At 36.6% G+C, this 529,425-nt stretch overlaps 4 protein-coding genes across 4 annotated transcripts; 2 read left to right on the top strand and 2 right to left on the bottom strand.

Annotated features, from left to right (window-relative positions):
* Positions 1–7,366: 7,366 nt before the first annotated feature.
* Positions 7,367–23,815, bottom strand: OTUD6B (OTU deubiquitinase 6B). The gene is made up of 7 exons (XM_060115783.1): positions 23,649–23,815; positions 22,822–22,973; positions 20,465–20,545; positions 15,071–15,383; positions 13,390–13,451; positions 10,454–10,560; positions 7,367–9,670 (listed from the first exon to the last, which is right to left on the bottom strand). Exons 1-7 carry the CDS (start codon positions 23,728–23,730, stop codon positions 9,586–9,588), a joined length of 882 nt encoding a protein of 293 aa, XP_059971766.1. The 5' UTR covers positions 23,731–23,815; the 3' UTR covers positions 7,367–9,585.
* Positions 23,816–87,892: 64,077 nt separating this feature from the next.
* PIP4P2 (phosphatidylinositol-4,5-bisphosphate 4-phosphatase 2) lies at positions 87,893–169,337 on the top strand. Its single transcript, XM_060116150.1, has 7 exons — positions 87,893–88,158; positions 110,509–110,657; positions 122,403–122,509; positions 131,198–131,321; positions 146,624–146,676; positions 168,232–168,322; positions 168,981–169,337. Exons 1-7 carry the CDS (start codon positions 88,053–88,055, stop codon positions 169,122–169,124), a joined length of 774 nt encoding a protein of 257 aa, XP_059972133.1. The 5' UTR covers positions 87,893–88,052; the 3' UTR covers positions 169,125–169,337.
* A 12,495-nt stretch (positions 169,338–181,832) lies between these two features.
* C13H8orf88 (chromosome 13 C8orf88 homolog) lies at positions 181,833–237,449 on the top strand. Its single transcript, XM_060116437.1, has 6 exons — positions 181,833–181,952; positions 188,559–188,657; positions 191,383–191,456; positions 198,332–198,404; positions 234,954–235,060; positions 237,267–237,449. The coding sequence occupies exons 2-6, from the start codon at positions 188,585–188,587 to the stop codon at positions 237,288–237,290; spliced, it is 351 nt and encodes a 116-aa protein (XP_059972420.1). The 5' UTR covers positions 181,833–181,952; positions 188,559–188,584; the 3' UTR covers positions 237,291–237,449.
* Positions 237,450–240,523: 3,074 nt separating this feature from the next.
* NECAB1 (N-terminal EF-hand calcium binding protein 1) lies at positions 240,524–472,878 on the bottom strand. The gene is made up of 13 exons (XM_060116144.1): positions 472,637–472,878; positions 461,722–461,746; positions 427,514–427,622; positions 381,214–381,239; positions 355,183–355,280; positions 317,474–317,610; positions 304,331–304,452; positions 293,381–293,457; positions 274,881–274,931; positions 252,090–252,202; positions 245,868–245,945; positions 244,478–244,569; positions 240,524–240,683 (listed from the first exon to the last, which is right to left on the bottom strand). Exons 1-13 carry the CDS (start codon positions 472,733–472,735, stop codon positions 240,658–240,660), a joined length of 1,053 nt encoding a protein of 350 aa, XP_059972127.1. The 5' UTR covers positions 472,736–472,878; the 3' UTR covers positions 240,524–240,657.
* Between the last annotated feature and the right edge of the window lie 56,547 nt (positions 472,879–529,425).

Below are 529,425 nucleotides of genomic sequence, written 5' to 3'. Positions count from 1 at the left end.
TTTGTATAATATTTGAAAATTTCCAAGTGAAAGATTCGGACAAAGACAAAAGAGTAAGGGAGAGGAGATGAAGCCAATGATATTTGACTAGAACCCCATTTGGGCCAGTTATGAGGCTTGGAGGCATTTGGGCTACATATATATATCACATTTAGACTGCTGATTTTCAAAAACATGAATACTGTAAAATGTATTTCCACATTGAAAGTAGTCAGAACACAATTCCATCTTCCTTTGTAATTCACAAATCCCTTCATTCATTCAACAAACATTTAGGAGTAGCTACTATGTGTGACACTGTTCCAGGCACTGGAGATAGAGGAGTGAATTAAAATGACAAAAACCCCTCTCTCAATGAAATTACATTCTAGAAAGGGGAGAAAAGCAAGCAAGATAAACAAGTAAACTTAGTACATTAGATGGCGTTGGGTGCTTAGGAAAAAATAATAAAAACAGGTAAAAAAAAAACTAGGAAGTGTGGGAGTGAGGAGTTTGCAATTTTAGGATGACCTGAGAAGGCTTTACTGCGAGAGTACTATCAGAGACAGGAGCTTTTCCAATAAGAGGGCAAAGCAAGTGCCAAAGTCCTAAAGAAGAATCATTAAATTTATAACAGGCCATTATAATGAACATCAATATCATAACAGTAAAAAAAGAGGTTCTGATTAATAGATTTCCAATTGCTAAAATGATAAAATCATTTTTCAGATACTTAATCACTGCTCTATTTATCTCTTCCAAACCTATCTTCCAATGTCTTTATTTTGATATTCTTTTAGTTTCCTAAGAACAATCATGCTGTTACTATCTAAACAAAGTGATCATAAAGCTTTGGTTCTTTTTTTTTTAAAAAAGTCTCATGGACACTCATTTCCTCTAAAGTAACATGGTATGGCCTGTACCCCAGCTGACACTATCTAAACACTGGTGATTTCTTCCTGCTTTAAATGGGTAAAGAGGCCACCACCATCGAATACTGCTTTTCTATTAATTTGTTTAACATAGAAAATCTGGTAAACATTCTTAATTCCTCCTCCTGTCTTACTTCTAATATGCAATCAATCCTATTAATACTGCCTGTTCCAGTTATTGCTGAATAACAAACTACTGTGAAACTTAATGGCTTAAAACATTTATTTTATTCACAAATTACAATTTAGGCAGGGCTCAACGGGGACAGCTTGTCAATGTTCCTCTTGGTGACAGCTGGGGTCTGGGGCAGAAATTAAAGGCTCATTCACCCATATCTGGTGGTAGGTGCTGGTTGTTGGTTGGAACTTTAGGGCAGTTAGCCAGAACACCTACCTGTAGCCTCTCCTATGTGGCCTGAGCTTCCTCCCAACACAGTGGCTTGGTTCTAATGGAGAGCATCCCAAGAGCAAGTGGAGCAGAAGTGATATTACCCTAGCTTCAGAAGTCATGTGGCATCACTTCTGCCACATTCTATTCATTAGAAACAAGTCACTGAGGCCAGCCCATATTCAAAGGAAGAAGAATTAGACCCAGCCTCTTGATGGTAAGTAGACATGTCTTAAAACCCCAAAGTCTAACCCCTGGCCATGAGTTACATACATTCTTCCAACACACAAAATAGAGTTGCTTTCTACCAAGAGCCCACCTCCCCAAAAGTTTCAGTTATTTAGAGCATCAAATCCCAAAATCTTGTCATCTAAATCAGGTACAAAGTGAATGTGGCTTCTCAGGGGGCAGTTCCTTAAGTCCAGCTCAAGTACAGTTCATCTTGATCTGGAGACCTATGAGCTAAAGAGACAAGATATCTGTCCCCACATAACCAGAATTTAACAACTGGTGAAACATGGAACAGGCAATAGACAGTTCCACTCAAAAAAGGAGAAAATTAGAGGCACAAAGCAGCCACTGGATCATAGCAATTCTGGAACCCAGCTAGATATATGCTGTCAGTTCCTTGATCAGCGTTCAGTCCTACTGCTTGGGACTAGCTCTTGGTTCCCCTTTCTGGGCTCTTGAATTGTCTCTTTCCATAAAACACAGCCCATGTTTGCTGAATTTCCTCAGACTGCTTCCTGTCCATAGAAGAATCCAAAGGCTTCTCTTCATTTTTTTCTTTTTTGGTAACAACTTTGAATTATAATTCACATATCATACAATTCAGCCATTTAAATGTATAATTCACTGGTTTAAGTATATTCACCAAGTTGTTCAACCATCACCACAATCAGTTTTAGAATATTCTTATTACTCCAAAAAGAAACCCTGGATCCTTTAGCAATCACTTCCCCATTCTTCCCGTCCACCCAGCCCTAGTAACCACTACTCTCCTTTCTGTCTCTATAGATTTGCCTATTCTGGGCATTTTATATAGATGAATCATATAATATGTCTTTTATTCAACATAACATTGTCAAGGTTCATCCATGTTATAGCATGTACCAGTACTTCAGTCCTTTTTATTGACTAAAAATATTCAATCATATGACTATACTATATTTATCCACTTATCAGTTGACTTACATTTAGATTGTTTATACTTTTTGGCTATTACAAATAATGCTATGAATATTTGTGTACAATTCTCTTGGGCATATATATAGGAGAGGTCATATGGTACCCTTTGAGGAACGGCCAGACTGTTTCCCAAAGTGGCTGCATCAGTTTATATTGCTACCAGCAATATATGAGGGTTCATCTTTTCACTTTATACTGTCACTTTTGACCCAAACCGATACAATCCCTTTAAAAACTTTGTATGTTTGCCTTGAAACAGTTCATAATTCACTCCACCAGACAAAACAACACCCAAAAATCTCTTTGCAATAGCCTTTCTCTATTCTGGGTTCCCATGTGAAACTACTGTGGGACAATAGCCTTAAGAATTTTAGAAACTCTTTCATCTGTTGTTTAGAAAATGTCTTTAATCTTCCTGAGGTCTTAACAAAGCGTTTTACAGTCATGCCTTTGCCTTAATATTTGGAGGTCATTTTCGTGACAGTTCCCTATCTGGAATTCATTCCTTAATTTTAGCATCATTTACTGTCTGGAGAGGCTAGGAATGAGAAAGTTTTGTTTTGTTTTTCAAACCCCAAAATTTGTGGCTCATTTATATTTAATAATTTGTCCTCTTGCTTGCCTTTCCCGTCATTTACTATAGGCAGCTAGAAGAATCCAGATAGTTACTTAGGTAGATCATCCAGTTGATGAGATATACTTCTTATTTTCCATGTTAATGCTGCTGGCATCACTGCTAAACTTTCTTCTACTATGTAAGAGTAGTCACCTTTCTTCCAGGTTCCAATAACATTTTCCTCATATCCTTTTAAACCCTCACCAACAGCCTCCTGAACTGACAACAGGCCCCTGCTAACAATCTCTTCAAGGCCTTTCTTACTTACACCTGAGGCCCAGTCCCAAAGCCCATTACGTGGTTTAGATAATCTGTTATAGCAGCAAATTCTGTATCAGGGTTCAATCAGAGAAAAAGACCAACTAGGAATCATATAGACTTTGACCTTAGGTAATTATAGAAGCTGGTTAAACCATCTGTGTAGGTCTGTTGCTTTTGTGTCTGGTGCTATGCCTGCCCCAGAATTGAGATGCTTAAGGAAAAAAATCCAACAGAAGTGGGAGAAGCTACAGGCTCAACTGTTAATTCACACTAGTGAAGTGAGCCAGTAGACTAGCAACAGGATGAGTGATATTAACACTAGAAGCCTCCAGTTTTTCTAGTTAACATTGTATTAGTTTAAGGTGTACAACATAATGCTTTGGTATATGTATATGTTGCAAATATTACAATAATCACATATTTATCAAGTGCCCATTACATGCCTAGGCAGCATTATAGCACTGCAGCATGGGGGACATAGTAAGGAACAAGATAGGTCATTTCTTTCATGAAGCCAACATTTCAATATAATAAATGCTAATTTAAATAAATACACAAAGTGGCAAAGAACCTGATTTGTTGGTTCAAGGAAGATTTCCTGCTGTTGACTGCTGAGTCCACTCATAATGTGTTTAAAAGGACTAACTAGTTGATGAAGTAAATGTGAAAGAATTTAAATAAAAGGAGCATGGAAAAATGTTCATGGCATGAAATACACAGGGCCATGGGGAATATAATAATTCTAGTGCATAAGTCTAAAGAAAGGAGTGATGGAAGTTGATGCTGGAGAGGTATGAGGACCAGTCGTGAAGGACCTCTTTTAAATTCCACAATAAGGAATGTGGACTTCATCCCATAGGAATGGGGAGCCACTGGAAAGTTTAGGTAGGGAAAACAGTAGCCAGATTTGCATTTCTGGCAGTTCACAACAGCATGAAGGGAGAGTTTATGAGAGTTAAGACTGGAGGAGGGACAGCAATTATGAGGCTTCTGTACTCTTCTAGGTGAAAGAGAAAAAGGGATAGAGAGGAAATGATAAAGCATAATGTGGGTGAGATTGTGACTAGAACCTGATCTCATAGGTACATTAGATGGGATGAACCATAATTTAGGATGTGAGCGGGGAAATGAGAGTTGGGCACGGTCAGGCTGTGGCACAGGTCCAGCTTTATGAAGACATAGGAAAAGTGAAAAAGGAGATGGGGTTTACCATTTCAACGTTTTGAGTTTTGACCTGCATCTTAAATGCATTCCCTACGGAAGCCCAGCTGAAAGGGTCACTAATCTCTTTGCTGTATGTGTTAGCTTTGTGGAATGTCAGCATCCAGAGCTTTCCTAGCAACCAGAAATCAATCTATTTGGCAGGATAATCTGATGAAAAATTACCAGGTTTTGAGACAGCATCATCCTGTGAATTCAGCACAGGACAGGAACCTTAAATTGAATGTTAATCCAAACAGAGCAACTGACTTATTATGGAAACTTAAATAAGTCAGTCAAACTAAGCTATATCTGTCTTGTCATCAGTAAAACAACAAGAAAGAATACCAAACTATTCCACTGAGATGTGTGAGAAATATCTAACTAATGACTGTAAACTACTGTGGAAATATAAAGTGCTATAAGAATGCTAAACCATATAGCATTCTAGAATCTCAAGGACCTTAAAGTAAAAAAAAATTCACTAATTTTATTAACACAGCGAGGGCTTGTTCCATTTATTAATACTCTATAATACGGAGAACCTGGGTAATTCCTACTCTTATAGGGGTCCCTATGACAAATTAAAAAGGCTTTGAATGCTACAAAAAAGCATGGAAAACTGGAGTTCATAAATACAGTTTATGGCAGAAACCAATACTTATTTGATTTGTTTTGGCAAGCTTATTTTGTGATTAAAATGTGGTCTGAGACTTGGGGCACAGATAGTCCCAAGGTAGAAGTTTCCAAACATAAGCAGATGCTTCATGTGTTAGAAATCTACTGTAATTCTCTCTTCTGTAATAAACAAGGGTATTGGATTTCTCTTGGTATTCTGTTTAAATATGGAAATGGAAGTTTTGATTTAAAGGGTTTTGGATTCTCAAAGGCCTGCCTTCTATGGTCAGCCTTGCCGTTTACTAGCCGTATGGTTTAGCAAGTTATTCATTCTTAACCCCTTCAAGTCTCATCCCCATTATCTATGAAAACAGGGTACTGGGCATACCAACCCCTGCTGGACCTTAGCTCCACTATCCTCTTCCTTATCCACCACTACTTCAACCTAACACACAGCAGGGAGACAAGCCCTTGGTGCAAGAGGCATATGTTAGCACCTTCTATCAGCCCCAAGAGTAGTCCTTGCACACTTTACATTTAACAAAAGGTGAAGATCTTGATTTAAATGTCTATGTGAAGCTGTACAAAAGAAAGCATAACTACCTTTACTGAGAATTTACTGTGTCAGGCAGTGTACTAAATTCTTTATATAAGTGTACTTATTTAGTCCTTACAGAAGGCAGGGGTTGGTATTTTAAGCAAAATCAGGAGAAAGATTATAAGTCATTCCTGTTCAGAAAAATAATAAATTCAGCAGGCTTGTACAAAGGCAGTAATTTGTTTCAGTAAGGTATACTAGTCATCCTGATTACACTGAAATAAGATAACTGTAATCTTCTTCCTGGTCAGTATATTAACCAAGGTTTTCTTTTCCTTTTGTTTGGTCCATATACTTATTTTAGAGGACCATTATATTTTTTAGATTCGTTAAAATCAAATTGTCCTCATTGACACATGAAGGTAAATTAACTGTAACACACTATCAGAAGTTAAGAAAAAAGAAAGCTCACACTATCAGGAGTTAAGAAAAAAGAAAGCTCTCTTGGGTTCCATTCTTCCTTTCAACTAACCAGAAGACTCAAGAATTCATCCAAGGGTAATATAAATTAGAAAGCAGCCCTTCTGTGAGCAAGCAGAATTCTAAGTCACTGTCTTGTTCTATTCTTAATGGCCCATTAGCCTAATGAAACTCCTCAGAGTCATATCCTATCCTCTCAGCTGATCTTACAACTATCAACAAACATTAAGCACTTAATATATAGGCCAAGCAATGTGCTAGATATTTTAATAGTAATCAGCAAATCCTTGTTTCTAAGCACTTAAAGACTAAGGGGAAATAATAACAACAATAATAATAAACAACTAAATGTAAATAACTAATTATAAGTGTATAGTTACTAGAAAGCAACATGCATCAAGTGGGGTACCTAACCCAGCCCAGGTAGGAGAACTCTGGGGAGCTTACCTAGGTCGGTGCTATTCAAGCTGAGACCAGGACAGTAAGCTAGGTGAAGCATGTTGCACCCAACTCCGAATGTCAGTTCAAAGGCCTTACGGGAGGGAAGAAGGGGTAAAGAACAAGAACTGATGTTTCTAAAACTTACTTTAAAAAATGAATTAGAAACCCTGTGAGTTCCACTTTTTCCATAAGATAGAGAAAGCTATATTTCAAACAAGACTTAGAAGAATCAATGTATGTAAAAACACACGGACATGAAGAAACCTCTCTCTCTCATTTGTTCAGTAAAAGTAAAAACAGTATGAAATTACAAACTAAATTTTCAGAAAAAAAACTGTCCTTCAGCTAGTTCATGACAACCTATACCAAGACAATGTATTAACAAATATGTGGCAGAACTAATTTGCACAGATTTCCTTCTTACTGCTTCATATTCTTACACACAAATGTTTATTCATTTTTCTTTTCTTCTTTAACACCCAAGAGTTTTAGATATTTTTCTAATTAATTTGCCTTTCATTATTTTAAAATAATATAAATGTTATAAATATTAGAATCTGTGACTATTATTTTCAATTATATATGAGGACAAAATAAAGGCTGAATAAAATTCTAAAACAAAAGTTTTCTCTACTTCTAAATTCTAAAATTATTAAAGAATAACAATTTGAACAAATGTTGATTTAATTCATTCATCTTTTATTTTTCTTTTAGCAAACATCAGATAATATGAACAAAATTTTATTGCTCACTATAGTTACACACATTCTTTTTTGCTTTATATAAGTTAAAAAACATATTTAAGTGGATAAAATTCTTGGCTAAAGACATATTCCAGAACTCTAACACATACTTTTCTGAGTTAGGACAAAAGAAAGCTTATCAAACTTCCCTAAGAGACCAGCATCATACAGCAAATTAAATTAGTATATGCTGCTATTAAGTTAACATCTGCCATTTTTTAAAGACTTTAATTTTAGTATTTAGGTTACAGCTAAAATAATTTTTATCTCAAGTTTTAAGAAAGAAGAGAAGCTGACCATACAAACCCTGTTCATTACCATATTGGCCATTTAAAAAATAAAAAATATTAAAAATTAAAAAATATATCTACAATCAAGAAAATTCTACTCATCCTGCTAGAAAAAAAAATAGCTACCAATAAGTTATTTTAGAATACTTTAAATATAGATGGAATTTATAATAACTAGATTTCTTTGTATCTTGTTTTATTACTTCTTAATGCTTCTCTTTTAAAGTAACAGATTACTTCAAAATAAAGCCAAGCTGCTTAGTATTTTACAATTTCATTCTTTTATAAATTTCAGACCCCCCAAAAAATTCAGATCAAGGATTTCAAAGCAAGCAGCCTTCAGAATATATTTTGTTTGGCAAGCAGAATGGTTTTAATCTTTGGCAGTTGAATACCTTCAGGTAGTACTTATTTGCTCTAGATGACCACAACAGCTCCTGCCAGGTTCCCACACAGTCACCTGCTGGGCATGTGATACTGATACCCTGTTTTTAATATTATAAAACCCAATATTTACTTATAAAAATTAGTTGCATTCATGGAGAAAAAATTCAAATTTTATAAACAATGCAAAATCTTACTAGTTATTTTCTTATTTGAGAAAAACAGATCAAACCAGAAAGGTCTCATTTTTATAATACCCCCTTACATAACAAATTATCAGACACATTTGTACATATGGGTACTATCTTCTTAGAATATTGTTACAAGTAACCTAAAATCTGAGCTAGACAAATCATACAACTGAAAAGTATTGTACTGATTTTATTAGACAGTCTTGGCTCAACAGTGGCTTTCAGCCACATAAAAAATGCCCAAATACTTGAGACAAATATTCTCAAATATTCGAGGAAAGGTGACATTAATAAGGCTAACAAAATAAGTTAACAAAGGCATTCTCTAATCCTAGAGAATGAAGCAAAGGGAGAGATCTTGTAAGACAAATTGTAAAAGAGGAAGAATTTGAAGTAAATTTGGCCTTGGACCCTTTCATATTGCTACTCCTTCAATTTTCACAAGCTAAAGAATAAGAGAAACTAAAAACTATTTCTTAGTGGAAAAGACTGTAAGGAAAGCAAAGTAGCTGAGTAGTGATGGAGAAAATACAACAAAGATATAAAAATTTATAGTTAAGATAATCAAGAGATGATGGTGCAACCATTCTGAAGTTAAGAAACAGAAAAAAATAAGAAATGAATTAGAAAGGCAATAATCTGCTGAGTCTTTTTAAGTTATATACAAATAAAAGACATCTGTACTTCTTCAGAGGTTTAAATCTGATTGGAAACATATTTACCTATGAATTTGTCTCATTTCTTAAAACATAACAACTGATTCCCATCTGGATAAATATTTTTAAATTCTTTATTAAAGCAAGCTTCTTAGCTGCACTTTGATGGGGTTATATAAAAAGCGTCAGAGCATTAATCCCATCAACACCAAAGTTACTGAAATCACGTTCAGTTATAAGCATTCATTAAATTTGCTATCACCATCACCACAGTATTGCAACGTCAAAGAGACTGAGTCATTTCACTTCTTCAAGAAAAATTACACTGACACGGTTACTGAAAGCTTTCAGTAATAGGGAGAAAAATTTTTTTAACTATTTCAACGCAGAACAGAATGTTCAGGATCCTATATTTAATAAAAATATCAGCAAACAGGGTACCATCTTGGTCTATAAATGATGTTCTCCACAAGGGACTTACAAGTGTTTTTAAAACACCACTAAGGGGACACAGGTGAAAGTTTATCTTTGACACATTTTTTAAAAACCTGTTAGTAGCTTTGCCATAAAACTGATTTAAGGTAGTTATTTTTTTCAGAAACATTTAGAACAATCCAACACTTGGTATTAATACTCAGATCAGCACGCTGTACTAAAACATAACAGCAACATTTTATAGACTAGCTGCAATTTTCACTAGCTGTGTTCACCAACCGTTTAACAGAATTGTAGTGTTCTCCTAAGCCATATGCATGTCTCATATAACTGAAATAAAAAAAGGAGAAATAAGTAATTTAGATAAAAGTAATTCAATTCATTGTATATAAATGTTTATTATGTATATAAAACCAAGTATTTTGAATTAATCACTTCACAGGGTATCATTCAATAGACTTCATTACTTAAAAGTTCAACACCATTTGAAAAGCATCAGCAGTCAGTAAGATCTGGTTCAATAACTCTGTCTGCTGAGTTTGTCAGGTAAAACACAATCATTGGAGTGAAAAAGGAAAAACTGAGGTGCTGAGTGCTCAACAAGCTTAAATTATTACCTAAACCCAAGCCATTAATAACTACCTTAGTAGGCTTAGCTAATGAACACTAAAGCCAATGGTAAACTCTCCAAGCTGTTTCAGAGAACTCTCAATTATGTAACATGTTTTTACAATATGAAAAAAAAATCTCTAAGGAATAAACAATCAGGCAACATGAATGTATTTCAGCTTTTATACCTGTTGAAACTTTTAGCATTACTGTCAAACCAGAACAACATGAGAACTAATCCTAAAATTTTGTAACCTTTAGAGATGACTTTATTCTTAACTCATATACAAGATTAAATCACTAGAGGTTTAAACAATTATCTAAATCACATATTTTGTCAATGCCTTCTAATTCTGTAATTGCCTTTTACATAAAATAAGCATAATTAATGCTGCTGAAGATGACTTGTTTTGATTAATCAACATTTATAACCTAAATTTTTTTCGTAATTCTTTTTGTCTTAATCATGAAAAATACTAACAGTAGGAATTTCTAGGTACTTACACAAGTATTAATGGTTTTTTTGGATATTCTTCACCAACTACAAGAGGAGGAGAATCTGCCTGTATTATCTCTATGGGTGTTCGTAAAATGTGAGACAGGGCTCTTAGCTATAAAAGAGAAAATGTAAAACCAAAAAACAAACAAACAAACAAATATATATATATATATATTAGTAAGGGAAATAAAGAGGTAAATCTTATTCAAATCATAAACTACTGAATTTATGCATGAATAACTGTTCCCAGTCAGAGCAGGGATCTACTCTTGCTCCTTAATGTACACCAAGAGCCCGGCACATAGTGGGCACTTAATACATATTTATTAAAAATCAAATAAATATAATGTTTACTAAACCAAATGCATAAGTTTCAAGCCCTGGATGTACAACAGCTTTTTGGAAATATCTATGCCATAGTTAATGAAGCAAGGGGATGAGTAAATTGAGTTCATTTTACTAGTCTCTCTACTTTTGAATATGCCTTGAAAATTTCCATAATAAAGGATTTTTAAAAATACTGTTACTCAGGCACCAGATCAAATCAATTACAATTGAGAGGGGCTGGGGGAAGGACAGAGGAAGCAGGAAAGAATAGGAGGTTTATTTTTTTTAAAAGCTTTTCAGATGACTCTACTGTACTAATGTTGAGAACAACTGCTCTATAGTTTTCAAGGCATGAGTAGAATGAGTTAGGTTATGAACTGTACTATCCTTTCATGAATTTCCAACTGATTAACATACAATTTTAAGTTCATGCCACATGATATAAAATTAGAGCTTAAAGTTGGATGAATAATAGTTAATAATGAATATTGGTAGTAACATTTTTTTAGACTTACTTTGACCAAGCACTCTAAGTGCTTTATGTGTATTAATGCATTCAATCCTCACAATAACCTTACGGAACAGGTACTACTGTTATACGTTTTAAAGACTATAATTACAGGTAGAGAAAGGTTAAGAGAAGTCAAGCACAAGGAAACAAAATGACTTGCAACTGAACTGAGAAGTCTTGACTCTAGAGCTCAAGTTCATACATAAATTAATCATTTAACAGTTTTCAGTCATAATGCCCTGATCTGTTTATTTGCCCCACTATAACAGAACATGGACCTTTTAGGAAATTTTAAACGAAGGTAAGAAATTAATTCAAGAATATGGAAAAGGTTCTGTGCTACACAGTAGCAAATTTAATCCTATGTTCCATCTCGTAAAATATTCCTTTGAGGCACCTTTTTCTTATACCTAAAATAACATTTTTTAAAAGCTAGCATGGAATGGAGGGTGTAAAACAAGCTCTGGAAATCTTAATATCCCATCTAAGTCTGCAGAAATCATACAAAGAATTTCTCTTTAATAATTTAAATTTACCCCATTGTGAAAACAGCAACTCTTATTTCAAATGAATTCACAAACAATTTATGAGAAAATATCCTTCAAAAGATGTTTTAAAAGGTTTTTCTCAATTTAAAAAGAGTCACTTAGGTCTCTAGAACTCAAATTAATTTGAGATTCTTATTAAAAAGTTCAAGCATCTTTAATTACTCCTAATGTAGTCACAAAGCTAACCTTCCCCAGTTTCAGAGACCCAGGAGAGGCATACAAAACAAGTGGACACAGTTCCCTCTGGTGGCTCAGAAGAGGTACAAATATAGTACTGCTAAGAAAAAGACTTCGAAGAAGCAATTATGTCATATCTCCAAACAACATAGTTCTTGAAGTGAAAGTCAGAGCCACAAACTATTTAAGATGACTAATCATAATTACACAATATTAATTATACTGCTAGATTCATCTATCTGGCACTTTTGCTTACAAACTTCTATGCATATACTCTTTGCCTTATTTCATATCCACAAATGGCCTACCATATACACATAGGGGTTTTATTATCCCCATTCAGTAAGGAAAATGGAGCTCAGGAGGTTGGCTGACTCCCCCAAAGTCACAAAACTGAGAAGTACAAGGAAAAACCACAACCTAGGGCTTCCCTGGTGGCGCAGTTGAGAGTCTGCCTGCCGATGCAGGGGACACGGGTTCATGCCCCGGTCCAGGAAGATCCCACATGCCGGGGAGCGGATAGGCCTGGGAGCCATGGCCGCTGAGCCTGCGTATCCAGAGCCTGTGCTCCGCAACGGGAGAGGCCGCAACAGTGAGAGGCCCGCGTACCGCAAAAATAAAAACAAAAAACAAACCACGACCTAGCGCCAAGTCTTTCCCTCTTACTCCCTGATTTCTAATACCCCAGGCTATCTTATCACCACTTGGACCACTTAGGTGTTTTATTTTGCTTTAATGAGACAAAGTTAACAGTAAGATAAATAATTAGAGCTTAAAAAAAATCGTGATTAACTCCCTACAAGTGACTAAATATATTGTTTTCTTACAAGTGAATTTTAATGCATCAAATACTGCTTTCAAGTCAGTAAGTATCAACTAGGAACTCAAGACACAATTGTAATTGATGTATTGTGGGAGGATTTGATGTGTATTCTCACATTAAAATATTGTTTTCTATTTCTGATGTAAGAGATGTTACTTTTCCAATAGTGATTTTCATCAGTTGAGCCACTTGGGTAAATTTTACTGTACTTGAGTAAAATCTTCACTTTCATATGTCCATAAATTCAAATACACGGCCAGTAGCAATATCACAAATGGAAATAGGCAGATGCAACACTACCCTCACCAACACAATGATCAAACACTGGGCTATTTAAAATGAAATAGTGCTTCAGTTCCCAAAGGTACATACTTAAATTAAAGGCCTAAGAATATTAACTCCCTTTTTCAATGCTTCATCAGTAGAGAAACAGCAAATATATAAAGAAAAGGAATCTTGAAAGGGAAATTTGGATCATCTGAAAAATATGTCTGAAAACTACAGAAGGGATTTTTAAAAATAATTTAACAATGCCACTATGAATAACAAACTTACCTCAAGCTGACCTCCCCATGCAGCGGTGTTTATGATATCATCACAGTACTTTCCAAACTCTTCTGCAGAAAATAGATCAGAATATAGTACTTAATAATTTTTAGAACTCATGTTAGATCCCTTTTATACCTCCCACAATTTCTGATGAAACTGCCCAAGTTATGAACTTCCTCCTTCACTACCTATATTCTTTAGAATTTAATCCATTTCCCAATCCAAACTTAATTCACTCAAACTTTCCATCGAAGAGCAAAGCAATAAATCTCTGCTTCTCTCCCTCAGCCTAAGGCCCAGCGACCTCAACTACATTACAATCCTACCTCTCTCTTGACCCAAGCAATGACCCCAAAATTGCCACCATATTCACATTTTAAAGTCCAAATCTGCATCTGAAAGAATATGCTGAAAGACTAAAAATGCATCCTTTATAATATCAGGTTCACTATAAGACACTGTAAGAAATGTGAGAAGAGAATCAGAGTAAAAGTAAAATGAGTTGAAACTCCTTTCCCAGTGATAGCATCAAATAGTGCCTTCAGATGTTTTGGAAACGTTTACTTTATTTGTTATCAGGATCAGTTCTAGCCAAAGAAAGGTCTTCCTACATCAGTCCTGAGAGGACATAAAAGACCTAATTGCAGAGTTTAATGGCATATTTTGAGCATACACACTTTTATACAGAAAGTTAACATGGGAAACTAACACCTCTAACTTCCTGTTTAGAGGAAGGGGAAAGAATTATGGGCATCTAGGAGAAAATATGTCCTGTGTATCTGTCTCAGTCACTGTCTCAGATCCAGTACTCAGAATAGTGCCTAGAGTAGTTCTTGCCACACTGTGGCCTTCAATAAATATTGTCGAAAGGAATGAAGGTAATTAAGTCTTTTGACTTTTTCTCTGATTCACCATGCTGAGTTGCCACCTCCTCTCTACTGCCCTACAACTAGCAGTTGGGGACTCCATTAAACAAGTCAACCTTAACCATCCCCTCCCTCTTCAATACAACCTGGCCATATGACTTGCTCCCAGTAGATACTGACACACCTGCTGACTTATCTCAAGGACTAATTTTCTCCCTTACTCCCCTTTCTCTTTAAGAAACTTTTTCAGATTTTCACTTGCTCTCTCCTTTATTTGCTAGTTGTACATTTTTTTTACCTTCCCAACTATCAAAGGTATTATAGAGAATAATAAGGCAGGTTATTAACTCATCTGTTTTTGGTTTTGCAAAGTCAAATTTTGCCTGAATATTATAGCTTATTGAGAATAAAATTAAATCTCCCAAACTACAGGATAAAAGGAGGAATTAGTTTTCCTAATCATTCTATACTGGTGGTCTTCAGGCCCTATACTTCCAGAGACTAGTCAAAGCTTAACTTTGTGAAATAGAACTTATTAACACACTTTTTAAAATATTAATAATGAATCCTATTCCTATCTTATATAAACGATTAATATATAAAAGATTAATTAACTACAAAATAGTTAAGTACTTAAAAGATCTTAATAAACCAAAATGTGCTAGTATCTATTAAAGTTATAGAAAATAATTTTGCCCAGATGTTGAGATTCTTTTCCCCCATAAGGACCATTCAGGTTATTTTTATTATCAGTTCCAGGAGGCACTTTATTTAACAACCACCACAACCACAACAAGACATAGTAAAGAAAAATAAATTACCTGAAGTATACATATCTCCTGTATTAGGATTTGTTAAAAATGGCAGAAAGTCTTCCACATGGCTTTGCATATAGTCAGCAGTCTGACTTCTTAAGGCAGCCACAGTCAGACTGCAGTCCTGTTCTTTCAGTTGATCTTCAATGGCTCTATACATACAGTGGCCATCAGATGGAATCTGTTTAATTTCCAACTGTCTAGCTGCCAATATTTGAGCAAGTTTTTCACTTTCTACATGTCTAGCTCCAGTTAAGTTTTCAATTTCAGCTTCAGCTATCCTTTCTTCCCGCTCCTTTTCCAGTGCAGCTTTTTTGTCCTATGAAGAGGACAGTGTAGGAAAGTTAATTCCTAATAATTAGGACTAATTTACATTTATTATGGGGATGAAATATAAGATTCTCAAAAACATTTTTCTCCCTTCTCCCACAAGCATTATCATATTGATGATCTCATCACTTGTAGAATTTTCTATATTGTGAACTCCTTTAAAGGCAAATATTATTTCTCATGTGTGTGTACAGCACCTAGCTCTGTACTAGGACAAAAGAAAGCCCCCAAATTTTTATTTGAAGTCCATTTAAAAACTACATGCCGGGCTTCCCTGGTGGCGCAGTGGTTGAGAATCTGCCTGCTAATGCAGGGGACACGGGTTCGAGCCCTGGTCTGGGAGGATCCCACATGCCGTGGAGCAACTAGGCCCGTGAGCCACAACTACTGAGCCTGCGCATCTGGAGCCTGTGCTCCACAACAAGAGAGGCCGCGATAGTGAGAGGCCCGAGCACCGCGATGAAGAGTGGCCCCTGCTTGCCACAACTAGAGATAGCCCTCGCACAGAAATGAAGACCCAACACAGCATAAATAAATAAATAAATAAATAAATAAATAAATAAATAAATAAATAAACTCCTACCCCCAACATCTTCTTTAAAAAACAAACAAACAAACAAAAAAAACTATATGCCAAGTGTCTAAAAACTTTACTTACCGATTTCAAAGTACTATCTTAGGACTGAGTTGTCCTAGGCCTTAAAGCAACATCATTGTCATACTTAAGTCCAAGCTAATCCAAACTTTTTAACTTATCACTCCACCAGTGAGGTCTTAATGTGCTAAATCACCAGCTCACCAGCGAGGCATTAAATGGCTAAGGTCTTTAGAAGGGTATAGGAGCTCTATATATCCAGCTTTAAAAAAAAAAAAAAAAATGTGTACATACACACACATTTAACTAAAGTAACAGATAAAAATATTCTTCTCTATAAAAAGTTAAAATATTACAGATAATCTAAAGTTCCCCTGCCAATCCCAGTGCCTGCTCTAGAGGTCTGATGTGTATCCTTCTAGATTTTTTTCTATGTATTTTAATAAATACAGATGTACTCATAGAAAATGTACAGAATACAGTATTTTAACAAAAGTCCTATTATACATTACACTCTGCAGCTTGCTTTCCTTATTCAAATGTTATAATGTGATGGGGAGAGGGTAATGAGAGATTTGTGACATGAAGGGTGGATAAGAAGTAGAGTCGGAAGGTTGGGAAAAAAGAGAAAAAACACCTGACACTTGGAATAGCAAGGAAAAAGACAGAAAGCACTATATGTTTCACAGCTGAACACGGTTCATATAGCTAGAGTACCAGAGAAAAGTGTCAAGAGATGAGGTTGGGGGGCAAAAAAGATGGTATACAGTTAATATATATTAAGTCTATGCCTACATAGTTTAAAAAACAACAACACTAGAAGGAGATACACAAAATATTTACAGTGCTTTTCTCTGGATGGTAGGATTACAAAATAAGTTTTATTTTGCTTTGTGTGTGTGCCTGCATGTGTGTGTGTGAACATCTTTCTAACTCTCTATGGTATGTTTTACTTGTATACTGGGAGCAAGTGCTTTTCAATTTAAGAGAATAAAAATAGTTAAACTACATTCTATCAATATAAATCTTGATACTGGTAGCAAACTACAGTGAAGGATTTAGATAAACCAAGAAAAAGAAGGAAAAGGTAAAGATTTTTATTTCCCCAGCTCCAACCTTTCCTTAGGACAGAAGATGTGAATGGAAAGGCAAATTTCAATTTCACTTAATGCCACCTGCTTCTACTACATGCCTGTTATGTGCCGTGCCAGATAAACCTAAAGTGATTTCTCAGTTACCTGAATCAAAAGCAGTATTATCTTCTTAATAAAACATAAACCTATTTGCTTTTTCTTCCCAACTCCAACCATGCCAGAAATACCATGAAACAATTTATTTCACTGCATACCTACAACTGTGGATCACAGTGGCATAAAATCTTAAAACACAAGATGGCACTGCTACTTTTTTAAAGACTATAAAAAACATTTTCAGAGGGGAGAGGAAGGATAAGCACCTTGAATATCATCTAATCCAAAACCCCTCATTTTCCTCTTCTGAGGAAACGGCACGCAGAAAGATTTCCAAAGGCCATACAGCTGGTTAGAAGCAGAGCAGGGACCAAGGACAACACAGAGAGCTCCTTCTATCCAGGCACCTGAATCAGAATAAAAGTTGGAGTAGATGGGAGCTGGAGTTAATGACGTCAGGTACTAGTTACTGGAAGAGTGGAACTTTATACTATCTGTAAAACCTTTATTTAAACCTCTTAAATACTAATCCAGTCATTTCATTTTTCCCCTCATGCTCTGCTTCAATATTACAAAGCAATTGTATTTCCTTTTCAGGGCACTAGGTGAGAAACACATTGGATTGTTTTCCCAACCATGCAGAGTTTTCCAGTGGCATGAGGCACTTTCCTTTCTACAACCCTAGTCCTGGAGGTAGAATGACACCAATAAATTCTAATGAAAATATATGTATGATGAAAATAGCACATAAATCATAAATACATTGTCAGTAAAACTAGAGTCATGTAGTAATAGTATAGTAATACAGCAAAAACAACTCTGAAGAGAAATCTTAAGAGCTGGGTACTAGTGCAGGGGTTGTATTAAACTTTCAGCATGCCACTGAGACAACCTGGGCCTCAGCTTTCTCATTTATAAAATAAAGAAATTGAACTAGATCTCATTCCAGCTCTCAAATTTCATATTTTTGGAACCCAGTTCTTCTAAGTTCTACTTGGGGCTCTTTCCACCATACCAATAAGTTTTCACTGAACTTCTTTGAAGTAAATAAAATACTCCACATGCTTTTCTAGATTGAAAATACGGGATTTGCTCTACAATATTCCAATAATAAATCTTCATGAAGTTTTGTCATGTTTTTCTACCAGAGAGTTGTATCTCTCCCAAAGATGACATCATTAGTTAACTGACTTTTTATTCCTTGGTGCCTCTGGGGGAAAAAAAAAAGTGGTTCGGCATAAGTCTAATACCCAATTATCTACCCTGTCTTCAGGTTCCATTTTCTTAAATACTATAAACTTTCAGTGTTTTCTGACCCAAAATCCTATTAATATAACAAAGCAATAAGAAACTTTGGGGATTACTTATAGGGTGTTTTCTCTGCCAAGTGTTGACTCAGCAGAGAAGTGTTGCCAAGCAGCTGACTATAAAAGATACTACATTTTTTGAGAGTATAGCTGGAAAAGGTATGCATTTCAGCTATGCAATATTTTAGGAGAAAAGTAACAAAATGTTTGAGAACGGTAAGGGAATTAGTTTGTTCTGTTGCCTAAGGGACCAGCTAGGGGGAACAAGTGTTGATAAGGACAGGAAAGAGTTGTGTCATGTTTGCCAGAATTAAATAGTTGCTACCCTAAGATATAGCAACTACTAGGTAGAGGCAACTGCAACAAATATTTTGTTATGTTTCTGCCAAGCAAAACTTCTGCCCTTCACTTTTGATCTATAGAAAATAGATGACAATAATAAGGCTATAATAGAATACATATCATAAGTATAGAGTTAGTGAACTAAATAACCTCCAAAATACCATGAAACCTAAATTTCATCAGTCTATGAAATTCACAATTATAATAATTACTCAAGAACAAAATTTTACAATAGTATGAGAAATGTTTGACAATTTGCAACTTAAGCAACTTTCAAGTAAACAAACAAAAAAACTTGTCTTAGGTTGAATTCCTTAAGAGGTGTACTATGCAGTATTTAACACAGTGAACAATACTATCATTTGTTGACCCAAATGATAGTAAAAATGTTGTTTTAGGGTTTTGGAAACAGTAAATTATTTAATATTCACAATAACTCTATGAAGTAGGTATTATTTTCCCCCATTCTATACATGTGAAACCGAGGCTTAAAAAGGTTAAGAATCTTACCCAAAGCCACAGACAATGGGATTAAAGCCTCCCTCTGACTGACACCAAATTCCATGCTCTATTAAATTATGTACTACTAAATTATAAGATGCAAAGCTACTTTAAACATTTAAACCCTAGAAAACATCAAGTGTTAATAAAACAATATTTGGGAAAGAAAGGTTGGATTTAAACCCCTTGTTCTTTTTCAAAGTAAAAGCCCTTACCGTAATATCTAATCTCACGCCCATAATTTTGATACCATAAACTTATTACGTCCAATAAATCAGTTTCCTTACAGCTCTTTGATCATGCAAAATTTCACTCCCATATTTGTTTTTGTGCATGCTGTTTCACTGACTTTAAATATCCTAACTAAATAACTATATTTCCTTAAATACCAACTATGTAACACAGCACTATGAGTTTTTCCTTCTCTGAATTTTCATCACAACTAACCAACACATATATAACTACATAATTCTGATATTTTTATATCTTGCTTAACTTCTAGATTCAAATTCTTATTTTACCACTTAATACCATAGTTCTTAACCAAAGCTATATATCAGTATCACCTGGGCTTACACTCTTCAAATTCTGAATTATTAAGTCTGGAATAATATGTTTGTAAAAAATATCCTTTGCGGGCTTCCCAGGTGGCGCAGTGGTTGAGAGTCTGCCTGCCGATGCAGGGGACACGGGTTTGTGCCCCGGTCTGGGAAGATCCCACATGCCGCGGAGCGGATAGGCCCGTGAGCCATGGCCGCTGAGCCTGCGCGTCCAGAGCCTGTGCTCTGCAACGGGAGAGGCCCCAACAGTGAGAGGCCCGTGTACCGCAAAAAAAAAAAAAAAAATCCTTTGCACACCCCCTTTCCTAGCCCCACCTTCCTATGAGAACTGCAAATTGGACATGTTATTTTATACTGCTTCAGGGCTATTTTCTTCTCTATAAAGTGGGGATAAGAAATCCTACTTCACAGGATTACTGTCGGGACTAAATGAGATTTCATATAATCTAAAGCCTAATAAATGTTACTTCAGGTCCTCTGGCAAGGAACTCCATATTTTTTCTATTCACTTCCAATAAAGCACCTAAGATAGTATTACACACACAGCACTAACAAATACTAGGTGACTTTCATACCCGTCTCTTTTGTGCTTTTGATATCCGAAATGGCTGATTCTCAAGAACCAAGTTTGAAATATTGACAGCAACAGAATCTATCTGAGGGAAACAAAAAACATTAACAAGTTAATGACCTTTAAGTTATTATTCAAAGTATTAGATTATTAAATTATTATCAAAAGTCACAAATATGTGTCATCCCACAATTCAAATTTGAATAACAGCAATAGATGAAGCACAATACTAAATGAGACATGGTTCTGTCTACTTTCTCTGTATTTAAGGGAGAACTGTCAGATTCCCAAGAACTTTCCTTATAGCTCTTCAAAGACAAAGCTCATTCCTGCATGGTTTCCTTCCTTCTTAGAATGCCTACTCCATTCATCTAAATACTTCCTATAAGGGCCACAACTCATTCAGCATTCCACCCTTCCCTTCTCTAAATGTTATACTTATAGTATATGTAAGGTTCTGTCATTACTACTTTCATAACCTCAAATGTGGTGGCAAAGGCCTTGCTCTATCTTAATTAGCCAGAACCTGATGAGCACTGCTTCTTGACCCTGGTAGGAAGTTGAGATTTTTCTATCCCTTCCCATCTACAAACTGAAAAACGTTTAGGTAGAAAATTTAATTTATAATTATTGTTAAGATATTACAACTAATCTTAATCACCAAATGGCTGTTATGTGTTTGCTAAAGAATAAAATGCTAGACTTACAACTATCAGGATTAGTAGCTAATATTTTATTACCACAAGTATAAGTTAAGCTAGTTTTTAGTATGACAAATACATGAAACATATCAAGGCCTCTAATACCAGAGTCAGCAGTCCCTAAGGCTATGGACCAAGTGATCAAAATATCAAAATCAGATTAAGACTTCAAAGAGCAGTTATCAACTTTAGTGAAATTAGGATTCTTATATTTTTCACAGGAATGTGCTAATTTTACAAACTGCCATACTGACAATAGGCAAGATACAAAAAAGCATCTGGAAAAAAAAGAAGAAAGCAGTGACAAAAGAATTCAGGTGACATTCAGAAAGAAAACAGGCTTCAGTTTAAGAAAAAAAAGATAAAGTAAAATGAGAGTTTGTATTTTAACAGTTGGACAATATGTAGCTTAACAATTAAACATTTTTGTCCTTGGAAACCTAGGAAAGAAATCTCAAAATTGAAAGGCCTGAGAGAGCAAACAAAACTATCTCACTAATAGAAAAGATAGGGAGACAATTAGGAATACCATGACTGTAACAACACAAACACCTAGAGCATCATGCCTTGTTACTTGGAAATAAAAGGCATGGAAAGCCAGGCTCTTGAAAAAAAAGTTAAAGAAAATAAAACTATGTTTAATACAATAACTGTAAATCAGTACAGACAAGCTGTTTTGCCTGTCAACAGCAGACCAAAAATGAACCAAATAAAATAAAATTTATTTATGGTAGACAAAATTTTTCATAGACATAAGAACTTTCTAACTATCAATAATGAGAATGAGGTTATGGAGTCTATGATCTTTGGTATCTAAAACCCATGTAATAAGCTACCACTCTAGATAAAATTATAACAGAATTCAGTATTCACATTCTGGAGTAAGACAGCTGTCATTTTGAATTCAGGCTGTGGTACTCAATGGCTGTTATAAGTTTAGAACAAAGTTTTAAATCTCTCTGAGTCTGTTTCCCATTTGAAAGATGGGATTATCTACACTTACTTCAGAGGTAATACTTCATAGTGTGTTATTATGAGAATTATGAGAAAATTAATATATTAAACAAAGTGTGTGGCATACAACACATTGTGTATGGCTACAATGATGAAATAAATATTAGCTAAAATGATGACAGTTAACATGCTACAATTTACCCAAGAAACATCAGTAAATTTCCATTTATTACAACTTGTTCATAAAGCACTTTTAACTTAGAAAATGATTTCACATTTGTTATCCCATTTCTTTAAAAAAATCTTGTGCTTAAACAGCAGTAGTATTTGTATCATATGATATGTGAAGAACTTATGCTCAAGAAGATTAAGTAAATTTGCCCAGGTTACAATCCTATTTAATGGCAATTCTGAGACTAGGAGACTGGTCTTCCAACTTTCATTTGGTAAAGCTTCCTTTAGTCCATTTTATCAATCTGTTCATCTTTGGGGCAACAGTTAAGAGAGTGGACTTTTCTTTGCTGGTCTTCCTTAAAAACCACACTACCATGTAAACCTGGTTGGAAAAATATCAATGAAAAGTGATGGCATGAGCGTGACTAAGTGACTTCTTTCCCTCCGATTTTATGATTTTATATAATAAACAGTGTAGTAGAAGTGGCAGTTGCTTTCAAAGGTAGACAAAAAGAAACATTACTTCACCTACTTTACTCTCCTTAGAAGTCAGCTTCAATTGTTCCAGCTCCTCTTTATGTTTCTGTTCCATTTCTGCTTCTAACTTAGCTACATCTTCAATAAGTTGCTTCCTCCTCTTTTTGTCATTCTTGGGTACAGCATTCTTCATACCCTGAATTTTGGCTGAAAAGCCACCAAAACCATTAAGTCATAAACCCAGGGATTAAGTAAAACTATGAAATAGTAACAATAAGGGGATGGTAAACGGAGAAGAGTATAGAAAAAGTAATTATGAAAGCAAGAGTAATTACACAACAGATAGTTACAGAGAAGGGTCCAGATGAAGCTAAGACACCCCCTCAAAAAAAAAAAAAAGAAAAGAAAAAATTTATTAACATAACCGTGAGTTTGTTTGGTGTGGGAGGAGGAAAAACTTAAAAAAAAAAAAAAGTAAAATTTTAAATCTTTCAAGTACCCCTTCCGAGTCCTCAAAATTTAGGTGAGATATTTCAAAACGCACCGAGTAGGGCAAGTGTCGGCAAGTAGGGTAGGAACAGGAAGGGGAGACAGGAAAGGGGGTCTGGGTCCAAGACGGTGGCTTCCCGGTGTTTTCAGAAACCCACCCACACCCGGGCGGCGGCGCGGGGTAGGGGGAACGCGGCGGACCGGAGAAGAGGAAGCTTCTGAAGGTCTGGGGGATTAAGGGACCTTGGAAAGGAGGGAGGGAAGAGACAACTGGCTACTTTGGAGAAGCTTAGGAGGATCCAGATCAGATACCCCTCAAGATTTCCCAGAAGCGACCCGCCACGCACCCTTCCCTGGGTCCTGGCGACTTCTAGGTTCCCATTCCCCCGTCACCTTGCAACTCCTTCTTCTCTTTGCGATGCCTTCTCACCAGCTGCTCCTCCTCATCAAGCTCCTCAGTCAAGACTGCCTCCATGACAACCAGGTAACCCAGCACAGCTGCTGAAAGGAACCAGTACAACCGGCTAGGAGCACCTTCCACCCTTCAACCCTCACCCCGTGCGCCATTGGCCGCAGCTAGGATCCAGCCCCGCCTTCAAGGCGGTACCGGATCTAAGCTGAGTCATCGGAGAGAGGAGGAAGAAGAACCGGATGCTGCGCGTGCGCACTCCCGTGACCCGCCCTGATGCGGCGCGGTGGGGCGGGGCGGGGCGGGGCGGGGCGGGGCGGGGCGGGGCGGGGGTGGAGCGCGATGGCGTGCTGGGGTTTGGCTTAGCAGGCTGAAGTTTGCAGCATTGCAATTGATCCGCGCTACAGCCCCTTCAGCAATAAAGCTACACCAGTCTATTGGCCCTGACGTGAGGCGGGCAGAGATGACGTAGGGGAACTGTTTTGGACGTTTGTTTTGTTTTGTTCGGTACTTCGGAGCATCTACTTTAACGGGACCACTTTTGGTCTCATTGCTAAGTACTATTCAAAAGTAAGAAGGAAAAATTTAAAAAATTTCAATAAAACCGTGAATAATTATCAGTGAGAATATTTGTCCTGATTCAATCAAACATTAGGGAATTAAGTTCTGTTTATTATTTTCAAGGTCGTAATACCGCAGTTCGGAAGAAAGACAACTAAGTAATTGAGAAAATGCCGCCTCTTGAATATAGCGGTGGAAATAGATGAGGTAGTAAGGATTGATTATCTTATCACACAGGAGCCTAAAGACCTATGCTCAATGATAAAGAAGCTATTGCCAGAGAGGTTGAAAAGTATCAGGAAGCTGACAGAGATAACAGAAATGTGCAAGCCTCATAGGGCACAAAATGGAATTACTGAAGTGAACGCAAAACAAGAGAAATTTTCATGCAGAAAAAAAGGGAAAAGAAATCAAGTAAAGAGAAGAGAGACCTAGAGCACCTGCCCAGGAGATAAAATCTACGGTAGAATAGGAATACCTGAAACAGAGGACAAAGCAAATGAAGCTGAAACTATAAGGAGCTAACTTCAGAAAAATGTCCAGAATTGAAGAAGGAGCTAGATCTGCAAATTGAAAAAGTTCACAGGGTACCATTAAAATTTAATGAAAAGAAAGCAACACCCAGACATATCCTGGTAATATTTTTTAATTGGAAGGATAAATAAAAAATTCTACAAGTATCCCAGACAGAGAAGGCAAGTTACTTATAAAGGCGCAAAGTTAGGCTGACCTCAGATTTTTCTCTTGCAACTGTAAATGCCAGAAAATAGTAGAACAATATCTACAGTTTTAAGGGAAAATAATTTTAAACCAATTATATACCCTGCCAAATTATTTCTGTACCAAGGCAACTGGAAGTCATTCACAGATACACAGGGGTTGAGAAAGTATATCTTTCAAGTACCATCCTTGAAAAATTTGCTGAATAATGTACTGCAGCCAACAAAGAACATGAATTAAAATAACTTAAAAGGAGGCAATTGTATGAAAAAATTAGTGGTAAGCATTAGTTAAACAGCATTAAGGTTACATTGTTAGGTAGAGTTATAAAACTAAATGCTAAAATTTTTAATTTGGGTCTAAAATTTCAGTTTATAAACTGTAAAAAGGCATGCTAAGCGTTCAATATATAGAGCAAATAAATACTGTTTTATTTTTAGCATGCAATGTAGATAAAGATATTCATGTTCTTAAGCTAAACATAAGTAAAATAAAAGGACTTTGTCACTGTGCACAGAAACTGTAGAATAAAGGCATACCAAATGTTAATCTGGCAAAATGGGAAAACTAGTCAGTACAGTTTTCTTTTCCCTAGTTTTAATTATAGAAGGGGGAAAAGTAGCAAATTTGTCTGTAATGCTAATACTGGTAGTGTAAAAAGAAAATTTTTTAATTACTCATTGGAGAGATCATGAATTAAAACCTTGTTTTATGTGCATCTTGCCTACAGAAAATCAATACCTACTGCTTCATGTAGTAGTAGATCATTGTAAGTAAATTTGACAATGAGATGTGTTACAAATAAAAATAGAGCACATATTCCAATTGTTTGGATTGTAGAGGAAGTGGTGAAAAACAACAAGGAAGCATTAAAATTGGCATAAGATAGATTGACACAGGTACTGATGAGTCATCACACTCGTAAACAGGTTAAATAGTCCTATTTAAAGAGATTAAAATTGCGTCAAAAATCAATCTATAACCCTGGATACTCACATTTGCATAAAGCAAAGGATAAAAGAGTTTAAAGATAATGGAAACAATAAGTCATAGAAATGGAAGTAGGGAGCAATATTTTTATTAGAACTCAAGCTATAACATATTTATAAAACATACAGTACAGGTGGTAATATTTAAGAGGCTTTATGTGGCAAATAACATGGCATTCATATGTAAAATAAATGTTCAATACCTTCATGTGAGTGATAGTTTTACTGATGTATATATGTTTTAAAAATTGTACATTTAAAATTAGTACATTTTATGTACTTAAAATTAATAAAGTAATCCTTTAATTAAAGAAAATACACATGGCAAAAATTGTTGGACCATGACTTCAGTACTTACAATCTTTAATAAGTCAAGTAAATGAGAAGATGAGATAGTTAAGGAGTAGTTAAGTAATTCAGAGGTGTGTGTGTATTTGCGTTCTTTTCAGATTTTCCTGAAACATATCTAAGTGACTACACTAAGGTGCAGGGAAAACTTTAATATATCTCTAGAAAGCACAAATGATCACATTGCAAAAAAGCCTAGGAACTAAGTTCAAATGCTGAAAAATCGCATATTTGGAATTTTTTTTTTTCTTTTTTTTTGCGGTATGTGGGCCTCTCACTGTTGTGGCCTCTCCCGTTGCGGAGCACAGGCTCCGGATGCGCAGGCCCAGCGGCCATGGCTCACAGGCCCAGCCGCTCCGCGGCATATGGGATCCTCCCAGACCGGGGCACGAACCTGTATCCCCTGCATCGGCAGGCGGACTCTTAACCACTGCGCCACCAGGGAGGCCCTGGAATTTTTTAATGTTATGAATTACCTTTGGGTCAAAGAGGAGATTATAATAAATGTGATAATTTAGGATCTGCAACAATAAGGACATTATGAGTTTTATGTTATGGGATGGATGTACAAAAGTCAAGGAACTAGGAATAAAAACACTAGATGAAGAATGGAATATGCACCTAGGAAAGACATAGTTACTGGACTTTCTAAATTTTGCTACCTTCCAATTCTAAGTAGTGGATTTACTTCAATATAAGCTATTCTAAGTGCCATGGTTAACTTCTTAGTGACAGATTTTTCCCAACTGAATTTTACCATAATGGATTCTAAGGAGCTAACAGTTGACTCTCAAAGATTGAGAAGCCAAATTCTCTTCTCTCACCACCACCTACTGCCCTCCTCCCCATCACTGTTTTTGTTCTTCCTTTCTCAGACTTCCATGTAATACTTCTTGCTCCACAATCTTTTTATTGAAAAGTATCATCCTCAGAAAAGCAGCATAAGCATTGCCTGGGAGTTTGTTAGAAATGTGGTATGTCAGGGTAATAGAAACACAAGATTAGATTATAAAATGTATTATTAAGCATCTATAAACCTTCTCAGTTCACACAGTGCATTGTATATTATGAATGTTTAATAAATGTTAAGTAGTATTAGAATCTAGAAACAGTTTTGCTTAAGCAGTGTTATTGTATGAGAGATTTTGTGCTTGAATTGTAAGCTATTGAAGCATCCCTATTTGAATCAAAGATTTGGTTGCATTTTCCAAATATTTCAGGTGAGGACTGGTACTTCTATTTTTCCTTGTAAGGATGGGACACAAAGAAAACTTCATTGAACAATCCAAATTTTAAAATGTTGAGGGAGTACAATTTAAAATGGTAAAGGAAGAATGAACCTTTCTCTAGTGAATAAAATAAACATGGAGTAGATTTAAATTAGATATTTCAAGGTTTCTGGATAAAATGAAAGATCCATTTACAGCAGCTATATATAGTTGATAATGGGTGGATAAACAGGAGCATTGGCAATACTTGGAACAGTAGCTCTAGTAAGTTATAGACAGGACTTTTTCTATTCTTGAATGATCTACTCCCCTGAAGGTGATGACACCCTTGTATTAGCAAGGGTGGGCAAGACCATCGATGCTCAAATTTAAATATGCAAACCATTTGCCTGGGGAGATCATATTAAGTCGCAGGTATTGATTCACCAAGTTTAGGGTAAAGTTGATATTCTGTATTTTTTGCAAGTCCCTGTGGGTTGTTGATGCTGCCACTTTGGGTACCTACCACACTTTCAAGTAGAACAATAATAAAACCTATATTGTATCTACTGTCCATGAAAGTGAGGCTCAAAAAAAAAAAGTAATTGGCTTAAGACCACACAGTAAGTATCAGAACCAAATATAATTTCAAGACTAATTCATGTCATCTGTACAATCCTGCCCTCATCCATACTACAACACCTACTTAGAAGATTGTTGTGAGGATAAACTTTATATAATAAGGAAGAAAGCTCATTACTTCAGGTTAAGTTACATATTGCAGAAAAAAATGGCTCATGCAGGGTAAAATGAGTTTTGTTTGTAACATGTTGAGCATGATTTGTGACAGGGACATTTGTGGGTAAGTCAGACAGGTATTTAGAGATTCAGGTCCAGAGCCAGAAGAGATGTCATGATAGGAAATTTCAGTTTTAGTTTTCTGACTTGAAGGTGGTATTTGAGGCCATGAGAAATCACCCTGGAAAGAATGATAGGAAATAGAAGAAAAAAGGAAAGGAGGTTAAACCTTAAGGGCCACACCTATATTTGATGGGTAGGTGTTACAGAGGAATGGAATATTTAGATTTATAGTTCCAACTGAATTAAACATCAAAAATAAGGCACTTCCGAGAAGAAGTGTCTGGAAAGAGAGAGAAATCTAATGAAACATGAATGGTTGAAGAAAGTGTGTGCATCTCATCTGCCCAAGGATTGGAATGTGTGGGACTCACCCACCATATGACTTGGGGACAGATAATCAAGCCCCTCTGAACCTCAGCTCCTTCACAAAGTGGGATGGGCAAGTGGCCTCCCACCCAGGAGTTTGTGAGAATCCCTTTTCTTTGTGTTTCTCTGTTTCTCTAACCCTCTCTCTCCCCCTTTCTTCCATCTGTTGAGTATCTATTACATGCCAGATACCTGGAAGAGCCCTGGGAATGCAGCTTAAATGGGGCTGGGTAAAGATGGGCCCCAGTGTTGGGGCCCAGGTGACTCAGCCTTGGCTGGCCAGTCAGAGAGCACTTAGTTCCAGGTGTGAATGGGCCAGTGGTCCTCCAGGGAGCCCGGGGCACTGCAGGATGTTGACAGCAGGCATCCCTGGGTCAGAGGGATGCCTCTCCTTCTGTATTTCTCTTTGACTCTCTCTCTACCTCTCTGTATCTCTTTTTTTTTTTTTTTTTTTTTAGTTTTTGCGGTACGCGGGCCTCTCACTGTTGTGGCCTCTCCCGTTGCGGAGCACAGGCTCTGGACGCGCAGGCTCAGCAGCCATGGCTCACGGGCCCAGCTGCTCTGCGGCATGTGGGATCTTCCCGGACCGGGGCACGAACCCGTGTCCCCTGCATCGGCAGGCGGACTCTCAACCACTGTGCCACCAGGGAAGCCCCCTCTCTGTACCTCTTGATCTGTCTTGCCATCTCCCTGTTCTCTTGGTTTTTATTTCTTTCTGTGTCCTTACCTGTCATCTTCTCTCCTGGATTAACTCTCTCTCCTTTTAAATATAAGTCTGGCTTCCTCATTCTTTCTCTGTCTCTCTCTGTTGACTCTATCTTCTTCTGTATGTTCTCTCTTCCTGCTTGATATCTTCCTGTCTGTATTTCTGCTTCTTTGACTCTATTTAGGCCTTAGCTTCTCAGTTTATTTCTCTCTCTCTCTCTCCCCTTCTCCCTCTCTCTCTATGTCAGTTTCTGTCACTGTCTCTCTCTCTGGCTCCCTCTACTTTCCAATCTCCTGTCCAGACACCCAGAAACAGGACTTGTCCAAGGGATGGGAACCAGCCAGAGACCCAGCTGCATTCTCCCCTGTGACTGGACCTACCAGTAACCAGTTGCAGGAGCTTTACAGCAGGGCTCACTCACCCTTCAATGAGGTCATTGTTGTGAACCTGAGTTGTATGCCTGTCTTCTGGAGTATTTCTCTAAGTAGCCCTGTCTAATCAGGTTTGGGTGTTAATTAAATAACTGATATTTACATGTTTGGTGGCAACTTGGTGTCATATTAAATTTTAATTTGGTCTTAAAAAAAAGCACTACAGTCAACCCTATACTTTGAGTTGAATAATGAGCAGGAGGGTCTTTTATCTTTGTACTAATTTTTTTTTAACTTATAATTTGCAAACTATAAAAAAGTCTGTAATAGCACACATTATTCCATTATAGATTCTAATTTTTTAGTTCACTGCTACATGTCTACATCTAGTTGATTTTTGTTACTGGTGGTAGTTATGTTCTTTAAAGTTTCTCAAATACTGAATTAGTGAATACTATATCATTGTCCCTAGGAGAAATACAGAATTAGGTTTCTGCAAACCTCTGGTCACATTATTGTCACCAACTGATGAATACATAACCTTAGGGTGTCACCTTATTTTAAGATACCTTATTTAATATCTGTCATTCATTTACTAACATTGAACTCATGGCCAACAGAACTATAACTCATAGCCTGAATGAATCTTATCTAACACATATTTTCTCTGTCAGGTACTTAGGAACAATACACAGCACTATACTTACAGACCATTTTAAAGAGCAAAATCACCCAAAAATAGCACAAAATTGCAAAAACCACACTAAATATATCCTGAAAAGGACACTAGTTTACAGTATGAGAACTGAGGCAAGATAGGGTGTCACCTTGTTCCACTTCATCAGGGATTATACATGTCAGATGACAAATTTTTTTTGCTGCTCTGCACATGCACATACCCATGAACAGGCCATTAGTTTTGATTTGGGGGTTACTAATCTTAGTAAGTGAATTCACAAATACAGAAACTGTGAAAAATAAGTATGGACTAATTCATTCAATATGTTTTGTTCAGAATTTTTCCAACTTGAGTTTGGGAAGCCATGTTTCCACTAATGACGCCTAAGAATTCTGGCTTTTTTTTTTTGAGAGTGTACAACACTGATGACTCCCATAGAATTAAGGATTGTTACAAAGGTTCTGAAGGACTTATACATGGTTACCATGAACTGCTCAGAAGACTCTGCTGTGTTCCTTTCTGTTGGCACTGAGCCAGAAAGTCTAGATTGCCAGTAACCATTATTTTGTTGTCCTCTCTGGGACAGAAGGAGAATATTCCCAACGCAAAACAGGACAAATTGAAATCTAGAATACCTGTCCCAAATGTTAATTTCAAAGAACTCTCAACAAGACTAAAGGATGGTACGAATCTATATGCCAAAACAGATACAGGAAAATTGAGGATTTCCATTTTCTGTTTGTTTGACAAGACTGCATATTTGAGAAATATCATGCAACCATTTATGAAACAAGATTGATATTCAACAGTGACAAGTTACCTCAGCAGGGTTACACACACAGCAGAAGGAAATCGGGCCTCAATTTTGATTAACTGTCAATTTTGAGCCTCTCATCCTAAAGGCTATCATAATGATAAAAAAAGAAATATGTTTCTTAGTCTATGTGGGCTGCCATAACAAAATACCATGGATTGGGTAGCTTAAACAACATACATTTATTTCTCAGTGTTCTGGAGGCTGAGAAGTCCAAGGTCAAGATGCCAACAGATTCTGTTTCCGATGAGGACTCTCTCCCTCGTTTGTAGACAACTGCCTTCTCATTGTTTCCTCATATGTTTGGGGGTGGGGGGGCAGGGAGGGCAAGGTGTGGGAATGGGAGAGAGAGTGCTCTCTGGCATCTGCTTAGGAGGATACTAATTCTATTGAATTAGGGTTACACCCTTATGACCTCATTTAACCTTAATTACATCCTTATGCAGCCATACTGATGTTAGAGCTTCAGTATATGAATTTTGGGGGAGATATAATTCAACCTACAGCAATATGGGAAGGCAATAATACATTTTGAGACATGAAGCCTAAAACAACTGCTAGTTTACCAACACTGAGCTCTTAGGCAGCACCTTTTTACTCAGTTATTATATGCTAAATATTTTAAAATAATAAAATGTTGAATGAAAATCAACTTGGAAGTGTAAGTTTAAGAGCTTCTTGGCTACTGAAAAAAGAAATTATTTTAACTGGACTTCTACATTGTTTTTTTTTAAAGAAGAGCTGAAATATTCAATTTATTTCCATAATATACCTTCTACGATTGCAAAAATGGACACTGCTTTATGATTTAAAAATCCTTATATATTATTACTATTTTAAAACCTCAACTCATTAAGATAAGAAAAAACTACTACCTTCATCAACCCTATGTTAGAGATAAAGAAAATAAGGTCCAAGAGGTTCAAAATGGAGCAAATAATATAACAGTGATGAAATGATCAATAAATTCATTCAATGTGATTAACTGTTTACATTTTTTGAAGGCAGCTTAATAATTCATACCAAAACCAACAATTTACTTTCTAGAAATTTATCCTGGAAAACAATAAAAGAACATACAAAATTTGGAAAAATTGGAAACAATGTTTATGTCCAGTTATAAGGACTTAGTTAAATACATTAATTTATAACCATGAAAAAGAGTAAGATCTATACTGGTTGATAATGTAAAGGGCCTCATGACATGTAGGAAGGAAAAAAGCCAGTCAACAGCAAATATAATAATGCTATTTTTACATGTTTTTTTGTGCTCATATATCTTTATCTCTCCATCTATCTAGAAAATGTAGAAAAATATTTGGATATTACAATGTTAACAGTACTTACATCTGAGTGGTAGCTTTTTGGATAATTATTTTCTTCTTTATCTTTCATTAGCATGTTCTTGTTAACAGAAAAATAAAGCTATTTTACTCTTTTTAATTAAAACATTTCTGCAGAAATTTTGAACAAAGTATAGATGATGATAAGTGTTATCCATTATACCACCATGCAGAGATGTCCTGAGAACAGGATATTTCTTTCTGGAAATGAAGTTACTTTTCATATTTAGAGTAATACTATATATAAATTTCTGCTTTTTGTTCACTTTCAATTATAGTAATTTCTCTAAGTCATTTACTCTTCAAAAGCATTTTTAACTGCTGCATATTTTCCTATCACATAAAACAGCTGTCAAAATCACCACTTTTCAACCCATAACTTGCTTAATTTCTCAGTAATATTGGACACTATTGACTATCGCTTCTGTCCACATTTCTACTCAAATGTGAGTGAAGCCTGCTTTATCCCTGCATATAAAAAAAAAAAAAAAACAATGTGCTCTCCCCACCCAGCTTTCCTATTTCCCTCTTTAACCTGCTTAATGTCTCTCCATAACAGTTATCACCATCTGATATATATATTCTTCTTAAGCTGAGTGTTGTCTCTCTCCTCCCTTAGCTTCCATGACACACCCTCTCCTTTTTCTCCTTTGATTTGGGCTGTTCCTCTATCACTCACTGAAATTTGCTGGATCCCTCAGGGCTCTGTCCCAGGAATATTTGTCAATCTCTACACTTTCTGCCAATTTCAATTCCCATGGTTTAATTACTACATCTATGCACCAATTGGACCCTTCTTCCAAGTGCCAGGGTCATACATACATATACAGCCCCCTGGGTGACTTCACTTGGATTGCCCCTCAGTTACTTCGGACTTAACATGATTAAACTCATCTAAATTTGTTCTCCAGATTTTTTGTTTGTTTTGGGTTTTGTTCTTTTCTTGAAAAAATTTACATATTTACAGATTTTTTTTTTAAATCTCAGTAAACGGCATCACTCCACATCCTAGAAGACCCCACCTGTTTTTGTTCCTACATTTATGTCTGATCTCATCTACTCCCAACCCCAGACTTCAGCAATTTTGGTCTTTATTTCTGTTTCTTCTTGCCACAGTTTTTCCCTAGGTGTTATTTCAACTTGGGAAAAATATTCACCAAATTTTGTAAAACTGGCCTTTTATCATCATTCAGGTAAAAATTCATATGTTTCACTTTATCAAAGTTGCCTCAACTACTCAACAGCCTACATGGCACCCCTGCCATCAAGTATATAACACCTCTCTCAAGGCACTGCCAATCACTTTACCTGCTATATCACTGTCATAGCCCTAATTACTCTCTAATAGCATCTTCTTTTAACCTTTTATCTTTTTAAAGTTTTATCTATTGAGGTATAATTGACATACAATAAATTACAACCAATCAACCAATAAATGGCACCACGGTTGAGAGGACAGTTGCTTACATCAAAAACCTGGGTATCATTCTCGACTACATTTTTTCCCTTACCCTTTACTTGTAACAAATCATTAAGTCCTACCTTTTAAATATATCTTATATCAATCCACTTACCTCCAGTTCCACTGGCACCACTCTAGGTCCAAGCCTGAATCATTCACCTGTATTACAAAAACATGCCTCTCTCAAGTTTATTCTTTATAACACAATAAGAGTTATCTTTAAAAATTCAAGCCAAAGTACTAACTAGATCTGTCTTCTTCACATTTGTGTCCTCAATACCTAATATGGTGCTTAACATATAGAATTCCTTCAGTAAACATTTAAATAAATCAAGCATGGACAGGATACACATTTAGAAATAGTAAAGGCAGATAAAAGAGCATTTAAGGTTCATTTCATCTTTGAACTATACAGTTATGGAAATATTGTCTTACATTTTATCTTCAATATTTCTCAGTGGTAATTATAAGATGAAAGATCAGATCTTGTCCCTGGGATGAGGTTTTACCCAATGGCAAATAACAGAATACGAGTAAATGAAAATAAACACCTTACAGAACTTTCTATTTTGCCCTTTTAACTTTCTAGTATGTCTCTTAATTTATATTCTGTTTCACTTTCTTCAAATTTTTTCAGTTGCAATGTTTTAAAATCTCTCATTTTTGTTTTCTCACCCATTTCCAAATCATTTTTGCTAAGTTATTTTTCTTCTTTTTTCTTGAATCTTTTTTTGCCTGTTATAAAAAATTATGTGACATTGAGCAAGAATCGTAACATGGTGGAAGCTGGTGTGGTGGATATGGCAAACTTGTACTTAGCATCCATTCCATCTTCTCCCTAGATGTGAAAGAAGTTTTCAAAGACTTGAAAGTTAAATACTGTACTTCTTCTCATATAGGCTTCTGGATGCAAATTTCCATCTATTAGAGACACTTGTCCAAGACTAAATGAGGTGTGCTCTTTCTTCTGTTATTTCAGCTGTCATTACTAATTAGGACATGTATGGAAATCTTGGGTGGAACTGCAACAGTGTTGCAGTGTCCAGTGCTTTATCCTCATCTCTAGGTATCTTTAGGATCTCTGATCAAAGCCACAGCTATGTGTTCTTAAATTGAACATATCTTGTGGCAGCCTCTGTATTAGCCTCTTTATACCTGTTTCCTATTTTAAACTGAGGGGGTAAAAAGATGAAAAGCCATCTGTTTTGAAGTATTTTTAACTGTAAAACTATTTTTTGAATGAAATCTTATACAGGGGTCCAATATATAAAACTGATTAAAATGGAGACAACGAAACTAAAAAGAATGGATAGTGTGGACTCCTACCTATGCTTCAATAAACTTCAGGCACCTTGTGGAACCTATAGAAGTTTAGTTTGAATATCACTGGGTAAATCTAAGGCAGAAGTTTTTAATCAGCTGTACTTTGGAATTAAATGAAGTGCTTTGTTTTGATTAGTTTTATTTCTAATACTGATGTCCTGGTCTCTCTCCCAAAAAGTCAGCTATGAGAACAGGCAGGTATATTCTTTTAAGAAACTCTCCAGTGACTAATAGGATTGGAAATAATGTCTCTGGATAGAGTGTTCCTGTTTCTGAGTGCTTGTCTTTTCACTGATTTTCATTAAGGCAAGTCTCTCATCTCAATCTGGGTCCTTATTTTGCTTCCTCCACCTACAACTTCTCCAAAAGCCCTTGGATTTCCCCAAATTCTTATATTCCATTATACCTCTATTCTTTGTTACCTAACTTATCCCAAACCAGCATCATATGCCAAAACAAAACACTGTTTCTTAGGCTTTATTATGATCTTGTTGTTCTTCATACAAATACATAGAATAATTATTTAATTATTAGAAGATGAGCCTTCAAGTTAGGGTTGAGTTATTTTATATCTCTTCCTCATATTAACTCTAAGGCTTACAACTCTTTGGACAAGTTAGGGAAAAGTGATAGTAGTACTACATAGAATTATCATAAGAATTTGATAGGGTGAGGCCTACAAATTGTTTGCATGGTGACTAGCACATGGAAAGTGCTCAGATTGTTAACAGTGGTTCCCATACTAAATGCTCCAATCAAAAGAAAAAGGGTGAGACAAAAGGTGTCTGATTGGAATAAAAAAAAACAAGACCCGGGCTTCCCTGGTGGCACAGTGGTTGAGAGTCCACCTGCTGATGTAGGGGACACGGGTTGATGACCTGGTCCAGGAAGATCCCACATGCCGCGGAGCAGCTGGGCCCGTGAGCCATGGCCACTGAGCCTGCGCATCCGGAGCATGTGCTCTGCAACGGGAGAGGCTATAACAATGAGAGGCCTGCATACCACAAAAAACAAACAAACAAACAAAAAACACACAAAAACAAGACCCTTCTCTATGCTGCATAAAAGAGACTCACTTCAGAGCTAAAGACACACACACACTGAAAGTGTGGAGATAGAAAAAATATTTTATCCAAACAGAAATAACAAGAAACAGGGGTAGCAATACTGATATCAGACAAAATAGACTTTAAAACAAAGGCTGTAACAAAAGACAAAGAAGGGTATTATATAACTATAAAGGAATAAATACCAGAAGAGGATATTACACTCATTAACATGTATGTACCCAATACAGGAGCACCTAAATATATAAAGCAAATACTAATAGACATAAAGGGAAAAACTGAAAATAATACAAAAATAAAAGGGGACCTTAACACCCCATTTACATTAATAGACAGATCATCCAGACAGGAAATCAATAAGGCACAAGTGGCCTTAAATAACACAAGAGAACAGATGGACTTAAAAGATAGCTACAGAACATTCAATCCAAAAACAGCAGAATACATTCTTTTCAAGGGAACATGGAACACTCTTGAGGATAGATCACATCATGGGTCACAAAACATGTCTCAGCATTTTTAAGAGGATTAAAATTATACCAAGCATTTTTCCAACCAGAACTGTATGAAACTAGAAATGAATTACAGAATGAAAAATGGCAAAAGAATAAACATGGAAACTAAACAGCATGCTATCAAAAAGACAATGGATCAATGAAGAAATAAAAGACAAAATCAGAAAATATGTCAAAACTAAGTCCAAAATCTATGACATTCACAAAAAACAGTTCTAAGAGGAAAGTTTATAGCAATACAGGCCTTCATCAAGAAATAAGGAAATCTAAAAAAGAAAAAAAGAAAGAAAGAAATAAGAAATCTCAAACAAGCTAACCTACCACCTAAAGAAATTAGAAAAATAACAAACAAGCTCAAAGTAAGAAGAAGAAAGGAAATAATGAAGACCAGAGAGTAAATAAATGAACTAGAGACCAAAAAGGCAATAGAATAGATCAAAGAAAACAAGAAGTGGTTTTTTGAAAGGATAAAAAAAACTTAATAAATCTTTAGCCAGGCTCATTAAGAAGAAAACAGAGGACACAAATAAACAAAATAAAAAATGAAAGAGGAGAAATAACAACCAATACCACAGAGATACAAAAAAAAAACATGAGAATAATATGAACAGTTATATACCAACAAATTAGGCAACCTGGAAGAAATGAGCAAATTTCTAGAAACATACAACCTACTAAGACTGAATTAAGAAGCAACAGATAATCTTAAGAGACCAATTACTAGAACTGAAACTGAATTTTTAATAAAAAAATTCCCACCAGACGCTCTTCCACTATTGGTGGGAATGTAAATTGATACATCCACTATGGAGAACAGTATGGATGTTTCTTAAAAAGCTAAAAATAGGACTATGACCCAGCAACCCCACTACTGGGCATATACCCTGAGAAAACCATAATTCAAAAAGAGTCATGTACCACAATGTTCATTGCAGCACCATTTACAATAGCCAGGACATGGAAGCAACCTAAGTGTCCATCAACAGATGAATGGATAAAGAAGATGTGGCATATATATACAATGGAATATTACTCAGCCATAAAATGAAACAAAATTGAGTTATCTGTAGTGAGGTGGATGGACATAGAGTCTGTCATACAAAGTGAAGTAAGCCAGAAAGAGAAAAACAAATACCATATGCTAACATATATATATGGAATCTAAAAAAAAAATAGTTCTGATGAACCTAGGGGCAGGACAGGAATAAAGATGCAGACATAGAGAATGGACTTAAAGACATGGGGATGGGGAAGGGTAAGCTGGGATGAAGTGAGAGAGTAACATTGACATATATACACATATATACCAAATGTAAAATAGATAGCTAGTGGGAAGCAGCCACATAGCACAGGGAGATCTGCTCAGTGCTTTATGACCACCTAGAGGGGTGGGATAGGGAGAGTGGGAGGGAAATGCAAGAGGGAGGGGATATGGATATATGTATACATATAGCTGATTCACTTTGTTATACAGCAGAAAGTAACACAACATTTTAAAGCAATTATACTCCAATAAAGATGTAAAAAAAAATTCCACCAAAAAAAGGTCCAGGACTGGATGACTTCACAGGGAAATTCTACCAAACATATAAAGAAGAGCAAATACATATCCTTCTCAAACTATTCAAAAAATTGAAGAGGACAGAACACTCCTAAATTCATTCTATCATGCCCCATTACTCTAATACTGAAACAAAGACACTTAAAGAAAAAATTACACATCAATATCTTTTACTGAAACATCTTCAACACAATGTTAGCAAACCAAATTCAACAATATATAAAACATACACCATGATCAAGTTGGACTTATTCCAGGGATGCAACAATGTTTTAATATTCACAAATCAATCAATGTGATACACCACATTAACAAAAGGAAGGATAAAAATCACATGCTTATTTCAATAGATGCAGAAAAAGCATTTGAAAAAATTCCACATCAATTCATGATAAAAACTCTCATTGAAGTGGGTATAGAGGGAACATATCTCAACATAATAAAGGCCATTAATGACAAACACACAGCTAACATCATACTCAGCAGTGAAAAGCTGAAAGCCTTTCCACTAAATTCAGGAAGAAGAAAAGAATGCCCACTTTTGCCACTTCTATTCAATATAGTATTGAAAGTCATAACCGTAGCAATCACACAAGAAAAAGAAATAAAAGGCATTCAGATTGGAAGGGAAGAAGTAAAACTGTCTCTACTTGCAGATGACATGATACTCCTAAAGTATCCACCACAAAAACTATTAGAACTAGTAAATGAATTCAGCAGTATTGCAGGATATAAGATTAATATACAGAAATCTTTGCTTTTCTATACACTAATAATGAACTAACAGAAAGAGAAAGTAAAAAAGAAATCCTGTTTAAAACCACATCAGAGAATAAAATGTCTATGAATAAACTTAACTAAGGAAGTGAAAGACCTATACTTTGAAAACTATAAAACATTGATGAAAGAAATTGAAGATAATACAAAGAAATAGAAAGCTAACCTATGCTCTTGAATTGAAAGAATTAATATTGTTAAAATTGCCATACTACTCAAAAAATGTTACACATTTAGTGCAATTCCTATAAAAATACCCATAACATTTTTCACAAACTTGAACAAATAATCCTAAAATTCATATGGAACCACAAAGACCTCAAATTTTCAAAGAAATCTTGAAAAAAAAAAAAAGAACAAAGCTGGAGGTATCACCCTCCTAGAATTCAGACTACACTACAAAGCTACAGTTCTCAAAACATCATGGTACTGGTAAACACAGCTCAATGGAAGACAATATAGAATGAGAAATAAACCCTCACACCCACAATCAATTAATCTACAATAGAGGAGGCAACAATATACAATGGAGTAAAGATAGTCACTTCAATAAGTGGTGCTAGGAAAATAGGACAGCTACTTGTAAAAGAATGAGATTAGAATATTCTTCACACTGTATACAAAAATAAAGTGGATTAAAGACATATGTGTGAGACCTTAAACCATAAATCTCCTAGAATAGGACACAGGCAGAACATTCTTTGACATACACTGTAACAATACCTTTTTGATCTGTCTCCTAAGGCAAAAGAAATAAAAGCAAAAATGAATAAATGGGACCTAATTAAACTCAAAAGTTTTTGCACAGCAACAAAAACCATCAACAAAATGAAAAGACAACCTATGGAATGGGAGAAAATGTTCACAAATGATATAACCAACAAGGTCATATAAAGATAAATATATAAACAGCTCATATAACTCAATATCAAAAAAACAAACAACCCCAATCAAAAAAAAGGGCAGAAGATCTAAAGAGATACTTTAAAAAAAAAAAACCCATAGATGGCTATCAGACACATGAAAAGATGCTCAACATTGCTAATTATATAAAGAAAAGTGAATCAAAATGACAATGAGATACCACCTCACATCTATCAGAATGGCTATCATCAAAAAGTCTAAAAATAACAAATGTTGGCGAGGATATGGAGAGAAGGGAATCCTTGTACACCACTGGAGGAAATGTAAATTGGTGAAGCTACTGTGGAAAACAATACAGAGATTCCTCAAAATACTAAAAATTGAAATACCATATGATCCAGCAATTCCAATCCTAGGTATATATCCAGAAAAAATGAAACCACTACTTCAAAAAGACACGTACACCCTAAAGCTCATAGCACTATTTACAATAATCAAGATATGGAAGCAAGCCAAATATCCATTAAGAGGCAAATAAATAAGATGTGGTATGGAATATTACTCAGCCATAAAATAGAATGAAATATGCCATTTGCAGCAGCATGGATAGACCTAGAAAATATTGTGCTAAGTGAAAAAGAGTCAGACAGAGAATAAAAAATACCATATGATTTCACTTGTATGTGGAATCTAAAAAATAAAACAAACATACATAATAAAACAGAAAGATATATAAAACAAACTTGTGGTTACCACTGGGATTAGGAAAGGGGAGAAAGATAGGGGTATGGGATTGAGATACAAACTACTATATATAAAATAAATAAGCAACAAAGATATATAAGACAGTACAGGGAATTATAGCCATTATCTTGTAATAACTTTTAATAGATTATAATCTGTAAAAATAATGAATCACTATGATGTACAACTGAAACTAATATTATAAATCAACTATAAATCAATTAAAAAAACTATTACGGTTACCAAATATAGCAGTAAACGTATTCAGTTTTCTCTCTTCATATAATTTAATAACAGAATTTTTTAAATTTTATTTATTTATTTTTATACAGCAGGTTCTTATTAGTTATCTATTTTATACATATAAAGGATATATGTCAATCCCAATCTCCCAATTCATCCCACCACAATAACTCTGAATTTTGAACCATATAACAAAGTGTGGATGAGTTCTTCATTTAGCCTAGTCAACAAAATTTATTAAGTACCTGGTATGTAATGTGAAAGGAACTCAATAGTCATTCTCTCCTTAAATATCCCAAGTATATGTGATCAAAGGTTCTATCAGCTGAAACTGAGAAATATCCATTAAGATGGAGGAAACAGATATTTTGAGGGATGCATCTATTGTAACAGAATATGTGTTTGACCTACACAGTATTTCCACATATTTATTTTTTAGGCAACCAATAAGAATGTTTTTATTATTTTTAGGTTTTATTTTTTTGAAATATAGTTGACAGCCACATGTTTTTAATTAAAGTATAATTGACTTACAATATTATATTAGTTTCAGGTGTACAACATAGGGAATTGGTAGTTTCATATGACAAGGGCAATAAGAACATATGTATCAATAATTACCTTAAATGTAAATGCATTAAATGCTCTGACCAAAAGACACAGAGTGGTTGAATGGATACAAAAACAAGACGCATAAATATGCTATCTACAAGAGACCCACTTCAGACCTAGGGACACATACAGTCTGAAAGTGAGGGGATGGAAAAAGATATTCCATGCAAATGGAAATCAAAAGAAAGCTAGAGTAGTAATATTCATATCAGCCAAAACAGGCTTTAAAATAAAGACAGTTACGAGAGACAATGAAGGACACTACATAATGATCAAGGGATCAATCCAAGAAGAAGACATAGCAATTGTAATATATATGGGTGTATATATGCACCCAACATAGGAGCACCTCATGATACGAGGCAACTGCTGATGACCATAAAAGGGGAAATTGATGGTAACACAATAGTGGGGGACTTTAACACCTCACTTACATCAATGGACAGATCATTAGGACAGAAAATTAATAAGGAAACACAAGCCTTAAATGACACTTTAGACCAAATAGACTTAATTTATATTTATAGGTCATTACATCTGAAAGCAGTAGAACACACTTTCTTCTCAAGTGCACACAGATCATTCTCCATGGTAGATCATATCATGTATCACAAATCAAGCCTCAGTAAATTTAAGAAAATTGAAATTATACCAAGCATTTTTTCCAACCACAGTGCTATGAGATTACAAATCAATTACAGGGAAAAAAAAGATGTAAAAGACACAAACACATGGAGGCTAAACAATATGTTATCAAATAACAAATAGATAACTGAATAAATCAAAGAGCAAATAAAAAAATGCCTAGAGACAAATGACAATGAAAACACAGAGATACAGAACCTATGGAATGCAGCAAAAGAAGTTCTAAGAGGGAAGTTTATAACAATACAATCTCACCTCAAGAAACAAGAAAAATCACAAAAAAACAAGCTGACCTTACACGTAAAGCAACTAGAGAAAGAAAAAAAAATCTTTGTAGAAGGAAAGAAATCATAAAAATCAGAGCAGAAATAAGTGAAATAAAGATGAAGAAAACAATAGCAAAGTTCAATGAAACTAAAAGCTGGCTCTTTGAGAAGATTACCAAAATTGTTGAAACTTTAGCCAGACTCATCAAGAAGAAAAGGAAAAGGTCCAAATCAATAAAATTAGAAATGAAAAAGAAGTTGCAACAGGCACCACAGAAATACAAAGTATCATAAGAGACTAGTACAAGCAACTATATATGAATAAAATTGATAACCTGGAAGAAATGGACAAATTCTTAGAAATGTACAACATTCCAAGATTGAAGCAGGCAGAAATAGAAAATATGAACAAACTAATCACAAGTACTGAAATTGAAACTGTGATTAAAAATCTTCCAGCAAACAAAAGTCCAGGAGCAGATGGCTTCACAGGCGAATTCTATCAAACATTTAGAGAAGAGTTAATCCTTATCCTTCTGAAACTCTTCCAAAACATTGCAGAGGAAGAAACACACCCAAGCTTATTCTACGAGGCCACCATCACCCTGATACCAAAACCAGACAAAGATATCACAAAAACAGAAAACTACAGCCCAATATCACTGATGAACATAGATGCAAAAATCGTAAACAAAATACTAGGAAACCGAGTACAACAACACATTAAAAGGATCAAACATCATGATCAAGTTGGATTTATCCCAGGCATGCAAGGATGTTTCAATATCCGCAAATCAATCACTGTGATACACCACATCAAGCAATTGAAGAATAAAAACTATATAATCATTGCAATAGATGCAGAAAAAGTTTTTGACAAAATTCAACACTCAGTTATGATTAAAAACTCTCCAGAAACTGGGTATAGAGGGAACTTTCCTCAAACATAATAAAGGCCATATACGACAAACCCACAGCAAACATCATTCTCAGTGGTGAAAAACAGAAAGCATTTTCTCTAAGATCAGGAAGAAGACAAGGATGTCCACTCTTGCCACTCTTATTCAAAATATTTTAGGAAGTCCTAGCAAGGGCAATCAGAAAAGAAAAAGAAATAAAAGGAATCCAAACTGGTAAAGAAGAAGTAAAACTGTCACTGTTTGCAGATGATATGATACTATACATAGAAAAACCTGAAGATGCTACCAGAAAACTACTAGAGCTCATGAATGAATTTGGTAAAGCTGCAGGATACAATATTAATACACATCTCTCACATTCCTATACACTAACAAAGAAGGATCAGAAAGAGAAATCAAGGAAACAATCCCATTTAAAATCACATCTAAAAGAATAAAATACCTAGGAATACCTTCCTAAGGAGGCAAAAGACCTACACTCAAATAACTATAAGGTACTGATTAAAGAAATAAAAGATGACACAAACATATGGAGAGATATACCATGTTTCTGGATTGGAAGAATCAATATTGTGAAAATGACTCTACCACGCAAAGCAATATACAGATTCAATGCAATCCCTATCAAATCAACAACAGCATTTTTCACAGAATTAGAACAAAATATTTTACAATTTGTATGAAGACACTAAAGACCATGAATAGCCAAAGCATCTTGAGAAAGAAAAATGGAGCTGGAGGAATCAGGGTCCCTGACTTCAGACTATTCTACAAATGTACAGTCATGGTACTGGCACAAAAACACAAATATTCATCAATGGAACAGGATAGAAAGGCCAGAGATAACACATGCACTCACCTAATCTATGTCAAAAGAGGCAAAAATATACAATGGAGAAAAGAAGCTCTCTTCAATAAATGGTGCTTGGAAAACTGGAGAGCTATATGTAAAAGAAAGAAATCAGAACACTCCCTAAAACCATACATAAAAATAAACTCAAAAAGGAATAAAGGCCTCAATTTAAGACCAGACACTAAAACTCTAAGAGGAAAACATAGGTAGAACACTCTGGCATAAATCTCAGCAAGAACTTTTTCAATCAACCTCCTTGAGTAATGAAAATAAAAATAAACAAATGAGGCCTAATTAAACTTAAAAGCTTTTGCACAGCAAAGGAAACTATAAACAAAATCAAAAGACAACCCTCAAAATGACAGAAAATATTTGCAAATGAAACAACCAACAAGGGATTAATCTCCAAACTATACAAACAGCTCATGAAGCTCAATATCTACAAAACAATGAACCCAATCAAAAAATGGGCAAAAATATAAATAGACATTTCTCCATAGAAGACATACAGTTGGCTGAAAAGCACATGAAAAGGTGCTCAACATCGCTAGTTATAAGAGAAATGCAAATCAAAACTGCAAAGAGGTATCATCTCACACAAGCCAGAATGCTTATCATCAAAAAACCTACAAACAGTAAATGCGTGAGAGGGTGTGGAGAAAAGGCAACCCTCCTACACTGTTGGTGGAAATGTAAACTGGTACAAATGCTCTGGAGAAGAGTATGGAGGTTTCCTTTAAAACTAAAAGTAGAGCTAACATATGATCCTGCAATCCCACTCCTGAGAATATATCCAGAGGAAACTATTATTCAAAAAGATACATGGAGGAGACCTTCAAGATGGCAGAGAAGTAAGATGTGGAGATCACCTTGCTCCCCATGAATACATCAGAAATACATCTACATGTGGAACAACTCCTACAGAACACCTATTGAATGCTGGCAGAAGACCTCAGACTTCCCAAAAGATATATATATATATTTTTTTTTTTCCTTTTTCCCTTTTTGTGAGTGTGTATATGTATGCTTCTCTGGGTGAATTTGTCAGTATAGTTTTGCATTTACCATTGGTCTTAGGGTTCTATCTGTCCTTTTTGTTTGTTTTGGTTTTTTCATATAGTTTTTATCACTTGTTATCAGTGGTGGATGTGTTTTTTGGTTTGGATGTTACCGTATTTCTTTCTTTTTTTATTACTTTTTAATTTTTTTATTTATAATAATATTTTTATTTTAATAACTTTTCTTTCTCTTTCTTTCTTTCCTTCTTCCTTTTCTTTTCCCTTTTCTGCTGAGCCGTGTGGCTGACAGTGTCTTCATGCTCTTGCCAGGTGTCAGGCCCATGGCTCTGAGGTGAGACAGCCAAGTTCAGGACATTGGTCCACCAGATACCTCCCGGCTGCATATAATATCAAACAACAAATGCTCTTCCAGAGATCTCCACCTCAATGCTAAGAGTCTGCTCGACTCAAGAACCAGCAAGTTACTGTGATGGAACCCCTATGCCAAACAACTAGCAAGACAGGAACACGACCTCACCCATTAGCAGAGAGGCTGCCTAGAATCATAATAAGCTAACAGACACCCCAAAACACATCTCTGGATGCAATCCTGCACACCTGAAAGACAAGATCCAGCGTCATCCACAAGAACACAGACACCAGTCCCTTCGACCAGGAAGCCTACACAACCCACTGAACCAACCCTACCCACTGTGGGCAGACATCAAAATCAACGGGAACTACGAACCTGCAGCCTGCAAAAAGGAGACCCCAAACACAGCAATTTAAGCAAAATGAGAAGACAGAGAAACATACAGCAGATGAAGGAGCCAGGTAAAAACACACCAGACCAGACAAATGAAGATGAAATAGGCAATCTCCTTGAAAAAGAATTCAGAGTAAAGATACTAAAGATGATCAAAAGTCTTGGAAATAGAATGGAGAAAATACAAGAAACATTTATCAAGAACTAAAGAGCAAACAAACAGTGATGAACAACACAATAAATGAAACTAAAAATTCTCTAGAAAGAATCAATAGCAGAATAACTGAGGCATAAGAAAGGATTAGTGACCTGGAAGATAAAATAGTTGAAATAACTACCACAGAGCAGAATAAGGTAAAAAGAATGAAAATAATTGAGGACAGTCTCAGAGACCACTGTGGCAAAATTAAATGCACCAACATTTGAATTATAGGGGTCCGGGAAGAAGAAGTAAAAAAGAAAGGGACTGAGAAAATATTTAAAGATATTAGAGTTGAAAACTTCCCTAATATGGGAAAGGAAATAGTCAATCAAGAACAAGAAGGACAGAGAGTCCCATACAGGATAAATCCAAGGAGAAACACACCAAGACACATATTAATGAAACTATCAAAAATTAAATACAAAGAAAAAATATTAAAAGCAACAAGGGAAAAACAACAAATAACATACAAGGGAATCCCCATAAGGTTAACAGCTGATCTTTCAGCAGAAACTCTGCAAGCCAGAAGGGAGTGGCAGGACATATTTAAAATGATGAAAGGGAAAAACCTACAACCAGGATTACTCTACACAACAAGGGTCTCATTCATATTCGACAGAGAAATTAAAACCTTTACAGAAAAGCAAAACATAAGAGAACTCAGAACCAGCAAACCAGCTTTACAACAAATGATAAAGGAACTTCTCTAGGCAGGAAACAGAAAAGAAGGAAAAGACCTACAATAACAAACCCAGAACAATTAAGAAAATGGTAATAGGAACATACATATTGATAATTACCTTTAATGTAAATAGATTAAATGCTCCAACCAAAAGACATTGACTGGACAAATGGATACAAACACAAGACCTTTAGATATGCTGTCTACAACATACCCACTTCAGAAGTAGAGACACATATGACTGTAAGTGAGGGGATGGAAAAAGATATTCCATGCAGATGGAAATCAAAAGAAAGCTGGAGCAGCAATTCTCATATCAGACAAAATAGATGTTAAAATAAAGACTGTTACAAGAGACAAAGAAGGACACTACATAATGATCAAGGGATCAATCAAAGAAGAAGATATAACAATTGTAAATATTTATGCACCCAATAAAGGAGCACCTCAATACATAAAGCAAATGCTAAGAGCCATAAAACAGGAAATTGACAGTATCACAATCATAGAAGGGGACTTTAACACCCCAATTTCACCATTGGATGGATGATCAAAAATGAAAATAAATAAGAAACACAAGCTTTAAATGATACATTAAACAAGATAGAATTAATTGATATTTATAGGACATTCCAACCAAAAACAACAGAATACACTTTCTTCTCAAGTGCTTATGGAACATTCTCCAGGATAGATCATCTCTTGGGTCACAAATCAAGCCTTCATAAATTTAAGAAAATTGAAATCGTATCAAGTATCTTCTCTGACCACAATGCTATGAGACTAGATATCAATTACAGGGAAAAAAATCTGTAAAAGATACAAACACATGGAGGTTAAACAGTACACTACTAAATAATCAAGAGATCACTGAAGAAATCAAAGAGGAAATCAAAAAATACCTAGAAAAAAATGACAATGAAAACACAATGACCCAAAACCTATGGGATGCAGCAAAAACAGTTCTAAGAGGGAAGTTTTTAGCAACACATTCATACCTCAAGAAATAAGAAACATCTCAACTAAACAAGCTAACCCTAAACCTAAAGCAGTTAGAGAAAGAACAACAACAAAACAACAACAACAACAAAAAAACAATTAGCAGAAGGGAAGAAATCAAAAAGATTAGATCCAAAATAAATGAAAAAGAAATGAAGGAAGTGATAGCAAAGATCAATAACATTAAAAGCTGGTTCTTTGAAAAGATAAACAAAATTGATAAACCATTGGCCAGACTCATCAAGAAAAAAAGGGAGAAGACTCAAATCAATAGAATTAGAAATGAAAAAGGAGAAATAACAGCTGACATAGCAGAAATACAACACAAAATATCACTGATGAACATAGATGCAAAATCCTCAGCAAAATACTAGCAAACAGAATCCAACATCACATTAAAGGGGTCATCCACCATGATCCAGTGGGGTTTATCACACGAATACAAGGATTCTTCAACATATGCAAATCAATCAGTGTGATAAACCATATTAACCAATTGAAGGATAAAAACTATATGATCATTGCAGTAGATGCAGAAAAAGCTTTTGACAAAATTCAATGCCCATTTTTGATAAAAACGCTCCAGAATGTATGCACTGGGGGAACCTACCTCAACATAATAAAGGCCACATACAACAAACCCACAGCCAACATTGTTCTCAATGGTGAAAAAATGAAACTATTTCCCCTAAGATCAGGAACAAGACAAGGTTTGCTCACTCTCACCACTATTATTCAACATAGTTTTAGAAGTTGTAGCTATGGCAATCAGAGAAAAAGAAATAAAGTAATGCAAATTGGCAGAGAAGAAGTAAAACTGTCACTTTTTGCAGATGACATGATACTATTCATAGAGAATCCTAAAGATGCTACCAGAAAACTACTAGGACTAATTAAGGAATTTGGTAAAGTAGCAGGATACAAAATTAATGCACAGAAATCTCTTGGATTCCTATACACTAAAAACAAAAAAAAAAAATCAGAAAAGGAATAATGAAACACTGCCCTTTACCATTGTGATATAAAGAATAAAATATCTAGGAATAAACCTAGCTAAGTAGACAAAAGACCTGTATGCAGAAAATTATAAAACATGAAGAAAGAAATTAAAGATGATACAAACAGTTGGAGAGATATACCATGTTTTTGGATTGGAGGAATCAACATTGTGAAACTGACTATAATATCAAAAGCAATCTACAGATTCAATGCAATCCTTATCAAACTACCAATGGCATTTTTCACAGAACTGGAATAAAAAATTTCACAATTTGTATGGAAACAGAAAAGACCCCAAATAGCCAAAGCAGTCTTGAGAAAGAAAACTGAGCTGGAAGAGTCAAGCTCTGTGTCTTCAGAATATACTACAAAGCTACAGTAATCAAGACAGTATGGTACTGGCACAAAAACAGAAATATAGATTAATGGAACAGGATAGATAGCCCAGAGATAAACACACGCACATATGGTCACCGTATTTTTGATAAAAGAGGCAAGAATATACAATGGAGAAAAGACATCCTCTTCAACAAGTGGTGCTGGGAAAACTGGACAGCTACATGTAACAGAATGAAATTAAAACACTTCCTAACACCATACCCCAAAAATAAACTAAAAATGGATTGAAGACTTCAGTGTAAGGCCAGACACTATAACACTCTTATAGGAAAACAGAGGCAGAACACTCTATGACGTAAATCACAGCAGGATACTTTATGACCCACCTCCTAGAGAAATGGAAATAAAAACAAAAATAAACAAATGGGACCTAATGAAACTTAAAATCTTGTACAGCAAAGAAAACCATAAATTAGATGAAAAGACAGCCCACAGAATGGGAGAAAATATTTGCAAATGAAGCAACTGACAAAGGTTTAATCTCCAAAATATACAAGCAGCTCATGCAGCTCAATATTAAAAGAACAACAACAACCAAAAAAACCCAAAAAACCCAATCCTAAATGGGCAGAAGACCTAAATAGACGTTTCTCCAAAGAAGACATACAGATTGCTAACAAACACATAAAGGATGCTCAACATCACTAATCATTCGAGAAATGCAAATCAAAACTACAATGAGGTATCACCTCACACTGGTCAGAATGGCCATCATCAAAATATCTACAAACAATAAATGCTGGCGAGGGTGTGGAGAAAAGGGAACCCTCTTGCATTGTTGGTGGGAATGTAACTTGATACAGCCACTATGGAGAACAGTATGGAGGTTTATTAAAAACTAAAAATAGAACTACCATATGACCCAGCAATCCCACTACTGGGCATATACTCAGAAAACCATAATTCAAAAAGTGACATGTACCACAGTGCTCATTGCAGCACTATTTATGATAGCCAGGACATGGAAGCAACCTAAGTGTCCATTGGCAGACACTATGGGTAAAGAATCTAAAAAAGAGTGGATATATGTAAATGTATAATCAATTCACTTTGCTGTATGTCTGAAACCAACACAACATTGTAAATCAATGATACTCCAATAAAAAATTTAAAAGAAAATTATAGTATTATTTTTTAGCTGTATCAAAATGTTTGCTATAACAATTTGTCCAGTTAATTCTAGTCTATTTACATATTTCCTCAGACAATTCCACTCTGTTATCATTGTATAATAGTTTAATTTTTCAATATTGAAATCATCTTTAAAACATTATATGAAACTGTTTTACCATATAGTATTTATTTTTAATAACATTCATGATTTTTATCAGCTTTATTGAGGTATAACTGACAAAATTGTATATATTTAAAGTACAAAACATGAGGAATGGATATATATATATATATATATATATATATATATATATATATATATATATATATATATATATACATTGTTAAATGATTGCCACAATCATGGTAATTAACACATCTGTCACCTCACATACTTATGTGTATGTGTGTTGAAAACTTTTGAGATCCACTCTTAGCCAATTTCAAGCATACAATACAGTATTACTAACTATGGTCACCATGCTGTGTATTTGATCCCCACAACTTATTCATCTTATAATTGAAGGCTTGTACCCACCATTCTACTCTATATTTCTAAGAGTTATTTTTATATATTCTATATTTCACATGTAAATACAATCATTCAGTAATTGTTTTTGTGTCTGGCTTATTTCCTTAGTATAACGTCCTCCATGGTCATTTTGTCACAAATGGCAGGATGTCCTTCTTTCTCATGGCTGAATAATATTCCATTTGTGTGTGTGTGTGTGTGTGTGTGTGTGTGTGTGTGTGTATGTTATCTTCTTTTTCTGGACAGTTAGGTTGTTTCCATATCTTGGCTTTTGTGAACAATGCTGCAGTGGACTTGGGAGTGCAGATATCTCTTTGAAACACTGATTGTTTTCCTACAGATATATATTCAGAAGTGGGATTGCAGGATCATCTGGTAGTTCTATTTTTAATTTTTGGGGGAACCTCCATCATGTTTTCCATAGTGGCACTACCAACTAACTTCCAAATAATGAACAAGGGTTTCCTTTTCTCTACATCATTAAGAACATTTGTTATTCTTTGTCTTTTTTTTTTTTTAATAAAATCCATCCTAACAGTGTGAGATGATATATCTCATTGTTGTTTTGACTTGCATTTCCTTGATAATTAGTGATATTGAGCATCTTTTTGTGTACCTGTTGGCCATTGTATGTCTTCTATTGAGACATACCAAAAAGTGTATTAAAAATTTTAATATTAATTAAACATTTAAAAATATATTTATAAATTAAAATGTGTATGAGACAGGCTGGGATCTGGGACCTGGGACCATTTGCTGCAATGCTTGCAACTGGACAAATGTCTCCTCAAGCAACAAAATACCAAGAAAGTATATGGGACTGAAAATAGCTGTGGGCATGTGCAGTTGGGGTGAATTATGGACAGTAATATACAAAAAGACCAGAAATCCAACTGCTACTTCTGAAGAGACAGGAGCAAAATCAGGGTGTTGGGAGCAAAAGCAGGGTACTGTGCATGAACCCTGCACACAGCACCATCAAGGGGATGGCAAACCAGCTAAGACCCCTCTGGTCTGACCCCTGGACCCGCCCCTACCCTCTCCCCGTATAAGGAACCAGCTCCCCACACACACCTTGGGGAGTGAGCAAGGGAATATGTTACTTGTTTTTGTCCCCTCCTGCTGCAGCAGGAACCCCAGTAAATCTTTGCCTGAATTTCTTGTCTGGCCTCTTATTAATTTCTGTTGATTAAGGAAGGCCAAGAACCCTGGTCAATAACAGACTTTGTGGCACCCAACATGGGACATTTGTCTCCATCCTTGGAGAGGATCTGGGTACCTCTGGGACAACTGAATGAGGTTTCCCTGTGGGTGACAAGCGGCCACCTGAACCTCTTGTTTCAGCATCACCACGTTTGGTAAGTCTGCCTTCCTGGTGCCTGAGGGCCTCGGTATCCTTGCTCAAGCAAAGATTCCCCCCTCCCATTTGTCCCTTTCCCTCTCCTACTATCTGTTTTCTTCTCCTTTCTCTGTCCTCTCCTACTTCCCTGTCCTATCCTTCTGAGAGAGTGGATGTCAGGCAGCTACACCATCTCTCCTCTCAGCTTGTGAGAACTGCTCCCTCTGGCTGGCAATGGCTCACCTTGATGAGTGACAAGCAGAGGTGGGAAAGGCTTGCCTCACACCATGCAGATCTTGGTCCAGTGGGCTGTCCCTGATGGGAGATTTATGAGAGTGATACATGTTTATCCTCATATTGTGTAGTGGCTGGAAGTCTGATAGTCCCAGTATTCTCACCTTTATTTTTCTCCTGTCTCTTTCTTTTTTTCAGTCTTTTTTGTCCCTCCTCCCTTTACCTCTCCCTTGATCTTTATGCTTGAACTCCTATCCATCCCCTTTATCCTGAAAACTTCTTGTTTGTGTCTTTAAGTTTCTGTCATTGGTACATGTTGAGTAAAATGATCTTTGTCTTATGTAGTTTTGTCTGTCCAACTGCTCCTGCAAGTCTCTGCCAAAATTGTGGGCATGGTGGAACACTTAAGCATTAAGTGTTAAAATAAAAACACAGTCCACATCGCCTGAGACTCCAGCCTTGAGCTACTTAGTGGAATTTTAAAGAGAAAAAAATAAAGAGAGAGAGAGGGAGGAGCTTGCATTTCTCTCCACCGCCTTTGCAATGTAACTATCCTGCCTGGGCTCTCAGGAAATATTTGATCCATCTGTAGTCCCCCAGACAAAGGGGGGAAGAAAGAGGCCTTATTAAACTCAGGCAGGAAAACTATGAGATCTTTAGTTCTGTCTGTCTTTATGCAAAAATTAGCTTGAAAATGAGCTGCATTTAACTGGCTTAAAGGAAATTGGTCACTTATATACATTCTCAGAAATATAAAAGAAACTCACCAGAATACATTTCAGTTTCATGTGATCTGGGAAATACTCAATATTGAATTTATATCTGGTATTAAATCTAGCTTAAACTTGTAGTTTAATTAATACAGACCTGTCTTTAGAGTCATCAACATCAGGTATAATACTTTTATTGTACCAAGGGTTACTGAAAGTCAATAAGTGCACATTGTTTCTGTTATGAAGTTTGTCAACAAGGAAAATAACCAGATATGATTAAACTTTTAAGTAAATGTAACTGAGATAAGAGCTTTTTGGTAAACTCTAGAGGAATAATGCTGTTTTGGAAATGTCCATCTAAAATAGCTCCTTCAGATTTTGGTAACTTGAAGCTGTATTAAGTTAAATGATACAAGTTTGTTGAATAGTTAGGTCATTCCCAAATAAGATACTGAGATATCAATTACTAACCAGAAAAACTAAAGAGATATAGAACAATTAATGTATATGTTTGGTGACACCCTGAGATGTTTCCTACCAATGGTTGCTTAAGGAAATTAGGATGTGTGTTTTCAGTAAAGAAGGCATAAGAAATGGAATTGAATATATTAAGGGAAAAGAAAGTAGGTTTCTCACAGAGCTGATTGTTTCTGGATGGAAAAAAGAAGGGACAAACTTATATGGATACAGAAAGTGATGGAAGTTTTGTGCATGGTTGGGATTGGTTAGGTTTAGATTGAGTTTAATTCAGTAAAATTAATTCTGTTGTTAAAAGTAAGCAGGTGCAAGACTAAATTTGGCTCTCTCTTTTAAGAGAACAAAGTTTTCTTGAAATGCTGCTTTTGATAGCAGATTGTGTGAATTTCCTTCCTTTAAAGGATCTATTTTGGCAGTCCTGCCTCTAGGGCAAGTCTGAGGCATTTCAGGCTGTACTGAGGCTTTGGTTTTGCTAAGACTGGTATTATACAGGTGACCCATTCGACCTGCCTTCCCTACTTGAATTCTCGATAACTTTAAAGAGCCAGGTGAGAAGAGGGTGGTGCTATAGGAGGAGAGACCACTGGAGATATACCAACTAGGAAAAAAAAGAATTTAAAAAGATCTTTTAAAAAGATCAATCAGGCCTAAGGATTTAATCAAACATGCCTGTGTAGTGAAGTCACCATTACAATCCAAAAGGAGGGGTTTCAGAGAGCTCCCAGGTTGGTGAAGCAGAATGCCTCCATGTGCCACTGTGCTGGACTCAAAACTCCAAGAGGACAGAAGTTTCTTTGTTCTCGACCTCACCCTATGAATCTCTTCATCTGGCTCTTGGTTCCAGTGGTATAATACCCTTGGTAATAAACCACTCATCTGCCATGTGGCTGAAAGGGTCTTGGTGATCTGGCCTGCTGTCAGGCCAGGGCCAGAGCCTCTGAGGTGGGAGAGCCGGGGTCAGGACATTGGACCATCAGAGACCTCCCAGGCCCATGCAATATAAATCAGCGAGAGCCTTCCCAGATATTTGCGTCTCAATGCTAAGACCCGCTCCACCAAACGGCCAGCAAATTCTAGGGCTCGACAGCCAATGCCAAACAAGTAGAAAGTCAGGCACACAATCCCACACTTTAGAAGACAGGCTGGGGGCAAGTAGGGGCAGACACTCTGTCATACTTAGAAGACAGGCTGCCTAAAATAATACTAAGTTCACAGACACCCCAAAACACACCACCAGATGCAGCCCTGCCAACCATAAGGACAAGATCCAGCCCCAACACAAAGAACACAGGCACCAGTCCCCTCAATCAGAAAGCCTACAGAAGCAAGTGAAACAACCTTACCCACTGGGGGCAGACACCAAAAACAATAGGAACTGCGAACCTGCAGCCTGTGAAAAGGAGACCCCAAACACAGTAAGTTAAGCAAAATGGGAAGAAAGAGAAATATGCAGCAGATGAAGGAGCAACGTAAAAACACACCAGATCAAACAAATGAAGAGGAAATAGGCAGTCTACCTGAAAAAGATTTCAGACTAATGATGGTAAAGATGATATAAAATCTTGGAAGCAGAATGGAGAAAATACAAGAAACGTTTAAAAATGACTTAGAAGAAATAAACAGCAAGCAAACTATGGTGAACAACACAATAAATTAAATTAAAAATTGCCTAGAAGGAATCAATAGAAGAATAACTGAGGCAGAAGAACAGATAAGTGACCAGGAAGATAAAACATTGGAAATAACTACCACAGAGAGGAATAAAGAAAAAAAAAAGAAAGAAAAGCATTGAGGACAGTCTCAGAGAGATCTGGGGCAACATTAAATACCCCAACATTTAAATTATAGGGGCCCCAGAAGAAGAAAAGAAAAAGAAAGGGACTGAGAAAATATTTGAAGAGATTATAGTTGAAAGCTTCCCAAATATGGGAAAGGATATAGTCAATCAAGTCCAGGAAGCACAGAGAGATGCATAAAGGATAAATCCAAGGAGAAACACAACAAAACACATATTAATCAAACTATCAAAAATTAAATACAGGGCTTCCCTGGTGGCGCAGTGGTTGAGAGTCCGCCTGCCGATGCAGGGGAAGCGGGTTCGTGCCCCGGTCCGGGAGGATCCCACATGCCGCGGAGTGGCTGGGCCCGTGAGCCATGGCTGCTGAGCTTGCGTGTCCAGAGCCTGTGCTCTGCAATGGGAGAGGCCCCAAGAGTGAGAGGCCCGCGTACCACACACACACACACAAAATTAAATACAAAGAAAAGTATTAATGCAGCAAGGGAAAAAAAAAACAAATAACATACAAGGGAATCCCCATAAGGTTAACAGCTGATCTTTCAGCAGAAACTCTGCAAGCCAGAATGGAGTGGCAGGACATATTTAAAATGATGAAAGGGAAAAACCTACAACCAGGATTACTCTACCCAGCAAGGATCTCATTCAGATTCTACAGAGAAATTAAAACCTTTACAGACAAGCAAAAGCTAAGAGAATTCAGCACCAGCACACCAGCTTTACAACAAACGCTAAAGGAACTTGTCTAGGCAGGAAACACAAGACAAGGAAAAGGCCTACAATAAAAAACCCAGAACAATTAAGAAAATGGTAATAGGAACATACATATCAATAATTACCTCAGGGCTTCCCTGGTGGCGCAGTGGTTGAGAGCCCGCCTGCCGATGCAGGGGACACGGGTTCGTGCCCCAGTCCGGGAAGATCCCACATGCCGCGGAGTGGCTAGGCCCGTGTGCCAGGGCCGCTGAGCCTGCACGTCCAGAGCCTGTGCTCCACAACGGGAGAGGCCACATCAGTGAGAGGCCCGCATACCGAAAAAATAATAATAATAATAATTACCTCAAATGTAAATGGTTAAATCCTCCTGCCCAAAGACATAGACTGGATGAATGGATACAAAAACAAGACCCATATATATGTTGTCTACAAGAGACCCAATTCAGACTTAAGGACACATACACCTGAAAGTGAGGGGATGGAAAAAGATATTCCATGCAAATGGAAATGAAAAGAAAGCTGGAGTAGCAATTCTCATATCAGACAAATTAGACTTTAAAATGAAGACTATCACAAGAGACAAAGGACACTACATAATGATCAAGGGATCAATCCAAGAAGAAGATATAACAATTGTAAATATTTATGCACCCAATATAGGAGCACCTCAATATATAAGGCAAATGTTAACAGCCATTAAAGGGGAAATCAATGGTAACACAATATAGCAGGGAACTTTAATATCTTACTTTCACCATTGGACAGATCATCCAAAATCAAAATAAATAAGAAAACACAAGTTTTAAATGACACATTAAACAAGATGGACTTAATTGATACTTTTAGGACATTCCATCTAAAAACAACAAAATACAGTTTCTTCTCAAGTGCTCATGGAACATTCTCGAGGACAGATAATATCTTGGGTCACAAATCAAGCCTTGGTAAAATTAAGAAAATTGACATCATATCAAGTATCTTTTCTGACCGCAACACTATAAGACTAGATATCAATTACAGGGAAAAAACTGTAAAACATACAAACACATGGAGGTGAAATGATATCCTACTGACTAACCTAGTGAACACTGAAGAAATCAAACAGGAAATAAAAAAATACCTAGAAACAAATGACAATGGAAATACGATGACCCAAAACCTATGAGATGCAGCAAAAGCAGTTGTAAGAGGGAAGTTTATAGCAATGCAATCATACCTCAAGAAACAAGAGACATCTGAAATGAACAACTTAACCTCACACATATAGCAATTAGAGTAAGAAGAACAAAAAAAAAAAAAAACCCCAAAGTTAGCAGAAGGAAAGAAATAATTATGATCAGATCAGAAATAAATGAAAAAGCAATGAAAGAAGTGATAGCAAAGATCAATAAAACTAAAAGCTGGTTCTTTGAGAACACAAACAAAATTGATAAACCATTAACCAGACTCATCAAGAAAAAAAGGGAGAAGATTCAAATCAATAGAATTAGAAACGAAAAAGGAGAAGTAACAACTGACATGGCAGAAATACAAAGGATCATGAGAGATTACTACAAGGCAACTATATGCCAATAAAATGGACAACCTGGAACAAATGGACAAATTCTTAGAAAAGTACCACCTTCCGAGACTGAACCAGGAAGAAATAGAAAATATAAACAGACCAATCACAAGCACTGGAATTGAGATTGTGATTAAAAATCTTCCGGGCTTCCCTGGTGGCGCAGTGGTTGGGAGTCCGCCTGCCGATGCAGGGGACGCGGGTTCGTGCCCCGGTCCGGGAAGATCCCACATGCCGTGGAGCAGTTGGGCCTGTGAGCCATGGCTGCTGAGCCCGTGTGTCCGGAGCCTGTGCTCCGCAACGGGAGACGCCACAACAGTGAGAGGTCCGTGTACTGGAAAAAAAAAAAAAATCTTCCAACAAACAAAAGCCCAGGACCAGATGGCTTCACAGGCGAAATCTATCAAACATTTAGAGAAGAGCTAACACCTATCCTTCTCAAACTCTTCCGAAATATAGCAGAGGGAGGAACACTCCCAAACTCTTTCTATGAGGCCATAATCACCCTGATATCAAGACCAGAAAAAGATTTCACTAAAAAAGAAAACTATAGACCAATATCACTGATAAACATAGATGCAATGATCCTCAACAAAATACTAGCAAACAGAATTCAGCAGCCTGTTAAAAGGATCATACACCTTGATCAAGTGGGGTTTATCTCAGGAATGTAAGGATTCTTCAATATATGCAAATAAATCAATGTGATACACCATATTAACAAACTGAAGGATAAAAACTATACGATCATCTCAATAGATGCAGAAAGTGCTTTCAACAAAATTCAATGCCATTTTATGATTAAAACTCTCCAGAAAGTATGCATAGAAGAAACTTACCTCAACATGATAAAGGCTATATATGACAAACCCACAGCCAACATCATTCTCAATGGTGAAAAACTGAAACCATTTACTCTAAAATCAAGAACCAGACAAGAATGCCCATTCTCACCACTATTATTCAACATAGTTTTGGAAGTTTTAGCCACAGCATTCAGAGAAGAAAAAGTAATAGAAGGAATCCAAATGGGAAGAGAAGAAGTAAAGTTGTTTGTAGATGACATGATACTATACATAGAGAATCCTAAAGATGCTACCAGAAAGCTACTAGAGCTAATCAATGAATTTGGTAAAGTAGCAAGATACAAAATTAATGCACAGAAATCTCTTGCATTTCCATAAACTAATGATGAAAAATCTGAAAGGGAAATTAAGGAAACACTCCCATTTACCACTGCAACAAAAAGAATAATATTCCTAGGAATAAACTTACCTAAGGAGACAAAAGACCTGTATGCAGAAAACTATAAGACACTGATGAAAGAAATTAAAGATGATACAAACAGATAGAGAGATATACCATGTTTTTGGATTGGAACAATCAACATTGTGAAAATGACTATACTACCCACGGCAATCTACAGATTCAATGCAATTCCTATCAAACTAACAATGGCATTTTTCAAAGAACTAGAACAAAAAGTTTCACCATTTGTATGGAAAAACAAAAGACCCCAAATAGCCAAAGCAATATTGAGAAAGAAAAACAGAACTGGAAGAATAAGGCTCCCTGACTTCAGACTATACTACAAAGCTACAGTAATCAAGAGAGTATGGTATTGGCACAAAGACAGAAATATAGATCAATGGAACAGGACAGAAAGCCCAGAGATAAACCCTCGGTCATATGGTCACCTTATCTTTGATAAAGGAGACAAGAATATACAGTGGAGAAAAGATAGCTTCTTCAATAAGTGGTGCTGGGAGAACTGAACAGCTACATGTAAAAGAGTGAAATTAGAACACTTCCTAACATGATACACAAAAATAAACTCAAAATGGTTTAAAGACCTAAATGTAAAGCCAGACCCTATAAATCTCTTAGAGGAAAACTTAGGAAGAGCACTCAATATAAACCACAGCAAAATCCTTTTTGACTTACCCCCTATAGAAATGGAAATAACAACAAAAAGAAAAAATGGGTCCTAATGAAACTTAAAAGATTTGCACAGCAAAGGAAACCATAAACAAGATAAAAAGACCACCCTCAGAATGGGAGAAAATATTTGCAAAGGAAGAAACTGACAGAGGATTAATCTCCAAAATAAACAAGCAGCTTATGCAGCTCAATATCCAAAAAACAAACAACTCAATCCAAAATGGGCAAAAGGCCTAAATAGACATTTCTCCAAAGAAGATATACAGATTGTCATTAAACACATGAAAGGATGCTCAACATCACTAATCGTTAGAGAAATACAAATCAAAACTACAGTGAGGTATCACCTCAAACTGCTCAGAATGTCCATCATCAAAAACCTACAAACAGTAAATGCTGGAGCAGGTGTGGAGAAAACGGAACCCTCTTGCACTGTTGGTGGGAATGTAAATTGATACAGTCACCATGGAGAACAGTTTGGAGGTTCCTTCAAAAACTAAAAATAGAACTACCATACAGCCCAGCAATCCCATTACTGGGCATATACTCTGAGAAAACCATAATTCAAAAAGAATCATGTACCACAATGTTCATTGCAGCTCTATTTATAATAGTCAGGACATGGAAGCAGGCTAAGTGGCCATCGACAGATGAATGGGCAAAGGAGATGTGGCACATATATATGATGGAATATTACTCAGCCATATAAAGAAATGAAATTGAGTTATTTGTAGTGAGGTGGATGGACTTAGAGTCTGTCATACAGAATGAAGTAAGTCAGAAAGAGAAAAACAAATACCATATGCTAACAAATATATATGGAATCTTGGGCTTCCCTGGTGGTACAGTGGTTGAGAATCTTCCTGCCAATTCATGGGACCTGGGTTCGAGCCCTGGTCTTGGAAGATCCCACATGCCGCAGGGCAACTAGGCCCGTGAGCCATAACTACTGAGCCTGCGCGTCTGGAGTCTGTGCTCCGCATCAAGAGAGGCCGTGATAGTGAGAGGCCCGTGCACCACGATGAATGTGGCCCCCGCTTGCTGCAAGTAGAGAAAGCCCTCGCACAGAAACAAAGACCCAGCACAGCCCAAAATAAATAAATAAATAAATAAATAAATATTTTAAAAAAGTAAATAGCTCATTAAATATATATATATGTATATGTGTGTATATATATATATATATATATATATATATATATATGGAATCTTAAAAAAATGGTTCTGATGAACCTAGTTGCAGGACAGGATTAAAGACACAGGTGTAGAGAATGGACTTGAGGATGTGGGGACAGGGAAGTGTAAACTGGGATGAAGAGAGAGTAGCATTGACATATATACATTACCAAATATAAAATAGATAGCTAGTGGGAAGCACTAGCTTCATCACACAGTGATATCAGCTTGGTGCTTTGTGACCACCTAGAGGGGTGGGATAGGGAGGGTGGAAGGGAGACGCAAGAAGGAGGGGATATGGGGATATATGTATACATATAGCTGATTCACTTTGTTAAACAGCAGAAACTAACACAACATTTTAAAGCAATTATACTCCAAGAAGGTGTTAAAAAGAATGATCTATTTCCTATTTGCCCTTTGAAATCTTTTTTATTTATTTATTTATTTATTTATTTATTTATTTTTTGGTGTACATGGGCCTCTCACTGTTGTGGCCTCTCCCATTGCGGAGCACAGGATCCGGACGCGCAGGCTCAGCGGCCATGGCTCACGGGCCCAGCTGCTCTGTGGCATGTGGGATCTTCCTAGACCAGGGCACGAACCCGTGTTCCCTGCATTGGCAGGCAGACTCTCAACCACTGCGCCACCAGGAAAGCCCCTAAAAAATTGTAATAAGATAGTTTTACCTGGAAACTAAATCAGAAAATTTATAATTATTAGAGCAGAGACTCTAATAATTAAAGACATATATGAAGCATCATTAACACTACCAGCTTAAAATGCTGTTGTTAGGCAGTAGTAGCTGAAATTTTAAAGTTTACTATAGAAACTATTATAGTAGTCCATGAAATTCTTAGAACAGAATGATTATCTTCCAATTTTAAACTTAAAATTCAGAGGTGAAATTCTGTATTGCTTAAAAAATAAAATTGTAATGCACACTTCTAAAATATAAAAAATCTGTAGTTAACTCAGGGGGTGGAAACATTTATTTTATTAGATATAATCAATTTAATTAGAAGAGCTCTTTTCAAAAGTTATGTTTTTAGTGAAGATAAGAATCCTTATTATGTTAATCCTCCATATGGAGAGACTGAAATAAATGATTCAGATAACAGGTAAAAAAAAAAAAAAACTTTGGGAGAAGACAACAAAGAAAAGAAATGCAGCTAAGAGAAATGATCAGATGCAAATAACCTTGGGGTTGGAGGTGAGAGAGGAGTGGTAGTGTAAAATTGAGGTAGATGGTCAAAGTGAATAGCCTAGTTTTCAGATTCAGAAGCAGATCATATTAATAGGATTGAAAAAGATAAACTTTGGCAGACTGTGGCTAAAAATAGATTAAAGGTTTGTAGTAGCTACTTACATCTGTATACGGCTTAATATGTCTCAACATATGCAACCTCTGTATAAAGGAGTCAGTTACGTTTAAAAACAAAGGATTTAGAATCAGATTACTTAGGTAGAGATTCCAGTTCTAACATTTAAGGCTAGTAATATCATGAGTGAGCAATCCAATCTCTTAAGAGTTTCAGTGTCTACCTCTGTAAAACGTGTATAATAGTAGTACCTGCTTCAAGGGTTGTTTTGAGGATAAATTGCTATAATTCAACAAAAAGAAATAGCCCTCATTTAAGAATGCTAACTACTGTCATTATCAAATATATCCCACTTTCATGTTAGAAACTTTTCCACTTGCGGTAGAAATAAATTATTCCTGACTTTCCCAATTGGCTTATTTTTGTATCTCTGCCATTCCTGACCAGGGCAAGAAATAGATTAAAAAACCCACATCAACCAGGGCTGTGGTTAGATTACCATCTGGCATCTGCTTATGAACTCTGAGCTTATAAAACTGTGTCCTCCAAGCTGCAGGCTTCCCCTATATTTGCCAGTATATTATATTTGTCAGTATGACAGAGTGTCTGCCCCTACTTGCCCCCAGCTCTTGATTAGCCTTCTGATTTCTGATGCTGATACAGTAGCCCTTCCTTGAATTTAAGCCTGCTTTACTAGTACTCAACAACCTACAGAGCTGATGCCAACCCTTTCTCCGTAGGAACTGAACATGTGCCTCTGATTAGTTTCTAACCCTTCCTCAGCTAGATCACTGCTCTCCTAATATAGAATTTCAGTTCTTCCTAGATTCTCTTGCTGCTATACCTTAACAGACAGGTCAGAAGCCCCTTGGTACTGATTTGATTTGGAACAAGCTTCAGTTTTCCCTGACCATTTGGACAGTGTTAACCTATATTGCAGGAGTCTACCCTATGCTCATATCAATTCGCCTATTTATTCTTACTTCTGATACCCCGCCTTTACCTTTCAAAATAATTAGTATTTCCCAGGATGCATCAATGCCAAGCTAGTCTGAATTGTGGTATAGAAAACATGGAGATGTTTCATAAAGTAAGAAATTGGGATTTGGATGTCACATGGCTCAATGATATTAACTGTCCTACTTATTTATTTCACAGGTTTACTGTAAAATGAAAGTCTATGCACAAAGCATATTTTAAAATCTAAATTATAACACTATAATGATAATGGACAGAAGTTCCTTTTTTGTTTCCAGCTCTCCCTTCCTCTGCCTTTCTTGTCATGTCTTTGTTTCCCTGATATGGCTACCTCATTTCATTTCTTCTCCCTTTTTTCTCTTTCTTTCTTACATTCCACTTCCTTCATCCCTCATGTCCTTTATACTTTTTTATTTTCATCCAGTAGGCTCCTATTTCTTTCGGGGAGCGGGGAGATGTTACTGCCTCTCTCAGATGGGCTTTTACACTATCTCCTATTGTACCTGATGATGAATTTCTGTGCCATTCCAGAACTTGCACATGATGGGATGGGACAAGTCAAGGCTTGGGACATAGTGGGTGTATTCATACAATGGAAATAAATGTAAATCGAAAAAGAGTGACACTTATTTTTATATGTTGATATAGAAAAATCTCCAAAGTAGATTATCAAGGTAAAAACAAAATACAGAAAAATGTATGTAGAATTATTCAATTTATGTTTTAAAAAAAGGGATATACATGCCTCATGCATTACCTTTGTTGTAGGGAAGGCTAAACAAATTGACACCATTTATAGTCTTTTAAAAGAGTCAAGGTTATTTGACTCAGCAATTCCACTTTTATTACTAAAAATTTTATACTGAAGAAATAAATTTCATATAACTATTACAATATACTTGTTATAATATTTAAAAAGCAAAAAATGGAAATAATTCCAACATTAAGAAATTAGCTAAATAAATCAAGGAATATCCACAATCAGACATAAAGTACAGATACTAAAGTTAAATTTTTGAACTCTATTTAATGACATGGGAAATATAATAACAAATGTTTAAACAAAAAATCAAGTTACAATACACATTTTACAGAAGGATCTTAATTTTGCTCATGTGTAAGACACATGTGCATAGACAAATAATGAAGGAAATACATGAAAGTGTTTGGAGTGGATATCACTGAGTAATGAGATTAAGGTGGTTTATGCTGTCTTCTCTGTCCTTTCTCCATTATCTAAATGTTAAAATATGAGAAAACATTCTTCTATAATAATAAATTAGAAAACGTTATTAAAATAAAAAAAACATTTTTCCAAAAATTCAGGAGTTCAGTTGAGCTTAGTTCCTTAGAAGTTTCACTTTTCTTTTTTTTTTTTTTGCTGTACGCGGGCCTCTCACTGCTGTGGCCTCTCCCGTTGCGGAGCACAGGCTCCGGACACACAGGCTCCGCGGCCATGGCTCGCGGGCCCAGCCGCTCCGCGGCATGTGGGATCCTCCGGGATCGGGGCACGAACCCGTGTCCCCTGCATCGGCAGGCGGACTCTCAACCACTGCGCCACCAGGGAGGCCCCACTTTTCTTATTTTTTAACACATGGCTGGTCTCCATATCTTAAAGTAAATATATCTTCTCTTTTTAAAATTTTTATTTTATATTGGAGCAATAGTTGATTAACAATGTTATGTTAGTTTCAGGTGTACAGCAAAGTGATTCAGTTATACATATACATGCACCTATTCTTTTTCAAATTCTTTTCCCATTTAGGTTATGACAGAATACTGAGTAGAGTTTCCTTCTGCTATACAGTAGGTCCTTGTTATTTATCTATTTTAAATATAGCAGTGTGTGCATGTCAATCCCAAACTCTCAATCTATCCCTCCCCCAATCTGCTCCTCCCCTCTGGTAACCATAAGTTTGCTCTCTGTTAGTCTTTTTTTTGTTTGTTTTATAAATAAGTTCATTTGTATCATTTTTTAGATTGCACATATAAGTGATATCATATGATATTTGTCTTTGTCTCTTTGACTTACTTCACTTAGTATGATAATCTCCAGGTCCATCCATGTTGTTGCAGATGGCATTATTTCATTCTTTTTAATGGCTGAGTAATAGTCCACTGTGTAGATATATATACTACATCTTTATCCATTCCTCTGTTGATGGACAATTAGGTTGCCTCCATGTATTGGCTATTTTAAATAGTACTGAAATGAACATTGGGGTGCATGTGGATTTTTGAATAAATATTTCCTCTGTATATATGCTCAGGAGTGGGATTGCAGGATCATATGTTAGCTCTACTTTTAGTTTTAAAGGAAACTCCATATTGTTCTCCAGAGTGTTTATACCAGTTTACATTCCCACCAACAGTGTAGGAGGGTTGCCTTTTCTCCACACCCTCTCACGTATTTATTGTTTGTAGATTTTTTGTTGATGGCCATTCTGACCAGTGTGAGGTGGTACCTCATTGTAGTTTTGATTTGCATTTCTCTAATAACTAGTGATGTCGAGCATCGTTTCATGTGCTTTTTAGCCATCTGTATGCCTTCTTTGGAGAAATGTCAATTCATATCTTTTGCTCATTTCTTGATTGGGTTGGTTGTTTTTAGACATTGAGCTGCATGAGCTATTTGTATATTTTGGAGATTAATCCCTTGTCGGTTGTTTCATTTACAAATATTTTCTCTCATTCTGAGAGTTGTCTTTTCATTTTGTTTATGGTTTCCTTTGCTGTGCCAAAGTTTCCTCTATGCCCACTTCTGGAGAGTTTTTTTTTAATCATAAACGGGTGTTGAATTTTAGTAAAATTTTTTTTTGCATCTATCAAGATGATCATATGGTTTCAATTCTTCAATTTCTCGATGTGGTGTATCACAGTGATTGATTTGTGGATATTGAAACATCCTTGAAACACTGGGATACATCCCACTTGATCTTAGGTTATGATCCTTTTAATATATTGTTGGATTTTGATTGCTAGTATTTTGCTGAGGATTTTTGTGTCTTTGTTCATCAGTGATATTGGCAGGTAATTTTCTTTTTTTGTGGTATCTTTTTCTGGTTTTGGTATCAGGGAGATAATGGCATCATAGAATGAGTTTAGGAGTATTCCTTCCTCTGCAATTTTTTGGAAGAATTTCAGAAAGTTAGGTGTTAACTCTTCTCTAAATGTTTGATAGAATTCACCTGTGAAGCCATCTGGACCTGAACTTTTGTTTGTTGGGGGTTTTTAAATCACAGTTTCAATTTCAGTACTTGTGATTGGTCTGTTCATATTTTCTATTTCTTCTTGTTTCAGTCTTGGGAGATTGTACCTTTCTAAGAATTTGTCCATTTCTTCCAGTTTGTCCACTTTATTGGTATATAGTTGTTTGTAGTAGTTTCTAATGATCCTTTGTATTTCTGTGGTGGCTGTTGTACCTTCTTTTTCATTTCCAATTCTATTGATCTGTTCTCTCTCCCTTTTTTTCTTGATAAGTCTGGTTAAAGGTTTATCAATTTTGTTTATCTTTTCAAAGAACCAGCTTTTAGTTTCATTGATCTTTGCTACTGTTATTTTTGTCTCTGTTTCCTTTATTTCTGCTGTGACCTTTATGATTTCTTTCCTTCTACTAACTTTAGGTTTGTTTGTTCTTCTTTCTCTAGTTGATTTAGGTGTAAGTTTAGGTTGTTTATATGAGATTTTTCTTGTTTCCTGAGGTAAGATTGTATTGCTATAAACTACCCTCTTAGAACTGTTTTTGCCATGTCGCATAGGTTTTGGATCATCCAGCTTTCATTTTCATGTGTCTCTAGATATTTTTTTATTTCCTCCTTGATTTCTTCAGTTATCCATTCATTGTTTACTAGCATATTGTTTAGCCTCCACGTATTTGTGTTTTTTATAGTTTTTTTCTTGTAGTTGATTTTTAATCGCATAGCATTGTTGTTGGAAATCATGCTTGATATGATGTCAATTTTTTAAAAATTTACCAAGGCTCATTTTGTGGCCCATCATGTGATCAATCCTGGAGAATGTTCCATGTGCACTTGAGAAGAATGTGTATTCTGCTGCTCTTGGATGGAATGCTCAATAAATATTAAGTCCATCTGGTCTAATGTGTCATTTAAGGCCCGTGTTTCTTTATTGATCATCTGTCTGGATGATCTGTCCATTGATGAAAGTGGGGTGTTAAAGTCCCACACTATTACTGTGTAACTGTCAATTTCTCCTTTTATGGCTGTTAGTATTTGCCTTATATATTGGGGTGCTCCTATGCTGGGTGCATACATATTTATAATTGTTATATCTTCTTCTTGAATTGATCCCTTGATCATTATGTAGCATCTTTCTCTGTCTCTTGTAATAGTCTTTATTTTTAAATCTATTTGTCTGATATGAGTATTGCTATCCATCTTTCTTTTGACTTCCATTTGCATGAAGTATCTTTTTCCATCCCCTCACTTTCAGTCTGTATGTGTACCTAGATCTTAAGTGGGTCTCTTATAGTCTATGGCTTTGGTTGGAGCATTTAATTCATTTACATTTAAGGTAATTATTAATATGTATGTTCATAATGCCATGTTGTTAATTATTTTAGATTTGTTTTTGTAGGTCTTTATTCTTCTATTTCTCTTTTGTTCTCTTCTCTTGTGATTTGATGACTAACTTTTGTGTTGTGTTTGGATTCCTTTTTCTTTTTTGTGTGTGTAGCTACTGTAGATTTTTGGGTTGCAGTTACCATGAGGTTTTGATATAGCAGTGTATATATAAAGAAGATTGTTTTAGGTTGCAGGTCTTCTAATTTCAAATGCACTTCCAATATCCTGCTTTGGTGCTCTCCTCTTCTCACAATTGCTTGTATTGATATACCATTTGTGTTCAGTTGATTTTCTACATTTACTTTATTTTCTTTTATTATTTATTTATTTTTTAATATTTTTTATAGAACATTCTTTTTATTTTTTTTAAAAAAAAATTAACATCTTTATTGGAGTATAATTGCTTTACTACATTTACTTTATATTTGCCTTTACTGGTGAGCTTTTCCATTCATAATTTTCTTGTTTCTAGTAGCAGCCTTTTCTTTTCCACTTAGAGAAGTCCCTTTAGCATTTGTTGTAGGGCTGGTTGGGTGGTGCTGAATTCTCTTAGCTTTTTCTGTCTGTAAAGCTTTTGACTTCTCTGTTGAATCTGAATGAGAGACTTGCTGGGTTGGTTGCAGGTTCTTCCCTTTCATCGCTTTATGTCATGCCACTCCCTTCTGGCCTGCAGAGTTTCTGCTGAGAAATTGGCTGATAACCTTATGGGAGTTCCCTTGTATGTTATTTGTTGTTTTTCCCTTGTTGCTTTTAATATTTTTTCTTTGTCTTTAATTTTTGTTAATTTGATTACTATGTGTCTCAGCATGTTCCTCCTTGGGTTTATTCTGTCTGGGACTCTTTGTACCTCCTGGACTTGGGTGACTGTTTCCTTTCCCATATTAGGGAATTTTTCAGCTATTATATTTTCCAGTGTTTTCTCAGGTCCTTCTTTCTTCTCTTTCTGGGACCCTTATGTGAATGTTGGTGTATTTAATGTTGTACCAGAGGTCTCTTAGACTGCCTTAATTTCTTTTCATTCTTTTTTCGTTATTCTGTTCCATGGCAATTATTTCCACCATTCTGTCTTCCAGCTCACTTATCTGTTCTTCTACCTCAGATCTGTTTTTGTTCTGCAGACTGCTGGATTGTAGTTCTCCTTGCTTCTGCTCTCTGCCCTTTGGTGGATGAGGCTGAGGCTTGTTCAGGCTTCCTGGTGGGAGTGTCTGGTTCCTGCTCACTGGTGTGTGGAGTAGGGTCTTTTCCCTCTGGTGGGCAGGGCTGTGCTCATGAAGACTTTAAGCAGCCTGTATGCTGATAGGTGAGGCAGTGTTCCTGCCCTGTTGGTGGTTTGGCCTGAGGCATCCCAGCACTGGAGCCTACAGGCTGTTGGGTGGCACTAAGTCTTGGGAAGGAAATGGCTGCCTCCAGTAGGGCTGATGTCAATGAATACTCACCAGAGCTGCTGCTGCCAGTGTGTTTGTCCCCACAGTGAGCCACAGCCACTCCGAGCCTCTGCAGGAGGCCCTCCAATACTAGCAAGTAGGTCTGGCCCAGTCTCTTATGAAGTCATTGCTTTACCCCCTGGGTCCTTGTACACATAGGACTTTGTGAGGGCCCTCCAAGAATAAAGTTTCTGTTTCCCTCAGTCCTATGGTATTCCTGTGATCAAACCCCACTGGCCTTCAAAGCCAGATTCTCTGGGGGCTCCAACTCCCATGGCCAGACCCCCAGGCTGGGAAGCCTGACATGGGGCTCAGGATTTGCACTCCTGTGGGATAACTTCTGTGCTATAATTATTTTCCAGATTTTGGGCTGCCCACCTGGCAGGAATGGGATTTTATTTTATCATGATTGCATCCCTCCTACTATCTCACTGTGGCTTCTTTTTTGTATTTGAGTGTTAGGGTATCTGTTTTGGAAGGTCCCAGCATTTTTTTTTTCTGTAATTCTTTTTTTTTTGGCTGTGTTGGGTCTTCGTTGCTGCATGCGGGCTTTCTTTAGTTTCAGCAAGCAGGGACTACTCTTCATTTCGGTGTGCGGGCTTAATGTGGTGGCTTCTCTTGTTTCAGAGCATGGGCTCTAGGTGCACAGGCTTCAGTAGTTGTAGCACGCAGGCTCAGTAGTTGCGGCATTCAGGTACTAGAGTGTAGGCTCAGTAATTGTGATGCATGGGTTTAGTTGCTCCGCGGCATGTGGGATCTTCCTGGAACAGGGATGGAAATCGTGTGCCCTGCATTGGCAGGCAGATTCTTAACCACTGTGCCAGCTGAGAAGTCCCAGCAGTTAGTTTTGATTTTAGTATTTTTGTAAGAAGGGGTGAACCCGTTTCTGTCTAGTCCACCATCTTGCCAGCCAGTATATATTTTCTTAAATTAACTCTATCTAGCTATTTCACTATCTATCATCTATCTGACCACTTATCTGTCTCTCTATCTTCCATTTATATATGTCTGCCTATCTGTCCTTCTGTCATCTGTCTTTACTCTCCTCAGCTGAGTTTTCTAAAGAACTTTGTTGTATGTCTTCTCTTACTTAGTTAGTAACTCTTGTGGTAATAAATGGCTGCTGCTAGGCTTGTTGAGTAGACTTGGTATGTTCTTCATAGAGATATAACTTTTCCAATTACAAGAGTATCATTACACTAATTCCTTACCTCTCCAAGTATAAACATGTTTTAAGCATGTTTTGTTTAAAAGTAGACCCATTCTTAAATGTTTTTGAGTAATGATGCATTAAAAGTCACATTTAGCTTAGAAATTACACAGCAAATTTGCAAAAGACAAGCATGCAACTACCTGCTCTAAGAAGTTCTTTTCCATATATGTAGTTCGTATTTGTTCAAATTAAACATGGAAGTTAAATTCAGTCAAATAAATCCTTCTAGTCATCCAGATTGGTGTAAGTAAAAACCTTTTGGATAAGAAGATACCTGTCAATGGAGCAATCATATCTTTTTGAAAGAGATAAGGTTAGTAATCAAATTATTGGTATCAACAACAATAATTTTACTGCAGTCTGTGCTTACAATTCATTTTTCTTCCCTAAATATTCCTTCATTCCACTACTGGCTATATAATACATATAGATCCATTCTCTTCATTGTTCTTTTCCGTATTAGTAATAGGAATTTTAGCTGAGACTGAGTACATTATTTTCTAAGGTATGATTGCTTAAGAATTAGATGTTCCCTTAACTGTGTTTCCATGGTGTTTTTTTTCATGTATCCATCAATGCAGAAATATTTAATTTTTAAAATATATGTCACACTAGACTGTAAATTTCTCATAATTAGAACTCATGCTCTATCCCTTTTCATGTACCCACAATAATGATAGTGCTTGGTACTAAGTAAGCAATCAATAAATGATTTTTATAAATGTAGAAAAGCATAGATGATAACAATAGCTTCTAGGAGAAAACAAAAAAAAGTACATGGTTGAATTTGAAACTCTCTTTAATATTATTTTTAATGAAATAATTTCTAATATTTATAATATTTTAAAATTTTATATTGTTGTACTGATCCTGCAAATATAATATTGATTTATGTTTCTGATCCTCTGGTTCATTTGAAATAGGAGAAAATAAAATGGAGGAAATATTATTTAGGGTTTATATATTTTCTTTTAATCAATGTTTCCTAAATGGAAATTTATACTATTATCTTCAAGAGAGACTTTAAAACTTTAAGAAACCAAAAGTAAATCATATGTAAGTACAGATATTTCTTGTATCAGCCCAACCAAAAGTTACCTATTTATCTCTAATTATAACTCTGAATTGAAGTTAATGTTTTTTCTTTCAAGGGGTTATTTCTTGTGCAATATTCTGACTTTTGTTTTTATATATTTTAGGTTCTGCTAGATTTTTTTTTAACTCATGATAACAAACTCATAGTAATTAGGGGAAAAAATGAAGAAGTAAAGAAGAGATATTTGTCTGAAAAAATTTCTACACCGAGTGGTCCATGACTAGACACCATTTCAGAGTCAGGAAGAGATCATGGAGAAGGCTTTGCATTGTGGTGTGTTGAAATTCTCCTGTGAGATGTAGAATAATGGCCCACCAAAGATGTCCACCATAATCTTGAGAACGAAAAATGGAGCTGGAGGAATCAGGCTCCCTGACTTCAGACTATACTACAAAGCTACAGTAATCAAGATAGTATGGTACTGGCACAAAAACAGAAAGATAGATCAATGGAACAGGATAGAAAGCCCAGAGATAAACCCACGGACATATGGTCACCTTATCTTTGATAAAGGAGGCAGGAATGTACAGTGGAGAAAGGACAGTCTCTTCAATAAGTGGTGCTGGGAAAACTGGACAGGGACATGTAAAAGTATGAGATTAGATCACTCCCTAACACCATACACAAAAATTAGCTCAAAATGGATTCAAGACCTAAATGTAAGGCCAGACACTATCAAACTCCTAGAGGAAAACATAGGCAGAACACTCTATGACATAAATTACAGCAAGATCCTTTTGGACCCACCTCCTAGAGAAATGGAAATAAAGACAAAAATAAACACATGGGACCTAATGAAACTTCAAAGCTTTTGCACAGCAAAGGAAACCATAAACAAGACCAAAAGACAACCCTCAGAATGGGAGAAAATATTTGCAAATGAAGCAACTGACAAAGGATTAATCTCCAAAATTTACAAGCAGCTCATGCAGCTCAATAACAAAAAAACAAACAACCCAATCCAAAAATGGGCAGAAGACCTAAATAGACATTTCTCCACAGAAGATATACAGACTGCCAACAAACACATGAAAGGATGCTCAACATCTTTACTCATTAGAGAAATGCAAATCAAAACTACAATGAGATATCATCTCACACCAGTCAGAATGGCCATCATCAAAAAATCTAGAAACAATAAATGCTGTAGAGGGTGTGGAGAAAAGGGAACACTCTTGCACTGCTGGTGGGAATGTGAATTGGTACAGCCACTATGGAGAACGGTATGGAGGTTCCTTAAAAAACTACAAATAGAACTACCATATGACCCAGCAATCCCACTACTGGGCATATACCCTGAGAAAACCATAATTCAAAAAGAGACATGTACCAAAATGTTCATAGCAGCCCTATTTACAATAGCCCGGAGATGGAAACAACCTAAGTGTCTATCATCGGATGAATGGGTAAAGAAGATGTGGCACATATATACAATGGAATATTACTCAGCCATAAAAAGAAATGAAATTGAGCTATTTGTAATGAGGTGGATGGACCTAGAGTCTGTCATACAGAGTGAAGTAAGTCAGAAAGAGAAAGACAAATACTGTATGCTGACACATATATATGGAATTTAAGAAAAAAAATGTCATGAAGAACATAGGGGTAAGACAGGAATAAAGACACAGACCTACTAGAGAATGGACTTGAGGATATGGGGAGGGGGAAGGGTAAGCTGTGACAAAGTGAAAGAGCAGCATGGACATATATACACTCCCAAACGTAAGGTAGATAGCTAGTGGGAAGCAGCCGCATAGCACAGGGAGATCAGCTCGGTGCTTTGTGACCGCCTGGAGGGGTGGGATAGGGAGGGTGCGAGGGAGACGCAAAAGGGAGGGGATATGGGAACATATGTATATGTATAACTGATTAAATTTGTTATAAAGCAAAAAATTTAAAAAAATTAAAAAAAAAAAGATGTCCGCCATATAATAAATCCCGGAACCTATGACTATGTTACCTTACATGACAATTGGGACTTTACAGATATGATCAAATTAAGGATACTGGGATGGAAAGGTTATCCTTTATTAGCCATGTGAATAATCACAAAGGTCCTTGTAAGTGAAAGAATGCAGGAGAGTCAGGGACACATTTGAAGGTGATGGCTTTGAAGATGGAAGAAAGGAACACAAGTGAGGAATACTGGTGGTCTCTTAAAGCTGGAAAAGGTAAGAAACTGGGTTTTCCACTGGAGCCTTCACAAAGAAATGCAGTATTGCTGATAGCTTTATTTTAGCCTAGTGAAAGCCATTTTATACTTCATGCAGCTTTTGTGATGAGTTTAGCTAGCTTGACCTGTTAGTGTTGACTAGAGTGGACAGGGTGATCAGTGAGAATATGTGACAAGTGAGGTCAATGACAAACTGACCAGCCAGACGAGGCAGGATCCCTCTGAAAGACTGAGTGACCTGAAGCATAACTTTAAGAGTTAAATAACCAAAAGGGAGAGTAGTCTTGAGAGTGAATGAGGCATGAGAGGGAGAAAGCAATAAATGGCACATTGCTCTCTCATGCATCCTATATTCTCGGTGTAACCAAACTGAGAAAGAATGAGGATAGGAGTTCTACCAGCAAAAGAAGACAGTTTGATATTTCATGGGCTCTAAATTACAGAGAATATAAAGAAAGATCATATATAGAGACAGCTTATAGTGGAAAATTAGACAACCATTAAACATATTTTCAACACAGACAAAATCAAAAGACAAACAATAAGCTAGGAAAAATATATACTGTATTTACTATGTGTCTAACTTTTAAAAGTTGTCCAGGACTCAAGGATGGGTATGTTATTCAGGCTGTTGCAATAGAAATAATAACCAAAGGGAGTGTTTCCTGGAAAATGGGAAACAAGAGGGGTTTTATATGGCAAAGAAACAAAAGTAACAGAGCTCCAGTTGCAATTCTGGTGACCAATCAGGCAAGTGTGATAGTCTTTCAGAAAATGTGTGTGTGTGTGTGCATGCGCACACGTGTGTGCATGTGTGTGCATGCATGAGAGTATTTGGCCACTTTCAGTCCATTGTGTACTGTTCTTGGAATTGTCAACTCAAAGAAAGAATTTAGAGGAATGGATTAGTCTCTCAGTATGAGGGAGCATGGATGTCAGTATACATTCAGAGAAGAAAATTTTACATTTCTTCACACAGAGAAAAGATAAATATATTTACTATATGAAGATAAATTCTTTATAACTCTTTAATATATATGTTTTTATTAATTAGGAAAAACACCTCCTGCTGTAATAAATAAACTCTGAAATTTCAGTTGCTTGACACAATGAAGTATAGTTCTTGCTCATAAAACACTGCAAAACTGGTGTTCTTTGTGGGCAATTCTCCTATAGGCAGTGATGTAATATCTCAAGATCCTTCCTTCCTTGTGCCATTTTCAACATGTAACTCCCCCAGTCTCCTTGGGAGTCATCTCCTACATTCTATCTTAGAGGGGAAAAGAGCATGGAGGATGATGTAAGGGAAGTTTTTATGGCCTGGTCTAAAAGTGGTCTATAACACTTCTACCAACCTTCCATTGGCCAAAATTTGGACATATGAAGACCACTAAATGCAAAGATGGCTGGGAAATATAATTTAGCTGGATTCCCAGGAGGAAAAGGGAATAGGTTTTATCAATCAATCAATAAAATGTTTATTAAATTTATAAATAAAACTATAAATGATAACAAAAAGATGAACTCCCCAGTGGAAAAACGTCCAATACCAACGATCAAAAATAATATTCAGAATCATCAAGAATAAAGTAAACTACAAAATAATATATTTTCTATTAAACTATCCACAGTAAAAATAATGTTATTTTCCTTGGCTACTGAAAAATGTACAGTGTGAGACACCACAAGTGAGGGTAAAAAATTGTTCTCAGGTTCTAAAGAGCGACTGACAATATATATCCAAAGATTTTAAAGTGTGCATAGTCTTTGAGGACTTCCCTGGTGGTCCAGTGGCTAAGACTCCGTGTTTCCAATGCAGGGGGCCCAGGTTCAATCTCTGGTCAGGGAACTAGATCCCACATGCTGCAATTAAGAGTTTGCGTGCCACAACTAAAGATCCCACATGCTGCAATGAAGATCTTGCATGTGGCGATGAAGATCCCGTGTGCCACAATGAAGACCTGGCACAGCCAAATAAATAAATAAATAAATATTTAAAAAATAAGATAAAATGTGCATACCCTTTGATCCAGCCTACCACTTCAAAACCTTTATCAGGAATAAATAATCAGAAAAGTGTTCTAAGATAGATTGATGTCATCCTTAACTTCTGTTTTTCATAAACTATGTGAAATCCATAAGGAAATCATGTTAGATTTGCTTTCATAAGATATCCAGAATCTGATCCTTTTTTTTCCACCTCCACTGCTTCTGTCTTTCTTACCTATAGTCCAATTTTAACATAATAGCCCTTGTGATCCTTTTAAAGTCTATGTTGGGACTTCCCTGGTGGTGCAGTGGTTAAAAATCTGTGATCCCAATACAGAAGACCTGGGTTCGATCCCTAGTTGGGGAACTAAATCTCACATGCATGCCGCAACTAAGAGTTCGCATACCACAACTGAGGAGCCCACGTGCCACAACTAAGGAGATGGCAAGCCGCAACTAAGAGCCATTGAGCCACAACTAAGGAGCCTGCCTACCGCAACTAAGACCTGGCACAATCAAATCAAAATAAATAAATAAATAAATAAATATTTAAAAAAATAAGGTCTATGTCATATTGTTAGCACAAGTTCGTGTGCCCAATGCACAGTGAGGCTAAACAAACCAAAATGTTGGAGTTTGGAGCAGAGAAAGGTTTATTGCAGGGCCCTGTAAGGAGACAGGTGGCTCCTGCCTTGAAAAAGCCCTGAGCTCCCCCCAAAATTTTGGAAAAGCATTTTTCAAAGCCAGGTGAGGGAGGTGGTTGCAGGGTATGTGATCAGCTTGTGCACAAGTCTCTGACTGGCTGATGGTGAGGGAACAGGGTGGTGTCACAGGGGTTAACATTATCAATCTTTTGGCTCCAAGAGGCCTGGAGCTATGTGCTCATGGTCATCAAGTAGTTAATGTCTTCCATTTGGTAGGGGGTTTTCACATCTGTAAAACAACTCAGGAAATGAGCATCAAATACTGTTATCTAGGTACTTCAGAGAGGAGCTAAAGCAGAGGATATGGGGGAAGGTCTGTCTTGGGAAGGCCTTATAGGGTCCTGCTCCTTTACAATATCATTACTCCTCTGCTCAAAAGGCAACAAGAGTTCCAAAGTTTTCTCAACTCAGAAGATATACCAAACTGGCCTCATACGATCTGCCCCATCAGATTCTCTGATCTCATCTTTTACTCCCCCCACCCCAACCCCCCAGCTCAGTTTGCTCAGGCTTCCTTGCTGTTCCTGCATATACCAAGCATGCTCCCTTCTCAGGGCCTTGCTGTTCACTGTCCACATACCTGTTTAAATGTCATTGAAGCCTATCCTAACTCCTCCATGTAAAAAAGCAATGTGCTTCCTCCACCCATCTTTGCCATTTTCCCTTACCCTTCTTTATTTCTTTTATAACATTTATCACCATCTGATATATTATATATCCTTGTTAAACTGTTACCTATATTTTTCGTTATAATGAGGTCAGGGATATTGTAACTCCTTAAAGAGTATCCGGCACATAGAAGGTACCTAATAAACATTTGCTGAATGAATGAATAGAAAAATACTACAACAATTCTGAAAAATTAAAAAATAGAGGACTGGTTAAATAAACTGGGATGTTTCACTTAAGTATCAGGAGGATAGGCCCTTTAAATCCTAGAAGTAGAAATGAAAAAAAGCCTAGAAGTGTGGAAATGAAAACTAGAATGTGGTTCTGTATCTCACAGGAGGAAATGCTGGGAATACCAACTTCTAAAGAGGTAATAGGTATTTTTCTTACCCAACTGTATTTTTCTTACCCAACTGGGCCCCCTGTACTGGGTATGCAGTCTTAGCCACTGGACTAACAGAGAAGTCCTAACCTCAATTACCTCTTAAATGCCCTGTCATCTTTGTAGCCCCAGCATTTAGTACCAAATTCTTATATTTTTAATCAAAAATATTTGAATCAAAGAAAAGCTTGAATTTGAGGCAACAGTCATATATATTTCTACATTTATCCATATCTATCTATCGATCTAATCATCTATCTCTACAAGTTATTAAACAAACAGTACTTAGCAAGGTACAGATAAGAAACAATTATAGTTTCCTACAAATACTGCCCCTAATAGGGCCATTTTAAATTCTCACTTGCCTCCTGTAACAGATATCTTATCACATCATCACATCTTGGGTAGATTCTATAACTTCCTTGTCAATTTCAGTGATTAAAAATCCATCCAGTCTAAAACTCCAATTTCATATCCAAATCAAAGATTTCCTCTTTTCTGTCATCTGTTAATATTGTGGCTTGAAGGACCTGAAATGGGGAGGGGGTATGGTCTTCCTTTTGCCTCTTTCCCATTTTCCACCTTGGGAGAAAGAATGTAGTTTACCTCTGGGCTTCAGGTCCTTCCTCCCTTTTCTAGTTTCTACCTCCTCCAAGAAGTGGACACAGGGAGGAGTTGGAGGGAGTGAATGGGCTGTCATAGTCTTCCTTGTGTTCTTTGATACTAACTCTTGGGCCAACACTGACTGGCCATTGGCAATACTCTCTCCACAGCAGGCACTCAAATACTGGATTTCTAGAGGAGGCACAAATGTGAGTTTTTTAGGGCCTTCCCAATCTATGGTGTCCTGCTTAACTTCTTCCAGTCCTCCTCAGCTCTTGTACTCAGTGGAATACCTCATGGGCTCTGGTTGTTGGAGTTTTTTCACCCAGCAGTTAGATTCTTCTGTTCCTGCCATCATGATGGCACAAACCCAGCTAATTTTTGTGGTGCTACTTTGGCCTACAAGAAACTCACATTCTCATCAAAGCAGAAGTGATAGCTGAGCTACACCACAGGCCTTTCTGTTTGCCCTGCCATAATTCACCAATTCTTTTTTTCCTGTTCACACAGACTTTGGGAAGAGCAGGTAGTCTGTGTCTTAATTTGAAAATGAGGTGTTAGTTTTCCTTTTATGCAGGTACATCCAAACTTTGCAAATTATTCTTAGAGCACTTCTCACTTGACTTTTCAGAAAAGGGCAGGGAGAAGCCACAGAAGAACTCCCTAAGCCAACAATTCATGACTTCAATAATTTCCATTTTCTTCCTTCTCATTCTTCTGTTTATATGGATTGGGGTAATTGTGGTTATTGAGGGGCCAGTTCTGCTGATTTAGTATGTGGAGATACTTACTGCTTTTTTTTGGCCTCAGTTTTGGTCCCTAACTATCAGTTTTGGATCAACAAGAAAAGTTCCACACAACTTCAAGTCAAATTTTGTCTATGGAACTTTGCATTTTGCTCTGTTCTGTTGGGGTGTGCTTATAGAGTTTGGACCTTATTTTACTCTTATTAGCATCCTGTGAGATGTAGGATAGCTATCTCCCATTTTGCTGATGAAACTGAGACAATAAGAGACAATCTAGGACTAATTAATTGAAAAAAACAACTCTTCTATGACTATAGTCAAGACTTCAACACTCCTCTATTGTTTTTGCAAAACGTTGCACTTTTTCAACTTCAGAACATGGCCTTATTTTCTCAGAGTTATAATTCTGTTTGCTGGAGAAGTAAACAAAATCCCTCAGAGCTGAAGGTAAACCTATTTATCCTAGTCTTAGCAGAGTGTGTACCCATCCTTCAAGTTTTCTTCACTTAAGAACCAGTTTCCTGCTTTTTCAGGGTATGCATATAACAAAGGGGAATTCATATTTCATCCTTCATGTGAAATCTAAATCCCTATTTCCTCAAAGTCCTTTTTACTGGGCATTTCCAAAAGCCTTAGGAACATTCATGCATATATTTTTATTCTTTTGGCCATGGCACATGGCATGTGGGATATTAGTTCCCCGACCAGGGATTGAACCTGTGTCCCCTGCATTGGCAGTGCTGAGTCTTAATCACTGGACTGCCAGGGAAGTCCCCATTCATGCATAAATACAACTCCCTCAGGCCTGCTGTGATACCCTAGAGTTCTTGCATTAAGCATACAGACTACACACCTGAGATGTACTATATAATAACTGTAAGGTGAATGTAGATCAATTAATAAGTTAAAAATACAAACATGTTCTGGCCCATTGTGCTTCTAGCTTAGTTCAGTGATGCCTGTCCCCTGGTTTTCCTTCCAATAGAGCTAAAAGAGGAGAGTGATAAAAAAGCTTATGTTTATGACAAGTCTATATGCCAGTCACTGATAGTTACATTCCATATATTTTCTCATTAAATTATAATAGATACTCCATAAGGTAGGTATGATTACTCTGTTTTACAGACTAATTAGACAACTGAGGTTTTGAGTGGTTAAACTAACTTAAATAAGATCATTACTCAGAGGTAGTGAATTCAAGTATAATTTTATCTGATTTCCAAGCCTGGGATTTCCTGGCACAGAGTAGAGAAACAGAGGTCAGGGTGAGAGAGTAGAGATGGTACCCTGGTATGTGCTAAGGAAAGCACATCTATCTATCTTGCATAGATATTCATAAAATACCCTTCTCAAATGAACTTTAGAATTTCAAATTAAACTTCCCCAAAGCATCATGTCCCTTGAAGAACCTTCCTTTGTCTTTATGCCTTTTTTACACAAAATATTGTTTGTGGTTGTGATAGATCATTATAAAATGACCTCTAATGAATCACATCTCCCTGCATCCATGTTCCTCTGCATGTGAAACTGCCACATCTTCCATCAAGAGACTGAACTTATCCCTCTGCCTGTTTGAATGTGACCTGGCCTTGTGATTTGCTCTGACAAATAGAATGTGGTAGAAGTAAACTTTTACACGTTCCAAAACTTTGGGCTTATTGTTACTGAGTCCAAGCTCATTCTGCTCACTGCATGACAGGCCAATAAATCAGGAGATGAGGTGCTGAGGCAAGGAATAATGACTTTATTCAGAAAGCCAGCATACCGAGAAGATGGCAGACTAGTGTCTCAAAAGACCAGCTTATTGGAGTCTGGATGCCATTTTCTTTTATAGAACAGAGAGGGGGAGGAGGTGAGGGAATAAAGTAAAAAGGCCATAAGTCTTACAAATATCTCCTGGAATGGCCAGTCTCAGGGAAGGGATGTGTTAATTTCTTCTTTCTCCTAGCCATCCACAGGTGGACAGGGTCAGGATGTTTCCCTGAACAAAGGCACTTTGGCTTAACATTCAGGCAGAGGGACAGGGTTCCCGGAGGTAGGCCATTATGTATAGACAGTATCCTCTTAGTGAACAAAAGCAACGGGAAGAAAAGGTTAAGGTAAAAGAAACAGATCCAACATGTAGTCAGATTTTGTTCTTCCCTGTAACATTATAAGGCCTTGGAAGCATCTGCCTTTGCCCTCTAAGTGTACTATTCTGAGACTGACATGCAAAGAGGAAGCCCAGGGTAAAAGTACATTTGGAGACAGTGTTTCAGCCAATGCAGCTTTCTCAGCTGAGCTCAGTACCCAGCTGATCCACCAGCTGAACACATCTTTCTGAAAAATAATACATTGTTGTTTTAATCCACTAAATTGTAAGATGATGGATTCTTAAAAAGCAGTAAAAAAGCAGAAAGTGGTACTGGAAGTACAAACCAATAGGTAAATCCAACAGAACTTGGTACTGAAAGTACAAAGCAATAGATAAATATAATAGAAATTAGTATTGCTCTAAAAAAACCCAAGTATATGGCACTGTCTTCAGGACTAGACAGCCTGAGAATGCTGAAAGGAGTAGAGGGGAAACTGTTAGTAGAAGCTAAAAAGCAGAGAGGAAATTGCTACAGGAGACGAGAGAACAGAAGTCTACCAATTAACTATTGCTTATGGTAACTTGGAAGGTAGAAAATGCACCTAATGAACTTATTGATCTCACTAATTTCCATGTAGGGTATAGAAAATAACAGTTAGCTACTTTTAGCTTTGTCTGATGAGAGGTGGTATTTTATATTGCTGCCATAAAAAATTATCACAAACTTAGCAGTTTAAACAACATAAGTTTATTATTTTATAGTTCTGTCAAAATTTAGAGGTAGTAAAAATTAAAACTAGGTCAATAAAATAGTATTAAGTAAGAGTTTATAGTGTACGAAAGGATAGTTTGCAAACTGGGTGTCTTCAAATCCAACACTGAGATGAAACTCAGAGGCATGATATTACAGGATGGCTTTGTAAAGTAGAAGTAATAAAGGTGTTTAACCTTTACAGTGATCGGGTATTACAATGGTGGTTTCCAGATGGTAGGGGATTCGTTAAAAGTGATTAACTTATACCATTTTAGGAAGATGATTATCAGAGACACTTAGAAGAAAAAAAACCTATGTTGATTTTTACTTATGTTCATGAAATAAGCTAGATTTATTTTCTTTATGTAACTTAAATGATTTTGTCTGCTTGTAGGATTTTCAACCCTGGTCTCTATTTTATTTTATTTTAACATTTCCATAGGTCAGAAGTCCAATAATTCTCACTGGACCAGAATCAAGAGATCAGCAAGGCTTTGTTCTGCCTATAGGCTCTAGGGGAAGATCTATTTGTTGACGAAAATAAAACACACAACATAAAATGTTGTGAGTTTAAGTTTTATTCAGGGTCTTACTGAGGAGTATAGCGTGGGAGACAGCTCTGAGGAAGTGCTCCAAAGAGATAGGGGAGGAGCCAGAATATATGACTTTTTTGGCCAGAAAATACATGTAGTCACACATATATCTTGGTAAAAGATGGCTGCTAATCACAAAGAACAGACATCTTGAGTAAATGATTTTAGTGCTTTTCTAGGTATGGAAGATGCAAGAATCTGGGGTCATTGAAATTCTTCCTGAGACATGAATCTATCTAGAGGCCTGTTTTTTGAAAGCACAGAGTGCCTCATCCTGTTTTTCATCTTGAATTCCTCTCAGGGGAGACTGCAGTGGGTTTCAACTTAACCCTTGTATAGCTGGGTGATAAGCGATGCTCTATGTTCTTCTTTGCTCACAATTTCTTTGCTCATTAAAATTGTTTATAGAATCCAGTTCTTTGTGTTTGTGGGGCTGAAATCCTCATTTCCTTGCTGCTGTCAGGTGAGAGTCACCCCTAGCTCTAAAGGCCACCCACACTCTTTGGTTCCCTTCCTCCACCTTCAAAGTCAACAATGGTAGGTTGTGTCCTCCTCACACTTCTAATATCTCCTCCTTCTTCACTAACTATAGCCAGGAAGGTTCTCAGCTTTTAAAGACTCATTGGCCCACCTGGATTACCCAGGATAACCTCCCCATCATAACATCTGCAACCCTTAATCACATCTGCTAAATCCCTTTTGCTATGTAAGTTTTCCTAGGTTCTAGGGATTAGGTGTAGACATCTTTTGGGGGTCATTATTTTCCCTACCACAGAGATGAACTAAAAAAGAACTTTCAGTTTACAACAGAATTTAGAGGAAATACAGAGGACTCAGAACAGTTCAGTAAAAGATTTTTTAACATAAGAAGTGGCCTCAGGATAAAATTTTAATCCAAGGGGATGGCTATAAAACTCCTTGTTAAGACCTCTGAAAGATTCAAGCAGTGATTTGAAGACTTCCTTAGGTAAGACAAAGGGGCTTCTACAAATCTGAAGGGTCTCAAATGTGGCCCAATGTAGAGAGATGCCTATCTCAAAAAGAATTATGTCTGTGGCTTTGGGGGCAGGAAGTAAACCCCAATCAGATTTATAAGAAGCCTGCAAAGTTTTAAAGGGAATTGTATTAACTTGGATTAAAAGGGACAGAGACAGTTCAAAATTTTAAAAAGGCCTCTGGGCCTCCAACTTTGTTTGGGCAGGAGGCAGACTGGGAAAGCTACTCAGCTACAAACAGGAGTCATACGTTATGGAAAAGAAAGGACTCAGTGGCACGGCAGAGAGCCAAGGACAGCAATAGATGAGGAAATCCAGTAACACTAAAAGCAGAACTATGCCCTAATAAAGGAGTGTTCCCTGGCTCTAGTGTCAAGGGAGCTAGTGACATATGCTCAACTGGATTTCAGAATTCTGTGGTTCAGTGTACACTATGTTACGCTATGTTCTTTCCATTCTAAATGCACATCAGCTCCCTCCCCTCACTTTATGAAATTGGAGTGTTTATTGCTGTTATGCTGCTCGTGTTTCACTGTTAAATGTTGGAGGCTGGGGCAGGGGGAGATGAGGAAGGCACATAATTTATCTTTTTAATTCACAGCTCTCTGAATCAACAGGTGCTGTACCCAAGGAGCTGAACCTGTGGAATCATTCCCAAGGAACTTTGTCTGCACCTGGACTTGATTTAGGTGACAAGATATACAAACATGACTTTGGTGATTAAATGAGACCTTGGGGTCTTAGGAATGGGCAAATGTAGTTTGCCTGTGAGAGGGACATGAACCATTGTGGTCAGAGGATAGACTATGGTAGCTTGCTATATAATGGCCTACAATGAATCATGCCTTCCTCTGTTCCACAGCCCTTTGCATTGTGACATTGTCACTCCATCCATGAAGATATGGAATCTATTCCTCCACTGGCATTGTGACTACCTTTGACCATGAAAAGAGGTCTCTGGGCCTCCAGCTTTCTTTGGGTGTGAGGCAGGCTGAAGGAGGTGGAAGAATGTGGTGAAAGTAACATTATTTGAGGTCCAGAGCCTAGATCTTAAGAGGCACCATAGCTTCCACAATCACCCCCTTAGAACACTGCTCTGAGACTACCAAACATGTGAAGAAGCCTTGTTTGAATGACTATATGGTGAGAGACTCGTGGCCATCCCAGCTGTCTCATCAGCTGAGCCCAGCCCCCAGCCAACCTGCTAGCTGAATGCAGCTGCCTAAGTAAGGCTAGGTAAGACCAACAGAATGTCTACTCAGTCAACCAATAGAATCATGAAAAATAACAAATCACATTATTTTAAGCCACTGGGTTTTGGTATAATTTGTTACTTAGTAGTAGATAACTGGAACTGTAGCTTAAGCAGCTTAAGTAAGTAGTAAGATATATCTCTTACTAGCTCATACATTATCGGTTTAACCATACAATTATTCCAAAAGTGAAAATGAATTGTGATGGCAAAGTATCATAATCATAAAATGCCTTAGATTGATCAGTATTATTTAACATTTACTGAGTAACTATAAACTATAGAATTATCTTTAAACTAGAATGAAGTGATACTCATCTAATAAGTTTTTTACTTTTTGTGAAATTTGGCATTGTTGCAAATACAATCTCGATATACCCATTAACTGTATCACCCTCAATTGAATTCTGAAATTAATAGAGAAGTCATATAAAGAAGTAAAGAATGAAAAAAAACTTTATACTGATCATTATTACCTGGGCAATAAAGAAAATCTAGCTGTAAAGATAAAATGGAACAATAAAATAGTCAGGTGGCAAAACTCTCATCTTCATCAAAAAGTCAAGAAATGCTCTTAACTTTTTTCCCATTAACAATTTGTTTTAGTAAGATTCTGGGACTGTGTAGAATTTGTTCATATACTCATTTGTTATTTATTTGGCAAACACTTATCAAGTGCTTATTAATGTGCCATGCATTGTGTTAGATACTGGAGATATAATAGTGAATGATATAGATTTGGTTTCTGACCTCACAAAGTCAGTTGAGGATAAAAGGTGGGTGGGTAATGGAAATGTAAATACACTGCTACAATAAAGTGTGATAGCTGACAGGATAGGACACTAAAATTGCCCCTTGTCCTTCTGTATCCCTGCGGGATTGGTTCCAGACCACCATCTCCCCGCCACCCCCAACGGATACCAAAATCTTTGGATGCCCTTCCATAAAATAGCGTAGTATTACACAGTATTGCATATGACCTATGCATATCTTCCTGTATACTTTATAGTGTTTATTTTTACTTGTTGACAGTTTTGCTTTATTTATTTATTTATTTTTGGCTGTGTTGGGTCTTCGTTTCTGTGCGAGGGCTTTCTCTAGTTGTGGCGAGTGGGGGCCACTCTTCATCGCGGTGTGCGGGCCTCTCACTATCGCGGCCTCTCTTGTTGCAGAGCACAGGCTCCAGACGCGCAGGCTCAGTAATTTTGGCTCACGGGCCAGTTGCTCCGCGGCATGTGGGATCTTCCCAGACCGGGGCACGCACCCCTGTCCCCTGCATCGGCAGGCAGACTCTCAACCACTGCGCCACCAGGGAAGCCCCCTCTTCCTGTATACTTTAAATCAGCTCTAGATTACTTATAATACTTAATAAAGTTAAGTATTATAGTTAAAAGTTGTTTTTTGCAACTTTCTGAAATTGTTTTTTGCAAAAAGTTTTCACCTGTGGTGAAAACTGTGGATGCGGAAACCCACGTATACGGAGGGCTAACTGTATAGAAATAGGACTTTGTTGATTCTGTTTAAGAGTTTATCTCAATAGCTTCTAGGCTGCAACTGTAAAAACACTGTTGTTTCTTTTGTAAATTGTTCACTTTTGCAGGGAGTGCTACATCTTTACCCCTCACATTCCAAGTTCCTAGAGACCTATAAATGCCCTTGGATTATATCCTATGGGAATCCTATTTATTTATTTATTTATTTTTGTCTGCACTGGGTCTTTGTTGCGGGGCGAGAGCTCTTTGTTGCTGTGTGCCGGCTTCTCTAGTTGCGGAGTGCGGGGGTCTAGAATGCCCGCATGCTCAGTAGTTGCAGAGCATGGTCTTAGTTGCCAAATGTGAGGTGTTAGTTCCCTGACCAGGGATCAAACCTGGGCCCCCTGCATGGGAGTGCGGAGTCTTAACCACTGGACCACCAGGGTAGTCCCTGGGAATCCTTATATTGTGTTGTCTCCTGATACTACTGATCCACAAAGGATGCTGCATAATAGAAAACATTATTCTTTGATTTTCCGTTAGGATTTCCAGCTGGTGCCTAAATGGAATTTTCAGAATAAAGAGTATCTTCAGAGGGCATGTAATATAAGAGGTAGTTTCAAATGTCTACAGTTTGTTTTTACTCATGCCCCTTTAAATCTCCAGCCCCTTTAAAGCCTACCAGCCTCATTTTTGGTTTGTTTTTGACTGTGCTATCTCACAGACATCTTAAAGACCAAGACCATCCCCTATTCATATGTGTAGACCAGTAATCACATGATAATATGTGATGAATGACTCAAAGAACTGTTGCAGAAAAATGATCGGTTTGAGACCATGACTATTTTCCCATTGCATTTTTTGATCTGGGCATGTTCAAAACTTTGATTTTTAAAACCACTCTAGCCAGCCACCAAAAAAGAAAAGAAAAAAATAAACACAAAAAACAAGATGAGAACTGTGCTTAGCTTGTTTTTAATACTGTTTTACATGAGAATGATTATTTTAAGACATTACTAATGAAAATAGTTATTTGTCTTACATTATTCATAAACTTTATTATCATATATGTGTCAGGGACAATACAGTACAAAAACAAAACTAAAATGACAACCTATCTTGTTAAACTAAACTTGTAAAAACCAACACACTATGCATAGTTTCAATAAGATACAGTTACTAGAGTGCCAAACAGATATTTAAAAATTAACAAGGAAAAGCAGGAAATGGCACTGCTCATACAAACATCTACTTCCTCTTAGACAACAGATGTTGAAAAATGATTTCCTAACAAAAGCAGCAGCCCTGGAGAAGGAATTGATAACCCTAGGAATAAGTTTTCTTTATATAATTGCTGCAAAGTTTGACAGCAAAGAACTCCTCTTCCTCCCTTGAGGAGCTAAACTTGGGTTTGTGATTGCTGTAGTTTTCCTGTAATCAAGCCACAGGCCTTTTGCCCCGTCTCAGGCTGCTCGTCACTCTTCTTTTTCCTTAGTTAAGGAAACGTGAAGTACAAAGAAGAAAGAGTTGTATCCCTTCCCGCCCACTTACCTCCTCTCTGCTTTCGGTTACTTGGCACCTTCCCTTCCCAGCGTTTCCCAGTCAGCCCTACTAAGTTCCCAGGGCTCCTGCTCCTCCCATTCTCCCCTCCCCCAGCTCTCCCGGGCCCTTTCTTTTTTTTTTTTTTCCTTCATCCGCTCCCCTCCCCTAGGCGTGCTTCCCAGCGCGCTTCCCTTCCCCGCCTCTCGATCCCGCATCCCCGCTCCCTGCCCGCCTCCTACCTTGTGACACATCCCGGGTCCTCCCGGAGGCGGCTGCAGCGGCAGTAGCGCTAACAGCGCCTCCAACCGGAGCCGCAACCCCAGACTCAGCCTCCACCCCGGCCCCGGCGCCACTGCTGCAGTCATGGCTGCTGATGGGGTGGACGAACGCTCGCCTCTGCTCTCCGCATCCCATTCTGGAAATGTCACTCCCACGGCCCCACCATACTTACAAGAAAGCAGCCCCAGAGGTAAGGCAAGCATAGATCTTTCTACTTTGTAAGAAAAAGCCTAGGATGTAAAGACCAGGGAGCTCTGAGGCGGAGGCCAGCCTCTCACTTGGGCTGGGAGAGAGGGATGCTGACTGTGCCTTCTGAAGCAGAGCCTGCCTGCCTGAGAGCTTCACCGCAGGGCTTTCTCGTGGTGTAGTGTGGCGTGTGTGAGTGTGTGCGTGTGTGTGTATTTCGCCCCTTCTTACCCACGGGTATGGGATGTGTGTGTGTGTGTGTGTGTGTGCACCCTGTCTTATCCACTGCTGTTGGTGTGTGTGTGTGTGTGTGTGTGTGTGTGTATTTCACCACTTCTGACCTAGGGGTACAGGATGTGACATGAATTTCCCAGGTTGGGCTTTGCTGTTTTAGAGCAGCTCCTAAGTGCAGCTGCATGGTTGTGCAAATCTTTCACAGTCATTCACAAATTCACGTTGCTGAGAAACCAGGAGTACTGCTCACCTTGGCATCTGTCCTTGAAAGGGCTTAGCTTGAAAAATATGCATTTCCTACCATTCATCCACCAGTGGTCTGTTCAATCAGGGAATTGCCTTAGCAAAAGGAGAAGAGTTAATCAATATTCCTAACATGTCTGAAATCTCTGCCCTTCCTTATTCCTTCTACTTGTAAGGAGTATGTGTTAGTTTTAGTGGTAAATGAGGAATAGAAGAGAAGATGGAATATTTTTAATGCGTATCTGAGTGAGATTGAAATTGACTTTTAAAAGTAACCCAAGTTAATAAAATAAATATTTCTATTTATTTCTCTTCATAAGATGGAATCAAGAAAGATTTGATGGCAATGGGGTCTGAAGAAAGAAGGGGGAAATCTATTTACCAAACTATTCAATTTATTCCAAGATCTATTCTTGTTCTAAGCCTTTTAGTTGATTCCTATAGTAGAAATAAGGCGGAGTCAGTAGTTATAGAAAATGGAAGGCAAGACTTTAAAAAACCACTTAGAGTAGTGAAAAGATTGGTCAATTATGGCACTTGCAAATGTAGGTTAAGTGCATCTCTCCTTTTTGGCTGAATGTGAGACATTTAAAAACCTAAGGAGGCAAACATTAATGCCTTTGAAAATGTGGGTGGATCCTGTTTCCTGTAACACAACTTTTTCTACGTTCAAGTCTGGAATTGGAGCAGCTGTAGAGCAAGTCGAACTTGTCAAGTATTTAAAATTTCCATTTAATACTTCATAACTTGAAAAGTAATGATCTAGATCTTATTCCACACTTAACAAGAAGCAGGACAAAGGAAAAGGATGTTTAGCTGTGAATAATTTAGTGTGATTAATGAGTTGAGAAATAAGGTGCAAAATGGTACAAAAGGTGCAAAATACTCACCCATAGAAAACCCAAAAGTCATGTTTGTTGGTCAGCATTAAACACGTGTCAGAGGACACCTCTTGGGGGGAATTTCCTTAAAAGGCAAATTTGATGTTAATGTGTTTACTGTTATCTAAACTGTACGGTCTACAGCAGGTTTAAACACTTATTAATGACTGTTTCAATTTCATCAATTCACCCTTTTAAGACAAAATATTTGATGATTTATTGAGAGACAGAATTTAGATTTAAGAAACTGTCCCATAACAGATTTTCATGCCTCTATCTTGCATCTATATTTTTTTGTTTTTAGTCAGAGAGTGGCTAAATTATCCCACAGAAATGGTCATACTCACGGACCTGCTTGTAGACTTCTTTATCATTTGCCAAATAGTTGTTATTCTGATAAGACTTCTCAAAGCACAAAATACGGTACAAGTTTCAGCTCAGCCACTAAGAAAATGAAGTTTCATTCCAGAAAACTTTTACCAAAGAAATTCAATGTGTTATAAAACAAAATTCAACTGAGTACATTTTAAAGATCTTATTGGCTTTATTTAGTGATTCATGAATCAGGCAGAATCCCGCCTAGCAGATAAAAAGGACCTCTAAGGAACTGTACAAAATTAAAGACTCATATAGGCAGAAGGGAGTGGGACAGGGAAGTTATACTAGCAAAATGTGGATTGGTTGTGGCAAGGTCACTTTTCTTTAGGGGATGGCAGGGGCCTATCAGGCAGATGACCTCACTAGTGCTGATCAGGAGATTTCTGATTGATTGGGTTAAGAGTCCATTTCTGAGAGAGGCATAAGTAACTCCATTTGGGGCCTGTTGTCTTGTTTGTAACAAATTTTTATCAAAAAGCTCTTTCTGCCTATTGTAGAACAATTTTTTTTTCTTAACTCGTGAATGAGACAGATTAGATAATTAGAAACACTAATTTCATATGGCATAATACCTAGGAAGCAAGAAGCATAAATGAGAAGTAAAAGGCTTTTTTTTCCTGCATTTTTGGCAAAATATCTTTTCTTAATAAATAACAAATAAGAATCTTGATAAATATTTTGAGTAAATACACAATATTGGATTCTAGAAGAACAGTGCTAATTAGTCATTCAGTAATTCATCAGGTGGGACAACGTGCCAGAGACTGCTCTAGGTAAACAAGAATAACCAAATCCATGCCCTCATGGAACATGAGGAAAAAGAATAAGTAAAGACATGGTTGAATCATTTCAGATTGTAAGAAACAGTCTGTCACTAGACCAAATATTTTCAGTAGTTGACAACAGTAGAGTTGAAGCTTGGGATTCAAAAGACCAGAAATAGAATGTACTTTTTGGGAAAGAACTTTGGTTTATGATAATTACCATCTATAATTACCCGGACATTAAAAATTTTTCATAGAAGTGGTTAATAGCCATAACTAGTGACTATTTTCTCCAATTCAAATCTTCGCTATTTGTGTAACCTTCTAAGAACAGGAATGTGAGATCCCACCCCAAGATGAAATATTCCATTTCAAATTGAAAGTTGATGGAGTGCTTATTTATAGACAAGTTATCAATAATGTAGTGGGGGAGCAGTTAGTATTTTGCATCTGGTTTCATTTGTGTAACAAATCCTCCTGGGTTTCTAAGTGGAATGCTTCTAGTGGTCTTTGCTGTCAGTACTGGATTCCTGCATAGAGTAGGAGGACATCACCTCTCCTGTGATTACAGTGCCCCATTTGGTATATTTGTCAGCTTTTGTTAAATCATAGAAATTAAAATCAAAGAGAGTTTTAGGCTCATTTGAAAGGAGGTTGGAAAAAATACCACAAAACATACAATTTGGCTATATTTGTTTGCTTTCTTTATACATCTGCTAATTTTATAGGTAGGATGTGGCAAATGAATATGACCTCTAAATTTATGAGACGTCATCTGTGAAAAATGATTTATATTTGGGTTGTCTAATTATGTATTGAATACGGGAATGTGATTATCTACTTCACTATAATTCTATAGGGAAAAGAGTACTTTGTTATACAGAGATAGTTTCATTTGCTTAGTTTGTTTCTGTTATTCATTCAGCAAATAAATATTGGAGTACTAGCCAAGCTCTGTGGTAAGAAGGGAAAGACAGACATGGCTCCTCTTCCAGTCTAGTGGGGGATATTGAGACATAAATTACATAATCATTCAAACAAATGCAAAAGTGCAGTGGGGATGAGGACGGTGCTAAAAATATATCCAGTGCCGTGAGAGTATATAATGAAAAGATTTAACCTGGTCAGGAAAGGCTTTCCTGAGACTTGATTTAGCTCTGAAAGCTGAGCAGTAGTTAACTTGGCAAGGAGGGGATTAGAACACTCTAAGCAAAAGAAAAAAAAAAAAAGTATGTGCAAAAGCCTCTAGCAAGATAGAGTATGGTAAGTACTAGGAACTGAAAGAAAGCTGGTGTGGTGAAAGTAGAAACAGCAATAGGGAATGTGCTGCAAAATGGGAGTGGAGAGGTTGGTGTGGTTCATATTCTCCAGAGACTCTCCTTAGAACTATGCTTTTTGATATTCAAGTCTTTAGATAGTCCTTCTCTTGAATCTGGGCTGACATTGTGATTGATTTTGGCCTACAGAATAAGGTAATAGAGAGCTGAATGACTTCAGAGACTAGGTCACAAGAGGTCTTGCAGCTTTTGCCTTGGTCTCTTATAAAGTACACTCTGAGGAAAGTAACTTATATAAGAATTTGAACATCCTGAGGCTGCCATGCTTTGAGGAACCCTTAGCTAGCCACCTGCAGAGGCTATATGGAGAGAGGGATGCCTGACCAGCCCTCAAACATGTGAGTGAAGAAGCCATCTTGGATGCCCATTTGAGCCTTCAGATGACTCCAAGCCAAGCCAAAATCTTACTGCACCTGCATGGCAGATTCTAGGTGATTAACATTCCAACTGAGTCTGAACAATCTACAGAATCATGAAAGCTAATAGTAAATTGTTGTTTTAAGCTCTAAGTCTTTGGGTGATTTGTTCTGCAGCAACAGATGACCAGAACAATAAGTATTAATCAGTGTATGCAGAGATACACTCATGTTGAAGAATTGTGCCTTAAACAAAGGGATGATCTGGTTAGATCTTTTATTATTTTTTAATTACTCTATCTATGGATTAGAGAATGAATTAGAGAAGGGCCAGAGTAGATGAAGATAGATGACTTTGAGTGGCTACTATAATGATTTGGACAAATCTGATAAACTGTGATGATAACTTGGACTCAGGTGGTGGTAGAAGTGGAGAGATAAATAGATGTTAGGAATTACTGAAGAGGGTTTGATGATAGATTGAAGGTAGGAATGAGAGGGAGGTGGAAAGGATATTTCCTAGAATTCTGGCTTCTACAACTTGGTGTGATTGCCTACACTGAGGCAAAACACCAGAAGAAGACTAGGTTTTGAAGAATACAGATCATGAGCTTAGTTTTAGACATGATACATTTAAGGTGCTTTCAAATATCCAAGAAGCGATGTCAGATAGGCTATTGGATTTACAGGTATAGGGCTAAGAAATGAGATCTGGGCTGAAAATATAAAACTATGTTATTTACATATTGGTGATAGCCAAATACATGGATCTTGATTTAGAGTTTCCCAAAGCCCCATCAGTGTGCCACAGAATGTAACGAGATAGAACATACATGTGTTAAGATATGGATCATCCTCAGTCTTTGGAGTAGCAGAAACGTTTAGTCCAGTGGCCTCCAGCTCTGAGTAGCTATACAAATATTGTTGTTTTCTCTGTGTACCAAAATGTGGAAAAGTTTGGGAAGCTTTATATGAGACCACTCAGGGAGAAAGCATAACAGAAAAGAAGAGAGAGCCTAGGACAAAGCTTTGAGAAACTCCCAAATTTAATGAGCAGTCAGATTAAGAAGAGCCTGCAAAAAGGCTGATAAGTGTATTCCAGTGAGGTAGGATGAAAGCCAGGGCACTGTAAGATCACTGAATCAAGGGGAAGAAAACACTTCAAGAAAGGGGTGGTCAAACATGTCAAAAGCTACAAGATAAAGCAAATAGATAAGGTCTAAAAAAATGTCATTTGAACTTAGTGCCATGGAAGTTATTAGTGACCTTAGTGAGAGTTTGTTTAGAAGCAGCAGGGGGGGTGGGGGTGGGGGTTTTGGTGTGATGAATTGGGAGAGTGGGATTGACATATATACACTAATATGTATAAAGTGGATAACTAATAAGAACCTGCTGTATAAAAAAAATAAAGTAAAATAAAAAAAATGTTTATATTCAAATCCTTTTTAAAGAATTGAAGAACTGTTCATTTCCATCTAATGTAATACTTTAATGTGCATTTATTTTAATTGTAAAATTACCTCAAAGCAACTTAACTTCAACGAAGAGGTTAATATTCCTTTATTCTGAAACACACTTAGATTTCCTATGAAACATAATTGCATTTTAGAAGGCATTGTCATTTCCTTTTCACCTTGTTTCACTTTAAAAAGTGTGTAAATTCGAAGTTGCTTGAGGAAATGTTTTCAGTGATTAAAAAATAAATTGGCTCCTGGTTTGAGAGATAAGTTATTTAATATGAACTTTTGGACTTCTTACTTAGAAATTGTACAATAAATAAAGTATATTTTTACTGATCCTCTACCTGAAGAAATCTAAAGTTAAAAATGGTGCCTTACTTTAAAGAGAGGCAAAGATTTATTTCACTTGGAACTATGTTCTACACTAGACTAGAGTTTTACTAGGCACTAGAGTGTCTTGGTTCAGGCTGTTATAACAGAATACCATGGACTGGGTGGCTTAAACAGCAAACGTTTATTTCTCACAGTTCTGGAGTCTGGGACATCCAGGATGGAGGTGCCAGCAGATTTGGTGTCTAGTGAGAACTCGTGGGTTGCAGACCCCCAACCTCTCCTTGTATCCTAATGTGGCAGAAGGAGGGCAAGAGAGCTCTTTTGGGTTCTTTCCATAAGAGCACTAGTGTCATTCATGAGGTCTCCACTCTCATGACCTAATCACCTCCCAAAGATCCCACCTCCTAATACCATCACATTGGGGTGTTAGGATTCAACATATGAATTTTGAGGAGACACAGCATTCAGTCCATTACACTGAGTTAGAGTCCTTGAATCTATTTGGGCAGTCTTTTAAATTTCGGAACCTCCTTACATCCTTGCAGAGTTTAAGGTTGGCTGTGGACCGGCAAGGAGAAATGATGTAGACCCAGGGACCCACACTATAAGCACAACCAACTATAAGATTAAATTAAATTCTCATTTTATCAATATTTGCCAAGGTTTCTGAAACCCACTAGAAACCAGTTTGTCACAATGAATGGAAATAGATGCAGCATTTTTTTTTTTTTTTTTCGCGGTACATGGGCCTCTCACTGTTGTGGCCTCTCCCATTTTGGAGCATAGGCTCCGGACACGCAGGCTCAGTGGCCATGGCTCACAGGCCCAGCCACTCCGTGGCATGTGGGACCTTCCCGGACCGGGGCACGAACCCGTGTCACCTGCATCGGCAGGCAGACTCTCAACCACTGCGTCACCAGGGAAGCCCCCGATGCAGCATATTTGGGAGCAGCTGCCGGAAGCTCCGTGAAGGTCCCAATATGGGTGTGGACCTGCTGTGATACTGAGAAAGTAGGGAAGCTTGATATTGTGCTGTGTGCTAAAGCTGATGCTCCATTTAAGGGAGTTTTTTTTCAAAATGTTTGTTTGTTTGTTTGTTTTTTACTGAAGTACAAATGATTTACAATGTTGTTTCAGGTGTACAGCCAAGTGATTCAGTTATACTATATATATATAGTCTTTTTAAGATTCTTCTCCATTATAGTTTATTACAAGGTATTGAATATAGTTCCCTGTGCTGTACAGTAGATCCTTGTACAAAATTGTTCTTGAATCAAAATCTCCTTCAGTGAGACCACATCCTTATGAAGGGAAAATAGACCCCAAACGTTGCTGAAGTATATCTGCTTCCAGTTTTCCAATATTATGTCAAACCCATTTCTTATTATAATCCTTTTCTGTTATTCAGCAGGCATCAAGCTCTATGATTCTTTTATTCTATTTTATAATGCCCACATTTCCTCCTGGCTCTACCAAACATCTTTAAAACATTAATCAAGAAATGTTTCATTCAGTCAGTTATCATTTCAAATATTTGAGCACCTCTTATACTGTTCCAGATGCTAGGGAGCTTACATTTCAGTGAGAGATACATTTGGTAAGGATTATAACTCCAGAGAGTGAAGAGAACAAAGCAGGGCATGAGGACAGAGTAAATGGTGGTGCGGGGAGTATTTCAGGTAGTGTGTTCAGGAAAGATATCTCAAAGATGACAATTACTCAGAGACGCAAAAAATGAGTTGGAATCAGCTGTTGGAAGATTTAGGAGAGGAGTGTGTCAGGTAGCTGGAACAACAGGCACAAAACATGCTGTTATAAAACAAGGAGGACAGTTGTTTAGAGTGTAGTGACTTAGGGGAGTGTGGTAGAAGAAGTTAGAGGACTAGACTAGGAAGTCCAGGAGAGCTTTGTCAACTGAAAAAATGCACAATGTGAGAGTTATGAGTTAAGTTTTATTTGGGGCAAAATGAGAAATATAGGCTGGGAGACAGCCCCTCAGATACCTGTGAGGAACTGTTCCAAAGAGGTAAGTTGGGAAGTCAGTATATATGTGATTTTAGTGAAAGGGGTATACATGCAATTAAGCACACATTTTGGCAGAAGGTTGCTGCTAGTCATGAGAAGCAGATGTCTCCTTTAATGATTTTAGTGCTTTTCTAGATGTGAGAAGATGCAAGAAATTGGGCTCATTATATCTTCCCCTGAAAGATACCTAACTCTCTGAAGGCCTGTTCTGCCAGTTTTTCCTGGGGAACATAGTGCCTCCTTCCTGATCTCTGCCGTGAACTCCTTTCAGGGTGTGTTGAAGGTCAGCAACTGCAGTGGCTAGTACTTCATCCTTGTAGAGGCAGATGGCGGGTGACAAGTTTTATGGCAGCTTTGTAGGCCACCCTCAGAAATGGGATTGTGTGCGGAGGATAATGGGAGGCCATGAAGGGCTTGGAGCAGACGAGAGACATGAGATATTAAATGTTTTACATTTAAGTAGATCATCCTGGTTGGTGTTTGGAGAATGAATTATTGGGTGAAAAATGATAAGAGGCTCATAAGACATGAAACTAATCAGGAGGCTGTTACAGTGGAATAGGCAAGAGGTAATGCTGTTCTGAACCAGGGTAGAGGTGATGGAAGCAGTGAAATATGGTTAGATTCAGGACATATTTTATGCATAGAGCAGAAGGACTTGCTGATGGATTGAATCAGTGGAAAGAAAGGAATCACAAATCTCAAAAATGACCTAAACAACTAGGTAAAAAATTGCACTTTTTTCTAAAATGGGCAAACGGAAGGAGTTGGCTGTGTGTTGCGGGTGGTGGTGAGGAGAAGGACAGTGGAAATAAATATTTTGTTTTGAGAAGTGGAGTTTGAAATACCTCTAGTCATCATTCAATTGGAAATGTCCAGTATGCAATTGGATGTACAAGTCTGGAGTCTGGGGAGAGATCAGGCCTGAAGAGTACATTTCATTCAACAATTATTTATTATATGTATGGTAATACTTCACTGTAGTGGGAGATGATGCTTTCGGCTTCTCACTTACTTCCAAGGATTCTTCAAACTCTTTTCAGGAATGTCAGACTTCTAGGACAGAGCATTCTGTAAACATCTTGCAAGATTTGCCAGATGCATACAGATGTGAGCTAGATAGCTCAGATGTTAGAGAGGAAAGTTGAAGGCAGTAAGCTACTATCTGCAAAGTGATCAATGGAAATGCTAATCCTTCCACTTTGAGGAAAAGCAGACAACCCTGAGTACAGCTTTACACTCAGCTGTTATGAGTTCCATTTTTATAAGGATGAAGAGATATTGCATAACCTGAGAATGACAACCCTTTAATAGTTCTTAAAAGGGAACACATTCTGCCTACTATTCTTCTTTCAAGAGAACTTCCATACTTTTTTTTGGTGGATTGAGTAGGGAGTGCATCAGAGTTTGTGTTGCTTTGGCACTTTTCTAGATTTTTTTTCCTTTTCCTGGTTGCTGTTATAAAGTGAACTTCTTTTTCTTTGTAAGAATAAAAATAAATATGTGAAAAAGAAATGGAAAGTGTATCTCCTCTTCCTGGTCTTCAGGTAAGTTTCTCAAGCATTATATAACTAAATCCCTGTATAGTCTCAGAAATGATCTGCCACCAGGTGTAGTTTGGCCTGGGGGACCTGACACTTGAATTCTTTCTGCCAGTTACTAGCTGTTGACCTTAGAGTAGTTACTTTACATCTCTGGGCCTCAGTTTTCCACCTGAGAAGGAGTGGGGTAGTATGTTCCCTTTTGCTTTTATATTCCATAACACAGTTGTTCTTGGTAAGGAATCTGGATGCATCTAAGAGAATATATCTGTGACTTTAAAATATAGATGATGATTATCTTTTTTTACCTCATTCTTTTACTTCCACTGTCCCTTTTTTACTTAAGTTTCTATTTCTTCCAGTACCCTTTTGAAAATTGCAAAGACAGTATTATTGAACATTAAGGAGTGTTACATGGCTCTTTTAAGCATCAGAAGACCAACTAGCGTGCAATATTTTTTTCTTCCATAGGAAGTATTTGTATGTGCCACATGACCAGTCAGGGCATTCTATTCAAAGCATGTATTTCTAAAGGCAAAGGCAAAATATTTTTTCCTCCTATGCTTTGTCAAGTTGAGATAGTTAAGCTTCGCAGCTCCATAATATGGATTTAAAACCAGTATACAAGAAAGCCTCTAATAGTTCATCATTTGAACATGTGAAGTTTTAAAGTTTCAGAGATTAAAGTGCTAAGATTCACCATCCAGAGGAACAGCAATACATAGAAGGGATAGTGAGAAGATTTAAAGTAGAAGACTTTCACAGACGCCTGAGTTGTTATTAATCTTAGACCATAGGAATTTCCCAAATAAACATTGATTTCTACTGAGCTGTATGGATTCTGCCAATTAATACAAAGTTATTTATAAGAAAACCATTTTCCAAGTTTACAGAATTCAGGGATCCTGTTCTGGTTCTCTATATAGAATGCTTTGCCTTGCTCAACAAAAGTATTTATATTTACTGCCAGTCCCTAATGAAGACATAGGTTATTATTAAAACTATCAGACATGCCTGAACACAAGATGACCTAAGTGAAAGCCATATGGTCTTTTATGACCTAGTCTCAGAAGTCAAATATGGTGTCACTTCTGCCATGCTCTATTGGTCAAAGCAGTTATAAACCACCTGCACGTAAGGTGAAGGAATATAGACTTCAATTCTAATGGGATGAGTATCAAAGAATTTGCATTTTAAAATTTAATATTTTAAAACCACCACAATAAGCTGTGATATACCCACAAACTGGAACACTGTGCAGCTGGAAAAGAAATGAGGAAACTCTACGTACCATTGTGGGAAGGTTGCCAAGATATAAAATAAAGTGAAAAAAGCAAGATGAAGAATGAGGAAGGCATATTCCCTTTTTTGGTACGAAAGATGGAGAAAAGAGAATATGTGTATTACATATTACAGGTATATATTACCTGTACTAGGCTAAAGAAACACTGAAAGGATTAAAAAATAGTAATTTAAGTGGAAATCTCTGAAGTGGGACAAGGTAGATTGGCACAGAAATTGGAGTAACAATTCTAAGCATATTTTTTACATTAATATTGATTTTTGAACCATGGAAATATATTACTAATAAAAATTTAATGTATCAGAAAGCACTTTGGCCACATTATATTATTGATCCTTGTAGAGTTTATCCTTGACTAGGACCCTGAACAATGTAACAAATGCTATTTTTTATACTATGTCCCCACATCTCTATACAGGTCTTTGCAGTGGAACCTTATATTTCATTGTGTTTGTTTGATTTGGTCCATTACTCCCACTTGTCAAGATCTTAATAGGAAGAATCCTGTTTTGATATGGGAAATGTATCACTATGTGTATCTGCTTTTTCCTAAGACCATGCTCATTGCCTCATACCGGTATCATTTATTAGGCACTTCTGGTCTTCTCTAGATGAGTATTTACTTTGTGCTTCCTATGGGTAGATAAGTAGGAAAGGGATTTTGGAAACTGAAACATTCAAATTCTATCCATTCATCAAAGTCCTTTCTTTCCATGTAATCCTTTCTAATCTCTGTTACTGGACGATATATGTTCCCAAAGCAATATCTATCAACATTTCTACTATATATTTTAATACTTATTTGTGTACATGACCTTATCAAGGAAGACAAGGAGGGAGACAGGATTCTTGTATCTTTTATCTGTGAGTCCTACATAGTCTCTTGCACTTGATCTTATATTTCTAGGTACTCAAAAAAGATCAGTCATATGAATGAATGAGTGAGAAAACAAAGAAGGATGCCATCATGGTGATTTTGAAGTCACTTAGAGAGTGAAGGTTTTACAGGTTTACAGAAGAACATGAGAACAAAAGGTGGAAGTGATCCAGCAGAGCATATAGCTGAATCCATTTGTTTCATTAGAAATGTCCACATAGCAAAGGAAGGATCTCCATCACTATACTTCATGCTGGCTACAATGAGGAATTCTCCTCTTAATGGATTAACTTCTGGATTTTTTTTATTAATCGCTATATTTTAAAATAAAATTTAATTGACCCATGTGGTAGAAATATCTAAGCACTAGAATTTAAGGGATTTATTCACTAAATATGCTTAAAAAATAAATATTGTTTCTAAGAGGTTCAGTTCATTCCATATATTGTATCTGATTTTGCTTAGATTTATGGTGAATATGTCCCAAATTCTAAAATTACTAAACTAGTGACTTTTATCTATAATCTATTAATCCCTAGGTCATTTTTTTAAAAAAATGAGTGAAATATTTCAAGATAGAAAAATACTGAGTATAATATAATCATTCATATATCATCACCTAATTCTATCGGACCTTAACATTATGCCACACTGTTTCATATATTGAGGCAAATAAAACACTGCAAATCCAGTTGAACTTTTTCCCTTCCCCATATACTGAGGTAATTTCCCCCCTCATATTTTCTCATCTAAAATGTCTTAAAACAAATTTTGGGTTCAGTTATATTTAAGTATATTTTATAACTGTGATTCATGAATACTTGTATCCTGCAAGTTATCATTTAGTGTGTATACCTAGGTATATGCAAAGGAGTGTCTTGCCTTCTCTTAGAAAAAGAAAGTCTGTAAGAGTGAAAATGAGCTGTCTAGGAAGAGTGACAGGGTAGGAATCTGTTACCTCCTCTGGCTATGGGAGGAGTTTCTAAATTTCTAGGCAGGTACATTTTTTGCCTTGAAAACAATTTGCTTTTCTGTACTAAAAATTAGTATCTCTATATTTTTCTTGAAACACATGCTTTCTTGAAAGCAATATTGTAAATAAAAAATTAAGAATGGAGCCATGCATATACAAACAATATGATTTCACATAAATCGTGTCAGAAAAAATTGTATTTTTTTCAATAAAAATAAACACAGTAGTTGATAAAATGAGAGAATATGTAACTTATTAACTGCCAATACTGGAAGGAAGTACTATTACCACAAATGAAATGCACTAGAATGAGGTAAAAATATTGCCTAATGAGAAATAGAAAAGACAGAGCAGAAGTTTTTGTCATCTGGGAATTTGTCACTGGCAGATCACTGGGCATTTCTTGCCAGTATCTCCAGTTATATGGCAGCATTTTGATACAACCCAAATGCCCAAGACCACTAAGGGAGGGAAAAATAGCAGATAAACTACCCATAGTGAAATTCAGTACTCATCATCACCAGCTGTATAAGAATACCCAGTTTGTTGTTGCCTTGGGGCCTACCATGGACCCACATAAACTCCTACAAGCAATACTAGAGGCACTAGGATGTAGATTGGTATTCGTGCCAAGCTGATTTCATGACCAAACTTAATAAGGTATAGCTGTTTTTCTAGAGCTGCAGTTTGGAGAAAGGAGTTAATGGTTAAAATATATAGAGAGATTGCAGTACTTGAATGCTAAATTGTGCTAGAGTGACTCTTCTCTTCCTTCCCCTACTCCTCGCTCCTGACACACTGCACCTTAGTCAGGTTTACATGCCCCTCTTTTATACTCCCAAAGTCCCGTGCGTGCATATCCTTGTTAGAGCACTTACCACACCAAGTTGTACTTGTAGTTTTACTGTCTTTCTACATGTTAAGAATGTGAGCTCTTTGAGCCCTGGGGTATGCCTCCTTCTCCATAGTATCCCTGACATACATCCAGTACAGCACCTGGTACAGAACAGATGCTAAGTACTTGTGACTGAGTGCTAACTAACTCTTGGAAATCCACCATAGAGGGCCTTGGCGGGCTGCTGCTTTTTGCCTGACTATAGCTGAAGGCCTCTTGACTTCCTTTAGCATCAGAGCTCATAGAGGGTGTTATATCACATCTCCTCAGTTACAAAACTAGAATTGCCCTGGAGCAGCAGTCAAACTTAGAAAATGAGTGAGTTATTACCACCCCTATGTCTTTCATAGTAGCACTGCCTCTGTAGTCCTTCCAGGGAATGTGGAGCTGCTCTTGGTAGAAGATCCAGGTACCCTCTGTGTGACCCTTCCTACCTTAATCTGTGGGCCAGGGAACCAATTTAGGTATTTGTTGGTTGACAAGAATGTCTGTTCCAATAATATATTCAGAAACTGGGAAAATAACTTCAGCATGGGTACCCAGATTTACTGGGACCACTATGGGTGGATCTGGGGCAAGACTCCATCTGTAACCTGATGGCCATCTATAACCTCTCTGACAGGTCGCCCACATTGGAGTTTTGAGTCTTGAGGAATTAGCACCATTTATGAGCCAGTTTCTAGCAATACCTGAAATATCTGGATATTTTCATTTTCCCCAGTGAATAGTCACTCTAGTAAATGATCTCAGGTCTTTGGGAAAAACTTGGAGATTTATAATATATACTTATAGTAGTGTTGCTGAATCATTTGTCAGAGGCATCAACAAACCCTCAATAAAGATGCTCTGGGTCTGTGAATTGGCTTTGTTGGAAACTGGTTGAAAAACTAGGACTCATCACTGTGGCTACTCAAGTCAGGTCGCTGGTTTTAAGACCTAGATTTTTCTATTATATATAACCAAGTAACATTTGTGTAGGTTACCCATCCATTTCATTCTTAGGCTTATTTCAATGAGCCACTGCCAAAGGTCCTTATGGATCAACATTTTCTAATATCCACTATTTCCCATTACATTAAGTGTACCCACTTTGTCTTTGACTTTTAAGTGCTTCCATTTGGCCTCTGTTACTCTGGGATTCCATGATCTCAACTGGAGTCATCCTGCACTGTAATGCCTGGCCTATGTAGGAGAGTCACCACAGCAGAATGCTTGTGTTCCCCTAAATAATATATAAATCAATGCCTTAGTTAAAGGCATATCCTCTGGGTCCTCTCAGGGGATGTAGTGGGGTGTGGGATGCAGATTTCATATGATAAACTCACTCTAACATTCCTGACTCCTTAAACCTTTGATTGCTTCTTCTACATCATGCTAGGCCAAGTCTCATCAAACCAACAAGTAAACTGACAGAGCCACTTCCAGATTTAAAACAAACATTGAAACCAGAACATTTGTCAAGTATACCTGGATTATTAAATTTGGCTCAACTCAGTGTTATATTCCATCCTCTTTGCTTTAACCCCCATAGGATTCACTCCCACACATATTCTCCAGGTTTCTGACAATATATATTATCAAAACATTGCAATTCTCTTGAGGTGTTAGTTGCTTCTTTCTGAGTCACATTTTGTACTTGTCCTCCTAAAGCTTGTTGAGATCTGATCCTAGTTTATGGGTCTTGAGGCAACAAGGGGTTTGATGATGGGTCTTAAGGAAAATGGTCATTTCCTTGTAAGACAACTACTTCAGGTGAGGTTATTACAGTTTTCCATTAAAAGGAGGCTCATATTCTCAGACATAAGAAGAAATGTTGTGTTCCACTCACAGGGGAGGCTCAGAGTGACTCAGGAGTGTAAGATTCTCAGCTCTGTTTGGGTACAACTAGATGGCCCCATTCCAAGTTTCAGAGTTCCACTTCTTTGCAATCAGTGTCCTAAGTTTCACATGGCAGACCTGGTAAGGCTGTGGGTTTCCCTGACCTTATAATTTAGCTATCTATACAATTAAATTTTGTGTTTGATTTTCAGCAATATAAGCCCTGTGACAATTAGAAATAAGCAATATTTTTAGGGCTGCAATAGAAGTTCTCTGACCATGACTTGTGCTGAGAGTTTAAAGACCTGAGCTTCTCATTTTACCCCATATCACAATCCACACAGTAATTATTACTGCCATAATGGTCAAGTAAAGGAGCCTCAAATATCACAATAATCTATAGGGGATAATCTGATTCACCAGGATGCCACTGCATGCCATCAATCACTACCATACCATGTCTCACTGGTAAAGAAGCTCAGCACTGCATTCAAGCCCAAGGCATGACCAACCCATTTCTCCAATCCCATTTTTGAGAGTTTGTTTCCTGAGATTACAACTGGTATGAGTTTTATAACAGTTGGGACCTGAAGATAGAAACCAAACAATATAATATAACAGAAAGAATTAATTTGGTATAAAGTTGTTAAGTAGGTAACTAAAAGGTAAAAATATTACTCTAACTTATCAAATAGGTATTAAATGCAGGAAGCAGGGCTGTGAGAACAAAGGGAAGAGATTGGAATTATTAAAATTTAGTAATTTAGAGGAACATAACTGAAACATGACTTCTCAGAGGCACCAGCCCACTGGTGGTGATGTCTCTGAGCCCTGGAGAAAGATTTTGTACACCTGGAGAAAGGCCTACAAGTCCCTTCTTCCTCCTTCAACCTTGCAGGTTCTGTTTATCACCTCCTATTAACAAAACATAACCTGCAGCCAGCTGGCAAAGAAAAAATGTGGTTTGGAGAGTTTTAGCACCAGCATGACAAAGCATAGAGGGTGGATTTGGAGCTGAAAGTCAGTAGCCTAATAGCTGGCACATTTACCTTCCAAACTGACTTTAGCCAGATGGATCCTTATGAGGGTATAATGGTTCTAGAAGAATCCAAGAGTCTCCTGGAATAGTTTTATTTCTTTGGTTTCAGAGAGGGGAGGAACAGAAGGTGGTCTTCCCTTTCTCTGTGTTGAACTGGACTGGAGAGGTTTTACACAGGAAGTAGATATCCCATAGCGGCCAAGGGCAACCTGTCCCTAACCATACTCTCCACAAAAATCCTGTGGAGGAGAAAAAGCCAGAGCTTTCCTCACAGGCTTGTCCTTTATACTTTTCTTGCTCATCCTATAATCATAGTGTTCTAAATTATCTCTCATTTTAATCTGATGTCATTTTTCAACCTTGGTACATCTTTGTCAAGGGCCAGAATGACTGCATATAAGACTGTATTAGTGAAGTAAACGAATTAAACTGGAAAATATTGTCACTGCAGAGATTTATAAAGGAATAACTGAGATAATAAAGATCAGAGCTATCCAGCAAAACATTTGCAACCTTTAAAATGCTATATCTGGGTATATCTGGTAAAACCTGAAGTATGGATTATTACACCAGGATGAATTAGCAGGAAAGAGGAGCTTTTGGGCATAAAATAGATAAATTAGGTTGATGTTTATGATGGGAACGTGTAATTTGATCACTTGTGGGTTTATAGAATAACAGTGGTTCCTTTTGAGTGTTTTAAGGAAGACCATTATGTATGCCTTGTGATCTATGTTATTTTGTCTTGTCTCTTTTATGAGTCTCAGTTTTTCTGTGAATTTTTTATCATGAACTAATTCTTTCTTCATGTTATGTTCTAATTTTCATTTTCCCTGACTCTTCTTTCTCCTCCTCCTAATCCCCTTTAACTCAGATCTGATTCTTGTCTAAGTATTTGTGCAGAATCCCCATTAGTCCTTACATCTTTTCCCTATATTAAATCATTATTCATTAAGAGAGGCAGCTGTCATTATGGTGTGACCTCTGGGAGTAGAGTCAGCTCTTGGCTTTGCTGAAGTGCTGTATAAAAGTCTACTAAGAAGTCAGAATCTCTGGTCTTCAGTTTTCTCTTCCATAAAATGAAGAAATTAGACTAAATACTAGACTAAGATTGCTTGAATTTCTTTTTTTTTTTTTTTTTTTTTTTCTTTTTGCGGTATGCGGGCCTCTCACTGTTGTGGCCTCTCCCGTTGCGGAGCACAGGCTCCGGATGCGCAGGCCCAGCGGCCATGGCTCACGGGCCCAGCCGCTCCGCGGCATATGGGATCCTCCCAGATCGGGGCACGAACCCGTATCCCCTGCATCGGCAGGCGGACTCTCAACCACTGCGCCACCAGGGAGGCCCTTGAATTTCTAACACTGTATAATTCTGGAACTTTGAGGGGGTTTTTCAGGTTTGAGAACTACTGGTCTAACAAATACTGCTCACTTGGAGAAAAAAGGTTTTTCACTTAGGCAAAGCCCATAGAGAAAATGATCATTGTTTAAATAACAAATAAGACTCTTCCAAAATGAAGAACTTTTGTGACTCTTAATATCCAATGATCCCAAGTTCTGAGATTACAGTGGACTTTTATCCAGGGCAGAAATTTAAAATAGGTATAATAGTGGTGATCTGTTGACTGTTTTAAAGTGAAAAGAGACAAAATGAACAATCTAAGTTGCTAATTATTGCAGGTTTACTGACAGTGAAATAAATTTCTGTAATTACAAGTCGTTTACAAGAGAAGATGGAGTTGTAGGTCAAGGTTTCCTTGGGATAAAAGTACAAGAAATATCTCTAAATCAGTTTAGTGCTAAAGTAATTAATGGACAGAAAGTTGAAATTATAGGCCTGAAAGCACTGTTTAATGGAGCAGTTAGGCTGCAACATCTGTCATTCTATTGATCTCTTGGATTGCTTGTACTTATCTGGTGGGTCAGGCCAGTGTCCCCTGTCTACTTCCCTCTCTCAGTGCATGATTTGGGGAGGGTATTCTGTATATAGAAGAGAGCCTGTTTTTCAGTCATGCTGTACTCCCCTGCTAGGACCCCAGCTCCTCTTCAAGGAGAGTAGTGGTAATATACTTAGTATCATTTTCCCAGGAGAAATAGATGAGCCTGATAAATTTCAGTGATTCAGTTATTCATTCATTTATTCATCCATCATCCATTCAATAAATATTTAGTGAGCACCTGTCATAGAACAAGCACTATAACAAGTGCTGTATCAGTCCTGAACAAGCCAAACATGACCTTGGCCTCATGGAGCTTATAGTCTCTCCCATTTTAGACTTCTAATCCTCACTCATTCTTTCCCCCTCCTTCCACTTCCCAAGGCTCCAGAAGATTCTAGCATATTTCTGTCATTGAAAGCTTTTCTTTTTGTACAGGTTAAAAATTATATAGTACAAGTCTTAGAGGAAAAGTTCACAGGGTTTTGTTGGCTTTGATACACTTCAAATGTCTCAGAACCAAATAAGATCAACCATTAAAATCTTTAGGAGATTCCACTGAGCAAAACTTTTGCCAGTTGGAGTGAATGGGTTTTATCATCCTTATATGTAGCTGCAATGTGTGGCCTCTTCCCCTCACCCTCAATGCCCTTGTTTTCTTTGTGAAATTATCTTGTCTTTACATTTCTTTTCTATCACACTATGTAAGGTGGAAACATGGAATTAATAGGAGACCTACTTTATGTTACTTTATAACTGAAGGTAAAGGTAAAAGAAGAAACTTTTATTAATAATGCTATTGCTAATAATTATTTTTTAAAAAGATTTATTATTACACACCAGGCAGTGTGTCTTGAATTTCTAGTGAGGTGTGTATGCTTCTTCCCAGAACAATACCTTCTTTACCGAGATCTGATAAAGTAATCTGCAAATTGCACAGGCTCAAATGTATTTTGACACATTGATCCTTTAACCTGTTTTTTCTTCTTGATTAATACATTACAGGTCATTCTGCATCAACCTTAAATTCTTTCAAGGATTTAAAACTATTTTTGTTTGTTTTTTGAATTTTATTTATTATTTTTTATACACCACGTTCTTATTACTTATCTGTTTTATACATATTAGTGTATATATGTGAATCCCAGTCTCCCAATTCATCCCACCCCCACCACCCTTGGTGTCCATACATTTGTTCTCTACATCTGTGTCTCTATTTCTGCCTTGCAAACCGGTTCACCTGTACCACTTTTCTAGATTCCACATGTATGCGTTAATATACGGTATTTGTTTTTCTCTTTCTGACTTACTTCACTCTGTATGACAGTCTCTATGGCCGTCCCATGCCTCTACAAATGACCCAATTTCATTCCTTTTGATGGCTGAGTAATATTCCATTGTATATATGTATCACATCTTTATCCATTCGTCTGTCAGGCATTTAGGTTGCTTCCATGACCTGGCTATTGTAAATAATGCTACAACTGAACATTGGTGTGCATGTGTCTTTTTGAATTATGGTTTTCTCTAGGTATATGTCCAGTAGTGGGATTGCTGGGTTATATGGTAATTCTATTTTTAGATTTTTAAGGAACCTCCATACTGTTCTCCATAGTGGCTGTATCAATTTACAATCCCACCAACAGTGCAAGAGGGTTCCCTTTTCTCCACACCCTCTCCAGCATTTGTTGTTTGTAGATTTTCTGATGATGCCCATTCTAACTGGTGTGAGGTGATACCTCATTGTAGTTTTGATTTGCATTTCTCAATAATTAGTGATGTTGAGCAGCTTTTCATGTACCTAATTTATAGTTTTATAAATTATAAAACTATTTTTATAATTTAGACATCTATAGCTTCTTTTCACTTTTTTTTTTTTTTTTTTTTTTTTTTTTTTTTTTTTTGCGGTACGCGAGCCTCTCACTGTTGTGGCCTCTCCCGTTGTGGAGCACAGGCTCTGGACGCGCAGACTCAGCGGCCATGGCTCATGGGCCCAGCCACTCTGCGGCATGTGGGATCTTCCCACACCGGGGCACGAACCCGTGTCTCCTGCATTGGCAGGCGGACTCTCAACCACTGAACCACCAGGGAAGCCGTATAGCTTCTTTTTAAATTCAGTGTTTGGCAGTGTTCTGGTATAAGACGTCCAGGGATGTGTGCATATTGTCATTTCAATGTGGCCTCTTTCAGAGCCTTGGCTGCTGCAGAAATTTGGTTTATTATGAATATTTGAATGGATAACACTTGTTGCTAATTCTTTGCAAGTCTAAAAAATCTACATGATATACCCCAAGGATGCCAGGTGGTAATATGTGGATTTTAAACATACCATAATGTGCTATGCTCTAACTCATTTCAGCCTATCATAGAGTTCAGAATCTAATCCAGTGGATAGAAAAGTCTCTATTTCAAAAATAGCTCTTTTCATGATTAGGTATTGTTATTGTATTTTATAGTGTCACAGTAGCCCGTTGAACTATCAGTTCTCTTTAGTGGGGATTCAATCATGTGTTGAGGTGTAGCCTTTTCTAGATGGCCTATGACAAAATCTTACCTTGAAAGGGGTTCCTATTCCTGTAATTAAGATAGCTACAAAATGAGGCTAGGCAGTCCCCTTTAGAAATCCCATTCTGGAATAGTATATCTAGATTCTTTTTCTCTAACTTTTGTAACAAATATATACTTCTGGTAGATGAACACAATTCTGAAATTGGGCTTCTACCCTCTGCCCAATCACCCAATCAGTCGACTTAAGGACTCTCAAAAAGCAGTGTGTGTGTGTGTGTGTGTGTGTGCATCTTTGTATTCTCAGAATTTTCAAACATACACAAAAGTAGTAAGAGCAAAATGACCTTCTGTGTCTTTATATTCATAAATACAGACATTTTGCTACTCTTGTTGCATCTATTAACCCATTTTTTTCTTGGAGTATTTAAATTAAATCCCAGACTATATATATATATATATATATATATATATATATATAGAGAGAGAGAGAGAGAGAGAGAGAGAGAGAGAGAGAGAGAGAGAGAGAGAGAGAGTGTGTGTGTGTGTGTGTGTGTGTGTGTGTGTGTTATGCAGGCCTCTCACTGTTGTGGTCTCTCCCGTTGCGGAGCACAGGCTCCGGACCCACAGGCTCAGCGGCCATGGCTCACAGGCCCAACCACTCCGCGGCATGTGGGATCTTCCCAGCCTGGGGCACGAACCCATGTCCCCTGCATCGGCAGGCGGACTCTCAAACCACTGCGCCATCAGGAAAGCCCCCAGACAATATATTTTTTACCCATAAATACTTTGATACATTTCCTAGATTTTTAATGTTAGGTGAAAGTTTGAGACAAAAATTGTTAAATTTACTTCATTCTTGTTTTTTGTCTGAAATTAGAATAATTCCATTCTAATTAGAACATGTTCCATGTTGATATGTTTAGTTTTCCTGAGTTCATTTTGGTCTCTCCTTGACTGCCACCAAAACCCTATTTTGTTCTTGTCATACTCAGCAGTTATTATACTGGTTCTAGTATAAACAGAGCACGACAACTACACAATTTATGTATATGTATATATGTAAGTCATTTTAAAGCTTTGTCCTCATTGACTGTTTCTATTTTTTGGGAGTCAGATCATTAGTGTATGATTTTTACTTTAGGCATAAATTATCACCTTCCTATTACAAACTATATGAATTTGCACATAGAAATGGAGTGAATATTTGAGTATAGGTTAATAAAATGTGTAAAACTAGGCAGGTGTGATTTGGATTTGAGGAGATAAGAATTATTCTACTTCACAATATAGTTCTATATGTGTTTCTGCTCTGAAACTATATTATGTTGGCCAGCTTTAAAAACATAAAGAACAGGAGAAATTTTGATAGTTTTCCTTCTTTACTTCTATTGCTTATTTGCTCAAACCAGCCGTAATATCTCTGAGACTCTGATTCAGTGGCTAATATCTTTTTAGCGGAACTCCCACCTCCGTACACAGCCATTGTCAGTCCAGATGCCAGTGGTATTCCAGTAATAAACTGCCGCGTGTGCCAATCTCTCATCAATTTGGATGGCAAGCTTCACCAGCATGTGGTTAAGTGCACGGTTTGCAACGAAGCTACGGTAAGTGGAGATTTTCATTAATAAAAGCAGAAATTATTATCTGACATCTTCTTCCTAAAAAATACTCCAATAATGTTACTTACAAGTAGATGTGGGCTGGATACCGAAATGGCCATTTTTTTATCCTTTCTTTCTTCCCTCTGGCTATTTCTCTTTTATCATACAAGGATGCCTCCAGGTGTTTAAAGTTAACTCCATTATGAAAATTTCATGATGAATTTAAATGTGATGCCTCCAGGTGTTTAAAGTTAACTCCATTATGAAAATTTCATGATGAATTTAAATGTAATGCCATTTGGCTCTTTACTTTCTAAAATGAGACTGACCATGGACAGTTATTTACAATTATCTTCAGTGTCTATCCACATCTCAACGAAATCCATTCTGATTTTCACTAAAATGAAATATACTGAAGTTCACTACAAATGTGGACTTTGTACTTATTATGTGGAAAATTATTTAAACTTGTTTTACATCTGTACGATATTGATATAGTTTTTCTGGGCTTTCGTGATTGTGCATTTATTATTGACATTTGTGTCGAAGTGTTTATTAACAGCTTGGTATATTATTCCATTTATTTGATATTAATTCAGTGAAATATTCAAAAAAAACCTTGAAAGGCATATTTTTTTACTGGACTTTGGGAAGAGCAACTAAATTTTAAGTAAGATTTTTACAGTTTTAAGTAATAAACTGGTAAAGAGTATACTGGTTAAATTAAATATATTTCTACTTTCATGGTCAGGCTTTATTTTTAAAATTTCAATCTGTCTCAAAATTTGAAATTAAATATTAATTTAATTTTTGGTATTTGTAGTTTTTCCTCGTTAGAAAAAGCCTAAAAAATAGTCAGCCAATGATTATTGTATCTCTAAGAACCCTGAAAGATGAATACTGGGGGCTTTATAATATGTTTTATGGAAAAGTCATAAGCTAAAACCTTAAGTCATGAAGCAATATATTTCATTGTAAATACTTTTTCTATAAGGGACATCTTTTAGAGAACTTTATTGTGTAAATAGGTGATACCTACAAAACTAGTTATTTTCTTTTTCAGTTGAACATTTAAATAGTAAATTTAATTAATATCAACTTCCTTAGTGCTCCTTTTAGAGTTGGCAAGCAAATAAGAATTGTTAGACACAAATAGCAATTTAAAAAAAATACAAGTGTCTTAAAGGCTTCCTTGGATTTGGCATTAGTGTTGAATTTTTTCACCTCTTTCTTCACCCATACAAACTTTGTTCTTTAATGAGAAGAAAGAAAGGAGATTTAAAGCTTTATATTTACATGTGGAAGTAAACAGAACAGAGTAGGTCAATTATGCAGGAATCTCAAAGACACTATGGATTTAGCCAGCAGCCTCAAGCTGGTTATTTGGAGTGATGAGTTCATATAGGGTCAATAAAATCTGGCTTCAAATAAGCTAGCTACTTTTGGACATAAAGAAAATTGTGCTGAAAATTTTATATCATTACTACCCCTGTTAAGTAAAGAAATGTAAATAATTGTGAATATTCTAGAGAATATGAATAGTATTTAATCAGATTGCCTTGTATGGAATTAGTAACATTACAAGGGAAGAAAAAATTGGAAAAAAAAAGCCTTTGAGGAATGCTGTAACATATGACCTGCTAATGTTTACAGTGTAATGTGATCTTAAATTTATGAATGAAGAGGTAGGTGTTAGGCAACTGGCAGCTTCTCTGGAGAAATTCTACGTTGAAAATAACAGGTATAATAGACAGATATAGTGGACCAGGGCCCAAGAGAACAGTTCTCTTATGTTCACTAGCACTGTATCCTACTCAATTTAACTGTTATTCATTCTCCTCATGTCACCTAAAACAGGATGTCAGTGTATCTATTCTCTTGGGTAGCCACCTTTAACAGGAACTAGACTTTCCTGTGGAGACTGAAAGAAATAAAACATAACAAAACAAAAAAAATCAAGGTTAATAAAAGTCCTTTTTACTTCAGTAGATAGAATTAGGAAGGGAAGTAAGGTGTGTGTTGTGTGTGTGTGTGTGTGTGTCTCTGTGTGTGTCTGTATATGAGAGAGAGAGAGAGAAAGAATATGGACAAATTTTAGCAACACTTGGAGGACACAGAATTTAAGGTTAAAAGGAGAAGCAATATCTATGACTAGTTAATGGAAATTTGAGAAGTCCTGGAGAAAGAGTGGACCTAGTTGGCTGCATACTTGATTGAGTCTGAGATTTGGAGACTAATAGACTGGGTTTGAATCTGCCACTTAGTAGCTATATATACTTGGGGACTTCTCTAAACTGTGGTTCTTCATGTAAAGAGGTATAATAGTAATAATACCTACCTCTTAGGGTTGCTGTTGGGATTACAGAGGTAAAGTACCCAGCACAGTTCCTGGAACATGTAAGCTTATTTTGCCAAGTAAGACTATTAAAACTTATGCATATGAACAATGTCATCTCCCCTGCTGCCCACCTCTGCCCCATCATTTTACTGTAGACCAGACGTGACATGGTGTGGGCTGGCACTGAGGACCAGTGCTTGAAATCTTCCAGTGCAATCATCTTGTTTTACAAATGAGAGATTTGAGGTCTAGAAGTATGGTGGGAATAAAATACAGGCTACTTCAGAGACATTACAGGTTCAGTTCCAGAATACTGCAATAAAGCAAATATTGCAATAAAACAAGTCACACACATTTTTTGGTTTCCAGTGCAAATAAAAGTTATGTTTATACTATTCTGTAAGTGTGCAATAGCATTATTGGATTGTCTTTTAATTTTGTCTATGATTTCCTTTGCTGTGCAAAAGCTTTTAAGTTTAATTAGGTCCCATCTGTTTATTTTTGTTTTTATTTCCATTACTCTAAGAGTCGGCTCAGAAAAGATATTGCTGCAATTTATGTCAGAGTGTTCTGCCTATGTTTTCCTCTAAGAGTTTTATAGTATCTGTTGTTACATTGAGGTCTTTAATCCATTTTGAGTTTATTTTTCTGTATGGAGTTAAAGAATATCCTAATTTCATTTTTTTTTTACATGTAGCTGTCCAGTTTTCCAAGCACCATTTATTGAAGAGACAGTCTTTCCTCTGTTGTATAGTCTTGCTTTGTTTGTCATAGATTAATTGACCATAGGTGCACGGGTTTATTTCTGGGCTTTCTATCCTGTTCCATTGATCTAAATTTCTGTTTCTATGCCAGTACCATACTGTCTTGATTACCATAGCTTTGTAGTATACTCTGAATTCAGGAAGCCTGATTTCCCCAGCTCTATTTTTCTTTCTCAAGATTTGTTTGACTATTTGGGGTCTTTTATGTTTCCATACAAATTAAAAAAAAATTTTTGTTCTAGTTTTGTGAAAAATGCCATTGGTAATTTGATGGGGATTGCATTGAATCTGTAGATTGCCTTGGGTAGTACAGTCATTTTGAAAATATAAATTCTTCTAATACAAGAACATGGTATATATTTCCATCTGTTTGTGTCATCTTTGATTTCTTTCTTTAGTATCTTAGAGTTTTCAGAGTACAGGTCCTTTGCCTCCTTAGATAGCTTTATGCCTAGGTATTTTATTCCTTTTGATGCAATGGTAAATGAGATTGTTTCCTTAATTTCTCTTTCTGATTTTTCATTGTTAGTGTATAAAAATTCAACAGATTTCTGTGTTTTAATTCTGTATCCTGCAACTTCACCGAATTCATTAACGAGCTCTCATAGGTTTCTGATAGCATATCTAGTATTTTCTTTGTATAATATCATGTCATCTGCAGTAACTGTTTTACTTCTTCCTTTCCAATTTGGATTCCTTTTCTTTCTTTTTCTTCTCTGATTGCCATGGCTAGGACTTCCAAAACTATATTGAAAAAAAAAAAACTGATGAGAGTGGACATCCTTGTCTTGTTCCTGATCTTAGAGGAAATGCTTTCAGCTTTCACCATTGAGTATGATGTTAGCTGTAGGTTTGTCATATATGGCCTTTATTATGTTGAGGTATGTTTCCTCTATGCCCACTTTCTGGAGAGTTTTTATCATAATTGGGTGTTGAATTTTGTCTAAAGCTTTTCTGCATCTATTGAGATGATCATATGGTTTTTATTCTTCAATTTGTTCATGTGGTGTATCACAGTGATTGATTTGCAGGTATTCAAAATCCCTGCATCCCTGGGATAAATCCCATTTGATCATGGGTTATGATCCTTTTAATGTATTGTTGGATTCAGTTTACTAATATTTTGTTAAGAATTTTTGTGTCTAAGTTCATCAGTGATATTGGCAGGTAATTTTCTTTTTTATTGGTATCTTTGTCTGGTTTTGGTATCAGGGTGATGGTGGCCTCATAGAATGTTTGGAAGTGTTCTTTCCTCTGCAGTCTTTTGGAACAGTTTCAGAAGGATAGTGTTAACTTTTCTATAAATGTTTTATATAATTTGCCTGTGAAACCATCTGGTCCTGGACTTTTGTCTGTTAGGAGTTTTTAAATCACAGATTCAATTTCAGTAGTTGTAATTGGTCTGTTTATATTTTCTATTTCTTCTGGGTTCAGTCTTGGAAGATTGCACCTTTCTAAGAATGTGTCTATTTCTTATAAGTTTCCATTTTCTTGGCATATAATTACTTGTACTAGTCTCTTACGGTCCTTTGTATTTCTGCAGTGTCCATTGTAACTTCTGTTTTTCATTTCTAATTTTATTGATTTGGCCTCTCTCCCTTCTTTTCTTGATGAGTCTGGCTAAAGGTTTATCAATTTTATTTATCTTTTCAAAGAATCACATTTTAGTTTCATTGATCTTTTCTATTGTTTTCTTCATCTCTATTTCATTTATTCCTGCTTTTATCTCTTTGATTTCTTTCCTCTACTAACTATGGGGTTTTTTGTTGTTGTTGTTTTTTCTCTAGTTGCTTTAAATGTAAGGTTTGGTTGTTTGAGATTTCTCCTGAGATAAGCTTGTATCTCTATAAACTTCCCTCTTAGAACTGCTTTTGCTGCATCCAATATATTTTAGATCATTGCATCTTCGTTTTCACTTATCTCTAGGTATTTTTTGATTTCTTCTTTTTTTCTTCAGTAATCCATGGTTGTTTAGTAGCCTATTGTTTAGCCTCCATGTATTTGTGGTTTCTGCAGTATTTTTCTTGTAGTTTATTTCTAATCTCATAGTGTTGTGGTTGGAAAAGAGGCTTGACATGATTTCAATTTTCTTAACTTTACCAAGTCTTGCTTTGTGGCCCAGTATTTGATCTATCCTGGAGAATATTCCATGTGCACTTGAAAAGAATGTATTCTGCTGTTTTTGTATGGAATGCTCTATAGATATCAATTAAGTGCATCTGGTTTAATGTGTCATTTAAGGCCTGTGTTTCCTTATTGATTTTCTTTCTGGATGATCTGTCCATTGAGGAAACTGGGGTGTTAAAGTCTCCCACTATTATTGTGTTACTGTCAATTTCTCATTTTATGGCTGTTAGCATATGCCTTATGTATTGAGGTGCTCCTGTGTTAGGTGAATATATATTTAAAATTGTTATATCTTCTTCTTACAATGATCCCTTGATCATTATGTAGTGTCCTTCTTTGTCTCTTGTAGCAGTGTTTATTTTAAAGTCTAACTTTGTCTGATGTGAGTATTGCTACTCCATCTTTCTTTTGATTTCCATTTGCATGGAACACCTTTTGCCATCCCCTCACTTTCAGTCTGTATTTGTCCCTAGATCTGAAGTGGGCCTCTGTTGTAGACAACATATATATGGGTCTTGTTATTTATCCATTCAGGCAGTGTATGTCTTTTGGTTGGAGCATTTAATCTGTTTACATTTGAGGTAATTATCAATACATATGTTCTTATTGCCATTTTGTTCATTGTTTTTGATTTGTTTTTGTTGTCTTTTTTCTTCCTTTCCTTTTTTGTTCTCTTCTCTTGTGATTTGATGACTAACTTTAGTGTTTGTTGGATTTCTTTTTCTTTTTGGTGTGTATATCTATTATAGAAGTTTGATTTGTTGTTACTATGAGGTTTTGATATAGCAGTCTCTCTATATATACATGATTGTTTTAAGTTGCTTGTCTCTTAATTTTAAGTGCATTACAAATATCCTGCATTTGTAATCTCCTCTTATGATTACTTGTCTTCATATCATATTTGTGTGTGGATAATTTTCTACCTTTACTTTATGTTTGCCTTCACCAGTGAGCTTTCCCAGTGGGCTTTTCTTTTCTGCCTAGGGAAGTTCCTGTAGCTTTTGTTGTAAAATTGGTTTTGGTGGTGCTGAATTCTTTTAACTTTGCTTGTCTGTAGAGCTTTTGATTTCTCTGTCAAATCTGAATGAGACCCTTGCTGGGTAGAGTGTTCTTGGTTGTAGGTTTTTCCACTTTCATCACTTTAAATATATCATGCCACTCCCTTCTGGCCTGTAGTGTTTTCACTGAAAAATCAGCTGATAGTCTTTTGGGGATTCCCTTGTATGTTATTTATTGCTTTTCCCTTGTTGCTTTTAATATTTTCTCTTTATCTATAACTTTTATCAGTTCAGTTATTATGTGTCTTGGTGTGTTCCTCCTTGGGTTAATCCTGTATGGGACTCTCTGTGGTTTTATGGACTTGGGTTCCTGTTTCCTTTCCAATGTTAGGGAAGTTTTCAGCTATTAACTTGTCAAATATTTTCTCAGGACCATTGTCTCTGTCTTCTCCTCTGGGACCTCAATATTGCAACTGTTGGTACATTTGATGTTGTCCCAGAGATCTCTTAAACTGTCTTTACTTCTTTTCATTCTATTTTCTTTATTCTGTCCCACAGCAGTGATTTCCACCATTCTGTCTTCCAGCTCACTTGTCTGTTCTTCTGCCTCATTTATTCTGCTATTTATTCCTTCTAGTGTGTTTTTCATTTTTGTTTTCTTCAACTCTGGTTGTTCTTTATATTTTCTAACTCTTTGTTAAAAAGTTCTTGTAAGTTCTTGCTTGAGCATCCATTCTTTTCCTGAGTTCTTGGATCATCTTTACTGTCATTACTCTGAACTCTTTCTTGGGTAGTTTGCCTATCTCTACTTCACTTAGTTGTTCTTCTGGGGTTTTATCTTGTTCCTTTGTCTGGAACATATTCCTCTGTCTTCTCATCTTGTCTAAAATTCTATTTGTATTTTTATGTATATAGAAGGTTAGTTATGTTTCTCAGCCTTGGATAAGTGGGGATTTCCTGTGTGTCCCAGTAATACAGTCCCCTCTCATCACTAAGGGCCAGGAACCAGCTGATCCCAGGGTAGATTCTGACCTGTGTTTGTAGACTCAGTTCCACTGGCTGCTGGACTGTGGTTTCTTGCTTCTGGTGTCTGCCTCCTTGTGGGTGAGGCAGGTCTAGAGGCTTATGTAGGCTTCCTGGTGGGTGGAGCCAGTGCCTGCCCACTGGTGGGTGGAGCTGGGTCTTGGCTTTCTGATGGGCAGGGCCGTATCAAGGGGTGTGTCTAGAGGCAGCTGTGTGCTCAGGAACACTTTAGGCAGCCTGTCTGCTGATGGGTGAAGCTGTGTTCTCACCCTGTTGGTTGTTTGGCCTGAGACGTCCCAACACTGGAACCTACAGGCTATTGGGTGGGACCAGGACTTGATGCCAAAATGTTGGCCTCTAGGAGAGCTCACGTCAATGAATGTCCCCTGGTAACACTGTCACCAGTGTTGTTGTCCCCAGAGTAAGCCACAGCCACCCTCCCGCCTCCCCAGAATACCCTTCAAGACCAGCAGGTGAGTCTGTCCCAGGCTCCTATGAAGTCATTGCTTTTACCCTGTCTACCAGTGCACACAAGACCTTGTGTGCACCCTCTAAGAGTGGAGTCTCTGTTTCTGAGTCTCCAAAGTCTCTGCAGGAGTCCTATGGAGCTCCTGCAATCAAGTTCTTCTGGCCTTCAAAGCCAAATTGTCTGAGGGCTCCTCCTCCAATGCCAGACCCCCAAGCTGCAGAGCCTGATGTGGGGCTCAGAACTCTCACTCCTATGGGAGAACTTCTGAGATATAATTGTTCTCCAGTTTGTGGGCCACTCACCTGGGGGGGGGGTATGGAATTTGATTATATCAGGAGTGCACCCCTTCTACTGTCTTATTGTGGTTCTTCTTATGTCTTTGGATGTAAAATATCTTTTTTAGTAGGTTCCACTCTTCTTAATCGATGGTTGTTCCATAGTTAGTTGTGATTTTGGTTTGCTCATGAGAAGAAGTAAGCTGAAGGCCCTTCTACTCTGCCATCTTGGACAGGAATTGAAAAATTCTGCAGTTTTGCATGACACATACTGTTGGTTATGCAGTTAAGCACACAAGCCCTGGAGTCAGACTGCTAGGGTTCAGATTCAGCTTCTTTCCTTTAACCTCTATGTGATTGATGGCTAATGTCTCTATCTTCATGGAATTTATACCTTTTCTTTCACCCTTAGTCAAGCTTCAGGGACCTTGTGCAGAGGACTTGCACCTAATGAGTTGGATTAGTTTGGGTTAGAGTTCCCAGGTCAGAGCTGCTCCTGATATCTGGAATTTGTGAGCTGGGCCATTGGCAGTTCACCTTGCAATTTTATTTTATGGAGTTGGCTCCTTTCTTTAAACTTCATAAACTAACTTTTGCTAGCTTCGAACTTTTCTTCTACAGTTTTGTCACCTCTTAGCCTTCATAGGATTGAATAGAGTTAGGGTCTTGCTCTGGATTAGGCTTTGGCTTAAGGGAATGTTGTATCTGGTTTGATCATCTATCCAGACTATTAAAACTTTCTCCATATCTGCAATAAGACCGTTTTGCTTTCGTATCATTTGTATGTTCACTGGAGTAGCACTTATAGATTCCTTTGAGAACTTTTCTTTTGCATTTACAACTTGACTCTTTTGTGCAAGAGGCTTAGCTTTTGGCCTGTCTCAGCTTTGGACATGCCTTGCTCACTAAGTTTAATCATTTCTAGCTTTTGATTTAAAGTGAGAGATGTGTGAATCTTCCTTTCACTTCAATGCTTAGAGGCCATTGTAGGGTTATTAACTGGCCTAATTTCAATATTGTTGTGTCTCGGGGAATAGGGAGGCCCAAGAAGAGGGAGAGAGAAGGGGTCACTAGGTGGAGCAGTCGGAACAGATACAACATTCTTCGATTAAGTTTGCTGTCTTATGTGGGCAAAATTTGTGGCACTCCAAAACAATCACAGTACTAACATCAAAGATCACTGATCACAGATCAACATAACAAATATTATAATAATGAAAAACATTCCAAAATTGTGAGAATTACCAAAATTGTGACACAGAGACACAAGGTGAGCAAACGCTATTTGAAAAATGATGCTGATAGACTTGCTTGATACAAGATTGCCACAAACCTTCAATTTGTAAAATAGCACAGTATCTGCAAAGCACAGTAAAGCACACCACAGTAAAATGAGGTATGTCTGTATAAAAATAAATCTTGTCATTTTCCAAACACACATTTACTTAATGGTAACATATGTATACAGAGAAATTAAGACAAATTCTGCTTCTTGATACTTTAGATTATATTGGAACACATTCTGGATGTTTGTGAATTTTAGATAGTCAGATTCTATCTATAGTATAATTTAATAAATTGCAGATGGCTTATTGCTAACATATATATTTCTACCAAGGTTATTTACTTAAAATTCTTAAATCCTAAAAAAATATATGTTGCAGACTTACAGAAAGCTAGAAAAATAGTAGTACATAGTATAGAGAATTCCCATGTGGGCCCCTCACCCACATTCCACAAACATTGACACTTTGCCAAAGTAGCTTTCTGTCTCTAAATAAATAAATAGTTTTTTCAAAACCTTTTAAGGTAATTGTGGACATGGTGCTCTTCTACCCCTAGACATTTTAGTGTAAATTTACTAAAATTTAGTGTAAACTTTCCTAAAAAAATAAGGGCATTCACTTATACAATCACAGTACAGTTATCAAATTCAGGAAATTAACATTGATACAATACTGTTATTTAACCTTTTGACTTAATTCATGTTTGCCCAATTGTTCCATTAAAAAAAAAATCTGGTCCAGGAGTCAATTTAGAATTACATGTTGCATTTGATTATCATGTTCCTTTAATCTCCCTTAATCTGAAATTTAGTCTTTGTCTTCTATTGCCTTGACAGTTTTGAAGAGTACAGGTAAGATATTTTGTAGAATGTTCCTCATTTGGGTTTGTCTGATTAAATTCAGGTTATACATTTTGGCAAGCATGCCACAGGAGTGGTGCTCTATGCCTCTCAGTGCTTCAGAGTTTATTTGCTTTAACAAGCTTAAGTCCTAGTAATGAGAGGAGTGTTTTCTTTGGTGTTATTTATTCTAACTTTTAAATTTACTGTAAAGTTAAAGAAAAAAGGAAATGCTAGCATTAGGAGCTATAATAAGTTTTTTTTTAAGCTAAAAGATGCCATAAAATTAATCAATTGTATTCTAGTGAGTAAAGTTTAAGAAAATTTCAAATTTGTGATATACTCCTCTTTCCCTACTATTCTTTTTGAGCTTGCTTTTCTCAAACATATGCAAGAACCCTCAGTGAATGTTTGCCCCTGGTGAGGCAGATAAATGACCTTGTCTTGTGAACTTTAAATGGAAAACAACTCCAGGCTAATACAAACTAATTTTGAAATATTCCTTTCATAATTAAATCTCTACAGTTCCCCAAATTTTATAGAGTGTTTACCAACATTTGAGCTATTTAAAATCACCTATGATTCATCATTAATTATTAGAGAAATGCAAATCTAAACTTCAATGAGGTACCACCTCACACCAGTCAGGATGGCCATCATTAAAAAGTCTAAAAATAACAAATGCTAGAGAGAGTGTGGAGGAAAAGGAACCCTCCTATGCTGTTAGTGGGAATGTTAATTGGTGCAGCCACCATGGAAAACAGTAAGGAGGTTCCCCAAAAAACTAAAAACAGAGTTGCCATATGATCCAGCAATCCTACTCTTGGGCTTATACCCAGACAAGACTTTAGTTCAAAAAGGTACATGCACCTCTATGTTCATAGCAGCACTATTTACAATAGCCAAGACATGGAAGCAACCTAAGTGTCCACTGACAGATGAATGGATAAAGAAGATGTGGTATATATATATATATATATATATATATATATATATATATACACACACACACACAATGGAATATTACTCAGCCATTGAAAAGAATGAAATAATGCCATTTGTAGCAATATGGATGCAACTAGAGATTATTATACTAAGTGAAGTAAGTCAGAAAGAGAAAGACAAATACCATATGGTATCACTTATATGTGGAATCTAAAATATGATACTATCTATGAAACAGAAAGAGACTCACAAACATAGAGAACAGACTTGTGGCTGCCAAGGGGCAGACGGATTGAGGAGGGAAGGATTGGGAGGTTGGGGCTAGCAGATGCAAACTATTATATATAGGATGGATAAACAACAAGGTTCTATTTTATAGCACAGGGAACTATATTCAATATCCTGTGTTAAACCATAATGGAAAATAATATGAAAAAGAATATATATATGTATAACCGAGTCATTTTGCTGTACAGCAGAAATTAACACGGCATTGTAAATCAACTATACTTCAATAAAATTAAAAAAAAATCACTTAACGATGCACTTTTCCTTAATGTGTACTTTGGTAGCACTATGGGGAGCCTTAGATTTTAAGAATCATTTCCATTTTATATACAAACAAGTTTTGGCAATCTGTACTTGGGTTAATTTGCTGTGTTTATATTTTCTTCTCTTATATAGCCAATCAAAAACCCCCCAACAGGGAAGAAGTATGTTAGATGCCCTTGTAATTGTCTTCTCATTTGTAAGGACACATCACGGCGAATAGGATGTCCAAGACCCAACTGGTAAGACATAAAGATTCATTCATTCATTCATTTGTTCATTCAACAAGTACTTATTAAAGATTCATTATGTGGCAGGTTTAGTTCTAAACAGTCTTTCTCCTCAAAGTAATTATATGACCTACAGCATTTTTTTCTTTGTTAAAGGAATAATACTACTTAGTTTGAAATTAATGGTTAGAGTTATTATTTTTTTTTATTTGCTGTTATTTTTATTTCCAGCTTATAGATGACAAATCAGAAGCTCTGAGAGATAAAATAAATAGTTCAAATCAGTGCTTTTTAAACTTTTGGCTGTGATGCCAAGTGTAAAATACATTTTATTTTACATCCCAAAATTCATATGCGTTCATCTACATACATACATACACACACTCATATATTTGAAACAAAAGTTTCACAAAGAAAACTTACTTTTGCTATATGCAATGCACTCAGATTTTTTCGTATTTTACTTACTCTGTTTCTGCCCATTTATCAATTTTTTTCTTTCTTTTTTTTTAAAACATCTTTATTGGAGTATAATTGCTTTACAATGGTGTGTTAGTTTCTGCTTTATAACAAAGTAAATCAGCTATACATATACATATATCCCCATATCTCTTTCCTCTTGCATCTGCCTCCATCCCACCCTCCCTATTCCACCCCTCTAGGTGGTCACAAAGCACCGAGCTGATCTCCCTGTGCTACACAGCTGCTTCCCACTAGCTATGTATTTTACATTTGGTAGTGTATATATGTCCATGCCACTATCTCACTTTGTCCCAGCTTACCCTTCCCCCTCCCCGTGTCCTCAAGTCCATTCTCTAGTAGGTCTGCGTCTATTCCCATCTTGCCCCTAGGTTCTTCATAACTTTTTTTTTTTTTAGATTCCATATATATGTGTTAGCATACAGTATTTGTTTTTCCCTTTCTGACTTACTTCACTCTGTATGACAGACTCTAGGTCCATCCACCTCACTACAAATAACTCAACTTTGTTTCTTTTTATGGCTGAGTAATTTTCCATTGTATATATGTGCCACATCTTCTTTACCCATTCATCTGTTGATGGACACTTAGGTTGCTTCCATGTCCTGGCTATTGTAAATACAGCTGCAATGTACATTGTGGCACATGTCTCTTTTTGAATTATGATTTTCTCAGGTATATGTCCAGTGGGGGGATTCCTGGGTCGTATGGAAGTTCTACTTTTAGTTTTTTAAGGAACCTGCATACTGTCCACCAGGTGGCTGTATCAATTTACATTCCCACCAAGTGCAAGAGGGTTCCCTTTTCTCCACATCCTCTCCGGCATTTATTGTTTGTAGATTTTTTGATGATGGCCATTCTGACTGGTGTGAGATGATATCTGATTGCAGTTTTGATTTGTATTTCTCTAATGATTAATGATGCTGAGCATTCTTTCATGTGTTTGTTGGCAATCTGTATGTCTTCTTTGGAGAAATGTCTACTCAGGTCTTCTGCCCATTTTTGGATTGGGTTGTTTGTTTTTTTGATATTGAGCTGCATGAACTGCTCTTAAATTTTGGAGATTAATCCTTTGTCAGTTGCTTCATTTACAAATATTTTCTCCCATTCTGAGGGCTGTCTTTTGGTCTTGTTTCCTTTGCTGTGCAAAAGCTTTTAAGTTTCATTAGGTCCCACTTGTTTATTTTATTTAATTTTTATTTCCATTTCTCTAGGAGGTGGGTCAAAAAGGATCTTGCTGTGATTTATGTCACAGAGTGTTCTACCTGTATTTTCCTCTAAGAGTTTGATAGGGTCTGGCCTTACATTTAGGTCTTTAATCCATTTTGAGTTTAGTCTTTCGTATGGTGTTAGGGAGTGTTCTAATTTCATTCTTTTACATGTAGCAGTCCAGTGTTCCCAGCACCAATTATTGAAGACGCTGTCTTTTCTCCATTGTATATTCTCGCCTCCTTTATCAAACATAAGGTGACCATATGTGTGTGGGTTTATCTCTGGGCTTTTGATTCTGTTCCATTGATCTATATTTCTGTTTTTGTGCCAGTACCATACCATCTTGATTACTGTGGCTTTGTAGTATAGTCTGAAGTCAGGGAGTCTGATTCTTCCAGCTCCATTTTTTTTTTCTCAAGATTGCTTTGGCTATTCGGGGTCTTTTATGTTTCCATACAAATTGTGAAATTTTGTCTTCCAGTTCTGTGAAAAATGCCAGTGGTAGTTTGATAGGGATTGCATTGAATCTGTAGATTGTTTTGGGTAGTAGAGTCATTTTCACAATGTTGATTATTCCAGTCCAAGAACATGGTATATCTCTCAATCTATTTGTATCATCTTTAATTTCTTTCATCAGTGTCTTTAATTTTCTGCATACAGGTCTTTTGTCTCCTTAGGTAGGTTTATTCCTAGGTATTTTATTCTTTTTGTTTCAGTGGTAAATGGGAGTGTTTTCTTCATTTCACTTTCAGATTTTTCATCATTAGTGTATAGGAATGCAAGAGATTTCTGTGCATTAATTTTGTATCCTGCTACTTTACCAAATTCATTGATTAGCTCTAGTAGTTTTCTGGTAGCATCTTTAGGATTCTCTATGTATAGTATCATGTCATCTGCAAACAGTGACAGCTTTACTTCTTCTTTTCTGCCTTTGATTCCTTTTATTTCTTTTCCTTCTCTGATTGCATTGGCTAAAACTTCCAAAACTATGTTGAAAAATAGAGGTGAGAGTGGGCAACCTTGTCTTCTTCCTGATCTTATGGAAATGGTTTCAGTTTTTCACCATTGAGGATGATGTTGGCTGTGGGTTTGTCACATATGGCCTTTATTATGTTGAGGTAAGTTCCCTCTATGCCTACTTTCTGGAGGGTTTTTTATCATAACTGGGTGTTGAATTTTTTTGAATGCTTTCTCTGCATCTATTGAATTGATCATATGGTTTTTCTCCTTCAATTTGTTAATATGGTGTATCACATTGATTGATTTGCATTTATTGAAGAATCCTTGAATTCCTGGCATAAACCCTACTTGATCATGGTGTATGATCCTCTTAATGTGCTGCTGGATTCTGTTTGCTAGTATTTTGTTGAGGATTTTTGCATCTATGTTCATCAGTGATATTGGCCTGTAGTTTCCTTTCTTTGTGACATCTTTGTCTGGTTTTGGTATCAGGGTGATGGTGGCCTCATAGAATGAGTTTGGGAGTGTTCCTCCCTCTGCTATATTTTGGAAAATTTTGAGAAAGATAGGTGTTAACTGTTCTCTAAATATTTTATAGAATTAACCTGTGAAGTCATCTTGTCCTGGGCTTTTGTTTATTGGAAGATTTTTAATCACAGTTTTAGTTCAGTGCTTGTGATTGGTCTGTTCATATTTTCTATTTCTTCCTGATTCAGTCTTGGCAGGTTGTGCATTTCTAAGAATTTGTCCATTTCTTCCAGGTTGTCCATTTTATTGGCATACAGTTGCTTATAGTAATCTCTCATGATCCTTTGTACTTCTACTGTCAGTTGTTAATTCTCCTTTTTGATTTCTAGTTCTATTGATTTGAGTCTTCTCCCTTTTTTTCTTGATGAGTCTGGCTAATGTTTTATCAATTTTGTTTATCTTCTCAAAGAACCATCTTTTAGTTTTAATGATCTTTGCCACCATTTCCTTCATTTCTTTTTCATTTATTTCTGATCTGATCTTTATGATTTCTTTTCTTCTGCTAAGTTTTGGGTGTTTTTGTTCTTCTTTCTCTAATTGTTCTACGTGTAAGGTTAGGTTGTTTATTTGAGATGTTTCTTGTTTCTTAGGGTAGGATTGTCTTGCTATAAACTTCCCTCTTAGAACTGCTTTTGCTCCATCCCATAGGCTTTGGCTTGTCGTGTTTTCATTGTCATTTGTTTCTAGGTGTTTTTGATTTCCTCTTTGATTTCTTCAGTGATCTCTTGGTTATGAAGTAGTGTATTGTTTATCCTCCATGTGTTTGTATTTTTTACAGATTTTTACCTAATCTCATAGCATTGTGGTCAGAAAAGAAACTTGATACGATTTCAATTTTCTTAAATTTACCAAGGCTTGATTTGTGAACCAACATATGATTTATCCTGGAGAATATTCCACGAGCACTTGAGAAGAAAGTGTATTCTGTTGTTTTTGGAGGGAATGTCCTAAAAGTATCATTTAAGTCCATCTTGTTTAATGTGTCATTTAAAGCTTGTGTTTCCTTATTCATTTTGATTTTGGATGATCTGTCCATTGGTGAAATTGGGTGTTAAAGTCCCCTACTATATTGTGTTACTGTCGCTTTCCCCTTTTATGGCTGTTAGCCTTTGCCTTATGTATTGAGGTGCTCCTATGCTGGGTGCATAAATATTTTCAATTGTTATATCTTCTTCTTGGTTTGCTCCATTCATCATTATGTAATGTTCTTCTTTGTCTCTTGTAGTAGTCTTTATTTTAAAGTCTACTTTGTCTGATATGAGAATTGCTACTCCAGCTTTGTTTTGATTTCCGATTGCATGGAATATCTTTTGCCATCCCCTCACTTTCAGTCTGTATGTGTCCTTAAGTCTGAATTGGGTCTCTTGTAGACAGCATATATATGGGTCTGGTTGTTTATCGATTCATCTAGTCTATGTCTCTTGGTGGGAGCATTTAATACAATTACATTTAAGGTAATTATTGATATGTATGTTCCTATTACCATTTTCTTAATTGTTTTGGGTTTGTTACTGTAGATCTTTTCCTTCTCTTGTGTTTCCTGCCTAGAGAAGTTCCTTTAGCATTTATTGTAAAGCTGGTTTGGTGGTGCTGAATTCTCTTAGCTTTTGCTTGTTTGTAAAGGTTTTAATTTCTCCATCAAATCTGAATGAGATCCCTGCTGTGTAGAGTAATCTTAGTTGTACATTTTTCCCTTTCATCACTTTAAATATGTCCTGACACTCCCTTCTGGCTTGCAGAGTTTCTGTTGAAAGATCAGCTATTAACCTTATGGGGATTCCCTTGTATGTTGTTTTTCCCTTGCTGCTTTTAATCTTTTTTTCTTTTTATTTAATTTTTGATTGTTTGACTAATATGTGTCTTGGCGTCTTTCTCCTTGGACTTATCTTGTATGGGACTCTCTGTGCTTCCTGGACTTGAGTAACTATTTCCTTTCCCATATTAGGGAAGTTTTCAACAATAATCTCTTCCAATATTTTCTCAGTCCCTTTCTTTTTCCTTCTTCTTCTGGGACCCCTATTATTTCAAAAGTTGGTGCATTTAATGTTGTGCCAGAGGTCCCTGAAACTGTCCTCAATTCTTTTCCTTGGTTTTTCTTTATTCTGCTCTGCATTAGTTATTTCCACTATTTTATCTTCCAGGTCACTTATCCTTTCTTCTGCCTCAGTTATTCTGCTATTGAGCCCTTCTAGAAAATTTTTAATTTCATTTATTGTGTTGTTCATCATTGTTTGGTTTGGTGTTTACTTCTTCTAAGTCCTTTGTAAACGTTTATTTTATTTTCTCCATTCTATTTCCAGGATTTTGTATCATCTTTACTTTCATTATTCTGAATTCTTTTTCAGGTAGACTTCCTATTTCCTCCTCATTTGTTAGGTGTGCTTGGTTTGCACCTTGCTCCTTCATCTGCTGTGTTTCTCTGTCTTCTCATTTTGCTTCAGTTCCTGTGTTTGGGGTCTCCTTTTCGCAGACTGCAAGTTCATAGTTCCCGTTGTTTTTGCTGTCTGCCCCAAGTGGCTAAGGTTGGTTCAGTTGGTTGTGTAGGCTTCCTGGTGGAGGGGACTAGTGCCTGTGTTCTGGTGGATGATGCTGGATCCTGTCTTTCTAGTGGGCAGGTCCAAATCTGGTGGTGTGTTTTGGGGTGTCTGACCTTCTTATGGTTTTAGCCAGCCTCTCTGCTAATGGATGGCATTGTGTTCCTGTCTTGCTAGTTGTTTGGCATAGTGTGTCCAGCACTGTAGCTTGCTGGTTGTTGAGTGGAGCTGGGTCTTGGTGTTGAGATGGAGATCTCTGGGAGATTTTCCCCGTTTAATATTACTTGGAGCTGTGTGGTCTCTGATGGACCAATGTCCTGAACTTGGCTCTCCCACCTCAGAGGCACAGCCCTGATGCCTGGCTGGAGCACCAAGAGCCTATTATTCATACAGCTGAGAATAAAAGACAGAAAAAATGAAAGAAAGAAAGAAAGAAAGAAAGAAAGAAGAAAGAAAGAAAGAAAGAAGGAAGGAAGAAGGAAGGAAGGAAAGAAAGAGAGAGAGGAAGGAAGGAAGTACTGAAGGAAGGAAGGAAGGAGAAAGATAGAAAGGTCAAATAAAATGAAATAAAAGAAAATAAAACGAAATAAAATAAAATAAAGTTATTAAAATAAAAAAATAAAAAATTTAAAAAGTAAGGAAAAATAAAGAAAGAAGGAAGAGAGCAAACAAACCCAAAAACAAATCCACCATTTGATAACATGCACTAAAATCTATACTAAGAAAAGAAAAGAAAAAAAAAGAAAAATGGGCAGACAGAATCCTAGGACTCATGGTAAAAGCAGAGCAATACAGACAAAATCACACACAGAAGCATACACATACACACTCACAAGAAGTGAAAAATGGAAATATATATATATATATATATATATATATATATATATATATATATATATCCTTTCTCCCAATGTCCACCTCCTCAGTTTGGTGTGATTAATTGTCTGTTCAGGTATTCCACAGACGCAGGGTACATCAAGTTGACTGTTGAGGTTTAATCCACTGCTCCTGAGACTGCTGGGAGAAATTTCCCTTTCTCTTCTTTTTTCACACTGCTCCTCATGTTTAGCTTTGGATCTGGCCCCACTTCTGAGTGTAGGTCACCTGAGGGCGTCTATTCTTTGCTCAGACAGGACGGGGTTAAAGGAGCAGTTGATTCGGGGGCTCTGGCTCACTCAGGCCGAGGGAGGGAGGGGTACGGAATGTGGGGTGAGCCTGTGGCAGCAGAGGCCGACATGACGTTGCAATAGCCTGAGGCATGCCGTGTGTTCTCCCGGGGAAGTTGTCCCTGAATCACAGGACCCTGGCAGTGGCGGGCTGCACAGGCTCATGGAAGGGGAGGTGTGGAGAGTGACCTGTGCTTGCACACAGGTTTCTTGGTGGCAGCAGCAGCAGCCTTAGCCTCTCTTGCCCGTCTCTGGGGTCTGTGCTGATAGCCGTGGCTCGTGCCTATCTCTGGAGCTCCTTTAAGCGTTGCTCTTTATCCCCTCTCCTCGTGCACCACCAAACAAAGAGGCAAGAAAAAGTCTCTTGCCTCTTCGGTAGCTCCAGACCTTTTCCCAGACTCCCTCCTGGCTAGCTGTGGCTCACTAGCCCCCTTCAGGCTGTGTTTATGCAGCCAACCCCTGTCATCTCCCTGGGATCTGACTGAAGCTGGAGCCTCAGCTCCCAGCCCCCACCTGCCCCGGCGGGTGAGCAGACAAGCGTCTCAGTCTGGTGAGTGCTGGTCAGCACTGGTCCTCTGTGTGGGAATCTCTCCGCTTTGCCCTCTACACCCCTGTTGCTGCGCTCTCCTTCATTGCTCTGAAGCTTACCCCCTTGGCCACCCTCAGTCTCCGCCCATGAAGGGGCTTCCTATTGTGTAGGAACCTTTCCTCCTTCACAGCTCCCTCCCACTGGTGCAGGTCCTGTCCCTATTCTTTTTGTCTCTGTTTTTTCTTTTTTCTTTTGCCCTACCCAGGTACGTGGGGAGTTTCTTGTGTTTTGGGAGGTCTGAGGTCGTCTGCCAGTGTTCAGTAGGTGTTCTGTAGGGGTTGTTCCACATGTAGATGTATTTCTGATGTATTTGTGGGGAGGAAGGTGATCTCTACATCTTACTCTTCCACCATCTTGAATCCCTTCTGGTTACAGTTATTTGTAAACTAATGTTCTTGAATAAGCAATGAAAGTTTTCTTGATGTTACATAACTACTTAATAGATCGTAATAAATCAGTGACTCATGTTTTATTAAAAATAAACAATTGGTTTATCTTTGACATATTTCATCTTACGTTGGAAGTGTTTTAGTAATCATTGTATACTTTAAATTGTGTTATTGCACTAGTCTTTGCTGAATATAAGCTATGCAATAAATTCTGTAGTCATGTGCCTCTGCCAAATGGCATATGGAAGTGCACAGATAGCAGTATATCAAAACCTTAACTGTGTTTTGTTTCTGTGTTTTCTGTCTTTTTGACCATTATGTGAATCATTTGCAAACCCATCTGATGGTATCCTGGGAAACAGAAAGGAAAGGAGCCTACCATGGTCCTTTCTGTCCAACTCAAATTAAACAGACATTAAGGAGTACCAGCCTACCCAGAGAAATTTGGTTGTGACTCAGCACTTTGGTACATTAATGGCACACATATATCTGTTAATGTACACTATTTTAACTTATTTAGTCTTTTACTCAAGTTGTCTTCCTAGATAGGGTAAGATAAGGAATGATAGATTTGAATTTACAAGAACTTGGAAACAGTAGTTAAATGGTTCCTAAGATGATTTGATTTGGTCCAATTCCAACTAATTTTTTTGCTTTTGAAATATTGACTGTTGCTGTTTTCTGTGATTTTGGCTCTAAAGGCTGACATTTAATTCACTTAATTTATAAAACAAGTATAACCTATTTTCAATGGTATATTCCATGTTTTTGGCCCCATAGTGTAGGTTTTGCTCTCAGTCCATTTGTGGTATAATGAAGTTGTTTCCTTTCTGTTTCCACAGTAGACGCATAATTATCCTTGGCCCAGTAATGCTTATTTCTGAAGAACAGCCAGCTCAACCTGCATTGCCAGTCCAACCAGAAGGTACAAGAGTGGTGTGTGGGCACTGTGGAAACACGTTCTTGGTACGTAACAAGACATTTGTGACAGGGACATCAATCTGTAAATGTAGGTCTTGATCACACAGATTTGACCACTGCTCATAGTCTTATAGTTTTGTCTAAGTGCAAATTGATCAAAAGATTAAAATAGAGCCTTTTTTAGAAAGACAGTTAATCAGAGCCACAACTAGGATGCACTACATTGCTTGTGAATTACATATAAGGTGCATCCCCTGACTGATTCATTTGCAAAAAGGGCCTCTCTGGGTAGGCTAATAACAAACAAGAATGCTGTGCTCCAGGCAGAGCAACATGGGTATCCTGGCTTAGTGAGCAACTGAATCTACCTCCTACCCCCATCTCCTCAGCAGAGTGCAAAATGCACACTCTCATGCAGTGGCCTTGTTTCATGGTTCTGGATTCAAGATATATTCTCATTATAATGTATCAAATTTTTTTCTGATTTTTATATATGAAACTTGGAATAACAGGAATTAACTGTGGTATCCGTAATTAGATAAATTATTGGATAAAAAATAAAGTATAAGTAGTTTGACATGAACAATTAGATAAATTATTGAATAAAAATAAAGTATAAGTAGTTTGACATGAACAAAAGTTATAGGAGTTCTTGTTTTACTACTTTTAACTTTAACCCTAAGCTTGATTTTAAAATGTTAATTTCGTAATGACTTACCTCATCAGGAAGAATAAAAACAGGTTTTCTTTTGTTATTTAGCCTCCAAAGGAGACAAAAGATTTTCCTTAGAACCTAACTACTAAAGGAACCTTCCAGAGTATAGGCATGGGGAGAGCTGAGGTTGCAGTGGTTTATAAACAAGACCTGCTGTCACTAAGGGATGAATAAGCTTAAGAAAGGGTAGACTGTTTGCTCTTTTTCCCTTCTAATTTTTATTTTTGATAAGGTAATTCATGTATAATAATTTCACATGTCAAATAGGACTGTAAAGCTTAAAGGGAAAATGGTTGTCATCTCTTTACCTAACACAACCCCAATTTTCATCCCCCAAATACTTTTGACTCTTTCAGCTGCTCTTCTGGTATGTTCTCCCATGTGTTTAAATTGTTTGCTTATTTTATTTCTTTTTGATTAAGCAGTTTTAGATATTACCTATTACTTTGTAAAACGCACGTTGAAGATTTAGCACTCTTACCACCCTGCCTGCTCTCATAATCCTTTCTCCACTTCCATACTCCCAGTAGAGTTATAATATTTTATATGATTAATAATTAGTCTTTACATTTTTTATGATTAGGTAAATTGTGTTCACAGCTGAGCCAAGTAATATATTACATTTCTCTCCTGTATGGCTCTTAAATATTTCTTGGATTTGTTAATAATTGTCCCTCCCTCTTTTAGATTTGTTTTAAATTTTTATGTACAAATCACTAGTTCTTCTCATGTTCTTTCATAGAACTACAAAATTCCTGTCAATATAGTCAAATGGGTCAAGGAATCTATTATTTAGACTTCCTCCTACACAGCTGTCATCCTGTGACTTCCCTTCACCTTATCTTAGGACTTCCTATTACCTCTTTCCTGTATTGGATCCTCTGCCATCCTTACAGTTCTTGGCTTATTACTTTATTTTGTTGGAGCACATCCTCTCTTAGCTTCTGAGAAAAGATGCAGAGAAATAAATTTGAACCCTTTTACTTCTTAAACAGGTTTTAATCTAACCCTACTTTCATGTTATAATTTGTCCAGATGTAGAATTATAGGTTGCCAATTCTTTCCTCAGAAATTTGAGGGCTTTGTTCCACTGTTGATGGGAAGATCAACTGCTGTTGTGGCTCCTAACACTTTCCATGTGACCTATTTTTCTCTCTTTATTTTCTCTTATTTTCCTCTTTCATTTCTCCAAGGTTCTGAAATAGTATTAGAATGTGCCTTAGGGAGGATCTTTTTGACCTCATTGTCTGGCTACTCAGGATCTTTTTGACCTCATTGTCTGGCTACTTTTATGATCCACTCCATTTTCTTTCTTCCATCTTTCTACAACCCCTGAGATTAGATCACCTGAATTGACATACACACACTCTCTCTTTCTCTCTCATTTTTTTTAACATATTTTTCAGTTTTGGCTTTTTCTTTTACTTACAGGGAAATTTCCTCAACTATATCTTCTAAGCTTAATTAAAATTTTAAATTTCAGATGATCTAAATTAATTTTTAATTTCTAAGAGTTCTCCTGTGTTCTCTGATTAATTTTTCTTTTTTCTAAATCACATTATCTTCTTTATGGCATCTTTCTGAAGCTATTAATTATGTTTTCTGAGGTATTATTCTTATTTATGCCTTGTCTCTATTTTCTCTCCATTGTTTCTATTTGTTTTTCTTTTCTGATAGAGGTTTTAATGAGAAGCTCATTTATATATGAGAGCAAGTTACTGATTGGAATCTCTAAGTATGCAGCAGGGGCTAAACTGTTACCCCTTCCTTCCTTCCCTCCCTCCCTCTTCCTTTTTCTTCTCTCTCCTCCTCCTCCTCCTCATCTTTCTTCTTCCTCTTCTCCTTTTTCTCTTTTCTTGAAGAACTGCCAACTATTAGTATCAATAAGTCTTTTTTTTTTTTTTTTTTTTTTTAGGGCAGGTTTCTCTGGGGAGTAATCCTCTGACCTCTTGTAAGAGGTATATCTGAGAGACAGCATTCTAGGAGCTAAGAAAGGATAACAGGGATGAAGATCTCATCTACTGTTCAGACTGTAGACTTATTTAACTCCTTTGTTTTTAGAATGGTGTTTTATTCTTGCCTTCTGCTGTGCCTGGTGTTCTTAAGTTCACAGTCCTTCTAGCTCAATTTCTCTGAGAGAATAAATCACTCTTCTCTTTCATGTGTTGGGGAGGGAGGGATTTTTTGTTTTGTGATATGGAGGGAAGAGTCTAGAACTGATACTCCTGTTTTTATCACTACCCTTAACTCCCATTTTTGAAAGCACCTTGGAGTCCCAAGGTCTGAACTATTTTGTAGTTCTTCAGTTGAATCAGCCTGCTTTTCATTGGATATCTCTCTTTAGGCAATCAAGTTTCAGCATCCCTTTCAGTTTGTTACCAAGTCTCCATCAGCTTTCCATTGTCCGAACATTCAAGGTCATTTCTTTTTGGATTCTATTTGTCCTTATGGTATTACACATTTGTAAATACAATTTACTGTCATTTTAGTCAGGTTTTGGAAAGGAAATAGAAATGCATGCATTTGTCCAATTTATTACATTTAACCAGAATTTCTATGATTTTTCTGATCTACTAGGATAAGATAAATCTTCCTTGCATTTATATTTTATTGATTAAGTCAGTGACCAAGTACATCAATTAGGGGATATATTAGGTGGGGATAGTGAAAATATTTCTTTTTTAAAAATTTCTTTTAAAAAATCACTATTGAGAATTAGGTTTGGATTTGGCTCCTGGCCGTACTAAAGCCTGACTATGTGATGCTGGGCAAGTTATGTAACTTTGCCAAATTCTGGTTTCCTCATCTGAAAATGGGGAGAATAATTGCATCTTCACAAGATTGCTGAGAGCAGTAGTAAAGACATTTGTCCAAAGTTTGTGACAGTGGAAGCTGGCCTTGTGGCTGACAGGGTCTTGGTGCACCGGCTGGGTGTCAGGACTGTGTCTCTGAGGTGGGAGAGCCAAGTTGAGGACATTGGTCCACCAGAGGCCTTCTGGTTCCATGTAATATCAAATGGCGAGAGCTCTCCCAGAGATCTCCATCTCAATGCTAAGACCCAGCTGCACTCAACAACCAGCAAGCTACAGTGCTGGACGTCCTATGCCAAACAACTAGCAAGACAGGAACAAAACCCCACCCATTAGCAGAGAGCCTGCCTAAAATCATAATAAGGTCACAGACACCCCAAAACACACCACTGGATGCGGTCCTGCCACCAGAAAGGCAAGATCCAGCCTCATCCACCAGAACACAGGCACCAGTCCCCTCCACCAGGAAGCCTACACAACCCACTGAACCAACCTTAGCCACTGGAGGCTGACACCAAAAGCAATGGGAACTACGAAACTGCAGCCTGCAAAAAGGAGACCCCAAACACAGTAAGTTAAGCAAAATGAGAAGACAGAGAAACACAGAGCAGATAAAGGGGCAAGGTAAAAACCCACCAGACCAAACAAATGAAGATGAAATAGGTAGTCTACCTGAAAAAGGATTCAGAGTAAAGATAGTAAAGATGATCCAAAATCTTCGAAATAGAATGGAGAAAATACAAGAAACTGAGGCAGAAGAACGGATAAGTGACCTGGAAGATAAAATAGTGGAAATAACTACTGCAGAGCAGAATAAAGAAAAAAATAATGAAAATAATTGAGGACAGTCTCAGAGACCTCTGGGACAACATTAAATGCACCAACATTTGAATTATAGGGGTCCCAGAAAAAGAAGAGAAAAAGAAACGGACTGAGAAAATATTTGAAGAGATTATAGTTGAAAACTTCCCTAATATGGGAAATGAAGTAGTCAATCAAGTTTAGGAAGTGCAGAGAGTGCCATACAGGATAAATCTAAGGAGAAACATGCCAAGACAAATATTAATCAAGCTATCAAAAATTAAATACAAACAAAAAATATTAAAAGCAGCAGAGGAAAAACAACAAATGACATGCAAGGGAATCCCATAAGGTTAACAGCTGATCTCTCAGCAGAAACTCTGCAAGCCACAAGTTTCTGGCAGGACGTATTTAAAGTGATGAAAGAAGAATAAAATACCTAGGAATAAACTTACCTAAGGAGACAAAAGACCTATATGCATTTTTCACAGAACTAGAATAAAAACTTTCACAATTTGTATGGAAACACAAAAGACCCTGAACTTGGGCTTACCTGGTGGCACAGTGGTTGAGAATCCACCTGCCAATGCAGGGGACACGGATTCATGCCCTGGTCTGGGAAGATCCCACGTGCCACGGAGTGGCTAGGCCCGTGAGCCATGGCCACTGAGCCTGCGCATCCAGAGCCTGTGCTCCACGATGGGAGAGGCCACAATAGTGAAAGGCCTGCATACCACAAAAAAAAAAAAAAAAAAAAAAAAAAATAGACCCCGAACAGCCAAAGCAAACTTGAGAAAAAAAAATGGAGCTGGAGGAATCAGGCTCCTGGACTTCAGACTATACTGAAGCTACAGTAATCAAGACAGTATGGTACTGGCACAAAATGGAACAGGATAGAAAGCCCAGAGAGAAACCCACGCACATATGGTCATCTTATCTTTGATAAGGAGACAAGAATATACGATGGAGAAAAGATAGCGTCTTCAGTATGTGGTGCTGGGAAAACTGGACAGGTACATGTAAGAGAATGAAATTAGAACACTCCTTAACAACATTCACAAAAATAAACTCATAATGGATTAAAGACCTAAATGTAAGGCCAGACACTATAAAACTCTTACAGGAAAACACAGGCAGAACACTCTATGACATAAATCACAGCAAGGTCCTTTTTGACCTACCTCTTAGAGAAATTGAAATAAAAACAAAAATAAACAAATGGGACCTAATGAAACTTAAATTCTTTTGCACAGCAAAGGAAAACATAAACAAAATGAAAAGACAACCCTCAGAATGGGAAAAATATTTACAAATGGAGCAACTGAAAAAGGATTAATCCCCCAAATTTACAAGCAGCTCATGCAGCTCAATATCAAAAAAACAAACAACCCAGTCCAAAAATGGGCAGAAGACCTAAACAGACATTTCTCCAAAGAAGACATACAGATGGCCAACAAACACATGATAGGATGCTCAATGTCAGTAATCATTAGAGAAATGCAAATCAAACTACAGTGAGGTATCACCTCACACCAGTCACAATGGCCATCATCAAAAAACCTACAAACAGGGGCTTCCTCTGTGGCGCAGTGGTTGAGAGTCCACCTGCTGGTGCAGGGGACACGGGTTCGTGCCCAGTCTGGGAAGATCCCACATGCCACTGAGTGGCTAGGCCCGTGAGCCATGGCCACTGGGCCTGTGCATCTGGAGCATGTGCTCTGCAATGGGAGAGGCCACAACAGTGACAGGCATGCATACTGCAAAAAAAACCCCAAAAACAATAAAAAAAACCCTACAAACAATAAATGCTGGAGAGGGTGTTGCACTGTTGGTGAGAATGTAAATTGATACAGCCACTATGGAGAACAGTATAGAGGTTCCTTAAAAAACTGAAAATAGAACTACCATATGACCCAGCAATTCCACTACTGGGCATATACCCTGAGAAAAGTAGAATTCAAAAAGAGTTATGTACCACAGTGTTCATTGCAGCACTATTTACAATAGCCAGGACATGGAAGCAACCTAAATGTCCAGATGAATGGATAAAGAAGATGTGGCACATATATACAGTGGAATATTACTCAGCCATAAAAAGAAACGAAATTGAGTTATTTGTAGTGAGGTAGATGGACCTAGAGTCTGTCATACAGAGTGAAGTAAGTCAGAAAGATAGGAACAAATACCGTATGCTAACACATATATATAGACTCTAAAAAAAAAAATTGATTTTGAAGAACCTAGGGCCAGGACAGGAAGAAAGACACAGATGTAGAGAGTGGACTTGAGGACACAGGGAGTGGGAAGGGTAAGCTGGGGCAAAGAGAGTGGCATGGACATACATACACTACCAAATGTAAAATAGATAGCTAATGGGAAGCAGCCACATAGGATGGGGAGATTAGCTCAGTGCTTTGTGACCACCTAGAGGGGTCGGATAGGGAGGGTGGGAGGGAGACACAAGATGGGGGAGGTATGGGGATATATGTATATGTATAGCTAATTCACTTTGTTATAAGGCAGAAGCTAACACACCATTGTAAAGCAATTATACTTGAATAAAGATGTTTAAAAATAAATAAATAAATAAAAGGAAAATATTTAGATGTTAAAAAAAGAAAAAGAAATCACTATTGATTTACTATAGGATTACTCCCTCTGTAAGTATTGATATATATGAATTAATTGACTAATTTAAATATAAATAAAATATATCTACTCTCCTTTTCTCTCTTATATGCAAGCATATTTAGTTTGAAATACCATTTAAAACTCTTCAAAATAGATTTTTTCAGCTTACTTCAGTGAGTTCTCTTCCACAATTACCTTGCATTTGCATTTTTGCCCAGTTTGTTTTATATTCCAAATCCTTGGCATGGATAGTCCTTATAAGACACATTATAAGTGAGCCGATTTCACTTTTTCAAAAATATATATTGAGTGTGTACCAGACACTGGGCTACATGCTGGGGAAACAGGAAGTCCCTGCCCTTGTGGGATTTTTCCAGTCTAATAGGAGAAAGACAATTAAAACAAGAATTATATGAAATCTAGTTAAGCTAAAGCAGAGAAATACAGAGTGTTCTTAGTGTACATATGGAAGCATCTAGCCTAGAGGAAGTGACATTATCCTAAGAGTAATGCAAAGCTAAAGCAGAGCTTTATAATTAATTTTGTGTGTATAGATGCTATGTCTATAATAGACTGCATATGGGCAAGCCTGAAGAAACACAAGACCAGATATTTAGGTTTTATTATTCAGAAAAGTGATCATGATGGTCATGAGTAGCATAAAGAATTTGAGAAAGAGTTGGCTATACTGATATTAGTGTAGATAAGGGAATGAGGAAGAAAGTAAAATTAAAGACAACTGTTACAAAGGTTTATATTTAATTTTTTGAAATCATCTGGAAGTGAATTCTAGAGAATGATCCAAGTTGAGAGGTTAGATAGATGTGTGTGACATGGCTTTTATTAAAATTTATGCATTTAGATATTTTCTCCACAGAAGAAAATTACTAAAGTAATTTGCAAGTCAGAAATGAACTTCTAAAAGTAAGCTCCTTCTTACTTAATATTCAGTGCAGGCACCTGAATCATATTAACATAGTAATTATGATTTTAAAACTTTAAGTCTTTGACAGGAAAGGGTGTTTTGGATTAACATATGGTATTTAAAGATTATTTCAAAATTCCCAGAAAACAAAGTTTTTGGTGACTAGAACAGAGTACATACCTTTAGGTTGGCTATTACCTTGGAGAATTTCAGACTAATGAGAGATACTGAGTGTTACAAAAAATAAACAGACCTGGAAACTCTTAATTTTGACTTGAGAACTTCACCTTATATTGTTATTATGCAGATCCAAGTAATCTTATATCCTTTCTAGTATTCTTTGCCCTTCAAGTTTTTAACTAATAGGATAATTCATCTATTTATTCCATACTTTGTTTCAGCCTTGGCTTACAAGGCCCAAAAGCAATTGAGAAAAGTTACAAAGTCCAATAGCATTGACAAATAAAATATGAAATTGTCAGGGAGAATGAAAAATAGGACAGAAATACGATGAAGTCATGCATAAGTGTATAAGTATGCATAATATTTATTCCTGAGCCGTTGTTAAAATTTTACTGAATGTTAGCTATGAGCCTTCTATGGTTAATGAAAAGAGGAAAACATAATCTATTACAACAGGGGTCCCCAACTCCTGGGTCACAGACTGATAGTCGTCTGTGGCCTGTTAGAAACTGGGCCTTACCGCAGGAGGTGAGCAGCAGGCGAGCGAGAAAAGCTTCATCTGTATTTACAGCTGCTCCCCATTGCTTGCATTACTGCCTGAGCTCTGCATCCTGTCAGATCAGCAGCAGCATTAGATTCTCATAGGAGTGCAAACCCTACTATGAAATGCACACACGAGGGATCTGGGTTGCACGTTCCTTATGAGAATCTAATGCCTGATGATCTGAGGTGGAGCTAAGGCAGCGATGCTAGCGCTGGAGAGTGGCTGCAAATACAGGTTATCATTAGCAGAGAAGATTGACTGCACAGAGACCATAATAAATCAATTGCTTGCAGACTCATATCAAAACCCTATCCGTGAGTGGCAAGTGACAATTAAGCTGCATCTGCTGGCAGGCATTATAGTGGCAAGCAAGTTGATGTACTTCAGTTGTACAGCTGCATCTAATGGCAGGCTTTAAGTCAGAATCTGACACTTATTTTAGTCCGTTCATGGCCATCCCATTATTTTGTCTACCACTTCCATCTGCGCCTCTTTCCCACACTGTGCACTTGTCTCAGTCACAGTTATGGTAAACCCACAAGCTAACCCTAGCCAAAATGAGTAAAAAACAAACGTTGCTGGAGAGCTTCTTTGAAAAGGGGGAGAGACCCAATGATTAGACAGCAAAGACTCTAAGACTGCCAACAAAAAGAAAGCTGCATTTAAAAGAAAATACCAAGAGTCCTACTTAAATTATAGGTTCATTGCCACAGGTGATTCACATTCTGCAAGTCTGCTTTGTATAATATGTGGCGACCGGCTAGCCATTGAAGCCATGAAACCTTCAAAACTGCTTCGCCACATGGAGACCAAGCACCCTGCATTAAAAGACAAGTCTTTGGAGTTTTTCAAAAGAAAAAAAATGTGAACATGAAGAACAGAAGCAATTATTGAAGGCCACCACTTCATCAAATGTGTCTGCATAGAGAACATCATTTAGTGGCTACCTGCATTGATAAAGCTAAGAAGCCCTTTCCTATTGGGGAAGAATTGATCCTGCCTGCTGATAAGGACGTTTGTCGTGAACTTTTAGGAGAGGCTGCAATTCAGAAGGTGATACGTGTTCCTCTTTCTGCTAATACCATAACTAGATGAATTAGCAGAGGATATTGAGGCACAATTGTCAGAGAGAATTAATGAGTCACCGTGGTACGCAATCCAGGTTGATGAGTCTACCGATGTTGACAGCAAGGCAACAATGCTCACTTTTGTGTGATATATTTTTCAGGAGGATGTGCATGAGTATATGTTATGTGCAATTTTGTTGCCAATCAACACCACAGCCGTAGAACTATTCAAGTCTTTGGATGATTACATATCAGGAAAACTGAATTGGTCATTTTGTGTCGGGATATGCAGACAGAGCAGCTGCCGTGACTGGACGGCTTTCTGGTTTCACTACTCTGGTCAAGGAGGTCGCTTCTGAATGTGAGTCTACACACTGTGTCATCCATAGAGAAATGCTGGCTAGCTGAAAAATGTCACCTGAATTTAACAACGTTTTGCAGGATGTGATTAAAATTATCAACCACATTAAAGTACATGCTCTTAACTCACATCTGTTTGTGTGTCTCTGTGAGGAGATGGACACAGAGCACACACATCTTTTGTTATACACAGAAGTGAGATGGCTTTCTAAAGGTAGATCACTGACCAGAGTTTCTGAGTTACGAGAGCCACTCCAGAGATTTCTTTTAGAAAAAGTCACCACTGGCCGCACATTTCAGTGACACAGAATGGGTTGCAAAACTTGCTTACTTGTGTGACATATTCAACCTGCTCAACGAACTCGATCTGTCACTTCAGGGGAGAACGACAACTGTGTTCAAGTCGGCAGACAAAGTGGCTGCATTCATACCTCTACTAAAGCCAAACTGGAATTATGGGGACAACGAGTGAACATTGGGGTTTTTGTCATGTTTCAAACATTAGCAGAAATTTTGAAAAAGATTGAGCCAGGGCCTTTTTTTTCCCAGCTGGTTCATGATCACCTATCTCAAAATGATCAAAAGAGTTTGAGTATTAGTTCCCAACCAGAAAAGAACCCTGAATTGGGAAGGAATGGATCTGCGACCCATTTGTGAATAAACCAGGTGAATCAATTTTGTCCGTGCTACAAGAGGATCAACTGCTTGAGGATGAAGATGATGGTGGCCTTAAAAGTATGTTTGAGACAACTTCAAATCTCCATATGTTCTGGATTAAAGACAAGGTGGAATATCCTGAGATTGCCACAAAAGCACTGAAAAGCCTGCTTCTATTTCCAACATCCTGTCTTTGTGAAGCAGGGTTTTCTGCAGTGACAGCAACCAAAACGAGATTACAGAGTAGACTAGACAGAAGCAACACACTTCCGGTGTCACTGTCTCCCATCACCCCCCGATGGGACCATCTATTTGCAGGAAAACAAGCTCAAGGCTTCCACTGATTCTGCATTATGGTGAGTTGTATAATTATTCCATTATATATTACAATGTAATGATAATAGAAACAAAATGCACAATAAATATAATGTGCTTGAATCATACCGAAACCATCCCTTTCCCCCCTCCCCCCGGTCCATGGAAAAATTGTCTTCCACGAAACCAGTGCCAGAAAGGTTGGGGACTGCTGTATTATAAGATATTTGTGAAGTTTTCGTAAAAGTTCACATAGGAGCTTTTACTGGAATACTGAGACCTAAGAGAGAATTTTTCCCATGGATTAAGATAAAACAACACTATAATGGACTGTGTCCTCAACAATATTCTTCATTTATAATAACATAATACAATGTAATATAATATCACTGTTCTAATGCTAAAATTAAATTTACTAGGAATTCACTTCACAGTATTCATTTAACAGCCTGGCTGGAACCATGGATAATGTTGAGAAAAGCTAGATTTGTGTTTTCCAAAGTGTATTCATTAGAACACTCATTTTATAGGATAATAATAAGTGTTATGTCAGTAAAGAGTTCCAGGATCATTGGGAATTGCTAGGATAAAAAAATCAAGCAGAGGGCTTCCCTGGTGGTGCAGTGTTTGAGAGTCCGCCTGCTGATGCAGGGGACACGGGTTCGTGCCCCGGTCAGGGAAGATCCCACATGCCGTGGAGCAGCTGGGCCTGTGAGCCATGGCCGCTGAGCCTGTGCGTCTGGAGCCTGTGCTCCACAACGGGAGAGGCCACAACAGTGAGAGGCCTGCATATCGCAAAAAAATAAAAAAAATAAAAATAAGCAGAATTTTTATAGTTATATTCTTTAGCACTTTTATTATGTAATATGTTAAAATAATAATAATTAAATGTTGTTAAATGATTAAATAATAATTAACTTAATTATTATAATTAAATTAATTAAACTTAATTTCTTATGATAAATAAATAATGTTAAAGTCCAAGAGGAAGTTTTATGTAGTATGTGGAAACAATTTTGAGGGGATTGTCTAGCCAGACCAATGTTTTAGGAGATATTGTTTAGAAAATAATTTTCCAGAGGCTTCCCTGGTAGCGCAGTTGTTGAGAGTCTGCCTGCCGATGCAGGGGACACGGGTTCATGCCCCGGTCTGAGAAGATCCCGCATGTCACGGAGCGGCTAGGCCCGTGAGCCATGGCCGCTGAGCCAGCACGTCCGGAGCCTGTGCTCCGCAACGGGAGAGGCCACAACAGTGAGAGTCCTGTGTACCTCAATAAATAAATAAATAAATAAAAATAAAAATAAAATAATTTTCCAGAAGAATAAAGGTAATACAAGCTCGTCCTCCATGAATGTAAAGAAGTTTCTTAAAACAACTGAACAGCAGAGAGTTTAATATTGCATCTATGTGGGACATGTATTCACTGTTGCTGTTGAAAGGCAGGTCCACATTCTGTGTAGGGTTGACATTTTCCAATAAAATCTACAATATGTGCCTGAATCATAGATGATGGCCCAAACTTTGCCCTGAAGTGGGCCAGTGTAGTACCTTCAGACAGGTTAAGATTTTCTTCACTAGTTCATAGGGTTCTATGGTTTGGCGGCTTAGCAGAGAGTGGCAGCAGACTAGTCTTAGCAGTATACCTTTTTTACATGCCTTCTAAAATCAATTTAAAAATATACCTCGGGGAAACTAAGTTTATCTGTTATACAGAATGGTTAGAAATTAGCCAAATATTGGAAGACCTCTACTAAAAATAATTGGGTTTTAGAGAAGTTGCTTTTAATCGTTCTGATAGAAAATATCTATCTATTTTTCACAATAACCAAAATATGGAAACAGTGCAAATGTCCACAATGGATAAATGGATAAAAAAGATGTGGTACATATATACACAATGGAATATTATTCAGCCGTGGGAAAGGAGAATATTCTGCCATTTGTGACAACATAGAGGGACCTTGAGCACATTTACTAAGCGAGATGACTCAGTCAGAGAAAGACGAGTACTGTATGATACCCCTTATATCTAGAATAGAAAAAAATCAAGCCTGTGAAAAACAGAAAAATGGTGGCTACCAGAGAATGGGAGGTGGAGGATAAGATTGATAGTACAAACTTGTAACAATAAATAAGTCACAGAGATCTAATGCACAGAATAATGAATAGAGACAATAATATTGTACTATAATTATGTAATTGATAAATATCACTACAGTGGCATCCATGTTACAAGATATATATATATATATTTATATATATATATCTCAAAGAATAGACTATATACATTAGATTTGTACAGTGTTACATATCAAATTTATCCAATTAAAAAACAGGAAAAATTAGATTTTTTTCTATTGACACTTCAAGGTTTGGCAGTAAATTTTTAAGAGTGAAGAGGCTGCATTTTAGATAAGAGAATAGTAGTAAATCCTTTCAAAAGCACAGGTATTTGCATTCATTCAAATAGATTATGACAAACATTTCTAATAATAAATATTTTTCTATTCTTAGTTGCTGCATTTAAATGAGTACTTATAGATAACAACAAAACCAGATGTGTTAGGTTGCTGGCTGTATAACTTACTAATCATACAATAGAGTCTTAGTTGTTTATTAGTAATAATTGAATTTATCATATATAATCTGTGCTAAAATGATAAAATTGGACTAAATAATCTCCCATAGGTTGGTCATCTAAAATTCTAGATTTTCTGTGCCAGTGTGTTAGCCTTCAAGCTTGGATTTTGAGTTACTCTTCTCTTAAGTGTTTCATAATTGCTTCCTCAGCCACTTTGCTTCTCTTAACAATGAAAAACTTGTTTGTTATTTATAAATAAAATTTGAAATGATATTACAAGTTCAACAACTATCCTAAAACTAATTTCAAAAACATGAAAAAGTACTTAGTAAGATTTCTGTATTCTTCACTTCTTAATGTTCTATGCCAATTTCTGTAGAAATCTATGTAAATCTGTTTAGCACATTAAGCATTTTTACTATTAAGAATAAATTAACTTGTTATAAAATAAATAATAAAAGAAAGAGTTAAGGCTGCTTGAAAAAAAATGTAGCCTTTGTTTGGCATTCTCAGATATTGAAAAATAATCATTGTCAAAAGAGTGAACATTCATGTAAAGTTTCATTTCTAGTTTATTTACCTTGGGACTCTATATTCCTACTGTGACTGAGAGAGATTATTTCAAGGTTAAGTAACGTTCAGGAGGTTTGAAATAAAAATGAAGAAAAAGTAGTCCAAACAAACTCAGATTTATTTGTTCTTTTGTAAAAGCTAGTCATTAAAAAATTAAAAAGAAAAAATAGTCAAGTATCAGATACTTTCTGAAAGTTTTCCTCTATTATGTTGAAAACATTTGAATATGCATAACTTATTGAAGCCCTACTACACCTAGAACTTGAGAGTTATGAAGAAAACTGAGTGACCTGGAATCCTAAGCAAAAATTAATTTTAGTGAAAGAAAAGTTATTTTGATGATAAAACTGCTAATGTACTTAACGGAATTATACAAAAGAAATATACACTTTACAAGAAGATATATAGAAAAGCAAATGATGGAAGGTGAGGAAAGTATTTTGAAATATTTTTTTTTGTGGTAAATAGTTACTTTATTTTTTTTTAATTTTTAAGTTTTACTTTAAATGTATATTGTACCTCCTTTCAAAGACTTTACTACCAGTAAGCTGTTTCAAGCATCTGAATAACAATACTGTGAGGAAGGTAACCCATTTTATTACCTACATTACAGTGAAGAAAATTGAAAGAAAGTTGTCTGTAGAAGGACTGTATTTTGTTACATAGAATAAGCAACTATAGAACAGAAAACAGCTTCCTGACATTAATTCTACCTGTATCTAATTTGTTTAGTTTATTTACTTCGTGCATTTTCTACATAAATAGAATAGTTGCATTTTTAGTAATGAGTCTAAATACTCATTATTTAAAAAGCTAATCATCAATATTTAGAGGAAAAACTACATTGAAGGTACATGAAATATGTTTTTATTTTCTGGCAGTGGACTGAAACATAAAGGTGAATGAAATGACCTGAACTTCAACATTACATCCAGTTTTCATTGTAAAGCAAACATAGATTGCATCAGAACCTTGAAAAAATCATGGGAACTGTTTCAGAGGGGAATCCCAACCTTTATTTTAAGGGAGGGGGAGATGTGTTGGAGGGAAAAAGCTCATATAACTATGAAAATGTTGATGTCTTCTGCTGTGATCCCTGAGGACATTTGAACTAAAAGAAACATCTTATCAGATTGGATAGTTTTCAGTTTTTGTTTTCAACCTCTCTTCTTATTTGTTTTACAGTGGATGGAACTGAGGTTCAACACTCTGGCAAAATGCCCACACTGCAAAAAAATGTAAGTTCTGTACCACTAGAAATAATGTTGGGAAATATTTGAGAACAATTTAAAGAGTTCAGAATTCTCACTTAAGTAAATTTTGATTTTAAGACATACTATGGGATGAATGCATGTTTAACATGTTTATGCTTTTCAAGACTAAAAAAAAGATGTCTTTGGACTGATTAATATATTCCATTTTGAAACTGAAATGATTGGGATTACCTATTCTCTAAAGGTAAGTCAATTTACCTTTAGAGAAAGTGAAAATTACTAAAATTATCAGTAACCTGGTAATGATTTTCAAATGTTCTAAGTGGTTATAATCTACTGCAAATAATCTAAAATTTATATTTTTAAAATGGACTGTATAAAAAAAATGGACTGTAATCTTGGAGAAAACCAAATTTTGGGGGGTTTATAATTAGGAAGTTGGATGGCAAAGTTTTTATAATTATTTATCTCTCTTCAGTCAATTTCTCTGTATTCCTAAATGGTGTACCTAAGGAAAATAACAAAAGGCAATATAAAAATGGGAGAAACTAGAAGACATTTTGATTAAAGACATTTTATGCCATCTATGTTGGGAGACCCCAAGTCACCCTAAGATTTTTTGACTTTCTAGGAGAACTAATAGGACTTAGTATACAGTTGTACTCACAGCTTTATGGTGAAAGTATGCAAAACAAAATCAGCAAAAGAAAAAGGCATGTGGGGCAAAATCTGGAGGAAACCAGGAGCAAGTTTCTAAGAGTCCTCTCCCAGTGGAGTCATAATAGAACTTCATTCCTCCAGCAATGAATTGTTACAACATATGTGAAATGTTTTTGACCAGAGAACCTTATTAGGTCTAATTGGAGCTGGTCACATAGGCACCTGCTGCATAGCGCATGCCACAATTCCATATTCCCAGAAGGAAAGCAGGTATTTGGCATAAGCCATATTGGTTGTACAAGTAATTTAGGCATAGCAACCCACTCTTATCAGTAAGGGAATAGTTAGAACTTTTTTGAAATCTAAGTTCCCAGGTGTCAGCCAGGGGCTTACCTTACAAGCCAACTTGTCTAAGGATAGCAGTGTTAGGCCTGCTATACTCTTTTCTGCACAGTATCTTTTTTTTTTTTTTTTTCTTGTGGTACGCGGGCCTCTCACTGTTGTGGCCTCTCCCGTTGGGGAGCACAGGCTCTGGACATGCAGGCTCAGCAGCCATGGCTCACGGACCCAGCCGCTCCACAGCATGTGGGATCTTCCCAGACCAGGGCACGAACCTGTGTCCCCTGCATCGGCAGGCGGACTCTCAACCTCTGCACCACCAGGGAAGCCCCCACAGCATCTATTTTGATAATAAAATTTTAATTCAAAAATTACTGTTTTCCACTTACATGTGGAAAGTAAGCAAAGGAAATTATACTGGAATGTTTTGATAATTAATATTTAAAATAAAAAATATCAGCTCATAGTTACATTTTTGTGATCCTTAGAATAAAATAAATATTATATCTATTTTGAGAGTAAAATAATCCTGAGTGGTTTATAGGAGGAATGAATTAAAAACTGTCTGAGAAGTAGAATATATGTAACAAAATATCGCCATTTATTTGTGCTAGATCTGATTCCAACTAAATATAATCCTGTGAGAATAACTTCTTTACAGCACATTTCTAGCTTCAAAGGAACAGATATTTCCTTTTTTATTCATTTGTGAAATTAATCATATGAATGCTTAACTTAGCTGAATCCGGGACAAGTCTGTACATGGAGGAGCAAAGTGGATGACCCAAAATAAGTGCACAGAAAAATATATACTTCAGGAACATACCAAATGCATGTGTGTGTGAATATGTCTATGAATAATCCATATTTCTGTATGTCATCTGTATTTTCAGAAAAATGAAGACAATTGCATATATCTTTATGAGGAACATTAAATTAGATTTTAAAAATCTTTTAGAAAATAAAAAAACTTCTAATGATTAGCAGATTGTGTGCTAAGCACAGTGATTATTGCTTTGTGTACACATATATATTAGCTGTAATCTTTATGACAATCCTGGATAGCAAGAATTATTATCCTCATTTTATAGATGAGGAACTGTTAGAAAGGATAAGGATTTTGCTCAAGTGATTTGCTTGGTTGGTTAATTATTTTAGAACAATGGCAATATTTTGCTAATAATAAAGAAGTATTGAATGTCTAGATATTCTACCATTGGTTAAGGTATCACAAGACTGTATTAATGTGGAGAAGAATTTATTAATTACTTAAGGAACAACTTGTTTTGAAATTCACATGACATAAATCAGCTTAAATATCATTCTTAGAGGAATGTGTATAGAATTGGAATCACATGCCGAGCTTGGGAGGACTTAGGGCATGCATTACTTATTTGAGCAAAGATGGTGTTATTACATGAACACTCATGGGTCATATCTAGATTTCTTTTCTTTTTGAATGTTTTTCTTAACAAACTGATGAGTCATCTGTTGAAGTAAGATTCTGAGATGTTTATTTCTTTAAACTCAAATAGCAAATGTCCTAAAATTATTTTCGTTATAGAAGTTACTAAATCATTGCTATGAAACCAGCGTGTTATTTTTATATCTCACAAGACAAGTGGGGAATACCTTCCCCCAGGGCTCCAGAGACCAAGAAGCATTTTTTTATCTCACTGTTTTTTTTTTAACTCATGCAATCACTGAGGCTATTGTAGCTGAAGGTGAGGTTTCTCTTTCAATTGGGCAGCTTGTAGCTACTGCTGGGCAGGAGATGTAGTTCTAGCATTCTGAAATGACAACTTGGATGATATTTCCATGAAGATGTTTTAATAGACTTAAGATTAGTAGACATGATGATTTAATCCATGATAATTATCAATGAATATCATTTCTCCTACATCACTGAGATACTTTGGGGATCTCTTCCTGTCATTTTAATCAATAGCAGACTCATTCTCAGAAGTTATCCTTTTATTTTTCTGTTTAGTGCTTTCTTTTATAATTATTCATTAATTCACCATCCTGTGCTAGGTATTAGGTGCTCAAAATAAAGATATAACCTTGCCTTCAAGGGACTTAGTCTTGTGGATATACGGAAGAGAATAGACCATTACAATAAAGTTTTAAGTGCTTTGGAAGGGTATACCTAGCATGCTTTGCTCTGAAGGGCCCCTAATCCAGACTGGAGGGAAAGGGAATGTGAATGAAGGCCTCCAGGAAGGAGGGATGTTAAAGATGACTGGGAATGATATGAAAAAAAGGTCCAATTGTTCCTTGTAGAAGGAGCAACCTGTGCAAAGGTATAGAGGTACAGAGGAGTCAAAGTATAGGTGTGCTATGAAGGAAATGGAATAGATAGGGTTTAATGTGAAGGGACAAGAGAGAGATTGGGTCAAGAATGACCTTGTATCGGAGAGGCTGTAGAACCATTCACTAAGACAGGGAATGAAAGATCTAGAAGAACTGTGTCCAGCAGAGAGATGATAAGCTCATTTTGAATGTAGGTATAGAAAGACTCTTAGGTTTTCTAGATTGGCTAGATCATCATCCCTTGAAATTCAGATCCATCTACCTGCTTTTCAAGCCACCAGTCTTGCATCAATATGGCCATGGCTTCTTCCTTCGTTTACCGAGACAACTGAGAGCTGAAAAAATTCTATGTTGATTAGCTCTTTACAAATGTAGAGCTTTACATTTCAGCTAAACCCTTGCTTGATATTCCCTATTTAAGTGTCCTTGATTAACTCTCTCCCCCATTCCTCAAAGTGGTTATCTCCAGATATTTTATGTTCCCCTTACACCCCCATCCCTCATACCCTCTTCTCTATCTCAGCAAATGAGTTGCCTTCTTCCTGTCTCTCTCAGATGTTTGAGGCTATCTGTGAACTCCCTCATCTTCACACTTCCTACCTCTAAACATTTTTTATATCTATGCTCACTTTATTTCTTCTTCTCAGAGGGATGCATGTCTCTCCCTTTCAAAGCATATCTCTTTAGTTCATCATGGCGCCACATTCCTCCAGGAGTAAAGTGGAATTAGCATCAGTCCCCACTAGGCCACTGAAACTTGCTCCGACAAAATTCATGTCCCAATTGCAAATTTTATTTTTTAAATTTATTTTTAATTGAAGTTTAGTCGAATTACAATGCTGTGTTATTACTGCTGTACAGCAAAGTGATTCAGTTATACATATATATATATATATATATATATCTTTTTCATATTCTTTTTCATTATGGTTTATCCCAAGATATTGAATATAGTTCTCTGTGCTATACAGTAGGACCTTGTTGTTTATCCATTCTATATATATCAGTTTGCATCTGCTAATCCAAACTCCCAATCCAACCCTCTCCCCACTTGGCAACCACCAGTCAATTCTCTATGTCCCTGATTCTGTTTCTGTTTCATAGATAGGTTCATTTATGTCATATTTTAGATTCCACATATAAGTGATATCATATGGTATTTGTCTTTCTCTTTCTTATATACTTCACTTAGTATGATAATCCCTAGTTGCATCCATGTTGCTGCAAATGGCATTATTTCATTCTTTTCTATGGCTGAGCAGTATTCCATTGTATATATGTACCACATCTTTTTTTTTTAATATTTATTTATTAGGCTGCGTCGGGTCTTAGTTGTGGTGTGCAGGCTCTAGAGTGCTTTGCAGCATGTGGGATCTTAGTTCCCCGACCAGGGATTGAACCTGTGTCCCCTTCATTGGAAGGTGGATTCTTAACCACTGGACCACCAGGGAAGTCCCTGTACCACATCTTCTTTATCCATTCATCTGTCAATGACATTTAGGTTGTTTCCATGTCTTGGCTATTGTGAATAGTGCTGCTATGAACATAGACTTGCATATATCTTTTTGACCTAGAGTTTTGTCAGAATATATGCCAGGAGTGGGATTGCTGGATCATATGGTAGTTCTATTTTTAGTTTTCTGAGGAGCCTCCATAATGTTTTTCAAAGGGGCTGCACCAAATTACATTCTCACCAACAGTGTAGGAGGCTTCCCTTTTCTCCACACCCTCTCCAGCATTTGTTACTTGTAGATTTTTTAATGATGAGCATTCTGACTGATGTGAGGTGGTACCTCATTGTAGTTTTGATTTGCATTTCTCTAATATTTAGTGATGTTGAGCATCTTTTCATGTGCCTATTGGCCATCTGTATATCTTCTGTGGAGAAAGGTCTCTTTAGGTCTTCTCCCCATTTTTCAATTGGGTTTGCCTTTTTGTTGTTGAGTTGTATGGGCTGTTTGTATATTTTGGAAATTAAGCCCATGTCAGTCGCATCATTTGCAAATATTTTCTCCCATTCTGTAAGTTGTCTCTTTGTTTTGTTTATGGCTTACTTTGTTGTGCAAAAGCTTGTTAGTTTGATTACATCTCATTTGTTTATTTTTGTTTTTATTTCTATTGCCTTGGGAGATTGACCTAAGAAAACATTTGTACCATTTACATCAGAGAATGTTTGCCTATGCTTTCTTCTAAGAGTTTTATGGTGTCATGTCTTAAGTTTAAGAATTTAAGCCATTTTGTGTATGGTGTAAGGGCATGTTCTAACTTCATTGTTTACATTCAGCCATCCAACTTTCCCAACACCCCTTGCTGAAGAGACTTTTTCCTATTGTATATTCTTGACTCCTTGGTTGAAGATTAATTGCCTGTAGGTGTGTGGGTTTATTTCTGGGCTGTCTATTCTGTTCCATTGTTCCATATGTCTGTTTTTGTGCCAATATCATACTGTTTTGATTACCGTGGCTTTGTAGTATTGCCTGAGGTCTAGGATGGTTGTGCTTCGAGCTTTGTTCATTTTTTTCAGTATTGCTTTGGCAATTCTGGGTCTTTTATGGTTTCATATGAATCTTAGGATTATTTGTTCTAGTTCTGTGAAAAAGGTCATGGGTAATTTGATAGGGATCACATTAAATCTGTTGATTGCTTTCCATTTCTTTGAATCACCTTCAGTTTCCTTTATTAATGTTTTATACTTCTCAGAATATAAGTCCTTCACATCCTTGGTGAGGTTTATTCTTAAGTATTTATTTTTTGGGTTGTGATTTTAAAAGGTATTGTTTTGTTACATTCCCTTTCTGATATTTCATTGTTGGCATAAAGAAATGCAACTGATTTCTGTATGTTAATCTTATATTCTGATATCTCTCTGAATTCGTTTATCAGTTCTAGTAGTTTTTGTGTGGGGTCTTTAGCGTTTTCTATATATAGAATCATATCTGCATATGATGACAATTTTACCTCTTCTCTTCCAATTTGGATACCTTTTATTTCTTTTTCTTGTCTGATTGCTATTGCTAGGACTTCTAATACTATGTTGAAGAGAAGTGGTGAGAGTGGCATCCTTGTCTTGTTCCAGATTTTAACAAGAAGTCTTTTAACTTTTCACCATTTCATTTTATATTGGCTGTGGGTTTGTCATGAATAGCTTTTACTATTTTGAGATATGTTACCTGTATACCCACTTTGGTAAGAATGTTTATCATGAATGGATGTTGAATTTTGTCAAATGCTTTTTCTGTATCTATTGATGCGATCCTGTGGTTTTTGTCCTTTCTTTTGTTTATGTGGTATATTACATTGATTTGCGTATGTTGAACCGTCCTTGTGAACTTGGGATGAATCCCACTTGGTCGTGGTTTATGATCTTTTTTATGTGTGGTTGGATTTGATTTGCTAATATTTTGTTGAGAATTTTTGCATCTATATTCATCAAGATATTGGCCTATAATTTTCTTTTTTCATGGTGTTGTTGTCTTGTTTTGGTATCAGGGTGATGGTGGCTTCATAGAATGTCCTTCAGAGTGTTCCTTCCTCTTTAGCTTTTTGGAAGAGTTTGAGAAGGATCGGTATAAGTTCTTCTTTGTATGTTTGGTAGAATTCACCTGTGAAGCCATCTGGTTCTGGACTTTTGTTTATAGGGAGTTTTTAAATTCCAGATTCTATTTCAGTTCTAGTGAATGGTCTGTTCAAATCATCTATTTCTTCTTTCAGTCTTAGTGAGCTGTATGTTTCTAGAAGAATGTTCATTTCTTCTAGGTCTTCGAATTTGTTGGCATATAATTGTTCATAGTATTCCCTTATGGTTTTTTGTATTTCTGTGGTATCAGTTTTTATGTCTCCTTTTTCATTTCTTATTTTGTTTATTTGTATTCTCTCTCTTTTCTTCTTGGTGAGCCTGGCCAGAGGTTTGTCAGTCTTGTTTATCCTTTCAAAGAATCAGCTCCTGGTTTTATTAATTTTTCTATTTTTTTAAATCTCTGTTTTGTTTATTTCCTCTCTGATCTTTATTATTTCCTTTCTTCTGCTGACTCTAGATTTTGTTTGTTCTAATTCTTTTAAGTGGTATGTTAGGTTGTTTATTTGAGATTTTTCTTGTTTTCTGAGGAAGGCCTGTATCTCTATGAACTTCCCTCTGATAACTGCTTTTGCTGTATCTGGTTGTGTTTTCATCATCATCTGTCTCAAGGTATTTTTTTAATGTTTTATTTATTTTTAAATTAATTTTTATTGGAGTGTAGTTGCTTTAAAATGTTGTATTAGTTTCTACTATATAACAAAGTGAATCAGCTATACATATATCCCCTCTTTTTTGGATTTCCTTCCCCTTTAGGTCACCACAGAGCATTGAGTAGAGTTCCCTGAGCTATACAGTAGGTTCTCATTTGTTATCTATTTTATACATTGTATCAATAGTGTATATATGTCAATCCCAATCTCCCAATTCCCCCCAACCCCCTCTTTCCCCCTTGGTATCCATACATTTGTTCTCTATGTCCGTGTCTCTATTTCTGCTTTGCAAATAAGATCATCTATACCATTTTTCTAGATTCCACATATGTGTGTTAATATACAATATTTGTTTTTCTCCTTCTGACTTACTCTACTCTAGGTCCATCCACATGTCTACAAATTATCCAGTTTCGTTCCTTTTCATGGTTGAGTAATAGTCCATTGTATATATGTACCACATCTTCTTTATCCATTCCTCTGTTGATGGTCATTTAGGTTGCTTCCATGTCCTGGCTATTGTAAATAGTGTTGCAGTGATCATTGGGGTGCATGTGTCTGTTTGAATTATGGTTTTCTTTGGGAATATGTCCAGTAGTGAGATTGCTGGGTCATATGGTAGTACTATATAAGTATTTTGTTTAAATTTCATCTTTGATGTCATCATTGACCCATTGGTTTTTTAGTAGCATGTTGTTTAGTCTCTATGTAATCATTTTGTTCTCATTTCTTTTTCTGTGGTTAATTTCTAGTTTCATGCCATTGTAGTCAGAAAAGATGCTTGAGATAATTTCTATACTCTTAAATTTGTTGAGGCTTGTTTTGGCCCTAATATGTGATCAATCCTTGAGAATGTTACATGTGCACTTGTTTTTTTTGGACGTCATGTCCTGAAAATATCAATTAAGTCTAACTGTTCTATTGTATCATCTATTATCTCTGTTGCCTTATTGTTCCTCTGTCTGGAAGATCTGTCCATTGATGTGACTGGGGTGTTAAAGTCTCCTGCTATTATTGTATTCCTGTCAATTTCCCCCTTTATGTCTGTTAGTATTTGTTTTATGTATTTGGGTGATCCTGTATTAGGTACATATATGTTGATGAGTGTAAAATCCTCTCCTTGTAGTGGTCCTTTTATCATTATATATGTCCTTCTTTATGTTTCTTTATGGCTTTTACATTCTATTTAGTGTAAGTATTGTGACTCCCACTTTCTTGTCATTTTGGTTTGCATGAAATATCTTTTTCTACCCCCTCACTTTCAACCTATTGTGTCCTTTGCCCTAAAGTGAGTCTCTTGTAGGCAGCATATCATTGGCTCTTGTTTTTTTTTATCCAATCTGCCACTCTGTGTCTTTTGATTGCAGCATTGAGTACATTGAGTTTTAAGGTACTTCTTGATAGATATGTATTTATTGCTATTTTAAACCTTGTTTTCCCATTGATTTCATATTTCTTCTTTATCTCTTTCTTTTTCTTTTTGTTTTTACTTTTGTAGCTTGATGATTTTCTTTGTATTATGCTTATGTTCTCTTCTTTTTGGTTTTTGTAAATCTGTGGTATGTTTTTGATTTGTTGTTACCCTGTTTATCAACTATGTTAACCCCTTCCTATATCTACTTGCCTTAGACTGGTAGTCATATTGGCTCAAACACATTCTAGGGGGAAAAAATCTACATTTTCTTACTATCCTCCCCCATATTTTATGATTTTGATGTCCTCTTTTACATCTTCATGTTCATCCTTTTGCTGTTGATTGTGGTTATCATAACTTTCACATAAATTTTTTTTGATTTTTTTTTAATCTGTGTACTGGCTTATTTAAGTGATTTAATTTCCAATTGTGATTTTCTCTTTTCTATAGATTCTTTTCTATTTAGAGAAGACCTTTCAATATTTCCTTTAGGATAGGTTTAGTATTGCTGTATTCTTTTAGTTTTTGCTTGCCCAAGAAACTCTTTGTCTCATCTTCTATTCTAAATGATAATCTCTCTGGGTAGAGTATACTAGTTTGCAGATTTTTCCCTTTCAGGATTTTGAGTATATCTTGACACTTGCTTTTGGCCTGCAAAACTTCTGTAGAGAAATCAGCCTTTTGGGGGTTCCCTTGTAATTAACTCTTTGCTTTTCTCTTGCTGCCTTTAGAATCCTCTCTTTATCTTTAACTTTTGTCATTTTTGTTATGTCTTGGTGTAGGTCTGTTTGGGTTTATCTTGTTTGGGACCCTCTCTGCTTCCTGTACCTGGATATCTGTTTCCTTCTTTAAGTTTGGGAAGTTTTCAGCCATAATTTCTTCAAATGCATTTTTGACCCCCTTTTCTCTTTCTTCCCCTTCTGGAATCCTTATTATGCATAGGTTGGCATGCTTTATATTATCCCATAGTTCTCTTACATTGCTTTCTTTTTTTTTAAATTTAGCTTTCTGTCTTCTGTCCTGATTGCATGATTTCCATTATTCTATCTTCTGGGTCACTTATTTGTTCTGCATTATTGTGTTATGTATTGCCTTTAGCTCAGCTTTCATCTCTGCAAATGAGTTTTCTAATTTTTCTTGGTCCCTCTTTATAGTTTCTAGTTCCTTTTTACAATACTCTGCATTTCTGTCAATAGCCTTTCTTAATTCCTTCAGTATTTTCATTATCTCCTCTTTGAAATTTGTATCTATTAGACTGAAGAGGTCTGCTTCATTGTTTGTTCTTTCAGGGGAATACTCTTGGTCTTTTAACTGTGAGTGGTTCCTCTGCTTTTTCATTTTACTTATATTTCTCTTACTCTGTGAATTTAGGAGAAACAATTATCTACTGTGGTCTTTGAGGGCTATTTATATGTAGGGTTGTCCCTGTGTAGCTTGTGTGGGTTTAGTATGTTTGGTGCAAGGGCTATTTTTAATATGGATGCCTGTTACCTCTTTCTTCAGTGTGTGCTGGTTGTTATTTCCTTGATAGGGGGTGCTGGTTGAGGTTGCTGGTTTCTGGTCTTGGGGTTTTTGACAGCAGCAGGTGGCTCAAGCACACCCCCTGGGGCATGCAATGGGAATGGAGACAGCTTACAACCACTCCTGGAGTTCTGATGGGTGGTAGTGGGAACCCGCAACTACTCTTGGGGTCTGGGAGGGAGTCAGTAGGGGGGCCATGACCACTCCTGGAGTCCGGGGGGTGATCAGCAGGGGCCCATGACCATTCCTGCAGTCCAGAAGGGAGTCAGCAGGGGGTGGCAACCACTCCTAGGGTCCAGGAGAGTGTCCACAGGGGCCCAGCGACCACACCTGGTGTCTGGGTGGGCTGCAGTGGAGGCTCGGGACCGCCCCTGGAGCCTGTGCAGGCGGTATCCTGTTTCTGCAAGCACGTGCACAGGGAAAAAAGCTACAATCCAAGTCCCGCCCCTCCCTAGTGCAGTCCCCAATCAATGGCGACTGGCCTCTAAGGTGGCCCAGGCTTCCTTGGCGTACCCCCCCCAGCAGTGGTCACTCTGGATTCCAGCCCCCCCCAGTCTGTTTCTACACAGCCAACCCCAGTCTTCTCCCTGCTTCTGAGCTCCAAAGTCCGAGTTCCAGCACACAGTCCCTGCCAGAACCAAAGATGGGCGTGTCAGGTTGGGCTGCTGCAAACCAGCTACTAGTGTTCTCCTCAGAGGCTCTGAAGCTCCCCTTACCTCCATCTGGGGAGCTGCTGAAAGGGCTTCCCAGGGTGCAGGAATCTTTCCTCTTTCACAGCTCCCTCCCAGGGGCACAGGTCTGGTCCTGATTCCTTTTTCATTTTCATTTTAATTTTTCTTTTTTTTTTTCTGTTTTCTTTTTTCCCACCTGGTTACATGGAGATTTTCTTTGCCCTTTCAGCAGGTTGAGGTTTTCTGCCAGCATTCAGTAGATATTCTGCGAGAATCATTCCATGTATAGATATACTTTTGTTGTATTTGTGAGAGAGGGTGAGCTTCACGTCTGAGTACTTTGCCATCTTGATTGCTCTCCCCACTTGCAAATTTTAATAGATCTGTTTAATCTTCATTTCCTTGTTTTCTCTTTAGTATTTGGTTCTGTTGATTACCCTGCTTTTTTTCCTTAAAATTTGTTCTTCTTTTGGTTTCAGACATCACTTTCTCCTGATTTTCTCCCACTTCTCAGAACATTCATTTGCTATCTCCTTTCTTGTCTCCACTTCCTCTTCCAAGTCATTAAATATTGCTATTCTCCAGGATTGGAACCTAATCACAATATATCTGTGCTTTCTCATATGTTTTTATTTCATTTATATGCCACTAAATCACAACCAATATACCATTAAATCACCCCAGATCTCTCTTCAGACCTTCAGATGTAAATATACAATCTGTATTCACCATTTGCCTGTAGTTATTTCAACCTGATGTCCCATAGGCATCTCAAACAGAATATATCCAACTTGCCCACCCCACTCTGCAAACTAATCGTCCTTGAATATTGATGAATAACTTACATTAATGAATGTTTTGCTATCTGCTCAGCTGACCAAGCCAGAAATCTGAGTGTATCTTTATTCACAATATCCAAATGGAAACAGGTCCTGTCAATTCTGTCTCTTGACATTTCAATTCTGTTATCTTATTCTTACTATTTCTATTATATATAGTTCAAGCATTCAGGATCTCTCACCAGGACTACTGCAATAGCTTTCTAATTTATCTCTTGGTCTTCAGCCTTATAGTTCTCTTGCAGTTTATTAGAGTAAAGGTCTCCAAGTGAAAATATGATTTCAAACTCTCTGGCTTCAAACCTTTTAGTAGCTCCCAAATTCATGTCCATAGCATACATCTCTGCAGGTTGTATATTGCACAACCCAAGGAGGTGCCATTGCAATTGTTATTTTAGGTTTTTCTATTAGTGCCATATGAAGTATGCTAAGGAAAGATATTTTATACTTATTGACATAAATGCACCATATAGATTATTACAGGCCCATTGCCTAAAATCAAAAATCAAACTCTAAACTTCTTATCAAGATTTATACAACCCTCCAAGTTTAGATATTTGCCTAACTTCTCTAGTAGTATCTTTATTATGTTTTCTTCTACCTCTACACACACCACCAGCCTCAACAAATTCTTCTACTTCCATAAATATACAATAGAGTTTATTGCTTTGGTCCCTTAATTTCCTGCTAGGCCTGGAGTGACCTGGCTCATCCCTTTCTCATTCCTATTTACTTGGAAAATAACTACTTACCCTCACAAATTAGCTGAAAATCCCTTTAATTTTACTCACTTACAGAAACCTTCTCCGGAAGAAAGTTTATTTTGCTGCTTGTTTCTTGAACAAAAGTTTTTTTCTTTTTTTTTTCCTGGCTGAACAATGCTACTGTTAGCAGCTAAGATGACTTACTCTCCCACCTATTCACATCTTACCCTGCCCTTAAGTTTCACCTAATAAAGCCTTCCCTGGCTACCTCATCTGAAAATTGTGCTTAAATAACACTGCTTGGCACCATCTTTATTTTCCAGGTGTCCTTCACAATGCTAGTGTTTCACAGGGGAGTGTTATGAAGGGGAAGGTAAATAACTTGAAGGGTGAATAATCAGATGTTTGAGAAACCTTGCATGATCTTTTCCTCTTGGATATTCAGTGTCCACAGTTTTGTATATTAGAGGCTCTTGACTTTCACATCCAGTAATATGAAAGACTAGTTAACCATTACAAATATCATTTCAAATGCATTGTTCAGCTCATATGAAAGTTAAGAAAATCCCCAGGGAACAAAACTGGAGAGCAAATGACCACCAGGGCTGTCTTAAGGGTATTTACCAATACTAGGGACCCAGATACTTGGGTTTCAGTGTTCAAATGAAGAATGAGAGAGAAGGCCTTGGTCTTGAAGAAGGTGGAGAGTTGGAACACCATCCCTCTCCACCCCCAATAAAGGACTATTCTTCATGAATAGAGTAGGTCAAGGAAAATGCCCACCAGAAAAGGAAGAATACAAATGGAAATTTTTATAAGAACAGTGAATTTCAGATTTATATTTTACCTGGTTTATATGGTCTAAGAAAACCCAGTCTCAGAAATCATTTTAAAGTAGTTTAAGATTGGTATCATTCTAGGGAGCCTGGGAAAGGCAAATGAAAATTCTCTGTGGATGAAGACATTCCTAAACCATACCTGCTAGGATTTCTTATATTAAGGTTTGTCAAAATAAGTTCTCAACAAAAATACCAACATGAGGAAACAAGATACAATAAGCAGAATTGGCATTGATAACAAACAGCATAATTAGACTTCTAGGAACTTCAGATATTATAATGTTAGATATAGGATATGTTACAACCATGTCTAAAAAATTTTTTTTTAAATAGAAATAAGAGAAGACAGATAAGAGTCTATAAGAAACGACCTGGGCACATACAAAAATCTGTACATGAATGTTCATAGCAACTTTATTCTTAATAGCTTGAAACTGGAAACAACCTATATGTTCTTCTGTGGCTGAATTGTTAAACAAACTGATTTATCTAGACCTTGACATACTATTCAACAGTCAAAGGAATGAACAATAGTTCATCCATGCAACCGTTTGGGTGAATCTTTGGGAATTTATGCTGAGTGAAAACCAGTCACACAAGGTGGCCTACAGCATGATTCCTTTTATATTACAGTTTTGAAATGACAAAATTTTAGGAATGGAGAACAGGTGCATGATGGTGTGGTGAGTACAGGGGGTGGGTAGGCAAGAGGGAGGTGAGTGTGGTTATAAAAGGATCCTTGCAATGATGGAACTCTTCTGTATCTTAACTGTGGTGTTGGGTACATTAACCTCCACATGGGATAAATTGTACAGAATTAAATATACACATGCACACAAATGAATATAAGTAAAACAGGAAATATGAATATCATTGAATTGTATTAATGTCAATACGCTGGTTATAATACTGTACTGTAGTTTGGAAGATGTTATCACTGGGGGAAATTGGGTAAAGGATGAATGAGAGTGCTCTGTATTATTTCTTATAACTGCTTTTGAGTCTACAATTGTTTAAAAATAAAAAATGAATTAACCCAAGCAATAAGCAGGCAGGTTTTGAAATTAAAAATTACAGAAATGAAAATACAGTGGAACAAGCTAAACAGCAGATCAGATTAAGTTGACAACTAAAGTTGTGGGTTGGAAGATAGAGTAAAGTAAATTACCTAGAATCTGTCAGAGAGACAAAGATGAAAATAATATTAAAATAAATATATATAAGAGCATCTGATATATTTCTGATCTAGAAGGAAAAACTAGAGAATGGGATAGAGGCATTTTGAAGAGATAATCCCTAAGGATTTTCAGATCTATGAAAGATATGAACCTGTAGATTCAAAAGGAACAGTGAAATCCAAGCAGAATAAACAAATATGTTATAGTGAGATTGCAGACAACCTAAAATAAATAGAACATATTAAAAGCAGAGACAGAAACGTCATATTTTTAGTATGAAAAGGATAGCAGCAAACGTCTCAACTGCAACAATGGAAGCCAAAAAGTTTAAAAATACTTCAAAGTTCTAAGAGAAATTAACTGTCAAAGTGTCTAAACCATCACAGACTAATGAACGTAAAATAAAGATATGTGCAGATGCAGAGCCAACTAACCAGCAGTAACAACCAAAACAGAGTGGTTACCATTCTGATACCCTCACTAAAAAATTGATAAAAGATGAATTTAGGGAAAATATCCTTGAAGAAATTTCCGCTCTGCAAGAATAAAGAAAGTATAAACCAAGAAATTCTAAACATTCATCAGGAACACTAACTATATAAAATACCAAAAACATAACAGTAATAGTATTAATGCTAACAAATTTGGAGAAACAAAAATAGAATTGAATTGAAATATTGGGACTTCCCTAGTGGCGCAGTGGTTAAGAATCCACCTGCCAATGCAGGGGACACAAGTTCAAGCCCTGGTCCAGGAAGATCCCACATGCAGAGCAACTAAACCCGTGAGCCACAACTGCTGAGCTCACGTGCCACAACTGTTGAAGCCCGCATGTGCCCCCTAGAGCCTATGCTCCACAACAAGAGAAGCCACTGCAATGAGAAGTCCATGCACTGTAACAAAGAGTAACCCCTGCTTGCCTCAACTAGAGAAAGCCTGCATTGCAGCAACAAAGACCCAATACAGCCATAAATAAATAAATAAATAAATAAACAGATAGATAGATAAAAGAATTGAACTGAAATATTGAAGAGCAAGAACATGTAAGATGGGAGTGGAATGTTTAGAGTTAAAGTTTCTAAGATCTTTGCATTTATTGGGAAGATAGATTTACCAAATGGTTTTAGTTTTTAAAATGTATGCATATTAAAAATTTAAGTGCAACTGCTAAATGAATAAAAATAAATTGTAAAACTTTCTAAATAGTAGGTAGAAAATTAAATAAAAGAATCATAGTCAATACAAAAGAAGTCCAGAAAAGGGAGTAGAAAAGCAGATAGAGAAACAATAGAAAGCCAAAATACGGTAGAAGGGATAATCAAAATATATTAGTTGTCAGAATATATATAATTAGACAAAACTTGTCAATAAAACTTGTGAGAAATTATCAGACTAGATTTAAGTACACCTGTATGCAATTTGAAGAAGAAACACATGAAATATGAGAACATAGAATGAAAGTAAAAGGTGAAACCATGAAACACTAACCAAAATGAAAGATTTACCAGGCAAACACTAACCAACAATAAAATAGCAATAGTAATATTAGTTAAAATAGCAAAGACTGCTGTTCTCTTTTTCCTTGCAGTAGAACTGTCAGTCTTAATGGCTACCCAGCTGGAGACTGCATTTCCTAACCTCTCTTGCAGATAGCTGTGACCATGTGTTTATGTTAGGGCCAATGGAATATGAACAAATTGATGAATACATCTTCCTGATACTATCCTTAAAGACAAAAACTGCTTGGCCTCCTTTTCTCTCCCTTCCTCCAATTGCTTGGAAAAGGCAACTGTAGCAGAAGACTTGTTACCATATTGAGTCAATGGCAATCATAGAACAGATGTAAAAAGAATTATTATCATTATGGTCACTTCATCAGAAATATTAATTTTGAACTTGAGTGCAACAGATAATCTAACTTTGAAATATGTAAAATAAAAATAGATAATTATAAGGAATCTGCTCTTGTAGATCGACATAAATACTACTGACTGAAAAAAAAATGCACAATGTGAGAGTTGTGAGGTTTTATTGGGGGCATAATGAGGACTATAGCCCGGGAGACTGCATTTCCGATAGCCCTGAGAAACTGCTCCAAAGAGGGAGGGGGGAAGGTCAGTATAATGCAATTTTGGCAAAGGGTGAGTACATGCAGGCAAGCACATATTTTTTGCAGGAGGTTGCTGCTAGTCTCATGAAGATTACCACTAGTCACAAGGAGCAGACATCACCATGAAGGATTTTAGTGCTTTTCTAGATACAAGGAGATACAAGAATTGGGCTCATAAAATCTCCTGAAAATATCTAAATATCTGAAGACCTGTTCTGCAAGTTTTTCCCAGAGCACAAAGTGCCTCATTCCTGAACTCCACCCTGAACTCCTTTCAGGGGATGTTGAAGGTCAGCAGCTGCAGTGGCTCATGATTTAATCCTTGTAGAGGTAGATGTCAAGTGCCAATTTGTAGTTGGCAATACAAAAAGCAAAATTGTAATACTTTTAGAAGAAAAGATAGAAAAGTATTTTTATGACAGAAGTAGGAAAGAATTTCCTAGACAAGGCATAAAAAAGTATGAACCTTAAAGGAAAAGATTGATAGCTTTGACTATATTAGAAGTACTTTGTGTTACATTGGTATCATTAGTAAATACTCATGATCAAAATATGTTATTAAAGTTGAATTTATAAAAACAGACTATAAGAAGATATGTTCAGTATATATAGCTGCATGGAATAGTATGCAGATTATATAAATGTCATCTATGAATCAGTAAGTTAAAGACAGCCCAAGACAGAGACAATAGGTATGAACAAGCAATTAATAGAAAAAGAAAAACAGTAGTCAACCTGCATTTGAAAAGATGTCCAACCTCCTGCAGATTATGGATATACATAATAAAATCACAATGAAATACCATTCACACTCGTGAAATTGTTAAACATGAGAACAATACTAAGTGTTGAAGGGTCAATGAGGATGTAGGTGGAGCAGTGGAAGCTCTCAAATAGTGTTGGTGGGGATATAAATTTAGCATTTGTTAAAATTAAAAACATGTCTACAGTACTACCCAGCAATTCTATTCCTAGGTATATGTTTGAGAAATTCCTGCATATATACATAAGGAAACATGTAAAAGCGAATTCAAAGTAGCCATGTTATAATAGCAAAAACATTTAAAACAAAACAAAAGAAAACCCTGACTGTCCATCAACAGGGAGAATGAGTAAGCTGTATTATTCCATATAATGGAAAATAATTGTGCAAATGAATGAAGTAAGTTTCCACATATGACTATGGAAGAGTCTCATGTAGAGTATTGAGGAAAAAAAAGCAAGTCACAGAAGCATACAGTTTAACACATGCATGTGTAAAGTTTTAACACTTGCAAAACAATACTATATATTGCATACAGATACCATATTTGTATTAAATGTATAAGATTTTATTATGCATGTGATAGGTGCTTTTGTCATTGCCTTCTCCCTATGATAAGATGGCACTTTGGTTGTAGAGTAACAGTACGTTATTTCTTTCCTGGGAAGATTTTCCAGAGGTAGTGACTATTTAAGTTGAGTGATGAAAAATGAGTATGGGTTTTCAAAATAGAATTCATGCACTGAAATTAATATCCTAAAGTGTGTTCCTTTGGCTCACAGAAAACCTGCTCTGGTATTCACTTAGAACCTTTTGACTTATTGAGTATATTCTAGCAAATTTAGTTGCCTTCTAATCCATGGTAGATTAGACTGCCAGAGGCAGATACATAGGTAAATGAGAAATGGTGGCCAGCTGTGAGATATAAGGCAGGAAAAATCACCAAATGCAGACATAGTTATTAAAACTAAAAGCAGTCTAAGGTTAAATGTAACATAAAGGCAATGAATCACAGGTACCCTAATAACTCCAGATAGCAGGTTGTACACTACTGCAATTAACGATGACCCCCTAGGTCATCCACATGTTTCTGTTTTTGTTCAAGTATTCAGGAATTTTTATGATACATATTTGCAATAATATTCATCAATTTTAAAAAATATTTGGGACTTGAAGCTATTTTCTGTTATGCAAAATTAACCTTTTGGAATAGCACACTTCTAAATTATGCCTAGGAAGTGATGCATTTCTGTGTTTCATTTATTCAATAGACATTCCATGAGTAATTTACCATGTGGTAGGCATAATGTGGACACTGGCCATACACAAACAAATCAGTGATTATATCATCCACTAACACAATGTGTGATATATGATATGTGTTACTATATGTTTATTTAGGAAGAGAAGAAAGTGCCAATTGGCTTTTTTATCTTTGCTATACTTTTATCATTTTGAGAATTTAAAAAATTAGAGGTAGAGAGAACTGAAAACTATTGGATTTGGAATTTCAATTGAGAAATATATGTTATGAGTTTCCCATAGGCTTCTTGCAGTATGTATTAAAAGATTTTTAAAAGTTTAATCTCTTTCTTTAATTTTGTAATTCCGATTCTAAAAATTTATCATAAGAAAACAATGAAAAATAAGCACAATGGGAAGAATTAATACTGTTAAAATGGCCATACTACCCAAAGCAATCTACAGATTTAATGTGATCCCTATCAAATTACCCATGACCTTCTTCACAGAGCTAGAACAAATAATCCTAAAATTCATATGGAACCATAAAAGACCCAGAATTGCCAAAGCAATCCTGAAGAAAAAGAACAAAGCTGGAGGCATAACCATCTCAGACTTCAGGCAATACTACAAAGCTACAGTAATCAAAACAGCATGACACTGGCACAAAAACAGACATATGGATCAATGGAACAGAATAGAGAGCCCAGAAATAAACCCACACACCTATGGTCAATTAATCTTTGACAAAGGAGGCAAGAATATATAATAGGTAAAAAGTCTCTTTAGCAAGGGGTGTTGGGAAATTTGGACAGCTGCCTGTAAATCAGTGAAGTTAGAACACACTCTCACACCATACACAAACATAAGCTCAAAATGGTTTAAAGACTTAAACATAAGATATGACACTGTAAAACTCCTAGAATATTACAGGGACAAAGCATTCTCTAACATAAATTGTACCAATATTTTCTTAGGTCAGTCTGCCAAGGCAATAGAAGTAAAAGCAAAAATAAACAAATTGGACTAACCAAACCTACAAGCTTTTGTACAGCAAAGGAAACCATAAAGGAATATTTTTTCCCACAGACTGGGAGAAAATATTTGCAAATGATGTGACTGATAAGGGCTTAATTTCCAAAATATACAAACAGCTCATACAACTCAACAACAAAAACACAAAAAACTCAAATTGAAAAATGAGCAGAAGAGCTAAATAGACATTTTTCCAAAGAAGACATACAGATAGCCAACAGGCACGTGAAAAGATGCTCAATGTCACTAATTATTAGAGAAATGCAAATCAAAACTACAATAAGGTACCACCTCATGCCTGTCAGAATGGCCATCATTAAAAAGTCTACAAATAAATGCTGGAGAGGGTGTGGAGAAAAGGGAAGCCTCCTACACTGTTGGTGGGAATGTAAGTTGGTGCAGCCATTGTGGAAAACAGTATGGAGGTTCTCAAAAAACTAAAAATAGAGTTGCCATATGATCCAGCAATCCCACTCCTGGGCATATGTACAGACAAAACTATAATTCAAAAAGATACATGCACTCCTATATTCATTGTACTATTCACAATAACCAAGACATGGAAACAACCTAAATGTCTATCGACAGATGAATGGATAAAGAAGATGTGGTACATATGTACAATGGAATACTACTCAGCCATAAAAAAGAATGAAATAATGCCATTTGCAGCAACATGGATGCAACCATTGATTATCATACTAAGTGAAGTAAGTCAGAAAGAGAAAGACAAATACCATATGATATTACTTATGTGTGGAATCTAAAATATGACACAAATGAACCTATCTATGAAACAGAAACACACTTGTGATTGCCAAGGTAGTTGGTGGGGGGGAAGGATAGATTGGGAGTTTGGGGTTAGCAGAAGCAAACTGTTACATATAGAATGCATAAACAACAAGGTCCTGCTGTGTAGCACAGGGAACTATATTCAATATCCTGTGTTAAACTATAATGGAAAAGAATATAAAAAAGAATATATATATATATATATGTATAACTGAATCACTTTGCTGTACAGCAGAAATTAACACAACATTGTAAATCAACTATATTTTCATTAAAAAAAATAAGCACAATGCTTTTAGATGTCACTTAGCTGGCATTATTTCCAAGAAGAAAAAAGTGTCCAATACTAGGGAATTGGTTAAATTATGTTATATTCATCTATCAGAATTCCAGTTTGAGAATACTTAATGATGTAAGAAAATGTTTATGCTAAATTGGTAAGTTGTAAAAAAATGACTGGAGAAAAATAGCAGTATTTATGGTAGTGGAATTACAGGTAATTTTCCTTTTCCTTTCTATTCTTTATTCTTATTTTCCAAATTTTCTACACTAAACATATAGCAATGGTTATAAATGTAAAAATAATATCAATTTCTATTTGTAAGACAGCACTGATTTTCCATTCTGGAATAGATTGTTTTGGAAATAAATTTTTATCTTGGCTGATTATTATTGACCATAGTGGGTTTTTGTGGACTTTGTCAATGACCAACACTTGAATTTTGTTTAAAGCCACAATAATTCACACACAAATTCACCAGGTATGATTTAAATCACTCATTAAAAATATTATGTATGTTCTTGTCTCTCAAGTTGAATAAATAAATAGAAGTATATGTATTACTAAAGCCATAGATAAGTATTTACAAAGATGAAATGGAGAATCTTCATGTAAATATTTAATATTCTTTTTTGTTCTCATGAATTTGCAGTTCCTCTGTGGGTAGTGCACTTCCTCGAAGACGCTGCTGTGCATATATTACTATTGGAATGATATGTATTTTCATTGGAGTTGGATTAACTGTGAGTATTACTCTACTCACTGTTAGAATTCTTTCCTCTTAACTTTATTAGTAGTAAATGGTGAGGTCTGGAACAGCCTTCATTGATCGCTGAAGAACCTGCCTCCCTCACATACCAGGCCCAGAAGCTTCTGAAAAACTATGAGCAATCTGAAGCCAATACATGGGCCTGGAGCTTGCCCATCCAGGTGAAATCATGTCTTGGGATCCCTCTGAAGTCCTTGACATTGGTAATTTTACCCTCCATTTAACAAAAGCCCATTTGTTTTTATTTAGTGCCAGAACCAATTTTGTTATGGCCAAAGCTGAAGCAATACTCATTCAGCTACGAAGGTCTGAAAAACCATTCTTCTTTTTATTCAAGTGAAACAGAGATTTATTATCAACATGGGGATGGCATTGGGGTTATGTAGATTAAATTCCCTTTATAAATAAGATATTATAATGGAATTTTTGTTTACTTCATAAAGTTTATAATTAATGTAACTAGCAATTTCATTTTATTAAATTTTACTCTGTTAGTGGTAGCCAACAAATGCAGCAACTCATATTTTGTCGGGGTTTTGTCATCTTAGGAATATATTTCATAAAAATTGCACATAAGCCAACACAAGTTCTCAGTTTCTAACCTTTTATTTTTGTATTGCTTTTTATTTTAGGTTGGCACCCAAGGTTTTGCAAGACGATTTCATGCAACCTATGTTTCTTGGGCAGTTGCTTATCTCTTAGGTTTGATCTGCCTTATCCGAGCTTGTTATTGGGGAGCTATAAGAGTGAGTTATCCAGAACACAGTTTTGCATAAGCTTGTTTATGATTTGGTAATGCAGGTGAGAGTATCTAGCAGTTCTGGATAAACTACTCTGGCATCTTTAAATCATTTATGTAATGGATTTCATTCTGGTTTATGTATGAAGTTTTAAGACTTTAGGAGTCTTTTATGAACAAATGCTCATTGTACTACATTATATGCAGATAGGTTGTTTTGCTGCTAAGTTTTCAAACTCTAAATAATAAAACTTGGTCTTCATGTTATTTTACATCTCTTAAATATATTTTTGATTTGTCCCCAAATTTTACATATAACATCAACCTTTCATTATTTTTAAATCAGTTATTCCATTACTTGCTGATCTGTATTTCCAAGAAGTGTTTATAAATGTTGGTATAATAGCTTCACATTTATACTTCTATTTTAATTAAACAGTAACACAATTGCTTGCTTTAAAATCTAAGCAATACACATTTTGCTTGAACTGCTTACTGTAACTTTAACTAAGATCATAGTGACCTTATTCAGGAAAAAACAAATTTAGTGTACCTTCAAAGACTTGACATTCTTGTCAGATAAATACCATTTCTAGATACTGTATGCTTGTTTTATGTTGTTTGTAGAAAGATATAATATTTTGCTAGTAATTTAAAATACAAGAATAAAAATATTTATTTGTCCACAGCTGGAGATATGTTGGGTAAATGTTTTTTTCTCAAAGATCACAGGATCTTTGTCTTTGTCTTTTCACAGGATCTTTTTGTGTTTTATTTTTGTCATTTTTTATTTACTAATTATAAAATTTCTGGCCTAGATTTTTGAAATTTAATGTTAATCATCTCTATGTATTCCTTTATGGAGCCTGAAGGAAGTACTTCACATAACATATTTCATAATATTTAACCATTTACAAAGATGTATCGATATTAGGTTGTCCTTTTCATTAGATCATGGTAAATTTTTCTTATTGGGATAATTATGGAATACTTATATGTGAAGGGAGCCTGTAACATTTTACACTGGCTAAAATATTGAGATGGGATGCAGTTACTTTTACCATTCTTCTCAAATATAGCTGGTGAAATAATTACCAAATTTATTCAAAATACAGGTCAAAGACAAAAAGCAACATAGTTTTCTAAGAATTCACTAGGATTTAAGGAATCAGCTCTTGCACTGCCCATCTTTGCAGTTTTGAAAAAGAAATTGTTTAACTGAGAGGTAATATTCTAAAGCTTCTGAGGTAGTAGAATTAGATAATGAGATGCTCTGAGTAAATTAATTGGCTATTCCATGGGTAAGAATAATATTTTAAATTATTTATGTTCCTAATTAGTATAAAAATGTACTCATCAGAGAGTTTGGAAAAAATTACACGTAAATTTCAAAGAGTAAATGATAAATGTGTAAATGCAGTTGCTCAGGATTATATGTACCTTTAAAAATATACTAATAAAGATTATTGTTCAAAAATTACCTTGTTCTATTCCATTTTTTTAAAAATAAGAGGTTTTTCTAAAATTGCCTTGAGATCTTACTCTAAAGTTTTCATGTTCAAGAATGCATATAATGTTCCTTTATATAATATTCACTTATGTTTTTTCCAGTATTTTCATGCTTTTATTTTAAAAATAAAGATTTTTAATCCATTTGTAATACACTTGATTTATTAAATGAGAATCTAATTTATTTATTTTCTTAATAGTTGATCAGTTGTAGCAGCAGTGTATATTGAGTAATACATTCTTTCCCCATTAACTTGAAATCCCACATTAAATTATATGCTACATGATTATATTCCTTTTGGAATGTAACTCCATAATAGCAGGAACCTTGGTCTTATTTGCTGCTTTATTTCCAGCATTTAGAAGAATGCCTAGTGCATACGTGTTCAATAGATACTTGTTGCATGAATGAATAAATGATTGAATGAATTGGTATGTTAAATTCTTAAATGTGCTTGGGTCTGGATTTTACATTTGTTCCAGAATGTATAGGTAAATGTTTATATAATCTAATGCTAATGAAAAACTTTCCAAGTAGAACCCCAAAGCAGATATTAATAAGAAAGAAATTCAATATCCGTTTATGATAAAAACTCTCAACAAAGTGGGGATAGAGGGAACATACCTCAACATAATAAAAGCCATATATGACAAACCTACAGCAACACCATACACAACAGCAAAAAGCTGAAAGCATTTCCTCAAAGATCAGGAAAAGGACAAGGATGTCCACTCTCACACTTCTTTTCAACATAGTATTGGAAGTCCTAGCTACAGCAATCAATCAGACAAGAAAAAGAAATAAAATGAATCCAAATTGGAGAGGAAGAAGTAAAACTGTCACTTTGCCAGTGACATGATACTATATATATAGAAAATTTTAAAGACACCACCAATAAACTACTAGAATAAATGAATTCAGTAAATTGCAGGATACAAAATTAATATAAAGAAATCTGTTGAATTTTATACACTAACAACAAAGTATCAGAAAGAAAACAGTCAATTTACAATTGCATCATAAAGAATTAAATACCTAGGACTAAATCTAACCAATCTTACAGAAGGTAAAAGACCTATACTCATTAAACTGACATTAATGAAAGAAATTGAAGACAACACAACAAATGAAAAGATATACCATGCTCATGTATTGGAAGAATTAATACTATTAAAATGACCACAAATTCATTGTAATCCCTATCACAATACCAATGGCATTTTTCACAGAACTAGAACAAATTATTCTAAAATTTGTATGGAAACACAAAAGACCCCAAATAGCCAAAAGAAATTTGCAGAAGAAGAACAAAACTGGAGATATCATGCTCCCTGACTTCAAACTATACTACAAACCTGCAGTAATCAAAACAGTATGGTGCTGGCACAAAAACAGACACACATTATCAATGGAATCAAAAATCAAGAGCCAAAAAAAAAAAAAAAAAAGAACCAAGAGCCAGAAATAAACCCACATGTATGGTCAATTAATCTACAACAAGGAAGGCAAGAATGTACAATCGGGAAAGACAGCCTCTTCAATAAATAGTGAACAGCTAGATGCAAAAGAATCAAACTGGACTACTTTCTCACACCACATACAAAAATAAACTCAAAATCGATTAAAGACTTAAATGTAAGACCCCAAACCATAAAACTCCTGGAAGAAAACATAGGCAGTATGCTCTTTGACATCAGTCTTAGCAATGTTTTTATGGATATTTCCCCTCAGGCAAGGGAAACAAAATAAAAAATGAACAAATGGGACTACATCAAACTAAACAGCTTTTTCATGGCAAAGGAAACTAACAACAGAACAAAAGGCAACCTACTGAATGGGAGAAGATATTTACAAACAGTATGTCTGATAATAGGCTAATATCCAAAATATACAAAAAACCTCATACTACTCAACACCAAAAAAAAAAAAAAATTTAAATTGGGTGGAGGACCTGAATAGACATTTTTCCAAAGAAGACATGTGGATGGTCAACAGACATGTGAAGAGATGCTCAACATCACTAATATCAGGGAAAATTACAGGACATCACCTCACATCTGTCAGAATGTTTATTATAAAAAAGACAACAAATAGCAAGTGTTGGTGAGCATGTGGAGCAAAGAGAACTCTTGAGCACTATTGATATGAATGCAAATTGGTACAGATACCATAGTATGTCAAACACAGTTTCTCAAAAAAACTAAAAATAGAACTACCATAGGTTGCTGCAATTTCACTTCTGGGTATTTTTGTGGAGGAAACAAAAATATTAATTCAAAAGGTATAGGCAACAGTATTTTCAGTCCAGCATTATTTATGATAGCCAGGACAGGGATGCAAACTAAGTGTCTATCAACAAATGAATGGATAAGGAAGATGTGGCATATATATTCAATGGAATATTACTTAGCCATAAAAAGAATGAAATCTTGCCATTTGTGACAACATGGATAGATCTAGAGAGTATTATGCTAAGTGAAATAAGTCAGACAGAGAAAGACGAATTCCATGTCATTTCACTTATATGTGAAATCTAAAAAACAAAACAAATATAACAAAGCAGAAACAGATGCACAGATACAGAGAACAAAAATGTAGGTTTGTGGGGGGATGGGTGAAATAGATGAGGGAGTTTAAGAGGTACAAACTTCCCATTAGAAAATTAATAAGTCACAGGGATGTAATGTATAACAGGGAATATAGTAAATAATGTTTAATAACTTAATATAGTGATAGGTGGTAACTAGATTTATCATGGTGATCATTTTGTGATGTATTAAAATATCGAATCATGTTGTATGCCTGAAATATTGTAAGTCAGTTATACTTCAATTAAAAAAACATTAATAGGAAAGGATTAATAGATTGTATGATTAAAGGAAAAAAAAATCATAAGTAAAGCCAAAAGACAAACTGGTGAAGATCTTTTCAAGATAGTATAAAGAATTACTTTTTTTTTAATATGGGAAGAGACTAAAGGCATGAAAAAGCAATTGACAAAAGAAGAAATGCAATAATTAATAAACATCTTTTTAAAAAATTTGCTAATAATGAAAGACTATACGTTAAAAACTATGAAAAAAGAATTTCACCTACCATATTAACAAAAGTTAAAAAACAGTAATATTCCTGCAATTTTGAAGATATGGGAAAGTACACACACACACACACACATACACACACACATTCTTTGACCTAGTTATTCTGTCTCTAAGAATTTATCCTAAAGGTGTTATGGATAAGATAATAAATATATATGTACAACAATGTTTATCACATTTTTATTTATAATGTGTGTTAAAAAGAAAAAAAGTCAAAAACTGCAATAATGTGGACTAGGTGAAATAAATTATGGTACACCTATACTGTAAAACAACAGGCAGTCATTAAAAATATGATGAAATATTTCATCTGTTCAGTTGGAATGTTTTACAAAATATTGTGGGACAAAATCAGATCACAAATCAATATGTAGAGTATAATTCACTTTAAAAAAATGATTTTACATGTTATGTGTTGAAAAAACTAAGGAAAATTAAGCACTAAACATTAAGAATAGTTATCTATGAGTGATAGAAGATAAATGATTTTTAGTTTATTTCTGTGCTAGATTAACTCATAGTTAGGAAGTGTTAAGTTTCCTTTTGATAAACAGATAAGAATGCTAAGTGATGATCACATCAGTATTTGTTACATTGTCATTTGATTCTTGAGGAGTTTTAAAATAAATTTATTAAAACCCAAACCAATGAGTTTCATCCATAAAACCTTAAGTTTTAAAGTTAACATATTATATATTTAAGCTTAGTCTTATATGAATTACCATAAATTTTTAATTAACTACATCCAAACTTACGACAGTTTATACTTAGCCTTCCAGTGCCTAGTACAGAAGTAGAACACAGAAAGTTCTGGGAAGACATTATTGGAAAGAATATAACATAGCCACTCATCAGAAAAGGAAGGATTTATTTGTCCCCTGTGGTCCAAGGTAGGAAAGAAAGAAAAAAAAAAAAGGCTTAGTTCTTAGAAAGAAAAAAATAGAACCATGATCAGGTATTCTTGAGCAAGTCATTTGTGAGTATACATATGTCATTTTTGCAGAAAAGAAAGAATCCTAATAATGATAGGTGGCAAGTATGGTGCTAGTCTTACAACATGTGCTATTTAATATTCACAGAAATCCTAAGAAGCTAGGATTCTTGTTTCTGCTTTGCCAGAGGAAATTGAGGTGCCACTCCCATAGACCTGAAAAAGATTTTGCGTAGAACAGGCATCTGCATTCAAAACAAGCACTAATGATTCTGATGTTGGTTTTTCCTGAGTCATACTCTGAGAAACACTGTACTAAACCATGCTGAAATTATATACAACACATGTTCACATGCACTTTCTCTGGCATTCACATTTTCTAATATAGAAAAAGCTTTGATTGTATTTGAGTAATAACACCATTTCTTTTGTTTAGATTTTGTTTATTTTTGATCTAGCTATACTTGTGCTTCTATGCAATCATGAAAGTCTACAGCCACTACCATGTTCATGGTCTGCAAAAATTACTATAAAATCTAAATTTGCATTTATTCAGTGTGGTTTTGGTACACATGTACATATTTATGTAGTAAGCACTGAAGAAAAAAACCTTAGTGTTAGTAAAGGTCACTCAGCTTATATGTGATGGAGCCAGTTGGAATCAGTCTGTCTGCCTCCAAAATTTATCTGCTTTCCACTACAACCTGAGATTTTATTGTGCTTTGCATTGTAGAGAATAACTTCTGAATTTTTGTGCCCCTTGCTCTTCATTGTGTGTAACTCATCTCTGGGAAGAAAATAAAATATTGTCCTAAGTATTCATTTCACAAAGAATAGAATACTCTAGTTTAAAAAACATTTTTTATTTTATTATATCAGACTTTATTAATTTTATAGCATTTTATCTTAAATATTATTACATGTATTTATTTTCTTTTTTATAATTAACAAAATCATAGGAAATAAGTAGGAATATTACATATTAAATATAAGGAAATTGACATACAATGAATTTTAATTAATATAACATCTTTCTTGTAATAGCAATATTTATTAAAATGATTGTTAAATAGCACAAAATGCTAAAAAAATGTTTGTAAAGGCTTTTAATTTTTTTTTTTTTTTTTTTTTTTTTTGCGGTACACGGGCCTCTCACTGTTGTGGCCTCTCCCGTTGTGGAGCACAGGCTCCAGATGCGCAGGCTCAGCGGCCATGGCTCACGGGCCCAGCTGCTCCGCGGCATATGGGATCTTCCCGGACCGGGGCACGAACCCGCATCCCCTGCATCAGCAGGCGGACTTTCAACCACTGCGCCACCAGAGAAGCCTTAGGCTTTTAATTTTTAAAATTTTACATGTTCAGTTACAAATTTAAATAAATACTAAGGTTCTTTATGTTTGATAAATGCGCATGTGTTTGACCTTAGGTGGAATACCATGTGAAAAACAAAAATGAGAAGCCTATATTCTTTTGGGACTGCCTCCCAAATAAGTTTTTCGGTAAGGCTAAATATCTGAGTACAGTTTGCAATTTAACAGGTGAGAGTCTTTGATCCTCCACAGAGAGAGTTTTCAGTTTTGTAAATGTAACTGAAACTCATTTAAGTTAACTTGCTAAAAAGGAAGTGATCACACACATTGCTCTGAAGTTTTTAAGTGTCTTATGTGTATGTGTAATGTTTGGATATAGAACTACTGTAAGTTCCCAGTGTTTAAATAAAATTTTCTGAAAAGCCTTGCCACAGTGTCTGATACTCTATGCCAAATACACCATTGGCTTAAGATATTTGATATTTAAATAATCTTGGAGAAAATGTATTACATTTTCATTAGTCATTAAGCATTTAGCAAGAATAAGCTTAGGAGATTTGTAGATAATTCCTTAGGTTATGTAATGCCTTATTTTTTCCTGGTCTCTTCCTACACACCTGCTGTATGACTCCTTCCTTTAAAAGTTCCTCTCTGCCTACCATCTGCCATCCACAGGTCTTCTTTTACTCCCCCGTAATTAATGCAGACTTCAGTATCTGGTTTTCATTCTTATCACATGCCATTGATTTAAATGTCAATGTGAATGGCCTTTCTAATACTCTGGTCTGGACTCATTTCTTTGATTCCCTCAAGTCCAGTGACCTTCATCTCCATTACACACCTGCTATTCACCACTGTAGCTGCACTCTGGGCGCCCATAGTTAGAACCGCTCCATCTCCAAACTCATACTCAGATATCCACTCTCTGAACATATGCTTCCTCTATCCAAAATTCTGACTCTTTTTGTACTGCCATTCCTGAATATCACCTTCAACACTTCTAATTTCTTGATTATTCCAATCTGTCATCTTCTATATTTACCAATGAACCCCATAACCACAAAGATTAATGCCACTACATATTTTTGATCTTTACCTTCAATTGCACCTCAGCGTTGTTTACCTGTCTTCGGCTCTCTCTGCAAATTTCCCACAGATACCATATGAAAACTTTAGTCCTAAAGCCCCTTACCACACTTTTCACAGAGACCCCCTTCCTCTTACAGCGGTTGTTTTCTTATTTCACCTATTCTTACCTTTGTTCCATTCCTCCACCTACACTCTAGATTCATTCCATTCCCTCATTCCTCCTCAGGGAACTCACAATATCTTTTCATTGTTTCTGAGATCCATCTGGCTGCCTAAATCGATAACTGGCATCACCATTTTAATTTCTCATCTCACACCCTCTACAATCCATCAGTTTTCCCTATTCTCTGAAGTATGTACATGTCTCTTCATGGTTCCTCCCTATCTTAATTGTGGCTCTCATCAACATTTCCTGTAAAAGGCTATGAACAGGTCCCTCTGCTTCTATTTTTGCCTTGCCTGCTGCCTGTACCTCTCCTCAATCCATTTTCCTCATTAGTCACCTAAGTGATTATTTTTTAGATGCACATAAGATCTTATCATACCCTACCTAAAGTCCTTCAGCATCTCTCTTCATCCTTATAAGGGAGATAAAAGGCTCTTCCTTCTTCTTTAGCCTAATATTGAACCACTACCCAAGCAGTGTCTCGTATTTTGTGTTTCTGCAGTATTGAATTACTGATATTTTTTGGTATTGACTTCTGTTTTATTTCTATATGCCTTTGGACATGTCCTTCTGCCTGCAAGGAATATCCCTGTCTAACTTGGTAAACTCCTTTCTATCCTTGAAAATCCTGCTTAGGCATTACCTCCCCTGTAAACTCTTCCATGATCCTTCCTCTCCTCCTTTCCACCCACAGACAAAATTATTTCCTTGTACTACTTCTATTCCATGTAAATACTTCTGTCATATATACTACCCTCTGTTTTACTTACAGGTTTATAGGTACTCTTAGACTATTGTTCTCTTCTTACTAGTTGTGCCTCAGTCATGCTAGTCGTATTTCAGTCTGTTTTTTATATCCTCAGTGCCTGGCACATAATAGGCATAGACTTTCAAAACTGTTTTTTTTTTTTTTTTTTTTTTTTTTCCTGAACTAAGCTGAGTGGAGCCAAATCTCTATTATAGCTTTTCATGCATTGTTTCAATGATTATCTGTATGTGGGGGGGTGTGTATGTGTATCTTCCATAAAATGCTTTGTAGATGTTTGTGGAATAATAAGAGGAAGAATACTGACAGGAGGTTGGTAAGGAGATCATTTGGTAAACACTAGGTAATGCTACCTCTTCAGCTTTTCCCAACTCCCAGGCTTTCAGTAGAACCACACAGGCACACTTTGAGTGCCTTTATCTTAACAATTAGCTATTGAATTGGAATTGTCTCTGTGTAACTGCACCCTAACTTGACAGTACCTACCATGAGAACAAGAAACCAGTTTGTGTATGTGTTACTTGTGCTCATACAAGGTTACTTGTGCTCATACAAGGTTTTATTAACTAAATGTAAGGTATTGTGAAGGTGAAGTTAAATAAGCTAAGAAAATACAATTGTAAATAAAACCTCTACTTACAAGTAGTAAGACACATTTAACTCTTAATTATTATCCTTCTAATTGGGAACTGGGATTCCTATTTCCACTTTTGTATTTTCCTTGACACAGTCTCCAAACCTCCTTTTTTTGAACCAAAGTATATATTTATTTAGAATGAGAAAAACAATGCAATGACAACAAATTAAAAAGTTTTAAAAGCTGACAAATACCACAAACATGAAAAAATCCATTAAAATATTTTAAATTAACTGCCTGTATTTTTAGTTTTTAGTTTTTTGATTGCCTCTTCATTTGAAAACAATTTTATAGTGCATTTTCTTTGTGAGAATAAATAATTTGGTATTTTCTCCAGGATAGGCAATCAAAATTTACTTTTATTATTGAAAGTTTAGAAAAGTTAATTTCAGTAACAACTTGTAGTGTCAATTTTTAGTGTTGTTAAATTTGGGGAAACTTGTCATGAGTTTCTTATGTGAGCTCAATGATTTCAGGGCATTTCAATTTTCTTGGGCAGTGTAATTAGTATTTAACTTGTTCACTAACCTGTTGTTAAGCTCTTTTTGTAGATGTATATTATGAGTTCTGGATTATCCTTGTAGATGCCAATATTTCTTACCAAATCAACAAGAGATTTTTTAAAATTTCAATGTGTTTATATAATTTATTCTTCTTCATCAATTATCCAAAAAATTAGGAGTCTGCTTATTAACTATATTTAAAATGTATTTATACCTTGAAATAGATTACTGATTTTGGTTTTATTTGAAAAATTTTTTTTCTTCCAACTCACTTTTTGATCATAATTTCTATTGATTTCATTTAGTAATATGTAAAAAAAATAATTTTATTGTATGTTATATATATATATATATATATATATATATATATATATAATTGTATATGTTACATTGTTAAACATATTCCTCAAGAAGAAAACTTCTATTTTGACTAGATTAATGAGAACTGAATCCTACACCTACAATTTTTCACATCTGGGGGTTGAAAGGATTTACTGACTTCATTATCCACAGACTTCTGGTGCTTCATGCCACAGGACATGTTCTTATCATGACACCTCCTCTGACCTGCACTTCAGTGTCTGAAGCCAGATGAGCTGTCTCAGTGGAAGGTAAAAATGTTGCCGGAAGGCTTTTCTACACCTAAATAGCTAGCAATAACTTGACTATGCAAGGAAGTGATTGTGAAACTCCACACCTTTTAAAATGGTAAATCCTACCATATTACTGTCCCACTTAAACCCTTCAATGCTTTCCATTGCTCTTAAAATAAAATTCAGTCTCCTTACTGGAGCCTACAAAACACTGTAGGATTTCAGCTTTTCCTGTCTCTCCAAACTCATCTTCAGCATTCTCTTCTTGCTTTCTATTTAACCATACTGGTCTTAATCAGTTTCTGAAATATGCTAAACTTTGTTTTTTCTCACCCCAGGACATTAATACCTACAGTTCCCTTTCCCTAAATACCTTTTTCCTATTCTACATCAGCATTCAGGCCTAGCTTAGATGATCCCTATTCAAAGAGGCATTCCATCTTCAGTTATCCCATTCCAGTCAAGCTTTCTTTGCCTTTACACAGCCTCCTTTGCAGGTGACTTGCCTTTTGAGTCCTCTTTCTAAATACTTCTTTCTGGAATGGGTAAGTTTTCTTAATCAACATCCCTTTCCTAATGTTCCAATTTATCTATAACGTGTATGTATATGTTATATACGTATGGGTACATATTTTTTGTGTGTGTACATAAAAAAGCTGTTTGAAAACCTCAACTTAAATATTCTTTTATAATCTCATATTTACAAGTCCCAATTTGAACTCATCATTTCCCTCCTCAAACCTGTTCTGCCTCTTGTGTTCCCTATCTTATGTCATCACCACTTATTCACTTGTTCACCCAATTCAGAAACCCCGAGTCACCCTAGATTCTCTTCTTATTCACTCCTTCCTCCCAGTCTGTCACAAAACTATTGATTTCACTTCAGCAGCATCTCTCAGATCTATCCCTTCTTCTTCAGTACTTATCTCAGACATCATTATTTTTTATTGGAGTTATTGCAGACACCCCCAAGGAAGCCTTCTGTGGTCTGTTTAATATTGCTATATCTTACACCCCCCCACACACACACACAATCTGCCCTCCATAGTGCTGTGAGAATGAACCTTCCAATATTCAAAAAGATAAGTTATGAAAGATTCAAACTTTTGATTCATGTCCACTTCTCCTGTTTCCTTTCCACACTGCTGTTTCCCCTACTCCAACTACTGTACGCCAGACAAGTTTTCTTTTCCCTTTGCACCGTCTCTTCTTCCTTGCGTTCTTCCTCCAGCCAGCTGGAAGAAACCAAGCATAAGCTGTTCCGAAAACGGCTCTAACATTCCAAGCCTAAGGGTCAGTTTAGGCATTCCTTACACTATGCTCCCAACTTAAATCTATTCCCCTATCGCAATACTTAGCACAGCCCACAGAATTTGTTCACCAGCCCAGGGGCCCACCAGATTGTGAGCCCTGTAATTACACCCGTGTTCCGCCTCCACGTCCCCTAGTATAGTGGTAGTACCAAGTGGGGACCCTCAAAATAACAGTGAAAAATTGAGTAAAGTAATAAAAGTGAAAATTAAAAATAAAGGATTTGGATTCAGATGGAGTCGCTTCAACCAATTTTGTTCCTTTCAGGACGGCAGTCTGTGTGAGATATGTATTCCGGTCTGAAGTTAACCATTTCCCTTATTCCATGACAGCCCGAATCCTAGCACCACTTAGACTCAGGCCAGGGACAGCGGCCAGCGCCTGCGGGATCCGCCGGCAGCTCTGACGCGGGAGGGGCTCAGTCGTCAGCTCACGGGAGGCCTCGCTCACAGAGGCGGCCTAGCTCACAGACGCTGTCTGGAGTCCGCCGCCAGGCAACGCGCAGACGTCTCGTCTCGCGCCTCCCCGTGTCGGGCAAGCAGGACCGCCGGCTGGGGTCCCAAAGGCTGTTCATGCGGGCGCGCCCCGTCCAGGGCGAGCCTGTCAGCACCTCGGCGAAGCCTCCGCACCACGCGCGGCTCCCGAGACGCTGCGCCCGCCCCTCGCGCCCTGCACATCCCGGCAAACGCACGCCGCGGGTTTAACAGTACTGCTCCCGCCGGGCTACGCCGCGCTCTGGGCCCCAGGCGCTCGAGGCCCCGCCCTGCGCCCGCCCAACGGCCCTGGGAGCCGCCGTCTGCCCCGCCCCCTTCGCCGCCACCCAGAGCCTGGAGCGGACTCGCGGCTGCAGTCGTTCCCGGACGGGCAGCCGGGCGCTCGGCCGCGGCGTCTAGGGCTGAGCGCCGCGAAGCGGCTGCTTGCCCCGTAATCCTCCCGGATCTTAAGGCGGTAGGTGGCTGGGGATGACGAGCCATACGGGGACAGAAGTCAGGCCCCGGGGTGTGAGGAGGCCGGTGGACGCCGTCTACGAGGGCGGACACGGGGGAAGTTGAGGTGAGGGAGAGAATCTCTGGGGTCAGTCGGCGCAAATCAGGCAGAGCCTCCACAGGGTCCCCAAGGTGGTTCTTAGGGTGCGAAGGGAGCGAGCAGGTCGGAAGGAAAGAGGTGGGGACCGGTGTGGAAAACCGGGCGAGGGGCAAGTGGCCAAGGGAATTACACTGCTGAAGGGATATTGATAAAATAAAACGAACACATAAAAAGCCCCCAAAAGGAAGTGCACATCGCCCGCTGTCCCAGGACCTGGTCCTAGGTAGTGGGATGGTTTGAAGACTGTTTCCCATGCCCTAGAATCATCCTTACTAATTTTGGGCAGCAGTTTGTTTTTGTTTTTGAGATTACTGTAGTTGTTTTTATTAATAATAAATTAAATTCAATAAGAAAAGAAAACCCAGTAAGAATAAAGAATCAAAAGACATGTGGTCACTTCACAGAAGGAAATCAAATGGTTAATGAATGTATTTGAAGATGTTCTATGCAACTTGTATGTAAGGGTATACTGTTTTACAAAAGTTGACATATAACATTATAATAGTTTCAGGTGTACAACATATTTGTATCAAAAGTTTATAATTGCTGATATTTTATCAAAACTAAAAAAAAAAAAAAAAAACCCTGAAAAAGGACAGTTACATCAGTTATGACAACCACCAACACCCATTACCTGGACAGTTTTATCCCACCTCAATGTTAAATTATGCTTGTATTGAAAGATGCTTCACAGAGAAAAAACTTTTTTTTTGGTCAGAAAGCATGAAATGGAAAATATAAGGGGACACTCTGGGCTCATAAATTTTTGATATTTTAGTTTTAATTTTTCCTGCGTATGGCAACACGATTTGTGGAGTATAAAGTGTCTTTTGTCATGTAAGTCGTAATTAGTTTATCCTGTACTCCTCTATATTTCCTTTATGTTATTTTTCATCTATCAGGTTATCAGTTTGTGCTGTTTACTACAAGCAGCATTTGGCTTTAAGGAATCCTAACTGCAAAAGAGATATTTTGAAGTTGAAAATTAAGATTAAATCCTATCTGGTATAATTCTATATGGGAAATATACATGAGGTAAATGAAAACATGGTCTTTTCACTTCTTCTCTCAGCTTATTTCTTTAATTTTATATGCTCTTATTTCTTAATTGCAGCAGAACCATCAGCAGTTTCTAAAGAAATCTAGAATTTAAGTTGTAAATTTTAAGGATAATATTCAGCTTCTAAGTATATTACATATTATGTTTCATATCTAATCCATTCTGTGGATTAGAATGGCAGTGTACCATGTCTACAGAGTGAGGAAAGCATAGTAATCCCACATTTTATTTAGTAGTTGAAGAAAAATTGAAAATTGAGCAAATGAAAATTATTAGCACACACCAATTTATTCAGCAAGGTTTTATACATAAATGTTCCTTCTCATAATTAATTTTTTTTTCCATACAAGCAGTGTGCACATGGAATAGTGGAGAGTCAGGTGTCTTCTACTTACCAAACACACAAGTTTAGAGACAAGGGTGTGAACTTTATAGTCGGAACCTCATTTCTACCAATTACTAACTGTGTGAACTTGAGCACATCTCTTATTTTTCTTAGACTCAGGTTTCTCATCTGTAAAGTAGCTATGATTTTCTACAACAGTTAATTTATGGCTCAAAATTAAATGAGATAGTATATGTAAAGCATTTAACATGTAGTAGGATCTCAAAAAATGGAGTTTTAATTGAAAAAGAATAGGATATGTTGGGTAATGAAAATTTGCCCCAATTGATCAGTATATATACTTATCTCATGGTACTATATTTTAGAAAATTTTAGGTTAATTTGTAATTTCAGAATTGGTGGGCCCTTATATTTAGTTTGATATATTTTTTTAAACAAACAAATAACCTAAGATATAGTTAGTATTCTAGATGAAGAATAGCACCTACACAGGTTTCCTGACTTGCAAACCAGTGTTCTGTTCATACCACTTGGCATTTTAAGATGATTTGTGTAAACTTGAAAAAAAAGCTTTAGTTAGTAACCATTTCTCAGCATGTGTTAATATAATGAATTTTTGAGACATTGGATCAAAATGTCCTTTAAAAAATATTTATACCACAAAACTATATATTTACATTTCAAAGACAACTTTATGACAGGCCCACTACTTGCTACCCAATGTTGTAGGTAGGGTTATGTTTTTTTTGCAACTGTTCTTTGTAACACGTGATATCATAAATGCCTAACCTAGGTAGCTTCAAAGGAAAGGAGTTCTACATTCAATGAGTGAGCAGACATTAGAGTTTAAGACTGAAGTTATTTTATATGCTGACTGTGTAGTTCAGCTGTCTTTATTTGTAACCCAAACTGAGAATTAGGCTTTGGTTTGTGGATCCCTGTCCTTCATAGATTATGATCCTAGATCAGTTTTACAATAATAATTGCTTATTATTGTATAAGGTAAATACTTTTCCATTAGTAACACTGTTTAAGACATGATGCTATTATGTAGTATGCATCCCAAACTTATTCCCTATAATGTCACTGTCTCTATGCAGACATAGTTTACTTTAAAAAAAAAAACATATTGAATAGAGTATTGTATGGCATCATCTTTTCTAATTTCCTTAACTGATGTGGATTTATGTATCTGGGGACTTTGCTGTAGTTTTCATACTACAAATTGAAAGGGTAGGTGGTACTGAAAAATCTTTTTGTTTGTTTGCTTGTTTATTTACATGTGTTGTAAAATCATATGAGTTCTGTAACTCCCCAACTCTTGAAAACTGTGGATTTGCATTGAATACTGGGGATTTGCATTACTCAGCAACTGGAAAGACTTTACAACCTACCAATTCGATTTCAGCTGAGCAATGAAAAATAAAAGTGTGTGCCAAAGTACTCTATTGTATTCTATTCATATGGGAAACAGGATGGAAAATTACTACTACTAGTATTAGGGTCCTAATTAAAATGGCTAGGATAAACATTAAATAATGCAATATTAGACTGTTCTTTGGTCCATATTAAAATATTCCCTTCCACATAGAAAATATTCAATAAATATTTGAAGTGGGATTTTTTGCTATATATGCTTATAACATTTTTTGTTTCCTATTATGTATTAGTTTTGTTTAGAAGGTTGTTAATCACTATGCTGAAATACCAGTTAACATACACATTACAAATCTAGATGGGTGTTAACTTAGAGTACTGGCTTGCGTATCTCCGAATTTCAAGAAAAAGTAACTATTTTGTGCTTAGTTACCATTGCTAACTTTGAGAGATTGTTTATAAATTTATGATTTTAACACTTGAATTATGTCCAAAGGCATTTTTTTAAGATGAAAGCATTTCTTTGGAGCGTAAAGCATTTCTTTGGAGTGTTTCCCTATTTTATACTTAGGGAAACAGTCACTTAGACCAACCTCTGCTTAAAATCATGGGTTACAATCAGTTTCTGGATGAGCAGGTGCAAAATCAGGTGGAGTTTTACTTTTGACTTTGTCTTGATAGGTATCAAAATTTGGAAAGCTTTTGGTCCATTCAGGCATCAGAAGATTTTCATTAAATAGGAGGTATTTAAATTTATAGATTTATTTAGTAAAACTAATTATGTTGCAGCTACTAAGATACAAAGATAAATAAACTCTAGTTTTTTTTACTTCAACTAACTCACAGTCTAACCAATTAGGCATGTAATAGATTTTTTGTATGATACATTTTAGAAAAATTAATAGGCAAAATATTGGGTTGGTCAAAAATTTGTTCAGCTTTTTCATAAGAAGTCATGAAAAAACCCGAATGAACTTTTTGGCCAACCCAATACAATATGGACCTCTGGAGGAAGAAAGAAAAATCATTATTGTTGCTACCTTTATTGTTATTTTACTATCAACTATTTGTTAGGAACTAGAGAACTTCATGTGAACTATTTTATTCAATGTTAGCATTGAGACATGAGGATACTTTCCAAGGAAGTAGAGAGAACTTGACCTTCGTTTTGAAGGATGAATAGCAATTTGGGAGAAGAGCAGCAGGGAGAGTGAGGGAACTCCAAACAGAGCACCTGAATATATATGATGAAACAAAATAACATTTATGAGTTCAACAACTTATTGAACATGTACTGTGTATTAGACACTGTGCTAGCCATTAGAGATATACCTGAGTGATACAGCTATAATTTTATAGTCAGATAATAGGTAATTGAAACTAATGCAATAAATACCACACTGGAAGAGGATACAGGGGTGATTTATGAGCACATAAGAAGGGTACTTAATGAAACTTGGACAGTTCTGCCTGTGTGGAGGTGGAAAGAGAGTATGGGGCTAGCTTGATCATAGCATGTTGGCCAAAAGCATGGGGATGAGCATACCCATCACTTTTTAGACTCATGACCTTGGGCAAGTTACCGATTTCTCTAAGCCTTCTCTGTAAAATGAGGATAAAAAATGATAAAATTAACATTTATTTAACTTTTACTATGTACCAGGCATTGTGCTAATGCTTTATACAGATTTTCTTTTTTAGTCTTCACATCAAACTTAGGAGATAGGGGTTATTGTTTTCCATAATTACATAACTAAGTGGTGGAGCTATGATATGAACCTAGGTAGGCTGACCCAAGACCTGAGCTCTAACTGTTAATAGTGCCTAATTTATAAAGTTGTACTGAATATTAAATAATGTGACATAGGTAAGTGGTTTACTCTGCATGACACATGGATGTTGGGTCCTGTTTCTGTTAACAATTCAGGAGGTGATGGGGTACTGAAGTTTTTTAAGCAGGTATGTGTGTAAGGAGATCATAGTTTGGAGACTGTATTTACCTATTTGTTCAGCAGATGCTTGTTTTACACCTACTTTGGATCCAGTCCAAGTATTGAGTTAGTTGTAGGGGGCACGGGAGGAATGAAAATATTGTTCCTCACTTTAAGAAGGCTCTGTTCCTCACTTTTACCTAGTATGGCAGACAAATCAGCCATTATAGTGTGGTATATAGTATAGTATAGTACAGTGTTCTCTAAGTGCCATGATATGGGCGTATTCACTGTGTCCCAGGTACATAGGTACATAGGGAGAGAGAGTATTTAAATCAGTCTAGGTGTTCAGGGAGATGAATTAAGAACTACTGTGGGACTAAATGAGTAGTGGTGGGAGTAAAGAAAATATATTTGAGAGATATTTTGGGAGTAGAATGGATAGGAATTAGAGACTGATTATGGTGTGGGGGCTCTAACATAGACAAATTTAAGGTGTCTTTAACTGAGGGTGATATGAGGGAGTTGGTGATGACTTTAAGGAATACAGGAGGAGGGACATCTTTGGAGTCAAAGTAATGAATTTGATTTTTTAAAATAATAATAGCATTTATTTAGCACTTGCCTTGTGCCAAGTAGTCTTTTTTTTTTAAACATCTTTATTGGAGTATAATTGTTTTACATTGTTGTGTTAATTTCTGCTGTATAACAAAGTGAATCATCTATACGTATACATATATCCCCGTATCCCCTCCCTCTTGCATCTCCCACCCCCCCTCCCTATCCCACCCCTCTAAGGGGACACAAAACACTGAACTGATCTCCCTGTGCTATGCGGCTGCTTCCCACTAGCTATCTATTTTACATTTGGTAGTGTATGTATGTCAATGCCACTCTCTCACTTCATCCCAGCTTACCCTTCCTCCTCCCCATGTCTTCAAGTCCATTCTCTACGTCTGCATCTTTATTCCTGTCATGCCCCTAGGTTCTTCAGAACCTTTTTTTTAGATTCCATATATATGTATTAGCATATGGTATTTTTCTCTTTCTGACTTACTTCACTCTGTATGACAGACTCTAGGTCTGCCCACCTCACCACAAATAACTCAATTTCATTTCTTTTTATGGCTGAGTAATATTCCATTGTATATATGTACCACATCTTCTTTATCTATTCATCTGTCGATGGATGCTCAGGTTGCTTCCACGTCCTGGCTATTGTAAATAGTACTGCAATTTTGGATATGTTGAATATGAGGTACCTATAGTAAGATATAAATGGAAATATCTTTTGGAAATTAGATAAAACTGGAATTTAAAAGAGAGGTAGATGCTGGATGTGTAAATTAGGGCATATTTATCATGCAGATAGGTAGTTGCAATCATAAGAATAGATGAGAGTAGCTAAGAGGACCAAAGCCAAATTTGGACGAATCCCTAAATTTAATTGGAGAAAAGTAGGAATCAGCTAAGGAAGTTAGAAGAGGCAATCAAAGAAATAGGAAACAAAACTTAAATAAAAGAGTCAGTGGAGTTAAGGGAGGAAAATGTCTTAAAGAGGGAATATTCAGTTGTGACAGATGCTGTAAAGGGGTCTATGGTTGTTGCATGTTATTTTAAATGCTTTGTTTTGTGTGTTCCACCTTAACTTATAAAATAGTTATCTTCAAATGAATGTCGTGGTTATTTGTATATATGTTAAAGCAAATTGATTATCTTGTCTAGAAGATAAAATGTATTTTTCCCACCTAAAGTATGGAACCTCAAGGTCTTTGAGATAATGGAAACCAAAAAATTGATTGGTAAACCACTTCAACCAGCAAGACCTGTTCGTCATCTGACTTCTCCCCCTGGTGAGTAATCTAGGGTACACATTTAAAAAAATTAATTGGTTAATGGCTAATTAATATTTGAAAGGCCAAATAATATATAAATAATATATGTATAAGATACATAAGTAAATAAATATATAAATTATGGATATTTAAAAAATAATGAAAACCAATGATCTCCACTGTTTGAAGAATTTAGAAGTATTACCAAAGAGAAGGATTCTTTTTTTTTATTGAAATATAGTTGATTTACAATATTGTGTTAGTTTCAGGTATACAGTAATGATTCAGTTATATACATACATATATATATATATATATCTTCAGATTATTTCCATTATAGGTTATTATAAGATTAAATATAGTTAATTGTGCTATACAGCAAATCTTTGTTGCTTATCTATTTTGTGTATAGTAGTTTGTATCTGTTAATCCCATACTCCTAATTTATCCCTCTGCTCCTCCCTTTCCCATTTGGTAATCATAAGTTTATTTTCTATGTCTGTGTGTCTGTTTTATAATAGATTCATTTGTATTATTTTTTAGATTCCACATGTAAATGGTATCATATAATACTTGTCTCTGTCTGATTTACTTCACTAAGTATAATATTCTCTAGGTCCATTCATGTTGCTGCAGATGGCACTATTTCATGCTTTTTTATGGCTAATATTCCATTGTGTATACGTCACATCTTCTGTTGATGGGAACTTGGGTTGTTTCCATATCTTGGCTATTGTAAATAGTGCTGCTATGAACATTGGGATGCATGTATCTTTTTGAATTAGAAATTTTGTCTTTTCTGGATATATATCCGGGAGTGGGATTGCTAGATCATATGTTAACTCTATTTTTAGTTTTTTTGTTTTTTTTTTTTTGGTGGTACGCGGGCCTCTCACTGCTGTGGCCTCTCCCGTTGCGGAACACAGGCTCCGGACGCGCAGGCTCAGCGGCCATGGCTCACGGGCCCAGCCGCTCCGTGGCATGTGGGATCCTCCCAGACCGGGGCACGAACCCGTGTCCCCTGCATCGGCAGGCGGACTCTCAACCACTGCGCCACCAGGGAAGCCCTATTTTTAGTTTTTTAAGGAACCTCCATACTGTTTTCCATAGTGGCTGCACCCATTTACATTCCCACCAACAGTGTAGGAGGGTTCCCTTTTCTCCACACCCTCTCCAGCAATTATTATTTGTAGACTTTTTGATGATGGCCATTCTAACCTGTGTGAGGTGATACCTCATTGTGGTTTTGACTTACATTAAGAAAATTCTTAATGGTCTACCAGACCAACAAAGGTGGGAAGAACTCGTGTATATTTTTGCCTGAGAGCAACTTGTGTATCTTTTTTTTTTTTTTATGTCTCATTTTCATGGTTAGCAACTGGCTTCTGCTCAGAATGATACTCTCAATACAAATTGTGTCCTGTGATTATGATCACTGCAGGGCAGTCATGTGGAGAGAGCATTAGCCTTTAAAACGTATACCTAATTGAAAAAAATTAGTACCAAGCAACACTTACAGATTAAGGCTGTGCTTGAGCTGGAACATAAAATCTAATTTTTCAGGAAATCTAAATTTTCTAAAATATTTTCTTTTGCCCATAAAACTAAACTTTTGGACAAATTCTTGAAATACTTGGTATTTAATTTCTAAATTGGAATAGTGACCTTTTTATTATTTTTATTGCTAGTATATATATTTATATTTTAAGTATATTTGTCTATACATATATATAAAATATAAAAGTTATTTAAATTCTGTTTAGTCCATGTGTTCAACTGAATAACTGGCTACTTAGAAAAGGGAAAATATAGCCCTTTTACTGGGTACAAAGATGAATCAGAAAAGATAGAAATGACACAGCTCCTCAGTCCTCCATTTGTTCTCCTATCTTTGGTTCCTACAAAGATTGTCTCTACTTTGATAATGTTTCCTTTGAAGATGGCTGTGACTTAGGACAGACAAAATGAAATTAAGGGATCTTCTGGACCATAGTTTAGCAATGCTGAAGCTGTATCCTTCTGGTGCACTGAAGAAGCAGTTGTGTAGGGCGAAGTCTCAGATTTTTTCCTAAAGCAAAGGAAATAAAACCATTGGCAGCTGCTTCTTTCTGTGACTAGCCTTTTTACAGTACTCGTCCCTCCCTCATTTGTACAGGTTCAGTTTTCCACTGATCCTTTCCCTTGAAGGCTATTTCAGGGGTAGGTAGGAGTGGGCTGGTAGTCCTGATCTCTCATTTAATTATATCCTAAGATCTGGACAGGAGTAGGGGTTTATTAAGCAGAAAAGTTAAGTAAATCAGAAATTAATTTTAGCCTTTCTCAGCATACCTCTATACTCTCTGGACAACTCACATCCTCAAAGAAATCTACTTTTTCTTCAAGACCCAGATTGAGTTATTTCTTTTCGTGAAGCCTTAGTTGATACCCCCAAAGCCCACTCTACTCTCCCCTGGTATCTTCTCTGTACCTGTCACATAACTTTTTTTTATTATAGTCATTATTTATGAGCTTGTTTTTTTTAAAAATAAGCTATGAACTCTTTTAGCTCTGAGCTTTTTTCATGCTTATAAACCCATCACCTAACATGGTTGCTGACATTTCATTGTGTTGAGTAAATGAACTATCAGAAAACATTTCAAAACAGTGCCTAGAATATCCTAGGTACTTAAGGTTTTTAGGTGGTGGTATACCAGTTATTGAAGTAATAGATATTTAAAACAGTTTTTTTTTTCTCTCCTAACAGGAACAGTATTCCCTTTCAACTTCCAAAACGAATATCCATGCAACACACAGTACTTACAAAGTGGAGTTAGCAGAGTAAGTCTTAGAAGTTATAATAAAATAAAACATTACGACTGGAGAGTAACATTTGTTAGATGGCTGTTGTGTGCCAGGTACTATACTAAGTGCTTTATATACTTTTTAAAAGTTATGATCTATTTCAAGCATATATTAAAGAGAATAAACACTTATTAATACCCGTTGCTCACCGTTTTCAAATCTAAATATTTTATTTTATTTGTTTTAGAAAATGTTAAAGAAAAAAACCTTACAGGTAAAATTTTAAAAACCTATATATCCCTGAACCATCCCATTTCCTTCCTATACTTCCCCAAGAGAACTAGCCTCAATTTATTATTGTTTTCGTGAATGTATTAGTACTTTTGCTATAACAAATAGAATTGTTTTAACTGTTCTACAATTTTATATAAATAATATTTTACCTACACATATTTTGCTATATTTTTTCACATTTAGGTTTATATTTAAGGTTTTCTAATTTAATGTTTTGACTAAATAAAATAGTCACAAATTTAAAAATTCAAAATATACAAAATGACATTTAGTGAAGTTTCCCTCCAATCTGTATCCCCCAGTCACCTATTTCCTCTGATCAGAAGTAACCATTGTACACCTTTCTTATCTAGAAACTTCCAGAAATACACTATGCATAGACAAGCATAAATATATTTATAAATGGAATACTAGGCAACTGTTAAAATGAGTAAAGTAGTCCAATATGTGCTGATACAGAATAATCTCTTTATATATATATTAAGCTACCACATTTCTTGTTCCATTTTTTGTCACGGGCATGACACTTGTTTCTGTTTTATAATAGAAATAGAAATATTTTAAAATAAATGCTACAATAAACACCCATCTGTATGTTATGTTTTATACATGTTTGAGAGGTTCTCAGTAGTATAAACCTGGAGTAGAATTGCTATATACTATAAAATTTCTCTCCAAAGTGATTTGTACAAGCAATGCATGAAGTACTCTGATTTTTCTACATCCTTACCTTGTTATTGTCAGACTTTCACTCTTTTTTTCATGTTTAATGGGTGAGAAATGTATCTCATCAGTTTTAATTTTTAATTCTTTATTACTTTGAATGCAGCATCTTTTCTTATATTTAATTTGGCTATTTGGTTTTTCTCTTTTGTGAATTATGAGTTCATATCATTTGCCCATTTCTCTTGGTCTGTGAGAGAATTGTTTATTTTTTGTGTGTGTGTTTTTTTCAAACTTTAAAATTTTAATGTTGTCATATTTTAAATTTTTTTATGATTTCACTCTTTGTGTCATTGTTTATGAAGTTTTCTCATCCCTAAGGTCAAAGGATATTTTTCCTACATATTCTTCCAAAAGGTTTAAAGTTTTGCTTTAATATTTAAGTGTATAGTCTACCTGAAATTAATTTTTGTATGTTATAGATAGAAATCTATTTTTTTCATATAGAAGACCAGTTGTAAATCACAATTCATTGAATGATCTATTATTTCCATACAGATTTATGCCATCTTTATTGTATAAGTTTTCAGATAAATAGAACCTGTTTCTGGACTCTTAATTCTTTTCCATTGATCTATTTGTGTATCTCTGTGTCAGTACCATGATGTCTTAATTACACTTGCTTTATATTAATTTTTTAAGCCATTGTAATGTTTTGTTTTATCTGTTTCAGTAGTTAGCATTTCCCTAATTAATACAATAATAATATTCATACCTCTCTTTGGAACCCTTGACCTTCTTTTAGAAACTTTATAAATAAAAAGGAGTATATTAATATTGTAAATTTTATAGAGAAAAATCAATTAATTAGATATACTTCTAAGTTTAAAATTTTGTCTGCTGCTTCAATTATAATGCAAAAGCGACCAGAATCTATGTCAGAGATATATCACATAATTTATAAAGAAGGACACTTTTTACTAACTCTCTGTATTTTTTTAAACCAACTTTGTTAAGATATAATTTACATACAGAAAAATGAACCCATTTGTTCAAAGAGTTTTGATAAATATATACCTCACATAACTAACCCCACAATGAAGCTATAGAGCTGTAGTTTCATCTTCCCCAAAAGTACTCTTTTATTCCTTTACAGTCATTCACCGTCCCCACTTCCACTAATCCTAGTGCTCCCTCCTCCAGGCATCTGCTGATCTGCTTTCTTTAACTATAAATTAGTTTTGGCTGCTCTAAAATTTCATATAAATGAAATCACACAGTCTATATTCTTTGGTGTTAGTTTTTTTTTTTTTTTTTTTAGTACGAGGGCCTCTCACTGTTGTGGTCTCTCCCGTTGTGGAGCACAGGCTCCGGACGTGCAGGCTTAGCGGCCATGGCTCATGGGCCCAGCCACTCCGCAGCATGTGGGATCTTCCCAGACTGGGGCATGAACCCGTGTCCCCTGCATTGGCAGGCAGACTCTCAACCACTGTGCCACTAGGGAAGCCCCGGTGTTAGATATTTTTTGCTCAGCATAATGTTTTTGAGATTCTTCCATGTCCTTGTACATAGGAGTAGTTGGTTTGTTTTTAATTTGGAATAGTATTCTGCTGTGTGAATATAGGACAATTTATTTATATCTCAGTTGATGGACATTGGATTGTATCTAGTTTTGGGATATTATGAATAATGCTGCTGTGGATAATTGTGTCCATGTCTTTGTGTGGGCATACACACAATAACCAGGAGTGGAATCGATGAATTGTATGTTAAGTTGGTTTAGAAACTGCCAATATGTTTTCCAAAGTGGTTGTACCATCTTACATTCCCACTAGTAGTGTGTGAGGTACCAGTTGCTTCACATCCTTGTCAACACTTGGTATAGTCAGTCTTCATTTTTAGCCATTTTAGTGTGTGAGTAGTTGTATCTCATTGTATTTTATATTTGTATTTTCTGAATAATTAATGAGATTGAACATTTTATCATGAGTTTATTTACCATCTGTATTTTTCTTTTTTCTTTTTGGTAAGTGTCTGTTCAAATCTTTTGCCTGTTTCTAATATTTGAGTTGTTTGTCTTTTTATCACTGAATCATATGAGTTTGTTGAAATCACTATATCATATGTGTGTGAATTTATTTCTAAACTCTATTATGTTCTACTGATTTATGTCTGTTTTTTTCCAGCTTTATTGAGATATAATTGACATATAATGTGTAAGTTTAAGATATAGAATGTGATGATTTGATACATGTGTATGTTGTAAAATGTTTACCACAATGAGTTCAGTTAACATATCCTTCATTTCACATAATCACTATTTTGTTGTTGTTGTTTTGTTATAGTGAGAACATTAAGATATACCCTCTTAGCAGCTTTCAATATACAATATAGTATTGTCAACTATAGTCATCATGCTATATACTAGATTCCCTATATGTCTATCTCTTGGTCATCATCACACTTTACAGACTGCTGTAGCTTTCTGATAAGTCTTGAAATCTAGTAATGAAAGTTCATTAACTTTATTCTTTTTCAAATTTGTTATTCTGGGTCCTCTGCATTTCCATATAAGTTTTAAATGAGGCTGTCAATTTCTACAAAAAAGCCTATTGGAATTTTGATTGAGTTTAAAAATTAATTTGAAAAGAATTAACATCTTAATTTTGAGTCTTTGATCCATAAACATGACATTTCTCTCTGTGCTTTGTTTTTTTCAGCATAGGGGTCTTGAGCATCTTTTGTCAAATTTATAAGCATTTTGTATTTTTTGATACTATTGTTAAGTGGTATTTTTTGTAAATTTCAAATTCCACATCTTGGATACTAGGATATAGAAATACTATTGATTTTTGTGTATTGACCTTGCTAAACTCACTTCTTAGATCTCATAGCCTTTTTGTAGCGTATTCCCTCCCATTCTTGCTCTATTGTCATAATTTTACTTTAGCTTGTGCTATAAGTACACAGCACATTGCTACTATTTTTGCTTTTGTATATTATCTTTTAAAATAATTTTTAAAAATAAAAGAATGAATTTTATTTTACCTTCATTTATTCCATTTCCAGCACTCTTAATTTCTTTGTGTAAATCCATGTTTATTACTACTGGTATTATCTTTCTTCTGCCTGAACAACTTCTTTTAATCTGTTTTTTTTTAAATTATTACCTCATAAAAAAGCACTTGAAAACTTTGGCTTAACAACAACTTATTATCTTTCATGGGTCTGTGGGCTGACTGGTCTTAGGTGGCCATTTCTCAAAGATGTGGTTGCAATCAGATAACATCTAGGTCTGGAGTGCTTTAAAGTCTTGACTGGACTGGATGGCCAGATGGCTTACTCACATGGCAGGTAGTTAATGCTGTCTGTTGGTTTAGAGTTTAGCTGCCCCTGTAGACTGGAAGGGGCACCTACAAATGACCTCACCAAATGGCTTGGGCTCTTTACAGCACCATGTCTGGGTTTCAAGACTAAGGCCTGGAAACCAGCAGGGGCCTGTCATATTAGATTGGTCAGAGCAGTCACAGAGCTTGCTCAGATTCAAGGGGAGGAGGTAAGAGAATGTCAAGAATGGCCATCTTTGATCTGTTTAAGAATAATATGAATTTCCCTTCATCTGTATTACCAATTCATGGCCTTCACCCATTATTTTTATTTATTTATTTATTTATTATTTATTTATTATTTATTTATTTATTTATATTTTTTAATTAAAAAAAATTATTGGGATATAGTTGTTTTACAATGTTGTGTTAGTTTCTGCTTTATAGTGAGCGAAGTGGAGTTCCCTGTGCTATACATTAGGTTCTCATTAGTTATCTATTTTATATGCATTAGTATATATATAAATATATATATATATATGTCAATCGCAATCTCCCAGTTCATCCCACTTCCTCCTTCCCCCCTTGGTGTCCATACATTTGTTCTCTACGACTGTGTCTCTGTTTCTGCCTTAGACACAGCTTCATCTGTACCATTTTTCTAGATTTCCTCTTTCTGACTTACTTCACTCCGTATGGCAGTCTCTAGGTCTGTCCACGTCTCTACAAATGACCTAATTTTGTTCCTTTTTATGGCTGAATAATATTCCATTGCATATATGTGCCAGTCTCAGAGACCTCTGGGACAATACGAAATGCACCATTCTTTTTTATAGGCTTTTTTTCCCCATTGTTTCCTAGGAGCTCCTTTATACTACAGAAATTAGTTCTTTATGAGTTACAGTATTTTTCCTGTTTACATTTTGTCTTTTGAGAGTGTTTATAAATCTTTCTCTTTAAATTTTCATCCTAGGAATGGATGTTGATATGAATTTGTCTCTTCCTGTTCTCCTTCCTCATCTCAGTGGTGTACATTTGTTTAAGATAAGTGACAGGGTCTGGGAACATTTTTGCTATAAAAATGAAAAGGCTAAATAGAATATCTGGGTGTGCAGATTGGGTATTTCACCACAAATTGCAAAGAAACTTGACTTGAAACAAAAACAAAACTGGTGTTTATTTTGCTTTACTCAAGCCCAGTCAACATTTTTCATTTCCTAAACTAGCCATATTATCCCATGTTTTGCAGCTCAAGGCTGCTTTTCTTCCATAAACATTCATTTCTCACCGGTCAGCCAGCCTAACTCCTATTAATCCTGTAAGTGTTGTTTAAGCATCACTTCCTATGTAAAGTGTTTCCTCAAATTTCTAAGTCAAATTTTATACCCCTTCCTTCCATTGCACCTTCTGCATATCTTTATTATAGAACTTCTCAAGTTTTATTGTCATTTAGTGTTTTATTTTTCTGTCTACCTTTTAGTTTGTGATCCCTCCAGAAACATATACTGGAATGTCATGTTCATCTTTGTATTCCCAATACAAAGCACAGTGCCAATCATGTAGTAGGCACTCTGTGTTTGTTAAATGAGTGGGTTTAATAGGGCCACTGCTATCCATTTGGTGCCTTTACAAGAATTAGAAGAAGAACAAAAAATTATATAAAAATACAGATTTTGTTAGAATAAGATACTTTGCTGCCACCTGCTAGGGTATCTGCCACATCTGTGCTGTGAATGGTACCCCTTTAGATCCACATTCTTCATAACTATATGCAGTAGCCCTGAGTTTCAAAAGCTAGCTCGACTACCTCTTATCTATGTACTTTTGCATTTGTTACTAAACACTTTTTGTCTTGGTTTCCCTTGTCTGTAATATGGTGATCATAACACTTGCCTTATTTCCTTGTAAGATTATGACAGTGAAATGAGATAAGACATAGATAATCACCTTATAAAATTTTAGTAGGTGTACTTTCTTACATGCTATGAAAGATTTGAAATCTACATTTTCGGTTGTTAATATGTGCAGGCATGACAAAGTAAATTTACTTTTTTTCAGCTTTATTGAGATATGATTGACAAATACAAATTGAATATATTTAAGTTAAACAACATGATTTTTTTAAAAAGTTATGCAACCTGATGATGTAATATACATACACATTGTGATATGATTACCACAATCAAATTAATTAACACACACAATTTATATGGAAACACAAAAGACCCCGAATAGCCAAAGCAATCTTGAGAAAGAAAAATGGAGGTAGAGGAATCAGGCGCCCTGACTTCAGACTATACTACAAAGCTACAGGAATCAAAACAGTATGCTACTGGCACAAAAACAGAAATATAGATCAATGGAACAGGATAGAAAGTCCAGAGATAAATCCATGCACCTATGGTCACCTAGTCTATGACAAAGGAGGCAAGACTATACAATGGAGAAAAGACAGTCTGTTCAATAAGTGATGCTGGGAAAACTGGACAGCAACATGTAAAAGAGTGAAATTGGAACACTCCCTAACATGATACACACAAAAAAAAACCCTCAAAATGGATTAAAAAACAAAGTGTTAGATAAAATTTTAAAACCTTAGATAACAAGTGTATTTTCTTCTTTCAATAGTGTAAGACGAATGGAATGCAAGCCTTTTCTCAAGGTCTTAATGAACAACAACATCAGTCTCCAGTTAAAAAAGGTAAATTTTTACCATAATTCCCAACTTTCATAAGAGAGTCTTAGCATTCATGTAAAGTTAATATTTGCTTAGCTGCAAACCTTAGGTACATAAGAAATTTTATTATATTCTTTTGGTTGATTTCTGTCTATATTTGGTTATAGGTTTGACTGCTCTAAAGGGGAGACCACAATAACAGTGACTGAAACAAGATAGAAGTTTATTTCTGTATCTTCTGTATCATGTAAAATTTTGAGCTGGTGTACTCATTCTGGTCTGTGAAGTTGCTACCAGCCCCTGTATTATACTGTCCTATGGCTTTACCATCCTCAATACATGGCTTCTATCTTATTGCACAAGATGAATACCTCTGCTCCAGCCATCATGTTCCCTCTCTAGCCATCAAGAAGGAAGTAAGGAGGAAGAAAGTTCTAAAAAGTATGACCCAGAAGTTGTATATATAACTTCTATTTAATTTCTCATTGCCCAGAACTTAGTCATGCTGTACAAAGCAGACTGGAAAATATAATCTTTAGCTTTCCAGCCAGCTAATTCTATTGCTGAAGCAGAAAGGAAGAATTGCTCTTGGGAAGAATAGTCTTTCCCACACCAACTGTTTTTCTAATAAAGTAAAGATTATTTATTAAGTTAGTTTCCAAATTTTTGTCAACCAATCTATGTATGTAATTTAAAAGTTACAAGTTATAAAAATACTCTATTAGCATTTTCTTCTAGTATTTAACTCCATATTCTGAAGAAAATATTTAAATTGTTTCCATATTTCTCATTTTTTATATTATATTTTGAAAGCCTCTTTTGGAAAATGAGAACTTATGTCTTCCACATCAGTCCCCTCATTTCTTCAACCCTTCTGTCTACCCCCTCCCCATCACATAGTTACTTAAATTTCATTTAGAGCATCATCACTCAGTTGCTTGGCTGAGAGGTTCATATATGAGAGGTGCATATCTCTGTTTCATACAATCCATCTTTTTTCCTAGAGTTAACATTTGCCTTGTTTTTCTATGCAACTGTTGTTAACTTTGCACATCAGTTGCTCCAACAACTCTGCCACACTTATATATATTTTCCTTATGGTCATATGTATCAGTTGGCATTTTTTCCCCTGAAGGAGACTTTCCTTTTAGAATCCTCCATTATCCTGTTCCAGTATGGATTAATTACAGTTCAGTGCTACTGTGAAGCTGTTTTCCTAGAATGGACTTTTACTGTTATCTGGGGATATTCCCCTTGCAATTCTCAGGTTTCTTTTTTCTTCTTTTTGATTGAAGTAAAACTCATCATTTAAACCATTATAAATGTACAATATCATGCAACCATCACCACTGTCTAATTCCAGAACATTTTTATTACCCCCAAAGAAACCTCATACCCATTAAGCAGTACTCCCTCATTCAGTCCTCTCCCCAGCCACCAGCAAACACTAATCTGCTTTTTGTCTTTATGGATTTACTTATTCTGGACATCTCACTTAATAGAATTATAAAATATATGACGTTTTGTTTGTGGCTTCTTTTATTTACCATAAGTTATTCAAAGTTCATCCATGTGTAGCATGTATCAGTACTTCATTCCTTTTTATGGATGAATAGTATTTTATTGTATGGATAAGCCACATTTTGTTTATTTATTTCTCAGTTAATGGACATTCAGTTGTTTTTACTTTTTGGCTATTGTGAATAATGTTGCTATGAATATTTGTGTACAGATTTCTGTTTGAACACCTGTTTTCATTTCTCTTGGATATATGCCTATGAGTAGATTTGACAGGTCATATGGTAGTTCTGTGTTTAGCATTTTGAGGAACTGCCACACTTGTTTTCCACAGTGGCTATACCCCTTTACATTCCCAATAGCAATGTGTGAGGGTTCCAATTCCTTGACATCCTTGTTAGGGTCTTTTTTTTCTCTCATAACCAATCTAGTGGGTGTGAAGTGGTATCTCATTGTGATTTTGATATTTATTTCTCTAATGACTAATGATTTTGAGTGTCTTTTCATGTGTTGTTGGCCATTTGTATTTCTCCTTGGAGAAAGGTCTATTCATGTCCTTTGACCATATTTTAGTTAGGTTGTTTTCTTTTTGTTATTGAGTTTTAAGAGTTCTAGATAGTAGACCCTCACCTGTTCTCTCCCTCTCTCTCCCATTTCCCTTCTGCCTTCCTCCCCTTCTCTCTCTCCCTATGTATGTGTGTGTGTGTGTGTCTGTGTGTGTGTAATAAATATATACATATATTTATTAGGTATTAGATATGTGTATATAAGACCCTTATCAGATATGTAATAATAGACACTAGACTCTTATCAGATATATAATTGTCAAGGACTTTTTCCTTTGTCTTTTCATTCTTTTGATAGTATACTTATATGTACACATTTTTTTAAGTTTGTTGAAGTCCAATTTATCATTTTTTCTTCTGTTGCCCATGCCTTTGATGTCATTTCTGAGAAATTGCCAAATCTCAGGTCATAAAGATTTATCCCTATGAGTTTCACAGTTTTAACTCTTACATTTAGCTCTTACATTTAGGTCCATTTTGAATTAATTTTTGTATATGGTGTGAGTTATAAGCCAACATTCACTTTTTAAAATTGAGGTATAGTTGACATACAATATTATATAAGTTTCAGGAGTGCAGAATACTGAATCAATTTTAAAGATTATATTTCATTTATAGTTATTATAAAATGTTGGCTATGTTCCCTGTGTTATGCTATATATCCTTGTAACTTATTTATTTTATACATGGTAGTTTGTACCTCTTAATTCCCTGCCCCCGTATTTCCCCTCCCCCTTCCCTCTCCCTACTGGTAACCACTGGTTTGTTCTCTACATCTGTGAGTCTATTTCTTTATGTTATATTTAATAGTTACTTTTATTTTTTAGATTCCACATATAAGTGATATCATACAGTATTTGTCTTTCTCTGACTTATTTCACTTAGCATAATACCCTTCAAGTCCTTCCATGTTGTTACAAATGGCAAACTTCCATTCTTTTTTGTGGCTGAGTGATATTCCATAGTATATGTATACCACATTTTCTAATTCCATTCCTTTGTTGATGGACACTTGGGTTGCTTCCATATCTTGGCAATTGTAAGTAATGCTGCTGTGAACATTGGATGCATGTATGTTTTCATTTTTTTTTCCAGAAAAATACCCAGGAATAGAATTGCTGAGTCATATGGTAGTTCTATTTTTAGTTTTTTGAAAAATCTCCATTCTGTTTTCCACAGTGGCTGCACTAATTTATATTCCCAACAAAAGTGAACCAGGGTTCCCTTTTCTTCTCATCCTCACCAACATTTGTTATTTGTGTTCTTTTTCATGATAGCCATTCTGACAAGTGTGAGGTGCTATCTTGCTATGATTTTAATTTGCATTTCTCTGATGATTAACGATGTTGAACATCTTTTCATGTGCCAGTTGGCCATCTGTATGTCTTCTTTGGATAAATGTCTATTCAGGTGTTCTTCCCATTTTTTAATTGGGTTGTTTGTATTTTGATGTTGAGTTGTATGAGCTGTTTCTGTATTTTAGATATTAACCCCTTATTGGTCATATTATTTGCAAATATTTTCTCCCATCAGTAGGTTATCATTTAGTTTTGTCAGTGGTTTCCTTTGCTGTGCAGAAGCTTTTAAGTTTAATAGGGCCCATTTGTTTATTTTTGCTTTTATTTCCTTTGCTTTAGGAGACAGATTCAAAAAAATATTGCTACAATTTATGTCAAAGAGTGTTTCACCCATGTTTTCTTCTAGGAATCTTATGGTTTCCAGTGTTACATTTAGGTCTTTAAACCATCTTGAGTTAATTTTTGTATATGGTGTTAGAGAATGTTCTAGTTTCATTCTTTTACATGTAGCTATCCAGTTTTCCCAGCACCGCTTATTGAAGATACTTTCTTTTCTCCATTGTATATTGTTGCCTACTTTGTGGTAGATTAAATGACCATAAATTCATGGGTTCATTTCTTGAGCCCTCTGTTCTATTTCATTGATCTATGTGTATGTTTTGTATCCTACTGTTATTTTTTTTAATTGAAGTTCAGTTGATTTACCATGTTGTGTTAGTTTCTGATGTACAGCAAAGTGATTCAGTTATACATACACACACTCATATATATATTCTTTTTCATATTCTTTCCATTATGGTTTATTACAGGATATTGAATATAGTTCCCTGTACTATACAGTAAGACCTTTTTGTTTATCCATACTGTTTTGATTACTGTAGCTTTGTATATAGTCTGAAGTCAGGGAGCATGATACCTCCAGTTCTGTTCCTCTTTCTCAAGATTGTTTTGGCTATTTGGGGTCTTTTGTGTTTCCATACAAATCTTAAAATTATTTGTTCTAGTTCTATGAAAAATGCCATTGATATTTTCATAGGGATTGCATTGAATCTGTAGATTGTCTTGGGCAGAATGGTCATTTGAATAATATTAATTTTTCCAGTCCATGAACAAAGTATATCTTTCCATCTATTAGTGTCGTCTTCAGTTTCTTTCATCAAAATATTAGCAAATTGAATCCAACAATACATCAAAAGAATCATACACCATGATCAAGTGGGATTTATTCCAGGATGCAAGGATTTTTCAATATCTGCAAATCAATCACTGTGACACACCATATTAACAAACTGCAGAATAAAAATTATATGATCATCTCATTAGACACAGAAAAAGCTTCTGACAAAATTCAACATCCATTTATCATAAAAACTCTGTAGAAAGTGGGCATAGAGGGATCATACCTCAACATAATAAAGGCTGTATATGACAAGCCCACAGCTAACATCATACTCAATGGTGAAAAGCTGAAAGCATTTCCTTTAAGATCAGGAAAAAGACAAGGATGCCTACTCTCACCAGTTTTATTCAACATAGTATTGGAAGTCATAGCCACAGCAGTCAGACAAGAAAAAGAAATAGAAGGAATCCAAATTGGAAAAGAAGAAGTAAAACTGTCACTGTTGGAAGATGACCTGATACTATTCATAGAAAACCCTAAAGCTGCCACCAAAAAACTTATAGAGCTCATCAATGAATTTGATAAAGTTGCAGGATACAAAATTAATATAAAGAAGTCTGTTGCATTTCTATACACTAACAACAAATGCTCAGAAAGAGAAACTGAGGAAACAGTCCCATTTACAATTGCATCAACAAGAATAAATACCTAGGAATAAACCTACCTAAGGAGATAAAAGACCTGCACTTGGGGGCTTCCCTGGTGGCAAAGTGGTTGAGAGTCCGCTTGCCAATGCAGGGGACACGGGTTCGTACCCCGGTCTGGGAAGATCCCACATGCTGTGGAGCGGCTAGGCCCATGAGCCATTGCCACTGAGCCTACGTGTCCAGAGCCTATGCTCCACAATGGGAGAGGCCACAACAGTGAGAGACCCGTGTACCGCAAAAAAAAAAAAAAAAAAAAAAGTACTTGGAAAACTGTAAGACACCAACTTTATTTTTTTGCATTAGGTATGCAGTTGTCTCATCACCATTTCTTAAAAAGACAGTTTTTTTCTCCATTGAATAATCGTGGCACCTTTGTAGAAAACCTTTGACCATAGGTTTATGTGTTTATTTCTGGACTCTCAGTTTTGTTCCCTTGATCTGTAAGTCTACCCTTATTTCAGTACCACACTGTTTTATTTACTATAGCTTTATATTAAGTTTTGAAATTGGGAAGTATGAGTCTTCCAACTTTGTTCTTTTTCCAGGTTGTTTGGTTATTTGTGATCCCTTGCAATTCCATGTGAGTTTTAGAATCTGTGCTTCCATTTCTGCAAAAAAAAAAAAAAAAAAAAAAAAAGAAAGAAAGAAAAAGACAAGACTGTTGGAATTTTGATATGGATGGCATTGCATTTGTAGGTCACTTTGGGGGATTATTGCCTTCTTAACAATATTGAATCTTCCAATCTGTGAACATGGGATATATTTCCATTTATTTAGGTATTCTTTAATTTCTTCCAGCAGTTTCTTACAGTTTCAGTGTACAAGCTTTATACCTTTTTGGTTAAATGTATTCCTACATATTATTTTTCATACTAATAAACTGGTTTTCTTAATTTCCTTTTTGTGTTATTCATTAATTGTGTATAAAATACCACTGATTTTGTGTGGGGACATTTCTATGAGCTTAAAGAAATAAAGGATCATAAGAGAAAATTATGAATAATTAATTGTATGCCTATTAGGTAATTTAGATGCAATAGAAAAATTACTAGAAACACAGAAATTACCAAAACTTACTCAAGAAGAAATAGAATATCTGAGTAAACCTATAAAACATCAGGAGATTGAATTTGTAATACAAAATCTCCCAACAGAGAAAAGTCTAAGATTTGTTGGCCTTACTGGTGAATTCTACCAAACATTTAAAGAAGAATTAATACTAGTCCTTCCCAAGTTCTTCCAAAAAATTGAAGAGGAAGGGACACTTCCCAACTCTTCTATGAGGCCAATATTACTCTGATATAAAAGCCAGACAAAGATATCACTCGAAAAGAAAACTACAGACCGATATCTCTTAAAATATGGGTGCAAAAATTCTCAGTAAAATACATTAAAACCATATTTAGCAGCACAATAAAAGGTTATGCACTATGGCTAAGTGGGTTAATCCCAAGAATACAAAGGTGGTTCAACATTTGACAATTAATCAGTATAATACACCACATTAACAGAAGGCAGGGGCAAAGAAGATACATCACTATCTCATTTGATGCAGAAAAAGCATTTGGCAAAACCCAATACCCTTTCTTGGTAAAATTTCAGAAGCAAGGAATAGAAGGGAACTTCCTCAACATGATAAAAGGTATATATGGAAAACCCACAGCTAACATTGTACTCACTGGTGAAAGACTGAAAGCTTTCCCCTCTAAGATAAAGAACAAGTCAAGGATGCCCACTCTCACCACTTTTACTTAACATTATGGAAGCTCTCACTTGAGCAATTGGTCAAGAAAAATAAATAAAAGACATTCAAGTAGGAAAGGACAAAGTATTCTCCAGTCACACATGACATGGTCTTATGTGTAGAAATCCTAAAAAATCCACATAAAAAATTTAGACCTAATGAATTTAGCAAAGTTACAGGATACAAAATCATTGTCACTCATGATTTTAGTAATTTGAGTCTATTTTTTCTTAGTCTTCATCAATTTTAAACTTTTCAAATAACCAACTTTTTGTTTTGTTGGTTTTCTCTTTTGTTATTTTATCTCTATTTCATTTATCTCCACTCTAATCTTTATTTCCTTCATCCTGGTAGCTTTTGATTTAGTTTGCTCTTATTTTTACTAGTTCTTTAATGTTTAAGGTTAGATATTTATTTGAGTCATTTTTTTAGTATAGGTATTTATAGCTGTATGTTTTGCTCTGAGTGCTGCTTTTGCTGCATCCCATAAGTTTTGGTATGTTGTCTCCTTATTTTCACATCTCAAAGTGTTTTCTCAGTCCTCTGTTATTTTTCTCTTTGACCCATTGGTTGTTCAAGAATATGGTTTGTTTTTTGTTTGTTTTGTTTTGGGTTTTTTTTTGCAGTACACGGGCCTCACTGCTATGGCCTCTCCTGCGGTGGAGCACAGGCTCCGGGTGCACAGGCCCAGCGGCCATGGCCCACAGGCCCAGCGGCCATGGCTCATGGGCCCAGCCTCTCCACGGCATGTGGGATCCTCCCAGACCGGGGCATGAACCCGCGTCCCCTGCATCAGCAGGCGGACTCCCAACCACTGCGCCACCAGGAAAGCCCAAGAATATGTTTTTAATTTACACATATTTGTAAATTTTCCAGTTTTACTTCTGTTATTGATTTGTAGTTTCATTCCATTGTGGTCAGAGAGGATACTTTGCATATCAGTGTTTTAAAACTTTTCGAGACTTCTGTGGTCTAACATATAGTTTGTCCTGGATGTTTTATGTGTACTTCAGAAGAGTGTATATTCTGCTGTTGTTGACTGAAGTGTTCTCTATAGTCTGTTAGGTCTATTTGGCTTACAGTGTTGTTCATGTCCTCTCTTTCCTTTTTGATCTTCTGTCTAGTTTTTCATTCATTATTGAAAGTGGGGTTTTGAAGGCTCCAATTGTTGTTGTTAAACTGTGTGCTTCTTCTTTCAATTCTGTCAGTTTTCCCTTCTGTTGTTAGGTACATATATGTTTATAATTGTTATCTTTTTAATGAATTCATCCCCTTTATAGTTATATAATATCCTTTTTTTTTCCTTTTAACAATTTTTGTCTTAAAGTTTGTTTTCATCTAATGCTAGTATACCCTCTCCAGCTTTCTTCTGGTTTTTGTCTGCATCAAATACCTTTTTCATTCTTTTACTTTCAGCTTATTTTGTGATTGAATCTAAAGTGAATATCTTTAGACAACATATAATTGGATCATATTTTTAATCCATTCTGCCAATCTTTGCTTTTTGTTTGTGACATTTAATGTAATAACTAATAAGGAAGAACAGCTCTACCCATTTTGCTATTTGTCTTCTATAACTCTTTTATCTTTTTTTATTCTTCAATTCCTCCATTAATGCCTTCTTTTGTGTTTAATAGATTCTTCCTAGTTTATCATTTTTATTCCCTTTTTATTTCCCTTGTCATTTATATTTTAGTTATTCTCCTAGTGGTTGCACTGGGGAATAACTGAATTTACAACAATCTAGTTGGAATTAATATCAATTTAGTTTCAAAATTATATAAAACTTTACTCTTATATAGCTACTTCCCACCTTTATGTTGTTATTGTCTTTATACATATTTCTACATATTTTGTCTTTATACATTGTATAATCTACCAACCTATATTTATAATTATGCATTTTTATGTATTTGTTTTTTAAATCATACAGGACAAGAGAGGACTCACATCCAAAAATTCATTGATACTGACATATTTACCTATGTAGTTATGTTTAGTGGTGTTCTTTATTTCTTTGTTTGAATTGTAATTACTGTGTACTGTTCTTTTATTTCAGCCTGAGGATGTCCTTTAGCATTTCTTGTAAGGCAGGTTTACAAGCAATGAACTCTCTCAGTTTTTGTTTATCTAGAAATGTCTCAATTTCTTTTTCATTTGAAGATAGTATTGCCAGACATAGATTTCTTGGTTGACGTGTTTTTTGCTTTTAGTAACTTTGTCATCCCACTGCTTTCTGGCTTCCATGATTTCTGATGAGAAATCAGCCTTTTCTCCAATTGAGAATCCCTTTTAAGTGATAAATTGCTGCTTTTCTTCAAGATTTTTTCTTAGTCTTTTAACAGTTTGCTTATAATGCATCTGAGTGTGAATCTCTTTGAGTGTATTTTGCTTGTAATTTGTTGAGCTTCTTGGATGTGTCAATGTATATATTTTGTCAAATTTAGGAAATTTTCTGCTATTATTTCTTCAAATATTCTTTCTGCCCTTTCTCTCTCCTCTATCCTTCTGTGTCTTCCATTATGCATTTGTTGGTATTCTTGTGTAGTCCCACAGGTACCTTAGGCACTGTTCATTTTTCTTCATTCTTTTTTCTTTCCAGTCATCAGATTGGATAATGTCATTGACTTATCTTTAAATTTGCTGATTCTTTCTTCTGCCTGGTCAAGTCTACTCTTGAACTTTTCTAGTGAATTCTTCACTTTGGTTATTGTAATTTTCTTCTCCAGAATTTCTATTTGATTCCTTTTTATAATTTCCATTTCTGTATTGATATTTTAATGATATTGATATTTTGGCAAGACACTTTTCTCATGGTTTCCTTTAGCACTTTGGGCATATTTAAATTAGTTTATTTGAAGTCTTTCTCTAGTAAGTCCAATATCTCTGTTTCCTCAGGAAGGTTTCTATTAATTTCTTTTTTCCTGTGTGTAGGCCATACTTTATTATTTCCATGCCCTGTATTTTTTGTTGTTGTTGAAACTGGATATTTTGAGTATTATAATGTGCTAACTGTGGAAATCAGATTTTACCCCCTTCCCAGGGTCTGTTGTTCTTGCTTGTTGTAAATGTTGTTTCTTTTTGTTTAATGACTTTTCTGAACTAATAGTATAAACCTTTATTTGTCATGTGTGGCCATTCAAGTGTCTTTTTGATATCTTCATGGTCAGCTAATGATTTGACACAGATTTCCTTTAATACCTAGAACCAAAAAGAGAAAAAAAAAGCCCTTTCCCAGGCTTCGCATATGACCTCAGTGTGTGTGTTGGGGTGTGCCTTCAGTACTCAGTCTGGCAGTTTACAGCTCTGCCTTTGCCTTCTTGCTTGTGAGGAACCTGAAGGACAGCCAGGGGTGAGAGCTTGGGAACTCCTCAAGCCTTTCTGTGAGCATGAGCCTAGCCTTTAGCATGCATGTAGGCTTCTAAATTCCTTGGAACATCTGAGAGTCTTTCAGTGCCTTTATTCCCCAACACATCTCTTTCCCTAGCCTTTCCTCCCAAGCTTTTTGTTTTGCCCATTGTTTGCTCCAGTTGTTATCCCTTGTCCTAGGTGGAAGTGGCTAATGCATTTCCATATAAATGTTTTGACAAATAGATTCAGATAGTAGCCTCAGACCTGGGAGAGTTCTTAGGTGAAATATAAGCAAGTCCTTTGAGATGATTCTTCAGGGAGCCACCAGAGAGGTCAAAAAAATGCCACCACTATTCTTTCAGACTGTATTGCTCTCTCCAGTAGTGGGAACCTAAATCAGGAATGAGGCCTGTTATTTTCAAGGCCACAGCCAAGCTGGGTTGGCGGAGATGTTCCCAGGCAAGTTAAAATGCCACAAAACTCTTTACCAAATTTAGCTGATTTTTTCTTCACTAAGCATTCCCCTGTTTTATGCAAGCTTTTGATTAAATTCCAGAATTTAGGAAAAAGTTCATTCTGGAAGTTTTTGACACTTTATTTGTTGCTTTTGTGGAGAGAAGGACTTTTAGAGTTCCCTACTTGGCAATTTTCACTGACATCACTCTCTTCTTAATTCCTTTGCTTTCTTCTTTCTTCACTTTGCTCAAGTGCATTCTCCAGGAGCTTCATTGTAAAGGGCATTGGGTTGGTGAATTCTTTTAATCTGTGTATTTACTTACACACTTGATTGGTAGTTTGGTTGGATAGAAAATGCTGAGTTGAGGATGAACCTTAAAAACATTATGCTAAGTGAAGAAGCCAGACACAAAAGATCTGATATCGTATGATTCCACTGATATAAAATGTGTAGAAAAGGCAAATCTGTAGAAACAAAGTAATGATTGCTTAGACTGGATTGGGAATGGAGAGTGACAACAAATGAGAGTGAGGTATCTGATGATAGTTGATGTAAAAGTTCTATATTTCTCATTTGTGGCCACTCAGGTCTCTTTTGTGATATCTTCATGGTCAGCTAATGATTTGGCAGAGATTTCCTTCACTGCCTAGAACCAAAAAACAAAAATATATTGTGGCAGTGGTTGTGCAACTCTGTAAATATACTAAAAATCATTGAATTGTACACTCAAAATGAGTGAATATTATACTATGTAAATTATACCTCAATAAAGCTATGGAGGAGGAGGAAGAGGAGGAAAATGAGAATTAGTAGAACTCTACTTGGTAGTGCTGTCAAAACCTGCTGAGTGAAGCACAGTGAGTGAATCTTCAACCTCAGGAGCCTGTGCTTTGGGAACTCACAAGAAAAATCTGGGCTTCTCTTGTGTTGATTAAATATAGAATTTGATTTTTAAAACTTCCATGTTGAAAATTATTTTCATTCTAAAATTTTAAGGCATTTTGCTTTATTTTCTAGCAGTCTATATTAATTGGCTCTTAATTCTATGAAGTCCAGTGCAATTTTGATCCCCAGTTCACCAAGGCCCTTAGTAAATGGCTTTGTCTTTTATTTCTGTTTTTTGTTTTGTTTTGTTTTGCCATTGTTGCTCTGGAAGTATTTTGGATTGTGTGTTTACCTTAGGTTTTCTGAAATTTCCTTTTTTTTTTTTTTTTTTGCCTTATAACAAATTTAATCAGTTATACATATAAATATGTTTCCATATCCCCTCCCTTTTGCGTCTCCCTCCCACCCTCCCTATCCCACCCCTCCAGGCGGTCACAAAGCACCGAGCTGATCTCCCTGTGCTATGCGACTGTTTCCTACTAGGATGTACCTTACGTTTGGTAATGTATATATGTCCATGCCTCTCTCTCGCTTTGTCACAGCTTACCCTTCCCCCTCCCCATATCCTCAAGTCCATTCTCAAGTAGATCTGTGTCTTTATCCCTGTTTTACACCTAGGTTCTTCATGACATTTTTTTTTTAATTCCATATATATGTGTTAGCATATGGTATTTGTCTTTCTCTTTCCGACGTACTTCACTCTGTATGACAGACTCTAGGTCTATTCACCTCATTACAAATAGCTCAATTTCGTTTCTTTTTATGGCTGAGTAATATTCCATTGTATATATGTGCCACATCTTCTTTATCCATTCATCAGATGATGGACACTTAGGTTGTTTCCATCTCCGGACTATTGTAAATAGAGCTGCAATGAACATTTTGGTACATGTCTCTTTTTGAATTATGGTTTTCTCAGGGTATATGCCCAGTAGTGGGATTGCTGGGTCATATGATAGTTCTATTTGTAGTTTTTTAAGGAACCTCCATACTGTTCTCCATAGTGGCTGTACCAATTCACATTCACACCAGCAGTGCAAGAGTGTTCCCTTTTCTCCACACCCTCTCCAGCATTTATTGTTTCTAGATTTTTTGATGATGGCCATTCTGACTGGTGTGAGATGATATCTCATTGTAGTTTTGATTTGAATTTCTCAATGATTAATGATGTTGAGCATTCTTTCATGTGTTTGTTGGCAGTCTGTATATTTTCTTTGGAGAAATGTCTAGTTAGGTCTTCTGCCCATGTTTGGATTGGATTGTTTGTTTTTTTGCTATTGAGCTGCATGAGCTGCTTATAAATTTTGGAGATTAATCCTTTGTCAGTTGCATCAATTGCAAATATTTTCTCCCATTCTGAGGGTTGTCTTTTGGTCTTGTTTATGGTTTCCTTTGCTGTGCAAAAGCTTTGAAGTTTCATTAGGTCCCATTTGTTTATTTTTGTTTTTATTTTCATTTCTCTAGGAGGTGGGTCCAAAAGGATCTTGCTGTGATTTATGTCATAGAGTGTTCTGCCTATGTTTTCCTCTAAGAGTTTGATAGTTTCTGGCCTTACATTTAGGTCTTTAATCCATTTTGAGCTTATTTTTGTGTATGGTGTTAGGGAGTGATCTAATCTCATACTTTTACATGAACCTGTCCAGTTTTCCCAGCACCACTTATTGAAGAGGCTGTCCTTTCTCCACTGTACATTCCTGCCTCCTTTATCAAAGATAATTTGACCATAAGTGAATGGGTTTATCTCTGGGCTTTCTATCCTGTTCCATTGATCTATCTTTCTGTTTTTGTGCCAGTACCATACTGCCTTGATTACTGTAGCTTTGTAGTATAGTCTGAAGTCAGGGAGCCTAGCAAACAGAATCCAACAGCACATTAAAAGGATCATACAACATGATCGGGCTTCGCTGGTGGTTCAGTGGTTGAGAGTCCACCTGCCGATGCAGGGGACATGGGTTTGTGGCCCAGTCTGGGAAGATCCCACATGCCGTTGAGTGGCTGGGCCCGTGACCCATGGCCACTGAGCCTGCACGTCCAGAGCCTGTGTTCCACAACGGGAAAGGCCACATTAGTGAGAGGCCCGCCTACCAGAAAAAAAAAAAAAAAAGGATCATACACCATGATCAAGTGGGGTTTATTCCAGGAATGCAAGGATTCTTCAATATAAGCAAATCAATCAATGTGATATACCATATTAACAAATTGAAGGAGAAAAACCATATGATCATCTCAATAGATGCAGAGAAAGCTTTCAACAAAATTCAACACCCATTTATGATAAAAACCCTGCCGAAAGTAGGCATAGAGGGAACTTTCCTCAACATAATAAAGGCCATATATGACAAACCCACAGCCAACATCGTCCTCAATGGTGAAAAACTGAAACCATTTCCACTAAGATCAGGAACAAGACAAGGCTGCCCACTCTCACCACTCTTATTCAACATAGTTTTGGAAGTTTTAGCCACAGCAATCAGAGAAGAAAAGGAAATAAAAGGAATCCAAATTGGAAAAGAAGAAGTAAATCTGTCACTGTTTGCAGATGACATGATACTATAGAGGATCCTAAAGATGCTACGAGAAAACTACTAGAGCTAATCAAGGAATTTGATAAAGTAGCAGGATACAAAATTAATGCACAGAAATCTCTGTCATTCCTGTACACTAATGATGAAAAATCTGAAAATGAAATCAAGAAAACACTCCCATTTACCATTGCAACAAAAAGAATAAAATATCTAGGAATAAACCTACCTGAGGAGACAAAAAACCTCTATGCAGAAAATTATAAGATACTGATGAAAGAAATTAAAGATGATGTAAATAGATGGAGAGATATACCATGTTCCTGGATTGGAAGAATCAATATTGTGAAAATGACTCTACTACCCAAAGCAATCTACAGATTCAATGCAATCCCTATCAAACTACCAGTGGCATTTTTCACAGAACTAGAACAAAAAAAATCACAATTTGTATGGAAACACGAAAGACCCCAAATAGCCAAAGCAATCTTGAGAATGAAAAACGGAGCTGGAGTAATCATAGCAGTATTTTCTTAGATCAGTCTCCCAAGGCAAAAGAAGTAAAAACAAAATTAAACAAATGGAACCTAGTTAACCTTAAAAGCTTTTCACAGCAAAGAAAACCATAACCAAAGCAAAAAGCCAGCCTACGGACTTGGAGAAGTTATTTGCAAATGATGCTACAGACAAGGGCTTAATTTCCAAAGTGTACAAACAGCTCATACAACTCAGTATCAAACAATCAAAACACCCAATCAAATAATGGGCAGAAGACCTAGACAGACATTTCTCCAAAGAAGACATAACAGATGGCCAACAGGCACATGAAAAGATGCTCAACATCACTAATTATTAGAGAAGTGCAAATCAAAACCACAATGAGATATCACATCACACCGGTCAGAATGGCCATCATCAAAATGTCTACAAATAATAAACACTGGAGAGGGTGTGGAGAAAAGGGAACTCTCTTACACTGTTGGTGGGAATATACATTGGTGCAGGCACTGTGGAAAATTGTATTGAGGTTCCTTAAAAAACTAAAAATAAAGTTACCATATGACCCAGCAGTCCCACTCCTAGGTAGGTATCTGGAAAAGCTGAAAACTAATTCAAAAAGATAAATGTGCACCCTAATGCTCATAACACTATTTACAATAGCCAAGACATGCAAATAACCCAAGTGCCCATCAACAGTCAGTTGCCTTAAGAAGATATAGTATATATACACAATGTAATATTAGCCGTAAAAAAGCATGAAATATTTCCATTTGCACCAACATAAATGGCCCTAGATAATATCATACTAAGTGAAGTAAGTCAGAGAAAGACAAATATTATATGTATCACTTATATGTGTAGTCTAAAAAATAATACAAATGAATCTATGTACAAAACATAAACAGACTCACAGACATGGAAAACAAACTTGTGATTACAAAAGGGGAAAGGGAGGGGAGGAGGGATAAATTAGTATTATTGGATTAACAGATACAAAGTACTATACATAAAATTGATGAGCAACAAAAATTTATTCTGCAGCACAGGGAACTATATTAAGTATCTTATAATAACCTATAATGAAAAATAATCTGTGAAAAAAATATATTTTGTATATTTATATACTTATATTTTTATATTATACACAATATTATATATATATATATAATCACCTGAAAGTAACACAATACTGTAAATCAACTATACTTCAATTAAAATAAAGAATTTATGTTTTCCTTGTAGCACTACTTTAGTTGCACTGCACCAATTTTTACATTACATTTTAATTGTCATTAAGTTTAAAATATTTTAACTTCCTTATTATCTTTGACTTGTGAATTATTATAAAGTATGTTATTTAACTTCCAAGATATTTGAGATTTTTCTGGATATCTTATTAATAGGTTTCTTAACTTACTTTGTTGTCAGAGAATATAGTCTATATGATTTCAAGCTTCTTAAATTTATTTTTATTTTTAGCATTTTTTTAAAGTTGACATATACATTATATTAGTTTCAGGTGTACAACATAATAATTTGATATTTGTATACATTGGGAAATGTTCACTTCAGTAAGTCTAGTTAACATCTGTCACCATACATATTTACAAAATTTTCTTTTTCTTATGATGAGAACTTTTAAGATTTACTCTCTTAGTGACTTTCAAATATGCAATACAGTAATATTAACTATAGTCACCATGTGTATACATTACATCCCTGGGACTTATTTTATAACTGGAAATGTGTACCTTTTCACCCCCTTCACCCACTTCACCTACCCCTTAGCCCCACCTGTGGCAACCACCAATCTGTTTTGTGCATCTGTAAGTTTGTGTGGTGTTTTGTTTTGTTTTTAAGGTTCCACATATAAGTGAAGTCATATAGTATTTGTCTTTCTCTGTCTGATTTAGTGTAATGCCCTCAAGGTCCATCCATGTGTTGCAAGTGGCAAGATTTCCTTTTTTTATGGCTGAATAATATTCCATTGTGTGTGTGTGTATATATATACACACACACACCACATTTGCTTTATCCCTTCATCCATCAGTGGACACTTAGATTGTTTTCATGTCTTGGCTATTGTAGATGTCTTGCAATCAACATGGGGGTACATATATGTTTTTGAATTAGTATTTTTGTTTTCTTTAGAAATACCCAGAAGTGAAATTGTTGGATCATGTGGTAGTTCTATTTTTGATTTTGAGGAACCTTCATAATGTTTTCCATAATGGTTGCACACATTTACATTTCCACCAACAGTGCACATGTTCCCTTTACTCCACATCCTCGTCAACACTTGTTATTTCTTGCCTTTTTGATGACAGCCTTCCTAACGTGATAGCTCATTGCGGTTTTGATTTGCATTTCCCTGATGATTAGTGATACTGAGCATCCTTTCTTGTATATGTTGGCCATCTGTATGTCTTCTTTGGAAAAATGTCTATGCTAATCCTCTGCCCGTTTTTTAATCAGATTGTTTGGGGTTTTGTGCTATTGAATTTTATGAGTTCTTTATATATTTTGGATATTAGCCCCTTATCAGATATATGATTTGCAAATATTTTCTCCTATTCAGTAAGCTACCTTTTCATTTTGTAGATGTTTTCCTTTACTATACAGAAGATTTTTAGTTTGATGTAGTCCCACTGATTTACTTTTACTTTTTGTTGCTTTTGCTTTTGGTGTCAAATCCAAAAAATCATTGCCAAGACCAGTGTCATTGAGCTTACTGCCTATATTTTCTTCCAGGAGTTTTATGGTTTCAGGTCGTACATTCAGGCATTTAATCCATTTTGACTTAATTTTTGTGTATAGTGTAAAGGGTCCAGTTTTGTTCTTTTGCATGTGGCTATTTAGTTTTCCCAATATCATTTATTGAAAAGACTGTCCATTTCCCATTGTATAATTTTGGTTCCTTTGTTGTATATTAATTGACCATATATTAGTGGGTTTATTTCTGGGTTCACTATTCTGTTCTGTTTATCTATACATCTGTTTTTAGGCCAATACCATACTGTTTTTTTTTAAATAGGATGAATTTTATTTAACTTTCTACTTAGTAAACTTAGTTTTAGAAATATTTCTACTCTAGTAGAATTCTATACAATCAAGTTCTTGGTATTACAGAAATATCTACATGATGCTTGTAATTCATAAGGTCCTGCAAGATATGGAGAAAAGCCTGACCAGAAAATAAAATTTACCCATCTACCAAAATTTGCCAATTCTACCATGAACTAAATGACAACATATACAACAACCTCACTCTCTCTCTATCTCAGCATCTAGAAATGTTATCTCAAAAAAAAAAAAGAATTACAGAGTGCCACTATAGTCCGTTATAATTTGACATACAAATTTTATGTTCTCATTCATTCTGTACCAAGTTTCAATGTAACTGTTAGCAAGAGTCCATAAACCCATGTCTGTCTGCATGAAAAACTGGCCATGTGTCCTTTATAATGCATTCCAGACCTCCCCCATCTATGCGTTATTTCTTTATTATTAATTCTGAGTCTCCAGTTGCTGGTGAGGCAGTGAGAATGGGAGATAATAAGCCAGTGTGTCCTCTTGCCCCGAATGTCTTCTTACATGTGTCACTCTTCTTGCACTCTTCTCCATCACATCCCATTCTGGAGGATGCCACGTCGGAATAGAAAATATGTATTGCTTGTATTACACCTCCTCTAGTTTCCAGGCACCTCTCCTAAGCTCCCAAAAGTTTTTGAGGCAGCTCAGAAACCATGAAAAGCAGTGAGAGTAAAAGATACACTATGACCCAGGTCCTATCATAATGCAGGTGCTAAGCATGTTTACTTTTGCTCATACTCTCTAATATTAAGAGGATTATTATTTTATTGCAATTTTATAGATGACTCGATTGTGACTCCGAATTTAAATAATTTCTGCAGTTCACGGAGCTAGCAAATGGCAAAGTCAGGATTCACAACCCAGACCACTGGCCCCCAAGTGTTAGCGTTGCCAAGCTGCCCAGGTGCGTCTCATTCTCCACTCTGTCTCTTCCTTGCTGTCCCCCAGTTAAATCAGTTAAGGGCTCCACTGCCCTTGTACAGTTTGCCATTTACAATTACTGTTACTGAAGATGAACTTTAGTCCATTTGACGCAGCGGCTTTTTTTTTTTTTTTTTACATCTTTATTGGAGTATAATTGCTTAACAATGGTGTGTTAGTTTCTGCTTTATAACAAAATTAATCAATTATACATATGTTCCCATATCCCCTCCCCACCCTCCCTATCCCACCCCTCCAGGCAGTCACAAAGCACCGAGCTGATCTCCCTGTGCTATGCGGCTGCTTCCCACTAGCTATCTACCTTACGTTTCATAGTGTATATATGTCCATGCCGTTCTTCTGCTTTGTCACAGCTTACCCTTCCCCCTCCCCATATCCTCAAGTCCATTCTCTAGTAGGTCTGTGTCTTTATTCCTGTCTTACCCCTATGTTCTTCATGACATTTTTTTCTTAAATTCCATATATATGTGTCAGCATACAGTATTTGTCTTTCTCTTTCTGACTTACTTCACTCTGTATGACAGACTCTAGGTCCATCCACCTCATTACAAATAGCTCAATTTCATTTCTTTTTATGGCTGAGTAATATTCCATTGTATATATGTGCCACATCGTCTTTATCCATTCATCCAATGATAGACACTTAGGTTGTTTCCATCTCCGGGCTATTGTAAATAGGGCTGCTATGAACATTTTGGTACCTGACTCTTTTTTTTTTTTTTTTTTTTTTTGTGTGGTACGCGGGCCTCTCACTGTTGTGGCCTCTCCCATTGCGGAGCACAGGCTCTGGACACGCAGGCTCAGCGGCCATGGTTCACGGGCCCAGCCGCTCTGCAGCATGTGGGATCCTCCCGGACCGGGGCACGAACCCGTTTCCCCTGCATCAGCAGGCGGACTCCCAACCACTGCGCCACCAGGGAAGCCCATGACTCTTTTTGAATTATGGTTTTCTCAGGGTATATGCCGAGTAGTGGGATTGCTGGGTCATATAGTAGTTCCATTTGTAGTTTTTAAAAGGAACCTCCATATGTTCTCCATAGTGGCTGTACCAATTCACATTCACACCAGCAGTGCAAGAGTATTCCCTTTTTTCCACACCCTCTCCAGCATTTATTGTTTCTAGATTTTTTGATGATGGCCATTCTGATTGGTGTGAGATGATATCTCAATGTAGTTTTGATTTGCATTTCTCTAATGATTAAAGATGTTGAGCATCCTTTCATGTGTTTGTTGGTAGTCTGTATACCTTCTGTGGAGAAATGTCTATTTAGGTCTTCTGCCCATTTTTGGATTGGGTTGTTTGTTTTTTTGCTATTGAGCTGCATGAGCTGCTTATAAATTTTGGAGATTAATCCTTTGTCAGTTGCGTCAATTGCAAATATTTTCTCCCATTCTAAGGGTTGTCTTTTGGTCTTGTTTATGGTTTCCTTTGCTATGCAAAAGCTTTTAAGTTTCATTAGGTCCCATGTGTTTATTTTTGTCTTTATTTCCATTTCTCTAGGAGGTGGGTCAAAAAGGATCTTGCTGTGATTTATGTCCTAGAGTGTTCTGCCTATGTTTTCCTCTAAGAGTTTGATAGTGTCTGGCCTTACATTTAGGTCTTTAATCCATTTTGAGCTTATTTTTGTGTATGGTGTTAGGGAGTGATCTAATCTCATACTTTTACATGTCCCTGTCCAGTTTTCCCAGCACCACTTATTGAAGAGACTGTCCTTTCTCCACTGTACATTCCTGCCTCCTTTATCAAAGATAAGGTGACCATATGTCTGTGGGTTTATCTCTGGGCTTTCTATCCTGTTCCATTGATCTATCTTTCTGTTTTTGTGCCAGTACCACACTGTCTTGATTACTGTAGCTTTGTAGTATAGTCTGAAGTCAGGGAGCCTGATTCCTCCATCTGCATTTTTCATTCTCAAGATTGCTTTGGCTACTCGGGGTCTTTTGTGTTTCCATACAAATTGTGAAATTTTTTGTTCTAGTTCTGTGAAAAATGCCAGTGGTAGTTTTAGGGATTACATTGAATCTGTAGATTGCTTAGGGTAGTAGAGTCATTTTCACAATGTTGATTCTTCCAATCCAAGAACATGGTATATCTCTCCATCTATTTGTATCATCTTTAATTTCTTTCATCAGTGTCTTATAATTTTCTGCATACTGGTCTTTTGTCTCTTTAGGTAGGTTTATTCCTAGATATTTTATTCTTTTTGTTGCAATGGTAAATGGGAGTGTTTTCTTGATTTCACTTTCAGATTTTCATCATTAGTGTATAGGAATGCCAGACATTTCTGTGCATTAATTTTGTATCCGGAAACTTTACCAAATTCATTGATTAGCTCCAGTAGTTTTCTGGTAGCATCTTTAGGATTCTCTATATATAGTATCATGTCATCTGCAAACAGTGACAGATTTACTTCTTCTTTTCCAATTTGGATTCCTTTTATTTCCTTTTCTTCTCTGATTGCTGGCTAAAACTTCCAAACCTCGGTTGAATAAGAGTGGTGAGAGTGGGCAACCTTATCTTGTTCCTGATCTTAGTGGAAATGGTTTCAGTTTTATACCATTGAGCATGATGCTGGCTGTGGGTTTGTCATATATGGCCTTTATTACGTTGAGGAAAGTTCCCTCTATGCCTACTTCCGGCAGGGTTTTTATCATAAATGGGTGTTGAATTTTGTTGAAAGCTTTCTCTGCATCTATTGAGATGATCATATGGTTTTTCTCCTTCAATTTGATAATACGGTGTATCACGTTGATTGATTTGCATATATTGAAGAATCCTTGCATACCTGGAATAAACCCCACTTGATCATGGTGTATGATCCTTTTAATGTGTTGTTGGATTCTGTTTGCTAGTATTTTGTTGAGGATTTTTGCATCTATGTTCATCAGTGATATTGGCCTGTAGTTTTCTTTCTTTGTGACATCCTTGACTGGTTTTGGTATCAAGGTGATGGTGGCCTCGTAGAATGAGTTTGGGAGTATTCCTCCCTCTGCTATATTTTGGAAGAGTTTGAGAAGGATAGGTGTTAGCTCTTCTCTAAATGTTTGATAGAATTCACCTGTGAAGCCAACTGGTCCTGGGATTTTGTTTGTTGCAAGATCTTTTATCACAGTTTCAATTTCAGTGCTTGTGATTGCTCTGTTCATATTTTCTATTTCTTCCTGATTCAGAATTGGCAGATTGTGCATTTCTAAGTATTTCTCCATTTTTTCCATGTTGTCCATTTTATTGGCATAGAGTTGCTTATAGTAATCTCTCATGATCTTTTGTATTTCTGCAGTGTCAGTTGTAACTTCTCCTTTTTCATTTCTAATTCTAATGATTTGAGTCTTATCCCTTTTTTTCTTGATGAGTGTGGCTAATGGTTTATCAATTTTGTTTATCTTGTCAAAGGACCAGCTTTTAGTTTTATTGATCTTTGCTATTGTTTCCTTCATTTCTTTTTCATTTATTTCTGATCTGATCTTTATGACTTCTTTCCTTCTGCTAACTTTGTGGTGTTTTTGTTCTTCTTTCTCTAATTGCTTTACGTGCAAGGTTAGGTTGTTTATTCGAGATGTTTCCTGTTTCTTAAGGTGGGATTGTATTACTATAAACTTCCCTCTTAGAACTGCTTTTGCTGCATCCCATAGGTTTTGGTTCATCGTGTCTCCATTGTCATTTGTTTCTAGGTAATTTTTAATTTCCTCTTTGATTTCTTCAGTGATCACTTCGTTATTAAGTAGTGTATTGTTTATCCTCCATGTGTTTGTATTTTTTACTGATCTTTTCCTGTAATTGATATCTAGTCTCATAGCATTGTGGTCGGAAAAGATACTTGATACAATTTCAATTTTCTTAAATTTACCAAGGCTTAATTTGTGACCCAAGATATGACCTATCCTAGAGAACGTTCCATGAGCACTTGAGAAAAATGTGTATTCTGTTGTTTTTGGATAGAATGTCCTATAAATATCGATTAACTCCATCTTGTTTAATGTATCATTTAAAGCTTGTGTTTCCTTATTTATTTTCATTTTGGATGATCTGTCCATTGGTGAAAGTGGGGTGTTAAAGTCCCCTACTATGACTGTGTTACTATCGATTTCCCCTTTTATGGCTGTTAGTATTTGCCTTATGTATTGAGGTGCTCCTATGTTGGGTGCATAAATATTTACAATTGTTATATCTTCTTCTTGGATTGATCCCTTGATCATTATGTTAGTGTCCTTCTTTGTCTCTTCTAGTAGTCTTTATTTTAAAGTCTATTTTGTCTGATATGAGAATTGCTACTCCAGCTTTCTTTTGATTTCCATTTGCATAGAATATCTTTTTCTATCCTCTTACTTTCAGTCTGTATGTGTCTCTAAGTCTGAAGTGGGTCTCTTGTAGATAGCATATATATGGGTCTTCTTTTTGTATCTATTCAGCTAATCTGTATCTTTTGGTGGGAGCATTTAGTCCATTTACATTTAAGGTAATTATCGATATGTATGTTCCTATTCCCATTTCCTTAATTGTTTTGGGTTCATTGTTGTAGGTCTTTTCCTTCTGTTGTGTTTCTTGCCTAGAGAAGTTCCTTTAGCATTTGTTGTAAAGCTGGTTTGGTGGTGCTGAACTCTCTCAGCTTTTGCTTCCCTGTAAAGTTTTTAATTTCTCCATCAAATCTGAATGAGATCCTTGCTGGGTAGAGTAATCTTGGTTGCAGGTTTTTCTCCTTCATCACTTTAAATATGTCCTGCCACTCCCTTCTGGCTTGCAGAGTTTCTGCTGAAAGTTCAGCTGTTAACCTTATGGGGATTCCCTTGTGTGTTATTTGTTGTTTTTCCCTTGCTGCTTTTAATATGTTTTCTTTGTATTTAATTTTTAACAGTTTGATTAATATGTGTCTTGGCATATTTCTCCTTGGATTTATCCTGTATGGGACTCTCTGTGCCTCCTGGACTTGACTGACTATTTCCTTTCCCATATTAGGGAAGTTTTCAACTATAATCTCTTCAAATATTTTCTCAGTCCCTTTCTTTTTCTCTTCTTCTTCTGGAGCCCCTATAATTCGAATGTTGGTGTGTTTAATGTTGTCCCAGTCGTCTCTGAGACTGTCCTCAGTTCTTTTCATTCTTTTTTCTTTCTTCTTCTCTGCAGTAGTTATTTCCACTATTTTATGTTCCAGGTCACTTATCCGTTCTTCTGCCTCAGTTATTCGGCTATTGATCCCATCTACAGTATTTTTCATTTCATTTATTGTGTTTTTAATTGTTGCTTGATTCATCTTTAGTTCTTCTAGGTCCTTGTTAACTGTTTCTTGCATTTTGTCTATTCTATTTCCAAAATTTTTGATCATCTTTACTGTCATTATTCTGAATTCTTTTTCAAGTGGACTGCCTATTACTTCTTCATTTGTTAGGTCTGGTGGGTTTTTATGTTGCTCCTTCTCCTGCTGTGTGTTTTTCTGCCTTCTCATTTTGCTTATCTTACTGTGTTTGGGCTCTCCTTTTTGCAGGCTTCAGGTTCATAGTTCCCGTTGTTTTTGGTGTCTGTCCCCATTGGCTACAGTTGGTTCAATGGGTTGTGTAGGCTTCCTCATGGAGGGGAGTAGTGCCTGTGTTCTGGTGGATGAGGCTGGATCTTGTCTTTCTGGTGGGCAATTCCGCGTCTGCTGGTGTGTTTTGGGGTGTCTGTGGACATTTTATGATTTTAGGCAGCCTCTCTGCTAATGGGTGGCATTGTGTTCCTGTCTTGCTAGTTGTTTGGCATAGGGTGTCCAGCACTGTAGCTTCTGGTCGTTGCATGAAGCTGGGTGCTGGTGTTGAGATGGAGATCTCTGGAAGATTTTCGCCATTTGATATTTTGTGGAGCTGGGAGGTCTCTTGTGGACCAGTGTCCTGAAGTTGGCTCTCCCACCTCAGAGGCACAGCACTGACTCCTGGCTCCTCAATTTGGGATGATTTGTTGTCTATTCATGTATTCCACAGATGCAGGGTACATCAAGTTGATTGTGGAGCTTTAATCCACTGCTTCTGAGGCTGCTGGGAAAGATTTCCCTTTCTCTTCTTTGTTCTCACAGCTCCCGGGTCTCAGCTTTGGATTTGGCCCCGCCTCTCCGTGTAGGTCGCCAGAGGGAGTCTGTTCTTCGCTGAGACAGGACAGGGTTAAAGGAGCAGCTGCTTCAGGGACTCTGGCTCACTCAGGCCTTGGGGGAGGGAGGGGCATGCTGTGCGGGGCAAGCCTGCAGTGCCTGCAATGTCCGGCGTGACATTGCTCTAGCCCGAGGCGCACCATGCATTCTCCCAGGGAAGAAGCCATCCCTGGATCCCGGGACCCCGGCAGTGACAGGCTGCACAGGCTCCCTGGAAGGGGGGCATGGACAGTGTCCTGCGCTCGCACACAGGCCTCGTGGCAGCGGCAGCAACCCCAGCATCCCACGCCTGTCTCTGGGGTGCGTGCTTTCAGCCGCGGCTCGTGCCCGTCTCTGGAGCTCCTTTAAGCAGCACTCTAAACCCCTCTCCTCGCACACCATGAAACAAAGAGGGAAGAAAAAGTCTCTTGCCTCTTCGGCAGGTCCAGACTTTTTCCCAGACTCCCTCCCGGCTAGCTGTGGTGCATTAGCCCCTTTAGGCTATGTTCACGCCGCCAGCCCCAGTCCTCTCCCTGCCCTCCGACTGAAGGCCGAGCCTCAGCTCCAAGTGCCACCCGCCCTGGCAGGCGAGCAGACAAGCCTCTCGGTCTGGTGAGTGCTGGTTGGCACCGATCCTCTGTGCGGGAATCTCTCCGCTTTGCCCTACCCAGGTATGGGAGGGAGTTTCTTGCCTTTGGGAGGTCTGAGGTCTTCTGCCAGCGTTCAGTAGGTGTTCTGTAGGAGTTGTTCCACGTGTAGCTGTATTTCTGGTGTAGCTGTGGGGAGGAAGGTGATCTCCGCATCTTACTCTTCCGCCATCTTCCCCGGAAGTCCCATACTGTTTTGATTACTATAGCTTTGTAATATAGTTTGAAATCAGGGGGTGTGCTACCTCCATCTTTGTTGTCCTTTCTCAAGATTGCTTTGGCTATTTGGGGTCTTTTGTGATTCCATACAATCTTTAGGAATTTTAGGAATTTTTTGTTCAATTTCTGTGAAAAATGCCATTGGAATTTTGATAGGGATTGCATTGAATCTGTAGATTGCTTTGGGTAATATGGATATTTTCATGACATTAATTCTTGTGATCCATGAGCACAGAATATCTTTCCATTTATTTGTGTCATCTTCATTTTCTTTAATTAATGTCTTAATGCATACAGGTCTTTCCCTCCTTGATTAAATTTATTCCTAGGTTTTTTTATCTTTGTTGCAATTGAAATTGGGATTGTTTTCTTAGTTTCTCTTTGTGACAGTTTATTTTTGTATAGAAAAACAACAAATTTTTGTATATTGATTTTGTGTCCTGCAACTTTACTCAATTCACTTACTAGTTCTAACAGTTTTTGGTAGAGACTTCAGCGTTTTCTTTATGTCACCTGCAGATAGTGACAGTTTTACTTCTTCCTTTCCAATTTGAATACCTTTTTCTTTTTTTTGCTAAATTGCTCTGGCTAGGAGTTCTAATACTATATTGAATAAAAGAGGTAAGAGTGGCCATCCTTGTCTTGTTCCTACTGTTAGAAGTAAAGCTTTCAGCTTTTCACCACTGAGTATGATGTTAGCTGTGGGCTTGTCATATATGACATTTATTAGGTTGAGGTATATTCCCTATATATCTACTTTGTTGAGAGTATTAAGCATAAACTAATGTTGAATTTTGTCCAATGCTTTTTCTGAATTTATTGAGATATCATATGATTTTTGTCCTTCATTTTGTGATGTGGTATATCACATTGATTGATTTGTGGATATTGAATCATCCTTACATCCCTGGAATAAATCCCACTTGATCATGCTGTATGATCCTTTTAATGTATTGTTGAATTTGGTTTGCTAATATTTTGTTGAGGATTTTTGTATCTATGTTCATCAGGGATATTGGCCTGTAATTTTCTTTTTTCATGACATCTTTTTCTGGTTTTTGCATCAGGGTGATGCTGGCCTCATAAATTGAATTTGGGAGTGTCCCTGCTCTTCTATTTCTTGCAATAGTTTGAGGATTGGTATTGATTTTTTTTTTTTTTTTTTTTTTTTTATTTTACAAATTTAATCAGTTATACATATACATATGTTCCCATATCCCCTCCCTTTTGCGTCTCCCTCCCACCCTCCCTATCCCACCCCTCCAGGCGGTCACAAAGAACCGAGCTGATCTCCCTGTGCTATGCGGCTGCTTCCCACTAGCTCTCTACCTTACATCTGGTAGTGTATATATGTCCATGCCGCTCTTTCACTTTGTCACAGCTTACCCTTCCCCCTCCCCCTATCCTCAAGTCCATGCTCTAGTAGGTCTGTGTCTTTATTCCTGTCTTACCCCTATGTTCTTGATGACATTTTTTTCTTAAATTCCATATATATGTGTCAGCATACAGTATTTGTCTTTCTCTTTCTGACTTACTTCACTCTGTATGACAGACTCTAGGTCCATCCACCTCATTACAAATAGCTCAATTTCATTTCTTTTTATGGCTGAGTAATATTCCATTGTATATATGTGCCACATCTTCTTTATCCATTCATCCAATGATGGACACTTAGGTTGTTTCCATCTCCGGGCTATTGTAAATAGGGCTGCTATGAACATTTTGGTACATCTCTCTTTTTGAATTATGGTTTTCTCAGGGTATATGCCCAGTAGTGGGATTGCTGGGTCATATGGTAGTTCTATTTGTAGTTTTTTAAGGAACCTCCATACTGTTCTCCATAGTGGCTGTACCAATTCACATTCCCACCAGCAGTGCAAGAGTGTTCCCTTTTTTCCACACCCTCTCCAGCATTTATTGTTTCTAGATTTTTTGATGATGGCCATTCTGACTGGTGTGAGATGATATCTCATTGTAGTTTTGATTTGCATTTCTCTAATGAGTAAAGATGTTGAGCATCCTTTCATGTGTTTGTTGGCTGTCTGTATATCTTCTGTGGAGAAATGTCTATTTAGGTCTTCTGCCCATTTTTGGATTGGGTTGTTTGTTTTTTTGCTATTGAGCTGCATGAGCTGCTTATAAATTTTGGAGATTAATCCTTTGTCAGTTGCTTCATTTGCAAATATTTTCTCCCATTCTGAGGGTTGTCTTTTGGTCTTGTTTATGGTTTCCTTTGCTGTGCAAAAGCTTTGAAGTTTCATTAGGTCCCATGTGTTTATTTTTGTCTTTATTTCCATTTCTCTAGGAGATGGGTCAAAAAGGATCTTGCTGTGATTTATGTCATAGAGTGTTCTGCCTATGTTTTCCTCTAGGAGTTTGATAGTGTCTGGCCTTACATTTAGGTCTTTAATCCATTTTGAGCTAATTTTTGTGTATGGTGTTAGGGAGTGATCTAATCTCATACTTTTACATGTCCCTGTCCAGTTTTCCCAGCACCACTTATTGAAGAGACTGTCCTTTCTCCACTGTACATTCCTGCCTCCTTTATCAAAGATAAGGTGACCATATGTCCGTGGGTTTATCTCTGGGCTTTCTATCCTGTTCCATTGATCTATCTTTCTGTTTTTGTGCCAGTACCATACTGTCTTGATTACTGTAGCTTTGTAGTATAGTCTGAAGTCAGGGAGCCTGATTCCTCCAGCTCCATTTTTCGTTCTCAAGATTGCTTTGGCTATTCGGGGTCTTTTGTGTTTCCATACAAATTGTGAAATTTTTTGTTCTAGTTCTGTGAAAAATGCCATTGGTAGTTTGATAGGTATTGCATTGAATCTGTAGATTGCTTTGGGTAGTAGAGTCATTTTCACAATGTTGATTCTTCCAATCCAAGAACATGGTACATCTCTCCATCTGTTTGTATCATCTTTAATTTCTTTCATCAGTGTCTTATAATTTTCTGCATACAGGTCTTTTGTCTCCTTAGGTAGGTTTATTCCTAGATATTTTATTCTTTTTGTTGCAATGGTAAATGGGAGTGTTTCCTTGATTTCACTTTCAGATTTTTCATCATTAGTATATAGGAATGCCAGAGATTTCTGTGCATTAATTTTGTATCCTGCAACTTTACCAAATTCATTGATTAGCTCTAGTAGTTTTCTGGTAGCATCTTTAGGATTCTCTATGTATAGTATCATGTCATCTGCAAACAGTGACAGCTTTACTTCTTCTTTTCCCATTTGGATTCCTTTTATTTCCTTTTCTTCTCTGATTGCTGTGGCTAAAACTTCCAAAACTAGGTTGAATAAGAGTGGTGAGAGTGGGCAACCTTGTCTTGTTCCTGATCTTAGTGGAAATGGTTTCAGTTTTTCACCATTGAGGACGATGCTGGCTGTGGGTTTGTCATATATGGCCTTTATTATGTTGAGGAAAGTTCCCTCTATGCCTACTTTCTGCAGGGTTTTTATCATAAATGGGTGTTGAATTTTGTCAAAAGCTTTCTCTGCATCTATTGAGATGATCATATGGTTTTTCTCCTTCAACTTGTTAATATGGTGTATCACATTGATTGATTTGCGTATATTGAAGAATCCTTGCATTCCTGGAATAAACCCCACTTGATCATGGTGTATGATCCTTTTAATGTGCTGTTGGATTCTGTTTGCTAGTATTTTGTTGAGGATTTTTGCATCTATGTTCATCAGTGATATTGGCCTGTAGTTTTCTTTCTTTGTGACATCCTTGTCTGGTTTTGGTATCAAGGTGATGGTGGCCTCGTAGAATGAGTTTGGGAGTGTTCCTCCCTCTGCTATATTTTGGAAGAGTTTGAGAAGGATAGGTGTTAGCTCTTCTCTAAATGCTTGATAGAATTCGCCTGTGAAGCCATCTGGTCCTGGGCTTTTGTTTGATGGAAGATTTTTAATCACAGTTTCAATTTCAGTGCTTGTGATTGGTCTATTCATATTTTCTATTTCTTCCTGAGTCAGTCTTGGCAGGTTGTGCATTTCTAAGAATTTGTCCATTTCTTCCAGGTTGTCCATTTTATTGGCATAGAGTTGCTTATAGTAATCTCTCATGATCTTTTGTATTTCTGCAGTGTCAGTTGTTACTTCTCCTTTTTCATTTCTAATTCTATTGATTTGAGTCTTCTCCCTTCTTTTCTTGATGAGTCTGGCTAATGGTTTGTCAATTTTGTTTATCTTCTCAAAGAACCAGCTTTTAGTTTGGTTGATCTTTGCTATCGTTTCCTTCATTTCTTTTTCATTTATTTCTGATCTGATTTTTATGATTTCTTTCCTTCTGCTAACTTTGGGATGTTTTTGTTCTTCTTTCTCTAATTGCTTTAGGTGCAAGGTTAGGTTGTTTATTCGAGATATTTCCTGTTTCTTAAGGTGGGATTGTATTGCCATAAACTTCCCTCTTAGAACTGCTTTTGCTGCGTCCCATAGGTTTTGGGTCGTCGTGTCTCCATTGTCATTTGTTTCTAGGTATTTTTTAATTTCCTCTTTGATTTCTTCAGTGATCACTTCGTTATTAAGTAGTGTATTGTTTAGCCTCCATGTGTTTGTATGTTTTACAGCTCTTTTCCTGTAATTGATATCTAGTCTCATAGCATTGTGGTCGGAAAAGATACTTGATACAATTTCAATTTTCTTAAATTTACCAAGGCTTGATTTGTGACCCAAGATATGATCTATCCTGGAGAATGTTCCATGAGCACTTGAGAAAAATGTGTATTCTGTTGTTTTTGGATGGAATGTCCTATAAATATCAATTAAGTCCATCTTGTTTAATGTATCATTTAAAGCTTGTGTTTCCTTGTTTATTTTCATTTTGGATGACCTGTCCATTGGTGAAAGTGGGGTGTTAAAGTCCCCTACTATGATTGTGTTACTGTCGATTTCTCCTTTTATGGCTGTTAATATTTCCCTTATGTATTGAGGTGCTCCTATGTTTGGTGCATAAATATTTACAATTGTTATATCTTCTTCTTGGATTGATCCCTTGATCATTATGTAGTGTCCTTCTTTGTCTCTTCTAGTAGTCTTTATTTTAAAGTCTATTTTGTCTGATATGAGAATTGCTACTCCAGCTTTCTTTTGGTTTCCATTTGCATGGAATATCTTTTTCCATCCCCTTACTTTCAGTCTGTATGTATCTCTAGGTCTGAAGTGGGTCTCTTGTAGACAGCATATATATGGGTCTTGTTTTTGTATCCATTCAGCCAGTCTGTGTCTTTTGGTGGGAGCATTTAGTCCATTTACATTTAAGGTAATTATTGATATGTATGTTCCTATTCCCATTTTCTTAATTGTTTTGGGTTCGTTATTGTAGTTCTTTTCCTTCTGTTGTGTTTCTTGCCTAGAGAAGTTCCTTTAGCATTTGTTGTAAAGCTGGTTTGGTGGTGCTGAACTCTCTCAGCTTTTGCTTGTCTGTAAAGGTTTTAATTTCTCCATCAAATCTGAATGAGATCCTTGCTGGGTAGAGTAATCTTGGTTGCAGGTTTTTCTCCTTCATCACTTTAAGTATGTCCTGCCACTCCCTTCTGGCTTGTAGAGTTTCTGCTGAGAGATCAGCTGTTATCCTGATGGGGATTCCCTTGTGTGTTATTTGTTGTTTTTGCCTTGCTGCTTTTAATATGATTTCTTTGTGTTTAATTTTTGACAGTTTGATTAATATGTGTCTTGGTGTATTTCTCCTTGGATTTATTCTGTATGGGACTCTCTGTGCCTCCTGGACTTGATTAACTATTTCCTTTCCCATATTAGGGAAGTTTTCAACTATAATCTCTTCAAATATTTTCTCAGTCCCTTTCTTTTTCTCTTCTTCTTCTGGAACCCCTATAATTCGAATGTTGGTGCGTTTAATGTTGTCCCAGAGGTCTCTGAGACTGTCCTCTGTTCTTTTCATTCTTTTTTCTTTATTTTGCTGTGCAGCAGTTATTTCCACTATTTTATCTTCCACCTCACTTATCCGTTCTTCTGCCTCAGTTATTCTGCTATTGATCCCATCTAGAGTATTTTTTATTTCATTTATTGTGTTTTTAATCGATGCTTGATTCGTCTTTAGTTCTTCTAGGTCCTTGTTAACTGTTTCTTGCATTTTGTCTATTCTATTTCCAAGATTTTGGATCATCTTTACCATCATTATTCTGAATTCTTTTTCAGATAGACTGCCTATTACCTCTTCATTTGTTAGGTCTGGTGGGTTTTTATCTTGCTCCTTCTCCTGCTGTGTGTTTTTCTGTCTTCTCATTTTGCTTATGTTACTATGTTTGGGGTCTCCTCTTTGCAGGCTGCAGGTTCGTAGTTCCCGTTGTTTTTGGTGTCTGTCCCCAGTGGCTAAGGTTGGTTTAGTGGGTTGTGTAGGCTTCTTGGTGGAGGGGACTACTGCCTGTGTTCTGGTGGATGAGGCTGGATCTTGTCTTTCTGGTGGGCAGGTCCACGTCTGGTGGTGTGTTTTGGGGTGTTTGCGGACTTTTTATGATTTGAGGCAGCCTCTCTGCTAATGGGTGGTGTTGTGTTCCTGTCTTGCCAGTTGTTTGGCATAGGGTGTCCAGCACTGTAGCTTGCTGGTCGTTGAGTGAAGCTGGGTGCTGGTGTTGAGATGGAGATCTCTGGAAGATTTTCGCCGTTTGATATTATGTGGAGCTGGGAGGTCTCTTGTGGACCAGTGTCCTGAAGTTGGCTCTCCCACCTCAGAGGCACAGCACTGACTCCTGGCTCCTCAATTTGGGATGATTTGTTGTCTATTCATGTATTCCACAGATGCAGGGTACATGAAGTTGATTGTGGAGCTTTAATCCGCTGCTTCTGAGGCTGCTGGGAGAGGTTTCCCTTTCTCTTCTTTGTTCTCACAGCTCCTGGGTCTCAGCTTTGGATTTGGCCCCGCCTCTGCGTGTAGGTCGCCGGAGGGCGTCTGTTCTTCTCTCAGACAGGACAGGGTTAAAGGAGCAGCCTCCCTGGGGACTCTGGCTCACTCAGGCCGGGCGGGAGGGAGGGGCACGGAGTGCGGGGCGTGCCTGCAGCGGCAGAGGTCGGCGTGACGTTGCACCAGCCCGGGGCGGGCCGTGCGTTCTCCCAGGGAAGCCGCCCCTGGATCCCGGGACCCCGGCAGTGGCAGGCTGCACAGGCTCCCGGAAGGGGGGTGCGGACAGTGTCCTGCGCTCGCACACAGGCTTCTTGGCGGCGGCAGCAGCAGCCCCAGCGTCCCACGCCCGTCTCTGGGCTCCGCGCTTTCAGCCGCGACTCGCGCCCGTCTCTGGAGCTCCTTCACGCGGCGCTCCCAACCCCCTCTCCTCGCGCACCAGGAAACCAAGAGGGAAGAAAAAGTCTCCTGCCTCTTCGGCAGCTCCAGAGTTTTCCCGGACTCCCTCCCGGTTAGCTGTGGCACATTAGCCCCCTTCAGGCTGAGTTCTCGCCGCCAGTCCCAGTCCTCTCCCTGCGCTCTGACCGAAGCCCGAGCCTCAGCTCCAGCGCCGCCCGCCCCGGCGGGGGAGCAGACAAGCCTCTCGGGCTGGTGAGTGCCGCTCGGCACCGCTCCTCTCTGCGGGAATCTCTCTGCTTTGCCCTACCCAGGTATGTGGGGAGTTTCTTGCCTTTTGGGAGGTCTGGGGTCTTCTGCCAGCGTTCAGTAGTTGTTCTGTAGGAGTTGTTGCACGTGTAGCTGTATTTCTGGTGTATCTGTGGGGAGGAAGGTGATCTCCGCGTCTTACTCTTCCGCCATCTTACCCGGAAGTCCTCCTGATTTTCCTTTGAATCGTTGGTAGAATTCACCAGTGAAGCCATATGGTCCTGGACTTCTGTTTGTTGGGAGGTTTTTGATTACTGATTCAATTTCATATTTTCTGTTTTTTCATGATTCAGTCTTGGTAGGTTGTATGTTTCTAGGAATTTATCAGTTTCTTAGAGGTTGTGAAATTTGTTGCATATAATTGTTCATAATATAATCTTATCCTTTGTATCTCTGTGGTATCAATTGTAATGTCTCCCCTTTCATTTCTGATTTTATTTATTTGAGTCCTCTTTTTTCCAAGCCTCTTAAATTTATTGCAACTTGTTTTATAGCCAACATATAGTGTGCCTTGGTTACTGTACCATATCCCTGTGAATATAATTTGTATTTTGCAGTTGTTGATGTAACTTTTATAATTGTCAGTTAAATCAAGGTGGTCCATAGTATTGTTAAGATCTGTGTCTTTTCTGATTTTTTTTTCCTCTAGTTATATCAGTTGCTGAGGGAAGGGTTTTTACATTACCTAATATTTTTGTGGAATTGTGTGTTGCCACCTTTATTTCTGTCAATTTTTCCTTCATGCATTTTGAATCTCTGTCCTTAGGCACAACACATTGATAATTGTTATCTCTTTATCTAATGTTAAGAGCCACTCTAGCCTTCTTGTTCTTAGTCTTCGTGTGGTATATCTTTTTATATCCATTTACTTTCAACCTATCTGTGTCTTTATGTTTAATGTGTATCTCTTGCAGGCAGCATGTAACAGTGTCTTTTTTTATTTGTTGTGTCAATTTATGGCCTTTAATTGCAGTGTTTATCTTAGGAGTGAGTATACTATGGCCCACAGGCCAAATGCCCAATTTGGAAATTAAATTTTATTGGAATACAGCCACATGCTTTATTTAGTTATTATCTGTTTGCTTTTCTGCTACAAGACAGAGTTGAGTAGTTGTGACAGAGATTATATGTCCCAAACTCTTCAAGTATTTACTTTCTGGTCATTTACAGAAAAAGTTTGCTGACCCTGTTTTAGACCATTGAGATTTAATGTGATATGGTTGAATTTAGGCATATCATTTTATTATTTGTTTTCTGTTTGTCCTCATTTTTGTTTGTTTTTGTTTTCCCCTGTTCTTTCTTTTGGATTTTGTTAAGTTTCATTTTTGGCATTTAATTATATCTATTGTATTTTTAGCTGTATTTCTTTGTATTTTTAAGTGGTTGATCTAGGTATTATAATATGTAACTTTCTTAGTGTACTTGTTAATATTGTACTTCATGCAAAACAGTGATGGCAAAACTTTGCAACCATATGTAGTTTCCTTTCCTTTATCCCCCTGCATTGATCTTTTTGCTATAGCTATATGCATTATATCTCCATACCTTGGAAATCTCACCAAACAGTGTCAGAAGTTTTGCTTTTCAACAATCATACATATTTTCATAAAACTTAGATAAGCGGGGAAAAAAGAAGTCTGTTATATTTATTCGGCTATTTGCCATTTCTCATTTGTTCTCCTTTAAATCTTAAGATGAAAGACTCTGTCTGGTATCATTTCCCTTCAACCTGGAGGACTTTCTTTAGTGTTTCTTATAGATCAGGTCAGCTGGTGACAAATTCTTTTAGTTTTCTTTCATCTGAAAATGTTTTTTACTTCATATGCATTCCTGAAAGATTTTTTTCACTGGCTATGTATAAGGGAAAAACTACACTCCTCCTGTGTTTTTCCTCTACTCTCAATACTCTACTATACTCACAACACTTGTGGCACTAGATGTGAGGTTTTTCCGTATATCAAGCAATTCATTGTGAAACCAGCTTGGTGTCCTGTAATTCAAGTTAATTCTGATATTAACTGGAATTAATGTAGCTGCCACAGGGTAATCACCTGGTCACATAAGACTACCCTCCACTTCCGATGACAGTTACAAGTAAAGGTTCCCAAGACCCCCTTCTTGGATTCTGTCATTTTCTAGGACAGCTTACAGAACTTAGGAAAACCACTTTCTTACATTTGCCAGCTTATTACATAATTAAGGGTATGATAAAGAATATAGATGAATAGCCAAATGAAGATATACATAGGGCAGGGTTTTGTAGGGTCCCAAGTGCAGGAGCTTCTGTGGAGTTGAGTTACACCACTCTCTGTTACATGGATGTATTCACCCACCCAGAATCTCTCCAAACACTTTACATTTTTTATTTTTATGGAGGCTTCATCACGTAGGCACCATCGATCCTTAACTCAATTTCCAGTCCCTCTCCCCTTCTCAGAGGATGTATGGGTGGGGCTGAAAGTTCCAAGCTTGGTCTTTCTGGTTATCAGCCCCCATCCAGGAGCCCACCAAGAGTCACCTCATTAGAACAGAAGACCAAATCACCCAGAAAATTTTCAGAGATTTAGCAGCTCTGTGTCAGGAACTAGTGTCAAGGAACAAATATTAGAACAAAAGATGCTCTTAGTGCTCTTATCACTTAGGAAAATATAAGGGAAAGGAGTTCTGTGCCAGGAACAGGGACAGAAACCCATATATATATATTCTATTATTTCACAATATCAAAATCTAGGTTGTCAGTCCTTTTCTGTTAGAAATTTAAAGATTATAGCTCCAGTATTTCTGGCCCAGCAAATGGTCTAATATAGGCTAAGATGGTGACAGTCTCTGATGAGAAATCTGCAGATATTTGAATCATTGTTCCCCTTGAAGATAGGGACCCTATTTTGGACCTTTTTCACCATTACCTACAATAAATGTTTCTTGAATTTATTGAATTGTATTAAATTTTTAGTAAGTTAATATAAGGACTAGACAGGCTTATTAGGGTTCCATTTCCATAGGCTTATCGGGATCTGAATTGCCCAATAGGTGTTATACCTGTTATATTTTATAATAGAAGATTTCTTTACTAGATATGAATAACCAGATAAAAGAAACAATGCATTACCAAGTTTCTGAAATGTTTCCTTGGTTAATTGGCTTTGTTTCTATCTAAAAGGACAATTGGAGGCAGTAGATGTTTGTCAGAGCTTTTTCCCCACTTCTCTTTTACGTAAAAACTCCTTACCATTTTATAAAATAATGGACAGTTAAGGGACATCCAGAAAGAAATGAGCCAAAAAGTGTTCTGGGAGAGTTCTGTGCTTTATAACATTACATTTGGTGTTTTGATATCTACAGAGAGAATCAAATACAGCAGAGATTTCCTGTTGAAGCTCTCAAGTGTTTCCATCTGCAGAAAAAAACCAGACTTTCTGCCTGATCATCCCATTGTACTTCAAAAACCAGTAAGTAGTTTTCTAATTTTGTATTGTTTTAATTCTAAATATTTATCTTTTAAAGATTTTTGTATTGTTTTAATTCTAAAATATGTGTCTTTTAAACCTTTTTAATCTTTCTCATTGTGAAATATAATTCAGAAAAGTACATAAATCTAAATGTATAATATAACCAATTACTGTAAGTAATTACCACTCTGGTCAAAAATGGAATGGAATTGTCATATTTTAGGAAATATTTTTCTATTTTGTTTTTCAGTTAAGTTTTATAATTCACCTGAAATTGATTTTACTATATGGTGTGAGGTAGGGGTGAAGTTTTATTTTTTTCTGCATGGATATCCAGTCATCCTAGCAATATTTAGCGAAAGGATAGTCCTCTGCCACCTTTGCAGCAATATATTTACACGTGGTCTGTTTCTGTTCTGTTCAGTTACTCCTTTTAAACAGTAAAACAACACAACTATTCTTCAACACGTCTTTGCTTTTTCTTAGCTCTTTATATTTCTGTGTCACCTCATCAAATTCTATCAGAGTAAATACACACAGTAAATACATACATGTATCTTTCAGGATATTGATTGGAAAGGACATGAGTTTCATGTCAGGCTTGGGTTCAAGTTGTAGCTCCACCTGTACTGGTATATTGTTCAAACTTACGCAAGTCACTTAACGTTCTTGAGCTTCAGTTTTGCAATTGTGATAAGGGGATGATTTCTAATTGTTAGGATTAAATGAAATGTATGAAATTGCTTTTAGTATGGTACTTATCTCATTATATACTCAGTAGGTGTTGATTTTCATCTTTTATTGTCTTCCGTTTTGACTGTAATTTGAATTTCTTTTATTTATAGTTTTCATAAACACCATTTTATACAGGTAAAGGCATATAAAAGGTATACAGGCGTACCTCGGAGATATTGCGAGTTTGGTTCCAAACAAATATCGCAATAAAGGGAGTCACACAAATGTTTTGGTTTCCCAGTGCATATAAAAGTTATGTTTATACTATACTGCTCTTAGTTGTGCAATAGCATTATGTCTGAAAAAAAACTATTTACATATCTTAATTAAAAAACACCTTATTTATTTATTGCTAATAAATGCTAACCAACATCTGAGCCTTCAGCAAGTTGTAATCTTTTCGCTATGTAACATTGAAGATAACTGTTCACAGATCACTATAACAAACATAATGATAATAATGAAAATGTTTGAAATATTGGGAGAATTACCAAAATATAACACAGAGACTCAAAGTGAGCAGATGGTGTTGGAAAAATGGTACCCACAGGCTTGTTTGATGCAAGGTTGCCACAACCCTTCAATTTGTAAAAAACACAGTATCTACAAAGAGCAGTAAAGTGAGGAATGCCTGTAGTATTCTACTGAGATGAGTTCATAATATAGGTATGCTAAGAATGGGTCAAATGTGAGATATAAAATACCTCCTGTGTCCTCCATTTGGGGGATTTCTTACCCTTTGGAATCCATAGCTTTTTTTCATAATTACAAATTTTTGTATTTTAGTTTATCCATAGTGTATCAATGGCTCTTAATTTAAATTTACTACCTTGAAGACATCCAGCCAATTCTTTTTAAAATTAAAGCATAAATTTAAAAGTTTTTTTCATAATACCTTGCTCACTATTTAATGAGATAAAGGACTATTTAATGAGGTAAAGGACTCACTATTTAATGAGGTAAAGGACTATTTAATGAAGTAAAGCATCCTTGATGATATTTGAATTTTTCTACTTGTTCAGAGATCTTAGGGGCATATAATCCTTGGTCTATAAGAATAAATCTAAACTTCAGTGCTATATAAAATATAGTCACTTTATCATTTGAAGGCTTTCCACTTCTAACAACATTTTATTTTGTCAATAAAAGTTTGACATACGCATTATTTTGAGTTTACTTTTGTTTTATGCATTAATAACATTTTCTAAAAATTAGGTACCACAAAAACAGAACAATGGTTTGGAATACAATCTAATATATTTAAATATAATATATGTATTATATAAGTTTTATTAAACACAGAAGAACTGCTTTATTTGACAAATTCCAGTTACTTAATAGTTTCTATAGTAACATGCATTTAGATCTGAAAACACTTAATAGGTCACAATATTTGGTTTGATAAACTAATTAGTAAAAGCTACATTCATTCAATCTAATTGATAAGTTAACTTTTTCTTCTTTATTACAGGAAAACAACCAAAGCTTTAAGTAGCATTTTAAGAATGTATGTATTTGAAGATAAAGAATTATTAATTTTATATTTTGGACACGTGCAAATGAAGTGGATCTAGTAACAATAACTGTAATGGACTGTAACAATTCAATTTATTTTTAATTTTGGTGGCTGGGTATTTGGTTTGTCCTAAAATGAGAAAGAGATATTTTAAACTATAAAGAATTTTCTAATCAGTTTCAGCTTTGCAGGCAGTTTTCTGCATAAATTGGGAAGTAACACTGGAAAGTAGGAATTTGGTTAGTGAAATGGGAAGACTGTACTTATAATTTGAATGCTACTTGCAATTTTTGTTTTTCATCACTTGTAATAATGGAATGGAAATGTAAGCTGTAAGGATTCTCAAATATAAAGTATATGCTACAATGTATATATGCTACATAATTTCTTGTTGCTTTTAAAGTTGCTTTTGTTCTGTTTCCCACTGATTTCATACCAGCACTTGAAAGGGTCATTACAATCTCTCTAGAGGTTTAGATTGATTCAGGATGCTCAATGAATAGTTCTCAGTGATAGGAGGGAGAATATTTTAAGAAGTATTTCTTTTCAAATATATGATTGTTCTCTAGGTTTGTGATAATAACAACATTGTCTAAGATTCTTTTATTTCCAAAAGAGGAATAATTGAGGCATTTACAAATAATTGAGGTGCATTAAGTTTCAGTGCTATAATTTCTATAACAAGTGTATGGATGAAGAATTTGGAGGTTTAAACTTTTAGTTCCTATAAGTTCTATACAATAAATCTCCTACAATTTTTCACTCTTGTTAAAAAGAAAAGTTTGTTCCAGCACAGTGTCACAAAGAATTGCTCATATAAAGGTAAGTGTAAACTCTCCCTAGTTCTATCCTCAGAATCTCTCAGATCCCTGGGTCTATTGGCAAGGCATTCAAGGACATCATTTGGCAGAAAGTTTATCTTAAACTGAATTCTGAACTCCTAAAACCAGTACCTTTTTCTTCACTGGTCTTTAGACTTGCTACCCAGATTCAAACTTTAGTCCATGGCAGGTTTCCCAACTTGGTCTTTAGTATACTACTTTTCATTGCTTTGTTCCTCAGAAAAAGATTGCTTTTCAAATAGGAAAGAAAAAAGAACCTTCACCAGCCATAAAATTATTGGTTACTTAAAAATGAGTTTATACCTACGGCCCCGTTTTTTACACTCATTTTTGCCCTACTATTTCCCTTTATATTATAGATTCTAGTATTTATATGTGTATGAATACACACACATACACAAAAATACATGTAATTTATATAAGAGCTGGGGTCATCTCAATAAAAATAATTTAAAAAGAGCTGGGGTCAGAATTACCATATAATTAAATTGGTTTGCTTTATTATTTGCCTATTATCTAAGTCTGTTGACTTTAGTTAAAAAAAATATGATCGAACCTATTCCAATTTAGAATCCAAAGAGCCCTTCCATTTAGCACTGTTACTGAGAGCAGACCCCTTTTAAAGTCATACTACCATTCTACCTTTGGAAAGTGCCTAGTATCCAAAAGACTTGATGTACTTTCTGAATCTGATACAGAAATGGACTGGCCAGAACAATATATTGATTAGCTATAATTTCTATTTTTGAAATCATTTATAACCAGCGTTTTCAAGAAGAGTTTGTATATTAGAAGTCCCCGAGGTTTCAAAGTCTTTTGATCCTTTCTTACCGTATATAATCAGAGTGAGGCTGCAAAGACTGTTTTATTATCTATTTGCCTTTTTACATATGTATAGCTTATTTGAATAATCATTCTACATCTCCATTCATGTTGTTCTTTGCTTTATATATAAATTAAAAGAGTTGAGCCAGGTGTTTCATAGTGTTTGTCATCTTTAGAAATGACCACACACACACACACACACACACACACACACACAAACATATACACACACATGTGTGCATGTCAATATTTACTACCTATTTCTAGTAGAAGCTATTAAAAATTCTTTAATTTTATTTAGACTGAATGAGGACTAAGAGTACACAAAGGTATTGGTAAAAGTTAGTTTGAGAAAATATGTTAGGTTAACTTTTATATTTAAAAAATAAAATTTTAGTTCAACCTTCTTTTTTGTCTGAGTTTAAAAAAAAAAAAAGGAAAAATTCACCTTATGTTTGTTTCCTGGAAGACCTGTGGTTTCAGAGGAAATTGGACTAGAGAATAAACAAATTTCTATATGCATTGCATTTTCATTAGTGGCATTTATCAGAATAAAAGAGATTTTATTAAAAATATTTGATTTATGAGCTTGTACAGCAGAATATATAAGGTATATAGTTTTAGTTGTTCTGGTGAAACTGGGGTTGTAGTCATTCTAGTGTTGAAACTGAAAAATAGATGTTTTTTGTCCAGTACATATTTTATTATTTCCCTAAAGTTTATACTTGTTTTATAATTCTTTGTTCACTTAGGTTAAAATTTTGGTTTTAAAATATTTTGAAATCATTATTTAAATGCAAATGTCTATTTTTCATAAGTAAAGTTAGACCTCTGGATCATGTGCCAAAAATTTTGAACCAAATTTTCTTAAAGTAAAACTCTTTTCTTGATTTGTTTAACTTACATACATGGAATTATGATGCTAACAAATTATATAATGGTGTTACATTACTAAATGGTACCCTGTCACAGAATTGCTCACTTATGAAAAACCAGTTTATAACTTGACAGATGGATAGAGATTCTATTGGTTATAGTGAAGATTGGTTTATGCTCATGTATTAATGTTTTTTTAAGCTTAAACAACAGGGATGCACATGCATCCCTGCTCTCTCTCTCTGCATATAAGGATACCAGTCATATTGGATCATGTATTAGCTTTTTAAGTAACATAAAGTGAATAGTTATAGGATCCTGAGTTGGGAATGGAGTAGGTATTACTGAAGAATACATTTCACTCATGGAAAATCAGATACTTAAAAATCACAAAACACTGATTTAACCTTTTTAGTTTATGACAGATCTACAAAATCTGTCCTATGAAGTAATAGTCTAAAAGCTCTCACTTTAAATATTTTTTTCTCTATAATAACAATTTTGTTTCTTTATGTGTATACTTTTCATATATTATGATTTTGAGACTAAAGGGTTTTAGGTTTATTGTATGTAGCAATACAGCAGCAAATATTGAGGATAATAGTGAACATTGAAAGTTGAACTAAAATTTACATGAAAGATAAGATGATAGAAGACATTTAAGAAGAGTGCACATCTTAGGGTAAATATATTTAAACAAAAGTAGAGAGTAGATTAATAAGTACAGAGAATTTTCTAATTCACATTTTAGATAAGAACAGTTGTTTTTTTCTTGGAACCATAAAGAAAATGTTAAGGAACAGCTAGTTGTTCAGGATCCACCATGAAGCTGAAAAGAGAAAAAGAGTTTTTTTAAATAATGAAAATACCTGCTAGGGCTAAGTTAGTTCAAGGTGCAAGTCATTCTTAAAGAGACTATTTTCCCTCATCTTTAGTCTGTATAATTATCTTTCAAGTTACTATTTCCTGACTTGATTGAACTTTTCTGTGCACTTGTTAGTTGTACCATATCTTTTGGCACTTGGTTGCAGTCTAACTAAAAAGTTTTTGTTATATATGAATAGAGCTTGTCTTGGCAATGAGATTATAAACGCCCTGAAGATAAAATCATGTTGTTGTTGTTTTAACCTACCCAGTTCAGAAAGTTTGGGTATAAGCAAGTGGATGTGTTTTAAATAATATTTTTTTAGTATATCTGTATTGTAAAATTAGAAATATTTTCCCCAGTAAATGTAAGTATCCCAAAGACAAACCTATGTCAAAGAAGTAAGATTGGTGGAATGAGGTGAGAAACAGACAAATGTAAAGGTTTAAAATTTGTTTTCAAAGCTGTTTAAATAATACACTGACTGGCAATAGGATCTTACTTTCTTATGTATCCTTTTTTCCCATAACCATAAGGCTTTCTCCTTTGCCAAGGGAGATTCTGCTCCACAGACCAATTCTCATGCTCTTTTTGTCTGGGTGTTTTATGATGGCTTATCAGCATAGGCTCCATATTCCAGTATGCCTCATTTAAGTGATTTTTATATTTGAGAGTTCATAGGAATATATTTTGGTTTATATTTTTGTGTCTGGTGCAGACTGGTTTAGTTGCTTTATTATTTATTTATTTAAATAAATTTGTTTTATTTAGTTTTATTTTTGGCTGCGTTGGGTCTTTGTTGCTGCTCGCGGGCTTTCTCTAGTTGCGGCGAGCGGGGTCTACTCTTCGTTGCGGTGCTCGGGCTTCCCACTGAGGTGGCTTCTCTTATTGCGGATGGAACACGGGCACTAGGTGCATGGGCTTCTGTAGGTGTGGCACGCGGCTCAGTAGTTGTGGCTCACAGGCTCTAGAGCACAGACTCAGTAGTTGTGGCACACGGGCTTAGCTGCTCTGCAGCATGTGGGCTCTTTCCGGACCAAGGCTTGAACCCATGTCCCCTGCATTGGTAGGCAGATTCTTAACCACTGCACTACCAGGGAAGTCCCTGCTTTATTTCTTAAGATGTATCTTAAGTAAACCACTTAGAAATCTTAATTAAAAAGCAGTCTTATTAGAAATTTTTATTTGTGAATTAGTAATGCAAACCCACTCATTCTGTGTTTCTAACTGTAATAACTTTCAGATTTTTATTTTAGGTCAAAATGTATGCAGCATTTCAAAACTACATAAACAAAATGCACAAAACTAGTTATTATAAATATGTCATATTGACATTAAAATCATAAATAATATTTATAAGCTAATTTCAGCTTTTTGTCCAGGGAGATATATCTGCTGTTTGTCCCCAAGGGAAGTCAGCTGTTAAGAGTGATAGAACTTTCAGTTTAAAATAGAGTAGGATGACCCAATAGATGTTAAAAATCTTGTTTGAAGTAGGTTTTTAAAATTGTGTTAGAATCAAACCTAACTTTTTTTTCTATCAAATTCCAGTGGTCGTAGAAATTAGATGTGATGTGAAAATCAATGAAAAATAGGGTAGCTATTAAAAGGCATTAAATTATATTCACTCTGAATTCTGAGAACAGGAATTGATCCAGTGTTATCTGTACTCAGTTTTTCTCTCTAAATTAGGAAATGCTCTGAGAAAGAGTAATAGAATGCATGTACCAATGACACTAATAGTGCATAAACCTGCCCTTAAGATCTAGAGTAAATACATATTAAAAATCAGGCTGAGGGCTTCCCTGGTGGCGGAGTGGTTGAGAGTCTGCCTGCCGACGCAGGGGACACGGGTTCGTGCCCCGGTCTGGGAGGATCCCACATGCTGCGGAGTGGCTAGGCCCATGAGCCATGGCCGCTGAGCCTGCACGTCCGGAGCCTGTGCTCCGCAACAGGAGAGGCCACAACAGTGAGAGGCCCGCATACCGCAAAAAAAAAAAAAAAAAAAAAAAAAAAAAAATCAGGCTGAGACTGTCAGAGTCAGCCAACTTGAAAGCATTCACACCTGATCTCCCCATCTCCTCACCTAGCTTCAATTCCAGAATTGACTTTTTCATTTTCTATTTATTACCAATCCATCAAAATCTACCCTAATTTTAAAATTCCTACCATTTTATTAAAACTTCTCTTGTCAAATCCAATTTTCAGTCCCATTCTCTTCAGCCATGCTCTACTACATAGGCCCCCTGAGGAGCACTGTACCTTGCATGTTACTCCTCTTTTGGTTTCCTTGATACTCTGCAACTGTGACTCTCCTATCTCTGGTTCCCCTCAGTCTCCTTAATGAAAGGAAGCTTTTCTCTCCCAACCTTTTAAATACAGACAGTTCCTCAGGCTTCTGTTAGATATTTTCTTCTTACCTACACACTTTCTCACCAATCCCCGGCTTCAACCATCATCTTGCTATGGTTAACTCCTGAAAATGTTATCTGCAAGGGAACTCTATGGGTATCTTCTTGGTTCAGATGCTTTTTTTTCCTGGCCTAGATTATTGCCCAGCCTGACCAATTTCTCTCCTCTCATGACATTCACCTTTCTCCCTCCTGCCACAGTTACTACTGATTAGAGCATTCACTAGCCCTCTCAAAAACCTTTAATGACTCTGTAATACTGTAAGAAGAAAGTTAAAATTCCTTATTATATTTTCAACTCCCATTTCCTACTCTCTCCTCTCTTTGCACATGTACCATATACAAGCCTTATGCTTTAATCATATCTTTGCACCAATTAACACAGCACATTTAACATTTCTTACATTTGTTCATGTCTACAATTTACCTCTATCTAAGTACCCTTCTTCTCCATCTTTATTTGTCCAAATCTCATTTTTTAAAGTCCAGCTCAAGGATCATCTCCTCATTAAAAACTGTTAAAGAGACAATCCACTCCTCTAAATTCACATAGCACATTACTCTAATGGGTAACTACTATGTATGTCCTGAGCTTGTTATTTTTCTGCAAACATTTGTCTTTCCTACTGGACAGAAAGCATTTTATGGGTAGTGACTGTATTTTTACTTTGTACCCTCTGTAGCTCCCAACACAATGCTTGTTCATAATTGGAGCTCAATCAGTGCTAGTAAACAGGCTAGGAACCCCAGTATCCCCAGTGCCTAGCACTTATTAACATTCAGTAAAAGTAGTTTAATTGGTAATTGAATGGATGGGTAGATGAACAAATAATTTTTGTACAAATAATTTTTTCAACTATCTTAAATAAGCTTTGGCTAGGCCAGACTTCTCAGACAAGTTCATTTCAAATTTCTCTTTCCCTTCTCCTTTTTTTCCAATTACAAAAAAAATATTTTAACAATTATTATAATAAAGATATTTCTAACATTCTAATCTCCAATCTATGTTCACCTATTTCAAATTTATTCAATACATTATAATATAGTAAAGCATTTGAATAATTTTTTGAAATGTCATGATTTATACCTCAAATTGTTAGAAGGTGACCAGCAAATGACTAATATTAGGTTTAATACAGCCAGGAATACAAATAGGGTCAACTAAGGACTAAAGGCAATAGAAAAAATATATAGATCTCTTACTTCCTACCCCCACTCTCCAATTTTAAGATAGATAAAAAAATAGAGTACAGTTGATGAAGGGGAAGGAGCTAGAACATACTGTCTTTTAAACAGAGAAAGGCAATACAAAAGCACATAGAAGAATTGTGAACCCAGGATAATTACCAGGAACTAGCATAGTAGATGTGAGTTCTGGAGTTTCCAAGAAATCCACATTACTTCTTTGGAAGGTCTTGCTATAATTCATCTGACGGTGGCTGTATAAATAATTACAGGTTACGGCTGTGCAATTTATTACAATCTTCCTGAGTAGAATGTAGCACAGTTCAAATTCACTCAAGGTGGCAAGGTTTCGGATGATTTAGATTAAGTGCCTGAATACGGACTTCTTTTCTTGGTTATTTACCCTTAAAAAAAGGACTAAGGAGTAATTTAACAAGTATCACTAGAATTTTATTTTTTTAAACAGGAGAGCACTAATTCTCTAGAGAAGATAAAACAAAAGGAGATAACTGTAATTGCAGCAAGAAGTTTAAACAGAAGGAAGACTATCTTGGGCATCAGGATGTTTAAAAAATAGGATAGCTAAGAAGAAGGACTATAGATTTTCCATCTCTAGAGGATAAAAAGAAAGAAAAATCATCTAAAAGTATAGGCCTGGAACTACAGAGTTGAATAAGTTGCCTTTAAAGCTCCCTTTTGTGCCTGAAATTCTATTGATGTCATTATGCATTATAGCACAGTGTTTAAAATAGCCACAAAAATAAAGTTTTTAGGTGAAATATGTATCAACTAAATTTACAGGTATTTGTATCATTACCATAATTTAACACCCCAAAATATGGACTTATTGGAGAGCTATATTCTCCGTGCCATTTAAAGCCAACTAGAACTATTTATATAATCTCAGAATAGCAAAATGTCCTTCATCTCATTTTTCTAATTATATATTTGTTACTTATTAATAATAATTTTAATTTCAAAGAACTTGATTTATTTTTTAACTTTATCGAGGAATAGTTAACAAATATAATTATATACAAAACTGAATGATTACAAGAGAAGTTGACTTGCTTTTAATCTTTTCCAAACAATGTCTTGAATTTCCCTTTTATTTGCAGTAAGTAAAGACATTTCAAAAAGCTGTTAAGCTATGATGATCTTAACCATTATATATAGCTATATTGCAAAATAAAAATCACAGAGCTTAAGAAAAATTAGGAAGTAAAATTTTTTTCATCTTTTTCTGCATCCTTTGTCTCCCACCCCTGCACACCTTAGACACCCATGACCCACATCTAAATCTATTTACCTGAAAGCATCAGTAAAATGGTAATTCTTAAAGTGTGATCATAACCAAAAGTTTTTGTGCTTCAAAAGGAAAGGGATTTCAAATCCATAAAAAGAGTGAGATTTAGGAAATGAGCAAATGAGACAGGTTTTAAGGTGAGGTAAAGGGAATGGAGTTTTTTCTACAGGTTCTAAAATTATATCATGTATATTGCCACCTCCCTGGCAAAAAAATAAAAAAAAATAAGGCCTGCTCATAACTTACCTATTCCACACACTACTATTCTCCCAGAACTCGTAAATTGTGTAGTGAGATTCATTTGAAAGCTTCTGTATAGAAATACTGAAATGGAAAAGGAAAGGTGTAATTAGCCACAAGAAATTAAATACAAGAAATAAACTAATATTTCTAATCATCTCTAATCTTATCCATTTGTATAGGAAACACCTATGGTTCCTGCATGAAAATTGAAGTTTTGTCAATAATTGATTAACATGTCTGTTTGTTTAATATACTTTTTTAGTTTTCTGGTTTGGCATCATGAATACTGTCTCAGTATATTTTCGAAAACACAAATATAACTTTGTAAAATTTCATTCATATATCCATTCAAAAATATTCTTTGAGTTCTGTTTTGCCAGGGTTCCGAAAAATGTGAGTGTATGCCACTTTCCTTGCCCTCAGGTGTAGCTCTTTGGAGCAGTCCAACCTCCAAAGCTCTTGCCCTTACCTCTGTCTCTGGATTGATAGCTTTTGTTTGGGGTCCTGCTTTAAGCTAAGTCACCTGGACCACACTGCTATACAACTAACTCCAACTTTGCCAGTGTCCAGTGTTTGTCCTCCTTTCTCTTTTACACATTCACACCTCTCAATTTTCTCGCTGTCCAGATCAAGTTTGAGTCCATATTCTGGCCATAATTGTAGGTTTTTTTGTAATTGCTTTTCCAATTTAGGGAAGACAAATTTGTTCCTTCCAGCCCTCTGGAGTAGCCTGAGAGTGGCTAATAGCCTACATAATATGTTTTGGAGTAGTGAAGAGAGAGGAGGTGGGTGAAAAGACAAGTTGAGGTGAAGACTGGATTTAATCCGGTAGCAATGAGGAGACACAAAAGGGTTTAAATCAGGGAGAGTCTCATGGTTGAAGCTGGGTTTTAAAAGATCCTTCTGATGGCCGTGTGAGGTAGCCTATGGAGAACAGTTCAAAGCAGGAAGAAAAGCTAGAGAGGTAGTGAAATTAGTTTAGGTGAGAGATGATGAAGATCCAAATTAAGGTAGAAAGAAAGGAAGAGGGGACAGATTCATAAATTTAAGGGAGAGTAGGACACAAATATAAAGATTCCTTTAAAAAATTAATTCCACAAGTCCAGCTTGTTCAGCCTAACGTTTCACAGTATATTCAGATTATAAATCAAAATCAGAGGTTAGAAAAACAATAAGGATTTTTTAAAAAAAATCAGATGTGGTGCTCTTTTAAATGGAAGTATAGTTGATTTACATTATATTTCAGGTATACAGCATAGTGATTCAGTAGTTTTGCAGATTATACTCCATTAAATATTATTACAAGTTAATGGTTATAATTCCCTGTGCTATACAATACATCCTTGTTGCTTATCTATTTTATACATAGTAGTTTGTATAAACTACTCTTTCTTAAATTTTTTAAAATAATTTTTATTGGAGTATAGTTGATTTACAATGTTGTGTTAGTTTCGGGTTTACAGCAAAGTGAATCAGTTATACATAGACATATATCCACTCTTATGATTCTTTTCCCATATAGGTCATTTCAGAGTATTGAGTAGACTTCCCTGTGCTACACAGTAGGTCCTTATTATCTATTATATATAGTAGTGTGTATATCTCAATCCCAATAAATTGAGAGATTGGGAGAAATTGGGAGAATAGGATATTGATTTAATAGAGAACATAGAACATACCAGTAAAATAGCCAAGCTCAATGTAAATTTAGGATTTACCTAAGTGTGGCCAGCAGATGGTGGTAACTACACAGAAATTGTAATACTTATTTGGCTTGTAGTTTGGTGTTTTTCACAGAGCTATTGATCTAGCTTGCTTCAGTTAAGATATGATGTAGCAAGTATTGTTATTAGTTCAATTTCAGATTTTCTCGGGGAAAGGTTTATAACATAATCAAAGGAATTGAACAGAAAATGAAACTGGAGATTTTCTAACCCCAGGAGTTTATAGATAGATGATGGGCTTTTGGTGGAGGGGGGTTCCTTGAAATCCCAGAAATGAGCTGCAAATTACTGTGCATATCTACTTTTTCCTGAGAAGAGAATCCATAGTTCTCATCATAATCAAAAAGGATCTGTAATCCCCAAATGTAATCTGACAATGTAATGGTCAAATTTCAATCCATGACTATGAACTGCCTCCTACAAACTAATTCATTTGTATTACTTATTACATATAAAAATCACTTATCCTGCTATCTGAACCTGCCATTTTCCAGACTAGCCACAAGAAATTCACAAAATTTTAGCCTGATGCTCAAGTTTTGAAGGACTGAAGAAGATAACACAGTGTGATAATGTAGTGGTTTGAAGTATAGCCATACAGGCTTACCTTCATCCACCATGTATTAGAGCTTTGTCACCTTGGCCCCATTACTTAACCTGTTTCCTCACCTGTTAAATGGTGGTAATAATAGTACTGTGAGTACTAAATAAGGCATTACATGTGGAATGTTTTGCCCAGTAATTGGTATATTGTATGTGTGTATATGCGTGTGTGTGTTAGCTGTTAGCTCAATAGCAAAAAACAAAGTAGCACTTTCCTTAGGTGAGTGAAAGCTAAGCCTTAATGGTATCAAAGTTGAGAAACATGACAGAATTAAAAGGAATAGAAAAGAAACTGAGGGAAAAAGACAAATCTTTGAAAACAATGAGGAGCAGCAAGCCAATAATAATGATGATAACAATTAATACATTATTATACATACTAATAACAATGGTGATGGTTGCTAATATGTATTGCTCTGTTCCAGGCTCTGGTCTAAGCATTTCCCATGGATTAAGTCATTTTACCTTCACAGTCACTCTGGGAATCATATGGTAGATACTGTCTGTTGCCTCCCCAACTGTTATTCCCCTCTGTCTAACTGAACCCTGCCATTATTCATTTTGCAATATATCCAATGTGCCAATCAGTGCTGGGCTGAGACAGTCATCACAATCTCCTTTCTGCTAAATATTTGTTTTCTAACCTCCCATGTAGCCAGGAATAGCCATGTGACTTGAGTTGGGCCAATGAGATGCCAAGGGAAGTATGCTGAGAAGCAAGGACTTCTGGGAAACTTTGTCCTTAGGTTCAGACATGAGAGGATGGCTTGTTTGTGTTGTTCCTTCCTCCTTCTTCATGACTGTAGGCCATCTGGTCAAGAGCCAGATGGAAGAGTTGAAAGACCAGTTAGATTGTGTCTTAAAGGACTATGGGTGAAAATGCTAATCAAAATTGTTCTACAGACTGGGTGCTTTCAATTAAGGGCAAAACTGACCAATACACAGCAATGACATTTAAGGACATTGATATTTGAGACTGTACAATACATGTAATAATACATATGCAGTGATGACACTGAGACAGCAAGAAAAGGTTAATGATAAAATTTTTAGAAACTTCAGTCAGCAATATTTCTGTTAAAAGGGCTTAGGGGGCCTCCCTGGTGGCGCAAGTGGTTGAGAGTCCGCCTGCCGATGCAGGGGATACGGGTTCGTGCCCCGGTCTGGGAGGATCCCATATGCCGCGGAGCGGCTGGGCCCGTGAGCCATGGCCGCTGAGCCTGCGCGTCCGGAGCCTGCGCGTCTGGAGCCTGTGCTCCGCAACGGGGGAGGCCACAACAGTGAGAGGCCCGCATACCGCAAAAAAAAAAAAAAAAAAAAAAAAAGGGCTTAGGGCTTGAATGATTAGCTTTCAATTTGCAAATGTAAAATTACATGATGTAACTCTGAGCTTTTGCTTTGTGACTGTAACTTAAACACCCTCAGTCTTCCTCCTCAATGTATTCATACTTCCTGTGACACTTGAAAACTCACTGGCTAAAGCAAGAGTTCTTTGGCCAAGCTGTCTCTGGATAAGGTCACTTAGAACTTCAGCCCTGAGCCCCAGGAGACCTTGAACATTCCAGGAGCTGGAAAATGTCAGTGAAATGGGGAAAAATGATGTAGCTCAGGAACAGTTGGGGTTAAACATCTTACCTAAGGTAGCTTGTCTCATCAGGAACAGGACACACTTCGTCTTGGCTTCCTCTGTTCCCCAGGTGGCCTACCTTAACTCACAGAGCCTATTCACTGGAGTAAAAGGCACACAGGAGGGATAGTTCCCACAATTCTCCACCACACTACGGCCACCCATTTATTTTGTCTATATAAAAATGCTGATAAATTAATGGTTCAATGTGCCACAAGGTACCATGAATTCTTAAATATGTTTCTTTGGCCATAGTACAACTCCCAGGGTTGATTCTTACAATGCAGTTCCACATTCATATTCTCTATATCCTTGACATGGAGTTTAGAATACATACAAATTCTAGAATTTGGTAACTGAGAGTGACTTCAGAAATCATTTTATTCTACTTAACAGCTGTGAAATTAAGGGCAAGAACATGGTTTTAATTGTTCATGAATGAGTATCCTATTTTCCCAACTGGTTTCCTAGATCCTTGGAAGCAGAAACTATTCTCAACTTTCCGAAGTCAAGCATGGTTCTGAGAATACACTCTGTACATCACATATATTCAGTTGGTACCTACCCGTGCCAAACACAGGGATTAAATAAGCCTTCATGATTACAAAATATGCGAAAAGAGTAATAAAAAATGTGTGTGTGTGTGTGTGTGTGTGTGTGTGTGTGTTATACATGGGTCACACAATTGCTCTGCTTGGGTTTTTCAGTAACTTTTTTTTTTTTAACATCTTCATTGGAGTAAAATTGCTTTACAATGTTGTGTTAGTTGCTGCTGTATAACAAAGTGAATAAGGTATATGTATACATATATCCCCATTTCCCCTCCCTCTTGCATCTCCCTCCCACCCTCCCTATCCCATCCCTCTGGTGGTCACAAAGCACCGAGCTGATCTCCCTGTGCTCTGATGCTGCTTCCCACTAGCTATCTATTTTACATTTGGTAGTGTATATATGTCAATGCTACTCTCCCACTTCATCCCAACTTCCCCTTCCCTTTCCCTGTGTCATCAAGTCTATTCTCTATGTCTGCGTCTTTATTCCTGTCCTGCCCCTACGTTCTTCAGAACCTTTTTTTTTTTTTTAGGTTCCATATATATGTGTTAGCATACGGTATTTGTTTTTCTCTTTCCCAAACCCACAAAGTTAACACAACCCACATTTAATTCCAGAGCCAGACTTCTTAGCTGCAGAAGTATTCTGCCAGAGTGTGAATAAAATATAACTAGTAATTACTGGGAGGAACACCAAAGAGACATAAAGTATGTGTTTCTATGTGCACATACATGCATGCACACATGTGCTAAAAAGCTTTCCCAATGTTCTAAGAGTATTGTGAAATACAATTTAAACAAGCTTCTAAGGTATGGGTGGATTTGGTTGTGGCAGTTTTCCAGGAGCAGGTGAGTTTAATCTTTGGAATTAAGGTAGAGCATGGTCTGGCAGAGACCTGAAGCTGGGTACACACTTCTGGGAAGGAGAGTGGCCAGATCGAAGGCACAGTGGTAAGACAATAGATTATGCTGGAAAGGCAATATGCAGCTGGGCACTGTTGAGGCATAGTGTTCAGGTGAGGGAGAACAAATGGTAGCAGTGCTATGGATTTCTGGGGTCTGTTGGTAGTATAATTGTAGGGTCAGAATAAACCGGCATTTGATAGTTAGTTAGATATCATTAGATAGTTATTGCAGGTTTCTGAGTAAGAGAATTCTAAGATAATTGTTTCCGGGAAATTATAATTGTAGTATTTGTTTATTGGACTACTTGGAGTAGAGAAACTGAAGATGAGGTATAGTTGGTATATTTTAGTAGCCTGAAATAACAGAAGCCTGAGCTGGAGTGGCCATGGAAATAACTTTTTTTTTTTTTTTTTTTTTTTAATGACAAAGTCCTGCCATCAAGACTTCAGAGATGGTGCAATTTCACAATGAATGGCTGAAATGGTGGTTATTAGGCCATAGGGCACACTCTCAAGGTAGCAATCAGAGCTAGATGCACTAGAGTTGAGGCCTTATATACCAGAGATGATTTAAATCAGAGTGTGAGTCTGCCTGGATGCAAAAGGAGGAATTTTAGTCTATTTGACTTCCCTTGGTGCTCCTAATGCTCAAATCCACACAGAATCCAAGGATAAAAGAGAAAACAGCCTGCTTAACTCTGCAAAATGCATCACCCCGAGGGCTAGAATGACCAGCATAACTTTAGATGAAGATTCTCAAATACCAGTCTTCCAGACCCCACCCTCATCTAAGACACATGCGCAGGAGCACTTACCGCAAGCAACCACTTTGGGAGGAAGCGCTCTCCACATAGTGTTTCAGAGCGAGTTGGAATTCTTCCAAGTCCTCTTCTATCACAGACATCTGACGCTGCACAAGCACGATGTGCTGCAGAGGAAGGGGCAAGTGTTACTGTATTGACTAATTATGGAGCCTCCCTAAGCCAACCCCCTACTGCTCATCCCATCCCTCCTCACAAAACAAACAATTTTTCATCTAAAAATGACTAAAAAGGCCATGACTAGTCCAAGTAATAACACTGTATAAAAGCTGTAGTATAGGCAGGATATTTTCTTGCCTCTAGTAACAGGCACTAAAAAAGGTGTCCTTCGTGCTGACATATTTCCCTTTTAAAAGCAGTGGTTCTCCATCAAAATCACTGGGGAGGTTTTAAAACTGCATTTATATCAGAATCTCTGGAGTGGGGTCCAGGCACTGGTATTTATAAAAACCTCTCCAAATGACTTTAATGTGCAGCCAGGGTTGGGATCACTGATCTAAAATCACTTACCAAATTTTAAAGAGAAGTTTTATTGTACACAGTGCACAGCTCCAGCTTCTTGGCTATTTTGTGATATTAGACATATTATGAATTTCATTAAAAACAGCCAAATTTCAAAAAAATAAGTGTTCACTGAAGCATTTCCAAAGCTACATAAACCATCACAGGGTTCTCAAACAATTAACCACATATATAGGCCCCACTCAAATCTCATGGCATTAGATGAAGCCTGTGTTTATTGGATCATGCTGGGTTGGATGACAACTGATTCTTGTTACAAATACTATTACCATTATAACACCTGTAGTTTGAATACTTTCCTAAAGATCTGCCTATGGGCTTCTCATGGTATTTTGATCTTAAGATTAGTCCTTTCCTCATCAATTGTTGGTAGTGAATCATAAAAGTGCAAAAAAAAAAAAAAAAAAAGGATTGGAGGTGAATTATAAAAATGCAAAGCAACAACAATAATATGAGAAAGATTTAGAATATGAGGAAACTAACTTGCATGATCTTACCCAGCTATGTAGCAGTAGAGCTAGAATTAAGCCCCTGGTTTGCTGTCTCCTATTCCAATGAGCTTCTCTCTTAATGTTAACAGCTACCATTGGATGAACACTAATTATATGGTAGGTATTATGTTAGGCACTTTTTATATTGAACAAATGTTCCTACTTTGTGTTCCTACAGGGAATTAGTAAATGTTGGATTCTAATATACAGTGATGGATTAAGATAGAATTCTTGTCTTCATAGGTTTTAGCAAAGAAATAAACAAGTCTTGAACATTGTGTCTAAGAAGTAATTTTAGGTATGGCCCATGAGACTTATTGTATGTAAATTGATCAGAATTCTACTAAAATTTTGACCAACTGTATTGCTAAATACACTTTGATCCTTGTGTTAAAATCCTTTGACTATTTAAGGCTTAAAATAATATTTGGGCCCCCAAACTCATATGAGCAGGAAGCAGACTGTGAATACTGCATAACCCCCAAGAAAGGTAATGTTCCACAATGGGCTGACTCAGATGTGGTCATGGATGGTAATGGACCAAGAAGAAACTCTTAAAGAAGAACAGAAAACAGAGTTCCTCTTAGAATGGAGATCTGGTGTCTAATAGTGGAACTTCCTTCATTAACGAGATCTCAGAATGGAGATCTTGTGTCTAATAGTGGAACTTCCTTCATTAACCAGATCTCAGAATGGAGATCTTGTGTCTAATAGTGGAACTTCCTTCATTAACCAGATCTCAGAATGGAGATCTGGTGTGTAATAGTGGAACTTCCTTCATTAAAATACCTTCCCAGCATGAATTCATTGTTGCAACTAACCCGTGAATGTTGTGTATTTCCTCTTCATCTGTTTTCTGAGTGGCAGTTTTATGGCATTTATCCTGGCCTAGTTTTGTCATTGTATATTTTATCTGTGTGTGTGCAGGGGTTGGGGGTTTCAGACCTTAAAGGACTACATCCTGACCTTACAGAGAAGACTAAACATCATCCAGGGATCCTGGATTTTGAGCTAGAAGCAGTAACTGGAGGAGACTTTGGGTGGTCTCCCTTGTGAAGGTAATGTGTTCTATAAATGTGAAAAGAAAGATGCAATGAACATCTGATGACCAGAAGGTAGACTATGGCACACACTCCAAACTGTTCATCAAAATCCATTTCTTTCTTTTTTCTAGGTATAGAGTTAGACTTACAAATTCCATTATCCCTTGCAGTTAGGTGTAGCCAACTGACGAGTTCTCACCAACAGAATATGAGCAGAAGTGCTGTGTACTACTTTTGAGCCAAGACTTTCAGGAAGGATGTGAGCCTCCTCCACCTTCTCTTTTTCTTTTCTGCTGGTAAGATGAAGACCTGCCTTAGGACTGGCAGGCCCACAGGTGAGAGAAGTCTGTGTCCCTGAATCATTGTGTGGACTATTTACTAGGAAAACTTTTATTGCATTGGAATCATCCTACATCTTGGGTCTATTTGCTTCCATAACCTAGTCACCTAAATGAGTTCAGTAATTTTAATTGAGCTTTATCTTATTTCCCTTCAGGATCAGGAATCAAAGTCAATAACTATCTCCTAAGGTTGTATAATGAACAATCAGCCTCCTATCTGACTCTCCCAGGACGTAGTATTTTTTTTTTTTTGGAACATCTTTATTGGAGTATAATTGCTTTACAATAGTGCGTTAGTTTCTGCTTTATAACAAAGTGAATCAGTTATAGATATACATATGTTCCCATATCTCTTCCCTCTTGTGTCTCCCTCCCTCCCACCCTCCCTATCCTACCCGTCTAGGTGGTCACAAAACATCGAGCTGATCTCCCTGTGCTATGCGGCTGCTTCCCACTAGCTATCTATTTTACGTTTGGTAGTGTATATATGTCCATGCCACTCTCTCACTTTGTGTTAAAGATAATCTCTACCAAAATAATTATGGATACATCCTTTTGACAAAAATCTACAGGTCACGTATTTGACAAACTGTGACTCACATGATTCTTATGGGCTTTCCTAATGAAATATTATAAATATATCCACCTATTCCATCATAATTCTTTTAGTCTGAAGGCAATTGTTATGTGATCTAGTGAGGCAAGTTGTAAATATGACCAGAGTCCTTCACTACTCCCTGAACCCATGCCCTTTGAAATGTGACTTTTTACTTCTCCATCTAGACATGGATTCTATTTCCCCTTTTCTTGGATCTGGGCTGGACTTCTAACTTGCTTTGGCCAACAGAACATGGCAGAAGTGACGCTGTGGTGGTTTCAAATTTAGGCCCCAAGAGACCTTGTGAGTTTCCACTCTTTTGCTTGGATCCCTGACATTGTCATGTAAATGAGCCCTGCTAGAGCAGGGGTCAGCAAACTTTTTATGTAAAGGGCCAGATAGTAAAGGTTTTAGGCTTTGAAGGCCATATGGTTCCTGTCACAGCTACTCAACTCCCCTGTTTTATTGTGAAAGCAAACATAAGCAATAAATAAACAAATGGGTATGGCTCTATTCCAGTAAAACCTTATACATAAAGACAAGCAGTGAGCTGTAATTTTGCCAACCCCTATGCTGGAGGATTAAAATCACATAGAACAAAGCTGAGTCAGTGGATTCATTCTAGCTGAGGTCCTAGACATATGAGAAAGCCCAGCTAAGATCAGTAAAGCTGGCATGCAGCTGATTACAGATGCCAAAAGGGAGCCAGCTGAGACCACCAAGATGATCTCTCCCTAAATTGCCTACATGCAGAATTGTGGTTTAAGCCATTCAGTTTTGGGTGGTTTGCTATATAGCAATAGCTAAATGGTTCATTTACTTATATACATGGATGTGAATATGATTTGGAAAAATTAAATTTACCTTGCAATCCAAACAAGGCACTTCTTTCCCATCTTTTCCTCAGATATTTACACAAAGAAATCGTTTATAAAGAGCCCCAGATAATCTGCCTGCATTTTATGACTACTGTGACAAGTGGAGCTTTTTGAATCTTGAGTAATTTAAGGTAGACTTTCTGAGGTCCAAAGAAAATCCTTAAATTTTTCTATGCTGGCCAGGTTAAGATGTGGTATATGGAGTACGGGAGAAGTAGGGAAGGGATCCTAATATCTTCATGATATTTCTATATGTCTCTTGTTTAAAATATACAGCCTTTAATCCTTACTGAAATCTGAGATCCTATAATGTAAATGGGCAGCCCAGAACTTTCTTTCATGGTAGAAAATAATGCTACATTTTTGTTTCTCTTCTTTGGAAGGGGTTAGTGTTGCTTTTATGACTTACCTTATAGGGATTTTGTTACAATGGAATTAGGGTGGAATATTAGGGATTTTTTGGGCTGAGAAGTGCTAATTATGAAAGGTTAATCCAGGTTTACTGAATAGTATTTGCCAGTGACATTACGTTACAGTTGCATGTACCTCTGATTTCTTGTATCTTTTTATTTCAAGAAATATCAGCTTTTTAAATAACTGGAGATAAAGAAATGTTTTAAACACAACCAATTTGTTTTATGTTATTCTCTCTCTATTTACTACATTTACAATTGTGTTCCAAGCATTCTTCAGAAACATCAGAACCTTCCTTGTGTGCTCTTGTTGGAGTCTCTTAACAGCTACTGCAAAGCAAGACTATGTTTTGAAAGTCTCAGACATATTAGTTGGCATTAGCCCACAAAACACATTAAAGTGCATGGCAGAATTAATTTACTCACAAAATATTATTCATAGGTTTAATGAGGATACAGAAGCAAAAAAAAAGATATTAGATTTGTAAACTCCTATTGTATGAAAAGTGATTCTAGTGTATATATACAAAAATAATGTGCTCAAGAAAAGTTAATAGTTTTTGAAAAGCACCAGAATGTGATAAAACTTTGTTTAAAATTATATTGACTTTTTTTGTTAACATCTTTACTGGAGTATAATTGCTTTACAATGTTGTGTTAGTTTCTGCTGTATAACAGAGTGAATCAGTCATATGTACCCTTATATCCCCATAACCCTTCCCTCTTGCGTCTCCCTCCCACCATCACTATACCACCCCTCTAGGTGGTCACAAAGCAATGTTCTCATCTCCCTGTGCAATGCAGCTGCTTCCCACTAGCTATCTATTTTATATTTGATAGTGTATATATGTCAATGCTACTCTCTCACTTCGGTCCAGCTTCCCCTTCCCCTTCACCATGTCCTCAGGTCCACCCTCTATGTCTACATCTTTATTCAGGTCCTGCCCCTGGGTGCATCAGAACCTTTTCTTTTTTCTTTTTTCTTTTTTTTTCAGATTCCATATATATGTGTTAGCATATGGTATTTTTTTTTTCTCTTTCTGGCTTACTTCACTCTGTATGACAGACTCTAGGTCCGTCCACCTCAGTTCAAATAATTCAATTTCATTTCTTTTTATGGCTGAGTAATATTCCATTGTATATATGTGCCACATCTGTCAATGAACACTTAGGTTGCTTCCATGTCCTGGTTATTGCAAATAGTCCTGCAGTGAACAATCTGATACATGACTCTCTTTGAATTATGGTTCTCTCAGGGTATATGCCCAGTAGTGGAATTGCTGGGTCATATGGTACTTCTATTTTTAGTTTTTGAAGGAACCTCCATACTGTACTCCATAGTGGCTGTATCAATTTACATTACCACCAACAGTGAGAGAGGGTTCCCTTTTCTCCACACCCTCTCCAGAATTTATTGTTTGTAGATTTTGATGATGGCCATTCTGACCAGTGTTGGGTGATACCTCACTGTAGTTTTCTTCTTTTTCTTTCTTTCTCTTTTTTTTTTTTTTTTTTTTTTTTGCGGTACGTGGGCCTCTCACTGTTGTGGCCTCTCCTGTTGTGGAGCACAGGCTCCAGACGCACAGGCTCAGCGGCCATGGCTCACGGGCCTAGCCGCTCCATGGCATGTGGGATCTTCCCAGACCGGGGCTCGAACCCATGTCCCCTGCATCGGCAGGCGGACTCAACCACTGCACCACCAGGGAAGTCCCTTCACTGTAGTTTTGATTTAGATTCCCAAATGATTAGTGATGTTGAGCATCCTTTCATTTGTTTCTTGGCAATCTGTATGTCTTCTTTGGGAAAATGTCTATTTAGGTCTTCTGCCCATCTTTGAATTGAGTTATTTGTTTTTTGATACTGAGCTGCAGAAGCTGATTGTATATTTGGAGATCAATCCTTTGTCAGTCTTTTCATTTGCAAATATCTTCTCCCATTCCGAGGGTTTTCTTTTCATCTTGTTTATGGTTTCCTTTGCTGGGCTTTTAAGTTTCATTAGGTACCATTTGTTTATTTTTGTTTTTATTTCCATTCCTCTAGGAGGTGGGTCAAAAAGGATGTTGCTGTGATTTATGTCACAGAGTGTTCTGCTGATGTTTCCTCTATGAGTTTTATAGTGTCTGGCCTTACATTTAGGTTTTTAATCCATTTTGAGTTTTCTTTTTTTTTTTTTTGCGGTATGCGGGCCTCTCACTGTTGTGGCCTCCCCCGTTGCGGAGCACAGGCTCCGGACGCGCAGGCTCCGGACGCGCAGGCTCAGCGGCCATGGCTCACGGGCCCAGCCGCTCCGCGGCATATGGGATCCTCCCAGACCGGGGCACGAACCCGTATCCCCTGCATCGGCAGGCGGACTCTCAACCACTTGCGCCACCAGGGAGGCCCGAGTTTTCTTTTTTTGTGTATGGTGTTAGGAAGTGTTCTAATTGCATTCTTTAACATATAGCTGTCCAGTTTTCCCAGCACCACTTATTGAAGATGCTATCTTTTTCCATTGTATATTCTTGCATCATTTATCAAAGATAAGGTGACCATATGTGCATGGGTTTATCTCTGGGCTTTCTATCATGTTCCATTGATCTATATTTCTGTTTTTGTGCCACTACCATACTGTCTGATTACTGTAGCTTTGTAGTATAGTCTGAAGTCAGGGAACCTGATTCCTCCAGCTCCGTTTCTTTTTCTCAAGATTGCTTTGGGTACTTGGAGTCTTTTGTGTTTCCATACAAATTGTGAAATATTTTCTTCTAGTTCTTTGAAAAATGCCATTGGTAGTTTGATAGGGATTGCACTGAATCTGTAGACTGCTTTGGGTAGTATAGTCACTTTCACAATGTGGATTCCTCCAACCCAAGAACATGGTATATCTCTCCATCTGTTTGTATCATGTTTAATTTCTTTCATCAGTGTCTATAAACTATAAGTTTTCTGCATACAGGTCTTCTGTCTCCTTAGGTAGGTTTATTCCTAGGTATTTTATTATTTTTGTTGCAATAGTAAATGGGTGTCTTTCCTTAATTTCTCTTTCAGATTTTTCATCATTAGTGTATAGGAATGCAAGAGATTTCGGTGCATTAATTTTGTATCCTGCTACTTTACCAAATTCATTGTTTAGCTCTAGTAGCTTTCTGCTAGCATCATTAGTATTCTCTATGTATAGTATCATGTCATCTGCAGTGACAGTTTTACTTCTTCTTTTCCAATTTGGATTCCTTTTATTTCTTTTCATCTCTGATTGCTGAGACTAAAACTTCCAAAACTATGTTGAATAATAGCTATGAGAGTGGGCTGCCTTGTCTTGTTCCTGATCTTAGTGGAAATGGTTTCAGTTTTTCACCATTGAGAATGATGTTGGCTGTGGGTTTGTCATATATGGCCTTCATTATGTTGAGGTAAGTTCTCTCTATGCCCACTTTCTGTAGGGTTTTTATCATAAATCGGTGTTGAATTTTGTTGATAGTTTTTCTGCATTTATTGAGATTATCATATTGTTTTTATTCTTTAATTTGTTAATATGGGGTATCACATTGATAGATTTGTGTATATTGAAGAACTTCTGTGTTCCTGGGATAAACGCCACTTGATCAGGGTGTATGATCCTTAGTGCGCTGTTGGATTCTGTTTACTAGTATTCTGTTGAGGATTTTTGCATCTATGTTTGTCAGTGTTATTGACCTGTAGTTTGTTTTGTATGACATCTTTGTCGGGTTTTGGTATCAGGGTGATGGTGGCCTCGTAGAATGAGTTTGGGAGTGTTCCACCCTTTGCTATATTTTGGAAGAGTTTGAGAAGGATAGGTGTTACCTTTTCTGTAAATGTTTGATAGAATTCGCCTGTAAAGCCATCTGGTCCTGGGATTTTGTTTCTTGGAAGATTTTTAAATCACAGTTTCAATTTCAGTGCTTGTGATTGGTCTGTTTATATTTTCTAATTCTTCCTGGTTCAGTCTCGGAAGGTTGTGCTTTTCTAAGAATTTGTCTATTTCCTCCAGGTTGTCCATTTTATTTCCATATAGTTGCTTGTAGTAATCTCTCATGATCCTTTGTATTTCTGCAGTGTCAGTTGTTACTTCTCCTTTTTCATTTCTAATTTTGTTAATTTTATTCTTCTCCCTTTTTTTCTTAATGAGTCTAGCTAATGGTTTATCAATTTAGTTTTTCTTCTCAAAGAACCAGTTTTTAGTTTTATTGATCTTTGCTATTGTTTTCTTCATTTCTTTTTCATTTATTTCTGATCTGATTTTATGATTACTTCTGATAACTTCAGGGTTTTTTGTTGTTGTTGTTGTTCTTTGTCTAATTGCTTTAGGTGTAAGGTTAGTTTTTTTATTTGAGATTTTTCTTATTTCTTGAGGTAGGATTGTATTGCTATAAACTTTCCTCTAGTTGCATCCGATAGGTTTTGGGTCATTGTGTTTCCATTGTGATTTGTTTCTAGATGTTTTTTGATTTCCTTTTTGACTTCTACAGGGATCTCTTGGTTATTTAGTAGCATATTGTTTAACCTCCATGTTTTCGTACTTTTTACAGTTTTTTTTCCCCCGTATAATTGATATCTAGTCTCATAACGTTGTGGTCCGAAAAGGTACTTGATACGATTTCAGTTTTCTTAAATTTACCAAGGCTTGATTTGTGACCCAAGATATGATCTATCCTGAAGAATGTTCCATGAGCTCCTGAGAAAAAAGTGTATCCTGTTGTTTTTGGATGGAATGTCCTATAAATATCAATTAACTCCATCTTTTTTAATGTTTCATTTAAAGCTTGTGTTTCCTTATTTATTTTCATTTTGGATGGTCTCTGCATTGGTGAACGTGGGGTGTTAAATTATCCTACTATGATGGTGTTACTGTCGATTTCCCCTTTTATAGCTGTTAGCATTTGCTTATGTATTGAGGCGCTCCTATTTTGGGTGCATAAATATTTACAATTATCTTATCTTCTGCTTGCAGTGATCCCTTGATCATTGTGTAGTGTCCTTCTTTGTCTCCTGTAATAGTCTTGATTTTAAAGTCTATTTTGTCTGATATGAGAATTGTTACTCCAGATTTCTTTTGATTTCCATTGCATGGAATACCTTTTTCCATCCCCTCACTTTCACTTTGTATGAACCCCTAGGTTTGAAGTGGGTCTCTTGTAGACAGCATATATATATTATATATATATATATATATATAATATATATATATATATATCTTGTTTTTGTATCCATTCAGCCAGTCTATGTCTTTCAGTTGGAGCATTTAACCCATTTACATTTAAGGTAATTATCTATATGTATGTTCCTATTAACAAATTCTTAATTGTTTTGAGTTTGTTTCTCTAGGTCTTTTCCTTCTCTTGTGTTTCTTGTCTAGAGAAGTTCCTTTAGCATTTGTTGAAAGGATGGTTTGGTGGTGCTGAATTCTTTTAACATTTGCTTGTCTGTAAAGGTTTTAATTTCTCTGTCAAATATGAATGACATCCTTGCTGGTAGAGTAATATTGGTTGTAGGTTTTTCCCTTTCATCACTTTAAATATGTCTTGCCACCCTCTTCTGGCTCACAGAGCTTTTGCTGAAAGATCAGCTGTTAACCTTATGGGGATTCCCTTGTATGTTATTTGTTGCTTTTCCCTTGCTGGTTTTATATTTTTCCTTTGAATTTAATTTTTTATAGTTTGATTAAGATGTGTCTTGGTGTGTTTCTCCTTGAATTTATCCTGTAGGGGACTCTCTGCATTTCCAGGACTTGATTGACTATTTCGTTTCCCTTGTTATGGAAGTTGTCAACTATAATCTATTCAAATATTTTCTCAGTCCCTTTCTTTTTCTCTTCTTCTGGGAACCCTATAATTTGAATATTGGTGCATTTAATGTTGTCCCAGAAGTCTCTGAGACTGTCCTCAATACTTTTCATTCTTTTTTCTATATTTTTCTCTGCAGTATTTATTTCCACCATTTTATCCTCCAGGTCATTTATCTGTTCTCCTGCCTATTTATTGTGCTATTGATTCCTTCTAGAGAATTTTTAATTTATTTACTTTGTTGTTCATCATTGTTTATTTGCTCTTTGGTTATTCTGGGCCTTGTTAAATGTTTTCTGTATTTTCTCCATTCTATTTCCAAGATTTTGGATCTTCTTCTCTATACTTACTCTGAATTCTTTTTCAGGTAGACTGACTATTTCCCCCTCATTTATTTGGTCTGGTGGGTTTTTACCTTGCTTCTTCATCTGATGCATATTTCTCTTTCTTCCCATTTTGTTTAACTTACTGTGTTTGTGGTCTCCTTTTCAAAGCCAGCAGGTTCGTAGTTCCAGCTGTTTTTGGTGTCTGCCCCCAGTGGGTAAGGTTGATTCAGTGGTTTGTGTAGAGTTCCTGGTGGAGGGATCTAGTGCCTGTGTTCTGGTGGGTGGGGCTGCATCTTGTATTTCTGGTGACAGGACCATGTCTGGTGTTGTGTTTTGGGTGTCTGTGAACTTAGTATGATTTTAGGCTACCTCTCTGCTAATGGGTGGGGTTGTTTTCCTATCTTGCTAGTTGTTTGGCATTAGGAGTCCAACAATGGAGCTTGTTGGTGGTTGGGTGGAGTTGGGGCTTAGCATTGAGATGGAGATCTCTGGGAGAGCTCTCACTGAGTGATATCACATGGGGCCAGGAGGTCTCTGGTGATCCAATGTCCTGAACTCAGCTCTCCCCCCTCAGAAACTCAGGCCTGACATCAGTCCAGAGCATCAATACACTGTCAGCCACACAGCTCAGAAGAAAATGCAAGAAAAATAGAAAAAAAATTAAGATAACAAAATAATGTTATTAAAATAACAAAATTTAAAAGTAGTAATAATAGAGAGAGCTGCAAGATGGCAGAAGAGTAAGACACAGAGATCACCTTCCTCCCCATAAATACATCAGAAATACATCTACATATGGAACAACTCCTACAGAACACCTACTGAACACTGGCAGAAAACCTCGTACCTCCCAAAAGGCAAAAAACTCCCCATGTACCTGGGTAGGGCAAAAGAAAAAAGAAAAAAAAAAGACGAAAGAATAGGGAGGGGACCTGCACCAGTTTGAGGGAGCTGTGAAAGAGGAAAGTTTTTCACACACTAGGAAGCCCCTTCATGGGTGGAGACTGTGGGTGGAGGAGCGGGGAAGCTTCAGAGCCATGGAGGAAAGCACAACAACAGGGGTGTGGAGGGCAAACTGGAGAGATTCCCGCACAGAGGGCCAGTGCAGAACTGCACTCACCAGCCTGAGAGGCTTGTCTGCTCACCCGCCGGGACAGTTGGGGTCTGGGAGCTGAGGCTTGGGATTCAGTCAGATCCCAGGGAGAGGCCTGGGGTTGGCTGCATGAACAGAGCCTGAAGGGGGCTAGTGCACCACAGCTAGCTGGGAGGGAGTCTGGGGAAAAGTCTAGAGGTACCGAAGAGGCAACAGACAATTTCTCACCTCTTTATTTCCTGGTGCACGAGGAAAGGGGATTAAGAGCGATGCTTAAAGGAGCTCCAGGGACAGGTGCAAGCCATGGCTATCAGCGTGGACACCAGAGACGGGCATGAGATGCTAAGCCTGCTGCTGCAGCCACCAAGTAGCCTGTGTGGAAGCACAGGTCACTATCCACACCTCCCCTCCTGGGAGCCTGTGCAGCCTGCCACTGCCAGGGTCTCACGATCCAGGGACAACTTCCCCAGTAGTATGCATGTCATGCCTCAGGCTTGTGCAATGTCACGCTGGTCTCTGCCGCTGCAGGCTTTCCCCGCATCCATACCTCTCCCTCCCCATGGCCTGAGCAGACCAGAGGCCCTGAATCAGCTGCTACTTTAACGCTGTCCTCTCTGAGCAAAGTACAGATGCCCTCAGGTGACCTACATGCAGAGGCGGGTCCAAATCCAAAGCTGAACCCCGGGAGCTGTGTGAACACAGAAAAGAAAGGGAAATCTCTCCCAGCAGCCTCAGGAGCAGTGGATTAAATCTCCACAAGAAACTGGATGTACCCTGCATCTGTGGAATACCTGAATAGACAAGGAATCATCCCAAATTGAGGAGGTGGACCTTGGGAGCAACCATATATATTTTTTCCCCTTTTTCTCTTTTTGTGAGTGTGTATGTGTATGCTTCTGTGTGTGATTTTGTCTGTATAGCTTTTCTTTTAGCATTTGTCCTAGGGTTCTGTCTGTCCTTTTTTTTTTAATTAAAATTTTTTATCTTAATAATTATTTTTTATTTTAATAATTTTTTATTATTTTATTTTACTTAATTTTATTTTATTTTTTATCTTGTTCTTTCTTTCTTTCCTTCTTTCTTTCTTCTTTCTTTCTTTCTTTTTTCCTCCCATTTATTCTGAGCCATGTGGAGGACAGGCTTTTGTTGCTCCAGCCAGGCATCAGGGCTGTGCCACTGAGGTGGGAGAGCCAAGTTCAGGAAACTGCTCCACAAGAGACCTCCCAGCTCCACATAATATCAAACAGTGAAAATCTCCCAGAGATCTCCATCTCAACGTCAAGACCCAGCTCCACTCAAGGATGAGCAAGCTAGAGTGCTGGATATCATAGACCAAACAACTAGCAAGACAGGAAAAAAAAAGCCCATTCATTAGCACAGAGGCTGCTTAAAATCATAATAAGGCCACAGACACCCCAAAACACACCACCAGGCGTGGACCTGCCCACCAGAAAGAAAAGATCCAGCCTCATCCAGCAGAACACAGGCACTAGTCCCCTCCATGAGGAAGCCTACACAACCCACTGAAGCAACCTTAGCCACTGGGGACAGACAACAAAAACAATGGGAAATATGAACCTGCAGCCTGTGAAAAGGAGACCCCAAACTCAGTAAGTTAAGCAAAATTAGAAGACAGAGAAACAGACAGCAAATGAGGGAGTAAGGCAAAAACCCATCAGACCTAACAAATGAAGAGGAACTAGGCAGTGTACCTGAAACAGAATTCAGAATAATGATAGTAAATATGATCCAAAATCTTGGAAATAGAATGGAGAAAAATACAAGAAACCTTTAACAAGGACCTAGAAGAACTAAAGAGCAAAGAAACAGTGATGAACAACAGAATAAATGAAATTAAAAATACTCTAGAAGGGATCAATAGCAGAATAACTGAGGCTGAAGAACGGATAAGTGACATGGAAGAAAAAATAGTGGAAATAACTACTGCAAAGCAGAATAAAGAAAAAACAAGGAAAAGAATTGAGGACAGTCTTGGAGACCTCTGGGACAATATTAAATGCCCCAACATTCAAATTATAGGGGTCCCAGAAGAAGAAGAGAAAAAGAAAGGGACTGAGAAAATATTTGAAGAGATTATAGTTGAAAACTACCCTAATATGGGAAAAGAAATAGTTAACCAAGTCCAGGAAGTGCAGAGAGTCCCCAACAGGATAAGTCCAAGGAGAAACATGCCAAGACACATATTAATCAAATTATCAAAAGTTAAATACAAAGAAAAAATATTAAAAGCAGCAAGGGAATAAACAACAAATAACACATAAGGGAATCCCCATAAGGTTAACAGCTGATCTTTCAGCAGAAACTCTGCACCCAGAAGGGAGTAGCAGGATATATTTAAAGTGGAAAGAGAAAAATCTACAACCAAGATTACTCTACCAGCAAGGATCTCATTCAAATTTGATGGAGGACATAAAACCTTTACAGACGGGCTTTGCTGGTGGCGCAGTGGTTCAGAGTCTGCCTGCTGATGCGGGGGACACAGGTTCATGCCCTGGTCTGAGAGGGTCCCAAGTGCCGTGGAACAGCTGGGCCTGTGGGCCATGGCTGCTGGGCCTGCATGTCTGGAGACATGCTAATAAAGCCTGAGCTCCACAGCAGGAGAGGCCACAGCAGTGAGAGGGCCGCGTACCACAAAAAAAGAAAAAAACAATCTTCCGAGACAAGCAAAATCTAAGAGAATTCAGCACCACCAAATCAGCTTTAGAACAAATGCTAAAGGAAATTCTCTAGGCAGGAAACACAAGAGTAGGAAAAGACCTACAACAATAAACCCAAAACAATTAAGAAAATGGTAATAGAGACATACATATTGATAATTACCTTAAATGGATTAAATGCTCCAACCAAAAGACATAGACTGGCTGAATGGACACAAAAACAAGACCCATATAAATGTTGTCAAGAGGAGACCCACTTCAGACCTAGGGACACATACAGACTGAAAGTGAGGGCATGGAAAATGATATTCCATGCAAACGGAAATCAAAAGAAAGCTGGAGTAGCAATTCTCATATCAGACAAAGTAGACTTTAAAACAAAGACTATTACAAGAGACAAAGAAGGACACTGCATAATGATCAAGGGAACAATCCAAGAAGAAGATATAACAATTGGAACTAGTTATGCAGCCAACATAGGAGCACCTCAATACATAAGGCAAATAATAGCAGCCATAAAAGGGGAAATTGACAGCAACACAATCATAGTAGGGGACTTTAACACCCCACTTTCACCAATGGGCATATCCAAAATGAAAATAAATAAGGAAACACAAGCTTTAAATGATACATTAAACAAGATGGGCCTAATTGATATTTATAGGACATTCCATCCAAAAACAACAGAATACACATTCTTCTCAAGTGTGCACAGAACATTCTCCAGGATAGATCATATCTTGGGTCACAAAATAAGCATTGGTAAATTTAAGAAAATTGAAATCGTATCAAGTATCTTTTCTGACCACAATGCTATGAGACTAGATATCAATTACAGGAAAAAATCTGTAAGAAATACAAACATATGTAGGCTGAATAACACACTACTTAATAACCAAGACATCACTGAAGAAATCAAAGAGGAAATCACAAAGTACCTAGAAACAAATGACAATGAAAACATGATGACCCAAAACCTATGGGATGCAGCAAAAGCAGTTCAAAGAGGAAAATTTATAGCAATACAATCTTACCTTAAGAAACAAGAAACATCTCAAATAAACAACCTAACCTTACATCTAAAGCAATTAGAGAAAGAAGAACCAAAAAAAACCCCAAAGTTAGGAGAAGGAAAAAAATCATAAAAATCAGATCAGAAATAAATGAAAAAGAAATGAATAAAATGATAGCAAAGATCAATAAAACTAAAAGCTGGTTCTTTGAGAAGATAAACAAAATTGATAAACCATTAGCCAGACTCATCAAGAAAAAAAGGGAGAAGACTCAAATCAATAGAATTAGAAATGAAAAAGGAGAAGTAACAAGTGACACTGCAGAAATACAAAAGATCATGAGAGATTACTACAAGAAACTCTATGCCAATAAAATGGACAACCTGGAAGAAATGGACAAATTCTTAGAAATGCACAACCTGCCAAGACTGAATCAGGAAGAAATAGAAAATATGAATAGACCAAACACAAGCACTGAAATTGAAACTGTGATTAAAAATCTTCCAACAAACAAAAGCCCAGGACCAGATGGCTTCACAGGCGGATTCTATCAAACATTTACAGAAAAGCTAACACCTATCCTTCTCAAACTCTTCCAAAATATAGCAGAGGGAGGAACACTCCCAAACTCATTCTAGGAGGCCACCATCACCTTGATACCAAAACTAGACAAAGATGTCACAAAGAAAGAAAACTACAGGCCAATAACACTGATGAAGCTGGATGCAAAAATCCTTAACCAAATACTAGCAAACAGAATCCAACAACACATTAAAAGGAACATACACTATGATCAACTGGGGTGTATCCCAGGGATCAAAGAATTATTAAATATATGCAAATCAATCAATGTGATACACCATATTAACAAATTGAAGTGGAAAAACTGTAGGATCATTTCAATACATGCAGATAAAGGATTTGACACAATTCAACACCCATTTATGATAAAAACCCTGCAGAAAGTAGGCATAGAGGGAGATTTCCTCAACATAACAAAGGCCATGTATGACAAACCCACAGCCAACATTGTCCTCAATGGTGAAAAATTGAAACCATTTCCACTAAGATCAGGGACAAGACAAGGTTGCCCACTCTTACCACTATTATTCAACATAGTTTTGGAAGTTTTAGCCACAGCAATTAGAGAAGAAAAAGAAGTAAAAGAATCCAAACTGGAAAAGTAGAAGTAAAGCTGTAACTGTTTGTAAATGACATGATACTATATAGAGAGAATCGTAAAAATGATGCCAGAAAACTACTAGAGCTAATCAATGAATTTGTAAAGTAGTAGAATATAAAATTAATGCACAGAAATCTCTTGCATTCCTATACACTAATGATGAAAAATCTGAAAGTGAAATTAAGAAAACACTCCCATTTACCATTGCAACAAAAAGAATAAAATATCTAGGAATATACCTACCTTAGGAGACAAAAGACCTTTATACAGAAAATTATAAGACACTGATGAAAGAAATTAAAGATGATACAAATATATGGTGAGATAGACCATGTTCTTGGATTGGAAGTATGAACACTGAAAATGACTCTACTACCCAAAGCAATCTACAGTTTCATTGCAATCCCTATTAACATAACACTGGCATTTTTCACAGAAGTAGAAAATAAATTTCACAATTTGTATGGAAACACAAAAGATCCCAAATAGCCAAAGCAATCTTGAGAAAGAAAAACGGAGCTGGAGGAATCACGCTCTCTGACTTCAGACTATACTACAAAGCTACAGTAATCAAGACAGTATGGTACTGGCACAAAAACAGAAAAATAGATCTATGGAACAGGATGGATAGCCCAGAGATAAACCCATGCACAAAATTCACCTTATCTTTGATACGGGAGGCAAGAGTATACAATGGAGAAAAGACAGCCTCTTCAATAAGTGGTGCTGGGAAAACTGGACAGGTACATGTAAAAGAATGAACTTAGAACACTCCCTAATACCATACACAAAAATAAACTCAAAATGGATTAAAGACCTAAATGTAAGGCAAGATACCATCAAACTCCTAGAGGAAAACACAGGCAGAACACTCTATGACATAAATCACAGCAAGATCCCTTTTGACCCACCTCCTAGAGAAATGGAAATTAAAACAAAAATAAACAAATGGGACCCAATGAACTTAAAAGCTTTTCCACAGCAAAGGAAACCATAAACAAGACAAAAAGAGCACTCAGAATGGGAGAAAATATTTGCAAGACATGGAAGCAACCAAAGTGTCCATCAAGAGATGAATGGATAAAGAAGATGTGGCACATATATACAGTGGAATATTACTCAGCCATAAAAAGGAACAAAACTGAGTCATTTGTAGTGAGGTGGATGGACCTTGAGACTGTCATACAGAGTGGAGTAATTCAGAAAGAGAAAAACAAATGCCATATGCTAACACATATATATGGAATTTTTTTTAAAAAAAGGTCATGAAGAACCTAGTGGCAAGATGGGAATAAAGATGCAGACCTACTAGAGAATGGACTTGAGGATATGGTGAGGGGGAAGGGTAAGCTGGGACAAAGTGGGAGAGTGGCATGGACATATATACAGTACCAAACGTCAAATAGATATCTAGAGGGAAGCAGCCACATAGCACATGGAGATCAGCTCAGTGCTTTGTGACCACCTAGAGGGGTGGGATAGGGAGGGTTGGAGGGAGGGAGATGCAAGAGGGAAGAGATATGGGGACATATGTATATGTATAACTGATTCACTTTGTTATAAAGCAGAAACTAACACACCATTGTAAAGCAATTCTACTCCAGTAAAGATGTTAAAAAAAGTAATGATAATTTAAAAAAGAGGACAATCAAACAAATAAAGAAATCCACCAAATGATAACAAGTGCTAAAAACTATGCTAAGATAAACATAAAAATCAGAAACAAATCATTCACAGACAACAAACCCCAAGTCCACAGTTGTTCCGAAAGTCCACCGCCTCAGTTTTGGGATGAGTTATTGTCTATTCATGTATTCCACAGATGCAGGGTACATCAAGTTGTTTGTGTGGATTTAATCTGTGACTCCTGAGGCTTCATGGAGAGATTTCCTTTTCTCTTCTTTGTTCGCACAGCTCCTGGGGTTCAGCTTTGGTTTTGGCCCCACCTTTGCATGTAGGTTGCCCTCAGGCATCTCTTCCCACCCAGACAGGATGGGGTTAAAGCAGCAGCTGATTAGGGGGCTCTGGCTCACTCTGGCCGGCTGGGGAGGGAGTGGTACTATAGTTATAATTGGAATGTTAAGTGAGCCTGTGGTGGCAGAGGCCAGTGTGACGTTGCAACAACTTGAGGCATGCTGTGTGTTCTCCTGGGGATGTTGTCCCTGGATCATGGGACACTGGCAGTGGTGGGCTGCACAGGCTCTGGGGGGGGTGGGGCGGATATGGATAGTGACCTGTGCTTGCATACAGGATTCTTGGTGGCTGCAGCCGCAGCCTTAGTGTTTCAGGCTCATCTCTGGTGTCCAAGCTGATAGCTGCGGCTCATGCTCGTCTCTGAATCTCGTTTAGGCGGTGCTCTGCCTTCTGTAGGCAGACAGGGAAGGAATACCCTCTCCTTGCACACCCAGAAACAATGGTCTTTTTCACCTTAGGTAGATCCAGACTTTTTCCAGACTCCCTCCCGGCTCGCTGTGGCTCACTAGCTCCCTTCAGGCTGTGTTCATGCAGCCAACCCCTGTCCTCTCCCTGGGATCTGACCTCCGAAGACTGAGCCTCAGCTTCCAGCCCCCACCTGCTCTATAGGTGAGCAGACAAGTGTCTCAGGTTGGTGAGTGCTTGTCGTCACCGATCTTCTGTGAGGGAATCTCTCTACTTCACCCTCTGCACCCCTGTTGCTGCACTTTCCCCTGTGGCTCTGAAGTTTACCTCCTGCCCACCCCGTCCCCACCAGTGAAGGGGTTTCCTAGTGTGTGGAAATTTTTCCTCCTTTACACCACCCTCCCAGAGGTGCAGGTCCCATCCCTATTCTTTTGTCTCTGTTTTTTCTTTTCTCTTTTGCCCTACCCAGGTATGTGGGGATATTCTTGCCCTTTTGGAAGTCTGAGGTCTTCTTACTCCTCCGCCATCTTGAAGGTCTCCCCCATATTGACTATTTAAAAACCCCTTTTGAAAGTAGAAAATATCTAAAAATGATAATTTTTCCCCAATAGTTATTTGAGAAGAAATACCACACAAAGCACACAATTGCACCAGGCAGAAATGATTCAGGTGGATCAATACACCTGGCCAGATCCAGGATGTATGGTCTGGTTGAAGCAATTCTCTTCAAAAATCATATTAACCTTTCAGTGATTCATACTCACTTCTTAGTACTTGAGAGCTAGAAGACAATAAATTATCCCTAAATTTTCAATGAGTCATAAAACCAAGGTCTTGGACTTCATATCTGCATTTATCCCTGATGTGCATTTATTTCCTATTTTATTAAGGAAGAATAAAATAGTGAATTCCTAAGGTTGCTGTCTTTATGACATGCTTGATATAAATCATCTGGAATATTTTAATATTCCCATGTAGCACCTATTGTTCTTTTAGTGCAAGGTTAGAATAATTCAATGTTGTAAGAGATATAAGAATATCATTTTTAGAAACTCCTACTTATCCTTTTTGATTTCATCTTAAATGTTATGTCATTCTGGAAGCATTTCCTCGCCCCTAAATTAGGTCATGTTCCCTAGCTATGAAAACCTATACCTTCCTATAATAATCCTCATCACATTCTATTGTAGATCCTAGTTATATTTGCCTATATTTCCTTCTAGTCTGTCTTCTAGTCTGTAATATTCACCACTTTATCTACAGACACTCTCTCAGGGCCCAGCACATAGTTAGTGACCAAGTTAAAAATAAAAGGTGCTTTTGCTTTTAACTATTGACTATTCTTAGAATTCCTTTAGTAAATTTTATTTATATACTGTCCATTCCAGAAAAGGGTTTGAGGTGGTCCTGAGCACTGTTAGGTGCTCTTTTATCTACCTCCATCATCTTGCCCTCTTTCCTTTTTTCTTTCTCCTTTTAGAGCAGGAGGTGTAAATTGGCTTCAATTTTACTAGCTCTGTGGCCTTGAACAAGTTACTTAATCTTTCTCAAGTCTTCTGATATGCAAAATTGGAATAAATGTACTTATATCACAGAGTTTTGAGGAAGGTTAAATGGAATGAAATAGTGTATGTAAAGATATTACCCATGATAGATATTCAATAAATGTTACTTCTCTTACTCCAGGCTGAGAAAAAAAAGGACTTAAAAAGAGATTATATGCTACACTCATCATTATGTAATGGCTCAGGTACCAGAAAACTAGTATGGCAGATACTAGGGTTCAGGACTTTTGCTGTGTGATTAAATAAGCCTACCAGATAATCTGCTCTGCTCTAGTGGTAGGAAATCTCATGAAAAAAAGTCATCCATTAGCTCACAACCTCACTAGCAAAAGCAACTCTACTTCCCAAAGTGCACCAAACACTAGAGTTGGAGTATTACAGTGTGGTGAGTACTGTAGGTCTGGAATAGAACTTCTGGAGTTCAGCTGTGGTATTTAAACCTTTTTACAACTTAATTTCTTCATCTGTAAAATGGAGCTAATAACAGCACCACCTCATATGGCTATTGTGAAGACTGAGTTACATATGTGTGGGTTTAAAACAACACTTGCACATAACAAAGGCTCAATAAAGATTAACTTTTAAAAATAAAGTATATAATAAAAATTTATTTTTTGCATTCTGATGTAGGCTTTATTTTTCAAAGTTTTCATGAATTCACTAATGGAAAAGGAAAAATACCTCTTCATTCAATGAACTCTAAAATTGGTTTTGGTCACCAGGAAAAATCACTGATCAAAAAGTAACATACAATTATGTGTGCTAGCTGTGAAATAACAGTGGAAAATAGTTTTTGTCATTTTGAATATAGAGGTTTTATAGGAATTGATAGTGATACATATACTACCACTAGTAAAAAATACAACTTTTGATGACAAATATGAAAAAACAAACCAGCTCCCAAAGAGCATAATTCTTTTACTTTTACATATGGTTAAAATTAGTTAAAGAATATTCTTTCCTGCTTTTAAATAATATTGACTATCAAACTACCTTGCCCAGTTCTTTTTCTCTAAAGTACTTCCATGCACTATTGAATTGGCAATGCTGCATGGGTTGATATATCTCTTAAAATGGATGTCTTTTTTCTGTCAGGGACAGAGAATGGAAGAGTCTGTCACTTTTCATAAACAATACTTTGAAACTTTTCTCCTTCACAGCTGGTGAGAGAGAATACTTACATTAAGACATTATTTAAGAATAGACAATAATCTCTCCTAACATTAGAAAAATTATGTTCATTTTTCTTGACTGGAGTGTAGTTTCCTCTACATGCAAACCTAAGAGACGACACAGATGCAAGACCTCAGTGTCATAATCCTGTGCTTATGGGACTGCACAGACCTGCATAATTTCTGTGCTCAACAGCCCTCTCCCCTCACCTTCGTGTCAAAACTTATCACTTTAAAATTCTGGGTGCCTGATAAATTAACACAGACCACATCCCTGTCTTTGGAGTAATAAAAACACTGAACATGTAGTATAGCTAGGGAATGTGTCTACGTCTATAGGATCCTGATCACAACAGCCATTATTAAACTTTTCTGAGAAAAAGCTCCCTCTATGAAAATTTCCTTTGTGCTGTGAGTTTGGACAGATGAACAGGAGCTGACATGCAGGTGAGTCTCACCTTCTATCACACAGGCAGTGCCTATAGAATAAGTACATGATACAGAGATGGAAGGTATTTCATATCCTTGTTTCATGTAAATATGACTGATCCTACAAGACCTGTACAATATATAATATATTTAAGGTATTAAGAAAAAAGTGATTTTCTGTAGATACCCAAGATTTTAAAATCCAAATTTCCGCTAAATGTAAATGCAAACATCCAATTTCCCAAAGCAGTATGTGCTATAAATATTTGCCTCAAAATACAATAAAATAATAAAGCATAGTATGTGCTGCTTTTCAGTTAGTTAATTTATATATTAATTTCTGTTGCATATAATGAACCTATTAGGATCACTTTGTCCATTTTCTTTCAGTCTCCATCAATTGCCACACTTCTGGATGGGCATCTTTTCCCCACGAGCATAAATGTTCACTTTTCTCTAAACATCAATTTTTTTCTTTGGAAAATGATTTCTGAGCATCTTGTCCCTGGGCTATGTGCTGAAAATACAATAATTAATAAGACCAAGTTTCAGCTCAGGTGTATCCTTCAGCCTAGTTTATGATACAATTTGAATGTTGCTCTTCTCTGCCAGTCATATTCATTCAATTATTCAATAACGTTGATTTATACATGCATAAAAATTTCACTTTTCACATATTACATAACAGAAAACGCCTGTGAAATGGGTATTAGTTTTCCACAAATCACAATTTAGAAAATCCTACTTAGCCACACATAATGCAATATGCCCAGGTATTATTTTTTTTTAATTTTCACTGAGATAGTAACTAATTTTAAAGAAATTAACTTATGTTTTCAAAGTACATATTTCTAAAATTTTGACATAGGGAAAGTACTTACAGGTTTAGTATTCTCTTCAATAACTTCTTCTAGAGGTTCAAGTTTAAGATCCTTTGGTTAGAGTAAGAAATGGGTAGAAAACAAGAAATTAGTTAATTAAACAAAACATCATATATTTGAATGGTAGCACTTTTTGGCTAATATTAAACCGAAGGAACTTCATGATCTGAAATAATTCTGATTTTTTAAAGTGGGCTGTTCCAATAAAGATTCTTTTACCCATTATATCAATTGTAAGGAGCCATTTCAGATGTGTTCAATTTATTATTACTTTGAGTATACATCACTGATGCCATTAAAAGAGAACAAAGTGGAGAGAAGATTCATTAAAGCAGAGAGGGAAAGGATAGAAACAGTAAAGAGGAAAAGTTAGGATGACTAGGCTGATTTCTTTTCCTGTGGTTATATGGAAATATACTTGAGATATCATGATAGACATTTACACTTTAGTGCTAATTTTGCTTTGCTAAGAGGTGAAATAAAAAGCAAATGAAACCACTATCGATATTTGTTAAAAATGTAGGGTTACCAAAAAGACCTTAGGGTTTTCTGCAGTGATCAATGTATAATGCTAATGGCTCCACTGAAACCAAGAATGTAATATCTGAGGACTTCATTCTAAGAATATATATCCTAGAGAGTGACATCACCAAAATGGTGACATAGGTTGTTCCTGGCTTTGCTCCCCCTCACAAGAACAACAACTAGCAACTATTGAGAATAAGACACCTCTGGGGGAATCCTAGAACAAGGCTGAAGCAACCTCCTGTACCACAGAGACCAAGACAGACCTCATTAGAAGGTAAAAGAGGTGGCTATACATTGACAGCATTGTCCCATCACCAGGCTAGCACAGCACACCTGGACAGATCTTCCCTGAGCCTCTGGTTCCCTCAGTGGGAAAAGAGATCTCAGGAGAGACAACTAGGCCCACCCAGCATTGTGGGTCATTTTGTGAAAGCCCCTACTCTGATCTTGTACCACAAAGATGAGAAATCTGTGGGGCTCAACCACAGGGAATCTGACTGTGACAGAGAAGAGGGAAGGGGCTTGCAACAACCAGCACACAGATCTTGGCAGACCAAGCTCATACTGCAGTGCCCAAGTAGTAATCCCAACCAGCAGCTTTGCTCATCTGCAGAACCAAGCTGGGAACTTGGAGGAGAGCAGATCTGCCTGATTCAGATCTTCAAAGGAGATTTGTTGACCCTAGAGCCCAGTTCGCCCACGCCCAAGCAATGAGCTGAATCATATTCCCACCCACTATAGTGAGTGTCTTCCAGGCTGATCTTACCAGAGGAGCTGGCAATAACTTCTGGAAGCAGTGTCACCCAGTGGTGCTCAAGCCAAGAGGTGGGTGAACAAAGCTGATTACCCATGAAGCAAAACCAGCAGCAGGTGTGGAATGTTCCCATGCTATGCACAAGCAGATGGATTAATTCATAGCCAAAACTGAGGGTAAGTCCTGGCATCTCCCTATCTGAGACCTTATTTGGGACTCTGAGAATACCCTGGAGCTAAACCTCCCCCTCTTGCCTAGGCAGGGTAGGTGAGACACAGCCCCACCTACTTTGGAGAGTGTCTTCTGACCCCATCTCACCAGAAGGGCTGGTGACAACTCCTGGAAATTGTGCATCCCAGTGGCACTTGAACTGAGAAGCAGGCAGAGCCAATAGTTTGCAGAACAAAGCCAGCAGCCATGTTCAGTCAGGGAACTTGGGGTGTGGGTTGGCTTGAGTTAAAACAACAAAGAACTTCACCAGCTTTAGAGCTGCTTGTCCTGCTACATGCAGGCAAGTATTCTAATTCATAGCCCTGTTCATTGACAGTCTCTAATGTGTCCAAGCAGGGAACCTAACTAGAGCACTCAGGAAGCTACACAGCTCATTCAACACACCTACATGCAGTGGCACTTGAACAGAGAGCACAGTCCATGGCTTCCCCCATCTGCAGAGCAAAACCAGTGGCCTCACCTGACCAGGGAAGTCCGTGCACACTATGGACTGGCTTGGGTCCCCAAACAATGAGCTGTATAGGCCCTGGGTCCTGTACTGCTGCCATGCCAGGACACAGAAGTCCCATTTACTACTAGATATAGTAACTAGTCCCAACCATGTAGTAAGTCTGACCAGAGAATCCAGGCAACCATGGAGCCCATCCTACAACCTCACTTGTGTAGGGAACCAAGCCAGTAGTCCTATCCAACATTTCTCAGCCAGTGGCACAACCCCTATCCCTATCCTCAAAGCTGAAACAATTGCCCTGCCTCCAATAAGGCATAATAGCAGACCCCACCTGCCCCAAAACATTATCAGCAGACATATCCCAAAACCCAAACTGAGCTCACTACTGAAGAACTGTCTCTGCCAAAGCCAAACTGTAGAGTCTGGAAGGGGAGCCCAATTACTTAAATTCACAAATATCAATGTAAGGGATCAAAGATTATGAAAAATCAGGTAAATATGACATCACCAAAGGAAACTAATAAAACTTCAATAACTGGCCCTAAAAATGAACACCTATGAAATGCCAGAGAAAGAATTCAATAAAATCCTCTTAAGGAAATTCCTCTTAAGGAACTACAAGAAAAAACAGACTGCTACACAAAATTAGAAAAACAAAGCACGAATATAATGAGAAGTTTGACAAGGAAATAACAACCATCAAAAAACAAACCAAAATAAACAAAACTCCTAGAGATGAAAAATGCAATAACTGAACTGAAAAATTCAATAGAGAATTTCAAAAGTAGACTCAACCATGCAGAAGAATCAGTGACCTGGAGGATACAACACTGGAAGTTACCCAGGAAGAGGAGCAAAAATAAAAAAGAATGAATAAGAGTGAAGGAAACCTATGGGAATTTGGGAGACACTGAAAAGGAAAAAGTATTCACATAATGGGAATTCCAGAAGAAGAGAAAGAAAAAGAGACAGAATGCCTATTTAAAGGAATAATGTCTGAAAACTTTCTCAATTTTGGGAGAGATATGAACATCCAGATCCGTGAGGCCCAAAGGACCTCAAATAGATTGAATCTAAATAGGGCTAGTCTGAGACACGTCAATTAAATTGTCAAAAGTCAAAGACAAAAGAACTGTAAAGGCAGCAAGAGAAAAGACAGAAGTCACATACAAGGGAACCCCCATAAGATTATCAGCAGAACTTTTCTGACCAGGAGAGAATGGGATGACATATTAGAAATATTGAAAAAAAAAATAACCGTCAACTAAGAATTCTATACTTGGTGAAGTTTTCTTTCAGAAACAATGGAAGGATAAAGACTTCACTGAACAAACAAAAGCTGAGGGAGTTTACCACCAGACCTGCCTTATAAGAAATGCTAAAGGCAGTTCTTTGAGTGAAAGTGAAAGAATGTTAATAACATCAAAAAAAGGTAGGGTAAATCTCACTGGTAATAAGTATATAGTCATTATTTCTGCAGTATTGTAATAATGATGCATAATTCACTTAACTTTTGTTTAAAACATAAAATAAAAGAGCATAGCAAAAATAACCATAACTGTAATAATCTGTTGTCAGTTACATAATATAGAAACATATACATTATAACAGCAATTACCTAAAAAGTGAGGTGGAGGTGAAAGTGTAAAGTTTACAAATTCTATTGAAGTTAAGTTGTTATCAGTTTAAAATAGGGTGTTCTATTTTATGTAAACCTCATGGTAACCACAAGTGAAAATCTTGTAGAAATTACACAAAAGAACATGACAAAGAAGTCAAAGCATACTGATACCAAAAAACATCAAACACACACACACAAAGACAACAGCATGAGAAACAAGGCACAGTAATCTACAAAACAACCAGAAAACAATAAATAAAATGACAAGAGTAAGTCCTTACCTATCAATAACTACTTTAAAAGTAAGTGAATTAAATTCTCCAATGAAAAGAGATAGGATGGACCACGCTGAGCCTAAACCCTGCCCCCCAAAACCCTAAGGCATTTTCGGCTGTGTGGATACTGAGACTAGCCTCCACTCCCACCTAAACCCCACCCTGCCTAAGCCACATGCTTGCCTAAGCCCCACCCACCTTGGTGTTGTTATTTCATTTATATTTTAATTTTTCTAATATATTTTTCTATTTTTATTTTATTTTTATTCTTTGTATTGTTCTGCTCCATTTTATTTTTTTTTCTTTTTTTGTTGCACTGCTTGTCTTGCAGGATCTTGGTCCACAGGCCAGGGGTCAGGCCTGAGCTCCTGTGGTAGGACAACCAAGTCCAAACTGCTAAACTGAAAGAGAACCTCAGACCCCAGGGAATATTAATCTGAATGAAGTCTCTCAGAGATTCTCTTCTTGGCATCAAGATCTGGCTCTACGTAACTGCCTGCAAACTCCAGTGTGGAAACCCTCAGGGAAAGCAACATGTACAACAGGAACATAGCCCCACCCATCAAAAAAATGAGATGACAAAAGCTATGTTACAGATGAAGGAGCAAGGGAAAAACCTAGAAGATCAATGAAGAGGAAATAGAAAACCTACCTGAAAAAGAATTCACAGTAATGACAGTAAAGATGATCTAAAATCTCAGAAATATAATGGAGGCACAGATCGAGAAAATACAAGAAATGTTGAACAAAGACATAGAAGAACTAAAAAACAAGCAAACAGTGATGAACAACACAATAACTAAAATGAAAAATACACTAGAAGGAATCAATAGCAGAATAATTGAGGGAAAAGAATGAATAAGTGGGCTTCCCTGGTGGCACAGTGGTTGAGAGTCCACCTGCTGATGCAGGGGATGTGGGTTCATGCCCCGGTCCGGGAGGATCACACATGCCACGGAGCAGCTGGGCCTGTGAGCCATGTCCACTGAGCCTGCATGTCTGGAGCCTGTGCTCTGCAACAGGAGAGGCCACAACAGTGAGAGGCCCACATACCAAAAAAGAAAAAAAAAAGAATGAATAAGTGAGCTGGAAGACAGAATGGTGGAAATAACTGCTGAGAAGCAGAATAAAGAAAAAAGAATGAAGAGAATTGAGGACAGTCTCAGAGACTTCTGGGACAACATTAAATGCATCAATGTTCGAATTATAAGAATCCTTAAAGAAGAAGAGAAAATATTTGAAGAGATTATAATAAAAAAACTTGCCTAACATGGAAAGGAAATAGACACCCAAGTGCAGGAAGTGCAGAGAGTCCCAAACAGTATAAACCTTAAGAGAAACATACCAAGACACATATTAATTAAACTAACAAAAATTAAATGCAAAGAAAAAATATTGAAAGCAGCAAGGGAAATGCAACAAATAACATACAAGGGAATTTGCAGATTTTTCAGGAGAAATGCTGCAGGCCAGAAGGGAGTGGCAGGATATATTTAAAGTTATGAAAGGGAAAAACGTACAACAAAGATTACTCTACCCAGTAAGGATTTATTCAGATTCGAAGGAGAAATCAAAAGTTTTACAAACAAGCAAAAGCTAAGAGAATTTAGCACCACAAAACCAGCTTTACAACAAATGCTAAAGGAACTTCTCCAGGCAGGAAAAACAAGAGAAGGAAAAGATATACAAAAACAAATCCAAAACAATTAAGAAATTGGTAATAGGAGCATACATATTGATAATTACCTTAAATGTAAATGGATAAAATGCTCCAACCAAAAGACACAGACTAGCTGAATGGATATAAAAACAAAACCTGTGCTGTCTACAAGAGACCCACTTTAGACCTAGGGACACATACACACTGAAAGTGAGGGGATGGAAAAAGATATTCCATGCAAATGGAAATCAAAAGAAGGCTGGAGTAGCAATACTCATGTCAGATAAAATAGATTTTAAAATAAAGACTGTTACAAGAGATAAGAAAGGACACTAGATAACGATCAAGGGATCAATCCAAGAAGAAGATATAAAAATTATAAACATTTATGAACCTAACACAGGAGTACCTCAATATATAAGGCAAAGGCTAATAGCCATAAAAGGGGAAATCAACAGTAACACAATAATAGTGGGGGATTTTAACACCCCACTTACACCAATGGACAGATCTTCCAGACAGAAAATAAGTAAGGAAACACAAAGCTTAAATGACACAATAGACCAGATAGATTTAATTGGTATTTATAGGACATTTCACCTGAAAGCGGCAGAATACACTTTCTTCTCAAGTGCACACTATTCTCCAGGATATATCACATATCAAGCCTTGGAAATTTTAAGGCAATTGAAATCATATCAAGCATCTTTTTCGACCACAATGCTATGAGATTAGAAATCAATTACAGGAAAAATAAACAACTACTAAAAAACACAAACACACAGAGGCTAAAGAGTGTGCTGCTAAATAACCAAGAGATCACTGAAGAAATAAAAGGGGAAATTAAAATATAAACAGAAACAAATGACAATGAAAACACAATGACCCCAAAACTATGGAATTCAGCAAAAGCAGTCCTAAGAGGGAAGTTTATAGCAATACAGTCCTACCTCAAGAAACAAGAAAAATCTCAAATAAACAATCTAACCTTACACCTAAAGGCACTAGAGAAAGAAGAGGAAACAAAACTCAATGTTAGTAGACAGAAAGAAATCATAAAGATCAGAGCAGGAATAAATGAAATAAAAATGAAGAAAACAATAGCAAAGATAAATAAAACTAAAAGTTACTTCTTTGAGAAAGCAAAATTGATAAACCTATAGCCAGACTCAATAAGACAAAAAGGGAGAGGACTCAAATCAATAAAATTAGAAATGAAAAAGGAGAAATTATAACAGACACTGCAGAAATACAAAGAATCATAAGAGATTACTACAAGCAACTCTATGCCAATAAAATGGACAACCTGGAAGAAATGGACAAATTCTTGGAAATGTACAACTTCCCAGCCTGAACAAGGAAGAATTAGAAAATATAAACAAACCAGTCACAAGTAATGAAGCTGAAACTGTAATTAAAAACTTTTCAACAAACATAAGTCCAGGACCAGATGGCTACATAGGCAAATTCTATCAAACATTGAAAGAAGAGTGATCAACTATCATTCTTAAAATCTTCCAAAATAATTGTAGAGGGAGGAGCATGCCCAAACTTGTTCTACAAGGCCACCATCACCCTGATACCAAAACCAGACAAAGAGATCACACACACAAAAAAAAATTACAGACCAATATCACTGATGAACATAAACACAAAAATCCTGAACAAAATACTAGCAAACAGAATCCAACAACATATTAAAAGGATCATACACCATGATCAAGTGGGATTTATCACAGGAATGCAAGGATTCTTCAATGTATGCAAATCAGTGTGATACACCATATTAACAAATTAAAGAATGAAAACCATATGATCATCTCAATAGATGTAGAAAAAGCTTTTGAAAAAATTCAATACTCATTTATGAAAAAAACTCCCCAGAAAGTGGGCATAGAGGGAACCTACCTCAACATAATAAAGGCCATATATGACAAACCAACAGCCAACATTGTTCTCAATGGTGAAAAACTGAAATCATTTCCTCTAAGATCAGGAGTAAGACAAGGATGTCCACTCTCACCACTCTTACTCAACATAATTTTGGAAGTCCTAACATGGCAATCAGAGAAGAAAAAGAAATAAGAGTAATATGAATTGGAAAAGAAGAAGTAAAACCATCACTGTTTGCAGATAACATGATACTCTACATAGAAAATCTTAAAGATGCCACGAGAAAACTACTAGAGCTAATCAATGAATTTGATAAAGTGCAGGATACAAAATTGATGCACAGAAATCTCTTGCATTACCATACACTAACAATGAAAAATCAGAAACAGAAATTAAGGAAACACTCCCACTTACCATCACAAGAAAAAGGATAAAATACTTAGGCATAAACGTACCTGAGGAGGCAAAAGACCTGTTGTCAGAAAACTACGAAACACTGTTGCAAGAAATCAAAAAGGACACAAACAGATGGAGAAATATATCATGTTCTTGGATTGGAAGGGTCAATATTGTGAAAGTAACTGTACTACACAAAGTAATGTACAGATTCAATGCAATCCCTTTCAAATTGCCGATGGCATTCTTCACAGAATAGAACATAAAATTTTACAACCTATATGGAAACACAAAAGACCCTGAATAACCAAACCAATCTTGAGAACAAAAAACGGAGCTAGAGGAATCAGCTCCCTGACTTCATACTATACTACAAAGCTACAGTAATCAAGACAGTATGGTGCTGGAACAAACATTCAAATATACATGAATTCAAATATAGATGAATTTCTACAGGATAGAAAGCCCAGAGATAAACCAACGCACCTATGGTCACCTAATCTGTGACAAAGGAGGCAAGAATATACAATGGAGAAAAGAAAGTCTCTTCAATAAGTGGGGGTGGGAAAACTGGACAGCTACATGTAAAAGAATGAAGTTAGACCACTCCCTTACACCATACACAAAAATAAACTCAAAATGGATTAAAGAACTAAATATAAGACCAGACACTATAAAACTCTTAGAGGAAAACATAGGTAAACACTCTCTGACATAAACCACAGCAAGATCTTTTTGACCCACCTCCTAGGGTAATGAAAATTAAAAAAATAAATAAATAAACAAATGGGACCTAACTGAACTTAAAAACGTTTGCACAGCAAAGACAATAAACAAGACAAAAAGACAACCCTCAGAATGGGAGAAAATATTTGTAAATGAAACAACAGACAAAGGATTAATCTCCAAAATATACAAACAGCTCAAGGAGCTCAATATAAAAAAAAAACCCAATCAAAAAATGGGCAGAAGACCTAAATAGACATTTAGCCAAAGAAGACATACAGATGGCCAAGAGGCATGTGAAAAGATGCTCAACCTCACTAATTATTAGAGAACTGTCAATCAGTATTACAGTGAGGTATCACCTCTCACTGGTTAGAATGGCCATCATCAGTAAATCTACAAACAATAAATGTTGGAGCTGGTGTGGAGAAAAGGGAACCCTCTTGCACTGTTGGTGGGAATGTAAATGGATACAGCCACTTTGGAGAACAGATGAATTGATAAAGAAGATGTGGTACATATATACAATGGCATATTACTCAGCCATAAAAAGGAATGAAATTGGGTCATTTGTAGAGATGTGAATGGACCTAGAGTCTGTCATAAAGTATGTAAGAAGTAAGTCAGAAAGGGAAAAACAAATATTGTATATTAATGCATATATGTGGAATCTAGAAAAATGGTACAGATGAACTGGTTCGCAAGGCAGAAATAGAGACACAGATGTAGAGAACAAATGTATGGACACCAAGGGGGGAAAGGGGAGGGTGGGATGAATTAGAAGATTAAGATTGACAAATATATTCTACCATGTGTAAAACAGATAGCTAGTGGGACCCTGCTTTATAGCACAGGGAGCTCAGCTCTTTGCTCTATGATGACCTAGATGGGTGGGATGGGGTGGTGAGAGGCAGGTCCATGGGGGAGGGGATATGTGTATACATATAGCTGATTCACTTCATTGTACAGCAGAAACTAACACAATATTTTAAAGTGATTATAATCTGATAAAAAGAAAAGACATCGAATGGCTGAATGGATTTTAAAAAAAGATCTAATAATATGCTGCCTACAGGAGTCTTATTTTAGTCTTAAAAACACATATAGACTGAGAGTTAAGGGATGGAAAGAGACATTTCAAGCAAATAATAACAACAACAAAAAGCAGATGTAGCTATACTTAGACAAAATTGACTTTAAATGAAAAATGGTGAATAAAGACAACGGATGTCATTATATAATGATAAAAAGATCAATATATCAAGAAGATATAACAACTGTAAATATGTATGCACCCAACATTGGAGTACCTAAATATATAAAGGCAACTGACAGTGCTAAAAGGATAAATAGACAGTAATACAATTCTAGTTGGGGGCTTTATTACCCTACTTTTATTTTAATTATTTATTTTATTTTATTGGGGTATAATTGCATTATAATGTTGTGTTAGTTTCTGCTGTACAATGAGGTGAATCAACTATATGTATACATACATGCCTTCCCTCTTGGACCTCCCTCCCACTCCCAGTCCCACCCCTCTAGGTTACCACAGAGCAAAGAGCTGAGCTCCCTGTGCTATAGAGCTGGTTCCCACTAGCTATCTATTTTACAAATGGTAGTGTATATATGTCAATCCAAATCTCCCAATTCATCCCACCCTCCCCTTCCCCCACACCATGCCCACACAGCCATTCTCTATGTCTGTGTCTCTATTTCTGCCCTGCAAATAGGTTCAACTGTATCATTTTTTCTAGATTCCACATATATGCGTTTATATACAGTGTTTGTCTTTCTCTTTCTGACCTACTTCACCCTTTATGACAGACTCTAGGTCCATTCACATCTCTACAAATGACCCAATTTCATTCCTTTTTATGGCTGAGTAATATGCCATTGTATATATGTACCACATCTTCTTTATCCATTCATCTGTCAATAGACATTTCATGCAGACAAAGAATCAGTAAGAAAACGACAGATTCGAACAACATTAAAGACTAAATGATCTTAATATTCATATATAGTACATTCTATCTCTCATAGCAGAATATATATTCTTATCAGGTGTACAACAAAATTCTAGAACAGACCATATGTTAGGCCACGCACCAAGTCTTAGCAATTAAAGAAGATTAAAATCATACCAAGTATCTTCTGTGACCAAAATGGCATGAAAGTAGGAATCAATAAGAAGAAAACTGAAAAATTCATGAAAACAAGGAAATTAAACAACACTGTCTTAAACAACCAATGGATCAAAGAAGAAGTTAAAGAGGAAATAAAATTTTTGAGACAAACAAAAGTGAAAATGCAACACACCAGAACTTGTGGGATGCAGCAAAAGTAGTTCTAAGAGGGAGGTTCATAGCAATAAACACCTACTTAAGAAGTAAGAAAGATCCCAAATAAACAACCTAACTCTACAGCTTTAAAAACAAGAAAAAGAAGATCAGAGCACAAAGTTAACAGAAGAAAGAAAATAATAAAGATTAGAATAGAAATAAATGAAATAGAGAACAGAAAAACAATTGGAAAATTATCCAAACTAAGAGTTGGTTCTTTGAAAAGATAAGAAAAATTGACAAACCCTTAGCTAGACTAACCAAGGAAAAAAGAGAAAGGACACAAATGAACAAAATTATAATTGAAAAAGCAGACTTTATAACTGATACCACAGAATTCAAAGGATCATAACAGACAACTATATGCTAACAAACTGGGCAACCTAGAATAAATGGAAAAATTCTTAGAAACATATCATTTACCAAGACTGAATTAGGAAGAAATATAAAATCTGAATAGACTATTTACTAGCAAAGGGATTGAATCAGTAATCAAAAACCTCCCAAAAGGGGTTCCCTGGTGGCGCAGTGGTTTAGAGTCCACCTGCTGATGCAGGGGACGTGGGTTTGTGCCCCGGTCCGGGAGGATCCCACATGCCACAGAGCAGCTGGGCCCGTGAGCCATGGACACTCAGCCTGCGCATCCGGAGCCTGCATGTCCAGAGCCTGTGCTCCACAATGGGAGAGGCCACAGCAGTGAGAGGCCCTCATACCGCAAAAAAAAAAAAAAAAAAAAAAAAAAAAAAAAAAAAAAAATCCCAACAAACAAAAGTTCAAGACCAGATGGCTTCACTCGTGAATTTTACCAAACATTTAAAGAAGAATTAACACCAATGCTTCTCAAATTTTTCCAGAAATAGAAGAGGAGTGAGTACTCCCAATTCGTTTTATGAGGCCAGCATTATCGTGAAACTAAAACCAGAAAAGGACACTAGTAGAAATGAGAGCTACAGGTCAATACCCCTGATAATTATAGATGTAAAAATTTCAATAAAATACTAGCAAACCAAATTCATCAGCACATTAAAAGGATCATGATCAAGTGGGATTTATCCCTGGGATGCAAGGATGGTTCAACATATGCAAATAAATCAGTGTGATACAGCACCTTAACAGAAAGAAAAAAATCATATAATCATCTCAATAAATACAGAAAAACCATTTGATAAAATTTAACATAAATTCATAATAAAAGCTCTTAACAAAAAGTCATAAAAGGGACATATCTCAACATAATAAAAGTCATATATGACAAGCCCACAGCTTCCTCAACATCATACTAATGGTGAAAAGGTGAAACCTTTTCCTCTAAGGATCAGGAATAAGACAAGGGTGTCTATTCTCACCACTCCTGTTCGAAATAGTACTAGAAATCCTACCTAGAGAAATCAGGCAAGAAAGATAAGTAAAAGTAAATGAAGAAGTAAAACCATCTCTATTTGCAGATAGCTTGGTTTTATATACAAAAATCTTAACGATGCAACAAAAAATCCTGTAAGATCTAATCAAGGAATTCAGTAAAGTTTCAAGATATGAAATTAACATACAAAAATCAGTAGCATTTCTATATGCTAATAGTGAATTTTCTGAAAAATAATAAAGGAATCAATCCTATTTACAATAGCATAAAAAATAAAATACTTAAGAATAAATTTAACTAAGCAAGTAAAATTTCTCTACTCTGAAGACTGAAAGACATTGATGAAAGAAATCAAAGAAAATAAAAAAATACAAATAAGTAGAAGGGTATTCTGTATTCATGAATTAGAAGAATTAATATTGTTAAAACGTCAATACTACCAAAAGCCATCTATAGATTGAATAAAATCCCTATCCAGATTCCACTGGCATATTTTACAGAAGTAGAAAAAACACTCCTAAAAGTTATATGAACCACAAAAAACCCTGAATAGCCAAAGAAATGCTGAAAAAGAAGAAAAGAGCAGGCGGGATCACACTTCCTGATTTCAAGTTATACTATAAAGCTAAAGCCATCAAACAGTATGCTACTAGCATAATAACATACAAAAGACTGATGGAATAGAATTGAGAGCCCAGAAATAAGACCAAGCATATACAATCCACTAATATTTAATAGGGAAGAATACTCAGTGGAGAAAAGAAAGAATTTTTAATAAATGATTCTGGGATAATTGGATGTTCACATGTAAAAGAATGAAATTGGACCCATATCTTACACCACTCACAAAATTAACTCAAAATGGACTAAGGTCTTAAATGGAAGACCTGAAACCATGAAACTCCTAGAAGAAAACATAATAATAAAGCTCCCTGACATGATTCTTGGTAATGATTTTTGGATATGTCACCTAAAGCACAAACAAATAAATAAAAAGTAAACAAGTGGGATTACATCAAACTAAGAAGCTTCTGCACAGTAAACAACAACAACAACAAGGAAAAAATACAGTGAAAAGGCAAATTTTGGAATGGGAACAAAATATTTGAAAACCATATATCTGATAGGGGTTAACATTCAAAATACATAAAGAACTCATATAACTTAATAGCAAAAAAAAAAAAAAATGGGCAAAGGACCTGAATAGACATTTCTCCAAAGAAGATATATGAAAGGTCAACATTTACATGAAAAGATGATCAACATCACTACTCATTAAGGAAAGCAAATTAAAACCACACTGAGATATCACTCATGTCTATTAGAATGACCATCATAAAAAAGACAAGAGATAACATGATGGCAAGAATGTGGAAAAAGGGAATGCTTGTGCATTGTTGGTAGATTGTAAATTGGTGTATCCACTATAGAAAACAGTATGGATTTCTCAGGTTCCTCAAAAAATTAAATACTGAACTACCATATGATCTAGCAATTCCATTTCTGGAAGTATATTCAAAGGTAATGAAAACACTACATTGAAAAAATATCTGCACCCCTATGTTCATACCAGCATTATTTATAGAGGCCAAGACATGGAAACAACCTAAGTGTCCATCGATGGGTGAATGGATAAAGAACTTGTGATATATATATACATATATAATGGAAAATTATTCAGCCACAAAAAAACAAGGAAATCCTACCATATGTGACCACAAGGATGAGCCTTGAAGATATTATGCTAAGAGAAATAAGACAGAGAAAGACAAATACTGTACTGTATGATTTAATTTATATGTGGAATCTAAAAAAATAAAAACAAAAATGCCAAACTCATAGAAAAAGAGATCAGATTTTTGGTTACCAGAGGTAGAGAGTGGGAGGAGGGGAATAGGATGAAGATGGTCAAAAGGTACAAACTTCTTCCAGTTATAAGATAAATAAGTATTAATGATGTAATGTTACAACTTGATGACTATAGTTAACACTGCTATATGGCATGTAGGAAAGTTAAGAGAGTAAATCTTAAGAAGATAAACATTTTTCCCTTGTTTTTTTCGTCCTTTCCTTTTTATTGTATCTGTATGAGAAGATGGATGTTAACAAACGTATTGTGGTAATTATTTCACCTTATATGTAAATAAAGCCACCATGCTGTATGCTTTAAACTTAAATAGTGATGTATGTCAATTATTTCTCAAAACTGGAAAACAAGTGAGGATTATGCAAAATAATTCCTTCAAATAGATAAGAAATAAATAGAAAGTTATAGAAATCCAGACTGCCTGAAATAGTATAAGCTTGTTAATAACAGAGCTACATAGCTCTAGCTATGCTGTTCTCTTGTGGGTGGACTTTATGCAAGTTATTTAACTTCTCTGAAATTCACGTTTACTATTTCCACTGCCTTAAATTCTCTATCCCTAGGTTATCCTCTAGTTGGCTCTTTCTTATTTTTCTAACTTCAACTCAAATATCACATCCTTAAAGTGACCTTCTCAGATTACTCACTTTAAGTATCCAACCCTCCATCTTCATCACATTGTCCTACATTTTCTTCACAGTACCTTACACTATCTGAAATTACTTCATTTCATGAATTTGTTTACTTGGGGTTTGTCTGTCTCTCCAGAGACCAGGGACCTTACCTGTTTTTATCACTGCTATATTCTCACTGTCAGAATAATACCTTGCATAAAGTGGGTATTCAATAAATGTTAGTTGAATAAACAAGTGGCTGAATGAATGCCCATTTAAATCCTAGCTCTTCTGTGAAGACAAACGTATGTAACGCATATAGATGTGAATTGAATCTTTAAAAGTACTCTGCATATAGAAACTCTAACAATAGTGATCTCTTTGCTGTTTCCCTAATAACAAATCAGGCACACTTTTCAGTTCTACTTTCTTTAATCTAAGGCAAAAAACTTAAAACAAGTTGTATGAGTGTGACATCCTTAATTATATCCTTTTAAATATGGATATCCTGTGATCTGATGGTATACTTAAGACTTCATGAATATTAAAGGAACTGTTGTTGTTTTGTTTAAGCATTGAACACTGGTTTCTGCAGAGTTCAAGCAAAACATGAGATATAATCTCAATATATCCCATAAATACTCAGAGAGGCTGAAGTGGAAAAAAGGAATGTCTGAAGAAACTTGTAGAAATTTCGAAGGTTAATTTTCCCCACATAAATGGTATTGGGCTTGGTTTACAGTGCAGGAAAGATTTATCATAGATACGTAGTGGTGAGAAAAGACAGTATAGCTTCCACTGTAAGTACATTCCCTTTTAATGTGGAGATCAAACCTAGTGCTAACAACTGAGGAGACAAGCCAGCCATCAGTAAAATATAATATGCACTTAGCTTCTGTTTGGCAATTGGATAGTTTTTCCTCTAAAAATCTAATTCAGCACAGTACAGAACAAGTTGTAGAAAAAAACTCAACTTGCACTGCTTCTCCTTTCATTAAGACAGATCGTGCTGAGCCCCACACAGCTGGAGCCCCATGTTGAAGACCATCACATTGTACTTTCAGCAAACCTCTCAGCCACTGTTCTCAAAATGAAACGCTTTCATAGGAATTAAGGGAGAAAAAAGTCTAGGAAAGAAGGAGACATGACAATACTTTGATTTTAAGTTGGACAAAAAGCCATGACCTGAGTTTGAGCTACCCATTTAAAAAGAATGACATACATTTATGACACCAGAAGAAAGACAGCTTTGCCAAGGACTTCCAAACCATTTTAAAAAGAGGTATTTGTATTCTTTAAATGAATCCAAACTTATTTAACAACTGAATCCTTATGTTTGAACAAGTTTTGGTTTTTAAATAGGGTCCTGAATTTCCAAGACTTCCACCATTGGAAAACTAATTTGTATGGCCACTATTTTTATTATCAAGCATTTTAATCTCAATTCACACATCAATTAATGAAATTAGAAAGGAGGAAAGTTGACTTGCATCAAACTCTTAGTTTATGTTATTTGTCCCCATAAGTGGTCAATTTAAATTTAGTGAAAATTGATGTGGTGGCAGAGGGACTGGACCTCTCCAAAGTTGTTTCCTCTAGACATGGTTCTTCTTTGTACAGAATCTCCTTTTCAGAGACCTTACCCATCCTTAGGACTTGAGGTTTCACCTCTGGGAGATGACTCTCAAGATCTCACTCTGTTGTCCTGGCTTCTTAAATACTAATCTAACTGGGTATTTCTACTTAGATGTCCTATTATAGCTTGAAATTTAATAAACCAGTTCACCTCCTCACCTCACCAATTATCTCTCACTGTCTCTCCCTTGTCTGTTAGTGGTATAATTGTCTCAGACACTTGGGCTCAAATCCTCAGACTCCTATTTGAAATGACCCTGTCTTTTACCCATCATACCCATTCAACGGTCCTGTTAATTTCACCTCAAGTCTTTCAAATCTACCATTTTCTTTTTAGTCACTTAGTCCAGGCCCATCTTTTACTATACTTGATCCCAGTGGGCTCAGGTATACAGCCTGCACTTTAAGGTCACTGTTATAGCTGGCTTTGGTGGCTCTGACTTTGAATCTTCTTGTTTGAATCCATTTCATATTCTTGTTGTCCAATTTTCTATCTAAAGGATCTTTTTTATTATGTTACTTATCTGTTGAAAATAATAAATGCCCCCTGTTGTCTCCAAGATCAAGTCCAAATTCCTTAGTCTGTTATTTAAGGCCATCCATAATTCAGCCCCATCCTTTCATATAATCTTATTTGTCACTATGTCCCTAAATGGAAGACTCTAACCAGGTTGGTCTACTTAACCTTTGCTCATGCCATCACCTTACCTGAATGTCCTCTCCAACTGCTCTTTGTTTACTAAAAATTTATTTTCCCATAGCAAATACTTATTAGTTTGTTAGCTGACTAACATGTTTTTCTGATTTTAATGACAATACAATTTCCTTCAGTGAATGATCTCATCTCATTTTAATACTTGACTGTTAACCAAGGTTTTCTCTTCTTCCTTATCTAAGAGACCAGCATGCAACCATAACAAGACAAACCAGACTCTCCCTCCTGAAAAGTGGAATCTTGAGCAGAATGTCCATAGACTGGAAATTGTTGAAACTCATTTATTCTAGTGGAGACAACCTGAGAGACTGGTGAGTATTTCTTGCTTACCTTCATCTCTAGACTTATCTTGTCTACTGACTTCCTAAGTCTGGATCTCTAGACTGTCTGTTGATTCTGTGAACAATCCCATTTCCTTCTAGAGATTTCTTTTTTATTAAAGAGGTAATTTCTGTTACTTGCACTCAAAATTCCTAATTGTCATCATTTTTAAAGGCCCCTTAAGCCCTTCCTGACACAAGAGGTCCTTCCCAGCTTGCAGTGATCATTCCTTCAGGTTAGCAACTGTAGATTTTAGTATATGCTCTATTCCTTTGGCATGTCTCAGTCAGTCACTAAGTATTTACTGAGCATTAACAACGAGCTTGGTTTTGTGCAACTGCATACTTTTAAAAATCTGTTAACTCATTTTTTGAAGATAGAATATTTTTACAGGTAGACTCTGGTTTCTTCAAAGTCAGAAACTCTCTCTCAAGCATAAAGATTCCTTCCTTCGTGCTTGGCATGCACAGAAAACACATATTCTTACTCAGTAACAAAAGCAGTCTCTTCCATTAAAGCTGCTTAAGAGGAATATAACTATAATATCAGGACTACTCGGTACTAATTGAATTAGTCAATACAAATACAATAACTGGAAACATAAAATATAGTTCTGAAGAACTCTTCATCATATCTTAACTTGCTTGCTAACTTGGTAGTTTTCATGCTAAAAATCATCAGTTAAGATGCTAATTTCTAGAAGTTGAGTTTACAATATCATCTTTTAGTGTACCACACAGCCATTTCCCTGAATCACTTTGAAACATTCCCAAGACATCAACCAGGTCATTCCCAAGAGCTGCCATTTGCATCATTCAAGCACACTGCTACCTTACATGATTGATAACCTAAAAGTCAGACAATGCAGTAGATTTATTTAACTTTAAACCCTATATACTATTTTAACTATAATTAGGGTTTGGCATGGGGGGAATGAGAATTAACATTATATTTGCTTTAACAAAAATCCCGAATAACTATCAAGCAGTATAATGGAGATCCTGGTTGCTATTGTATCCAGGCAGACATGAATATTGGGACAATAAGGAATAATGAGTCATAATCTACTGAAAACTAAGAGGGAGAAGAAAGAAAAGGAAGCACTCACCTTCTTTTCCAGTCTATCAATTAATTTCTGGAGTCTGTTTATCTGGGTCATCCACTGGTTATCTTCTTCTAATAAGCCTTGAGGGGAAAACCATGAGGGCAATATATTAAACTCTAGACAGAGAAGGAATGCTTTGGTGTCTCAGAGCTTTTCTTTTACGCTGAAGGAAGAATACAATGTCACTGGCTAATCACCACATTTAAACAAATATATATATATATATATATATATATATATATATATATATATATATATATATATATATATATATTCACATGAGTTCTTTCTAAGTTATTGATTTCCATAGATCCATGTATCCCAGTGGGTTCATTTTTACATCTATTTTTTTATTGTTGTTGCCTATACTGGCCTTTGATATTCAAATGAACAGGTCCTGCTGAGCCATTTTTACCACCACATAATGTAGCTGATTTTTCTTTTAGAAAAAGGAAAGCACCAAGAAACAATTCTAAACTTACTTCTGGGGCAGTGGCAGGAGCCAGGGAAATCATAGCCATGAACACAGCAAGGGATAAATTATTAATCAAAAAGAAGTATAAGAGCAAGGTAGCTGGTATCTCCTTCCTTAGGAACTAACCTGAGTGGACACTATGGTCATGGCATAGCAGTTAAGAGTACAAACTCTGGAGACTGCTGATTTTGGTCAAATTACTTAACATCTCTGGTCTCACTTTTCTTATTTTTTTTTTTTTTTTTTTTTTTTTGCGGTACGCGGGCCTCTCACTGCTGTGGCCTCTCCCCGTTGCGGAGCACAGGCTCCGGACGCGCAGGCTCAGCGGCCATGGCTCACGGGCCCAGCCGCTCCGCGGCATGTGGGATCTTCCCGGACCGGGGCACGAACCCATGTCCCCTGCATCGGCAGGCGGACTCTCAACCACTGCGCCACCAGGGAAGCCCTCACTTTTCTTATTTTTAAATGGGCATAATAATATCACAAGCTTCACTGTGAGGACTGTGTATATATACACATATGCATACATACATATGTATGTAGTATTTTTAATATGTGTATGTATACATACACATCTCTATCTAACAGCAGGTTAAACATTATGTAAGTTCTGCTGCTATTATTGTTGCTGTTATATATGTTATTATGCAAAGGCAAGAAGGAGTAAGTTGTGGTGTGAGCCCCTGCACAAACATCCTGGGATCCTTGTGTATCCTTATGGCAGCTTGCTCAAAATATTTTCACAGACATTTGCTGAAGTAATACTTTTTAATATTTCCTGATAGGAGAATGTGATTGAATTTAAGACTATAAAGCCTTGTTTTAGCTTTGGATATTAGGAAGATAAGATCTAAATTTTAAGGGGGTAGTACTTTACATTAGAATTCACTTCTCCACCTGCCGTCTTCAGTGAAGCTCCTCTCAAACCCCACCAAATAAATTATGATGCAAAAAGAAACAGTAGCATTGCCACAAAGAAGTGGCTGCTAAAAATGAGTGCTTTTAAAATAAAATATTATAAATAGGTAAACAAAGTTTATGTTTATATTTTAATTTGCAAAGTAGTTAACATCTTTCCATTCTAGGTTGCTCCTAAAATAATTTAAGGCAGCTATCACAACAAAGTCCCATAGAAGGATATTTTGGGCTTAATACTGTTTTCTAAATGACTAAAATGGAAAGAACAATCTATGGTTTAATTTTTTACATTATCTTTATTGGATTATAATTGCTTTTAAATGGTGTGTTAGTCTCTGCTGTATAACAGAGTGAATCAGCTATACATAAACATATATCTCTTGTTTAATTTTTTATATTCCACATACAAATGATAATATTCAGTATCTGTCTTTCTCTTTCTGACTTATTTCACTCCAGGTCCATCCATGTTGTTGCAAATGGCAATATTTCATTCTTTTTTATGGTTGAGTCATATTCCATTGTATACATACATATGTGCGTGTGTATGGATATATATATATATATATATATATGTATCACATTTTCTTTATCCATTCATCTGTTGATGGACACTTAGTTTGCTTCCATATCTTGGCTATTGTAAATAATGCTTCTATGAATATTGAATGTACCTTTTTGAAGTAGTGTTTTCATTTTCTTCAGACATAATCCCAGAAGTGAAATTGTTGGATCATTTGGTAGTTTTATTTTTAGTTTTTTGAAGAAACTCCATACTGTTTTCCCTAGTGGCTGCACCAATTTACATTTCCACTAACGGTGCACTAGAGTTCCCTCTTCTCCACATCCTTGCCAACATTTGTTATTTGTAGTTTTTTTTGACAATAGCCATTCTGAAATGTGTGAGGTGATATCTCATTACAGTTTTGATTTACATTTCCCTGATGATTAGTGATGTTTAACATCTTTTTACATGTATGCCGTCTTTGGAAAAATGTCTATTCAGGGCTTTTGCCTATTTTTCAATCTGGTTATTTGGTTTTTTTCTTTGTTTTGTTTTGTTTTTTTTGTGGTTTTTTTGATGTTGAGTTTTATGAGTTCTTTGTATATTTTGCACACTTAACCTGTTATCAGATACATCATTTGCAAATATTTTCTCCCAGTCAGTAGATGGACTTTTGATTTTGTTGATAACTTTCATCACAGTGCAAAAGATTTTTAGTTTGATGTAGTCCCATTTGTTTATATTTGCTTTTGTTTCCCTTACCTGAGGAGAGATAATTATTAAGACTAATGTCAAAGAGTACACAGCCGGTGTTTTCCTCCAGAAGTCTCATGGTTTCAGGTCTTCCATTTAAGTTTTTAATCCACTTTAAATTTATTTTTGTGCACGGTGTGAGAGAATAGTCCAGTTTAATACTTTTGCATGTAACTGTTCAGTTTTCCCAGCACCATTTATTGAAGAAGCTGTATTTTCCCCATTGTATACTCTTGCATATTTTGTCGTAGGCAATATTATTTGCCCATAAAAGTGTGGGTTCATTTCTGGGCTCTCTATTCTGTTCCATTAATCTATGTGTGTGGGTTTGTGCCAGTACCATATTGTTTTGATTACTGTAGATTTGTAGCATACTTTGAAATCAGGGAGTGTGATACCTCTGGCTTTGTTCTTCTTTCTCAAGATGGTTTGGCTATTTGGGGTCTTTTGTGTTTCCTTGCCCTTTTAGAATTATTTGCTCTAGCTCTGTGAAAAATGTCACTGATATTTTGATAGGGGTTTCACTGAGTCTGTAGATTACCTTGGGTAATATGGTCATCTTAACAATATTAATTCTTCTAATCCACAAACATTCTATATCTTTCATTTTTTAACTTCTTTATAGGAGTATAATTTCTTTACAATGATGTGTTAGTTTCTGCTTTATAACAAAGTGAATCAGCTATACATATTCTATATCCCCATATCTCCTCCTTCTCCTCCCTCTTGTGTCTCCCTCCCACCCTCCCTATCCCACCCCTCTAGGTGGTCACAAAGCACCGAGCTGATCTCCCTGTGCTATGTGGCTACTTCCCACTAGCTATCTATTTTACATTTGGTAGTGTATGTATGTTCATGCCACTCTCTCACTTCATCCCAGCTTATACTTCCCCCTCCCCGTGTCCTCAAGTCCATTCTCTATGTCTGTGTCTTTATTCCTGTCCTGCACTTAGGTTCTTCAGAACCAATTTTTTCTTTAGATTCCATATATATGTGTTATCATATGTTTTTTTTTCTCTTTCTGACATACTTCACTCTGTATGACAGACTTTAGGTCCATCCACCTCACTACAAATCACTCAATTTCGCTTCTTTTTATGGCTGAGTAATATTCCATTGTATATATGTGCCACATCTTCTTTATCCATTCATCTGTCAGTGGACACTTAGGTTGCTTCCATGTCCTGGTTATTGTAAAGAGTCCTGCAGTGAACATTGTGATACATGACTCTTTTTGAATTATGGTTTTCTCAGGGTATATACACAGTAGTGGGATTGCAGGGTCGTATGGTAGTTCTATTTTTAGTTTGTTAAGGAACCTCCATACGGTTCTCCATAGTGACTTTATCAATTTACATTCCCACCAACAGTGCAAGAGGGTTCCCTCTTCTCCACACCCTCTCCAGCATTGATTGTTTGTAGATTTTTGATGATGGACATTCTGACTGGTGTGAGGTGATACCTCACTGTGGTTTTGAGTTGCATTTATCCAATGATTAGTGATGTTGAGCATCCTATCATGTGTTTGTTGGCAATCTGTATATCTCTTTTGGAAAAATGTCTATCCATCTGTTTGTCTCATCTTCAATTATTTTCATCAGTTTTCAAAGTACAGGTCTTGTACCTCCTTAGTTAGATTTATTCCTAGGTATTTTACACTTTTTGATGGAACCATAAAGGGAATTGTTTTCATAATTTCTATTCTGATACTATGTTTTTAGTGTATAGAAATGCAACAGATTTCTGTATATTGGTTTTGTAACCTGAAATCTTACCAAATTCATTGTTGAGTTCCGGTAGGTTTTTGGTGGTGTCTTTATGATTTCCTATGTATAGTGTCATATCATCTTCAAATATTGACAGTTGTACTTCTTCCTATTCAATATGCATTCCTTTTATTTCTTTTTTTCGTTTGATTTCTATGACTAGGACTTCCAATACTATGTTAAATAGAAGTCGTGAGAGTGGACATCCTTGTCTTGTTCCTGATATTAGAAGAAATGCTTTCAGCTTCTCCCCATTGAGTATGATGTGGGTTGTCATATATGGCTTTTGTTTTGAGTATGATGTGGGTTGTCATATATGGCCTTTGTTTGGTTGATAAATGTTCCTTCTATACACACTTTCTGGAGAGTTTTTATCATAAATGGATCTTGAATTTTGTCAAAAAATTTTCTGCAGTTATTGAGATGATTATATGAATTTTACTCTTCAGTTTCTTAATATAATGTATGACATAGATTGTTTTGCAGATATTGAAGAATCCTTGCATCTCTGGGGTAAATATTACCTGATCATGGCTCGTGATTCCTTTCATGTATTGCTCAATTTGTTTGCTAACATTTTATTGAGGATTTTTACATTTATATTCATATTGGCCTGAAATTTTCTTTTTGTGTGTGATATCTTTTCAGATTTTGGTATCAGGGTGATGCTGGCCTCATAGAATGAATTTGGAAGTGTCCTTTCCTCTGCAATTTTTTGGAATATCTTGAGAAGGATAGGTAGTAACTTTTCTAAATATGTGGTAGAATTCATCTGTGAGGATAACTGGTCCTGGACTTTTGTTTGTTTGGGGTTGTTTTATTACTGTCTCAATTTCATTACTGGTATTTGGTCTGTTCATATTTTCTGTTTCTTCTGAATATGTTCATTTCTTCTACATCATCCATTTTATTGACATATAACTGTTCATGGTAACCTCTTATGATCCTTTGTATTTCTCTGGTGTTGGTTATAACTTCTGCTTTATTTCTGATTTGAATGATTTGGGCCCTCTCTTTTTTCCTTGATGAGTCTGGCTAAAGGTTTATCAATTTTGTTTATCTTTTCAAAGAACCAGCTCTTGCTTTCATTTTTTTTTTTTACTGTTTTTAAGTCTCAGTTTTGTTTATTTCCTCTCTGATCTTTATGATTTCTTTCCTTCTACTAAATTCAGGTTTTGTCTTTTCTTCCTTTCCTAGTTCCTTTAGGTGTAAGGTAAGGTTATTTATGTGAGATTTTTCTTGTTCCCTCTGGTAAGCTTGTATTGCTATAAACTTCCTCTTAGAACTGCTGCTGCTGCATCCCATAGATTTTTGATCATTGTGTTTCCATTTTAATTTGTCTCCATTTATTTTTTGATTTCTTCTTTGATTTTTCCAGCAACCCATTGGTTTTTTATAGGCATATTCTTTAGCCTCCATGTGTTTGTGTTTATTTGCACTTTTTTTTCTTGATTTCTAGTCTCATAACATTGTGTTTGAAAAGTTGCTTAATATTATTTCAGTCTTCCTAAATTTACTGAGACTTATGTTGTGGCGTAACATGTGATGTATCCTGGAGAATGTTCCATGTGCCCTTGAAAAGAATGTAATCTGCTGCTTTTGGGTGGAATGTCCCATATATACATCTGTTAAATCTGTCTTGTCTAAGGTGTTGTTTAAGGTCAGTGTTTCCTTATTGATTTTCTGTTTGGATAATCTGTCCATTGATGTAAATAGGGTGTTTAAATCATCCCCTAGTATTATTGTGTTATCATAAATTTCACCCTTTATGTCTGTTAGTATTTGCTTTACATATTTAGGTGTCCTCCATTGGGTTTATATATATTTACTTTTGTTATATCTTCTTCTGGGATTGATCCCTTGATCATTATGTAATGTCCTTTTTCTCTTTTTACAGTCTTGTTTTGAAGCATACTTTGTCTAATATAAGTATTGCTACCCTAGGTTTTTTGCATTTTCTTTTGCATCGAATATCTTTTTTCCATCCCCTCATTTTCAGTCTGTCTGTGTCTTTAGATCTGAAGTGAGTCTCTTATAGTCAGCATACATATGGATCTTGTTTTGGTTTCCAAGAAGCCATTCTATGTCTTTTGACTGGAGCACTTAGTTATTGATATTTAAAGAGATTATCAATCGGTGTGTACTTATTGCCATTTTGTCAATTGTTTTGGGATTTTTAAAGTTCTTTTTTTTTCCTTACTTCTTTTTTATTTTGCTCCCTTCCCTTATGATTTGATTACTTCCCTTGTGATTTGATCTTTAATGTTATGGTTGTATTCCTTTCTCTTTTTTTGTGTGTGCATCTATTATAGATTTTTGGTTTGTGGTTACCATGAGTTTTATATATATACATATATATATATGTATATATATATATATATGTATATATACACTGGTATATTGATATATACATATCGGTGACTTTAAATAGTCATGGATATATATAATATATCCACGACTATTAAAAGTTGTTAATCTTTTAAGTTCAAACCCATTTTAACAACTCTGCATTTTTACTCCCACACTTGCATTTAATGTTTTTGACATCATATTTCACATTTTTGTTTTTTATATCCCCTAACTATTGTGGATATAGATGATTTTACTACTTTTATCCATTAACCTTCCTACTAGCTTTATATGTGGTTGATTTATTATCTTACTATATATTTCCCTTTACTACTGAGATTTTTCCTTTCATAATTTTCATATTTCTAGTTGTGGCTTTTTCTTTTCTGCTTAGAAAATTCCCTTTAACATTTCTTGTGAAGCTGGCTTGGTGATGATGCTGTCTTTTAGCTTTTTCTTGTCTGTAAAACTTTTTATCTCTTCTTCAAATCTGAATGAAAGCTTTGCTGTATAGAGTATTCTTGTTTACAGGTTTTCCCCTTTCATCACTTTAAATATATCATGCCACTCTTCCTGGCCTGCAGAGTTTCTGCTGATAAGTAAGCTGATAGCCTATGGGAGTTTCCTTTTATGTAATTTGTTGCTTTTCCCTTGCTGCTTTTAATATTGTCTGTTCATCTTTAATTTTTGCCATTTTATAATAATGCTTCTCAGTGTGTCACTTTGGATTGAACCTGTTTGGAACTTTCTGTCATTCCTGGACCTGAATTACTGTTTCCTTTCCCAAATTAGGGAAGGCTTCACTACTGTCTTCAATTATGTTCTCTGCCTCATTCTCTCTCTCTATTCTCTTCTGGGACCCCTATAATGCAAATGTTAGTACACTTGATGTAGTCCCAGTGGTCTCATAAAGAGTTTTATTTCTTTTTTTCCCTTTCTTCCATTCAGCTTGAGTGATTTCACTACTCTGTCTTCCAGCTTGCTGATTTGTTCTTCTGTAGTATCCAATTTATTGTTGATTCCTTCTAGTGCATTTTTTATTTCAGTTTTGTATACTTCATCTCTGTTTGGTTCTTTATATTTTCTATCTCTTTGTTAAAAACTTCTGACATTTCCCTCTGTTTATCTAAACTCTTCTCTCAGGTTCTTTGAACATCTTTATGATAATTAACTTGAACTCTTTATCAGATACATCACTAACCTCCACTTCACTTAGTTCTTCTTCTGGAGTTTTATCTTGTTCCTTCATTTGGGACTAATTCCTCTATCACCTCATTTTGCCCAATTTGCTCTTTTTATTTCTAAGTATTTGGTAGGTTTGTTATATTTCCTGACTTTGGATAGGTGTCCTTTTGTAAGATATGTCCTATGTGTACCTGTGGTGAACTCCTCTATGGTCACCAGAGCTACATGCTTTAGGGGTGCCCCCTATTTATGTTGTACGGGTCCTTCCATTTTGGCTGACTGACTACTGTGGCTGGTCTGGTAGGTGTGGCTAGCCCCTGTATGGTTGATTGCCAGGTCTTGCCTTGGGCAGAGGATGCCAACTACTTGTGGGCGAGGGCTGGTCATGACATGGCTGACCGCAGTGTCCTGGGATTCTTGAGGCTAGTGCTGGACGAGTGGCAGGTGGATCTTGGTGCTGGGTTGGGTGGCTGTAGGGCCACAGGTGCCAGATCTAGTCTTGCCTTACTCGTGTATGAGGCAAGTTCCAGACATGGCTTGCTGCAAGGTCCAGGATGTCCCAAAGCTGGTGTCAGCCTGCTCGTGAGTGAGGTTGGATCTCAGGGCAGCTGGCTGAGGGGTTCAAGCTGGTCTCAGAGCTGAGGCCTAAAGGGTTGGAGTCAGCTTACTAGTGGGCTGCACTGAGGCCTTGAGCATACCAATCCTAATGCCTACTCACTGGTGGGTAGACTCGGGTTCCAGGGTCTCTGAATGCTGGGTCCTGAGGGTACTAGGCCTGTTGATGTGTAGGCCTGTTGGTGGGTGGGTCTAAGTCCCAGGGGATCCTGGGACTGGTGCCTGCTCAATGGTGGGTGAGGCTAGTCCTAAGGCTAGTGCCAGCCCATTGGTCAGTAGAACTGTGTCTCAGGGTCTCTGGCTGCAGACCCCTGGTGGGGGGTGGTTCCCAGATTTGGTGTCAACCCACTGTGGATGAGGTTGGGTCCTGATGGCAGACTGTGGGGCCCTGTGGTTTCTTGGGGCTAGTGCCAGTGCTTTGGTGGGTGTGGCCAGGTCCTGAGCCCTCTGGTGGGTAGGGTTGTGTCCTGGAGTTACTGTGGACTCAGGGATTCTTAAGTCAGCCAGCTTGCTGGTGGGTGAGCCTGTGTCCCCACCTGACTAGCTGCTTGTCTTGAAGCATCTTAGTACTAGTGCTCATAAGCTGGTGGGCAAGGACAGGTCTCAGCACTAATTAGCTAGAAGGATTCCAAAATGATGCCTTCCAGCATCAGTGTCCTTGTGGTAGAATGAGCTCCCCAAAATAGCTGCCACCAGTGTTTATGTCCCCAGGATGAGTTACAGTTGCTTCCTGCCTCTCCAGGAAGCTCTCCAAGATCAGCAAGTAGGTCTGACCCATTCTCTTTTCAAGTCACTACTTCTTACTTGTATCCCAGAGCATGTGAGAATTCTTGCGCACATTTTAAGAGTGGAGTCTTTATATCCCACAGCCTTCTGGCTCTCCCCAAGGTGAATCCTCCTGGCCTTCAAAGTCAAATATCTGGGGGTTTGATTTCCTGGTGCAGAACCCCAAGCTGTAGACCCTGATGTGGGGCTTGAACCCCTTGCTCACTTGTGGAGAGTGAGCTCTGTGATTGTAATTATCCTTTCATTTGTGGGTCACCCTCTTAGGTATATGGATCTTGACCATACCACTTCTCTGCCCCTCCTACCCATCTTGTTGTGATTCCTTTTCAATGTATCTAGTTGCAGAATATCTTTTCTGCTAGTCTTCTTGTGTTTCTCATCAATAGTTGCTCTGTAAATAATTGTAATTCTGATGTGACCATGGGAGAAGGTGAGCTCAGGGTCTTCCTATTCCACCATCGTGACCACTCCTACAGTGGTTCTAAATGAGCTTCATGATTTTTCCTGTACTTTTGATACTGACCAGGAGAAGATATTGCCCCCAAGTAGTCCCTGATCCTAAGAAGCTACACGAGGAGTAGAGCTGAATCCAACCTACAGGCTGGAGCCACATCTAGCTGAGATCACTCAAATCACAGTCAAGCATAGACCCATGAGAGAAAAGAACCAAATATTTCCAGTTGTAATCATTGAGATTTTGAGGTTGTTTCACTGTAAAAAAAATGACTAATAATCTATTACCCCTAGACAAATAGCTTTACTTTCTGGGGAGATGGAGATACTAACATCTATCTTATAAGGTGTTAGGATAAAATAAGACAGTGTTCAAGAAAGCACTTTGAAATCTTTCAAGTACAATCTGTGTAAATACAGGTTATATATATACATTGATTTTCTGAAATGGTAGATATTTACATATTCATTTATGTTAAAATGACATGTTCAAGTGATATGTGCAGGTACATACAGATACATATATACATACATATGCATATATATTCATACTTTATAAAATTACTCTACTTAACAACATAAGTTTTCATATTTCAAACTGATTTTAAAGTAATTAATATAAATTACATAGTTAAAATATGATGACCTAATGAATATTATTCAGGTCACAGTCTCATAAATCATATACTACATTATGCACTTCAAAAGCCGCTATAACTTTAGTCCTGTTATGAAAGGAAACAATAACCTTTTCCTAAAATGAATTTAGAGTATGTTTAACCAGGCTTGGGGATCTGGGATTAGGGTGCAGACTAAAGGGCACCTCCTTTGCTTGGAGATGATGATGATTTCTATAGGTCTTAAGTCCTTCACATATTAGGTAATTGAGTCACTTTCTTCCCTACCCAACATGTCTCTGTGTACTGCCGAAGCACAACTGCTAAGATTCCGATAGAACTGATGATTAGGATCACCACCTTAGTTCTTAGTATCTTAGACTCTTTACCACTTTGGTTTCAGACACACTTGTTTGGTGTAAGAAAAACATTCCATTATTATTATTTTAGCTGCCTTTTTGTGCTTTTTAAATAAGTCAATATGAAGATACAATTGATTCAACTTCAAGAAAAATGACAAAGCTTCATTACCTGTGCCATAGACATTAAACTGAGGGCTGTTGGGGGAGAAGCTGTTGTGTCTCTGGACTCGACGGCTTGATCGTTTTCCAGGCCATTGAATCGACAGGACTTCTGGTTTGATTGGCCCTTGTCTTGAACAACAAAGACGATATTTAACCTCAGTGTCAGGGCTTCAGTCTTTTACCTCAAGGAACAGATCTTCAAAGATCCGTCACAAAGATTTTCTAGCATAGTGAAATGAAAATTTATGAGAACTGGCTTGGCGACATCATCTAGAGATACCTGGTAATGTGGCATTATAAGTGAAATTAAGGAAAAGAGAGGGGAACATGGCAGAGTAGAAGGACCTTGAGCTCACCTCCTCTCACTAAACTCAATCTTTTGTAATAACCTATAAAGGAAAAGAATCTGAGAAAGAAAGAAAGAAATATATATATATATATATATATATATATATATATATATATATATATATATATATATAAAACCGAATCACTTTGCTGTACACCTGAAACCAACACAACATTGTAAATCAACTATACTTCAATAAATTATTTTTAACGTTATTAAGCAGAAAAAAAAGAAAAGACATTGGGCTTTTTTAATTCTTGTAATTTAAAAGTTTGAGTAAAAAAACACATACCTTGATTTGTAATTTAAGAAAAACTACTTTCCTTTATTGCCTAAATTATCAATGGAACGAATGTTTATTTGTATGCTTCCATGGTATTTTGTTTAGGTTGAGAACACCTATGGAGGTTTTTTTTCCCCTTTTATTCAGTTTTTAACTTACCTGTTTAAATCAAAGCTAAATATCCATATAGTTAAAAAGTCAAATAATTCTATAAACTTATTTCTACAAACAGGTTCTCCCCTTCACCATATTGTGCCCTCATTCTCCTTACACAAAGACAACACTTTTCAACAAGTGTTTATTTGCGTTTATCTATATATAACAATACTGTCTCTTGGGGAGGTGTGACCAAGATGATAAAATAGGGAGATATTGAGCTCCCCTCCTCCCATGGGCACAACAAACTTACAACAATTTACAGAACCACTATTGACAGCAACAATCTGAAGACTACAAGAAAAGATTTTCCACCACTAAAGGAACCACAATGAGATGGGTAGGACAAATGGAGATGCAGTATAGTCAAGATCCACACCCCTGGGTAGGCAACCCACAAAGAGAAAGAAAACCACAATTGCAGAGGTTCTTCTCAAGAAACGAGGGGTCCAACTACCACATTGAGCTCCCAAGCCTGGAGTTCTTTACTGGAAAGATGAGCCCCCAGAACATCTGGCTTTGAAGACCAGTGGGGCTTGCATACAGGAGAGCTGGAGGGCTGTAGACAACAGAGACTCCAGTCTTAAAGGGCACAAACAAAATCTCACACAATCTGAGATCCACAGTGAAAGAGTAATTTAAAAGAATCCTGGGTCAGACCCAAGCTCTCCAGCTGATCTTGGAGAGCTTCCCAGAGAGGCAGGAGGTAACTGCAACTCTCCCTGAGAGCACAGAGAGTGGTAGCAACCTTTTATAAGAACTTGCTCTACCACAAGGACACTGGTGATGGCAAGCACTATTTTGGAGTCCTCCCTCTCTCATATTAGCTGGGGGTTTACCTGTACTTTAGCAAATTGGCATCCATCTTGGGAGCCACAAACCTAGCAGCCAGCCACCAGAGACCCATCTCTGCCCACCATCTGCCCCAGGACCTGGCCTGTCCCAGTCCCAGGTACCTTGGACCCCACAGCTATCTGTCCTGAAATACAATGCTGCCCCACAGTGGACTGGCACCAGCCCTGGGACTCCCCAGACCATGCAGCTAGCCACACTGGGACTACCCATCAGCTACTACGAAGCTGGACCTAGTAGCCAACTGGGACAGAGAAAAGCCCCACCTGCCAGTACACCCATAGTAATTGGTCCCACCATAACAGAAGGGCTCATGCAGCCCACATAGTGGGTATACCTAGAGTATATATCTCTGGTGAACAGAGGGAAGTGTTTTGCCAGGCCCAATATGATGTCTCCTATAGAAGTCCACTTCCTCAAGATCAGGAAACATAACTGACCTACCTAATACATAGAAATAAAACAAAGAATTTGGCAAAATGAGGTGACAGAGGAATATATTCCAAATGAAAGAACAAGATAAGACCCCAGAAGAAGAACTAAGCAAAGTGGAGATAAGCAAACTACCCAATAAAGAGTTCAAGCTAATAATCATAAAGAGGCTCAAGAAACTCAGGAGAAGAATGGATGAACATGGTGAGAAATTTCAGTTAGATAAAAAAACTAAACACAGCTGAAGAATACAATAACTGAAATAGAAATACACAGAAGGAATCAAGAGTAGAGTGGATGATACAGGAGGAATGGATCAGTGCCTGGAAGACAGAGTAGTGGAAATCACCCAGACTGAACAGAAAAAAGGAAAAATAATTTTAGAAAATGAAAATAAGAGACTTCTGGGACAACATCAAGCTGACTAACATTACCATTACAGAGGGCCCAGAAGGAAAAGAGAAACAGAGGAAGAAAACTTACTTGAATAAATAAAGGCTAAAAACTTCCATAATCTGTGAAAAACAACAGACATCCAGGTCTAGTAAGAATAGAGGATCCCAAACAAAATGAGCTCAAAGAGATCCACACCAAGACAAACTGTAATTTAAATGGCAAAAGGTTATAGATAAAAAGAGAATTTTAAAAGCAGCCAGAGAAAAGCAACTAGTTATGCACAAGGGAACTCCCATAAGACTATCAGCTGACTTTTCAGCAGAAAATTTTCAGGCCACAAGCAAGTGGTAAGATACATTTAAAGTGATGAAAGAAAAAACTTACAATCAAGAAGTCTCTATCCGGCAATGCTATTAGTCATATTTGAAGGAGAGATAAAGAGTTTTACAGACAAACAAAACCTAAGAGTTCAGCATCACTAATCTAGCTTTACAATAAATGTTAAAGGGATTTTTCTAAGGGAAAAAGAAAAGACCACAACTAGAAATATGAAAATTATGAAAAGAAAATCTCATTGGTAAAGGAAAATATGCAGTAAAGGTGGTAGATCAACCACTTATAAAGCTAGTAAGAAGGTTAAAAGACAAAAGTAGTAAAATCATTTATAACCACAATAAGTAGTTAAGAGATTTACAAAAGAAAAGGATATAAAATATGAAGTCAAAAACATTAAATGTGTCAGGGGGAGTAAAACTGCATTGTTGTTAGAATGTGTTCAACTTAAGAGATCAGCACATTTAAATAATCATGGATATATATAGGTTGTTATATATAAATGCCATGGGAACTACAAACCAAAAATCTATAGTAGAGATACACACACAAAAAGAAAGGAATCCAAACATAACATTAAAATAGTCATCAAATCAAAAGGGAAAATAGCGAAAGAGCTAAGTTACTAAAAAAAACTGTACAAAACCCCCAAACAATTGACAAAATGGCAATAAATACATATCTATCAATAATTACTTTAAATGTAAATGAACTAAATCCCCTAATGAAAACACAGAGAGTAGCTTAATGGATTAAAACAAAAACAAGACCTGTATATGAGTCTACAAGAGACTCACTTCATATCTAAAGATACAGATGCTGAAAGTGAAGGGATGGCAAAAGTATTCCATGCAAATGGAAATGAAAAGATAGTTGGGTTAGCAGTACTTACATCAGACAAAATAGACTTTAAAAAAATTGTAAAAAAGAGACAAAGAAGGACATTACATAAGGATAAAAGAATCAATTAAATAAAAAGATATAGCAAATGTAAATGTATATACACCCAACATAGGAGCAATTAAATACATACAGCAAATATTAACAAACATAAAGGGAGAAATTGACAGTAATACAATAATACTAGGGAACTTGTAAGAGCTGGTTCTTTGAAAAGATAAACAAAATTGATAAACCTTAATTCAGACTCATCAAGAAAAAAAGGGAAGGCCCAAATCAATAAAACCAATAAAATCAGAAGAAAAAAAAAGGGGGGAAGCTACAACTGACATCTGAAATACAAAGGACCATTAAGAGATTACTAGAACAAATACTTGCCAACAAATTGGGAAACCTAAAAGAAATGGACAAATTCCTAGAAACATACAATCTCCCAAGGAAAAAATAGAAAATATAAACAGACCAATTACCAGTAATAAAGTTAAATCAGCAATCAAAAAAAAAAACCCTGGGCTTCCCTCGTGGTGCAGTGGTTGAGAGTCCACCTGCCGATGCAGGGAACACGGGTTCATGCCCCGGTCCGGGAAGATCCCACATGCCGTGGAGCGGCTGGGCCCGTGAGCCATGGCCGCTGAGCCTGCGCATCCGGAACCTGTGCTCCACAACGGGAGAGGCCACAACAGTGAGAAGCCCGCGTATCGCAAAAAAAAAAAAAAAAAAAACCCTCCCAAATAACAAAAGTCTAGGACCACATGGCTTCACAGGTGAATTCTAGCAAACACTTAAAGAAGAACCAACACCAATCCTTCTCAAACTATTCTAAAGATTTGCAGAGGAAGTTAAGTTTCTGAACTCATTCTATGAAGCCAGCATCACCATGATACCAAAACCAGCCAAAGACACCTTGAAATAAGAAAATTACAGGCTAATATCACTGATGAACATAGATGCAAAAATCCTTCAAAATGTATTAGCAAACTAAATTCAACAAAAGACTTATACACCATGATCAAGTGGTATTTATCCCAGGTATGCAAGGATAATTCAATATCAAAGCAATCTATGTGATACACTACATTAAGAAATTGAAGAATAAAATTCATATAATCATCTCATTGATGCAGAAAAGTCTTTTAACAAAATTCAACATCCATTTATGATAAAAACTCTCCAGAAAGTTGATATAAAGAGAATATTCCTCAACAAAGTAAGGCCATATATGACAACCCACAGTTAACATCATACTTAATGGTGAGAAGCTGAGAGTATTTCCTCTAAGATCAAGACAAGGATGCCCACTCTCACGACTTCTATTCAATATAGTATTGGAAAACCTAGCCAAAGCAATCAGACAAAAAAAAAAAAAAAAAAAAAAAGAAAGAAAGAAAGAAAGAAAGAAAGAAAGGGAATCCAAATTGTAAAGGAAAAAGGAAAACTTTCACTGCAGATGACATGACACTATATATAGAAAATCCTAAAGATGCCACCAGAAAACCTACTAGAACTAATAAATGAACTTAGTAAATTTGCAGGATAAAAAATAATATATAGAAATCTATACACTAATAATGTTTCTATATACTAACAACAAGCTATCAGAAAGTGAAATTTAGAAAACAAGCCCATTTATTACAATTGTATCAAAAAGATTAAAATTTCTAGGAATAAATCTAACCAAAGAGGTAAAAGTACTACAGTCAGAAAACTGTAAGATATTGATGAACTGAAGATAACACAAATGAAAAGACATACTGTGCTCAATGATTGGAAGAATTAATATTGTTACAATGATCATACTACCCAAGGAAATATAAAAACTCAGTGCAATCTCTATCAAAATAAAAATGGTATTTTTCTCAGAGCTAGAATAAGTAATTCTAAAATTTGTATTTAAACACAAAAGACCCCAAGTAACCTAAACGATCTTGAGAAAGAACAAAGTTGGAGGTGTCATGCTCTCTGAATTCAAAATGTACTACAAAGCTATGGTAATCAAAACAATATTGTACTGGCACAAAAACAGACAGTTAGATCAATGGAGCAGAATAGAGAGGTAGAAATAAACTCACCCTTACATGATTAATTAACCTAGGACAAAGGAGGCAAGAATATACAATGGGGGAAAAGACAGCTTCTTCAATAAATGTTGGGAAAACAGCTACATGCAAAAGAATCAAACTGGACTACTTTATAACACCATATACCAAAAATCAAAATCAAAATCGTTTAAAGACTTAAATGCAAGACCCAAAACTATAAAACTCCTAGAAGAAAACATAGGCAGTAAGTTCTTTCACATCAGTCTTAGCAATATTTTTCATACCTGTATCCTCAGCAAGGGAAACAAAACCAAAAATAAACAAATGGGATTGCATCAAACTAAATAACTTTTGCAGTGAAGGAAACTATCAACAAAATGAAAATGCAGCCTAGTGAATGGGAGAAGATATTTGAAAATGATATAACTAATAAGGGGTTAATATCCAACATACACAAAGAACTCGTACAACTCCTCAACATCAGAAAAACAAACAAGTCAATAAAAATGCGTGGAGGACCTGAACAGACATTTTTTTAAAGAAGACATAGCAATGGCCAGCAGACATATGAAAAGATGCTCAACATCACTAATCATCAGGGGAATGAAAATCAAAATCACAATGAGATATCACCTCCCACCCTTCAGAATGACTGTTATCAAAAGGGCAACAGAAACAATTGTTAGTAATGTTGTGGAGAAAAGGGGGTCCTCGTGCAGTACTGGTGGGAATGCAAATTGGTACAGACACTATGGAACACATTATAGATGCTCCTCAAAAAATTAAAAATAGAACTACATATGATCTATCAATTCCACATCTGAATATTTTTCCAAAGGAAAAAAACCCCTATAATTTGAAAAGTTGAAAAAAGGGACTTCCCTGGTGGCACAATGGTTAAGGATCTGCCTGCCAATGCAGGGGACGTGGGTTCAAGCCCTGGTCCGGGAAGATCCCACAAGCCATGGAGCAACTAAGCCCATGCACCACAACTACTGAACCTGCTCTCCAGAGCCTGTGAGCCACAACTACTGAGCCCGTGAGCCACAGCTACTGAAGCCTGCATACCTGGATCCCATGCTCCACAACAAGAGAAGCCACTACAATGAGAAGCTCGTGCACCACAATAAAGAGTAGCCCCTGCTCACCTCAACGAAGACGCGACACAGCCAAAAATAAAATATAAATAAATTAATTAATTTTTAAAAAATGTTGACAAGATATACGCACCCCTGTGTCCACTGCAATATTTTTTTTACAATAGCCATGATATGGAAGCAACCCAAGTGTCCACCAGTAGATGAATGGATATGTGTGTGTATGTGTGTGTCTGTGTCTGTGTGTGTTTATTTACATATATGATATACGTGTATATATATACATACATATGTATATATATTTGTGTGTTTATATATATATATTCACGCACACACACACAATGGACTATTCCTCAGTCATCAAAAAATAATTATGCTAAGTGAAGTATGTCAGAGAAAGATAGACCATATGATTTCACTTATATATGCAATCTCAAAAACAAAATGAACAATCATAACAAAAACAGAATCAGAGTCGTAGTTACTGAGAACAAACTGGTGATTGATTGCCAGAGGGGAGGGGAGATGGGAAGAGTGAAATAGGTGAGGGAGATTAAGAATTACTAATTTCCAGTTACAAAATAAATGAGTCACAGGGATGAAATGAACAGCATGGGGAATATAGTCAATAATATTGTAATAACTTAATATGGTGACAAATGGTAACTAGACTTATTGTGGTGATATTTTTGCTATGTCTTTCTTTTTCAGTTCTAGGCTTTAGCTATCGAATTCCCTATATGAAAAGCTCAGGCCAAAGATATATACATGGAAATGTAAGGAACTTCCAGGAAGGCTGTTTAAAAGGAAGAATTGAGCTGAGAGGCTGCCTATTCTTTCCTTATACTTCTTTCCTGGTTGGAATGTGAACATGGTATCTGGAATTCCAACAACCAGCTTTGGCATGAGGCAAACTTGCAAATGAAAGTCATGTATGAAGATGTGAAAAAGACAGGAAATCTATGATAAATCTGTAGAGCTGCCATACTTGCCTTAGACTGCCCACCACCAGGCTCTTTAGCAGGAAATAATAATCTCTTATGTGATTAAGCAACTTTTCCCCCTCTGTTATATGCAATCCCCCCACCCAAAATTTAATGCTAATTTATAATCAGCTGCGGAAGACTCCTTTAGCCTCTCTCCTATTTTGGATTCTCCCTCCCCACCCCACCTCTGACCTTTATCTTTCTTTTTTTTTTTTTAAACTGGGTTTCATTTTTCTCTTAGTTTATTCCTTTGTTTTTGAGAGAAAATGCCTCTAATTGCTTCATAAGAAATGGAATACCATGAGAGGCAAAATTCTTGAGACACTGCATGTATAAAAATACTTTAATTTTTCCTCCAGCATTATTAGTGGTTTTATGGAATAAAGAATTTTAGGTTGCAAATCTTTTCCGTTCAAATTTTGAAGAAGTTGCTTGATTGAAATTTAGCTTCTAGTCTCATTATTGAAAAATACAGTGTTTTCTTTATCATTTGGGTTTTTCTCTCTGGGAGTTTTTAGACACTTCTCTTCATCTCCAGTATTCTGAAATTTCATAATGGCATGCCTTGGCGTGTGACTTTTATTATTCATTATAATGGCTCTTAGTCTGTTCTATCAACCTGGAAACTCATGTCCTTGTTCTGAAAATTATTTCTTTGATAATGTCTCTCCTGTGTTCTATTTCTAGAAAATGTCATCACACTTTTATCTCCAAACCTTCCTCATAGGTTTTCATTTCTACAATCAGAATTTCCAAGAAATGTTTTCTGTACTTTCAATATTCTTTTCATAAATGCAATATCTTCTCTTAGATTTTTGAGGGTATTGATGATTTACTTTTTGAAGTTTTCTGCTCCCTGGATATTTCTGTTTCAAGTTTTGTTTCTTGTGTTTGACTTGTTCTCCTGGTTATCCCTGCCTATCTAAGAGGAAGGAACCACAGGAATGATTGGAATCTGTATGTGTATGTCAGGGACTGCCAACTTGCAGCCTCCATTGTAGGGTAGCCTGGCTTGGCCTGTTCTTTGGAGGACACTGACTCTCAGTACTTTTAAGTCTTTTCTCTAAGACTGGTGAGATCGCTAAAAGAAGGAGGTCCCAACTGGAGGGAGTAAGCCCAACTGGCAGTCCTCTGGGAACATAGGATTCTGAGGGGCTTTCAAATCTCATTGTTCAGTATGGAGACTTTTGCTTAATGCCTCATTTTTTAGTATTGTGCTCTGACACCCAGTTGTGCCAGTGTAAATCTGTTCACCTACTCCAGAGAGTATACCTCTAGGCTTCCTCAAGGGTTGGGGAGAGGCAGTCAATATAAAGCATTGGGTGGAGCTTTCAACAATATGTCAACCTCTCTTTCATCCCCACTATCAGTTGAACATGGTGGAGCTAATTCTTGAGGCTTTCTGAGGTTTTGTGATACCAGTTGGATTGCATCTTGGCTTTTTACACTACCTGCTTATGTTTCAGCTTTCTCAGATCTTCTAAGTCAGTTACCGCTAGACTCACCTTCTTTTCATGTTCCAAGCTTTTATATCATTTTTCTTCTATCCTTCTTATCTTTGTGTGTTTATGACTCCTTTTTATTCAAACTCTCTTAATGCCATTTTTGAAGGGTTTAGATAGGGAGCAAAACTAATATTCTATGTTTACTCTCCAATCTAACTGTACTTCCCTCTAGATTTTCCTATGGTATATTAAAAAAAAATCGACTTTCTAGTAACTTCTCCTCTCTCCCAAATCTTTACTACATAGGAGGAAGTGATTTAGAGAATTCCTTCTTTATGTTCAAGCTAAGGGAATTTAAGTTATCTGAACTTTATAATCACCTATATGTGAAATTAAATCCTTCCCTTACTTCTGTTATAAACAGCCATGAAAAGGAGAAAAATAACTTCCAAGCCAGAAGGAATTAGTTGTCTTTCTGAATAAAGAAGAACTTTGGAAAATAGAACAAACTTGCAGATTTCATTATAAAAAAGAAATTCACATATAATTAAACTGTGTTCCTAGAAACCTAGTTTGTTTGAGGAAGAAAGGTTTATATAAGAAGACAAGTCTCCTCTAGAGGAAAACTTTAGTATAAAGTAATGATAATTCTTGTCATCTATTAGGTACTTTCAAAAGACATGGGATTAAAGTGGCTTCCATTTAGCCAGCTTGCCAGGGCAGATATAAAGAGTGTTGTAGAACGCCATCTGAAAAATCTCGCCTCTGTGACATTCCAGCTGTATGCATCTCTTCTTTCTGAATTGCCATTTTCACATGAATACACACAGACATTTTGCTCAACACACCATGTCTAACTCATTACTGCAGTTTGAATGATGCTGTGTGATTCCTCCTTGGGGTTGATAGCTAAAGTAGATGATTTCTCAATTTTTTCTATATTTCAGCAAGTCATAGTATCCTTAGGTTTCACAAATATTAAGCCCCAAAGTAATATTGATGCTGAGAGGAAGCAAATTATTACAAAAGTGGAATTTTTAAAGATATCTGTGGGTTGCAACTTTTGACTGCACAGAGCATCATGGAATCTTCCTTTATGGTATAAAAAACTAACGAATTTTTGGATATACTTATTTGACCTCTCCTCTCTGAGTTTCTTCTCCTCTCCCCCAAATCTTTACTACATACTACTGTAAGACTATTTCCCTTAAACTTCATTTTTTATTATATTTCTCCTTTATTTACAACCACCAGTGATAATCTCTGATCACATGAAGTCTAAGTGCATCTGTCTAGCTTTGAAGACCTATCCTGACCCTAGATCCTGGGTAAGTTGGTCTTTCCACTGTCCCAGGTCCATATCCACTTCTCTTCTATATGGATCCCTTTACCTGGAATCCCCTTTGATGTATTCAGTTTTATATATTTAACATGTAGCTGTGCCAGGTATAGGGAAACAAGGAAAAGCCCCTACCATCTAGAAACTCAAAGTCTAATGGGGGAGATAGTAAGAAACTGAGATTGTAAGTAGATATAAGTAGAGGGTACTAAAGGGAGTAGTAGAGTGGGAGGTAGGTATAAAATTCTGTTTTGAGAGCAGTGAAAGCTTCCTAGAGAAAGTTCTGTCCAAACAGAGACCAAACAAACTAGGAGGATGAGTTAGCCAGATGAAAGAAGATGGGTAATATAGGGTAGATGAGGACTCCCTTCCCTTCAGGGAGATATCATTCTGCCATTAAATCTACCCAAAAGATCCAATTCAAGTCTTATCTCCCTATGAGGCTTCTTCACTGGTTTCTTATTTGATGTCATAAGAAAAAGGACAGCCATCTTTCTTCTCTCTGTCTTTTTTCCAATAATGAGACCCCTGGGGCTCTCTTCACTTTGGTTTCTGGTGGCTAGCTGATAGGAAGATGGAGCCTTGGGAACAGAGATGTAGTCCCTGTATGCTTGGGCCTAATTCGCATGTTTCAGTCAGAGTAATCAGAGACTTCACATTGGATATTATGGACACAAACCCATAGTGGAACTTTGTTTTCTATTTGCTTGTTTGTGTATTTTTTTCTGGAAACCTCCCTGGGAAGAGTATCGTGGATTTGTGGTGAGATTTGGGCATCTCTGGGTGCCTTAGCCAAATTCTATTCAATAGCATTCTCCCAAACTGATATTAGACCTGTATTATTTCCCATTCTTCTAAGCTGTTTTTGAGATAGAAACCTAGAAATAAAAATTCTCTAGTGTCTTCTAATTTCCTTAAAATCTTATGTTCCTTCTCATTAAACACAGCTGCAGTGCAGCTGTTGGCAGCAGTCGCAGGTATTCAAGGCTAGCCTGTGACCTAACACAAGGAATAGTTTTTCATTATTCATTCACTCTATCGTGGTGAATGTAGAATGCAAGTTTGTACAAGGTGACTATAGAAAATAAAAACCAAAGTGCAGGTGAAGAAAGAGAACAGAATCCTTTTTCAAGCCTCTTCTCAGGTGGCAAATGATTGAGTCTAAAAATGGACAATCCATTTTATGTCAAGAAAACCTGAACAAAAGACAACAAATCAGGCCTCATTTTCTCAGCAGGAACATGAAATCAATTTCACTGTGCTTCAAGATATTCAATTATCCTCTGTTCAAACCTGAGGAGATGGGTTGTTGCTTCTCTAAAGCTAATCGTTACACTTTGCCATTTGATATGGAATCACCCAATACAGTGAAGAAAACACTAAGTTTTATAAACTTAGTGAAATGCCACGCAGATCCATTGGAGAGTGCATATCAATGTTCATCAGCTGCACAAGCTCATTAGATCTGAGATTACAGGCTTTTTTGTTAGAATTTGGTGGTGCTCACTCATTTTGACATTATAAACATAAAATTAAAAATTCCACTGTTTTTATGAGATGTCCTAATAATTATGTACCCATTAATTTGTCTTAAAAAATTGGCCTACTGAGCAGTCCCTTATCAGCCTGTTCAAAAAAACTTACTGTGTGGTTCTCCATAACTTAAAATGCAGAAGTTAGATAAGCCAGTGCACATGCAAAAATTTGTTGCATAAGCAAGAGTTTTGCCAAGCTCTTCTCTGGCTTGCAAGGTAAAAATTATAACTCAAGAAATTACCAACTGTTGGTTGGAATTATTCTGATGTCTGCTTTACACATTTCTAATTCAAATTTATATTTAGCTTTAGTGCCATTATTTATATAACTACTATATTACCACTACTTATCTTCTCAATTGGTGGCATTGAATTTTGAAAGTTTTTCCCATCATTCACTTCTCTCTATTTCCTTAAATAATTAGGCTTATTGAATTCTCAAGTCTCCTGCTATATCTAGATTCACTGAGCCTGTAAGATTTTCCCCCATCATTTCCGTATTTTCAAGTATACTCATTAAGAAGATTAGCTCAAATGTCATCAGGAAATTCCATGAAACTGTTTTTCATGTCTATCTATATTAAATCTTTTACTCTTCTGAAATCTCTTAGCAATATATTTCCCCTTCTCTGTGGTATTTATCACTTGTACCTTGCATTATAGTTTTAGTGTTCATATTTTATTTATGTAATAGACTTTAGCCTCCTTAAGAATTGAGACTTTGTAAAATGTATCTTTACATTATCACAGTGGATTGTAAAGTCTTCTCCATCTATTAAATTCTCAATTAAAGTTTGTTGAATAAATGATGGATAGTAAAAGAAAAAGGAGAATGGTCTTTTCTAGAAGCAAATATAAGGCTAGTATCCATTGGAGGTCCCTGCCATTCCATTTAAATCTATTCATTCTCATTTTTAGTTTTTACTAGTTTAAGTATGATGCCCTTCAACTGGTCTTTCATAAACATGGAGTCACTAAAGAGACATCATATGAAAGCATTTAACTTGCCTTTCTTGACGAGTTTGCTCCTCAGTAATTTCCATGGCACATTCCAGAGAGTTCTGGAGAGACTGCAGTTGATTCAAGGTCTCTTTCAATAAAAATCGAGTTACAAATTGTTCCAAATTGGAGGCCTCTTGGTAGTCCTAAGGATGACAAAACAAATGCCATAAGAAATATGGTAGGAAAAAATAACCAGGAGTGTTTTTTTCCCCATGTACCCATCAATCTCAGATTAATCCTTGAGAAAAATAGACAAAGAGGAGAAAAAACATGTTGGGTCCTGGAGGTTGGGGCAGAATTCTATCTACCCGCCAGAAGTTGAATAAAAGAGCTGCAGAAATGACTTGAATATGTCATCTCCCATTGCACCTGCTTCAAGATTATAAAAAAGGACAAAACCCAGTCAAATTGTGGAATAGACATCTGTAGAAAAGGAAGAAAATTACCTGGAGACAAGTTTGGATCGTGACTAATTCTGGGTGTTTTTTTTTTTTTTTTCTTTTACCAGCTAACTGTACTCACATGTTGACAATTGGCTTAATTCCCTCTTGATGTATTTATTATGCTTGATCTGTATTACACTGAAGCCAAAGGAACTTATGTGTTGTTATTTCAAAATTCAGAAAATGTTAGGCTTGGAATATTTAAACACTTTACTGAATCTGCTTACATCCCTCCATCAGGAAACTTACCCGAAGCTCAGCTGCATCTAACTTCTAGTACAACACCTCAGCCACAAAATTACCTTCACTCAAACAACCCCAAGTCTACACAGAGATCATCAGAAACATAATCACTATACCTGCCAAACTTAGTCTAGGTATACAGGTGGATTGTGGATGGTGCTACTTGTTGCTATTGTCTTCTTCTTTTTTATTTTATAAATTTATTTATTTTATTTATTTATTTTTGGCCGCGTTGGGTCTTTTTTGCTGCACACGGGCCTTCTCTAGTTGTAGCGAGTGAGGGTTACTCTTCGTTGTGGTGCATGGACTTCTCATTGCAGTGGCTTCTCTTGTTGTGGAGCATGGGTTCTAGGCACGTGGGCTTCAGTAGTTGTGGTACATGGGCTCATTAGTTGTGGCTTGCAGGCTCTAGAGCACAGGATCAGTAGTTGTGGTGCATGGGCTTAATTGCTCCGTGGCATGTGGGATCTTCCCAGACTAGGGCTCAAACCCATGTCCCCTGCATTGGCAGGTGGATTCTTAACCACTGAGCCACCAGGGAAGCCCACTCTTGTCTTCTAAAGTCTCAGAGAGAACGAAGGCAGAAAATAAAATCAGGTTGTCATGGAATGAAACGGTGACAGAACCACTTTTTCAGGTCATGGGACCAGCCAGCTAAACCTGATTTCCTAGAGTCTCAGGTGGGAACAATAGACAAAAGTTCAGCCAAGGAAAGGATTTATTTGGCTCCATTCCTAAACAAAATGATTATTTCATGATTGAACATACAAAACTGAAAGGAATGATGGTGACAAGATAATGCTAGGAAATACAGCCTGCTGGGGAATCTTGGGGCATATTTGCAAACCTAAGCAAACAAGATTTAATTAATCTCTCTGGGTCTCAGCTTTCTCACTCACAAATCAGACTAAACACTCTGGCATACATTCCAACTCAAAAATATTCGGTACTTCTATCAATTCTAAATTAGGAAATATTGAGCTTCTGGACTCCTGATACAAGTTAATTTGTTATTTCTCTTCTGTTAACGGAACAACCTAATGTTGTAGAAAACTTCATTTCTTTCCTAATTTGAAATCATAAAAGGTTTTGATCATCAGTCTCTTTTCTAAGTTCATTTTTTTTTTTTTTTTTTTTTGCAGCTGAACAGCACAGGAGATTTTCTTATCACCATATCTTATTTAAAAATTAAAACTTTAATGTCTTTAAACTCCACCTAACAAACTAACCATAAAATGAAACATTACATGCTATAATAGCCATTAGGATTTTTGGTGAGTTAATTCAAGATGAAAAATATACCAAATATTTAATTTGATCAAATAGCTTGCCACTCAGCAGCAATAAAAGTTTCAAAAATTATTTATCAATGTGTTTTTTAAAATTGAATAAAGCTTTCCTTTGAGATGAAAAGGAAACATGATGACAGAAAAAAAATTGTGTTTGATCCATTCCCCACAGTAATTCCATTTTGCTAAAGCATATTTTTAAAATAAAATGTATTAAGACGATGAGAAGATGTAATTGTGTAGTCAGAGATCATGCCAATTGTATTTGCACCTCAGTATACACTGCACTAATCTAAAGCAAATGATATTGTACTTATTTGAGGACAGCAGGTAAAAGTGAAGGAATTATGCATTTATTGAGCTATGCAGCACTACATTGGCCTTATTCTTTTCTCATTTAAATGTTAAATATTTGTCAGGTCAGAACTATCTATAGAAAAGAGATTTTGTTTCTTGGGTTATCCAATTTAAACACTCTGGTCACTGAGATTAGATTTTAGCTTTGGAGACACAAAGGTCTACACTTCTGTATGCGCCACGATGCCCAGAGCAAATACTCATCCAACACTTGAATGTTTGAAGATAAGTTAACTGAGAATTGATTGTGTTTGCTATTTTGGTCTTACATATAAAGACTGTGGTGATGTCAGAGTTTTGAGGACAGTTAAAATCACTCAACTGGCTACTCTGTCATTTTCTATCATAGCAAATTAAGAAATTGTTATGCTGAGACTTGCATCTTACCTTGAGAATTTGTTATCCTTATTAGTAACTCTCCAGATAACATTAAGAGCTGGCACAACCCAAACTGTACATTTGACAGAAATGTTGATGCCTCGACATTGAGAGGAGTGGTGGGTGGCTTTAAGGCTTTGGGGGATTAGGTTTTTGAGTCAATTATGAAGATTTGCTGTTATATGCTGCCCTTGATGATAAGGAGAAAAAAGAGCTTGTTTGTTAATATTTATCATTCCAAACTCAGCTGATGGTATCATCTGTGTATTGCCTTTCATCCCCTTGAACGACTATTTCTTTTCACAGGATTAGGCACACATCCTTTCACTCTGTGTGCTCTTCTAACAACGTTTCCTTACCTAGGGTATAATTTTATCATTTTATATTGTAATATGTTATTTACTAACATGTCTTGATCATCTCTGTCTCCAGAATACCCAGAACAAAGCCTGGCTCACAGCAGCTGATCCTTAAATGCTTAAAGACTACGTGAGGTACAGGGAATCACATGGAGATTCAGGCACCAGAGGGAGTGTCTGGACTCTGGAAACTCCTCTTGCCTCTCCCCAATTACCAGATGCCTTCTCCTGTATCTAGCCCTTGCTGGTGGTAGATCTGCTGTTCAGCTTGTCCAGTCATGTGGGCTCTAGAATAAAGAGAAATACAGCTTTATTTTTAACAGATTGTCCTCATTTCATTTTCTAGACCATTTGTTCATCTTCTTCCCTTCCCTTAATCTGAATTCCAAGGTTTAGGACTGTAGACCCAGGTGGCTTAGATCCAATCTTCCTTTCCTTCCCTCAGATATGCATCAGATGTTCCTTTGGAAGGCAGTGGCAAAAGAAGCAGATGGAAAATTAAATAGATAACAAGCTGGAAAATGTCAAAGCTTTGCCCTTTTTATTCTCAACAAATGTGTTGGCTGAGAAGGTACAGAAAGGGATCTTTGCATACTGAACTCCCAGAAGACTGATATATTGGCTTAAGGCACATATTCCTTTGGGCAAAACCTGGAATCTGAGAGATTGGTAGAAAGAACTAATAAAGCAGCAAAAAAAAAATATACAGATGGTACCTGATATCCAAATTCTGCCTCTTTTTCCAAACACAGGTTATTCTTTCATGTCTATTAAAAAGGATATGGGCAAATGAAGGTTTAGAGTATGTTTCTTAGATTCCAATAATGTTCATTGAATTCACTGGTAATTGTTCAAGTGATAATCAAGTGGAAATTGTTAAAAAAAAGTAGCATTAATATTTCCATTTGTGCCTTTGGAAAGTCAGAATGTAAATATTTCAATCCACATATTTACTTTGTGTGGAGCTGGAACAAAGCTAGGGGGCATTCATGTAAAATCCTTAGCATTAGAAACATGATACTTTGAAAATCAGGCTTCTTAGAGAACTGCCTGTGCATTTTTACTGTCAGGTCATCATCAGAAAGCAAGCTCTTTCCCATCTGCGTGGTGGAAGAGTGGAAATCTTAGCTATTAACCCAGTATGAATCATCTCAGTTAATTATGAAAATGAGAGCATAGTCTTCCCTGTTTGTATTTGCCCTACTTGAAAAAGAATCAAGTCAATGACAACCTGTCTCAGTGTCTTCTTGTTTATGAAATCAGACACAATCACACTTAGCAGGGGGTACTGCTTCTGACTGCCTTTTAATCTAAGCTCCTGTTGCTCTACCTGTTGTGTGAGACATCTGTGCCAGCTTCTATAACAGGAAAAATTTTACTTTTACAAAAATAATATTTTTTTTTCTCTTTTCCTACTTTTCCCCAAACTGTTACTTTTAAAATACTAACTGGCTTACATTATTATCTATGTCCTATTTCTTTAAATATTCTTAGGCTTTCATTTTATTATTTTTATTAAAAAATTTTATTGGGGTATAGTTGATTTAAAATGTATTAGTTTCAGGTGTGCAGCAAAGTGAATCAGTTATACACACACATATATATATATATATATATATATATATATAATCTCCCCTTTCTTTTAGATTCTTTTCCCATATAAGCCATTACAGAGTACTGAGTAGAGTTCCCTGTGCTATATTTGTTATCTATTTTATAGTAGTGTGTATATGTCATCTCCCATCTTCCAATTTATCCCTCCCTGCCTTGCCCCCTTGTAACCATAAGTTTGTTTTCTACATATGTAACTCTATTTCTGTTTTGTAGTTAAGTTCATTTGTACCTTTTTTTTTAGATCCCACATATAAGTGATATTATATGATATTTATCTTTCTCTGTCTGACTTACTTCACTCAGTATGACAATGTCTAGGTCCATCCATGTTGCTGCAAATGGCATTATTTCCTCCTTCTTTCTGGCTGAATAATATTCCATTGTATATATGTACCACATCTTCTTTATCCATTCCTCTGTTAATGGACATTTAGGTTGCTTCCATGTCCTAGTTATTGTCAATAACTGCAATGAACATAGGGGTTCATGTATCTTTTTGAATTACGGTTTTCTCTGGGTATACACCCAGGAGTGGGATTGCTGGATCACATGGTAGTTTTATGTTTAGTTGTTTAATGAACTTCCATACTATTTTCCATAGTGGTTTTATCAATTTACATTCCCACCAACAGCACAAGAAGGTTCCCCTTTCTCCACACCCTCTCCAGCATTTATTGTATGTAGATCTTTTGATGATGGCCATTGACTGGCGGGAGGTGATACCTCATTGTAGTTTTGATTTGCATTTCTCTAATAATTAGTGTGTTGACAATTTTTCATGTGCTTTTAAGCCATCTGTATGTCTTCTTTGGAGAAATATCTGTTTAGATCTTCCACCCATTTTTTGATTGGGTTATTTGTTTTTTTGATGTTGAGCTGCATGAGCTGTTTGTATATTTTGCAGATTAATCACTTGTTGGTTGCTTCACTTGCAAATATTTTCTCCCATTCTGAGAGTTGTCTTTTTGTTTTGTTTATGGTATCCTTTACTGTGCAAATCTTTTAAGTTTAATTAGGTCCCATTTGTTTATTTTTGTTTTTATATTCATTACTCTAGGAGGTAGGACCTACCTCAACATAATAAAAGTCATATCTGACAAATCCACAGCAAACATCATTCTCAATGTTGAAAAACTGAAAGCATTTCCTCTAAGATCAGGAACAAGACAAGTATATCCACTCTCACCACTATTATTCAACATAGTTTTGTAAGTCTTAGCCACGGCAGTCAGAGAAGAAAAAGAAATAGAAGGAATCCAAATTGAAAAAGAAGTAAAACTGTCACTGTTTGCAATAACATGATACTATACATAGAAAATCTTAAAGATATTATCAGAAAACTACTAGAGCTCATAAATGAATTCAGTAAAGTTGCAGGATACAAAATTAATAGACAGAAATCTCTTGCATTCCTATACATTAACAACAAAAGATCAGGAGGAGTAATCCCATTTAACATCCCATCAAAAAGAATAAAATACCTAGGAATAAGCCTACCTAAGGAGGCAAAAGACCGGTACTCAGAAAACTATAAAACACTGATGAAAGATATCAAAGATGACACAAACAGATGGAGAGATATACCATGTTCTTGGATTAGAAGAATCAATATTGTGAAAATGACTATACTACCCAAAGCAATCTACAGATTCAATGCAATCCCTATCAAATTACCAATGGCATTTTTCTCAGAATTAGAATAAAACATTTTACAATTTGTATGGAAGCACAAAAGACGATGAATAGTCAAAGCAATCTTGAGAAAGAAAAATGGAGCTGGAGGAATCAGGCTCCCTGATTTCATACTGTTCTACAAACCTACAGTCATCAAAACATTATGGTACTGACACACAAAAAAAGAAATATAGATCAATGGAACAGGATAGAAAGTCCAGAAATAAACCCACACACCTATGGTCACCTAATCTGTGACAAAATAGGCAAGACTCTACAATGGAGAAAAGATAGCCTCTTCAAGAAATGGTGCTGGGAAAACTGGACAGCTACATGTAAAAGAATGAAATTAGAACATTCCCTAACTCCATAAACAAAAATAAACTCGAAATGGATTAAAGACCTAAATGTAAGATTGGACACTATAAAACTCTTAGAGGAAAATATGGGCAGAACACCCTTAGACATAAATCGCAGTAGTCTTTCATTTTAAATGATACACTTTTTAAACTAGGAGAACACCATATCAAGTTTAATCCTTATAAAATTAAGGAAAAAAAAAACTGGTCCTTAATTAAGTGTCTTAAAAATGAACTGAGGTTAATTCCAGATAGGTCTTTGGAAAGCTTAGAAGACAGAGCAAGATATTAAAATATTTTCAAACTGCAGATCCCCATGTATTAAGAGAATTATAGTTTTGCAGTTTAGTGAAAGATGAAACAAGGCTCTAATTTTGTAATAAAATGTTATTAAATAACCAAGAAATTTTTTAAAAAACTAAATCCTATCATAACTAGATATTTTCTAGTTTGAAATCAGAAAATACTGTAGAGATGTTATATTATTTAAGACTTTTAAATTGACAAACTCCATTATAAAGAGCTCATTCTGGAGTTGTCAAGGATTTTTTTCATGTAGGTTTCTTTCCTCTGGCTCCTTCTATTGCTCTGTCTCACACCAGCAGCCCCTAACAAGAACATATGGCCCTTTGAATGTCTTTGCTCAGAGAAAAATGCCAAAGTAACCTCAAAGTAACCCTCTTCAAACAAGTAGAATTTCAGGAAAATATGCATGGATATGAAGATGGGAACATATATAGAGTTAACCTAAACTTGGAGATTAATAACAGATGAAGACACAGATCACATTCATGTGCATCTAACAACATAGTGTGGTAGTTAAGAAACTGGGTCTGGGGACTTCCCTGGTGGCCCAGTGGTAAAGAATCCACCTTACAATGCAGGGGATGCAGGTTCAATCCCTGGTTGGGGAACTCAACACCCACATGCCGCGGGGCAACTAAGCTCGCATGCCACAACTACTGAGCTTGTGCACCTCAACTAGTGAGGTTGCATGCTGCAAACTACAGAACGCATGCATCCTGGAGCCTGTGTGACACAACTAAAGAAGAGAAAATCCTCACAGTGTAACTAGAAAGAAACCCATGAGCCACAATGAAGAGCCCATGTGTCACAACTAAGACCTGATGCAGCCAAAAATAAATTAATTAAATAAATAATAATAAAAAGAAACTGGGTCTGAAGGTATTTACACTGAAGTTCTAATATGTACTTGTACCACTTAATAGCACTGTGAATTTGGGAAAAATTAAAATTAAAAAAATTAAAATTATAAACTTCTAAGTTCCTATTTTCCTAAGTGTAAGATAAGAACAGTATCAATCTCATAGCTTGTTGTGAGGAGTAAATGAAAAATACATGGCATGTAAAGTGCACTGTATGATGTCTAGCTTGTAGTTTTTGATAAATGAATGTTCACTATTGTTATAAATCCATTGGTGGAAGGATATTACAAAGTGTAATGAACAGATCATTGGCCTAAAATTCACAAGACCTGGGTTTAAGTGGTGAGATAATAGTTCAGTTCACAATTATTGCTAGGATAAATATATGGTTCATTTGGTATGTAACAGGCTTTCTACAAATATTAATTTTTCTGAGTTTTTTCTACATATAGTTAGTACTGCACATCTGTCACCTTGATTGTTCAGAAATGTATAATTTTTACATGCATATTTGTTACCACATTGAAGCTGTGGCCCATGAAATGTGGTCTTTGAGGAGTTACAATGTAGAGTTACAAATGTATAGTTCAACTGCAAAATTAATTTAAAAGTGTTTTTGTCCTTGACTTGTTTCTCATCAAGGATAGTATATGAGATCCAATTTATAAATCTAAACAACACTTCTTGCATTATCTCTTTTATCTACTCTGAATTCTGTCAACCATATCCTCTTCCAGACCATTTCATTTCCCAGAATCTGTTCAAAAGTCTTTCTCAGTCTCTAATGTGATTTTACTCCCTCTTTTTCTTTTCTCTCCCAGATCTTTTTGTTTTGTTTTGTTTTTGTGGTACGTGGGCCTTTCACTGTTGTGGCCTCTCCCATTGCAGAGCACAGGCTCCGGACGCACAGGCTCAGCGACCATGGCTCATGGGCCTAGCCGCTCCATGGCATGTGGGATCTTCCCAGACCGGGGCGTGAACCTGTGTCCCCTGCATCGGCAAGCAGACTCTCAACCACTGAGCCACGAGGGAAGCCCTCTCCCAGATCTTTTTATGTATATTGGCTAAGATTTCTTCACTTCTCCTCAAGTCATTATGAGTGTGGTTCTATTCATCTGGTCCCATTTCTTTATTCTGCTTCATAGGAACATAGAAACCAGAAAACTAATAGAAGGAGGATTTGAGGAAGATGTCCATGTTGGTGGCATTGTTTTATAAACTCCAGGAATTCTCACATGAAAACCAATACTGCAAATAGATAACAACAACAACAAAACTCCATAGGCAACAAATAACAACAAAACTAGAGTTTAAGGTATCATCATGAACCACAAGTTACAAGTGGTTAAGGACAAAATCGCTGATAGCCAGAAGGTTTGCATTGCATGGTATCACTGGCTGGATGTATAGGAAGAAACAAAGGGAAGCAATGGGATATGTGACAGACATGAAGACAAGAGAACTCCAAAATAGCCAACAAATATTCACAAGAAAGCATAATTGGCTAGCTTGAGAACAGCTAAACCTGGGAGGACTTTTATCCCAAAGTAGGTGAGCATAAAAATCTTAGTAAAGTCTAAAGAGTTTGGAACCATAAGCCCCTGTGAACTCTTGAAACTAATTAGCTAAGATGGTATGCTAGGAGGGTCCCACACTGAAATAAACCGCAGGGAGTCAAATCAAAACTGAGCAGGACAGGTTCACAGAGATCAAGAAGAGAAGATTCAAATAAAAGTCAGGAAGAGGTACAGAGCCAGAAATCTCAGAAGGAAAGACACTATAGTTTTCAATACTACAAGATAACCAAGAGGGAGTTCTGTGAATTCAGAAAAAACTATTCTGAATACAACCTTCTTTGAAAAATCCAGGAAAATTAGTATTTTTTTAAAGTAGGCAATAGAAAATTATTAAGGTCAAATTCTATATAATTTTATTATAAAAAGGGGATATAAGCAAAATAACATTCCTGAAGAGTGAGTGCACACCAGAAAGACAAGCCCACCAAACAGATCAAAAGTATAACCGAGTATTTTAAAATGAGACAAAAGACATTAATGAAAAATTGAAGAAAAAAGAAAATAAGGAAAAGAAACAAAAAGAATTTGAGATGAAGTAACAAATATTGTAGATATGCAAAGAAGATCCAAAATACTTAGAGTTCCTAAAGAATAAGTGTAGGAATCAACAAAGAAACAGAACAAATACTAGAATCTAACATTCAAGAATGTTTTTCTGAAATAAAAAGATTTGAAATTAGGTATAAAGCCATACTACATGTGTAAGAATATCAACTCAGAACAAACACTTCAAGACATATTTTAGTAAAATTACTGGACTTTAAAGGCAAAGCAAAAAGTCTTTGTGCATTTACACATAAAGAGCAAATGAGTCCCAGAGTAAAAAAAAAAAAAAAAAAAACTAGATTATGTTGAGACTTTACAAAAGCAATGCTTTTTTTACCAGAAGAAAGTACAGAAACATATTTCAGGTATACAAAATAAGAAAATGAAGCCAAGGATTTTACATCAGGAAAAATTGACTTCTAAGTGTAAGGGGCACAGAAAAATTGTCAATATGTAAAAACTTAGATTAAATTGTTCCCATGAGCTCTTCCTGAGGAATCAACTAGAGAATGAGCTTCATACAGCCAAAATTGCTAGAGTGTTCAACATAGAGACCAACGATGTAGGCCAGGTACTGGCAAACTATTTTGGAGAGAGCTACACAGTAAATATTTTAGACTTTATGAACCAAGAGGCCACAAATCCTGCCAATATAGCATGAAACCAGCCATAGATAATTATTAAATGAATGAGTCTGGCTGTGTTTGTAGACCATATTAAACATGTGCTTGGCAGATTTTGGCAGATGGCTGAAGTTTTCTGACCCCTAATTTGGGCACTGAACATCAAAAGCTGCCAACAGGGGCTTCCCTGGTGGCGCAGTGGTTGAGAATCTGCCTGCCAATGGAGGGGACATGGGTTCGTGCCCTGGTCTGGGAGGATCCCACATGCTGCGGAGCAACTAGGCCCATGAGCCACAACTACTGAGCCTGCATGTCTGGAGCTTGTGCTCCACAACAAGAGAGGCCGCGACAGTGAGAGGCCCACGCACCGTGATGAAGAGTGACCCCCACTTGCCACAACTAGAGATAGCACTCACACAGAAACGAAGACCCAACACAGCAAAAATAAATAAATTAATTAATTAAAAAAAGAAAGCTGTTGTATGTAGAAAACTTTAAAAAAAAAAAGCTGCCAACATCAAAAGAGACAATCAGATAGTATGTGCTTCCTGATGAGATAACACAGTATCAGGTATAGTCTTGTCAAATGAGACTTTGGATTCAGCTGACAATTTGAAGTAAAAACAGAGTTCAGAAGAACATGATGAATTGTACCAGGAGAAGGAAATAGCAGTCTAGATGGTGAGCATCTTTCTAAAGGATTTCAAGGTAACCTGCAAATTAAAAGAGATGTAACAGACATAAAAATGGGCACAAATAAACTATAGCTTTTAGGGATGAACATTTGTATGATGAAACCATAATAAAATGCAAGGAAATGATTACTAGAGATCAGTTTGGTCATTACTTACAGGGGAGGGAGGAGATTATAATTGGGACAAGGCACATGGAAGGTCTAGGGTGGTTGGTAAGTTGGTATTTTTGATCTGAGTGGTAGTTAAGAGTGTTTGGGTATAATTATTAAGTTCCACATTTGATTTCTGTGGCTTTTCTCTTTCTCATTTTATTTTACAACAAAAGTGTTAAGATATGTGTACGAACCAGCCTGGTTGAGGTACACTATTCTCATGTTTGAGAGGTTGTGGGAATAGACAGATAAGGGCTGTAAAATACAGGACTGTTTGGCAAGCAGTAGAAATACATACAAATTAGTAATTTTTATCACTTCTCATATACTGTCTTCTTAACTGCTGGTCTGCATTTTTCTGGAGTGTAACACAGAAACAAATGTCAATTTTTTTTCAGTATAAAGAGCCCAGAGCTATATTTCTGCATAAATTCAGCTTAATATGTTTGTTGATATTGATAATAAAATATAACCAAAATTTCTTCTCCCAAAATAGGGTGCTTACCACATTACTGCTCACACACTTTCCTTTGAATGTCATTTTTAAGCACATGAAATACCTCAAGGGTAACACTCACTTGTAATTTTTCTCTTCCTAAACACCATGTGTATGAGGTATCTAAAATATGCAAATTAAAATAACGAAAGAGTGGAATGGTGGTGGTCAGGAGCTGGAGGGGGGTAGATGAAAATGGGGAGTTACTAGTCAACAGGCCTAAGTTTCAGTTAAGCAAGATGATTAAATTCTAGAGATCTGCTGTACAACATTGTACCTATAGTCAATGGTAATGTACTGTACACTTAAACATTTAAGAAGATAGATCCCATGTTACTAACATAATAAAATAAATAAATAGATAAATAAGTGGGTACATTTTTTTAAAAGTCTGAGAAACACTAAAAAGAAGAAACATTTCCAAACCTCTATTTTCAAATTGATTTTTATCACACACAGAACATCTTTTTTTTAAAAAAAGTAAAGCTTTACTTTCAAGCTCCTTGATTAATCTTTACTTTGGGAGAAAAATAATAAAATTTGTAGATTAGTAACTCTATTATTTACTGAATATCCCTTTGTAAATACAACTGTGTAAGGTGCATTTAAAAAGGAAATAAAACAAAACAGCCTGATTTTGCAGTTGTTATAGATTAAAATGCTTTCATTTCATGATCACTTATCTTACATTAACACACAGAAAACACGGATAAAGTACAAATAAGGTTTTAGCCAAACACTAAATATGCATAGGGTTTACTAATTAGGACACATTTCCATTCACCTACAAAATGAATATAACTACTAAAAGTCTCACTTGGCATGAGAGAGAGATACTTAATTATTAACAAGAACATGGTATCTATAGTCTGTTGATCTGAGAAACAAACTTCAGTATCAGAAAGTCACTGAATTTCATAGGCAAGCAGCTAATCAAAGACAACATATTATAGAGCTAGAAGGGAGCACTGAATACAAATTCCTCACTTCCAAAATGAGGTATAAATTAAGGATACTTGTTCAAGCTCACACAGCCCTCCTAGAGTAGACTAGAATACAGTTGTCTTTTTCCTGCTGCTTCACATCAAAAAGTGTTTAAAACACAAAAATCCTCTTGATCTTTTCTGGGTCTGTGGAGAGAAACAGCAATTTCCAGCCTCTTGAGGCTGTGAAGGGCAGAGCCTCTTGACTCTAAAACTGCCCTTAAGGGCACTTCTGGGAGGAAAGCTTTTCAGAGTGAAGAATGAGCAATTAAAATGGAGGGGAAATGTCATCTAAATTGCAGCTGAACTTCTATTTAAGCTGATAGTAGCAAAAAGGCAGCATAAATTTCTGAAAATCAGTTTTTCTTGATCACAGACACAAATCATGTCATCTTCAGAAGGTTTTTCTCAGAAATATTTAAGGCCTTCATGTAAAAATTCATTAAAGTCCATTCTGAACTGAGTATCTCCAGGCTGCCAGTTATTTCAATTATAATTTTATTTTCTTCTTTCATATTTGAGATAGATTTTCTGTGTTCTGTATTGAATCAAACACCCAAAAACCTTAATATTAGAAGGTAAAATTTAGATTTTAGAAGAAATGAAAAAGTTATAACCTTACTATCCATCAATCTATTTTTCATCACTGAAATCAAAACATTTACATACTTAGAATGATTAAAGTATGTTTATGTTGCTGAAAAAAACCAAGAAACTGATAGAGCAAAATTAATTTATTTTTTATGTAAACAACAAAAAGCAGATTTCGATTAGGCATTTTGAACTCCAGACTTGGGGTACTATGGAAAATGAAAAGACTATAAGACAGAGATGAAACTCATAAGAATCTTGATGGTTTCCTACAAAAAGATACATTTTAAATGGAAGCTTAGAGTTTGCTCCTTTGCCATGACAATCAATGTAGAGTCCTGTAGTTGGAAGGTTAATAATCTTCATTATGCTCAGAAGTGGTCCCATGTTAACAGTTTAGTGATTGGACTGCAAGGAACTGATTTGAGTATTTCTACCCAATTCTGAATAATATTTTTTGATCCTCATGGAGGATGTGATTTCATGTTGACAGGCTTGGCCATGAACTTAGTGTGACTTTGGGTAAGTCCATTAACTCTCATGTGTTTAGTTCCTCAAATCTATGAAATGGGAGCACTGGGCTCAGCTTCCACCCCAGAACAGGCTAAGTCTGTGTTCACTGGTTCGTCAAATGCTGGTTGGAAAGAAAAGAACCTATTTTTCCTCTTTTTTGCATAGCTGAAGCAATTATCTTGTACCCACTCTACCCTTCTCTTCTTGCTCTATGGTCTCAAAAAAGGTCAATGCAGGGAGATACAGAGCTTACAGAATTATAATCATTCTGCTGTGTGCATCTTGATATTTCACATGATCCTTGAATCTTACTACTTCAGTAAATAAGAACTAAAGTCAGCTGCTTTCCTGATGAACAACTTTTTATTTTCTTAATGAAATGAAGAAAATAATTCTAATAATGAAAATGTGGAAACAGTAGAATCACAGAGAAATGCACAGGGAATGTTTTATTCCTTTTAATTAGAGAGGATACCTTTACAGTACCCAGTTAAATACTAATGTGGTCTTTAAAGCTTCACATCAGGTAGTCAGTGTTTGTGTAGCAACACTGATTATTCTTACTAGTGTATCTGACTCTAGGGAGGAATGTTAGGTTTCCTTCTCCCATACTGTCAACCCTGGGTCTCAGAATATTTCCAGAACATTCTACGAATTATAATGTTCATCCTCATTATAAAACTGTATCGAAAATAAAGACCTACCTGAGTTACATATTTCCTATGGCAAAGAAAAAAAGCATTGTAAACCTTTCTGGATCAAACCAGGGTATAATAAATATACACAAAACTCAAATGTACTATTTAGTATTATATACACCAAGGATGATATATGAGCATCAGTATATATAGACCTAGGCATTTTGTTTTTGATGCAGTCACTATCTCTTCCTGCACATCTCTCTCTGTCTCAGAGTTTCTCACCTTTCTCCAGCTCAGAAGCTTTGGATCCCATTCTTTCACTCTTAGCAAGCTTCCCACTATCCTTTGCTAAGTTATTAGATAACAAAGACATTAGGTCTTTCCCTTCCCATGGACATTTGCTTTTGAGACTTAAGAGAAATGGATGGTTAAAGGTGAATTTTAAAGGATTTGTGAATTTTTGCCCATGATCCTGAAATCATATTCTGGTATATAGTAGGTACTATGGCAGCCATGGAGGTGCTACCAGAGAAAACCTGTCAAAAGAACATACTTATTTGACAGCCTCCAGCTACTATACCTTAGGGATCCTCTGAAATGTTAATGCTGAAGCCACATTCTCTCCAGGCTATTCCTAACTAATGATTGAACATAGTGAAGGTTCAAGAGCTGGGCCATTTCTGCCTGATGTGAAACTCCTTTTTGGGCAGGCTTTGCTCTGAGGCTCCCCACTGGCCTTAGTCCAGTCCTCCCCACTAGACTTAGAGGCATTTCATGCTCAACTTTCATGTCTTTCTCCAGATGTCAGATAAGCATCACAGTGCAAAGGTTCTTCCCACTATTCCTGCTTCCTCTCCCCTTTACCCCTCAGAGACATTTATCCCAACAAATTTCTTGCACTCCTAGATCCATCTTGGCATCTGCTTGCCAGAGGATTTGAGCAGACACAGAACTCCATAAATATTGGTTGGGTCAGATAAAGGAATCTCAGGATGAAATACATGAAATATTAGAAGAGGTGAAGAGAGCGGTGAGGAAACAAGATTGAGTACCTACCATTTGCCAGGTGCTTAGCTGTAAGAGAATCTCATGCAGTTGAACTAAAAGATTAGTTGAAATAATGTGTGCTCAGTAGCTGATATGTATTAAATGCTCAATAAATAGCAGATATCCTTATTATAAAGAATTGCATTAGATTCTGTATGAAAAGGTCAAGTGGGTATGAGATATCAAGAGTCATGAAAGAGCGGCATGGACATATATACACTACCAAACGTAAGGTAGATAGCTAGTGGGAAGCAGCCGCATAGCACAGGGAGATCAGCTCGGTTCTTTGTGACCGCCTGGAGGGGTGGGATAGGGAGGGTGGGAGGGAGACGCAAAAGGGAGGGGATATGGGAACATATGTATATGTATAACTGATTAAATTTGTAAAAAAAAAAAAAAAAAAAAAAGAATGCCAGACACAGAACACGAATCAGCTATGTGTGAAATGTTTTAAATAAAGGATAAAATCTCAAAGATAAAAAAAAAAAAAAAAGAGTCATGAAAGAGGCAAAGAATCAGGCAAGAAAAGAAGTCAGGGATCTGAAGGGAGCACAGTCCAAGCAGTAATCTGGGTTCAGTCATCTTGGCATGGCTGAGAAGAACTCCTTAGGAGCTGCAGTTACTAATGACGTTTTAGGCCTTCTGGGGATATTCACCCTTGGTGGACCCAAATATTTTTTTTTTCATTTTTCAGGATTCTGTGGTTTTGCAGGTCCCTAATGGTTAATATAGTGTCTGATTTCAGTGAATGAGGAACTATTGGTATCAATTTATAAGTGGTGCTACAAGGCTATATTTTTAATTACGGATTTGGGGCCCTGAGTGGTGGTGGGTGGAAGAGGGGAAGAGAGAGCATACAGGGCCTTGGTGTGAGACCTTGACTTCCTTTCTATCTGAAATTATTCTCATTGAGAACTCCAAGGCTTAGCAGTTAGCTTTTTCATCTGCTTAAAATGCAACTCCATAGTTAGGTGTGTGATTATGGGCTTTTCTTAATTGTAGTTTGATTAAAGAGACTTTCCAGATGTAAGACACAATTTTGAGGTCACATTTTTTACCTCCTAAGAAGATACAGGTTATAAGTAGAAAAGTTCCTCCAGAATACTACAGAGGATAAAAAGCTTGTAAAGAAGCAATAATTAATCTCATCTTGCAGCAATATAAAAGGAATTATTCTTTAGACCAATTGGTTATGCTCAAAGCCATCTAAGTGATCTGTCATCAGTGACTTTCAGAAGGTAGCTCCTGATTCCTTTTAGTAAATTAAGCCTACAAGTGAAAGCATTCTTAATTCATTACATGCCAGTACACCTGCCACAAACATAATTGGTCCAGTCTCATAAGGGTGTCATTTTTGAAAGGTTAATAAATCCATCCATACTTACCCCATCACCCCAGGGGTCAGTTTTCAATTTGCCTATTCATGATGTGTTCTGCTGCTCTTGAAATGCAATGAATTTCTCAAAGAATTGGTAGTTTGTTTTTAATGTAAGATAGTATTGCATTTCAGCATTGCTGAAATATACTATCTGGTGGTCTGAAAGACTAATTAGGTCATCTATTACCATACCATATACAATGATATAGCCATCTCAACTCGATCTTTTATTGAAACTATCAGGGCCAAATGTGTTTCAAAATTTGGAAATTTTCAGAATCTAGAAAGGTAATAGTATATACCATGTATCATATGGTATCAGGGTCTGAGGCAGCACCCAGCACCCAATGACTATATTGATATTTTATTGATATTTTTGCAGCACAATACTGAATATTAAATTAGGCTTTGCTACCAAGTGAATTTAGGTGCTAAGCTTATCAAACAACATCAACAACAAACAACAATAAAAAGAAAGCCAAAGCATTCAATTTTCAGAACTTTATGGATTTTGGAATGCAAATAGGAGTGGTAGTGAATTTGCATCCTAACTCCTCCTCAAATAATCTCCATGAAGATAGTGGGAACAGAAGAGAAAGAGTTGCTAAGAATTTAGCTTGAAATTGAAGTAGGGGACATTTATTGCTGCTTTCTACCTGTTAATTCTATAAGACTCATTTTCAAAATTTATCTTAGGCTACATAAAATCTGGACTCTCTACATAATGCTTTGTCTAAAATGAGTAACTTGGATGAATTATTATTTTACCAATAATCAGCTCATTGAGCTTTACTTGTGCCTCTGATATGCATGAGAAAATATAAAAGGGAGTGAGAGTAAGAATTAAAGGAAGAAAACAGCTCCTTCCAGTTACTGCCCTTTTCCTATGGCCACAGGTCCATCCTCACAGTAGTCTCATCTTTGCAAAGAGGCTTAAGAGTTGACTATTTTGCATTAATACTTTGTGGTGCAGGAAAGGGGGATTAAAACATTTCCTACTGTTTCTCTTTATTAGATCAACAATCACTTTTTCTAGCAGCCGAAAAAATCTGGTAACACAATGATCAAGATAGTAGAATAGTTATTAATGAAAGTATTCTTGTTACCATCACTCTTGGGTAACTTTTGTTTCCTATTACAATCTTCTTGGTGCTTAAGACCTGGTAACACCTTGAATGTAGTAGGTGCTCCTAGTGTGCTTATTAAATTGGATTGAGAAAGCATCATTTTGTCCCTCACACCACACCCTTTTTGTTTGTTTGTTTGTTTGCTTATTGCTTTTCAAAAGAAGTCTGTGTTTCCTATTGTTGAAGCTACTTTTCCTGTTTTCTCTCTAGGATTCAGAGGCATTGGATTCTGCTCCTGAAGCTATTTATATCATTTGTACTTCCAAGGGGGTTGTAGGAGTATATAATCTATCACTGCAGATGATCTGTTTTGATCACATAAATGAAGAGATGGCTGACTAAGAGTTGTGCTTCCTTTTCAGTTATTCTCCTATATTGTTATGAATTAATTTCTGTTGGATTTTGATAATTCTGTTATTGACAGATATTTGTACCTGCACATACTCATGTGTGTCTCTACCCATAAGTAGCAGTTTGGCCTGTCACTCAGGGATATACATGCACTTCTAGGCATTCACCAGACTGAAGTTCTCCAGAAACAAGCTCATTTTGCTTCATCATTATTAAAAATATTTATGTGGGAAAAAAGTGTTTAGAACTGTTAAGAAACATATAACTAAATATGTTATCAATGTATGCTGTATGTCTCTTTTTCCTCCTTGCTCTTTATCAGCATGAAAATGGGCTTCTGTTTCTAAGAAACTCTAAAAATATTACTCACCTGCACCTACCCTGTTCTGCCATATTATAACCTTGGTTATAGCTCTCAACTGTCAAAACAGAAGATCATGAACTGGAGATGTGTCACAGGCAAAACTGTTTTAAAGGCAAGTTCAGTATAATGGACTAAGGAAAAAAATCCAACCATGAGAAAACTTGATGTTGAATTAATTTTAAAAAAAGGCATCCTTTATAAAATACAAACTGTATGAGCACTAAAATTAAAAGTGCTAATCCTTTTCTTTTTTCAGTCCTCTCCAGCTGGCTACAAAATGCCTCTGGCCCCTTGCCAGGGAACCCTGAATGTCTCTGGCACCAATGGAACCCAGGCAGCCTAGAGATATGCAGTTCTCACTTCACATTTTGGTAAATTCAGAAACAGTATGTTGCTGCCCTGGGCAGCTAAACACTCCAAATTTTAGAAACAGTTTTTGGTGGAAATTTTGTGAATCTGCTCCCTCCTCACGTTTTCCCTAGTTCCTTGGAATGAACAGTCACTTTGCCTCTACAGCTTGACAAGAACTGTATTGCAGTCACTGATCCCCTCTTCCCTTCCACCTGATACAAGATCAGCAGTGACCTGCAGCACAGCCTTTCCTGTGATATAATATATTTCAAAAAATGTTACTGAATGGCTCAACTAGCCCTAACACTATAGGATACTTCAAGATAGTAAATGGCTGAGTATGGTTGGGACAGAAATCACATAGGACTGGCTAAAGGTGGGACTGGAAAGATGACCAGCATTGCCAGATGGACAAGAGGGCCAAGTCTTGTGTGCCCTGGGCAAAGAGTCTGGACTTTTTCCTGAGAGCAGTGGAGATCCATTGCAAGGTTTTAGGCAGATGAGGAAAGTCTTATTATTTAGAGAGATTTCTCATCCTGCAGGATGGATCATGACCTAAAGACAACATTGGGAGCAGAATAATGAATTTGGTGTCTGTGGCAAATAATTCCAGTTAGAATCATTGCAACTCTGCCGACCATGGTCCAGACAGTGGGTTGAAAGAGGAGGATGTGAACAATATTAAGAAGATTAAATCATTGGGACTAGGTGATTGATTCTACCACAGGGGATAAAAGAAAGAGTAGAAGGTGACAAAGAACTGAAGGGGATACAAATTTGAAATTAACCCTTTTATTTGAGTGTTAGTCATATGGGTGATTTTTTTTCATTTAAAAATATTTTTATTGTTATAATGTCATTTTAAATATTGTATATATTACAAAGAAAATTTGATAGGTGTGATATTTAGTGATATAATGTTTTTCTTAAGATAGAAGTCATGATGCTAACACATGTTTACTACAATAAGATTGTTATTATTACCCATATTTGACTGAATCTTAAGGCAAATCAGAATGCACTTCTCTGCTTTAATAGAGATAATACCTGTGAGTTACTCCCTCACCTACCCACATTTCATGTAATTGAGATACTGATTTTCAGAGTAATATAGAAAAATAATATGACCATGTGAGGAAGAAAGAATGATCACTTACATATTTTGATATTCCTGAGAAAAGAAAGAAAAATCCTCACATAAATATTTTCTGAACACTTTGCATAACTGTTTGCTGTTATAAGCCAAAAATTCTTGGTCTTTATCCACTACTTTTGGAGTACACAAAAATATATCCAAATAGGAAAACAGTGCTGGCAACCTTGTCTTAATTCATTTTACTGTTAACAACCAAAAAAAAAAAAATCAGATCAAGAATAACACTTTTTGGGCTTCCCTGGTGGAGCAGTGGTTGAGAGTCCACCTGCCGATGCAGGGGACACGGGTTCGTGCCCCGGTCTGGGAAGATCCCACATGCCGTGCAGCGGCTGGGCCCGTGAGCCATGGCCGCTGAGCCTGCGTGTCCAGAGCCTGTTCTCCGCGACGGGAGAGGCCACAACAGTGAGAGGACCACGTACCGCAAAAAAAAAAAAAAAAAAAAAAAAACCACTTTTTAAAAAGTTATTTTTTTAAATAGTTGCATTATATTTTTTTCTGTGTGGATATGTAATTCTTGTTGAAAAAGCTGTAGAATTCATAAAAATCACCTAAATTCACATACACAAAAATATGCACAAAATGGCAGAATGGACACAGTAACTTTTCTTTAAAAGAATAAAAATCAATACTATGACTGGAGTAAATATTATCCTGAATTTAGAGGTTACAGCTGGGAAACCAAATAAATATATATGAGAGAAGTAAGAGCTCTCTTAATTGACCTCCACTGTACTGAATATTCCCTCTGTTAAATTTTCAATGTCCCTCCTCTGCTTAACAATTAAACTAAATTTTCAACCAGTTTGGCTTTCAGCCTGAAAACCCACTAACAACCAAAATAGCCTTATGCTTCAAACATGCATGATTCCCTGTATTTCCATGAAAATACACTGTTTCTCACACATTTGCTTATGTTATTTGTTTTCCTGAAAGTGAATTCCATTCCCACTATTACTCCAGCAATCTCTACCCATAGACAGAGATTTCTGTTCTTTGAAGTTCAGCTGAAATGCCATTCACTCCTTGGTAACTTTCCAGATTAGCTGGACAAAGAGATGCATTCCAATTTTCTATTCTTACCACGTGGTTTGAACCATTCTTATCAAATCTGTCAAAGTTTTGCATTACAGACAGTCCTGCATTACCCATTCTACTCTATGGTAAGCCTCTTGAGGACATTGTGTGGTAAAACTTAAATTCCTTTCAACTTCCTAGTACAGCATTTCTGCTGAATGAGTGACTGAATGGAGTCATTCCTAAAAGTCATGGATTTTCAGTTATTAAAAGAAAAACTGAAACACTCTTTGAAAGCTGGTACTTATGAAGTAGTTCCTTAAAAGTTTATTTTAGACTAGTCATCTTTAATATTAATTCAAACACATAAACATGTATTTCCTCTCTTCTTATGCATGTTTTGGCTCTTTTGATACCTATTTCATCATACATACATTTGTATATGTGGCTTGAGGCACAGTTCTAAAAACATATTTGATTCTCACTATCTTTCAGCATTATTAATACTCAACTAAGATGAGGAATGGACATGTATGTCGGTTTTAAAAAATCAATTTGGTTTCTTTTAATGGAGGCAAATATTAACAGAGGAAAAAAACAGGTAAAGATTCCCTTTCACCACTCCATCTCAACACACACACACATACAAACACAGTTAAAAGTTAACTATTACAGTGGTTTTAACGATATGTACACATACTCTATGATATCTTTCCTTTGAATAAGTGGAGTTTAATTCTCCTCCCCTTGAGGAGGGCTAGATTTAATGACTTGCTCCTAATGAACAGAATGTGGTAAAAGTGATAGGATGTTACTGCCAAGGTTATATTATAATCATAGTCTCTCTCTCATCTTAATCTCTCTCTGTATGTCTGTTTGCCTGACTGTCTTTGTCTTTTCCTCTTTTTGGGTCTTGCTCTGGAGAAAGCCAGCTGCCATGTCATATGAGCTGCATTAAGGAGAGGCTCACATGATGAGGAGCTAAAGCTACATGACTGACTCTCTATTCCCTCTGAATATTCCAACAGATGTTCAGAAGCAGTTCTTCAAGCTCCTGAAGATGACTGCAGTCTCTACTCAAATCTTGACTATAAGCTCTGAGTCAGAATCACCCAGTTAAGCAACTCCTGAATTCCTGACCCTCAAAAACTGCATGAAATAACTGGTAATTTAGGGAAAATTTTTGTTACACAGCAGTAGATAATTGTTATAACTAACAAGTCTTAAAATATTTTTTCTTTTCTCTCTAACCAATCATGTTTTTTGGCATCTTTTCAAGAAATTGACTAGAAACCATGGTAGATCCAAGCCAAGAAAGCTATGAAGAAATTCATAAGGCATCAGTTTTGCGATTATTGTCTACATCTTAGCTGTATGACCTAAAAGTTTTTTCCTCAGTTTCATTATTCACTACACGAACAAAGCAGAACCTACCTAATAAAATATTAGAATTAAATAAGATATTAAACTAAAAGTGTTGGCATAGTCTTTGATAAGTTGTAATTGCTCAATAAATGTTAGCTTTATTATTATTATTCTGGTTTAAAAAGAAAAGCTAAAAGGTTGCCTGAATAGACATTCAATCTCACAGAGTAAAAACACACAGCTAGTATTCAGACACATATGTGTAAAGTTACTGAAAACAAACTCCTTCCCATACTGTCAGAAGTCACACCATTTACAGGGCTAGTGAATGTCTTGAAAAGTAAATATGATCTATAACAGAAATTCAAACTGAATACTGTTCAAGTTCAAAGAAACTCTAAGAGTGTGTCACTTTTGAACCACACCAGAGACCTCAGACCATGCTACAGCACTATAGGGCCATTAGAGCTACAGGGAATATGCTAGTACACAACTGTCAGATCACTAAATAAATCATTCCAAAGGGGACATCATACAACACTATGTGGCCATGAGCTTTATTACCTTGTAGCCACACAGGAAGCACAGGTATAATGTACCACATATTTATTTTGTTTTTGAATATACTATTCAAATAAGGACTTTGGAAAAAGTAAATATTCTTCAAATAATATTTAACATTTTTTGTATGCAATAGCAAACAGGAAAGGGAAAGAACAACTTCAACATGATAATAACTGATGCCTGTTGGATCTGAGAAATACAACACAGACCAAGTTTTAATCTCTCCCTCTGCACTTTTACACTTTAGGCAAAAGAAATGAGTCATATCAAATTTTACTCTCATGACAGAAGGAATCACATGCTGAGCTGTGTATCCCCTAAAAATGTTTGTATTAATTTCTCTTTACCTTATCTATCTTGGAACATTTCAAAGATCAGTTCCTCAGAAATAAGGCTATTACTTCATGAATGCAACTGTAGTTCAGAGATATATCCTTAAGCAAACCTCCTTTTCTGTTTAAATAAAGTAGTATACTTTGTACTCATTACGTCGTTAGGCAGAAAATTAACTCCCAACTTCTATTAAGAACATAAGTGTTCCAGTCAGCAATTTAATAAAGATAAACTTAAAAGATTCCCATGAAGGAAATAAACAACTCCAAAACTATAAGAAGTACATGACAGAAAATACAATAATTTCTCACCATATCTTTTTTCTGGTTTGGTGAAAGAAAGGGAGTAGAGTTGAAAGGATTGGTAGGATTGTCTAAAAATAAAAAACGATCATGAAAAAAAGGGATTATTTATAAAGATCCCTATGGCATTGGGTTACACCAGAGATTTACCTGGAGCCTCTAACTGTCACAGTTCTAGGAATTTGTTGAGTTGTTTTTTTCAAGTCCTCTCAACTCAAGATTATATGCAAGATCACTGCTTGCTGTTTACATACTCATTCAGGAAACAGTAAATAAGGTAAAAGGTAACAAATTGCAGTCAACATAACTAGACCCTATCCACTGATAAACCATAGCCTCTTGTGGACATGAATGAAGGCCTTTGGCAAAACCAGGCTCCCAAACTGCCTACTTAAAAGGTCAAAGATGTGCAGGCTCTTCTAGATTCTTTCTCTATTAAAGTCCTGCCCATTCTCACTTTCTTGCTTAAGTCTCACCTCCACCCACTGAAGTTTTATTTGACTATTGTTCTTGAACATCAAGTTTATTCATAGCCTATATTAATGCATTAGCAGTTTATTAAATATGTTATTTGTTCACTGTTTTATTATTTGTTTTTCCTCTTCCAATAAAAATATAAAGAATCTATTTATGTCTTCTACAAGTTTGTATTTGTAGTATTTTGTGAAACCATTTTAAAGCTTTATTTGATAATCTGGGAAATTAACCTGTTCCACTAAGATATAAGATTTTAAATGTAGAGTCACACTTATTATGGCCTTGTGACACTGAAGAAGATTTTGAAACTTTACATGATAAAAATAGGCATAAAGTGAAGCTTTAAATTTCAGATTAGAAAAATGGTATACAGTGAGCCAGAAAGCTCAAGACAATGTAGCGACTGGTTAGATTTCTCTGGAAGACAGATGAGATAGGTTAGTCCTTTCACTAAGTGACAATGGATCTCAGTGTTCAAGCCTGTAATATCAGTTAATGAAGATAAATAGACTGTCACAGATGGAGCAGCTACTCAAGATAGTAGCTAACCTAGTTACCAAACTTATATACAAAAAATCAATCATTTTGCAATATACCACCAATATAAAGGTAGGAATATGGAGAGGCAGACCATTTATAGAAGCGACAAAAATATAGAATATCTATAAGTTGATTGAACAAGACATGTTTTGAAACTATATGAAGTATCAAAACATTTAATGAGACCTAAAAGGAAGCTTGGATAAATGAAGAAATATGTATGTACCTGCGCAGGAAGGCATAAGATGACAATCTCTCAAAATCACTTTACAAAAGGAATGCAAATCCAATAAAAATTCCCATGGAATTTTTCTTTAGAATTGGAAAAAAACAATATAAAACTTATATAATGACAAAACAAACCAAAAAAAAGACAATTGTTTGGTAAAGAAGAGCAACCAGGGTAGACTTGCACTTTCACATTTTCAAATATCCCCAAGTATTCAAGCAAGAATTCAATGTGTTAATAAAACTAGAATATACAGTTTTATCAGTGGAACAGGACATTTAGCTTGGACACAGACTCAAGTATAAATATGTATATAGCAAATGGTAAATGTGGTATTTTAAGTGAGTAGATAAAGAATGAAAAGCGTTGAAATAGTTAGGTGGTTATTTGGGAAAAAATCAGTTGGACTTCTACTTGGATGCTATTGGGTCCTTTATAAATCTACCCAGAGCTCAGAGGGCCACCAATATTTTTGCTTATTGGTCTCGGGTATATTAGCTTTTCTTTTGGGTATATTTATTCTCCAAGTAAAAAGCTAAATATGGCATGTAACTTCCCTTGTTTTCCAATTAAAGCTCCATCTATTTCTCTGATGACATTAGACTATGTATTTTAAAATGTATGAACTTCCTTGTCTAGAATGTTGCATATGTACCATTCATCTTTTGATTTTAGCATTTAATTATTTTAGCATTTAATTATCATCTACTTCTGACTATAATTTCTTACATACTTTCTTCTTATATTACCCTAGGCTCTGGGCACCTATTCGTTCACTTTCAAAATTGAAAGTAACTTTATCAGAGAAGCTGGAAGTCTCCAGCCTTTGCTCATCCACAGCCAAATTCTGAAGAGTTTAATTGTTTCAAAGAGCAAATTTATCTAACAACAGAAATTTTTTGTGCCATGATACAGCTTAGAATTACATGTTTGTAATACGTTCAATATGAAGCCACATAAACCTCAAAAAATTTCAAACAAAAATCACTTGGCTTAAGTCTCACTAAATTTATGATATTAATAAAGCAACTAAGCACTTTGTGACTCAGTTTCTACTTTTTTGAAATAAGTATATTTTCATTTGCCTAACGTTTCTCACTAGGATGTTACAAAAAAATAAATGAAATAATGTGTATTAAAGGATGTTGAAAACTCTAAGGCACTATATAAATGTTAGCTGGCACTTATTGTTAATTCTCATTCCCTTTTTGGTCAAAGCTACTCTAGCCTTAAACTAACAGGAAAGAAGACACATTGGACTTTGGTAACTTGGCTCAGGGAAGTAAGTCAGTGGTCAGGTAGTTTGACAGGGCTGTGGGCAATAGAAAAAACTAATGATACGGTTGCCAAGTGGGTGCCAATCCAAGTTCTGAGCCTGCTTTGACTTCACTGTGAGCTTCTGTCCCTTACCTTCTTAACTACCACCTTGTTGATGTTCTTTGCCTGAACTAATACCCACCCCATGGTCTGTACCCTACCCATAATCTCACCTTTAAATTAACCCCAAAGTCATACTCACATGAACTGGGTCAGGTGATCTCAGTTCTGCCCCCTCCTTCCCCAGACAGAGATGGCAAGTTCCTCTGCCCAGGATTCTCACTCTATAAGTCAGCAAATACTTCAGAATCCTTCAGGAGACCTGGGTCTCCTAGCGGACGCTGTCCTCCATGACTTAATGAAGCAGACTTTCCAAGGACCTGGAATTCCCCTTTGCCAGGCTGGGCAAAAGTCTGGCCAAGTTTGAAAGAAATTCTAAGGCTTAGGCCTGACAGAGGGTTTCTCTGCTATAGAGCCAAATTTACAACCTCAAGATATTTCTCTCCTATTTTCCATGCCCTGAATCTCTGTCTCCCATTCCCTAAACACATTACACTAAAGATCATCTTAAAGAGCAAATGGGATGTCAAATAAGCTTTTTGGAAAATGTTTTCCTATGCTTGCTCTGAAGTCTAAGAATATATTTTTCATTTTATTTTTCATGAATACTTGAAAGGATTGTAATGAAACTATAGTGAAGAATGAAAGTGCCTGACTTCTATAAGCCTAAGAGGGTGTTTCTTCCATGAGCTTAAGAGGGTTTCACTATTCCATACACGGTAGTATTTCAGCACCTATACTCTGCCTGGAATAAGGGAAATTTATAATGATAAATCCAATATAAAAATAGTAATTAATGATGCTTTCCCCAGATAGGAATTCTGAGACCTATTGCTATTTCTTCTTTATAATAAGACTTCTCATAAATGAAATGATTATAATTTTTAACTAGTGAAAGAATTATGGAGCCCTGGGAGGCCCAGATGCTAAATGTAAGGAAATAAGGATAGAGGAGAGATAGAAAGTTTGAAATGAAAACATCTACAGATGTCAGGGAGACAAACAACTTGGATCCCAAAGGCAGATGCAAGAAGCAAGGGAGAGACAGATGCTCAGCAATGCTAGGACTCAAGTCTATTTTTTCTTAAAATCATTGACGATGTATTGGAGGATGTGCTTATTTGAAAAATAACTTTTAGGAGAAAACTAAATAGTATAAATATGCACTTTATATATAGATGTAGCTTCACTCAGCAATGTGACCATCACACCCTAAATAATTATTTTAAGAACACCATTCTTCATTTTAGATTATTATAATCTCCTTTTAAGCCTTACTAATAAGCCTTAAGGATATCCCATTTAAATTTTAGCTTAAGCAGCAGAATTCTACATGTGCTTTGAGATTACAAGCACATCACATACTGATGGTATAAGTTACTTATCACCCCACTATAGAAAGAAGAAAAACAAATTGACAAATCCAATTTGCGTGCGTGTGTGTGTGTGTGTGTGTGTGTGTGTGTGTGTGTGTGTAATTCAAATTCAGGAAGTTCTGGTTTTAGCTACATTCAAGGCTTTCAAGACCATTTGAAACTTGACCTGTGGTGCTTGTTCTAAAAAAATAAGCAAAGTAAAATAATCCAGGTAACTCTTTAAGGATGTATTGAAGGGCTGGGGTTAAAGGAGGAGGAGGAAGAAGGGAAAATAATGTTAACAGATTATATAGGTCCTGAGTTACCTCCTGGAATTTAAGTTAAGCAGATGGAACCCATTTTGTCCATTCTCTCACGCAGCAGGCAAATGTATTGCCAGTGAAGATAGACCACAAATGGCTTGCATTTTATTTTTCTTAAAAACTTAGAACAGTCAGCCCTTCCTACTGAGACAGGACTTTTCATCTGGGTAAAAATATATAAGGACTCTCAAAAGAGAGTCTCAGTCAGAAGGGTTCTTTGTGCTAGACAGTATGGAGAAAATGTCAGTTTAACAGTGGCTTGAAAAATGTCAAAACTCCTGTGTTTCACTCATTTTGAGATATCATGCAAGTAACCTTTTTAATTTTATTTTTGACTATTTCTGATTTTCTTTCTTTTTTTTTAAATCAAGGAGCTTATCCTTGATTAAGTAGAAATTTGAAAGCTTCCTAAATGAACTTAGGAACTATTTTTCTTTTAGGAGCAAAATTATTTAGCCTTTGGAGCTGTATGAATATCTACTTCATCAATTATTTAGCCAATCAATACATTTTTATTGAGTTCATTTTAATTGCAGGTTCATTTCAATTGCTAGACTCTGGGTGTTCAAAAAAGACACTGCCTTTCTCCCTCCTTATAGACAGCAAATAAACAAAAAATATATATAGTTACTCATGCTAATAATTGCCAGCAAGGAAATGAGTTACTCTAAAAAGACAGCCTCTCTTAGATAAGATGGTCAGAGAAGACCTTTATGAGAACATTTTATTTAAGATAAGATCTAAACAAAGACAAGCCAGCCATATCAAGCAGAGGTTTTAAAAATTACCATTTCTGGAGATAAGGTCCCAAGTGATAAAATTTTATACAGTTTCCAAATGTTCCTGAAGAGGTCAAGATAAAATGTATTTAGATTTCATTTTCCTGTTTTCTTTTTCTGAGATTTGTTGTTTGGATATAGGAGATCCTAGACTGATATTCCATTTTTTCATCTACTATTTTGCTTTACTTTTTGGCAGACTTTTTAAACTTTATTTTCCAAAACTCTGTTAAGTCTTTATTTCTGCTCTCTTGTTTAAATTTCCAAAAGCACTTTCTTATTTTCTGGTTGCCCACTGTTTGTCATACTATTCTTGCTTCATGGATGCTATATCTTCTCTTATCTCTTGAAAGAGGCTGAGGACATTACCTTGAAGTTTTCATCTTCCTGCATAGAATGCTGTCTTAGTCCCTCCCTCCCTCCTTCTTTTTCAGTTTGTTTTGGACTCTTTCTTTCCTGTAAGAAGTTTGATGACACTTGGCTGACTGCATATTTAGGGAAGGGATAAAAACAAGCTGATTATACAATGGAAGGAGAGATCAGGCCAAGCTCCATTACTGGAGGATTCGTAGGACTTTTCTCTTGTATTGGTTAGACTTCTCAGAGACAACGTCTTCTTTCTGTCAGGAGGATATATGTCTGGTTGCCACACTCGGAGTTAAGTTATGGAAAAGAGCTGGATGTCTTTTCATGCAGTATATAAACTTTTATTTAATCCCTCAGCTATCACTGACACCACCTCAGGGCTCTCTTTTACCTTTTCAGAGAACAAGAGTATGTTTTCTACCTGGATTGATAAAGACGCAGTTGCTTATCTGGGTAGAGAAGAACAGGGGATCGGGGGACTCTAACTGCTTCCTACTCAAATTTCGAATAGGTCACCTTGTTTTAGCCCTACTATTCCCCTTGTTTCCCAGTGGCTACTAGTGACACCAATTCCTGAGCCTTTCTACAACTCAAGTTGGTGGTTTTCTCCTTTTGCTCAGTCCAGGTCAAGCAGTCAAATATCTCAGGTCTTCTATCAACTATTGGTTGCCCATTTGCTTTTCAGTTTCCAAATTTTGCTGCTATAAATTTCCCCATTAAAAATCTAATTTCAGTCTTTTTCATGGAGCTTCAAGAGCAAGCTGAACTACTTGTATGTATTAATCTGTGGTGTCTTTATCCAGAAATTCTGTATATTCTTTAATTTTTTAAATTTCTTGTTATGCACTCTATATGCTAAAATGTCTTTTTTGAATTACTGATAGTGGAAATCTTAATTCTCATCTCTCTTGACCTCTTCATAGAAGTCAACACTATTGTCCACCTCCTACTTTATGAAACTCTCTTCTTCAGCTCTGGACACTATACTCTCCTGTCTTTCCTCCTACCTTTCTTCCCATTCCATCTCAGACACTCTTGCTAGCTCTTTCCCCTCTACTCACCATTAAAGCTGAAGTTCCTTAAAGCTCAGTGTTAGGTTCCCTCCTCTTTTTATTTTATAGTCTCTCTTCAGATGACATATCACTCAAGTTCTTTGCCTAACCACAAACAGTTCAGATATTGTATATCTCCAGTCTAGACTTCATTTCTCAGGTCTAGATCTATGTATCCAATGGCTTATTTGACTTTCCTTAGATGTCTCAAATGTAGTTTAGATCCAATATGTCTAAAAAATAACTTATGATCTTATCTCATTAAACTTGGTCCTCTTTTAGCATTCTCTGTCTAGATAGTGCCACTGTCCAGGAGCACAAGCTGAAAACTAAGATTTATTCTTGAGAATTCCTTCCCTCCCAGTCTGCATATTCAATCCTTCTCCAAATTCTATTGACGGGATCTCAAATATATATACAATTCACTTATGTTTCTCCATTTGTTCTGCCAGTACTGCCAAACTACCAACACCTCTCATCTGGATTAGTGAGCTAGCCTCCTACTCATCTTCTTAATTCTATTCTTCCACAATCTCCACCCTAATCCCAAGCTAATTCTTACACAGTCTTTTCAAAAGACTACATGAGTTTTCATACCTCTTTTTAAAATGGCTAATTTATTTGCATTAAGGATACAAGTCTAAATCTTTAGGTTTACCAGCAACATTGTGAAAAATGCGACCCCTCCCTACAACACCAGTTTTACCTCACACATTGCCACTCTTGGATTTTCTCTATTTTAACCTTATTGGCCATCTTCAATTCCTAGAATGCCCTGTGTCCCTCCTGACAGAGGGCATTTGTACCTGGTGTTACTTGTATCTGGTTCTCCTTGACCTAGTTATAACTATTTCTTTCTTTTTTTTTTTTTTTTTTTTTTTTTTTTGTCCCTCCTCCTTCCCCTCTCCCCTTTGGTAACCACAAATTTGTTTTCTATATCTGTGAGTCTGTTTCTATTTTGCATATACATTCATTTATATTAATTTTTTTTTTATTTTACAAATTTAATCAGTTATACATATACATATGTTCCCATATCCCCTCCCTTTTGCGTCTCCCTCCCACCCTCCCTATCCCACCCCTCCAGGCGGTCACAAAGAACCGAGCTGATCTCCCTGTGCTATGCGGCTGCTTCCCACTAGCTATCTACCTTACGTTTGGTAGTGTATATATGTCCATGCCGCTCTTTCACTTTGTCACAGCTTGCCCTTCCCCCTCCCCATATCCTCAAGTCCATGCTCTAGTAGGTCTGTGTCTTTATTCCTGTCTTACCCCTATGTTCTTGATGACATTTTTTTCTTAAATTCCATATATATGTGTCAGCATACAGTATTTGTCTTTCTCTTTCTGACTTACTTCACTCTGTAGGACAGACTCTAGGTCCATCCACCTCATTACAAATAGCTCAATTTCATTTCTTTTTATGGCTGAGTAATATTCCATTGTATATATGTGCCACATCTTCTTTATCCATTCATCCGATGATGGACACTTAGGTTGTTTCCATCTCCGGGCTATTGTAAATAGGGCTGCTATGAACATTTTGGTACATGTCTCTTTTTGAATTATGGTTTTCTCAGGGTATATGCCCAGTAGTGGGATTGCTGGGTCATATGGTAGTTCTATTTGTAGTTTTTTAAGGAACCTCCATACCATTCTCCATAGCGGCTGTACCAATTCACATTCCCACCAGCAGTGCAAGAGTGTTCCCTTTTTTCCACACCCTCTCCAGCATTTATTGTTTCTAGATTTTTTGATGATGGCCATTCTGACTGGTGTGAGATGATATCTCATTGTAGTTTTGATTTGCATTTCTCTAATGAGTAAAGATGTTGAGCATCCTTTCATGTGTTTGTTGGCTGTCTGTATATCTTCTGTGGAGAAATGTCTATTTAGGTCTTCTGCCCATTTTTGGATTGGATTGTTTGTTTTTTTGCTATTGAGCTGCATGAGCTGCTTATAAATTTTGGAGATTAATCCTTTGTCAGTTGCTTCATTTGCAAATATTTTCTCCCATTCTGAGGGTTGTCTTTTCGTCTTGTTTATGGTTTCCTTTGCTGTGCAAAAGCTTTGAAGTTTCATTAGGTCCCATGTGTTTATTTTTGTCTTTATTTCCATTTCTCTAGGAGGTGGGTCAAAAAGGATCTTGCTGTGATTTATGTCATAGAGTGTTCTGCCTATGTTTTCCTCTAGGAGTTTGATAGTGTCTGGCCTTACATTTAGGTCTTTAATCCATTTTGAGCTAATTTTTGTGTATGGTGTTAGGGAGTGATCTAATCTCATACTTTTACATGTCCCTGTCCAGTTTTCCCAGCACCACTTATTGAAGAGACTGTCCTTTCTCCACTGTACATTCCTGCCTCCTTTATCAAAGATAAGGTGACCATATGTCCGTGGGTTTATCTCTGGGCTTTCTATCCTGTTCCATTGATCTATCTTTCTGTTTTTGTGCCAGTACCATACTGTCTTGATTACTGTAGCTTTGTAGTATAGTCTGAAGTCAGGGAGCCTGATTCCTCCAGCTCCGTTTTTCGTTCTCAAGATTGCTTTGGCTATGCGGGGTCTTTTGTGTTTCCATACAAATTGTGAAATTTTTTGTTCTAGTTCTGTGAAAAATGCCAGTGGTAGTTTGATAGGGATTGCATTGAATCTGTAGATTGCTTTGGGTAGTAGAGTCATTTTCACAATGTTGATTCTTCCAATCCAAGAACTTGGTACATCTCTCCATCTATTTGTATCATCTTTAATTTCTTTCATCAGTGTCTTATAATTTTCTGCATACAGGTCTTTTGTCTCCTTAGGTAGGTTTATTCCTAGATATTTTATTCTTTTTGTTGCAATGGTAAATGGGAGTGTTTCCTTGATTTCACTTTCAGATTTTTCATCATTAGTATATAGGAATGCCAGAGATTTCTGTGCATTAATTTTGTATCCTGCAACTTTACCAAATTCATTGATTAGCTCTAGTAGTTTTCTGGTAGCATCTTTAGGATTCTCTATGTATAGTATCATGTCATCTGCAAACAGTGACAGCTTTACTTCTTCTTTTCCCATTTGCATTCCTTTTATTTCCTTTTCTTCTCTGATTGCTGTGGCTAAAACTTCCAAAACTATGTTGAATAAGAGTGGTGAGAGTGGGCAACCTTGTCTTGTTCCTGATCTTAGTGGAAATGGTTTCAGTTTTTCACCATTGAGGACGATGCTGGCTGTGGGTTTGTCATATATGGCCTTTATTATGTTGAGGAAAGTTCCCTCTATGCCTACTTTCTGCAGGGTTTTTATCATAAATGGGTGTTGAATTTTGTCAAAAGCTTTCTCTGCATCTATTGAGATGATCATATGGTTTTTCTCCTTCAGTTTGTTAATATGGTGTATCACATTGATTGATTTGCGTATATTGAAGAATCCTTGCATTCCTGGAATAAACCCCACTTGATCATGGTGTATGATCCTTTTAATGTGCTGTTGGATTCTGTTTGCTAGTATTTTGTTGAGGATTTTTGCATCTATGTTCATCAGTGATATTGGCCTGTAGTTTTCTTTCTTTGTGACATCCTTGTCTGGTTTTGGTATCAAGGTGATGGTGGCCTCGTAGAATGAATTTGGGAGTGTTCCTCCCTCTGCTATATTTTGGAAGAGTTTGAGAAGGATAGGTGTTAGCTCTTCTCTAAATGCTTGATAGAATTCGCCTGTGAAGCCATCTGGTCCTGGGCTTTTGTTTGTTGGAAGATTTTTAATCACAGTTTCAATTTCAGTGCTTGTGATTGGTCTGTTCATATTTTCTATTTCTTCCTGATTCAGTCTTGGCAGGTTGTGCATTTCTAAGAATTTGTCCATTTCTTCCAGGTTGTCCATTTTATTGGCATAGAGTTGCTTATAGTAATCTCTCATGATCTTTTGTATTTCTGCAGTGTCAGTTGTTACTGCTCCTTTTTCATTTCTAATTCTATTGATTTGAGTCTTCTCCCTTGTTTTCTTGATGAGTCTGGCTAATGGTTTATCAATTTTGTTTATCTTCTCAAAGAACCAGCTTTTAGTTTTATTGATCTTTGCTATCATTTCCTTCATTTCTTTTTCATTTATTTCTGATCTGATTTTTATGATTTCTTTCCTTCTGCTAACTTTGGGATGTTTTTGTTCTTCTTTCTCTAATTGCTTTAGGTGCAAGGTTAGGTTGTTTATTCGAGATATTTCCTGTTTCTTAAGGTGGGATTGTATTGCCATAAACTTCCCTCTTAGAACTGCTTTTGCTGCATCCCATAGGTTTTGGGTCGTCGTGTCTCCATTGTCATTTGTTTCTAGGTATTTTTTAATTTCCTCTTTGATTTCTTCAGTGATCACTTCGTTATTAAGTAGTGTATTGTTTAGCCTCCATGTGTTTGTATGTTTTACTGCTCTTTTCCTGTAATTGATATCTAGTCTCATAGCATTGTGGTCGGAAAAGATACTTGATACAATTTCAATTTTCTTAAATTTACCAAGGCTTGATTTGTGACCCAAGATATGATCTATCCTGGAGAATGTTCCATGAGCACTTGAGAAAAATGTGTATTCTGTTGTTTTTGGATGGAATGTCCTATAAATATCAATTAAGTCCATCTTGTTTAATGTATCATTTAAAGCTTGTGTTTCCTTATTTATTTTCATTTTGGATGATCTGTCCATTGGTGAAAGTGGGGTGTTAAAGTCCCCTACTATGATTGTGTTGCTGTCGATTTCTCCTTTTATGGCTGTTAATATTTCCCTTATGTATTGAGGTGCTCCTATGTTTGGTGCATAAATATTTACAATTGTTATATCTTCTTCTTGGATTGATCCCTTGATCATTATGTAGTGTCCTTCTTTGTCTCTTCTAGTAGTCTTTATTTTAAAGTCTATTTTGTCTGATATGAGAATTGCTACTCCAGCTTTCTTTTGGTTTCCATTTGCATGGAATATCTTTTTCCATCCCCTTACTTTCAGTCTGTATGTGTCTCTAGGTCTGAAGTGGGTCTCTTGTAGACAGCATATATATGGGTCTTGTTTTTGTATCCATTCAGCCAGTCTGTGTCTTTTGGTGGGAGCATTTAGTCCATTTACATTTAAGGTAATTATTGATATGTATGTTCCTATTCCCATTTTCTTAATTGTTTTGGGTTCGTTATTGTAGTTCTTTTCCTTTTGTTGTGTTTCTTGCCTAGAGAAGTTCCTTTAGCATTTGTTGTACAGCTGGTTTGGTGGTGCTGAACTCTCTCAGCTTTTGCTTGTCTGTAAAGGTTTTAATTTCTCCATCAAATCTGAATGAGATCCTTGCTGGGTAGAGTAATCTTGGTTGCAGGTTTTTCTCCTTCATCACTTTAAGTATGTCCTGCCACTCCCTTCTGGCTTGTAGAGTTTCTGCTGAGAGATCAGCTGTTATCCTGATGGGGATTCCCTTGTGTGTTATTTGTTGTTTTTGCCTTGCTGCTTTTAATATGATTTCTTTGTGTTTAATTTTTGACAGTTTGATTAATATGTGTCTTGGTGTATTTCTCCTTGGATTTATTCTGTATGGGACTCTCTGTGCCTCCTGGACTTGATTAACTATTTCCTTTCCCATATTAGGGAAGTTTTCAACTATAATCTCTTCAAATATTTTCTCAGTCCCTTTCTTTTTCTCTTCTTCTTCTGGAACCCCTATAATTCGAATGTTGGTGCGTTTAATGTTGTCCCAGAGGTCTCTGAGACTGTCCTCTGTTCTTTTCATTCTTTTTTCTTTATTTTGCTGTGCAGCAGTTATTTCCACTATTTTATCTTCCACCTCACTTATCCGTTCTTCTGCCTCAGTTATTCTGCTATTGATCCCATCTAGAGTATTTTTTATTTCATTTATTGTGTTTTTAATCGATGCTTGATTCGTCTTTAGTTCTTCTAGGTCCTTGTTAACTGTTTCTTGCATTTTGTCTATTCTATTTCCAAGATTTTGGATCATCTTTACCATCATTATTCTGAATTCTTTTTCAGATAGACTGCCTATTACCTCTTCATTTGTTAGGTCTGGTGGGTTTTTATCTTGCTCCTTCTCCTGCTGGGTGTTTTTCTGTCTTCTCATTTTGCTTATGTTACTGTGTTTGGGGTCTCCTTTTTGCAGGCTGCAGGTTCGTAGTTCCCGTTGTTTTTGGTGTCTGTCCCCAGTGGCTAAGGTTGGTTTAGTGGGTTGTGTAGGCTTCTTGGTGGAGGGGACTACTGCCTGTGTTCTGGTGGATAAGGCTGGATCTTGTCTTTCTGGTGGGCAGATCCACGTCTGGTGGTGTGTTTTGGGGTGTCTGCGGACTTTTTATGATTTGAGGCAGCCTCTCTGCTAATGGGTGGCCTTGTGTTCCTGTCTTGCTAGTTGTTTGGCATAGGGTGTCCAGCACTGTAGCTTGCTGGTCGTTGAGTGAAGCTGGGTGCTGGTGTTGAGATGGAGATCTCTGGAAGATTGTTGCCGTTTGATATTATGTGGAGCTGGGAGGTCTCTTGTGGACCAGTGTCCTGAAGTTGGCTCTCCCACCTCAGAGGCACAGCACTGACTCCTGGCTCCTCAATTTGGGATGATTTGTTGTCTATTCATGTATTCCACAGATGCAGGGTACATGAAGTTGATTGTGGAGCTTTAATCCGCTGCTTCTGAGGCTGCTGGGAGAGGTTTCCCTTTCTCTTCTTTGTTCTCACAGCTCCTGGGTCTCAGCTTTGGATTTGGCCCCGCCTCTGCATGTAGGTCGCCGGAGGGCGTCTGTTCTTCGCTCAGACAGGACAGGGTTAAAGGAGCAGCCTCTTCGGGGACTCTGATAACTATTTCTTTTAATTCAAATTGCTCAGATGTCATCTCCTCCAGCATGAATAAGGTATTCTATCTTGTAATTCTCTCTGTTGTGCTATGTTGTAATCACTTATTTACACACTTATCTCCCCATCAGAATAAGAGCCATTTGAACAGCTCTTTGTATCCTTAGCATGAAGCACAGTATCTGGCATCTGGTAAGTTTTTTGTAATTGCATTGTGAATGAATAAAATTTATATCAAAAAATAACTCATTTATATCAAAAAATAACTTATCAGTGATAAAAACAAATCTATACTTCTATGATACATTAGGAACTAGTTATGATTTTCAAGAGAAAGATATTTTGAAGAGATTTTATAGACAATAATCAAATTTCCTTACTCTTTTTGTTTTTCCCATTGCCTTCAGGATGGAAAGATTTAAATCTTCAAGTGCTGTTAGTACATTCTCATACTCGCCCAAATGCTGAGAAAAATATTCTGAAAAGTAAAAATATTGAAATAAATACATGTTTGCCTTTAGGTAATGATAAAACAAAATATCAGATGAAAGTTTACACAATAAATGAATAAAACTGACAAATTTTCAAATGAGACTAACTAAAGAGTCAATATACTTTCATTAAAAAAGAAAAAAAAAACCTGGAGGGTTACCATTATTCTTTTTATCTTACAAAAATAGGGAAAAAATGAAGCTGGATTTACATACACAACTGATTCAATAAAAAGTTGTTCCGAGAGACCTTCAAGATGGCAGAGAAGACATGGAGACCACCTTCCTCTGCACAAATACATCAAAAATACATCTACATGTGGAACAACTCCTACAGAACACCTACTGAACACCGGCAGAAGACTTCAGACTTCCCAAAACACAAGAAACTACCCATGTACCTGGGTAGGGCAAAAGAAAAAAGAGAAAATAGAGACAAAAGAATAGGGATGGGACCTACACCTCTGGGAGGGAGCTGTGAAGGAGGAAAAGTTTCCACACACTAGGAAGCCCCTTCATGGGCAGAGTTAGGGGTGGTGGGGGAGAAGCTTTGGAGCCACGGAGAAGAGCACAGCAATAGGGGTGCAGAGGGCAAAATGGAGAGATTCCCGCACAGAAGACCAGTGCCGACCAGCATTCACCAGCCTGAGAAACTTGTCTGCTCATCTGTCGGGGCAGGTGGGGTCTGGGAGCTGAGGCTCCAGCTTTGGAGGTCAGATCCCAGGGAGAGGACTGGGATTGGCTGTGTGAACCCAGCCTGAAGGGGGCTAGTGCACCACAGCTAGCCGGGATGGATTCCGGGAAGAAGTCTGAAACTGCCTAAGAAGGAAGAGACCATTGTTTCAGGATGCGTGAGGAGAGGGGATTCAGAGCACTGCCTAAATGAACTCCAGAGACGGGTGTGAGCTGCGGCTATCAGTGCAGACCTCAGAGATGGATATGAAATGCTAAAGCTTCTGCTGCAGCCACTAAGAAGCCTGGGTGGAAGCACAGGTCACTAACCACACCTTCCCTCCCAGGAGCCTGTGCAGCCTGCCACTACCAGGGTCCCATGATCCAGGGACAATTTCTCTGGGAGAACACATGGCGTGTCTCAGGTTGTTGCAACATCACGTCGGCCTCTGCCACCGCAGGCTCGCCCCACAGTCCATACCCCTCCTTCCCACCCCAGCTTGAGTGAGCCAGAGCCCCTTAATCAGCTACTCCTTTAACCCCATCCTCTCTGAGTGAAGAACAGATGCCCTCAGGCGACCTCCACACAGAGAAGGGGCCAAATCCAAAGCTGAACACCAGGAGCTGTTCGAACAAAGAAGAGAAAGGGAAATCTCTCCCAGCAGCCTCAGGAGCAGTGGATGAAATCTCCACAGTCAATTTGATGTGCCCTGCATCTCTGGAATACCTGAATAGACAACGAGTCATCCCAAAATTGAGGCAGTGGACTTTGGGAGCAACTGTAGACTTGGGGTTTTCTTTCTGTCTCTCAATTTTTTCTGGTTTTATGTTTATCTTAGTTTGGTATCTAGACTTTATTATCATTGGTAGATTTGTTTGTTGATTAGGTTGCACTCTTCCTTTTTTTAAGATATATATATATATATATATATATATATATATATATATATTATATATATATTTTTTTTTCTTTTTCCTCTTTCTCTTAAAAAAAATTTTTTTTTGTGGTATGAGGGCCTCTCATTGTCATGGCCTCTCCCATTGTGGAGCACAGGCTCTGGACACATAGGCTCAGTGGTCATGGCTCACGGGCCCAGGCGCTCCGTGGCATGTGGGATCTTCCTGTACTGGGGCACGAACCCATGTCCCATGCATTGGCAGGTGGACTCTAAACCACTACACCACCAGGGAAGCAATCCTCTTTCTCTTTTTGAGTGTGTATGTGTTTTCTTCTTTGTGTGATTTTGTCTGAATAGCTTTGATTTTACCATTTGTCCTAGGGTTCTGTCTGTCCTTTTATTTTTATTTTTTAGTATAGATTTTAGCACTTGTTCTCATTGGTGGATTTGTTTTTTGGTTTGGTTTCTCTCTTCTTTCTTTGTTTGTTTCTTTCTTTGTTTCTTTCCTTTTTTATTACTTTTTCATTTTTAATTTTTTAATATTTTATTATATTATATAATATATATTATATATTATATTATATATAATTATATAATATATATTATATATTAATATTTTATTTTTTAATAACTTTCTTTCTTTCTTTCTTTCTTTCTCTCTTTCTTCCTTTCTTTCTCTCTTCTGAGATGTGGGGCTGACAGGGTCTTGGTGCCCCACCAGGGTGTCAAGCCTGTGCCTCTGAGGTGAGAGAGTTGAGTTCAGGATACTGGTCCACCAGAGACCTCCTGGCTCCACATAATATCAAATGGCAAAAGCTCTCCAAGATATCTCCATCTCAATGCTAAGACCCAGCTCCACCCAATGACCAGCAAACTACAGTGCTCGACACCCTATGCCACACAACTAGCAAGACAGGAACACAACCTCAGACATTAGCAGAGAGGCTGCCTAAAATTATAAAAAAAGTCACAGACAAACCAAAACACATCACCGGATGTGGTCCTGCCCACCAGAAAGACAAGACCCAGCCTCAGCCACCAGAACAAAGGCACCAGTCCCCTCCACAAGGAAGCCTACAGAACCCAATGAACCAATCTTAGAAACTGGGAGCAGACACCAAAAACAATAGGAACTACAAACCTGCACCCTATGAAAAGGAGAACCCAAACATAGTAGGTTAAGCAAAATGAAAAGACAGAGAAACATACAGCAGATGAGGAGCAAGGTAAAAACCCACCACACCAAACAAATGAAGAGGAAATAAGCAGTCTACCTGAAAAAGAATTCAGAGTACTGATAGTAAAGGTGGTCCAAAATCTTGGAAGTAGAATGGAGAAAATATGAGAAACATTTTACAAGGACCTAGAAGAACTAAAGAGCAAACAAACAATGATGAAAAGCACAATAAATGAAATTAAAAATTCTCTAAAAGAAATCAATAGCAGAATAACTGAGGCAGAAGAGCGTATAAGTGACCTGGAAGATAAAATAGTGGAAATAAATATCTCAGAGCAAAATAAAGAAAAAAGAAAAGATGTGAGGACAGTCTCACAGAACTCTGGAACAATATTAAATGCAACAACATTCAAATGATAGGGCTTCCAGAGGAAGAAGAGAGAAACTAAGGGAATGACAAAATATTTGAAGAAATTATAGTTGAAAACTTCCATAATATGGGAAAGGAAATAGTCAACCAAGTCCAGGAAGTGCAGAGAGTCCCACATAGGATAAATCCAAGGAGAAACATGCTAATACATGCATTAATCAAACTAACAAAAATTAAATACAAAGAAAAAACTATTAAAAGAGCAAGGGAAAAACAACAAATAACACACAAGGGAATCCCCATAAGGTAAACAGCTGATCTTTCAGTAAAAACTCTGTAAGCAAGAAAGGAGTGGCAGGACATATTTAAAGTGATGAAAGGGAAAAAACTACAACCAAGATTACTCTACCCAGCAAGGATCTCATTCAGATTCGATGGAGAAATTAAAACCTTTACAGACAAGCAAAAGCTAAGAGAATTCAGCACCACAAAACCAGATTTACAACAAATGCTAAAGGAACTTCTCGAGGCAGGAAACACAAGAGAAGGAAAAGACTGACAATAACAAACCCAAAACGATTAAGAAAATGGTAATAGGAACATATATTGATAACTAGCTTAAATGTAAATGGATTAAATGCTCCAACTGAAAGACATAGACTGGGTGAATGGATACAAAAACAAGATCCATATGTACGTTGTCTACAAGAGACCTATTTCAGATCTAGGGACACATACAGAATGAAAGTGAGGAGATGGAAAAAGATATTCCATGCAAATGGAAATCAAAACAAAGCTGGAATAGTAATTTTCATATCAGTCAAAATAGACTTTAAAATAGAGACTATTACAAGAGACAAAGAAGGACACTACATAATGATCAAGGGATCAATCCAAGAAGAAGATAAAACAAGTGTAAATATTTATGCACCTAACATAGGTGTGCCTTAATATATAAGGCAAATGCTAACAGCCATAACAGGGGAAATTGACAGTAACACAACTGTATTATGGGACTTTAACACCCAACTTTCACCAATGGACAGATCATCCAAACTGAAAATAAATAAGGAAACACAAGCTTTAAATGATACATTAAACAAGATGGACTTAATTGATATTTATAGGACATTCCATCCAAAAACAACAGAATACACATTCTTCTCAAGTGCTCATGGAACATTCTCCAGGAAAGATCATATCTTGGGTCAGAAATCAAGCCTTGGTAAATTTAAGAAATTTATAATCATATCAAGTATCTTTTCCAAACACAAAGATATAAGACTAGATGCCAATTACAGAATATAATCTGCAAAAATTACAAACACATGGAGGATAAAAAATACACTACTAAATAACTGAGATCACTGAAGAAATCAAAGAGGAAATCATAAAATAACTAGAAACAAATGACAATGAAAACACGATGACCCAAAACCTACGGGATGCAGCAAAAGCAGTTCTAAGAGAGAAGATTATAGCTATACAATCCTAACACAAGAAACAAGAAACATCTCAAATAAAAAAACATAATCTTGGGCTTCCCTGGTGGTACAGTGGTTGAGAGTCCGCCTACTGATGCAGGGGACACAGGTTCTTTCCCAGGTCTGGGAAGATCCCACATCCACGGAGAAGCTGGGCCTGTGAGCCATGGCCACTGAGCCTGTGCACCAGAAGCCTGTGCTACACAATGGGAGAGGCCACAACAGTGAGAGGCCCACATACCACAAAAAAAAAAACAACAAGAAAAAAACATAACCTTACACCTATAGCAATTAGAGAAAAGGAACAAAATTACCCTAAATTTACCAGAAGGAAAGAAATCATTATGATCAGATCAGAAATAAATGAGAAAGAAATGAAGGAAATGACAACAAAGATCAATAAATCTAAAAGCTGGTTCTTTGAGAAGATAAACAAAATTGATAAACCATTAGCCAGACTCATCAAGAAAAAAAGGGAGAAGACAAATCAACACAATTAGAAATGAAAAAGGAGAAGTAACAACTGACACTGCAGAAATACAAAGGATCATGAGAGATTACTACAAGCAACTATATGGAAATAAAATGGACAACATGGAAGAAATAGACAAATTCTTAGAAAAGCACAACCTTCCAAAACTGTACCAGGAAGAAATAGAAAATATAAACAGACCAATCACAAGCAGTGAAATTGAGACTGTGATGCAAAATCTGGCAAGAAACAAAAGCCCAAACCAGATGGCTTCAGAGGCGAATTCTATCAAACATTTACAGGAGAGCTAACATCTATCCTTCTCAAACTCTTCCAAAATATAGTAGAGTTAGGAATACTCCCAAACTCATTCTACAAGGCCACCACCACCCTGATACCAAAGCCAGAAAAAGATGTCACAAAGAAAGAAAACTGTGTGCCAATATCACTGATGAACATAGCTGCAAAAATCCTCAACAAAATACTAGCAAATAGAATCCAACAGCACATTAAATGGATCATACACCATGATCAAGTGGGGTTTATCCCAGGAATGCAAGGATTCTTCAGTATATGCAAATTAATCAATGTGATACACCATATTAACAAAATGAAGTAGAAAAACCATATGAGCATCTCAATAGAAGTAGAGAAAGCTTTTGACAAAATTCAACACTCATTTATATAAAAATCCCTCCAGAAAGTACGCATAGAGGGAACTTATGGCAACATAATAAAGACCATGTATGATGAACCTACTGCCAACATCGTTCTCAATGGTGAGAAACTGAAACCATTTCCTCTAAGATCAGAAACAAAGAAGGTTGTCCAGACTCACCACTATTATTCAACATAGTTTTGGAAGTTTTAGCCACAGCAATCAGAGAAGAAAAAGAAATAAAAGGAATCCAAACTGGAAAAGAATAATAAAGGGGTCACTGTTTGCAGATGACATGATAATATACATAGAGAATCCTAAAGATGCTACCAGAAAACTACTAGAGCTAATCAATGAACTTGGTAAAGTACAAGGATACAAAATTAATGCACAGAAATCTCTTTCATTCTTATACCTTAATGATAAAAAATCTGAAAGAGAGATTAAGGAAACACTCTCATTTGCTATTGCAACAAAAAGAATAATATACATAGGAATAAACTTACTTAAGGAGACAAAAGACCTGTATGCAGAAAACTATAAGAAACTGATGAAAGAAATTATAGATGATACAAACAGATGGAGAGATATACCATGTACTTGGATTGGAAGAATCAACATTGTGAAAATGACTATACTACCCAAAGCAATCTACAGATTCAATGCAATCCCTACCAAACTATCAATGGCATTTTTAACAGAACTAGAACAAAAAAATTCACAATTTGTATGGAAACACAAAAGACCCTGAATAGCCAAAGCAATCTTCAGCAAGGAGCTGGAGGAATCACACCTCAGGCCTCAGATTATAATACAAGGCTACAGTAATCAATACAGTATGGTACTGGCACAAAAACAGAAATATAGATCAATAGAACAGCATAGAAAGACCTGAGGTTAACCCATGCACATATGGTCACCTTATATTTGATAAAGGAGGAAAAAATACACAATGGAGAAGAGATAGCCTCTTCAATAAATGGTGCTGGAACACCTGACAGCTACATGTAAAAAAATGAATTTAGAACACTCCCTAACACCATACAGAAAAATAAACTCAAAATAGATTAAAGACCTAAGCATAAGGCCAGACACTATAAAATTCTTAGTGGAAAACATAGGTAGAACACTCTTGCTGTGACATAAATCACTGCAAGATCCTTTTTGACCCACCTCCTAGAGAAAGAGAAATAAAAAGAAAAACAAACAAATGGGACCTAATGAAACTTAGAAGCTTTTGCACAGCAAAGGAAACCATAAACAAGATGAAAGGACAACCCTCAGAATGGGAAAAATATTTACAAATGAAGCAACGGATAAAGGATTAATCTCCAAAATTTATAAGCAGTTCTTGCAGCTCAATATCAAGAAACAAAAAACCCAATCCAAAAATGGTCAGAAGACCTAAATAGATATTTCTCCAGAGAAGACATACAGATGGTCAACAAACAGATGAAAGGATGCTCGCCATCACTAATCATTAGAGAAATGCAAATCAAAACTACAATGAAGTATCACCTCACACCAGTCTGAATGGCCATCATAAACAAATCTACAAACAATAAAGGCTGGAAAGGGTGTGGAGAAGAGGGAACCCTCTTGCACTGTTTGTGTATCAATGTAAATTGATACGTTCACTATGGAGAACAGTATGGAGGTTCCTTCAAAAACTAAAAATAGAACTACCATATGACCCAGCAATCCCACTACTGGGCATATACCCTGAGAATGCCATAATTGAAAAAGAGTCACGTACCACAATGTTCATTGCAGCACTATTTACAATAGCCAGGGTATGGAAGCAACCTAAGTATCCATTGACAGATGAATGGATAAAGAAGATGTGGCACATATATACAGTGGAATATTACTCAGCCATAAAAGAAAGGAAATTGAGTTATTTGAAGGGAGGTGGGTGCACCTAGAGTCTGTCATACAGAGTTAAGTAAGTCAGCAAGAGTAAAACAAATACTGTATGCTAACACCTATATATGGAATCTTAGAAAACAACAAAAATATTTCTGAAAAACCTAGGGGCAGTACAGGAATAAAGATGCAGACTTAGGGAATGGACTTGAGAACACGGGGAGGGGGAAGAGTAAGCTGGGATGAAGTGAAAGAGTAGAACTGACATATATACACTACCAAATGTAAAATAGATAGCTAGTGGGAAGCAGCTGCATAGGGATATCTGCATAGTGCTTTGTGACCACCTAGAGGGGTGGGATAAGGAGGATGGGAGGGAGATGCAAGAGAGAGGAGATATGGGGTTATATGTATATGTAAAGTTGATTCACTTTGCTATAAAGCAGAAAGTAACACACCATTGTAAAGCAATTATACTCCAGTAAGGATGCTAGAAAAAAAAAAAAAAAGCTGTTCCCAAAAGCATATCATTATAAACTTCTTTAGGACAGTAATTGTTGAAAAATTAAGTGAAATGTTATTGCTTCTTCTGGGAGACATTTTAGAAAGGTATGCTCTCTTCAAAGGTAAGAATTTAAGCACAAAGGCAGTCTCCTATGGAAACTTCCATGTAATTGTTCCTGTCATTATCTAATTATTTTTAAATAATTTAGACAGAGGAAAAGGCATGGTTAACACATTTTTCAGTTGGTTAGAATAAATATTACATTGGATGTTACAATTAAAATTAAAGGTATGGAATACATATTGATCCCAAGGTAGTAAGTTGAAATATAATAGACATAAATGCAAAACCTTATATTTGCTTATAGAAATCAATATTTTTCTGAAATGGTTACTGGTTAATGGCATGGTTATTTTAAAAAGAAGGAAAGCCATCTTTCAAAATAAATATTTCAGGGAGGAGGATCAAGATGGCAGAATATGAGGACATGGAGCTCACCTGCCTCCATAAACACATCAAAAATACACCTACATATGGAAAAATTCTCATTAAAAAAACTAATTGGAAACTGGCAGAAGAACTCTTATACAACACAGGATTCAAGAAATAGTCCCCTGCAACTGGGTAGGATGGGAAAAATATCGTCTGGTTGGGACCTGTGCACCTGGGAAGGATTTAAGAGGAAAAGAAAGACTGCATAGGGAGACTCTTGCCCTGGGAAGTCAGGGAATCAAGGCACAGACTGGGTGTCCCCGTCCTGGGTCCGATGTAGAGGAGATAAGCACATCTCAACTTCCTTTGGCTTCTGGGAGAACCATTGGGACAAATAGAAAGGCTGGAGAAGCCTTGGCTCCACTCACAAAGAGGGTGTGTGTGCTGGCTTGCCAATATACAGGTCAGAGAGAATTCTGCCCTAGCAGCTGATGCCTCACCACACTCCCCAATCTGAGTTAGGAGAATATCCCAGCCCACTCACTCCATGTCACAGCCTTGGTACAGGCTCTGAGCTTGGTATAGGACCTGGCTCCTAGGGCAGCCACGTCCTGAGAAAATACCTGATCTAGCAACACAGAGATTGCCTGGCTACCTGAGGTGTGGTCCAGGTGGGACAGCAGCAGCCAGCATTACCACTTACCCAAAGAGTGCCCCAGAAGCAGTCCAGACCTCTACCAGCAGCTCAGCCACTTCAATTCCTCTAATCACAATGCCCCTACCCCAAGTCCTAGCCTAGTGAATTCTCCTGTCATATGCAATCTTAACCACAAATTTGCATTAGATCTGAGATAACCACAGAAGGGGAAAAGATGTGATTTTAACATGTTGATGAGGGGAGCTTCAGATGCACACACAGGCAGCATACCAGACCACTATAAGCATATGAGTCCTACTTACTTCAGCACTCCACTTCTTTGAGGCAAAGGCTTCAGTACAGGGAGAAGGAAAAACACACACTTAAAGGGAAGAGAGCCAGCTCCAGCCTGACCCTCAAGGCTTCTACTCCAGCAACTTGGGAGCAAACCCCATCCCTGACAGGGCAGAGACAGCCAAGGAGCAGAGAGGAAGTCCTGCCTCACACTCTGCACAGGCTTTAGATACTCCAACACCAAACACACCCTCTCTAAAGGGGATAGCAGCCAGCACACCGAGGAAATATGTGGCTGGCATCCATATCAAAACCAGCCCTTACACAAAAGACAGTGGACACAAAGAGTCTACACAGGGATGCTCCCACATAAAAACACTCCTTCAACACCACAATATTTTTTTTTTTTTTTTGCGGTACACGGGCCTCTCACTGTTGTGGCCTCTTGCACTGCATAGGCTCTGGACACGCAGGCTCAGCGGCATGGCTCACGGGCCTAGCCGCTCCGCAGCATGTGGGATCTTCCCAGACCGGGGCACGAACCCATGTCCCCTGCATCAGCAGGCAGACTCTCAACCACTGTGCCACCAGGGAAGCCCAACACCACAATTTTTAAACCTGCTGTTTAAAAATAAATAAATTACATTAAATTTAAAAGAAAAAAATGAGTAAAATCAGACCATTTTAACAAGGAACTGTAAACTATAAAGAAGACCCAATCGAAAATACACAATTCAATTTCTGAGGTAAAAAAAAAAAAAAACACTCTAGAAGTAATGAATAGCCAACTAAATGACATAGAAGAATACATAAGTGATCTGGAAGATGAAATAATGGAATTCACCCAATCAGAACAGCAGACAGAAAGACAAATGAAAAAGAAAAAATAAAAGCAATATATGAAACCTATGAAGTAATATAAAATGTGCCAATATACACATAATAGGGGTCCCAGAAGGAGAAGAGAGAGAAAAAGGGATAAAAAATGTATCTGAAGAAATTATGGCTGAAAACTTCCCAAAACTAAAGAAGGAACAGATATCTAGGTACAGGAAGCACAGAGGGTCCTAAAAAAGATGAACACAAAGATCACACCAAGGCATATAATTAGAATGGCAAAAGTTACAGAGAGAATTCTAAAGGCAGCAAGAGAAAAACAAAGAGTCAGTTACAAGGGAACCCTGATAAGGCTATCAGCTGATTTCTCTGTAGAAATTTTGCAGGTCAGAAGAGAGTGACATTCAAAGTCCTGAAAGGGAAAAACCTGCAACCTAGGATACTCTACCTAGCAAGATCATCATTTAGAATAGAAGGAGAAATAAAGAATTTCTCAGACAAGCAAAAACTAAAAAAATTCATCAATATTAACCATAAAAGAAATTTTGGAGGGTCTTCTCTAAATGGAAAAGAAGGAAGAATCTATAGGAAGGGGAAAATTCCAATAGGAAAGGCAAATTTTTAGTAAGGATTGAAGATCACTTAGATAAGCTAGTAGGTATATTGAAAAGCAAACAAAATGTGTTTAGAATGTGTTTGAACCAAATGATTATCAGTTTAAAGCAAGTAGGTATAATTATGGGGAACTCATGGTAACCTACAATAGGCACACAAAAACCAAAAAGAAAAGACCTCAAGAATATGACAAAAGAAAGTCATTAAACCACAATGAGAAATTCAAAAAGAAGAAATGAACAAAGAAGAGCTGCAAAAACAACTGGAGAAAAGGAATAAAATGGCAGTAAGTACATACCTATCAACAATTACTTTAAATCCCATTGGACTAAATGATCCAGTCAAAAGACACAGGGTGGTTGATTGAATAAAAAAAACAAGACCCTCCATTATGCTGCCAACAAGAGACTCACTTCAGGGAGAAAGACACACAGAGACTTGAAGTGAGAGGATGGAAAAAGATATGGAAATGACAAGAAAGTGGGGATAGCAATACTTATATCAGACAAAATAGACTTTAAAACAAAGGCTATAACAAAAGACAAAGAAAGGCATTATATAATGATAAATCAATCAATGTGATAGACCACATTAACAAAAGGAAAAACAAAAACCACATGATCATCTCAATAGACACAGAAAACGCATCTGACAAAATTCAACATCATTCATGATGATTTATGTACCTCATCAAAGTAGGTACAGAGGGAATTATGTCTCAACATAATAAAGGTCATTTATGACAAACCCACAACTAACATAATACTCAATGCTGAAACCTTGAAAGCCTTTCCACTAAATTTAGGAAAAAGACAAAGATGTCCACTCGCACTGCTTCTATTTACCATAGTATTGCAAGTCCTAGCTATAGCAATCAAACAGGAAAAAGAAATAAAAGGAATTCAGATTGGAAGGAAAGAGGTAAAACTGTCACTATTTGCAGATGACATTGTACCCTATCTAAAAAACCATAAAGTCTCCACACAAAAACTATTAGAACTAATAAATGAATTCAGCAAGGTAGCAGGACACAAAATTAATATACAGAAACCTATTCTGTTTCTATACACTAATAATGAACTAACAGAAAGATAAAGTAAAAAAAAATTCCATTTATAATCACATCAAAAAAAAAAAAAAAAACACTAGGAATACTCAACCAAGGAGGTGAAATACCTATACTCTGAAAACTATAAAAAGTTGTGAAGGAAATTGAAGATAATTCAAAGAAATGGAAAGATATCCCATGCTTTTAGATTAGAAAAATTAATATTGTTAAAATGGTCATACGACACAAAACAATCTAGAGATTTAATGCAATCCCTATCAAAATAACCAGGACATTTTTCACAGAACTGCAACAAATAACCCTAAAATTTATATGGAACCACAAAACACCCAAAGACAAAGCAATCCTGAGAAAAAAGAACAAAGCTGAAGATATAACTGTCCCAGACTTCAGACTATACTACAAAGCTATAGTAATCAAAATGGTGTCATTTTGGTACAGAAACAGAGACATAGATCAATGTAACAGAGTAGAGAGTGCAGAAATAAACTCACAGGTGGTCAATTAATTTATGACAAAGGAGGCAAGAATATACAATGAAGGAAAAACAGTCTCTTCAATAAGTGGTCCTGGGAAAACTGGACAACTACATGTAAAACAATGAAATTAGTACATTTCTTCACACTACATACAAAAATAAACTCAAAATGGTTTAAAGACCTAAATGTAAGACATGCAACCATAAAATTGCTAGAAGAGAGCATAGGCAAAACATTCTTTGACATAGATCATAACAATATTTTCCTGGTACAGTTTCCTAAGTCAAAAGAAATAAAAGCAAAAATAGACTAATGGGACTTAATTAAACTTAAAAGCTTTTTCATAGCAAAGAAAACCAGAACAAAACATAAAGACAACTTATGGAATGGGAGAAAATATTTTCAAATGATGCAACGGACAAGGGGTTCATATCCAAAATATACAAACAGCTCATGAAGCTCATATCAAAAAAACAAACAAGCCAATCAAAAAATGAGCAGAATATCTAAACAGATATTTCTCCAAAGAAGACACACAGATGGTTAAAAACATATAAAAAGATGCTCAACATCACTAATTATTAGAAAAATGCAAATCAAAACCCCAATGAGGTATCACCTCACACCTGTCAGAATGGTTATCATCAATGTCTTCAAATAACAAATGTTAGAGAGGATGTGGGGAAAAGAGAACCATCATACACTGCAGGTGGGAATGTGAACTGGTGTAGCCACTATAGAAAACAGTATGGATGTTCCTTAAAAAACTAAAAATAGAACACCATATGATCCAGTAATTACACTCCTGGATATACATCCAGAAAAAACAAAAACACTAATTCAAAGAGATGCATGAATCACAATATTCATGGCAGCACTGTCTCCAATAACTAATTCATGGAAGCAACCCAAATGCCCATTAACAGACAACTGGCTTAAGAAGATATGTTTGTATATATATATACACACACAGTATTACATTACTCAGCCATAAAAAAGAATGAAATACTGACATTTGCAGCAATGTGGATGAACCTAGAGAATATTATGCTTAGTGAAATGTCAGTTAGACAAAGAAAAATAGTATATGATATCACTTATGTATGAAACTAAAAAATAATGCAAATGAATCTATCTACAAAACAGAAACAGACTCACAGACATAGAAATCAAACTTGAGGTTACCGAAGGGGAGAGAGAAGCAGGGAGGGGCAAATTAGGGTTATGGGATTAATAGATACAAACTGCTCTACATAAAATAGATGAGCAACAAAGATATATAGCACAGGGAATTATACCCATTATCTTCTAATAACCTATAATGGAATATAATCTGCAAAAATACTGAATCTCTATGCTGTACACCTAAAACTAACACAATATTGTAAATCAACTATACTTCAATTAAAACATAAATAAAATAAATATTTCAATTCATATAGAAGATATTTGGCTCAATCAGTAAAGATCCCTGGAAAGAACATAAGTTGCCTTTTCAATTTGAAATCAAATCTATGCAGGCATGTGCTGATAAAGCACATGAGAAGACAATGATTAGAGGATTCAGACGTGACTACATAGCCTTCCTTCCTTCTTTCCTTCCTTCCTTCCTTCCCTCCTTTCTTCATTTGTTCTTCTCACCTATTCAAAGTAGTTAGGAAAAAAAATCACTCCCCAATTACAAAGGAAGTAACTGAGAAAAGAGAATTACAACACTCAAGCTCTGAACAGGAGCTTAAGTTGCGAATCTAATTAATGTTTATTTTGAGGTGGTACAGTGCAGTGTCATTCAAACTGTTTGAAAGTTACACACTGCAGGCCATGTGCCAGGGCAAGTAGGGGTCCAATGAACTCAAAGAGGGAAGTTAGGTGAAAAAGTCAGAGACATTTAACATAGATGAAAGGAGATAATTCTCTCTCCACTTATCATGATGAGGGTTCATTTACTCATTCTATGACTTAACACACACACTAGTGCCTTCTATGTGTCAAGTGCTATACTAGGAACTTGGAATACAATGATAAAAAGACAGAGCCTCTATTTTAAGAAGGCTACAGTCAGGTAGGGGAAATAAACACTCCAACAAGCAACTGCCATACACATGATCATTGTTCAAGACAATGGTTCAAGAGCCAGGTACAGTGTGCAATTTAAATACAGAGCAAAGAATGCCCAAATTCATGTGGAGTAAGTCAGAGAGAGCTTCACAGAGGAGACATCAACAAGGCCTGAATTAACAGATAAATAGTAATCTGCTGGATAATCAGAGGGAGGGTAAGCAAAGGCATGGAAGCAGATGGTATCTTCTCATGTTTGTAGGAGTATGTGTTGTTCAGCATTGGTAGGATATAAGGGACAGGATTGGGAGATATTTAAGGAGAAAAGACAGCAAGGAAACGGGATGCTACAAATCAGTTATGAGAGAGGAGGCTGAATATTTGGAAATATTCCTTGCTAGGTGCTCTAAATTTTATCCTAAAGTTTAGGTCAGTGTTTTTGACCATCTTCATCAGATCCTCCATAGAATTCCCTAGAGCCTCACTGCTCAAAATTTGGCCTGTAGACTAGCAGCATCAGCATCATCTAGGAACTTGCTAGAATGCCACCTCAGACATACTGAGTCAGAATCTGCATTTTAATAAGCCCCCAGGTGAGTTATAGGCATATTGACGTTTGAGAAGCACTGGCCTGATGTACTTGTTAGAAATGAATATTATTGATAGTTCTCATCTATTAAATCAGAATCTTTCAGTTGAGGCCCAGGCCTCATCATTTTTCTTTTCTTTTTTTTTTTTTTTTTTTTTACAGGCTCACTAGGAGATTATATGACATATTAGATTTGAGAACCACTATGTGCAATGGGGAGCCATGGAGCAATTTTCAAAAGGAGAATGACATCCTCAAATTTTTCTATTAAAAGTGTTATCTAGGGCCTCCCTGGTGGCGCAGTGGTTAAGAGTCCGCCTGCCGATGCAGGGGATACGGGTTCGTGCCCCGGTCTGGGAGGATCCCATATGCCGCGGAGCGGCTGGGCCCGTGAGCCATGGCCTCTGGGCCTGCGCATCCGGAGCCTGTGCTCCGCAACGGGAGAGGCCACAACAGTGAGAGGCCCGCATACCGCAAAAAGAAAAAAAAAAAAAAAAAAAAAAAAAGTGTTATCTGAACACACTATGGAATGTTTGGGGAATACTGGTGATACACCATCAGGAGAGACAAGAGTAGAATAAATTGCCAGAAGTAATTTAGTCACAGAAAAAAGGACAATAGTTCATATCAAAGCTTTGAGGTGGTAGTGGGTAGGAGCCTGAAATTTCAGCAGTATATCTGTATACCCCAAGATATGGCAAGCAGGGAGGGAAGGTCAGGGATGGCTTTGGAAGTGGCTAAGCTTGAACTAATTAACATTTTATTCCTATTACTATGACTCATGATCCTTATTTGAATCATGTTACCAATGTGAGCTGGGCAAATGTGTTTAGCATTAGAGAGAAAAATTTAGAACAAATATTTACTCTTTCAAACTCTTGTCCTTTGTAACTGGGATAACCTCCAGGAGAAAAGACCTACTTTTATTGAAACCTCTATGTGGGTTTGGAGAAGGTCATGTAGAGGACGTGACCACTGGGTGAACTGCAAGTTATACCTGGGCAATTGGAGGCTTCTCATCCACTTTCCTGTCCTTGGAATGTATGCTTTCCCCAACATTCCCACAGTGGGAGCCATTTCCAAGGACACTACCTTGAGAGAGCAATCTGGACGTTGTATGTGACTGAATCCAGTTAAAACCTCTATATAAACTTAAGATTCTGGTGGGAGGGTGCAGAGATCTACTCATTTTCTAGCTGCCCAATACAATCCTTGTATGTAAACCTTGTATGGAAGGGTAAGTTCCCTTGTCTACTAAACCTGCCACCTAACAATGTGGAGTGGTCTGCCTCTTTCTTTGGTTTCCCTGTGCCCTCTGTGTACAAGGGCCAATTTGCAAACCAATAGGGTTTCATGGGCAAGAGCAAAAGAGAACTGTATAGCACATATAGAAATGTGTGAGAACTAATTCTCCTCAGTTTAAGTGAAGAGGCTTTGAAAAGTAAGAGTTTAGATATTGAGTATAATTTAAAAATAGAGCAAGAGTTATAAACAGATGCATTTAATAAATTTTCTGTCAGAAAGGAAATTATCTCCTCATGGATGTTCAATGCAACATCTTCTCTATTAAAATGCTGACAAGGGAATTCCCTGGTGGTCCAGTGGTTAGGACTGCACTTTCACTGCTGAGGGCATGGGCTCAATCCCTGGTCAGGGAACTAAAATCTCACAGGCTGTGTGGCCAAAACAAGAAAAAGAAATGCTAACCAAAGGTTAGTTTCTCCCTTCCTCCTTCACTATTTTACTTAATTGGTGGTGTCACATCACTAGATTACAGAGTTTTCTTCTATTCTGCATCTCAGTCCTCCAAGTTGTTGAGTTTTTGGATCTGACCCAAGAATTCCAAGTCAGAACCAGAGAACTACCTGCCAAAAAGATCACACTGGGAACTGATCTCACAAAGCATTTTCATGAGTTTAGATGAGAACCACAGTGTGTACCTTGCTGTAACTTCCCAAGAGTTGTATTAGATAGGAAAGAAAATAACTGAGCTGACCAAGACAAAAAGAGAGAGTTAGAACACCCATGTTGCAAATAAAGGCATCAGTCGAAAATCTAAGAATGAGTTATTTTGAGGGGATGCAGATCAGTGTCACTCAAACTGTTCTACAACTCTTTTAGGTGATTTTATAAAGGTGCCAAGTAACCATAGCTCTAAAAGTCTGGAGTAGAAACGATTTTCTAGTACCCAGACTCAGCTGGTACAAGTCCCTCAACACTGCCCAGGATCTGGCAATGCAATGTCGTGCTCCTATACAGTCTGACTAAGGGGAATTTGGGCACAGAAACTTAAAGGAACCTTGCATATAAGGCTTATACAATTCTTATGGGAGTTTCCTCAGTTTTATCAATCTTATTTACAGAATTTAGCTAACTTTTAAAGTAATTGGTAGGTAAAAACTAACTAGATGAAAACTTAGACTACTGAATATATTCAAACTTGCTCATAAAGCTTTCTATATGCTTTCAGATCAAGCACTCTAGCTATATGAACTTTCACTGTAATTATTCATCACCCGTCCTTAAGTATCTTAAAATATTCAGGTACCAAGTTGAAGATTTGCAAAATAGTTCAATAAAAATGAACAAGAGTAGAGAGAACTTTTTGGCTGAGAGAGAAGTGCAACTGCACTGGTTTCTGAACAGAAGATATTCAAGATTTTAAAAGAGTCACTCAAGAGGGTCTGAAACTACATTCTATGTGTCTTCTGAGAATAGCTCTGCAAGGTGAAAATGAAGTGGCAAATCTCAGTTAAGGAATTCAGTGATAAGCAAGCCAGGGGTAGTACCTGAGCTCCTTTGGTGGGAGTGCTGAGTCCAAGCTGCTGGACTAACAGAGAACCTCAGACCCCAGGGGATATTAATTGGAGGGAGGTCTCCTGTAGGTCCTCATCTCAGTTCCAAGACCTGGCTCTAGTCAACTGCCTGCAAACTCCAATGAGGAAGGCCTCAGGCCAAACAACCAGTAAGAAGAAACACAGCCCTACCCATCAAAAAAAATAAGATGACAGGGCTTTCCTGGTGGTGCAGTGGTTGAGAGTCCACTTGCCAATGCAGGGGACACAGGTTTGTGCCCCAGTCCAGGAAGATCCCACATGCCATGGAGCAGCTAGGCCTGTGAGCCATGACTGCTGAACCTGCACGTCTGGAGCCTGTGCTCTGCAACGGGAGAGGCCGCAACAGTGAGAGGCCCGCGTACCTCAAAAAATAAATAAATAAATAATGAGATGACAAAAAAATATGTTACAGATGAAGGAGCAAGGTAAAAACATGGCCAAATAAATGAAAAGAAAATAGGCAACCTACCTGAAAAATAATTCACAGTAATGACAGTAAAGGTGAACCAAAATCTCAGAAATAGAATGGAGACACAGAACAAAAAAATACAAGAAATGTTTCACAAAGAACTAGAAGAAATAAAGAACAAAAAAATAAGGATGAGCAAAACAATAATTGAAATGAAAAATACACTTGAAGGAATCAATAGCAGAATAGCTGAGGCAAAAGAACAAATAAGTTAGATGAAAGATAGAATGCTGGAAATAACTGCTGAGGAGTAGATTAAGAAAAAAGAATGAAAAGAATTGAAGACAGTCTCAGTGACTTCTGGGACAATATTAAATGCACAAACATTTGAATTACAGAGGTCCCAGAAGAAGAGAAAAAGAAAGGATATGAGAAAATATTTGAAGAGGTTATAGTCAAAAACTTACATAACATGGGAAAGGAAATAGCCACTCAAGTCAAGTAAGTGCAGAGAGTCTCAAACAGTATAAACCCTTGGAGAAACACACCAAGACACATATTAATCAAACTAACAAAAATTGGGCTTCTCTGGTGGTGCAGTGGTTGAGAGTCAGCCTGTCGATGCAGGGGACGCGGGTTCGTGCCTCAGTCCGGGAAGATCCCACATGCCGTGGAGCCGCTGGGCCCATGAGCCATGGCTGCTGAGCCTGCTCATCCGGAGCCTGTGCACTGCAATGGGAGAGGCCACAACAGTGAGGGCCCCGCGTACCGCAAAAAAAAAAACCTAACAAAAATTAAATTCAAAGAAAAAATATTAAAAGCAGCAAAGAAAAGCAAAAAATAACATACAAGGGAATTCCCATAAGGTTATCAGCAGATTTTTCAGCAGAAACTCAGCAGGCCAGAAGGAGTGGCAGGATATATTTACAGTATTGAAAGGGAAAAACCTGTAACCAAGATTACTCTACCCAGAAAGGATCTTATTGACATTCGACAGAGCAATCAAAAACTTCACAGGGCTTCCCTGGTGGCGCAGTGGTTGAGAGTCCGCCTGTCAATGCAGGGGACACGGGTTCATGCCCCGGTCTGGGAGGATCCCACATGCCATGGAGCGGCTGGGCCCGTGAGCCATGGCCACTGAGCCTGCGCATCCGGAGCCTGTGCTCCACAACAGGAGAGGCCACAGCAGTGAGAGGCCTGCATGCCACAAAAAAAAAAAAAAAAAAAAAAAAAAAAAACCTTCACAGACAGGCAAAAGCTAAGAGAATCAGCACCACCATACCAGCTTTACGACAAATGCTAAAGGAAATTCTCTAAGCAGGAAACACAGGAGAAGAAAAAGACCCACAAAAACAAACTCAAAGAAATTAACAAAATGATAAGAGGAACATACATATCAATAGTTACCTTGAATGTAAATGGATTAAATGCTCCAACCAAAAGACCCAGGCTGGCTGAATGGATACAAAAACAAGACTCAGGGCTTCCCTGGTGGCGCAGTGGTTGAGAGTCCGCCTGCCAATGCAGGGGACATGGGTTCATGCCCCAGTCCAGGAAGATCCCACATGCTGCAGAGTGGCTGGGCCCGTGAGCCATGGCTGCTGAGCCTGTGCGTCTGGAGCCTGTGCTCCACAACGGGAGAGGCCACAACAGTGAGAGGTCCATGTACCGCCAAAAAAATAAAATAAAATAAAACAAGACTCATATATATGCTGTCTACAAGAGATCCACTTTAGACCTAGGGACACATACAGACTGAAAGTGAGGGGACAGAAAAATATATTCTATGCAAATGGAAATCAAAAGAGAGCTGGAGTAGAAATTCTCATATCAGAGAAAATAGACTTTAAAATAAAGAATTTTACAAGAGGCAAATAAGGACATTACATAATGATCAAGGGATCAATCCAAGAAGAATATATAACAATTATGAATATACACCCAACATAGCATCACCTAAATACATAATGCAAATGCTGACAGCCATAAAAGAGGAAATTAACAGTAACACAATAATAGTGGGGGACTTTAACACCGCACTTACACCAAAGGACAGATCATCCAGACAGAAAATAAATAGGGAAACACAGATTTAAATGACACAATAGACCAGATAGATTTAATTGATAGTTATAGACGTTCCACAAAAAAGGAGCAGAAGATATTTTCACCTCAGTGCACACAGAACATTCTCCAGGATAGATCACATCTTGGGTCACAAATCAACCTTCAGAAAACTTAAGAAAATTGAAATCATATCAAGCATCTTTTCTGACCACAACACTATGAGGTTAGAAATCAATTACAGGAAAAACCTGTAAAAATCACAAACACAAGGAGGCTAAACAGTGCACTGCTAAATAACCAAGAGATCACTGAACAAATCAAAGAAGAAAAAAAAGAAAATACATAGAAACGAATGACAATGAAAAAACGATGACCCAATACCTATCAGACACAGCAAAAGAAGTTCTAAGAGGAAAGTTTATAGAAATTCAACCTCATCTTAAGAAACAAGAAAAATCTCAAATAAACAATCTAACCTTACAGCTAAAGCCACTAGAGAAAGAAGAACAAACAAAACTCAATGGTAGTAGAATGAAAGAAATCATAAAGATCAGAGAAGAAATAAATGAAATAGAGACGAAAACAATAGCAAAGATCACTAAGATGGAAAGTTGGTTCTTTGAGAAGATAAAAAATAAAATGATAAACCTTTAGCCAAACTCATCAAGAAAAAACGGAAGAGGACTCACATCAATAAAATTAGAAATGAAAAAGGAGAAATTACAATGGACACAGCAGAAATATAAAAAAGATCATAAGAGACTACTACAAGCAACTATATGCCAATAAAATGGACAACATGGAAGAAATGGACAAATTCTTGGAAAGGTACAACTTTCCAAGCCTGAACAAGGAAGAATGACAAAATATAAACAGGCCAATCACAAGTAATGAAATTGAAACTGTAATGAAAAATTTTCCAACAAACAAGAGTCCAGGATCAGATGGCTTCACAGGCAAATTCTACCAAATATTAAGAGAAGAGCTAACACCTTTCCTTCTCAAACTCTTCCAAAATATTGCAGAGGGAGGGCATTTCTGAACTCATTCCACAAGGCCACCATCACCCTGATACCAAAACCAGACAAAGAGATCACAAAAAAAGAAAATCACAGATCAATATCACTGATGAACATAGACACAAAAATCCTGAACAAAATACTAGCAAACAGAATCCAACAACACATTAAAATGATTATACACCATGATCAAGTGGGATTTATCTCAGGAATGAAAGGATTATTCAATATATGCAAATCAAACAATATGGTACACCATATTAACAAATTAAAGAATGAAAACCATGTGATCATGTCAATAGATGCAGAAAAAGCTTTTGACAAAATTCAACACCCATTTATGATAAAAACTCTCCAGAAACTGGGCATAGAGGGAACATACTTCAACATAGTAAAGGCCATATATGACAAACCCACAGCAAACATCATTCTCAATGCTGAAAAACTGAAATCACTTCCTCTAAGAACAGGAACAAGACAAGGATGTCCACTCTCGCCACTCTTATTCAACATAGTTTTGGAAGTTCTAGTCATGCAAATCAGAGAAGAAAAAGAAATAAAACGAATACAAATTGGAAAAGAAGAAGTAAAACTGTCACTGTTGCAGGTTCTGTGATACTATACATAGAAAATCCTAAAGATGCCACAAGAAAACAATGAGAACTAAACAATGAATTTGGTAAAGTTGCAGGATATGAAATTAATGTGCAGAAAACTCTCACATTCCTATACACTAGCAACAAAAGATCAGAAGGAGAAATTAAGGAAACAATCCCATTTACTATTGCAACAAAAAGAAAAAAAAACAGCTAGGAATAAACCTACCTAAGGGGGCAAAAGACCTGTATGCAGAAAAGTATAAAACACTGGTGCAAGAAATCAAAGATGACACAAACAGATGGAGAAATATGCCATGTTCTTGGATTGGAAGAATCAATAATGTGAAAATGATTATACCATCCAAAGCAATCTACAGATCCACTGCAATACCTATCAAATTACGAATGAGATTCTTCACAGAATTAGAACAAACAATTTTACAACTTGTATGGAAACACAAAAGACCTCGAATAGCAAAAGCAATCTTGAGAAAGAAAAATGCATCTGGAGGAATCAGACTTCATCACTTCAGACTATACTACAAACCTACAGCAATCAAGATAGTATGGTATTGGCACAAAAACAGAAACACAGATTAATGGAACAGGATAGAAAGCCCAGAGATAAACCCATGCACCTGTGGTCACCTTATCTTTGACAAAGGAGGCAAGAATATACAATGGAGAAAAGACAGCCTCTTCAATAAGTGGTGCTGGGAAAACTGGACAGCTACATGTGAAAGAATGAAATTAGAACATTATTTAACGCCATACACAAGAAACTCACAATGGATTAAAGAGCTTAATGTAGAATTGGACACAATAAAATGCTTAGAGGAAAACACAGGAAAAACACTCCCTGAGATAAACCACAGTAAGATCTTTTATGACCCACCTACTATAGTAATGAAAGTAAAAACAAAAATAAACAAATGAGCCCTAATTAAAATTTAAAAACTTTTGCAAAGCAAAGGAAACTATAAACAAGACGAAAAGACAACCCTCAGAATGGGAAAAAAATATTTGCAAATGAAGCGACGGACAAAGGATTAATCTCCAAAATATTCAAAGAGCTCATGCAGCTCAATATCAAAAAAGCAAGCAACCCAATCCAAAAATGGGCAGAAGACCTAAATAGACATTTCTCCAAAGAAGACATACAGATGGCCAAGAGGCACATGAAAAGATGCTCAACATCACTAATATTCAGAGAAATGCAAAACAAAACTACAATGAGATATCATCTCACGCAGGTCAGAAAGGCCATCATCAATAAATCTACAAACAATAAATGCTGGAGATGGTGTGGAGAAAAGGGAACCCTCTTGCACTGTTAGTGGGAATGTAAACTGATACAGCCACTGTGGAGAACAGTATGGGAGTTCCTTTTAAAAACTAAAAATAGAACTAGCATATGACCCAGTATGAGCATATACCCTGAGAAAACCATAATTCAAAAGACACAAGTACCCCAATGTTCATTACAGCAATATTTACAATAGCCAGGACATGGAAGCAACCTAAATGTCCAACAACAAATGAATGGATAAAGAAGATGTGGTACATATATACAATGAAATATTACTCAGCCATTAAAAGGAATGAAATTGGGTCATTTGTAGAGACGTGGGTGGACTTAGAGTCTGTCATACAGACTGAAGTAAGTCAGGAAGAGAAAAACATATATCATATATTAATGCATGTATGTGGAATCTAGAAAATGGTACAGAAGAACCTATTTCCATGTCAGGAACAGAGTTGCAGACATAGAGAATGGACATGTGGACACAGAGGGGGAAGGGGAGGGTAGGATGAATTGGGAGATTAAGACTGACATATATACACTACCATATGTAAAATAGATAGCTAGTAGAAGCCTGTTGCATAGCAGAGGAAGCTCAGCTCAGTGCTCTGTGATGACCTAGATGAGTGGGATGGGGGGTGGGAGGGAGGTCCAAGAGGGAGGGGATATATATATATATATATATATATCTGATTCACTTCTTTGTACAGCAGAAATTAACACAACATTGTAAAGCAATTATACGCTAATAAAAAATTGAGTAAGAGGACAAAAACAGTTATAAGCTGCATAAGATCAGGAAATGGCACAAATAGGAAACCAGAGACTCAATGCTAAAGTTCATACACAATTACCTAATTAAAGTCAAGTTATGTATTGACTGGTAGGAATAAGTTATGGCCTAAAGCTGCTATTTAGGAAAGTGAGTAATCTTGACTTGCCTATATACTGCTGCTGGGCGTGCACACTGGAAGAATCTTTGACCAAGTAACTACACTTTTGGGAATCCATCTTACAGAACTACTTGTATAAGAATGCAAAGAGAATACAAACAAGGATATTTACTTCAGTGCTGTTTGTCCCAGTGGAAATTTGGAAACAACCTGAAAACCCAAAACAACTAAAAGGTATTTGGTTAAAAATTTTAAGGTAAATGGGGCACTATGCAGCCTTTTTAATAAAATGATATAGAACAGTGTGCACTTGTATTGATCATATAGTATACACATTGTTGGAAAAAAACATACACATATATATCAATGTCATTACATGTGTAAAAATGTTTGGAAGGATACATTCCAAGCAATTAGCAGTGGAGATCAGTATCAGGGGAAAGAGAAGTGAGTGAGAGCCTTTGACATTTTCTCTTATACACCTATATAATTCCGTGTTGCTAAATTTAAAAAAAAATAGTTAAATATTACTTTGGTAAATAAAATAAGAAATATCTATACTTTATTTTAATAAAACATTTATTAAATTATTTTGAATTCTAGGTCCATAATTTAGTAAGCTGACAAACTAAATAAAAGCAACAGAATGAAAGTTTTAGATACTTGGACCCGTTAATTGGCTTCTACTAAAGAGCACAAGAAATCCATTTTCCATGTTAATCAAACACTGCCCCTCCCACATAAAAGGGAGTATTTTTGCTGGGTGTGAGTCTACATATTTCATTTGCTAGCACTGAAAACTTCGGTTTTAATTAGAATCCATTTTGATTATAATATGTTTACTTTATATTCATAAAATAATGAAAAATGAAACTTCACTCTGGAAATTAAAATGCATATTCTTGAACAGAGGGGGAGTATTATAACGCACAATTAGGAGTACAATCACTGGGTTTAAAAATATAGAGCAATTCTGTTGAATTAAAACCCCTTAACTAGTTCCCTAACTAAAATTATGCAGGAAAATCATAGTCAAAGCTTTTAAAATATAGAGTAGGTCCTTAATCTAGTTCTATTATTAGAGAAGACAAATTTTTGAGAACGAAGAATAAATCTCAAAAGTATTTGCCTTTTCATATTTCTAGCCTATTACTTTTGTTTCCACCCACAAAAACGAAGAAAATAAATGAAGAGGCCACTAAATCAGGAATTTGTTAAGACATTTCTCCCCACTGAATCACTTGTTTTGCAAGTGACATTCCAGAATGGTTTAGGCAAAGTATGGGACAAAGTTGTTTTTACATATCAAGGGATCAGCTTTGCAAAAAAATAACCAAAGCCTCTGCACAATATATTTGAAGTGAATAATGAAGTTGTATTAAACAACAATTTTAAAATATATTCAATCTGATGGAATATATTCTTGTGAAACTTATTGTACTAATTACAATTCTCCTGCTATGAACAAATTAATAAGGGCCAACTCTTTCTTCAGTGAAATACATGCTTGAGCAAAACTCATGGATAAAGATAAATTCCTTGAGATCTCAGCTATCTTTTACTTTATTCCAGAATTCCTAATCTATGACATTAATTTCAGGGTTTGTAGAAATATGTAAGACAGTGTTCTTTTTTATTCTAAAGCAAATAATGGGTTTGATTGGCTTTAAATAAACTTACCACATAGTTCTTCTGTGTCAAGATTGCTGAAAAGATGAAAAAAAGTATTATTATTTTGGTAACATTTAAGTTTTTAAATAGTTAACTACAGTTATTCCCCAATCTGTATTGTTATATTAATAGATGATATGTAGTTATGGTATTTTCTCTTATAGATTCTACACTGTTGAAGTAGTCAACCAAATATTAGCAATGATTGTCAGATTTTGTCTTTAAACAGATAATTCTTGGGATTTGTGTTTCCCCCAGGTCATGCTGGAGGAATACTGCATAATTTTAAAGAATGTAGGCTCTGGAGCCGGAACACTTGATTTGAAATCCTAACTCCACCGTTTACCATCTATGTGACCCTGAGTAATTTTCATCTATGTGTCTCAGTTCCTCAGTCCCAAGATGGGGATAATAATAATTTTTGTTTCATAGGAATGCCATAGTATTTAAATTGGTTAATAAATATAAAGCAGTTAAAAGACTAATTGGCACAAATTAAACACTTAATAAATGTTAGCTGTCATATTCCTGACTTGGCAGAACTGCTAGAACTTCCATATCTAAATTCAACTTTTGGGTTAAGTTTGATTCAATGCTTATTTCAAATGATTTCTAAAATATAATGAAGAGTTACATTGCTTAATATTTACCTGTAAACAATAGAAACCCATTAGTATAATGAAAATAACTTCAAAAAAGCCAGATGAACTGTTAGCAGGTATAATACATTACTATCAGAAGAATAATGCCTTGACAAAGGAAGATATGGTACAAGAATTCAAGAATGGTCCAATATCAAGCAATACATCACTATAACACTACATCATAATTTAAAGAAGAAAAACTATCATATTAACAAATACTAAATGGGAATTTAATAAAATTCAACATTCATTCCTATTTTTAAAATTTAAGTGAAATAGGAATACAAGTAAATATTTTGAAGATGAAGACTAATAAAAACCAACTGCAAACATCAGTTAACTGAAAATCTTTGACTGCATACAGATGGTACATGTCAAAACTCAATGTAAATAAACTTTATAATTCAGTCCTCCTTCAAGAAGTAGTCAGGTTGATAGACAAGAGGTACACTGGTGTAAGCTTTCAAACACCAGTCCTTTTACCATTTCCATCACTAAATTTGTTATATAATTTTAAACTCAGGATTTTATCTTAGGACATTGAATATTTGATCCTGGGCAAATGACATCTCCATACTAGAGTAAATCTTTTTCTAGAGTAGTATTTGCCATCAGATAGAATATGCAAAGTCTTCTGTAATAGCTTTGGTGTGGACTCCTCTTCGTTCATTTATTTATCCCACAAACATATACTGCTATGTGTCAGGCATTGTTCTAACTGCCATAGATAAACAGGTTTCACGAACTACTGAGATGAATATCTCAGATCACTAGTCTCTAGCAGCTCAATTTAAAGGTAGACTTTGCAATAAATAAATAAAATGCAATAAAATAGTCAGGGGGGTAGTGGTTAACTGGCAAAAGTTATCAGGGACTATATAATAGAGGATAAAATTTGAAGACTAATTCTCAGAGTTAAATACAAGTAAAAAAGACAAAGAAAGGAGGAAAATTGCAGTTAGAGAAATACCATTTGCAATAAAAATTTGAAGTGTTAAGAGTATGTTACAAAATTTCTAAATTACTAAACTGCTCAGAAAACTGAGTAATTCCTGTGGCTAGAATATAACTCATTATGAAAAAAATCAGACTAAAAAATGAAAAGCCTCATTTGATAGTCTAAGAAATTTCTACTTTATCTTTTTGTCTATTTGGAATCAAAGAATTTAAAGGTGAATGGTATGAACTACAGTCTGGGCAAGAGTGTGGCAAGGAGTGCTCAAGGCCATCCACGGAGGGCAAGAAGAAATAATTTTTATTTTTCTGGAAAAATGTATTTTATTTATTTATTTATTTTCCTAGAGTTTCACTGAGGTATAACTGACATACAGCACTGTATAAATTTAAGGTATACAGAATAATGATTTCACTTATATACATCAGGACATGATTATCATAATATGCTTGGTGAACATCCATCATCTCATACAGATACAAAATTAAAGAAACTAAATTTTTTCCTTGTGATGAGAACTCAGAATTTACTCTCTTAAAAAATTTCATATATAATATACACAGTGTTAATTAAATTTATCATGTAGTACATTATATCCCTAGTACTTATATACCTTGTAACTGAAAGTTTGTACTTTTTGACTGACTTCCTCCAATTCCGCCTTCCCCAACACCCTGCCTCTGTAACCAAAAAACTGATCTCTCTTTCTATGAGTTTGTTTGTTTGGGGAGTATAATTGACCTACAACTCTGTTAGTTACTGTTACACAACATAGTGATTCAGTATTTCTATACATTTAGAATAATCACCATTATAAGTCCAGTTAAGTTCTGTCACCATACAAAGATATTATATAAGTAATGACTATATACCCCACGTTATACATTTCATACACGTGACTCATTAATTTTGCAACTGGAAGTTTATACCTCCTAATCTCCCCCGCCTATTTCTTTCCTCCCCCCACTCCCTCCCCCTGGCAACCACCAGTTTGTTCTCTGCATCTGTTTCTGTTTCTGTTTTATTATGTTTATTCATTTGTTTTGTTTCTTACATTCCACATATAAGTGAAACCATACAATATTTGTCTTTCTCTGTCTGTTTCCTTCACTTAGGATAATACTCTCTAGGTCCATTCATGTTGTCTCAAATGGCAAGACTGTATTCTTTTTTTATGGCTAATATTCATGTATATTTATATATATATGTCATATCCTTTATCCATTCATCTATCAATAAACACTCAGGTTACTTCCATATCTTAACTATTGTAAATAATGCTGCAATGAACATAGGGCTGCATATATCATTTCTTTTTTCCAAAAATAATAACCAGCATTTATTGACTGTTTACTATGTTCCAGGTACTGCTATAAACATTTTATGTAAAAAATTATGTAACTTTTTATTATGGGAAATTTTAAACTTAAGAAATAAAGAAAAGATAATTATGGATAAACAACAAGGTCCTCCTGTATAGTACAGGAAACTATATTCAATATCCTGTGATAAACCATAATGGAAAAGAATCTGAAAAAGAATATATATATATCTGAGTCAATTTGCTGTAAGCAGAAATTAACACATTGTAAATCAACCATACATCAATAAATATTTTTAAAAGTTAAAGATCATTAAAAAAACTTTATGTATGCGTTGCCCACCTTAAATCATTATCATCAACATTTTAACATTTGCCATATATGTTTTATTAACCACCATCATTCTCCTCCCTCAATTTTTTTTCTGGAGTATTTAAAGCAAATGCCAGATGTCCTATAATTCACTCATAAATATCTTAAATACATTCTTAACTTTTAAAATATATTAGCTATTTTAATCATAAAAAGCAGATACTACTATTATTCCCATTTTACATATGTGTAAACTGAGGCAAATGTTATTGAGTGATTCAAACCCTGGAGTCTAATGTCCAGTCTCCAAGGTGACCCCTGACCCCTGCCTCCTGGTATTCATATTTTGTGTAAGTGCCCTCACACGTTACACCAGGGTGGGTCTGGGAGACCATGCATATATCTTTTCTAATTGGTGTTTTTGTTTTCTTCAGGAGTGGAATTAGCTCTATTTTTAATTTTTTGAAGAATCTTCATACTGTATTCTACAGTGGCTGCACCAGTTTACATTTCCACAAACAGTGCATGAAGGTTCCCTTTTCTACACATCCTCACCAATACATGTTATTTATTGTATTTTTGATAATAACCGTTCTGACAGGGGTGAGGTGATATCTCATTGTGGTTATGCTTTGCATTACCCTGATGATTTGATGTTGAATATTTTTCATGTACATGTTGGTGATCTGTATGTCTTCTTTGGAAAACTGTCTATTCAGATACTCTGCCCATTATTAATTGGGTTGTTTGCTATTTTGATGTTGAGTTGTATAAATTCTTTGCTATTTTGGATATTAAGCCCTTATCAGACATATCACTTGCAAATATCTTTTCCTATTCGGTACAATGCTTTTTAATTTTGTTGATAGTTTCCTTCACAGGACAAAAGCTTTTCAGTTTCACTTGTTTATTTTTGCTTTTATTTCCCTTGCCTGAGGAGAAAGATTGATAAAAATTACTAAGGTTGATGTCAAAGAGCATACTGCCTGTGTTTTCTTCTAGGAGCTTTGTGGCTTCAGGTCACACATTTAAGTCTTTAATCCATTTGAATTTATTTTGTGCACAGAGTGAGAGAGTAGTCCAGTTTGATTATTTTGCATGTAGCTGTCCAGTTTTCTGACCACCATTTATAGAAGAGGCTGTCTATTGCCCATTGTATATTCTTGTCTACTTTATCATAGATTATTTGAACAAATAAGTGTAGTTTCACTTCTGGGTTCTCTATTCTGTTCCATTGATCTATTTGTCTGTTTTTGTGCCAGTACCATATTGTTTTGATTACTGTAGCTTTGCAGTATAGTTTCAAATCAGGGTGTGTGATACCTCCAGCTTTGTTCTTTCTCAAGATTATTTTGGCTATGCAGTGTCTTTTTCGTTTCCTTGCCATTTTAGAATTATTTGTTCTAGGTCAGTGAAAAATGCCATTGGTATTTTGATAGAGATTGCATTGAATTTGTAGATTGCCCTGATTTGTATGGTAATTTTAACCAAATTAATTCTCCCAACCCAGAAACATTGTATATCTTTCCAGCTGTTTGTGTCATCAGCAATTTCTTTCATCAGTGTCTTATAGTTTTCCAAGTACAGGTCTTTTACCTCTTAGCTCAATTTATTTCAAGGTTTTTTATTCTTTTTGATATGATTTTGAATGGGATTATTTTCTTAATTTCTCTTTCTGATAGTTCATTGTTAGTGTATATAAATGCAACAGGTTTCTATGTATTAATTTTGTATCCTGCAACTTTACCAAGTTAATCAATTAGTTCTAGTAGTTTTGGGGTAGTGTATTTAGGATTTTCTATGTACAGTATCATGTCATTTTCAAACAGTGACTTTTTACTTCTTCCATTTCAATTTTGATCTTTTTTTATTTCTTTCTCTTGTGTGATTGCTGTGGCTAGGTTTTCCAATATTATGTTGAATAAAAGTGGCAAGATTGGACATCCTTATGTTGTTCTTGATCTTGTTCTTAGAGATTTTCACTATTGAGTATGATGTTACTTGTGGGCTTGTCATATATGGCCCTTTATTATGTTGTGGTATGTGTGTTCCATAACCAGTCTGTTGAGAGTTTTATCATAAATGAATGTTGAATTTTGTCAAAAGGTTTTTATGTACCTATTAAGATGATCATATGATTTTTATTCTTCAACCTGTTAATATGTTTTATCACATGGATTGATTTATGGATATTGAACCATCCTTCCATCCCTGGGATAAATCTCACTTGATCATGGTGCATGAACTTTTAGATGTATTGTTGAATTTGCTTTGCTAAAGTTTTGTTGAGGATATTTACATTTATGTTCTTCAGTGATATTGGCCTGTAATTTTCTGTTTTTGTGATATCTTTTCGGGTTTTGGCATCAGGGTGATGCTGGTCCTATACAATAAGTTTGGAAATGTTTCTTCCTCTGCAATTGTTTGGAATCGTTTGCAATAGATAGGTGTTAACTGTTCTCTAAATGTTTGGTATAATTCATCTGTGAGGCCTGAACTTTTGTTTGTCAAGAGTATTTTTTATTACTGATTCAATTTCATTAAGAGTAGTTGGTCTGCTCATATTGTCTATTTCTTCCTCATTCACTCTTGAGAGATTGTATATTTCTAGACATAAGCTTTCTTCAAACTTGTCCACTTTATTGGCAATTGTTCATTGTAATATCTTATGATCCTCTGTATATCTGTGATGTTGGCTGTAACTTCTCTTCTTTCATTTCTGTTTTATTGATTTAGACCTTCTCTCTCTTTTTCTTGATGAGACTGTTAAAGTTTTATCAATTTTGTTTTCCTTTTCAAAGAACAGCTCTTAGTTTCATTTAACTTTTTTCTTTCTTTCATTTATTTCTGATCTGATATTTATGCTATTTATGATTTGTTTCCTTCTACTAACTTTGGGTTTCTTTTATTCTTCTTTTTCTAGTTCATTTAAGTGTAAGATTATGTTGCTTATTTAAGATTTTTCTTGTTCCCTGAGGCAGGCTTGTATCACTGTAAACTTCCCTCTTAGAACTTCTTTTGCTGCATCTCATAGATTTTGGATTATTATATTTTCATATTCATTTGTCTCCAGGTATTTTTTAATTTCTTCTTCGATTTCTTCAGTGAACCTTTGGTTCTTTAGTAGCATTTTGTTTAACCTCCATGTGTTTGTGTTTTTTGCAGTTTTTCTCTTTTAGTTTATTTCTAGTCTCAGAGTCCTGTGGTCATAAAATATTCTTGACATGATTTCAATTTTCTTAAATGTACTGAGACTTGTTTTGTGACTGAGCATGTGATGTATCCTGGAGAATGTTCCATGTGCACTTGAAAATAAAGTGTGTTTTGCTGTTTGGGGATGAAATGGTCATTTGTCCTAAAGTGTCATTTAAGGCCAATGTTACTTTATTGATTTTCTGTCTGAATGATCTGTCCATTGATCTAAGTAGGGTGGCAAAGGCTCTTACTAACATTTTGTTAGTGTCAATTTCTCCTCTTATGCCTGTTGATATTTCCTCTGTAATTAGGTGCTTCCATGTTGGGTGCATATATATTTATAATTACTGTATCCTCTTCTTTGATTGTTCCCTTGATCATTATGTAATGTCTTTCTTTGTCTCTTTTTACAATCATTGTTTTAAAGTCTATTTTTTCTTATATAAATATTGCTACCCGGGCTTTCTTTTTATTTCCTTTTGCATGGAATACATCTTCCCATCCCCTCACTTTCAGTCTTTGTGTGTCTTTAGATCTGATGTGAGTCTTTCATAAGCAGCATAGATATGGGTCTTGTTTTTGAATCCATTCAGTCTCTCTATGTCCTTTGATTGGAACATTTCATCCATTTACATTTATAATTATTGACAGGTATGTACCTATTGCTGTTTTGTTAATTGTTTTTGGTTTGTTTTTGCAGTTCTTTATTACTTTTTCTTTTGCACCTTTCCAAGGAGATTTGATGACAATGATTAGGGTTATGTTTGTATTCCTTTCTATTTTTTGTGTATCTATTATAGATTTTTGGTTTATGATTATTGTAAGGTTTCTATGTAGCCATGTATGTATGTATGTATGTATGTATCTATGATTATTTTAAGAAGCTGATCTCTTAATTTCCAATATATTTTAACTACCATATATTTTTACTGCCCCCCACATCACATTTACTGTTTTTGACATCATATTTTACATATTTTTGTCTTCTGTATCCCTTAGATAAGGGATTTATTGTGGACAGGTATGATTTTACTACTTATTTCTTTTAACCTTCCTCTTAGCTTTATATCTGGTTGATTTGCTACCTTTACTGTAATTTGCTTTTAACAATGAGATTTTTCCTTTTATACTTACAATATTTCTAGTTTTGGCCATTGTGTTTCACTTAGAGAAGTTCCTTTAACATTTCTTGTAAAACTGGTTTGGTGGTGCTGAACTCTTTTTGCATTTGCTTGTCTGTAAACTTTTTCATCTCTCCTTCAAATCTGGAGTAAGCCTGGTCAGAGAGAGTTTCCTGTTGTAGGTTTTTCCCTTTCATCACTTAAAATATATCATGCCACTCCCTTCCGGCCTGCCATTTTCCTCCTCAAAAGTGAACTGATTGATAGGCTTATGGGAGTTCCCTTGTATGTAACTTGTTGCTTTTTCCTTGCTGCTTTTAATAGTGTCTCTTTAATTTTTGTCATTTTAATTACATGTCTTGGTGTGTGTCCTAATACAACCAGCCTCCTGGTAGGTGGGGCTGTTTCTCCAACTGGATATTTTTGTTTCTTGAGATCTGCTAGTACTGGTTTCACAGACTTGTCAGTGGGTCAGGTCCCATTGCTAAAAAGTTAGACAGATGATTCCAAGAGGGCACTTTCCAGCACTTTGTGGTAGAATGGGCTCCAAATAAAGCATGTGGCCAATGTCTAGGTCCCCAGGATGAGCTCCAATTGCCTCCTGGTCTCTAGTGGTTCCACAATAAAAAACTATTGAAGTACTAAAGTGTTTGTCACCTCAAACATTATTTTATTTAGCTGTTTACCTAAGGCATTTAAAGATTCAGTGCAAAGGAAACACTCTCATTTACCATTGCAAAAAAAAAGGATAAAATACCTAAAATGAACCTACCTAAGGAGACAAAATACCTGTATGCAGAAAACTATAAGAAACTGATGAAAGAAATTAAAGTTGATACCAACAGATAGAGAGATATATCATGTTCTTGGATTGGAAGAATCAACATTGTGAAAATCACTATATTACCCAAAGCAATCTACAGATTCAATGCAATCCCTATCAAACTACCAATGGAATTTTTCACAGAACTAGAACAAAAAATTTCACAATATGTATGAATACAAAAAAAGACACCAAACAGCCAAAGCAATCTTGAGAAAGAAAAATGGAGCTGGAGGAATCAGGCTCCCTGACTTCAGAGTATACTACAAAGCTACAGTAATCAGACAGTATGGTACTGGCACAAAAACAGAAATATAGGTCAATGGAACAGGATAGAAAGCTCAGAGATAAACCTACACACATATGGTCAACTTATTTTTGACAAAGTAAGCAAGAATATACAATGGAGAAAAGATGGCCTTTTCAATAAGTGGTGCTGGGAAAACTGGACAAGAATGAAAGAAAGAAATTAGAACACTCCCTAACACCATACACAAAAATAAACTCAAAATGGATTAAAGAGTTAAATGTAAGGCCAGACATTATAAAACTCTTAGAGGAAAACTTAGGCAGAACACTCTATGATATAAATCACAGCAACATCCAAAATAAACAAATGGGACCTAATGAAACTTACAAGCTTTTGCACAGCAAAGGAAACCATAAACAAGATGAAAAGTCAACCCTCAGAATGGGAGAAAATATTTGCAAATGAAGCAAATGACAAAGGATTAATCTCCAAAATTTACAAGCAGCTCATTCAGCTTAATATCAAAAAAGCAAACAACCCAATCCAAAAATGGGTAGAAGACCTAAATAGACATTTCTCCAAAGAAGACATACAGATTGCTAACAAACACATGAAAGGATGCTCAACATCACTAATCATTAGAGAAATGCAAATAAAAACTACAATGAAGTATCACCTCACACCAGTCAGAATGGCCACCATCAAAAAATCTACCAGAAATGAATGCTGGAGAGGGTGTGGAGAAACGGGAACCCTCTTGCACTGTTGATGGAAATGTAAATTGATAGAGCTACTATGGAGAACAGTATGGTGGTTCCTTAAAAAACTAAAAATAGAACTACCATATGACCCAGCAAACCCACTACTGAGCATATACCCAGAGAAAACCATAATTGTAAAAGAGTCATGTACCACAATGTTCATTGCAGCACTATTTACAATAGTCAGGACATGGAAGCAACCTAAGTGTCCATTAACAGATGAATGGATAAAGAAGATGTGGCACATTTATACAATGGAATATTAGTCATAATAAGAAATGAAACTGAGTTATTTGTAGTGATGTGGATGGACCTAGAGTCTGTCATACAGAGTGAAGTAAGTTAGAAAGAGAAAAACAAATACTGCATGCTAATACATATATATGGAATCTAAAGAAAAAAATGGTTCTCCAGAACCTAGGGGCAGAACAGGAATAAAGACGCAGACGTAGAGAATGGTCTTGAAGACACTGGGAGGGGGAAGGGTAAGCTGGGAAGCAGTGAGAGAGTGACATTGACATATATACATTACCATATGTAAAATAGATAGCTAGTAAGAAGCAGCTGCATAGCACAGGGACATTAGCTTTGTGCTTTTTGACCACCTAGAGAGGTGGAATTGAGAGGGTGGGAGGGAGATACAAGAGGGAGGGGATAAGGGAATATATGTATATGTATAGGTGATTCAATTTTTTGTACAGAAGAAACTAATACAACAATGTAAAACAATTATACTGCAATAAAGATGTTAAAAGGGGGAAATAAAGATGCAGTGCAATCCCTATCAAAATTCCAATGGCATTTTTCATAGAAATAGAACAAACAATTTTAAAATTTGTATGGACCCACAAAAGGCTCCGAATAGTCAAAATAATCTTGAGACAGAACAAAGTTAGAGGTATCACACTTCCTGATTTCAAACTATATTACAAAGCTATAGTTATCAAAGCAGTATGGTATTGTCATAAAAACAGACATGTAGATCAATGAAACAGAATAGAGAACCCAGAAATAAACCCATGCATGTATGGTCAATTAAGTTGTGATAAAGGAGTTTAAGAATATACAAGGGGAAACAACAGTCTCTTCAATAAATGATGTTGGGAAGCTGGACAATGGCATGCTGAAAAACAAAACCAGACCGCTGTCTTAGACCATACACAAAAATCAACTCAAAATATAGTAAAAACTGGAATATAAGCCTGAAACCATGAAACTCCAGCAAGAAACAATATGGGGCAAACTCCTAAACACTGGTCTTGGCAATGTTTTTTTTTTTATTTGACAAATTAAAAAATGCAAATGCAAAGACAACAAAAGAAAAAAAAGAGGAAAAAATGGAGCTACATTAAACTAAAAAGCTTCTGCACAGCAAAGGAAACCCTGAACAAATGAAAAGTCAATCTACACAATGGGAGAAGATATTTGTAAATAATGTATCATGATATATTATATACAATTGTATATACATAAGGGTTTAATATCCAAAATATATGAAGAATTTATACAAGTCAATAGCAAAAAAAAAATTCTGTTTAAAATGTCATCAAAGGACTTATACATTTTTCCACAGAAGACACACATATGGCCAGCAGATACATGAAAGGTACTAAACCTCACTAATCAGGGAAATCAAGTCAAAATCACAATGAGATATCACTTCATACCATCAGCATGGCTGTCATCAAAAAAACAAGAAATAAGTGTTGCTGAAGATATGGAGAGAAGGGAATCCTTATGCACTCTTGGTAGGAATGTAAACTCGTACAACCGCTATGGAAAACAGAATGGAGGTTCCTCAAAAAATTAAAAATAGAACTGCTATATAATCTAGCAATTCTACTTCTGGGTATATATCTGAAGGAAATGAAATCATTATCTTGAAAAGATATCTGCACCTCCATGTTCAATTTAACATTATTTACAATAGCCAAGATATGGAAACACCTTAAGTGCCTGTAGAAGGATGAATAAAGAAAGTGTGATGTGTGTGTATGTATATATACATATATATATGAATATTATTCAACTATAAAAAGAAGAAATCCTGCCATTTGCAAAAACATGGATGAACCTTGATGGCATTAAGCTAAGTGAAATAGGTCAGATAGAGAAAGACAAATACCTACTTATATGTGGGATCTAAAAAAAAACAAACTCTTAGATACAGAGAGCAGATTGGTGGTTGCCAGAGTAAGTGGTGTGGGGTGGGGGAAATGAGTGAAGGGGGTCAAAAGGTAAAAACTTCCATTAAGATTTAAGTTAAGGGGATGTAACATATAGCATGGTGACTGTAGTTAACTATACTGTATTGTATATTTGAAATTATACCCAAGAAAAAAAGATTGTAATGATGCATGGTGATAGACGTCAATTAACTTATGGTAATTATTTTGCAATATATACACATATCAAACCAATATCTTATACATCTTGGACTAATACAATGTTGTGTGTCAATTATTTCTCTATAAAACTGGGGGAAAATGAGCTATGGTGATTAAAACAAACAAACAAATCCTCAGTGGAAGATCTACTGTGAAGTAGCCTAAGTAGAATGGCCAGGGGAGATTGTTGTCTCAGAAGTCAAGGAGAAGAGAGTTCCAGGAGTTCACTATACTGAAGAAAAGCACAATAAGGTATGAAGAAGAACCACTGCAATTTACACTTACTGTTTTTGGCAACTTTTGAAACAATAGTTTCAGTCCTTTCCTGAAATTGGATCCAGGGCAATGCAGGCATAACATAAGAATCACTCTCTGGAGAAATGTGGCATGAAAGGAAGAAATAATGTAGAGCTGTGGAGACATAGGGAGATGGATTCAAATGAAGGGAGAAAGTTATATTTACAGACTGGAACCAAGACACTGAGGGGAAAGAGGAGGTAACAGATGGAGAGATGCCAAGCAGAGACAGGAAGGAGGGGATTGAAGCACAGCTATAACCTCAAAGCTGAGAAGGCATATTCCTTTCTCCTAGCCTAAAAACATTTTTTAAAGGCAGAAATCGAATCAGTTCATAACCATGTCTATTTTCTAGTTTAGAGTTTTCTAAATCTGGCTGAGCATTTGGACCACATGAGAAATTTTTAAAATGCAGGTTTCCAGGCCAAACCCTTAAAGTTCAAGGTGTGACTTAGGAATCTCTTTAAAGAAGTTGCCAAGGTGATTTTGGTAGTCAGTCCTTCCCTCTCAATACTCTACCTTTAACACTTCCTCTCAAATCAAATAAACTATTTCTTAGAAAACTTGCACACCCTTTTTTGTAAGTATACAAAAAGCATTGGGAAATTGTCCAAATTTAAGAAAGTTTGATATGACTAGCAATGTTTCAATCTTTTCAAAATATGAAAAAAATTTCAGAGAAATAAAATGGTTACTTTGGAAAGTAGGAAAAATGATGGATTTGGAGCATGTTTATACCTTTCCTTTTATTCAATGAAATGCATTGTTATGCATAAGTCTGAACCTAGCATGCCTCATAAAATCCTTGATCTCTCTAACTAGTATTTCTTTCTTTTTTTTTTTTTTTTTTTTTTGGTATGCAGGCCTCTCAGTGCTGTGGCTTCTTCCATTGCAGAGCACAGGCTCCGGACGCGCAGGCCCAGTGGCCATGGCTCATGGGCCAAGCTGCTCCATGGCATATGGGATCTTCCTGGGATTGGGAGGATAAGAAGGAGTCGGAAGGGGGAGGAGATATGTGGATAGACATATATGTATAGCTGATTCACTGTGTTATAAAGCAGAAACTAACACACCATTGTAAAGAAATTATACTCCAATAAAGATGCTTTAAAAAAAAAGGAGAGAATAACCATATGATGCAGCAATTCCACTCCTATTTATATATCTGAAAAAAACAAAAACACTAATTCAGGAAGATACATGCAGCCCAATGTTCATAGCAGCATTACTTACAATTCCTAAGATACAGAAGTAACCTAAGTGTCCATTAACAGATGAATGGGTAAATAAGATGGGGCATACACACACACACACACACACACACACACACACACACACAGTGGAATACTACTCAGCCATAAAAAAGAATGGATTTTTGCTGTTTGCAGTAACATTGATGGATTTGGTGGACATTATGCTGAGTGAAATACCTCAGACAGAGAGAGACAAATAGTGTATGATATCACTTATATGTTGAATCTAAAAAATACAACAAACCAGTGAATATAACAAAAAATAAGCAGACCTACAGATATAGAGAACTAAATAGTGGTTACCAATATGAGGTGGTTAGGGGTAATATAGGAATTAGGGAGTGGGAGGTACAAATTACTGGGTATATGATAAGCCCAAGGACGTATTGTACAACACAGGGAATGTAGCCAATATTTTGTAATAACTGTAAATTGAAAGTAACCTTTAAAAATTTATATTAAAATAAAACAATTAAAAATAAAATAAAAGTGATAATAAAAAAAGAGCCACCTTGTGACCCACCAATGCCCACCATTGTCCTGCAGCCTCTGAACAACACATGACCTGAACCAACCAGACAGGGGCCAGCCACACCTACCAGACTGCTTACAGTAGTCAGCCCACCACAACAGAAGTACCCATGCAGCCCACATAGGGGACACCCCTAGAGTATATAACTCTGGTGATCAGAGGGGAGTGCACTACTGGGACACATAGAATGTCTCCTACAAAAGGCAACTTCTTGAAGGTCAAAAAACATAAACAACCTACCAGATACACCGCAATAAAAACAGCAACTTAGGCAAAATGAGGTGACAGAGGAACATATTCCAAATGAAAGAACAAATTAAAACCCCAGAAGATGAACTAAGTGAATGGAGATTTTCAGTCTACAGAGAAAGAGTTCAGGATAATGATGATAAAAATGATAAAAAAGAAAAAAACTGGGGAGAAGAAAGGATGCACAGAGTGCAAAGTTACAGGATTTAAACAGAGAGTTGGAATATATAAGGAATACTCAAACAGAGATGAAGAATACAATAACTGAAATAAACATACACTAGAAGCAATCAACAGTAGTTTAGATGATGCATAGGAATGGATCAGTGAGTTGAAACACAGACTAATGGAAATTGCTAAAGGTGAACAGAAGAAAAAAAAAGGTAAAAGAATGAGGACAGTATAAGACACCTCTAGGACAACATCAGATATACTAACATTCACATTTAGGTGTCCCAGAAGGAGAACAGAGAGAGAGAAAGGGGCAGAGAATATATTTGCAGACATAATAGCTGAAAACTTCCTTAACTTGGAAGGGTAACAGACATCCAGGTCCAGGAAGCACAGAGTCCAAAACAGGATTAACCAATGAGGACTACACCAAGACACATTGTAATTAAAATGGGAAAAATTAAAGATAAAGAGACACTACTAACAGCAGCAAGGAAAAATAAGTTACATACAAAAAAATAAGTTACATACAAGGGAACTCCCACAACTCTATCAGCTCACTTTTGAGCAGAAACACTGCAGGCTAGAGGGAGTGACATGATATATTTTAAGTGATGAAAGGGAAGAAACCTAAAGAAGAAACCTAAGAAACCTAAAACAAGAATACTCTATCTGGCCAGGGTTTCAACCAGATTTGAAGGAGAGATGAAAAGTTGTACAGATAAAAAAATGCAAAAACAGTTCAGTACCACCAAACCAGTTTTACAAGAAATGTTAAAGGAACTTCTCTGCGTGAAAAACAATAGCCACAACTAGAAATATGAAGTAGGAAAAGAAAATCTCATTGGTAAAGGCAAATATACAATAAAGTTAGTAAATCAACCAGATATAAAGTTACTAGGAAGGTTAAAGAACAAAATTAGTATATTCATCTATATCCACAATAAGTAGTTAAGGGATACACAAGACAAAAAGATGTAAAATATGATGTCAAACATTAAACCCGGCTGGGGGAGGGGAGTAAAAATGAATGATTATTAAAATATATTTGCAATTAAGAGATCAGTAACTTAAAACAATCATATAATATATATAATGCTTCTCATAAACCTCACAGTAACCATAAATCAAGTCTATAATAGATAATAGATACAGACACAAAAAAGAAAAAGGAATTAAAAAATAACATTAAATATAGTCATCAATCACAAAGAGAGCAAAAGAAGAAGAGAACAATAAAGAACTATGAAAATAAACTAAAACAATTGACAAAATGGCAATAAGTACATACCTATCCAAATTTACTTTAAATGTAAATGGACTAAATCCTCCAATCAAAAGACACAGAGACCCTGAATGGATACAAACCCAAGACCCATATATATGCTCCTTACAATAGATTCACTTCAGATCTAAAGACACACACACTGAAAGTGAGGGGATGGAAAAAGGCATTCCATGAGAATGGAAATGAAAAGAAAGCCAGGGTAGCAATACTTATTTCAACAAAATAGACTTAAAACAAAGACTGTAAAAAGAGGCAAAGAAGGACATTACATCATGATCATATATATTTATAACATTTCATCCAAAAGCAGCAGAATACACATTCTTTTCAAGTGCACATGGAACATTCTCCAGGATAGATCACATGCTTGATCACAAAGCAAGTCTCAGTAAAGTTAAGAAATCACATCATGCACCTTTTTGGACAATAACACTCTGAGACTAGAAATCAACTACAAGAAAAACTACAAAAAAATAAACACATGGATGTTAAACACTATGCTGCTAAGCAACAAATGAACCACTGAAAAATCATAAAAGAAATTTTAAAAATTTAAAAATATCTGTAGACAACTAAATATGAAAACTCACCAATCCAAAATCTGCACGCTTCAGCAAAAGCAGTTCTAAGAGGGATAATTATAGTGATACAACAAAAGAAAAATCTCAAATAAATAACCTAATCTTACACCTAAAGCAACTAGAGAAAGAAGAACAAAGGAAACCTAAAGTTAGAAGAAAATAAGTCATAAAGGTCAGAACAGGAAAAAAAAAAGAACTAGGCACTAAAAGAAACAATAGAAAAGATCAGTGAACATATAGCAAGTTCTTTGAAAAGAGAAGCAAAATTAATGAACCTTTAGCCAGACTCATCAAGAAAAAAAGAGAGAGGGCCTAAATAAATAAAATCAGGAATGAAATAGAAGTTACAACCAACACCACAGAAATACAAAGAATCATAAGATATCAATACAAACAATTAAATGCCAATTAAATGGACACATAGAAAAAATGGACACATTCCTAGAAATGTACAATTTCCCAAGAATGAACCAGGAAGAAATAGAAAATATGAACAGACTAATTACTCTTAATGAGGTTGAGGAGAACTTCCCTGTGGTCCATTTGATAAGACTGCATGCTCCCAAAGCAGGCGGCCCAGGTTTGATCCCTGGTTGGAGAACTAGAGCCTGCATGCATGCTGCAACTAAGAGTTTACATGTCACAAATAAGAGTCTGCATTACACAACTAAGAGTCTGCATGCCACAACTAAGAAGCCCACATGCTGCAACTAAAAGATCCTGCATGCTGCAATGAAGATCCCACTTGCCTCAGTTAAGACCCAGCACAGCCTAAATAAATAAATAAATATTTTTTAAAAAATGAAATTGAATCAGTAATAAAACAATCCCCAAAAAACAAAAGTTCAGAACCAGATGGCCTCACAGGAGAATTTTAGCCAACATTTTAGAGAAGAGTTAACACCTATCCTTCTCAAACAATTCCAAAAAATTGCAGAGGAAGGAACACTTCCAAACTCATTCTATGAGGCCAGCATCAGCCTGATACCAAACCATGCCAAGATATCACAAAAAAACATAATCCTGAAGATGCAAAAATCCTCAACAAAATTTTAGCACATGGAATTCACAGAATTCAACAATACATAAAAAGATTACATACCATGATCAAGTGGGATTTATCCCAGGATGTAAGGGAGGTTCAATAACTGCAAATTGATCAATGTCATATACCACATTAACAAGTAGAAGAATGAAATATGATCATCTTAATAGATGCATAAAAAATTTTTGACAAAATTCAACAGCCATTTATGATAAAAACTCTGAACAAAGTGGATATAGAGTGAACATACCTCAACATAATAAAGGGCCATACATGAAAATCCCACCTACATCATACTCAATGGTGAAACATTGAAAGTATTTCCTCTAAGATCAGGAACAAATCAAGGATGCCCACTCTCACCATTTTAATTTAACATAGTATTGGAAGACCTAGCCACAGCAATCACACAAGAAAAAGAAATAAAAGGAATGCAAAATGGATAGAAAGAAGTAAAACTGTCATTGTTTGCAGATGACATGATTTTATACATAGAAAATCCTAAAAATGCAACCAAAATATTACTAGAACTCATCAATGTATTCAGTAAAGTTGCCAGACACAAAATTAATATGCAGAAATCTGTTGCATTTCTATACCTTAACAATGAACTATCAGAAAGAGAAATTAATAAAACAATAGCATTTACAGTCACATCAAAAAGAATAAAACAGCTAGGGATAAATCTAACTAAACAGGTAAAAGACCTGAACTTGCAAAACTAAAAGACACTGATGAAATATATTGACAATGATACAAACAGATGGAAAGATACAATGTGCTTGTTGACTGAAAGTATTAATATTGTTAAAACAACCATATAACTCAAGGCAAACTACAGATTCAATGCAATCTCTATCAAATTACCAATGGCCTTTTTCACAGAACTAGAAGAACTAATTCTAAATTTTGTATGGAAATACAAAAGACCCTGAATTGTCAAAACAATCTTGAAAAAGAAGAACAAAGTCGGGGGTATCATGTCCCCTGATTTCAAAGTATACTGCAAAGCTAAGTAATCAAAACATTATAATACTAGCACTAAAACAGACACAAAAATCAGTGGAACAGAATTGAGAGCTCAGAACTGAACCCACACTTACATGGGCAATTAATCTATAACAAAGTAGGCAAGAATACACAATGAGCAAAAGACAACCTCTTCAATAAATGCTGTTGAGAAAACTGGACAGCTATATGCAAAATAATCAAAATGGACTACTCTCTCAGACCATGCACAAAAATAAATTCAAAATGGATTAAAGACTTAAATGTAGTACCTGAAAACCATAAAACTCTTAGAAGAAAACATAGATCGTATGGTCTTTGACAATCATCTTAGTAATTTTGGGGGGCTCTGTTTTGTCAGGCAAGGGAAACAAAAGCAAAACTAAACAAATGGGACTATTTCAAGCCAAAAATCTTTTGCACAGTGAAGGAAACTATCAATTAAAAGAAAAGGCAGACTACTAAATGAGGGAAAATACATGCAAATGATATATCTGATAAGGGGTTAATATCCAAAATATACAAAGAGCTCATGCAACTCAACATCAGAACAACCTGATTAAAAAGTGGACAGAGAATCTGAATAGAAAATTTCCAAAGAAAACATACAGATGGCCAACAAGCACATAAAAAGATGTTCAACATTACTAATCATTAGGGAAATGCAAATGACAACCACAATGAGATATCACCTCACATCATTCAGAACAGCTGTAATCAATAAGACAACGAATACAAGTATTTGCAAGAACATGGAGAAAAGGGAATCCTTGTATACTGTTTGTGGGAAAGTAATTTGGTCCAGCCACTATGGAAAACAATATGGATAATTACCAAAAAATTATAAATAGAACTATCATATGATTCAGTAATTCCACTCTTGATTATATATATATATATATATATATATATATATATATATATATATATATATGAAGAAAAAAACATTAATTTGAAAAGATATATGTACCCTTATGTTCATTACAGTATTATTTCCAATAGCCCAGATATAGAGGCAACCTAAGTGCTCAGCAGTAGCTGAATGGATAAAGAATATGTGCGATAGCACAGGGAGATCATCTCGGGGCTTTGTGACCACCTAGAGGGGTGGGATAGGGAGGATGGGAGAGAGATGCAAGAAGGAAGAGATATGGGGATATATGTATATGTATAGCTGATTCATTTTGTTACAAAGCAGAAATTAACACACCACTGTAAAGCAATTATACTCCAATAAAGATGTTAAAAAAAAGAATATGTGAGATACACACACACAAACACCCCCCCCCCACACACACACACACACTGGAACATTACTCAGACATGAAAAGTGAAATTTTGCCATTTGCAACAACATGGATGCACCTAGAGGGCATTATGCTAAGTAAAATAAGTCAGACAGAGAAAGACAAACACTATATAATTTCACTTATATGTAATATAAGCAAAACAGAACAGAATTATTGATGCAGAGAACAAACAGGTAGTTGCAGAGGGGAGTGGGATGGCAAGAGGAAAGAAATAGATGAGGGAGATTAAAAGGTACAAACTTACAGTTACAAAATATTTAAATGAGTCATAATGTACAGTGTGTGGAATACAGTCAATAAACAATATCTTAGTTTGGTGACAGATCTTTACTAGACTTATTGTTGTGATCAGTTTGAAATATACCAAAATATCAAATCACTATATTGTGTAATAGGAAGTAACATAGTGTTGTAGGTCAACTATACTTCATAAACCAACCAACAAACAAAGATACTCAGAGAACAAGATTAGATTTGTAGTTACCAGAGGTGGAGGGTGGGGTCTGGGGAAATTGGAGGAAGGCAGTCAAAATGTACTCACTTTCAGTTATAAGATATATAAGTACTAGGGATGTGATGTACAACTTGATAAATATAATTAACACTGCTGTATGTTATGTGTAAAAGTTGTTAAGAGTAAATTCTAAGAACTTACATCACAAGGAAAATTGTTTTTCTATTTCTATAATTTTGTATCTATATAAAATAATGGATATTCACTAACCTTATTATGATAATCACTTCATGATATATGTAAGTCAAATCTTTTTGCTGAACACCTTAAACTTATACTGTGCTGTATGCCAATTATGTCTATTATATTTCAATAAAGTTGGAAGAAAAAATAAGTATAAATAAATTATTATATTATTTTAAACTATAGGTCAATTCTAGTCTGGAAAGTTTGGGCTCTGGTAAGCATTCACATAACTGTAGAATAAATGAACAAGTAGAAAATAGCATAAACTGAAAAAAATCCTTGGTGTTTGATTGAAGTATTCTCATCATTGAAAGTACTTAAAACTAAATTTTCTGTCTTGAATCTTTTGTTCTAAAAGATGGAAGACCAGTCATATCTAGTCTCTTACAATAAGAACACTCTAAAACATTCACTGAAGAAGTTTTTTGAGGCTTCGACAACTATCATAGTTCCATCTAAATAGAGATCAAGCAAAGTTCATAGAATAAATCTATTATGAAATAATTACTGCAGTTTCCATTTTGATGACACTAAAATGTCTGTTATTGTCTTTCTTTTTAAGGTATCAAAAACAAGTTTAAAGACACTGTAAAATAATTGCTCCTGCAATTTTGGTGTTAAACAAAAAGCTATTTTGTTGTAATAGCAATCTTAGCAAAGCATTAGATATCAATGGTCAAAATATGATTGACAGCATGCATACCCAAAGGACATCTATTAAAATGCAAGTTGTAAAATTGGTGAAATCATTCCAGTTCTAAAAGATTATCTTTTATTATTATTATTTATTATTAAGTGACATTGAAATCAAACACCATCTTAGCTATATTGTGTTACGTTAAATCTGGCAGGAAGGTAATTAGGTATCATTTTGTGGTAATTAAGGATATGTCATTTTTGTTCACTTAGCCCAGCTTGATCTCTGCTTCAGAGAACTTAGGATGTACCCAGTGGAACTTCTGGAAAACCCTGTGGTCTCCCAGCAGCTCAAAGGGAGTCACAAGCATTACTTTGCTGGCTTTCAAATATCACTCAGGGAAAATCTACTAAAAAATTAGAGCATAGATGACACTCAAAGAAAATAAACCACCCAGATGTTTGGAGCAAAAAACATTGCTCATTTTAGAAGATTTTGTCTAGAAGTTTTACCAGACTAGTGTCCTTTGATTTTGCATAAAGACAAAATATGCAAATCTCAAGAAAATTTTAAAAAATCAAGTTAAGTGAAAGAAGTTATACTTCAATTTTCTCAGTGACAAATATTAATGAAAAATTGCATCGTTTCCACTTAAATATATAGTGCCCTACCTTGTGGTTTAAAAACAAATTTTTTAAATTAATGGAATTCATTAATTGTTTATTGATGAAAAATACAAAAAAATATAATCAACTGAAGATAAACCAGTGTATGTTTTCACAGAAACTTTATTTTTTTTGGAAGACTGACGATAAATACCTGTGAAAATGAAAATGTACTTATGAAGTAGCATATTGAAAAATTCTAATTAAAAACAGTCAAAGTAAATATATAAATACTATAATTATGCAAGGTAGGTATTTTAAAAATATGAAACAGTCTCATGATCTGCTTCTACCTCCACAGTACCTGGCATTATTTTTTCCTACTGACTAAGCTACTATTGTCTTGGAGAAGCAAGGACACGGCAGACCATAAATAAGAGAGGGTGTGAGGATTAATTTTATGTGTGGCTGGGCCACAGTGCTCAGATATGTGATCAATCATTATTCTGGATATTTCTGTGAGACAGTTTTTGAATGAGATTAATATTTAAATCAATAATCTGTGAGTAAAACAGTTTACTTTCCATAATGTGGGTGGGCCTCATCCAATCAGCTAAAGGCCTGAATAGAAAAAAAAAAAAAAAAGACTGACGTCTCCCAAACACAAGTGAATTCTCTAGCAGGTGGCCTTTTGACTTGAACTGCAACATCAGCTTTTCCTGGGCCTCCAGCCCACCCTGCAGATTTTGGACTCGCTGGCATCCATAAGTGCAAGAGCCAATTCCTCAAAAGAAATCTCTATATTAATATATATCCATTGGTTCTGCTTCTCTGGAGAACCCTGACTAATACAAAGGATCAGACTCTTGACTTTTGAAATTCAAAAGTCTAGACCTAGGTAAGATGAAAGACTGAGAAGACTACAACTCATTAATAGCTAATTCTCCCCACCCCCTAACTGGATAAGATTTCCTAGAGTAGAAGAGGAAAAGAGACATAGGGAAAGTGATTCAGGGGTCATCTTCCCCGAGGTCATTTACCCTGTCTTCCCCTCAAGGCTAAGTCTGTAAGGTGAAAAAGGTGGTTTCGTGGTAGAACCATAGAGAAGTTTGAGATCTAGCATCTCCAGATAGAAAGTCCATGTTCTCCTTGATCGGCATGGTGGGAAGCATCAAGCCAACACATCTACGTGGTATGTTTGTTTCAGAATCACCTGAAACAGTATCACAGAATTACCTGCATAGAGACTGATTTTGGAATATTACAGAGACTCTCAGGATTTGAAAGCAGTAGAGACATGGCCCAGAGAGCTGACAGATATGAAAAGGGTTGGGGGTGAGAAAAAGAGAGAATGCAAGGGGCTTTCCTGGACTAATGAACAAAAATCAAGTGGAAAGGAAGATAATACTACAGATGCATCATGGAAAGGTGAACAGAGAGGAAGAGATGCCCCTCTTCACTCGTGATTTTGCACTAGGTTAGGCCCCAGACTTATGCACAGCACCCAGAAATGGAAGAGAATTACCCTGTACTGACTGACAATAAATTTCCACCACCTGGCAGAATGGATTCTTAAAACAGAAATTAAGTCATAGGAAAAAAAACCCTTACATTTCCCATCCACCTGGGTTTCATGGTCTGTTAGGGAGGCAGTAGAGAATAGAGAAGAGGGAGGGATGGGTTCAGGAGACATTTGTTCTAGTCCAGGCTTAGTCAGTCATAGTTATCGTCTTTGAACTCAGTTTCCTTGAATGTAAAATGAAAGAGTTAGACTAGAAGTTCCCTGCAGAAGCAAGTTTTTTTTTTCTTTTCCTTGACATACATTGTCAGTGATCTAAAAATGTAAAAGGAAACATCCAGCTCAGAAGGAAGCACTTCTGTCCAAAAATATGCTAGATTTTGCATCTGTATAGTTCCTGGCCGATAGTCAGTACTGATAAACATCTGTTTGAGTGAAATAAAACAATTTCCAGGGTTCAGTGTTGAAACTATCCTCCGGGTCTTGTCACTGTTCTGACTGGTGAGCATGTAAGTAGTTCCCACTAACAATAGACAACGGGACCATTGAAAAATCATCAAATTTATTTTTTCTGCTCTATGCTGAGAAAATATTAAAGATTTTCTACTCACGATCCTGCAAATCATAGCTGCTTCAGAAATAAATTATAAAAAAGAATGCAAGGAGGAAACATAGAAAGATTTTTTCCTCTTTCTTTTAATAAGGGAAGTATTTACCTATATCTCTCTTGGATATGAAAAGGAAAAGAAGACCAGTAATTATCCACTCATTCAACCAAAGGAATGATTCTGGAAGGGGTACAAACCAGTAAAATGTACATGTTTCTGTCTATCCTCATCTGCCACATTCCAAGGCAACTTTTCTAGCACTTACAATCATGTACCATTTATACTGCCCCCAAAGTCATTAGCACCTTTAGCAAAACTCTTAAAGCACATTCCATAAAAATCAGGTGTAAAGTTCTGAGATCCATCGAGCAAGACAACAAAGAAATCCCCTAGCCATCTAAGTGATAGCATTGTCTCAGCATTCTGCGGCTTTATAGAAAATTCCTACATTAGAAAAACCCCTGAGTGTGGGTAAAAATCTCCAAACATGCACAATGCAGGGCTAGACAGCCTAGGACTTGTATGAAGAGCAAAGAGCTCTAGCAGACAAGTTGTTCCAGCCTACATCAAACAAACAGTGAACAGAAACCAAGAAGCCCCCCACACATAGCCAGGCCCTTGAGAGCCTACTGATGTGTTTCCTCTGCAGACAGCTTCTACAATGTGAGGTGCAGCTTAAGCAATCTTCCCTCCTACCCAGCACTTGTATTTAAGGGATTAGAAACAATGGAAAAATTTAAAAAGTAACATCGCATGTATTTGTCAGACATATAGATTTGTACTGGATATAACTTCAAACTCAAGGACAAAATTTGACCTTTGAAGTCAGGGTGGATGGACCTTTTAGGAGGCTCCCTGTGGCCCACCTTGTGGAATTCCTTAGTCTCTACCTTCTAGAGAATTGCATGGGGTCCTGACTGTTAAGTGCCCCAAATTACTTCTCAGGCCTGAGCTACCCAGACTGTTTTCCTTTAATTCTCAGAACTGCTGCAATCCCATTATCCACCAAGAAGTTTCTTCTCTCTCAAGACAAAAACTCAGTCTGCTCAGGTCCCCCTTTTCCTTGCAATCTTTGAAAACAAGTCCCCAGACCATTTTCACAGCTGAGAAACTAAACACTAAGAGAAGAGAGATGGAGGCACAGTCCCAAAAAGTTTTTAAATCCCTTTCTTAGATGATACCCAGAGGCTGAAGTGACCTCCAGTATTCTATTATCACTAAGTCAATATGTTTTTGACCCCCATCTATCTCTATACTATGCTAATATCTTTTTTTCAAAAGATATTTTCCAAGCTACTATCACATCCTGAAACTATGATTAGAAAAAAAGCAAATCCTGTCAACAAGAGTTCACATTACTAAAGCTCTTCAGAAAGAGAGATGTTAATCTCAAAAGGCTCTCTCCCAAAGATAGTTCATTTCTACACACATTTTCCAGTCAGCTATTTCAGCTACTTGGTCACTAAATTGATAGGTTCATCACCACCATTTTGGTAACACCTCTTGAAATATTAGATTTCTATTTGTTGAGAGTGCCCCCACCACAGATATCAGCAATATCTCCCAAAGAAGAGTTAGGGCAGGGGCTTCCCTGGTGGCTCAGTGGTTGAGAATCTTCCTGCCGATGCAGGGGACATGGGTTCATGCCCCGATCCGAGAAGATCCCACATGCCGCGGAGCAGCTGGGCCCGTGAGCCATGGCCGCTGAGCCTGCATGTCCGGAGCCTGTGCTCTGCAACAGGAGAGGCCACAACAGTGAGAGACCCGCGTACCGCAAAAAAAAAAAAAAAAAAAAAAAAAAAAAAAGTTAGGGCAGTGTGCAGAAAACTTAATGAAAGTGTAGCTGCACAGCTGCCATCATTTTTCTCCTGTCTAAATCCCAGGAAGCAGCAATGAGCAATGAATTGGTGCTTCATGTGGTTCTGCACACACACGTACTTCTGTACTCACAAGTACTACTAACCCAAGTCAAACAAACTTCACTTATTTATGTAGAACCTTCCTTGGATGGCAGACTAAACTGTTTCTTAACATTAGCGTCATGAATTTTTTACAATTTACTGCCAGAAAATATTATTAGCCCCACTTAATATTCAAAGATAGTAAAACACTGAAAAGTTTGCTTGGCCAGGGATTTTGGAAACAAAATGAAGATTACCAGTCTGTCAGACACCAAGGCAGTGTACATACAAAGACTGACTTAACAGGGGGCTGTATAGAGTAGTGGTTAAGAGCTACAGTGCCTAGCCTTACCCCTTGCTCTCTGTGTGACTTTGGGAACCTTACTCGATCTCTCTGTTTCAGTTTTCTCATGTGCAATATGGGCTCAATCATAGGCTTGTTGTAAAGATTAAATAAGTTAACGAATGTAAAGTGCTTAAAACAGGATCTTGTGCATGGTAAATTACCCATAAAGGTTAACCATGATTATTGCTCTGCAGCATCAGGGTAACTATCATCCAAAATCTTTCTGGATCAGGAAGATTTAAGCCAACTGAGAAAGACTAGAGTACAGACTCTCAAAATTATGGTTCATATAAACACTTTTCAAGTACAGCTGCAGCTGCCTCTTAATTGGTGTTTCTGTCTTCAGACTTGTCAGCTGTCATCAATTCTCTTCATTTTGAGGAGATCCAATTTTCTATTATAAAACATAAACCTAATCCAGTCACTTCCACGTTTAATACCTTTTGACAACTTCACACTGACCTGAGGGTGGAAATTGACAAGCCCCACTTGTTCACAAGACCTTTCACAACTCGGCTTCTTGCTTGCCTCTCTAGCTCCTCTTACCATCACCCTCTTGAATTTGATATTATGGGCATGCTGAAAGTGTTCAGTTGTTCCAACATGCCACACTCTCTCTTACCTAAAGACTTCCACATATGCTATTTTCTCTGTCTAGAAACTTCTATCATCTGCATCCCCATTCATGTCCACACCTCTTCTTGATAATATCTCATGACTTAGTTTAGAAGTCCCTTCTTCCATGAGGTCTTGATTGACCTTTTAGACCAGGTCTGCCCTAATTCCCCAACCCCAAAAGAGTTGTATTTCCCTGTCATAATTAATCAAGCTACTACTTTTCTATGTTGCTTCTAAACTACAAATCTCTTGTTCACCACTATATCCCCAGTACCTAGCACAATATCTGGCACTTAGTAAACACTCAGTTACTCTGTTGAAAGAATGCAAGCTCAGTTTGCATGGGCAAGACAGAATCTTAGACATGGGTTGACTTCAGAGTTCAACTTAATAGCCTTCTCACCCTAATCTCCAGGATCCTCCTTCCTAAAATTCCCAAGAAACTTCAATGGGTTTTTGTGGTAGCCTCTTACAATATCTAAACTCTTTTTTTGCTGTATCAGGGTTGATATAAAACTATTTTCAAAAAACTGATGACATCTGATTTAGAAGTTAAGAAGGATGATTAATCTCATGTAGGGTTTCTTTGCTGTTTTGGCACTGGACATTGAATGTCTGATACAATGCATCAATCATCCCACTTTCCTTCTTACCAGAATAAAAATACTTCATATCTATAAAATTTTATATTACATTTTCAGGGATTAATGTTACCTGGATTAAGAAATATTGTCCCCAAAACTTTAAGTAATAAATCAAGGACAGAAATTTGTTGTGTGGTCCATGACAGGGGGATTTCTGTTATGGGCTTTGAAATCCAATTATTTTCTTCACACTAAAGAAGAGTTCTAATCAAATACAATGAGAATAATTAATTTTAATACATTTATCAAAAGTAAAGGAAAAACACACAGTGATTTTTTCATTGGACTGGTCTCTCTGAATACACACTCTTTTAAAGACATAATCCGGTAGGTGTTTGAGACCAACCAGGACATAAGCACATTTAGCTTCATGGGTAACAAAGTTAAATATAAAATATAGTTTATATTTGAAATATAAACTATAAAAAGCAGAAATCTGTGATTAAGAAAACTAAATACAAGTAGAAGTGCCTGATAAACATAGATGTAAAAATCCTCAACAAAATACTAGCAAACAGAATCAAACAGCACAATAAAAGGATCATACACCATGATCAACTGAGGTTTATCCCAGGAATGCAAGGATTCTTCAATATATGCAAATCAAGAGATGTGATAAACCATATTAAAAAATTAAAGGAGAAAAACAGCATGATCCTCTCAAAAGATGCAGAAAAAGCTTCCAACAAAAACTCCAGAAAGTAGGCATAGAGGAAACTTACATCAACATAATAAAGGATAATATATGACAAACCCACAGCCAATATCACTCTCAATGGTGAAAAATTAAAATCATTTCCACTAAGATCAGGAACAAGACTAGGTTGTCCACTCTCACCACTATTATTTAATATAGTTTTGGACGATTTAGCCACAGCTATTGGAGAGGAAAAAGAAATAAAAGGAATCCAAATCAGAAAAAAAGAAGTAAAGCTGTCACTGTTTGCAGATGACATGAAACTATATACAGAGATTCCTAAAGACTCTACCAGAAAATTACTAGAACTAATCAATGAATCTGGTAAAGTAGCAGGATACAAAATTAATGCACAGAAATCTCTTGTATTCCTTTACACTAATGATGAAAAATCTGAAAGAGAAATTAAGGAAACATTCCCACTTACCATTGCAAAAAAAAAAAAGAATAAAATACCTAGGAATAAACCTATCTAAGGAGACAAAAGACCTGATGTAGAAAAGTATAAGACACTGGTGAAAGAAATTAAAGATGATACAAACAGATGGAGAGATATACCATGTTCTTGGATTGGAAGAATCAACATTGTGAAAGTGACTATACTACCCAAAGCAATCTACAAATTGAATGCAATCCCTATCAAACTACCACTGGCATTTTTCAAAGAACTAGAACAAAATATGTCAAAATTTGTATGGAAACATAAAAGACCCCGAATAGCCAAAGCAATCTTAAGAAAGAAAAATGGAGCTGGAGGAATCAGGCTCCCAGACTTCAGCCTATAGTACAAAGCTACAGTAATCAAGACAGTATGGTACTGGCACAAAAACAGAAATATAGATCAATGGAACAGGATGGATTATCCAGAGATTATCCCATGCACATATGGTCACCTTATCTTTGACAAAGGAGACAAGAATACACAATGGAGAAAAGACAGCCACTTCAATAAGTGGTGCCAGGAAAACTGGACAGGTACATATAAAAGAATGAAATTAGAACACTCCCGAACTCCATACACAAAAATAAACTCAAAATGGATTAAAGACCTAAATGTAAGGCCAGAAACTATAAAATTCATAGAGGAAAACATAGGCAGAACACTCTATGGCATAAATCACAGCAAGATATTTTTTGACCCACCTCCTAGAGAAGTGGAAATAAAAACAAAAATAAACAAATGGGACCTAATGAAACTTAAAAGCTTTTGCACAGCAAAGGAAACTATAAACAAGACAAAAAGACAACCCTCAGAATGGGAGAAAATATTAGAAAATGAAGCAACTGACAAAGGAATAATCTCCAAAATTTACAAGCAGCACATGCAACTCAATATCAAAAAAACAAGCAACCCAATCCAAAAACTGGGCAGAAGACCTAAATAGACATTTCTCTAAAGAAGATACACAGATTGACAAGACACACATGAAAGAATGCCCAACATCACTAATCATTAGAGAAATGCAAATCAAAACTACAATGGGACCTCCCCTGTGGCGCAGTTGTTAAGAATCCACCTGCCAATGCAAGGGACAAGGGTTCAAGCCCTGGTCCAGGAAGATCCCACATGCCACAGAGCAATGAAGCCCATGCACCACAACTATGGACGCCCACGTGCCTAGAGCCTGTGCTCCGCAACAAGAGAAGCCACCGCAATGAGAAGCCCACGCCCTGCAATGAAGAGTAACCCCCACTCGCCACAACTAGAGGAAGCACACACGCAGCAAGGAAGAGTCAATGCAGGCAAAAATAAATAAAATAAATAAATAAATAAATTTTTAAAAATCATATTAAAAAAACCTATTAATGAGATTAAAAAAAAACTACAATGAAGTTTAATCTCACACCAGTCAGAATGGCCATCATCAAAACACCTACCAACAATCAATGCTGGAGAGGCTGTGAAGAAAAGGGAACCCTCTTGCACTGTTGGTGGGAATGTAAATTGATACAGCCACTATGGAGAACAGTATGGATGTTCCTTCAGAAACTAAAAATAGAACTACTATATGACCCAGCAATCCCACTACTTGGCATATACCCTGAGAAAACCATAATTCAAAAAGAGTCATGTACCAAAATGTTCATTGCAGTTCTATTTCCAATAGCCAGGACATGGAAGCAACCTAAGTGTCCATTGACAGAAGAATGGATAAAGAAGATGTGGCACATATATACAATGGAATATTACTTAACCATAAAAAGAAATGAAATTCAGTTATTTGTAGTGACGTGGGTGGACCCAGAGTCTGTCATACAGAGTGAAGTCAGAAAGAGAAAATCAAGTACCACATGCTAACACATATATATGGAATCTAAAAAAAAAAAAAAGTTCTGAAGAAACTAGGGGTAGGATAGGAGTAAAGACGCAGATGTAGAGAATGGACTTGAGGACACAAGGGTGGGGGTGCAGAATGGTAAGCTGGGACGAAGTAAGAGAGTGGCATGGACTTATATATACTACCAAATGTAAAACAGGTAGCTACTGGGAAGCAGCTGCATAACACAGGGAGATCAGCTCGGTGCTCTGTGACCACCAGAGGGGTGGGATAGGGAGGGTGGGAGGGAGATGCAAGAGGGAGGAGATATGGAGATATATGTATATGTATAGCTGATTCACTTTGTTATACAACAGAAACTAACACACCATTGTAAAGCAATTATGCTCCAATAAAGCTGTTTAAAAAAAAAGTAGAATTGCCAAGAGATACTTAGAATAAATAGGAAAACCAACATTCAAAAACTGGAGAGCTCTTACAATTCATTCTATGAGTCTGGTATAGACACAATTTTACATCAAATTTGGGGATTGATCAGACCAAGACAGAGAGAAAGAGTGAGAGAGAGAGAAAGAGAGAGATTGAAAGAAACCAGGCAGAGACAGTGACTCAGAGACAGTAGATAAAATTCCATTATTTCTACTTATACTTTTGAAATAAAGGTTAAATTGTAATTCTCCCTATTTGATTCTTGAGTCCACAGGAAGAACCTTGATAAGTTATTTTTCAAGTAATAATATATCAATTCCCTTGTCTATATTATTTCCTTAAATGGTTGACCTTTGGCCAAAGTGAGACAGGTGACTCATTTCCACATAACCTAGGAGTCTCTGGTTTTTTGAAGCCATTTTTTAAAAGTTAGTCTCCTACTAATAACTTTCACACAAGCTAATTTTTATTAAAGGACAGGTTTTTCTAACAGTAACGAACATGTTATATTGCATTTTATCACCAAGAAATAACTATTGTAAAGATCCTAGGTTAAGACAGGCATAGAAATAGAAATATTAATAGAATATTAATAAATATATTAAGTAGGAGCCACTGACTCCTCTTTTGCAAAAAATCAACACCCCATAAGATATTTGGAAAACAATTTTCTATCAATCAATATGTCAGCTTCCCATAAATATAAAGTAAAATTTATTCATTTATGCATAATACATGGCACATGGTACCCATTGTAGTTGGATAATAAATATTTGTTAAATAAATAAATGAATAAGTAGGTAAAAAATGACTGATTTCTTGGAAGCAATGATCTCAACTGGAATAAAATTGTCAAGTTTGATAATCCGAGTTTTCACTTAGAAACTATTCACAATTCAAAGAAAGAAAGAGAGATAAGAGAAACTCTTTTTGCCAAACTCGAGTCTATATCTACTAATTTCTACCTGATGGCAGTGAGGACAGGATGAGAGAGGAAAAATTATTTGGGCAAATGATCACAATTCTATGTCCCTCCATGAGTAGATTTCTAATTATTCTGAATCACTGTTTTTAATCTAAAGTTGATTAAAAATGGGTTCCCAGGGAAATTTAAAAATAAAATTAAACCATTAAATCCATTAGTGAATGAAAAAGAACAATAATGTTCAGCTGATACCCATGCTCAGCTTTCTCCCTATTACAGTTTAACTGCTAAAAGCTATTGCTATTTAGTCTATTTTTTTCTCCATGAGAAACCTTTTAAGATCATAAAAGAGAATATACTATTTTATGTAGTAGGAGATTATTTTTTAGCATTGAAAACTTTTTTTACATATAAATGTATTAAATATACTGGGACAAAAAGAAATTCTTAATTTGAACATATTCTGAATCTGTTAGAGTAAGGAAATAATCCACATTTACATCTTAACATTGCATTTCATGTTTTTTAATTCATAGGAGTAGATAACTATTTTAAAAAAGAAACAACTTTTGAAACTGTTTAACTGAGAGTCCAAAGCCAGATTTATCATTTATTCTGTCCCCAATGAGAAGAGTCAGTTCTCCTTTTTTATTCAACAGGATTTGTCAGTGACATCACCCCTTCTGTGGTCAGTTGTCCAGGTTCTAAAGTCTAAAAGTCACAAGCAATGTACCTTTGCATGCCTTTCTTATACTCAATGAATATATCCAACTTCTATAACAATCCATCAAGTAACCAAGTCGTTACTGAATGTATTCCAGTAATTGCTGCAGTAGTGAGAACAATGTCCTTGCCTCAGAGGAGTTTATAGTTTAGATATGGAGACAAGATTAATATGCTCATGAAACAATTAGCAAAATATAAGAGATGGCATATAATTAAGTGGTACCTTATGAAAGTATAAACCATACTTATAGAAATTTGGAGGAAAAAGATGAACAGGAAAGAAGAAAAGGTTAGTGATTACATCATAATAATAATTATTATTTTATGGCAGGTGTTTATATACATTACTGCTAAACTTTGAAAGCTGGGTTTATATATTGGCTCTATTATACAGCCAATGAAATTAGGGTTCAATGAAGAACAATGACCACCCATAGTCCTCATAGCTAGATAGTCGGGGGATTTAACCCTGACCAGTTCCTCAGCTCTTTCCACATTGCAACACTACTTTTCGTGGAGTTCAGTGGACCTTGATGCCTGGAAAGCTTTACTAGGCAGAGGGGAGGGGCAGGGTTAATCAAGCAAAATGCATAGTATAAGGTATGGGGTAGGAGAAATCTCTCCCTTCTCACTGAACTTGTAATATGTGCTAGATGCTATGCTAGGTCCTGGAATCAGTGGAAAGCAAAAGAGCCATGACCTCTGCCTTCATGAAGTTTAGGCCAGGCAAAATGAGCATTAATCAAACACAAAGCAAACATAAAATTGTAGCTGATTCAAGAGCTGCAGAGAAGAGATACATATTACAAAGAGAAGGCAGAGTGAGAAATTTAACCTAAAAAGGAAGGTCAGGGAATGCTTTCATGAGACATATAGATGTATATACAATTACACAAGCATGGAAAAAAATGCAGAAGATCACACTTTAGGTGCTGGTGAAGATTGGTTATGAGGAGTGGGTTAGGGGTAGACAGTGGAAGAGACGAAAGTCAAAAGAAAGTAGTTCTCTGTGATTAAAACAGAATGCACTTGCATTGCTATGCATTAATGATGAAAAATCTGAAAGAAAAATTAAGGAAACACTCCCATTTACCATTGCAACATAAAGAATAAAATACCTAGGAATAAACCTACCTGAGGAGACAGAAGACACGTATGCAGAAAAGTATAAGACACTGATGAAAGAAATTAAAGATGATACAAACAGATGGAGAGATATACCATGTTCTTGGATTAGAACAATCAACATTGTGAAAATGACTATACTACTCAAAGCAATCTACAAATTGAATGCAATCCCTATCAAACTACCAATGGCATTTTTCACAGAACTAGAACAAAAAATGTCAAAATTTATATGGAAACACAAAAGACCCAAATAGCCAAAGCAATTGTGAAGTAAAATAGAGCTGGAGGAATCAGGTTCCCTGAATTCAGACTATACTACAAAGCTACAGTAATCAAGACAGTGTGGTACTGGTACAAAGACAGAAATATAGATCAAAGGAACAGGATGGATAGCCCAGAGATAAACCCACGCACATATGGTCACCTTATCTTTGATAAAGGTGGCAAGAATATACAACAGAGGAAAGACAGCCTCTTCAATAAGTAGTGCTGGGAAAACTGGACAGCTACATGTAAAAGTATGAAATGAGAACAATCCCTAACACCATACACAAAAATAAGCTCAAAATGGATTAAAGACCTAAATGTAAGGCCAGACACTATAAAACTCTTAGAGGAAAACATAGGCAGAACACTCTATGACATAAGTCACAGCAAGATCATTTTTGACCCACCTCCTAGAGAAATGGAAATAAAAACAAAAACAAACAAATGGGACCTAATGAAACTTAAAAGCTTTTGCACAGCAAAGGAACTATAAACAAGACAAAAAGACAACGCTCAGTATGGGAGAAAATATTTGCAAATGAAGAAACTGACAAAGGATTAATCTCCAAAATTTACAAGCAGCTCATTCAGCTCAATATCAAAAAAAAAAACAAACAACCCAATCCAAAAATGGGCAGAATACCTAAATAGATATTTCTCCAAAGAATACTTACAGATTGCCAACAAACACATGAAAGAATGCTCAACATCACTAATCATTAGAGAAATGTAAATCAAAACTACAATGAGGTATCACCTCGCACCAGTCAGAATGGCGATCATCAAAAAATCTACAAGCAGGGCCTCCCTGGTGGCGCAAGTGGTTGAGAGTCCGCCTGCCGATGCAGGGGATACGGGTTCGTGCCCCGGTCTGGGAGGATCCCATATGCCGCGGAGCGGCTGGGCCCGTGAGCCATGGCCGCTGAGCCTGCGCGTCCGGAGCCTGCGCGTCCGGAGCCTGTGCTCCGCAACGGGGGAGGCCACAACAGTGAGAGGCCCGCATACCGCAAAAAAAAAAAAAAAAATCTACAAGCAGTCAATGCTGGAGAGGGTGTGGAGAAAAGGGAACCCCTTTTGCACTGTTCGTGAGAATGCAAACTAATACAGCCACTATGGAGAACAGTATGGAGAGTCCTTCAAAAACTAAAAATAGATCTACCATACGACCCAGCAATCCCAGTACTGGGCATATACCTTGAGAAAACCATAATTCAGAAAGAGTCATGTACCACAATTTTCATTGCAGCATTATTTACAATAGCCAGGACATGGAAGCAACCTAAGTGTCCATCAACAGATGAATGGATAAAGAAGATGTGGCACATATATACAATGGAATATTACTCAGCCATAAAAAGAAACAAAATTGAGTTATGTGCAGTGAGGTGGGTGGACTTTGAGACTGTCATACGGAGTGAAGTAAGTCAGAAAAAGAGAAATACCATATGCTAACACATATATATGAAATCTAAAAAAAAAAATGGTTCTGAAGAACCTAGGGGAAGGACAGGCATAAAGATGCAGATGTAGAGAATGGACTTGAGGACATGGGGAGTGGGAAGGTAAGTTGGGATGAAGTGAGAGAGTGACATGGATATATATACACTACCAAATGTAAATTAGATAGTTAGTGGGAAGCAGCTATATGACACAGGGAGATTCGCTCTGTGCTTTGTGTCCACCTAGAGGAGTGGGATAGGGAGTGTGGGAAGGAGACTCAAGAGGGAGGAGAAATAGGGATAAATGTATATGTATAGTTGATTCACTTTGTTGTACAGCAGAAACTAACACACCATTGTAAAGCAATTTTTCTCCAATAAAGACATTAAAATAAAATAAAGTCATTTGTGGAAAAAATACACAAAAATACAAAGAAACTGAATGCACACATTGAAAGTAATGGTAACCAAATGCTATGGGTAGCTATCTCAAGGTGGTGAAATTTCAAATGTTTTTTTCTGCTCTTTCTTATGATTTCTATATTGTTTGAATTCTTTTTTATAGGAAGCATATGTTATTTATATAAATTTTATTGTGGAGGCAAAGTATTTTCCTAAAGAAATTGCTCTGTAAAAATATTCATTTAAGAAGTAAGCAATGACTTTCAGGTTATTTGTATTTATTTCAAGAATTTTAAAATCTCAAGATGTCACAGAGAAAAACAGTTGTAACTCTTCCATCAAACAGATCATTTTTGAGAATAGTATAGTTGTAAAAGAGAGAAAGCAGGTATTTAGGGAACATGGTGACAATAAAGGGAATAGATGGATTCATAGGATTAATAAACTGGAGGGGAATAAGGACAGAATTTATTGGTGCATTGGACAAGGGAGATGAGAGATGACTTGTCCAAGAAGTGAGCATCACATATTTTTTAAAGATTGGGGTTAACATTTTATTGATTTGATTTCACCCACTTGGTGGGTATTGGCAAGGTAAGAAAGAACACTGCAGTTAGGTGAATAAATAATTTTCCTTGATTCCTCAGTAGACAATTTTTATTTTAAGCAGTAATAGATTTTGCTTCACCATTAGCAATTTTATCATGGCTGATGGGAAGACAGAGTACAGTTAAGATTGAAAGACGGGACTTCCCTGGTGGTGCAATGGTTAAGAATCCACCTGCAAATGCAAAGGACATGGGTTCGAGCCCTGGTCTGGGAAGATCCCACATGCCGAGGAGCAAGTAAGCCTGTGTATGGCAACTACTGAGCCTGAGCTCCAGAGCCCACAAGCCACAACTACTGAGCCTACATGTCACAACTACTGAAACCCACGTGCCTAGAGCCCATGCTCCACAACAATGAAGCCACTGCAATGAGAAGACCACTCACCACAATGAAGAGTAGACACCATTCATCGCAAATAGAGAAAGCCCATGTGCAGCAATGAAGACCAAACACAGCCAAAAATAAATAAATTTATTTAAAAAAAAAGATAAAAAGAGAATTCAAGTTCTTTATTGGGAAGAAGAGATGACAAGCAGAGAATAATTCTCTATATAATATTAAAAATATAAAATATCTGAAAAAGTTTGGAAGCAAAGGTCTTTAATAAAAATGACTAATTGAAACAGTAAAACTCTGTGAGTGCTCTGAAGAACAATGGAGAAAATGAGTCAAGTGCAGAGTGATGGGATGGAGAGTAATAAGAGGAGTAAGTCCAAAAGCACAAGATGAATTCCAAACGTAAAGGTAAGATGGAGGGAGGGAAATGTTCCAAGAAAGAAAATAACATCCACAGAGAAAAAGAATAACATTGCTACTTTGTAGCAACTCCCACACTGTAAAAATCCTACATAATGGATATAAAAAGAGGAGAGATAAAGGCAGCAATTAAAGCAATTACCTCTATACTGTACATCCAAATATATTCTACTGCTGGAAAGAATCAAGCACATTTTCATCAAAAATGAAACACCTGAAAGTGAGTTTAAAAACTGGCCTTGGAACCTTTTGATTTCTGATATACAAAATAAATAGCTAAAAATCTGAAAATTTACTGAGGTGGCATGACAATGGAAAGAGCTTTGAGTTTTGTTTTCAGGCCGCCATGAAATAATCTCCAGGCCTAACACTACTGTCTGTGTAACCTTGGTCAAATCACTTAACTTTCTGTGTCAGATTCCTTAACTGTAGGCTGTGAATAATAATAATAATAATAATACCTTGTTATTTGTTTTTTGTGAAGATTAAATAAGATGATGCAAGTAAGTGTCTGCCATATAGCCATTCAATAAATGTATTTCCCTATTTAATTAAAAATTAAACATTTCCTTTAGAAATTACATATTTTTTAGAAATTATATACATACTGTCTTGATACAAAATTTGGCTTGTTTACCATCTTTGTCAGACAAAATTAGAACCAATTATTTTTTCAGCAATTATAACTAAGGAGAAACCATTTCCTGTCACTTTAAAGAAAATCTCCTTAAAATTGTCTTCTTTATAAATCCCCAAACTATGCTAGTCTTCTTAATTATAAAGTAGACTTTGTTGATTCCTCACTCTCCCTACAAAAGGAAGAGTCCTCAGCCCCAATCAGCAATGCAAATTGTGGAATGGTCTGATTTAGGAAGAAATTGTGGTGGTGCCAATGAAATGCCTTCACAGGAAGGAAAAGAATTTTAACTGTAACTGTTAGGAAGTAGCTTGTTTTATTCTCTCCATATCTTCATGAGCTAGATATGCTCGAAGAAAATAAACTGATTTCAGAAATTATTGGAGTGAAAGGCACATTTAAAAATTGAGTGAATAATAAGGAAATTTGATGGCTACAAGTTAGTTCCAATGATGAAATGGAATCAATAACTGGAGAACTGGGTATAGATTAGAGTGAGTCCTGGTAAGGTTGTAAGACTTCTATTTTCAGTCTCTAAGAATGTGGCAAAAAGTATACCTCTATAGGATGTAATCAAATAGTGCTTCTCTTAGTTATATACTCAGTTCTTTCTAATTTTTAAATTAAAAAAATAAGGATAATGTGATATGTGACAACTGCCCAGAAAATCTGTTAGGTGATTATGGAGAAATACTAAGAGAATAAAGACCAGGTGTTACTTACTAAGTCTGCCTAAGTTTTTTGCAGTATCTGCAAATACATAGACTTGGTAGGACCATAAGGAAAAAGAAGGGAGATTATAGGCATGATTCTAGTGGAGTATGGGAAAACAGGAACATTGAGAATAGACACAATCAGATGGTCAAGAAGAGAGGCAGGTGTAGAGGGCTAAGGCCCTGCATGGCTCAATGGAACTAGGATGCCTATTAAAACAAAGATTTCTCCCTGGCTTCAATCTTTTCCCATATAGATAGCTTCAGATTTTCCAGATTGACTCCACACTTTGTAGGAACTCTCTGGAGTTCAAACTCTACCAAGTCCCTTGTCCTCTAAAATATGAGATGGTAAGTGGAAGTCTTTGAGGCTGAGTAGATGGTTAGTTGATCTACACGGGACTCAAGTTTTGCCTGCTCAGAATTTATTCCCCCTTATTTTGATAACAGCATCTTCGTTCCTTTTCACTTTATTTTTTCCTTGAAAACAGTGATTTTCCAGAGATGGGCATGAGCTCCAAGCCAGGCTAACATAATTCAAGACCAGAATTTTGCTGGTACTACTCTGAAAGAAAACCAGCCTCTTGGGGTTTGCCAAGGTGGTGGCAATATGAACTTTGAGCCTCTCGTAACCATCTTGACCTCTCAGCAAGAGTCTGCACAAAAGAATAGCCAACATAGAGAAATAAGAGGTGAGAGATGATAGACAGATTCCCAGCACCACTGTTTGAGCACTTTGCTCCAACACATATGAAGCCTACCTCTGGACTTTTCAGATACATGAACCAGATAATTATTTCTTTAAGCCAGCTTAATTTATGTTTCTGTCACCCACAACAAGTAAAGTCCTGCCTAGTACATCTTCTGCCCTGCTGTAAATTCTGCTAAGTAAGGCTTAGGAGAAGTTGAGGAAAATCTATAAAAAGAATATTATTCTCTCCCTCCTTAGTATCTTTGGCTCCTCTGGCGCCATGCCTCATTTGGCATATAAGCATGCTAAACTGACATCATTGACCACATGTGTCAGCTAACTTGTGCCTCTCTGTGGAAAACAGTATACATTTGTTGGGCTTTGTCTGCTTATGCCAAAGAGGTAACTTAATGCCTGAACAGAGGTCAGCCCGCCATCTGGTTCTAACAGGTAAGTCTTGATCATAAAATGCTCCATCTGGACTCTTTGTTCTCTGAGAGTTTGCTCATGGGCAGTTTGGGCTTTGTCTGAATACTTGGAGTACTCTTCTGCCAGTGTTCCTTTGCCCAAGCTATATTGCTAAAACTCAACCCTGATACACCGAGTGTGTCCACCACACTTTAGCCTGTTATTCTCTGGACTTTGATTTTCACTGTGCTCTCTTGACATGCAGCTACCCCACCTTTTTCCATTTTCTGATTTCATGGCTCTAAGTCATGCCATATTTCCTTAGCTTAGCACTTGGGACTGGGGTCTGCCCTATCCTCCAGGCACTTGGTGCTGCTCTCTTAGTTTCAGTGCTAGTTGAAGATGTATAGGCTACGTTAATAGGGAGATCTCTCTTACCCACTATTGGAGCTATTGGAATTGGAATGACCTTTCTAGTCATAATGCAGTGCAGGCTTTGGTCTTCAGACCAACCTACTAAATACTTATTCCTTGGGTACTGATCCTGCTTCCTTTTCCTAATGCCCATAAAGTGTGTCTACTTAAGGAGGGTAATGGATAGCTCAAGGGAGAAGGCGGTTTCATCAACCAACTAATCAAGCTTTAAAATTTAACTATTATGCACAAATATAAGATGAACGAATTTTCCTGTTTCAGAAGGAATAAAATTCTATCATCTAAAACAAACCCTTTGATATTATTACTCTCCAATTATTATGGGACTTTATCTCATTATTGGTGCATAAAAGCTGTCTTCAAATATTAGAAAGACTTGTTATAAAATATTTATATTCTGCATGGCCCTAACAAATCGAACAAATTAAGTGAAATTTTAGAGAGAAAAATTTCATTTTAGGTTAAGGAAGAAAATTTTAAACTTTCAAATCTAGCTCAAGATGGACTATGATTTTTTGTAGGTGGTAATTTTTTTATTTTTTATTTTTTTGCTTTGGTGTGCTTCAGTGATTTAACAAGTACTGGGTTGAAATCCCAGTGCTCAGCATCCAAAAAAATTATTTGAGTCTGGAATAAGGAACACTTGATCTGAAGACATCAGTTGTCCATCTCTATCACAGGCTTCCATCTGCAGGCCCCGGGAAACTTTCCTGTGTGTTCACTGTCTGATATAACAGCAAAACTTCCATCTGGTCTACTGTTTGGTCTATCCTGACAATCTGGAACTCTAAATTGCTATACTGGAAGAATCATTTTTGCCTCCAGGGGATTTTTCCCCCTGCCTGTGCTGTGAATCTCTTCTACAAGGAATTATGCTAATTTCTTCATGTATTCCTCTAACTGACTGAAAAATGTAGACATGCTGGCTTTCTGATAAGTGAAAACACTTCTTTTGATGTTGAAGAGTAATTGACTATATTAGTTGCAGGTGTACAACATAGTGATTCAATATTACTATACATTACAAAATGATCACAGTAAATCTAGTTACCATTTATCATCATACAATGGTATTACAATATTATTGACTGTATTCCCCATGCAGTACAATTCATCCCCATGACTCATAGCAATTCACAATTTTAAAAATATTTGCAGTTATTATAAAATATTAGCTATATTCCCTGTGCTGTCAACATATCCTTGTAGCTTATTCATTTTATACATAGTATTTTGTACCTCTTAGTCCCCCAACCCTATGTTGACCCTCTCCCCTCTCTCTCCCCATTGGTAGCCACTATTTTGTTCTCTACATCTGTAAGTCTGCTTCTTTTTTGTTATATCCACTAGTTTGTTGTATTTTTTAGATTCCACATGTAAGTGATATCACACAGTATTCGTCTTTCTTATTTTACTTATTTCACCTAGCATTATATCCTCCAAAAGTCCATCCATGTTGTTGCAAATGGCAAAAATTTATTCTCTTTATGGCTGAATAGTATTATATTGTATGTATATACCACATCTTCCTTATTCATCCATCTATTGATGGACTCTTATGTTGCTTCCAAATCTTGGCTATTGTAAATAATGCTGCAGTGAACATGGGGGTGCATACATCTTTTTGATTTTGTTTCTTCAGAAAAATACTCAGAAGTGAAATAGCTAGATTGTATGGTAGTTCTATCATTAATTGTTTGTGGAACCTCTACACTATGTTTTCCATAGTAGCTGTACCAAATTGAATTCCCACCAAGAGTGCATAAGGTTTCCCTTTTCTCCACATCCTGACCAACATTTGCTATTGGTTGTATTTTTGATAGTACCCATTCTGACAGGTGTGAGGTGATAGCTCATTGTGGTTTTCATTTGAAGTTTGCTGATAATTAGTGACCTTGAGCATATTTTCATGTGTCTGATGGCCATCTTTATTTCTTCTTTGGAAAAATATCTATTCAAGCCCTCTGCCTTTTTTTACTTGGTTGTTTTTTTGAGGTTGAGTTGTATGAGTTCCTTGTATATATTGGATACTAACTCCTTTTCCGATATATAGTTTGAAAATATCTTCTCACATTCAGTAGGCTGCCTTTTCATTTTGATGATAGTTTCTTTCACTGTGTAAAAGCTTTTTAGTTTGATGTAGTCTTATTTATTTATTTTGTTTTTGTTTCCCTTGCCTGAGGAGACAAATACAAAAAAATATTGCTAAGACTAATGTCAAATAGCATACTGCCTGTGTTATCTTCTAAGGGTTTTATGGTAAACCATAGGCCTTACATTTATGTTTTTAATCCATTTTGAGTATATTTTTTATATGGCATGAGAAAGTAGTCCAGTTTGATTATTTTGCAAGTATCTGTCTGGTTCTCCCCACACCATTTATTGAAGAAGCTGTCTTTTCTCTGTTATATGTCCTTGCCTCCTTTGTTTTAAACTAATAGAACATATAAACATGGGTTTATTTCTGGGCTCTTAATTCTGTTCCACTGATCTATGTTTTCATGCCAGTACCATACTGTTTTGATTACTGTAGTTTTGAGGTATAGTTTGAAATGAGGGAGTGGGATACATCCAGTGTTGTTTTTCTTTCTCAAAATTGTTTAGAGGGGCTTCCCTGGTGGCGCAGTTGTTGAGAGTCCGCCTGCCAATGAAGGGGACATGGGTGCGTGCCCCGGTCCGGGAAGATCCCACATGCTGTGGAGCGGCTGGGCCCGTGAGCCATGGCCGTTGGGCTTGCACATCCGGAGCCTGTGCTCTGCAATGGGAGAGGCCACAACAGTGAGAGGCACGCATACCACAAAAAAAAAAAAAACAAAAAAAAAAACCTTGTTTAGATTATTCAGGGTCTTTTGTGTTTCCAGGCAATTTTTAGAATCATTTGTTCTAGTTCTGTGGAAATTACCATTGGTATTTTGATAGGGATTACACTAAAACTGTAGATTGCTTTGGGTGGCATGGACATTTTAACAATATTAATTCTTCCAATCCCTTAGCAGAGTATATATTTCCCTTTGTATGTTGTCATCTTCAATTTCTTTCATCAACGTTTTATAGTTTTCCAAATGGGTCTTTTACCTCCTTGGTTAGATTTATACCGAGGTATTTTATTAGTTTTGATGCAACTGTAAATGAGATAGTTTTCTTAATTTCTCTTTCTGGTAGTTTGTTCTTAGTGTACAGATATGCAACAGATTTCTGTATGTTACATTTTTATCCTACAACTTTACTGAATTCATTGAAAGTTCTAGTAGTTTTTTGGTGGTGTCTTTAGAATTTTCTATATATATTATCTATACTATATAGAATTTTCTATATATAGTATCATGTCATCTGCAAACAATGACAGTTTTACTCCTTCCTTCCAATCTGAATACTTTTATTTCCTTTGCTAGTCTAATTGCTGTGGCTAGGACTTCCAGTACTATGTTGAATAGGAGTGGTAGAGTGAGCATGCTTTTCTTGTTACTGATCTTTGTGGGAAAAGTTTCAACCTTTCACTGTTGAATATGATGTTAGCTGTGCATTAGTTATTTATGCCTTTATTATGTTGAGGTATATTACTTCTATACCCATTTTGTTGAGAGTTTTTAAAATCATAAATTGGTGTTGAATTTTGTTGAAAGTTTTTCTCCATCTGTTTAGATGATCATATAATTTTTATTCTTCCATTTGTTAATGTGGTGTATCCTATTAATTGATTTGCAGATATTGAACCATCCTTGCATCCGGTGGATAAATCTGGGATGAATCCCACTTGATCATGGCGTTTGATCCTTTTAATGTATTGTTGAATTCAATATGCTAAAATTTTGTTGAGGATTTTTGCACTTATGTTCACCAGAGATATGGGCCCATCATTTTATTTTTCTGTGGGGTCTTTGTCTAGTTTTGGTATCAGGGTAATGCTGGCCTCTTGCAATGAGTTCAGAAGCATTCCTTCCTTTTCAGTTTTTTTTTTTGTTGTTGTTGGGGGGGATAGTTTGAGAAGGATAGGTATTAACTCTTCTAAATGTTTGAGAGAATTCACCTGTGAAGCCATCTGGTCCTGAACTTCTGTTTGTTTTATTGCTGATTATTTTTCATTACTGGTAATAGGTCTGTTAATATTTTCTATTCCTTCCTGATTCAGTCTTGGGAGATTTATGTTTCTAGGAACTCATCCATTTCTTCTAGGTTGTCCATTTTATTGGTGTATAATTGTTCATAGCAATCTCTTATGATCCTTTCTATTTCTATAACATGGGTTGTAACTTCTTTTTTGTTTCTTATTTTATTGATTTGGGACCTCTCTTTTTTTCTTGATGAGTCTGTCTAAAGTTTTATCAATTTTGTTTACTTTTTCAAAGAATCATCTCTTAGTTTCATTGTTTTTTTCTGTCTCTTTTTTAGTCTCTATTTCATTTATTCCTCCTATGATCATTATTATTGCTTTCTTCATACTAACATTAAATTTTGTTGGCATTTCTTTTTCTAGTTCCTTTAGGTGTAAGATTAGGCTGTTTCTCTGGGATTTTTCTTCTTTCCTGAGGTAGGCTTGTATCTCTATAAACTTCCCTCTTAGAACTGTTTTTGTTGTGTCCCATAGATTGTGGATTGTTCTGTTTCTATTTTCATTTGTGTGATTTCCTCTTTGATTTCTTCAGTGACTCATTAGTTATTTAGTTTATATAACTGTATATATTTAGGTGCTCCCATGTTGGATTTAAATATATTTATAAATGTTATATCTCCTTATTGGATTTATCTCTCTATCATTATGTAATGTCTTACTTTGTCTCTTGTTACAGTCTTTGTTTAAAAGTCTATTTTAGCTCGGTGCTTTGTGACTGCCTGGAGGGGTGGGATAGGGAGGGTGGGAGAGAGACGCAAAAGGGAGGGGATATGGGAACATATGTATATGTATAACTGATTAAATTTGTTATAAAGCAAAAAAAATGTCTATTTTATCTGATATAAATACTTCTACCCTGGCTTTCTTCTGATTTCCGCTTGCATGGAATACCTTTTTGCATCCCCTCACTTTCAGTCTTTGTGTGTCTTTAGACCTGAAGTAAGTCTCTTGTAGGCAGCATACTTATGGGTCTTATTTTTGTATCCGTTCAGGCACTCTGTGTTGTTTGATTGGAGCATTTCATCCATTAACATTTAAAGTAGTTATTGATAAGTATGTATCAATTGTCATTTTGTTAATTGTTTTCAGTTCATTTTTATAGTTCTTTATTGTTCTTTCCTTTTTCTTTTGCACTCTTCCAATGTGACTTGATGTTATGTTTAGTGTTATTTTTGGATTCCTTTCCCTATTTTGTGTGTGCATCTATTATAGATTTGTGTTTGTGGTTACCATGAGATTTATATCTAACTATATATATATATGTGTGAGTGTATATATATATATATATATATATATATACACACACACATACATGATAATTATACTTTACTGATCTCTTAAGTTCAAATGCATTCTAACAGACCTGCACCCCCACCCAACATTTAATATTTTTTATTTCACATTTTGCATTTTAAAAAATATCCCTTAACTACTTATGGTGGATTAGAAGATTTTACTACTTTTGTCTTTTATCCTGTCTACTTGTTTTGTGAGGAATTGATCTACCACCTTTACTGTGTATTTTCCTTTACTAATGAGATCTTTACCTTCATAATTTTCATATTTCTGGTTGTGGTCTTTCTTTTCCACTTAGAGAACTCCCTTTAACATTTATTGTACAACCATTTTAGTGGCACAAAACTCTTTTAGATTTTGCTTGTCTTAAAACTATCTCTCCTTCAAATCTGAATGTTACCTTGTTGGGTAGAATATTTTTCATTATATATTTTTTCCTTGTATCACTTTAAATATAGTGACATAACCGCTTTGAAAATATTTGGAAAGAAAGAAAGAAAACATTGAAAATATAACTTGTTGGTTAAAATTTCCTCTTTAACTTGCAAGTTAAATTTTCCTCTTTTGTCACATAAATAATATTCTTAAAATATTTTGCTTCATCATGAGAAACAAATATTTTTTAGAAATGTAATCATAGCTGCACCTATAGTGCAACATAATAAAGCACTTTAAATTTTAAAAATTAAGTAAATCATTTCTTGTAAAATGACTCAAAAAATCCACCAACTAAACCTACAAATTTTCAGAGCTCATATTTTATTTTGCTAGATTTGAAAATAAATCAAGCAGATCACTATATACATTGATTGTTCAGAGAAAATTCTGTGTCCTGCATTACCTACAGGTAACACTGATTTGGAGCTCAGCACATCTGAATTGTCCAGATAATTGCTGCAATTTCCTATTTTACTACAGTAATATAAAAATGGACTTTTAGGACAATTTTTAAATGAAACAAACTGAGATGAAATCTAAGAAACAAGGTAAATTTCTACTTTCTTATTAATGGCAGAATTAGAATTATTTATAACCTATGCTTTGTTTTAATTCTTCAAACTCTTTATGAGAACTCCCTACAGAAGATCTTTATTTTCCAGTTCAAAATTCAGTTTTTCACAGCATTTCGATTGTTAGACGCTATCTCAGAACTGAACATAGGCGTGTTACAAAATGTGTTCTCTGCAGCTTTACTCCCTCTCTGTTTCATTCGTATGTACTTGTTCATGCCCCCTCTACTTTGTTTACAGAATGTAGTGATTAAAAAAAAGTTCCTTACTTGGTATTATGTGTATCAATGGTATGGAAGAGCTCATGTAACTCTTCTCCACTCAGAACACCATCTGCAAAATATGCTTTGAATTCTTCAAAGGACAATTTTCCATCATCTAAAATAGTAAGAACAAACAAAAGAGAAGCAAATCATTTCAATTTTGTTTGTTATTATATCTTTTAATTTTTAACATTTTGCTCAAATGCTTGAACAGGTTTGTTTGTGCATGCATACATGTATTCAAAAAGGAAGAACAATTTCAGGTGTTTAAAATAAAAATAGTTACCCAAACAGACACAAGAATGGTCACAGGACCCCACCTCCTCCCTCCCGGACCCAAGGAGTGGTCATGGGTCTCTGCCGTCTCCCTCTTGGAATCCAGGAGTAGTTGTGGGCCCCTGCCACCTCCCTTCCAGATACCAGGAGTCATTGCAAACCAAGAGTGGTTGCAAGCCACCACTGCCACCCTTGCAGATCCCAGGAGTGGTTGAGAGCTCCCACTGCCACCTGCCCAAACTCCAGGAGTAGTTGTGAGCCACCTCTGCTCCCATCCTGTGTCCCAGGGCCATTGCTGAGCCATTGCCACCACTGAGAACCCCAGGACTGGGCACCAGCAGCCACATCTGCATACCTCCTATCAAGGCTATAATGACCAGCACATGCTGAGGAAAGAGGTGCCAGGCGTGCATACTAAAAAAAGTCCTCAGACCAAATATACTAAATCCATACAAGCTACACAGGGATGCTCCCACATATAAAGAGCACTCCAAGACCAAAGTACATAATTGCTTCTCCTAAACTCACAGAGAGAAATAAAAGCAAAATGAAGCAGAGGAACCACTCCCAGTTAAAAGACCAAGAGCATTCCCCTGAAAGAAGAAACAATGAAGCAGACCTTTTCAATATGATAGACACTGATTTCAAACAGGAGATAATGAAAATACTGAAGGAATAAAGAAGGAGTATCAGTGGAAATGCAGAGTATAGAAAAAAGAAACTAGAAACTAGAAAGAGGAACCAAGAAAAATTAGAAAACTCATTTGCCAAGATGAAAGCTGAGCTAAAGTCAATGAATAGCAAAATGAATAATGCAGAAGAACAAATAAGTGACCTGTAATAATGGAAAAAGGAATAATGGAAATCGTCCAATCAAGACAGAAGACAGAAAGCCAAATTAAAAAAAAGAAGAAAGCAATAAAAGAGACCTATGGGATAATATAAACTATACCGACCTATGCCAAATAGGGGTTCCAAGAAGGAAAGAAAGCAAAAAGGGATCAAAAATATGTTTGAAGAAATTATGGCTGAAAACTTCCCAAACCTAAAGAAGGAAACATATATCCAGGTACAGGAAGCACAGAGGGTCCCAAACAAGGTAAACCAAAGCAGACCTACACTTAGACATACTATAATAAAAATGGGAAAATCTAAAGACAAAGAGAAGATTCTAAAGACAGTAAAAGAAAAGCAAAGAGTTAATTACAAGGGAACCCCCATAACACTATCAGCTGATTCCTCTACAGAAACGCTGTCGGCCAAAAGCAAGTGTCAAGATATATATATAAAGTCCTGGAAGGGAAAAATCTGCAAACTAGAATACTCTACCCATTAAGATTACCCTTTAGAAGAGGAGAGATAAAATACTTCCCAGACAAGCAAAAACTAAAAGAATACAGCAATGCTATACTTACCCTAAAGGAAATATTGAAAGCTCTTCTCTAAATAGAAAAGAAGTAAGAATCTATAAGAAAAAGACCATTACAACTGGAAAATAAATCACTTAAAGAAGCCAGTACACAGATTAAAACATTTTAATGAAATGTTTTAATCAAAATTAATCAGAATGTTTTAAATTTTAATCAAAATATTTTAAAATCAAAAACATTTTCTGTGAAAGAAAATGTGATGACACATTTTGATTTTGAAATGATGACATCATTTTCTGTGATGAAAACCACAATGAATAGCAAAAAGAAGAACATGAAGATGTAAGAGAGGACATCAAAACCATAAAATGTGGGGGAGGAGAGTAAGAAAATGTGGATTTTTTTTCCTTAGAATGTGTTTGAGCCTATATGACTACCAGTCTAAGGAAAGTATATATAGGAAGGAGTTAACATACTTGAAAAACAGTGTAACCACAAGTCAGAAACACACAATAGATTCACAAAAACCAAAAAGAGAACATAAGTATAATACAAAAGGAAAATCATCAAATGATGAAAGGAAAAACAAAAGGAAAAAAAAAGGGACAAAGAAGAAATACAAAATCAATGGGAAAATAAGGTTTTAAATGGCAATAAATATATGTCTATCAATAATTACCTTAAATGTTAATGGACTAAATGCTCCAGTCAAAAGACAGAGTGGCAGGTTGGATAAAAAACAAGAGTGTACAGTATGCTGCTTACAAGAGATGCACTTTAGGGCAAATAACACACATAGATTGAAAGCCAGGGGATAGAAAAAGATATTTCATGCAGATGGAAATGAAAAGAAAGTGGGGGTCCCAATACTCATATCAGACAAAATAGACTTTAAAACAAAGGCCATAAAGAAAGATAAAGAAGGACACTATATAATGATAAAAGGATAGATACAAAAGGATTTTACACTTATCAACGTATATGTACCTAATATAGGAGCACCCAAATATATAAACAAATACTAACAGACATAAAGGGAGAGATTAACAGGAATACAATAATAGTAGGAGACTTTAACACCCCACTCACAACAATGGACAAATCTTCCAGACAAAGAATCAATAAGGCAACAGAGATCCTAAGTGATACAATAGGACAGTTAGACTTAATTGATATTTTCACAACATTACATCAAAAAAAAACAGATTACACATTCTTTTCAAGTGCACATGGAACATTCTCTAGAATTAACCACATACTAGGGCACAAAACAAGCCTCTACAAATTTAAGACTATAGAAATTTTCTCAAGCATCTTTTCTGACCACAACAACGTGAAACTAGAAATTAACCACAGAAAAGAAAATGAGAAAAAAATGATTACATGGAAATTAAACAACATGCTTCTAAAAAACCAATGGGTCAATGATGAAATCAAAGAGGAAATTAAAAAATACCTTGAGACAAATGACAATGAAAACACAGCCATACAAAGTCTATGGGATACAGAATAAGCAGTTCTTAGAGGGAAGTTTATAGCAATACATGCCTTCCTCCAAAAAGAAGAAAAATCTTAAATAAACAACTTAACCAACCAGTTAAAAGTATTAGAAAAAGAAGAAAAACAAAACCTGACGTCAGAAGAAGGAAGGAGATAATAAAAACTAGAGAGGAAATGAGTAAAATAAAAATTTTTTAAAAAAGGAAAAAATCAGTAAAACCAGGAGTTGATTCATTGAAAGGATAAACAAGACTGACAAAGCTCTGGCCAGGCTCACCAAGAAGAAAAGAGAGAAAACCTGAATAAACAAAATAAGAAATGAAAAAGGAGACATGACAATTGATACTACAGAATAACAACAACAACAAAAAAAAATAAGGGAATACTATGAATAATTATATGTAAAAATTTGGTGACCTAGAAGAAATGGACAAGTTTCTAGAAACATACAGCCTTCCAAAATTTAATCAAGAAAAAATAGATAATTTGAACAGACTGATCACTAGAATTGAAATAGAATCTGTAATTTAAAAACTCCCTACAAATAAAAGTCCAGGACCAGATGGCTTCACAGGTGAATTCTAGCAAACATACAAAGAAGAATGTACACCAATTCTTCTCAAACTCTTACAGAAAATTGAAGAGCAGGAAACACTCCCAAGGACATTTTAATGAGCCACCATAACACTGATAATAAAACCAGGCTAAGACACCACCAGAAAAAAAAATTAAAGGCCAATATTTTTGATGAATATAGATGCAAAAATTCTCAACAAAATATTAACAAACCAAATCCAGTAATGCATGAAAATGATCATACACCATGACCAAGTGGGATTCATCCCAAGCTTACAAGGATGGTTCAACACACACAAATCAATCAATGTGATACACCACATAAACAAAAGAAAAAACAAAAACCACATGATCATCTCAATAGATGCAGAAAAAGCATTTGACAAAATTCAACATCCATTCATGATAAAAACTCTTACCAAAGTGGATGGAGAGGGAACATATCTCAAAATGGTAAAAAGTATTTATGACAAATCCACAGCCAATATAATAGTCAAAGGTGAAAAGCTGAAAGCTTTCCTGCTAAAATCTGGAACAAGTCAACGTTGCCCACTCTCACCTCTTCTATTCAACACAGTATTGGAAGTCCTAGCCACAGCAGTCAGACAAGACAAAGAAATAAAATGTATCCAAATTGGAAGGGAAGAAGTAAAATTGTAATTATATATAGATGATACACTGTATGATACCCTAAAGACTCCACACAAAAACTGCTAGAACTGATAAATTAATTCAGTAATGTAGCAGGATACAAGATTAACATACAGAAGTCAGTTGCATTTCTTTACAACAATGAAATATCAGAAAGAATGTAAAAAAAAATCCCAAAAAACAATACTTTCTAAAATCACAACCCCCAAAATAAAATACTTAGGAATAAATCTCACCAAGAAGGTGAAAGACTCATAAGCTGAAAACTATAAACATTAATAAAGGAAATTGAAGATGATTCAAAGCAATGGAAAGATATCACATGCTCTTGGATTGGAAGAATTAATATTGTTAAAATGGCAATTGTACCCAAAGCAATCTACAGATTTAACACAATCCCTATCAAATTACCAATGGCACTTTTCACAGAACTAGGACAAATAACCCCAAAATTCATCTGGAACCATAAAAGACTCAGAACTGCCAAAGCAATCCTGAAAAAAGAACCAAGCAGGAGGCATAACCATCCCAGACTTCAGAGAATACTACACAGCTACAGTAATAAAACAGTGTGGTACTGGCACAAAAACAGAATATGGATCAATGGAAAAGAAGAGAGAGCCCAGAAATAAACCCACACACCACAGTCAATTAATCTTCGACAAAGGAGGCAAGAAGGTATAATGGGAAAGGACAGTTTTTTCAGCAAAGGGTGTTGGGAAATTTGGACAGCTGCATGTAAATCAATGAACTTAGAGCAGAACCTCTCACCATACACAAAAATAAACTCAAAATGGTTTAAAGACTTAAATATAAGACATGACACCATAAAACTCCTAGAAGAAAACATAGGCAAAACATTCTCTGACATAAATCGTATAAACATTTTCTTGGGTCAGTCTCCCAAGGCAATAAAATTGAAAGCAAAAATAAACAAATGAGACCTTATCAAATTTAAAGGCTTTTGCACAGCAAAGGAAACCATAAACAAAATGAAAAGACAACTTACAGAAGGGGAGAAAATATTTGCAAATGATGCAACTGACAAGGGCTTAATTTCCAAAATATATAAACAGCTCATACAACTCAATTTCACAGAAACAACCCAATCATAAAATGGGAGGAAGACCTAAAGGGACAATTTTCCAAAGAAAGCATACAGATGGCCAATAGGCACATAAAAAATGCTCATTATTGCTAATTATTAGAGAAATGCATATCAAAACTACAATGAGGTGTCACCTCATACTGGTCAGAATAGTAATCATTAAAATGTCTACAAATAATCGATGCAAGAGAGGGTATGGAGAAAAGGAACCCTCCTACACTGTTGGTAGGACTGTAACTTGGTGCAGCTACTAAGGAGAACAGTATGGAAGTCCCTTAGAAAACTAAATATAGAGTTACCATATGACCTAGCAATCCCACACCTGGGGACATATCTGGAAAAGATGAAAACTTTAACTTGAAAAGATACATGCATGCCAAATGTTCATAGCAGCACTATTTACAATAGCTAAGACATGGAAGCAGCCTAAATGTCCACTGACAGATGAATGAATAAAGAAGATACTGTGGGGGCTTCCCTGGTGGCGCAGTGGTTGAGAGTCCGCCTGCCAATGCAGGGGACACGGGTTCGTGTCCCGGTCCGGGAAGATCCCACATGCCACAGAGCAGCTGGGCCTGTGAGCCATGGCCGCTGAGCCTGTGTGTCTGGAGCCTGTGATTTGCAACGGGAGAGGCCACAACAGTGAGAGGTCCACGTATCGCAAAAAAAAAAAAAAAAAAAAAAAAAAGATACTGTGTGTGTGTATGTATATATAATGGAATGTTAGCCGTAAAAAAGAATGAAATAACTTCATTTGCAGCAATATGGATGGGCCTACAGATTATCATACTGTCAGACAGAGAAAAATATTATATATTATATAACATATGTGGAATCTAAAAAATAGTACAAATGAAATTATTTATAAAACAAAAATAGACTCACAAACATAGAAAACAAACTTATGGTTACCAAAGGGGAAATAGTGGGTGGGGGATAAATTAGGAGTACAGAATTAACACATACACACTACCATACATAAAATAAACAACAAAGATTTACTGTATAGCACAGGGAACTATATTCATTGTCTTGTAATAACCTACAATAGAAAGGAATCTATATATATATATACATATATATATATATATATATATGAATCACTTTGCTTGCTAGACACCTGAAACTAACAATATTGTAAATCAACTATACTTCAGTTAAAAAAAAAAACATGACTTGTCATTTAACATATAACAGTTTCATCTATTTTTTCATCAAATATGTATCAAGATCTTACTATGCGCCTATACAGTTTTGTGCTAAGAATATATGTAGACAACTTATTGATCTTATAATTTTGATGGAGGATGTAGCAATTGAACAGCCAAATACAGTGTGATGAGGGCAATTCTAAGGGACATAGGGTGATGTGAGAGAATGTAGAAAAGAAAACTAATCCACATATTAGGGGAATAGGGACATAGGGAAACCTTCTTGGAAGAAGTGAAGGCTTCTTAGAAGAACTGACATTTCTACACAAGTGAAAAATAAGGGTTAGTGAGGGCAGATCTGTAAAGAGGAAGAGTATTCCAGGCAGAGGAAATGCCAACTACAAAGGTAGGAGGCAAGAAATAATATGGGTTGAGAACTGAAAAGAAAAATCAGTGTACTCAAAGAATATAAATTGGAGTAGAATTGTGGTAACCAGGGGCTGGGGGGAAGGGGAAATGGGGAGATGTTGTTCAAGGGGTACAAAATTTCAGGTATGTAAGATGTATAAGTTCTGGAGATCTAAAGTAAACAATGCGAGACAGGAGAAGATGGCGGAAGAGTAAGATGCGGAGATCACCTTCCTCACCACAGGTACATCAGAAATACAGCTACACGTGGAACTGCTCATATAGAGCCCCCACTGAACACTGGCAGAAGACCTCAAACCTCCCAAAAGGCAAGAAACTCCCCACGTACCTGGGGAGGGCAAAAGAAAAAAGAAAAAAACAGAGACAAAAGAATAGGGACAGGACATGCACCACTGGGAGGGAGCTGTGAAGGAGGAAAGGTTTCCACACACTAGAAGCCCCTTCGCGGGCAGAGACTGCGGAGGGCAGAGGGGGAAGCTTCAGAGCCACGGAGGAGGGCACAGCAACAGGGGAGCGGAGGGCAAAGCGGGGAGATTCCCACACAGAGGATCGGTGCTGATCAGCACTCACCAGCCCAAGAGGCTTGTCTGCTCACCTGCTGGGGTGGGGAGGGGCGGGGCTGGGAGCTGAGGCTCTGACTTTGGAGCTTAGATCCCAGAGAGAGGACTGGGGTTGGCAGCGTGAACACAGCCTGAAGGGGTTAGTGTGCCACGGCTAGCCTGGAGTGAGTTTGAGAAAAGTCTGGAGCCGCCCAAGAGACAAGAGACTATTTCTTCCCTCTTTGTTTCCTGGTGCACGAGGAGAGGGGATTAAGAGCACTGCTTAAAGGAGCTCTAGAGATGGTCGTGAGCCGCGGCTATCGGTGTGGACCACAGAGATGGGCATGAGACGCTAGCCTGTTGTTTCAGTCACCAAGAAGCGTGTGTACAAACACAGGTCCCTATCCCTACCTCCCCTCCCAGGAGCCTGTGCAGCCCGCCACTGCCAGGGTCCCATGATCCAGGGACAACTTCCCCAGGAGAACACACGGCGCGCCTCAGGCTGGTGCAACATCACGCCTGCCTCTGCCGCCGCAGGCTCACCCCACATCCATACCCCTCCCTCCCCCCGGCCTGAGTCAGCCAGAGGCCGGAATCAACTCCTCTAACCCCGTCCTGACTGAGCGAAGAACAGACGCCCTCAGGCCACCTACACGCAGAGACGGGGTCAAATCCAAAGCTGAACCCCGGGAGCTGTGCAAACAAAGAAAAGAAAGGGAAATCTCTCCCAGCAGCCTCAGAAACAGCGGATTGAAGCGCCACAATCAACTTGATGTACCCTGCATCTGTGGAATAAATGAATAGACAATGAATCATCCCAAATTGAGGAGGTGGACTTTGGGAGCAAGAGAGATTATTTTTTCCCCTTTTCCTCTTTTTGTGACTGTGTATGTGTATGCTTCTGTGTGAGGTTTTGTCTGTATAGCTTTGCTTTCACCATTTGTCCTAGGGTTCTGTCCATTCGTTTTCTTTCTTTGTTTGTTTTTTACTTTTTAAAATATTTTTCTTAATAATTATTTTTTTTACTTTAATAACTTTATTTTATTTTATCCTTATTTTATTTTATCCTCTTTCTTTCTTTCTATATTTTCTCCTTTTTATTCTGAGCCATGTGGAGGACAGTCTCTTGGTGCTCCAGCCAGGTGTCAGGACTGTGCCACTGAGGTGGGAGAGCCAACTTCAGGACACGGGTCCACAAGAGACCTCCCAGCTCCACGTAATATCAAACAGTGAAAATCTCCCAGAGATCTCGATCTCAACACCAACACCCAACTTTACTCAATGACCAGCAAGCTACAGTGCCAGACACCTTATGCCAAACAACTAGGAATACAGGAACACAGCCCCAAAATTAGCAGAGAGGCTGACAAAAATCATAATAAGGCCACAGACACCACAAAACACACAAGCTGACATGAAACTACCCACCAAAAGGGACAAGATCCAGCCTCATCCACCAGAACACAGGCACTAGTCCCCTCCACCAGGAAAAATACAAAACCCACTGAACCAACCTTAGCCACTGGGGACAGACAGCAAAAACAATAGGAGTTACGAACCTGCAACCTGCAAAAAGGAGACCCCAAACACAGTAAGATAAGCAACATGAGAAGACAGAAAAACACACAGCAGGTGAAGGAGCAAGGTAAAAACACACCAGACCCAACAAATGAAGAGGAAATAGGCAGTCTACCTGAAAAAGAATTCAGAATAATGATAGTAAAGATGATCCAAAATCTTGAAAATAGAATAGAGAAAATGCAAGAAACATTTAACAAGGACCTAGAAGAACTAAAGAGGAAACAAGCAATGATGAAAAACACAATAAATGAAATTAAAAATACTCTAGAAGGGATCAATATCAGAATAACCGAGTCAGAAGAACGGATGCATGACCTGGAAGATAAAATAGTGGAAAGAACTACTGCAGAGCAGAAGAAAGAAAAAAGAATGAAAAGAACTGAAGACAGTCTCAGAGACCTCTAGGACAACATTAAATGCACCACAATTTGAATTATAGGGGTCCCAGAAGTAGAAGAGAAAAAGAAAGGGACTGAGAAAATATTTGAAGAGATTATAGTTGAAATTTTCCCTAATATGGGAAAGGAAATAGTTAATCAACTCCAGGAAGCACAGAGAGTCACATACAGGATAAATCCAAGGAGAAACATGTCAAGACACATATTAATCAAACTATCACAAATTAAATACAAAGAAAACATATTAAAGCATCAAGAGATAAACAACAAATAGCACACAAGAGAATCCCCATAAGGTTAACAGCTGATCTTTCAGCAGAAACTCTGCAAGCCAGAAGGGAGTGGCAGGACATATTTAAAGTGATGAAGGAGAAAAACCTGCAACCAAGATTACTCTACCCAGCAAGGATCTCATTCAGATTTGATGGAGAAATTAAAACCTTTACAGACAAGCAAAAGCTGAGAGAGTTCAGAACTACCAAACCAGCTTTAAAACAAATGCTAAAAGAACTTCTCTAGGCAAGAAACACAAGAGAAGGAAAAGACCTACAATAACAAACACAAAACAATTAAGAAAGTGGGAATAGGAACATACATATCGATAAAACCCTTAAATGTAAATGAATTGAATGCTCCCACCAAATGACACAGACTGGCTGAATGGATACAAACCAAGACCCGTATACATGCTATCTACAAGAGACCCACTTCAGACCTAGGCACTCAAACAGACTGAAAGTGAGGGGATGGAAAAAGATATTCCATGCAAATGTAAATCAGAAGAAAGCTGGAGTAGCAATTCTCATATCAGACTAAATATACTTTAAAATAAAGACTATTACAAGAGACAAACAAGAACACTACATAATGATCAAGGGATCAATACAAGAAGAATATATAACAATTGTAAATATTTATGCATCCAACATAGGAGCACCTCAATATATAAGTCAAGTACTAACAGCCATAAAAGGGGAAATTGACAGTAACACAATCATAGTAGGGGACTTTAAAACACCACTTTCACCAATGGACAGATCATTCAAAATGAGAATAAATAAGGAAACACATGATTTAAATGATACATTAAACAAGATGGACTTAATTGATATTTATAGGAAATTCCATCCAAAAACAAGAGAATACACATTTTTCTCAAGTGCTTATGAAACATTCTCCAGGATAGATCATATCTTGTGTCACAGATATAGCCTTCGTAAATTTAAGCAAATTGTAATCACATCAAGTAACTGCCAACCACAACGTTATGAGACTATATATCAATTACAGGAAAAGATCTGTAAAAAGTACAAACACATGAAGGCTAAACAATACACTACTTAATAACGAAGTGATCACTGAAGAAATCAAAGAGTAAATCAAAAAATACCTAGAAACAAATGACAATGCAGACATGATGACCCAAAACCTATAGGATGCAGCAGAAGCAGTTCTAAGAGGGAAGTTTATAGCAACACAATCCTACCTTAAGAAACAGGAAACAATTCAAATAAACAACCTAACCTTGCACCTAATCAATTAGAGAAAGAAGAACAAAAAAAACCCACCAAAGTTGGCAGAAGGAAAGAAATCATAAGATCAGATCAGAAATAAATGGAAAAGAAATGAAGGAAATGATAGCAAAGGTCAATAAAACTAAAAGCTGGTTCTTTGAGAAGATAAACAAAATTGATAAACCATTAGCCAGATTCATCAAGAAAAACAGGGAGAAGACTCAAATCAATAGAATTAGAAATGAAAAAGGAGAAGTAACAACAGACACTGCAGAAATACAAAGGATGATGAGAGATTACTACAAGCAACTCTATGCCAATAAAATGGACAACCTGGATGGAATGGACAAATTCTTAGAAATGCACAACCTGCCAAGACCGAATCAGGAAGAAGTAGAAAATATGAACAGAGCAATAACAAGCACTGAAGTTGAAACTGTGATAAAAAATCTTCCAACAAACAAAAGCCCAGGACCAGATGGGTTCCCAGGCGAATTCTATCAAGCATTTAGAGAAGTGCTAACACCTATGCTTCTCAAACTCTTCCAAAACATAGCAAAGGGAAGAACACTCCCACACTCATTCTACGAGGCTACCATCACCCTGATACCAAAATTAGACAAAGATGTCACAAAGAAAGAAAACTACAGGCCAATATCTTTGATGAACATAGATACATAATCCTCAACAAAATACTAGCAAACAGAACCCAACAGCACATTAAAAGGATCATACACCATGATCAAGTGGGGTTTATTCCAGGAATGCAAGGATTCTTCAATATATGCAAATCAATCAACCTCATATACCATATTAATAAATTGAAGGAGAAAAACCATATGATCATCTCAATAGATGCAGAGAAAGCTTTCGACAAAATTCAACACCCATTTATGATAAAAACCCTCCGGAAAGTAGGCATAGAGGGAACTTTCCTCAATATAATAAAGCCCATATATGACAAACCCACAGCCAACATCATTCTCAATGGTGAAAAATTGAAATCATTTCCACTAAGATCAGGAACAAGACAAGGTTGCCCACTCTCACCACTCTTATTCAACAGAGTTTTGGAAGCTTTAGCCACAGCAAACAGAGAAGAAAAAGAAGGAAAAGGAATCCAAATTGGAAAAGAAGTAAAGCTGTCACTGTTTGCAGATGACATGATACTATACATAGAGAATCCTAAAGATGCTACCAGAAAACTACTAGAGCTAATCAATGAATTTGGTAAAGTAGCAGGATACAAAACTAATGCACAGAAGTCTCTTGCATTCCTACACACTAAGGATGAAAAATGTGAAAGTGAAATTAAGAAAACACTCCCATTTACCATTGCAACAAAAAGAATAAAATACGTAGGAATACACCAGCTTAAGTAGACAAAAGACCTGTATGCAGAAAAGTATAAGACACTGATGAAAGAAATTAATGATGATACAAATAGATATAGAGATATACCATGTTCCTGGATTGGAAGAATCAACATTGTGAAAATGACTCTACTACCCAAAGCAATCTACAGATTCAATACAATCCGTATCAAACTACCACTGGCATTTTTCACAGAACTAGAACAAAGAATTTCACAATTTGTATGGAAACACAAAAGACCACGAATCACTAAAGCAACCTTGAGAAAGAAAAATGGAGCTGGAGGAATCAGGTTCCCAGACTTCAGCCTATATTACAAAGCTACAGTAATCAAGACAGTATGGTACTGGCACAAAAACAGAAATATAGATCAATGGAACAGGATAGAAAGCCCAGAGATAAACCCATGCACACATGGCCACCTTATCTTTGATAAAAGAGGCAGGAATATACAGTGGAGAAAAGACAGCCTCTTCTATAAGTGGTGCTGGGAAAACTGGACAGCTACATGTAAAATAATGAAATTAGAACACTCCCTAACACCATACACAAAAATAAACTCAAAATTTATTAAAGACCTAAATGTAAGGTCAGACACCATCAAACTCATAGAGGAAATCATAGGCAGAACCCTCTATGACATAAGTCACAGCAAGATCCTTTTTGACCCACTTCCTAAAGAAAGGAAATAAAAACAAAATAAACAAATGGGACCTAATGAAACTTCAAAGCTTTTGCACAGCAAAGGAAACCATAAACAAGACAAAAAGACAACCCCTAGAATGGGAGAAAATATTTGCAAATGAAGCAACTGACCAAGTATTAGTCTTCAAAACATACAAGCAACTCATGCAGCTCAATATCAAAAATAGAAAAAATGCAATCCAAAACTGGACAGAAGACCTAAACAGACATTTTTCCAGAGAAGATATACAGATTGCCATGAAACACATGAAAGAATGCTCAACATCATTAATCATTAGAGAAATGCAAATCCAAGCTACAATGAGATATCATCTCACACAGTCAGAATGGCCATCGTCAAAAAATCTACAAACAATAAGTGCTGGAGAGAGTGTGGAGAAAAGGGAACCCTCTTGCACTGTTGGTGGGAATGTAAATTGATACAGCCACTATGGAGAACAGTATAGGGTTTCCTTAAAAAAAAACTAAAAATAGAACTACTATACGACCCAGCAATCCCACTACTCTGCATATACCCTGAGACAACCATAATTCAAAAAAAGTCATGTACCAATATGTTTATTGCAGCTCTGTTTACAATAGGCAGGACATGGAAGCAACCTAAGTGTCCATAGACAGACGAATGGATAAAGAAGATGTGGCACATATATACAATGAAATATTACTCAGCCATAAAAAGGAATGAAACTGAGTTATTTTTAGTAAGGTGGATTTACCTAGGGACTGTCATACAGAGTGAAGTAAGTCAGAAAGAGAAACACAAATACCATTTGCTAACACATATAAATGGAATCTAAAGAAAAAAAGAATAAAAAAGAAAATGGTGAGAAGAAACTGGGGCAAGACGGGAATAAAGATGAAAATCTACTAGAGTACAGACTTGAGAATACGGGGAGGGGGAAGGGTAAGCTGGGACAAAGTGAGAGAGTGGCATGGACATATATACACTATCAAATGTAAAATAGATAGCTAATGGTAAGCAGCTGCATAGCACAGGGAGATCCACTCGTTGCTTTGTGACCACCTAGAGTGGTTGTATAAGGAGTGTGGGAGGGAGAGAGATGCAAGAGGGAAGCGATATGGGGACATATGTCTATGTATATTTGATTCACTTTGTTATAAAGCAGAAACTGACACACCATTGTAAAACAATTATACTCTAATAAAGATGTAAAAAAATATCATATCAAATATCTTTTCCAACAACAACACTGTGAGACTGGAAATCAACTACAAAAAAAATACTAAAAAAACAAAAATACGTGGAGGTTAAGTAATATGCTACTAAACAACCAGTGGGTCACTGAAGAAATCAGAAATAAAGTTTTAAAATACCTTGAGTTAAATGAAAATGAAAGCACAATAATCCAAAATCTAGGGGATACAACAAAAGCAGGTCCAAGAGGGAAGTTTATAGCAATAAAAGCCTATGTCAGGAAACAAGAAAAAGCTCAAAAAAACAACATAACCTAACACCTAAAGGAACTATAAAAAGGAGAGCAAACAAAATCCAAAGTTAGTAGAAGGGAAGAAGTCATAAATATCAGAGCAGAAATAAATGAAATAGGGACTATAAAAACAATAGAAAAGATTAATTAGAGTAAGAGCTGATTCTTCAAAAAGAATTTAACAAAATTGAAAAATGTTTAGCCAGAATCATCAAGAAAAAAGGAGAGAGTGCCCAAATTAATAAACTCAGAAGTGGAAGAGGAGAAGTTACAACAGATGCTGAAAAAGTACAAAGGCTCATAAGACATTACTATGAACACCTGCCAATAAAATAAAAAACCTTAAAGAGAGATTTTTAGAAATGTACAATGTCCTAAGACTGAACTAGGAAGAAACAGAAAATATGAACAGACTGATTATCACTAATGAAATTTAATCAGTAATTAAAACCTACCAACAAACAACAGTCCAGGACCAGATGGCTTCACAGGAGAATTCTATCAAACATTGAAAGAAGAGTTAACACTTACACTTCTGAAACTCTTCCAGAATATTGCAGAGGAAGGAGTTCTCCCAAGCTCATTCAACGAGGTCACAATAACCCTGATACCAAAACCAGACAAAGATATCACACACACACAAAAATTACAGGCCAATATCACTAATAAACAAAGAAGCAAAAATCCTCAATAAAATGTTAGGAAACCAAATCCAACAGTACATTAAAAGAAGAATATATCAAAATTAAGTTGGATTTATCCCATGGATACAAGGATAGTTCATTGTCCACAAATCAATCCATGTGATACATGACATTAACAAACTGAATAATAAAAACCAAATGATCCTCTTGATAGATGCAGAAAAAGCTTTAGACAAAAGTCAACATCAATTTGTGATAAAAACTCCCAAGAAAGTGGGTACAGAGGGAACAAACCTCATGATAATAAAGGTTATATATGACAAGCCCACAGCTAGCATTATACTTAATGGTGAAAAGCTGAAAGCATTTCTTCTAAAATCAGGAACAAGACAAGTGTGCCCATTCTCATCACTCAACATAGTTTTGGAAGTCTTAGCCACAGCAATCAGATAAGAAAAAGAAATAGCAGGAATTCAAATTGAAAATAAAGAAGTAAAACATCCCTGTTTGCAGATGACATGACACTATACATAGAAGATCCTAAAGATGCTACCAAAACACAACTAGATCTCATCAATAAATTTGGTAAAGCTGCAGGATACAAAATTAATAGAAAAAATTCTGTTGCATTTCTATATGTTAACAACAAACTATCAGAAATAGAAATTAATGAACAATTTCATTTACAATTGCATCAAAAAGTATAAAATAGCTAATAATAAACCTATCTAAGGAGGTAAAAGACCTGTACTCAGAAAACTATAAGACACTGATGAAAGAAATTGATGACCACACAAACAGATGGAAAGGTTTGTGGATTAAAATAATTAATATCTTTGAAATGACCTTACTACACAAGGTAATCTACAGACTCAATGCAATCCCCATCAAAATACCAGTGGCATTTTTCACAGAATTAGAAGAATTAATTTTTGGAATTATTTTATTTATGGAAACAGAGAAGGCTGAATAGCTGAAACTACCTTGAGAAAGCAGAACAGAGCTGGAGGTATCATGCTCCCTGACTTCAGACTAAACTACAAAGCTACAGCTACAGTAATTAAAACAGCATAGTACTGGCACAAAAGCAGACACATAGATCAATGGAACAGAATAGAGAGCTCAAAAATAAATCCATGCACTTATGATCAATTAATCTAGAACAAAACATGCAAGAATATATAATGGAGAAAAGACAGTCTCTTGAATAATACTCCTAGAAGAAAACATAAGTGTAACACTCTCTGACATAAATCATAGCAAAAATTTTTGGATCCATCTCTTAAGCCAAAGGAAACAACAGCAAAAATAAACAAATAGGACCTAATTAAACTTAAAAACTTTTGCACAGCAAAGGAAACCATTGAGAAAACGAAAGACAACCTACCTCCTGGTTATATATTCAAAGACAATGAAAACACTAATTCAGAAACATTTGTGCATCCCAATGTTAGAATTATTTATAATAGCCAAGATATGGAAGCAACATAAGTGCCATCAAGACATGAATGGATAAAGATGTGCATATGTATGAGAAATACAGTATGATATCACTTATATGTGCAATCTAAAAGATACAACAAACTAGTGAATATAACAAAAAATAAAGATGATATACAGATGTTAAATAATCATTTGAAAATATTTTAATAGCTTGTCATAGGGAGTTAATAATTTAAATTTTAATGAGATACTAGTACATACCCATTATAATAGTTAAAATTCACCCCCTCCCACCCAAAACAAAATTGACTACACCAATTCCTGGTTAGGATCTAGAGCAACAGGAACATCACTCATTGCTGGTGGGAAAATAAAATGGTACAGCTGCTTTGGAAGACATTTTGGCATTTTCTTATACAGCAATCATGCTTACTCAACTGATTAAAAACTTATGACCATACAAAAACCATCATATGAATGTTTAAACAACTTCATTCATAATCACCAAAAATGGAAGTAACTAAGATATCCTTAATTAGGCACATGGAAAAAGTAATTTGGGTGCATCCACATAATGGAATATTATTCAGTGATTTAAAAAATGAGCTATCAAGGAGATGGGAACTTTTATCATATCATAAAAAGAAAAGAAAAGCTAGTTTAAAAAAAAAGGGGAGTGGGGAGAAGGGTAGCTGTTTTACCACCATACATTCTCTGACTTCATTTTCTCCCTCAACTCCCTGCAGCTGAGCTCCTGAAAGTCCAGAGCTGTTCCAGCTCCTGAGGCTGTTCCAGTGGGGGCATGGGATCAGCTCACTCAGTCTCTCTATTTTGTGAAAATTGGAATTAAACCTTGCTTCAGACAAGACCTTGGATGTGTCCTCCCTTAGACACACCCAAATAAAAAAATTCTTATTAAAGTTGAAAGAAGAGATTCTCAAGATGGTGGAGTAGGAAGTTGTGGAGCTCATCTCTCCCACAAACGCCTCAAGAATACATCTACTAATGGAACAATTCTTACAGAGCACCTGCTGAACACTAGCAAAGGACTTCAGAAACCTAAAAGGACAAGAAAGATTCTCATGTAGCCAGGTAGGATGAAATAAGGAAGAAGGGAGAAGAAAGAGGAGAGGAAGTGGGATGGGACCCGTTGGTGGAGAGGTGAAGGTGAGGAGAGATTCCTGCTCTGGGGAAGCCCCCTCACTGACAGGGAGATCAGCTGGGACAGAAGGGGAGCTTCGGGGGCTCAGAAGAGAGTGCAGCAACTTGTCAGTGGCAGGTAGGACAGACTGAGACCTACACAGATGGCCCATGCCACAGCCCTGTATGCAGTAGCCTGAAACGGCTGTCTGCCAGTGTGCATGGGGGCTGGGGGCTGGAACATGGGGTTTGGAGAGCAGACCCAGGGAGGGGACTGCTGTTGGCTGTGAGGAGACAGCCTGAGGGGATGAGAGTGAGGAGCTCTGCAACTGGGAAAGCTCATGGCAGAAGCACAGACCGCCATAGAAATGAAGCACCTTTGTTGAGTGGCACACAAAGGGCGGGGCCGCCACTGCAGCCTCTCTCCTCACACACTGGCAGCAGCCTCATTAGGCACTAGAAAGAGCTCAGGCTGGAGCCAGCTCATGCAACACCACCAATGCCTCCTCTGCACCCATCCCTGCCTGGGCGACCTGCTTACCACAATCCCCACTTTGGCTTCTTCCCACCTAATGGACAAGCATGTCCAGATCACCACTCCTGCATGCTACCACCTGGGCAGCCCATTCACTCTGATCACCACCTTAGCTCCCTCCCACTTGATGAGCTCATGTGTCCCAGCAACCTCTGGAGCAGGCTCTGGTGTGAGGAACACATGCAGAAGTGAGGTTGAAACCACAGCTGAGCTCAGCTGAGCTGTGACTAAAGAAGAAGAGCTGAAATCTCTCCTCACAGCTGCATGAACTGTGGAGTTACACCTCTGCTGATGGCTTCCTAAATTCAGTGCCTGCAGAACATCTGTACAGACAATAAGTGCTCCTGCAGTTGAGATGCATCTGGCTTTAGCAGCTGTGGATTTGTGGGCACGTACACACGGATATTGGGCCAGGCCATAGTCTGGTGCATGACTACTGCTGTCTTGCGACCTGACCTCAGTGGATCTGCACTGGTGAATGAAAGTATACCTAGTATAGCATCTGGCATATTGTAATCCTTTGTTAGGTTTATTTACTCTTATTACTATGATATTATTTTCTTTTGAAGTCTGAATCAATTTTTTCACAGCCATATAAGTCTTGGTAATGTACAAGCTATTATATTTTTAACAATTTGGGAGTGATTTAGAATATTAAGGGAAAAGACAGAAATGTCACCAGAGCAACAGATATTCATAAGCAAGTTCTCATAACTAAAAGTGACCCCAATATTACAAAAAATAAGTTTTTAATATATAAAACACTCTCAACATAAATAATTTAACAGTCTCATTACTCATGGAGTTACCCAAGCCAGAAACTAGAAATCTGACTCCCTCCTCTCCATTTAAATGCATGCCATTAAATACCTTCATTTTATTCATTAAATATTTCCAATTACTTTCCAAGTTTTTGCTAATTATACATACAATAATATCAACTTTGGTTTTTACCTTTATCATGACTTTATTGAAGCCTTCAATAGCTCTAATATGGAGGGGTTTGCAGTAGTCCAGATGCAAGATTATGGAGGCTTTAATAGGGTGGAGATTTGGAAGTACTGAAAAGTGATTAGATTTTGAAGATACTTTAACAGAGAAGACAAAAGAGCTTAGATATGGAGTTATCAGAGAAAGAGCATAATCATGGAAGCCTCTGAAACTTTTTGGTTGGAGCAATTGCTGAATGGTGGTGCCGTTTCCTGAGATGGAGGATGCTGCTGAAGGAGCAAGTCAAGCAGTTGGGATTAAGAGTGTAGTTTGAGATATGAGCATGGTAGGTATTCAATATATATTTTTAGAAATTTTAAAATTGTGTTCAGTAACAAATTCCCAAGAATTTTTTCAAGTTGTGTGCCTTTGTACTTGCTTTTCCCTTTACCTGGAATTACCTGTCCCCTGTCTAACCCACACTTACTCGAATGAATTACAACTCAACTGGAGGTTTCCACAACATCCCAGGTAGAATTAGACTTATCTTCCTCTATTTCCCCATAGGAATTTAGTAATGTTTATTAAATACTAACCATGAATCAAGCATTAATCACTAGTTATGTAAAGATGTATAGTCCCTGACCTCAAAGAGCTTACAATCTCATAGAAGGTAGGGGAGCATACCCACAAACTATTCAGTATAATGTGGTAAGTGGAGAGAGTGGTGGGTACTCAGGCAAAATATTTATTGATTATGTATTTGTCACATGTAAGGTACTTTAATTGTGTGATTTAATTAATTATCACAAAAACCCTATAAGCTAAGCATAAAAGTATAAATACCTACCCAAAGTTATAAAACTTGCATATGACAGAACTACTTTAAAAATCCATGCCTACTGCTTTGATATTTCTCTGCCAAACCAAATTCAGAAGATGCTTCATAGGAGGGATAAACTTGGGTTGAAACAAGAGAGATGAAAGCCATTCCTGACAGAGGGCTGGGGGAGTTAGAAGCAGTATCCTTCAGAGGTAAAAGGGTAAGAGGAAGTTGGATAGGTAATACTATGCTCAGGAGTCTAGATTTTATCTGCAGGCAATAGGTAACAAATGAAGGATTTTGAACATATAAGTGATTGAATCAGATTTATACTACTGGAATATAGAACCTAATATAAACTTACATCACAGCATTTATTAGCGTATATAATTATTTTCTAATTCATGTTTATCTCCCCCTCTAGAATATGAACTTTAATTTAACTGAACTCCATTCCATTCCCTGTATTCTGTGTGTGTGTGTGTGTGTGTATAGTACTGACTTAATTAAGCCTTATTTATTTTCTATCTTTAGGCCCCAAAATAGGATCTGGCAAATAAAAGCATTGCCCAGTAACGATTGAATGAATGAAAGAAAAGTAGAGGAAAAGAGGGAGAGCTGAGGCTAAAACTTAAGATCTTCTAACTCCAAATCTTACACTATCATTTATATGCATAGTTCTCATTAACTTTAATAAAACATTCAAAAACACTGTGTAAGTAATGATCAGTTGAGCTATTATGTGAAAAATAAAAATTGCTACTCTTAAAGAAATACACTGATCCACTGGATATTTTGACACCAAGAAGACATAGCCAACATAATCCGGCACTGCAATATTTTTAATATCAAGGAGAGTCTTATATACTGAATGTATCACATACATTTGATTTTTTCCCACTTCTTTATTTGATTTAAAAACCATAAATAAAGATGAAATGAGTTCCTTCAGGTTGGAGTATAGAGTATAGAACCCAAAGGCTGTCTTATGCATATAGGGCACCTCCAAGCACAGATAGAAATTATGTTAGGGCTACTGGTTTGCAAACAATAGGAAAAACTGAATGAGCAGGGAAAATGTAGGAAAAACACCAGGGCAGCTCGGGGAGCTTAGTAAGGTTATCAGGGACAGAACATCTGGGCACTGTTAGGTGAATAGTTCAGCAACAGTAGGAGGGTGGGAAGGACACTGTGATTGACAGTCCCACCAAATAAGAATAAGCACTAAGATAAAAAAATGGAAATAGATAACACTTAGTAAGAATTTCTTAAGGGTCAAGCACCTTTCCAAGAAATTTGTGTGTTATCTCATTTAATCTTTCAACAAGCCTGTGAGAGAGGCACTGTCTTTATCTCCATTTTACAGATGAGAAAGTTAAATAACTTGCCCAGTTCACAGAGTAACTGGAACAGGAATTTGAACCCAGGAAATGTGACTGCAAAGTCATAAGTTTAACTACAATGCTACAGGCCTCCTGGATATAGATGGTGTACAGGAAATGATTACATTTCAAAACAGAAATGGAAAGGAATGTTGATCTACCAATCCATAGATCTGGTTTACAGAAAGTGCTTAAGGAAGAAGCCACATTTTAGGGTAGACATTGTGCCTTATATACTTCAGGATCTGTTATTGGAACATGGTCTGACTTCACAGCTTTTGGCTGCCCATGGCAGTCATATGATGAGCTCAGTAATTTGAATCTAAATTTTCTACTTGTTTCTGTGACAACTGATAAGCCCAGCTATGTGAAGATAAAAATTTTAACAGTTTTCTGCTTTTGGCAGAAAAGTAACACATTTATGAGTGTGAAACAGCTTTACATTTTAGAAAAAAACTATACTACAGAAATGGAAAATTTGTTTTCCCCTACTTTGTAGAAAAAAATAATTATGAGTGTGAAACTGTTTTATATTAATATATATATATATATAATATACTAGTATATACTATATACTAATATATATATATATACTATGGAAATAGAAAATTTGTTTTCTCTTACTTTGTAGAAAAAAATAAATAAATTGAGCTTCCAGGTTGGGGAACCAGAACGTTTCCACATGCCATTGTGCAGGTCCCTAAACTCCATAACCACAGCAGCTACTTTGTTCAGGACCTCACCGTACATATCTCTTCATCTGGCTGTTGTTAATGAGCATCTAAAACTGGAGAATCACAGGTTTCAGCAGGGGAGTTTCAGCAATATGGCAGAATAAAGGGACCTTGAACTCACCTCCTCTCACAGGCACACCAAAACCACAACTAACTGCTGAACAAAAGGACTGGAGTCTACCAAGAAAAGATATTCTACATCCAAATACTTAAAGACTAAACCATGATAAGGGAGGAGGAGCAAACTCATTATATAATCAAATCCCATAAGACCTGGGTGGGCGACACACAAACTGGAGAATAATTATATGGTGGAAGTTCTCCCACAGGAGTGAGAGCTCTGAGCCTCATGCCAGGTTCCCCAGCCTAAGGGTCCAACAACTGGATGATGAGTCCCCATAGCAGTTGGCTTTGAAAACAAGTGGGACTTGTTTGTAGGAGAGCCACAGGACTAGGGGAAACAGAAACTCCACTCTTGAAGGATGTACACAAGGTCTCGTGCACTTCAAAACCCATGGCAAAAGTAGTGACTTCATAGGGGCATGGACCAGACATATCTGATGGTCTTGTAGGGTCTCCTGGGGAAGCAGGGCACAGCTGTGGCTCCCTCTGGGGTCATAAAAGATGGTGGTGGACTAGCAGCTACCTATGTGACCTCTGGCTGGAGGCAGACATTTTGGATCCTTGGCATGGAGACCTGACACAACCGAACAGCCTGTAAGCTCTACTGCCAGGATGCCTCAGGCCAAACAACCAACAGGGCAAGAACACAACCCCACACATCATGAGACAGGCTAACTAAAGACTTCCTGAGCCAACAGCCACCTCTATACATGGCCATTGACACCACCCTACCCACCAGAGGGCCAAGATCCAGCTCCACCCACCAATGGACAGGTACCAGCCCCTCCAGCCAGGAAGCCTGCACAAGCCTCTAGACCATCCTCCCCCACCAAGGGGCAGAAACCAAAAAGAAGGAAAATACCATCTTGCAGCCTGTGGAACTGAGTCTGCAAATGCAGGTCAGAAACTACCCTGGGACAAGCTGGTCCCTGGCCCTTGGGTGATGAGAGAGGAGTGTACCACTGAAGCACATTGGACATCCCCTACAGAAGGCTGAGAAATGTAACTAAGCTACTACATACATAAAAATACAAATAGAAATTTAGACAAATTGAGATGGCAAAGGAATATGTTTCAGATGAAAGAACAAGATAAAACCCCAGAAGAACAACTAAGTGAAGTAGAGATAGGAAATCTACTCAAGAAAGAGATCCAAGTAATGATTGTAAGGATGATCCAAGAACTCTGGAAAAGAATGGATGCACAGATCAAGAAGTTACAGGAAGTTCTTAGCAAAGAGATAGAAAATAGAAATAACAGCCAAACAGAGTAGAAGAATATAATAACTGAAATGAAAAACACACTAGAATGAAACTATAGCAGAATAAATGAGGCAGAAGAATTAATCAGTGAGCTGGAATTCAGAGTGGTGGAAATCACTGCCATAGAACAGAATAAAGAAAAAAGAATGAAAAGAAATGAGGACAGTTTAAGAGACCTCTGGGGCAATGTCAAACACACCAACATTCACATTATAGGGGTCCCAGAAGGAGAAGGGGGAGAGAAAGGACCTGAGAAAATATTTGAAGAGATAATAGCTGAAAATATCCCTAACATGGTAAAGGAAACAGTCACCCAAGTCCAGGAAGCACAGAGAGTCCCAAGGCAGGATAAACTCAAGGTGGAACATGCAGAGATACATAGTAATAAAATTCTCAAAAATTAAAGACAAAGAGAAAATATTAAAAGCAACAAGGGAAAATCAACAAATAACATACAAGGGAACCCCCATAAGACTATCAGCTGATTTTTCAACAGAAACTCTACAGGCCAAAAGGGAGTGGCACAATATATTTAAAATGTTGAAAGGGAAAAACCTAAAACCAAGAATACTCTACCCATAAGGCTCTTGTTCAGATTTGATGGAGAAATAAGAAGCTTTACAGACAAAGCAAAACTAAAAGAATTCAGCACCACAAACCAGAATTACACAAATGCTAAAGCAACTTTTATAAGCAGAAGAGAAAAGATCACAACTAAAAACAAGAAAATTACAAAATGGGAAAGCTCACTGGTAAAGAAAAACATACAGTAAAGGTAAGAATCATCCACACAAAAATATTATATCAAAATCAGTAAATATAAGAGGAGAGGGGTACACATGCAAGATATTTGAAATGCATTTGAAATTAAGAAATCAGCAACTTTATAAAATAATCATGTATACATATAGACTGATATATCAAAACCTCATGGTAACAACAAATGAAAAATCTATAATAGATATACACACGAAAAGAAAAAGAATCCAAACACAACACTAAAGATGGTAATAAAATCCCAAGAGAAGAGAACAAAAGAGGAAAGGAAGAAAAAAGATCTACAAAAACAAATCCAAAACAATTAACAAAATGGCAACAATAACATACACCTTGATAATTAAATGTAATGGATTAAATGCTCCAACCAAAAGACATAGACTGGCTGAATGAATACAGAACAAGACCCATATACATGTTGTCTACAAGGGACCGACTTCAGTTCTAGAGACAATTACAGAATGAAAGTGAGGGGATGCAAATAGATATTCCATGCAAAGAGAAATCAAAAGAAAGCTGGAGTAACGAAACTCATATCAATAAAATAGACTTTAAAATAAAGAATGTTACAAGAGACAAGGAAGGACACTACATAATGATCAAGACATCAATCCAAGAAGAAGATTAAAAAATTGTAAACATATATGCACCCAACACAGGAGGATCTCAATATGTAAGGCAAATGTTAACAAACATAAAAGGAGAAATTGACAGTAACACAATAATGGTGGGGGACTTTAACACTCCACTTACATCGATAGACAGATCATCCAGACAGAAAATCAATATGGAAACATAGGCCTTGAACGACACATTAAACCAGCTTGGCTTAATTGATATTTATAGAGAACTCCATTTAAAAGCAGCAGAATACACATTATTTTCAAGTGCACATGGAATATTCTGCAGAATAGATCAAATGCTGAGCCACAAAGAAAATCTCAGTAATTTTAAGAACATTGAAATAATATCAAACATCTTTTCCATTGACAACACTCTGAAATTAGAAATCAACAACCAGGAGAAAACCACATAAAACCCCACAAACACATGGAAACTAAACAATATGCTACTAAACAACCAATGGATCACTGAGGAATTCAAAGAGGAAATCAAAAAATACCTAGAGACAAAAGAAAATGAAAACACAACAATCCAAAACCTATGGGACCCACCAAAAGCAATTCTAAGAGGGAAGTTTATAGCAATATAATGCTACCTCAAGAAACAAGAAAAATCTCAAATAAACAATCTAACCTTACACCTAAAGGAACTAGAGAAAGAAGAACAAAGAAAACCCAAAGTTAGTAGAAGGAAAGATATCATAAAGATCAGAGCAGAAATAAATAAATTAGAAACAAAGAAAACAATAACAAAGATCAATAAAACTAAAAGCTGATTCTTTAAGAAGATAAACAGAGCAGAAAAACCTTTAGTGAGACTCAGCAAGAAAAAGAGGGAGACAACTCAAATGAATAAAATTAGAAATGAAAAAGGAGAAGTTACAGTGGACACCACAGAAATACAAAGAATCATAAGAGACTACTACAAGCAACTCTATCCCAATAAAATGGACAACCTGGAAGAAATGGACAAATTATTAGAAAGGTATGACCTCCCATGACTGAACCAAGATAAAATAGAAAATATGAACAGACCAATCACAAGTAATGAAACTGAAACTGTGATTAAAAGTCTTACAACAAACAAAAGTCCAGGACCAGATGGCTTCACAGGTGAAATCTATCAAACATTTAGAGAAGAGCTAACATCTATCCTTCTCAAACTCTTCCAAAAAAATGCAGAGGAAGGAACACTCCCAAACTCATCCTACGAGGCCACCATCACCCTCATACCAAAACTAGACAAATACTACAAAAAAAGAAAATTACAGACCAATATCACTGATGAATATACATGCAAAAATCCTCAAGAAAATACTAGCAAACAGTATCCAACAACACATTAAAAGGCTCATACACCATATCAAGTGGGATTAATCCCAGGGATGCAAGGATTCTTCAATGTACACAAATCAATCAATGTGACACCCCATATTAACAAATTGAAGGAGGAAAACCATATGATCATCTCAATAGATGCAGAAAAATCTTCTGACAAAACTCAACACTGATTTATGATAAAAACTTGCCTGAAAGTGGGCACAGAGGGAACCTACCTCAACATAATAAAAACCGTATATGACAAAACCCACAGCAAACATCATTCTCAATGGTAAAAAACTGAAAGCATTTCCTCTAAGATCAGGAAAAAGACAAGGATGTACACTCTCACCACTATTATTCAACATAGTGTTGGAAGTCTTAGCCACAGCAATCAAGGAAGAAAAATAAATAAAAGGAATAAAAATTGGAAAAGAAGAAGTAAAACTGTCACTGTTTGCAGATGACATGATACTATACATAGGTAATCCTAAAGATGCCACCAGAAAACTACTAGAGCTAATCAATGAATTTGGTAAATTTGCAGGATACAAAATTAATGCACAGAAATCTCTTACATTTCCATACACTAACAACAAAGGATCAGAAAGAGAAAATAAGGAAACAATCCTATTCACCATTGCAAAAAAAAAGAATAAAATAACTATGAATAAACCTAAATAAGGAGGTAAAAGACCTCTACTCAGAAAACTATAAGACACTGATGAAAGAAATCAAAGATGACACAAACAGATGGAGAGATATACCATGTTCTTGGATTGGAAGAATCAATATTGTGAAAGTGAGTATATTACCCAAAGCAATCTACAGATTCAATGGAATCCCTATCAAATTACCAATGGCATTTTTTACAGAACTAGAACAAAAAATCTTAAAATTTGTATGGAGACACAAAAGACCCCGAATAGCCAAAGCAATCTTGAGGGAAAAAAACAGAGCTGGAGGAATCAGACTCCCTGACTTCAGACTATACTCAAAGCTACAGTAATCAAGACAATGTGGTACTGGCACAGAAACAGAAATATAGATCAGTGGAACAGGATAGAAAGCCCAGAGATAAACCCATGCACCTATGGTCAACTAATCTATGACAAAGGAGGCAACAATATACAATGGAGAAGACAGACTCTTCAATAAGTGGGGCTAGGAAAGCTGGACAGCTACAAGCAAAAGAATGAAACTCGAACACTCCCTAACACCACACACAAAATTAAACTCAAAATGGATTAAAGAGCTAAATGTAAGACAGTACACTATAAAACTTTTAAAGGGAAACATAGGAAGAACATTCTTTAACATAAATCACAGCAAGGTCTTTTTTGACTCACCTCCTAGAGTAATGGAAATAATAGCAAAAATAAACAAGTGGGACCTAATGAAACTTGAAAGCTTTTGCACAGCAAAGGAAACTATAAATAAGATGAAAAGACAGCCCTCAGAATGGGAGAAAATATTTTCAAACAGATCAATGGACAAAGGATTAATCTCCGAAATATATAAACAGCTCAAGCAGTTCAATATTTTTAAAAAAAACAAAACCCAATCCAAAAAAGAGCAGAAGACCTAAATAGACAGCTCTCCAAAGAAGACATACAGTTGGCCAAGAGGCACATGAAAAGATGCTCAACATCACTAATTATTAGAGAAATGCAAATCAAAAGTACAATGAGATATCACCTCACACCAGTCAGAATGGCCATCACCAAAAAATCTACAAAGAGTAAATGCTGGAGAGGGTGTGGAAAAAAGAGAACCCTCTTGCACTGTTGGTGAGAATGTAAATTGATACAGCCACTATGGAGAACAATATGGAGGTTGCTTCAAAAACTAAAATTAGAACTACCATATGACCCAGCAATTCCACTACTGGACATATATCCAGAGAAAACTATATTTCAAAAATATATATGCACCCCAATGTTCATTTCAGCTCTATTTACGATAGTGAAGACATGGAAGCAAATTAAATGTTCATTGATAGATGAATGGATAAAGAAGATGTGATATATATATATATATACACACACACACACACACAATGAAGTATTACTCAGCCATAAAAAAGAATAAAACAATGCCATTTCAGCAAAATGGATAGACCTAGAAATTATCATGCAAAGTGAAGTAAGCTAAACAGAGAAAGATAAATATCATGACATTGTTTATATGTGGAATCTAAAAGAAAAAAAAGACACAATTGAACTTAATTCCAAAATAGAAAGAGACTCACAGACATAGAAAACAAATTTATGGTTACCAAAGGGGAAAGATTGGTGGGAGGAGGGATAAATTAGGAGGCTGGGATTAGCCTTACTACTATGTATTAGCATAACACTACTATGTATAAAACAGATAACCAACAAGGACCTACAATGTAGCACAGGAAACTATACACAGTATTATGTATAAACTACATGGGAAAAGAATCTGAAAAAGAATATATATAGGTCTTCCCTGGTGGCGCAGTCATTGGGAGTCCGCCTGCCGATGCAGGGAACACGGGTTCGTGCCCCAGTCCAGAAGGATCCCACGTGCCACGGAGCGGCTGGGCCCGTGACCCATGGCCGCTGGGCCTGTGCTCCTGGAGCCTGTGCTCCACAACAGGAGGGGCCGCAGCAGTGAGAGGCCCGCGTACAGCAAAAAAAAAAAAAAAAAGTATATATATATATATATATATATATATATGTATGTATAACTGAACGATACTGTCAATCAACTATACTTCAATAAATTTTTTTTTAATTTAAAACAAATCATTACAGTCAGGACTTTCACTGATGCACTCCCACATATTGAACTCCTTGATGAGTCATTTCTCCCAGTAGGCTCGTTGTTAGGGTATGAGGTGTTTTTTGTATGCTTGTTTGCTGTTTGTTTAATGAATCACTCTTATTAGACTTTTCTTTGACTTTCAAGCTGGCAGATGTGTAGGAAGAGTTTGCAAGTTTGCCTATGCCTGAGAACAAACATGAATCTAGAGCTCTCTGAGAACCCTCCTACGTAATAAGCTATCTGATTCTCAGTTTCACTAATTTTCACAAAAATGTTTGAGAAATAGTGAGGCATTTTGAGAAGAAAATCAGCCTTATGCCAATAATCCTACTTTACAGCACCCAGTCCTTAATCTTGTCATCTTTATTTGTGTCTCATATCCCTTATTAGAAGATCAGAGGGACTGTGGCATCCAGTGGGGGGCCCAGTGAAACTTGACTATATCAAAGGACAGCCTTGTTATTAATACACAGGAAACATAGAATCTGGCCTCTCAATGGTACTCTGAAAGTTTCTCTGTCTTCAAAAAATTCCTCCTTACCAGAACCTTTGTTTCACCCCTCTACTTGAGGTCATATTCTTACACTTTAATGGAATAAACCAAACTTTGGGTAACCAAATCAAAAGACTCTTAGAAATTCTCATTTAATCTAATAACATTAGTTATATAATGATCCACTGAAATCTTCAAAATATTTCTAAACACACATATACAACAACAGCTGTTCTTAGACCAGGGGTTTTAATGCCAGCATTATTTTCTTGAAGTAGATTAGTCATTCAAAGAGTCATAATTCTTTCATATTACCAAGAAAATTAGTGCATTAAGTCAAGAAAACTAGTGCATTGGGAGATCAGAATATCATATTCAAGCTCTTTGCAAATTCAGGTTATAATTATATTTATATATTTGTAGACTGAAGTACATATATAAATACATATACAGTAAAGTGAAAAGATCACCAAATTTGGAGTCAGATAAACCTGAGTTCAAAATTCTGCTGTTAACATACAATATAACCCAGAAAAATCATTTAAACTCTCTGAGCTTCACCTAAAAAAAGGAGAAATATTAAAAATAGCTAAAAATATTGTACAATTACTACTATATGCAAGATCAAGACTAAGTGTTTTAGAGGCATAAGAGAAGTAATATTACCCTTCTTTCACAGATGAGGAAACTGAGGCAAGGGGAAGTTGAGTAACTTGCTCAAACTCATAAAACTAAAACCTGTGTTCTTATCACTAATCTGAACTGGCTATTCTGTAGACTTTTCATAATAACTGAAGACAATATATACAAAGCATCTAGTGTAGGGCATAGCCCATAATATATCCTCACTAAATTTTACAAATACTATTGATTAATAAACAACAGATAAACAATAATAGTGCTTAATTTGATTAATGTATATGATTAAGTTTCTTCAGTTTTCAAGGTCAAATTGTTGGTAATGCACTTCCTACAAATAAAGTTACAAATATTTATTGAGCACCTATGTTGTGACAGGCATTTGGCTCACCACTGTGGGCCTGGTGCTATGTGTAATAGGCATGGTCTCTGCCCTCACGGATTTACAATGTATAGGTTATTGCAGTGGTCTAAAGGCCACTGAGGAGAGCTATAATGATGTCTTAAAGAGATCAGTCATTACATTGGGATCAAAAGTGTTATTCATACAGCCTGCCTATTTGCTGACCAAGAAAGGCAGATCGAGGATGGCAGCAGATCTTAGCAAATGCACATCTACAAGAGGAATTAGATGATATTATTCATTACAATGAGCCTTTTTATTTTGCCTTTTGAAAATGTTAAAAAAAATTATTTTTGCATATTTTACAAATGCCCATGTTATCATTTCCATTTTCATTCGACCTGCATAGAAGTAAGTTTTGCATTTCTGTGTTTAATTCTAGGCTCTTTAGATTCAAGCACTTGTGTCTCTGCTATACAATACTATTTTAAGATCTATCTTTTTTTTTTTTTCTCTGCGGCACGCGGGCCTCCCACTGCCGCGGCCTCCCCCGTCGCGGAGCACAGGCTCCAGACGCGCAGGCCCAGCGGCCATGGCCCATGGGCTCAGCCGCTCTGTGGCATGCGGGATCCCCCCGGACTGGGGCACGAACCCGCGTCCCCCACATTGGCAGGAGGATTCCCAACCACTGCGCCACCAGGGAAGCCCTAAGGTCTATCTTTATGTCTAGGACCCTAGTCTATGATTTAAAAACAACCAACCCCCCCCAAGATCTCTCTAATCATGTATTATTTTTTTCCAATTTCTCCAGATGCTTCTCTTTCATGTGAGATAGACTGTAAAATTAAATCTGTACCGTGGCAGGCTATCTATCATACTGCTTATAGTCTCTTATTCCCTGTGTTATTCCATCACCAATTATGCAGTCCATAAGGTATTCTATTATGTGAGAAGTACATGTAGCACCTGTATATTTGCCAATACAGAATGTGATGAACACATGGTACAGAAAGATTTTTTATGCTAATATCCTCTCATTTACATTAGATTATCCCTATCCTTTTCCTGTTTTTCAATTCTGCTTGTATGGTAAATAGTCTGCTTTTCCCACTAAACTCCACTGAAATAAAAATGACTAGAATGTCACCAAGTGTCTCCAAAGCACCACAACACAAAAACAACTCAGGCTTTCAGTAGTGTACTGATCACATTAATCCTAATAATACCAGCAAAATGAGCAGGTATAAATTCTTACTATATGATATGCACTGCCCTGGGAAATTTTCATATGTTATCTCATTTATTATTTAAAACCCCATGACATAGGTAGATGTCATTATCTCTATTTTGTAGATGAGAAAGCTGAGGGTACAGAGTTTGTTACTTACCCAAAGTCACAAAGCTACTAGGTGGCATAGCTGTGAGTTAAACCTATACCTGCCTGACCCTGTCCTCCCCTCACTTTACACTGAGAATGAGGGAGAAGAGCAAAGTGGGATGAAAGGCAGAGGGAAGAGTGGACAGATGGAAGGGAGATGGATAATGGAGTAGAATGTATTTAATTATTATTAATTCATTAAACAAATATCCATTGAGCACCTAGTATTGCCTAGGAATAGGGTCTACTCATAAGACAAGTTCCTTACCATAGAAAGGCATGTTTGGTTTAGAGAAGTAGAATCACCAACAAACAATTTTGGCCCTCACAAAGGGCAATAATCAATACATGGCAAAGTATGGAGAGAGAGGGTGGAGCTCTGTCTAGAGGAGTTGATGAGTGCTTCCCAGATAAGGTGCCTTGACCAGGAATGTAAGAAGTACCTCAGAGTTCTCAAGCTGGCTAAGGGTTGAAAGGCCAGAGCAGGTGTAGATGAAAGCAGGGACAACACCATAGAAGTGTGACACGTGGAGCCCCAAATGCTTCAGAGGGCTGCAGAGGAGGATGCATGGTGAAGATTGTGGAAACAAGAGCAGAAGGACAGGTATCTTTGACAACACATTGGGATTGGGCACTAGGAAAGGGAACAAGAAGGGGAGAGATATCATATGGGGGTGATGAGACAGGTGAGGAAACATGGAACTGAACAGGACCACATGGGGTTGCCAGTGCCAATGACCACTCTACATGGCATAACATATGAAATGATCTTAAAATCCATTAAATCGTGTGCATAACCCATATCATGTGTTATGATAGTGGGCTGCCAAAGAGTTAAGTTTTGATGGAAAGAAAAGTGATAGATAATACTGACGCTCTATCAGAGCATTGGGGTCCAAGGAAAGGAAAGTGTAGTCTCGAGAGGTAGAGAGGGAGACAAGGTATTTCTGAGCTGAAAATGGCTGCTGAAGTACGAGGCAGGTAACATGGAGACATATGAACTACTCAGTTGTGCTTTCAGCATCACTGGAGCTAGTTATCAGGCATAGGCCAATGAGTAGAATGAGGAGACAAGATGATATCATCATTATGTCTCTCTTAAAAATTAATCAAGTGGTTCAAGTGAAAAAAAAAAACCTTTGACTGCAACATAGTTTGAGAAAACATTTAATTGGGTAGGCACAGTTAAATATTATCAGGATTTGGGGCACTATTTTATTGCTCCTTAGATTTATATATTTTCTGTTGTGTGGCAAGTTGTAGAGTGCCAATCAAGCTTTCCTTGATCTGGCAGCTTAATGGGCAACTAGACTACAAAACATGTTTGTCAGATATAGATTCTGCCTGTAATTTCTCCCCATATATAAGAAACTGGATTTCAAGAAAAGGACTTTTTGAACCCTATATTTGTCAAGAAACTCTTGTCAAGAATATAGCTCTGTTATGTACTTATGCTACAGCAGCAGAATAAATACAATAATCTCTGATTTGGTATTCTGTGGAACAAAATTTATAGTGGAATGAAGGAGTCAAAAGATATTGCTTATGACAGCTTATAATTGGACTTTGTGCAGGCATCATTTCAACTTTAGTTCTTTTGACAAAACAATTTTTCCTTCTGGTTTCTGCTACTTGTCTGCCTCTATAGATTATCACTCACAGTGCATACAATTCGACTGGGAGAGCTATGCTCAAGAGCCATGGAGTAGAGATAAGTCTGTAATACATGTTTCCAGGTAACCATCTTAGAGTGTAGTAGCCCCAAGGTCACTATAAAGTTCAATGTTGAGAGCCTGGACTTTGGTGTCACACAGACTAAAATTCAAGTCTCAGATCTATATCTTATAACTCTAAGAAATAATGAATGCAAAGCACTTACCCCAGTAGATACTCAACAAATAGAAGTTATTATTACTTTAAAATTAATTTAAAGCACAACACAAAAGGGAAAGCCAGAGCCCAAGTATGATGGCTCCTCACCTCAAAGGCATAAATTCCATCTTCCTGTCAAATGCAGATACCTCTGTCAACTTCTGATGAACTCACCTAAACTTCTCGAGCCGTGAACTCGCGTAAAACTCTTACTGGTACAAGAAACTGACATTTTATGTGTCAATTTCTTGGGTTCCCCTCTCTCTTCCATATTATTCTATATAAAGTGATCTAAACAGTAAGAGATTAATAAATAGAAACTGTAGATTTTTGCTCTTACCATTTTTGTCTGCTCTCCTCAGTATCTGGAAAAGAAAAAGGAAACATTTTATCACCATTTTTGTAAGTATTGCAGTGAACATTATACTCTCACATAATTTACCCATTATTAAATGAAAGAAATTCCAATTTAAAATAAAGTTTTCCCAGTTGAAATATTTCTTTACAATAGTAAAAAATTAAAAATACTCAATGTCCATAAACAAGTGAATGGACAAACAAGCCATGGTGTATCCATACAATGAATACTCCTGAGCAATAAAAAGGAATGAGCTCTTGATGCATACAATAACTTGGATAGATCTCAAAGTAATTATGCTGAGTAAAAAACCTAGACACAAAAGAATATATATTATTCCATTTAGATAAAATTCTAGAAAATGCAAATAGTAACAGAAAGCAGATTAAAGGTTGTGTAGGAATGCAAGGGCAGAGAGGGCTGGATTACAAGAGGGCATGAGGAAACTTTTTAGGATGGTAGATATATTTATTTTCTTGATTGTGGTGAAAGTTTCACAGATATATAAATATGTGACAACTCATCAACTTTTCACTTTAAATATGTGCTATTTAATGTAAGTCAATCATATAATAACACAGGGAATAAATAGGAACAAAAATAATAAATTGTGGATAAATAAGAGCTCTTGTGTCTATAGTATATCTTACTTTTATGAGTTAATTTGTTATCTGGGACTATCTTAAATTGTCTTTGATGAATATGAACTGCTTGACCATCCAGTATCTTTAATAAAGATTTCTAATTTTCTTCTGGGAAACCAATCTGTCCTCCACTCTTGGCCCATGTGTTCCAGGTTTGGGCAGAGTACTCAAGCCTAGTAAACAGAGTGTCATACTCCTCTGGCCACAGTGATTACTCAGGAATTAGCAAAATAAAGCCAATGAAGCCATGGTTTTCCTTGAGTTGTCAAGAGAGAAACACTTTATCTTCTGTTGACTTTGAACCTAGGAAAATATAGGTAAGGAGCTGCTTTTTTGTAATTGAATATGTCATGGGTTGAACTGTATTGCCCCAAAACAAATGTTGAAATCCTAATCCCTAGTAACTGTGAATGTGACCTTGTTTGGAAATACAGTCTTTGTTGTAATCAAACTAAGACCTTACTGGATTGGATTCTAAATCCAATGGTTGGTGACTTTATAAGGAGAGCAATTCAGAGATGCATAGACACGAAGAAGAAGGCTATGTGATAACAGGGCCAGATATTGGAGTGATACAGCTGCAAGCCAAGGAATGCCAAAGGCTGATGGTCACAACTAGGAGCTAGGAGAAAGGCATGGAACCGATTCTCCCCTAGAGCCTTCAAAGGGAGTATGGTCCTACCCACACCTTGATTTCACCCCTCTAACCTCCAGAACTGAGAGAGTAAATTTTGTTGTTTAAACCACCATTTGTTTAGTACTTTATTATAAAAGCCTTAAGAAGTTAACATAATATACAACCTGGAAATAACTAACCTTAAAGAAAGGAGTATCCAGAGGCTTAGAGAAACTGAATCTTGATGACACCCTCTGAGCCCCTGATCAAGCCATCCTGAAAAGATGATCTCTGCTTTTCATTACAAGAGTCAATAAATTGTTATTTTTTAATAATCTTAAGATAGTTTGGGTTATTTTTTTCTGTTAACAGCAATCAAATTAGCCCTGATACTGTATACTGCTAGAAAAATATCTGGATAATATAATACACAGCTATGTTATACACAGTACCAAAGAAAATGTCCCTTTACCATATTGCAAAGACAAGCTTTAATTAAGTGAAGGGGCATTTAAGGATTATTTTTTTCCTGAGAAACTTATAGTTATGGTTAAGTAACAAGAGCTACTCTTATATTTAGGTCATCATTTCTTGGTGGCTAGCTTGAAACATGAGCAATAATTTTTATTACCAAAATTTTCTGTTTTACTGCTTTCCACTACAGACTTGATCCTCCTTGCCTTCTGTTGATTTCATGGAAATGAAGTATGGATAAATCTAATCATTATTACAATGTGTTTTTATTATAAAATACTAATATTATTACTAAAAACCTTTCCCGTGAAAAATTTCCAATAACAGATATATATCACCCTGACTTGAGTGAATAAAAAGTGCACTTTTTTAAACTAAATTTATTTAATTAGTGCAGGAGGACAGCTTTCAATAGTAAAAGTTTCCATGTTTAGAGCAAAATGAGGCACAGATTCCTTTTTAGCATATTGGAAGTAATTTCTAGTGGAGATTTTGTGAATCCATCTCTCCATCATAACCAGCTTCTTTCTCTCCTCTGAAACATGAAGCCATAGAGTTGGGGAGACATAAAACACAGTCTATTTCTTACCTTTGATATACTCTAAGATTCTATTTCAAGCTCTATTGTACCCTTATGAGTTTGAAGTGAGTAAAATAGGAGTAACAAAACACCAGAGACTCAGACCCAGGACTTCTAACATTTCATTTCATAAAGAACAATCTTAAATAGCATTCAGCTTCTTATAGATGAAATTAAGATAGACACTCGTTATTAAGACAGTTCTTTGTAATTGAATATGAACAGAAGTGTCTCTGCTGCAGATTTTTCCTCTGAGCTCTCAGACTAATAAAAAATGTACTGTGAATGAGAATTGAGTTCATTATTTTACGCTACCATAGTACTCGGAGTCAGCTAATCTTACTAGTTGCTATCACAAGGTAGTAAATAGATTTAAATATCATGGGCAAACTTAAAGCTTAATGCAGGTGGTGCTATGTTTTTGAAACCCTTTAAGGTTTATCAAATAGCATCTTTTACCTTGAAAGATATTCTTTAATGGCCTTGACTGAGGTTCTTCATTTTTCATTTTAAGTTATCAAAGACAAGTATTAAAATGAAAATGTTGTCTTGGAGGCATAAAACACTAACACCATTACCATTCACTAAACTAATGTTTGCTAAGTGCCTCCTCTCATATACCAGGTTAATTAGGTAATGAGATGAGCTATCAGTCACTTAGTGGACTCCTGAGAAACTGAGACATAGGGCAGGGAGTAGGGACTCATCCAGAACATGGAGTACCATCCAGAAAGGAAGAACTAGTAGGTGAGTCATAGTGTGTGGGCCTGGACATCTCACAGGTAGTTTTGCTACCAGGAGATTAGTCACCCTGACATAGGATGCAGGTAAGTGGGCACTGTCTTCTCAATTTTGCCTAATGTAGGCCGTGTAGGAAAATAATTTATAACTTATAATGTATGATAACAGTAAAACTAAGTTTTCCTTATTTCTGCTGTTTCCTGAATCTAGTAGAGTGACATTGCCATTAAAGTAGATAGTGATGGGTTAATTTGCATTGTCCCAACTGGACAATATCAACTTAAAAATTGTGCCTGTTATTAATCTCACTCAAATAAACAACTGTGTTCTAGGCAAGATAGGAGGGGTAACTGTAGCAGAATTCAGTCACAGAACCACTGTACCTGGAAAACTGTTTCTGCTCTGACAGTCCTCTCTACAGATGAATATATACAGGGCATCGGAATTAAGTATCCTTGCAAGCAGAAAAAATTACTCTTTTGCACAAAGTCTCTGACCATCGAGGGAATGTGCCTTTTGTTCTGGGTGTCCATGGATGTGCATGCTTGCTAAGAGGAAGGAATGGAAGACAAAACAGTAAAGTCATCTCTCTCCTTCACAACATTTAAGGCTCCACTTCTACCTCACCACTTCCCTTCCAGTTAAAAATCAAAGGAAATCTGTTTGGGAGAAGGCTGCAGCATCAAATGGGTAAAACTGCAACTAACTTCATTTGGGATTCATCTTGCCTTCGGGGATTAGCTGAAGGTTAGTTTTTCTCCCTTTGCACAGTAGTAGAGTTGACTGATGACTCAAAAGAGGGCCCACATGCTATACAGACTAGTATTTTAAATTAGAGTTTATTCTCTGCTATCTCTAATGCAGCAACCTTAAAAAAGATAGCATATGGATGTAAAAAGGAAAATAATTTTAATCCTCCAGGTGCTTCCGTGTTGCTGCACACTGGAACCAGTTCAGCCCCGTCCTGTGGCTGGCAGTTGTGCCCTGTGCAAATGCACTGCAGCAGCCTCAGTGCACAGCCATGAGTTGGTACCAGCACTAGGTTTTCTAAGCCCCCCCAATAAGATATTAAAGAGTATTTATGATGAACTGATACTCAATTCTGACATTTTTTAGAAAGAAAATCATAAAAATTAGATTTATAAAATTTTTCTTGTGAGTTTTGTTACTGTTATTTACACATTCAACATGGAATACTGATGTAACAGAGTAGTTCAAATTTACATAACACATATCCTTTTTTTCCTCAGTTTTCTATACTATGAACTGTTAGTTCATACTCACAATAACATTTACATTAAATATCATACTCATTATTATTGCTGAATTGGAGATAAGGAAAATGAAACAAAAGCCAACAGTTGTGATAAATCTCTCCCGGATTTTCTGATCTATGTCTAGTTTCTAACCAGTTGGACATATACAGTCATATCATTAACAGTATCCTCAAAAGTAGTTTAAATAATTTCTTAGAGGAATGATTATTGCAGTGACACTGGAATATAAACACTGAAAATCAAAGTTTTCCTCAAATTTAGAAATTAGTCTGTGTGATGCAGAAGCCTCTAATCAATTTCATTTCTGTTCCTCTTTGGAAAAGGGAATATATATCGCCTACTTATTATAATCTGAGTAGAATTCAAAAAGTAATCTTTCATAGCAGTGCTACTAGAATACAGTAAAACTGATCAAATAAAATTATGTATTTATATTCCACATTTTTTTCTGCTAAAAGCAATATGATCCAGAAAAAAATAATTCAAAAGTCCCTAAATAACAAATTCTTTTTCAATCACCTATTTCACCAGAGTGCTAGATTTTTCACAAAATATCTCAAAGAAAAGTGTAAACAAAATCTTTTCTATTCAAGATAAAATCCAGTGGCAGTTTTTTGTAGACTCAACTGTTTTACTGGCAACAAAGCATGTCAACACCTATCATGTGAAATCAGTTTTTTATTTTTATTTTTAAATTACAGAAATAAATATACGAAGACAAGGCTGTCCTATTTATAGAGTACACATTCCTTCAGAACAGAGACTTGATACTATTTATTTACAGAACTTGGGAACAATCATACATATGCAAACAATAATAAAAGATATTTTAATCTCTTCTTTTCTCTTATTTTTTTTTTTGTTTTTTTTTTTTTTTTTTTTTTTTTTTTTGCGGTATGCGGGCCTCTCACTGTTGTGGCCTCCCCCGTTGCGGAGCACAGGCTCCAGACGCGCAGGCTCCGGACGCGCAGGCTCCGGACGCGCAGGCTCAGCGGCCATGGCCCACGGGCCCAGCCGCTCCGCGGCATATGGGATCCTCCCAGACCGGGGCACGAACCCGTATCCCCTGCATCGGCAGGCGGACTCTCAACCACTTGCGCCACCAGGGAGGCCCCTTTTCTCTTATTTTTAAATAGCAGTTTGAACACTTGGGCCAAGTAGGTGTTTATGTCAGAGATGATGACTTTCTATTTACATAGCTCAATCCATTCATCTCTACAGTATCACTAGGATTTGTACACTGATTTTGAACAGTCACAGAGAAGGGGTATGACCATGATGACAGAGTAGGAAGACCCTGAGCTTACTTCTTCCTATGGGCACCAAAATTACAACTATTTACAGAGAAGCAATTGATGAGAAAGGCTGGAATCTAGCAGAAAAGATTTTATACACCAAAAATATAAAGAAGGAACCACACATCGACAAAATGAAAAGACAATCTACTCACTGGGAGAAAATATTTGCAAATGATATGACTGATAAAAGATTAATACCAATATATATAAACAGCTCATACAACTCAACATCAAAAAAAATTAAAAATGGGCAGAAGAACTGAATAGACATTATTCCAAAGAGGAAATGCAGATGGCCAACAGGCACATGAAAAAAATGCTCAACATTGTTAATCATCAAGGAAATGCAAATCAAAACTACAATGAGATATCACCCATCAGTATGGCTATTATCCAAAAGGACACAAATAAAAAATACTGGCAAGGATATGGAGAAAAGGGAACACTTGTACACTGTTGGTGGGAATATAAATTGGTGCAGCCACTGTGGAAAATAATATGGAGATTTCTCAAAAAACTAAAAGTAGAACTACCATATGACCCAGCAATTCCACTCCTGGGTATATATCTGAAAAAAATAAAAACACGAATTAAAAAAGATACATGCAGCTCAATGTTCATAGAAGCATTATTTACAATTCCCAAGATATGGAAGTGACCTAAGTGTCCACAAACCCCATGCACCAGCAGGCTAGCACCAACCCCAGGACACCCTGGGCCCTGGTCCTGCCCACCAGCAGGCTGACACAAAAAAGGAAGAAGTAAACTTGTCATTGTTCACAGATGACATGATACTATATATAGGAAATCCTAAATATATCACAAAAAACTACTAGAACTCATTATGGGTTTGGCAAAGTTCCAGGATACAAAATCAATATATAGAAATCTGTTGCATATCTATACACTAACTGAACTATCTAAAAGAGAAGGTAAGAAAACAGTCCCATTTACAATGACATCAAAAAGAATAAGTTACCTAGGAATAAACCTAAAGAGGTAAGAAACCTGTACTCAGAAAACTATAAAACACTGATGAAAGAAATTGAGGACAACATAAACAAATGAAAAGATATACCATGCTTATGGATTAGAAAAATTAATATTGTTAAAATGTTAACAATTAATATTAACAATATTAACAATTAATATTGTTAAAACCAAAGGTAATCTACAGATTCAGTGTAATCCCTATCAAAATACCAATGGCATTCACAGAACTAGAAAAAATAATTCTAAAATTTGTATGGAAACATAAAAGACCACGAATAACCAAAACAATCTTGAGAAAGAACAAAGCTGGAGGTATTATGCTTCCTGATTTTAAACTATACTTCAAAGGCACAGTAATCAAAACAGTATTGTACTGGCACAAATACAAACACATAGATAAATGGAACAGAACAGAGTCCAGAAATGAACCCACACTTATATGGCCAATTAATCTACCACAAAGGAGGCAAGAATATATATGAGGAAAAAGCCTATTCAATAAATGGTGTTGAAGGGAATTCCCTGGTGGTCTAGTGGTTAAGACTCAGTGCTTTCACTTCTGGGGCCTGGGTTTGATCCCTGGTCAGGGAAATAAGATCCCACAAGCTGCATGGTGCGGCCAAAAAAAAAAAAAAAAAAAAAAAATGGTGTTGAGAAAACTGGACAGCTACATACAAAAGAATCAAACTGGACTATTCTTTCATACCATGCACAAAAATAAATTCAAAATGAATTAAAGGCTTAAATGTAAGACTGAAACTATGTAAATTCTAGAAGATAATATAGGCATTACACACTTTAACATCATTATTAATAATATTTATTTGAATATGTCTACTCAGTAAAGGGAAACAAAAGCAAAAGTAAACAAATGGTACTACACACTTAAAAGCTTTTGCACTGTGAAGCTAACTATCAACAAAACGAAAACTCCATCTACTGAATGGAAGAAGATATTTTCAAATGACATATCTGATAAGGGTTAATACGCAAAATATACAAGGAAGTTGTACAAGTCAACATCAAAAAAAAAAACAATTACCCAATTAAAAACTGGGCAGAAGATCTTAATAGACTTTTTTCCAAGGAAGACATATAGATGATCAACAGACACATGGAAAGATGCTCAACATCACTCATCATCAAGGAATGCAAGTCAATACCACCATGAAATATCACCTCACACCTGTTAGGATGACTATTATCAAAAAAGACAACAAATACAAGTATTAGAGAGGATGTGGAGAAAAGGGAATGCTCATGCACTATTGGTGACAATGTAAATTGGTGCATCCACTATGGAAAACAGTATGAAGATTCCTCAAAAAATTAAAAATAGAACTATCATATGATCCAGAAATTCTACTCCTGTGTATTTATATGAACAAAAAGAAAATACTAATTAGACAAGATATATGCCCCCTTATGTTCATTGCAGCATTATTTACAATAGCCAACATGTGGAACCAACCTAAGTGGCCATTAATAGATGAATAGATAAAGAAGTGGTATATATGTGCAATATAAAAATATATGTCATAAACAAAGAATGAAATCTCACCATTTGTGACAAATGGATGGACCTAGAGGGTATTATGCTAAGTGAAATATGTCAGGCAGAGAAAGATTAATGCTGTATGATATCACTTATATGTAGAATCTATAAAACAAAACAAATGATCAAGCATAACAAAAGAGAAGCAGAGTTATAGATACAGAGAACAAAAAGGTGGTTGACAGAGGAGAGAGGGGTGGGGGAAAGAAAAATAACAGAGGGAGTTTAAGAGGTACAAACTTTCAGTTGCAAAATAAATGAGTCACAGGTATGAAATCTACAATGTGGGGATATAGTCAATAACTATGTAATATCTTTGTATGACAGATCTTAACTAGGCTTATCATGGTGATCATTTTGAAATGTATGGAAATATCAGTTCACTGTGCTGTTAAATAGGAACTAACATAGTGATATAAGTCAATTATATTAAAAAACAAACAAACAAACAAATTCATAGAAAAAGAAATCAGATTTGTGGTCACCGGAGGCAGGGGTGGAGGAGAAGAAATTGGAGGAGGTGGTCAAAAGGTACAAATTTCCAGTTATAAGATACATAAGTGCTAGGGATGTGATGAACAACATGATAAATATAATCAACAACACTGTATGTTATATGTGAACATTGTTAAAAGAGTAAATCCTAAGAGTTTTCACCACAAGGAAAAATTTCTTTCTATTTTTTAAATTTTATATCTATACGAGATGATGGATGTTCACTAAACTTATTGTGGTAATCATTTCATGATGTACGTAAGTGCACATCATGGATATATTAAGGTGTACATTATGCTGTACACCTTAAACTTATATAGTGCTGTAAGTCAATTATATCTCAATAAAACTGGAAGAAAAATAAATAAGTAATAAATAAATTAAATACACTTTTTTCCAGAAAAATAAAAAAGTCTTAGGGAAGCACTTGTTATCCTTCGGGGACAGGCTGAAGATCAGCTCAGAATGAATGGAAGCCCCTCTTTCTCTCTCTGAATCAACTTCATGGCGGTTTAGCCATCAACCTTATAACTAAGATGATTTTCAGGGGTCCTGACTCTCTGTCCCTGAGAATTTCCTTCTCTGGTGTGCCGTGTGCCTCCTCCTTCTACCTGCTTAGTTCCTCAAGGGCTTTTTTGCCTTGAATGGCAAAACTTAAAAGGAATAATATCAGCCAGTTTAACATCATCTGATTGACCCAAACTAAGCAGAGATGAGTGCTCATTAGCATTGTTAATACCTCATTAAGAATGAGGTATTAACAGTCCTACTGAGTGGAAGAAATTGGAATCGCACATGTGTATTGGTGGGAAGAAGATGCCCTGCCCAGAATGCCTGTATCCCCAATTGCAGCTGCATGGTGATGAGAAGAGAAGGCTGCCAGGAAACAAAGTTGAACCTTATCTATATTTTTGCCTTACACTAGGTTTAATTATTGATAGGGGTTTCTCTCCCAATTAAAAAATTCAAGCTAATCCATTCAAAATTAACTTGGGAGGGCTCCTTGCCTCCTCTCCCTTATATTCATCATTTCTGCTTCACCATCATGATACTAATAATTTGGTTTCCTCATATTTTCATTGCTCCACAAATAAATAACTGTATTTGGCCTCTGGTCCCCTCACCTTGATTTTAATAAGAAATGATAACTCAGAGGAGGTTAGAGGAAAGAGCACGAATCATTCTTCAATGCCCTTTGCCCATCTTTTGTCATGCCAGAATTGTCCCCACTGAGCCAGAAACTACCTCAGGGGACAGCACGAATGTGACAACTGAGGGGCTGAGAGAGCTGGGTGCCCCGCAGGAAACTGAGGGATAGGAAAACCACAAAACCTAAAGGCAGAGAAAAGAGCTGAACAAAAGTGTGAGAAATATAGAGACCAGCAGGAAGGAGAGTAAAGCAAAATCGAGAAACAAATAAGAAATAAAACTACTATAGAGATAGAAACCACGGCATGAAGGCAGAAGAATATCAGAGAAAGGGAAATAAAGAATGAACAAAACAGATCATCAACAGCAGAGAAATGGAGAAAGAGAATCAATACCGAAGCCAGGGAGAGGACCAAAAGAAGAATAGCTAAATGCTTGAACTGATGAAGATAATGACAGTAATTACAACTTGGAGAGGTACAGAAGGCCAAAAAGAGAGCAGGAAAATGGGAAAAAAGGATATGGCAGTGAAAAAAGAATCATTATGAAAGAGATCTTGGCCACCGCTGGTAAAAATGAAAAACCAATATGTTTTCAAAATGTTTTCTAGTGGGCTGGAGGAGGAGGCGGGGCATTGCCTCTTCTACCGATTCCCTTGGTCACCACAGACAATCTGCAAGGTGGGTGCTGCAAACAGAGCACATTAGATGATTTGGGACAACTCCCCCACCCCTATGGAGACTGTTGTATTTACAAACCTAGTCCCTATTGGAATCCAGGCTGTTGAGAAATTTAACTTTGGGAATTTATTAAGGGTTGTTAAGCCCCAGGTTTTAGGTCTGGGACAGCCGTTTTTACTAGTTGAGTGGTGGTCATTTCTCCAGCATTTGCCTGGGTGGTTTACCAGGGAGAGAGGGAAGCGAAGTAGGAGGTAGTTCTCTCCGGTGTTCTGGGGGCAAAACACTGGCTGATCAGCTCCTGGGCCCACACCCCTGCTCCCGAGTAAGAGAAAAGACGCTGGCGGTGAGTGGGGGCGGGGAGGGGCACTGATCTAACACCTTCCCTCTGTACTTACTTCTAGGAAGATCGACATGCCCTTTGACAGTTGCAGCGCAGAGCTGAGCTCTTCCGAGGAGTTGTTGGAGGACGGCGGCGTCTCCCGGGAATCCTCCATTCTTGGGAGCCCTGACGGCTGGGAGCGGGAGTGGGGCTCGGCGTCTGCACAGGCTCAGGCAAAGGATGCTGCACTGCCGTCTCTGCCCCGCCCGCTGCTGTGCTCGGGATCCGGAGCTGGTGTTCGCTTCCCGGCGGCGAGCCTCACTCCTGTCTCTCTCTGGTTCGCTCTCCCCCTCCTTACCTCTGTCCCCCCGCGCTCCCACGCTCTCTAACTCGCGCCTCCCCCACTTCTCTTGGTTGCAGCGACTGGATGTCTCATCCCTGCACGTAGCAAAGCGCTGCTCCACTTTGTGTGGGAGTGGACTCTGACCGTCCCCCCAACCCCCTCCTGCACCACCATCGACCTTGGCTGAATGTAACACTGAGGTATCTGCCCACTCCATAACAGTCCCACATGCAGCGAGAAAGGAGGTAGACCAAACAGAGAGGGGGAACATATGGAAAGCTGTCTTGAGAAGCAAGAGCACAAAGTAAGGACGCCCCTAAGCTCACCCCGGGTAGAAACCGTATGAGTTAGAGCGATTCCAAGAGGTTTTGCCAACTTTGCTTTTGAACAAGTGTACCTGTCTTTCCTACCCTCCCCAAAGACAGGTAAATGGATACCACCAACCAAAGAGGGGCTGGATTAGTGTGAGGATAAAATCACACATTTTTGGAATCTTGGTTGCCCTGGTTCAGAACCTGCCCTGGTTAATTTGTCATTTTGTGATCTAGCAAGTTACTAAATCGTTTAGCCTCTGTTTTCCTCATCAGGAAAATGAATCACAATAGCAGTGCTTACCTCAAAGGTTCTGTGGCTTAAATGTGGTAGTGCCATGGTCAAGGGTATGGACTCTGCATACAGTGAGCATCAAAAAAAAAGAAAAAAAAAAGTTCTCTGTGGGGAAAAGATTGTCAGGTAATATTCAAGCAAGTTTTCCAAAGGTGAAGTCACAATAAAGGATGCAATACCTATCTATGCTTAAGAATGTAAGCGAGGGCAATTATTCAACATTTGAGGTCTGCAAAAATGGTAATCTCACCTTCCATCAGGATACATATCCACTGTTTATTGGGCTTCTAAAATGTGCACAGCACATGCCAGTTGCTGTGTGGGTTACAAAGTTGAACTGTCTCAGAGCAAGATGAGTCAAAGAAAATAGCACTTTTTTTTTCAAACAAGACCTGCCTGTGAGAATTGATGGGGTGGATCCAGATCTCCATTTGGTGACCTCCAAGGAAAGAGAACATGTTCTTTCTATAAGACAAGTGCACAAACTACCAGGACAAAATGTGAGTTCCTTAAGGCATATAAAAAAGTGCTATGGGTTTCGTAGGAGGAACAGTTTATAATTTAGCTTATGGGACCAAGAGAGGCTTGATAAAAGAGGTAGTATTTGAAATACTCTTGATCTTAGATCATAAAAATTGGTAGATATTCCATAGTTGATAGAAATAGAAGGAAAAAAATTCCAGGTAGAGGGAACAGCATGAGCAAAGGCATGGCACCCAGGAAAGTACATGGAAATCTGTAATTAGTCTCCTGGAATCTCTGAAAACATACAGAATCCCAGTCTACATCACAGGCTTACTGAATCAGAATATCAAAGTATGAGACCCAAGAATCTAAGTCCTTCTTTCACCCATGATTCATACACTGGTGCTCTGTATCAGGGGCAAGACTAGGGTGAGACCGATAAATTGCCTTGGGTACAAAATGTAAGGAGTTGTTACCCTGCGCTTGCATGATGCACTTGCACTACTGAGAGTGACTGCCTTTGCACCCTAGGTATCTCATTCGCCTCATCCAAGTCCCAGCCCTGCTCTGTAGATCAGTGTTTGCAAGAAATGGATCCAGCTCTTCTGAACTTTGGCTGTACATTGGAATTACCAGGGGGTGTATGGCAACTTTTGTTACGGCCACAATTTCATTGGCACTCTTTCTGTAGAGCGTGAGTCCTCTCCCCTTGAATCTGAAGGATTGTGACTGTTTCAATGAATAAAATGCAGCAAAATTGATGCTAAGCTTTCTGAGTCTAGGTACATAAAAAGCCTCATAATTCCACCTTTTTCAGTGGAATATTTTTTCCTGGAGCCCTGGGATTCCTATAGGAAATCCAACTACCTTGAGCCACCATGCTTTGAGGAAGCCCAAGCTGTATGGTGGAGCAGATTAGACATCCTGGCTGACAGTACTATCTGAACTCAGCCTTTGAGCCATCCCAGCCTAAGTGGCAGAAAAGTGAATAAAGAAGCCTCTAGATGATTCCAGCACATAGCTGTTTGAGACACACCTAGCCATTTTTGTTGTCTCAGCCAAGATCTCAAATATCATAGAACAGAGACACACCATCAGTGCCATGCCTTGTCTAAATTCTTGACCCACAGAATTCAGGTGCATAATAAAATGGTTACTGTTTTATACAAATAAGTCTTGGTATGTGTTTGTTTTGTGACAATATATAACAAAAATAAGGAGCTTTAAAAAAAACACAGAAAAAACAAATTGATGCCTGAGCTTCACCTCCAGGTTCATATTCAATTAGCATGCAGCTGCACCTGGGCATCCGTGTTTAAAAAAGAAAAGCTTCCCAGGTGATTATGATGTACAGCCAAGATTAAGAACCACTGAACTGATCTGTACTATACATACAGGACAGAATAAAATATCAGAAGACAGGCTTGAAGACATTTGAAGTCCAGAACTCTGGACTTAATTAGGTAGAGACGTGAAAGACTTTAGACTAAGGGCAGATATTGATTAGAGCTGTACTTTAGAAATATTAATCTAACATCTTTTTTGTGATTTTATCTTATTAACTGTAAATCTCATTATCTGAACTGCCCCTTTCTTTTGACAAATGTTCATCAAAAGAAAATACAAAGTCATTAAAAAACATACTGACCAACTCATCAAAAGGATACTGGTCATTCACATCACTGAAGAAGAAAAACCAGAAGGAGAAGGAGGAGGGGAACTACTCATGAACATTGTTACCAAGTTTATAAAAATACAATATTATTTGTTCCTGCCATTGGTTGGGGTGTTGAATAGATGTTTCTGCAACAAGTGCAGTTTAGTTCTGATCCCTCTAACCCAAGCTGTGGGTCCCTCAGTCCTTAAATTCAGCCCTGCAAGTGATAACATTTTTATGCCAATCCCATGGTAATAACAGCGGGTGTTAAGAAGAGTTTCTGTGATTATAAATGAAGAATAAGAGAATAATCAGTAGTCATCATTCAAAACCAGGGAGCTATTTGTAACATTTCAGAAAATATGTTCCTTTTACCTTTGCTGACATGAATGATCTTTTCTGTTATTTCCTCTAACGATCTGTCAAGAGGAAATATAAATTTTTAAACAGCCAACTAGTCAGTAATGTTTTTTTTACTATTTCAGCTTGAACACCATATTGCTATAGCTGAGTTCTCTATTTAATGGAAATGTAATGTTCATAGAAGGCTTCAGTAGAAATGGATAACAATTAGATTTCCATTCACAGACAAATTTAATAGGCACTACAAAGTGGTAACCATACTTTTGGTTTTCTTTTTATACAGACAGTGTGCATTTTTGAAAACTGTTTTCACACATCATTTTTCTGAAACACAGATGCCTCACTGTTTATAGTATCAATCACAAACAAGAGACAACCAACCTGAGAGAGGAAATGCATCTTCTGACCAACTTCTTGTAGCAAAATCATGGTTGGGGGATTGGTGGGGTGGAGTGGGTGGAAAGGAATGCCATTCTAAATTCCAGCTCTTGGGCTTCTTATAAGACTTTGACACGAAGGTATTTCTAGCATTTCAGGAGATGATAGCCATGTGAGTGTATTGTATTTCAATCCGTCTCTGCTACATGGAGGAACTATTATCTAAATCATTTCAGACAGCCAGGAATCTATCTTATTTATATTTTAAAAATTTTACAGAAGGCCATCCTTTGGAATGATGACTCAGAATCCTTTCAGTCAGTTTGGTGGACATTTTTGTTGCTTTGACAGCCTAAGATCAAGCTGTCTTCCTCATCTCAGCACCTGTTCAATGGTATGGATCCTGTTCAGGGACAGGACTCACCTCTTCCAAGGAGGGAAGATGGTCCCTCTCCCTTTCCCCTGGCAGCTGGAGCAGACTCTGAGATCTAGGATGTTTCACTTGGGACTTTAAATCTGTATCAAGGTACATGAAAGGAAACAGTATCAGTGAGCAAAAGCAGTGTAGTGTCAAGTAGCCACAAAGCCAACGGAACACCTGAAGACAAGTTAACTGATGTCATAGAGGATCTTTGGCTGTGATTTCTGCAGTCTTGTCCTCCAAGCTTAATCTCCAGCCTTCCTATCAACTTTCTGAGTGACTTGGTATCCATCCAAAATACAGAATATTTGTCTTTCTCTGTTTGGCTATTTCACTCAGCATAATGCCCTCAAGGTCCATTTATATTGTCACAAGCAGCAGGATTTCCTTCTTTCTCATGGCTGTGTAATATTAAATTTTATATATAAACCACATCTTCTTTATTCATTCTTCCATCAGTGGACACTTAGGCTGTTTCCATATCCTGGCTATTGTGAATAATGCTGCAATGAACATGTGGATGCAAATATCTCTTCAAGATCCTGTTTTCATTTCTTTGGATATATACCTAGAAGTCAGATGGCTAGATCATATGGTAGTTCTATTTTTAATTTTTGCAGGAACCTCCATTTTTTGTGGTAGCTACCCATGGAAAAGTTAGTTAGAAAACTCGGAAAAGTTAGTGAGAGTTAGCTTTTGATGCTTTAACTCTGATAAGTTCAATCTAAATTTCTCTTGTTAAAGAGAACCATTTGGTAAGTCATTGGGGAAAAATTTTGTTAGAAAAGTTAATTCTATTTGGATATCTGTAAGTGCCTGCTTCATTTCACCAACTGACACGCATAGCTGAGGAGATGATGAAAAAGACTGGTCCTCGCTCTTGCAGAACATGTGTGACTTAAAGAGACACTATTTTAATAGATAACTTTAATACAGTGAGACAGGAGTATCACCAGATGCTTGCAGTAAATGCTGAGAGAAAACAGAGGATGGCACAGCTCTCCATTAGCACCTATTCTGCATGACCATTTATGTAACTGTAGATCACAAAATTAGGACTTGAGAGTAGTAAGTGCCATTGGGCCAAAAAATAGCCATTATCTCATGCTCCTGGGCTTTTGCCTTGGTATTCTCTGCCTAGAATACAGTTTTTCTTAACTGGCCTGTTCATTACTTAATTTTTTTTTTCTTTTTTAACGTCTTTATTGGAGTATAATTGCTTTACAATGTTGTGTTAGTTTGTGCTGTATAACAAAGTGAATCAGCTATATGTATACATATATCCCCATATTACCTCCCTCTTGCATCTCCCTCCCACCCTTCCTAACCCACCCCTCTAGGTGGTCACAAAACACCACGGAGTTGATCTCCCTGTGTGATGCAGCTGCTTCCCACTAGCTACCTATTTTACGTTAGGTAGTGTATATATGTCAATGCTACTCTCTCACTTTCTCCCAGCTTACCCTTCCCCCTCCCCATGTCCTCAAGTCCATTCTCTATGACTGCAATTTTATTCCTGTCCTGCCCTTAGGTTCTTCAGAACCTTATTTTGTATGTTAGCATATGGTGTTTGTTCAACTCTTTCTGACTTACTTAACTCTGTATGACAGACTCTAGGTCCATCCACCTCACTACAAATAGTTCAGTTTTGTTTCTTTTTATGGCTGAGTAATATTCCATTGTATATATGTGCCACTTCTTCTTTATCCATTCATCTGTCGATGGACATTTAGGTTGTTTCCATGTTCTGGCTATTGTAAATACTGCTGCAATGAACATTGTGGTAACATGTCTCTTTTTGAATTATGGTTTTCTCAGGGTATATGCCCAGTAGTGGGATTGTTGGGTCATATGGTAGTTCTAGTTTTAGTTTTTTAAGTAACTTCTATACTGTTCTCCATAGTGGCTGTATCAATTTACATTCCCACCAACAGTGGGTTTTAAGAAGACATCATTTCTTCTCCAGAAGAGTCTCCCTCTCCCAATGCCCCCAGCAATCCCCAGGGCTGGATTGGTTTTCCCTCCTCCTTTCCTTAGCACTCTTATATACCCTTTTCATGTCTCTTATATTTTTAAAAAAAATATTTTTTTTAGTATCCTCTCTACCTGACTGTCTAAACTCTGAGATGCTAGAGAGTAAGAATTGCATTTTTCATTTATATCTTATATCTGGCAAATTGCTAAACATATGGCAGTCACTCAATAAAAGTGAAATGAATGAACAAAAGAAAGAAAGATGAAATGATTCTTACACTGAATATAGGAATCAGATTAAAAGAATGAAGGATCTTAGTTACTTCCTTGTCATAATATCCAATTACATGAGTTGATGATAAAAAGATACCGAGGCAAAGCAGAAGGGACTCAGTATCTGAAGGAAACATTGTAAACATAAGCTGCTAAATCTGGGCAGGACTGGTGCTGGGTCATCAGTGGCAGACTAAGAGTGTGCTTAGGGAAACACAGCAGGGGCACCTTAACCCCCCAAAAAGAGAAAGGTTACACATTGATCAATTTAGCTACCATTTCACAATCAGAAAATATAGGAAATTATAATTTTAATAAGTATCTATACGTTTAAAAAATTCAGGCTTGTAAGGAGGTGGGAAAGAGGACCTGACAACTGTGTAGATGCCTCAAAGCTTTTATCCAGGCCCTAGAAACAGGCTTCATCCCCTGTGATTCAGACTCTACAAGTGTGGACATTTAGGGATCTCACAATGAATTCCTGGTGATGTGTCACTAAACCCATAGGAACGAGTATTAGGTAATGCAGTAGGGGTGGGAATGAGGGATCCAAATCCAACTCTGGAGTCATGAGCAAGGCACTTAATGAGTCTGAATCTTAATGGCCATTTTGTAAGATTTTTGTGGGATTACTGAGAACAGACATAAATCTGGCTGTGAGTACTTTGTGGGCAAACCCTGAATTTTTTATTCATCACTGTGTTCCCAGCACTTAGCATTGTTCTTGAAGCAGAAGAAATGATCAGTCATACAGGTTGAGTAAACCAGTAAGCAGCAGACAGTAGGGTCTTCATTACATGTGCAACACTGTGAATTTTACTAACCTCAAAGAGGTGTAAAGAGAGAATGTGAACACTGAATGCACCCACTCTTCACCTTGTAAGCATTGTCCTAGTAATCATATGCCCACAATCATGTAGAGGATGAAAAGTGCCCAGTTTCACACTTTTTAGCATTTTCACCTCTTTGCTGCTCCCTCATATGATAGGGGCTTCCAAAATGCATTTGACGTTTACCCTTAAAAATAGATTAGCCTCTAATTAGGGAAATATGTAAAAACAGACTGATTACTCAACAATTTCTTCAAAGCAGAGCCCCACAAACTGAAATATGTTACTTAGTTTGTAGATGAGCCAAGGTTGTTTGAAACAATAACAATTGTTTGAAAGTGATTTTTAAATTATTAAACTACTTTTCACTGTAGAAAAGTTGGAAACCATATTCCAATCATACAGCTATTCTTCTTGTACATGTTTCAGAATCCACAACATACAACTCTTATAACTTTTTATGAAAAAAAACTAGTCCTTTTGGACTGTAGTACATCCTTGAGGTAAGTAGCTTCAATTCTATTAAATACCATATAAAATACACAATTTTATTTACATCAGGAAAAATTTTTTAAAACAGTCTAATTTACTAAAGCAATTTACAAACTGAATTACACTTGGGAAAATTCTCAGAGCTTGACAACAGCAGTGACTTCCTCCTTCAAATTTCCTTCCCAGCTTCAAATTTGTCTGTTAGAAAAAATATGGAATGGGAAGGATTTGGCTTAAAGGAATAACACTTTAAAAATTGGCAATTCCAGTCACATTTCAAAAAGAAGAAAAAACTAAAACTGGTATGTAATTGTAAAGTTCTGCCCTACTTGCATTAATTGACAATTTCTAAGATGTTGGGCCTTTAACATTCTTTTGAATGAACTACCCATCTTCCAATGGGCAAACTTGCTTTAGATTTAAAATATTTTTCTAATTTTATTGGGTTCTCTTTCATTTTTGCTAATAGAAGTCATCATAATAATGTGAGATATTGAGACAGAGGGAGAGAGAGAGAGGTAGAGAAGGCTGGGTCATGCACAGGCTCTTCCACTTTTGACCTGTGTGACTTTAGGCAAATTATTTAGCCTATTTGTGCCTCAGTTTCTTCATCTGAAGGTGGACTGATAATAGCACTTACCTCATGGAAAGTTATGAGGACTAAATGAAATAGCCCATGCCTGGCCCAAAATAGTTGCTCAACAAAACTTAATCATTAATTTAAGTAACAAGCAGTTACATAAATCTCTTCATGGTTCCTGTTAATACAACCAAAAGAACAGGACACACTTTGATGGAAAATATTAATCTTTTTAAAGAAGAATGGGAATCATCTTTGCCTTCCCTAACCCCTCAGAAATCCAGGCATTCACCAGGGCCTATGAATTCTAACACATAAAGAGTTCTGGAATATATAGCCCTACATTTGTATACATTTCTGTCCCAAGCTGCCCCAGGGACATCCTCCCTCTGAAGCTAGAGCCTCTTTCTGGAACTCCATACCTCTCATATTTCCTTTACCTATTAATGCTTCAACGAATGTCAGAACAATGATCCTGGAATATATGATCTTAATTTTTTCCCTGCTCACATATATTCAGTGACCACCATTAACCTTAGGATTCAATATTTGTGTCCTTTGTAATATTCTCAAGATCCTGAAAAATCCAGTTTCATCTCTCCCTAGGAGCCCACCTTCTAGACACACACACATGCACTTATACATGCATTTACAGACACACACATGCACATGTATTTGTGTGAACACACAAACTCACACACGTTTGCCTCAGTTCCTCACCTCCATGCTTTTGCCTCCTCAACTCCTATTCATTCTTTAGCTTTCAGTTTAGAGCTCACTTCCCTTGGGAAGTTTTAGGCAGCCTTTCAATGACTCAATACTTTTCCAATGCAGACACTCAAACCGTGCAACCTGTTTGTTGTCGTGTCTGTGGATTGTAAACTCAAAAAAAGCGGAGGTATGTTACCTTGCTTTATTTCCACTGTGAATTAAGCACCCAGTGCTTCATAGTGCCTTAGCAAGTATTATTGAATAAAATCTGTTACATGATAAACTGCCATGTTCATTCATATATATATATAATTTATATATATATATATATGTACACACACCTGATGAAAACACACAAACCTTGAAAAGAGAAAATGATTATGAATATTAAATAAAATGGGATATTGGCAAAATAAATAAACTAACTAAATAAGTAAATTCAGCAAATCAGTGCCTCATATAAAAAGGAATATTTAAATTAGATGAGTTATATATCAGTTTCTTTCATGGGAAAAATGCATGAGGACAACTGGTAAACAAGTAAAATGTTGCAGTTTATCATGGAACACTTTTCCCCAGGCTGAGCTGCATATTAAAGTTATTGAACTTTTGAAATTATTGAACTTATTTTCTTTCAGAAACAGTATGACTTTAGTGTTAATTTTAGGAAAAGACAAAAAAGATTAAAGGTGAGCAAAAATAATTCATTTTCAGCCTCAAAAAGAAATCAGCATTCATTTCATGAGGTGGGTAAACTAATTCAACTTCTGTGGAAAGTAGTTAGGCAATTTGTATTAAAGTTAAAATGTTGATCCCTTTAGCCCAGTACTTTTACTTCTAGGCACTTCCCTCTAAGGAGCAGACAACATCATAAAGAAAATGTCTTAGCACAGATTATCTAAAAACAGAGTCTAAGGCAAAGTTTACTTGGGCAAACTTTATTGGCAGCTACAATACTCAGGCAGCAAAAGTGATGGAAAAAGGAAGCCAGGCAGGAAAGGAAGAAGGAGAAAGAAAAAAAAAAGATAGTTAGTGAGGTGGCCACAGTTTCACAAGAAAATACACCTAGTCACTAGCACATGCCAGATTTCTCTGGTCTGACTATGTAGATCCACTGTACCTGGGAACTCTCCTGGGACAGAGGAACGGGGGTGGTGAATTCATCTGTCATCTCCTTTCCATCTTTTGTATGTCTCTCATCAGTTTGCCTCCCCACTTCACCCCCACCCTCTATATAAACTTCCCTCTAATAACTGCTTTTGCTGTATCGCATATATTTTGTATGGTTCTGTTTTCATTGTCATTTGTTTCAAGGTATTTTTAAATTTCCCCTTTGATTTCATCATTGACCCATTGGTTTTTTAGTAGCATGTCATTTTGTCTCCATGTAATAGTTTTTTCTTGTTTCTCTTTCTGTGGTTGATTTCTAGTTTCATGCTGTTGTGATCAGAAAAGATGCTTGAGATAATTTCTATAGTCTTAAATTTGTTGAGGCTTCTTTTGTGCCCTTGTATGTGGTCAATCCTACAGAATGTTCTATGTGTACTTAAAAAGAATGTGTATTCTGGGGGGGGGTATATGTAATGTTGTGAAAATATCAATTAAGCCTAACTGTTCTATTGTATCATTTAGGATCTCTGTTTCCTTATTGATTTTCTTTCTAGAAAAGTCTGACCATTGATGTGAGTGCGGTGTTGAAGTCTCCTATTATTATTGTATTCCTGTCAATTTCTCCCTCTATGTCTGTTAGTATTTGCTTTATGTATTTGGGTGCTCCTATATTAGGTGTATATATGTTGATGAGTGTAAAATCCTCATCTTGTGTTGATCCTTTTATCATCATACAGTGACCTTCTTATCTCTCTTTATTACCTTTGTTTTAAAGTCTATTTTGTCTGAGTATTACGATCCCCACTTTTTTGTCATTTCCATGTGCATGAAACATCTTTTTCCATACCCTCACTTTCAATCTATGTGTGTTCTTTGCCCTAAAGTGGGTCTCTTGCATGCATCATATTGTACACTCTTGTTTTTCATCCAATCTGCCACTCTGTGTCCTTTTATTGGAGCATTTAGTCCATTAACATTTAAGGTAATTATTGACAGATATGTATTTATTGCCAGTTTAAACCTTGCTTTCCCATTGATTTTACATTTCTTCTTTGTCTTTTTCTTTTTGTTTTTCCTTTTGTAGTTTGGTTATTTTCTTTTGGGTTATACTTATGTTCTCTTCTTTTTGGTTTTTGTGGATCTATTGTATGTTTTTAATTTGTGGTTACCTTGTTTGTCAAACATACTAACCCCTTCCTATATCTACTTTCCTCAGACTGGTAGTCATATAGGCTTAACCACATTCTAGGGGAAAAAAATCCACATTTTCTTACTCTACTCCCTGACATTTTATGATTTTGATGTCCTCTTTTACCTCAGCATGTTCATCCTTTTGCTGTTCATTGTGGTTATCATCACTTTCACAGAAAAAAAATTTTGATTTCTTTAAAATCTGTGTACTAGCTTATTTAAGTGATTTATTTCCCAATTGTGATTTTTCTTTTCTGTAGAGATTCTTACTTCTTTTCTATTTAGAGAAGACCTTTCAATATTTACTTTAGGATAAGTTTAGTATTGCTGTATTCTTTTAGTTTTTATTTCTCTGAGAAATTCTTTATCTCTCCTCTTCTAAATGATAATCTTGCTGGGTAGGGTATCCTAGGTTGCAGATTTTTCCTTTTCAGGACTTTGAATATATCTTGTCACTCCCTTGGGTCTGCAAATTTTCTGTAGACAAATCAGCTGATAGCCTTATGGGGGTTCCTTGTAATTAATTCTTTGCTTTATCTTGCTGCCTTTAAAATCCTCTTTTTATCTTTAATTTTTACCATTTTTATTATAAGATGTCTTGGTATAGGTCTGTTTGGATTTATCTTATTTGGGACCCTCTGTGCTTCCTGTACCTGGATATCTGTTTCCTTCTTTAGGTTTGAGAAATTTTCAGCCATAATTTCTTGAAATACATTTTTGATCCCCTTTTCTCCTTCTTCCCTTCTGGAATCCCTATTATGTGTATATTGGCATGACTTATATTATCACATAGGTCTCATATTGCTTTCATTTGGCTTTCCAACTTCTGTCCTGATTGGGTGATTTCCATTATTCTATCTTCCAGCTCACTTATTCATTCTTTTACATTATTCATTATGCTATTTATTGCCTTTGGCTCAGCTGTCTTCTCAGCAAATGTGCTTTCTAATTTTTCTTGGTTCTTCTTTATAGTTTCTAGTTTATTTTTATAGTACTCTACATTTCTGTTGAAAACCTTTCTTAATTCCTTCAATATTCTCATTATCTCCTTTTTGAAATCAGGGCCTATTAGACTGAAGTGGTCTGTTTCATTGTTTCCTCAGGGGAATACTCTTGGACTTTTAACTGGGAGTGGTTCCTCTGCTTCATTTTACTTACATTTCTCATAGTCTGTGATTTAGAAGAAACAATTATTTACTGTGGTCTTGGAGGGCTATTTATATGTGGAAGCAGCCCTGTGTCACTTGTGTGGGTTTAAAATTTTTGGTGTGAGGGCTGTTTTGTATAGATTCCTGTTGCCTCTTTCCTCAGCATGTGTTGGTTGTTATCCCCTTGATAAGGGGTATGCACAGGCACTGGTTGGTGCCTGGTCCTGGAGTTTTCAGTGACAGTGGTGGCTCACATACACCCCTGGAGCATGTGATGGGAGTGGAGGTGGCTTGCAACCACTCCTGGAGTCTGTGAGGGTAGTGGCAGTGGCTCACAAATGCTCCTGGGGCTTGTGTACATGGTGTCTTGCTGCATGAGAGCATGCACAGGGAAAGAGACTGCAATGGCAGATCCTGCTCCCCCACTCATGCACCCCCTACAAACAATGGCACCTGTCCTCTAAGGAGGCCCAGGTTTCCCCCATATACACCCTCAGTTGCAGTCACACCAGACTCCAGCCCCTTCAGCCTGTTTCTGTGCAGCCAACCCCAGCCCTCTCTCTGGGTCTTATATCTGAAGCTCGAGCTTCAGGATCCAGCCCCCTGCACACAGCAGTGGACATGCATGTCAGGCTGAGGAGTGCAGGACGGTGGCACTGACCACTTGTGCAGGTCTCTCTCTACTCTGGCTGCTGCAGTACTGTTGCTGCATTCTCCTCCAAGGTTCCTAAGCTCCCCCTTTGTCCCACCTGACCTCCTCACTGGTGAGGGGACTTCCCAGGGTGTGGCAACATTTCTTCTTTCACAGCTCCATCCCAGGGGTGCAGGTACCACCCTGATTCCTTTCTCACTTTGTTTTCTTCTTTTTTTCTTTTGTCCTGCCTGTTTACATAGAGATTTTCTTGGTTTTTCAGAAGTCTGAGGTCTTCTGCCAGCATTCAGTAGATATTCTGTGAGAATCGTTCCCCATGTAGATGTATTTCTGATGCATTTGTGGGAGGAGGTGAGTTTCATGTCCTACTACTCCACCATGTAGATCATGTCCCCCAAAATGTTCATAAATAGAGCATTGGTCCAATAAATTTTGATATATTCAAAACTGCATCAAATTAGTTTTAAAAAGATATTTAATGTATGATATAATGTACACAAGCATGTAAAGAGAGTGAGGCTGTTGGTGTGCATGTGTCTGTGTAAACCCAGAGATATTGGGAAGAAAGGTTACCAAAATACAAAATATTAGTGGCTATTTTATCTGGATAATAATAGTTCAAGTGACTTTTTAGGTTTTTTTAAATATTTTCTTATATTTAAAAATCTATAATGGTTGTATATTATTGTAATCATGTTACAATAAATATACAGCATGCATCTGTATTGATCCAATTTATAGATCTAATAATCAGAAATATTGCAAAGTTATTTATAGTTTTTAAACAGTTCATATTAAGAGAAATGTTTAAATAATAATACCCTGGCACTCATGATAAGTAAGAATGGGAGAATTTCTTTTCTGAGTCTGCCATGCCCTGGTAGGTCTACTGTGACTCTAACCTCAAAAGGTTTCATATGTATATCAATAACCAATATCATCACCTATGATATTATTATCATATATGAATTCATTTAATGAAGATTTAACTCTGAAGCCCACTATTCTATTCATGTACTTCTATAGATGTGTCATCATACTATCTTTGTAGCCATTTGTTTCAACTGTGTCAAACTAGACAGTTAGGTATTCCTCACACTAACCCTGTTCTTTCCCTTTTCCACACTTTTGCTCCAACATATCCAACTATCTGCTCTCCCCAATCCCATATCTCCACCTGGGGAACTTGAAGTCATCCTTCAAGTCTCAGTTCATGTGTTACATCTTCTTGGTAATGTCTTCTGATCAATGAAACCATTATATAACTTATTGTGATCATTTAAATTCTTCTTCAAATCTCAGTAGTATTCATAGTATTAAAAATTGCCAATAATCTCAAAGAAGAATTTAATTTGTTTACATAAAGCCTGAACAACTAGATTTGCAGTTCCAAATATAAAATTTATCATTTCTTGTGACAGGAACAAATCCTGCTTAAAAATGATACTCAATTGCAAACTGAGACCATAATGCAAGTTAATTATATGGACCTCTTCTACCTTAAGAAAGACAGCAATTCTTCCTGAGGTAGCAGTAGGGATTTACTTTTTCTTCCCACAGTGTCTGAACTAGTACCATAATCAGAGTAATGGATTTTTCTTTAGGGGATCCTATATAACATTGTCTTGGGACAAGAGACTCACTTTATAAAAAAGTAGATATAGCATTGGGTACATGATGATGAGATCCACTGCTCCTACAACATACCATCTTACAAATACAAAGGATCTGTGATATGGGGACATTTTTCTTAAGGATGCAGTATATGCCCTCTATTAACATCGATTACATGGTATTTTGTCCCAAACAGATAGAACACATGGGTCTGCAAACTAAGGTGCAGAAGCAGAAATGGCCCCAATCACCATCATTTTCAGTGAACTTCTTGGGGAATTTGTGATTTTCTGATATACTGATTTTCTCACTCTCTGGTTTCTCCCGTATAATTCATTTGCACAAATATCCACTTTTAGACTCTGTTTCTAGGGAATCTCACCTAAGACAAGACAAAAGCCTAGCTTTCAAAAAGTGTTACTAGACTAAAAGATGATTGAATTTTCACTAAACCTCAGATTTATGGGCTAGAAATCCTTTCAGACTATAGTTGAGAGTGGTGCTAGAGACTTACACAGGGTTGAAAATAAAGGGGGACATGTGGCAGTGGGAAATGTTGCTAGTTATGATGAGTAGAGGAATGAAAACATTGGGAGTCTGTGCTACAAGTTTGAGGCAATCCATAATCTTTAGCCAAGTCAGAAATAAACTCTACAGGTTGGAAAATGTGAACAGAAGGAAGGGGAAGACTATGCCATTTGGTGAACTGCCCTCATGATATCAGTTATTTATCTGAGGCAAAGTAGTCAAGAGGGATTTGTTGTCTTTTCTAAAGAGAACACCCCACCCTCATAATGTCCATTGCATTCAGCCAGGCAGACAATGTCGTACCTCCTGGGGACATCAGCCACACAGTTATAGATTTCTAGTAATGACACTAAATAAACATTTGCTTAGTATCCTCCGTGTCATCTTGTATGTATCTGAAGTGCTTGAAGTCTGCTCTTCACTATACATAATATTCATAAAGTATTTTGAGTCCCATGACAGAGGTTCTTTGCAGAGTACAATTATCTCTCTCTAAAAGATATGGTGAAGACTAATTACTTAATTTTTATAAAATGCTTTAGGGATGAAAATTGCTTTATAACAATTAATTATGACAATCACACCATGTGCATGCCATAAATTCACACCTCTAAAGTTGAATGGAATTTGTTTTTTTTATTGTTATAAGAAAGAGTTTTTGGACTTGATATACCATTTCTTTCTTATACTATGCAAAATTATTTTGCAGTTCAAAACGTAGATTTTGTGTCTTATACCACAGGGATAGCTGAGTCTGGTTGTACAGCCAGGGAATTAGCACTAACTACTTCTCATTTTGGGTTGATTCAAGACTTCAGACATACATGATTATGATTAAAATACATAAAATTGAGCAGAGTTCATATTCTCCTTCTACTGCATACCATTTAGGAGACTTCGGGAAATTCAGTAAAACTGTCTGTGCCAAAGTTTTCCTATCTGGCAGATAATAGGTAAGACATATCTTACGGACCTAAAAGATACAGTTCTGGTATAGACTTAGCGATGCAGGTATAGACTTAAATAGTGCTCAGTAATTGCTGGTGTCACTACTAAGTTGAACAGTCACAACTATTGTGTGTAACCACAATATTTGATTTGTGTCTCCCACTGTCCCCTTCAAATAAATTTTTTCAGTAGAAGCATTGTTTATTTTGTTGTTTTTTTGTTTGTTTGTTTGTTTTTGTTTTACTGTGTCACTAAATAAAGCTCCTGGCAAGTTTTATAATTTTTCTGTTTATTCTTGGGTAACATATCACAACACAGCTTCAATTTGGCAATCTAGGTCATTTCTGGAATAATAAATTTGAAGGTAATTCTTTCCTCACTAAAGCACAGCTGTGTCTGGGCTACCTGCTTTTGGCACATGGACTCTGAACTTCCAATTATGAAACTAGGCAACCCAGGCTCCAGACCTGGTTCTTTAGGCCTGGAAATAGTCTCCCACTCATAGGAACCTGGTTCTCAAAGCATGGAATCTGGCCCTGCAGACATGGAATAGACCTTCCCTCCCTTTCACCTCCAGGTATGAAACCTGGCCCCATGCATTGAATGTGACTCTCCAGCATGGAAATGAACTCTCTAAGCATGGTATGTTGCATGCAGTCATGGAACATGTCTTCCACACAGGGCTTCAACCCCTACAGGCATGAATTCTGTCCTTTCATCATGAAATCTGGCCTTTCAGCCATAGAAAGAAGCACTTCAGATGCTACAGCCATGTAACCTGTACCATGGAACTATAGTACATTATGGAACTTGACACACCAGGCATGGAACCTGTACTTCCAAACACATAACCCAAACTACCTGGCATGAAGCACCATTATCCAGTTGTAAAACTTGGCCATCAGGCATGAAACCTCACAGTGACACTGTAGAACCTTACCCTAAACATAGAATTGGATCCAATAAATAAAGACCTTAAGACTTTCTGTGTAGAACATGAGCCCAGAGAAATGGAATCTGACCAACCAATTATGGAATCTGATCTTTCAGACATTGATTTAAAACTTTTAGATGTTAATTCTGCTTTTCCAGGCATAAATCATGGTTTTTAAAATGAGGCCCAGCCTAACAGGTATGAACTTAGATCTCCAGGACTGGAAACTAGCCCCCTAAGCATGAAACTTGTCTCTCCACGTATAGAATATGGCCCTTTAATCATGGAACTTAAACTATGGAATTTGACTTTTCAGACATGGAAACTAGTTTAAAATGTGACTCCTGACTCTCTAGGCATAGCATTTGATCCTCTAGGTGCAGAACCTTGACTTCTACATGTTGCTACTGGACATTTAGGTATGGAATAGATGTTAAATACTCAATACAATAATACTTGTCACCCTGTCATGGAACTTTGCAACACATGTATAATCTCAATTTCCAAGTGTGGAATTTCGCACTACAAACATGAAAACTGATACTCATATATGGAATCTCAATCTCAAAATATGAAACTTAGCTCTGCAACATGGACATGCCATTCCATATGTAGAAATACAATCTCCAATTATGGTACCTGGCCTTACAAACATGCCATATGGCATTCCATGTGTGTAATCTGAATCTCCCTGGACTTACCGTGGTGAATGTGGTATCCCAGACTTGGAATCTGGCATCTGAGTCACAGAAGTTGTCCTAGCAAGACATGGTCCCATGTCTCGCCGGTGTGGAACTTCACTTTCCATTCATGCATGCTCAACAACCAAACATGAAAACTGACGCAACAAGCATAGAATCTAGTCTTCTATGTATAGACTTGTGAATTCCATGTATAAAAACTAGGCTTTGCAGTTTTGGAATTTGGCATTTCATGTATGGAATATCAATCTCAAAGCATGGAACTTGGCTAAAGTGTGGAGCATGCTACAGATATATAGCATTATATTTTAGTCATACACATGGGCTTGCCAAAACTTGGAAACTGGTCTGCTAGTCATGGATCCTAGAACTCCATGTATGTAATCGCAGTGTCCAAGCAGGGGTCCTAGCCTTATAATCATGGATAATGGCACCACATGTGTGGATTCTCAATCTCCAAACATGGACCACTTCAGAGTGTGAACCTTGATATCCAATATATAGAAACCTGTATTTCTTTCATAGATTTTGGCTTACCATATATGGAATTTGGCCTTCCTGGCAAGGAAACTAGAACTTCATGTATGAAATCTTAACATCCAGGGATGGAATATGTCACTCTAAGTACGGAAACTGGCATTCCATCTATGGAATCTCAATGACCAAGTGTGGATCCTGGACCTACAAGCATGGAATTTGGCATGGATTCCAGGTGTGGACTATAAAAAAGAAATATTACTATGCATGTGTAAAACCTCTCATTTCAGACATAGGAAATTGGCATTTGAGTCATAGGCATTGGCTCTCCTAAACGTGGAAACTATTCTTTGAGGTATCAGACCTGCCACACCATGTGTTATTGACTGAATTTTATCCCCTGCAAATTCATATTTTGAAGCCCTAACCCCCAATGTGATTGGTTTTGGAGATAGGACTTTAAGGAGGTAATTAAAGTTAAACGAGGCCATAATGATGAGGTCCTAATCCTATAGGACTGATGTCCTTATAAGAAGAAGAGACTCCAGAGTTCATTCTCTTTCTCTGTGTGTACAGAGGAAAGATCATGAGAAGATACAGTGATGAGGTGTCTATTTGCAAGCCAGGGAGAAAGCTCTCACCAGAATGTGAATTTTTGGCATGTTGATCTTAGACTTCTAGCCTCCAGAACTATGAGAAAATACTTTTCTGTTGTTTAAGCCACTCAGTCTATGGTATTTTGTTATGGCAACCCAAACAGACATACACCATAAGGAATTTAAATCTCCACATGATAAGCATAGAACCTGGCACACTACACTATTTATGTAATTTGAATCTCTGAGCATGAAACCTGACACTACAAAGGACCTGAGGAATCTCAGTCTCTGAACATGGAACCTGGACTTATGAACATGGAAACTGGTACTCCAGGTTCTCAAAGTGGAATCTCAAATTCAGGGATCAAACATGGACCCCCAAGCATGGAACCTAGCATTCCATGTGTGGAATCTCAATTTCCATGCATGAGACACAGCACAGCCTTGGATGTACTGAACCTTGTCCTGAAGATATGGAACCTGGTGTGTAGGTCATAGAGACTGGCTCTACAATACATGAAATTATGCATAATATTTGTAGTGTTGGGGAGGAAGAAATTATCCTCTATCCATTTAGGTTCTTCTGGCTTGCCTAAGAATTAGATTGACATGACAGATTAACAGGAGCAAATCAAGCAAAAGTTTAATAACATGTATACATAGGAGAGACCCAGGATAACTGAGTATCTTGCTAGAATGGCTGAAGCCCTCACCTTAAATACCATCCTTAACTAAAGACAAAAGAGGATGTTGAGGGTGGGGAGAGTCTGTTGTGGAGGCTATCAGGAGAAACACAGCAAACAAAGGTAAGGTTTTTATGCAGATTTAAATCATTGTCTTCTCCACTGATAAGAGTTTCTAGAGATTTGATCATTCTTTTCTTCCTGGTAAAAGGAGGGAGACGTCCTTACAAATGAAGATTTCCATTATAAATGCAAATGTTTCCTACAAAAGTGTAAATTCTATTTGGTTTTCAGAGTTTTTCCCTTGTCTGCTATTTCTTAAAAAATAAACAGCTTAAAAGAATATGCCAAAGAGACACATTTTGGGGTGAAAAATTCTGCTCCTCTACACAGTACATATATAATATCTCAATTTCCAAACATTTAGATTGGCTCTACAAGCTTAGCACCTCCCACCATATGTGGAATCTCAATCTTTACACATGGATTCTGGCCCAATGAGAATTAAACCTGTTATTCCATGTGTGAAATTTTAATCTCCAAGTGTGTAACCTAGCCTTAAAATCATGCAACCTGGCTCTCCAAGTGTGGAATCTCAATCATTAAACATGACACCAGACCCTATAAGCATGATACTGACAAACTATGTGAGGAATCTCAATCTCAAAGCAAGAACTAGGCTCCATATGTGTGCCGCCTGGCATTCCATGTCTGAAATCTCAAATTCTATGCATGGAAATTTGTCTAATTAGAATGGAAACTAGCATTTTATATGTGGAAACTATATCTACAAGAATTTTACCTGGTTGTAATAGTGTGGAGCCAGGCACTCAGTATATATAATCTCAGGCTAAAAGCATAGAACATGCCTTATATGGGTGAAACCTGGCACTCTAGGTACTGGACATTGATGTGAGTTATAGTTGTTGGCTTTCTAAGACAAGGAACCTTCGCTCCCAGGCATGGAACATTAAATACACATATGTATTCTCAATATCCAAACATGAATTTGGCCCTAAAAACAGGAAAAATAGCTTTTTGTATGTAGAATTTCAATCACCAAACATGGAATGTGACCTTACAAACATGGAAGCTGGAACCTCACATATAGACTATCAATCACTAGACATGGAATCTGGCCCCCAAAACAATGGAACCTGGCATTCCATGTGAGAAATTTCAATCTTCAAGCTAGAATCTGTCCCTAAAAGCATTCAACTTGGCATTCAATGTTAGGAATCTTTACCTACAAACATTTAACTTGCCTTCATATGTTTGAAATCTGTCAGTCCAGACAAAGAACATAGTCTTTTGCTATTAGAATTTGGCTTTCCAAGATATGCAAACTTGTCTCAAGCATGGAACTTGGTACTACCCAAATGGATTCTAAAGATTTAGGTCTTTAGATGGAATATAGACTTTTTGATCTCGAGTGGCCTCATCCTGTAGCAGCTTGAAGCAGACTTTTGGCTCCCAGCCAGAGACTGAGGTCAGGCAACAGCACTGAGAGCACTGAATCCTAGCCACTAGACCACCAGGGACCAGTGGCCAGTGACAAGGCCCTGGCCCATCAACTGTGTAGAAATGAATTTCCACGTAGAGATAGAAAGTAGTGAAGCAGGTGAAGTGTTTATTAGAAGGAAAAAGAGTATGTGTGGATAGATGCACAGGTAGACTCAGAGAGAGAGTCACACCCTTGTCGTAGTTTGAATCACTTTTATGGGGTATTTCTTCCCTTTGACCAATCATCTTGCTTTGCCTTGTTCTGAGTCTGTATTTGGTATATCTCAGTATCCTCCCCTGGGTGCATGTGCATCTCTTAGCCAAGATGGATTCTAGTGAAGAGGCCTATGGGTAGTTGACATCACTTACTATGGGGTAGGGCACCCTCTTTTTGACCTCCAAGGAGCCTTTCTGTGCATGTGTAGTTGGGGAGGTCTCCTTGACTTCAAGAATGAAGTATATGTGGTCTTTTATCTCTTATCTGGGCAGGGCCCAGCTTTTATGGAGTTTCTGTCTACAGGGGAGAAACTGTTCAGCCAGGGACCCATCTATCTCCTGCCTCACTATGAGCATGGAATCTTTCTCACTAGGTGTGGAATATAAAATTCACATATGGAATGTGGACCAACAATGATGGTATATGGCACGCCATGTATGTATTTTAAATCTCCAGATATAAAACTTGTCCAAAGAAGTGTAGATTATGGCATCTAGGCATAGAAATTTGCTTGTCACTCATTGACATAGGATCTCAATCTCCAAGCATGGAGATTGGACACACCAAGTGTGGAATCTCCATGCTCTCTGTGATTCAATCAGGGAAACTGGATATTAATGTGTGGAATCTCAAACTACAAGCATAGAACAGGACTTGATATGTGTGTAAACTGGAACTCCAGTCATGGGAACTGGTATTTAATCACAGACCTTGCCTCTACCAAAGATAAAACATAGATTTTCAGGCATCATACCTGGCACACCACATATGGAATCTCAATCTCCATGGAATCTGACCCTCCATTTGTGGAATTTCAATCTCTGTGCATGGAGCCGAGCTCTAAATACATAAGACCTGGAACACCACACTTGAAATATCCATCGTTAAGCATGAACCTGAACCTGCAAGCATGGAAACTGCATTCCACTTGTGGCATTTAATCTCCAAGCATGAAACCTAGAACTACAAGCAGAGAATCTGATTCTATATGTGTGAAATCTCAGTCTTCAAAAATGGAAACTGAACAGTCATGGGCACTCATTCCCTATAAGGAAACACTAAATCCATCATGCAATATGTGCATGATGTTGGAATTTCAATCTGCTAATATGGAACTTGGCCTTATAATCCTTACAAGGGAACTTTGTATTTTAATCAAAGACTCAGCTTGTCACGTCACAAAATCTGATTTCCTAAGTGACCTATCACACCATGTATGGAATCTCAATCTCCAGGCATAGAACCCAACCTTATGAGCAAGGAAGCTGACAATTCATATGTAGAACTTCAAATTCTAAGCACAGATATTTGTCATGCAAACAAGGAACGTAGCATCCCATGGGTGGAAACTCTGTCTCTAAGCATAGAATCTAACCCTTTAAACATGGAATGTGACACTGCATATGTGAAATCTTAATCTCTAAGAATGGAGCTCAGTCTTACAAGCATCAATTTTGATATTCCATGTTTGAAAGTCCAAGCATGGAACACTGCCTTAATGTGACAAACCTGGCACTTTAGACATGGATTTTGCCATCATATTGGCTCCCCGAGACATGGAAACTGGATTTCTGGGCAGCAAACTTGGTACTCCATCTTTGAAGTCTCCACCTCCAAGCATTAAGCCTGACCTTACAAGAATGGAACTTCGTGCTCCCTGTGTGGAATCTGATTTCCCACGCATGAAACATGGTCTTACAAGCATGGCACGTGGCAATCCAGATTTTGTACCCAGGGTTTGAGACATAGGAGTTGGCACTTCAAGGACCTAGGTCTCCCAGGCTTGGAACCTGCTGACTCGTGTGAAATCTAGACTTTCTGTCATTAATTTATTTCTAGGTGTAAATTCTGCATTTCCAGGCATAAAAATTGGTTCTGCTCATGAGAGTCAGACTTACAGTCTTGGAGTCTGAAGTTTCTGGGGTGGAACTTAGCCCTCAAAAGATGAATATTGGCCCTTTAAGCTTTGATATAGCTATTTAAAATTGAATCCTGACCCTCCAAAATGGAATTTGACTTTATAGGCATGAAAAGTTAATCTAAATGTGGACCCTGCCTTTCCAGACATGGAGTCATTCTCTCTAGGTCTAGAATTTGGGCTTCTACATGTGGATCAGGGCCCTCTAGCCATGGAACTAAGCCTTCCAGGAAAATCATGACTGTATGATATCTCCTTTTTCAGGCTTGCAACACAGCCTTCTGAGAGTGAAACTTAAACCTAAAGGGATGGTCGTATCTAATCCATGAACTGTGGAATCAGTTCGTATAGGTATGAAATAGTGAATCTGGGTTTCTTAGCAAAAAACAAGTCTTTTCAGTCTTGACACTTAATTTTAGATATGGAATCTGATTCTCCATGGTTGTAACTGGCTATCAAAGGGTAAAACCTGGATTTCTGAGTGTGAAAAGCACTAAGCATTGAAGTTAGCTCTATTTATAAAACCTGCCCCCACCCCAGGTGTGGCCAAGATGACCAAGTAGGAAGACCCTGAACTCACTTCCACACCTGCATGCCAAGATTACAACAATTTACAGAGCAGTTATCAATGAGAACCACCTGAACACAAGTAGAAAATATTTTTCACAACTTAAGGTGTAAAGAAAGAACCACAGCAAGATGGGCAAGAGGGGTGGAGACACATTATAGTTAAGACCCACACTCTCAGGTAGACAACACACAAATGGGAGGATAATCACAATTGCAGAGTTCTCCCCAAGGCAAGAGGGGTCCAAGTGAAGTAGGAGGCAGAAGGTCCCCTGGGCTGAGCAGCTGGAGTTTGTCAGGCAGAGTAAATTGGAAGTTTGTTTTCCCTAGACACTCCAAGGACAAAGTTAATGGTGGGAGCTGAGCTCTGCTAGAATAAAGAGATAAGACTACCACATCTATCACTCCTCAGGTCAAGGAAACTTCCCTGACTGCACACTTGCAGAAAGGCTCCTGGGGGTCAAAATGGGAGGGGGTGTCATCCCGTAATAGGTGTTGTCAAACCTCCCATTAGCATCTGCTCTGGACTCTATCTTGGCAAAAAAAAAAAAATGCACACACATACTGGGGAGAGACCTAAGGCAGGTCAGATGTGGAAAAATAAGTGAAATAATTGGCCAGTGAAGAACAAAGACTCAGAAGAACTGCTCTTATATAAATGGTTTAATTTCCTCTTTACTGAACTCTTCCTCATTAGGGAGGATGCCCACACCCTTTCTCTCTGGGTATTTCTGCCTTGTCTTTGTCTTAAATAAACTGTTTCTCTCTGTGCTCTCCCACACATTGTGCTGTGTCTCTAATATTAAACTCTGCACCTGTTTTTGCAGTTTTTGCCTCCTTGAAACATTCTCATTACAAGCGGGCAAGAGCCAGAGCTACTTTGCTGCTAATCTCTAGCCCCTGGTGGACTGGAAGCTAAGACTCCTTGTTTTCGTCCAGGCTACTTAGGTTCAATTCCTGGGCAGGGAAATACAATCTTGCTTCAAGCCACCACTCACTGCTGTCCAAGAACACAAGCACCACATTTCAATCTCCAGCTCAGGGGTTCTGAAACAGGAAGATGAGCGCTTAGAAATTCTGGCTTCGAAGGTCAGTGCAGCTTGCATACAGGAGAGCTGGTGGTCTGTAGAAAACGGAGACTTCACTCTTAAAGGGCTCATGCAAAATCTCACATGCTTCAAGACTCAACACACTAGCTGTAATTTGAAAGGAGCCTAGGTTAGACCCCATTGCTGATCCTGGAGAGGCTCCCAGAGAAGCAGGAGGCAGCTTGGACTCCCCGTGGGGATAAGGATGCTGAGAGCAGCAATTTTGAGGAGCTTATTTTACCACAAGGACACTGGTGCTGGCAAGAGCCATTTTGGAGTCCTCCCTAGAGCCTGTTAGTGTTGTGAGCTTACCCACCTACGAGCCAGTGGGCACCAGTCCTAGGACTCCTCCCCCAGTCTGAGCAGCCTGCCTCATGGAGACCAAGCCCTGCCACTAGTGGGCCAGTACCAGCACCAGAACTCCCAGGGCCCCACACTCAGCTGTTCTGGGATGTGGCTTCACCTAACAGCAGGACAGTACCAGCACCAGGACCTTCAGGCTGTGCAGCCAGTCATCCAGGACCTGGCATTATCCATCAGTAACCTGACAGCCTCCACACAAGACAGAGCATGGTAGCCAACACACCTGGGGCCAGTCCTGCAAACGAGCATGTCCACAAGAGTTGATCCCATCACAACAGGAGGGCTCACACTGCCCACATAGGGGGCACCCCTAGAGCATATAGCTCTGGTGACCAGAGAGGAGTGTGCTGCTGGCCTCCATAGGACATCTCCTACTTAAGGCCACTTCTCTAAGATTAGGAGGCATAACCAACCTACGAAATACATAGAAATAAACATAGAGAATTAAACAAAATGAGGACACAGACAAACAAAGGAACAAGACAAAACCTCAGAAAAGAACTAAACAAAGTGGAGATAAGCAATCTACCCAATAAAGAGTTCAAGGTACTAATCATAAAGATGCTCAAAAAACTAAAGAAAAGATTGGATGAGCACAGTGAGAATTTTACCAAGAATTAGAAAATATAAAGAAGAACCATGCAGTGCTGAAGAATGTAATAACTGAAATAAAAAAATTCATCATAAGGAATAAACAGTAGATGATAAAGAGGAATGGATCAGCCATCCAGAGCAGAGTAGTGAAAATCACTCAAACTGAACAGAAAAAAAGATAAAAAGAAATAGGTCAGCTTAAGAGACCTTGGGAACAACATCAAGTATACTAACAGTCACATTTTAAGGGCCCTAGGAAAAAAGAGAGGGAAGGGAATTTATTTAAAGACAGAAAGTACTCTGAGAAAACCATATTTCAAAAAGAGTCATGTACCAAAATGTTCACTGCAGCTCTATTTACATTAGTCAGGACATGGAAACAACTGAAGTATCCATCAACAGATGAATGGATAAAGAACATGTGGCACATATATGCAATGGAATATTACTCAGCCATAAAAAGGAACGAAACTGAGTTATTTATAGTGAGGTGGATGGACCTAGAGATTGTCATACTGAGTGAGGTAAGTCAGAAAGAGAAAAACAAATACCATATGCTAACACATATATATGGAATCTAAAAAGAACCCCCAAAAATGGTCATGAAGAACCTAGGGGCAAGATGGGAATAAAGATACAGACCTACTAGAGAATGGACTTGAGGATACGGGGAGGGGGAAGGGTAAGCTGGGACAAAGTGTGAGAGTGGTATGGACATATATACACTACCAAACGTAAAATAGATAGCTAGTGAGAAGCAGCTGCATAGCACAGGGAGATCAGCTCAGTGCTTTGTGACCACCTAGTGGGGTGGGATAGAGAGGGAGGGAGGGAGGGAGGGAGAAGTAAGAGGGCAGAGATATGGGGACATATGTATATGTATAACTGATTCACTTTGTTATAAAGCAGAAACTAACACACCATTGTAAAGCAATTATACTCCAATAAAGATGTTAAAAAGAAATAAAATAAAGGCTGAAAACTTCCCTAACTAAGGAAAGGAAACAGATATCCGGGTCTAGGAAGTACAGAGAGTCCCTGACAAGATGAAACCAAAATGTCCTCACTAACACATTAAAATTAAAATGTCAGATAGACCTAGAGATTATCATACTAAGTGAAGTAAGCCAGATAGAGAAAGATAAATATCATATGATATCACTCATAGTGGAAGCTATTAAAAATGATACAAATGAGCTTATATACAAAACAGAAATAGACCCACAGACATAGAAAACAAACTCATGGTTACCAAAGGGAAAAGCAGGGGAGGGATAAGTTAGGAGTTTGGGATTAACATATACAGACTACTATATAAAAATTGATAACCAACAAGGAACTACTGTATACCACAGAGAAATATACTCAATATTTTGTAATAACTTATAAGGGAAAATAATCTGAAAAAGAATTTTTAATTCATACACACACACACACACACACACACACACACACATATATATACTCATCCTTTTGTTGTACACCTGAAACTAATACAACATTGTAAATCAGCTATAACTTCAATAAAAAATTAAAATGTCCACAATTAAAAATAAAAAGAGAATCTTAAAAGCAGCAAGAGAAAAGCAACAAATTATGGGGAACTCCCATAAACCTATCAGCTGACTTTCCAGCATAACCTTACAGAACAGATGGAAGAAACATGATATATTCAAAGTGATGAGGAAAATAATCTACAATCAAGAATACTCCACACAGTAAGACTATCATTCAGATTTTAAGAACAGATAAAGAATTTTACAAACAAGTAAAAGCTGAAAGAGTTCATCCCCACTAAACTGGCTTTATAAGTAATGTTAATGTTAAAGGGACTTCTCTAAGTGTAAAAGAAAAGACCACATTAAAAATATGAAAATTACAAAGGGAAAAATCTCATTTGTAAAGCCAAGTATACAGTAAAAACAGTAAATCAACCGTTCATAAGGGTAGTAGGAAGGTTAAAATAAAAAAATAGTAAAATAAGTTACATTGACAATAAGCAGTTAAGGGACACACAAAAGAAAAAGATGTAAAATATGAAATAAAAAACATTACACATAGGGTGAGAAAATAAAAATGCAAAGTTGTTAGAATGTGCTTCAACTTATGAGATCAACAACTTTAAATAATCACAGATATATACAGGTTGTTATATTTAAAAGTCATGGTAACTGTAAATCAAAAATCTGTTACAGATACACACACAAAAAAAGAGAAAGGAAACCAAACATAACTCTAAAGATAGCCATTAAATCACAATGGAAGAAAGCAAAAGAAGAAAGGAACAAAAAAGAGCTATAGAAACAACCCCCAAACAATTAACAAAATGGCTATAAGTACATACATATCAATATTTACTTTAAAGGTAAATGGACTAAATGCTCCAATCAAAAGACTGAGATATCATCTCACACCAGTCAGAATGGCCATCATCAAGAAATCTAGAAACAATAAATGCTGGAGAGGGTGTGGAGAAAAGGGAACACTCTTGCACTGCTGGTGGGAATGTGAATTGGTACAGCCACTATGGAGAACAGTATGGAGGTTCCTTAAAAAACTACAAATAGAACTACCATATGACCCAGCAATCCCACTACTAGGCATATACCCTGAGAAAACCATAATTCAAAAAGAGACATGTACCAAAATGTTCATTGCAGCTCTATTCACAATAGCCCAGAGATGGAAACAACCTAAGTGTCCATCATCGGATGAATGGATAAAGAAGATGTGGCACATATATACAATGGAATATTACTCAGCCATAAAAAGGAACGACACTGAGCTATTTGTAATGAGGTGGATAGACCTAGAGTCTGTCATACAGAGTGAAGTAAGTCAGAAAGAGAAAGGCAAATACCGTATGCTAACACATATATATGGAATTTAAGGAAAAAAATGTCATGAAGAACCTAGGGGTGAAACAGGAATAAAGACACAGACCTACTTGAGAATGGACTTGAGGATATGGGGAGGGGGAAGGGTAAGCTGTGACAAAGCGAAAGAGAGGCATGGACATATATACACTACCAAACGTAAGGTAGACAGATAGTGGGAAGCAGCCGCAGAGCACAGGGAGATCATCTCGGTGCTTTGTGACCGCCTGGAGAGGTGGGATGGGGAGGGTGGGAGGGAGGGAGATGCATGAGGGAAGGGATGTGGGAACAGATGTATATGTATGACTGATTCACTTTGTTATAAAGCAGAAACTAATAAAAAATTTTTAAAAAGACAGAGAGTTGCTGAATGGATAAAAAACACTATATATACTGCCTACAAGAGACTCACTTCAGACCTAAAGACACACACAGACTAAAAGTGGGGATGGAAAAATGTATTCCATGCAAATGGAGAGAAAAAGAAAGCTAGTGTAGCAATACTTACATCAGACAAAGAAGACTTTAAAATGAAAACTATAACAAGAGACAAAGAAAGATATTACATAATGATCAAGGGGTCAATCCAACAAGTATATAATAATTGTAAATATATATGCACCCAACAAAGGAGCACCTAAATACATAAAGCAAGTATTAAGAGAGATAAATGAAAGAACAGCCTGTAACACAATAATAGTAGGAGACATTAACACCCCACTTACATCAAGGAACATATCATCCAGATAGCAAATCCATAAGGAAACATTTGCCTTAAACAGCACATTATACAAGATGGATTTAACAGGTAACTATACAATATTCTATCCAAAAGCATCAGAATACATATTCTTTCAAGTGCACATAGAACATTATCCAGGAAAGATCACATGCTAGGCCACAAAACAAGTCTCAATAAATTTAAGAATAATTTAGTCATACCAATCATCTCTTCCAACCACAACTGTGTGAGACTAGAAATCAGCTATGAGAAAAAACTGCAAAAAAAAAATGGAGGTTAAGCAATATGCTACTAAAAACTGAATGGGTAACTGAAGAAATCAAAGAGGAAATCAAAAAATACCTGAAACAAATTGAAAATATAAACCCAGTGTTTCAAAATCAACAGATACAACAAAAGCAGTTCTAAAAGGGAAGTTTATAATGATACAAGTTTACCTCAGGAAACAAGAAAAATTTTAAGTAAACAACCTAAGTAAACACCTGAAGGAAACATAAATATAAGAACCAGCAAATCCCAAAGTTAGTAGAAGTAAACCAATAATAAATTTCAGGGCAGAAATAAATAAAATAAAGACTAAAACAAATAGAAAAGGTCAATGAGACAGACTAACAGCTAGTTCTTTGAAATTGTACACAAAATTGATAAAACTTTAACTAGACTCATCAAGAGAAAAAGAGAAAAAGGCCCATAATGATAAAATTAAAAATCAAAGAGAAATTACAACCCATATCACAGAAATACCAAGGATCATAAGAGGGTACTAGAAACAATTATACACCAATAAAATGGACAACCTAAAAGAAATAAACAAGTTCCTAGAAATGTATAATCTCCCAAAACTAAATCAGAAAGGAAGAGAAAATATGAAGAGACCAGTTACCAATAATGAAATTGAATCAATAATTTTAAAAACTCCCAGTGAACCAAAGTTCATGCCAGGTAGCTTCACAGATGATTTCGCTCAAATATTAAGAATTAACACTTATCCTTCTCAAACTATTCCAAGAAATTGTAGAGGAAGAGATGTTTCTGAATTCATTCTATGAGGCCACCTCATAGATACAAAAACCAGACAAAGACACCTCAAAAAAAAGAAAATTACACATCGGTATCACTTGTGAACATAGGTGCAAAAATCCTCAACAAAGTATTAGTAAACTGAATTCAGAAATACAGTGAAAGGATTGTACACCCTGATCAGGTGGAATTTAACCTAGAGATACAAGGATGGTTCAATACCGCATAAATCAATCCGTGTTATACCCCACATTAACAAATTGAAAAATAAAAATCATATGATCATTTTGATAGATGCAGAAAAAGCTTTGTTGTTGTTGTTGTCTTGTTTTGTTTTCTTAGGGGGAAAATGGGATAGGTTTTTCTTTTTAATAACATCTTTATTGGAGTAAAAATGCTTTACAATGTTTGGTTAGTTTCTGCTGTGTAACAAAGTGAATCAGCTATATGTATACGCATATCCCCATTTCCCCTCCCTCTTGCATCTCCCTCCCACCCTCCCTATCCCACCCCTCTAGGTGGTCACAAAGCACCAAGATGATCTTGCTGTGCTATGCAGCTGCTTCCCACTAGCTATCTATTTTGCATTTGGTAGTGTATATATGCCAATGTCACTCTCTCACTTCATCCCAGCTTACATTTCCCCCTCCCTGTGTACTCAAGTCCATTCTCTACCTCTACATCTTTATTCCTGTACTGCCCTTAGGTTCTTCAGAAACTGTTTTTTTTTTAACATTATATATATATATATGTTAGCATACCGTATTTGTTTTTCTCTTTTGGACTTACATCACTCTGCATGACAGACTCTAGGTCCATCCACCTCACTACAAATAACTCAATTTCATTTCTTTTAATGGCTGTGTAATATTCCACTGTATATATTTGCCACATAAAATTCAACACTGATTTATGATAAAAACTCTCAACAGAGTTGGTATAGAGGGAACATACCTCATGACAATAAAGGCCATATATGAGGAGCCCACAGTTAACCTCATACTCATTGGTGAAAAGCTGAAAGCATTTCCTCTAAGATCAAGAACAAGACAAGGTTGGCCACTCTCACCATTTTTATTCAACATAGTGTTGGAAGTCCTACCCACAGCATTCAGACAAAAAAAAAAAAAAAGAAATAAAAGGAATCCAGGGGGGAGACTATCAAGATGGCAGAGGAATAAGACATGGAGATCACCTTCCTCCCCACAGATACATCAGAAATACATCTGCATGTGGAACAACTCCTACAGAACACCTACTGAATGCTGGCAGAACACCTCAGATTCCTCAAAAGGCAAGGAACTCCTCATGTACCTGCATAGGGCAACAGCAAAAAGAAAAAACAGAGACAAAAGAATAGGGATGGGACCTGCACCTCTGGGAGGGAGCTCTGAAGAAGGAAAAGTTTCCACACACTAAGAAGTCCCTTCACAGGTGGAGACAGGGGGCTGGCGGGGGGTGGGGGGAAGCTTCAGAGCCACAGAGGAGAGCGTGGCAACATGGGTGCAGAGAGCCAAGTGGAGAGATTCCCAAACAGAGGATTGGTGCTGATCAGCATGCACCAGCCTGAGAAGATTGTTGGCTCACCTGCCGGGGAGGGTGGGGGATGGGAGCTGAGGCTCCGGCTTTGGAGGTCAGATCCCAGGGAGAGGACTGAGGTTGCCTGTGTGAACACAGCCTGAAGGGGGCTAGTGTACCACAGCTAGCTGAGATGGAGTCCGGGAAAAGGTCTGATAATGCCTAAGGCAAGAGAACATTGTTTTGGGGTGCGTGAGGGGAGGGGATTCAGAGCACTGCCTAATCGAGCTCCAGAGAAGGGCACAAGCTGCAGCTATCAGTGCAGAAACCAGAGATGAGCATGAAATGCTAAGGCTGCTGCTGCAGTCACCAAGAACCTTGTGTGCAAGCACAGGTCACAATCCATATATCCCCTTGTGGGAGCCTGTTCAGCCCACCACTGCCAGGGTCCCATTATCCAGGGAAAATTTCCCTGGGAGAGCATACAGTGCACCTCAGGCTGTTGCAACATAATGCCAGCCTCTGCCACTGCAGGCTCACCTCGCATTCCACACAACTCCCTCCCTCCAGCTTGAGTGAGCCAGAGCCCCCTAATCAGCTGCTACTTTAACCCTGTCCTGTCTGAGAGAAGAACAGATGCCCTCAGGTGACCTATGAGCATAGGTGGGGCCAAATCCAAAGCTGAACCCCAGGAACAGTGTGAACAAAGAAGAGAAAAGGAAATATCTCCCAGCAGCCTCAGGAGCAGCAGCTTAAATCTCCACAATCAACTTGTACCCTGCATCTGTGGAATACCTGAATAGGTAATGAATCACCCTAAAATTGAGTCGATGGACTTTGTGTGATTTTGTCTGTATAGATTTGCTTTCACCATTTGCCCTAGAGTTCTGTCTGTCTGGTTATTTTGTGTGTGTGTGTGTGTGTGTGTGTGTGTGTGTGTGTTTTGTAGTTTTTAATGCTTGCTATTATTGGTGGAGTTGTTGTTTGGTTTGGTTGCTCTCTTCTTTCTTTCTTTCTTTCTTTTTTTTATTACTTTTTTTTTTTTTTGTGGTACACGGGCCTCTCACTGTTGTGGCCTCTCTCATTGCAGAGCACAGGCTCCGGATGTGGAGGCTCAGCAGCCATGGTTCACGGGCCCAGCTGCTCTGTGGCATGTGGGATCTTCCCAGACTGGGGCACGAACCCGTATTCCATGCATCAGCAGGCAGACTCTCAACCACTGCACCACCAGGGAAGACCAATTTTTTTTAATATATTTTTTTTACTTTCTTAATAACTTTATTTTATATTATTTTTTCTTTCTTTTTTCTCCCTTTTCTTTCTGAGCTGTGTGGCTGGCAGGGTCTTTGCGTTCTGGATGGTTGTCAGGGCTGTGCCTCAAGGTGGGAGAGCCAAGGTCAGACATTCATCGACCAGAGACATCCCAGCTCCATGTAATATCAAATGGTGAAAGCTCTCCAAGAGATCTCCATCTCAACGCTAAGACCCAGTTCCACTCAATGACCAGCAAACTACAGTGCTGGGCACCCTATGCCAAAAAAATAGGAAGAGAGGGAAACATCCCTACCCATTAGCAGAGAGGCTGCCTAAAATAATAATAAGGTCATAGACACCCCAAAACAAACCACCAGACTCGGTCCTGCCCACCAGAAAGATAAGACCCAGCCTCATCCACCAGAACACAGGCACCAGAACCCTACACCAGGAAACCTACACAACATACTGAAACAACCTTACCCACTGGGGGCAAACCAGAAACAACACAAACTACGAACCTTCAGCTTGTGAAAAGGAGACCCCAAACACAGTAAGTAAGCAAAATGAGAAGACAGAGAAATACACAGCAGATGAAGGTTCAAAGTAAAAACCCACCAGATGAATAAAATGAAGAGAAAATAGGCAGTCTAACTGAAAAATAATTCAGAATAATGATAGTAAAAATGATCTAAAATCTTTCAAAAAGAATGGAGAAAAAACAAGAAACGTTTAACAAGGACCTAGAAGAACTAAAAAGCAAACAAACAATGATGAACAACAAAATAAATGAAATTAAAAATTCTCTAGAAGGAAACAATAGCAGAATAACTGAGGCAGAAGAACAGATAAGTGACCTGGAAGATAAAATAGTGGAAATAACTACTTCAGAGCAGAATAAAGAAAAAAGAATGAAAAGCATTGAGGACACTTTCACAGACCTATGGGACAACATTAACACAATAAGATCCGAATAATAGGGGTCCCAGGAGAAGAAGAGAAAAAGAAAGGAACTGAGAAAATATTTGAAGAGATTATAGTTTAAAAATTCCCTAATATGGGAAAGGAAATAATCAAATCCAGGAAGTGCAGAGAGTCCCATACAGGATAAATCCAAGGAGAAACAAGCCAAGACATATATTAATCAAACTATCAAAAATTAAATACAAAGAAAAAATATTAAAAGCAACAAGGGAAAAACAAGAAATAACACACAAGGGAATCCCTAAGGTTAACAGCTGATCTTTCAGCAGACACTCTGCAAGCCAGAAGGGAGTGGAAGGACACATTTAAAATGATGAAAGGGAAAACTTACTTAAAAATATTAATCTACTCAGCAAGGATCTCATTCAGATTCAATGGAGAAATTAAAAACTTTACAGACAGGAAAAATCTAAGAGAATTCAGCACCACCAAACCAGTTTTACAGCACATGCTAAAGGAACTTCTCGAGGCAGGAAACACAAGAAAGGAAAAGGCCTACAGTAACAAATCCAAAGCAATTATGGAAATGGTAATAGGAACATACATATCGATAACTAACTTAAATGTAAATGGATTAAATGCTCCAACCAAAAGACATAGACTGGCTGAATGGATACAAAAACAAAACATGTATATATGCTGTCTACAACAGACCCACTTCAGATTTAAGGACACATACAGACTGACAGTGAGGGGATGGAAGAAGATATTCCAAGCAAATGGAAATCAAAAGAAAGCTGGAGTAGTAATTCTCATATCAGACAAAACTGACTTTAAAACAAGGACTGTTAAAAGAGACAAATAAGGACACTACATAAGGAACAAGTGATCAATCCAAGAAGAAGATAAAACAATTGTAGATATATATGCACCCAACATAGGAGCACCTCAATACATAAGAAAAATGCTAACAGCCATAAGAAGGGAAATTGTTAGTAGGAGACTATAACACCACACTTTCAGCAAAGGACAGATCACCCAAAATGAAAATAAATAAGGAAACACAAGCTTTAAATGATACATTAAACAAGATGGACTTAATTAATATTTATAGGACAATCCATCCAAAAATAACAGAATATGCTTTCTTCTCAAGGGCTCATGGAATATTATCCAGGATAGATCATATCTTTGGTCACAAATCAAGCCTTGGTAAATTTAAGAAAATTGAAAATGTAACCAAACTCTTTTCCGACCACACTTTGAGACTAGATATCAATTACTAGAAAAATTCTGGAAAAAATACAAACACATGGAGGGTAAACAATACACTACTTAATACCCAAGACATCACTGAAGAAATCAAAGAGGAAATCAAAAAATATCTTACCTAGAAACAAATGACAATGAAAACACGGTGACTCAAAACCTATGGGATGCAGAAAAAGCAGTTCTAAGAGGGAAGTTTTAGCCATACAATCGTACCTTAAGAAACAAGAAGCATCTAAATAAACAATCTAACCTTACACCTAAAGAAATTAAAGAAAGAAGAACAAAAAACCCCAAAGTTAGCTTAAGGAAAGAAATCATAAAGATCAGATCAGAAATAAATGAAAATGAAATGAAGAAAACAATAGCAAAGATCAATAAAACTCAAAGCTGGTTCTTTGAGACAATAAACAAAATTGATAAACCATTAGCCAGACTCATCAAGAAAAAAAGGGAGAAGACTCAAATCAATAGAATTAAAAATGAAAAAGGAGAAGTTACAAAGGACACCACAGAAATACAAAGCATCATAAGAGACTACTACAAACAACTCTATGCCAGGAAAATGGACAACCTGGAAGAAAGGGATAAATTTTTAGAAAAGCAAAACCTTCTGAGACTGAACCAGGAAGAAATAGAAAATATAAACAGACCAAACACAAGCACTGAAATTGAAACTGTGATTAAAAATCTCCCAACAAAAAAAGTGCAGGACCAAATGGCTTCACAGGCGAACATATCAAACATTTAGAGAAGATTTAAGAGCTATCCTTCTCAAAGTCTGCCACAATATAGCAGAGGGAGGAACACTCCCAAACTCATTCTATGAGGCCAGCATCACCCTGATACCAAAACCAGACAAAGATGTCACAAAGAAAGGAAACTACAGGCCAATATCACTGACGAGCATAGATACAAAAATCCTCAAGCAAATACTAGCAAACAGAATCCAACAGCACATTAAAGGAATCATACACCATGATCAAGTAAGGTTTATCCCAGGAATGCAAGGATTCTTCAATAAATGCAAATCAATCAATGTGATACACCATATTAACAAATTGAAGAATAAAAACCATATAATCATCTCAATAGATGCAGAAAAAGCTTTTGACAAAATTCACCACCCATTTATGATGAACATCCTACAGAAAGTAGGCATAGAGGGAACTTACCTCCACATAATAAAGGTTATATATGACAAACCCACAGCCAACACCATCCTCAATGGTGAAAAATGAACTATTTCCCCTAAGATCAGGAACAAGAAAATGTTGCCCACTCTCACCACTATTATTCAACTTTGTTTTGGAAGTTTTAGCCACAGCAATCACATAAGAAAAATAAATAATAGGAATCCAAATTGGAAAAGAAAAACTGAAGATGTCACTGTTTGCAGATGACGTTATACTATACATAGAGAATCCTAAGGATGCTACCAGAAAACCATTAGAGCTAATCAATGAATTTGGTAAAGTAGCAGGGTACAAAATTAATGCACAGAAATCACTTGTATTCCTATACACTAATGGTGAAATATCTGGAAGAGAAATTAAGGAAACATTTCCATTTACCATTGCAACAAAAAGAATAAAATACCTAGGAATAAACTTACTTAAGGAGACAAAGACCTGTATGCAGAAAACTATAAGACACTGATGAAAGAAATCAAAGATTGTACAGAGAGATGGAGAGATATACCATGTTCTTGGATTGGAAGAATCAACATTGTGAAAATGAGTATAATACCCAAAGCAATCTATAGATTCAATGTAATCCCTATCAAACTACCACTGGCATTTTTCACAGAACTAGAACAAAAAAAGTTCACAATTTGCATGAAAACACAAAAGACACCGAATAGCAAAAGCAATCTTGAGAAAGAAAAGTGTGGCTGGAGGAATCATGCTCCCTGACTTCAGACTATACTACAAAGCTACATTAATCAAGACAGTATGGTACTGGCACAAAAACAGAAATATACATCAGTGGAACAGGATAAAAAGCCCAGAGATAAACCCACACACATTGGTCACCTTATTTTTGATAAGGGAGGCAAGAATACACAATGGAAAAAAGACAGCCTTTTCTTTTGGTTTTGGGAAAACTGGACAACTACATGTAAAAGAATGAAAGTAGAACAGTCCCTAACACCACACACAAAAATAAACTCAAAATGGTTTAAAGACCTAAGTGTAAGGCCAGACAGTATAAAACTCTTAGAGGAAAACATAGGCAGAACACTCTATAACACAAATCACAGCAAGATCCTTTTTTGTCCCACTTTCTAGAGAAATAGAAATAAGAACAAAATTAAACAAATCAGACCTAATGAAACTCAAAAGCTTTTGCACAGCAAAGGAAACCATAAACAAGACCAAAGGAAAACCCTCAGAATGGGAGAAAATATTTGCAAATGTAACAACTGACAAAGGATTAATCTCCAAAATTTATAAGCAGGTCATGCAGCTCAATATGAAAAAAACAAAAAACCCAATCCAAAAATTGGCAGAAGACCTATATACACATTTCTCCAAAGAAGAAAAACAGATTGCCAACAAACACATGAAAGTATGCTCAACATCATTAATCATTAGAGAAATGCAAGTCAAAACTACAATGAGGTATCATCTCACACCAGTCAGAATGGCCATCATCAAAAAATCTGCAAACAATAAATGCTGGAGAGGGTGTGGAGAAAAGGGAACCCTCTTGCACTGTTGGTGGGAATGTAAATTGATACAGCCACTATGGAGAACAGTATGAAAGTTCCTTAAAAAACTAAAAGTAGAACTACCATACGAACCAGCAATCCCACTACTGGACATATACCCTGAGAAAACCATAATTCAAAAAGCATCATGTACCACAGTTTTCATTGCAGCTCTATTTACAACAGCCAGGACATGGAATCAATCTAAGTGTCCATTGACAGATGAATGGATAAAGATGTGGCATATATGTACAATGGAATATTAGTCATCAAAAGAAAAAAATTGAGTTATTTGTAGTGAGGTGGATGGACCTAGAGTCTGTCATATAGAGTGCAGTAAGTCAGAAAGAGAAAAACAAGTACCGTATGGTAACACATATATATGGAATCTAAAAAAAAAAAAAAAAAAAAGTACTGAAGAACCTAGGGGCGGGACAGTTATAAAGATGTAGACCTACTAGAGAATGGACTTGAGGACACGGGAAGGGGGAAGGGTGAGCTGGGACAAAGTGAGAGAGTGGCATGGACATATATACATTACCAAATATAAAATCAATAGCTAGTGGGAAGCAGCTGCATAGAACAGGGAGACCAGCTCAGTGTTTTATGACCACCTAGATGGGTGGGATAGGGAGGGTAGGAAAGAGGGAGATGCAAGAGGGAATAGATATGGGGATATATGTATATTTATAGCTGATTCACTTTGTTATAAAGGAGAAACTAACACACCATTGTAAAGCAATTATACTCTAATAAAGATGTTTAAAAAATAATAATAATGAGATAACTTTGTGACAGATGGTAACTAGATTTTGGTGATCTTGTAATGTATAGAAATATAGAATCACTATGTCATGCACATGGAACTAACACGGTGTTGTAGGTCAATTATACTTTGACAAAAAATAATTAATTAGTTAATTAATAAACTTGTGCCCCTCGAAGCACGGAACATGACCTTCTATATATGGCATCTCAGTCTCCAAATAAAGAACCCTACACGCATGGAACCTGGTACTTGCAGTGTGGTGTCTCCAATTCCATCCATGTTAGGGGACCCTACATACATGAAATATGGCACATTGTGTGTGGAAACTCAATCTCTAAACATGTAACATGACCTTAAAATTGTGGAACCTGGCACGCCATACAAGATACCAAGCAGTTCAGTCCTAGCAGGCTCTACTAGATATGGATCCTGGCACAAAAAACAAGGAACCTGGCTTTCCATGTCCAGAATCTCACTCTTCAAACATAGAAAATGTTCTTATAAATTTGGAAACTGTCAATCCAGGAGTAGTTCCTGCATTTTAGTTACAGACGTTGTGCTATGTAAATTAGACAAAGATGGCCTCTTTGTATTGATGCCTAAGTTGTTTATTTCTTCACTGCAGAAATAAACTGTTAGCTCAATACCTCACTAGCACCACACTTAAATTTGTACATATCCAGTTATTTTTAAAATAGCTCAAACAAGCCAAATTTTAGCCACTTAGACCATGCCTGCTTTGTATATCTTGTGAAATATTGGCTTGGCCAAAAAATTCGTTCGAGATTTTCCACAACATGTAACAAGAACTTTTTGACCAACACAATCTTTGGTATCTCCTGGCCACTGAAAAGATAGAACACTGTGGTTATAAGACTCCAAGCTGCTGCTGCCTTTTAGAGCTCTCTGACCCAGTGATTCCCCCATGCTACTGATTGACATCACCTAGACACATAGGCTCCCACTTCTATCTCCCTCTACCCCAGAAGTTCTCTTGCCCTCTTCCCCTTCTGGGGCTAGCCCACTTACAATAAGCCTCTGAATGAACTTATACTGTGAGGAACTTCTCCTCTTATGCAACACTGTCCAAACAGTGCACAATAAATCTTGTTGTGTGTCATTGCCTCTTGTGGTCATATCTTTTTCCTTTATCAGCCCCAAATCCCTCAAACTAACCCCCTACATGTCACTCTAAAACATGGAGCCTGGTTTCCTGGACCTGGAACCTGGTACTCCAAGTATGAGATCTCAGTCACCAAGCATGGAACCTGGCCCTACAACTATGGAATGTGTCGCTCCCTATGTGGAATATCTTCATCAAGAATGGAATCTGGCCTCCTTGACATAGAAATGGAAACTCCGTATATGGAATACCAATCTCCTAGCATGGAACCTGGCTATACATGCACTCTGTGTATGAAATGTGTACCTTCAGGATTGATTTAAGTCTTCTAGATGTGGATCTTGCTTTTCTAGGCACACAATCTGGTTCACCCTGGGACACCTGGTCCTAAAGTCATAGAACTTGGACCTTTAGGCATTAAACCGAACCCTTTAATCATGCACATTGATCCTCCACATGTGTAATGTGTTGGTGATAGCTGTTTCTGGACTGTGAAATTTGAGTGGTTTTAATTTTAATTTTTGTGTATGTGTGTGTTATATTATTCTATAGTCATTAAGTAATTTATAAAGAAGGGGATTTTTTCACAGGGAAAAGAATGCTTCTTTTTATCAGAAAAGAAGAGAATTATATAATGTACATACTGTTTTATAATGCAATCCTTTAAGAAGTCAATGGTCTGTTGTGTGTAATTTTCCATTGCTATAGCTCTTATGCCATCTTCTGGTATAAATATAATCCAACTATTTGGGAATGTCTAGCATCAGTGATTAGTACCTTAATGTTTTTCAGACACTTCACTCATCCTGCTTATGAGTCAAATATCTATATACATATCAAGTGTAAAATTTTAAGCCAATAACTTAAAAATCTATGATAAAATAAAGCAAGTTTAATGTAGCAGAAAAAGAACATTGAAAAATCTTGTCAAAATGTAACTTCAGAGACAGAGTAAAATAAATACATTCTTGAATAAATCTATGTAAACCTAAAATATAACATTAATGTAACCTTAAATATTAATTTAGATACACTATAGAATTATATTATGTATTTCTACTCAGCATAGGATTTGGAGTCAAAAAGCCTAGTTTTGAATACCATCTCTAATTTTTTAGGTAATCTTTATAAACTCACTTAACTTCTCATTTACCTAATTTCATCCCTTTTAAATAAGGAAAGACAATAATATCTACCTTTCCTTTTTTTTTTTTAGCATCTTTGTTGGAGTATAATTGCTTTACAATGGTGTGTAAGTTTCTGCTTTATAACAAAGTGAATCAGCTATACATATACATATATCCCCATATTTCCTCCCTCTTTCATCTGACTCCCACCATCCCTATCCCACTCCTCTAGGTGGTCACAAAGCATGGAGCTGATCTCCCTGTGCTATGCGGCTGCTTCCCACTAACTGTTTTACATTTGGTAGTGTATATATGTCCATGCCACTCTCTCACTTCGTCTCAGCTTACTCTTCCCCCTCCCGGTGTCCTCAAATCCATTCTCTACGTCTGCATCTTTATTCCTGTCCTGCCCCTAGGTTCTCCAGAACCTTTTTTTTTTTTTTTAGATTCCATATATATGTGTTAACATACGGTATTTGTTTTTCTCTTTCTGACTTAATTCACTCTGTATGACAGACTCTAGGTCCATACACCTCACTACAAATAACTCAATTTCATTTCTTTTTATGGCTGAGTAATATTCTATTGTATATCTGCCTTTCCCAACTGCCTCTAACCCTTCTCCCTTATTTATGAACTTCTACATTCCTATAAATTAGTATGTATTGTTTTCTGCACACTAGGGACATAATAAAAGATCTAGTTCAGAGAAAGATAAAACCAATATATCCAGGATAGAAAAATGTAGCTGTTTGGAGTTGTATAATATTCTAGAGTTTATATTCTAGAATTTAAAAAATAAAAAACTGTGCTGAGCATGTGCTAAGACAAGGGATGAGAGTTAGTAAAATGACACCCTCATAGCACATGTGAGGGATTTTCACAGACTCAGAGAGAATAAAACTCTGAGTACCAAAACTGATTGAAAGAGGTGATGTGGAGAACTCAGAAGATATAATGTTGAAGTTTAGGCTCACTAATCAGAATTAAAGATCACCTCATTTCCTGATGATGACTTTCAAACCAAAACCCTTTAAGTTCAAAAGCTGACAGCTCCCAGCATCTCTGTGTCTGGTCCAAAAAGAGAAGTCTAGAATATCTGCTAAGTAATTCTTACCTCCTACTCTAATTAGACCCCTGCTTTCTCCTGTGGACTATAGAATGGTTTATCCCCTTGCTCACAGAATTCCCTGTTTCCTCAGATAGGATCACAGCTGTCATTCTACATTTATTTTGGTGTATCTGTCATAATTGATTAATATCTGTCCACTAGTCCAAATACCATCTTTACTTGTCAGCATAAGAAGAGGAACCCACGTTTTGGTTCATCACCATTAAAATCCCAGAACCTAGGACAGTGTTTGGAACATAGTAGATATTTAACGAATACTTTTAAGTCTATGACTGAATAAATACAAAGAATAGAGCAAAACAAAATTAAAGAAGATAAGGAGGAGAAAAGAGTTTCTACATTTGGTTCATGTTATGTCTTCCTCGTGGCCATGTTACTGCAAATACTTTGTCTCACTCTGCTTTTATGCCTGAAATAAGGGGATTTTTCTTTTAAAAAACAAGTAACTTTTTTCTAGTGGAAATTTAAAAGTATAAAAGTTACAAAAATAGTATAATAATTATTACCCACTAGGGGTAAAATTATTCCTCAAAATATTGGCTTACTTGCTCCCAGAATGTTCTGTGTATGTGCTTTAAAAAATAAGCATTACATGAGCACACTCTTCTTTTTCTCAAATACCTTAGAAATACACAATTATTAAAGTAATATGCTCATCAGCTAAATTTAAGAAAGCAATTACTTGAGATCTGTTGTGTCCCTGGTAAGTAATGGACAACAATTTCACAACATCCACTTCTGTTTATACAATTATGGCCGAGGCATTCCAATAAATACAGTCATAATGGCAATACTCAGTTATCAATAAACATTTATTTTGGAATCTATATTCTGTCTCCTATGGCAGGACAGTGTGTAAAAAATCTTATATCAGATAGTCAATAGAAGTGTTCAACTATTAACCTTCAGCTTTTCATCTAAAAACTGTTTTGGAACAATTCACTTCCTTACTATATTGTATCAATCACTACACTTTTGCCCTATACATTTTTATATAGAGAGGAAAGTAATGACTTAGTCATCATTGTGTCAAAAAGTTGACATCAGCTCTACTAACTGATTGTTTGACTAAAATAAATATTTAATTCACACATATTAATTAGGATATTTTACTGAACTGATGAGTGTTTGGCCAATCACCAAGACATTTCAAGGCTCTCAACTCTAGCCTGAGGTGGTAGTATCCTGTGCCATTTCCATTATGTCTTTAAAAGCAAGTCAATATGATTCATCTGGGATTGATGCTGATGGAGTAGTGGCTCTTTTCCACTTGATCAGACTGATATAGTCAGCAGCTAAATGAGATAAATCGGTTTCAGAAATAGAGTGACCCAAATGACCTTCAATTTCTTATGAATAAGTTTCTGATAAACTGTGGTATACTTTATTTTTTAAGAAGTTTCCAAAATCTGGTGCTCTCATACAAATATTTCAATATAATTTTTACTTGTTACTAGCTGTAGTCTTATTTGGGTGTTTTGTCTTATATATTAGTGATAATTCATTTATATATTATGTATAAGTACCCTTAGATTTATCATAATGAAAATAATTTACACAATTTTAGATTTAACTTTTAGAATTGTTTACATTTATGCCTTCATGGAAATTTTCTTTTCAAAAAGACATTTTTGAAAACAGAGTAGCTGATACTCTATTTCTAGTTTATAACATATAAATATATCCCATTTTCAATAGCAAGTATCTTTTATATCATTATTCTCCTTTTAAAGTATTATATTGTATAGATAAGAGATGTTCCCCTTCATCCATTGCCAAATCCCTTTCTAATAAGAACATTACACTAGTAGTTTATCAGAAAATATTCTTCTGTCTTTTAGCCAAAATATATGAGGGAAATTGGCTTAAAATAACATTATTTTGATTTGCCTCTCTATGTCAGAGAATATATAAAATTGCCTTTAAAGACGTTACCTGTTGATACCAATGCAGTCTCATTCCTTTCATTCAGAGAAATAAAGTGTTTCTATTTTTAAAATCCATGTCACAAGAATGGTGAAGATTTAAAATAAGAAAACAAAATAAGGGACATTGTGCAGAGAGGGAAAATAGTGTTCTAGACATAAAGACAAAAGAGGATGAGTGAAGTTATTTGAGGTATTATATTATCTTCCCTTAGGTCAGCTTGACCTAAATTCTCAAATTCCCACAGTTCCTTCTCCATATCTGTCTTCTAACCAATCACCATACCAGTGGTGATTTATTTCTCTACTCTGATATTTCCCATGATACCAGAACAACTGAAAACTCCCTTGTCAGTGACAAAGGCTTACAAAAGCAGATACTTCATGAAGAAGCAGTAGAGGCTTCAAGCAACATAGACATCAAGTGCCAGTGATGAGATGGTTTACAACAAGCCAGAGAACAGTTCATCAGGAGCAGAAGTGAAGGTTCCAGAGAGAATGTCTAAGACAGAGAGAGAGAAAAGAAAAAGAAACAGGAAAGAAAGAGGAAGAAACACATTGATGACCAAAGGTTTGACTACTTTGAGAGGTAGAGAAACAAATTAGTAATAGATACATAGCAGTAAACAGCTGGAAAAAAAAAAAGATGATAATAATCTCCTGAGAAAACAAAAATCAATGTAAGAAAGAATAGGCAATCATAGTATACTATAGAGTTCAGTGGTGATATGGTAAATAACAAACTGTGGTCTCACCAAAAATTATGATTGAGAAATTGGGAAAATAGGGATGAAGGAAGTGTGTGTCAAGCTAAATTATAATTATTCAAAATAGGAAGTCAGTAAGTAATATCTAAAACTTAGACAATCAAGAAGTATTAGTGTAAGCTTTTTGTGAGAAAAGAAGGCAAATACTAGAAAAAATAGCAAAGGAATTGAAGTGGTTGCCTCCTAAGAATAAGAACTGAGTGTCTGTAGGATGGGAAAGGAAATAGCTTTTTTAAAATTATAAGAATCATAGAAAGATTTTAACTTTTAAAATATGCATATATGTAACTTTTGAGAAAATAAAGCTAACAATTAAAATTAATTGGAAAATAAGAAAAAAACAACTTTTATTATATATACTCCTAAGGTAGCATCTTATAGAAAGAGGCAACAGTCTGCTTTTCTCTTTCTTGCTGGCCCAATTTGGTAACTTGTTTAGTTTAAAAATAAAATATTTAGTTCAGTGATAATATCACATATTTAAATTATTTTTATGAAAGAAGATCAATAGGGTATTGTGTCCACAATTATATAGAATGGATATTACACATATGCTTCATCATCCATTGACTGTTCAAATTTAACAATGCAAACATTTTTTATAAGTAGACAGTGACTGATCCACTTGTCAGATTTAACTTGCAGACGTAATTTATATAGATTGTTTACTTTTCTAAAAAAAACATTTAAATTAGTACCTGCATTTAAAATGTGGGAGAGTTACCATGAAAAATTTAACCATTGTCTTCTTTTAGAGAAATGTAAGATTTCACCACTTTGGATCCACATTGCCTCATGGCCATATTGGCAGAAGCTGAATGAAAAATTAGTTTAATTAAGATTCACCCACACTGTCATTAAAAAAATTAATAAAGAAGCTTGATGAAATAAATATACATAAACATATATTTATAAACTTAAAAAATCCTCCAAAGATACAGATTGTTGCATGTAGTAAAATACCACTGAGTAAAAAGGGAAAATATTTAAGTTTATATATTTAATTTCTATTACATGTACAGAATAGCTGTGCAAGCATACATAAGCAATCAGTAACATCTGAGAACAGGATGAAGAGACATTCCATTTTTTATAACTGTTGAATATATTGAATGATGTGAATACATCTACAAAAAATAAAATTCATTTAAAAATTTTAATATTCCTTAACTCTAGAAATATAAATATATGTATATATATTTTATGAATAAGAGTATGTAACTCTAGAAATATGGATTTATTTCTATATAGCATATATTCATATGAATAGATAAATATTTTTCCCCTTCTGATTGAATGTTTTATTTTAATTCCATCACTAGATCACTGGGGAATATATAAAAATTAATTCTGTCTGGCACTTAAACATAGAACCCTGAAAACCCCCAAACTCTTTCACTAACATTTCCCTTGTTCTCTTTTGGATATTTATATGCACTGCTGAGATTCCTTCCATGCCTATAAAATTATATCACCCAAAGAAATGTTAGAGACACCAAATTATTTAATCAACATAGTATTAGTTAATGAGGCACTCTGTTCATAATTCAATGCATAATTTTTAGTATTCTCTCTACTTGAATGCTATGATAATTACACCAGATTCTCAATTATTTTTTCCACTTGTATTTGCTATGTTGATAATCTTCCTCTGATTGAGAAGCTCAAAGATGTCACACAGAAAAATGATCCCAGTTTCCTTCTGCTGATTTTTAACTTTTTCTTAATCCTTTTAATATTTTGCTTTCAATTCCAATTAAATGGAACACTCATACATCTCAAATGTAAGTGAGTAGCTGCACTGTTGAATTCGGTCATATTTTAAACAGACAAACCCAGAAGTTGGACAGAGTGCGAGCCACGTAATCAAGTACCTTCCAGGTGCCTATGCCAAGTTGGCTGAACAATCTAGCAATCTGCTCAGTGAACTGGAGTATCATTATGAGAGATCTCAAGGCAAAGATCAAGGACAGTACTGAACATGGAGACAGCCCATATGGGCAGAAGATTTGAAGGGCTCCATAGAGAGCAGATGATAAAGAAGAAACAAAGCTAGAGTTTAACCTTCACCTTGTTCTTCAATTTATTTGTCACTTATAGCAAGGCCAAGGTCTCTTTTTTATTTTTATTTATTTCATGTCAAAGTTTACTTTCTATTCAAAAGACATCGCATTTACCATTGCAACAAAAAGAATAAAATATCTAGGAATAAACCTACTTAAGGAGACAAAAGACCTGTATGCAGAAAATTATAAGACACTGATGAAAGAAATTAAAGATGATACAAATAGATGGAGAGATATCCCATGTTCCTGGATTGGAAGAATCAATATTGTGAAAATGACTCTACTACCCAAAGCAATCTACAGATTCAATGCAATCCCTATCAAATTACCACTGGCATTTTTCACAGAACTAGAACAAAAAATTTCAAAATTTGTTTGGAAAAACAAAAGACCCCGAATAACCAAAGCAATCTTGAGAACGAAAAACAGAGCTGGAGGAATCAGGCTCCCTGACTTCAGACTATACTACAAAGCTACAGTAATCAAGACAGTGTGGTTCTGGCACAAAAACAGAAAGATAGATCAATGGAACAGGATAGAAAGCCCAGAGATAAACCCACGCACATATGGTCACCTTATCTTTGATAAAGGAGGCAGAAATGTACAGTGGAGAAAGGACAGCCTCTTCAATAAGTGGTGCTGGGAAAACTGGACAGGGACATGTAAAAGTATGAGATTAGATCACTCCCTAACACCATACACAAAAATAAGCTCAAAATGGATTAAAAACCTAACTGTAAGACCAGAAACTATAAACTCTTAGAGGAAAACATAGGCAGAACACTCTATGACATAAATCACAGCAAGATCCTTTTGGACCCACCTCCTAGAGAAATGGAAATAAAAACAAAGATAAACAAATGGGACCTAATGAAACTTAAAAGCTTTTGCACAGCAAAGGAAACCATAAATAAGACCAAAAGACAACCCTCAGAATGGGAGAAAATATTTGCAAATGAAGCAACTGACAAAGGATTAATCTCCAAAATTTATAAGCAGCTCATGCAGTCCAATAACAAAAAAACAAACAACCCAATCCAAAAATGGGCAGAAGACCTAAATAGACATTTCTCTAAAGAAGATATACAGACTGCCAACAAACACATGAAAGAATGCTCACCATCATTAATCATTAGAGAAATGCAAATCAAAACTACAATGAGATATCATCTCACATCAGTCAGAATGGCCATCATCAAAAAATCTAGAAACAATAAATGCTGGAGAGGGTGTGGAGAAAAGGGAACACTCTTGCACTGCTGGTGGTAATGTGAATTGGTACAGCCACTATGGAGAACAGTATGGAGGTTCCTTAAAAAACTAAAAATAGAACTACCATATGACCCAGCAATCCCACTACTAGGCATATACCCTGAGAAAACCATAATTCAAAAAGAAATATGTACCAAAATATTCATTGCAGCTCTATTCACAATAGCCCGGATATGGAAACAACGTAAGTGTCCATCATCGGATGAATGGATAAGAAGATGTGGCACATATATACAATGGAATATTACTCAGCCATAAAAAGAAATGAAACTGAGCTATTTGTAATGAGGTGGATAGACCTAGAGTCTGTCATACAGAGTGAAGTAAGTCAGAAAGAGAGAGACAAATACCATATGCTAACATATATATATATGGAATTTAAGAAAAAAAAAAGTCATAGATCCTAGGGGTAAAACAGGAATAAAGACACAGATCTACTTGAGAATGGACTTGAGGATATGGGGAGGGGGAAGGCTAAGCTGTGACAAAGAAAGAGAGAGGCATGGACATATATACACTACCAAACGTATGGTAGATAGATAGAGGGAAGCAGCCACATAGCACAGGGAGATCATCTCGGTGCTTTGTGACCGCCTGGAGGGGTGGGATAAGGAGGGGGGAGGGAGGGAGATGCAAGAGGGAAGGGATATGGGAACAGATGTATATGTATAACTGATTTACTTTGTTATAAAGCAGAAACTAATAAAATCCTTTTAAAAATAAAATCACTAAAAGACATCAAAGAATAAAGAAGCAATGCAATATTTATCTGAATGGAGTCAAAATTTTTAAAATTACTGAAATGACAGTAATGATAACTATACTGTTTTTTTAATCTTTTAGGTCTGTAGCATATTCTTCTTTTTGAAAACCACAATATTATAGTAATAGGATTTTTTAAATAAGTAATTGTGGGGGATGACAGTAATGTTTTAACACTTCATATGATCAGTGAGTATGAACAGCAACATATTCTGAGCAGCTGAGCAAAATAAAGATTCCCAGTACAGTTAAATATGTTTATAGGGTCTTTTAAAGTCAAAATTGTATAAGAGATATATGAGCATATTGAAGCCATTAAAGTATGCTGAGTCACTAAAGATGATTGAGACCGATATTTCTTTCCTACCTCTTACCTACTTAACTTTTCCAACTTTCTAAACTGCTATCCAATAAGTTAGGACAGACTACTACACTTTCTGTCCTAGAGGGAAGAGAGCATAGCACAAAGTTAATTAACAATGTGGGTTCAGGACAAAGATTGCCCAGGTCTTAATATTAGCACCACCATTTAGTAGCTCTGTGACTTTAGGAAAGAAAGTCCTCTCAGGCAGCTGTCCCCAACCTTTTTGGCACCGGTTTTGTTGAAGACAACTTTTTCACGGATCGGGGGGTGGGGGCGGAGGGGGTATGGTTCAGGCAGTAATGTGGGCTCTACAGAGCGGCAGATGAAGCTTTACTCGCTCACCCGCTGCTCACCTCCTGCTGTGTGGCCCAGTTCCTAAGAGGCTGTGGACCGATATCGGTCTGCAGCCCAGGGGTTGGGGACCCGTGCTCTCAGGGAATGAGTTTCCTCATCTGTGAAATGGGGATGATAATAGTAACTACTTAATAGGTTTAGTAGGAGGATTAAGTGTAATAATAACTAAAAGAACATGGTACATTGTAAGCACTTAATAAATATTGGCCATTATTATTCCAGCTGGACCCAAAAGAATTATTTAATTTTCATACTGTACTTTAAAACAAAGATGTGCCCAACTTCCCACATCTTGGAGGGAAGAAAAGAGGAGATTAATCTGTAAAAAAGTGAATCTGCTACTTTATAATCATCCTAATGGGAGAACTGTTAGTTCCCATGGACAGCTTCTGTGGCCGATGAAATTCTAGTGTCAGAGTTTCTATGGCAAAGACCCTTTGATGTTAATTTTGCTTCTTTCACATATGTTGCATCTGTGCATCCCAGGGAATTTTGGTTATACGGATTTTGCAAAACATGAAGAGTTTAGAGTTATAATAGTTGTTGGCCAACAAGAAAAGTTATGATTTTGTAGATTTTCCAGTTTTACTCATTGTTAGGTAGGGACCATGTGTTCTTGTGAATTTCTACATGCTAAACAGAAGCAAAACTACCTCGGATAGTATTCTTAAATAATTTTTATTCTCCAGTATCTCTCTCCTTTTATTTTAGAATTCCTATTATCTGACATATCTCTGAGGCACTGTTCAAATTAAAAAAAAATTTTTCTCTTTGTTCTTCTGATTGGATAAATTTCTAGTAGTTTATTAACTCTTTCTGCTGTAATCTGCTATTAAGTCCAACCAGTAATTTTTTCACATTATACAATGTGTTATTGGTTCTAGAATTTACCTTTGTTATTTTTAATATATTCTATTTCTCTGCTTAAACTTAAAATATGTTTATTATAAATATATTCTCCTTAATGTCTTTGAGCATACTTGCTTTAAAATCTTTGCAGATTTTATTATCTGGGTATACTTATCTCCAAATCCACTGATTGTATTTTCTCTTGAGTATGGATCACATTTTCTCGTTTACATGACTAATAATTTTAGATTGTATCGTGGATATTTTGATCTGAAAAGACTCAAAATTTTTGTTTTAACCCTTTGAATAGTATTCATTTTGTTGTTGTTGTTTCAACAAGCAGTTAACATGGCTGAACTAAATCTCCAAACTCTGTAATTCCTGCATGGGTAACGATTGAAGTTTCAGGAGTCAGCCATAATTTGGGTAGATTTTACAGACAGAATTTAGAGCCTCTCCCCTGTGTCTCTCTCTCTGTGTTTCAGAAATCCTTCCTCATTTTCCAATTGCTATGGTCACAGAAAATTCTGACTTCTAGATCCCTCAGCTAGAAAGACTGCAAGTTTTTAATCCAAATTTTAGCCACCTTGCTTGGAGTTGAATGGAGCATGCCCTCAGGCAAAAATAAATATACAAAAATTTTAAATAAAACAAATAAAAATGAAAAATTCATGCAATGCTATTTTGTTCCCCTTCTTCAAGTGTAGGATTTTTTTTTTACTATTTATTATATATTAGACTATAATTGACTAACAATATTGTGAAAGTTTCAGGTGTAAAGAAAAGTGATTCAGTTATACATATACAAGTATCTATTTTTTTTCAAATCATATTCCCATTTAGTTTGTTACATAATACTGAGCAGAGTTTCCTGGGTTATACAGTAGGTCCTTGCTGATTATACATTTTATTTATTTTTTATTTATTTAATTTTCCAGTCAAGAGTTACTTTTATTTATTTTTTATACATCTTTATTGGAGTATAATTGCTTTACAATATTGTGTTAGTTTCTGTTGTACAACAAAGTGAATCAGCCATATGCATACATATATCCCCATGTCCCCTCCCTCTTGAGCCTCCCTCCCACCCTCCCTATGCCACCCCTTCTAGGTCACTGCAAAGCACCAAGCTGATCTCCCTGTGCTATGCTGCTGCTTCCCACTAGCTCTCTATTTTACATTTGGTGGTGTATATATGTCAATGTTACTCTCACTTTGCCCCAGCTTCCCCCTCCCCCTCTGTGTCTTCAAGTCCATTCTCTATGTCTATGTCTTTATTCCTGCCCTGCCATTAGGCTCATCAGTACCATTTTTTTTAGATTCCATATATATGTGTTAGCATATGGTATTTGTTTTACTCTTTCTGACTTACTTCACTCTGATTGACAGACTCTAGGTCCATCCACCTCACTACAAATAACTCAATTTCATTTCTTTTTATGGCTGAGTAATATTCCATTGCATATATGTGCCACATCTTCTTTATCCATTCATCTGTTGATGGACAGGTTGCTTCCACGTCCTGGCTATTGTAAATAGTGCTAAACTCTTAGAGGAAAACATAGGAAAAACATTCTTTGACATAAGCCACAGCAAGATCTTTTTTGACCCACCCCCTAGAGTCATGAAAATAAAAACAAAAATAATCAAATGAGACCTAATTAAACCTAAAAGCTTTTGCACAGCAAAGGAAACCATAAACAAAACAAAAAGACAACCCTAAGGATGGGAGGAAATATTTGCAAATGAAACAACAGACAAAGGATTAATCTCCAAAATATACAAACAGCTCATAGAGTTCAATATCAAAAAAACAAACAACCCAATTAAAAAATGTATGGAAGACCTGAATAGACATTTCACCAAAGAAGACATACAGATGTCCAAGAGGCACATGAAAAGATGCTCAACATCACTAATGTTAAGAGAAATGCAAATCAAAACTACAATGAAGTATCACCTCACACTGGTCAGAATGGCCATTATCAAAAAATCTAGAAATGATAAATGCTGGAGAGGGTGTGGTGAAAAGGGAATCCTCCTGCACTGTTGGTGGGAATGTAAATTGATACAATGACTATGGAGAACAGTATGTACTACTGGGCACATACCCTGAGAAAACCATAATTCAAAATGAGACATAGTTATCCCTTTTATATATAGCAGTGTGTACATGTCAATCCCACACTCCTTAACTATTCCTTCCCCCTACTCTTCCCCCCGGTAACCATAAGTTTGTTCTCTAAGTCTGTGAGCCTGTTTCTGTTTTGTAAAACAAGTTCATTTGTATCATTTATTTGTAGATCCAGCATATAAGCAATATATGATATTTCTCTTTCTCTGTCTGACTTATTTCATTCAGTATGACAATCTCTAGGTCCATCCATGTTGCTGCAAATGGCATTATTTCATTCTTTTTAATGGTTGAGTAATATTCCATTGTATATAAGTACTACATCTCCTTTATCCATTCCTCTGTCAGACATTTAGGTTGCTTACATGTCTTGGCTATTGTAAACAGTGCTGCAGTGAACATTGGGGTGCATGTATCTTTTCGGACCATATTTTTCTCTGGATGTATGCCCAGGAGTGGTATTGCAAGATTGTATGTTAGCTCTATTTTTAGTTTTTTAAGGAACTTCCATACTGTTCTCCACAGTAGCTGTACCAATTTACATTCCCATAAAAAGTGCAGGAGGGTTCCCTCCTCTCCACACCCTCTCCAGCAATTGCTCTTTGTGGAGTTTTTTAATGATTCCCATTTTGACTGGTGTGAGATGATATCTCATTGTAGTTTTGATTTACATTTCTCCAATATTTAGCAATGTCGAACATCTTTATATGTGCTTCTTGACCATCTGTATGTCTTGTTGGGAGAAATGTCTATTTAGGTCTTCTGTCCATTTTTTGATTGGGTTGTTTGTTTTGATGATATTAAGCTGCATGAGCTGTTTGTAAATATTGGAGACTAATCCGTTGTCAGTCACATCATTTGCAAATATATTCTCCCATTCTGTGGGTTGTCTTTTTGTTTTGTTTATGGTTTCCTTTGTTGTGCAAAAGCTTTTAAGTTTAATTAGGTCTCATTTGTTTATTTTTGGTTTTATTTCCATTACTCTGGGAGATGGATGAAAAAGATATTGCTGTGACTTATGTCAGAGAGTGTCCTGCCTATGCTCTCCTCTAAGAGTTTTATTTTGTCCAGTCTCACATTTAGGTCTTTAATCCCTTTTCAGTTTATTTTTGTGTATGGTGTTAAAGAATGTCCTAATTTCATTTTTTTTAATGTAGCTGTCCAGTTTTCCCAGTACCGTTTATTGAACAGACTGTCTTTCCTCCATTGTATAGTCTTGCTTCCTTTGTAGTAGATTAATTGACCATGGGTGTGTGGGTTTATTTTGGGGCTTTCTATCCTGTTCTATTGATCTATATTTCTGTTTTTGTTCCAGTACTATACAGTTTTGATGACCGTAGCTTTGTACTATAGTCTGAAGTTAGGGAGCATGATTCCTCCAGCTTCATTTTTCTTTCTCAAGATTATTTTGGCTATTGGTCATCTTTTGTGTTTTCATACAAATTTTAAAAGGTTTTGTTCTAATTCTGGGAAAAATGCCATTGGTAATTTGATAGTGATTGCATTGAATCTGTAGACTGCCTTGGGTAGTTTAGTCCTTTTGACAACATTGACTCTTCCAATCCAAGAACATGGTATATTTTTCCATCTGTTTGTGTAGTCTTTGATTTCTTTCATCAGCATATCATATTTTTCAGAGTACAGGTCTTTTGTCTCCTTAGGTAGGTTTATTTCTAGATATTTTATTCTTTTTGATGTGATGGTATTAATAAATGGGATTGCTTCTTGAATTCTCTTTCTGATCTTTGTTTTTAGTGTGTAGAAATGCAACAGATTTGTTTATTAATTTTTTAACCTGCAACTTAACAAATTCATTGATGAGCTCTAGTTATTTTCTGGTAACACCTTTAGGATTTTCTATGTATATTATAATGTCATTTACAAACAGTGACAATTTAACTTCTTTTTCCAATTTGGATTATTTTTATTTCTTTTTCTTCTCTGATTGCCATAGCTAGGACCTCCAAAATGATGTTGAATAAGACTGGCAAGAGTGGAAATCCTTGCCTTATTCATGATCATAGAGGAAATGCTTTTAGTTTTTCACCATTGAGTATGATGTTAGCGGTAGGTTTGTCATATATGGCCTTTATTATGTTGAGGTAAGTTCCCTCTATGCCTACTTTCTGGAGAGTTTTTTCATAAAATGGTGTTGGATTTTTCAAAAAATTTTCTGCTTCTATTGAGATGATCATATGGTTTTTATTCTTCAATTTGTTGATGTGCTGTATCACAGTGATTGATTTATGGATATTGAAAAATCATTGCATTCCTGGGATAAAACCCACTTGATCATGGTGTATGATCCTTTTAATATACTGTTGGATTTGGTTTCCTAGCATTTTGTTGACGATTTTTGTTCATCATCATTTATGTTCATCAGTGATATTGGTCTATAATTTTCCTTTTTTTGTGATATTTTTGTCTGGTTTTGGTATCAGGGTGATGGTGGCCTCATAGAATAAGTTTGGGAGTTTTCCTTCCTCTGAAATTTTTTAGAACAGTTTCAGAAGGATAGGTGTTGGCTATTCTAAAGCCATCAGGTCCTAGACTTTTGTTTGTTGGGAGTTCTTAAATCACACTTTCAATTTCATTACTTGTGATTGTTCTGTTCATATTTTCTATTTCTTCCTTGTTCAATATGGAAATGTTGTACATTTCTAGGAATTTGTTCATTTCTTCCAGGTTGTCCATTTTATTGGCATACAGCTGCTTGTACTTATGATCCTTTGTATTTATGTGGTGTCCATTGTAACTTCTCCATTTTCATTAATAATTTTATTAATTTGAATCCGCTCCCTTTTTTCTTGAGGAGTCTGGCTAAAGGTTTATCAATTTTGTTTATCTTGTCAAAGAACGAGCTTTTAGTTTCATTGATCTTTGCTATTGATTTCTTTGTCTCTATTTCATTTATTTCTGCTCTGATCTTTATGATTTCTTTCCTTCTACTAACTTTAGGTTTTGTTTCTTCTTTCTCTAGTTGCTTTAGGTGTAAAGTTAGGTTGTTTCTTTGAGATATATCTTGCTTTCCATATTGCTATAAACTTCCCTCTTAGAACTTCTTTTTGCAGCATCCCATAGGTTTTGGGTCATTGTGTTTTCATTGTCATTTGCTTCTAGGTATTTTTTTATTTCCTCTTTGATTTCTTCAGTTATCCATTCATTGTTTGGTAGTATACTGTTTAATCTCCATGTGTTTGTGGGTTTTTTTTTTTTTTTTTTTTTTTTTTCGGTACGCAGGCCTCACACTGCCATGGCCTCTCCCGCTCTGGAGCACAGGCTCTGGACACACAGGCTCAGCAGCCATGGCTCACGGGCCCAGCCGCTCTGCAGCATGCGGGATCCTCCCAGACTGGGGCACAAACCCGCGTCCCCTGCATCGGCAGGCGGACTCCCAACTACTGCGCCACCAGGGAAGCCCGTGTTTGTGTTTTTTACAGACTTTTTTTTCTTTTGGCTGCATTGGGTCTTCATTGCTGCATGCGGGCTTTCTCTAGTTGCAATGAGTGAAGGCTAATCTTTGTTGCCGTGCATGGGTTTCTCATTGTGGTGGCTTCTCTTGTTACAGAGCACAGGATCTAGGCACATGGGCTTCAGTATTTGTGGCATATGTGCTCAGTAGTTGTGGCATGTGGGCTCAGTAGTTGTGGCTCACGGGCTCTAGAGAACAGGCTAAGTAGTTGTGGTGCATGAGCTTAGTTGCTCCGTGGTATGTGGGATCTTCCCGGACCATGAATCGAACCCGTGTCCCTTGCATTGGCAGGCAGATTCTTAACCACTGTGTCACCAGGGAAGCCCTTTACAGTTTTTTTTTTTCTTGTAGTATATTTCTGATCTCATAGCATTATGTCCAGAAAAGATGCTTGATATGATTTCAATTTTCTCAAATTTACAGAGGTTCAATCTGTGGCCCAGCATGTGGTCAATCCTGGAGAATGTTCCATGTGCACTTGAGAATAATGTGTATTCTGCTGCTT

Source organism: Mesoplodon densirostris, chromosome 13, assembly GCF_025265405.1.
Source record: "Mesoplodon densirostris isolate mMesDen1 chromosome 13, mMesDen1 primary haplotype, whole genome shotgun sequence".
NCBI classification, from domain to species: Eukaryota; Metazoa; Chordata; class Mammalia; order Artiodactyla; family Ziphiidae; genus Mesoplodon; species Mesoplodon densirostris.
Note: the sequence above shows the minus strand (reverse complement) of the source record. Positions and strands in the feature narration are given on the sequence as shown.

What these genes read in the sequence shown, in the direction of transcription:
- PIP4P2 (XM_060116150.1), top strand. Translation starts at nt 88,053, where the DNA reads ATGGCTGCTGATGGGGTGGACGAACGCTCGCCTCTGCTCTCCGCATCC. An exon ending in ACAAGAAAGCAGCCCCAGAG is followed by an intron (nt 88,159 to 110,508) that starts GTAAGGCAAGCA and finishes ATATCTTTTTAG; the next exon opens with CGGAACTCCCACCTCCGTAC. An exon ending in ACTGTGGAAACACGTTCTTG is followed by an intron (nt 131,322 to 146,623) that starts GTACGTAACAAG and finishes TTTGTTTTACAG; the next exon opens with TGGATGGAACTGAGGTTCAA.
- NECAB1 (XM_060116144.1), bottom strand. Translation starts at nt 472,735, where the DNA reads ATGGAGGATTCCCGGGAGACGCCGCCGTCCTCCAACAACTCCTCGGAA. An exon ending in GAGCAAACTCGTCAAGAAAG is followed by an intron (nt 304,453 to 317,473) that starts GCAAGTTAAATG and finishes TTGTTGTTCAAG; the next exon opens with ACAAGGGCCAATCAAACCAG. An exon ending in GTTTAATGTCTATGGCACAG is followed by an intron (nt 293,458 to 304,330) that starts GTAATGAAGCTT and finishes TTTCCCCTCAAG; the next exon opens with GCTTATTAGAAGAAGATAAC.
- OTUD6B (XM_060115783.1), bottom strand. Translation starts at nt 23,730, where the DNA reads ATGGAGGCAGTCTTGACTGAGGAGCTTGATGAGGAGGAGCAGCTGGTG. An exon ending in CAAAAGCACAAAAGAGACGG is followed by an intron (nt 15,384 to 20,464) that starts GTATGAAAGTCA and finishes TCCTCTTCATAG; the next exon opens with GACAAAAAAGCTGCACTGGA. An exon ending in CATGGGGAGGTCAGCTTGAG is followed by an intron (nt 10,561 to 13,389) that starts GTAAGTTTGTTA and finishes TCTCTTTTATAG; the next exon opens with CTAAGAGCCCTGTCTCACAT.
- C13H8orf88 (XM_060116437.1), top strand. Translation starts at nt 188,585, where the DNA reads ATGGAAACCAAAAAATTGATTGGTAAACCACTTCAACCAGCAAGACCT. An exon ending in TCATCTGACTTCTCCCCCTG is followed by an intron (nt 188,658 to 191,382) that starts GTGAGTAATCTA and finishes CTCTCCTAACAG; the next exon opens with GAACAGTATTCCCTTTCAAC. An exon ending in TCAGTCTCCAGTTAAAAAAG is followed by an intron (nt 198,405 to 234,953) that starts GTAAATTTTTAC and finishes TGATATCTACAG; the next exon opens with AGAGAATCAAATACAGCAGA.